The 576716-nt window shown below is 40.1% G+C and overlaps 4 protein-coding genes, 2 long non-coding RNA genes and 2 pseudogenes across 67 annotated transcripts in view; 5 read left to right on the top strand and 3 right to left on the bottom strand.

Annotated features, from left to right (window-relative positions):
* Tcf7l2 (transcription factor 7 like 2) overlaps positions 1-38342 on the bottom strand; it is a 183497-nt gene extending 145155 nt beyond the window's left edge. For 25 of the 46 annotated variants that reach the window (XM_063244709.1, XM_063244714.1, XM_063244715.1 and 22 more), the window contains exons 1-4: positions 38154-38342; positions 37819-37885; positions 37513-37637; positions 26035-26103 (exon numbers count right to left, since the gene is read on the bottom strand). In XM_063244709.1, coding sequence (XP_063100779.1) covers positions 26035-26103; positions 37513-37637; positions 37819-37885; positions 38154-38342 — 450 coding nt within the window. The remainder of the gene's footprint in view (positions 1-26034; positions 26104-37512; positions 37638-37818; positions 37886-38153) is intronic. The other 21 variants (XM_063244716.1, XM_063244718.1, XM_063244727.1 and 18 more) reach the window with 1 other exon arrangement.
* LOC134475214 (uncharacterized) lies at positions 37464-38471 on the top strand. Its single transcript, XR_010046237.1, has 2 exons — positions 37464-37548; positions 38202-38471. It is a non-coding gene; the product is annotated as an uncharacterized LOC134475214 (long non-coding RNA).
* Positions 38472-106903: 68432 nt separating this feature from the next.
* LOC134475213 (uncharacterized) lies at positions 106904-124644 on the top strand. Of its 3 annotated transcripts, XR_010046235.1 has the most exons (7): positions 106904-107038; positions 117678-117833; positions 118054-118111; positions 119276-119440; positions 121827-122047; positions 122870-122994; positions 123631-124644. It is a non-coding gene; the product is annotated as an uncharacterized LOC134475213 (long non-coding RNA). The 3 variants fall into 3 exon arrangements; XR_010046236.1 differs by lacking the exon at positions 119276-119440; XR_010046234.1 differs by having other exon boundaries at positions 119276-122047.
* Positions 124645-136538: 11894 nt separating this feature from the next.
* On the bottom strand, positions 136539-507008 carry Vti1a (vesicle transport through interaction with t-SNAREs 1A). 12 transcript variants are annotated; one of them, XM_013158219.3, is made up of 9 exons: positions 506619-507008; positions 495914-495972; positions 484512-484622; positions 421769-421846; positions 415522-415542; positions 410905-410989; positions 288653-288723; positions 287886-287958; positions 136539-147623 (listed from the first exon to the last, which is right to left on the bottom strand). In XM_013158219.3, the coding sequence occupies exons 1-8, from the start codon at positions 506710-506712 to the stop codon at positions 287893-287895; spliced, it is 585 nt and encodes a 194-aa protein (XP_013013673.1). In that variant the 5' UTR covers positions 506713-507008; the 3' UTR covers positions 136539-147623; positions 287886-287892. The 12 variants fall into 12 exon arrangements, with proteins under 12 accessions (XP_013013673.1, XP_003475259.3, XP_013013672.1 ...); XM_003475211.5 differs by having other exon boundaries at positions 287897-287958; XM_063244702.1 differs by lacking the exon at positions 136539-147623 and adding an exon at positions 179814-216104 and having other exon boundaries at positions 287897-287958.
* LOC134472521 (small ribosomal subunit protein eS24-like) lies at positions 226732-234129 on the top strand (annotated as a pseudogene).
* LOC111758394 (large ribosomal subunit protein uL18-like) lies at positions 446976-456011 on the top strand (annotated as a pseudogene).
* A 147-nt stretch (positions 507009-507155) lies between the features above and the next one.
* Zdhhc6 (zinc finger DHHC-type palmitoyltransferase 6) lies at positions 507156-523183 on the top strand. 2 transcript variants are annotated; one of them, XM_003475109.5, is made up of 11 exons: positions 507156-507361; positions 508356-508822; positions 510518-510609; positions 512375-512534; positions 513851-514012; positions 515463-515516; positions 519146-519313; positions 520293-520334; positions 521308-521453; positions 521539-521585; positions 522582-523183. In XM_003475109.5, the coding sequence occupies exons 2-11, from the start codon at positions 508556-508558 to the stop codon at positions 522683-522685; spliced, it is 1242 nt and encodes a 413-aa protein (XP_003475157.1). In that variant the 5' UTR covers positions 507156-507361; positions 508356-508555; the 3' UTR covers positions 522686-523183. The 2 variants fall into 2 exon arrangements, with proteins under 2 accessions (XP_003475157.1, XP_023423014.1); XM_023567246.1 differs by lacking the exon at positions 507156-507361 and having other exon boundaries at positions 508776-508822; positions 512467-512534.
* Positions 523184-524438: 1255 nt separating this feature from the next.
* Acsl5 (acyl-CoA synthetase long chain family member 5) lies at positions 524439-569081 on the bottom strand. Of its 3 annotated transcripts, none has more exons than XM_013158131.3 (22): positions 568935-569081; positions 554201-554385; positions 550934-551039; positions 543690-543754; positions 543457-543558; positions 542051-542150; positions 540808-540986; positions 539970-540002; positions 539828-539879; positions 538988-539061; positions 538433-538510; positions 537204-537338; positions 535196-535330; positions 534578-534673; positions 533059-533131; positions 532697-532785; positions 532289-532405; positions 527595-527738; positions 526866-526967; positions 526304-526375; positions 525785-525926; positions 524439-524704 (listed from the first exon to the last, which is right to left on the bottom strand). In XM_013158131.3, the coding sequence occupies exons 2-21, from the start codon at positions 554354-554356 to the stop codon at positions 525786-525788; spliced, it is 2049 nt and encodes a 682-aa protein (XP_013013585.1). In that variant the 5' UTR covers positions 554357-554385; positions 568935-569081; the 3' UTR covers positions 524439-524704; position 525785.
* Between the last annotated feature and the right edge of the window lie 7635 nt (positions 569082-576716).

Below are 576716 nucleotides of genomic sequence, written 5' to 3'. Positions count from 1 at the left end.
TTCATGATTTAGGGGGATAGGACACTGGGTGGGAGCCTTGCAAACTCGTTGGCCATTTGCCACCACTGGCCACAATCATGGCAAGCAGGGCATGACTCTCATTTTTTAAAAATCTTTCTCCAAGCTAAATTCTATCATCTCTGAGAAGCACAGAGGCACTCTGAAGTGTCTCTCAAGAGAAAAATCCACTGCCCTTCCCCACAAAAAACTGTAAAAACTTGACCTTTACAACGTGGACTCTAATCTATGTTCAGTTTCTAAGGAGCCTTTGCCTCCTTCAGTCCCAGTTCCCTGATCTGAAAAACAAAAAGAGTGACACAGTCTCTGGCTCCTTTCATCCAGAAGGTTCTGGTCTGGCATGCAAAGCATACCACATGGGCCTGCTGGCTTCACCTTCACCACTGCTGGCCAGCAGCCTAGCTGACCTCAGAAGCCAACACAGGAAGGAGAGGGCAGACAACCATGGTCACCAGTGAGTCCTGTGGTCACTACCAAGGCCCTGGCCAGAGCTTATGATATTAGGTCCTGTGGCCACCACTAAATGCTAAAGGCCACAGAGAGAGGAAGGCCTGCTTAGTAATGGAGACATCAACACTTAGCAGCTCCCAGGGCCTGGCGTGTGGGCCCTCTCCATGGAGCACCTCCATGGGCATTTCGGGCACACACACTACCACAATGCCACACATCTGGGCTTCAGGAAGACACTCCCACAGCATCTCCTCAGGTGTCACTGAAAACAGTGCTTTGTCCTAGTGCTGCAACAGCGCCGCCTGACAGGGCCAGTGGATTTGGGGAACCACGTGTCTGAGACTCCCCCTCCTTCTAAGTGCCACGTCTCTGTGCACAGTGTTTTTTATCCCCGGGGACAACACAGCACTGTGGGCTCTGAGCCAAGCTGGATCCTATTGTAGGCTCACCTCTTCCTGGCCAGCAAAAATGGGAATAACTGAAAAGAACAGCTACCTCAGAGGACCACTGGGAGGTGTGAATCAGGTCGTGAGCCCCTCATCTTCAGCCCCAAGCTCGACACAAAGCTATTAAGTGTTTAAGCATTATTCTTTCCTCTGGAATACAGTTTAGTAAATGGAGGACGAGGAGGAGGAGGAGGAGGAGGATCTCAGTTCATTAAGCCTCTCAGATGTATCCCTACAGACACTGGGAAATTGAGGTAAAAATTCAATAGCTCATTTATTTATTTACAAATGTTTCTGGAGCCTGTGGACAAGTGAGGGTAAAGCCATAAAGAAAGACTCCCTCCTCTCACAGAACCAACATCTGGGTGGGGAAAGGAAGGTGCAACCAAAGGAAGATGCCAAGATGGGACCAATACTCTGAAGGAGCCAACAGGGAGACCCTGGCAAGAGCACTCTCAGGAGCACGGTACTTCCAGGAGGGCCCTCTGAGGCCAGGCAGTGGGGGGAGTAGGAGGGGATAATTTGCGCCCCAGTACAGTCCAGGCAAAAGAAGCAACCCCTCCTTCTGAAGTGCCCCATGCAGGGTGACTTGCCCACAGCCATAGGGGTATCTGGAAGGAGCAGGCACAGGAGAGGTCTCTCCACCGCCACCCCCTCAGTGCTGGTGCCCACAGAACTGCATGAACTGGGACAGCCTCACCCCCACCTCCCAGGGCAGAGGCAGCAAAACACCAACACAACCATCAAACCCCAGGCACAGTCAGGGGACCAGAAATCTCCCAGCATCTGCCTCTGTGCCTAATCATGCCCTAGCCTCTGCATATATTAGGAGATGCTTCTTTTCCATCCCAGGCATAAGCCAAACTTCTCCCAAGTTCTTCCTACTTACCTCCCCAAGCCTTGGATGCCCAGGCCCACCCAGAGTGGATCAGGGCCTCCTCAGAAAACTGTCTGCAATGCCAGTGAATTCTTGATAATCCACATAACCAACCCCAACTATCCCGGAGAAGCCTGTTCTCAAATATGGCAGCAAGAGCCAATAGGGAAAGATCAGGCCGAACTTCCAACAGCTTCACACTGCAGTGGAGCTGACCCAGAGATGGGCCTCTCTTTTCTAAAAGCTTTGAGGTGACTATATTATGCCACCAGAATCAAAAACTACTGAGAGAAAGGAATGCGACTGATATGGGGTAGAGGTACCCCATTACACCAATAGGGCTACATTCGCTATGACTGCTTCTCCAAAATAGGCACCCCTAGGGGCTGGGGATTTAGCTCAGCAGCATAAGCACCTACCTTGCAAGCAGGCAGTTGTGAGTTCCATCCCTGGTACCAATTAAAAAAAAAAAATAGGCACCCCTTATATTTTCTCTGGCAAACAAAAGTCACATTTTTCTACCTTGCCTAACACAACTGGCACATCAGAAATTCCAAGGTTTTAAAAGTTTGGTGGTTCCTCAAAAAGTTGAACAAAATTATCATACAATTCAGTGAATCTAGCAACTCTACTCATAAGAATATATCCAAGAGACATGAAAACATATTTATATCCAAAAATTGGTATGCAATTTCCATGGCAATTTCATAGGAGCCAAAATGAATGAATAAACAAAATGTGGTATGTCTATGCAATGAAGTATTATTTGGATATAAAAAGGAATGAAAAATATTTAAGCCAAGAAAAAGAAATCAGACACTGAAGTCCACATATTGTATAATTTCATTCATAGGAAACATCAAGAATAGGCAAATCCATATGATTCCAAAGGCTGAGGGGAAAGGAAATGAGTGACTAAGGAGTAGGAAGTCTTTCTAGGGTCAGAAAAATGTCCCATAGGAAGCGTTGCCTAACTCTAAACTTATCAAAGTACACTAACACATACACTTCACATAGGTGAGTTTTGTGGTTGCTACAAATGTCAGTAGAGATGTTTAACGAACACAAGTTAACCAAGTTCACCAACACGCCAGGCAGTGGGGGCCTGTTCTAGTCACAAAGAATGAATCCAAGTTTGTGCTCACAACAGCTTGAGCCACACCAACAGGTATGGCTTTTGCCTGGGCCCTCTCTTACACAGAAGTCAATACGCCAACACCATTTGAAGGGCCTGACAGGACAACTTACAGATGCAGGTGACTCCAGGCATCCCCACAGAAAAACACCATCTAGAGTATTGGTGGCAAACCTATGGCACTCAGTGCTGCTGTGGGTTGCTTGCATCATTGAAAGCGCTAAATAAGGTTCGCCCTAGGGACCAAGGCCTAACTCAAAGCAGCAGCAGGAGACTGTCCCTGGCGAGAGCATCTTTATAAGCAATTGACAAAGACGCATGCCTGGGTCCTGCCTTGCCATGTGATGTGGAGACCGGAACCCAGACTGAATCTCAGTCTCAAGCAAGGTAAAAGAGGCCAGAATTCACCAAGTCAGAGAACACTAGAGTAGTTAACAAAGTAACTCTGCAGTCCCAGATGTCAGAGGGGTCAGCTCTTTGCTCTGGTCTTCAGAAGAGGCTCCCAGGTGGCAGAATGAACACACACACACACACACACACACACACACACACGGGACCTTCCTCAATACCCTCCACCCCCTCCCCCTTCCCCTGTCTGCTCCAAGAGCCCAAAGCATTGGCAGAGATGTTACACTCTTCACACCCAGCAGCCTCCCACTCCCGCAGGCCTTGCTGGGCAGGCTGCACTCCTTTCAGTTCCAGAAATGTTAGCCCAGTGCTTGGGCGATTGGCAGTGAGCTGGAACTCGAACCCAGGAATCCTAACGCCCACAGATTCTCACCTCTAAGTCTAACAAAGGTCCCTTTGTCAGGGTTGGGTATCTCCCAGAGGGCACATTTTCCTCCCAGAGCTGGGGGGTGGAGGCGAGGGTGGTATGTGAAAAGGTATCTATTTTACCAACATGCATTTTCTGCTTTCCAAGTTGCCTAATCCCTCTGCCCAAGGGGATGGCACGGGGTGTCCTGCAGAGAGTCAGGCCCTGGACCAGTCCCACCCCTGCCCTAGCCCAGACCTCACAGCCCTCTGAATCCAAGGCCTGATGAACAGGCTGCTTGGAGTCCTCGTCTTGCCCAGGCAGCCAGACTGGAAGTGAACAACAGAGGTCTTGTTGAGACATGCTTTAGAGCCCATGAGGTTATCCTCTAGAAATACTCATGTAAATCCTAAGCAAACGCATTCCTAGGTCTATATGCAGGCCAGCTTGGAAGCAGCATACCTCAAGAGCACCTCAGCTCTCCGAGGCCCTCATCATCACCTCCCTTGTGTGTGGCTTTCTCCACCTCCACCCTGAGGGCCCCTGGGAATCGGACCCACAGGTTCCCTGGTATGGATCAGGAGGTGCAGACCAGCAGCACTTCTTCCAAAGCCCACTCTCCAAACACACAGAGACTAGGGCTATGGCTGAACAGAATGACAGAGACTTCCCCAGAGACACACAGCCAGTGGTGGCAAACCTATGGCATGCATGCCACAGCAGGCTGTATCATTAAAAGCTCTAACAGGTTCAGCATCACTGACCTATACCAGCTCTCCTCCAGGTATGACATGGCTCTAGCTAGGATAGGCTGTACCAAGGAGCCATCACTGGCCCTGTGACACCATCTGAGCCTGACCTCCTGTGCAGTGTGGAAGACCCATCCCGCTGCTCATCTCACTCAGTCGCCTGGGGCAAAACCCTGACACCATGGTCAGATAGGACATATTCTTCAGTAGCAAGATCTCTAGCTCCTCTACTTCCCAGACAGGGAAACTGAGTCCTGAAGATGTTGAGAGAAGCTAGCTACCCAGATTCTGGGCCCTCAACTTGACAAGTGCTCTCTACTGGCAGGAAGGAACCCAGAAGGTTTCTAAAGGTTCTTGAAGAAGGTTACAGAGCCCACAGCAGAAAGGGATCACATGAGGAGAGGCTGAGCTGCAAAGATGTGAACTCAGATTCCAACGAATCAACAAACAAACTGAACAGTTTCCATCTGAAAACACCTCTCTCTGGTGACACTGCCACAGAGGGCTTCCATCAAACCATGTCCCTTTTGGTGTTTAGAACTCCCTGCTGCAATAAGAAAACACCATCCCATTTTGGGGGTAACAAACAGGCTTGCATTAACAGGCCTGCAACCATGAAGGACCTGGAAATAGCTGACTGGCTTATTTTTAACAATGTTTATGATCCTGAAATTGGGAGCATGGGTATAGAGGGTGAGAAAAGGATGGGAAAGAAAATGAACTTTACAAACCTGCATTTCTCTGAGATACTTACTTTTGAGCAACAGGAAAAAAAAAATCAGTAAATAGTATATGTGTTACCCTGGGAACTTGCAGGAAGGCAGTCACTAATAAAGCATTTCGGTCCCCACTGCTATGTGCCCAATTCCAGGGAAAGAACTCTGGTATCCACATACAAGAGACCTGAGAGGCAGGCAACTGACTTTGTATTATTAACAGTAATAGGAGCGAACTACCAGGAATGATCATTTCTGCATCATGCCAAGCTGAAGTTTCATTTCGCCATATGAGCTCCTGGGCATCAAAGCCAACAAATTCGCAGAAAAGCTCAGGAAGAGAAGGGAGAAGAGGAAAAAAAACACCCTGCCTTCTGTCCACTACCATCCCCCCAGTCCCAAAACATATTTCTAAATAAATCATTAGGAAGCCCAACTTGCAAAATATGCTATCGTGCTAGAAGAGCTGGAATCCCCCAAGATGTCATCACACACACACACACAAAATTAGATCTCAGTCTCCCCTCCTCATCTACCCTACCTTCATCCAAATTAAACGAAATGCTCTCACACTGCTATGTTTTAAAACAGTGTCCAAGAAGGTAGAAAAGGTTACCCACAGCCAGCAAGGACTGCCGTCTTCCCCATAGCAACGCGCCTATTTATAATACGGTCTACCTGCATCAAAGGACCGCAGACACTCAAGGCAAGCCTGGTGCTGCATCGAGCCGGAAGACAGAGCCTCAACTCTCAGGAGCATGTCAGTGAAACACTTCCAATTACACCACATGCCACAATTATTAGCACTGACTATCAATTTTTTTTTCCCTTTCTACTCAAGTAAGAATAAAGGGGGAAATGAATTAAGACAGTTTCTAGGACACACTGGAAACCCAGCATGCGACTTTCTAAAGTGCTTTGGCTACTTTTTCTCTATTTTTTTTTTTTAAACTCCAGAGGCAGAGACAAGAAGGAGAGGTTGCTAAGGAAAACAGGACCTAAAGCTATGAGTCCTCACCAACGTTAGGCTCACATGGCCTGGAGAGGCATCCACTGATTGACAGGAAATTCTCACTAGAGGGAGAAATTCCAGAAGAGCCCAGATCTAGAGCCACACAGGGCCTGGGGAAGAAAGAAACCCACTGCTCACATCTGATTACCCATTTGCAAAGGGCTTATTCTTCAGAGTCTAGAATTATGAAAGGTAAACCCAACACAACTTCTACCTGCAGCTCTCCCTTCTCGTGTCAATGCAGTAGTGTCAATACAGTAGTCATATAGGACAACTGAGTCCCAGCAGAGACAAGGCCCACACACGAGCCCCAAAGCAGCTGCTCACTCCCTCCCTAGGCAGCTGTTCCTGGAGTCCTCCCTCTGCTTTCGTTCTTTCTTTTTTTCTCCTTTCTGAGATGGAGTCTTCTTATGTGACTAAGACTGGTCTCGAACTCACAGCATAGCTCAGGCTGGCCTCAGCTCGAAATCTTTCTGCTTCAACCTCCTGAGTGCTGGGATTATAGAAACCATACACCACCACAGGCAGCTTCTTTACCTTGAGACTCAGTGTTCTTATCTGCATAGTAAGGCTGTTAACTACAGTTGTTGTGGGCATGAGGTTGAAAAATACATAAAATGACCTTTTGAGCAAAAGCTCAAGAAACAAACATTAATGCTTTCTTGCTATTAAGGTTATTTCTGGAGCACAGATTGCTGAATAAACAAAGCCTAAGACCCGACATACAATAGAACCACAAGAGGACCTCAAAAATGTGAGCTCTTCCCGCCACCGGCACATACTTCTGGAAGGCTGCCAGCTGCAATTTATAGCTAGAAAGACTGAGGCAAGACTAAGTCAGTCACATTAGTGATCATACTAAGCCACGTACCTGGTAGGCTGCAAGGGCCAGCGACTCAGCTGGCCACCTCCAAAAGGTGGCCATTAACAGCAAAAAGCAGAAAGTGAGCCACATTATTTTCATTTAATTAAATGGAAGAAAGACAAAACATAACCCTTAGACAAGATCAACAGTACATAAGACAGACACTCAAAACCAAATACAGGATCTGTAGTTCCAGACTACCTCTTCTGCTCAAAGTGCTTCTTTTCTAAATAGACATTCCTACAGGGCAGGGATTATGTCGCTGTACCCAGGCATCCCCATTGCAATGGACACATTACAGATCCTAAGTAACTATTTCTTGCCAGTAGAGGTTTTCTCTCACTGTGGCACTTTATTGGTACATATGTACTGCACCCCTAGAGAAAGGATCCTAGACTTTTCCCTCCTGTGTGTTTGCGCCTCACCTCTTTGTGGGCCATGTTACTACAATGCAATCAAACTATCTGAACAAGTAAAGGTTATTCTGCCACTTTACTAGATCTCTGGGCTGTGCACAATCCCTGGCTGGTCAACCCACACCTGTTTAAGCTGTCCATGAAGTTCTACCCAGCTCTGTTATCATCACTGGTTTCAAATCCACAAGTATCCTAAGCTCCACCATAACAGTAAAAACTGGATGATGATTCTGAAGTACAATCTACCCTAAGAACATGACACCTGCTTCTGTCTTTTGCATTTTTGAGGTGCTTGGGAGCACTGGCCAGGGAATTCACACACACACCATGATGGTGGTAGGGGAGATGAAGAGAAGACGGTATTTAAGTCTACTGAATGCATTTGGGAGAGAAAGGCTTCAGTTTCCTGCAAATCCCCTAAAGTGACCTTTTTCAAGAAAAGCAAAAGATATAGTATTATTTCATTTCATCATAGCAACAATCCTTTGAAGGAGACAGTTTTTCTAAGTGGAGTTTATAGACAAGGAAGTTGGGGTTTAGGAAGTATCTGCCAAGGTCATGTACACTCACAAAGCAGCAATGCCATGATTCAAAGATGGAGCAGCTTCTCTTGGTGTAACATATATATATCTAGAGTAGTTAGCTCTTAACTGTTCTTAGCCAGTAGTAGATGTTCATGAAGTGTGGTGAAATGGAAACACAAAGGAATGAGCAACTCAAGTTCTAAGTATCTGGGTTAACAAATACTACAATCAACCACAGCAGTAAAAGCTCCCCCACTTTAGGTTCTGCAGACCACATGAGTAATTCTTCATAAAGACCGACTTGGGGAAAACAATTCAATGCCTATCTTCACCCATCTGTATGTGCAAAAGAAATCCCAGGAGCAAAAACAGTGACATGAAATCGGCTGCACTTGCTCTGCTTCAGGTATTAAATCCTAAGGAACAAGACCCACCAGGGATCCAGCATCCCCAAGGAAAAAGGAACAGGAGGTCAGCGCAGCACCTACTTGAGCCAAGATCTCACACAGGACACTGCCTCAGAATCTTCCAAGGGAGACAGGGAGGCCACGGGAAAGAAAGGGACACAGAAAATACTCTAATACGTCCTTTCAGCCACAGCCTAAGCATTTTTCCACCACAGAGAAACACCAAGTGCAACAACAGTGACTTACAAGTGTGCAGACCGATTATAGCTTTACTTTCAAAAGAGCTTTGATTGATCTTTTTTGATAGACCTGAAATAAATTAAACTAGATTGACTCACTTGAGAACAGACTCTAATCCCTTAGTCAGATCCCGGAGAACTCAAACCAAACCAGCTGTTAATTTAGGCTTTATAAGATAAAGCATGAGAAATCCAAGTTGATGTACCCCAGAGCAAAGCTTACATCATCTCTGTAAGCAATCACCCCACTGCTTCTTTTAGGAACCAATCAGTTCTTGGGGAAGTGGGTGCCAAAGCTTGTGCTCTCACAGTGAAACCAGCTTAGAGAAAGGAAGAAAGGAGAGAGAGGAAGAGGGAGACACTGAGTGATTCACTCCCTCCCATAAGCACAGATCAAGCCCAAGACATCTCCATTTTGTCTTCTGCAAGTCATCTATCTCTGGCTCCATTAAGAGTGATGGCTCGACCAAAGACCAACTACCTACATAACAGCCAAGTACAGGAAAGTAGCCAATGCTCTCAATATTTCTTAAAGCGGGGGAGGTGCAGAATTACCCAAGAAAATATCTCACCCCTACTATTTCATTCCCCATCATTGATGATCACACTGTTCTCTTTATCTTGGCGTCTGGATACCTTTGATTTGAACACAGAAACTTCAAAGATTTGAAGTGTAGGCTGCCCATGGCACTAACAGAGTTAATAGAGCACAATATTTGAGCACACACACTTACACACAAACTACAGGCTCCTCCAAGCTAAACTCTGCTCGCTTCCCAACTTTTAACAATTTTTCAAGTGAGATTAATGCCTCCACCGGTCAGTAAAAGTGGGCACTGACCTCAAAAGGGACTCCACCCACTGCCTCAGTCCTGGACAGTCCAATACTTCTGAAAGCAGCCAGGCTGCCAACCTCTTGCTCCCAAACAATGATGCTTCATAGAACGCTCTGTTTACTGAACATAAGGGGATCAAGAATTGAAATCCAATTTAAGGAATTATGGTGCCTTCAGACTGTTTTTCCTCAACGATGAAAAAAGACAGGCATGTTGTTTCTGGAATTAAGCCAGAAGAAACTGATCCTTGTAGTAATACAAGAAAAAAAGAAAGAAATCAATGTATGTGTTTATATATGTGTTGAGGGAGAGGACACCTGAAACATGAATTAAAACCTGAGCAGCAAACGAATTGGTTTCATCCAATGGAAGGGAAGTTTATCTCAAAGCCCGATTTTGAACTCCATCTGACACACAGAATAATATAGCTCATCTCTTCTGCCTTCTGAGAAGCACAAGAAATTTAACCAGAAAAGATGGAATGGAAAGACAGAACAAAGTCAACCACAATGCCTGCCCACTTGGAGTAACTAAGGAGCGCAATGGACCGAGACCTCAGCTGACCTACAAGTATCACTCCCTTTTCATAAAAGTCTCCGCTGCTGCTGACCCACACCAGTCACCATATCACAGCTGCACATATGTGTTACCTTGTTTAATCCTCAGAGAGGTTTTATCCTCATATTATAGATAAAACCAAGGCTCAAGAAAGCTGAACATTTGGCCAAAGTCCACCTGCAATCAAGGAACTGCGGTGACTTGAGTCCCAGGTATGTCTGATTTCAGTGCCAAAGGGTGGGTCCGTCATCTCAGAATGCCACCTTTACACAGCAAGAACTTTACAGCCACATACAACAATTTTCTGGCTTGTGATTGGTCTTGCCATCACATCCGTCTCAAGGGGACATCTCACAGATGAGCAAACCAAAATGGCAAGAAAGGACCACCCACAGCCAGATAATCTGACAGCAGACCTAGGAGTGTGCAGAGCTCCTGGGCCCCTAACCCCAATTATTAAGCCTCATCCTCTCCTATAATTAATTCTTCCCCACTGACATACTCAAAGACAAGGTTTTCACCAGAGAAAAATATCTCGTCTCACCAAGTGCTGCCTGGGGAAACAGTTTTGTTGGTGACGTTAATTTGGGAAAAGGGGGACCTATAAGATTAAGCAAATTAAGATATTTCTGATAGGCAGAGAACAGATCATTACTTAGAGGCACTAACCAACTAAAAAGGTAATATACTGCTCTCGCTGAGAAACCAAGGCTTCTCCCAGGATGCCTGGGACAAATGGGAGTGAAAGAGAGATGGAAAATAGAAGCAACTTTCTCAGCCTCAGGTCACTGACCAGCTCACTAGCCAAGGTGAGGGGGTACAGCTCAGCCTTTTGATTAGCAAGGTATGTTGAAATACAAGTCCTTCCTTGGGGTTGGGAAAGGATGAGCACAATCACACTCTTCTATTGTTTACACACACTTCCAGTCTGAGAGGGCAGGCAAGCACAAGGTCTGAGCTCAATTTCCAATCCGGAAGGAAAGAAGTGGGGGAGGGGAGGAAGGGGGAGAGAGAGAGGGCAAGTCCACTGACTCTCATTTCAATGTTTCTCTTTCAATTTGGCCTTTACAAAGTTAAAGAAAGATACTGATAAATACCAACAGATCTCAAGACACTGGTTTTTTTTTTTTTTTTTTTTTTTTTTTGGTCTTTTTCATTTTTATCGGTACCAGGGATCGAACTCACGACTGCCTGCTTGCAAGGCAGGCGCTTATGCCGCTGAGCTAAATACCCAGCCCCAAGACACTGTGTTTTGATGGAGCCTTTAGTGAACCAGAAGGTTTGAATGCTACGTTCTGGAACCAAGAGATAACAATGGCCTCTTTCAACTTAACTGGGAGACTTGATGTCATTTCTTAACCATGATTGGGAATAAATCATCCTGGATATGTTCGTAACCATATCACTCTTACCCAAGCTAATGTGGGAATAAGGCCTGAGTTGGCTGGACTGATTTCTTGCCTTGGAAGACTTCACAAGAAAGTTCCAACAAGCTGTCCCATTATGCCCACGGACTCAAACAAACAGTCCAGAGAGGCCCATGCCTCCTCCCCAGCAGGGAATTGCACCCAGGGCACTAGCACAGTCAGCTTCTATCCCAAGTTCCCAAAGTCTCTCTTCTCTGATAACCAACCAGCGCAACTGGTCTTTGAGGCAAATTGGAGGAGGAGGGGGCCGTTACACGCTTATTACAAACTCAGACAAAACAAGACCTGACCACAGCAGCCCCAGGGAAACCCCTCATAAAGAAAGAAGTGTTTAAGTTCACCAGTCAGTAGCCAGACCTCTGCCTTGAGAATCAAAAAAGTCTGACTTTGCAATTTACTTTTTTTTTAATGACGCTCTAAGCAACAGAAATTCCACCAAAAATGACAGCAGAAATCACAACCAAAAAGCCACAAATTTCTGTCTCGTTGTCACTAATTTCATGCCCATTAGAAGCTCAATAATTCTAAGTCCAATCTCCCCTCCAGGTTTTTTGTGTTCCCTCCATGGGAAAATAAATTATGTCACAACATGGCATCTTTTGCCATGACTCTCTTCTCTGACCTACTCTCCTGCAGGAGAAATAACTCAGGACTGGAATCCTTTGTGAGAGGCTAAGGGAGGGGGCAAGAAAGATATGTAACCCAGCACCAACTTGCCCAGCTAGGCAAATGTTTTCCTAACAACAGTGTTGTTGGGGGACCTAGGGACACCTCCTCGGTGAGAAAAATAACACCATTAAATCTTTCTATGTACCAGGCCCTGGGTTAGGCCCCTCGCTTACAGTCTTACAATCTGCATGCTAAGCAAGCCCTCCCATTAAACGCACTCTAACTGATGTGAAAATGGAGGCAGAGAGAGGGCAGTTCACCCATCTGCCTAACTCAAAATCTTCAGCACTAGGTATTTAAAAAGTGATGCATGCAATAAGATGCCGAAGTAAAGAAACGTTTATGCTTCACAGGGAAATTCTGACCTGAAACTAGTTAATGAGGAAAAAATATCCCCTGCCAAAGGAGATGACAGGAAGGCAGAGAATCAAGGAAATACACAGAACAGGAACATCAATCGCGAGTTGGTCTAGATGCTTCTGAAACATTTCTTAGAGGTATTACATAAGGAACAGGAAAAAAAAAAAAGAAAGAAACCTCAGGTGGAGGAGCGTGTGAGGAAAACAATGGCTCTGCAGCAGTGTGCCAGGGCCCCTGCGGGTGCCACCCTAAGGCCGCCTGTCTTACACGCAGGCAGCCAGCAACCCTGGTCACCTCAGTCCCCAAGCAGCCAAATTCATGAACTGGGAGGGAAAATGGAAACCACAAACCATAACCGAAACTATAAGCAAACCAGAAATCAGACCAAAAGATAAAAATCCACTCTCAGAGCAAAAGAAGTGATAACAGAACCACGATGGCCGGAATCAAAACCATCTCTGCTTTGCATGTGGCATGTGGTTTTGTGTATGCACTTTGCACATCAGATCGTGGGTTTCGGTCACATTTAAACTATTGCCTCACTCCCCGAAGTGCTGTGCAAACCAGGATGGCTGGGATGGTCCACAGAGGCCAGAACTCTGGCATCAGAGACCTCGCAACAACTCTCACCTGCCCTTATAGGATTAACAGTCGAGATGGAGTGACAAACCTTGGAGCAGAGGGACACTCACTCCAAACTGCAGAAGCAGCTCCCTTGATGAGTTTCCCAATGTACCCCACAAAGCCAAAATCATGTCAGAAGTAATGTCATGGTAAGATTTACTCCTGATGGAGATAAACTATCAAATGGGATCCACGTGAAAAACCAACCCATGCAACACAGCTTTTTCTTTTTCCTGTTTTACTCAGGGTACAGGGTTACCTTCTAAGGTAACAGACCACCACCCCCCCTCCCTGGAGCGTTTTCCACCTCCTTTATAAATTCAAGTCCCGAACCCCTGTTCTTCCAATACAAAGGGCTTCTCACACCGGCTCCTCTGCAGAAGGTATGTGTCACCTGCTTTCACTCACCATTGTGACAACTTGGCAACAGTGACAAGTTTTAAGAAAACCTAAGCCAAAATAGAGTACATTAAGACACCGTAGTGGTTTAGTAAACATGTCCTTACCCAGGGTACTTTTAGAACCTTCCTTTAAACTCTCTGAGGGGGGAGTGTGTGTGCACACGTGCACGCATGCACCCACGCATGTGCATGTGTGTAACAAGAAACTAAATCCTGGGGCCGAGGATTTAGCTCAGTGGCATAAATGCCTGCCTGGCAAGCGTAAGGTTGTGAGTTCAATCCCCGGTACCAAAAAAAATTTTTAAATAATAAAAAAATAAATTACCCACAGTGGACTTGATATGGGATCCTCCTGCCTCAGCTTTCTAAGGAGCTAGGACTAGGGATGTACATCGCCAAGCCAAGTTCTCTGTCACAAAAAGAGAATACCCTGGGTCTGTGATCATTTGTTTTTAGGATTTTTTAAAACTCTATAACTTATTTTCGTTTTCTTAACTGGTCATACAGATTAATGGTCTTCACTTTGGAAGATTCCTACATGCACCTAGCATCTTTCATCACCCGACTTGCGTCACATGTTGGGGTCGATGCATACAACGCATTTTGTTCATATCCACCCCTTCCTACTACTCACACTCCTATGCCCCTTCCTCCCTCCCTGTTGGCCAGTAATAGTCTCCTTTCTACTTTCTCACCATCTTCTTTAGATTTTATATTTTAAGAAGAACATGCAGAAACTCTTGACTTATCCAGGAATTATGAAGAAATACATGTTGTTGGATTCCAGAATAAAAACTAAACAACTAAAGAAGCAGGGAAGTTGTTTTCTATTCTAATGACAAGAATAAAGTTCAGATGTTTGTGACTCTCATATATCCTCAATACTCCACTGAGTGTCACCCAGCCCATAAATCAATAAAGCCCTTATTTAGATATCTCATTATTTTACTTCCGTATCATATCCAACACTCCCAGGTTTTCTGGTACATATATCTTAGGAGCTAATCAAAAGGACATGATTTCAGCTTGACAAAAATATCAGATACCTAATCAGAAGAAAGCACTAGAAGGCCCTGGGCCCCAACCCAACACACATGAGCCATCCTAGCCTGCAAAGGGTGCCACTTTCCCTTAGTGTCTGCTCTCCAGAAACTCCCTTATCCACTGCTTTCCCAGTCCATAGTCTATATTCACCCTTGAGTCTAAATCTGATCATCACTTTCACAGCCAACTGTGGTCACCCATGAAACTGACGGAACACAAGCAATGCAGCTTCTTTTACTGAAAAGACCTTCAGATTAGAAAGCCCAGCCCAGTGTGTTTCTTCCAAATTCATTTAATTATGTACTTACTTGTTCTTAAGTAATTTGGAGGTCTATCATGGAGCAGGGCACACAGTACATTGCATGTACTGGGAGATTTTTGGTGGCCATGGTAGTTTAAAATTTCTCAAAGCATTTTACCTACGTTTGACTGGGAAGTGGATTGGAATATTCAGACTCAAAATGCTAAGTGCTGAAATGTTATGGTATGCTCTTCATTTTTTAATTACCAACCCATGATCAGCTCTTCTGTTGAACTGAACATTGGAGAAAGATAGAAAGTAAAATCCCTCCAAATTTGCTCTGGGAGAAAAGATTTGCCCAGACGAGGAAAGAACCATACACCACGGCATCGTACAATGGACTGTCCCCTGATGACAGCAAAAAAACCCCGGAGGGCTTCAACCTCCATTCACAGCATTAGATGGATGGGAGTTGAGAGCACAGTGCACAGACATGAATTTCTCGGTCACCCACTTCCAAGCTCCTGACACACTCTGGTCTTTTCAAGTCCCTTTCTACAGCACTTTCCAAGTCCAGTCTATTCCACAAAAGAGCAGAAAAAAAAAAAGAAAGAAAACCCCCCAAACCAAAAGAGAAATATCCAACAATGACCACTCATTAGGGGGCTTTATGAGCTCCTCCCAAACTAAAGGAGGCTGGAATCTTATAAGAATATCCTCAGCAAAACAAACATCAGAGAGGAAGGGTAAAAAAAATAAAATCATTGCATCTTTATATAAAAAATCCCTAAATACCCAGAAATGCAAAACAAGTTATCACCATTGTGTGAAAGTGGGACTTTCAGTTCTCATATATCCTACAAGCTTGAGGTGAGAGACTCCTATAACCAGTCCTGAAAGCTACCTCCTGCAATACCTGTCTGCACTCACTTCATCAGTAAAGCAAGGACTGTGTGCAATTTGGGTCACAACTCAGTAGTTCCTAAACATAGAGAGCCAGGTGTGGTGGCACATGTCTATAATCTCAGTGTTTGGTAGGCTGAGGCAGGAGGATTGCCCCAAGTTTAGGTGAGTGAGTTCCAGGCCAGCTGGAACTACGTATTGCACAGCCCTGTCTCAAAAATACAAATGGTGGGGGAGGATTTTAAACACATACATAAGAACTTTCAAACTTTTTCAAATATATGTATAGGCATTTCAGAATAATAATTTTCTATTAACTGCTTTCTAATAAAGAATCAAATATCCCAGCATATAAAGTTCAAATTAGCTTCCCTTCTCCATCCACTCCTTTCTCTTTAAAGTCATCCTCTTGCTTTCTAGGAAAAGCTATTTCTAGGTTCCATCACAAGGCTCACCAAAGCCCACTCAGGTACCGGGGCTAGAAATGTAGACGGGAACCTCGCATTTCCTTTACGTTTTAGACTGTCATTGGCATTTAGGAAAGAACACCTCCTCTCCTTTCTGCTTCATATGTTTTCCTCATTGGTTCATTTACACAGCGCCGCTCCCCCTGCTGTAGTTAGTACATCGTTTTGTCATTTCTGCCTTTCCTCGCCATTAGTGCAAGCTGCTGAGATGATACCCCAGCTGCCTCCCCGGAGTGGCAGCAGAGGCATCAGCACATCCCTTTCCCCAACCGTCACCCCCTTGACTAATGTTCACCACCACTCATACATCATTCCCAAATTGGTCCAAATGAATTAAACACAGCTCTGCTTAACATTACGAGATTTAAATGGATTTTCTCTCTACAGGTCTGCCCCATAATTGGGTTTATCCATCTTGTTGAAGTACAGTTTACACTTGCTAACATCACGCCAATTCAAGCTACATTTTCTGCTCCAGTGGCAGGAGCAAGGCAGATTTGTCATCGGATCATAACAGGTAATTCAAACAACAATTAGTTTGATGACGGCCCGTATGTCAATGTCTGCTCCCGGCAGCCTGGCTCACACCCGATGCTCTCTGTTCCTCAAGATGAATTGTCTCCACAATTCTTCAATTTCAATCATCAACAATGCTTACTGAATCAACTGAGAAACTATTGACACAGGGCTGTCCTCCCTGGAGGGCAGCCTCCCGAGAACCCTAGGGAGAAGAATCTTCCTGTCTTCCTGTGGGATGGGCAACTAACTACCACACACTTCCTTTTTCAAGCCTTGGACAATTTCAACCAGAGCCACTTATTCTGGCCCCTTAGCTCAACTCCAGGATTCAGAGAAACACAGGGTTTGGGCACAGACAGGAATGAATCTGTACAGGCTCATCCGTCCACAAGTAGGAAAACACTTGTTCACACTCCCCGGCAGGGATGGATGGTGACTGTCAAAGTCTCAAAAATGTCATGAGCCAATGGCGAAACTACTTATTATTATGTAACACAAAAACCAAGACATAGTTTAAAAGCCAACTGACCTCCAAGCATTCTGAAAATTATAAAGCAATCACATAAATAGAAACCAGACCAACTATGGTGAGTCCTTATTTAAGCAATGCCTTAGTACAAGTTCAGCAAAGAAGGAACACTGATACTGAAAACTCATAAAACTGGAAAAGAACATCAAGTTGACAAAGGGGTCAAATTATTGATGAAGCACAAAAAGAAACTTATTGCTGGTAGTGCACACCTGTAATCCCAGCGACTGTGGACAAATATGAGAACATCACAAGCTCAGCCCTTCAGAAAAACTTATATTGCAGCAAAATGTAAAAAGGACTAGGCAGATTCTGTAAGTGACATAAGAGAAATGCAAATGGCAACCAACAGGAGTCATAAATCTTGGTCACCTAGCAAAAATGGTCCAGTTATCAAATTCATCATGTGTGATATTCCTGACAGCAAATAAAAAACATACACAATGCATGTCAGGAAAAGGCATCTTTTCAGTCTGCAGCTAAGTACTTCATAGTTCTCAACGGTAAAAACAGCAGTCTGCATTTATCAAGCACCCTTCTCTGCGCTGGCAAGCACCACTGCACTGTCCAGCTCATTGCATACTGTGTCTCATACACCCTCCCAACATCCCTCTGGAAACAGCTATTATCATTGTCACCCCCATCTTACAAATTAAGAAGTTTGCCAGAACCAAGACTCAAACCCAGGCTATCCCAAAGACTCCAGAAGCATGAACTAGCTGGACCACCCACCTACTCCTCTATTTGTTTCCTTAAAATGCCAAGGTAAGGCTACCCCAGCACTGGTGGTAGGCCATTCCCTTTAAACTGTTATACTACGCCAGCCAGTTCCCAACTAGCAGTGATTTTAACCCTCACTGGGCATTTGGCAATTTCCAGAGACGGCTTTGGTTGCCACACTTCTGTTGGGTACTAATGGCATCAAGAGGGTAGAGGCTGGGGACAGAGCTAAATAAACTACCTACAGGGCACAGGATGATTCCCTGCAAAAGAAAAGGTATTCAGCCCAAAGCATCACTGGTACTGAGGCTGCATTAAGTCATCAAATCTCATCCCACAAGATATGCCACTTTGCAGCTGGGGCCTCAACTCAAGGAATCTGCTAGAATCTAATGTTTTCTCAGCAACAGCCGTTAAAACCAAAAGTTTTACGAAGATGCTTCATTATAGATACACAGACCCAGAGTACAGTACCTACTTTTCAATTTTATTTGTAAATTTCAATGTATTATTTATTAACCAATAGACACCGTACCAACCAGTGGTTTTGGTGGAATCTTTGAGAATAATTGTTGCCATTTCTAGTTAATTGAAGAGTATCCTGAGATTTCAAGGTAAACCAGTAGGCAAGGGGGAAAAAAAACTGCAGCCACTTATCTGATCAGGATTTGATACCATCCAACCAAATCAAACTCCAGAAACAAATTAAGTGCTAAGCCTGATAAGCCTGCAAATGTCAGCCACAACCCATTTAGAAATTTCTGTGCTCAGCTAAATAGCCCAATGATTTTCAAGGATTTTATAAAAAGTAAATATTATACAGTAGGACTTATAAAATAAAGTTATGCTAAGAAAACTACAGCTGACTGTCACAGATGAGGCCTTCCATCTACACTCACGGTGGCCCATGAGGGATATGTGAGCAGCTGGTCAGCAGCTGACCAGACACTGTCCTTGTATCCTCACCAGCCTTCCTACAAATCCTGCAAGCTGGTCCCTAAGCACCTTAATATGGTGGAGAATGAACAGGGCTGTCTCAGTGCACACAAACAAAATGATATACTCTGAACAGGTACAGGTTGAAAAGTAAAATAAGCAAAAAGTGGTAAAACTAGATTGTTTTATTTCACCTGGCCAAAGTCACACACCTGCTACTGACCTAAATAAGCTACTAAGACCAAAAGTGAAGTTGGACTACTGAATTCCTGCCCTGCCCCGTTTCCCCTGAGATGCAGAACCTTGGATAGACCAGTCTGCCTCTTTGCAACACAGTTTCCTGGCCTAGCAAAACAGACTCTGTGTGTGCTCCACTCCAACAGGGTGTGGGGAGCAAGCACCAGTGTCACCTAAGCTGCAGAGATGCAGAAGCCCAGCCCCCGCCCCCAGACTTATTAAACCTGAGTCTGCATTTCAGCATGACCCCGAAGTCTGAGAAGCACTAGCCGGCCAAGCCCTCCCACTGCAGGGTTCTGTGGCTCCTTCTGTGAGGCACCAGACCAGCCTTCGCTCAGTAGTACCAACCTAGTGAACAGTGGCCATCATCAGCCACCACCATCGCCCAGATGTTCCTGGCACTATTCAAACAGACGCAGGCTGCCCTTCATAGCTCTGAATGTAGATGGGCTCTTTTCTCCCCAAGGAAAGACATCAAGCTAAAATCAACCGAATGAAGAAAAGCTCTATAACTACTGTCCCCCTACCAAAACCATGTGCAGCAAAACAATGCATAATGGGAAAGGAAAACAGGCTCCAAGATGCCCAAGACCAGGAGACTGATCACTAAAGTCACCTGGAAAGCTTTAGCTAACCAGGGATATGCAAAGTCTTAGCAGCTTCCCAAGTGACCATAACACATAGCCAGAGTTGGGAACTAATACCACTGTTCAGTGGGTCTCCAAGTGCTGTCACCAGAGAAAGGGCAGCAGCTTTACCCAAAAACTTGTTTAAAAAAAAAAACCTTAAATGTGGGGAACCATCCCCAGACTTACAGATCCTAAAACTGAGGTTCAAGAGCCTCTTCTTGGTGGAAGAAGAGCCCTAATCTGCATCTTAAAATCTCCAGGTGCCTCCAGAAGATACATACTTTAATTCAGGAGACATTGACCTAGCCCAGCTGAAAGGGAACCTCCAAGCAGGGAACCCAGAGTTCTGTACTTTGGAGCAGCTCCCAAGTGATTCCTGCGCACACAGACAGAAAGCTGCGTACATGGTTGGCTACTGCCTATGTTTTGTCTGTTTTGTGTTGCGTTTGTATTGTTTGTGCTGCAGGAGACTGAACACTTTGGGCAGGCTAGGTGAGAGCTCTACCCCTGAAACCACATCCCCAGCCTTGAACCTAGGTGGCTTCATACAGACAACAGAATGAGGCCACTAGACACAGATTCCCCAATCACGCCACCTGGGCTTCAATCCTAACTGACCTCGGGCAAAACATCTGAGGTGTCTATTTCCTCATTTACAAAATAGGGACAATGGCAATAGTAACAATAACTGTGCCTTTCAGATTTCCCTCTCTGCTGCTTACGACAAATCGATACATAATTCACATAAAGCACTTAACACCAGACCCAATGTATTAGGATAATTCGATAAACACAAACTGCTATTATTATTAGCTGTTGTTAGCGCCCCGACCCCACCACCATGCACATCAGTGTCAACACTATTCTATCTTAAACAAACGCTTCTCTTACTGAGCTTGCACAAGCATCTTCATAGAAGCTTGAGAAGCACAGGCTTCAAAAATTCAATAGAATACAAGGGCAGCTCCCTTTCTCACTCAAAATAAGCAAATGCTACCCCAATGGAGCATCTGCCAGCTTTCAATTTCAATTCTGAACTGAAAAATGACCGAGCATCCAATAAATGATCAGTGGATTGATTTTAGGAGACTCTAATCTAAGGTAGTAATTCCCAACCTTTAGTAGGGTGAAAGTCACAACTCAGATTAAAAATATAACCCCTGGAGTGAGCTGGAAACCAACACAATTAGACCAAGAGAATGGAGTATTCAAAAAAAAAAAAAAACAACTCAGTATTTGAAACATAACTAAGACTTCAGCCTTGTGAAAATGTTATTTTTGTCTGTTTTTGCTCACAGATGTATTCCCCATGGGCCTAGCACACCATAGATACACAACATGCATTTTTGCCAGTGAATATTCTGAAGTATGGACTTAAACTGGACAATTGGACTGACAGTCACTACTACTGTAAGTGAATGAACTTCCCGAGTGTGAGTCACCTGGCACTCACAGGCTTTGAAAGCTTCTCTAGTGAAATGACATCCCCTCTCCAGCTCACTCATGTAGTCACACACATGCACACACTCTTTGTTTCCTTATAGAAAATGCACCTGCACCTTCAGCGCCTATCTGCTATAGGACTAAAAAAAAAAAAAAAAAAAAAAAAAAAAAAAAAAAAAAAGCAGAAGTCACTGGACCAAGAATTGAATGAGTTTCTAGAAGTTCTCCACTCAGCCCAGACCTGAAAATCCTTATGACAATGGAAAGGCCAGGTCGCTTATGGCAGGTGAGAGGACAGGCAACCACCATCAGAAATATAAATTACAGGGGAGACAGAGGCCTTACAAACACTGCCACCTCATTCTTAGATTCCAGTTTAGTCCGCTGCTTCTCATCTCTGGCCACATTCATCACGTGGATTAAGAGATGGACTCCAAGCCATAGAATCTCAAGGATCCACATCATTTAGGTTGTGGACAAGATACCCAGTTCACACAAGGAATGAAGAGCACAGGGATGTTCCCCTGTTCGCAACCTTCTTTCCCTGGTTCCAGACCACCCATACCCTGGGCGAGGGTCCTGTTCACCATAGTGAATCATGGTAGAGCGGTCCTAAAACCAAGCGGAGCGCTATGCTTCAAGAAGGCTTGGATGGATTCCACAAACACAAGGGTAAGATAGAAAGCAACACCCACTGCAAGCTCTACCGCTCAGCTGTGTAAACAAATAAAATGGTCCATTTCTTCTGGATCCTCTCTTAGTTATCTTTATGCACACGCACAAGCACATCTCACTGGCACACACACACATAGACACACACCCTACTTCATATCCTCAAAGAAAAACAATCAAGAAATGTCTCCACAGTTTGTTTTTGCTCCATAGAGATGGTCCCCCCCCCCCAAAATCACATCTGACTTGGTGTTAAAACATCAACCTTTGGCCAAAATACTCTTAAAACAAAGGCTTAATTGGTTCTGAAGTAGCCCTTCTGAAAACCAAGGTAAACATCTTCTATGGGTCCTGACCTTGATTGCAACACAGTTCTCAGGGTTGGGATAATGATGAGAACAGGAGTGCTGGAAAAGCTCCCTTCGGGGAGGCTACAGAGAGGCGCATGCGCTGGTCTCCAGTCACCTGCAGGGCTTCCCTAGGAAGCAGCTATTTCCAGTCTGCAACCTAGGCCCCGCTCTGATTTCCGCCTGCTATGGTCTTCCCAACTTAACAGGGATGGTGGGTAGTTTGTGGGCACTAGATCATTTTATTGCCCCCCAAAAACATCTCATATACCTAATATTCAATGACAACAATCAAAAGTGTCTGTTCAGGTCTCTCAAAAGGTCAGTGCAAAGGTAAATATTGCATTTACCTCTCACCTCTCCAAGTTGCCCACCGGTGCACAAACAACAGAAATGGAAACATACATTCCCCAAAAGATATGCCTGAGAACATGCACAGAGCTTTATGCGTAACAGAAAAATACTGGAAACAATCCAAATGGCTAAAGACAGAAAAAGTAAGTGCGCTGGGGCCTATCTCAATGGCCACCTATGGAATACTATGTGGCAACAAAAAGGAACGGACTGTTGCCACCTGTGATAACATGAATGCAACTCATCAACCTAACACTGAGTAGTAAAGCAGTACACTCTGTGTGACTCCATTTACCTGAAGCCCAAAAGCAGGCAAAACTAAGCGACTGGGAGAATTTTCATTGGAAGGAGGGGAAAGAGGAAGAGAAGCAAGATAGCTGGAAAAGAAGGGAGCAAGGGGGACTTTGGGGAGTCCTTATCAGAGAACAGCAAATGAAAGCCTGTGCACCAAATCTAGCCAGTTTGTTTTTACAAATAAAGTTTTAGTGGCACCAAGCCATGTTTATGCCTCTGATTTACCTTCAGATACCTCTGAGCCACAACAGCAAAGCTGAGCAGCTGTGGATGGACAGCATGGCCCCGAAAGCTGAAAACCCTGTTATTTAGCCCTTTACAGAAAGGGCATGCCAATCCCAACCTAAGTATCAATCTGGTGATGGTCTCACGGATGGTCACATGTGTCAAAGTTCATTTACTTCTCTACTGAAGACCTATGTCGTGTGCTGCTCTAAAGCACACTGCAGTGGCACTTCCAAAAAGTCAAGTGCTCAGGGGTACCCCAGCACAGAGCCTGCGCTTAGCATGCAAGAGGCCTTGGGTTCAATCGGCATTCAACTGCCAGCACCTAGAACTAAGTAACCGTGTCTTTTTTTGAAGATCTTTTCATTTTGGCCCCAGTTACATTTGTGCTCTGCATTTGGGGAGAATGCCCATATACATAGCCCTTGTCTTTTCAAAACTACAAGGAGCTAGGAGGTTGTCAAAAGTGGGGAGGATCACAACACAACAACTGCTGTGGGGCCCCATTTTCATGAGGGCGTTGACATACCTATAGTACCACTCAGGGGCCATTCATGGAAACAGGGAACTTGGCAGAGTCCTGGCACAACAGGAGAGATGGGGCAGGAAGAGGGTAGGACCTCATGTGATGTGCGGTGTCATGCTACTCAAGGTTATTTTAGGATCTAGCTTAGGAGAGCAACGTGCCAGCTCAGCTCCCACTGAAATGCAGCAGTTATTAAGGTTAAACCGTTTTAAATTTCCAAGGAAGAAAATTCCACCCACAATTGGGCCTCAGTTAAGCCTGGACTAGAAAATGAGGGAAGGGAAAAGGCCTGCTCTGCACATCGGAGCGGTCACTCCCTCTTCACACTGCACCCGCGAGCCGCTCAGGGTACCCGGAGAACCATTTCACTTTGTCTGAGGTTTCCCCCTTTTCTCCCTTTGCTTCTTTTGTTTTTATCCTTTGATGATAACACTAAAATTACAGCTCGGTGCCATTTGGCTTTGGCCTTGTGCTGGCCTGCAGACACTGAGGGAAAATGAATGCTGAAAGCGTGGTGCTGGGTCTCTAATCAAATGTCTTTCTGTCTGCCCACATGGGCATCAAGCCTCAGCAAATAGAGGAGGGCAGAACAATGGTACCTGTTCATGGAGGAATAGTGATGGCTTCAGTCCTCCAGAACAATGAGCTCTGTAATTCACTCCATCTTCCTCCTGAGAAAGAGCTTCCCATGGCCTGTCCCGTGCCAGGTGGTTTGGAGAAGAACGAGTTGCTCGACCAAACAAGGGGCATTTCAACTCCGGGTGTAAAGAGTCAACAGCTGGTCTGGTCTCGGCTGGTCTCCCAGTGACATGGCCCTAGCCAGCCTTTCCACACCAAGATAAAGATCACTATCCTATTCAGCCTGGACAATTCCCACACACCCCGGGCAACAAGATTTTCCAGCACTCTCCAAGATGCAGGAGGCCTTGGGGCACTTTTAGTTCACCTGCTCAGTCAACCAAGTCAAAGTTTGGGCATGCTCTCTAACTCAGCCCTGCCTCTAGACCTTTTTCAGAGAGCTCCACTTAGTAGGCCTTAATCAAAAGAATGGAGGGAGCACGCCAGGAAGAACAACTTAACTGCAAGCTGAGAACACACTGGTCTTCAAGCTGGGATGGAGGGGTAAAACCAAGGGTGGCACTTTCCCCTAAAATACACACAAAGCACAGCCACAGAAGTAATCAAAATATTTTTAAAACCAGCTTACTGTAGCCTTGAAATAAGCACAAAAAAAGGTTAGGAATCCACCAAATAAAAATGTCTGCTGACTCATATTTTTCATGGTGGAAGAATTCCATTTACCTGGGGCAAGTAACCATTTCAAAGCCTTATTAAGGAAGATACAGATTTGAAATGGCAAGGCTACAAAGACGCAAGGCTGCAAGAGCTGCCCAAGATCACACAGTCACATGCGAGCACGCACGCATGCATACACACACACACACACACACACACACACACACACACATCCACAGGGATGCACAAAGGTTCTTTACATGACAGAACAGTGATTAACACGGACAATCTACCAAACCAACATCAACTGACAGGAATAGAAGAACCTTGAGCCAGTATTGCACACCACAACAAAAGGTTTCAAAAACTTCCCTTCCAAGAGTTATGCCAGAACACACCAGAAGTTCTGGCACCATCAGTGAGCGACTCCAGGAGTACATCTATCAGTAACTGCAGGAGTACATCTATCCTCGCAAGGCCAGGCAGACAGACGAAAATCATATTAAGTTTGTTCTCCCTCCACTACTGCTTTCTGTTGGCTTCGGTTCAGTCCCGAGTCTATATTAGTCTGTGATTTGTTTAGCCTTTGGATTTAAGAGAATAGAAGTACTACATGAGCAGGAAACAGGGCACTCATCAGAAGTCGGGATTTGTTGCCTTTCCCTTCCAGTGTTTTCAGAATCATGTATCAACAGTCCAAGAGAAATCAACATTTCAGGACAATCGGGGTAAAAGTGATATTCTTAGCACCACTTAATGTGATTCTGACCCACAGGAAACAACTCTCTCTGGCTGCCACAGGGCCTCCTCTCCCATCTCCCCCTTAATTCTTCCTATTCAGTTCACAACTCCATTTTACTCCCCAAAACCAGACCTCCTCCTTAAGCAAAAGGCAATTTCAGGCTGGGGTCTATGAGCCCGTGAGCCTGATCAACACACTCTTAACAAAAAACACTGGCTTCTCTTTCTTTCCAGATCTTTAAATCATTGCAGCAGCATTTCTTCTGCCTTTTTCTTTGCTTCCCACCTCCCAATAATTTAGTCACCAGCACCATCACCATCACCATCACCACCACCACCACCACCACCACCACCACCGTCATCAGTGTCAACATCATCATCATCATCACGTGACATCATCATCATTTAGGTGGGAGGGGTGGAGAATAAAAGGCACAGGAAACCTACACAGTGACAATTCAAGCTTCAGAATCTCTCACATTTCCTACCTGAACTGCAATCTGGTGTTCAATCGTTTTGTACGCAGAGTAATGTGAGCTGCCGGACTGAAAATGGAGCTGTAGAAAGAAACCAAATCAAAGCGTTCTGCTTATGTCACAAACTACAAGAAAACATCTTAAGCAGTTTATGAATAGCAGACAAACCTTCTTAGATAAAACTGAAAGCCTTGGCATTCACTCAAGACCCGTGTACTTTTATTTGTTACTATGGGTAAAATGATCATACTAAAGTTTGGGTTTTTTTTTTTTTAAAGCATCTATTTAATAAGCAGAAGGGGGAGGGGCAGGAAAGAATCAACGACAAGAAAAAGACTGAAGCCCATTAGAACATAAAGAAGCCAGTGTGCTGAGCAGGAGGCAGAAGAAAAATTAACTTTGCTGGGAAAAGTCATCAGAATTGCAACATGTAGGAGAGGCACAGTAAAGTTTACCAAAGGATTCTGAGAAGCCACAAGACCGCAAAGAGTACAAGCCCCTTCCCCACTATTTCTAATCTGTGGGCCCTGGCACCCCAGCACCATTCTATTTCTGGGTAAACAAATGTTTGACAGAATTCAGGGGCCACGCAATGCCTTACACATTCTTTCACAATGACTAAGCCGCCTGTCCCAGGACATCTCCAGGAGCCTGCACTCTAGTAATCCACACTTCCCCAAAGAGGGAGCCACGGTGCCCAACAGCCAGCAGTGGTGCCCACAGCCAACAGTGTTCGAATAGCCACCTACTAGTGAGTCCTGGCTTCTTCAGTCCCTGAATGACCAAGGCCTATGTCAGCTCAGCCTTCCCCTCTGCAGCCCTGCAGACCACCCATCATGGGAGAGGGGACCCCAAATCCAAAAGGAACACCAAGATTCCCCACCTAATTCTCATTTTCCCAAATAATACCTGTGAATCTTGGGATCCTATCAATTAGGAAAACAAATACCTTCGGCTAATTTATTTTATAAATAACACCACAATCACTAAAGGATCTCAGTAGTTATCTGAAAATGATGAAGCTGAGAAATTACTGCAACAAGCAAATCCCCAGACACAGAACTATGTTATCACAAAATATTATTACTAAGACAATATTATTACTGGTACCAGAAATTTCTGTGTCACTAGAACAAAACATAATTTAGGCTGCAACTGAGTTTTAGACCCAGTTAAATTGTACCCTGGTCCCTGGAAGAAAAATCCTTCTGTTCACTGTTTTGTTTTGTTTTGTTTTGTTTTGTTTTGTTTTTTAAGGAAAAATTTAAAAATTTGCACAAGAACTTCTGAACTAATTCAAAATATACAAAACCTAGTAGCAATAAAATAAAAAGTCTAAATCCCCCCTGCTCATGGGATAAGGCTGAATATCATACTTTAGTACATAGGGGACTGAGATAATTTTATCTGTTTTGTGTGCGTGCGTGTGTGTGTGTGTGTGTGTGTGTACCAAAAAGATTAATAAGAAGCAACAACCCTATACGTGTCAAGGCCAAGCAATAAACCACTCTCCCCCCACAAAACAACACAGGATCAACAAGCAGCAGAAAAACCCACATGAGCAACCCTGCAGCCTCACACACCCGGAGGAAGAAAAAAGATAAATTTGCACTCTTTGTCCCCTTCTCCTTTTTGTAAAAACTGCCACTCAGTAAGTGGAGATTGCACTAATTACTGTGACAATCCTGCATCGTGTTAAAACAACTTTCGTGCTTGGGACAGGTCTTTCTGCAAGTTTGGAATTCTTGGCCAGAGAGGTGGTTCTTCCCCTGAGCAGAGCAAGCAACTTGTCCTTCTTTTCAGCCAGTCTTATTCTCCACGTTTCCAATTGCCTGATTCAGAGCTTAATGGAAACTTGTCCAAGCTTTTCTTCCCATAAACCCTGCGGGAGCCCTAGGCAATCTTTACTCAGGGTAACCACAGGAATCTTATATTGTCAATTAAAATTGAATGGACACCTGATAACTAGGGATATGTCGTGGAAAATAATTTCATAGAGTCACAGTCTTATGAATAAATTAATGAAACTGTGGCTAAGCCAAATTCAATTTTCACTTGTCCAGTTCTGTTCTTAATCCTTCCTTCATCACCACCCAAATAACACTAACAATGCCGGAGAAAACGCTGCAATTAAACAGCACAAATGCAGCTGCACGTTCCTCAGCAGAGAATCCAACATAAAGGACGCTGTTGATTTTAACCTTCCGTTTTACACACACACACACACACACACACACACACACACACTCCACTTTACACCTTCCAAGCCATGTAACATCTCAGGAGTCCAGCAATGCAGGAAACCTGCCACCACCTCACACCCTGTACAAGCAGTGCATTCCATCTAAGTCACATCTTCACTCTCAACCAATAGCCACCGTAATGCACAGAATTCTGAGCTCCCAGACCTCCAAATGCCATGAAAAGGACTTAAAATTTTCTCATTTCTCCTTTTGGTTTCTCTCCCCTCTTTTTCCAAAAATACTCTCCTGAAATGCACATTTTGACTGCTTTTGTCTTCCCTGTAACACATAAACTTGCCTTGTTTTAGTCCGGCTTTTTAAGGCAAAGGTAAAACATAAATACCCAGGAAAACCTTGGCACTCTAGGAACCATCATTTCTATCTCTCCAGAAGCTACCAGGAAAGAATGAGTGAGAGATGGCTGGCCTCTGTGTTTTGGGAGAGGAGGGGAGGGAGAGATCCAGAGGAGATGGCTCAGGCACAGCTGAGTTTATGAACCAGGTACACAGGTCAGCCGCGGGGTTCTACTTCACTTCTTCAGCCTGCAACTGGGGTGCTCTAACCTGTGTCTCTACCTGGAGAGGCCACACCAGCCATCCAAGGAAGACTCCGGGGTACTTTTGATTTCAGCCCTTTTCAACAAAGTAACGTTCCCTTCTTGGGGGCTTGTTCACAGTGGCCAGCCCATCCTCCCCGCTCTATCACTCCAGCCACCCAGGCCCCACGGGTCCACAGAAAGAACCGTGAGAGCGGGCAGCTCTCGGAACCTCAACATTAACTGCCACATTCCAGTTTCTCTCATTTTATTTCTAATCACTACTGCTGGCTCTAGACTTGATGTTTCAGATACAGATCAGAGATAACCCAGAGATGGAAGGAAGAGGAAGCAGCTTCTTTCAGCCACTGGAGTATCACCCTCTCTCTGAAGCACCTCCCCAACCAAAAATTTTTGAAGCCCTGTGTTGCTTTTTTCCAGCACTGTTAACTTCCTTCCAGTGGGATGAAGATTAATTTCTCATGCCTATTCATTCCACTAAATTGAAATGAAATGGAGCTTTACTTTTAGGTTTATGAATCACCTGTCTTTTTCTTTCATATACTACAAAATAACATTCATTTTCTAAGAGGTTTTCGTTTTCTTGGGGTTTTTTGATCTACTTTCTTCTTTAACCTATGGGAGCTACTTAAAGTCTAATTTCCATGTCATTAGCTCAAAGGAAAAAATATTTTTCTTTTAACTATATCTAAGACCTCGCTTTATCAGTCATTTTGAGGGACCATGGCAGCAGAACCACAAACCAGTGTGTACACAACCCCTCCTATCCCAGGTTGAGAGCCTTTTCATTTTATGGGAGGTAAAACGTTTGACCAGGATAACTAGTAGGTCCTTTGGTTTAAGCATTCTTGCAAAGAACTAGACTTGAACATCTGCAGCATCCTAAACCAACCATCTAACAATGGCACTGCCTTTCTACTTCCTGGCATTCTCCTTCAGAAATCCTGCTGCAACAAAATGCAAGCCCTTAGACACAAGAACAATCTCTCCTACTGTCTCAGTGTTCCATCAAATGTCTATTTACCCTCATTAATTTTTTTTTTTCTTTTCCTCAACCTGAAACCATCAGCTATGAGTCAGAGAACGATCATTAACTTTTACAGCTTCCATACATCTCCACCTACTCACATTTGGGGAAAGAAGTATTGACTTGCAACATTGCCTGAGACCAAAATCCTCTAAGAAGAAAAAAAATTGCTTCAAGAAAGTTTTATCCACAGGTCTACGGGGGAATGTTACACTCATTGTTTTTCTACTTCAGGCTTCCATCTGTACCAAAAAGACAAAAAGCTGAAGTTGAACTTGGTGCTGGTGGTAGGCATTGCTGGATTGGTTTTTGGAAAAATTAGATGGTTTTCTTCAAACACAATTAACATCCTTAAACTGGGAGAAAAAAAGTGAATGAAGTTTCTGCCTCTTGTATAAAACACATTTCCAGCCTATAAAAACACATGGGCTGAAGTGCTGAGGCATGTTCTTAACGCAGCATTTTTCATTAAAAGTTGCTACACTAACACTCTTAAAATGATGCCCCATTACTCCACTTAGCAGTCACAGTGCTGCAACTCATAACGAATTAATTTGCATTAATGTGGGCTTCATGTGTCCTTCCCTGGGTATGCCATTGTGATTCAAGCTCAATAAAACTGACATGACAATAACACAGTGCCTTTTATTTCACTTTCCAAAACAAACCAACCCACCCAAAGACCCACACAAATCCTTTCCATTTTTTAAGCATTTTGCTAATATATTTAGTACATCATAATTGGCCCAACACGCAGGAATCTAGTTATCTTCTCAGTAAATATTTATAGCATCATTCTTTCCCATTCATTCTGCATTTTCTTAGAGAATCTCACTGTAGCCTACATCTGCAATTCATTGACTTTACAATTTACCACATGTTGGGATGGGAGAGGTCTTAGCTCCATTTGAATCACTACACAAATATGCAAGTGATTTATCGGTTTCAAACTGAAGACTGCAAGAAAGGGACTCCACTTTTCCTGAACATTACTTCTGGCAGACCATGAACAATTACAGTTCGTACTAATTAAGCTCTGTAAATGCGCTGTGCCCTGCTAATGCCTACCAGGCCTCAAATTTATTTTCATGATGCCAAACTTTAGCGAGCAAGGTTAACCCCTTCAGAGCCGGTATCATTAACAGCCTTTCCTTTCCCTGCAGATCGCACTATCTGAGGCCACTTCATGACAAAAAGAATAAAATATAACGGGCTGAATCACCCGTCCGAAATCAGATGTGCCTAAGGAAGAGAAACCTATCATGGGAAAACCGAAGAACATCGTGGCTGATAACCCCCGTTCAAAGATCCCACAGCCCCATCTTTGTAATGAGCTGTTAAGGGATTCACATCCATCCCTGAGGGCTAGTAAGTTTCTGCATTCCATTGATTAGAAAATAAAACCTTTCAGCCTAGGTCTTTAAGTTTGAGCTGGATAGCTGGATAGAGGGAAGGATGCGGGAACAAACGACAGAGCCATCAGCTCCCGCTGTCGCTCAAGAGTCACCCCACAAGCCTCTGAATCTCACATCCCTGGTACTCTGTGTGTGTGTGTGTGTGTGTGTGTGTGTGTGTGTGTGTGATACTCACACCAGACAGCCCACTTTTTAAACCTAAGTTAAAACTGGCAAGACAATCAGCTTCTCCGCCACAGATAACACCCAGCCAGCTCCAGATGCATTCTGGATAACTGATAGAAAACATACTTGTCGCCAGACAGAACACTTTGGGTGGGGAGGGACCTGGAACCAACCTCTGCCCAGCAAAACCAACATACTTCTCCCATGATACTCCTGCTAGATTTCAAACACTATTACTCCGCTATCACCAATTCTTCATCCTACCTCCTCTTCTTGGTCAAGATTTGTTTCTGCCACCTCTGTATGATTTTCTGTGACTGCTTCCCCAGATGCCAGGATATTTTTCCCAAATGAGTGGTCTTCCAGCCCTAGCGTAAACCTGCATTATTTCTTCCTTGTCTATTAAATTCTTTTAATCAACTCTCCTCACTCACCTCACTTTTTCTGATTAACCCTCCTATTAACTAGAGCACAATGCAATGTGTATATTTTCCCTGCCAGCTCAGTGGAACATCATATAAATTAAAGCATGGTCTCCCATCTCAGGTTTCTTTAAGTATTCTGGGAAATATGCACAATATAGACAAAGTAGGATCCAGAAAAGGGGCAAAGGGTTAAAGAACAAAAGAGTAAGGAAGGAAAAAGGGGAAAACCAGAAGAAAAAGGAAAGGATGCAAACAACCACAGCAACTTTGCTTTTGAAAAAGGCATTTGTGCAGAGGCCCCACTACAATCCCATCCCTCAAAGTGCTCTTTATAAATGTGTGTAACAATAGCGTAGAAGAAAAGTACAGGTCAGCTGCCAAAGCCGGGGTTTGTCTCCGTAAACTCAGACTGGAGAAGGGGGAGGGCAGCCTTTGCGGTACCCCCCCCCCATTTCACTGCTTATAATTAGTGAGAGAAATTTGAGCTACTGCCAATGTCTGCGGACCTTGAATATTATAAGGCCAACGTGGCGTCAAATATCTTAACATTCATAAGTGTTATGGGCTGTAAATAAAGCCTGTGGATTTATGACCCAGTGCGCTTGCCAGCAAAGGACTGGGGCACATTTCTTTCAGCAGACCTGTCGAGGTGCAACTTTGCCTTTGGTTGTAAAATTAACCATTTCCTTCACAAATGTGCTCAATTATGAGTAAGACTTGAAGATTTACTTACATAGTTGCTAATATTCACTCTCAGAAGAAACTCAGACACCCACAGGATGTATCCCCCTTTTCAGAAATCAAACCCTCAAGAATTTGCTTCATCTCTCCTTTTCAAAACACTGAAATGTGTCACCTCCAAAGAGTTATAAATGTGGCCAAAGATGTTATCTGATTTCTCTTACCAAGCCTAAAGAGCTTACATCTACCTCCTCGGCAAGTGCTTGTTTATTTGGCAACACCATGATTTAAAAAACAAAAAATGAGTAAATCGTCCTGCCTAACGTCTCCCTTCCCCCAATATAATGTCATCCACTTCCTGTGTAGGAGAGCGAGCGTTTGCTAAATCCAGGTTTTCTCATACTTAACTGCCAATAAACCAACTTCCACATAACTTCCAGACAGCTGAGGAAAAGGTCCTTGGAGTGTTAGTCATGGTCTAGAAACACGCGTCCACACAAAAATTTGCAGCTGTCCTTTCTACAGTGCATTTTTAATGTGATTCGGGGCCCCTGTTGTGAAACATCTGACAAAATACAAAATCCTCTTAGATACCTTCAAGTTTATCACTGTGAGTGTGTAAGAGAAGTTGCACCAGAATTTTCTCAATGGAGAAATCTAAGCACTTTTTGCACACACCCAAATCACTTTGTGGCATATATAAGGAGGCATTCAAATCCTGGAAAGCCTTCTACTGTAATCTTTAAAAGCAAGCCTCTGGTGCAACTATTACAATGCTAGCTTTCTAAAGCAAGTATTTTTTTTTTAAATGGCGTGCAGAACTGCAGCAATCCTATGCTATTAACAGAACAGCATTCTTGAAACCATCCTGTAACTTTTCCACAGCTTGCTAAGAAACAGAAAGCTGACCAACTTCCAGCAGAGACTCTAAATGAAATCCCTATCAGTAAAATTAAAATCAAGGTGGAAAATTCCTAGCAAGGACAGCTTATTGTTTTCTTCAAAAATCTTTTCTCCATCAGAGATAGGGGGCATCAGTCAAAGCTACTTCCCTTAAGCAGTGAGAAGTTTCCAAAAACACTTCCAGATAAGCACTTCTGGCTCCCAACTGCCTACGAGTTTGTTTTTGGGGTTTCAAAAATCCTTAATGTCCACAAACTGCAAAGCACTGGCATACTAAATTTATAATCATTAAAATAATGACTTATTTTAATTATTGAGCCCATAATCCATTCTGTAGACATTAAACCCCAACCTATAAAGATTAGCACGGAATTAATGCCATTGCACCGAGATTGAAATCTAAACATGTTCGCCATAAATATTTCTGAAGGAGATGAAAAACAATTAGCATAAATACCAAAGAAGGCCAAGAACACCTGTTCTTTTTCAAGGCGATAAGCATTTTATTGTTCTCTATTTAAAATGTAATGACCTGTGTAATTACAGTAATATTACATTGTTATGTAGGGGGGCTTGGAATGTCACACTTTGAAAAGTGTTGTCAAAACAATCAGGGGTAAAGGTGGGGGAAGGAAGACAACAGGGAAGAACCAACATTAACCCTTCACACTCCAACATCTAAATCTTTTGTATCAGAAAGGATTACGTTGTTTGAGCCAGGAGAAAACATCCATTTTTCACAAGCCAGAGAGGGAAGTTGCCCAGCTAAATAAAACTCCAATGAATAGGCCCCTCTAGTTGCCCTTGAAATGCTAGATTCCTGCTTCAAAACTGAATTCAAGATGCTGCTTATTTATCTGTTCAAACTAGTAGCAAATAACTCAGTTGAAAATCAGATAACTTTGGATTAAAAAAAAACTGATGCTACAGTTCTAAAAATTAAGCCCTTAAAAAGAAATCCAAAACATAACTAAATTTCAACCACTGTAGCCCCATTTCTTGTTTACCAGGAGGAAAAAAGAAGTATAAAAATATTCTTTCCTGCCAACTTTAACATGGTAACAGTATCCTTATTTTTAGTACACAAATGTTATCACAATTCTAATATTTACAATTCTAAATCTTCCCATCCTCTTACATAGATCCCTCCTTAATGCGTTTTTGTATCTGAATCTGTCTTTTTAAAAGCCATTCTTATTACTGTATCAAAGACTAAATTAATGTTATGCAGCAATCTTTGTCATTTTAAAATAAAATTATTACTATCAAGCTTTGTGGCGTCTTCAGCAATTAAAGTATTATTCCTGAGATAATATATTATTCATCATAAGCCGATTTAATGACACTCTTCATTCTTTACATTCATAAATAGAAAAGCAGAAACCAGGGATCCAGGGAGTTTGCTTTTTAAAGGGTGCAGCTGCTTTACAGGTATGCTAGTCACAAAAAATGCGGCACAAAAAAAAAGAAAAAAAAATACCGAAAAACCACCACCACAAGGAGGATCAGGAAGAGAAAAAGCATACCGTTAATTTGTCTTTATACCTTGCCCTTCAAAAACAGACCCTACGAAGCACTGAGAAATTCAGATGAGCCCGGAATGACCACTGTCTTGCCAATGGATTCCTCCCACAGCAGTATCAAATCTGGAATTGCAAGCTGGCCCCTCTGATCGAAGATGTCAAGAGTGACACATAACAGCCTCGGGTCCTCATTTCCATTGCTCCGCTTACCAGCCTAAATAATAACTTTAATTTTGGAGTACATAATCTAACCCAGGTAACAGAGGAAGGAGGATCAGGCAGTGTACACCAAGATGTCTGCTAGTATTTGACATGCAAATACTAAAACTGCCTACTGAGTTCAGAAATGTCTTCTTAGACTCAATCTGATGTCACAATACAAGGCCACCCGCTATGTCCACAATTAAAATAACTAGCCGGCATCTATTCCTATAATGCCCACAAAGAGGATACAGGGTCGGGAGCCTTCCTTTTCTCACCGAGAAATCATTTATTTGCCTTTAACAATTTCCCTGTTTCCTAATTACGGCACCACACAACAGTTCAAGTTTTAGGCAATGTTAGGGCAAGATTGCCAGCAGTCACAGACAGGGAATTTAAAAAGTCCAGAGCCAACAAGCTGGCCATCAAAGCCCAGCATTCAGGTGGCCTTTCAGATGGCTATGTGGATTTTAAAATACCAAAGAGGTTTCCAAGGTAGGAAGGAGGGGAGGAGAAAAAGAAATTCCCAAGATTACTTTGGAATGCTGCTTGGTCGGGTTGGTACAGGAATACTCCGATTTTAAGACGAAGAGTCCCTTTTAAGATACCCACAAGCTTCTAAGAAAAAATACCAAATCCTGCCTTTTCTCCAGTTGCAAGCCCAGAGCCCGGCCCCTACAGCCTGAAAGAGCGGGCCCTGCAGGAAGAGGTCGGGCAGAACGGCTCTCCCAGCCTCCCAAGCATGCAGAAGCCAGGGCGCCGGGAAGGGAGGGGGGAATAATTATTTCTCTTTCCTGGCCATAAAAAATGACCCATTTAGCATGCCCTTGCCATTTTGTCAGGGCCCCCAAAAAACAAGTCAAACCTGATAGTTAATATTTTAATACTTAAAAACACTTGTAGATCTGATTGACTCCCGCCCAACAAACCTCTGGCCATGAGTACCGAATCCACTATAGCTCAACAGTGGGTGCATTATTTCAAATTGCCATCTCGAGTTACCATAAAAGAAAAAAACAAAAGTAGCGTGTGTAAATAAAGGGCGGGGGGCCAAACCCAAGAAACTGCAAAATGACAATCTGGAGGAGCTGGGCACAAACGCGGCTTGCGTGTCTAGAGATCCCTAAGCCAGGATTTTTCAGAAAAGAGTAGGATGGAGGGAGGGGGTTCAGGGAGAGGGCAGGGGGCAGAGACCTGCGGGGGGGAGGGGATGAACCGTGTGAACCAGCGTCAGCGGAGGCTGCTGAACTCAGGTTGCAGGAGGCGCTGCGGGATCCGGGCACCCTGCGCAGCCCTGGGGCCCCCAAACTTGGGTGGCCTGCAATCAGCGAGCCACTCCCTCGAAGGATAGACACCTCTGGCCACCTAAATCCCCAGTACCATCTATAACCCGTGCACCCTGGTCTCTGGCCCCCACCAGGGCCCACTGAGGAGGGCCTTCGGAAAAACCCGAGAGAACAAACCGCGACTCTCACTTCTAGGTACCAAATTTCGCTAGAAAGTATCAACTCGGCTCGGAGAAGGCCAACCTGGTGTGCAAACCAAGAACTCCGGGCAGGAGCGCCTCGGAGCCGGCCCGGCTGCCTCGCGCTGCCCGCAGCCAGCGCGAAGGGCAGCCGAGCCCGCCACGGCGCCCGGGGCGCTCGCGGCCCTGCAGAGGTGCCCCGGAAAAGGACGCCCAGGGCCCCCAAGTTTGCGGCAGGACCGGCCTGGGAAGTGTGACCTTCCAGGGGAAAGAGGACCGAGAACCAGTGATCGCCACTAGAAAGCTAAATAAGTGCCCGAAAGAGAAAGCACAGGCGCCTGTACGGGGCCCCGGCTCCGCGCGCTCGCCCGCGCACCCGGGCCGCGCCGGCCGGAAAACGCACTCGCCGCCCGCGCCCCTCACCGCCGGCCGGCCGGCGGCAGCCAAGGGGTTAACCGGGGAAAGCCCAAGACGCCACAGAAGAGGGAAGGAAGGGAGAGAAAGGGAGAGCAAAGAAAGAGCCCCGCAGTCCTCTTCCCAGGGTAAAGAAACAAACACCACCACCGAAGGGGGAGGGGGAACCAGAGCGCACAAAAAAAGTTCTGATTTTTTTTTCTCCCACCCCCAGTCAAGCCCAGCTTGGGAAGAAAGGGCTCCCAACAACGCGAGACAGCAAACTGAAAGCAAGAACACTGCAAAGTGCAAACAAATCAGTCCACAAAAGGCAGAAAAGTTTGGAGAGTTTGGGGCCGCCTGGGCCCCGGGCGGGGGAGGGCGGGGGAGGGGAGGCAGAGCAGGGGCGGGGGAGGGGAGGGGAGGGGAGGGATGGAGGAGGGAGGGAGGGGAGAGCAGGCCGCATGCGGGGCCGCGCGCGCGAGGCACTTACGGTTCGGGCGGTGGGCGAGAGCGATCCGTTGGGGAGGTAGGGGCTCGTCAGGTCGGGGATCATGATGAAAGGGTAGCCGGGATACGGTGGCCCCTTAAAGAGCCCTCCATCTTGCCTCTTGGCGGCTAACATGGCGGGGCGGCGAGGGGACAGCGGCGGCCGCGCGGAGCGGGAGAGAGCAAGAGAAACTTTTTAGAAAGTGGCCCCCGGGGCCGGGCCGGCGCGGGCCCGGGCGGCGCGGGGCGCGGGGTCGGGGCGCGGAGGGGGCAGCGCCGGGCGGCTGCGGGGCGTGCGGGGCGTACTCACCTTCTTCCAAACTTTCCCGGGATTTATCTCGGAAACTTTCGGAGCGAGGCGGAGGCCGTCTTTCCGCCTTTCCCGGAGGGGTGGAGGTGGGGAGGCGAGGGGCAAATGCCACGCAGAGGGGGAGAAGGGGGGAGAACCGGCGGGATGGGGTGGGGTGGGGGGGACAGAAAAACAGGGTTACAAGTTTTTGCAATGGTGGCACCGCGCACACACGCCGCCCGCCCGGCCCGCGGCGCCCGCCGCCGCCCCCAGCCCCGGCTTCTCCCCTTCCAAGCACCTTTGCCAAGCCCAGCAAAGAGATAAAAAACCCCACCAGCCCGAGGGGCTTTTCCTACCTCGGAATCGGAGGAGCTGTTTTGATTCGTTTCTGATTCATTGACTAGAGACGATTTGACATCAGCTAAATCCCTCTCTGCCGACGAGTTTTCGGAGCTCTTCTCCTCCTGCTCGCCCTCGTCTTTGAAGGAAATCAGTTCGTCGTTGGCGCCTAGGTCATCCCCTCCACCGCCGTTCAGCTGCGGCATTTTTTTTTTCACCCACCAGCAGCAATTTTGGAAGAAAAATGAAGGAAGAAGAAAAGCCAAAAAAAAAAAAAAATCACCCCCAAAAAGTTCCCCCCCCCCACAAAAAATGCAAGAAAAAGAGGAGTCCAAGGTGAACTTTTTTTCTGCTTTGGGGTCTTTCTCTCCTGGGGAGGGGAAAAGAGGGAGGAGGGAAGGGGAAGGGGGGAGATCTTCTGCACGCGTGAGTTTGGGTTTCTTTTTTCTCTCGTTCCCAAGGATCCGATCAATGTGCAAAAAAATAATAAATAAAAAAGGGGGGTAAAAAAACACCAACAACAACAAGAAGTCAGATATAAAGAGCAAAGGGGGGGGAAGCCGAAGATACAGGAGGAGCTCGTGCCGCTCGGATTTGAGTGAGTTGAAGTTAGACTGAGAGCTTTTCAGTTCAAAGGCGGCGCTGATTGACAGATAGAAAAAGGGGGATCGAAATCCGGAGGAACGGAGTAGTCTGGGAGCGGAGATTATTGACAGGGCGAGAGGAACACACTCGCCTTAATGAGATGCCGGGGGGCGGGGCCGGGCGGGTGACGTGTGCATAAATAAACAGCCGGGGTGGGCGGGGCGGGGGCGGCCAACAATGATCCTTTCGGGCAGCGGGAGGAGGAGGGAGAGGGGCCCGGGAGGCGCGCGCGGGGGGAGCGGCCTGCGAGCCGCGCGCGAGTCGGGAGGCTGGGCAGGGTGCGGGGACCCGCTCCGGGAGGGGCGGTGTCAGAAGACAATGCAGAGTAGGAGAGGAGGGGCCGGGGGTGGCAACGGAGGCAGGAATTCGAGCCGGGGAAGGCGGAAGGAAAAGCCCACTTGGGGGGCGGGGATGGGGAGAGGCCCAGAAAAGTGCACTTTAGAAATATTAGAAATAAGTCTTGGGGAATGAGAGGAGGAGGGGGATATTGTAGGGAGGCGGGGGGTGCTTAGTTGTTAATCCAGTAGTGAAATCAGTCGCCCTGGGGCGGGATGTAACAGAAGTGGTCAAAAGCAAGGCTCACCCCTCCAGTTGGAGAGAGCTGGGGAAGTGGAGGGGCTGGGCAAAGTTCCTGGCCACCTCCAGAAACTCTTACCCCAAGGTGTCTCCCCCCCCCCCTCGTTTGTTTATAAGTAGTGGATCCTTTCTCGACGTAAAGTTCCTTTAGAAGAAAGATACCATGGTGACATCTTATCCAAAAAACAAATACTGTGGGATTTGTCGGAGCATTAAGAACATCAAGGAAGAGTATATGACTCTTTCACCATGTAAAGTATACCTTTTTTTTTTTTTTTCTTTTAACTGACGTTGGAGGTGGTAGGAAATGAACAAGGATTCAAAGTCCTGTCTGACTTTGGAGGTGAAAAGCTTGGGCGTTAACAGCGCCAGGGAAAATAAAACTGAAAGTTTACCAAGCCCTGGTATCAGTGGGGCTGGAATCTTTCTCTAAGGAAGGTTGAAATGAAATCCCCAAAGACTGACCAAATAATCAAGATGTGGATGGCCTGGCAGGAAATTGCTCACCAAGCTCAAGCTGTAAGACCTCAGGGAGAAGGTGAGAAAGCCGGGGTTTGAGGCAGGTATTTGTTGTTAGGCACTGTTAGGCACTGCTAGGGGACCAGGTTGATTTGCTACAAAAATAAGGAAACGAATTACCTTGAAGGGGAAAGGCCCAGCTCCCAAAACGCAGGGTTCCTGCATAATGGAGCAAAAACACTGGTTTTCCTGCAGATATGCAAGAAAAAGTGAACAAGAAACTACAACATTTAAAAAAAAAAAAAAAAAAAAACAGGGAAAAAAATCAATAGGAATTAGCAAATTGTCTATTAGAAGTAGTGTGGGTCTGGAATCCACAGTGTATTAAATTATCCGATCTTTCTCTAGAATAGCTCACCTGTTCTTCAGCTGGACCATCAGCACGCAGACTTCCAAAAGAAAGCAAATTTGCCATGTAATATTTAGAGAGTTTGGGGTTTCAGCCAAACTGTTTTATAGACTAAGGTCTCAGAAAGAAGACTCTTAAAAATAATGATACTGAGATTGACAAGGCCAACGAATTCCCCTGCACTGGAAAAAAAAAAAAAATTCACAACCACATTTGCACACTAAAGAATAAGATGCAGGCAAAATAAAAATGGAATGGGGAGGAGGCAGAGAAGAATCACTGTAACTCCCAACTTTAATATTAATCAGAAAATCAGAAGTAGGAGTGAGAAGGAGCCTGAAAAGAAGTAAAACAAATGTGTACATTTAATCAGACAGGATTGCATAGGACACAAAGCACAGGGCTAATTAGTCTCAGCAGGTAGGACTAACCTTCAGACTTCATAAATAAATAAGGTGCAGTGTCTAAGAGGCAGAGTGGAGACTGAAGGGATTATTTCAAGACACCAGTAAGAACAGGAAGAACAGGAAGAATGAAATGACTTTAAGTTTCCTTTTTTAGGTCTTTTCACTTGGCTACCTTTAGATTTACACATTTAGCAAAATTTTGACCATAAGGTTACATACTGGCTAATTGTCACGAATATACTCGATCCTAAATCTATACAGTGTGGATTTTCCTAAGGCCTATTTTAGGGGCCTATTTACTTATACTGGAACACATTCAGAGTAACTCAATTTTATGGCAATTTCTCTCTCCTGAGTGGGTTTTTTTTAAATTTAGCCCTGATCTGAATTAAGTTGGATATTAAGATCTTCTATGTCCTCTACAGACTACCTGTATAATAAAAAGTTCATAAATATGCTGAATTGAAATTTTAAAGAGTATTCTTATTTTTAAGGTCTTGGCCTGCATTTTTATCATATGTAAATACTAAGGGCTTTTTTCTGGTGATTAGTAATCTCATCCATTTTGGCATAGCTTTATTTTTCTCATTCAAAGGGAACTCTTGAATCTTCACTTCCTTAAATCTCTGATTTAATTAAGCAATTAAAAGTTATTCCATGATAGCATATATGCCACATTTAATTTCAGTGCTTACTGCTATTTAAAAAAAAAAAAAAAAAAGACTTGTGAAGACCAACAAGATTTCCAAGAGCTAGTAAAACGCTGATCTTTGAGAGAGCTTGTGAAGATGCCCAGATGGAGGAGGAGAAAGGGAAAAGATTGACAGGAAGCAAGATGATACAATATTAAACAAAAATCAGTCCATAATGCAGACATGTAATTTATAGATTTGGTATGAAATCTTAAACAGTTGGCTTATGTCTCAGTGTTGAGGCAACTTCCCTTTCCAGGTACTAATGAAACTTAGTTTATGGAACCAACAGTTCTACCCAAATGGCAAAGATTCTAAAAACACAGGGAGAAAAGCAGACTGGTTCTGACATTAGCTTGAGCCTTGCAAGGAATTTTCCCACCATGGTCTGTGCACATGGGAGGTGCTCAAGCTGGAGAGAAGCAGCAGCCTCCATGCATGGAGCCCTTCCTGGGATCAGCCCAGGTCCTAAACTTCCAGAAGCAGTCTGAGAGCCTCTCTTTCCCATCAAACTCTTCACTCATTGTTCTTTTGCTTCTCTGCTGTCTCCTCGTCTCTGCAGATCTGTATTGATATTAATAATCTGCATTTTTCTATGAAACATAAAAGTTTATCTGTCCTGGAGGTTCATCCAGTGATGGCAAACCTTTCTGATCTTTCAATGATACAAACAGGCTGCTGTGGCACACATGCCATGGGTTCACCACCTCTTTTGAGTGTGAGGAGAAAGTAACAGCTTATACAAGCCATCTTCCTAACACTGGTGGAGTCAGGTGCCACTGAAATATGGCAGTGTGATCAATGGGGACTGCAAAAATGGGCCAGCCATGTGCCCTGTTACCTGTGGGCCTTTATCTGCTCGCTTGGCATAGGACACCAGAAAACCAGATGTTTTCTTAGGCACTTTTTAATGTTCCAGCAGTCCATGGTTCCATAGTTTCTTCCCGCACCCCAGTTGTGACTGAGAGCATCACCCATGAAGACAAACCATATTGAGATGTATGCTCTGAAATGCAGCAAGGACAAAGATAGTCCTTAGCAGAAGGAGAGAGTACGTGTAGACAGCCATCGTCAGCTCCTCCCATTCACTTGGCAAGAGTCTGCTGAATTACCCTCAACAGCCTTAGGTACATAGATGTGAGTGTGCGCTTGTGTTCTTGTGTGATTTGCCTTTAAAGATCTGGGTTCCAAGATGGATGGACTGTTACCCACTGTGCTGGACTTATCTATGCAGGGGGTGTGCTGACTGAGGGAAGCCAGAAAAGAATCTGAAAACACAAGGAAGCTATAAAATGGGGAAATGTTTAGAAGCTAAAGTCCTGATTCCATTGTAAGATTTTGTTTGCTTTTTGTTCTGCATTGTTGATGGTTCCTTTTTTGGACCTTCGGGAAAGCTTCTCCCTTATCCAACTCAGGAATATTAAAAATTGGACACCCAAGAATTTGCAGTTTTAGCAGGAGCAAGGGATAGACTTCCTTCCCCCCACCCCATGAAGATTCCATCAAGGAATTTGGCAAAGCACTCACCCTGAGGAGCGCTCTTCTGTTCTGACAGATCTCTGAAGTGCCTGGCTTGATCACCTTGCTGCAGCTAACAGCAGGTCCAGGTTATAAAGTGACAATAATGCCTGATGATCCAACGGTTAATGGGGAGAAGTATGCATTTCTACAGGGTTTTATCATAAGCTGATCACTACTGCTATAGGCATCTGTGACAGGAACAGCCTTCTGAAAGACATCAATCCCCCATAAATACACTTTTCTTATTGACAAGATGTCTTTTAACCCTAATAGTAATGGAAGAAGGCCAATAAATGAAACATTTACTGCATAACTTGCCTTATTTTGGGGTGGCATACGATTCCTTTCTTGCCATCTCTGGAAGATGTTTTCAGCCTAATTTGCTCCCTAGAAATTTAGCTTGCTACAGTTATACATCTATGACGTTTTATTGCCTGAAGCCAAGTCTGCATAAGAACTTTCTTAAGATATACTTATCCTAATGCCAGGCTACAGGAACTGGGCTGCTTTTTTGCTGAATTATTTGTGTTACCCTGATACACAGGGCAGAGACTTCCTGATAGTCATTGCCATGGGGTAGGTCTAAATGTTTCTGAGAAGGGGGGTGGCGGGAGGAGGCAGGAAAAGGTGAAAAAAAAAAAGTTTCATCTTGGTTGATTTGTAGAGGTCTTTAGAATTAATAAGTTGGTGTGTACTTAACATATTAAAATGCCCGAGGTTTTCTTTTCTTTCCTCTTTTAAAACTAGCTTCGACAACACCGTTCTGAAGTTCAGAGCATCTTTGCCCACTGGAACGTGTTGCCCTGTTCAGAAATGTCATCAATACTAAAGCCCCTTCTATGAAACACAGGGGCACTTTAAATAGAGGGACAGACAATGGAGCCAGCTTTGAGCTTAAAGGTAGTTAATGTGTGTTCAAGGAGCAGAACAGGTGAGATGTCTGAAGACAATGCCAGTGTTGCCCTGGTAATTTATCTAGGTGTGGGCTGACACATCTGTTTCTAGCCAAAGCATCGTGGGGTGGAGGAGGTAAAGGACCAGAAAAGACTCCCGGTTCAGGAGTCCTGAGTTTTATTTTTCAGCTTGGGCCCTCCAGGGATCTGCAGCAGCATTAGCCCCAGTGTGTAGCAGGGAAGAACTGAATCTATGCAGATCAATTCGCCTGAGACTGAATTAGAATCAACAACTCCCCTCCTCCCTTATAAAACCCTCCCTATTTCTGTCAGTTCCAGTAGTGTGCGGAGATTTGGAGAGGGGAAGAGGAGGTTAAATGAGTGAGTGCTGAGGTCCAGAATGAGTCTGGATCTCAGTATAGACAACAGCCTGCAGCACAGGGTTCAGCAACAATGAGAGAGGCTTCCAGGTGACTGTCATCTTGAGCAAACTCTGCTTCTTGGTAGCCTCAGGGCACACTGTAAATACCGAAAGCAGGAGAGAAAGCATTAATCATTATTTCTTAAAGGCTCCAGGATGCTGAGAGCGAGAGGTTATAATGACCCAAAACCCCACAAGGAACACCAGCACACCCTCTGTGAAAATGCAGGCTCTCTCTAGGCTTGGGCACCAGGGCACAGATTCTGCCATGCTTCCCAGTGATGGCCCAGGGAAGTCATCGTAACCATGCAGCAATGCCAGTTCCTTGTGCCCATCCTGCAAAGCGGTCTGGGTGTACAGAAACCCAGCCCTTTAGGGAGAAGACCCTAAACAGGTCTCCCAGGCCCCACTGCTTTTGTCTTCTTTCAATCAGTGCCCTAGGGCTGTAGGCCTTAGATGTGATGGCATCTGTGCCTTCAAAACCCTCCTGTGGGTCCCAGCCACTCACGCTCATCTTTAGGGGCCCAAACAGTGACTGTTTCCACAGACTAATGGGACATTTCTTCCTAAGGAAGAGGCTGCCTCTCTGCCCTCCGCCCTTCTTTGGAAGCATCTTCCAGTGTGAGGGCCTGGCTTCATGGCATTCTATTGCTATTTACAAAACAGTGTGGACTGAAGGAATTCTCCAGACAAAAAGGGTAATTTTTCAATAAAAAATACTTAGAAGGATGTATTCTAAAATATTAGCAGTACTTTTTTCTCCCCTAGATGATAGAATGGAGGTGATGTATTTTCATGCACATGGGTGATTTGCATTATCAGATGGCAGGAATATACTTTCTATTAGAAGAAATACATGGGGCTGGGGATTTAGCTCAGCGGCATAAGCACTTGCCTTGAAAATGGGCAGTCATAAGTTTGATCCCTGGTACCGATAAAAACAAAAAAGACCAAAAAAAAAAAAAAAAGATATACATTTGGATTTTCTTCCTCCCTCTCATTTGTGCCCATACCTCCACGCACAAGCTAGTGATAGTTCAAAGTACCTATTGCTAGTGTTGCACCAACCGATATAATTTTAAACTTCTCTGTGTCAAATTCACTCTGGAACTTGAGTTTCAAAGGCCCTGTTGCTCCATGGTTATGTGCACACTTAACATGCACAAGGCCTGGGTCCACCCCACACACCAAAAATAAAACACATGGCCACCAAAAGACTCACTGTTTCTCCTTTAAGAGAAACTGAGGAAGCAGACCCATGAAAACATGAGTGGAGCTTGGCACACAGGTTTGAGCGGCAGCAGGCTCCACCTTAGGAGGGGACTGTTCTCCCAAGTTGGTCTCATACTCACTCGTGCTCGATGCTCAGGGCCCCATGTGAGGTGGAGAGCAAGCAGAGCAAATTTCCTCGTCCCACTTTATAATCCTGGGCTGCAAAAGCTCCAGGTAGAGCCTGGGGATATAGCCTAGAGGTAAGTGTTGCCCAATGTGCACAAGACCTTGGGTTTTTCTTTTATTTTATTGCATTTTATTTTATTATTTATTGGCAGTGCTGGGGATCAATCAGCCTAGGACTGCACTACGAGGCCCATAGCATTTTTTGTCAGTCTGTCCTCCCCACCCCTATTTGTACTTTTTCTGGGGCCCTTTCTCTAGCAGACCCCCTGCCTCAGCCCTCCCTAGAACACCCTTTATCTTGGAGTTCCTCAACCTCTTCTGTCTGAACATTTTAGAAAAGAAGGCAATGTGCACTGTGCACTGGGATATTGAGCAGCCTCCCTAGTCTCTATGCGTGAGTTGCCAATGGAAGACCCCTCTACTTAGTTATGGTAATAATTCAGTAAGTCTCCAGAGATTGAGGAGGAGCAATCATCCTCTGTGGCTCATGATCAGCTTTAGATTTACTTTAGTAAGTCAGGTTCTCTGTCTCTGTCTCTGTCTCTGTCTCTGTCTCTCTGTCTTTCTGTCTCTTTCTCTGTCTCTGTCTCTGTCTGTCTCTGTCTCTGTCTGTCTCTCTCTCTCTCTCTGTTGTGTGTATGTGTTGGGTAAGTTTGATTTTTAAGACAAGGTCTCACTATGTAATTCAGACTAGCCTTGAACTACGTATGCCTTGTAGTCTAAGCTGGCCTAGAACTCCTGGCAATCTTCCTGTCTCAGCAGGGATTACAGGTGCGCATCATCATTCCTTGTTTGTAAACCAGGTCTTTAACTGGTGAGGGCCCATTCCTCCTTCACCCACAGCCAAAGAGGGGATGTGTTAGAATGGCCGGGGCGGGGGGGGGGGGGCTTTGTGTTTGCTGCCCCCAATTTCCGACTGAAAACCTGGACCCTGCCAGAGTGGCATCTTGGCCTCGATAGAAGGGTTTGGATCTTGGCATCGTCTTGTGTAGATGGGTGGCCTTGGGCCTTTTGTCCATAAATTGTCTTGACTCTTCCATTGTCTAGGAGACATCTATCTATGTTATGCCACATCTGTGTCCAAATGTTATTAGGAGACAGGGAAATAAGTCATAGAATACAGCCCAGCTCGCTGGCTGCAGTTCGCCTTCCTCCTCCACTCCTGGGAGGGTGGTGTAGCGCTAGGACTGGCCCTGGAGGCCTCAGTAGACGTTACCATTCTCACTCTCTCCTGCCTGGACACTGCCCTCAGGAGCAGCTGCAACCTTTCTAATGGGGTCTGTCAAGCCCCAAAGATGAGCTGCGCTGTGGCATAAAGAGCCTTCAGGAGCTCTCTAAGGCACCGCCCTTGGGGACAGGTGGCCCAAGAGAGAGAGTGTCTCCAGCAGCCCTCCTGCCCATCCCTGCAGGCAAGTCCCTCTCACCCAGTTAGGCCCGCTCACACATTTCCAAAGCCCCCAGGCCTCCTCTCAATTGTCCAATAATTTAATAATGCCAGCTCTTTGCAAACTCTAATTAAGGAAGAGCACAGCTAGGGGTAGGGGAGCCCGACCACCCTCTCACCCTTGGCGTCTTACTTTAAAGTAGGACTTGCCTCTGGCCAGAAGGGAAGGAAAGAGGAGGCTGGGTCCCAAAGGAAGACAGGAATTCCAGAGCAGAGTGATCTCATCTAGGTGACTAGTGGGCCAGTGGGCTAGCGGGTCTTCTTCAGATTGAGGCTCTTCTAACTTCCACTTTTAGGGGAAGGTGGGAGAGCTCCCTGTAGGAATCCAGGGGCTAGGGATATAGTTCAGCAACACAGAACCTGCCTGCCAAGTGCAAAGTCATAAGTTCAGTTCCCAGTACCAAAAACCAAACCAAAGCAAACCAAAAAAAAAAAAAAAAAAAAAAATCCAAAGCTATCTCTATCTCACCAAGAAATGAACTGAGACTTAACATTTGCAAATAATTAGTAAATTTTTAACAACAGATAACACTTGTTTGTTGTAAATAAAATGGGAGTATTCAGGTTTAATTGCAGCATTGACATTTTGTGATGCCTAAGTGGGTTTGGGGTTGCAGTGTGAGTCTCTGAAAGTCCTGCCATGACTGCGACAGATGCACTGCAGGATGAAGGGTGACCTGTGGGCACCAGACACTGGCTGAGTGGTCCTGAATGGACTTTTCCACCTCTCAACACTTCCACTTTCTCTTGTATAAAATGAAATCAGAAGTACCTATATAGCTCTTATCAAAGTAGCTCTTTTTGCATTCTACCATGGAAAAAACTGAGACAACCAAAGTCACCCAAGTCAGTGAGAGTTGGGATTTGAATCCCAGAACTCCTGATTCCTCCTCTGCAGCTCTAGCTCTTGATTAATTTTTAAAACTTGCAGTTGGTGTACACAGCATTCATATATAAAGAACTAAATCTGAAGCACACACCGTGAGCAGTGTTTACAAATGGATGTACCCATGTCACTACCATCTAAGTGGTAAATATCATTCAGAAAGCTGGGCAACGAGTTGCATGCCTATAATCCCAGCACTCGGGAGGCTGAGGCAGGAGGATCACTGTGAGTTCAAAGCCGGCCTGGGCTACATAGTAAGTTCAAATCCAGCCTGAATAAGAGCCTGTCTCACATGCAGAAAGAAAGAAAGAAGGAAAGAAAGAAAGAAAGAAAGAAAGAAAGAAAGAAAAGGAAAAAAAGACCAAAGTCATCAAAACAATGCTTACATTTCCTACAAGTCAATACTGTGGTCCCTCAAACAGGAGTTGTTTCACAGGATATTCTTATACCAAAAATTGTTATTTATCTGAAATTAAAATTTACCTGATGGCTTTTACTTTATCCAGTAATCCTTCCCCAAAAGTAACCACTGTTCTGACTTTTATGACACTGGATTCATTTTGCTTGCTCTTGTCTGGCATACTGGTGGAATCATGCAGTATGAACGCTTTTGGCTCCACTTTCTTTTGGGTAAAGTCATATCTGTGAGATTCAAATGGCCAGGGACATAGCTCAGCATCACAGCACCTGCCTGGCAAGCACAAGATCCTGAGTGTGATTCCCATCATCAAAAAGGAGATTCAATAATGAATGCAGGGGCCAGGAGTTTAGCTCAGTGGCATAAGCAGATGCCTGGCAAGCATGAGGTTGTGAGTTCAATCCTGAAATAATGAATGTAGCAGGAGTTCTTTTTCATTACCGCATGGTATTCTATTCCATGCAATGGTTATGCACATTTGTAAATGTGTATACATGTGTGTTTGTACAGATACCCACACACATAATGACATATTAACTTAACCACTCTACTGCAGATGAAACTTTAGTTCACTTTTAGCCAAGACAAACAGTCGTTATGAGTTCTTGTACATGTCTCTTTGTTTACATATGAATACATTTTTGTGTCAGTACATTCCCGGGACATACATTCAGCTGTAATAAATACTAGCTTCATTATGAAGATGTCCATAGCCAAACCAGAACCCGAACAAAGTCATGAGCTTCTACACTCACGCATACACACCTACAATGCTTCGAGATGAGTGGTCGTACACTTGTAATTCCAGCATTCTGGAGGTTGAGGCAAAAGGATTAAAAGTTTGCACCTAGCCAGGGCAATTTAGTAAGATCCTGTCTCTAAAATTTAAAAAAAAAAATTTTTTTTAAGGGCTGGGATGTAGCTCAGTGCAAAGGCCCTGACTTCATATTGCCGGAATCTAAAACAAAACAACAACTAAGAAATGACCAAGACTTTCGTGGAACTATAACTGTTCTGCTGGCAGTGAAGGTGTGGGGTAGACCGGAAAGAGTGACCTTGATGTCAGACTCCAGGGTCCGTCTTTTGGGGACTTTTTGTGCTGGCACAGAATCTAGAGCTTTCCAGAAAGCTGAGAGCAGAGCTGGGAGTGGAACCCAGGGTCTCATGCACACTAGGTGAGCGCGTGGGCAAGAGGCTGAATCTCTAAACAACCCCAAATGACTCCCCATGTGCCTTGGGATCTGGAAGACGGCCCTTCTCCTCTGTTCACTGCATTCCTTTCCTGGCTCCCAGGCACCTCACAACTCTGGGGACACTGAAGCGGACCTGAGGCTCTGGCACTCTGGGTTCTAACTCCTCTACTTCACTTCCTCCTGTGGGGTGGGTGGAGCCAGCCTCCCTGGAAAGAGCAGGTGTGGCCTTTATTCTAGGGACTTGCTTGTTCTGGACCATTGCAGGTAGCAGTGACGAGGAAAGGCAGGTTTGGGGTCTGGCGTGGAGAGGTTAGATGTGCAGAGCGCGCACCTCCTTCACCCTCAGTAACTCTAACACTCTCAGGGCCTCCTGCTTGTAGCCTTCCCCTTAAATATATAAACCTGCGGCATTCTGCCCCCATGAAGGGACCCAGAGGAAGCAGGTGTGCGTCATATTTGAGAAACTGAGCTTTGCACACTGAACTGCGGGGCCTTGTGCCACCAGTTGATTCAGAAAGGGTTTCTGGATGTTTCCTTCTGGGTTTAATTCAGGAGTGTGTGATTTTGACACAAAAGTACCGCATCTTTATCTTTCCCGCACTCGGAGTAAAATGTGCCGTTCCTTTCTTGGCTGGAGGGTCTTCCTCGTTTACACTGAGTTCTATCCCTAGCCCTTTTCCAATTTTTTGAGACTAGGTCTCACTAAATCACCAAGTTGCCCAGGCTGCAGTCAAACTTCAGATCCTCCCACTTCAGTCTCCCAGAGTGCTGAGATTTCAGGCATGTGCCACCATACAGGATCCTTCACTTCCATTATAAATGCAGACCACAAACTACAGAAGCATTGGCAGTGACACTGGCAAAAATCAGATATTTTCATGTTGCATAGTAACAGTCATGCATACCTCAAAATATCACTCACATTAACTTTTTTTATTTTTATTTTTTGATGGGGGTGGGCGTAGCAGAGATTAAGCCCAAGGCCTTCTGCATATTAAGCAACTGTTCTATCACTGAGCCACACCCATGCCCCCCTTTTAATTTTGAGACAGGATCTTGATACCTGGTGGTCCAGGTTGGCCTCAAACGCACAATCCTCCTGTCTCAGCCTCCTGAGCAGCTGGAGGTGCTCAGGAGCTGGTGTCCTTGTGTTAGGCTTGCAAATGCAGTTTTAAAAAGTATTTGATAGCCACCTTTCACTAGAATTCAGCTATTTTAGGGCTGGGAATATAGCTGAGTGGTAGATTACTTGCCTAACACAAGGGTGGCCCTGGGTTCAATCCCCAACACTATTACAAGAAAGGAAAAAAAGAAAAAGAATTGGGTTCTTTTGTAGTCTTACATGTTTTAAAAAATATTTTTAATTTATCAGTATCTTTACTAAAAGTGTAAGTGAAAAATGACAAACTACCAGATATTTAAAATCATTACAGACCAAAGTGGGTCCCCCAAAATCATGGTTGAAACTGTAATGTCCTATATGAATATATTCAGAGAGGGCCTTTAAGAAAGTAAGCAGTGTAAACAAGGATATAAGGGAGGGCTCTATCCAACTAGACTAGCACCCCTCAAGTAAGAGGAAGAGGGGCTAGGGATGTAGCTCAGTAACAGGCTCTTTTTTGGGGTTCACAGCCTGTCATTACAAAATAAAAAGTCTGCAACTGGGTACTGTGGCATGTGTCTGTAATCCCAGCTACTCAGGAGACTGATCGAGGAGGATCACTTGAACCCTAGCGCTCAGCCTAGCCTGGACAACAGACCAAGGTCCTGTCTTCAAGCTGGAGGGGAACAGGCCAGGGGAAGAGACAAAAAACAGTAGTAGTGTACGTGGAGAAGAAGGATCAGATCATGTGGAAACACAGCAAGAAGGTGACTGTTTGCAAGTCAGGAAGACAGCCGCTTCACATAGAGGCTTCTGAGCCTCTGCAGCTGTGGGAAGTAAATCTCTGCCATTTAAGCCAACCCAATATGGGGATTGTGTTATAGCAGCTGGGACTGAGTAATGCAAAAATGTACAACTTGGTAAACTCAGAATACATATGCACCATGAAATTGTTACCACAACCAAGAGGTATAGGACCTTTCCATCACACTTACAAACTCCCACCCAATGGACTGTCATCCCCTGTCTGTAATCCCAGCATTCTGGTAGGCTGAGGCAAGACCATCACAAATCGGAGCCCAACCTGGCAACTTGGTGTCTTAGCAAGACTCTGTCTCACCATAAAAAACTAAACAAACAAACAAATGAAGGGCCAGGAATGCAGAGACCCAGGGTGCTATCTCCAATCCCACAAAAACGAAGAAAAGCTCCGGCTTTGCCATGCTTGTAGGTTACCTTCCTACCCTTCGGGTCCCAACTCTCAGGAAATCGCTGAGCTACTTTCTCTCTGTGGACCAGCTTCCATGGTCTAGGACTTCATATACAGGCAGAATCATAAAGTATATATTCTTTTTTTTTATGAAAAACTCAAAATTAGATAACTATATAATAAGAGAAAACAATACTTACTGCACTGCATACTGTTTTTTTCCAAGTTGTTAATTAGTATAAGACATAAATCAAAAAGATTCTAGCTGGCTTCTTTCATAATTGTTTTGAGATTCACCCATATTGCTGTGTATACTAGTTGTCGATTCCTCTTGTTTCTGGGTGGTATTATACTGAATGGAGAAAATTTTAATTTATTTAACTATCTACTTATAAGTGGACATTCTTATTGCTTTTGGTTCCTGACTGTTATAAATCAAGCTGTACTGAATATTGTCATGTATGTCTTACACAAGCAGATACTTTCCTCTGTCTTGGATAATTCTCTAGTAAAGGGATGATGGGACCAAATACTGAATTTAGGACAAGAAACATAGCTCAGTGGTAGAGCGCTTGCCTAGCATACACAGCACCTTAATTTTGATCCTTAGCACTGAAAGAATAAAAAAGAAAGAAAGAAAATAGAGTATTATGTTTAACTTCTTAGAAAACTGCCCGCTTTTTTCCCCCTCTGGTAGTGTAATGTTGACAGTCTCTCCTTCAAGCTGTGTGTGAGTTCTGTGTGCGCTGCATCCTTGCTGGAACCTGGTATGGTCCACTCTCTCAAGTGTAGATGTTCAAGTAAGAGTGCGGTGTATCTCATTCTGGATTAGGTCTGCATTTTCCAATCATGTTGGGTTTCTTGTCATGTGCTTATTTATAATCACACATCTTTTTGGTGATGTACCTGTTCACATTTTCTGTTCATGATCTATTTGGTTGTCTATTTTCTTATCACTGAATTTGGAGAGTTTTTATGGGTGCAAGTCCTTTATCAGGTAAGTGGCTTAAAATTTTTCTACCCACTATGTAATTGACTCTTTCATTCATTTAACAAGGCTGTGTGAGGAGCAGGGTCTCTTCCTTCTGATGAAGTCCAGTGTGCCGGTATTTTCTTTTGTGGATTATCTATTTGTTGTCAGATCTAAGAGACTTTTGCCTAACCAAAGGGCACAAAAATATTCTCCTATATTTTCTCCTTGACATTCTGTAGTTGGAGGTTTAACACGTAGGTCCACGAACCATTTTAAATTAATTTTTCCTGTGGTGCAAATAAGATGGAATCTCAGTTCCTTTCTCCTCACAGAGGTTTCCAGTTATCCCACTATTTGTTGAAAATATCATGATTTCTCTACAAAATTGCTTTCGAATTTTTGTGTAAAATTAATTAAAAAATATGTGTGAGTCTACTTCTGAAATCTATTCTCTTTTATTGAGCAATTTACACCAGTATTGTAGTGTTTTGATTAATTTATTGTAGTAACGGGGGGTTGAACACAGGGCTTCAAACATGCTAGGAAGCACTCTACCACCGAGCTGCAGTCAAGCTGAGGCTGGCCTTGAACTTGCAACTCTCCTGCCTTTGCTTCCCATGCCATTGGTTTTACAGGAATGGATCATCATGCCTAATCTACTGTAGTCTTAAAATGTCTTGAAATTTTCAAACTTGTTTTCTTTTGTAAAGTTGTTTTTCTTTTCCTTGGTCTTTTACATTTTCATTTTCTAAGTTCACACAGGTTCTCCCTGCGTGGTTCCGGCTGGACTTCAATTCATTCATTATGTAGCTCACAGCAATCCTCCTGCCTCAGCCTCCTGAGGGCTGGGCTGATAGGTATGTACCACCACACCCAGCTTTCATATGAATTTCTTGTTGTTGCTATCGTTTTTTGAGACAGGATCTCACTATGTAGTTCAAACTAGTCCTGAATTCTCTTTGTAGCCCAGGCTGGCCTTGAACTGATAGCAATGTTCCTGCCTCAGCCTCCTGAGTGCTCTGACAACAGCTGTGCACCACCTGTCTTGGCTCCATGTGACTTTTTAAATTACCCTTATCAAATCCTGCAAAACAGTCTCATGAGATTTTTAAAAGGAAATTACATGGATGAGGCGGTCAGCAAAATTTTTCTTATAGAGGGCTAGGTAATAAATATTTTAGCTTTCCGACCACACAGTTTGTTTTAACTACTTAGCTCCGACACTGCAGCATGAAAGCGGCCCCAGGCTACACAGAAACATATGTGTAACTGAGTTCCAACAAAACACGATTTGTAAAAACAATTTGCAGCCTAGATTAGGCCCCCGGGCTTTAGTCCGCTACCCATGATGTAGTTCAGCTAGGGGAGAACTCATATCGTCAAAAATTTGTCTTCTTATCCATTAATGTGGTAAATCTAGGTATCAGGGCCGTTATATTTAAAAACATTGTAATTTTTAGGACACTTTCAGATGTCTGGAGAGATTGAGAAGCATAGTTTTCTGTACCCAGTTTCCTCTGTTAGTAACATCTAATTTTATTAGTCTGTTAGATTTATTACATTTATTACTTCACAGTTAGTGAAGCCAGGCTTTGTATTCGCCCGCCTCAACTTCCGGTGTCGCTGGAGCTGCAGGCATAGGCTAAGTGCGTGACAGGAGTAATGAGTGTTTCTTTTGTAGGGAACCCTGCTACTGGCATTTTTCTCATGTTTATTTCATTGAACTTAGATGCGAGTTATTTAAGAAAGGCTGGAGGTGAAATGTCATTTCTATCACATCCTATCAAATGTACATAATACAACATGATTTATGACTATTGACGTTAGTTTCTGACTATTTGGATTCTCCCTTGTAAAACTATTCTTTCTCCCTTTTTCCTTCTTTGTTCCTCTATACGTGGAAAACAAGTTGGTAAGAGTAGCTCACAGCTATCTAGAGGAAAGTTAAGCTTTTTAAATTTTATTTTGATGATATGGTATAATGTTTAGTATACAAGTCAGCATATCTTTGTCATATTTGTCTCTATTTCATGTTTAGTGCTAGTCATATTTTTATGTTATTATAAATGATTATTTGTAATTTTCTAATTTTCTTATTAATATACAGAAATACAATTACAAAATAATACTCTTTCTAGTGTGCTTTTTTTTTTTTTCTTTTTCCTTTTTATCGGTACTGGGGATCAAACTCATGACTGCCGGCTTGCAGGGCAGGCGCTTATGCCACTGAGCTAAATCCCCAGCCCTCTGGTGTGCTTTTGACAATATTCTTTAAATCTAATTTATCTCATATTAAGATAACTAAATTACTCCAGCATTTCTTTTCCTTTCTTCCTTTTTTTCCTTACTTTGTTTCATGTAAAATTATATCTTGTTGACATCATGTAGACAAAATGTGCTTTTATTCAATCTCAGTCTCTGTCTTTTAATTGAAGTGTTTAGACCATTTATGTTTAATATGGGTATTGCTATGTTGGGTTTAAATCTGCCATTATCTTATTTGTTTTCTATTTATCATATCTGTTCTTTGCTTCTTGCTGTCTTCATTTCTATTTCTTTTAAATTAATTGAATCTTTTTATTATTTTATTCTATCCCCCTTGTTAACTTTGTTGTGTTACTGAATGATTGCTTTAAGGTTTGATATATGACTGTCTACCTCCAAATGATATTATGCCTCTACACATATAGTGTATTTCTATTTCTCCTCACCTAGTCTTAGTTTCATTGTTCTTTATTTTACTGCCACAAATTTTATAAACCCTAGAATACCTTGATAGTAGTTTTGCTTCTAATGGTCAAATATCTCTTTAAAGACAATCCATATAGTTAATATTTCTGGTGCTCTTTACTACTTTGTATAAATCTGGATTTCCAGTTCATGTAATTTTTCTCTTGCCTGAAGGACTGCCTTTAGCATTTCTTATTTTTATGGGTTCTGCAGGTGGTTACCACTCAAAGTCCAGACTTTTCCTTAGGGTGTACCTGACCTTCTGTAGGTTTTGACAGATGTATATTTGCCTGTGTTCACCAGTATAGTCTCACACAGAATAACGTCACTGCGCTAAAGATCTGATGTGCTCATCTTACTCATACTTCTCTCTCTTGATCCCTGGCAAATATTAGTCTTTCTGCACTCTCTCCAGTTTCACCTTTCCTTGACTGTCATATAGATGAAATCATATCATGTACATAAGTTGAAGTCATACAGTATGTAGGCTTCTTTCACTTAGTGATATGCATTTAAGTGTCCTCCATGTCTTACCATGGCTTCATAGCTTTTTTTTCTTTTTAGAAAGTACTCTACGAGCTTCTTGGCTGCTTCCAAATATTTGCAGTTATGACCAAAGCTGCTCTAAAGATTTGTGTGCATGTTTTTGTATAGACAAAGGTTTTCAACTCATTTGGATTAATACCAAAGAACATGGTTACTGGATCATAGGGTAAGAGTGTGTGTAGTTTTATAAGAACTACCTTCCAGAATGGCAAAGTGCCTTCCAAACTGGATTCCGTTCCATACCAGCAATGAATTAGCATTCCTGCTGCTCCCTGTCCTCACTAACCTTTTGTACTATCTTCTGTTTTATAGTGCTGGGGTTGAGCCCAGGGCCTCTACCACAACATCAGTTACCCCTAGAATTTGATATTTCAATCCATAATTCCCAAATGGTACCTGATGCTGGGCACCTTTTCATATCCTGTACTTGTGTCATCAGCCTTTGATATTATCATGCTTTTAGTTTTAGCTGCTCTAATAGAGCTAGTGTGGTGTCTCACAACACATCTGCACGTATCAAATGACATATAATGTCCAACATCTTTTCACATATATATTTCATATATAAAGACCTATTTTGAGGTCTTTACTTTTGTGTTTTGTTTTGTTTTGTTTTTTGTCTTTTTCCTTTTTATTGGTACCAGGGATCGAACTCACGACTGCCTGCTTGCAAGACAGGCACTTATGCCACTGAGCTAAATCTCCAGCCCCTTTACTTTTGTTTTTGAAAGATATTTTTGCTGAGCCTAGGATTCTAGGTTGCTAGGCTTACTTTTTTCTTTAAATACATTAAAGATTTTTGTCCCACAGTCCTCTCACTTATATTGTTTCTGACAATTCTATTCTCACTTTTATCTTTGTTCCTATATACAGTGTGTATTTTATCTCTGGTTGCTTTAAAGCTTTTTATTACTGATTTTAATGAGTTTTGTTAAAGTATGCCTTATTGATTAATTGATTGATATTTTTGGTGGTACCAAGGATTGAACCCAGAGCATTGTGCATGCTAAGCAAGTGCTCTACCACTGAGCTACCCCCTAGCTCTTTTTTTATTTTTACTTTGAGATAGGGTCTCTCTAAGGTGCTGAGGCTGTCTTGAGTTTGATATCCTCTTACCTCAGCCTCCTCACAGTTGGAATTACAACTTTACCAATAGGCCTGGCTGGATATTTTTTATTCTTATAAATAAGCTTACTCTTTGACATGATTAAGTTACTTGGAATCCGTGAGTTTTCTTCCTTATTTTTTAAGCCTTCTTGGATGAGATGAAGGCGGCACTTAGTTTTGAACTAGGTTTTCCCAATTTTCACGAGAAAATCATTGTAAGTACTCTGCCTAGTGCCTTGCAGTTATGTACTCTTGTTGTTGAGGACAGGCACTGTTCCCACCCCTCTGTGTGAGTTCTGGGGAATTGTCTCATTCCTTTTGGATGGTTCTTTTTCTGGCTTTGTATGGTTTCCTCACATAAACATACAGTGATCAGTACTCAGCTAAACAGTTCTCTGTCTTTTTTAATGTTCTGTTTTGCAAATTCCACCTACCTTAGCTTTTCCCTTTTCCCAGCTTTGTTTGGTTTTAGGTTTTTTTTGTGTGTTTTGTGTGTGTGTTTTGTTTTGCTTTTCTCTCATCACTGGCTCACCACTAGCTCACCTTCCTTGTACCTCAATTTGGAAAAAAAAAAACCCAGGTAGTAAGCTGGGAAGCATCATAGCGCTCACTGAGTTTATTTCTCATCTCTCAGGGATCCCTACTTTTTTTGACTAATAGATGATGTTTTGGAAATTATTGTTTTGTATACTTTGCTTGATGTTTTAGTTGTTTTAGATAGCAGGGAAAAAGTGTTACTCCATCTTAGTCAGTAGCAAAAGTCTGCAAACAAGTCTGTATATTTTATTTAATGTATTAAAAAAAAAATATAGACCTTGAGAAGGGACCATACCATTCACCCAAAAGCAAGAAGGGGCATGACACATAAAAAAGCTATGGACTCTTGCTCATAAAAAATTTAGGAGCTCTGTTTTCCAGAATCCACAGATCTTCCCTGAGGCACATGGGATGAGGCCTGTGCTGCTCTTGACCCTCAGAATCGAGAGTGCAAGTTTGAGTGAGAAGATGGTCATCACTGTCTTTGGGAGGCCTGGCTCTCGGGCTGTCCAGGAGTAGCAGGTGTTGGAGGAACCCAGTTTCTAGCCTGCACCACCTCTTCTGTTTGTATCTCTGCAGCCTCCTGCAGAGAAGTTTGCCAATCTTCTGCAAGCTGGACAAATGTGTTGTGAAGTTTTCACTTCACAGCAAACCTGGTCATTAACCCTTTGTGTCTTTCTCCTGGGCCTTTCCTGGAAACCCTTCCCATCCTCACTGCCCTGTTTTCCTCTGCTCCATAATTGGAGTTTATACTTCCTGCACCTGATGCCTTTGCCCGGTGCAGGGATCTGTGCAACCCGCAGAGTGTGTTCATTAATCCTGGTGCTGTCACAACAGGTAGGAGGGCTCTCCTGCCTCTGACTGATGAAGGGGCTGTAGGCAGGCTGGCCAGGTCTGCAAAGTACTCATTAGTTCTGGAATCCTCCAGTCTTTAAGGATCCCCTAATCCTGCTCGGACAACCGAAACTACCTGGGCTACTTAGTGGAGATAATCGAAGTGAAGGTGTTAGTTTAGTACCTGTTGGCAACTCCATAGCAGTGAGGAAGCAGGGATTCCGTCTACAGAGATTCATGATGCTGTGCCCACAAGTCGAGTGAGCCACTGCTCCAGCCTGGCCCTGGCCCTTGTAAGGACTTCTGAGTCTCAGGTGTAAGCATCCTGCCCTAAAGTAATGCAGCCATTAGCATAGGGGCTCCAAAGCCAGCCTTGGGCATCCATGCAAGCTTTCATTCAACAAACATGAGGCCTATTGCATCTAGCAAGGTGTTGAGGATAGAGTGAGGAGTAAAACCAGACAAGTGTGCAGCGCCTCTTTTTAGGAAGTTCATACAAATTGAGATAAGCATTGATGTGTATATGCTGCATAAAATTATATGCAAATATTATATATGCACACACACATATATATATGTGTGTGTGTATATATATGAGAAACATAATTTTGATAAGCTTTAATGAAAAATCAGAACAAATAAACTAAGGGAGCTGATCGGGGAGTTTGGAAAATTCTTCCCAAAGGGCATGACAACTTGGCTGAGATATCAGGGATGTATAGTCTTTCATTAGGGGAAAAGGGGAAGAAATGTTCAGGTAGAAGAATGTGCAAAGGCCTGTGGTCTGCAGAAGCAGGTGTTCATGGCAGATTGGGTTTTCTAAAGGGGACTGCACCACTGTGAGATACCCTCATGCTCTTCTTACAACACGACACTGCATACACCCATTGGAAGGTGACAGTCTATGTCTTCCTTAAGTGGGCTGTGATGATAGCAGGTAATGCTGGTAACTATAAGAATTTTGTAGCTGGTCTTCTTGAGATCCAGCCAGCATTCTGTAAGAAGCCCCGGTCAGAGACCCAGCTGGCCAAGGATAGTGCCTTCCAGTCACACTGGTGGAAGAGAGTTTGGGTGATTCTGACCCCAGCCTAGGAGCCACTGCAGCAGATGCCAAGTATAGTCCTACCCAAGCTGCTGATCTGTGAGCAAAACACAGCAAATGCCATCATCATCTGAAGCCACTAAATATTGACGTGATTTGTGCTGTAGCTGCAAGTAATGTGGGAGCCATGCAAGTCCAGAAGGAAAGAGCACAAAAGATTCAGAGTAACACTTTGTAAACTGAGAATGAAAGGAGTAGGGCTGACCAGAATTTGCTCCAAGTCCAGAGACCCCAGAGAGGGCCGTTCCTACAGAAACAAAGACCCACCCGGGCACCTGGCAAGGCTGCTGGAGAGACAGCTGCATTTTAGCCCTCACGCATGTCTCCACCAAGCCCTCAACTGCAAACTTGGGGTCTCTGATGCTGAATTAGGTACTGCTTCTTCTAGGAATGATGGGTAAAGAGTCTGGAGAAAGAGAGTCTTGTGCAGTTCACTGGCTCCTAGCAGAGTCCCAGTAGCAGCTAACCACACATTTCAGGGTCCATTTCCAAGGTAGAGGATGAGGCCAGAGGAGTCTGACTTTCTGTTTTTTCAGTATTTTTCTTATATCAAGACAGAAATATGTTCTCCTACTGTATAGGTTTAATTTTATCTGTGTATGAGATTCCGCTCTGATAAGCCCAGTGTCTTAGTCACTTTCTTTGTCACTGGGACAAAATAACTGGCACCTGCAAAGCAAAACTTTATTTTGGTAACCACCATCTACTCCTTACTTCAAATTCAACTTTTTTAGATTTCATGTGTACATGAGATGATGCAGTGTTTGTTTTTTTATGCCTGGATTCTTTCAATTAACATAATATTCTGTACGCTCATCCATGTAGTCATAAAGAACAGAATTTTAGTGTTTTTTTTTTCTTTTTAAAATTTTGAGACAGAGTCTTGTGAAGTTACCCAAGCTAGACTCAAACTTGCAATCCTCCTACCTGAGCCTCCCAGAGTGCTAGGATTTATAGATGTGCACCACCATAGTTGCCCGGGTTTTTCTTTTGAAGGCCTGCTAGTATTCTAAAGCTACATTTTGAAAGCTCATTTATTCACAGATGGACACAGGTTGATTCTGTTTGTTGGTCATTGTGAGTAATGTTGCAATGAGCCTAGCTTGGCTATTGTGAATGGTGCCCTAGGCAGCTCTGAGACATACTGATTTTTAATTCCTTCAGTATATTCCTAAAAGTGAGATTGCTGGGTCATATGGTGTTTCTACTTTTTATTTTTTGAGGAATCATCATCTTACTTTCCAAAATGGTTATTCTTTTGCTTTTCAAGCTCTCAGTCTGGTTCTGAACCAATGTCCCAGATGCTTTGGATTTAGATTTCTACTTTTGTATTTGCAACCGTCTCCCCCCTGCATTCTTTGTTCCTTATCTCTGGATCTCCACGAGAATGTCCCCTATCGCCCAGTAGGAACATGTGCAAGCTCTGGACCCTGGGCAGTACTCACTCACGTGACAAGGCCATGTGTAGGACAATGAGCATGAGGACAGGACAGCTGTGTTGGCTTTCTGCTCAGTGTTCATTCTTTTTTTGGTTCTGGGGATCGAACTCACGACCTTGCGCTTGCCAGGCAGGAGCTTATGCAGCTGAACTAAATCCCTGGCCCTCAGTGTCTATTCTTTCCTGACTTTCTGCTTTATGGAATCTCACATTCTTCACTTCACCCAAGTGGTCATGACCTTTTAGGAATATTGGACTCTTCAGCTCCAAGACCTTAATGTTTGATTGATCTGAGCCAGTCAGATGGGTCTTATCCTTCTTCCCAAAAGAATGGTTTGGATTTGGACCATTTTATCATGAGGGGAAATCATTGGGTGGGGTGGGGGAACTCAGTTTCCACTGTTTGTGAAAAAGAACACAAGAGCCAGAAACTAACAGTTACATGGATTGCTTAATGGATATTTTAATTTTTATGTGACTCTTGAGCCATTTTGGGACTGTGAGGAAGTCTCATTCAAGAGGATGAGTTAACATGCTGAGAATTTAAAAAATGAACAGAAAGAAATAATCTGGTCCCTTGAAGATATAATTGAGCAACTAAATGACCAACTCTGGAAGCATTCTGACTTGGTCATCCTGTTGTATAAGATAATGAATGATCTGATTGCTTAAGATAATTTATGTAAATTTTCTATTGTGACTAAATCAGCTTAACTGAAACTGTGAAATCTCAAGATCATAAATTTAGATTACACTTTTACCTGAGAGTAGAAGCTGAGGAAAAGGAAGAAAAGACACTGATATTACAAGCACCCCTTATATGGCTGATAATGTGGTTTTTCAGGGGAAAGGGGGTTTAGGGACGGAATCCAGGCCTTGCACATGCTACTCAAGTGCTCTGGCTTTGAGCTACACCCTCAGCCTGCAAGCTAAATGCTTTCTATTTAATCTTCACTGTGAAGTAGTGCAACAGTTTTAAAACATGACTGCAAATTCTTTAATGCTTTTCCATTATGGGGAGGGATCTAATTCTCTTCCTCCTAGACTCAGGTGGTCTTGTTGATACAGTTGACTCTCTACATCTGGGTCCTACATTTGCAGATTCAATCAACTGTAGATTGAAAATATTTTCTTAAAATTTTATCAGCTTTGGGCCAGGGATTTAGCTCTGTGGTACAATCACCTGCATGGTATGTACAAGGTCATGAGTTCAATTGCCAGTATCAAGTGAAGGGCTTCCAACAAGATGGTAGAGCAGGAAACAGCAAAGAATCAAGATTTGGAATGTTGGCACTGGAATATAACAATTGGGGAAGAAAAGAGGAAGAAGGTGGATCCCCAGGACCTAGGAAGGATCTGAAGGGAGAACTGGAGACTACAAGGAAAGTGAAGAGAAAGCAAGAAAAAGAGGTGGTGAATTGCATTTTCTCCGCAGCCCCCGGTTTATGGTGTGAGAGAGGAGGAGCAAATCGACAGACACAGTGAGGGCAGGTGACTCCGGGGTGCTCCAGGGAGAAACACCCCAATGAAATGGAGCAGTGGATGTTGTGAGCTACAGCTGTTGGTGAGTGGCTCCATCTCAGGCGTCTGCCATGTCCTCTGGAGAGGGTTTTTGGTCACAAGCCATTTTAGGGAGGGACCAGCTGGGTCTGGGAATCAGAGCAGGTGTGGGTCAGCTGTCTCCCAGGGCTCCCATGTAACCCTGAAGTAACTAGGTGAGAGATAACCATGAGAGATGTCCGGGGCAGTGAGCTGGGACTGGGCTGGCAAGAGATACCTAGACTACTGTAGGCTGAACAGCTCAGGCCACAAATCCACAATCAGAGTTCAGGCTTGGCCTGAACTTCTGTGGAGTTGAAAGCCCCAGAATCAGCACCTTACCCTATTTCTCCTGCAGGCTTGCTGGAATTGTCCAGCACGGATCAGGGCTCTGTCTGCTTCCTGTGTCTACCAGTGTCCGCCAGTGACAGCAGAGACGTGCTCTGAGTTGGATCCTACCTTAAAACTGTAGACCTCAGAAGATAATCATGGGCTCGAAATCACATAGAAATCTCTTTCTTTTTTCTGTTTCTTTGCATTTGGTTTTTCCTTTTTCTTGATTATTTTGTTTTTTTCATGAGTATGAATATTATTTTTAGTTTTATGCTTTTATTTTTAGTTTGTTTGTTCTGTATTTATTTTTTCCTTCCTTTTTTTCTCCTGTCCTCTTCACCAATTTCCCAAATCTTGGGTAATCTGCCTTTGTCCTTCAGCTTTGCTTCTAGTCTCTTCTCTTCTTTAATTTCTCTGACTTTTCTTCTTAGCCCCCTTTAAAACTTTCTCCCCTATGAGTATAACTGCTCTATTGAGATATTTATTATATATACTTTTCTTACCTATTTTAGAATTTGCTATATAGCTATAAATCTTATTCCTATGGTTAAGGCAGCAACTTAACAGTTATGTTTGTAATTTTTCTAGACTGTGCTTGATACTACTGTTATTACTGATGGTACTACTTCAGCCTAGATATAACGTGGTTGTTGTGATCAGTTTGTTTTTCCTTGTATATCAGCACCAGTAGTGTCTGGGAGTCATAAACAATAGCATAATCCAGCACCAAAGAACTGCATTGTAGGCCAAAGAGGCAACAATTTCTCATTGTGACAAACTGAAGAGATAGGATAGGACAGACTCAAAAGCCAAAAGCCAGCTATGCCAAGGAGACGTCTCTGAAAAGTAGTCATTTCCTAAAGAGGTCTTGATACTAGTAACAAAGCTACCTACCAAAAGCAACTGACAACTGCCAATGCAGAAAACAAATAAGAGGAAATAGAAAATGAGAAAACACAGAAGCAAAATGCAACTCCAGACTTCTAGATTACCCAAGGCAATTGAGGTGGAAGTAGGCAAAAGCCAACCAGTGTGTCTAACTGGCTTTTCCCCACTACCCCGTGATGCCTGGACCCTTCTCTCCCATCAGGCACTGCAGTTGGCCTGCGTTCTGACCTCAAGCTTATAATCTAGATTTATTCTCTAGGTTTATGATTCCTTTGTGACACTTCTTTCTACACCATTGGATTTTCCAGCTGTGATCATCCACTTAGTTCTTCTCTACCTACTGAACTTGTAGCTGGCCATTGCTGCCTACCCATGGGTCCTCCTGGGTCCACCTGAGTGCTCTATTATTTCCTAAATTCAGCCACCAGCCAGTGGAAGTGCTGTGCCCTTCCCTGAAACTTCACCCACTGTTTATTTAGGCTCCAATATCTAAATAGGTACTGGGCATGCAAACACTTTGCATATGATTAAACACTGAAGTAGAGGTTTAATAAAGACAACCATATGTAAAAATACAGGTTGACATCCTGTTCTCTCAAAGGAAGGAAGACATTCATTCCAGAACTGTGCCATGTGCAGCATCTTAAAAACTTACCACTCGTCATTGTTTTTGTTTTGCTTTGTCTCAGTTGAACATAGGGAGGCATTCCTCACCCCCGTCCCAGGCCAGCTCACCAGATTGGACTCCAAAGTCCTCCACAGAGCTGACTTCCTCACCAAGAGAGCACGACCTGGTCACCCCTGAATATGAGAAGCAGTCTTGGTCCTCAGGACCTGTCTACCCTTTCCTTGGCACTCAGTTTCCTCTGTGCTTCCCTTCTCCTGCCTTGCTCACCCCTTGGTCTTCAGATGAAAGAGGTAGAAAGACTCTGTCCTTTAAACTCTGGCCAAAAGACTCCTTAAGCCTTGTCCCACTACGCAGGAGGCAGTAACTGGAAGGAGAGGACTTCAGGACCCAGAATGTCTAATGAAACTAAAAGACTGAGAAAAAAGATCAAAAGACACTGGCCCAGGTCACCACTGACTAGTTGTATGATTCTGAATAAAATTCTTTGCTTTTTTGACCTTCAATTTCTTTATCAGTAAAAGGGACATAATGAGTCTACTTCACACTACTGTGAGGATGCGATTCAATAATTCAGGTAAAGTCAGCACAGTGCCTGCCACACAGCACGGGCTCAAGTCACGGGCACTATCTACGGTTGTCATCATCACCATCATCTTTTTCAATGTCATGTAATATGTCGTCTTAGTACCAGGAAGGCCTTGTATCCCATACTTTGCAACAGGAAGGTTAACACCCCAGAAGGACCTAACTCCCGGTAAAACATGTGTCTGAGAGCTGGGTCAAATGACACCAGGAGTTTCCTTTCCAGACTGAAAGCTGGGGGCTCTGGCTGCCTCACCTGCCCTAGAAAGGAGTGGGAGCTCCTTCAAGGAGGAGCCAGGTCGAACTGTGTCTTCCTCCCTATGGCTTTAGCCCAATAGGCCCTCTAATCCTTTGTCCTCACAAAGCATGAAGAAAGCTTGTAAATATTATAGCTGCAAACTTAGGTCACAGAGGTGTGCTAAGCAGCTTTCATCTGAGGACCGTATTGGAACACCTCCTCCAATGCTGTGCACTCCCTGGCCTACGGAGCCATGCAGTAAATGCTGCTGAACACGTGAATGAATGGGATGAACAAGGGGCAGGTGAACAGGATGACCGGAGCTCTAAGTCCACACAGTCACTGCATTCTCCACCTTACCTCTGACAGTCTCTTCCCCCTCCACCAGCCTTCTCTCATTTTCTGAGGCTCGGTAAGGGCTTTTAAGGCTTCTGTCATCACTGGTTATGTGCCCCAGGCCTGGACAACAGATCTATTCAAACAAATAGCTGGACAGACATCCACAGGATTATGCCAGAGAAATGGCACTGAAGAGACACATCAGTGACTAAATGTGAACAGCTGTACACGGGTCTATTTAACGTGCAACTCAGCCTCTCCACAGACAATGTCAAGGCATGCATCTTGGGAAGGAGACAGTCTCCTCTCCTAGACTCTAGCCTCAGAGGAGTAATTTAGGGTGGATAATAGAGGGTTCTTATAGATCGACTAAATTCAGGACAAAGTCTTTTCACCTCTATTGAGGACTCATGTCTGGGGCCTAAGAGATTAGAATATTAAGAAAGATCTGTCACAAAAGACACAAACTGCCTTGTTCGGTAGCTAGATAGTCTTTTTTTTTTTTTTCCTGGCCTGAAAGAGGGGGGAAGAAATCTCAGCAGTAAGCAGTCCGAGATAGTGGAAGTTGCTTTGGTTCCAGAAAGCTCTGGCTTAAGCAGCTTCCTGGAGGTAGAATAACATATGCACTTTAGGGAACGGATCAGGTTGCTCCCCCTTATCCCTCGGTAACTGCTCTAGAGGTGAATATGCAATTCTTGATTGATATGTTGAGGACCCTAAGGACTCCTGCCTGCTCCTTTGTGACATCTGAACCATCTTATTTATGCTTAAGGCTAAGTGGCCTGTTGTGTTGAGTGAAAAGAAAAACAATTGAATTAAGAAGTCTACTTAGCATTTAGTCAGGAAGGATGTTAGCTGGAAGTCTTGAACTTTAAATCTTTTATATCTAAAATTACTGCAGTGATAGAAACATGTATTTTTAGTTTTCAAAGTATTTTCTCGTCCATTTTCTGCTTTCATCTTTAAGGTAAGGCAGACAGGATTTCTCTCTCCTTTTTAAATGTGATACGATTACCATTTAGGGAAAAGAAAACTGAAGTCCACAAATATATAAAGGGAATGCATGAGCATTAGCAAAGGAACTGGGGCAGAAGTCAGCGACTCCAAGTTTCATGCTCCTGACTTGTTCTCCTTTTTTCTTAAATCTCATTATCGAATTAGATTTCCACCATGTGAAAACAAGAGTGTACCAAAAAGACATTTTACCACCTCAAAAGGTGGATGGGACTATAAAATTCACCTGGGGTGCCCAATCAATGTAATCATTATGTATTACAACGTACTCATAAAGCAAAACAAAAATAAAAATAAAAAATCTCCCAGCGAGGTGTTGTGGTTCTCACTCCCAGAACTCAGAATCAGGAAGGCCAGGCATGCACCTCAGATAGGTGCTTAGTGAGCTTCACCAGGTGATTCTCGGGCAGAGACCATATGTGGAAAGAGTTGGGTAGTAGGTCCTTTTTTCTTGAATGATTCAGGCCAAATTAAGAATGTTTAGTTTTCTTTTAGTTTATCTCCCTCTAGGGCAACAAAGCCATTTCTGAAAAATTAAAGCTTGCATATTTCTCATATTTTCCCAGCCATTTCTAAGCAGTGATATTTCCAAACTTGAACCTCACTCTCTGGACTGTCTTACAGCGAGAGAATGAATGAGAGACAGCAGCCTAGACACGCTACATTGGAGAATCATGTACAAACATGCTCAAGAATTCCAGGGGTGTGGCTCAGAAGCACAGCCCCTGCCTAGAAAGCATGAAGCCCTGAACTTCAGCCCCTACCCCACAGGGGGCTGGGGCTGGGGGTGGAAAGAAACAATAAGAAATTCCACCCTGAACAACTGAAATTTCAGACTGAGGTGAAATACTGAGACTTTTCATGAGTAAATGCCTGTCTGAATTCTTTTTCACTAGTTATGCTGGCAATTCAATGGCCAGATGTCTATTTTCAGCCAGCAATTCTGAACTTTCTAAAATTTAAGCTGCTGCATGATACGAATTACTAATTTACCAACCCAATTACTAAAGGGTTATGGTGGTCAGTCAAGAGAAATATGACAGCTAAATTCCACTCTGACCAAAGCCAGACATTTTTACAGGCATGTTTGCTAAGAGCCTGAGAAATTCTCCAGTTCCACTTTCACTGATTCATAACTCCCTTCTCAGTTACCCAGGGAGGATGGTTACTGATCATCAGCATGCCTTGCCAGCTCTGTTTAATGGTTACTTTAAATCATGGTTACTGTGTTCTCAGTTGTGGTTTTAATGTACTTAAAGTGGCAGCTATATTCAGAAAAATAGATCCCTGGTTTTGCAGGGGCAGAATGGAGATTTGCTGATATCAGGATCACCTCCGGAGCTTTTTAGGAAAATCCAGATGCAGGAGACCCACCCGGACCTAATGACTCAGACTCTTGCAGGATGGAGCCTAGGTATTTATTTGTCCTACTTCTTTTCTGAATGCTTCCTGTGTGTCCCCACCTTCCCCTCACCCTTGCCCTGAGCTGCTGATAATGTTTTCGTGCCTTTCATTGTAGTAAGGCCTACCTTACTCTCATGTGCTTGGAGCTTTGCCCGTAACACATCTAATCCTTCTAACAACTCTGGAAGGAAGGAATTCTCTTACACATATTACAAATGAGGCAACAGAGACCCAGAAAAATGGAAGCAAAGTATTTGATGTCACTAGGTCCAAATCTATCCTCTTTGTACATTAAAATTCATTTTAAGAGGCTCAGGGTTCAGCAGAATGAATTACTTTGCTGAATTCAGCAGCAGAAACACCTGTGGATATTTTTTTTTTTTTCTGAGAAAAGCCTCACCTCTCTCCTTCTCCCTCCTCCTCTTTCTTGTCCTCTGGGTGTCCCATAGCATTTCCATAAGGACACTTTTCCATCAGGAGCGGATGAACTGCTGCTATCCCTTCCTTTGCATACCATTCTGTCCTTGTTTGCCTGCTTCTTTGTCTGTATTCTGCATGAGACTGTTTCTTCACGTAGTGTAGATGTTCAGACTCACCACTCACTCCCTAGCTGGTCATCTAGGAGAGTCACCTGAGTCACATAAATGCTCAGTAAATAATCACTGATGGCCCGGTGCGGTGGTGCACGCCCGTAATCCCAGCACTCGGGAGGCAGAGGCAAGGGAATCGTTACAAGTTCGAGACCAGCCTGGGCTACAAAGAGAGCCCAAGACCAGCCTGAACTGCACAGGGAGACCCTGTCTCAAAAGCACCAAAAAAACAAGAAAATCATTCATGAATAGACAGGTAAGGTGGACAAAAAGAATAGATGGATAGATGGATAATTGATTAGATGGAATTAACTGATAATGGCAGCAAGGAAACAAATGAAGATATGACTTAAAATTGTGAAGTTTCTAGAATTTTAAAAAAATTGTGGAATTCTGTGAGTAAAAACTCATCTTACAGGGCTGAGGATTTAGCTCAGTGGTGTAAGTGCCTGCCTGGCAAGTACAAGGTTGCGAGTTCAATACCTGTACCAAAACAAAAAACAACAACAGTAAACATCTCACCTGCCATAATTTAGGGAGTCAATAAACATGAGCACCCTGGAGGAGGGAGTATGTGAGTTAAGAATGAATGAATGGGTGCCAACTCATATTGCTGTATGACAGTAGTAATGATAATGTCACCTTGATTTAATGCAACCCTTTTCCCCCAAAGAGGTTAAATCCCTCAGCGAAGGACAGAGTTTGCCACTTTCTGTTTCAAAGAACTTTCTCAACTCTCTGGTTATTCCAAGTGCCTGAAAAGAAAGAAAGCGGAAGGGAGAATAAAGACCATCTGTGTGGTGAGGTCGGAAGCTCCCTCACCCTATTGCTCCATAGTGGTTCATTTAAAAAGTTTTGAAATAATGGCAAGTCTTCAAGAGTAACAAAGAGAATCTTAGAAAACAAAGCAAGGCAGGAACAGCACAGTACCAGGAAGGCAGCCTCGGCCGGAGGAGGGGAGCACAAAGAGTCGGGATGGCAGAGGGGGAAGTCCTTTGGCATTATTGCTCTGGGACTTGGGTGACCTGTGTAGAAAAGAGGAGCCTCATGATATTATGGGCTGGGCTTCAAGAGCAATAAACGGCAGATTAAGACAGTTCTAAACTGCACACGTGTGCAGCCTGCCTCCATAACCATCTTCGCTTTTCCTCCTCTTCCTCCTTCTCCATACTGCTTAGTAAGGAGTCTGATGTAAGACTAAACCCATTTTGAACATCAGAGTGAAGACCAGACCCCCCCCCCATTGGAACATTTTTTCCTCATTATCACCTCATTAAGATACCCCAAGGTCCTTATTCTTGAACAGGTAATGTATGCCTGCGATGAAGCATGACTAATATTTAAGACCAGTGACTCAAGAGCATTTGAAGCCTTTTGTGTTTATTTGGAATGGCACTTTTATGCGAAGCCATAAAGCAGAGAATTTCCTATGCGGAGCTGAGAGTGTGTGAGTTGGGGCAGGTGGTGTGTGTAGGTGGCTTAGGTGAACTCTGGGAATGGCCCCCCAGCCACACGAGGGACCTGCTTCACTTTCCTGTCAACTGCTGAGCTCTAGCGGCTGAATCCCATAGCGGCCTCTGAGAAATGGGAAGAGGAGGAAGTGATGTCAAGGAGGAAAGAAAGTCAGATGAAAGCGAATTGTTCCTGACAAATATGAGTCACATGCCTTTTAGCCAGTTCATTCCGAGAAAAAGAAAGCTATTGTTACTTGAATATAACCTCTGAGGTTTCCAACACTGCAATATTTAGGGGGAAAGGTTGGTGGAAATATTCCCTCTCATGTAACTTTATTCCCCAAATTTTCGCCGTAACTTCAAACGCATCTGTCATTTTAACCTTTGGAAAGCAATAGAAAGGATCATTGTAGTCATCTCCATCAACTCAGCCCATTTTAAATGTGGATAGAGAGTCTTTACTTTTATGAACACTGGTATATAAATACATAGCTTCAATCTCTCCCATCGAAACAGATTGTTGTTCTTCTGTTTTCTTTATTATTATTATTATTTTAACTTTAGGGTGCTGTGGATTGAAGCTACAGACTTTTCACTGAGCTACAGTCCCATCCCTTTTTGATTTATATATATATATATATATATATATTTTTTTTTTTTTTTTTTTTTTGTCTCTTTCGTTTTTATTGGTACCAGGGATCGAACTCACGACTGCCTGCTTGCAAGGCAGGCGCTTATGCCGCTGAGCTAAATTCCCAGCCCCTGATTTTATATTTTGAGAGGTCTCACAAAGTTGCCCATGCTGGGCTCAAACTTTTAGTCCTCCCACTTCAGCCTTCTAGAGCCCTAGGATTACAGATGTCAATCAGACAAGTAGGCTCATTTTCTTCTTTTAAAAGTGATTTTATTGGTATAATTTACAAATCACACAATTTACCCACGTAAAGCATACAATTTGCTAGTTTTTGGTGTGTTGTTAATTTTTTTTTTAAACTCCATATTCTCTTTTTAAAATTGTGAGTACTGCTGCTGAAGAGATCAAAATTGAAATACAGAAGGAAATGATAGTAGAAATCAGGAGAGAAAAGAGAAAATGAGGCATGAACCAGAGGAAGCCTTTGGTTTTTCCATCTTTCAGCCAGGACTCAAAACCAATATGGCAGTACGTTGCCCAAGGGCAGTGAGGAAGGAAGGACCCCAGGAGGCTTGTGGACCCAGGAGGGGTAAGAGAGGAAAAGGCTTATGGGAGGCCAGAGGAAACCTCAGACCCTGCCCAGTTTCCTGCCACTCAGTTGAGCCCTCCCCAAGAGGAAAACCAGGCAAACCAGACACAGAATCACAGCTCAGTGACCCAAACCAGGTGCCAATTTTCAACTGAGTCCTTTTCTTGCTTCTCAAATTGCAGCATTTAATGAGGTAAAACATCAGATTACGGAGAACTTTTTTTTTTTTTTTTAATGAGAATTCAGGGAAGTTTCTAGGTTAGCTGAGAAGTATGAAAGTATTTAACCTCTGCTCAGCGAACTGCCCTTTATTAACATTTTCCCTTCTACTGTTGCTCACAAAACTGCACTTTCTCAAACAAGTTCAACATTTGGCGTTTGAATCTGGTTATAGCCAGACCGGGGGTATCACCATTACAGCATACAAATCAGCCTGGAGCTTGATTTAAGCACCAGAACGTTTTTTAGGGAAAACACTTGTGGCAAGAGAGAAGATACAAGTGTTGCTGCTCTGACTATGACTGGCTGCTTAGACAGGGCAGATGCTGAGGGGATGCTGCCCCTCACCCCATTTGTGTTGGCTCATTGATTGCTAGAGAACCACTCTTCAGGAAGGATGATCCAGATCTTCCACGAATCCCATTGAAAAGTGGTTTTCCAGGCAGTGACACGACTGAGACCACTGAGCTTGGCAGCACTGGTGGGGCCTTCCATGGCTATTTCTGAAGCTGAGCCCACGTCAGGGACAGAGGTAGGCTGAAGACCAGTGAAAGCTGCAGCCAGGACCTTTTTTGACTTTCCCTTGCTCTGGGTTTACTTGTAACCTTAGTATCCCATCTGTTCCCAGAACCTCAGAGTTGCCCACTCAGTTGGTAACCCCAACTGGTTACCCTTAACCCCAGGTAGGCCCAGGGTGCCTTGCTAATAGTCCCAGAGACCACTTAGCCCTGGAAGACAGTTTGTACCCAAGTCTTGGTGTACAGCAAGCACTTTCTGACGGGATATTCCCCAACATTCTGCCAGTCATATAGTGCTGGGAGAGAAAGCAAAAACCTCTCTGGGCTTTCTATGAGGAACAAAAGGGAAAAAAAGAAAGAAATCTAGACTAGCAATGAAGGCTTCTACCAGGTCGCCATGAGTTTAAGGGCCAACATAACCATAGGACAAAGGAGTCCAGCAGGGCCTAAAGTCATCCAGGACACTGTTGCTGGTGGCTACTTGACAGCTGTTTCTCTGAGGCTCCAGGGCATCCTGGCCTCTCCTCCCTGACTCAGCAGGCCTTCACAGTTAGAACTCTGCAGGGACCTCTCTCCTGCCTGGGTAGGTACAGGCTGCCTCCAACTACTGGGCAGACTGTCTTAGTTAACCTGCTACCTTAGGTTCTCAATGTGCTAACCTGGAAAACCCCATAGTAAAAGTCATTTATTAACCCTAGTGTTTTAATTTTGCTTAATAACATGGTATTTAAGAGCATGAATGATGAACCAAAGTTTGATTTCTGGCTTTGCTGCTTATTTGTGCTTTGGGGCAGTGTGTTGTTAACCTCTGTGTGCCTCCTTGCCTCCACTGTGTAAAGGATCCGCTTACACCCCTGCCTCACAGAGTCCTTAAAGGAGATAGCTGGCACATTCAGCTTGGCAGCTTTTTTTTTTTGGTCTTTTTCTTTTTTATCGGTACGGGGGAGGGGGATCGAACTCACGACTGCCTGCTTGCAAGGCAGGTGCTTATGCCGCTGAGCTAAATCCCAGCCCAGCTTGGCAGCTTTTTGTGCTCCCTGGAAGTGCCATGCTCAGCGTGCACACTGTGGTCTTCTCCCAAGCAAGAGCTCAGTCAGTGATAGCTCTGATGACTTCCTGTCCACTCCTGGGGACCTCAGAGCTATGGTTCTGTTGACAATCTTCCATACCCTCTGGGGCTTTGCAATTTGGTTGGGAAGACAGACTATTAAATCATTAGAGAAAAAGATACACATACTTTCCTATAATTAAACTTAGCAGTATGTGACTCGACATACTGGAAGTGCTGTAACCCTGAACTTCCAGGGAGGCAGAGGGGGTAACAGAGAGGGTGTGGGAGGTGGTACTGGGTGGCTGAGCATAACGAGGGGCAATTAGTTGGTAGAGTGACCTTAAAGATGGTGCTCACTCAGTGGCCTGAGGAGAAAGCTCCAATATACAGAGGGAGTCACTCTCACCTCCTTTATATCAGCGTTTTTCAAGATCACAGCCATAGTTGTATGCTGGCTGGGGCTGCTCCTCCTCACCCATCAAGGGCCTTCGATTTAACCATCCACGTAGCCACAACCCCCGCCTGCTGCCACTGAGCCTGCTCACTGAGAGCATTACTTTGTGATTCCTCACCAGTCCCTTAGGGCTGCTTCCTGAACATCCACTCATTCCCTAGGGTCACAGTGCTGTCCTGGGCTCCAGGGGGAGATCAGACAGGTCCATGCTGTCCGGTGTCCACTAGCCTCCCCAAGGGAGCTAGCACCTGACTGTGACTTGTCCTGGTTTCCAGTGCTCACCAAATGGCTCCTGTGGGTTCCTGAGGCCCTCAGTAGGACAGAATCACACTTTTCAGATGTTTCTGTCATGAGTGGGATAGCATAGACCACAGTGGGTTTTTGCTCAGGTGCATCATTTCTGGTGGGCACACTAATAATTTGGTGAGACGGGAAAGGAGTCATTTCTGTTACTCCATTTAGCGGATGGGAAAATTGAGTTCTATAGAAGGAAAATGATCTGAGTTGTTCAGTTGGGACGCAAAGTTTTACTTCCTGATGATAAACTACACTACATAATCACCTACAAGTCTCCTGGAAGATAGGGCCTGCCTCTACACCACCATGTTTCTCTTGTGTTACCTACACTTTAGGCAGTGGTGTGTTGTACATGTTGAATAAATGGCTAAGAAAATAAATCCCTGATTGGTACCATCTGCCAATTTCTGTGGTGTGAATACCCTCACCATAACGCATTTCACCCTGCCCAGGTGACAATCATTTGTCAGATCTCTGGGAATTTAACAGTTGGCCCTTGTAAGCCAGTAGGAACTGGTTCCAGTGGACTGTTGTTTGCAGTAAGTATGGTGGAACTCAGGGCTATCTGATGAACTCAGTGGTTATGATGCTTCTCTGCCATGCAGATTCACACCCTCCAGGGTAGAAGTCTACCCTGTTTACATGGAAAGATGGATGTGAAGCTCAGGGCCCTGCATCTGGATCTGTGCCCCCCTAAGGGTTAATAGTGTTGCTGGTTGCAGGCGTGTAGTGCTGGTAGGGACAGGAGGAATAACAAGCTTAGATGAGAAGGATTAAGAAGGTATGTTCCAGAAGAAGAGAAGGAGTCTTTGGTTTTTCCCTGCTCTGGCTTTACAACACCCTGCCTGTCCCCAGAACCTCAGGGTTGCCCACCCAGCACCCCTCCTTGTCCCAGGTTGTACTGTTAATAGTTCTCATGGCCACCTACCCAGGAGGACAGTGTGAAGAAGGGAGGGGGAGATAAAGACAGAGAAGAAGCGAGGCAGGAAGGAAAGATAGTAGGCTAATAAAATGAGGACTGATGGGGGAGACCCTCAAAAGGCCACTGCTAGTGGGCACCTCCATTTCAGTGCCTAGCACATATTAGGAGCTTAGTAATTGTTGGTGGCCAAGAACCTAGTCCTGTCCCAACGCTGCCATCCCTGTGCCTGATCTTACCTCCCAACGAGATCACGAGATCTTTGAAAGCAGAGACCACAGTGCTCACTTCTATGCCCACAATGCCAACGCATCTATTCTGAAGATATGGGTATTATTCTCACCGTCGGCACAATGCTGCAAGGTGGCAAACCAAGGCCCAGCAAGATCCAATATATTGTTCAAACTTGCATGGCTGAGAGATGGGGTCAGGATTCACACTCTCTCTGCTCTTCCTGCTACTTCTGAAAGGATCGGGAATCTCACTGACAAATGAACAGTGGGTTTGTCTTCTTACCCAAAGACCCCCATTTCCTTTCTTTTTTATAGTAGCCATTTTTCATTTGTCACAGAGGCCCCCAAAAGAATGTAAGTACATTGATAAAAGCGTACAACACATGTTCTCCAAACCTTGGCCTGTGTGCACTCTATATTAACCCACAGTGGTCATGAAATAACGAGACGTCACAATACTCAGCTCTACAGAGCATGTTGTAGACATTGATAGCACACGTGCTTTTGCCATCGTGACTATTGTTATGTTCTGTTCATTCATGATCCTGGAAGGGGAATATTGCCAACCCCTTTTTACCACTGAGAAACCTGGAGACTCATGCAGGTTAAGTGATCTGCTGTATACATTGAATGTCTTCATCCAAAATGCTTGGGACTGAATATATTTCAGATTTCAGCTTTTTCTCACAGATTTTGGAATATTTGCATATCTTGGGGATGGGTTCCAAATCTAAACACAAAATTTATTTATGTTCTATAGACACTTTGTATACCTAGCCTGAAAGTAATGTTATGCAATACTTTTAATGTGCCTGTATTTTGGCCAGGGCCTATCTAGGGGTCCCCTCCCCTCCCCTAGCAAAGTCTTATTGTTACGGGTCAAGAACTGGTGGTCAACTTAATGCCAGCTGGATTACATCAGCATGGCATTGAGTGAAGATGCTCCACCTGAGGAAAGTTGCCAGGATAAATAGGTGGAGAAGAAGGGAGGTGTTGAGGGTTGAGGTGTTAAGGAGGCATTGTAGGTTCTCCTACGAGTTGCTGTCTGAGCTGTTGGTTCTCACATCGAGCATTGCTTCCTGTCTCCGGAGGGGAAGACATGTGCTGCTTGGTCTCCAGGATGAACTTGTCACGCTGCTTCCTGGCATGTACCCGACTGTGCTTGTTGTTGGAGGAGCTCAGGGCCTCCATGTCGCTGAGGACAGCTGTAGTGCCTTTCAGGATAGCCCTGGTCTTTGTTGTGAGTGTGATTTCTCGGCTCCAGTGTAGAACCCTCATCCCACAAGCACAGTTCCTTCATCCTGCTGGCATAGATTTTCTGGCTTCCATTGCTGACCCTTGGGTCTTCCCAGCACGGATCCATAAGAGACTGGCATGAGTCCTTCTTGTGGGCTCTGGACCTCCAGTTAGACTCATGGGAGGCATTGTCCTGAGCTCTGGGTTTTTATCTGGACTCATGTGGGACATTGCTGTGGGGTTTAGGCTCTTGACTAAATAATCTATGTCTTTGGTGTTGCAGATAGATTTCCTGCATTTTCCTGTGTTAACTTCCAGTGACCATTATAAAAATATTATAAACTCCATGTCCTAATTCTAGTTGTTCTCTGTGTACAACCCCTGACTACAACACTCATGTACTCGTAGGGACCTGTGGAGTAACTGGATCATGGGTGTGTGATACCAGATTAGTCTACTGATGGGTTTAGCATAGTCCTGGGTATGGTGGGTTTACTGAAGAGAAAAGACCCTCCCTGGGTGTGGATGGCACTAACCTTATGGCCTGAATTGAATAAAAAGAGAAAACCAGAGGAAAGCTTGCTGCTTCTTGCTGCCATCCCCTGAACTATTTCTCTTCTGCCACGCTGCTCTGCCATACTGTCCTGCCTTAGCATCAGTCAGCTATGGACTGAAACCTCTACAAACTGTAGCTAAAATAAACCTCTCCTTTTTTTTTACCTGTGAGTGTTGAGTATTTGTCCTAGAAAAAAGAAAGCAACTAAGACACCTATCAGATTAGATTAGATGCAGAATTTTCCACTTGTGGCCTTGTGCTGACGCTAGAAAAGTTCTAGATTTCAGAGCATTCCTGAATTAGGAATGCTCAACCTGTATTAACAGATCTCAAGAAAAGAATTTGAGAGCAGGTAGTTCTTTTGGGAGATGAGCTTTGGAAGCACAAATAGAAGGGAAGGGAGAGCTACTTCAGATACCACTGTGGACAATTAGGTCCAGAGCCATCATTTCTTCCCTGAAGGGAAAAGGAAGCTGAGATGTTTATCCAGTTACCAGCGTCCATCTTTGGGGCATGACTTCTCTTGGAGGGTGACATCCAGGACACTGGATTTGAGCAAACTCTCCTGGTATTATTAAAGAAAACGTTAGGGTCCACAGACCAGAAGAGTGATGGGTTTAGCATAGCATAGTGATGACGGAGACTGAGCAGACACACAGAACTGCAGGTGAAAGTGAAGGTAAGCCAGGGAAGCACGGGCTGTGCTTGCCTGAAGTCATGTTTGCCCAAGGCTATTGTAAGTGTTCAAAGGGCCCAAACTTATTTCCTTACTGTGATACCAAACACTTAAGACCAATTAAGGAGGCACAATCCCCAGATGTTGAGGGTGGAATGGGCAGGATGGTGGAGAGAGTACGGGGCAAAGATGAGTCCCAGGTCAGGCTGATTAGACTCAGTGGGCAGGAGCCATTGTTTGGGAAAGAGAAAGCAGACCCTCAAGGCCTGTCGAACTTTATGTTTGCAGGTGTAATTTAGCTGCTCAAGGCATCTCCATTTTGGCCATATTTGCTTCTTTTTAAAAATTCAGTCTTTTTGTTTTGCAGCCCAAATCCTATAGGAAAGAACAAAAAGACCAGTGCAAGGAGCAAATCCACCAAAGCCCCATGGGAGGGAAATGGACGAAGAAGACAGTGCCTCCCTGGGCCACCCAAGGCTCTTGTGAAGTGTGCAGAATAGCAAAATATCCAAAATGAAACAAAACAAAACCCACACACACAAAAGGCTAACAGAAATCAGGGTTTCTGTTTTGGAGGGTTCCTTTATAGTAACATCGTGGTACTAGCTTAAATGGCGCTGTTTGTTTAAGAGATGCGCAGGTACTCCCTCTCCCATTCACAGGGAACAAAGCAGCCCTGGCCTAGGCTGCTGGGGCAGCCATTAGCCAGGAGAGCATGGGGCAGGCAAGGCTGGGCCAGTCATTCAGGGTTGAAAAGGGTTTGTTTTCTCTCTCTCTCTCTCTCTAAGTAATCTGTTCTTGGCAAAGCCAAGGTGAAATCTGACTGGACTCTGTATCCAACTAAAAAAGGGAACATTGAACTCTGAGGGGAAAAATTCACAAAGATAGGTCTTTTGGCCTCCTTGCTCCATTCCCACTGGCCCCTCTGTCAGTGTGCTTCTCTGCTCTCACCTGTCCCAGCAAGTTGGCACTTTGAGCTCTGGGCCTGCAGAAGCCGAGCTGGAAAGGACTTCCGGGGTCACTCCAGGAAACACTCTCGTTGTCTTGTTTGAACAGCAGGCAGGCAGCAGCCCAAAGAGCTGCTGACCTCAGGTCCCATGTCAGGAGCTCTGACTCCGAGGAGTGTTTTCACAGAAGAGCTGTGCAGACACAGGCCATGTGGGTGGAAAAACTTATCCCTGGCCCTAGACTGAACCAACTTCCCACCCGTCTCAGCTGCTTCCTGACTCTGTGACCTAAAGCAAATCATTGCAGCTCTTTGAGCCTCAGTTTCCTCCCCTGTTAACTAGAGATGACAGTACCTATGCCATTGGGCTGTTGTAAGGGTTCTAAAAAAGACTGCAGCCATGCAGTAGTTCTGAAACAATAATCTCAAGACTCCTGAAAGTATTACTGACCACCCTGAAGACTTCACCTTAGAAAATTTCTGGAGAGCCCATTCATGGCCACCAGAGTGATGATGACATCAGGAATCATAGATTTTCTGGAAAATTTTATGGTATATTTACAAGAGAATTAAAGGGAAAAAACAATGACTCAGTAATGTTATGAAGTACAGGGAAATAGTTTTAGCTCCATAGGCCTCTCTGAAAGGGTTTCAGGGACTTTGAGAACCACCATAGTAGTGTCTGTGACTGCCCTTGACGTGATACCTGACATATAGGTGCTTGGTACTGAGTCCATGCGCTTGGCATTTCTGGCAGTGTTGTTGCATAGGTGTATGGCATACATGCAAGGCACATGAGATGGGGCTATGGATAACACTGTGCAGGGCTCAGTGAGTGAGGCTGTCTAGCTGGGCTGCCTGTAATTCTTCAGACTGTGCTTGCGGGAAAAACCCTCAAGAGGCCAAGCGGGCCATGAGGGCAGGTGGGAGGCATTTGGAGGTAGGACTGGGATGCTGCTCTTCAAGTTCCTTTTGATACTCTGGGAGAGGATGAGCCGTGCGACTTAGGCCCAGGGCACACATGTCATGTGACGTGAGATGAGAGGAAAGTGGGCTGGCTGGCGGCTGTGCAGAGCCTCCAGGGAGCCTTGCTTCCTTGGCCCAGAGAACAGAGATTCCATCTCCACTTTCCTCGCATGTAAAGCGGAAACAAGTTGACCTCTGGACGGGTGTGAGGACTGCATGAGACACTGCTGGTGAGGAGGGCACACCACAAAGGCCACTGTCCTCCAGTCACTGTGATTGGAAAGGGTCTTCCTCAGCTCAGTTCACACTGTCGCTTTTGTCAGGATTTGCTGGATTTGCACACTGAGGGCTGCGTGGGAGAAGGCGGGAGAGCAGGGTTCAGTGCTGGGCCTCAGTTCCTCTTGCTGTCTTGTGGGGAGAGGGCTGGGTTGCATGGTCTCCCCACAGCTGCCAGGCTGTCTGGTGCTCATGTCCATGTCTGTGTGTCATGAGAAGTGGTTTCGTTAGTACTGCGTGAGTGCTCAGCCACCGAAAGGCCAGGTGTCACCAATGTTGTTTCCACCTGGGACTGAGGGTGAGGACAGAGCACTAAGCAGTGAGAGCAGAACCACAGGAGAGGCGGGAGCTACCTCACGGCACCTCTCCATGCAGTGCAGCTTATGAAGCACCAGGCTTTGTCCCCACACCCACTCCAACGTAGGCGACATGTCTGCAGAGGTTCAGGCTTTTAGGCCACACGGGTCCTGGTGCCCCACTGCACTGCTGTAGCATGGAAGTAGCACAGACAATACATAATTCACTGGGGTGGCTCTTTTCCAATAAAACTTTAGAAACGCGTCAGATAAATTTGGCCCATGTGCCTTGGTTGCCGTGATAAATACCACCCTGGCAACAGCTCCACAAAAGTAGTTTCGTTAACTCCCATCCATCGTGAGGTAAACCGGCTAAGAGAAGTAAAGAAACTTGGTTCAGGTTACACAGCAGGTGGGGACCAAACCGAAGCAGAAACCAGGGCTGAGTCCAAAGCGGATGCTTGCGGCCCATGGCTGGCAGCCTGGGAACACACCCTGCGGCTCTGGGATGCTGGAGAGTTCTGTGTTGGGGTCCACAGAACCCAGGATGAGGCCAGGTGGTGCTCCTTGAGTCTGCAGAAGAAAGGGATGGGCCACTAGCCACTGCCACCAGGTTCTATGCCTCCCGGTGGAGTGGAGGTGACAGCTGAGGCCCAGCCAGACCCAGCCAGCATGACTCGGCTGGAAATCAGTCTTGGCATCCACTCCCTGGCGCCCAGTTAAACTTTTGACTTTCCAAATTAGAGAAGTTGAAAGTTCTGCTGGGCACTATTTTTTTTTTTTAGGGAAACATTTTTTGTTGTTAATTATTTACCACCCTTCCCCCAATTATCTGCCCTTCAATTTCCTGCCGTGCAATGACTTAACGCGGCTTTTGGAGGCTTTCAGGGGCTGCTCCCAGACAAAAGGAGGGCAAAGTGTGCTCGGGACACCCGGCTCAGGGAAGCTTTTCTCTGTAGGAGTCACTTCCCTAGGTCCAGCCCAGCCACCTTGCATCTGATGTATAATTTAGCAATCCATTTCCTCCCACCCAGCCCCATCTGGTGTATTTATCGACTCTCTCGCTCCAGAAGCCACGGATAAGGGTGGGGGCGACTCACAATCCCATTGTCAGGGAGGTTAAACATTAAGTTGGACTCAAAGTTTGCTCTCCACCCCCACCCTGTCACCCTTAAATTCCCTTTTGGGCGCACCTCCTTGCCAATGCTGAGGTGCTAATGACCTGATTTGCATCTGTGTAAATCTGAGCCGGGGCACTAATGAGGCCTGAAGTGACAGGACCCGCCAAGGCTAGCTGGCGGGGACACCCTGAGATGCCACAAGGTAGTCCTGCTGTTGTTTGGCCGACCCAAGACCTGGCAGGCACACACGAAGCAGAGCTCCAAACCTAGTCCTTCCACTGGGACAGATGCGGCAGGGAAAGAGTTACGGGAGAGGCAATGGCCCCCTGCTCTGACTTTTTGGGAAGCACCTTTTCCCTTCAGTTCCCAGGACACAGGAATTTAGCCCAGGACCATGCATAATTGATAACATCGGGGAGGCCCAGCGCCACATCCCAGCTGGTAACCACGGTGAATATTCACCTCCATGCACAAGGGCACACAGCACCCTGGTCCAGGTCACTGGTCCACCTCAGTCCCGCACTTTGGGGACAGAGGCACCCACAGCAGGAGCCTGGGTGGAGGAGGGACAGCTGTGAACTCGTCCAAGAGCAATGGTGCCCAAGGGGCTGAGATTCATCACAGCTTTTTTATTGGCTCTCTTCTTATGTGACCTTGAGCAAGTCACTCTGGCTTCTAGGCCCAGCTTCCCCTAGGTGGGGGGTGTGATCATCTTGCTTCCTCTCTGAGTGCTTGGATGATTACTTGAGCTGGTATCTGTGTATGTTTTGCTGGATGGCTGGTGCACAGGTACTCAAGACTTCAAAACAATTTTTAATTAACACATGATTATTGTACATACTGATGAGTACAGTATAATATTTAGATACATGTATAGCATTTATTTATTTCTACTTATTGATTTCTAAGTGGCTGGTCTTAAAGGGAAATAAGGATGGCAAGATTTCAGGGAGAAGAAAAGGATTTGGTAGAAAAGGGACTGGGAATTTAAATCACTGAGTCTCAGGCTGATGCAGAGTTTAGAGGCATTCAGAGCTGTCTAATTTGGGGCATGGCCTTGCTTCAACCTCTCTGAGCTCAGTCTTTTCATCTGTAAAGTGGGTGTGTGTAGGATGTATATTGCCTGTCTTGTAGGGTGGAGCTGAGCTGCATGTGAGGTGAGGAGTGTGAAAGAACTTTGGAACCCGTAATGAGGCTAATTTCCTTTGTCAACATACTGGGCTAAGAGATGCTCAGATAGCTGGTAAAACATTAGTCCTGGGTGTGTCTGTGAGGGTGTTTCCAGTAGAGATTAGTGTTTAAACTCATAGACTAGTGAAGACAAGGGCATCAGTTTATCTGTGGAGGGTCTCAATAGAACAAAAGGGGGAGGAAAGGTATGGTCACTCTCTCATGCTGGGACAGCCATCTTTCATTTTTCTACGTTGAAACTCTTGGATCTCGAGCTTTTTTTTTTTTTTTTTTATCAGTACGGGATCGAACTCAGGACAGCCTGCTTGCAAGGCAGGTTCTTATGCCTGCTGAGCTAAATGCCCAGCCCCTAATCTTGAGCTTTTAGATTCAGGCAACGACTCACACATCAACTCCCCAATTCTTAATACTTTGGAGTCAGATTAAATGATAGCCCTGGCATTGCTGGTTCTCTGGCTTGCAGATGGCAAATAATGGGACTTCTCAGCCTCCATAATCATGTGAGTGGAGCACCTCTATCTCTATCTCTGACTCTGTCTTTGTCTCGCTCTGTCTCTCAGTCTCTCTGTCTCTCTGTCTCTGACTCTGTCTGTCTGTCTCTTTCTGATCTCCCTCCTTGGTTCCTCATCCCTGGAGAACCGCTTTACAAATGCAAGGAATTGTTTAGGGCATCAAGGTTTAGCATGTCCCTGATAGTAATCATGGTGTGATAATCACAACAGCACAAAGTCAAAGCTGTCTTGAGACAAGAACTGTACTTTCTGTGAACCTCAACTTCTTTCTCAGGCAAGCACTGGGCCTGGGTTTACACATGCACTGAGCCAGTTGGTGGGATGGGTCAGCACCGCCTCTCAATCATATAAGAAGTCATACAAAAGGCCAGGGCAGAGCTGTGCTCCGTTCCCGAGCAGACCTGCTCTTCCTGCAGGTCACCTGCAAGTCCAGCTCCTCCACAGAAGGCCTGCTGCATTCTAACTCCTCCAGAGGTGACGACTAAAAGGACAAATGGGCCTGCTTGCTGTTACCGTTTCACCTCTCCCCAGAATCCTGGTACACATTGTCCTAGACTAAGGCTCCTTTCTACCATAGAAGATTTGATGCTTTTCCTGCCACTGTGAGTGGATTTTTAAATACCCACCAATCTATTGGTATTTCTTCCACAAGAAGCGAGACCCTATCTTCTCCACTAGGATCCAGACACATGAGCGACTTCTTTGGCCAAGAGGAGATGACATAAATGATGCCTCATGACTCTACCCCCTTGTTCTCTGGATTTTCCTTTTTGGACATTGTCTTCTGGAAACTCTGTCACTGAGTTGTGAGAAGCCCAGGCCACATGAATTGGCCACCTGCCGTAGTCCCTGCCACAGCCCCAGTTTAGCCTAACCCTTTCTTCCCTGCGGATGAAGGCCCATGTGACTCCAGACCCTACTTCTTCCGGTCACTCCTCCACAGGGAATCTTCCAATGGACTCTCCAGACACTATGGGAGCAGAGACAAGCTTCCCATTTGTGTCATTTGAATTCTTAGCCACAGGCTCTATGGGTCTCAGGTGTAATTTGCAGAAGTAGCTCTTGCTACTCTCAGGTCAGAGGGCAGAGTCCAGGTCTGGTCTGCTCACTACGGGACTAGAATGAGGATATCCTATTGTCTAAGGCAGTCCCTCCACTTTCCCCTTCCCTTCAAGTCACCAACAATTCAGCAGACTCACAAACTATCTCATGGGGAGCTCGGTCGGGGCCAGCATTCCAGATTCGTGGTGCGGGTTATCGTGTTTTGGATCCAGTATTCTGGAAGTTTGTTCATTTTATTTATTTATTTTCATAGATGATAGTGGTTAGAATCACAGGAATGAAAGGGAGTTGGCTTTTGGTTAAATACTAGCCCTCTGCCCAAAACTCTTTGTGTAACTTGCCTAAAGATGTTTAAGCTGAAACTCACTTTCCTTGTATAACAGGTACAAGTAAGAATCTTAAACTCTCAGTGGCTCAACAAAATGGAAACACAGTTCTTGATCATATTGCCAGTTCTATACCTCAGACTTTCTTTGTGGCTCGGCATTCTTTATTTTTTATTTTTTATTTTTTTGGTACCCAGAATCAAACTTATGACCTCTATCTTGCCAGACAGGCGCTTACACCACTGAGCTAAATCTCCGGCCCTGGCTCAGCATTCTTTAGGCTTCAGGGTCACCAGCCAGATCCTCTACATCTATGGGTGGGACAGCAGGGAGTGGCCTTGCAGGGGAAGTTGATATGGGCTTGGAAGTGGCACATGCTACTTCCTCTCAGTTTCATTGGGCAGAAGCCTGTCACACGGTTTCCTTGGTTGTAAGGGAATTGCGAACTGTGGTTAGCTGGGTGCTCAGGAAGACAAAGGCAAGGATAATGGTCTCTGTCATATTGCAGTTAGATGAAACACATCTTGGATGAAACACAGCCAAGAGGGCTGTTGAGAGATTTAACTTAAGACAATAAGTGCGCATCACGCCCAGAAGAAATGCTCAAGAAGTGACTACTTCTCCGGTCACCCTTGGCACATGTGTCCACACTGTTCTCTGTCCACTGCAGAGGACACCAGAACACACTAGCAAAGTGTGTGGAATGGGTTTGCTTCCTGCAGCTGGGCGAAGACTCCTCAAGATCAACAAATGCTGAGCAGCTATGCGGGCCCTCATGAACTGGGGCAGTGGGAGATGGGCGGGCACAGGAAGGGATCCTGACTCTCACCCAGCAGGGGGACACACTGGAGCCCACAGCCTGGAATCCAAGTGGATGCTATTTAACTTCTGCTAATGGGGAAGCCATTTGGAGACTGTGACATTTGGGCTATACCGTGAAGCTTCAAAAAGGTGAGACAAGCCGGCAAAGGCACTGCGAGGGAAGGGGCCACATGGGAAGGGCACGGAGAGAAGATTAGAGACAGTCTGGGGCCTGGCAAATGGTTCTTACTGGAACATCCTGGGGAACTGAGTGGCTGTGGCCAGCGAGAAAGGCCACTGCCTTGTATGCTGTGGCGGGCAGTCCTGGCTTAACTTTGTGGCCGATGGAAAGCCACAAGGGTTTTCAGCAGCATCGCTGTGGATGTGACACTGGACACTTTCTCACAGCTATGGTTTTATGCTCAGCACCACCCCCGACCAGCTGGCTGAGATAGGTTCTGTATTTCTGCTTTATGGTCGGCAGAAGGGAGACTGGAAACAGCCATGCCAGTGTCGCAGAGACTGGCTGGTCCCAAGTTACAGGGCTAGCAAGTAATTTCATTTGCAAAATCAAGCGTAGTTCTGTGTGGGGCTGCAGAGAGGGGTCACAAACACAGGGCCGGTCTACACAGCTTAGTCAGAGACCCTGCCCCCCAAAAAACAAATCAGTGGGTCAAACTAGAAACTTTTTAATATCCTCTCTGAATTAGTGCTCTTTGTCAACCATGCTGCATAACAAGTGGCCCTAATACTCAGTGGTATGAAACACAAATGTTGCTATAGCTCATCTTTGCATGGTTGTTTGAGGCAGCTCTCCTTCAGGCAATGGGTAGACTGGGTTTGTTGTCCACAAAGGATGCTGTCAAAGGAAAAATAGTGTTCAATGCCTTTGGTATGCCTGTGTAGACACACACACACACACACACACACACACACACACACACACATACACATACACACACAGAGTACTTGACTGAGAGCACAATCTAATTCCTGAGCCCACTCCCACAGACACTGCCTTGGGATTATTAATTGCATTTGCTGCAGCATCACAGCCTGGACCAGTGTGGCATCAGCAAGGACTTAGCTCTGCCATTTGAAACCCCCAACATCTACCTTCCTTCAGAAATCAAAAGGCAAATTACTTCCTTTTCATTAATTATCTCTTTTCTCACAAGAGATCGCCTTTTGTTGTGTGCACTTTACATGGAAAAGGTGTATTTTTATGCTGTGTGTAGAGCTTGGTGCTGAGCAAATCCCTTTGATTTTTAAGAGAGAAAGCGAGGCTTGCTTGTGCAGAGAAAGTCTGGTAGGCTGGGGACTGTACCTTTAGGTTCAGGCCTTCTCCCAGCGATGGATCGGAAAGGATTGGACTGAAACTTTAAACATTTTGAGCAATACCTAGAATATGTATAATTTATAAGCCACACACCGTTAGCTGTCAAATAGGCGATTGATCTGACTCGAATCTTGTTAATTATCTTCCACATACATTATGCCTTAACAGATCTTCAGTATACTGTGTATCAATATTAATAAGATTATAAAACACTATTGATAATTAGGAACAGAAAGAGACCGGGCCTTTGATTCTGGCTGTTACAAGTGCCCCTGCCTCTCTCCAGATTAGAAAGCGGCCACTTTCCATTTAATAACATCAGATCAGAACATCCGTATCCTAAAGTGGGTTATTAGGAGACAGCTAAGATTTGCACCAGGATGCAAGGGGCTATTTGAAAATGAATATGGAAACCTCACTGATGTGTGAGAAGCACTTGCTCCTGACCACAGGAGGCCTAATGGAGTGGGTGGAGTTTAAGGGGGAGCCGTGCCCACTTTGATCAGCCAAATTCCCCGTTTTCTTTGTCCAGACTAATCAGATTGGTTTGGTGTTGCAGGATATTCACCAGGATGGCATTTTGTCTTGATTTCTTTAATTGGATGAAAGGGGTCCTGTTGGGAAGGCAGAGAAAGGAGCTGGTGAGATTCAAGATGGATTTTGAGCCCTTCCCATTTTGGATGGTACTTTATTTTCTGTTTTTCCTCTTTGGGAAAGTCTTTTATGTTTTTGTTGGGTTCACAAACTCATTAACATCAAACAGGCAGATCTGTCACTAACTAGGAAAATGCAAGCTTTCCCCCATATAAATAGAAAGCACTAGCACTGGAGCTCTGGCTCTAGGGCCAGGTCCCCTCCTGAGCATCTCACCTGGCTGAGGAGGTGGAAACAGAAGGGACACACCAAGGACTTCCCAATGCCAGCCTTGCTGTGCACGAGCAAAGCTCGGTGGCTTCTGGCCTGGGTGTGCATAAGAGTCCCCGGGGTACTTATTAAACACATAGAATGCCCAGACTGAATTTTAGTTCATCTAGTTTTAACATTTAAACTTCTTTCCTTTGCAAATGATACAACAAATGAACAAAGAAACTCTGTCTAAACTATTTTCATTTAAAAACTGGTGGTAACCTAATGGTTCAGTATGGGAAATAATATGGCTTTTGATGGAAATGATCACAGTTCAGGCATATTTCTACTTCTCACCTTTGGCTCTTGGATTTGGTGTCTCTCTCAGACCAGCTCCATCAGATGACTTCCATGTGCCACCTTACCTTTTGATGCCATTTCTTTCATAAACTTACATGGAGGACCTGAGCTTCTCTGTCCCAGAAGATCCTAGAGGCTGGCTGTTCTGTCTCTAGCTCTGAAACTGTTATCTGCCTGTACCTGAACCAGTCATCATGCTAGGGATGGATTAAGCTGATTGGCTTAAATCTTGGAGCTGTAGGTGAATGCACCTTCCTCTAACTACACTACTGAGAGCAGAGAAGAGACACATTTTCAAACATCAGACACCGTTCCTTCCAGAAGGAGAGAAAATGGATCGTGGGGAGCAAAGCACAGAGATTTGCCATCCATAACTTCCAAGTGAAAAGACCCCACAGTTGCCCTTGTATTTGGATTCCTAGGGACATTGGCTCAAATACTTGTAGTCTTGTAGTCTCAGAGCTCACTGCTTACACCTTCAACTACAATCTTCAATCTATGTCCCCAGAATAAGCCATTTGGACTTTCATCTGAAGGATGCACTGTTAAAGATGACTCTTCTTTCCATACCTTGACTTGGGGACTCAGCACCTGCTACCTGGCTGTCATAGTCATGTCCTCTGGTAAACCTATCTGGACACACTTATTTATAGGCAGCTGTATTAGTCAGCTTTCTGTTGCCTGGACAGAATGCCTGACATTAACAACTTAAAAGAAGAAAAATGTTTTGGCCCATAGTTTCAGGAACTTCAGTCCTAGTCTCTTGGCTTCATCACTTCTAAGCCTGTGTCAGGCGGAAACATTTGCCAGAAGGGTGTGGTAAAGGGCTGAGCCAGAGAGAGATGGGGCCAGGGGCCAGGGGCCAGATGGAGCCTCCCAAGGTCGTGCCTTCAAAATCCCTTCAAGTGGGGTCTATATCTACCACCTCCCAATAATAACCACTGAAGTTAGGGCCCTTGTGATCTAATCTCCTTCCAAAAGCTTTGCCTCTGAATGTGTGAGACTTTTAAGGAGCATAAGAGAACCAACAGAAAGAAAAATGTGTGTTTCAACATATTTTGTCAATTTGTCCACTGGGATAATTCTGAGGACCACTCTGTGGTCGCCATGGTCAAAAAACCAACCTTTAGCAATCAAAGTGATTTGTTTTAAACACTATTAAAAAAACTTACTGTGTCTCAGCCTCATGTGTTTAGTATTATTTTCCCCTTGAAAAACATTAAGGTGATCTTTCTTCTTAAATCAAAACCAAGGGCTTAGGATATGGTTCAGTGAGTGTAAGATCCTGAGTTTGATTCTCAGTACCACAAACAAACAAACAAAATTATTAATAAAATAAAAACATACGTAAAGACATAGGAACAAGAGAAGTAGGGTATAGTAATAAGGAGCTATCAAAGCAAAGTTTGCATGTTGTAAAGGCTCACAATATTATAAAGGTAGCATCATTACTAAAGGTGTATTAGTAAATTTTTATTAACTTGTACTTCCTAGTAGGCCAACTGAAGAGGTAACGGTGCTCAGTTATAAAATCTACCTTGTCAGGCAAAGGATCTGTTAAGTACCAGGGTGGCCCAAGTCCTGGTTCTGCCTTACGCCTGCTTTGTGGCTATGGGTACCTTAGCTAACAACTTCTCTCAACCTCAGGTTGCTTACCTAGAAAGTGGAGTGAACACCCTGAGAGTTCATAGTGGTGTCAATAACTAATTAGGTCTGGATATTAGAGGGAGAAGAGGACAGGTCTTCCTTCCAGGAGACTCCAACTGTCAGTGTTGAAGGGGGTATAGAAGTGGAGCCAGCCGCAGCCGTTGTTGTCAAATGAGGGTCATCAATGGATGTAAGAAAAAAATGGGCCAAAATATAATGAGAAACAGGATATTTCCAGCATCTGGGAGAATTTTCCCACAAGATACTTATCAGTTGCACAGGAAAAAGCAGTGACTTTACAATGGAGACAGCTGGTAAACACCACTTTCATCCAGTGATCAAAGTTGGTCTTCCCAGTAATGACAAACTCTGACATCATGTACTGCCTGACATGATGGCCTGAAAGGGCAGGCATTAGAGTACTTTAATGCTTGCCAAAAATTGTATAACCTGAACCTAATCTTGAGGAAACATCAGAGAAATCCAAATAGAGAAATATATTACAGATTTCCAGTGGCCCAGCACTCCTCAAACTGTCTCAAATGAAAGGAAACTAGAAATGTGGCAACTATATGCAATACGAAATCCTAATGTACGGGTCAGAGAAAGCAGTACAATAGTAGTATAATTGGTGAAATTTGGAGACTGGTTATTATTAGTCTATTAGGTTAATTTTGCCTCAGCACTAATTTTTCTGGTTTTGACTAATTCATTGTGGTAGTGAAAGATGTGCACATTTAAGTGGAGACTGGGTGAAGGGTAGAAGAGGATTTTGGTACTAATTTTACAACTTTTCTGAATTTATTCCAAAATGAAAAGTTAGAAAAAGTAAATGTTGTAATAATACAATTTATCTTACACATGGTCCTACAGAGTATCGTAATACACACAGACATAGATGGATCTGACTCTGTGATATTATTATCTGTAGTGCACCAGGGTGAATTATTCATGGGCACCCCCTCAAGGAGCTAACAAGGGGGTACTGGTGGTGAGCAGACAATGAGAGTATTATAAACAATAACACAAAACACACTAGATGTATATACCATTAGGGTAAAGGACTTTGATTCTACATCTCTACCTTTCTTTTCCCTTCCTTGTACTTCTGATCAAACCCAGGACCTTTGGCATGTACTAGGCAAGGGGTCTACCATTGTGTTACATCCACAGCCATATATGACTACATTTTTCTCCAGCAAGTTCCTGAGCCAGGGTACCTTAGTTACTTTTCTTGTTGCTGAGACAAAATATCCGACACTCAAAGTTAAAGAAGGAAAAGTTTATTTAGCTTACAGTTTGTAGAGGTTTCAGTCCCTAATTGGCTGGCTCCAAGGCAGGTTGGTGTGGCAGAGAGGCATTGCAGAAGAGAGACAGTTCGTGGCAGACAGCAGGCAGCAAAACAAGCAATTAAGGGATGAGACCAGCCTATTTCTGTCCCTTAATGTTGTACCTAGGCTACCAGGACTAGGGCAGTACCAAACCAATCAGTGGACTGATTTAGTAATCACCCACCCCTAATCCCAGAGTCATGCACTCCAGATTTAGTCACCTCTAAAAATGCCCCACTTACGACCACATGAGGATTTGGGGAAACATCTAGACCCAAACACAACACGGTGAGATCAGTACTTTGGGACAAGTGACATTATATTGATGAGACACTATGATGAAAAAAAAATGAGTCTGCAGATAGGGAATGAGTTAGTTATAGGGCACGTGTAGGATGGGACATCTCTTCTTAGTACAGAGGCTAAATGGCACACATGCCTGAGATTGGGGCTCAGTGTGCAAGTAGGATCCCCAGAATAAGAGATGAATTAGTAAGAGTGATAACTATGTATTTCCTGAATCCAAATTCTCAACTAAGGCCAGGGTTGGAAAGGCATGCTTGGGAAGGAGAGAATAGAGGGGGATAGGGGAGATAAGGCATGGGTATAAGCTCTGACAGGTGCAAAGGTTGTGAACCCTTCAACGACCAGTTTCTGCCCTCCAGAGGAGAAATCTAGCAGTCCTGAAGCCCCAGGCAGCAAGAGTGAGCTAATTGGTGAGTTGTCCTCCTTTAGTTTTCTGAACCAGACCTCTGTGTCATGGTTTATATATCTAGATGTCTCTCCAAAATCTCATGTGCTCAGAGATAGGGCTCTTCAACGGTGACTGAATTAAGATGTGTAGACATGGATTAAGGGTGTGATACTGGGATTTGGGATGTGAGTAAAGGAAGCCCTACTCGGGGTATACAATGGCACCAATCTATACACTTTGTAGCCTGGATGGAGTAAAGGGACCAAAAATAATAAAAGATAATAAAAAATAAAAGGCTTGCTACTGCTTGTTGTCTGCTGCCTCCTGCCTGCTTTGCCATAGACTGTTTCTGCTCTGTGATGCCCATCTAAATCCACTCTGCCCGGAGCCAGCTGACTATGAACTGAAACCTCTACCAACCTTGAGCTGAATTAAACCTTTCTTATGTTAACGTGCAGCTGTCCGGTGTTCCATCTCAGCAATAAGAAAGTAACTAAGGTACCCAGTTAAAGAAATTTTGACCCACTAGCTTCATTCACAGGGGCCACAAAACCCTAGAAGCATTACAGAACTTGGAAGGGCTTCTCTCGGAAGGAGACAGCTCATAGTGTATGGGGTCTTTCATTTTTGTTTTTGTATTTGTGGTACTAGGCGTGCTAGGCAAGTGCTCTACCACTTAGCTATATGCAGGCCTGGTTCATCATTTTAATCTACTTTTCCACAGGCTCTATGCTCTCTGCTTCTACAATGCTAAAAAGCAGTGTGTACATGAGAGGAGAAAAGATAAAGTACAATCCAAGCGGCTATCTGTAATGGAGACTTCTGGTCTGGTTTACTCTGAATCCTGTTTCTTCTGTAGTTAAAACTGTAAGATAACCCAGAACCTGCATCACTAAAGGACTGGGGAGACTGGCTGATAGATAGCGACCCAAGGAAACAAAATGTGTAAAATATTAGGAAGTCTCACATCTCTCTGACAACAGATACCACAGATTGCTCATGTCTCTTGAAGCACAGTCATGGCCTCAGGGGGTCTTCTTCCCACTCAGTGGTCCCCAGAAGCTGCACATATTCCCTCACCACTCCTCCCCCCAACTATAAATGATCTTGCCTAGGTCACAAACAACCTGCATGTATCTACTAAATCCAGTGGACACTTTCTTGTGTAATCTGGCTTGACTTGTTGGTAACATCAGCTATTATTGTATTTTCTCCTTATTTCTCAAATTAGTCTTTCCTTTTGATTTTGTTAGATTAATTCATGGAAAATAATAGAAGGGTGCTTACTGGCTCTCACACCTCAAAGGACTAGTGGTTAGCGAACGTGAGTGGTGACCCTGTAATTCTCTTGCCTTTGTCTCTGTGAGGTTCTGGTTTCGTCCTTTGTGCTTTCCCTGATGGTTGTAAGATGGTGGCCAACAGCAAACCATGCTTTTTGAGGTCTTACTGTGGGGGAGAAAGGGTCTTTATCTTTGTTCCAGTTCAACCATCCTGAAACAATGGCTGTGGTTGGAGGAACGCCATATGCTTCTTGATTTAGGTTTGGACTACCCCAGTTAATTACCCCTAATACTACGTGAAAGGGGCTGAAATTAGCTCTGGAGTTAGGGATGAGAGGGATCCATTGAAACGCAATGCTGAAGGAAAGAAATGGCTGCTGGAGACGATCTTGACATCCGGGGCTCTTGTTTTCTGTTCCACCCTGCTTATGAGTTTTTCAACTCCTCATTTTCTTCTGCTCATCTCCTAAATGTTTAACCTATGTTGAATGTCTTACTATAAATTTTTCAGTTGCTTGTACTTCCTGTATCAAATTACTCACTGTGTTCTTTCAAAATCTGTTGATGAATAACTCCTTTCCTCTTTAGTCTAAGGTCCATAAAGGCAGAGTTCATGAGTACACTGTTCACCCTGTATGTATCAGACCCTGAGACCAGTAGGCTTATTGTGTTGAATAATGGTCTACATATTTACATTCCTTACTGAAGCTAGTAATATAATCCCCATTTTATAAATGAGGAAACTGAGGCTCAGAGAGGTCAAAATGTTGTGAAGACCATAGCTAGATTTTGAACCAGAAATCTCACTCCAGAGCTCAGGTTCTTTCTGCTATTGCCCCCTCCAAGGAGGATAAACAATCTGTAAGGTCTGACAACATAAGGTTGTTTCTGGTAGAGGTTGTCTGATGATATGTGAACACAAAATTTTTATCTACTATTACTATTATTGTCTATTACTACTCTTTTCCTACTGCATGCTTTCTCCAAATTCTTACATCTTTTCCATTCTTTTTCTTATATCATGGCCTGCCCCCAAATCCAGGCTAGGACACCACAGGAAAAAGCTAAAAGGCTCAGATAGAAGATGTTGGCGCTTTAAGAAGTGTAACATGCCAGCCTTTTTACAGCGAGGCACAGCTCACTTAACTTTATAGCAACACAATGAGCCAGATACTATTCTTTTTTCCATTTGAAGAAACTGAGGATTAGAAAGGCGACCTTGTCTAAGAGACACAGAAATTATAGATGTGAAAATATTGATTTGCAGGCAAGCGGCTGGAATTTAGAGCCTATGATTTTAATTAAGAAGTCACAATTCAAAAGAGAGAGTGAAGAGTGGAAACATACAGTGAAGCTCCTGGTTCCAGGTTTCCTCCCTAACCTAATACTACGAGGTGATACAAAATGATTTGGTTTTCATTACATAAAAAGTCCCCCTTTTGAATTGGCTGATTAAGCATATTTCCCCTCATGTCAGCAATAACTATTTATGAAGCATTTACTATGTATATGTATGGCTGTGCTTGCCATAAGTGAAACGTCAAGATAGATAAGGCATGATCGTTGTCCAAAAATAGCTCTGCGTGTTCGGTGGTACAAAGGATTGAATCCTGGGTGATTCTGCCACTGATCTGTATTCCTAGACTTTTTCATTTTATTTTGAGAATCTAACTAAGTGGTTAGGGCTGGCCTCAGACTTGCATTCCTCCTGCCTCAGCCTTTAGAATGGTCAGGATTATAGGTGTACAACCACTCCTGGCCCTGCCAAGAACTTTGTATCACAAGTAGCAGAAACCAAGCTGGCTACTGCAAAGGAAGCATTTTTAGGGTTAAGTATCAGAAAAGTCAAAGGGCTTTGATGAATGTAGATGAATGTAGATGAACCCAGGGGGTTTGGCATTGTCTCTGCTGCAGACTATGTCACTCTTCCTTCCCTGGCTTCCCCTGGACGCCACTCCACTCATGGGCAGGTCATTTCCACGTGGTGGTCCTGGTAGATCCAGAACCTAACATTTGAACAGGGGAGCAGAAGGCACTGATGGCATGATTACACCTGCTCTTCCAAAACAGGAGAATAACCCTGAAGAGAGAAGTACAATTTAGAAAGGTGGTGGGATGCGGGAGAGAAATGTGAAAAGGAAAATCAAATCGTTTTCCAGAAGAGGGAGGAGTGGATACCAGGCAAATATAATGTTTGCTCATCATGATATTCCACTTAAAAAGTAACGTGTCATAAGGAGAACAGAGTGCATCCCTCTCTTCAAAGCAGCAGTTCTGGAGTAATAGGCAAAGTGGCAGTTGGGGGCTAAGGTGGTTTTAAAAAAAGACCTCCTCGGGGCTAGGGATTTAGCTCAGCGGCATAAGCGCCTGCCTTGCAAGCAGGCAGTCCTGAGTTTGATCCCTGGTACCGATAAAAACAAAAAGACAAAAAAAAAAAAAAAAAAAAAAAAAAAAAAAAGACCTCCTCAGACTACATGTCTGGCTGAGTCTTGAAGAAAGTACTGAACTGGATACTGAGGTTGGGATTGGGGGGGGATCGGGATCCAGGTAGAGGCACAGAAAAGGCAATAGGTTGGCAGTACATAGGCAAAGAGAAAATAAAGCAAGTTTAGCTATGAGGAGTAAGAACAATGAAATAGAGAGGGGGGTTTTCTTGGTCTCAGCCTTCCCAAGGGTGAGAAATACTCTGAATCACTTCCATTTTTGAGGCTTTTTGTATTGTTGGGAAAAAAATGAAGCAATGTCAAATGAGTGCTAAAATTCTTGTCTTTAAAAAATTTTTTTTCTCTATATTTAGGAAAAAAAAACACTCGTGCATCTTTCCTGCAACAAGTCCCAGGCAATTTTTTGTAACATTCTCAAGACAGAGAATCTGTAAAGACCACTGATGCATATCATTCAGTCTGTGTGGTCCATCATGGCCACAAGGAAAAAGTGCACAGTAACCTTCTTTCACCTTGCTGGAGGACTTCCATGGCTGCTAGTGGAGATGAACTCAGCGATAACACCGAGGTCTTGCTCCACGCAAGTCCTACTCTAGGCTTCTCAGCGAGCTAGATCCAAGCCAAGGAATTGGGTGAACGCAAAAGTGGTCTCCAGAGGGTGGGAGAGAGGGTAGCATGTTGCAAAACTTCTAGAAACACTGTCTACATCTGAGTCCCTGGAAATGGCACCCTTGAATTGTGTAGGGTGCAAATTCTGTGCTCTGAGATTCAATGGGCCACATACAGTGGTGTGATTTGTGAAAAACATCCAATCTCAGCAGTAGTCTACTCCCAGAAAAGCACACTGCATTAGCCATTGTCTTTGCTGAGGTTACCAAGCAACAATCTTCTTGCGGTTTAGTTTTTGCTAGTATCAAGTGTCAGAAATACAAGTTGGTCAGAGTACTTCAGTAGTAAAGAATCAACCTCCAAGGACGCGAAATTTTACTATAATCAACAATGCTAATGCTGTTCATCATCGTAAGGAAAAACAGAATATATTCTGCCTAGTAGAAAACACTCTGCCTGCTCTGAAGCCTTTACAGGAAGACAGTGTATACTTTGGAAGGAATTCCTAGAACCCTTTGGAGTAAGCAAATCCAATAAGGGAAACGCTGACTTTATATAAAAAGGCTAATTCAGGGGAATTATCCACTTTGCAAAATAACACTTCACTACTCAAAAACACATCCCTGTGGTATTTCCTTCTACATGAAGTCCTCGTTAGCATGTTTATAAGAACAGTCACAGCCTCATTTTTAGGGTGCACTCCTGGTGTGGGGATGATGGCATCAGAATTGGAAAATGCTTGGAGACCGAAAGACAAGACCCTGGCTGTCATTAACAAGGACACTTTTGTTCCCACTAGACTATGCTCCAGCAGCTCTGAGAGCTACCATTCAAATCCTCCCGAGGTTCCTGGGAGACAGCTGTGAGGCCGGGATACCACTATGGATTTCATAACAGGGTGGGCAATCCTGACCCTGCAAGACAGCGACTCATTGAAGGTAACCAGCGAATCATGCTCCTGCTCTTGGCAGGCTGATAGTGTGCTGTGTATTTCTAAGCATCTAAAGATTCCTTCTTTCAGAGTTCAATTCTGATCATCTTGCATGTTGAGCTAGATGTAGTAACTTGCTTCTAACAAACAGAGAGTAGGGATATAGTAAATTACAGTGAGAAACCTCACAAATACTACCTCAACTTCCATAAATGGAAAGGAATCTTTCTCTTGTCGGTAATAAGGCTGGTAGAAAGTACTCCCTGATATCATGCAACAAAAAGGCCTGTTGCTTCTGTAATATTCTTCTCCAAACCTCTAATCTCAGTTTAATTATGAGAAAACTTTAGTCCGCCCCAAACTCTTCAAAATTTGTCAAGATCACAAAAGACTAAGAACTTGTCACAGACTAGAAGATATTAAAGACAGACAACTGAATGCCACATAAGGTCTTGGATGTGATCTTGCAACAGATGAGAACGTGAGTGGAAAAATGGGAAATCTGCACATCTGTAGTTCGGTTAATAATATTGTGCCAAGGCTCACATCTTAGTTTTGACAAATGGACAATAGGTAAGGTACTAGAGATCATGGAGGCCAGGCGAAAGGTAGGCATAATCTCTGGACTACCTGTGCAACTTTTATACATCTGAAATTGTTTTCAGAAAAAGTGTTGGCTTTTAAAAGCTCATGCCTAACCTTCCACTTCTTTTTGGGAAGGCGGGGAAGTCCCACAGCTGAGTCGCCTATGTGACCAGTCTGCAGTCTGAAGAAAGAGTTGTTTCACATTCCCCAAACTGCCTGGCCAGAGTTTAACCCAGCTTCTTCTTGGAGTGCGATGATCCCTAGGAAAAGCAAATGTCCAATAAGTCTGGCTGAGCAGCTGGGCTTGTGCAGCTGGGGGTGGGGGAGAATGGACCCAGGCTCTAGGGAGTTTGTATACAGGGCCCTGCGAGCCTCTAAGGATGATTGTGAAGAATATGGAAATTTCATGTTTTAAGAATATAAGGTCAGTCAACTATACCTTGCAAATTAAATGTATCAATATCCTGTGCATACAATGACCAAAAGGAGCAGAGGGGGCCTTCAGATTCTTCAGGGAGGATCAGTGTTTTTTGTTTGTTCCGTTCCCAAGGATGGTCACTAACAATTTCCTCTCTCTGAGTACATGCACATTGCAACCATCCCTATGTGAATCTTTCTCTTGTCCTCAAAGCTTGCTAGGCCTTGCTGATTTGCATTGGTCAGCAGGCTACGGCAGAAATGACGAGTTCTACCTATTTCTGCATTCCCTCTTATAGGCAGCTTCCTGGAAGATATCCTGGAAACAAGAGACCCTGAGATGACCACATGGTGAGGCAGGCTTGCCATGGTCCAAGAGAGAGGCCAGAGGGAGGAGTGACCAAGTTCCAGGTGTGCAAATGAAGCCTTGAACCTTCTGGCAAGTTTAGCTGCATGTGAATTCAACTGAATGAATGATTGTAATCAATGGGAAACAAAAAGCAGAAGACTCAATCAGCTGACCGTAAATTATGAGAAAGAAAGGGTAAAACATTGCATTCTTAAACCACTAGGCTCTGGGTTGATTTGTTACACAGCAATGTGCAATGGAATCTCTGTTACCGTGCATTTCTCTTGTTACTTGATATTTTATAAAATGCCTCAATTCTTTAGCCTTAAGAATCAAAATAAAAGCAAAGGTGAAGTAGTCATAGAGTATTTCAGAGAGATATAAAGTGAGAAACAGGAAATCCGATGATATTATGAGTGATCAATACAGCCTCAGAGACCCAAGTCGTTCTCCCCTCCTCACCCCCACCCAGCTCTTACCCTTCACTGCCTTTGGTGCTCTCTGAACACCACGGGGATGGTGCACCTTAGACGTCTGCATCTGCTGTTCCCTCTGCCTCGAGGGTTTCTCAGATAGACAAATTCATGACTTAAATTTCTCACCTCCTCTGGGTCTTTATTCAGTTTTCACTTTGGGAGTGAAGCCTGCCCTAACCTCATTTAAAATCATTAATCTCCCTTTTCGGACCTTCTGTATTCTTTGCTTGACTATTTTCCTCCATAGCCCTCATTACCATTCAACATACAGTTATTACTCATCTTAAGGGTTCTTTTTTTTTTTTTTTTTTTTTTGTCTTTTTTTCATTTTTATCGGTACCGAGGATCGAACTCATGACTGCCTGCTTGCAAGGTAGGTACTTATGCTGCTGAGCTAAACCCCCAGCCCCTATCTTAAGGATTCTTGCTGGTGGTTTTTTTTTTTTTTTTTTTTTTTTTTTTTTTTTTTTTTTTTTTTTAACTGCTACAGATCTAGAATTTAAAATAGTGTCAGAGTTAAGTGAATGAATGAATTTTCTGATATCCAAAGCCTCCAGGCTTCACGCTTGTGTGTGATAGACAATCTTTCCCTTTTGATGAAGTACAGCACTGCAGTTTAGCTCTATTAGACAAGAAGAGGGAATCACAGCGCTTAAGAAAACTTCAGGTTTATAGACTGGCAGGCAACAAACTTCCTGCAAATGGTCAGACCTGAAATATTTCAGACTACAAGGCCTATGCTCTCTGCACAAGTACTGAGCTCTGTCCTTGAGCCATGGAAGCAGTCATCAGCAGTATGTAAAAGGAGTGTGGTTGTATTCCAGTGAAGCTGTATTTGTTAGCAATGAAACTTGAATTTCATATAATTTTACATGTCACAAAATTTCTTTCTTCCTTCAGCTTTTTCCACAACTTAAAAGTGTAAAAGCCACTCTTGGCTTGCAGGCCACATAAAAATAGATGGTGAACCACACTTGGCCCACAGGCTGTGGTTTGCTGAACACTGCTATTGACAATCTCCAAGTGACCCAAAGTGTGGGAGAAGAATTCAATTTCTAAGGCAAATGGCCAGAAGACTGTTCATTTTTAAAGAAGTATTATTCATAATATGACCTCATGAATATTCATAGTGATTTCTACATTCCAGGCACTTTTATAGCCAATGTGCAGGGGTGAGAAAGTATCAGGCACTGGCCAAAGAAAAGAGCCAGTCTTTAGGTTCAGAGTGCCAAGTCCATTAACTAGTTCAGGCTTCCTTCCTCCGAGAAAGAGATGACAGGTGTGGGAAGGATATGCCATCACAGATAGGGTGACACAGGAATTAGGCTGGTGGAGGAACTAAAAAGGAAAGGCCATCAATTTATTCTTTACACGGATCAATTAGCTCTGCTGGACCTCTTGGCTGAAGTTTCCACCCTCGTTTCAGATAGCTATTGTATTATCCTGGGTTCTACAGAGAAATAGAACGAATGGGATATAGATTTAATTACAACAAATTGGCTCACATGATTATGGAGACTAAGAATTCCCATGATCTGCTGTCTGTAAGCTGGAGGCCCAGGAAAGCCAGTTGTGCAAATTCCATTCAAGTCCAAAACCCTGAGAAGCGGAAAAGTCAGTGCTGTAACTCCCAGACCAGGGAGAGAAAACCAATGTCCTAGCACTGGCGGTCAAGCAGAGAGCAACTCAGCCTTTCTCTGCCTTGCTGTTCTGTTCAAGCTTTCAGTGGACTGGAAGTTGACCACTTGCACTGGAAGGACATTCTGCTTTACTGAGGCCACCAGTTCCAGTACTAATCACACACACACACACACACACACACACACACACACACACTCACAATTTAACCATTTGCAGTACAGTGATACCAAGATCATACCAAGCACACTAGGAGTGCATGGAAGCCTACTATCCTAATCTTATCAATATCAAGTATTAAGCTTTGCAAATGTTATCAAGTATTCTTGTAACCTTTGCAAAGTTGATAGGCAGGAAATTATATCTTGTCATTTTGGTTTGCATTTCTTTGATCACTAGAGAGATTAACTATTTTTAAAGCACTGGCTGACCAACTTGGAAGACTTATTTTTAAACTGTGTCAGAGAATTTTAAATATACAAAAGTAGAGAAAATCCTTCTATCTATTATCTGACCTCAACATTTATTGTTAGTACTTGGCCGTTTTTGTTTCACTCATGTCTTTCTACTTCTTCCACATACACAAACACACTGGAGACTATTTTATGACAAATCCAACATGTCATTTTTTGTTTTTGTCTTCTTCAGAGAGGGTTTCTCTATACAGTTCAGGCTGGCCTTGAAATCACTTTGTAGCCCATACTGGCCTTGAACTCTCAGTGATTCTTCTGCCTCAGCCTCCCTAGTGCTGGAATTACAGGTGTGTGCCAGTGCTGGAATTACAGGTGTGTGCCAGTGCTGGAATTACAGGTGTGTGCCAGTGCTGGAATTACAGGTGTGTGCCAGTGCTGGAATTATAGGTGTGTACCACCACTCATGGCCAGGATGTCACATCAATTGTATATTCTCGCATATATTTTAAAAATAAAAGATTTCTTGGTTATAATGTAATCACAGTTTATTACTGTACTTGAAAAAGAGCAACTTACTAAAACACCAAGTATTCAGTCAATGCGCACCTGCTGGAGGTTGAACTCAAGGCCTTGTGCTAAGCACATGTTCTACGAAAGCTATTCTGCAGTCCTGTCTCTTTTTCTTTTCTTTTCTTGGTACGAGGGATGGAACTCAGGACCCTGTGGTTGCCAGGCAGGAGCTTATGCGGCTGAGCTAAATCCCTGGCCTGTCTCTTTTTCTTATAGTTGTTTATTTGAATCAGGATCCATACAAGGCAGAAACACTTGCATGTGGTATATATGTCTCTTAAGTCTTTCTCTTTTTTTATTGAGATGAAATTTATATAACATAATTATCATTTTAAAGGCATAATTCAGTGCCGTTTAGTGCATTCATTGTGTTTGTTATGCAACTACTACTTCTCTCTAGTTTCAAAACTTATCCCAAAAGAATACTCTTTAAATAGTTATTCCCTTTTTCCTTCTCCCTCCAGATCCTAGCAGTCACTAATCTACTTTCTGTTTGTATGGATTTGTCTATTCCAGATATTTTATTCAATAAATCATATATGATATGGCTTTTTGTTTTGTCTAGTTTTAAGTCTCATTTAATCAACAGATCCTTTTCTATCTCTTGACGTTTATTTGTTGGACCAACTGAGTCATCATCCTGGAGAGATTCACACAATCTGGCTTTTACTGATGGCATCTTGAGTGTGTTGTTTAGCATGTTCCTCCACCCCCTGTGCTTTCTGTTAATTGGTAACCAGCAGCAGTATCAGTAAATTCTAGTAGTCCAAGGCATTTTATATTGCTTTATGTGAGGAGACATTTAAGACTGTTTAAAGATTCATCAGGAAGGTCAGGTATTTTTAGCCTAACCCATTCACTCACTAGGTTTTCATTGAATGATTAGCTTTTCACTGGATGATTCTAAGAGCCGTGACTGATTATGGCCTGGATTCAGGATTTCATTTTCATTGGGGATGATAAAAATACTATAATTTTGTCAATTTTCTGTATTGACTAGCTGATATTAATAGAAATTTGAAAAAGCACTTTCTTATAATAGCTGTTTGGTGATTCTGAAACTGGTAGACAGGTAGGTAAAAGTACTTGATTATTTTCTTTTTTTTAAACCAAATTTCAGAAAATAAATTAGTTCTCTAGTCATCTAGTTTTCTCCAAAAATTATCTATGAGAGGTTTTTAAAGTATCATTATGAACTTATAGATTGGAACTGAACTGATATGCTTTGATTTAATGCAGTTAAAATTTTTATGCTCATAGTTCCCCACCTTATATCAGAAACACATTGTGTCAGAGTCCCTCTTCTTTAAGTCTCAAATGTACTCCTGAATGCATTTTTAAGCTTTTTATTTTTTCTTACTCTTACAATAGGTAATCATTCTGCTCACTTCTTATTGGTCAGAATTAATCACATAACTCTCATCTATGCACAAGAGAGTCTGAGAAGTGTAAAATTGAGAGATTCTATGGAATATGGTGGAGGGAACAATATTGAAGGACAATCACCAGCCCTAACAGGGTCCCTTCATGTGCCTGAGTAATTCTGTCAATATTCTCTCTTTGAGTCTTATAAATTGCTCATTAGATGATTTGAAAAACATTTTAGTTATAAATGAAAACATGCTCACTGTAAAACAAAAATTTTAGAGGTATATAAAATATAATCTGAAAAAAAATCTCCATCACTACCATCTAACATTTCACTCCAGGGACAAACATAGTTGACAGTTTGATATTTTTCCTTCTAGGCATTCTAGTATATTTTTATGAATACATATACACACACAACCCTCTACAAATGCATGTTTACATATATATTTTTTCAAATAAAGTTATATACTAAGTTCATAATAATTTATTCTCCATAAAGTAATTTGACTTTTCTCTTTATAATTTTTTGTACTGACATTTCATGGCAGTATATAGTATTAGTCCATGACATAGATAAATCTTTAAACATATTCTTCATTGACAGACTTTAAAGAAACTATTGTGATTTAAATTAATATCTAAGCTGAATTGATGAGCTCTGAGCTCTATTTAGATCTAAGACAGCAAATCTGATGATTGATACACTTTGTGATCAATCATCACCTATGTTTCTAGAAGGGATTGGTATATTTGATTTAGTTGAGGTATCCCAAGTTTCTTGGAGCAGGATCCAGTTAATAATGATCAAATTGCTCACATTTTAAAAGAGCTTACTTCACACTTTCCAAGCTTCCATGCTATTTTTGCTCCTTTTTATAGTTCTGGAAAAAAGTAAAGCAGGCTTCATCGACCTCAAATTACAGATGAAACCATTGCCCAGTATGGTAGAGCACACAGGAGACTGGTGACTACTGGCCGCATAGACCTCAGAAGGATGCAGAGTGCCCTGACCTTGTTCTTACGGTTCACATGATAGTCCTGCTTACCGTGGGCTGCTCTTTCACTGACACAGTCAGACATGGCTTTCGCGCTTCTGAAGACAGTAATAGATACACTGTCATTATTTTTCGGGTCTCTAAGAAGAGTCCTGATTGGTTTAGAAGTAGTGTCAGTCTGCAATGGTCTGAGAACTTATGAATGGGATGAAGATCAGCTAATCCAAACCCCTTAGGGCACTGGGGTACACTGGATCCAAATTTACACTGCACATCAGCGGCCAAACAGGGCCAGCAGCCTGTGTCTCTTGCTCATATCCTAGTTCTTTCTGCTGCATCTCACCGAGACATCAAAAAGATCTGAAGGAGGCGTTATCACTAGTGTCAGCATGCTCAGCGGACACAAAGTCAAGGGGTGACCCAACATGAGCTGGGTAGGAGATGTGACACAAACTGGCGCATGTCCTAGACTGAGAAAACCACAAAGAGAGAGGTGCCGGGCATGGTGGCAAATGTTAGGGGTGCTAAAGGCCCTAGGTGAGAGAGAGAAAGACAAAGAGAAAAGAGAAAAGAGAAGGGGAGAGGAGAGGAGAGGAGAGGAGAGGAGAGGAGAGGAGAAGAGAAGAGAAGAGAAGAGAAGAGAAGAGAAGAGAAGAGAAGAGAAGAGAAGAGAAGAGAAGAGAAGAGATCTACTCTGTAAAGAATCTCCACACCTCTATTCAATAATCTCCCACTCATGGTCTTGCTTAGACATTGTCTATTTTTGTGGTGTGGTGAGATTGTATGGAGATTCAGCTCTTGGAGACAGACCATCATGGCATGAGAGCAAAGTCCCAGGAATTATACAGACAGAGGTTCAAATTCCTTAGTACTTAATCCCTATGATCTAGGGGGTCCTGCAGAAGTAGCAAGCCTCTTTATGTCTCAATGATCTCAGCTCTAGAATGGAGACCAGAGAGCACCATAGCTGAGCTGGGAATATTATATGACAGAGCATAGGCAGAGACGAGAGCACAGAGCTTGAAATACCATGTGGGCTTCACGATGGGGGCTTTTATTAGCCACAAACATTTGCTGAAAACTTACAGGATGCAGGCTACAAAGTGGGGCACAAAAGTTAAGAAGACACAGTTTCACCAGGCAGAAACTCACAAGCTACAGACGAGGGATGGGCAGAGAGAAATAGCTCTCCTTTTAGATTTTTTTTTTGTCTTTTTCCTTTTCATCAATACCGGGGATCAAACTCACGACTGCCTGCTTGCAAGGCAGGCACTTATGCCGCTGAGCTAAATCCCCAGCCCCAAGATGTTTTTAATTTAGAAGGCTTCTAATATGAAGGCTGGAGCGCTCATGTGCTATATGTGCCTCCTCCAACATAAGAAAATCAGGATTCCAGCACAGCCATGAAATTCATCATCCTGCAAGCACCCTTAAAGAGTAAGGAGATATGAGGGACAGGCAGAAACACTGGCACATTACATTTGCAAGGCACAGACAGTTCTTCAAAGATCTGTCGGGACTAGGCAAGGATCGTGCATCACAATCTGTGTGGCAACATTGGTCCCTTATGAGGAACCTCCTGCTTGGGACCACTCTTGGCTTTTGAATTTAGGTAGGGAAGATTGATGTTATCAGTCTCCCATAATTAGGCCTACCTTTTGCTCAATAAAAGAAAAAAAAACCCTTCAAAATCATCCTCACATGTAGGAATCTACTTTCCTTTGTAGAGTACATTTCCCTTTCTGTTGTCAGTTTTAAGATTCTCCCTAGCTGCCAGGGGGTTTAGCTCAGCAGCATAAGTGCCTGCTTGGCAAGAGCGCGGTCATGAGTTTGATTCCTGGTACCAAAAAAAAAAAAAAAAAAGATTTCCCCTGGCAAAACGAAGGTGCCCTTTGTCTCCTTTGTGTTCATTCTACACTTCATTTGGGCTTGGGGACATCGGGCCTGGAACTGCAGGCTACTGTCCTAGTCTCTAAATGATGCTTGCTGGTTCTCAAATGGGAACCTAAGTTGTGCCTTTCCAGATCTTCATCCCCTTTCAGATCTTACAGTGTGAAATGTGCCCTCAGAGCCCGGCTGTGTCTGCCCACTTTCCCTATCTCTGAAGAGCAAGTTCCAGCAGGTTTGGGACTGTCCTTTTCCCACTGGGGGCTCCCCTAGAGAGAAAGACGTTATCTTATTCATAGACCCCCAATAAGCACCCGCTTACATGATGTGGCAAGAGCTATCATTACCGAAACCACATTTTCTAAACCTGTTATCAAAATTTCAAAGTTAATATGGTCTTGGAAAAGAGAAGAGACTTCGTGCAACAGAGCCCTGGCAGGGAGAAGAGGGACGTGTTGGGGCGAATGCAGGGATCAGACACTGAACTTCAGGAAAAAAGGGGAAAGTGGTTTGCTCTGAGAAAAGCTAAAAACAATAAGACTAACTACTCAAAATATATTCTGAAGAGTGCATACACATAAACGGGCTGGTTAGGGTGACTGAGAAGTCCTGAGCACCTCTGAGATCCCACAGAATTTCTGCTTGGGAGAACTGATTTTCTCATAACCAGGCTTTGCTCTTCTAATTAAGACAATTACCACCTGCTGAGGACTTTATGTCAGGTGCTATGCTAACTGTTCCACATGTCCTGTATCACTAAACTCTGGATAGATGCAAAAATGTTTTATCTATTATTGGTCCATCCGTCCATCCATCCATCCATCCATCCATCATTCCATCCATCCATCCGTCTAGCTATCCTTTCAGGCATCCAATAAACAGTTACTGAGAAAGTACTAGATCTCTGGGAGGACTACGATTAGACATTGGTCTTCTTCCTCTTACTGTGAGTAGAGGCGGCTCCCCTATAACCAAATGGCCCCAGGAGTCTGATAATATAATGTGGACTGATTTTTCCAGAAATCTGCCAACGGTCCCCTATTCCGGCCACACCTCCCACCTTGAGTTAGAAATTACAACCCATTCATTAATCCTACCTTAAAGTCCCAAACAGCGCTCTGCTTCAAGTGGTAATAAATATTTCATGCCCAATTGTGCTGCGTTCCTCACTGTGTTTATTAAATGGAGTTTCTCATAATTCCAGTTATTCATTTTAATAGGTCAGGCCTTGGCTGTGATTTAAACAGACCGCTGAGGAAACAGCCGTGGTTAAACATTGTAACAATATGGATTATTAATTTAATTGGCTGGCTATTACTTGTTTGGACTCTGAGCTAACACATTTAGTTCAGTCTCTGGTGGCCCATAAACCGCAAAGGTCGTGACTTTAACACTGAGAAGAAGGGGAAAAAGGAATTGAGGTTGAGATTAGGAGGCAAACTTACAGCATCGCGCCGGGAAGTCAGTGTGGGGAAGCGGCGGGCTTGCTGGAGGCAGTGCAGGGCAAAGGGGATTCATTTGTGGGCTCCTCATTAAAGCTTCAGCAACCACTGCTCGGTTGGTGTCTTCCAGGGACCAGCATCTCGCTTGGATTTCAGAGAGCGCCAACCCCTTAGTCGTGGCGATAGAATGCCCGTCCCAGTAAGGCCTTCCTTCCGGATGCCCAAGCCACACAACAGGCCTGTGCCCTGGAATGAGCCCGACTTCCTGCACAGCCCTTTCCCAGACGCCTGGACTCACAGCTGTGAGTCCTTGAGCCTTTCCAGTGCAAAAGGCTCTGGCCCTTTCCAGACACCAGCCACGTTTTCAGGGGTCCCAGGACCCCGAGAAGGCTGCACTCCATGATTTGAGGGGCTCCCCAGCTCTCACCTGAGGGCCTGCAGGTTTCCAGGTGAGCCTTCCTTGTCTGGTTCAGGTTTCTGCTTCAGCTGAACTGTTTTCACTTACAGATGGATTTACAGTCCTCTTGGGTTGATCCAATTGTGCAACCCGGCCCCCTCCTTGATGCTAGCTAGTATAAGCCCCACTCATTTCAGGCATTTTTGCTGGAGACTGGACTGAGGGTGTTGCAGGGAGCTGCAGAGCTGTATCACTGCAGATCCAGTCTCAAGAGAATGCTCAACCTCACTGAAGGCCTTCCAGGAGTCCCCAGGCTGAGCTTGCCCCAGGTGTCCTGTACTGGGGATTTTCCAGTTCTGAGCTGTCTGCTGACTTTTCCGTCCTTTCCACCTCTTCCTTCTCCAGGACAGCTGCACATACTCAGGGTCCACCAACTTCCAAGATGCTCTGTGGGCTCTGGGAACTTGGATGGGAGGAAATTGTATCCTGGTTTTTGGTAGTCTCTAGGTGGATTTTGGTGTTTCCTTTGCTTGTGAGTGTGGGAAACAAACCCTAGTATGTCAGCTGTCCCTGTGACTTTGTCTCTGTGAGAAATCAAGTTAGCTTTGTACTGCATTGCAGTTACTGCAGGTCTTGAAATACCACACAGCTCTACTTTGTCACTAGGCGAGCTGTTTGCTGGTCCTGAGATCCATTCTCATCTGTAGATACTTGCCGGAGCCAACTTGCCAACCCTGAGAAACTCAGGGCCTCAGAGTCCAGCCACCAAATAGTGAAAGTGTGAATTTCCATCACTGAGGGTCAGTGCCCAAAACCTTAGAGAATTCAGGTGTCCCTGAAAAACAAACTGGTGGTTCTTACAATACATTTGTAGTAATTTATCTTGGTGAGTCAGGATTCTCAACCCTTGAAACCAGGAGAATTAAGACCGAAATCAGCTGAGTATGCAATATGATGTGTGTCCTGCTCAGTCCGAGAAAAAGGTGTTACATTGGCCATGATGGAATCAAGACACAACCTTTATATGGATATGTCTTTAATGTAAGTTAGATTAAGATTGCCTATCTTTTGTTTAATGTTATTTAAAAATTTTTTTTATTAGTTTATGTTTTTAGTACTTAATGGTTACATTCCTTGTGTGGAGTTGGTGCTTAAATATAACATATCTTTTGTCTTTTTTTGTTTGTTTGTTTTTAATTTTAAAAGGAGTAACACAGATTAGTAAAATGAAACAAAACAGTGATGGGTCAGTAGCTAATCCACAATTGTTACTATCTTGCATAATCTTATTCTTTAATTAGTTGCTCAGGCTGCCAGCCTGAGGCTTGCAAAGTCAATCAAACAACTTAAACACCAGGTTGCTTCCTTCAGTTATTATCATCTCAGTCTGTGTCGTGTCTGGTTGCTTACAAGGGGTGTGTGGGGGGTGTTGTGTGGGTGGTGGCAGGGAGGCAAGAGGTGGAAGTGGCTTCCTTGCTGGTTCTCCCCGACAGGTAGGGCCTGCACCCAGCGCGCGGTTGTGGGGATTGCGTTCCTTCCTCCCTGTCCCTCCCTGGCCTGTAGAGACTGCACCAGTGCATGGGGCTGGGGCGGGGTGGGGCTGCACAGCTTCCTTCCTTTCTCTGTGCTGCTGGCAGGGCCTCCGCTGGTGCACAGTATGGGGACTGCGTTGCTTTCTTGCTGTCTCTCCGCTGCCGGCAGGGTCTCCATCCGGACATAACACTTAAATTCCTTTTCCCATCTCCTTCTTTTCCTCCCTTCCCCTGCTTCCATCTGTTTTTGTTTTGTTTGTTTGTTTGTTTTAGAGACCGAGGTGTTGCTGCTTAGCGCAGGCTGACCTCAAATTTGCATCTGTTCTCCTGCCCTGGCCTCCTGCGTGCAGGGGCACAGGTATGCACCACCATGCCTGGCACAGTCTCTCAACTCTTGATTCCCTTCCCATTTGAGAAAGATCCATCTCCCTACTGCCTCTTGTCTTTTATTTAGCTGTTTATTTATAATTTGGATTTCTTATATAAAAGAAACCATGCGATATTTAAGCTTGCGTGTCTGATTTATTTCATTTAACACTGTGTTCTCCAGGTGCATCCATCTTCCTACAAATGACTCGTTTATGTTTCTTTGATAGAGTAATGCTCTATTGTGTGTAAATTTAAATGTATTGACTTGTATCTTGTGTTTAGAAATTAGCACATAAATCACTCTATTTTGATGAGTATTCTAACATAATTGGCTTTTTAAAATCCTGTATATTTTGTTTTATCCATTAAAAAATGTTACTCTGAGAAAGAGTTCCTGGTTTTCCCTAGAGGACCAATTAGGTCACACAGAGCAATCCAGGGACCTCAGCGGACCTTGACATTGCCACGCTGTGGACTTTCTCAAGGAAGGTTCAGCTCTCTTCTCCCAATGGTCATGGCCAGGTGTCTGTTCATCCTCTGAGTCCTTGCCATTATTGCTCCCCTTGGCTGGCAAAAAAAGTGGGGAAAATGACAGCGGGGGCTTTGTTCCTCATATTTGAAAGCTTCAGGTCTGTCATTTGTAGCAGCAAGAAGTGATCAGGTTGGCCAGAGTGACAAGAAGTAGAAGAACAGCCCTCAGATTTGGAAACAATGTCGGTTTCCTGCCTCACAACCTGACGACTACTGGAGTTCTTGCAGTCCAAGGGAGGAGAGATTCCTTGGCTTATGTGACCCCAAGTCATGGCACAGGATGAAACATGGGCCGGGTAAGAAGACTTTCACACTACACCTGATGGACAGCCAGTGCCTACCACTGTGAACCACTGAGCACTTGGTTGAGTCGGTGAGCAAAGGAAGGAAGGAAGGAAGCACACTAAAGGATACGACGCTCGATTTTACATGTCAGCTCGCCTGGGCTAAGGGATGTTCCTGGGCAGCTGGTAAAACATTTCTGGGTGTGTCTGGCAGAGTTCCTCTGGAGGCGATGAGCAACTGAATTGGCAGACTGACTGAAGGAGAGGTAGGCATCAGCTACAGACAGTCTGGACGGGACCAGAAGGTGGAAAGAGGGTGAATGTACTCTCTGGGCTGCAGCGGGGCCATCCATCTTCCCCTGCTCTCGATACTGGTCCCCCTGATCAAAACTTCAAGCTCAGACCAAGCTTATTCTATTGGTTTCTCTGGTCCTCAGATCCCTGAACTTGGATTTTAGGCTTGGCCTGAATTAACCACTGATTTTCCTGGTCCTCTGGTTTGCAAGGTGGCAGATCATGGAACATTTTGGTTTTCATAATTGTGTGAACCAATTCCTATTGTCTCAGTCTCTCTCTCTCCAACATATATTTGTTCCTTTACATATACATATATATACATATACATATATGTCAACACACAGTGATGCTTTCAATGATGAAATGATAGACTGCATGTACAAGTGTGACAGTGGTTAGTGACACTGTATCATCTGGTGCCTTCGTAACTATTTTAGTTTTTAATGTATACTCTGAGGTTTGCACAATGATAAACTCGTGTAATGATGTATTTCTCAGAATATCACCATCATTAAGTGATACATGATTGTGTAAACACACACGCATATCCTACTGATTGTTTCTCTGGAGAACCTCGACTAATACAAAGGATTTATATAAATTTCTAAGCAAAGGTAGCATTTGGGAGGGATGTGTCTGCATGAATATTGTTGCTATCCCCTACAGTGAGTATGTATGGATGAAATTAGATTATAACAAATACCACAAATACCCCAGAGAAGAAAATAAGTCACGAAAGAGAGGCACATTTTTCTCTTTGGCCCCAACAGAAACCCCACACAGTTCTACAGTGCATAGGCCTTTTATAGCCCGCACCTGCCTGCCCCAGCAGGCTGCTTGCTGGCCTCCTCGCTTCTATCCCCTGTACGCTGTTCATGAACCCCGCAGTACTCAGTCTCTGCTGTGGTTAGAGGAAGAGGAGGAGAACAGGTGGAATTTTACCTGGAAAAACTAGATGCCAGTGGCTTTCCTAAGGACACAGATTCCAAAGCAAATCCTGGGAAGATGTGATTTCAGACTCCTACGAGAGAGATGAAAGAGTTTACCTTCTTTTCTCTGAGACCCCTGTCTATACCTTGCTAAATGGTGGGCTTTACAAGGCGAGATCTGGTCTCTGGGAAAAACAAGCTTGTCGACTGCTTTTTTGAGACCATTTACCTCTAGGAATTCTAAGAAAGAGCTGGTCAAACCATTCCTAAATTCACGGTTCTCCACATTGTCCCTTTAAAGTGGTGTGACTGTGTAAATCCTTGTACTCCCAGAAGGCTTGGTGGGTGTGTGGACAAGTCAGAGTAGAGAACTACTGAATTCCTGCTATGTTCCAGGCAGAGCGGAAGGTACACAAATAAATAAGTAATACGCTTGTGTTGCAAAGGGATACCTGGGTGGGCCCGAGAACTAGGCAAGCTCAGCCCAAGCTCTGTCAGAGGAGGTGTTTAAATCTGTGGGCCACCATTTGTGTGGCCTATTACCCAGTGTCCCTTGGATAGTTATCTCTGCTTCCTATGGGGTGGACTGTTGGCATGACCATGCCCATCCAACCAGTAACAACCTTCAGAAACACTCTGGGCTTGGACATGTCCAGGTGTTTATTTGGTTTTTCCTAGTTCTTGTTTTCTAATTGGTTTCAGATGTGACTACCCAATAGAGGCCCCAAATAAATAAAACAGATCATAAAATATGGCCAAGCAAAATGGGCATGAGTAATCCCAGAGTGCATGGAAATGCACTTCCAGAAAGGCTCATAAATAATGAGGTGGAAACAGTAGTCTATTTTCTTTTTAATGGAAAGCCAATTAGGAACCCTCTCTGGACTGGCGGGAAGGAGCCAGGTTCCTTTGTTCTGTGATGAGGAGGTGGGGGGGCGGTGGGGGAGGGGAAGCCACTACACTTGCCAGAATAGGGCAGAGAAAAACACTGTGGTCATTGGGCCTGCAGAGAGTGATGAAAGAGGAAGTCCAAAGCCTGGCCTTCCCATTCCATCGGAGCTGCTCTAACTCCTTTCCATTTTGTACAGGAAGCTCTCTTAGTCCAATGAACTAGCAGTTTATTTGGAGGCCTGCAGCAGTCTGGAGATGACTTGTGAACTCACAGAATTCTCTTGCATGGGCTTCCCTCAAGGCAGCCCCAGGGAGCGCCCCGCTGGTCTCCCACTAGCACCCAAAGGAGCCTTTTCCTCCTGCACACTCCTGAGTTGCTCTGCTTCTGTGATCTTCCCTCTCCGAGCTGATGATGTCCCCTATGGGACTTCCACGCAGCACACTGTTGATATCTCATCCCACTGAGGCACAGAAGCCAATGCCCTCCACTGTACATAGGAGGGAATTGAAAAAGAGAAATGTGACTTTCCAGAGTCACTCAGCTGCAGAAGGGTAGCGGTGGAAATCAGTTCCCTTCACTCTCCATGATCACCATGGCTGGTGCTTAGCTGGTGATCATAAGTGGGGTAATGGGGCCTCCCATCAAGCATGGTGGTTAACAGTACAGACTTTGAAGTTGAGGAGATCTCAGTGAAATTATTGACTCCATTGCTTAAAAGCTGTGTGTTCTTGGTCAGATTTCTTAATCACGCTAAGCCTGTGTCACCAATTGCAAAATAGTGATAATGAATTTAATTCTTTCCTGGCAAATGCCAATAAGTAACAGAGGTAACACTCATAGTCATGATTATGAGAAGACTCCATGACCAACCAGCCCTTTAGCACAGCCATGGGCTGCCACGGAACCCACCAAGGATTCAGGAACATCTCTGCTTTGTTCCCTCTCAGCAGAGCCAGTGCTTCTGCGGGATGTAGCTCAGTGTAATTTGAGGATTCAGGGAGGCAGTGTGGTAGGTGCAGCAACACCCAGCTCCAGGCTCCCGCTGGCCAGTGTGGATGGTGAGATAGCCCAGAGATGAAGATCTCGGTCGAAACTTCCTGGAGGACTGGAGGGCCTTCTGTGCTTCCTGACAAAAACTGAGTCATCAGGGGAAGGAGGAGGCCCCTTGGAGCCAGGTCTGCTCTTGCATATCCTTCAGAATTGTGCTTTTATGAAGAGAGGAATCCTCTGAGTAGCTCTGCTGTAGGAGCTCGGGCCTGGGCTTTTGGCAAATGGCCCCAGCTGGAAATTCTGTTCTTCCTCTTCATGGTGAGTTATTGGGAAATTTCTTAGAAATTTTTCTTTTTCTCTACTGCATCGGGCAAAGTACTGCTCATCCTTCCGTGAAGCTCCAAGGATTTCCTTGAAAAGCAGAGAGGTCTAGAGGGTGGTGAGGAGTTAGGAGATGTGACTGTTGGTGTTTGCTACTGGCCTTCTGTGGAATGTGGACGTGTTCTACTACAGTTGTAGGTCACTAGCTTGGCAGGGCAAGGAAGGATGGAATATTTGTGAAATGCACAGGGGGATTAACAACATGGCCCCTCGTTCATTAAGGGTTGTCCTGGTTTCTTCATTATACAGATGCAGAACCCAGGGCTCCAAGAGGTGATGTAACACATTCACTCTCAGACTCTGCATCTTCTGGAGTTTGATGATTGCTAGCAACAGAGACTCCTTTGCAAAGATCCAAGAAAAAGCTGAGTAGGGACAAGGATGTTGTCAGTGTGGAGTTTAGAGATAGGAGGAGCTCATAGACAAGCATACTGTGGATTATAGCAAGACATAGCAAGATTATAGCTTTAACTCACTACCCTACTCAATATTTACCCTCTGGGGAGAAAGACTTGATGGATTTGGCTGGGTTACTTGGTCATACTTTGGGCAAGGAGGGCATGCAGCATTGAAAGGTAGTCCTTTCCGTGGGCTGGGGTTGTGGCTCAGCGGCAGAGCATTTGCCTAACACGCGTAAGGCCCTTGGTTTGATTCTCTGTAAATGCACATGCACATGCATGTGTAGGCACAGGTGCACATGAATTGCAATAATCCTACCCATACTGAATGCAGTGGGAAAGGAGTAATCCCTAGAGAAGAAATGTGGTGCTGTTACCAAAAGTAGGGGTAAGACGTATATGCTACTAAGCTGGTAAATACAACAGTCTTTAGTCATGGTCGGCCAGTGACTTGGCTGCATTCAAACCAGGAGTGACCCTTGTGGCTACCACTGTGCCACACACTGGCCCTCCATTGCCAGGATCCCCAAGCTCTCTGTCCAGACCTGCAGCTTCCCCTTTAGAGGGCCCCATGATGCCGGAGCTGCTTGGGAAGGGCTCATACCCTGCTGGAGAGGAAATCTCTGAGGAGGGCAGAGGAAGGGGAAGTGAAAGAGATAGAGTCAATTTAAGAGCAAGCGAGTACCATGGAGAAGTGGGGAGAAGCTGCGGCTTTTTCAACGTGGGAAAATGACCGATTACTAGGGAGTTTTTTGGGGGGGGAGGGGAAGAGATAGAGACCAAACATAGGGAGGAATTAGAGACGCAGGACCCTTGAAATGATCTTAACCAACCAACAGTCTAAAAACTGAGTGGTTAAGGATATAGCTTGTCTAGTATACAAAAGGCTCTGGGAAAAATTGAAAAATAAAGGAAACCGTCAGGGTAGACTTTAGTGCTTTAAAGTACTTGCGATGTCTTAGATTATAAAACATTTAATCAAGGAAAGGTTAAACTTTGCAATTATGAGTTAAGGAAATGTAAAATGGGGGTACTATATAACTCAAAACCTGCATTTGAGAAGTTTTAAATTTAGCTGAGAGTTTCCTGGCAGCTAAGGCAAAAAGGCAGACATGATAGGTTATAGAATTTTCACTGTCTTGTAAAAGGAAGTGAATCTGTAAGTCCAAAAACACAATTTTTCTCCTGTTATTAAAAAAGGAAAAAGAAGGGGCTGGGGATTTAGCTCAGCGGCATAAGCGCCTGCCTTGCAAGCAGGCAGTCATGAGTTCGATCCCCCGTACTGATGAAAAGGAAAAAGATTAAAAAAAAAAAAAAAAGGAAAAAGAAAAGACAATTCTGTGACACATTAGCCAGTAGAAAGACTTTCCTCTCTAATTCTACTGAGCACGAGAAACCTTATTTCTAAGGCCATTATCACATGAACTGTGGTGGAAAGGAAGGTGCCTCCCATCAAGTGCCCTCTCAGGGTCTGAAAAGCTCCCAAGGGCTGCAGGTGAAAGGCCTCTCCCGGGCTTTGCCTCTGCACACTCTTGTCATGCAGAGTGAGGCATCTCCAGAGCCTATCTCCTTCCTTAACTCCCTGCAGATGGGCTTCCAGCCGGGTTCGCACAGTGCGGGGTGCTGGAGCCAGAGGCGCTGGGCATTTCCCTCTGTTCCTACTGCCTTGGCAGTGGCTCAGGCAGGGTATCAGTTCCTCTGTGGCCCTGGATCTTTTGGTTAGACCTCTGTGGGTTTCTGGCTCACTCTGGTAGCCCCAACTCTTTCCTGTGTCTTTCCAGTCGAGGGTGCTGGTGGCTTCTGCATGGCCCATCGCTAGGTTGACTTGGTGACCTGTTTGCCCTTCTGCACTCCGACTCCCGAAAATCCATAGTTGCCTATACTTTCAAACTTGGTACTATCAAGCATAACAGAATAGAGGAAAATCAGTCAAAACAAGATGGTGAGAGCAATACAGAGTTTCAAATCAAGTTAATAGGAAACCAAAGTGGGTTACTATAATATATCCTGCTATTTTTTAATTTATTTTTCCCTTAATTAAAAGGATAAAAATGAAAAAGTAGATAATAAAAAGGAGATTGAGATAAAAAAGAGGGCATAACAACAAAACAGCACAGGTCAAAACATAGCCATTTAAGCAAAATAGTATTTCACCACAAGATAATCTCGACATAATAGTAGTTACCATAGTGTCTCTTCCTTTAAAATCTTTGGGTATAACTTCGTATACTAAAAGATATAACTGCATATATATTTAAGTGTATAAGATAGATAACCATATTACTGAGTTTTGTTGGATCACTGAACAAAACTGTTTGCAGTCTCACTGTTTGAAAGTCCCCTCTATATGCTTTAATTTTGTAACTTCAACAACTATTTCTAAGATGACAATATGTAATTAACTAGTGATGTCCTACTGTTTATTTTTTCTGAAATTCTGTATAACTTGTACCCTTTTTCTGTTTTTTTTTTTTTTTCTTTTTTCTCCTTAAATAAAATTAAAAAAAAAAAAAAAAAAAAAAAAAGAAAGAAAGAAAATCCAATTCCTGTGGTCCAGTCTCTGGGTCTTCAGTACCCAGTGGCTTGGGTCACCTGGGTGGACTCTCCCCATTACTCTCCCTGACTGGTCAGCCTTGCCCCACGGTACGCCAAGATTGGCACCTTCTCTTCCCAATCACAGCAGCCCTCTTTGTCTCGAAGGCAGGGCCACCTGAAGGGAACACTTCTGCAGGTGTGCCCGGACAGAACCTGGATCAAAGATGGAGGAGGCAGAGGCTTGTCATTTGTCACCACTGCAGCAGACTCACTGAATCAAGGACTAGTTAGAAGCACGGCTGCGTTTACTCAGTGGCTATGTTTTTAGTACTGACCATGGTCTCACATCATGGGGGACCGAGCACAGAAGCGACTGCGGCCAAGGCCTCCAGGAACATGGGATGGTTCTATCGACCACCCTGGGCGTTCTGGAACAGATCCGCCGTTTCTCCTGAGTGCTGCTCCCCCCTAAATTCCTGAATAAACAATGGATTATTTTGTCCGCTGAAGTTTCTGTTTGCAAACGCAGTCATTCATCTCAAAGCTGTTCTGCTGAACATGGAGGGCGCAGGAAACAGGCCCTGTGCTGGGGGCGGAGGGAGCCCCCACTTGCAGGCAAGAGGAAGGCGCGGGTGACTCACCAGGATGCGTGAACGTTCTCGGGGAAGGTGAAGGCCTATTTGAATCCATTGCTATTTCTTTGCAAACTTGCAAAGGGGAAGAAAAAGGGCAGATCCAGGCTTCACAGGGCAGGAAACAGTGCTGGCTTCCCGGGCAATGACTTGCACTCCCCTGGGCTTGGCATTTCATTGTTGCATCTTGAAATTCTTAATTTTTTTTTTTTACAATAGGCCCCCAATTTTTATTTTGTGCTTAGTGGCTCAGAGTGTGAATGAAACATGTATCATTTGGGAATCCTATGTTATAAAAAAAAAACACAAAACCATAGGAACAAAGTTAGATATGGAGCTTTAGAAGTGGTACCTAGGAAAATAAAGTGCCCAGCAGAAACTAGGCCTCACTGACCTCCATAGTGGTCTTCAAACTGGCCTGGGGAGTCCCAGGGGTGGAGTGGATGGGAGTTTATCTAGGGGACCCGTCTCTGCTCCCCCTCACCTCTGATCCTTGCTTCACAAGCATAGCTCCACTTTGTCCTGAATTAGGAACTGAGCTTAAAGCTTCTTTTTAAAAAGGGTCCCATGACTCACAGTTTGAAAACCACTAGTTAGACAAACCACACCACACCAGGCTTTTTGTTGTAGGGAATTGTCTTATTTCAGAGGGCCCCAGGTGACCTGCTGACCTAGGGTGTCTCCAAAGCCAGGTAATAATAGGCCGTGCTCTAATCTAAGGAGACTCCACTGTATTTGCAGAGAGCTTTGAAATGTTCTGGGAAAAAAGCTGATCAGATGTGCCAGGTATTATATTCACAGAGAGCAAAACCCTCCCAACTCTTTATAAAATGGATTAAGCCAGTTTCTAAGGGCTGCAGGTCTGTGTGATCTTAATCCCACTCCTTACTCCTGATTCACCACCTTCCTCTTTGTTTCTAGGATGTGCACCTTCTCGCGGGACCCCCCTTCTCCCTTGGGAAGAACTAAGGGGCACCTTCACCCTCGAGCCAACCTCACCAGTGCTTCCATTTTTCTGCGGACACATTTCACATTCATAGGCTCTGATCCGATGGAGGGAAATTGGAACAAAATATGGTAATTATGCCATTGTGCATTCAGAGACTCAGACTGGAGCGGCAGATGGGAAAAGTTGTGGATCACAACCCCGTGCGATATTTGACAGAGTATCAGTCAAATATAGCTCATCCAGATCCGTGTTCCTGTCAGCCCCTCTTCGCTAAAGTTAATTTAAAGTGACAGGAGCAACCTCAGTTCTTTGCAAAAGGGTAACGTTACCTTTGTGCTGCCCCTCCAGTGGTCACCCAGACAGAGACCTCCAGGTCATGGATTTTGAAGGATCGGAGAGACCTCAGGTAAGCAAGTTGCTCCGGAGGGTCTCTGGGTTCACTCTCCTGTGGAGGGAGAGGTGTCCATGGGCACCTGCTCCCAAAAGAACCAACCATCCAGCATGGTGTAGGCACAGAGGATGTCACCCAACATTGTTTTTCTTCACATGAGAAGATATCATAGAAGGTTCCCCAGCAGGTAGAGGCCCCGAGCCAGCCCTGCTACCATGTGTAGCTTTACCTGGGTTGTTTCCCGTTTGATCTCTCTTGGTTCTTTCTATCTCACTACACCATGTATAGACTCACAGAAAACCACAACCTTTGGGACTGGTCCATTCCACCAGCACTCGTGGCTTCTGAGCTTGCTCCACAGGGATGTTATTGATGGGAGAGAGGATTACGGCGCAAGAGTTCAACTCCATCCCTTATCACACCAGCTTGCCTGCCCTTGCAGGCATGTGGGAAGCTAGCTTTGTTCATCTGCCTTTATGGGGGAGGGTAGACACACCGGAAAACCTGACCTATCAACCATTAAAGATAAGCTCTGTCTTTTCAGGGGCTAATAAACCTTTAGCCACTGAAACTCATTTCATTGGCCACCTTCTTCCAGAAGCCTCCATACACATCGCTGAAACTGTCATTCTCTTACGCTCAGGCCAGTCTCTGGAGTCTCTGTACCCTTCTGTTTTTGTACCTACTGCATGGGCATTGTAACCTTTTTTTTTTTTTTTTTTTTTGCTTCTTGAATTTCTCTTTCTAGCTGTGATTACCAAGCTTTAACAAAATTAAACTGAATATCTGAACTGCTTATTGAATAAACAGCTCAGGTGACCTTACCTATAGATTATAGGTGATAGATCATCTATGGATTTTAGGTGATTTCCTATAACTGTCATGATCTTTTCCTCCAGTGGATAGTACCAAGGATGGACACATCTCTTGCTTCTCCTTTGTCTCTTATGAGATTCCCCGTACACTGGAAGTCTGCTTTGAGAGCCCCTCTTTCCAGGATCTGGCCAGGACCATTTGTATGAACACCTTCTGCTTTCACTCGGACTTCTGGAGCTCAGTGACTGTTCCTGACTTTCCTTTTTACTGATTAACTGGCATCCTTGAGACACAACAAAGAGAAGAACGAAATGATGGTCTTCAAAAAGAAAATGGTTCACATCTCCGCCTTTTTCTCCCCAGGAAATTCCTGAATTCTTGTGCAAATTCACCTCAGCTATAGCTCTGTGTGCCAAGAGAAATGGAGAGAGGAAACCTTTGAGGGGCCATACAATGACCGGTTTCCTCACAGGACAGCCAGTACCTCCTTGACTTGTGTGTGCCCCTCAAGTGACGCTTTCCTGAATGGTAAGTCCTGCCCCAAGAGGGCTCACTGCATCTATCTGCAGTCATCCAGACAGCTGGGAAACTCTGAACTCCTCCAGATGTTCATCTAAGATGACTGAGTGTGGGCTCTGACTTCACGGAGCTGCCACTTCCCGCGGGAGCAATGTGACCAGATGGAGGCACCCATTCTTCCTGGTTGTTGCTGCCACTGGTTTGGCATTGTCGAGGTCTTCTGCTTCTGGGAACAGACCAAGTATGGAGAGATTGCTCGGCCTGCATGGTTTCTGGATGAATAGCTGTGTCATAATGGCAACCACAACATTAGGGCTCCTCCAGGAACTGACAGCAGAAGATGGCTCTGTGTGTCCAGGGATTGACCCAACAGTCCTTGCTCAACCCTTCAGGGTTCCAGCTCCAAGGAGAAAGGAGGAGGAAGGAGGAGACGGGAGATCAATGGCAGCCTTGTCTTGGGCTCACAAATGGCTAATTAATTAATTACACTACAAAAGAACTGGTTGAGCAGGTGCTCCCAGTACTGTTAAGAAACTACTAAAAGCTGACAGGGGAGGGATGGCAGGGCAGGGCCAAGAGGTCAAGAAGAATCTGCAGGGAGAGAAAGTCAAGCCCTGTCTTCTCAGGTTGAGGATGTGTAGATACAGATTGTTTCAGTAACCTATTGTATATAACTACCCCCAAACCATGGTCATCCACAGCAGCTTGTTTTTCTTACGACTCAGCCTGCTGGCCTGGGCTCAGCTGGAGTTTCTTCTATGCTCCCTGCCATCCGTGGGCACATCAAGATGACTCTATTTCTTAGCTGGGAGATGTGTGTGTACAGCAGCCAGGCTTCGAGTCCAGTGCCCAGAAGATTCTAGGGAAGTGTTCAACGGCAGAGTGAGTGGCTGAGCACCCACAGAAGCCTGTGATCTGTGGGCAGCTGCAGCTCACCTGGCAGGTGGCGGGTGCTATGCTGGTGGGAGGCCCCTCAGCAGAAGTAGGGAAGAATGTTCCCTGACAATATCGCAGTGAGCTCTGGGACCCACAGAAGCACACTCTGGGGCTTTGTAGATGCAGGCCCCGGGACAGGGAAAGGGACCCATTGTCCACATCGTCTTGCATACCAGAGGGAGATATTCCTCATTCCTGACTGGAAAAAAGGAACTTGGTTCCCATTCTTGCTTGTTGGACTTTTGAAAGGGTGGGAGAGAGGCCACAGAGAAGAGAACTGGGAAAGTGGGGTGTTAAAGAGGAACTTTGGACTGGGAAGCCAAATCCTAGGAAATCCAGTGTGCTTCCAGCACCTGAGGCTGCATGGGAGAAGGGTACTGTGTGGCCAGGGATGCTGTTAGCTCTCTGGAGCATCAGGAGGGATGGAGGCTGCTCCAGCTACTGAGAGGGATTCCACACAATGGTGAAAAATCTGCCAAGGGAGAACAGACCCCTTGGCTGCAGGACACTGTGAAGTAGGAGGAGCAGAGGCCATTTAAGGCAGGTAAATTGCTATCAACCATCCCTCCTAATTCGGTGGCTCCCATCAGCAGCAGGCTCCTCCCCTGTAATGGCAGTCATGCTAGTTTCCTACTGGTCCAGTAACAGATCACCATAGACTTAGTGGCTTAGTACGGACGCACAAGTCTAGATCATAGATCCACAGCTACATTTGTTCTGCAGGCTTCAGGGAAGCATTGGCTTCCCTACCTTTCTGGGTTGCAGATGCTGCCTGCTTCCCTGACTTGTGGCCCCTCCTCGTGTCACTCTAACCTCTCCCTTCTATAATTGCATCCCCTGTCTCTGACTCTACCCCTTTTCTAAGGACCCTTGTGATTACATGGGGCTCGCCTCGATAATCCAGGATAACCTGCCCGCTTCAAGATCTTTTACTTAATCATACCTGTCGACTCCCTCTTGCCGGAGGGTAACATATTCACTGGTTTCAGGGATTTGGATGTAGAGCGGGGCACCCCAGAGAAATTGGTGTCAGCCTGAGACCTTGGACACTGCTTCTCTCTGGAACTCTCTGCCTGTCAGATGAAACAGCAGGACAATACTGCACAGTTTTGTCAGTTCTGGGAGGCGCAGAACCTAGCCTTCTTGAACATTTGTATTGTGCAAATCTGAGGGTATGTTTCTGGTTTTCAAGTATAAAATTATAAGGCCTAGGCTGCATACCTTGTGTGACATCAGATATTGCCCTACCTCTCAATCATGAGGGCCCTGCTGGGGAAGCCGCGTGTGCAGAGGAAATCCTAGCGGACACCAAGGTTCTGGTACTGGACTCAAGCCTCAGCGCCTAGGGGAAGACCCTGAAGGAAAGTCTCCTGCCAGTCAAGGAAATTTCCATCAGGCCAGGCTCTGCCTGGAAATTTCTCCTCCAGAGAGGATACCAGGATCCACTTCTGTCTTCCAGGAATGGCTCCAACCGGGATCCTTGGCCCATCCTGTGGGACCTTGCCTGGACTCTTCTCCGACCCAGCCCTCAACAGCCTGAGACCAAGCTCCATGTCCCAGTAGCTCCCAGGGAGGCGGCACTGAGGCACATGGTGATTCTGGAAGCTCTGCTCCAGACCCAGGCGTCAGTGAAGTCCCCGAGGGCTCTCCTCGGTGGGGAACTCTAGAGTAAGAGAAGAGGTGAGATAGGTGGATGTGCCGGTCACAAACTCTATCCTTTCCTGTCACCTGTGTCTAAATTGCACCAGCCAAGGGAGAAAGCATGATATTCAGGCTTCTGCTGACTGGCAGGCGACTGCACAGGCTTCATCAGGGCCTGGCCAGGTCCTCAGCAGAGTCAGGAGGGGAAATCGGCAGTGCTTCAGGCCAGTCTTGGTGTCGCCAGTGTGGGCTTCCACAGGCCTGTGGGCAAGGTCCCATCCACTTCCTCCTGTGGCCAGCCCCTTGGCCCCAGAGCGTCCCACAGAGCAACCATGGAAGGGTGGACGCTGCCCTCCCTGCATTTAAACACCCTCCAGGGCTCTCGTGAATGTGTTCCTTTCCCCTTGGGTAAGGAATAATGAAAGCAAAGCTGTCACTTTCCTGAGTGGACATATTTTATGCTGACTCAGAGTTTCTAGAGCTAGTATTAATAGGAACCAAGTGACACTTAGGAAGAGGAAGAGAAAGGTTTGGATTTCCTCAGATGGAACTCCAAAGTACATTTTGAGCAGAAAAACCTATTTGAATGGTTCCTCCTGCCGAGAAAAAAAAGCAGTAATAAAAACTAAAGTCATTGCAAAGTCATTAAAAGCAGCTCGAAGCAGCGTGTTCCCGTTTCTGACAATGTGCTGCACAGCCAGGGCGAGGGGCAAGTGTGAATATCTCTTACTCCTGAGACTTCACGTTCCAAACTTTCTGTGGGTCAGTGTATTTCTCAGTTGTAAAGTCAAAAGCATAAGAGCTTTGGAAAACAGGAGATTTACCGCCTGGCTTCATTATTGTCTTCTGCGTCTCTTACAGCGTCTCTAGTAACAAGAACCAGGTTTCCAGTTTGATGTTCAAGCCCAGTTTGGAAATAAGGATGGAGACTTTGCAACTCAGCACCTTGCAAAACGCAGGATGGATGGGAGAAAGGAGGAGAGGAGGTAGGGAGAGAGAGGAATGGCCAGTCTTTCCAGAGGAGGGCGGAGCAGCAGCAGCAGGAATGTTATATCTGGAATGTTCTCTCTCTCCCTTCCTCTGTCTCTCTCTCCCTCCTCCCTTCCCTCCCTCCCTACATCTCTCCCTCCTTCCTTTTCTTGTTTCCTTCTTCTCTCTCCCTTCCTCTCATGGTGCTAGGGACTGAACTCAGCAATTTACCGTGCCACATCCCAAGCTCAAGGACTTTTCTTTATCCAGACATTCTCAAGATTTTGTTTATTCATATACGCTCCTTGACCTGTAATGGTGTTGCATCAGATAAGCCTGTTTGTAAGTTGAAGCTATAAGTTGAAAATCATTTAGCACACCCAATCTTCCAAACAGCCCAGCTCTTAGCAACCCCATAATGCTGGAGACTACCAGTTGCTTATCCTGAGGTCACCTGGCTGACAGGTTGGGTGTCACTGCCCAGCACTATATTACACTGTGTATTTTTGTTTTTTATTTTTTTCCTTTGAGACAAGGTCTTGCTATGTTGCCCAGGCTGGTCTTGAACTCCTGGGCTCAGGATTGGCCGAGGAGCTGGGACTACAGGAATGTGTCACTGTGCCCAGCTTCTGTACTGCACATTTCTATCCCAGGATAAGATCAACCCTGCAAATTTGAACCTCAGTTTCTACTGAATGGAAATCATTCCACTCCATCATCAAGTCACAAAGCTGTAAACTGAACCACCTCCAAGTCAGGATTGTCTCCAGTTACGTACATTTCCAGAAGCAGAATCCACCCTCCTTTTCCCCAAGCGCTGCTGTAAGCCAGAGCACAATCTCTAACAGGTAAGTGCTGCTGCTCTGAAGCCCATGCCTTGGCATCCTGCTGACCTTCCTCCTCCCGTATGCCCTGGTGCAGCTCAGTAGGCAGCTTTCAAGCCACACATCTACCCCAACTCCTCAATATGCCAGCGAGGAAACTGAAGTCTTGAAAGGGAAGCAATCACTGGAGAAGGTGGAGAAGGCTTCTCCATGTCATGGGCCATGGTCTGGTGGAGATGGGCCTGAAGCGTAGGTGTGAAGTGAGGTGGGAGGCAGGGGGCATGGGTGCTTGTGTGACAGTGCCCAGGAGATGACCTTGAGGCAGGTGACTGTGGGTTTGTAAACAGCATGGTTCCAGGGATTGGGTCCCCACAGTTTCCCCTATATCCCTTTTCTGTTTCTCACCAGCTGCTACAATTCTAGGGTTGCTCTTGAGACTGAGGCTTATGGGGACAACACCACAAAAGGTGGTTACAACTTACACATTTCCCTCAAGGGCAAAGGCACCAAATGCAAGTAGCACCCACTTTAGAAAGCCTTCCAGTTCAATCATCATCTCGCACTGGTAGCAGGACTACGGCAGAACCTGGGTGTGCAGGGAGGTAATGATGAGGGGAGTGACCGGATGTGAGTTCTGCAGCCTCCCCAGGGCTGGGAGGCAGGGTAGGAAGGTCTGCTGATAGCACAAGAATTTGAAAACCAACACTCAACCCAATTCTAACCCTACCACGGAAGCCTTATCACTTATTCATCTGGTAATAAGCCATTCACCTTAAATCTTCGTTTCTGTATCGTTTCTGTTGGCAAAGATGTCATGGAATTAAAATCAACTGTGTTACTCTATTTCTGCAACCTTGCCTTGTTTCCATGGCCCACCTAGTTTGGGCTGCATCAGACCAGATTCTTGGTTGCAAGCCTTGGATTGAAAGAGATTGTGTTTGTTGAAAGACTATTGGGGAGTGACAGCGTTGCCAGGAAGGCAGAACTACCCATGCAAACTGTCCTCTGCACAGTGGGTACCACTAAGACAGTGCCCAGCTGCTGCATGCTGCCTCAGAAAGTGTCTGGGGCTGCCAGGGGCACTGCCAGAGTGAATTCATCATCACTTTCCTCTGTCATGAGATCCATTTTCTGCTTGGAGCTTCTGGAGAAGCCAACTGCCCATTTCCTTGGTCCCTGGCAGCTAAGGGTTCTCTAGAGCTGGGGCTGGGCAGCCACATGGCAATGCCCATTGCAGACACCATCTCAGAGGGGTAGACCTCTCTTCTCTGTCAGGTGTCTCTTCCTTTTCTCCAAACACCTGAGAGTCACCTTCAGGGAGTCTCTCTGGATTTAAGTCTTTCCTACTCTGAGCAGGTAGGTTATCTTTGCGTTGCTTTCTGTTTAGTACGGATAAACAGCAGCCCCATTCTTCTCCAGTGCAGCCCTGTCCTGTGCAACAGTATGCTCACATTTTTGTGAACCGTACCTTCTGGTAGAGTGTCACCCACACTTTGAGCCCTTGAGGAAGTGACCCGTGCTTCTACATAAGTGGGAAGCATGATTCTCCTCCTGAACTACTTTCTGAGCATTTGACAACTCAGTCTGGCATAGGCTGTGGCAGTTACACATTCCTGTTGTTACCACCACTGCTGCAGGGTCTAAGACACATTTCCTAGATGCCAGGCATTGTGCTAAGGCTCTAACCCAACGTAGCTCATTTAATTTCTCCACTTAACGAATACACAACTGTTGCCCAAAGCCACACAGCCAGGAGAACTTGGGATCTGAATACCAGGCAACCCCACTTTCATTCCACTCCATGAAACCCAGTCCTCCATACCTCCCGTAAGGAAACAGAAAGCTGTCTCTGGCTGCCTTTCCCCCAGGGATCCAGATACTCTGAGAAGCAGCCGATTGTGAGGGCCCCCGTGCCTGACTGACCACTCAGGGGATGGGCCCTGGGCAAGCAGACAGGGACACAACAGCCCAGGGCCACTCAGTGGGCAGCAGGGGAGGGACGCAGCTCCAAGGATGGGTTAAGGGCTGGGAGGCAGTGGGAGCTGTTCACACCCTGGCACTGTGGAAGTAAATAAGGACCGACCAGTGAACACAGCGAAATCTGTCCTGAGCTCGCTACAACGAAGGAGCCACCCATCACCACTGATGAATGGGGCAGGCGAAGGAGGGGGAACATCAGAGTGAGAAAAGGAGCTTCAGTGACCACAGCTAGAGGCTGTTGCCCCAGGAAGCTGACTGGAACTGGGCACCCCTGGGGTTGGCTGGAACTGGGCACCCCTGGGGTTGGATATGCTCCCCATATTTGGCTTTCCCTGGTTATCCTAATTTGGAAGTAATGGCAAAACATAGAGAAGCTGCTGGTTACTAATGGAGGGTTGGCTATCTTGAGCCAGTTGTTACAGAAGCCATTGGTTAGCCTTCTGGTCTGTCACTGGAGATGGCATGCTGGCCTCCCTCGGTGTGACAGCAGATCAGCTCCCGGGGATTGTTGTAGATAAAGAGTTGATGCAACTGTTCTGGGGCTACGTTCTGTCTTCATACGTGACCCTGTTTTCTTTCTTTTTTTTTTTTTTTTTTTTTTGTCTTTTTCCTTTTTATCGGTACTGGGGATCAAACTCATGACTGCCTGCTTGCAAGGCAGGCGCTTATGCCGCTGAGCTAAATCCCCAGCCCCCGTGACCTGGTTTTCATCTTGGTGTATTTCTGTCTCTCAGCACTCAGGCTCCACAGCAGCCCATGCTACAGACGAGGCAAGTGAGATTTATAGAAGTCAGTGACGTAGCTCAAGTCCTTCGGCCTGGTGTGTGAGCCAGGCTGGCCTCACCCCTCCCATGTGGCCTCTCACATCTATTCCCTGTTCTTCCCCCTTTTCTGACTCCCTTCCCACCAAACACCATCATAATATGGTCCCTTCCTCTGATGTAGCCTGCCATGGCATGACAGTTTTCCTGAGCAGGAAATATTCCTGTGCCTGCCCACCGGCTGCTGAGCTCTGGCCTCAGAGTTCCCCTCTGGGATGAGGGGTCCTGGGGGTCATCCAAGAGCCCATCTGTGTTTTTTGGATTTGTCCCCTTCTCACCAATCCCAGCCCTAGCTGGTGACTCTGGCAGACCTAGGTTAGAGGGTGTCACCCCTACTTTAACCTTCCAGACAGCTTCCAGACCATGCTTCTCTTGCTCTGAGCCTTTACCCTGTCTCCCCTCAGCCTAGAACTCCTTTCCTGGCTCCTGGGCATCCTTGGGGACTCAGCAACGGTGTCATCCCCTCCCGATTTGCAGAGGCCTCCGCAGGCCAGGATTCCCCACCCACCCATCACCTCCACAGCATTTTCCTAGTTGGAAACTGGGGCTCCATCTGTAGATTGTCCAACCAGACTGCCAGCTCCCGAGGATGGGACCATTTCCCAATGCAGACATGTTCCTGTGGTCCTCACCATGCTATTCAGTAAGTCCCTGGCAGTGAATGAGTGGCTGGGGACCTCTTCCTCCAGTGGCTGCTTTTCCTGCTCCAAGATGAATGTCCAGCTTCCTGCCCAATCTGAGCAAGGGACAAGGTGACAGGCAGAGCTAGCAAGGCAGGCAGTGGGAGCTTTTCTCACTCTGACACTGTGGCTTCCTCCTTGGGGTGAGCTGCACCGTGACTCAGCAAATAGCTCTCAGCTGAGAATGTGGGGCGCTCCCAGGAGCAGGCAGCCTGAGGTAACTGAAGGTCAGATGCCTGCCTTCCTGGACCTCAGCAAATGCTGGCGGGGATCCTTAAAGTTGGCATCCCTGGGTCCACATGTACTGACCAGAAGTGAGGCTCGGGGCCCTGTGGCCTGTCCGAAGCCCTCAGCTAGTGAGGAACCCATGGTTCTTGCAGGCACAGTGAGTGCCTGGGATGGAGGCCTGGTCTCCTCTGCCCCTCCTGCCCCTCAGCCTCCTGTGCCTTCATCTTGCACCTGAAGTCCCACGTGACCCGACGCCACCTGATACCCAAGGGGAGCAGCAGTGAGGAATGGTCGCTGGCCACCGTCCTTCGCCCTGTTACTGCAAGGGGAAGGGATTTCCAGGTGGTTTCAGCATAATACTGGGGACACTAAATCCAATTTAGTCAAGGAGGGAAGTCGACACAGGGTCACTGTCAATTGCAATCTTCGCAACCTGTATACATCACACCACGCTGCTGCTTATAACACTGCTTGTTTCTCAGTAGCTCACATTGCTTCCAGGAGGGGGGCACATCTCAGTGTTTGCTGGGCTTGTATGCGCAGCAGGCTCTGCCTCCAGCCCCTTGAGATTCCTTGGTGGCTCCCAGGAGGACTCCAGACATGTCCCAAGGCATTTTTGGGGGTCACCTCCTCCACCCCAGCCTAATTTGAGAGCAAAAGGGAGGGCAAGGAGCCGTTCCGTTCTTGCGATTTTGGTCCCCAGACTTCTTGGGAACTTTCCTGCCCAAGCCACAGCCAATCCAGTCCTCTAAGGGTAGCTACAGAAATCTGAGCAGGGGGAGACTCCCCAATATGTCCAGGACTCAAGGGTGTGCCTGAGGCCTTGTCCAGGTGGGGCAGGAAAAAGGGCCTGGTTCTTTTTTTTTTTTTTTTTTTGTCTTTTTCGTTTTTATCGGTACCAGGGATCGAACTCTCGACTGCCTGCTTGCAAGGCAGGCGCTTATGCCGCTGAGCTAAACCCCCAGCCCCAAGGGCCTGGTTCTTTAGCGCTCCATGACATGGGTATTCTGGCCTTGTCTCCTGTCTGCAAATGGGGGAATTCCCACTGCTCTGCTTTGAGTGTAGTGGGATGATGTGGGTCACATCCTTGGCTTGGGCCAAATAGGACCCAGTCCCATGCCTTGTCACTTAGTGTGCCCTCCCGGCCCCTCTCCAGGACCCCCCTCAGTTTGTTTCATCTCATAATGATTCTGAAGCAAATTAAATTCAGATGGCAGATCTGCCCCTACTGCTTCAAAGACAAAAGCCAAATGCTCCAAATCCCTACACAGTCGCCATGTATGGCTTCAGGATTGTCTGTGGCTGAGAATGAGCTACAGGTCTCTAGGGACAGAGCTAAGCCCGTACTGCCCACCCTGTGTCCCTGCACTCAGCAACAGCTCCAAGGAAGTCGTTTGGCCAATAAGCAGGTCAAGACCTTCCATTCTGCAGATCAGCAAGCTGAGGCTGGAGGGAAGAGCAACTTGCTCTCTGTCACATGGCTGGCATACAGCCAGGAGCGGAGCTAGATTCCTGAGGCTCAGGGCAGCTCTGACTCTCATGGGAGGACAGCCCACTCAACACTGCCTGGACAGCAAACAGGCTGAGCATTGGAAGGGATTGTGGCCTTCGGGCCACTCCTCATGCTGGGAAATGGTGGGTATGTTGGTAACATTGTAGGTGCTCACATCTATACCCTCTCTCTCCCCCTCCCAGACTCTCTAGTGCCTCCTCTCCTGCAGCAACTTGGAGACAGCAAGGACTGATAGGTTGAAGTGCAGCCCCTCCTTAAACTTGGGGGACAGAGCCAGCATGACGGGGTCCCCGAGTCAGCCTGAGGCCTCAGGTTCCCACACCGTCTCTGAGCTCCCATCTGTGCAGAGTCAACTGCATTTCATTTTGCAGCTGAAATTCGACTCCCGCTTTCTGTCAAACCAGAAAAGAGACAGATCTAAGTCACACTACTGTGGACCGATTACAATCTGCAGGCTGCCTCAGTTGGCGCTGATGCCATCCAACTGAGATGCCACATGCGGCCACAACAGAGAGCTGTGGGGAGTCTGCTGAGGGGGCAGGGAGGAGGAGGACTGAGTTCTGTTATGATCTTGGGGAGAGGGCACGTGAGGCATGGGACCAAGACCAGGAGTCAGGAGACTTCTGTTCTATTCTTGGCTTACTGTGTGCCTTTGGGCAGGTTACTTCCCTTCTCTGGGCCTCAATTTCCTCATTTTCAAATACCATATGCAGAATCTTTAAGACTTCCTTTCACTTATAAGAATTCATGACGCTAGCCGGGTTGCTGGTCATGGGTGGAGAAATCTTTCGTTTTGTCTCTTGGGCCCCTCAGCACTTCTCAGTTGGGGCCGGGAATGGGACCAGGCATTTAATGATGAGGCAGATGTGTGTTTCGGGAGGTGGCCAGCACCTCTGCTCTCGGGAGCCTCTCCCGACAGAAGGACAGGGCTGGACATGGCTGGAGGAGCTCGGTTCTCCCACCCGAGGGCTGAGTTCGGAGACGGGACATCGATGTTCATTCAGACGAGCTGCAGCCTTTGCAGGCTCCGATGCCATTAGCTGCTGTTTTTGAGCAATGAGAAGCAGTGTAAGCAACAAATAAGAAGTCCATTTGCTGGCAGTTTCAGCCGTTTGTGGCATTTAATTAGCATAATTGACCTGAACTGGAACTTTTTTTCCACCTGAATTTAAAAATACATCACACACCCCCACCTCAATACATCTGAGAAATTTTCTTTTTTTTTTAATGAGGTTTTAACTAAAGCCCAATATCAAAACACCATATAATACTTTTATCTCATTGAAGACATTTGATGCTTATTAAAATATTATTGCTTTAAGGCTTATTTTGATTTTTTGCCCAAGAGTGTGCAGAGCCTCGCTACTCAGATAATAACAAAGAAACCTTAAACATGAAAAAAACACATGAAAGGTAATATGTTCCCCATTAGTCCCAGTATCATTTCCCCAGGATTACTGCTTTCCAAATATAGCATTAGTTTAAAAATAAAAGGCCGTTTACAGTAATGGGACACTTGGTACTACTTGGAGCATGTGGGCTCTCCAAGGGGCTTGTACAACGGCTTCATTAAGCGCGACTGCAGGGGAGAGGCTGGCTTAAAAAATCCCAGCATGCCTCCTCCGAGGCCCCCCAGATGGGCCACCTACCCTGACCCAAGGCCCGTGTCTAACAAGCTCTTAATTCCGCTTTCAGAACAGCTTTTTCAGGCATTGTTTCTCTCAGAGATGAAAACATTTTGGAAGCTGACAACTAATCAATTGGGCGCCACCCGGGAAGAGAGGCGACATTCTGGAACTCTGCATTCTGGCCTCACGGGACAGAGAATGTGGCGACCATCCATGGCAAAAGGGTCTTTTGGGTTGGGGGGGGGGTCTCTTTTGTCCCGGGAGAGCCAGGGGCAGCAAGCTGCACAGGAGATCTGTCAGTCAGGAAGCACATGGCCGGTGTGTACAGGACCTGGACCGGAACTCTTTCGCTTGCTGGGTATGGCTAAAGTTCCCCGTTTGCAGTTGGATGACCGACCTAGCTAGGGGACAGAGCAGCTGTGCACACGGAGGGCTCTCTCCAGTGGTGGCGAGGGCCACTTCGGTGCTCCTGTGGGCTTGACAGTGTTGAGGGCCCACCGGAAGCTGCCAGCCTGCTGAGGGCTCCAAAGAGACTCAAATTGCACGTTTGCTATTTTGGTCCAACAATGCAGGCTCCTTCCGATGTCGGGAGCTGGCCTCCTGGCACTCACAAATGCCCAGCTCTGAGAGGCCCTGGAGAGCCAGGGAGTGAGTGTCCAGCCTGAAGGGAGGAACAATCTCCCTGGTTTCAAATCCCTAACTGAATGCCAGTCATACCTTGTTGTCAGCAGGGAAGAGAAGATCAAGAGCCTTGGACAGAAGAGAATAGTGAGGTGACAATGGGGAGGGTAACTAGAGCTGAAATTTATCGCCAGGAGGCTTATGTTCTCCCCAGGGGCAGGTGGCAGTGTGTATGACGAAGGGGTCTGTGTCCCCTGCAGGTCTCTGCCCTCCAAGGGGCTCCTTGACTGGAGCCACGTGCAGGCTGGTCAGAGGCGGAGAAGGTGAGGCTGTGTGGGTTTCGGGAGGTGGCCCATCGCGTGGCTAGAACTTGGACATTGTCTGTGGCTTGGGTCAGTGACTGCTTCAGATACATTCGAATCCTACTCCAAGCCCCAAATTGCTATTCCCTTCACATTTCTGCCCCTGCAAGGTACAGAGGGCATCGGCTCACTTGCACAGAGAGTACAGCCTGAAAAGACCGGGGGCAGCAGGGTAGAGCAGTTCTGGATCCACTGCCTTAGCAACAGCTGTGACCAGGGCTCACATGTAGGGAGCATCATGTCCTGCTGTATAGGTTCTAAATTAAGTGTTATGTGGCTTTTCTCACTCAGTGCTCACCTGAGCATGGTCACCTTCCTGTAATGCACTTGAAGAGAAGGAATTTGGGTACGGGGAGGTGGCGTTCTCTGCTAAGGCTCACAGCCACAGGGGACACAGTCTGGCCTGAGTACTTCCCTGTGGCCCAGCCCTCAGTGACTCGGGGTCCAGAGCTGCCATGTGGCTCAAAGCCCATATGGAGGGATGGAAGACGGAGCTGATTCCTTTCAGATAATGCTGGACTTGGAGGCCCGGTAGTTTTCTAACTTTCCCTCTTCTTTGGGAGGTGAAGGTCAACATCACAAGAATGGAACAGGGCATGAGGAGGTGCTGAGTCTCCTGACCCCGAAACTTGGATGCCTCAGGAGAAATATAAGGTGGCCCCAGGCATGATTCCTGCCTTCCAGGGGTTCATGTGGTTAAATGGTTCAAAGAGGGGGATAAGTGCAAAGGAAATTGATTGACCACCAGAAGAGTTAAGATTCCCCTGAGAGTTTCCCTCATCAGAGGATGGGGAAATAAAGCCCATGGAAGTAAAGTGATGTGTCCAAGGTTATCCTGGCAGTTCAGAGGTAGTGCTGGGGCCAGAACCTAGAGGAGCAAAAGTTGCTTTCCCTCAGGGGAGGGAGTGGCATGCAGATGATGTTGGTGGTAGTGACACTGGGACATGGGAAGCTGGGTGGTAAGTAGACTGCATCTCTCAAGATCACTCTTCCTGGTGTGGCAGGGTGTGCAGGATGCAGGCATGCTGCGCCGAAGAGGATGCAGGGAAGGACAGACAGCCGGGTTCAGTGCACAATGACTGTAAGGAGCATGGGGCGTAAGTGAAGGTTGGTCCTGCCACATGCTTGTCATCCCAGTTGAAAGTGTGCTTAAAGGATGGTGACATGTTAAATCATTTGACTGACATCTCGATTTGGGGTGAGGTGGAAGAGGACCCTGCTGTTTATTATTTCCTCTCACTCAGACTCACCTGCTGATATCAGAGGTTTCTGCCTGTTCTGTGGGACTCATCACCTGCCATAGCCCCAGTGTCCACCCTGCAGCAGATGTAGCTGTATCGCCACAGTGTCAGCCTGGGGACAGCATGGCGCAGAGTTTCAGCTCCCTGAGAAGCCTCTTGTTTCTTGCATCTCAGGTGGGCTCCAAAGGCCACCTTTCCCCTGAGTCAGTGCTGGCTCAGCCTGCCCTGTGATGAGTGAGGTTCTCAAGGAAACACGACTGCATCGGCGGGCAGCGGCTGCCCAGGTAAAGGACAAAGGGAAGCCAGATGCCAGAGGCCATGCCTTTTGCTCTAAATGTTGGCTTTGAAATATTCAAAATTCCCCAGGTACCCACTTGGGTCAGTAGTGTCCTCCATTCTTCTGAGAAAGAGAAACAGGAGGGTCCAGCATGGCTGAGCCTCTGCAGCAGCTGGGTGGGGAGACATGGATGTGAATGGAGCAGGTAGGGACGGGAAGGAATAGAGGGTAGGAGGGCTCAGACAGGCCAGGAGCCTCCAGAGACAAACCAAGAGCCCTGCAGAAACCAAGAGCTGGTGGCAGAAGTCACCTTCCCGGGTGGACATCCTTTACACGTTTACTTGTTGTAGTCTCCTGACCTCGTGAGTGCAATCTGACCTACCAGTGTGCAAGCTTTGGGGGTTTTGAACTTGCCCTACATCAAATGTACCCCGACTTCCACCAGAGAGAAAACCCTACCCACTCTGCCGCAGACTCGGCGGGCATTTGATTGTCTAGAACACATCAAACAGCCTAAGTCTCCCTTGTAAAAGTTTTACAAGAAAATCATTGAAGACTAGCTGAGCTATCTTTTTTTCTCTCCTCCTCCTTAAACTCCAAACCTCAGCCGATATTCTCGATTCCCACACTTCAGTGCTGGCTGGAGAGAGCACTGGACCGTGGAGCGTGGAGCGGCAGAAGCCTCAGTCCTGGATCATTAGAGTTGCGGGCCACGGCTTGTGGGATCTAGTGATTTGGACATATTTTATTTAACCAGCTTAGTAAAAGGTAATATTCAGCAGCTGTGATCTATAGCAGAATTACAATTTTCAGGGTCAAGGAGGGATTTTGATATTAGGAGGTTGGGCAGAATTGCTATGAAATCTCATGAGCTGTCTTTAAAAATAAATGAGAAAATAGGTTATCCGAGAGTCATTGTAAGGGAAAAATCAATAGGCAGTGTCTATTCACTTGGGCTATCAAAATCCTTGAAATTTGAACAAAAGTTTCACGTTTAGTGTACTGGAGGTTTTGAAATATCAGTGCTGGAGCTCGGTGGGTGTAAATTCACTGTGCCGTGCATCCAAAAGAGGTGAAGCTCATAAAGGTGGAGGGCTCCCTTGGTAACAGGCGACTCCGGACAGGACGGTTTCACCCACGCTGCCATCTGTGCAAGCACTTGAGATGCACCGAGAGCCAGGGCCTCTGCACACAGGTGTGCCTGCTGGCTCGAGGAGAGGGTGCAGGTCCACCTCCCACATGGTCTGGTGCCCCAGCCTCACACGAGAACAAAGGAGAATTCAGTCTCATCGTGTGAGATTCTGGTTGCCTGGAGTGAGAGAAGTTGTTTCTCATACACTCACGCATTCATTCATCCATCCATCCATCCATTCATTCATTCACTCATTCACTCATTCACACTCATCTACTGAGAGCCCCCTGTAGGCCATGCTCAATTCTGGCCCCAAAATTCAGACATAAAACTGGCTGCCTTCTAGCCCTCCATAATACCGAGTTTGGTGGGAAAGGTGGTTATTAAACAAATGAATACAGAAATAAACCCTTCAAAATGTGTTGTGATAAGGAACGCTGCGGACTGAGCTGCAGCAGGTGGACCTTCCTCCCAGACTGGGGAGGTTCGTTGAAGGTATCTCTGATGGCGTCTCCAACCTGGACATGGGAGGACAGGCGAGAGGCCAGGGAGAGCAGTGAGAGGACAGCAGTGAGGGGGTTGGGCTCTGAAGTGGCAGACTGAGCAGCCAGTGCCAGGTCACAGAGGACTGGTCAGTGCAGGCCACGGAAGGAATTCTGATCAGGGAGGTTGAGTCAGGCTGAAGGACTCTGAACCCAAAGTTTCTATAACCTGATTTTCAAATCCTCACCCTGGCCTCTGCGAACAGAAACAACCTACTAAGCGTAAGTAGAGAAGCCAGCTCGGAGGCTGTGGCAGCGGTCTAGGTAAGAATGATGGCAGCTTGGATGAGGGACAGAACAAAGTGGCCATGACTCTGCCAGTGTTCCCAGAAGAGCACAGGTAAAGCACTCTTCCTTTTGTTCTCTTCTTACCTGGAGTAGGCCAGGGCTTTGGACAGCACTCCGATGCACGGTGGGCCTTCCTGATCGGAATCTGTTCTTTGCACTCCGCGGACCTCTCCTCTTCCCCGCCCCACACCTTCTGCCATTCCAGCAGTGGGGTATCCAGGGACCACTTGGTGATGGAGGGCTCCAGATGCCATACAGACTCCAGGTTTGTGTGCATGCAGAGTAAATCCTACGTCTCACGCGGCTCATTGTTCAAATTTCTGTGGTCGTTGTTATGACATCACTTAAAAACATTTTTAAAATCACATTTATCCTTCCTCACAGTCTCCATTTTATCAATCCATAGATGTTAAAAACTGTTTTGAGGATGCCCTCAAGTTTCCTTCGGGATGCCATATGTGTGGCACTGAGGAGGTTCCTGTCAGCTCGGCCAGCCTGGGTCACCTGCTGCCTGTGCTCTGCGGTCGTTAATGCCAGGTAACCCTGGTGTTTCCCCACCAGCCACGAGCTCTCAGAAAAGCAGAGACTATTTTATGATGTGATGTTGCCTTCCTGGTTCTCCTGCCCTGTTGATGGTTAGTATTAAAAGTTTCAAAAACATTCTGAGAATGAATTTTCTTTTATTTCTTTATTCTGTTCTGTGGAGACAGGGTCTTGCTATGTAGCCCAGGCTGGCTTCAGACTCGCAGAGCTCTGGTCTCAACCTCCCAAGCTTGGAAAGAATACTTTTAATGAATTGAGAAGGGCCTTCTAGTAGGGCATTCTAGAAGATTCTGAAGAAACACCAAGAAATCTGTACAGAAAGAAACTTCTACCCCCAAACCAACTATCTACTCCAAGTAATACATCTAATCATTGTGTGTGTGATGGGGACAGTCAGTCACACCCTGCTGAATCTTCACATCAGTCTTTGGACTGGGTGACATATTCTCTACTGCCCAGGAAACTGAGGCTCACTGAGTCGTTTAGTAGAGCATCCAAATTCCCCAGTGAGGGAAGCAGATCTCAAAGTCAAACCTGCCATTCCTTACTCTATGTTGCTGTCTCTCTGGATAGTGAAAGGAAAGCAAAAAATCTTGGATTAGAAAACCTCACATGTGGGGGATTTAGCTCAGTGGCATAAGTACCTGCCTTGCAAGCAGGCGGTCGTGAGTTCGATCCCCGGTACCGATAAAAATGAAAAAAGACAAAAACAAAAACAAAAACAAAAACCTCACATGTGATCCTTCCAAGTTTCATCATTAAAAAAAAAGTGGCAATGTCTTTATTCATAGGACAGAAAACACTGACCCGAAAATTTGTAACTACGTTTAATGAGAAAGAAAGTGGAAGCAGATAAATAATTCAAATGGAAAAGACAGGACTGTGGCCTTTGTAATTCGGCATTTTATTTAATTCACCCAGCGGTACAGTTTAGGAAAAGAACAAGCAAAATGAGGCACCTGTGCTAACAACATGTAAAACCACGTTTCTAAGACATCTCATGAAAATAAAGGCCGAAATAAATTACTTTGTGGGACACAGCAAATAAATAGATTTTTACAAACAACATCCCCGTGAATATTAGAGGGAAAATGTGAGAGAGGGACAGTGCAGAGCTCAGAAACAAAGGAACTTGAGGCGAGAGCCTGAGAGAGACAGAAGACCCAGTGGCACATTAAGGAAAACGAGTAGCAGACACCTAACCCCCTTCCTCCACCCTCTCGGGTTTTCAGTCTGATTCTCCCTGTCCCCAAGATAGGCTCCAAGCGCTGCTCCTGCCACCCCAGCCTAAGTGATCCAGATAATGTAATCGCTGCATCATTAGGAACCATGAAATTGCAATTCCTCGGGGAAGGAGCGCTATCACTCAGTTCCTCAGAGGAGAGCGGTTAATTAGTGGGTCTCAGTTTAACAGGACTGTGTACTACACGGGTTCTAATCCCACTCTGCGGCAGCTTTTAGGCCTAATGAATTACCTCTAGGAAGTTGAGCTGGAGCCAGAAGACATCACTTCAAAATGCAACCTGGGAAATGAGATAAATGTCCCAGAACTTTAATACGAGAAAGAGACCGTGAACCTTTGGGGAAGAGTAAGAGAAACCAAATAGAGACCTTCGAACTTTTCCTGATCCTGAAATGACATTGCCGTGCATGTGATTCCATATTTGGACCCCATGCTTGGTAACTTGATCTAAACTGACTCACTGGTTTGCTAAGGTCTGCAAAAGTGTGGGACTTCTTGCAGAATGGTAGGATGCTACTTTGGACCCATGAACCCCTGGGCAATTGCACCCTCCCATGTCAGAAAAAGTGGACCGAAAGCTTCACGTGAAACCTTCATGATGGTAGCTTAGGAGACAATTCCAAAACAAGGACACCTTCTCCTGTAGGTGGAATTGGAAACAGGATTTTTACCATTCCAAGAGGATGGCATCTCTTAACCCGTATCTGGCTGGCTGTCACCCTCCCTGGTGCAGGCAACTGGATTAAACTCCCGCATCCTAAAAATTGTGTGAATAGAGGCAGAAATCAAAGCTGGGACTTTGCACACTGTAAGGCTTCAGCTCTTCAGCTGGTTAAGTCTCTCCATTTCACAACTTGAGTGGATTCCAAATTATGTTTCTGGCCTCTGTTCGCTATCCTGGGGGGCTTTTAGACTGGGGCTTCAGTTCTAGGACATAATATTAGGAAGACTCCCCGGGACAGAGACTGTACTGATAATTGTGGTTAGACCTATGTGAGCAAGTGTGTGTTGAGTGTGTGTGTGAGTGTGTGTCTGTCCATCCACTGAGATCTCATGTTAAGAAGAGCTATTGTCTCCAAGGTGGACAACTAGTACTGCACGCTGGTTTCTAACTCTCTTTCAGGTGCTTAACCAAGTGCTTGTTCCTAATGTGCCTAGAAGCAAGTGAAGCAGGGGACAAGCACAAAGAAAAAGGTCTGGTTCACTGACAAGGACATGATGCCCAAGAGGGAAAGTGACACACCCGGAGAGGACAGGCCACATAATTTGTGGGGCTCTCGGTAAAACGAAAATATAATTCCCCCTGCGAAAAAGAAAGCAAACGAACTTTTTTTCCCCCCAGGCTCTTTTGACTTGTTATAAGGATTTTAATTTGCTAGTTAATGTCATTCTAAGTCAAAATATTAAAATTACTATCATGGTTCTTCTCATTCATCTTCATGAGTGCAGTGCCAGTTTTGAATGGGGACACAGGAATACTGGACACATACTTGGAATCACTAGAGTTGCAAACTATGTTTCATGGCTCATCTCAGAAGATGCCTCGGGCTGGTTAGAAGAGATGCCAGGCCAGGGGAGAGAGGGCCCCTGTGAGGAAGGAGCTGGCAGATAGGGTGCTCCATCAGACACGAGGAGTTTCCAAGGGGCTGCAGACCTCACAAGCACTAGCATGACTTGGGGCGTGCCCAAGCACTGCAGCCCAGCGGCCCAGTGGCCCAGCGGCTGGTTCTCTTATCTGCTAACCATTAGCCAATCAGCAGTGCCCTGTGCCCAGAGCAGCAGGTTAAGCAGGACACCTCTCCCTTCCATGAGTTCCTACCCCAATCCACAGTAGACAGCAAGACCTGAAGGCTCTGTGGACACAGTAGGTGCTTGAATAGGAGTAGGCTAGAGCTGCCTCCCACAGTGTGCCATGAACCATTGCCCGGGTGGGACTGCTGTATGTCCCACCTGAGGATTTGATGCGTATGTGCCCCGGGAGCTTCCTCTCTGTGCCTGTGCCCAGGCTGTGATGCAGTTTCTGTATCCTGGAACTGGTCTCCTCACCAAGCTGCTCCCGAGTGTGACTGTTCCTTGGCCACAACCACCAGGCTCCAGAAGCCCCAGTTCTATAGCAGCGTCCCCCCATCATCAGCAGCCGAGGGGCTTCTGGTGGGGTTCCCATGGGTGCAGCAGCCCAGTGGGGCTTCTGATTGTCTTTTGTCTCTCACAAGTTTCTGGAGAAGAGTGGCTAGTGATGATGGTAGGTGGGAGGTCATTTGGGAGGCCAGAGGTTTGAGCGCATGCCTGGCCTTGTTACCTAAGAGATCTTTAACAAGTCCCATTCCCTTTCAGAGCCTCATTTCCCACCTGAGGATGAGCAGGTTGGCCAGCCTGCAGAACTCAAAGGTCTTGTGGATCTGAGTTCCACCACACATGACCCGTTACCACACGACCTGCTGGCCCGCTGCATGGCCAGCACTGAGCCCAAGGGATGCTGATGCACATCTCCTGGTTTCAGAGCCCTGCTGTGCCCAGCTCTGTGGGCTGCATGTCCCTGACACAGGAGTCACACAGTCGCTGGGACACCTGGCCCCTCCTGTGCCTGCCTGAAGCCGCGGGCCCAGACATCAAAGTTATTCCCGTCTGCAGGAGGGTGTGGGTGGGGGCCAAGCAGCCCCACACCCAGGTCCGGATTCTGCTTCCATGTCCCTTTCCGCACTGGGACAGAGAGAAGCCTTTGAAAACGTCTCTTGCTCTATTTCTTCCCTGCTTGCTGCTCACTGCTTAGCATTCACCTCGCTGGCTGAGCCCAGCAACACTCCTGTGGTGCACCGCTTAACAACTTGGCAACTTTTTTCCCTTTTATGATATTTTGGGCTCTTGATTGCCTGCCAAGTCAAACCTTTATCACCATAAAGAAGAGGAAGAGGACGAGGAAGAGGAAGGAGAAGGAGGAGGAGAGAAGAAAGAGAAGAAAAATTCCTTCTAAGTCAGCCCTGATTTAAACAGACTCTACTCCTGTTCCGCCTCTCCTAGGCCAGTCCTGGATGCAGGGCCAGTGCTGGTGGGGACCTGTGCTCTTGCTGGACTCTTTACAAATAGAGCCATGACTGCCAGGGAGAAGGCCCACACAGCCCTGAGTCTGGAGGAGGCTCTGCCAGAAACTCATGGTGCTGGAGTCAGCAGAAGCAGGGTTCACTCCTGAGACCCTGAGATGGGAAAGCATGTCAGGATGCCGGGGTGAGAAAGCTCCCTGACCTCTACCCTAGTGTGCTCAACTCTCAGACTCTTACCTATTTCTTTGCTGTGTGTCTTCTGGACCTGGAACATAGTAGATGCTCAGTAAATATTCATTGACTAGATGAATAAATCTGATTACACTTTTCTTCCTTCAAACATGGAAAAGTTTGATTATTTAGAAGCCTTGTCAGGGACAATAAAGAGTTCCCGCACTGAAGCCTTCCGTTTCTCACTCTGATGTTTCCTCTCTGAGCAGCCTACAGCTCAGAAAGACTAGCTTGGGAGAAAGGAGGGATGAAAAGTGAGCAGACAGAGGTTCTGACTGTCATGCTGTCCCACCATGCTGAGAGCGGGTGCAGTGCCCAGGGAGGCTCTGCTCAAGACACGGCACACCCATCGGGGCCACACAGTGCCTGGGCTTACTCAGTGGGGACAAGGGGTGGCTGCAACAGCTCGTGGGTGAGACAGTCTGCCTGAGCTCAGGGCTGCCTGTGCCAGCTCCAGCCGTCTTCCTGTGTCCCCACTGTCCTCAGTGAGGCACTGCCCTGGGACCAGCAGGTGACCTCAGCCCTCACTGCTCCTGCACAGAGCCCGTGCTTAGCTCCTGTGCTCGCCTGACCACGTGCTGGTCGCAGTGTGGTCATGAAAGAACTGGGCCTTGGGGGCAAGGTCGTGTCCTAGTGATGCCCCATGATCACCAGGCAGCTGAGACGCTGGTCCCAGGGAGCAAGGACCTAGACTCAGCCTCAGAGGAATCCCCAGGTAGGGGACCAAAGTGGCTCAAAGAATAATGAACCCATATTTCCCATGGTTCAAGGTCAGAAGTGAAAGGGGTGAATCTTCAGAGGTGGGATTTCAGGGTATCGCTGCATGAGCCTGGCTACTATGTCCAGAGGAGAGGCCAACCAGGGCGGGGAACAGTCGAGTTATGGTCTCAGGGGGTCTCTGCTGAAGGCAGTCTCTGGGACACTCCTCCATGACTCCAGCAGTAGCTCCTATCTCCCACAGAGGAATGGACCTATTCTCCTTCTCTCTTCCCGGCGGCCTATGACAGAGGAAAGCCCACTGTAGTGTACCACGATGCTTAGAGGTTTGAACTGAGGGGCCTCTGTGGCCTGGATCCCTGGCAGAAGCTTCTGGAGAGAAGCTTAAGCTAGAAGGTGCGTGCATTTGCAACTCTACAGGGCCTCTTCATGGAAAATCATTCCTTTGTGGGACAGGGTGGTACATGTTTGCCATTCCAGCACTCTAGGAAGTTGAGTAAGGAGGATCACAAGTTCAAACCCAGACTGGGCAACTTAGCAACTCAGTGAGACCCTGCCTTAAAATAAGAAATAAAAAGGACTAGGGGTGTTGCTCAATGTACAGGCCCTAGGTTCAATGCACAATGCGGAGGGTGGGGGAGAAAAAACAGAAAAACCACTGTTCTCCAACTGTGTACCCTTCATGGCAAAATAAGCCAATAACATAAACACAGTGGTGATAAAAGCCACACTGACCTGGCGGAGGGCCTGGGCTCCCCGCCCCCACGATCCTGTTCTGTCCCCTCCCGCACACACCTGGGGCTGGCCAGGGAAGGGGAGGTGCTGACTCCATCCTGTGTCCTGCCTCCAGGAAAAGCCCAGGCAGCTCTCTATGGAGCTGTGAGGGCAGCCAATCAATACAGCTTCAGCGCTTTCGAGCTATTATTCACGCCAAAGGGCCTTGTTTGGACGGAGGGAAGGAGGGGTGCCCAAGTTCACAGAATCTCAGCCCAGAGTGCTACTTCCTGCCATTTCCCCCTTACTGAGATGCTTTCATTATTTATGTAGCAGAGTAAGGATGCAATTGGGGAAGAGGAAGGGCTTTCCCCACGGCAGGCAGAAAGCACGGGAGGGTGGAGACGGGTGGTGTGTGGCTTGGGTAGGGTCCATGCTGTTCCCCTTGTCTGGGTCTTCCTGAAGCAGGGGTATGATGGGTTCAGGGTGCTACAAGATTGCCCAAACCCTCCTTCCCCACTCTTCCCTGGGATGAGGCCCTGAACCACCTCCTGCCCTCTGGTATGGGGAATCCACTGGTCTTCAACTGTACCCTATCTGGGTCTTCACTGTCCATACATTCCCACCCCCCTTCTCCCGCCATCTTGGTGTTGTCTCCAGTAAGCTGGCTCTGGTATGCTTCCCTTGCTATTGATCTGGAATCCCAAGAGATAGGTAGCATGTCTGTTTTCTCACCCTGGCTCCATCACCCATCCCAGAATGCCCTGGCTCTACTCACACATGCCTTTCTGGCTGGGCCTGGCGGCTCCTGGCTGCCCTTCAACATCACTGTTCTTGGGTGCACTGCCTGCGGCTTCAAGATCTTTTCTGAGCTGTCCACACTGACACTCATCACATTCAAAAAGGCAGGCCTCTGGTGTAAAAGCCACATAATCATGTTATTTGGCCAGCCTTTGGCATATGCTACTAGTCTGAGCCTGATAGATCATAGGTAAAGGAAAGTCACATAAGTAAGCTTTCTTGGAATTGGGTTTGTTAGTGGGTTAGCGTGGTGTGCGGTCATGTTTAAGGATTGTTTTCTAATTTCAGAACTCTTAATGGGGTCAGTGGGAGTGACCCTGGGGATGGTCCACACCATGGAGCCTTCCTTTGTCTTGGAAACATGGCTCTGAGCATGTCTCCTGCTGAGGTATGTTAGTCATCCCAAGACTGGTGGCTTGTCATATGGCTAATTTGGACTGGATCACACTGGAGCCCAGAAGCTCTATGGACCTTGGTGCATGTCTACTATGTCTATGTCTGCAGTGACAGTTGCAAGAGGACCTCACCTCCAGGCTGTCACTTGCCAGGCTGGCCCACAGCTCTTGCAGGACCATCTGACCTTGTGTGTGGGGGGCCGGCCGAGAGACACGGCATTGAGCAGGGAACATGAATCACCTCTTCTCCTCACATCTAAAGGGCGTGGTCTCTCTGGGATGGGAGGGTGGCACTAGAGACAGGACAGGAAAAGGTATCCTTGCTCCTGACCAGAACCTTCTTGTCCTGAAGTGCCACTGAAGCAGGCCTCTGTGAATGGCTGCCATGGTTATGTAAACTTATGGAACAGCCAGCCATGATGGCAAGAGAAGGCCATCAGCTTTTGATTCAGGATGATCACGATAGAGCCTTGTCTTCTTTGGTCTCTCAAGCTCATAGCCCCCAGAAAAGCCAATCAATTTGCGGATGGCAGGCCACAGAAAGGAAAAGGGTGAAAGGTCACTCACAGCCAAAGGCCGCTCCTGTTGCTGTGAGGATGCACTCTTCATGATGGGCTCCACTTTACCACCTGAAGGCACCCAAGCCACTGGCCGCACCCACCCTGAAGCAGCTACCCGGACACACAAGTGCCTGTTTAAGACATCCATGCCTGCTCTCTCTCACTGCAGACCACAGGCTTCCAACCACACACTCAGCTAAAGGGGAAGGCAAGTGCCGCGGCCCGTAGACTTAACAGCGGTGCCTTTGAAACCAGTGCCGGCCACAACCAACCAACAGCCCTTGGCTCTAGACCTCTCCTCCAAACACACGGCTTCCAGGAAAGCCACCTCACTCCAGAGCACAGAGGGCCCCACGGGATGGCAGTTCAGACCAAAGGGATGAGGGAATCATTGCTGATAGTTAATTCTCCACTAGGTACACAAACTGCAATAAATATTTATGATGGGAAATTTCATTATTTAAAAATTCTGTTCTAAATTTCCAGCTAACTCCACGAAGAATGCCTACTGAACAGGTTGCAAATTAAGAACAATTATTTTTCTCTTCTGCATTTAAATATAACTTACAGCTGAAGTCATTTAAAGGGGTTAACATCAACCTTAATTAAATATTAAAGTGTGCCTGTACCTGCTGCTATTGTTGCCCCTTCGAATAAGATATAACCTATTTTTGACAAGTTTTCATCTTTCTCTGTGGAAGACGCTACATGAAACCAAATCAGTGGCAAAGAGGAGAGTAATGAATAATCTATTTCATATTCCAACAGTACCCAGAGCTCGGAGTGGAAAAATATTCAGTCAGATGATGGCAAGAGGCTGCTGAGGTACCACATGACACAGCTAATGTTTAAATAATAATAATAAAAAAGCGATAAACAAATCATTAGCCCCTAACAGTTGTTTAATGCAATTTGTTAATGAACGTAATGGTGGGGACTAATAATGAAAGAAAATAAAAACGTCTAAACAGGCGCCAAGTTGCTGGCGATGTGCAATTATTTCCTTGTCAAGTTTTTATGATTTAATGAGCCCCTCTGGGACTGACGGCTGTCAGTCAGTCGTGACTTTTTGACACCATTACAACTTCAAATACAGCAGCAGGCAGGCTGTTTTCCTCGGATTTGAAATACTGAAATGATCTGACAGTTTTAAAGAAAAGATGTGCAAAAAAAAAAAAAGGAGAAAGGGAGAGAAAGACAGTGGCCTTTTCCTTTCTTTCTTTCTTTCCCCCCTTGCCCCCCTCCACGGGTTGATAATCTCTGGATGCTGTTTGGTAATGAAAACCCAATCACTGAGGTCATTATCTGATGAGGTTTTTGGAGCAGGCAGGCTTTTTTCCCCTCTTTTTTTCTTTACTTAATGATAACCCTCAATAGGCTTGCCCCGCATGGGACGGCCAGAGCCGCACAATTTTGTTCACCATTAATTTCAGCCTTTGAAGCTCAGGGCTCAGAAGCAGTAGCAAAGCAAACCCCCCACCAAGCTGGTTCCAAAATAAGACAATCCAGCCTGCCTGAAACAGAATAGCAAATGGCCTCCCAGCCCAGGCCTGGCAGCTGACGTCAAGCCCACTGCATTTGTAGGCATTCGCCTTCAACATGGAACATTTAAAACTCTTTACAACTTAAGAGACTTTAATTAAATTGCTTTTGATTCTGGAGCAGGGTAGCATCCGCTTTATTTATTCTGTCAGGGAAACTGTTTAGTCTGCATGAATTTTGTATGGCAAGGGCTCCCTCCTCTTCTTCCTCCCCTACGTCTTCATCTTCATCTTTCCTCAGCCTCCCCTTCAAACACTGTTTGTAACAAAGGCTCCCAACTTCAGAACGGCCGACAATTAACGTATACGAACTAAGCACCTAGAACCTTCTCCAGATTTCCAAGCTTCGGATTTGTGGATTGTCTTCTGTCCCCCGCACAGTAGTAGGGAAGGAGGGACAGCAGGTGGCCTGGTGGTCACTCCTGCGAGTCCTGCCTGCAGTCCGCAGCAGGGCTGGAGCTAGGGATCTTCTGACCAGCCTCTTCCCAAAGCAGGCCGAGGCCTGGCCTAGGTGGTCACTATCAAGGGGATTTGATGGAATCTTGAGCTGAGTTTTCTTCCCACTCCTGAGGTTGAACTGGGATGATGTCCCAGGCAAGGGCTGATAAAGACGCGGAACTGGACAGGAGAAACCTAGGCAAGGAAAAGTGATGAAGGCATTCCCCCCCTCTCATTTCATCTGTTTCCACCTGATCCAAGGTTGGAGTGAAATATTTGGGAGCCATCAAGTACAGATGATCAGATGATGGGGTGGCCGCGGGAAGGAGGTGGGAGGCGTAGCTTGGCATCCAGTTATGCACTTAACCAAGACCAACAGTTTCTGAGGAAGCCACCAGAGAGGCTGGTGCACTTCACTGACAGTGTTCTGGATGAGCAGGGAGTTGTCTGTTTTTTTGCTTTTAAATGATTTCTTCCTTGTTTTCAGCACATCTAGAATTCTGTTATCAGAATATGGTTTTTGCTGAGATGGGTCCTTTGAGCTGATGGGAAAATTAACACAGCTTCCTGCTTCTTTGCTGTTCAACTTCCCTTGGCTAAAATCCCATCGTAGTCCTCTGACATGAAGGCTGTAGCTTTATTTACACAGTACTAAATGATTTATCTGAACACATGCAGACCCTGGCCTGTTCCGATAAGTAATATTTCTCTGGTGGATTCTGCATTCTGCATTTCTTCTCTATACCATAATGGTTTTCCTCTGAGTTGGCAAAAAAGCAAAACAAAACCAAACCAAGTGTGGCATTCACATGGTCTTGATCCATGAGCACAGGTGGTTAGCATTTTTTATGAAGAGAATAGGTTTGCTTTCCAAGAATTCAGAGATTCCAATTATATTCAAAAGATAGCACAGACCCTGTAAGTGGCTATGATGTCTTAAGAAAAACACATTTTGCTTTAAAACTAGGCAGAAAATGACGTCAGCTTGGTCAGGCAACTTTTAAGCCCAATTACAAATGAATTCATTTGAACATAATTCCTGGTTACCTCAGAGAAAAATAAAGACAAATCACGAAGCATGTTATAAGTTTGAATACATAGTGAATCCAGGAAGGCCTTGCTAACATTTGATAGCCAGAAACCCTAATCACCTTTTTAACACACCCTTCAATCCTTCTCTTTTGAAAGGAGGTTAGTGAACATTTTCCATCAAATTTATTTCCAGTAGATCATCCTATAGGACTCTCCCATAGTTATAATCACCTTGGAAATTTCGAACAGATAGAGTCATGCTCTTGTTCTTACTGAAATATTCATGTTCTCTTTACATACTGGAATGGATGTGGAGCGAACCTTGTCAGACCTTTTCCATGTATGAGGGCTGCTTTTGGCAGTGCAAATATTAAAACCGAAAGGATACAGAGATGCTTACACAGGTCAGGGAAGATGAGGTCACAATTAAATACTGTGCCAAGGCTCATTTTGCCAACACATGCAGGGAGTATTGGGATTTGGGGAAGGCAAGGAAATATTTCTTGCAGCCAGTAACCAAACTTGCGAACACTGGATACTGGGTAGGTTCAGCAAAAATATTCTCCAGTTTAAAAAATTATGCAATAGAAAAACAGGGAAAGTGCTAAGTCAACTTCCTCTGTGAGTGACATTAAATACCCTTCTTTGTAATAAAAGCACTTGGGCAAGTTGACTATGTCCTGGGAAGGCACCAGGCTGGCTTCCTGGAGCTGGTCACTGGTTCTGTCCCCTGATTTTCTTTGCATTTTTCTCCTTGGGCATCATAGAAAGATTCTGGACAAGAAATTCATGATAAACAGAGTTCCTGGGACTGACTTATCAGGCTGTTTCTGAAACCATGACATGTCCACAGGGTAAGAACGATCTCATGGAGGCTATTTCAGACAAGAGATTAAATTACCAAAAGGCAAATAAACACTCACTTTTGCCTATAAAAAACAAATCTGGTTGAAGACAAACCTAGAAAAAAGAAAACTAACCCACATGCAAACAGGAATAGAAAATATTTTTACACTCTTTGCACTTGAGCACTTGAACAGTGGAGAGGAAGACAGAAGGTCACTCAGGGCCTGTCAGCAGAAGAGAATGATTCATGTGATCGTTTTGTCTTAATTACTCAGAACAGGCCGAGGTTGGTGTTTATCAAGGGAGAGCAGATACATCAGTGTCTTCGGATGAAAAAAGTGATCGCCGTCAGGATGGTGATGACCACGATGATCCCCAAGATGACAAGCAGGATGCGGTTCTGGATGATTCTGGGAGACAGAGAAGAAAAAGATGCACACAGATAAATGGAAGATGTCCGGACAAAGCCCATCCAAGGCCCGGTTGGCGAGTGATACTACCGCCCACCCTGAGTGTGCCCTGAACGCATGTGCGTGATCACACAGCTTTGGATACTGGGAACAACTCCATAGTAGTTGTCACAGTGCACTCAAAGAAATGCTTACTGTAAAGTCAGAGCGAATCAAATGATTTTTTAGGCTCCAAATACCATGTAGTCTCTTTAAGTGAACAAGAGCCCCATGTGAGCTTCTCTTTTTAATTTAAAATGTGAGACAAGCCTCATTTTTTTTTTTTTTTTTGGCAGTGTTTCCTGTGAAAGGAAAAGACTCTAAGGAAACATATGTCATGAAGATACTTACCTGTACAAAAATTCCTGGGGAAAAGCAAAAGATACTTAGTGAGAAAAGGACGGAATTAAGAGGCAAGTGTCAAACTCCAGCTTAGGCTATGAAACCATCATCTGTCAGTGCGGCTCATGCTCCATCATGCCAGGAGGAAATATTACATTTGCTCCACGGCAAAAAAAGAGATGGAAGTGAGAAATAGTGGAAAGTCCTCACGTTGCCTGTGATAGCTTGTGGGGGGCCCTCACCTCACATTCATTCGCACTCCCCCGGTCTGGGCCTGCTGACCTCAGAGGAAAAACACAGGTGGGCGGATGCCTGTGGAGTGCTTCTGGTGCAGTTGTTTCATAATTTGTTACCTCATTCGGAGAAAAGAGGTTGCACGGCGGTACGCTTTGTTGAGACTTTAAAAGGGAGCCTAGGTCCAGCGGCCTCGCCCACGCTCGCTCTCACAGGGCTGCTCAGAAATAGAAACGCAGGGTGGCTGGCCGGCTAGCGGCTGCCCACCTGGCTTAAAAGCTCACGGCAAATCAGATGTGGGCAGAAAGAGCTCTGCACCTTATTCTAGACACGGGACACAGGACAGGAGTCTCCAACAGGCGGTGGCCAGGTGGGATTGAGCCAGGTCTCCACTTGAAAGAGGCCCACTCTCAGTTTGTACCAAGACATCTTGGCAGCACATGTATAGCCTTGTAAAGCAGCTGGGTGTTTGTTTCTGAGAGGAGGAAGACACTAGGTTGAGGTTTTGGGTGAGTCCTCTTCACCCGCCTCCTCCTTGCTACACTTAACCGGATGGATGGGGACTGTCACATCAGAGCAAGCTGCTCCCCCGTGGCCCCTAACAGGACCGGCTCCCTCTCCTCCTGACAGGTTACAAAATGATCGCATTTGCTGACACGTCTTCCGCAAAACTGCTTTAGTGCCTGCGTCCACTTTCCTCACAGGAGATGAATGGTACGCTTGGTCCTCATTTATCACACAGGCTCGTCTGAGATCTGTATCGTTTATTTCTTCCTTTCCCACTGGAAAGTCTGTGCCTGACACTAATTCTTCTGTGATGACAGCTAATTCCAACCTAACAGGCCATATTTACTCAGGAGCCAGGAAGATTCTCTGTCCCCCCAATAAGTAAATAAAAACAGGACCTCATGGGCTTATTACAGTGAGGCCAATTAGGAACACTGATTGGTGCTATCAGTGGGTCCATTTAAAACACAAATTGATTTCCCCTGCTCTCCTCAGGAAGGAACAATCCTTATACTCCCATTTGTCCAAGTCACCATCAAAATCTTTATTTACCACAGTGACCCATGCCCAACTTGCAAAGGAAATCAGCAAAATTGAAGCTCAACAGTGAAACAGATTAAAAGCATGAGAGCTCTTTAAAATTCTGGCTTCAAAAAAACATTTTTTTTGACTTCAGTACTATACGGTTGTGTGGCCCCTGTATACTTTCGTTGGCAATCATTTTATCTGTGGGTTGAGGGCCCCATGGCATCACGATGCGAATTTATAAAGGGTTAATTGGGGGTGTTACTTGTTTACTTTGAGGCAAGATTAGGAAGAGAATAAATGCACAGGAACCCCTAAGTTGTTGCTGTTCGATGGTCTTCCTAGAAAGCCTCACCTTCCTTAGTGCACCCCCAGAGCCTCCTGGGTCCCTGTCACTGCCCGCTGTGTGTCAGTGGATCCACCTGTGGGGACCATGTGGAATTCACCTCTGCAGCCCCAATACAGCTATCCAGTGGTTTGCACTCTGGGACTCAAAAGAGGGCTGTCCAAAGAATGATGATGAAAGAACACAGCCTCTAGTAATGGCAATGATTCCGTTCAAAGGAGAATGGAGAAGAGATCTGTGCAGATTCAATTGGCAGAAAAATATCAGGGGGTCCGAGTAGAAAAGGCTGAAGTTGAAAGTTGAAGCCAGCCCCCAACGACGGAACTGCAAACCTCCGTGGGCTCTCAGAGAACTGCTGGGTCTTCTCCCCAGACTACAAGGATCAGTCTTTGAGGACCAGAGGTGTGTGCTGGTGTATGAGGATTGCTGGTTCTAAATGAAAGGTTGCCAGATATTTGGAATGAGGGGAACAAAGGGGACAAAAAGACCTGGAACAGAGAGGGTTGAAGTAAGCTTGAGTGGCCAGGCCATCACCCAGCTTCAGACCTCAAGGAAGCTGGGCAAATATAGCCTCTCTATGGAACAGAAAAGTGAGCCGTCAAGGCCCTAGAATGGACAGGATGGAGCCAGCTAGGAGGGGGAAACAAAGGCTGGCAGTAGCAGGCCCCATCTGTGAAGAAGCCCGGAGGACAGTCACAGGCAGTTGCTGCTGGCCTAGAGCAACTGGGCAAAGCAGAAAGGAACACAGAATTTGGAGAGAATCAGCAAAACAAGTGAGGGAAAGAACTTTGGGGGAAGCCCAAAGTAACTCCCTCTTAACTTTGGACAAGGGGGGCCTTGATGTTCAACTAGGTCTGTAGCAAGCAGTCTTAATCTCCCTGTTGAAAATGCAAAGTGTGTTTATGCAGTAAATAATTTAAGAAAGAGTATACACTTGAAAGAAGACATCCACAGAAACAGCCAGGCTAAATTGCCTCCAGGCAAAAACTCGTGCATTTGCATGCTGCATTCTATTAAGTGAGCGAACTGCGGCTTTAAAAGAATGCAGAGCCAAATTAAAAGGAATGTGGGCCTGAAACATCAAAAATTCTCCAAGTTTACATTATGAATCACTGTGCTGTTGATATAAGATGAATTAACCATTTACTTTGAGGCTGAACTCAGAAAGCACTATTGAAAGTACTGATCCCCGTGTGCAGCCCAGGGAGTGGTTAATCTTCCCATTGCCAGTCTCCTCCCCTTCTGCAAACGGGCTCCTGCATGTGGCAGCTGGAATCATAGAAGACTGGTGCAAGCAGAGATGGCGGCCACCTGACACACTTCCCCGCTCCTGCTTGAGGGGTGCAGGAGCAGCTGTTCCCTGTGGTCCTCGGTATCTAGTTCTCTCCTGCTTCTATCCCTTGATGTACGACAGACGTGACTGTAGGACTTGCTTTGGCCAACAGTCACACTGAGGGTGGCACCAGACCCGCTAGCAAGCTCTTCTCTTGTGACTGAGGGAGAAGGACATGCACTCTAGCGAGTGTGGGCACAGGATGGTGGGTTCTTCCCACCTGCGCTCCCTGCCACCGTAGGAAGGCCCACTGTGGTGGGGACTCACAGCAGACTGGTGTCAAGCCAATGAGATTTGGGGGTTGCTATTGCAGCACGACCATCCCGAGTGGGCACTACTGCTCCCCTCCTCCCACCAGACGAGGCTCCCGGCAAAGCCAAGGGAGCCTGGGGCTAAATACATTACCAAAAGCGCAGGGTAAGATGAGGGATGACCTTCTTTTCCTGGGAACATGACTTGATTTTCACTTCTTGGTTTTTAAAAGCTGGGATGCAATTCTTTCCACATCTTACTGGAGAACCAGGTGCTTCTTTCAGCTGAGACCAATGCCACTGTGTGCTGATGAGTGATAATATCAATGCAGGGTTTCAGCAGGCCTGGCAGGTGTTTCATTTCCTTTGCAGAGCAGACACTGTGTTGGTTGCATTCATCTCTCTGTTCCCAACATCTGATTCCATCCCTGGTTCCCAGGATAGAGCTGTGACCTAGGTCAAGAGGGCTAGCGCACTCTACGTCCCTGACCACGGTGACAGAACCAGATGTAGGCTTGTGGTTTAAACCAGTGCAGCAGAGTGAATGTCAGGATGCTTGCAGGTCATCTGGGCAGCTTGGTGTGTGGATGTGAGGTCTGGATCTGCGGTAGCTGTTCTGTTTCTATGAGGAAAGTCAGCCTAAGAAAGAAGCTGACTCATGGAAGACAGAGAATGGAGGCCCACCCTGAAAACACTGTGAACCCCTATAAGCCATCCTTCCTTTGAACTTTGACTCACTTGAGAAAGTAAATTAACTTCATTTTTCGAGACTGTTTGATTTGGGTCTTCTGTTATTCGAGACCAAAAAAGCATTTTTAGGTTGAGTCATCCTTTTTCTAAAACCATGTCTTTGATCTTTTCCAAGAACTTCCCTTCCCAGCCTTTCATTCTCCTATTTGTCCGTGCATCTGTCTTGGTACTAAATTAACCACTTCATTTTATTCTCTTCTGTTTCTATGGAGTTTTCTCCCATCCGAAATGGGCTTCCATAGTCTGAATTGACTTTGTGTTTGTATCCCTGGTGCCAAGTGCAGAGTTTAGCAGAGATATTTTAAAACAAAGACTGTGCCTGGCATGGCAGTGCCCATCTATAGTCTCAGCTATTTGGGAGGCCGAGTCAGAGAGATCACTGGATTCCAGAAATACGAGGCCAGCCCAGGCAAGACCCCAGCTCAACAGAAAAAAAAAAAAATCTTGCTGAACGTAGAAATGTATGTATGTATTAATCTGAAGGCCAGTGCTTTCCTGGTTGCAGGGTTAACCCTGCATGCATTTGCTGAAGACACTATGTTTGGTACGGGTTGGAGCACCATGTCCTCAACCTCCTTCCCTGTGGGCTGACCAGCCTAGGATAATGATGTCCATCTCTGGCATCTGACAGAACTGTAACAGGCAGCAATGGGGACAGCAGAAGTTGCAGTCTGGGCAAAGGAGCCAATGCTCACTTGTTTCTGGACACTGTGAGGCCAAAGGCCAACGGAAAAGTTTCCCAATTTCTCTACCTAGCTCACCATTAGTTTTCACTTGAAAGATAGGCAAACAGGAGTGGTAGGGAATGGTCAGTTGCCATAAAGCACAAATACTAACTTCATTTTGGGCAGTATTTTCAGAGCTGGTACACGGCTGCCTCTGAGCCTGAGCTGGGTAGTTATCCTACTATCCCCTTCCAGTGCCTTCCATGTCCTGCATTCCCTGGGCCCCCTGAGAAGTCAGCTGGGGTTGGAGTCTACTCTTATTCTACCGGTGGATGGATGATCAAAGCAGGCCCTGCTGATTGTAGCTCTCTATCTCACAGCTATTCACTCAGAAACCAGCCTGGCATCCAAGCTACAGTCTCCTGGGGACTTTCTATAGAAAATCAAGAAAAAAGTACAGTCCCCTTTTTTTTCTAGGAACAATGGAAATCCAAAGATGCCAAACACCCTGCTTACCACCATCCAAAAGGGCGGTGTGCCTCCTGCCAGAGAAAGCAGAGCCCAGGGATGAAGAACAGGGATGGTCTTGAGGGCAGTATGCAAACCTGTGGGTCCTGCTGTGTGCCCCATGCCTGAGGAGTCACATTTCAACTTCCTGCTTACATTTTAGCAACTCTGGTTGGAAATGCTCTCACTTTCCACCATCCTGACGGCACTCGGTTGAATAGTGTCCTCTCACGGTCAGTCCACCCAGGACCTCAGATGTCCTCATTTGGAAGCAGGGATATATAATTCCCTGTCTGGCAAGAGAATGCATTGAGAACTTTGAGAAGAAAGCATTCTAGATTGAGCTGGCATCTTTATAACAAGAGAGGACAGAGGTGCTGGTAAGAAAACAATGTGAAGACCAAACAGACTGGAGCAACGCTGCCACAAGCCAAGGAAAGCCGGGAGACACCAGAAACCTGAGGGGAGGGGTGGCTCTCTTTGGAGAGAGCAGGATGGCTGTGCCAGCTCCTTGACTTCAGACTTCTAGCCTCCAGCACTGTTACGTTGCCTGAATCCACTAGTTTGTGGTATTTTATCATGGCAGCACTAGGAAATAAATACTGAATCCTCAGATTCATACCAGTCCAGGGGCCCGGTGCCCTTGTCTTGGACTTTGGGATGGCTGTTTTCTAGGTCTCTAATGTGCGGTGGATGCTGCCTGCATCTTTACAGGGGACCTACACAGTGGACCTACATGCCTTGCTGAGAGGCATGTGCCACAACGCTCATCCCACAAGACTCCTGCCCTGGAAAAAACCATTTGAAATAGAAAGCAAGCCATATACTCCCTCAGGGCCAACCTTCCGAACCCTCATTTAGCCACCAGCAGTCCACATTTGCTGCCATCAATTCTGATATCGTCAGTGATCTGGGAGTCTTTCAGGCTGGACTTGAACTTGTGGCAATCGTCAGCCTCCTGAGTGCTGAAATTACAGGCATGAACTGCCATGCCCAGCTTGAAGGGTAAGTTTTGATAGGGGCAGATATGAATAAGCTCTCCAGCAAGATACCAGGAACCAGGAGCCAGCCCCAAGCCCTGGCTTACCTAAGTTAGGTACTGAGGATGAGTGTAGTTTCACCCCATCTCCAAGTTTCTTCTTGGATTACAGGGACCAGCAATGTTTCTCTGTCAAGGGCTGGGTAGTAAATATATTAGCTTGCTGGAGTTGTCACACATGAAAGTTTCACAAACTGAGCACCTTAAACAGTAGAAATGCATTGGCTCACAGTTCTGTAAACAAGTTTGAGGGTCCTAGGCTTCTGAGGACTGGGAGGCAGTTTGCTCCGTGCCCCTCTCCTTGCTTCTGGTGGCTTCTCAGAAAATCTCTGGGCTTCCCTGGCTGGTAGATGCATCTCTTGCATTTGTTCTTTCCTTGTCACATGGATGTGGTGTTCTCTTCATGCGAGCACCCGTGTTCAAATTTCCTATTTTTATAGGGACACCACTTATGCTGGATTAGGGATCCACTAGTTTAATAAATGTCATCAGAAACATCCTTAAGTCATATTCTGTGATACTGGAGGTTAGAATTTCAACACATGAATGGGGGAAGGAGGTCCTAAAACACATATTTTGGGCTTGGTAGACCACAGAGTAGAGCCTTAACAATATGCACATAATGAGCACTGCTGTGTTTCAGTTAAGCTTTATACAGACAGTGGAATCTGAATTTCACAGTTTTCACACACCAAAATTTTCTTCTTTTGAAATTTTTAACCATTTAAAAATGTAAAAGCACTCTTAGCTTGTGGGCAGTGCTGAAATCTTCACGTGGGACATAGCCCACAATCTGTGGTGCCCACCTCAGCCTGGAAGTTCCAGGTACCTGGGTGCAAACTCTCCCCAGGGCAGAGTGGACACTGCATAGGCACCTCAAACAGGTCTGGCCAAGTCCCATCTGAAGGAAAAAGAAAGCTCAGAGTCCCTGGCTTAGGAGAGGCTGTGATTTGACAATGAACCATCAGTGAGAGGAAGCCTGACAACAAAGGCCATAATTACAGTGATGCTATGGCTAAGACAATGTGTGGTACCCTGCAATCTCAGGTTTGCCTCAGGTGACCTGGAGCAAGTCACTCCCTGACACTTGAGCTTCAGTTTCTTCCTAAACAGTATCAGCCTACTTGCCAACCACCTGAGGGAGGAGAGGAGTAGCTCATTAAAGATTTTAAAGCACTTTCTCATGCATGTAGCCTGTACATGATTCTGGGAAAGGAGATGTCACTTCGGGGAAGGTGAGAGGACCCAGCTGTCAGAGGTCGGAAAGTTACCTGGGAAACTTTCAGAGACTGGTGGGGAAGGCAGCCTCCTGGACTGACGCCTCCACCTTCCCTCCTGCTCCCACAGAGCACTGTCTATCTGCGTCTCACGCTGACAGTCTCTCCAGCAGTGCTGAGCCTTCTCTCCAAGGTGGTAGCATAAACATCAAAAGCAAAGGGAGGCGTCCCATTGGCTGGCACAGGGCTACCTCCCCGGCCTGGGAAGGCAGCCAAGAAGTACCTGTCAGCCGCACTGATAAGTCTGATGAGTTTTGATCAGTGATGTGTAGCTACACTGCACTCTACCTTGCCAAATGTGTACATCCCATTTCAGCCTGGGCACCACGGCCACTGCCATTCTCAAATATGGACTCGATGCTGGCAGGGGGCCTGGAGAGCAGCTTTGCTGGCCACTGCTTTTAGATAGGATCAAGGCAGCCCGCTTCCATCAAAGAATTTGGAAAGAACTTGAAGAGAATTAAATAATGATGGTCTTGAAATGCATGGTGCACTCAGGGCCTCACGGCCTTGCAGATTGCTAGACCTGGAAAAGGTCTTCAGACCCAAGTCTAGGTTCTTCATGTCAGAGCTGAGGACGTGGAGGCTCTGAAGGGTGAAAGGATGTGGCCAAGGTCAACTGTTAGGGACACAGCCAGGTCTTCTTGTGTTATCACGGCAGCCATTCTCATTTTAGTGGCTGATGCCTCTCATGGTGTCTGCACGTGATGGCAACCTGAAACTCGGGTCAGTGTCTCCTACTTCTTACCAAGCCCAGCCCAGTGCTGCATCTATGTAGCATGAAGAGGACACAGAGGATGATGGGGTACAGTGATTCCCAAAACCCAGCCTGGCAATGAAGTAAGAAAAATAGAGGACCAGAGATGGTGCTTTACTCATGAGACCAAGATTTCCCAATTTAAAGAATTCCCTTTATTTCTGAGTTTATATCCTCAGTGTTTTAGTGTTAAACTGTGTATTTTTTTTTCTTTTTTGGTACCGGGGATCAAACTCACGACCTCGTGCTTGCTAGGCAGGTGCTTATGTGGCTGAGCTAAATCCCCAGCAACTGTTTATTTTTTAAAAAAATAGGCTGACGACAGCACTAGATGGTAGGTTTTCTCTTTTCCTCCTGTGTCCTTACTTGCATGTGAGAAACGTTCTCCTTAGAAATTACTGTCTATTGCTTGGCAAGGCAAAAAGTGACCAATCCGGGATGAGTCCCCCTAACACACACAGTCCAAGTGCAAGGTATCTGAAAGTCTGCAGTCTGCAGAGCTAGAAAATCCCGCTCAGCCACCCTCCGCTGTGGGCCTACCGTTGTGGGCTTTTTACCAAGAGGGTGCCACCCCTCCCCAGCCTTTTCCTCTGCCGCAGGGTGCGCAGGGGGCAATAATGTAACCTGCCTGCCTTGGGTTCTCCGCCTCACCCCCGCACCTGCTGCTGTCTTGAAGGATGATGTCCGCATCTTCACATTCTTTTCCATAGACCCAGTGATGGAGCATGTGAGGATTTTTTTTTTTTTTTCAGATGAGGGTTTCACATTGTAGTCCAGGCTGGCCTCAAACTCATAGCAATCCTCCTGCCTCTGCCTCCTGAATGCTGGGATTATAGGCATGCGTCTCCACACCAGGCCTGGAGCATGTGAGTTTATTTCTGTTAGTACAGGTTGAGTAGTCCTTATGTAAAATGTCTGGGCCCTTATGTATGCCAGGTTTTGGGATATACGAATAGATTTTACCAGTTGAGCATCCCTAATCCAAAAAATCTGAAGTGCTTTGAAATCTAAAAGCTTTTGTGTTGGATTCGAAATTTGAAATTTGGATTTTTGCATCAAGGGTACAGTTTATAGTATGGTATGCTAATTACTGCCTAATACAACTATTCAGTTATTTATAAAGTTAAATTAATTTTTATTCCATATCATGTTTCATCAGTTTTCATTCTAGCCTGTTAAGAGAGCTAACTGATCCCTTCCAGGTAAATGCACGATCCCCTGGGAGCTGGGACGGAGCCCGGTAGTCAGCTAGGAGAGCTCTCACTTACGCCTGCTCAGGAAGGGATGGCCAAAGGCTTGGTACCACAAAATATTTCACTATTTCTACATCACTTTTATAGGGAGGTAGATATGCTACAGAAAGACTTCAGGCCTGCTGAAGGTCTAACGTGTGTGGTGTGTTACACTATGTAACATTCTCCTCAGACATCCCCCTCCCTTGAACCCACTCTCTGCTCCCGCCACTTTCGGAAGCAGCTCTGGAGACCTCTTCCATGAGTGTTTTTATGAGATATGATTTTAAAAATGCAGTGAATGCTGCTACTGAGAGTCACCTAACAGACAGGCAGACTCATAAAAACACTAAACTGTGTCCTCCTCCACTTTATTCCCTGGATCCAGAATTGTGTGACTTCTAGCTCTTGTCCAAACTTACAGTGACCATCACTTCAGGACATGGAAGCAGCTACAGCAGACCTGCTTCCAGAGCTGCTTCAGCAAAATGATGCGAACAGTATATTTGGAGTAAGAGTAAATAGTGTAATGAGGACAAAGGGCAATGTATCTTTTAATGATTTTTTTAAAAAATCAGCATTCACTATATTTTTAGATCACACTTCATATCTGCTGGGATAAAATATCAAGCAAACCAGGTGAAAGAACTGGCAGGCTTCACTGTGTGATCTTGGCAGAGAACAGTAAGTCTCTGTTACTGAGTTTCCCCATCTACAAAATGGTAAAAAGGACTCCCTCTTCCCAGCATCCTCAGCGCAGGGGTTGTGGGAAGCAATAGCGCTTCCAGACAGTCTTAACAAGGAAGTGTCTTTTCCTGGTTTGGGATGTTGATCGCATATATGATGTCATTTAATCTTCACAATGATTCTTATTTAGTAGGACCCAGATCTGATGGCTCAGGCCCACCCAGGGAGAAGGTGACACCCACTCAGCGGGTGGCCCTGGCAAAGCGCTTAGCCCAGGGCAGACTGTCACTGGTGTCTGGACCAGGATGAGTTCTCCCCACCACCCCCTTAGGTGCTTCTCAATGTCCCTCCCAGCTCCTACTGGCTGTCCTAGGAGGATCTGCCCATGGGGTTCCTTTCCTCTGCCCAGTGCTAACCTTTGCGGGGAAGCACCCTCCTGCCCTCCTGGATTAGCAGCACCAACACCCTCCCTGGCTGATGTCCCTCACCCTCTTCAGTGCCCAGAGCAGCCGTGGCCTAGTGTGTGGGCGAAGTCTGCCACTCTTGTTTTGGGAGCTGGACCACTGGGATTCAAGTCCATGAGGTGCCACTTACCAGCTATGCATGCATGGACTAGTGATTTCATTGAGCCTCTGAAATGATGCCCTTTGGACTGCTTTTGTGTGAAGATGTCCCTCATTTTATGGAGTGACAGTGATGGTACTTGGCAGTGTTTTCCCTTGTGTCCTTAGACACTGGAAATGTACCCTGTCACTGGAAATGACCCATTCTTACTTTAAAAAATAAAAAGGAGGCAATATTCCATTGGTCTTCTATTTTTTAAAAAAGGTATCAATACAAGGAACCTGAGAGTTCTAAGGAGCCCATGCCTGGATTTCCTTATTAGTAAATGAGGCAAATAATTGCTGTACTCTGTTAATGAATTACATTAAATAAATAAATGAGTCAATTCAACACCAAGCGCTTAGATCAGTGGCTGGCAATTGTAACTGCTCAATGAATAACTGTAATAACTATTATTAGTCCACTACTAATGTTACTTACTAATCACCCCCAACACTTCCTGCTGCTCACTGGTGATCTCTCCTTCAAAATCTTAAACTGGTTTCACACACCCTGAAGCAGCATCAATCAGCTCTAAGCAAGTGGACCCCAGATTAGGAAGGCCTCGAAGAGAGGCTTGCAGCCCATATGTAGAATGGCTGGCTGGGTCTCTGCATGGGAGGAGACAGGGTCAGCCTGGAGACCAGACAGCAGCAGCCCGGGGGTGTGCAGGTGATGCAGTGTACACTGAAGCACCTCCTGGAGGCTGGGGCACACTCAGCGCCTGGCTGAAAGACGTGACAGAGCCGACCGGGAACACTAGGGAGCCTGCCCTTTGTCTAAACTGGGGCGCTGTCCCTGAGTGCTGCTGGGATTTGGAGCAGGCTCTGAGCCCAAGATCTTCTGACTTGCTGAGAGCAGCCAGGAATTGTTTTCTCTTTGTGAAATCTTATGTGTTTAAAATATTGGCAACTAAGTCAAAGTTTTCCGAAATTCTGGGTGGCCCAGCCGAGCGAGCACATGTGCAGAGCAGACTCGGCTTGCAGGCCTTGTCTGCAACATCGGACTACTTACTGGGGAACAGATTAACAGGAGGGGGGAGGGTATATGTGTATCCCTGCCTTACACTGCAGAGATTAGAAGCCCAGCCCTTCTGACCCTGTGGCTCTCATAACTCTGAGTTCAGCCTCTCTGTGGGCTTTAAGAACCAGGACCTACATGGACAGCATCCAACTTAGCCCATAACTGATTCTTAACCACAGGGTCAAAGGCTGGGGCGAGGCCAATGGAGTCACACACCAGCCTGTGCACGCTTTCACCAAAGCTCCAGTCATCAGAGGCACAAGCAGAGGTCGGGGCAGAACCGCACATCTGCAGCTTCCTGACCTTTGCAGTCTGCAGTCAGAGCACCCAGGTGGAGATTCCTGAGCAGGAGGCCGCACATTTACCGAGTTATAAGCCAGAGGCCTGTAATAGGAAACCCAAGGGTCTCTAGGGGGTGGGAGTGGCAAGTAGTCTGCAGTGCTGAGGGAGCTTGGGAAAAACCAGTAACCCAGCTTTAGTTTCCTGTCAAAAGTAGTCATAAGCCCCAGACCCATGCACCCTTGAGAAGCGATGCCCAGGATGGAGCCAGTGGACTTAAATAGGAAAGCAAAGGAAATTAGCAGGGAGCTTGACAGGGGCTAAGTCAAAAGGCAGCCAGTGTCTTACAAAGAAGGAGCCACCCTGTCATTCTTTGGGGACAATGCTCCCAGGGTCCCTGGCCTAAATTTTTACAGTGCATGGTGGAATCTGACCCACTAATGGCTACTAGACTAATATGATGGCCTCTGATTACTCGTGTCAGGTGGTTTCGCTGCATGGTTGATAGAGGAAGGGAACAGCTTCAAACCCCTTCTGCAGACCTGACAGAAGTCCAGCTGAGCCAAGAGTGTGGCACAGGCCTATAACCCAGCACTCTGGGAGGCTGAGGCAGGAGGATTGGAGGTTTGAGCCCGGCCTGGGCAACTTAGCAAGAGCTTATCGCAAAATACAAAGTAATACAAGGGAAGGGGATGTGCTCAGTGCAAAGGCCCTGGGTTCAAACCCCAGTACTAAAAGAAAAACAAAACAACACAGCAGCACAGCTGTGGGAAACAGTGTTGGCTGAGGACTGAGGAGCTGGGGTTCAACTCACCAAGGAGGTTCTACCTTGCCTCGGTTTGCACATGCGCTGTCTGATGCCCAGGGCCAACACTGCCAGCTCAAGGACATTGAGAGTTTGTGCTGCGGGACCTGTCGTGTCTCCCATAGTAAGTGTGCTGCCTATGCCCCTGCTTAGCGCGTTCCGGTGACCAGGGCTCACAAGAACACGCTCTTGCTTATCGGGTTAGGAGAGAGCTGTGTTTCTATTTCACAGGTACCGACGCATGTAGCTGAACCATTTCCCTCCCCGTGGCTGCAGGGGTGCTCAGAGATAACTTCGCCCCCACTTCTCACACCGGCACAGGCCTGGGTGCCTGCTTCGCTCCTGGTCTCACTCTGGATTACACCGTGTTACTGTGAGGTGTATGTTTAGGTCAACTACTGCAGATCCTGTCAGGTCTGCAGCCAAGGAACAAAAAAGAATTCTCAGTGTCATGGATTGGCTGCTTGAATGATTCAGGCTTTACCTTCCCTCATCTCCCAAACAATTCTGTACCATGAAATACTTGGGATATGAGTTTTCACATTTACCGAAACTATAGACTATTTCTGTGCTTTTCTTGAATCTTTTTTCATGGGGAGCTTAGAGCAAACTCATACTTGGGGCTCTGGGTGGGGTGGTTCTGAATTCCTCCTGCAGTCAGCTGCAGCGGATGTGGATCCCCTTTGTTTGGGGAATTTATGGGGACAGCCTTAACAACACGGACCCCTTCTGTGCAAGCGGAAGGCATTCCTGGCAAATGTGGGCTGCCAATATGCTAGCTGGAATGTTAGCACGGGCATGGCCTTTCCTTGAAAAATCTAAAGTATATTTCTCTCTGTATACATACATGGTTTTTCAGAAGCTTTCAAGCTTGGAAAACAATCATAGCTGAGGCCATTTCTGAGATGGCACTAAAAAAACCTACTCGGAGACAGATAAAAATAATGAGAATCTTTCTGTCAGGAAAGATTTAGAAAATATCACTGGCATTATTAAAATTTAATTTTTTACTCGGCTTTTTGGTTCTCCTTTCCAGTGATAATGAGCAGGATTGCACACCTCCGCCTTGCTAGTACTTGTTTTGTGCAATAAATTCAGCCTTCCAGTCTGAAGACATTTCAGACAACAGTTTTGACTGCTATAGGCTTATTTTTGCCCTGTGCTGTGCTTTGAGTCTTCCTACAAAAACCAGTTCATGAGATAATTTTCCACAAGGCCAGTGGAACTAATAAAAATCAATTTTGCCTAACTGATTCAGAGAAATCTTGGGTATAGCCAAGGTAGAGATGAAGAAAAAAAAATAGCAGAGGACTAGGCTCAGTGTATTCACTAATGGTTTACTTGATAGAGAACCATCAAATTAGCTGACAGGAGCTGCTTGGCTGTGGGATTTTCCTTTTCAGCCTGAGCAGAACATCTTTAAGGGTCCAGGAAGATCACTTCTTCTCAGAAGCTGATAGTACTTGAGTGTCATAATTCTCCCAAGGCGTTGCCCATCCTTGGGTGACTAGGCTGACTTGGGGCCTGCAGAGAAGCTGGCTTTGGGAAGGGTGGGTGCTTTTACTCCAGCTGCTCACAGGTTACAGGACACAATGGGTTGGGAGCTCATAGTGCACTTGTACATCTCAGGTCCCTTTCATTTTCTATGTTTTGCAGAGTTAGGGACTGAATCCAGGGTCTCATGCACGCATACTAGGTGAGCTCTCTGCCACTGAGCTGCATGCCCAATCCCCAACTCAGGGTTTGAGATCTTCATACCCTTGCAGCCCCACAATCACCCCCGGGAACCCCATGTGTCTTCCTGGTGATAGGAGTGGGCTAGAAACCAAGTGCAGAATGTGGAGGCATGCAACACATTGTGAAACACATGCCTCAGCTGAGATACTTATTCTGTGGGTTTGAAACACTGCCTAGCACATCTGAAATCAAATCACAAGCCTTGCATGGAAAGGAAGAGATGGGAAAAACATGCGGCCAAGAATTAATAATCTATGTACTTGATGGTGGGTGTTTTGCTGTATCATTATAATAGTTCTGCATTTCTTTGGATCAGTGTGTTTTCTTACATGTTTAATAATGATGTTTCAAAATAATGCTATAGTAACAACTGATTAAGCTGGAAAAAGAATATTTCCAATGCTATGGGAAAGAGAGAATGTAGAGAAAAAGAAACACAATATAAAATTGTTTTTTAAGCTTTTTTTGGGTGCCCTCTACTATCTTGCATCATGGCAGTTCTTTTATTGAATTCTTTTTTTTTTTTTTTTTGTACAGAAGATTGAACTCACGACCTTGTACTTGTCAGGCAGACATTTATGCCACTAGGCTAAATCTCTGGCCCTTTTATTGAACTCTTATAACAGATCTATGACAAAAGTATCAGCGTTCCCACTTTCCAGGGTGGTAAACTGAGGCTTAGAGAGTTAGGCTATCCAATACCATATGGCCAATCAGCGCCAAGGTTGGAATGTATCTAAAAATCAGGTCGGATTTCAGAGGCCACTGGTTGTGCCCTGGGGAGAAGGGCCATCACAGTGTATCCTGCTCTGTAGCTCTGTTCCAAATGTTTTGCATCATAGGTGAGTTACCTTGCATTTATGAATAAAGTCAGGACTAACGTCTGTCCTTTCCCAATAGCTCACAGGTCCCTGTGCTGTTCCAATTAGACGCCACACATGAAAGTGGAGCATGCAACAGCCTACTCCCAGGGATATACAGGGATCGGGTAATATCTCATGTAACACCGGTGAGTTGAGAGTGGTCCCAAAAGCTACCTGGGTTCTAATAATTTTTAAAGGAAAAAAACTACACTAATTTAACCACAATGAGATTATACTGAATGCATTTTTTCTTCATAACTGAAAGTAACAGATCTGACCCCATTCTAATTATCATTATTAAGACCAATTTCCTTGCCAATAATCTATTAGGTGAGAAGCAAAGTTGCAATTAGTATGTACATTCTGAGCCAAATGTAACAAAAGAAAAATACATAAATGTAAAGCAGAAATTGGAAAGATGTACATTGAAAATGCAAAATAATTGTGTCTAGGTATTGGGCTTGTGGCAACTGAAAAACTGTCTTTGGTTCACTGTATTTTTCGGTTTAGGTGGATAATAAACATGCACTATTTGTATGATCAGAAAACATATTTGGCCACCCTCATAAACATAAACACTCCCTCTTCCTTAGCTAAGGTTATAAATAGATTTACTACTTGTGAGTATCTGAATTTGGTGGTGGGGGCATCAAAAGCTCATTTGGAACACATTTTAGATCCTAAACAATGAGGACAGTAGATACCCCATTTTCTTCAAAAAAGTTGAGCTCAGTCTGTTGACGGCTTTTGGCACCTGCCACTTGACTGCAGACCATCTAAGGTCAAGACGCAGGCGAAAACACAGTGCACTTGGAGAAAAACAACACGTACTTGCAACTGCACCGATATGGTGCAACACTAGTGCCTGGTTTAGTGACCGGATCCCTTGCAGGGTGGCTTCAGAAGCAGAGCCATGCCTCCTATAGGAGCACACAAGCAGCAGCTTACCAGAATAGTGCCACCCTGTTTGCAAAAAACAAGGCCTAGTTCAGGTTTCAAGCAGTGCCACCAAAGAAGCTGTTTTAAAGTATCGGATTGTATTTGTAGCATCTGGCATTTTGCATGCTACATTTTCATGACTTCAGTGTGATATGCGTTCCACAAAACAAACAAGCAAAAAGAGATTAAATGTGTTACAGCACAGTCATGTCGAATATCCCCAGTATAGAAACATTATAATATGCCCTAGAGAGTATTCCAGGGCCAAGTAAAACATTACCCAATCTGTAGAACCTTGGAATGGGGACTACTTAGCAGCAAGGGGACAGGGATTTACTTCATTTATGAGGCCAGTACACAGCCTCAGATGCTAACATGCACTGATAGGAGACGCCAACATTTCAGCTTAAATCAAGACTAAGTCCAGTAACGCCGACACTTTGCCTTTCAGCAGAAGATCACAAACAGCACAAATCTGGTCTCTTCTACTAATTGGGGAGGTTTTCTAATTTGCTTATGATATCTGCCTTGTGTTGAGCTAATCTTCCTTCGGTTACCTCTTAATGCTGTCTGGAATAATCCGCTTACTCCTGGTCTGTCTGCAGTACTTTATATCAAGTAACACTTGCTTCCTTAACACAGCCGCAGCAAAAGGCATCCCCAAGTGTGTGGCAGTGATTGCAGATGCCTCTAAGACCTAAGTCAGGCAAGAAACAAAGGTGCAGCGTGGCTTCGGAATGAGGGAGAACGCTGAGATATATGTCAAACGGCGCCAATTAACAACTGAAAGCCTAATCTGATAACTGTTTTGAAAAGATGAAGACAGATAATTTTGCTGTCTCAGTTAGGCAGGCAAAATACTTCATAGTGTTCTCCAACCTATGTAATTATTACTACCAACATCAAAACTCATTTCACAGGCCTTTTCTCTTTCTTTCTTTATTTTTTTAAATCAGTACCGGGGATTGAACTCAAGACCACACACTTGCAAGGCAGGCGCTTATGCCACTAAGCTAAATCCCCAGTCCACACAGGCTTCTTTTCTAAACAAGAATCTGTAAACGCCCTACCCTTTAAAGGTTCATGGAAACATTACCACTCCATCTCAGCAGTAGCACTGCCCTGTTTTGATTCAGTATTAATGTGCTAGATTTTTGCAAAGAGTTTTAGAGAAGTAAATATCTTAATTTTCACCAAACAGATAGCCCAGAATTCCAGTGCTGCTAGAACAGGCCATGGACGTGCACTTGGTGGAAAACTAGCAAACAAAAGCAAAGATGAGTTGGGTACAAGAGGGAGACAGAGGGTGATTCCCAGATGAGAGGCAGGCTGTGGTCCCAGCTGGGCTACTGCTTGGCTGTGTGACCTTAGACAGAGCAGTGCCCGCTCCTGGGCCCCCATTTACTTATCTGTGAAGATGCTCGGGTTGCACCAAGACCATGGGATTTCTAAGATGATTCTTTACAGTGAAAGCCTGTGCTTGTTAACAGACGGTTCTTATTCTTTTTCGTATAAATGTGTTTATTCTAAACAAGCAATCCTAGCATCTGTTTTCCCTCTCTTTGCAACACATCTTACTTGAAAGCAGTTTCCTTACAGTTTTAGGTTACTGAAGGGGTAAAAAGTTATATTATTTAATCCTACTTTATAGGAGTTTGCTTTTACATTAGAGAACAGACTCAGAACAGTGATCAGTAAGGTTTACCCGAAGTGGGGGGTGGGAGAGGAGGCTGCCTTCCAGTGCCTTGTGGAAATGTATAAAACAAGCAGCAAGATAGTCCTTTGCCAAACACTGTCATAAATTTTTTATTTGGCAGCTAACATTCTCACTAGTTTTCTTGGCAGCAATTGGGACCTTTAGCAAGAAAGGTGCAGAAGAAAAATACCTTGTTTAGAGATGTTTTCAACACTTTCTGGGATTTTTTAGAACTTCTGCCTGCAGCACATTTTTACAACTACAGTCTCCAATCACCTGATGAGTGGGTGGTGGGGTTTAAAGTTTTTTCTTAAAAAAAAAAAAAAAAAGAATATATAGAGAGAAGTGAACAAGCAGTGCTACCCCCTCTGGCCTTCCACCGAGCTCATCTTTCTTATTTTGAATGGTAGGCAATTCTGATATCCAAGCACTTAGTTGTCTCTGTCTAGACAAAAACCCGAAAATAATATCAGAATGTACCTTTTGTTGAGTCCGATACTACCTATGTTGTATTCCCAGATGACAGGGAAATGAAAGTGAGTCAAGCAGATGAGTTGGGTATTTTTCTTCAAGAGTTTTCCCCAAGACAGGCCCTGTCTGTTGCCCTTGGTCAGCTCACAGGTGAGAGTTGGGGTGCTGATGTGATGCCTGCAGAAGAAACCTGTGCAGTCACACCCTTGGGCGGTGGCATACACAGGCAGAAGCCTGTGGGGCTGGCGCGTACTCCTCTCTAGGCACTTTGGGCACTGAAAATTCTTTGGGGGGCTGTGAGATTCTGGGAAATAAGGAGCTTAAATCTGTAAGGAGTCAATGATGAGGTCTTTCATGGCAATCACATCCTAAACATTATACAAACAGTTCCTACAGACAAGCAAAAATCCTTCCACCAGGGGACTTGCATTATGACCGAAGAGGTTGGCAAATTCACTCCTCCAATCGCAACTACAAAACCTGGACACTTTTCAAAATCACCCTCTCAGGCTCTGGATAATGACCAAAGGCCAAAAAACAAATCGAGAAGTGTTTGTTTATAGGAAGCTGGCAGAACTTGGGATCAGAACATCCCTACCACGCCCCTTAGTTTACTGGCTAGAATGGTGGCTTGGCCAGGGTGGGGATGTCAGGGGAGGCTGACTTGATTTGGAGCAAAGGGCAGAACTCTGCCTCACAGCATTGTCAGTAAGAGGAGCAAACTCAGTGTGAACATGAGCCTCACAGCTCTGCTAACCTGAGGACTCATTCTGAGCTGGAGGGAGCAACAAACCGACTAAAAGTACAGCGAGAGAGCCACAGAAATGACAGAAGCTCTCCATGAATCACTTACTGACTGGGAAAATACTGCATGTGCAGGGAGACATGGGAGTCCTCTGAGAAGACCCCAGGCTTCTGAATAAGCTGCTCAATTCACACACAGATCACCTGGCGCAGGATGGAAACATTATGGATTAAGAGTCTTGAGTCTAACCTCTGCCCAATCAAAGGCTGACCACTAAGCTATACATACAAAGAGGGTAACCAGGAAGCCAGGTTCATAAAACCAAGAAAAAAAAGCAACAACTGGATGAACTGCAGGGTGATACAGCTTTTCAATTATGCTCAGGTGAATTACTTTACAATACTTGACTCTGGAACTGTTATAATACCTTATGCAAAATGTACAGTTTTCAACAAAAATTAAGATGTCACACACACACACACACACACACACACACACACATACACACACTCACACACGGGCCTGGGGATGTAGCTCACTGGGAAGGCCCTGGGCTCAATGCCCAGTAAGAGAAGAAACAATAACAAAAAAGACAAAGAAAGAAAGATAAAGAAAAATGTGACTGTATTATATTTAGGGGAAAACAGCAGTCAACAGAAGGAAGACTCTGATGTTAGATTTAGTAAAGAGACTTCCAATTAGCTGTTAGAAATATGCTCAAAGGACTGAAGGAATTTATGCTTCACGCATTAAAAGAACTTATGATGATAATGCTTCAACAAACAGAGAATCTTAACAGAAAAAGAACTATGAAAAAGAGTAAATAGAAATTGGAGATTTAAAAATAAAGTAATAACATGAAGAAGAGCTAGTAAATCTAAAATTTTTTAAAAATAGAAATAATCCAATCTAGGCTGGAGATTTAGCTCAGCGGCATAAGCACCTGCCTTGCAAGCAGACAGTTGTGAGTTCAATCCCCAGTACCGATAAAAAAAAGAGGAAAAAGACCAAAAAAAAAAAAAAAAAAAAAAAAAAAAAAAAGAAAGAAAGAATCCAATCTAATGACAAAAATTTTTGAGAAAAGTGAAAAGAGCCCCCAAGATGTCTGTGACAATATTAAATATACCAACATATGTGCAACAGACTCCTACAAAAGAGGGTAGACAATGTACTTGTAGCAATAAACTCATCACAAAGAGGAAACGCCAACACGACCAATGGCTGACTTCTCATCAGAGACAATGGACGAGAGAGCAGTGTGGTGACATATTCAGTGCTGATGATATATTCAGGGAGGTGAGTCTGTCACCCACAAGTTCTGTGTCTAGCAATTGTCCACCAAAAATGAAGGCATAAGCCAAATGCACTGGCCCATGCTTGTAGTCTTGAATAGCTATTAGGAAGCTGAGGCCAAAGGATTGCTTAGCCTTATGGGTTATAGCCTGGCAAGATGGTGAGACCCTGTCACAAGCAAGCAAGCAAACAGGCCAACAAAAGAAGGCATCTGTTATTTATTATTATTGTTGTTGTCATTAGGTATTTTTGAAACAGGTCTCAATATGTAGTTCAGGCTGGCCTTAAACTCACAGTGATCACCCTGCCTTGGCCTCCCAAGTACTAGGATTATAGGCATATACCACCATGCCCAGTGAGGGCATTTTTTAAAATAAGCAATTAAAACACTTTTTTTTTTTGGTAAGCAGATTTGCCTTACAAGAAATACTAAATATAAGTCCTTCAGGCTAAAAGGAAATGAGACTAGATGTAATACAAATCCATGGGAGGACATAAAGAAAACCAGACATGGTAAATATGTGTGCACATATTTCAAGAAGTATATAAATATATGCATTTTTTCTTTTCTTCCATTAGTTTCCTTAGAAACAATTAGATGGCATAAGCAGTAATTACACTTCTGTATTGTTAGGTTTACAACACACATAGATAAAATGACTATAGTGCAAGGAAAGAAGGAAGAAATAGGCAATATTAGAAAAAAGTTGCTGTATTTTACTAGAATTTATTCACATGAAGCACTTTATGAGAAATCCAGGTATATATGGTAATGCTTATAGCAAGAGTAAGAAAATAACAAAAATGAGAGCTAAAGAAATCAAGAGATGAATTAAATGGAACACAAGAAGTAACTGTTTAGATAGCAAGAAAGTAAAAGAAAAAAGAGCTAAAGAAAATACAAAAGACATGATACAGAAAGAAAATAAACCTTAAAACAGTAGGCATAAATTTAACAAGTTAAAAAATCATATGAAGTGTTAATGGATTAAATGCTCCAAACAAACAATGTATCATTAGACTGGTTAAAAAAACCCCTCAAGTTATGGCTGTCTATAAAAGACACATTTCAGATTTGAAAACACATACAAATTGACAGTTAAAATATGGAGAAAATAAAAACCATGCAAACAGTAACCATAAGAAGGCTGAAATCTCTATACTAACATTAGACACAGCTTAGAGAGCTGGGTGTGCTGTGCCTGCAGTCTCAGCTACCTGCAAGGCTGAGGCAAGAGGATCACTCACAGCTAGAAGTTTGAAAGTATCCTGCACAACATAGCAAGGTCCTGTCTCAAACAGTAAAAGAGGGGCTGGGGATTTAGCTCAGAGACATAAGCACCTGCCTTGCAAGCGTGTGGTTGTGAGTTTGATCCCTGGCACTGCTAAAAAAAAAAAACAGTGAAAGAAAACAACATAAAAGATACACGCAACTTAAGAGAAGAAATATTCCTAGAGACAAGGAAGTACATTTTCTAAATATAAGAAAGGTCAATACATCAGAAGATTTTGCAGTAATGAATATACACAACTAACAACCAAGTGTTAAATATGTAAAGCAAAAACTGCAGAGAGGAAAAGAGAAACAATTATACCCAGAGTTCAATATACTACTCTCAATAATGATGTAATAGTCAGAAAGTCAATAAGGCTAAAGATGAATTCAGCACTATTGCCAACTTGACCTAATCAATATTTACAGAACATTCTACTTGATGACAATAGAATTCGTATTCTTTTCAAAAGTACAGGCAATATTACCTAGCATAGGTCCCATATTCGATAAAACAAGACTCAACAAATTGGAAAGAACTGAAGTAATTAATAAAAAGTATATTTTCTAATCACAATAGCATTTATAAGCAAATAATATAAAATAACTTGAAAAAGCCTCAAATAGAAGGCTAATAGAAAATTAAGTAATGTACTTCTAAAGAAGCCATTAGTTAAAAACACACATACAGAATGGAAAATAATATTTTGAAATGAATAAGAATGAAATCATAACTATTAACACTTGTAGGATGTAATGAAAGATCATCTTGGAAGTTTATTTGCCTAATTAGATAGTTCTCAAACCAATAATTAAATGACCACATTGAGAAATTAGAAAAAGAGTAAATTAAGCCCAACATAAGGGGGGGGGGGAGAGAGAGAGAGAGAGAGAGAGAGAGAGATCAATGAAATGAGAAACAGCAACAGAGAAAAATCAGTGAAATTAAAAAAAATTGCCTCTCTGGAAAGATCAACAAAACTGAAAAATTTTTAGATAGCATGGCCAAAAATAAAGGAAGAAGACACAAATTACCAATATTAGGAGTGAAGAAAAACATCACTGCTGATTTAACAAAAATGAAAGGATTACAGAGGAATATTCTAAACAACTTCATGCCAAAAAAATCAGGCAGTTTAGGTAAAACAGACAAAAACAGGCTAGTTCTTAGAAATATACACATTATCAAAACTGCCTCAAGGAAACAAAAAATCCAAATAGGGTTGTAAAAAGTGAATAAATTGGATTAGTAATTTAAAATCTTTCCATAAAGAAGAGCTATGTCTAGACGGCTTAAATAATGAATTCCATCATATATTTAAAGAAGAAACAATGCTGATTTACATAAAAGTCCTTAGAAAATAAAGACAATATTCCAAATTATTCTATAAGGCCAGTATTATTCTGATACAAAAGCTAAACAAAGGTGTTTTAAAAATCCATCAAGAATATACACATCAAAATCCTTTATAAAGTATTATAAACTGAATCTATAATATATTAAAGATTTTAAACAATAAGAGCAAGTGGAATTTATTCCATTAATGCATTGGTTAGTTTAACATCTGAAAACCAGTTAATGTAACAGCATATTAACAGAATAAAGGACAAAAACTATGCAATCATCTCATTAGACATAGACTGGCAAAATCCAACACCTACTCATGATAGAAACTTAACAACAAATGTGGAATAAAAGGAAACTATCTCAACCTAAAAAGGACCTCTATTTAAGGAAACACTAGGAAGGCACAACAGTGCACACATATAATCTGAGCACTTGGGAGGCTGAGGCAGGAAGACTATCATGAGTTGGAGGCCAGCCTGGGCTACATAAGCAAGTTTAAGGCCAGTCTGCAGTACACAATGAGACTCTCAAAAAAACCAACACCAACCAACCAACCAAACAAATAAACCCTACAAACCAGACATACAAGCTTAAATACAGCAGTTTCACTTAGGTGAGAACCGCTCTGCAAATAAAGGCTGAAATGGATAGGTAATAAGAAATAAGAAGTTGGAACTTTATCATAGGGGAAGGGGATTAAGAGATGAAGGAATGGTTGGGGATTTAGCTCAGTGGCCTAAGTGCCTGCCTGGTAAGCACAAGGTTGTAAGTTCAATCCCAGGTTCCACAAAAAAAAAAAAAAAAAAAAGATGAATGGGAAGAGGGGAATATAATTATTTTTTAAAAAAGAATTAATATGTGTTATGTACATGTAACAGTTCCTTATAGGAATGTAGTCATTATGCATTGGAAATAACATTAAAAAAAACTTAATGGTGAGAGCCCAAAAGGTATTTCTCTAAGATCAGGAATGAGGTAAGAAAGTTTGTTCTTACTATGGCTATTTAAAATTGGTTGTAGCCAATGCAATCTAGCATGAAAAAGAAACAAAAGGCATCCTGATTGAGGACAACTGTAATCACCCACAGATGACATAAGCCTGTTCTATAAAACCCTAAAGGAACTCTAGAAACGTTACTAGGACTAAAAAAAAAAAAAAAAAAAAAAAGTTACTAGGACTAATGAATGAACTTAGGAAGACTACAAGCCATAAGAACATTGGGCAGGATGTGGTGGCACATGTCTGTAACCCATGATTCTGGAGGCTGAGGCAGGGGGATCACCATGAATTTGAGGCCAGCGTGGCCTTCTTAATTAATTCATAGCATCCTGAACTACACAGTGAGACCCTGCTTCAGAAAAACAAGCAAACAACAACAACACTAGAACATATAAAAATCAGTTGAATTTCTATATATTAACATGAAAATGAAATTAAGAAAACAATTTAATTCACAATAGTATCAAAAAGGAATGGAAGCATTAGGAACAGCTCTAACAAAACAAGTGCAAGGATTGTATGCTGAAACCTATAACACTGTTTAGAAAAAATAAAGATCTAAATAAAAAGAGAACAATTCTACACTCATGGATTGGAAGACTACTATAAAGATGGCAATTAAATGCAATTCTTATCAAAACTTCATGGTGCTTTTTTGGGGGAGAAAAACTGAAGGAAGAATCCTTGAATTTATGTGTAAATGGGGAACATATTAGAAATATACAAAACAACTTTGAAAAGTAAAGTTGGAAAACTTACACCACCTGATTACAAAGCTACTGTAATCAAGACTGTAGCGCTGGTGCAAAGACTGATACACAGAACAACAGAACAACATAACAAAATGAATTCCAAACAGCCTTTACATTCATGGTCAATTAATTTTTGGAAAGGATTCAAAATAATTCAATGATGCTGGCAGAACTGGATGTTCATATTTTTAAAATATAGATCATTACTTCACATTATATACAAAATTCAAAATGGAACACAGACCCAAAATAAAATTTACAATTATAAAACTTCTAGAAGAAAATCTTTCTGACTTCAGGACAGGCAAAGACTTAAGTACGACACTAAAAGTATGATTGATAAAACAGAATAAATTGATAGATTTATTTTATTAAAATTCACCATTAAGAAAATAAAAAGAGAAGCATGGACTAGGAGAAAACATTTCCAAGTCATATATCCAATAAAATATTTATATCCAGGACACACAAATAAACACTTGCAACATTCAATATTAAGATGACAAGAAACCAATTAAAAATTATAAAATTATCAGCCAGGCATGGTGGTGCATGCCTGTAATTCCAGCACTCTAGGAGACTGAGGCAGGAGGATCACTGTAAGTTCAAGGTTAGCCTAGGCTATATAGTAAGTTCAAGGCCATTCTGCACTAGATGGTGAGATCCTGTCTCAAAAAATATATATGTAAATGTAATTATCATATAACTAAATAGATATTTCACCAAAGACTACAGAAATATCTAATAAACATGGGTAAAAGTATCAACCTCATTAGTCATTAGGAAAATGCAAATTAAAATGAAATTTCACAATGTACCCATCAAACTAATAAAAAAGGCTAATGATATCAAGTTTGTGAAGCCCTCAAACATGACCACTTTGGAAAACACTTTTGGAGTTTCTAAACATAGTTCAACACATATATACATAATGACCCAACAGTTCTTCTCAAGTACAGGTGGGTACATAGTTACAAGAAATAAAACCATATGCCTCTATTAAAAAATTATATGCAAACATTAACAGCAGCACATTCAGAACAGCCCCAAACTAGAAACAACTCAAGCATCTATCAGCTGTTGAATGCATAAAAAGATGTGCTGCATCCATACAGTAGAAAACTACTCAGCAATAAAAGGTAATTAATATGAGCTGCAAGATGGATGAAACTTCAAAGCGTAACCCTAAGAAAAGAAGGCAGACATAAAAGGCTGCATTGCTGGATGACTCTTTTTACTGACTTCATGTAGGCAGGGAGAAACATTTTGGTGGCAACAGAACCATTTTAAAATCAGATGAAGGCTTTGGTTGTATCACTCTATAAATTTAATATAATTCATGAAGCTGAATGTGTACAATATATAAATTGCATGGTTTATAAAAACTAATACAGCTGCTGGAGAAAAAGTCTATAGACCTTGTAACTGCCTTTCAAAAGATGCCCAGGTTCCAAGGAAAGCTGCTAGTAATACAGTAGTAAACCCACTTTTCCTGATTTAAATAGCTCATCCTCCCACCTCTTTTGGTAATAGCAGTCTTATTTTCCCCTGAAAATATTTGTTTCTTGATTGATTTCCCCTATGAAATGGAGTTATATAATGTTGTATCTCATTACCTATTCAGTGCTTGACACATTAGTGATAAGTAAATATTTAATTAATCAATAATGATATAAAAAGATGAGGAATATTTGAATTTTCATTAAAAATTCACAGACTTGTATTCTTGGATTACTTGTGAATATCTATCTTAAACATTTTTACTTTTATCACATCTATCATCTATCATGTCCCAGGCCTCATGTGCTGGGTGTGGAGACTGAGATTAAGCAGAGCTGGTGGTGTGATTAAGCAGAGCTCACGGTCAGTGGGAAATGAGACACACTATCTGCCAGTGATGAGCGAGGGTGGCACGGCCCAGCCTACTACAGAGCTGGAGGAAAGCAGGCAGAGCGCCAAGGGCTTCTGAGCTCAGAGGGCACAGGAGATGCTGCTGACCAGTGAACTGATTTGAAGCTCAGGATGTCACCTGACTGTTGCATAAGAATTTGTTCGTTCTTCATTCAGATCAGTATTGTTTGGCGATGTAGCTGTATTTTAGGACACAGTTCTCAAAATGTAAGTCCAAGGACCCTGAGATTTTTGACTTCCAGGTGATCCATAAAGTCAAAAGAATGTTCATAAAAATTCTAAGATGCTATCTGTACTCTCTATTCCTCTTCTTTCTGAGGGTATAGTGGAGATTTTCAGATGACACTTGATGTGTGACATCACAACAGATCAAACCTAGAAATAGATCTGACAGTTCAGCCATCCTATAAAATCAGGCACTGATGAGTTGTGTAACAAAGTACTATGGTATCTTTTCCCTAATTTTATTTTAGAAAAAAATGTAGTTATTTTCTCAGAAGTGTTTATTCATATGTGATCAGTCTATTATAATTTTAAAATGAATACATTTCTATTATCAATGCTGACAGATATAAACCACTTAAGAATTCTTCAGGGTTGTCAATAATTTTTAAGAGTTCAAGAGACCTAAACGTTGGAGACTCGTTGCTGTTCTACGGTGGCAGGAGGGATTTGGGGCCCCTTACCTACAAAATGGACACCAGAACATATTTCCATAGAACAAGCAAAATCCATCAAGCCACTTTCAAAGGCATGCAGGGGAGTTCACAGGAATCATAAAAAGCTGTGGGTCCTGAGAATGCTTGGGCTGGGTTAAACCTCAAAACACAGCAGAGCTGAGATTTCACAGGGGACACTCCAGCTGAGCTCTTTGTTGATCCTCGCTTTTAAGACTGCACCAGTGCACGATGGTTATAAATGCTCTGGCATTTTGTAAGCAAAGTGTAGCAGAACACTGAATTAATAAAGTCTTGTGTCTGTTGCTAAAATGTCAATATTGGAAGGGAATGTGCCAAGGCAAAAAAAATTTTGGGTTGTATTAGGCCAAGAGCCAAGAGCGGGCACCTCTAGGGAATGGAAGATGGCCTAGCATGTTGGAGTGTAAGCTTCGTTTGAACTCACACTGCCGAAGGCAGCTAGAGAGCTAAGATCAAATCCAGCTGTGTGACCTTGAACAAATTCCCTACCTCTCTGAGCCTCAGTTATCTCTCCTGCAAAATAGCTCCCATAGAGCTATGGTAAGGATGAAAATGAGGACAACCGTAGGACACGACTGGTACAAAGTGACCACTCTAAAGTGCACTGCTGGATTAGGATTTCTGTAACTGGCCCTGTAAGGCTCTGAGGCTAGTTCTTCCAGGCTCTGTGTGCTGCCTTTGTTGTGAAGAGGCTTTGGGCATCAGCTTCTGTGGTCATTCCATGGACTTTCCAGGATGACAGCAGCCTCTGGGAAGGCACTTGGGGTATCCAGGGTGTCCTGCATCCCACTGACACCCTTATAGACCCCTTTCCTTCTTCCTCCCCTTTCTATACTCGGTGGGCCCTGCTTAGCTACCCCACTGGCATTGGTGGGAAAACATTACTGGCTGAGCTTATATTTGGGGGCACAGAGGTCTTTTTCTGTATAAGTTTACAGCAGAGAACAATGAAAAGACTAAAATCCAAAGCCAACAGGGACTGAGGGAGCTGCCTACATCTTAGATTTTGCCATGACGCGAAAACACAAGGCTTCGCAGTGTAACATGAACAGTCCGAGATCTCTCCAGGGTGGAATCTATGTTTTCAGCTATGCAGAAATACTTACGATGGACCTTTGAAAAAGTCAGCTGGAGGTGTGTTAAATGAAAACCAAGATAACCTTTCTTAGGCACGCTTTCCCCACATACTCCAGAAGCTTCATTTTGAAGACAGCAAAAGTTGGAGAAATGCCTTTAAAGAGGGGAGGTGTCTTTTTTTTTGCCAACCTCACTCAAATTGGGCACTCTTGGGATGAAGGGGAGGTTTGCCATTTGTAGACAAGAATGAAGTCTTTTGTGAACGGCTTAAGTACACAACCCACTGGCTTTAAAAAGTGTCAAAGGCTATTTTTGGAGAACATGTGGTTGGCTGTGCCAAACTGAAACATTGACTTATCGCCTGATTTAGCATTAAAACATCAGAACTTACAATTTAGACCACTCTGTTTACTCCAAATGAGTTTGTCAACAGGCTACAAATATATTTATATTATCATAATAAAAGCAAGAAATAGGCGGGAGTGGTTTCTCACTGCTGAAGGCCACATTGAAAAGCACTTTCCAATGCTGAAATTTGAGCTGCTCTATCACAGAGGCAACTTCTTTTCCCCAGAGAGCAGACACTGGGTGTAGCTATGTTAGTGCATAATAGGTTTATTCTCATTCACAAAACAGGAATGACTTTATGGCTCCAAAGTAAAACTAAGGTAAGAAGTATACTCGCCGATTTGCTACAGATGTGGTCTCTGACACGTACACACGGGGATCTGTTATTAATCACATGCTCAGATTTGAATCTTATAAAGTACAAGGCAGACAAGCATTAAGTTCAAGGTCTGAACTGATAAAATAAAAAGAGAAAAAAGATTACCGTGCCTGTGTCTGCCATTGTGTTCCAGCACACTGCTTTAAAAGATATCATTCATCCCCTTCCCTGTCTTTGCCCCATTTTATTTCAAGGTTGGTCTGTCTTTTGTTTGCTTCTTTTCACTGTGACACAGATGACAGCTCCGGGAAAGGCAGCCCTTCGGCTGTCCCGCTCGCTCCCTGGACTAGGACAGGAATGTGCTTGTTCGGCATTTGCTGGTGAGCGCCTAGACTCCAAGGACCCTGGGGACCAGCGGGGCAAGGAGCACATGCCGGACTGTGCCGCACCCACACCCTGCAGGCTCTCGTCACCACCTGCCTCCAGGGTTAAGGTGGCCACGGTAATTATGCCAAGGCCATGCATTACTCTGACAAAGTAATCCATCAAATTATTTCTCACAATTTCAATTTGCTCCCCGCATTCTCCTTACCTCCAAAGCCAGCTGGATATTATATTACCAGAGCTGTTGAAAAGGTGGAACACTAGCCGAGGAGGCAAAGGCCACGGCAACTATGCAATGCATAAATTTTTATTGTTTGCTCAGTATTGAAATCTCATTAGGGTCCATAATTCATCTGAACACTGTGAACATTTACATCTGTTGATCATGAGAACCTAGAAGGAATGTACACCTTTGGCTAACTTGTTTTCAGAGGAGGCAGTGTGTGTGTATGCGAGTGTGCATGTGTGCATGTGTGTGTGTGTGTGTATGGGTGCATGCACACATACATACTCATAAGTTTTTAGCCCTTGAACAGCTGTGGTTTAAATATTCTTTACTCAAACCAATTTCCAACCTGAATTTAAATATCCCAAAGTTGTTTTCATTTGGCAGCTTTCAGACAAAGACTTAGTTCTCCTCGGTCCAGCTTAATCAATGTTGGAAAATTCCAGTCATTGCATGTTGGCCTCGATGCAGCTCTGCTGTGTTAATTACATCAGAATTATCCCCAAGATTATACACCTTTCATTCAACATATATATGTTTTTGTATTCATTTAATTATAGCTTCAGAGTATACTCAAGAGAGGAAATACAATCGTGACTACTTCTGGGTCCCAGGGATATCCACATCTGGGTCCAGATTTTCTTTGGTGTGTGTGTGTGTGTGTGTGTGTGTGTGTGTGTGTGTGTGTGTTACACATCTTTCCTACTACATTTCAATCTGGCAGTACACTGTATTTTCATTTACAGGGCTCTCAGCCATACATCAATGCTGTACTTTGAGGGTGACAATCACTGAATCACAGAATTGGACTTGGACAGGGAAGGGGCTTAAGGGGCCATCTAGATAGGCCAGTCGTCTACCAAGCAGGAATCCCCCAATGACACCCCCTGACAAGTGGTCCTTCAGGAATGCATCCATTTATGGAATGAACTATGGCAGCAGCTGAAAGGCTCTTAGCAAACACTCCTGAGCAGTTCAGGGAGTTCAGAGCTGAAGAATACTGTGTCCGATGAGAGGTCCAGAGGGAATCTAGGTAGACCAAATGTAATTACCCAGGCTGGCATCTGGCTAGGGCACCAGCTCTAACAGCCCCACTGTAATTCTGGTTGATGGCAGTGACACCTGCTGATGAGAGTCTTGTCAACTACAAGCTGCTCCTTAGCCGGACTTCACTAATATGCTGAGACGGGAAAAATCGGATACAGATGTTTTCACTCAGAAGGCCCTGGAAACGCTAAGTTATATCTGCCCCTCAAGGAGAAAGGGCATGCACTTCCATGCGGGAAAAAGAAGCCAAAGGGCCTTTATAGGGGCCACCCTCATCCAAGTGTCATCGCAACATCCTTTGCCTGCCTGTCCTCTGAGTCGGTGCACAGTTTCAACATTCTGCTCTCAGCGCAGCTGTGAGTCTCAGCATGCAACTGGCAATAGCCGGTGACGTGGCCCTGGGTACATGGGGTCAAACAAACCTCAGGGCAGAGTGAGGGAAAATGATTTGGCTTCAGTCAAGGATACAGTGATGAGCAAAATCTGACAGGTCCCTGTCATCAGACCTTTGAAAAACAACCAAATGCACAGAGTGTGCTATTTCAAACATGGCAATGCTGTAAAAGAAGCAGAGATGAATCCGCCAGTCTAGGAGGACTCTGGAAGCACAAGGGCCCATCATCCAGAGTGGGCTTCATGTCGCGCAGCTGGAGGGCTTCACTCTGTAGGTGAGGACTGAGCCTGGCCAGGGCTCGAGAGGGCTTCCCAAAGCGGTGTGACATTAGGACTGAGATCTGAAACATGCACTGGGGAGGGGTGGCTGGAAATGGGGAAGGGTTTTGAGGCAGGTGCCACAGCATACGTGGTGGCTTTCAGGTGGAGCTCACCCATGAGATGGAGTAGGATGGGAGGGAATGAGCTGCAGAGGAAGTGGAGATCAGCTTGTGCTGCACAGTGGACCAACGTAAGGGTTTTGTTTTCTATTTATTAGCCATATACCTTTGAGAAAATCAGTACCTTCACTGATACTTAGTCTCCTAATCCATAAAATGGGAACAACAATATATACTAGACAGGGTTAACATGAGGATTGCATGAGATTATCCATATCATACTATTCATCTGTTACTTCGGATGTGAGAGAAACTTGGGAAGCACTGGCTATTTTTGGAAAACCTCAACTGGAAATGTTTTCTACAAGGTGAAGGAAAAAAAAGGATGTAATTTTAACTTTTGTTTTCAAAGGTTTAAATGTCTGATTCTGAAATAATGTGCACAACTTGAGCAAACTACAAAAGAAATTGCTAATTTCTTTTTCTACCAAGATCGTGATGGTGCCTAAATCTTCAGTGATCAAAATCCTGTGCAAGTCCTTACTGTGAGTAAGTTTAGAAACAAGCACTTAACATGGGCAATTCAGAGAGGAAAAAAATAATAAATAGAAAAGTAGTCTATGAGAAATCTAAAGAGGAGGGGAACTCTTAGCAAAACAGCACATGTGGTCATAGGGAGCACGAGAGCTTCTGTAAACCAGAAAGACTGAAAAACAATTCTTTGTCTCCATTCTCACTTGTTGATGGGAGTAATCATTCAGATGCCTATTTTCAGATTATTCTAATTCATGAAATGCTGGACACACACACACATAAAAAAAACACACAGTGATGAAAAACATACGCTGGCTGGAGTTGCTGAAGCCGATTGGATTGTTGAAGAAAATACTTACTGAGATGGTCACTGTTTAAAAATACTAGGTGAGCATGTGCTAGCAGACTCAAGGACATTCTCTGAATCTAAGTCCAGGTGATATGAAATGACTGAAAATAACTTTGGTCTCATGAGCGTTTATGACTTTGTAACAACTTTGTAAATCATAAGGAGAAAAGACAAGGACCATCTCTCTAATGCAGATACATTACAACAGATCTGTTTCATTTGTAGCAGTTAAATATATTACTGTTTACCTTTGCTTATCCTTATCTTCATGCTAGAATCTAATCCCTTTAAAAAGCTAAGCTCTGTGGTCATCTTTTACAAGCTCACACCCCACCTCCTTTGAGTTCTTAGCATCTAGTATATGCACAGATCTATTATTTTTGACTCTGTCCCCTTGTTTATTTTATCTGAGATGGTACTGATCCCTTGAAATGAAGAAAAATGCATACTATTGAAAATATTTTGTTGGAATTCTTGAGATGAGAAGGCCCTCCAAAAGGACTGCAAATGTGTACACTACTTCTCCTTCCTTTCATCTTGTCCCTTTTCAAGTTGGGATAAAGCAGCCACCCAAACAATAACAGCTTTATTGCAAATGTGAACGTATTGAACAAATCAACTTAGTTTATTATTATTATTCTTCCAGGAGAATGTGTCACTTGGTTCTCGAACTTCTGCAGATTTCTCTGCCAAAGTGTATCAATTCTTAGGTCATATGAAAATACTATGGACTGTTTGGTGTACAGAGTTGAAATAAACACCAGACAGGAATTCTTCATTCAGACACAAAATGTCCAATAAGAAGGCTCCCCGGGTCTTCTAGCAGCAGAAGGCATCCCATACTGTATACTAGTAGTGACTAAATGTGCAAAAAAATTTTTGGGGGGGGGAGACTGATACCTGGCAGAATTGTCATGCTTCTAAATCTTTCATTAAGGTGGCACAGACTGCAATAATTAAAAATAAACAATCTTTCAGAGTTTATCGTTTGCCATGGATTTGCCAACGATTCTTTCAGTGAAATAGAACAGAAAAAATTCTTAGTCTTATGCAGGATTATTCTTTTAAAAATAAAGTGATAGATTTGCATTCTGTCAAAACTGGGTCACCCAAATGTTTGTGGGTGTTTGTAGACAACTGGTTCACATGGCCGCATTTGAAAAGGGCTAGTACAGATGATAGTAAATGGGAAGAACCCAAGCAACTGCTCAGAGACGGCTGCCTTGCCTAAAGCCACAGAGTGGTTCTTCAGTTCAACAACACAGAAATGGGGGCCTTGTACTAATTAGAAACATGGTGCTTACCCAGATAACTCGTAATTCCAAGCCGCACATCTGAAAGGACTGGCTTCTAGGGTAACTTGTGCTTGACAAGGCAACTGTGGGAGCTGCTATCATTAATACCTGTTTGCTTCTTCAGAAGTTAAATAACAACACAGGCAGAATCTAATTTAGCTGCAGTACTGCCTGGTAAAGGAGCCAGAGAACAAACGCCACAATGTCCAGAAAACAGGCCTGTGCAGGTTGGGTGGGAAGCCCGGTGCTCTCCTAATGCTGGCCCAGGAAGGCTTGTCCGCTCCCTGCAGGAGTTTGTCTCTGACTGGTAAAAGTCATGTATGGAATGGGAGAGTGATAATCAGCAAGGACCACTGGCAAAAGTATCTCTTCCATGCAGGGTTTACATTTAGGATAAACTGCTTCTGGAGAAATCTTGTTTTTTACGTTATGGCCCCAGAAACAGTCTTCTCCACAATATTCTGTGTCAAAGATTCAAAGGATAAACCTTCTGTGTAATAAAGGGCTGTCCTGGGGCTGTCACTACCCTCACTAAAGAGAAGGTATTTATTTGTTGGTGATCAATTTAGTACCCGCACTTTGGGTCACAGGTCCTGGAGCTTCCTGCGGAGAAGGTCATCCCCACCTCAGGGATTCAGACCCTCAGACAAGGGGTGTAGGAGGCTGGGGGCCTGTTAGCACTAGCCCCATCTGGGGGCCTATCTCGTCATTATCTGGTTCCCTATGGAAGGTTTCAGCCATGAGGCATAGTAAGGATTCTTCAAGAGGCAAAAGAATGACAGGCATTGACAAGGACTTTGATTTTGTTTTCTGTAATTAAGAACCCAATCATGACTTATAGCAAGTGTGAGTACTGAACTTTTACCAATTAGGAAACAGTGCTGTGAGAGGTGGAAGCAAGCCTTCTAAGCAAGCCTTCAAAAAATAGCTTGTGCTAGCCTGCACTGCCTTAGCATCTCAAGAGTTGGAAGTGAGAAAACGCATGCTACGGCTTTCTCCTGGTAATGAGAGCTCCTGTTCAGGGGGTTCATGTGGCCTGTGCTCTGGGTGTGTGGGGCTTTGGAGTGCACCAGCTAGCACCTTACGTGGTCAGATAGATGCATAGATGACAGCCAGCAGCTGTTAGACAATCTCTCTGCCCATAACCATCTTATGTTTGGGACACAGACCTACACAAACTGCCTAGTGCTAAGACCCACTGCCTGCACTCCCTTGCACCAGCCCTGCTCCTGAGCTCCAAGGTTGCAGCAGATGTTAAAAACTAAAGTTGCAACCTTTAAGCTGTAATGAAGGAGTTCACAGGGTTCATAATCCCAGTACCCCACCCCGATTCTCCAGCGATCCCGCTGAAAGCTTTCAAATAGTCCTCAGCACTAACACGGTGCAGCGTGTGTTGAACACACTGATCTGCCCATGATTACCCTCGGCTGCTGTAAAACAATCTCACTCCTCCAGTGAATGCAGGCTGCAGCAACAATGGTGTTATTGACTTGTTGCTCCGGTTCTATTTAGTTATTACCCTCGGGGCCACAATCAATAGACTTTGCACCAAGTCAGTCTAATAAATCCCAGGCTCTCACTGGAGGTTTGCCAGGAAGGCAAGAAAATCTATGGCAGGGAAACACTTACAGTGCGAAGACAGAGAAAGCTGTACTGACAGCCGTATAAATTAATTAACAAGGAACTGTTTATTCTTCTGAAAGATCAGATTGCACATTTGTCGACTATCACAAACTTATCTGGTGATATTTAAAAAACCCACACATTTGGACGCACACAAAAGAGAGAGACCCATGTTTGGTGGCGACTGTTTCTCTTTTTATCACAGTTTCAATTACTCCATGTATCAATTTGCCTTCTTTGCACTAGTTCTGACCAGTCTATTATTTTCAGCTTATTTGGGACGAAGGCAGTCTGTCTCAATAACTCGCTAGGCGTGAGGTTGAAATAGTCAAACCATAGAAATAAAAGGTTGATCATTAACATTGTTGGGCTGTGGGATTTTTCCCCCCCATGTTAGGAATTTGAATCCTAGGAATTTGAATGCAGCAGTGGAGGAAAAACTGCTTTAGGTGATAGAAACACTAAAGGGTGAGAGAAAGTTAATGCCAGATTATTTCACACTCCTGCAGAAGAAGTCTAGGCTGGGCCCTTACTTTATAAGCAAGCAGTGTATAGACTTGATGAGGGGCTAAGCACCCCACTCAAAGAGCTGGCATCTTGGGGGTGAGGCTATCTTCTTCCCCAAGCTAAAAACAGATATGAGTTGATGGGACTATTTGACTCACTTGCTATCATGCTACCTTCTAGAATTTTCATACAGAACTTTATGCTAACTCTATCCATGCCAGTACAGCATCTGGAACTTGACGGGACATGGTCTTTCTAGGTGCTAAAATGCTAGTGGGGGAGACAGTAGAAACAGTCTTAGTTGCAAGACTCAAGCTCAGTGTACTCAGCTGACTGGCCAGCATTTGGTAGGTGCCTCCTAGGTATAAGGCACTAAAACGGTCATTGACTGGTGATGACATAGGCACCATTGTTCCTGGGCATGGACAGCCTCATTTCACTGCCTGGGTCATAGCAGCCTCGCTGCATGCTGACACACTCCTGTGAACAGGAGGGACACTCTTCAGCTTGATTAGCTTTCAGGAAATAGGTGGGCTCCTGCATGTACATGGGTGAAACTTGGCTTATTGTGAGGTTGTTAACAGTGTTGTCTTGATAATTTATTGTCTCTTATAAATGTTTTCCAAGCAGTATGTTAACTGACTTGAGAGACTTTCGTCCATTGCAATTACATCCCAATGATGTATAGGCCTGCGTATTTCCTAGTAGTCAGGTCAAATACGTCTGCTTAATAGACGCATTAAAGAAACTAGTGGAATTTAAAATCGTCACCCCAAACTTATGTCTTAAGTTGGTTCACCTGAGGTAGTTAGTCTCCCAAGCACGACTTTGCCTTAGGCTCAGAGACTACCATAACCACAAGCCTCTAATTTTACTTCCCTTTCAATCCCATCTCATTTTAGGGAGGTCAAGATTCCCAAGGTGTGTGCCACTGTGCTTGGTCAGCTCTTTGTCTTTTGACAAACAACGCAGTTCTCTAAACAGAGGTCCCCAGTCCTCAGATACTGGTTTTGGCCTGGCAGGAACTGGGCTATATGGCAGCAGGTAAGCTGTGAGTAAGTGAGAGAAGACACACCTATATTTCAGGCCACTATCCCTCACATTACCACTTGGACTCCACTCCTATCAGATCACAAGCAGCATTCGGTTTTCATGGGACTCTGAACTACACTTGTGAAGTAGGTAGAGGAGGGATTAACATTGTGTGCTTCTTATGAGAATCTAATACCTGATTATCTGAGGTGGAGCTGAGAGAGTGACGTTAGCGACAGGGAGCAGCTGCAAATGCAGATTAACATCAGCAGTGGGTTTGACCCTCCAGAGACCATAATGCATCAATGGCTTTCAGACTTATATCAAAACTGTGTCAGTGAGTGGCAAGTGACAAGGTGCATCTGATGGTCTGCTTTACAGTGCAAGTGAGTTGGTTTACTTCAATTGTACAGCTGCAGCTGGTGGCAGGCTTTAAGTAATAATCTGACACTTATTTTAGTCTGTGTATAGACTATCCATTATTTTATTTACCACTTCCATTGGTGCCTACTTCCCATACTTGTCTCAGTGACAGTTTTGGTAAGTCTGCAGCTAATCCTAGCAAAAATGAGTAAAAAACAAACATCAGCAGAACTTTGCAAGTCTTTGAATGATTATATATCAGATAAACTAAGTTGATTATTTTTTTGCCAGTATATTCACAGAGGGCAGCTAACACGACTGAAGAGTTTTCTGGTTTCACTGCCCTGGTCAAAGAAGTCACTTCTGGACGTGAGTCCATTCAGTATCTCATCCCCCACAATGCTGACTAGATGAAAGATTGAACTTAAAAACATCTTGAAGTATGTAATTAAAATTACCAAGCATGTTTAATTACATGCCTTTAACTCAAGACTGTTCATTCAGCTCTGTGTAGTGAGATGGTTTTTAAAAGTTTCTGAGTTATAGGAGACATTCCAGAGATTTCTTTTACAAAAACAGTCATCTTGGCAGGACATTTCAGTAACACAGAATGGGTCATAAACCTTGCCTATTCATGTGACATATTCAACCTGCTCGATGAACTCAGTCTATTCTTGGAGGGGTGAATGACAACTGTATTGTAGTGAGCAGATAAAGTGGCTGCATTGAAGCCAGACTAGAATTATGTGGGTGATCAGCAAATACTGAGACTTTGGAAATGTTTCAAATAGCAAAGCTTTTGAAAGAGATTGAGTTGGGGACTCCTTTTGCCCAGCTGATGCATGATCCCCATCTCGACTTTCAGAAGAATGTGAATATTACTTCCTGACCACAAAAGACCCCTGAACTGGGAAGCAACGGATCTTTGACCCATTTGTGAATAAACCAGCTGAGCTTACTTTGTGCCAGAAGAGGACCAAATGCTTTAAACTGCAAATGACAGTGCACTTAAGAGTTTGTCTGAGACAGCTTCCAATCTCCGCACATTCTGAATTTAAAGTTAAGGCAAAATATCCTGAGATTGCCACAAAAGCACTGAAAATTCTGCCTCCATTCCTAACATTGTCTTTATGAAGCAGGGTTTTTCTTTGCAGTGAGAGCAACCAAAAGATTTTAGAGTAAACTGGACATAAGCAATGCATTGTAGGTATCACTGTCTCCCATTACTCCCATTACTAGTAGCAGAAAAACAAGCTCAGGGCTTCCACTGAGTCTGAATTATGGTGAACTGTGTACTTATTTCATTATATATTACAACATAATAATAATAGAAATAAAGTGCACAATAAATGAAATGTGCTTGAGGCATCCCAAGCCCCCCAGGGTCCCATGAGTGGAAAAATTTTTCCACAAAACTAGTTCCCAGGAAGGCTGGGGACCACTGCTCTATTACAACCTACTTTAGCCAAAAGACCAGGAGAGGGCAATAAAATAAAGAGACAAGTATAAATTAGGGTGATTAAATCACACCATATTGGTTATTATTTCATCTACTGCATGAGCACACTTTATGAGCTTTAGAATTATATTTTATGAGTTCACAACACATAGAAATAATTAATGTTTGAAGAGAGGGAGACACTTATGATTTCATTATTATATATTGTGTGCTTGTATCGAATTATACTGTTTCCATGAATATATACACGTACTATGTTTCAATAAAAGAGAAAAAGAAAAAAAAAAAAGATTACCCTCTGGCTAGTACACTAGAGCTTCTGAGAGCCAAACTGGCCATCCTATCACTGAAGAAAGCTGACCCTGCCAGTTCTGTTCTGTCTGACCAGTGGATTTCCAGGTGCATTGCAGTGAAGTGAATCTTAGCAGACCATACGGACCCCAGGCCTTCTCTTCCTTCAGAGATGTGGGATGCACAACCAGATGTTCACATGCAGAAGAAGCTGGACCCTTACCTCGCATTACATACAAACATTAACTTGAAAAGGATTCAAAGCCTAAATGAAAGATTCAAAACTACAAAAACTCTGAGAAGTAAAGAGGGATAAATGTTTGTAATTAGAATCTTGAGTTTTAGCAAGATTCTAATTATGATACCAAAGCACAATCAACTAAAGAAAATAAATTGAACCTCATCATCAAAATCAAAAACTATTTTTAGGCTCCAAGGCATGTTATCAACAAAAGGAGATGATAAACTATAGAACAGAAGAAAACATTTGCAAGTCATCTATCTGATAAGAGAATATATCTAGATTACACAAAGAATACATAAAACTTAATACAATGACAACCAAGTTAAATAGTGGGCAAAGGATGTAAGTAGACATTTCTCCAAAAATATACAAGTGACCAAGAAACAAGAAAACATGCTGTCACCACTAATCATCAGAGAAATGCAAGTCAAAGCAACAACAGGATATTACTTCTCATCTGCCAGCACAGCTAGAATTTTAAAAATCAGTCACAATTTGGAGAGATGAAAACAGTGGTGTGGGGAATATAAAACACCACAGTTGCTTTACAGAAGTCCAACAGTTCCGCAACGAGTAAAACAGAGTTAATATTTGAGGCTGAGGCAGAAGGGTTGCCAAAGCCAGCCTGAAACTACATTGTGAGATCCTGTCTTGAAAAAGAAAGAAAGAACGAAAAAATGAAAGAAAGAAAAACATTGCTTCAGAAGGAAGTCGTATCTATCCATTTTATTTCGAAAACAAATCAGTTAAAAATTGGAGGGTTTTTTTTTTCTCTGTTGCTGCTGACAGCTGGAACCTCGTCTTTAAATCTATTTATTTCTAAACAGTTCGTTGTTAGGAAGAAACCTACTAGGTAAATTTTAAGGAGGGGCTTCTATAAACATTTGGCAAAAGTAGGATGGTATGGTATTTATGGAATTATTTGTCTTTTAAAATAACATTTGGAATTAATTTGTCTTTTAGTCGTATTTTGTTTTCGTGTCTAGCAGCACTCACTGTTAGGACACACTCTGATACAGCTAAGGTGCCTGCCTCTGCCGTCAGCTTGCTGTGTGACCTTAGGGAAGTCACCTGCCCTCTCCAACAGCCAGCTCCCTCTTGAAATCCAGCGGCTGTTTATGGAGTAAGATTCTCAAATGTGTAAAATGCATGGATTGGATCAGATCGGAGGCTGCCAGCTGGCAGCTCATGGCCAGATTTCGCCTACAGATGTGTTGCTTTGCCATGCTCAGTTTCAGACTTTTTTAAAAAACTTGCCAACATTTACAAATGGAAAGATCGGTCATCTGCCTTCCCATGGCCGCAATGGGATGAATTCCAAACACCTCCCGATGGGGCACACACTCTCCAGTTTCTTCTTCACTGCCAGCCTCCCTTGCTCACCTGGCTCCCAGGGATCTGACTGGGCCTTTCCTGGGTTCCTACCCACTCTATGCTTTGCAGCACTGCAACAGAAGTGAAAGGGGAGGTGAGACATCCAGGTCTGGCCAGGTACCTTTTCAAATACTACGTAGGGCCACAGGAGGCACGGGTGGGTACCTATGCTATGCGGCCTCGAGCCTGACATCTGAGCAGAACCTAACAGGGGCATCTGAGGCTTTCAGCTGCCTTGCTGTTCTACCTGGCCCTAGACCTCAGCTTGCAGGTGGATGCAGCCTCCAGCTCTGACCCTCTGGACCATGGCGGGCAAGTCTGGCTCGCTAAGTACTTGAAGACTGCATTCCCTGCTCTCATCTGATGTTCCACATGGACTAACCTCATCAACTCAGTTTGCTTCTTATGGGAATGAGAGGCAAAGAGACCATGTAAATTAAACGAAAAGCCTTCCCTGACCCCACCAGGTGAGCATGGGCTCTTCCTGTGTACAAGAAGGGTCCTCTCTCCAGTTGTAATAGCTTTACGGTGAGGCCCCAGCTGGCCACACCCTGCATGCGTCCAGCTGAGGCCTGCTCTCTGCACGCTACAGTCAGCAGGGCTGCAGCTGATCCAGGGGCTCATCTTCCTTATGGATATAATTAATTGCAAATTTCAGCTTCCCTACTTCACGCAGAAATTATTTGGTGTGTGCATGTTAGTTTCCTTTTCTAGCCCTCTCCATTTTTTTTTTTTTAAAGAAATTAATAGTTGGCAGTGCTACAGGGCCAGCATTACTTCCTAATGTCATTTTTAAAAGCTTCTTATTCTGAAAGAAATTCAAACTTAACAGGAAAGTGGGAAAAAGAAGGATGTGAACTCCTGGCCTCATCCTTAGATTTACCGGTCATGCTTACTGTGCCTTATAACCTTGCCACTTTCTCCTTCCACATGCGTGCATTTGGGGCTGGGAACCACGTGAGAGTCACCCGCAGACATAGCGCCCTCCTGCATTACCAGAACAGATTCCCCAAGTCGGGAAATGTAGCGACGAGGTAATACTAACCAAACACACAGCCCTATTCTAATGCCACCAGTTGTTCTGATAATACTCTGCACTGCTTCCTCCCATCCGGTGTCTCAGGGTTCAGTCTAAGACTGCACTTAGTTTTCTACTTGTCATGTCCCTCTGATGTCTTTTAATCTGACATGTGAACTTTTTTTTTTCTTTCTCCTTTATGGTTTTTTGCAGTACTGGGGATTGAACTCATGGCCTTCACACTGAGCTATAGTCCCGGATCTTTTCGTTTTTAAAATTTTTGAAATAGGGTTCCACTAAGTTGCCAGTCAGGACTTGAACTTGGGACCCTCATCTCATCCTCTCAAAGTGCTAGGATTATAGACATGTGTCAACCAACTCAAATCTGTTTTTAAGGACACATTCTTCTGTGACATCAGAAACCCAGGACAGATACAGGTACACACATAGGAACAGAGAGAGGAAGACACGTCGAGAGAAAAACGCACTACTGAATGGGTGGACAGTCACAGGGAAACAACAGATGTCTCCCTGGGCTCCAGCAGTTGCTCCAGGAATTGCACCACACATCTGAAGTCGAGAAGGGAGGTTGGTGAAGACTCTTCTATTTCAGTCTCCTGCTCTCTTCCAGAGACAACTGCCATGTTCTGCGCCCTGGCCCTCAGCCTCTCCAGAAAAGCTTTGTGGAGCAGTAATTGCATTTCCAGGGTGGCAGAGCTGCTTTCCCCAGCCCTGTGCCTCCCACAACATCTAAATCATTCTATTATCCCATAACAGTGGATGCCCACACTCGTCAGGCAATTTGTTTTAATTATGTAAATCACTTCATCCTCTTTTCAAATATCTGCTGGGGAACTGTAAGCCACTGTAAGTTAAAATAGGATGTGGACAGGGCTGGGCATGGACAGAGAGGCTCATCCTGAAAGTTGGGGTGAAGGAGGAGACCGGGGTATGGAATCCTTAGCAAAGGGGTAGAATACAAGGAGGAAGGAAAGTGGGGTCCTGCTGCTGTGGCACGTGTCCCCACCCATGACAATAAGCATGGCATATACTTTATCTGAGACTGCAGGAGCGGGCAGGCCTCCGGCAGACACTCGTCTTCATTGTACCAGACAGGCTGCAGCTGCCGGATTTGCCTTCTCCTTTCCTTTTCTGGACTTGGTAACTGGAGAAGCACCAGTCACCCACGGGCCCTTGAGCCCTCTTCCCCACTCTGCCTGATGAAAAGGCTGGTCCCGGCAGGGCCAGGGTCCGGGGCATTCTGGGCTGTATCCCACCTCACCTGGCCTTGTATGGAGTTTGGAGAGTGTGACTGAAATAAATTGGTTAAGCCAGGTGTAATTGCACACTCTGGGAAGGTGAGGTGGGAGGATCTTGAGTTTGAGGCCAGCCTGAAACATAGCAAGACACTGTCATAAAAAAACAAAACAACAACAACAAAAAAATACACGCCCCTCACCAAAAAAATACACGCCCCTCACCAAAAAAATCCAAAGGAAAAAAAAGTTGGTTAAGTGACTTAAAATTCCAAGGATTTTTGAAATGAATACTTTGCCATGGTAATAAAGGAAACTGGAGAAACAGGAGGAAAGGAAGAAGGGAAGAAAATAAGGAAAGCAGAAAGATGAGGCTGGCAGGTGAGCTCGTTTAGTATCAAACTCTTAACCTTGGAAGGGTTTTCCTCCCTTGTTCTGATGGTCTCACTTTTAGTACCTGTGTTAGGTACCACTAGGGCTAACATATTTTGTATACATACTAGAACTATTTTTCTACTTGTGCTTTTAATCTGCAGATTTTGCTTTGTACTTGGTACTGAAAAAGCTCTTACTTAACTTTGTTTATTTTTTTTTAGTCCTGGGAATTGAACTCAGGACCTCATACTTGCTAGGCAGGTGCTGCATCCCTGAGCTAAATCCCTAGCACTTCTTACTTAACTTGAGGTACTAAGTCCATGATTAGGGTCTGCTGCCCCCAGGTACAGAGGAGACTTGGGATGGGGCTTGGTCAAGAGTGTGAGGACTGAGGTCAGACTTTGTAGAGTCAGGTCCGAGAATTCCCATCTGCTATTTGTATGACTGTGGGCCTTGTTCTAAGCTCTATAGTAAGAGATGAAAACAGAATGCACCCAGATGTGAGTGTATGAAATAACACAAAGAGCTTCGCATGTTCCCTGGCACATGGCTGAGCACTCAGTGAATATCAGCTACTGTCACTTTTATCTCGACACAGATAGAAAAGTCATGTGTAAGACACAGACAATAGAAGGAAGCCAGTACTTTCAAAGATGATAAAAAGCAGATAGAAATCATTTCCTTTTTAAAGACTAAAACTCTTATGACTAAGAAATTGACAGCTTTTAAACTTGCTTTGAAAGATATATAATATATACGGGCCAAAATTTAAAGAAAACACAACTAAGTGCAGTCTCGCTACATCTTTTTCACTATGCTAAGCTGGTGTAGATTTTCGTCCTTTTCCTTTTGCCTTCATGGATTCAGAGAAACTCAGCTTCCACCCCACCTGATTTATTACCACTAAGGCAGTTTCACAACTTCCAAGAACACTTCTGAATCCTGCTATCCTTATATTGTTTCCTTTGCCCCCTGGACCCCTTATCTAAGGAAAGGCTTAAGAAGAAGCATACTGAACAGGCATGTGACCAGCAGCTTGCTAAGACACACTGCCTCCTCTCTATGGCATCGGATGGGACACTTCAGGTCTACGGGCTACAGGAGCGGATGGGTGCTCTTTTTGTTACTTAGTACCTTTCACTGTGTACTAACTTTTCTCCCTTCTCATGGGAATCTTGTTCCTGATCTTCTGATTAATTTAAATGCAATGCTTTCCTCTCTGGGGGAGGTTCCTGGGAGCCGCAAGGTGAGATTCACATATACCAATGGCTGGCAGCAACAAAGCTTTCTAACAATTCAGTCTGAAATTATATCTAAATCTAAGATTATAGGGTCAGGAATTTGGCTCAGTGGTGCAGCACCTGCAAGCATGAGGTCCTGAGTTCAATTCCTGGTAAAAAAACAAAACAGAATAAAACAAATAAACAAAACTAAGTTTATAAACCAGCTTTTAATGTCATTTAGTTATTTAGTCATTTTAGGCTGAGGAGGAGAATCACTGCTAGTTATAGAACACCTTGGGCTACAAAGTAAATTCAAATCCAGCCTTAACTGCATAGCAAGACCCCGTTTCAAAAAAAAAAAAGTATAGCTATGTGTGTATACAACCAGAAAGAAATGTCTAGGTATATAGTCAGTTAAAGAACTATCATGTGAATATATAGATTATCTTTTTCTTCTCAATTTCTTACATTTTCCTATTTTTTAATCTATTGCTTTGTGTAATACAAAAAACTAAGAAAACATTTTATAGATTAAGTTTAGCTTAAGCAAAATGGTAAAGCACTTACGTACATATAAAGCCAACTAAAGAGAATTCTTATTATCTCTTGGATTATTCACTGTTTTGGATTAACCATGCCACAAATCTCTTCATTCCCACGATCAAGAACTGCCTGCAGCTATAGGCACTGACTGGGATTAAGGAGCTGGTTCCCCACTACGAGCATGTAAATCACACCCAGGAAGTGCTGGCCCAGAGCAGGAGAACACCCTAGCCCGAGCTAAGAATTCCAAAGGGTGCCCAGTGCTGCAGGGTGGGCATCAGTCTGAGTAACTTCCCAGGACTGTGGAGATACTCTCATCTCAGCCTTGTTGCAACAATTAAAACCTATCCTTCCACTTCTTTCGTTTTCTCTGCCTGCCCCATCTACACTCTAGGCATACTATTTTCCAGAAAGAGCACTGTCACATGAGTCAAGTGCATAGCCCTGGGAAGATGAGGTCACGTCTATAAGGGCTAATGTGCCAGCTTCTGATCAGTCCCTAGTCTATCACAGATTCTTGGGGATTCATGGCAGAAGGCAGGAAAAGGGTGAGGCTGAGGGTTCAAAGCTTTCAATGACCTTGTGGCATGTTTCAATAAAACACCTGAGAGCTATTTTGAGATGTGGGTGAAGTATAAAATAGGTACTAAACAAAGTGAGTTTTTATCAACATAGTCCAAAAAAAGCATGGAACACAGGACTATCAAGTGTCATCACTCAAAGCAGTAGCGTTCCAACAGCCACCAAGTCATTACATTCACTTCTGAGTGCTACAAAGCCAGGCAAGATACTCTGAGCAGGCAGAAAAAAGAACAGCTCACTCAACCTTACCCCTTCAGCACAGGTCAGGCATGTAAAATTATGCTTGGAGTGAGGCTTCTGACAAAGGCGAGTGGTAATTCTAAGTCTACCAAGAGGCCACATGCTCAGTAGTTCATTCTCTACTCACCAAAGTGGCGCTGCTAATGGGTTTCTGAGTCTGGTGCCAAGTGGCAGGGGCTGTTTGGGTACTGAGTTTTCAGTGTCTAATGGCAGGAATGGAGCTATGCAAAAACATCCTCTAGCTGTGATTCTTATTATTCCTCCTTTAAACCAGCCTTGCCCCAGATTTTTGGTTGGGCCCAGCTGGGCTGTTGAGATTTAAATGTCTCAGTCCCTTACACATGTGTGAGACACAGCCTTGACACCTAAAGGGAACTGCTATGCGGGCCAGGCACTTTAATCAGTTCTGGAGGCGCCTGGGAGGAAAATAAGCCACAATTTCAAGGGAAAATGTGCATTTTTAGGCAACTGTGATAGCTTCATAGTCGATGCCTCTTCCGGGGAGCTATTAATGAGAAACTGGAATACTGGAGCTAATGACTGCACATCCCTACATAATTACAATGACCCTCAGTCCTTTCAAAATGCCAAATTAGCTGATTAAAATGAGTCCTGTTGAAGTTCTAATATTCTAATTCAAATCTCCTGCCCAAATATGCTTGCAGAATCTAACTACATTTTCAAGATGAATTTGGCAAACTCAAAAAGCACTCAGTTCCTAATATAAGGCCAAAGTAATTTCAAATTCACTTTTAGAAGCCTTAACTATGGCTCCTACTCCAATTTGTAGAAACTTTCCTTTGTCTTCCTGTTTCTGGATTGCTTTCTGCTTTCCATTCAGGAAAAAAAAAATGTTCTCAGGCTGGTTTTGTCTAACTGCATTTCTGATTTCACTCTTTGGGTCCTTTGGGCCAAGCCTGTGTGCCCTGCGGTCGAAGAGTCACATCTGAACTCTGCCTCCAGCAACCCCGTAAGCCAGCTGCAGACAGGGTGCTGCGGCCCTTGGCCCCACAGGAAATGAGATGGGTAGTATCTTGCAGGACTGGTGGTTGGTGGTCACCCCTCCCAAGAAAGCACGTACCTACCAGCCCTGAAATCGTCTGGTCTATTTTATCTAAGAGAGACTTTAAATAAAACTAGAAATTAAAACTGCAACATGCCACTGCAACAGTTGTCAAAGAATATCCACTGCACTTCGGAGAGGAAGGTAAGAGAAAGTATAATACTGTCCAGGCCTGCAAGTCAGTTCACTCAGATCACAGAAACATCTACTGAGATATTCAGAAAACAAAGTAACATCAGTTTCTTATGGCAGAGAAATTTTTACACATGTATAGATGCACATGTTTAGATAGGTTTGTGGGTTTCTCCCTCTGTCTCTGTCTCTCTACCAAGCTAAAGCACCAGAATCAACAGTTTCAAAACTCAAACGTGGAGAATCGAACTTATTTTTCTAGCTTATAGGTTTAAAACTGGATTTCAACCTGGAGGCAACACATTTCACCTACATTAGGAATAAAATCGGGCTGTACAAATATTGTTTTAAATGAAAATGTGGCATTATTAGTGAGGAGTAAGACATAACTGTTATGTTGAAGGACAGAAAGCCTTTGTTTGTTCTTTGTACAATCATAACTCAATCAACCAAACAAGGCTTTGCTTCCCTCAAGTCACCATTATAATCGGAGTTTTGTGTAAGCTCCTTGTTTGTACAAAAGCTGGAGATACAGGCTGGAGGGGTAATCCTAAAGCTGTTAGACCAAAATTAAAACACATCTTACTGGTGGATCTGTGTTTTTAAGACAGCTCTATTTGAGAGGGCCATGCTGATCACACCAGGAGATAAGCCCCACACAATCTCAGGATGATCACTTCAACAAACACTGGCATAGCATTGTAATTTTCTGTTTTTCACCTTACAAAAGAGCAAAGCTCTTGCAATCACTTTGTTAAAGACAGCAGACTTCTCAAAACATACAGTCATGGTATGCATAGGCCTGTGTAAGAGGTTGCTGTTCATTATTTTCTTGATCTAAAAATAAAAACCTCAATGTTCACATGTATAATTGGTTCAATTATCACTAAAACAGAAGCAGGCTGCCAAGGAAGGGCTCTATGTCCTATTTCTGCCTTTTTAAATCAAATGTGAACTTAATATCATGGATCAACAAAACATCTGGATTGTTCCCAGCTTTCTGTTTTTCCTTAAAATCTCTTTTCTGCCCCTGCCTCAACACAGCCCCCAGCAACTCAACATACCACAAATGTTAACTCCTTGTGATGACTCTTGATGCCATGTTTAAACATTTTAGAATAGAACAGGATAGTTTGAAATTGCTCAAGCATTTACTTTCACCTCCCTAGATTCTATTCCTTGGTGTGGACGTGTTTATGCTTCCCCTTGGTTATATTTTCACTACCCCTCCTCTTTTTATTTCTGGCTCTTTGCAATTCATGCTGAGCTGGCTCCAGTACTGTATTGCCCATGCTGTCTTTGGCCCAAGATGGCCCTTCTCGGAAGTAAATGCATTTTAGTCTCACTTGTTTATAAGGGGTGCACCCCTATTCAATTACCAAGTGCTCTGAGAATCCTGGGGTTGGTGCCCCCTGTACCTCATCTTCTGATCATGCGGCTGCGGAGCACCCCAGCATGAGGAAACTGGGCCACTTGTAGCAATGGGTGCTGTGGATGGGAGGGCACCCATGGGTGGAAGCTCCGGGGGGATGATCAAGAAGAATTCAGTTCCTTGGAATCTGCTTCTTGAACCAATGAGACACAATTTCCTTATATACTTTCTGGAAGGTATGGCTGGCTGGGAGGAGTCCTTGAATGCAAATTTCCAAGCTGGAGATGAGGAAAAAAGTCTTTTGGAAAAATGTTTTGCAGCTGGATTGTGTCTGTTGTGTTTCAAAACAAACAAACAAAAACAAAACAAAAACAACCAACCAAAAGCTTCCCAATGCAGTCACTGAATGCTGAGAATGTGAACAAACCTAATATATTTGGGGAATAAGAAATAGATCTTACTGAGTTTATTAACAGTTCAAGACATGGGGCTAAGGATTTAGCTCAGTGGCATAAGCGCCTGCCTGGAAAGCGCAAGGTCATGAGTTCGATCCCTGGCCCAAAAACAAAGCTAAGAAGTATCAACAGTTCAAGACATGACATGTACTTCAGTAGTAAGAGGAAAGTGATCTATCTCTCCAGTTTGTGTGGAATGAACGTGGGTTTAACAGGGTTTAACAACAGCTAATAAATGAAACCTAAAACCTGGTCTTCCACCTGAAGACCTTTGGGTCCATTTTTATACTACCATGATCAGACCAGGAGTGAAAGTCAAGCTGCTTCCTCCTGCAGTTTCTCCAGTCACACCTCTTCACATCAGGCTTCTTTGGGCTGCTCCTGCCCTCCCAACATCGCTTAACTTGGTGCTTATCCAAGGACACGTTTGCATCACTCAGATGGTATCACACAGCTTCCTTCTGCTAGCCAACGGGGTCCGGAAAACACCAGGTGAAGGCCTTGGAGGGCATTTGGCAGGAGACCCCTGCGGGTGGGGGGGGGTCATTTTCCAAACCAGAGCTTCATGGTGAGCTTAGCTCTAGCCAGACAAAAGGCTAAGTAAGGGAAATGGCTCCATGATCTCCTGCTTTAGCAAGCAATAATGTGTAGGAATGACCACTCCTTGCAATTAGTTCTTGCAACCATTCCTGGAGGGCTCTTTCTATTATTATCTTCCTTTTATTCCAAACATAAAAGTTAGCAAAGCAGCATGCCCAGGGCCACACGGTACAGAGCGGCGGGCCAGGGTCTGAGTCCCGGCTCTAACCAGAGCCCTTGCTTTGGACCACGGCACCTGGTATGTCGTTGGGGCCAAGCGTTCCTCCTGCAACCCTGGATCTTGCATACCTTGCACTAGAACTGCCTTGAGGAGCATTTTAAAAATGCAAATTTCTTGATCCTGTCCCACAGGTACTGATTGAGCAGGTCTGGGAGGAGGGCCAGGAATCGTTTTAATCTGCACCCAGGTGAAACCTCCATGGATCACTGAACTTGAACTTGAGATGTGCAGTTGACACAGGTGAACAAGGCTGCTTGAACTTAGCTGGTGGAGAAAAAGATGCTCAGGCCAAAGTGTAAGCCAAAGTTTTTGGACCACTTGCAGTTGTAATGTGGGTCTGGACCATCAGGTTCAAGAGCCACCTTTTTGGTAAGCCTCTGAGGCTGCCAATCCCCAGGAAATCTCTGTTCTACAGGTGCTCATCTGCACTACTGGTCCCATAATTATACTCTGCTTTGTATCATCTAACTTTCCATAATTTTACAGGTAATTGTGACATAAATCTCATTTGTGAATAAGTGCAGGGATGTAAAATAAGTGATTGTAATTACATACAAAGATCTTTAGGGAAATATTATTTATAATGGCAAAAAAGCTGTAAATAAAATATCCAGCAGTAGAAGATTCAGCTTGGGCTGAGGGTGTAGCTCAGAGCTACAGCATGTGCTTGGCATACGTGCAGGTCTGGGTTTGATCTCCAGGGGGTCGGGGGAGAAGATTGGTTAAGCTGTGCAGACTTTCTAAACAACAGATTGAAGCATATTTAATAATATGGAAAATGTTCACATTATTGTCATGTAGAACAAGTAAACAATAATCTGTTGGGAGCCGCGGCCGAGCCCGGTCGCCTTACTTGGCGGACGTAAGGCCTGTAGGAAAAGGCAAAGCCTGAGCTAAATTACCCCTCCCATCGAGTGAGCCAAGTTGGCGCCTGATTCCTGCCCCCTGATTGCCCCGGCGACTTAAACAACCCGCTCTGTAAGATAGTCTGCCTAGCAACAACTGATGTTAGCCAATCAGCCCGCATCGCGCGCTTTGAATTGATTGGCCACTGTTACCCTATAAAAGTGAATGCCTCTCCTGCCACGAGAGAGAAGCACGAGAGAGATAGAGAAAGTCCACCGGCGAGAAAGGACTGGTGGCAAAGCAGAGGCCTCGAGGGGCCCACGCGGAGACAAATAAAGACAAGGTTGCACACCGTCAGAATCTGTCGTGTGTTTTTCCTGCCGGCCGGGAGTGACACCGACAATAATCTTATTTTGTAACAAAACAAAACAAAACAACAACAAAATACTGGAAGAAAATAGACCTAAGTGTTAAAGTAGGTATTTCTGGGTGGCCATATTACATATGATTTTTCTTCTCTTTTTTTTCATTTTCTGCATGTGTCTCATTTTCAACAAGAAACAAATATTTTTAATATAAAAATGTCATTAAAACCCACAGCAGGAAAGCAAGAGTAAAAGTGAAAGCAAGAGAGAGACACTGGTCTTCCTCCAGGAGCAGTGGGAATTGGGGCCAGTGTGTCTGTAGCACTGCTCCCCACCTGTGTGCCCGCTGCACCTCGACCTCCTCCTCCAGTGCTCGCCATGCTGCTAAGCTTGCGTCACTGAGGCTGTGTGGACCACGCCTCCGGCTGGATGGTGAGGACGGGGCTGTGTCCTAGCACATTTAGCAGGACGCCTGTGCTTGGCTGCCTCTCAGTATTTGTTGCGCGAATGAATGAACAACCAGCTTTCACCTCCCCACCTAAGCTAACAGGGCCTAGAAGGCGGGGCTCCCATCAGGCACAGAATTTTTGAACTTCCTCATGCACACCAGGGTTGGTTGTATCACAGGTGCTTAGTAAAAGTTTGCCTTTCTGATCAGGACTCATGTCATGAGTGCAGCCAGCCCCCCTCCCCCCCCATGTCTTGGCCAGAGTTCAGGTCCAACTCCAGGGTGGGTTGGAGCCAGCCTGCCTAGCTGCAAAGGCTGCTAGCTGATTTTGTTTGCTGAGAACAGCAAGTCAGGTAGTCCTGGATCGTTATCTGCAGAAGCAGTCATGCCTTAACACACTGCTTCACCCTACCTCTTTTGGAAAAAGATTGATAAGCATAATGATGATGTTTTAATGAGCTTAATTGCACATTCCTTATGTTCTTCCACAGTTGCCAACCAGTCACTTCAACATCCAGCAGTTTACTTGTAATAACTTTCCCCCCTTTCTCTATGACAGGGAGCATAATTATTCTTGTGATAATCCTGGAGTTTTCAGCTCTTTCTCCCTCACTTCCCTCCTTTTTTGTTTCTTGCTGTTTTTTCCCTTTCTGGGAATTACTCTAAATGGGTATCTTTGAAAGGAGGGTGGCAGGCTGCTTTTGGTACAGTACTTACCAAGAACCCTTCGTCAAAGAGGCCCTTGTGAGCATGCTCTGGATGGGAGCCAATCAGATCATCCTGCTGTCTGTCTCTGCAGAAACTCCCGCCCTGGTATGTAAGCCAAGCCAGCCTGCAGACAGGCTGACTGTGCTCAAAGGCCAACTTGTCTTAGCTGACTGAAAAAATGCTGAAGGGAAAATTACCTGTTTGGCTCCAGACAGAATTAACTTTACACACACACACACACACACACACACACACACACACACACACACACGCACACACACACATACACGCACACACGTTTATTTATTTATTTTTTGTTTAAAAGCATTTGCCTATCTTATGTAGTCATTAATGTTATCTGGTCAGTACTTGAAACATTTTGAAATATGTGCAAATGCAATAAGGCTACAGGGCTTGGAGGCAAAATAAGATGAATTTTCTCATTAAATGACAGAGAACTGTTTGGGGATTACAAATGGCAGTTTTGTAATTTGTTTGTGGGCGAGGCTCCATGCAGGGACATTTGTCTGCACACAGACGCTGGCGGGTGGGCAGCACATGGGTACCAAGCCCTCCTGGCCCGCCACTGTTCTTCACTCTGTACCCTGCAGATGCCAAAGGAAGATGGTGGGGCTCCAGCCTCGGTGACAATGGTTCCTTCTCAAAGGTGAATAAACTCATCTTCTGGGCAGTCTGGGAAACCTCTTTCAGGCCTGGCCCCCAAATCATCTTAACACGTTTTCAATATTTCAAGGAAAAGGACGCAGCTGAGAAAGGCACTTATAGTTTCTCTGAGTGAAAAGGACTAACACATTTCTTCTTCTCTGGTCTTGTTCTTGATTGTGGGTTTCTCTGAAACCCTAGGTTTGTGGACGCTGCACATGGAGGGTGCTGCCTGCATTCAGGGCTTGAGACAGGGAAAATGTGGCCTTGGTCTTCCAGGATGACCATCTCATACTGTATCTCAGGGATTTCTTAAGTTCTTGTCATCAGAGGATTAGTCTGAATGCTTAAAAGACGTAACAACTTTGTACCACTAAAGAGTTAACTGTGGTGCAATGCACAGGGGATAGAATTATTTTCCTTTGCATTTGGCACTTTTCAGAACTCTCCAGAATTTCTACAGCAAACCTTCACTTTTGTAGATAGCATATTTTATGCTATTAAAGGAAACTTTCTGGGAGCAGTGAAAAGACACGTTCCAGAATTACACAGAGAAGAAACTGAAGGACAACAGGGCAGGCAAGAGTCGGGGTAAAGGGAGTGGGAATCAACAGGAGGGAATTTTAATAAGCAGGGCAACATGGGAGCCACAGCTGGCTTGGGGTAAGTTCCTGGAGTGTTAAGTCAAGTAATACAAAAATATGACTGTTTTACATGTGAGATTTCATAACTTCCCGAGAAAGTAAATAGCTCCTTTCCCCTTGGTTGTTCGTCCTCAGGAATGTCTATGTTCTTGCTCTGGGCCCAGCAATTTCCTAAAGTTTTCTTGTAAGCTGCAGTTGTGTCCCAAGCAGAGTGCTAATGCAGTTTTCTTTGGTGGTCCAGCTCTCACGTTTCCATCCCATCAGGGACCACGTACAACTGCAGCAAGGGGTTTGTGTGCTCAGTCTCTTCCTGGCTCCGCAACTCCTACTTGTGCTAGCAGTGTTCTTTTTTCTTCCAGTTTTAAGCTCAACCCTGGAAAGGAAGCCTGGAAATTCTGTGATGGTGCTGCTCACTCTGACCTAAAGCGTTTCTTCCTAGGAGGATTTTCTTTCTCTTTTATAAGCCCCACAAAGTCATGGATACAGGCTAAGATAGAGGCTTTCCCATCCATAGAGAGAAAGAAATACAGAATTCTTTTCATAAAAATGTATTCACAGAGAATAATCCTACTCTGCTCCTGGCTACTTCCACTCTGTGCAGGCAGAAACATAAATCTGGAGGCAGGGGGAGTCCATTTTTGCCTTTGCAGAGTGTTTTTTCCCTACACTAGTGGAAAATAGCTAATTTTCATCACCAGATTGTATCTCTGAATGGCCAGTGGAAAAAAAGATGGAAAAATTTCTTTTCAAATGGTGCACACCATGCTATAAAATCATTAGATAACAGTAATTACAGGTTTAGTTTCAAGAGTAAACAATTACCCTAGTGGGAAAATGCACACTTTTCAAGTAGAAGAAACTCGTCCTAGGATTTGCATACAGTCTAACATTAAGAGAACAGCAGCTTTGGGAAAAAAAATCCAAACAAAAACAAAAACAAAAACCATAAGCTGAGCTCAATCTTTCTCCAGAGATGAGAAAAGTGACTTGGGAACATGGGGTTCTTTGTTGCTGGTTATGGGATTAAGGGTTTTATTTTCACTATATTAAACAGAGAGATTTTCCTGATTATTTCTCTCATCTATATAAACCTGGCAAAGAAGTCTTTTGCAAAAATAAGTTGTTGAGTCTAATATCTATAATACATCACAACTCTATATATGTTACATGGAGAAGAGCTCATATATCCCTATCTTCCAAGGGCAGCACCTATTTTATTTTTAAAAGGTGATTTCCCCAATGTATGACTATATCTGACTTAATTTATAAGACTTTTTATGTAAAATACACATACAATTCAGTCTATGTCTTACTTGATTTATAAAGTATATGGCTTTAGTGTCTATAAATGATAGATCCCTATCATACGGAAAAGAATAGTTCAGGAAAGTGAGCTGAAGAACCAAAAAGAGGCTGAACTGCACCCTAAAAGAGAAACTGCCACATTATCACAACCTCATGTGATAGATTTTAAGAAGGCAAATAGAAAATTACCAAGAAGGCACCAGATGCAGCAATACCATGCATGGATTGTTTGATACAGAAAACGATTCATGATTTACTCAGTGGAAGAGACACTGAGTCTTTTCAGCTGTTTTTCATCTACCTAAAGCAAACAGGCCTTATGAAACCCTGAAAACCACAGCAGGGAGAAGATACATTTTCCCAAAGACTATTCCTCCCAAGGAGAATAATACCTTCAGCATTTTCAATGATTCCTCAAAAAGCACAAAGATCAGAAAATAGTAGAGCAAAAGAAATGCAGTGGATGAAATGTGCAAGTTATTCTTTCAGGAAGTGCAGTGGGTAAGACAGAGACTCCTCTGTAACGGGATATCTGCTCTGATTTTGAGTAGTCAATAGTGTAATCAAAGTAGCAGCGCTATGAAGGGACCCAGAGGATGAGAGGGCAAAACAGAACCAGTAGACAACAAAGGAGGCTCTGGGGCCAGGCTGGGCTCCATCCTGGTGGCTCCTGTCAGTGGGTTTCACCGCAGAGGAGAGGGGAGCAACTGGTGATTAACACCAGCAACCCTCTCGTGACTGCATATCACCAACAATTTTTTAAAAATATATTTTCGGTTTGTAGTCAGCTATGTATAATTAGGTCTACATTATTACTTTAGTTCTTCTCAACTTGAGAAGAGAGACATACCTTCTTTCAATTCTGAGTTAAAAGAGATCTAATTTTTTTTTTTTTTTTGTCTTTTTGAGACAGGGTCTTGCTATGCAGTTCAGGCTGGCCTTAGGCTCACTTTGTAGCCTAGGCTGGTCTTGAACTTGCAAACAATTCTCCTGCCTCAGCCTCCCAAGTGCTTGGATTACAGGAATGCACCACCATGCTCGGCTCTAATTATTGTTTACAAAGATGCATGTGAACATTTGTAGTCACTATCCTGGAACTAGATTGGACAGGACCAGGTAAACCGTAGCCATGAGACACTGCTGCCCAACCTCTGCCTACTCTGCCATCATGAAAACTACTTACTCGCTGAGCAAAGTTGCCTCCTGATTTAAAGAACTCAATGTCATTGCACAACCAACAACAGCAGAGAGCAACTCCTTACCTCTGCAGGTACCTGACATTATCCATCCTTATCTGTGACTTGCTTTTTACACTACTGTGAAATGTATAACGTGCAGCGTGGAGTCCCAGACTCTTATTCCATGACTTTGTTTCAGTGAAGAGATAATTAGTGTCAGTCTTTTATTGGTTTGCCTTACAAAGGTGCCTATAAATACTTCTAAAGACCCAATTTTAGAGGAAAGAGATGATATTTTAAATTATGTCTTAAATACTTCCCTGTGATGTTCAAGGTGCTGCGTAGTTGGTTAGTTTGTTTTAGAACTGTTCTTCGCTTTTTAGGGATCACATTATGATAAATAAGACAATGCCTCAAACTGCACTTTGAGTTACTTAGAAGACAATGTTCTATAAATCTGAGGAATGGCATGATTTCTATGCTTCCAGAAGAATATTCATAATATTGATAGGGAAAATTAACCTGTTTCTCTGCCTCTCTAATCACGTATCAATCTCTTTCTTCACTTCTTACAATATTTTTAATATTCTCCCAAGGGTTTACCTTACAGTACACATTAAAAAATTGCTTAGTGCTATTAAAATTCTAAGGCTTTGCCTAGCAATTGCAATCACACCATTAAATGCAATTAACAACCCAGGACAACAGCCCAGCATACAGACGCGCACACACCTCTGGAAAGCAAAGTAATCAGTGAGGCCAATAATGTGGAATAGTCTGGAGCAGCAGGGGAGAAGACGGCAGTTGCACCCTGGAGAACTACACCGACAGAAGACCATCCTGGCCCCCACATTCGGATGCTAAGATTGACTCCGTACCCAGCACATCTCTGGGATGTCACATGGACATTATTACAGAACTGTGAACACCGAAAGGTAGGTTCTTGGGACAGCTATAAAGAAGCAACTACATCTGGAGGACATCCCTGGGGAAAGAACACTTCGTTTCCTTCTTGAGAGAGGCCTCAATGCTAGTGGTAGAGCTATATATCATGGGAGGCTGGCAGGTATTAATATCAAAGACAAAATAAAAGAAAAAAGAAAAGGTGGAGAATGGCAAGATGCAGAGGTGGGGTGTGGTCCCAGACCCCAAGCCCACCCAGGACAAGCCTGGAACTCAATGAGACGGGTGAAGTTAGAAGTCAAACACTGGAACTTTCAAAACGATAACAAAAGAAGTGAGAAAACAAATGGAAAAGGCTATAGAGGGAAAATGATCTTGCACATACAAAAAGAAGTGATGCATAAAATCAAAGATATTAGAGAAGACACCAATAAAAGAATAGATGAGCTTAGAAAACGATGGAGACAAAAAGTGGCCAACTTAGGACAGAAATGGGCTCCATGAAACAGATACAAAAAGAGATCTAGGAGATTAAAATCTCTAGTGAAAGTATATGCAACAGATTAAACAATGCAAAGGATAGAATTTCAGACCTTAAAGACAGAGTTACAGGTAGTAATCATGAAAAAAAAAAGATATCTTAAAATAGCAAGAGACCATGAGAAATCAGTCCAACAGCTACAAAATAAAGCAAAGAAGAATAACACATTGATTGGGGTCAATGAGAAAGCTGAAGACAGCATAAATGCCTTGACAATTCTAAATGTATATGCACCTAATAAGGGAGCACCATACAATATAAGACAGACATTGGTAGGCATGGAAAATCAATGAGCAACAACAGTTGTAATGGGAGACCTCGATCTCCCATTGTTACAGAGAGACAGATCAATCAGCTAGACAGAAAATCAGAAAAGAAATATCAGACGCGAATCAAAACTGTGAACCACAGACCTAGTAGGAAGAAGCCATGTCCTGAAGTCCTGCAGAAGAAGCCACTGCCCCAAGGTCCCACCTCCATGGGGGAGCATCTGTGGACAATCCCCCCATTGCCTCTCCACCACTCCAGCAACTCCAGATTGGAGGAACCCAGGTGCCTGGTCCAAGTCCCTGCACCAAGGACTGGCAGAAATGCAAGAAGCACTTGGGAGGCAGCAATGGGCTGATTTGGAAAAGAAAATGTCAAGGCAAAGGAGCAAACTACAATCTCAGACCTCAGCCCACACAGAACAAGTTCAGGAGACACAGACACAGTACAGATAAGAGATCACACTCCTGAAATTTCTGAAAATATAACAATTGAAGTAAAGAGGCAACTTAGTTCTTATACTGATTGGTTAATTTTATATGCCTGTGTCTGATGGTTACACAGCTATTTTGAAGATAACAAGAGGTATGATGGTAGCCACTGTTAACTTCCTATTGTTTTATTTTGAAATCCTGTATTGTTTTCATTGTTTTGTTTGGTTTTATTTCATTTTGTTTTGTTTGATTTTATTATGTCTGATGGTATGGGTAGGTATTTTGAAGATAAGATATATTATGGTAGTCATTTTCAATTTCCTATTATCCTTTTTTGAAGTCTTGTATTGCTTTCATTGTTTTGTTTTGGTTGGTTTTACTGTTTTGTTTTGGTTGATTTAATTATGTCTGAAGGTATGGGCAGCTATTTTGAAGATAACAAGAAGCATTATGGTAGTCATTGTTGATTTTCCATGATCTTGTTTTGAAGTCCTGTATCATTTTCATTATTTTGTTTTGATTGACTTTACTCAGTTTTATTTTATTTGGTTTCATTCTTTTTAAAATAAAAATTTTAAAAATGCAATTAATGAAATGAATAAGATTAAATAGTTTCCTAAATTCAGTCAAGGTAGGGCAGATACCTATAAATGTCCAATGTCACGAATTCCAACAGGAGATACTTAGGCTTACAGTTCTGAAAGCATCAGTCTTGTGGAGAAAAGGACCTTCTGAGGATCATTTATGTACAACCAGGCAGGCATTATTCTGGAGGAGCAGAACACTAGGTAGGGATCACTCCAAGGATGTATCAGATTGCACAAAAGGCAGTGGCTGACCAGTGCTGTTTAAAATGATAACTTGATCAACCCAGCTGTTTCCCTTCTAGGTATCTTCTCAAATCAGTTAAAAAATGCTGTATCAGGGTGACATATGGGTACCCATTTTTATAGCAACAGAATTCATAATAGTTAAATGTTGGAAACAGTCCATATGTCCATCAACAGATGAATGGATAAAGAAAATGTGGTATTTACACAGAGTGTGGTATTTATATACTACTCTGCTATAAAGAATAAATTTGAGTCATTTGTAGGAATACTGGATACTCTTTGAGACCATAATATCAAATGAAATAAATCAGACATGCGCACTTAAATTTCACATGGTTTCTCTCATATGAGAATCCAAAAATATAAATAATGAGCAAAATAAAAGACAGTAGAAAATAGGGAGATAGGTCTTTCGCTACGGGGAAGGGGAACAAGAGATGGAGGGAGAGAAGGGGGATGAAAAAGAGTAGGATGTGTTATGTACACGTCTATCACTCCTAATGAGGAATGCAATCACCGTGCACAGCAAATGTACCAATAAAAGTAAAATTTTAACATAAAATAAAATCAAACAATGACGAAGTTCACATGACTAGTAGACCATACACCCACAGGCTCTTGCATTCCACCGACTCTTTCTTTCTCTCTGGGTGTGGGCTACTTTGCTGGGTTTTCTTTTTCCTTTTCGAGGCTCTCCTTGGTGGACAAGACAAATGGATTTCAATGAGACACCAATGCTTGTTGGATAAAGAGAACATGGTGCTTCCAACTTCCTGCACAGAGCTGACACTCGTACTATGTTACTGCAAAGAGCAGTGACCCTGCGTCTATACCTGGGTAAAACTGATACTTGGTAGGAAGAATTCTTATCCTGTTTGGGATTTTGCCATCTTGGATTGGAAAAACAGAACAGAAACTAAAATATAACCCAAAAGTCATGCTAGAATTAACTTCCTACATAGTCTAGGCAGCAGTGCAAATGAGTATACTTTGTAATTTTGCAAAGCTTAGACTGGACGCTTTAAGGTAGGTGTAGAGTTTGGTTCAGCCCAAACTCTCCACTTCCTGCCCTGTGACATCAGGTCAGCATCTTCCCTGCATCGTCTAGAAGCAGCAGTGACGCTCGCAAGGTCTTTCCCTAGGTATTACTTAACGTGGCCATTTCCTCTATCTGAAGAGCTACTTGGGAGGGAGTTCATTACTGTGCACCTCTCTCTGTGCCTGGCAATACCAGACATGGGGTTGCAGAGACGAGATGAGAAAGGCCTATTTCCTGCCCTCGAGCTGTCAGTGCTTTGCCTTATCAGTGTGCTCTTTTTTACTCCTTAAGCAGAAGGCATCCATAGTATTATTTCATTTTTACTTCTCTTAAAAGATAGGTACTTTATATGCAATGAAATTTAAGCCTTGACATTACTTTTACAGGACTATCAACATTCAAACAGAAAAAGGAGGGAAAAAACCACCCAAATCCAGCATGCAATATTAAAACAGAAGCACAAAACAGATGTTTATGTACTCACTCTTACACACGGGAAAAGCAATAGGGAAGCTTTCATTTTTTTCTTGGATGTGTATTTAAACAATCTCATGTGATACATTTGTCTATGGAAACATTCGTTATCTCAAAGATAGTGAGGTATTAAAGGCTTTTGTTGCCATGGAACAAGCAGTATTTGCTTTTTATTCTATTGCACAATATCTAATTACAGAGACCCTGATAAAATTATGCATTCCTAAACACAAATTAAAGCCATTCTACAGGAGCCTTCATGTACTTTGTCCAATTTCATTTTTAAAAAATCAAGAATGACTGTGCAGAGTCTCCATGCTAACCAGCTGCAACCTTTTCCAAGATACAATTCTTGTAAACCTGTAGCTGGGGCCGTGAATGTATCCGAGGTAAAAGGTGAAAGGTTAAAGCCCTGTTCCCCACTGGACACCTGCACAAGATGCATACCTAAAAATCAGCCTCTTTGTTTTTTTCCCAAAACGCAATCAACTATTTAATAATGAAGAAGACTGAGTTGCTCTTTTGGAAGGAAAATGTCCTATAAATACATTTAACATTTCGCCTCTATTCATCTCTATCTCCAGGCATCTCCAGCCCTAAAGTAAGGGTATGCTTCAGTTCTTGTCTTTATAGTTTTACTGCATATTTATGTATCTATTATCATGCATAATATTCTACATTTAGCATTTTTGAAATTACCCTTTGGATCAATGTAACAGCTTCATGATGCACATCTATTAATTCTGTCGTATCGTATTCTATTATGTTGGCCTTCTCCTCCAACCAATGAATATTTAATTTCCTTCTAAATTTCTGCGATTCCAATGTTACTTTGAACATTCTGCAAATCCCCTCTTGTCAGTACATGTAAAGATTCTCCTTGAGGTCTTTAAACGAGGATATAGCTAAGTTTAAAAGACTCAGTCTCTCAATCCTCACTTCTATATAAATGATCTGCTGATCCAGTCTTCCGAGAACATGTGATCTGGGCATCCTTCAATTCTTCACCCCTTTCCCTCCTCAACTGCTTTCTCCCATTTTAGTAAGAGCCAAATGAAGAGATGATGTTAGCTATTGCTGCTGGGAGTCAAGGAAGAAACAGGGTGCTCTGCCTGTATGGCAGTGGTTTGAATTCAGATAACCAGATGGTCCTTGCTTTGTGATGATTCTTTTTATGATTGTTCAACTTTACAATGGTGAGAACGTGAGAATGTTCAGTGAAAGCACTTTGAATCTGGGTCTCTTCCTGGGCAAATGTAACTCCCAGTAAGCTGTGGGGTCCTGAGATTGAGGACCGCACTTCAAGGTCTGGGAATCCATTCCACAGGTCAGCTATGTTGAGTACACTTCTGACTCAGATCTTCTCACTAAACAGAGAGCGGACCGGGACACACTGCATGGTAAGATGGAGAGCATCTGTACTATGGAATGGGCTGGTACAAGTAACTTATTTCCAAAGAATGCAGTTTTTTGGAGAGTTTTCTGAGAACAAGGCTGATGGCAGTAGGATCAATGTCTACCAGGTGATGAATTTGCAGAGAAAATTGAAGTTCTTGCTTCACACACCTGCCTGAGGCCTCCTTACCAGCTTTCCACTTTAGAATTACACAGACGTGACACTGTACTCCGGCCATGAACTAACACATTTATTTAAACTGAAAAAATGAAGTCAAACTCGTTCTGTCAGAAAGTGAGTCTACTTTGTTTATTTTGTTTGGCAATGTAGACTGGTTTTAGTGAGTGAGTCACATGATATTTGTGTCTGTAATTTGAATGAGTTAAATCTGTAACATCAAGGTTTGATAAGAATATTGTATTTAAAGCACATAAAAGTATTTCCTAAGAAATATTTTATGGGCAAAGATGAATTGATGTGAACAACAGTTTAATTTTCTCAACCCTCCAAGTATATTCGGTTAAAGTACCTCAAGGCAGGGGGAGTGACAGGTACCATTTGTGGTTGAAGTACCTGTACAAGTATAGTCCAGGGCACTTCTTGCTTTCAGAACAAGCAATAAAGAACTTGTTGAGCAATCTCCACGCATGTCTGCTGTGGGATAAAGTCTGGAGAGAACTTGACTGGCTCGGGAAGGTGATAATGTGTATTACTGCAGATGAGTCACTAACTGTATGGATAGAATAGAGCTAATTTAAATAACTTTTATTGCTCTGCACTGTGAATCTAACCACCTGGGGATAACAAGGGCACAGCCTCTGAGCGAGTCAGTCTTTGCAGAACAAGGTTCAGATGCAAGGCCCAACTGGATGGCTACACAGACACGGTATATCCTGAGGTGCTGTGGGCCAGGGGTGCAGGTGGGCCAGGGGAGTATCTGTGTGGGTAATGCTGCCTGAGGCAGGCACGTCAGCAGCTGTCCAGTGAAGGGGTGTCCTGGTAGCAATTCTACTGCAAGGTCCACTCAACCAGCAGACTGTCCTTCAGCTACTCACGTCTTCTCCCTGAGCCTCATCTTTCCACCTAGGAAAAGCGCGTGTTCTCCTATGGTCTCTCTCATTGCCTTGGCCATCCACTGCTCTCTGTGTCGGTCTGCCAGCCATAATGTAGGTACTGACACCCCTGGACCAGGCATTGGATCATCACGGTAGCCTCCTCTAGGTCATGTGAGTGTGACCACTATTCACAGGGACTTTTCAAAAATGACCTGGTGGAATGGTTAGTATACATGGGCACCCAGGGCACCTGGTTTCTGCTCCCTAGGAGGCAGCGCCACGCCTTGGCTATTTTGCAGTAATCTGTGTTTACCACACTTTTCTGTCTTATTTAAGTACTTCTTTTCACACAACTCAGAGATCAATAAAGGCCATAGCAAGGTTTTTAGGGACCAAGAAACACTTTTTCTGCTTACTTGCTTATATTGTAATGTTTTATTCTATATACCAAAGAAAAACTAAGAACAATTGCCAGGAAGAGTACTCCTGGCAGATGATGTTTGCTTGTTTGCTTTACTCACCCCACAAAGGGCATGAAGGGCGCCTCCTGAGGTACCCTCCCTGCACAGGTGTTCAGAGGCAAGGAGGAGCCCGAGAAGGGAGGTGGTAATGGTGCACAAGGGCTTCTCTGCACGAGTGAATAAATGTGCAGGCTCCCAGCCTAGCTGTCGTGGTTCAATCCTGGCCTCTACCACTTGTTGCCTATGTGGCAGGGTGGGGTGAATGACTGAACCTCTCTGATCCCCATTGTCTCCACCTGTAAACTGGACTAGCTCCGCAGGGGTCTTGTAGCGATTAAATGAGATACACAATGCAAACATTCCTGATCTGAAGACAAAGCATTGTAAGACTGAGAATATTGTGACTAATATATTTTTAACAAGAAACTTTATATTGCAGGCATGTGAGAAATGATTCCATTGATTTCTTTAGCAGAAAAGTCTATCAGATAAGTTAAATCCATCACTCATAACAGCAGTGAATGTTGGGTTTTGTTTCTCCTTGCAAATGCTTTCCATTATAAACTGGAAAGCCAAGTCAAATTTGCTTAGCTAGTTTTGGCCTGCGACGTGCTTCCCAGACCCTCAGCATCTGCCTGAAAGGTTAGCTTTATCAGCTCACGCTTGCCAGTGTGAAAAACTCCTCGCCTATCACCGCTACTGCCACTTTCCTTATCCTGTCTTTCTTCTGGAACAAGTGGACTTGCAAGATACTTCACCTCGTCTTGGCAAACACGCTCGTTCTGTATGAGAGAGTTCCGCCCATGTAATCAGCCATGGGTTACTGGCACAGGAGGGGTTATCAGATAGAAAGCCTTCCTTCTGCAGGTGCCAGGGCATTGAAAGCAGGGCCCCTGCCGGCTGCCCCCCATGTAATTAAAGAGTGCCCCACCACTTCTGAATGGTGGCTCTCAGAATAAAGCTAAGAGGACTGTACTGTATTTAACAGTCAAAGAAATATTCCTAGTTAGATGAGGAGAAGCAACAGACTTTCTAGAACATGAGTGGAGTACAGGCAGTAAGTTTTGCTTAGAATAATTATCTGGAATTCTGTATTATAATAAATTTATTTTAAATCGAAGTTAAATTGCAGGATCCTAAGTTTGGTTCAAAGGTGCTCAGAAACATAATGAATCCTGTTTTGAGGTCTTGATGTCTGTTTTGTGTGTGCACGTGTAGCAAATGCTGACCAGAGGCCATGTGCTCAGTGCTAGGCGGAGAGAGGGAAGGAAAAGGTTTTGGAATGAAGTGAATTAGTACAACTCGATAGATGTGAGGTCGACCTTTAAAGACTGGGCACAAAACCTAGCTCTGCCACTTGTCATCTGAGCGACCCTGCACAATTCTCCTACAAAGTGAGTGGTTTCTCATCTCTTTCTGGCCTTTGGGGTCAGTGCCTCACACTTGCTTGGGTCCCAGAAATGGCTTTGGAGGCACGTTCACTTGGTAAAGCTCAGGAAAATAAGATCTATCAGTTCTAAGGCATTACTGGTAGCAGCAGCTTGGCTGTGAGCACTTGTGAGATACAGTGAAGGGGAAACGAAGCGAAGGAGAGCTGACTTTGGATGGGGCAGGATACATTCACATACCACAGTCATTCCCATGTTGGGCTGGAAACAGTCACATCTCCTAGTGCTGGGACATGGGGCTGCAGGGCCAGAGGGCCTGTTGTGTTATGCACACAGTTAGAGCATCTGTTACTGAAGGACTGTGGGCAGCCCAGGACAACAAAGACATAGAATTGCTTGCAGAAAGAGCACTTGACCCTATGGCACTCACAGGGGAAACGGTGAGACACACTTTCATCTGACAACAATCTCAAAAACTGAAGATAGATTAGTTCTCCCTCATCTGTCATTTCAGTTATATCATGATTTCAAAATAATAGATAAAATTCAGAAATAAATAATTCACATATCTTACTTAATGGTTTACTTAACAATATGTTATTACTATTATTTCTTTTTCTTTTCTTTTTTTTTTTTTTGATACAGGGTCTCGCTTTGTAATTCAGGCTGATCTTCAACTCACTAGGTAGTGCCAGCTGGCCTGGAACATGCAGCAATCCTCTTCTCTCAGACTGCCAAGCGCTGACATTATAGGCATGCGCCACCACACTCAGCAACAGTATATTAATGTAACTGTTCTGTTTTATTATTAGATGTTGTTAGTCTCTTGGCCTAATTTATAAATTAAACTTCTATCATAGAAAAAAGCATTGTATACATAGGGTTTACAGAGGGTACTGGAACCTCTATCCTGTGGATATGGGCAGACTTGTACTAATAAAAGAACATTTTAAAACTTAGCAATAAAAAAACATATTTTCATCAACTATGCTAGAGGATAAAGTTAGAGATTTCCTTATTCTTTCCATAAACACTAATAGTTAAATGAAGAAACAATCAACTATGCCACAAAAGTATATAGAAAGAAGCACTGTAAATGTACACAAGTAAACACATGGACATAGGTCACGCAGACTTTGTAATATCTGCGTGCTTTAAAGACTGAAGCCCATGTCTTCATGTATTCATTTGCCATTTGTATATCTTCATCTGAGAAGTGTGTGTTTATCTCAGATGCTCATTTTTGGAGTTGGTCTTTGATTTTGGGGGACTTGATGTTTTTCAATTCTTTTTATGTTCTAGATAAAATCCTTTATCTGAGGGACAGCTGGCTAAGATTCTTTCCCATTCTGTGGGTTTTCTCTTCACTCTGTTGGTGACTTTTGAAGTACAAAACTTTTTAATAAAATGAGATCCCAGTTGTTGATTCTTTGAAGTACTTCCCACATCACTGGTCATTCGAGAAATGCAAATTAAAACAACATTGAGATTCCACCTCACTCCAGAAAGAATGGCTGCCATCAAGAATCAACTGATATAAAATATTGGCAGGGCTGTGGGGAAAGAAGAAATCTTCTCCACTGCTGGTAGGAGTGTAGACTGGTACAACCACTTTGGAAATCAGTGTGGAGATTCCTCAAAAAACTAGGATTGGACATGCCATTCAATCTAGCTATTCCCCTTCTGGGTATTTTCCCAGAAAAACTGAAAAAGTCAAGCGACAGCAATAATATGTGCACCTATGTTTATAGCAGCACAATTTGTAATAGCTAAATCTTGGAAACAATCCAAATGTCCATCAACCACAGAATGGATAAAAAGATGTAGCATTTTTATATAATGGAGTATTACTCAGCTATAAAACGGTTAATCTTGAGGCTTTTATAGGTAAATTGAGGCAACTTGAGACCATATTTACAAGTGAAATAAATCAACCACACATTTATAAATATGGTATTGTCTCCCTAGTGTAAAAAATAATAAAAATAAAAGGCTAAAATAATAAGATCCAAAATGTACAACAGACATTGTAATAATGAAAGGGAAAGGACAACGGGGACAAGGGAAAGGAGAAAAGGAAGAAAGGCAAAGGTTTTATGTATGCTGGTAACCATATATAAAGGCATGTATGTATTTATATACAAGACAGATAACTATACTATCAACCTGTTAGTTCATCAGAAAGAACAGTTTGTGCTGTCATTGTTTATTTTTGTGCCCAGATTTTATAACCTTAACAACTACTTCTAAGATAACAATAGGCAATAATTAACTAGTGTTAATTTCCTACTGTTTTTCTGAAATCCGGTATCATTTCTATCTTTTTTGTTTTGCTTTTTAAACAGCAACAACAACAAAACTGAAGCCCACCGTGAGGTCATGTCCGAAGTGCGACAGTGCAGATGGTTAGTGTGCGGGGCAAGGCACAGGAGCACGGAAAGAATGCTCTACCTGTTGTATCTCCAGTCTTAGGAGCATCACGGTCAAGGGAACACAAGATGCACGAGGCAGGGAAGAGCAGGGAGTCTATGCTGGCAGGAAGCTGGAAAAGGACGGTGGTGAGGGGATAACAACAATCAACAGAGGAGCCCTGCACGAGGTGCCTTTCTGGTGTCACCTCATTTAACCTTTATGTCCAACCCATAGTCAGTGGCACTGCAGTTCCGTCATCTCTGCCCCAAACCTTGGGTCCAGATGTGTTCCAAGATTACGGACTGTGGAACTTTAAGAAGGGGACACGGTGTGTGTATATTGTGTGACCCACATTACTTCAGGGAGTTTGGGGAGGCACTCAATCATTGAATGCTGGTATTTTTACAGGAAATCAAAATAGTAATATTTAAAAATTTTAAGGCAGATTTAACTTTAATTGGATACATCTGTATGGATGGGGTAAGAGGTTGGAGGCTGAATTGGAAGAGATTGAGAGTCAGGGCAGAGAAATCAATTGTGAAGCTAAGCTAACAACTTAAAACATGAGTCTGACGTGAGTTTTCTCTGTAAAATGCAAGGATTTCGCATCTCCTCAATGAGTCTGGATGAATGGCAACAACATAAGATGGGTATGTCCGTGTTGGAACATAATTGAATACTGGCCATATCTTTTGGTTCAGAAAAGTAGAACAGTAAATGTACAAGCCAGCAAAGGAAAGCACCCGTTCCTTCCCGGGCATCATCCCTGTCTCTCCCAGGGAAGGCAGGATGTGGGCCAGATTTCTTCCGGGTGCTGTGGACTTGAGCTCACAAATGTCTCCTTGGGTTGGGCCAGGGCTTCATTGGTTTCTGTGAAACAGTAATACATTTTTTATAGAAGTATTTTATTTTTATTCTTTAAAATTATTTTAATTGTTATGTTTGAGATCCATAATGACATTTTTGGGGGAAATTGGTATTTATGTAAAATATAATTTGATCATTTTAATAGCACCACCTCCACCTCTCTTCCCTTCTTTCTTTCCATTCCCCTCATCTTTCCCATGTTCAAGAAATTAATCTCCTATTTTTCTGTCTTCTCTCCCTTTTTACACTTTATTTATATTTTAGGTTTCTCATAAGAAAATCCATACTATAACTTCCTATATCTATTATTTCACTTAACTTTACAATTAAAGTTTTATTCATTTTCCTATAAATGACTTCAATTTCTCTTCCTTTATGATAGAATAATTCTTCATTGAGTAAATACACAAGGTTTTCCTTACCCTTTAATCTGTTTGGGTTCTAGGCCACTTTCATAATTTGGCAAATGAGAAGCCACTATAAAAAAGGGCATACGTGTAGCTCCATAGTTGGATGTTTTTGTTCTTTTTGCAAAAATACCAAGGGGAGGTAGAACACTTAAGCTTATTCTGGGAAGTGTGCTCACTGTAAGATGTCCTGTATTTTCCACTTCTGAAATATCTGATCCATATATATGTTACAGAAATAGTTTGTTAATGTAGATTTTTAAAGGGTGCTCTCATAGGAAAATGAAGCAGCAATGGAAACTTCTCAGACTGTTTCACTGAGATAGGAAGCTCATGAAACTTGGATTTGCACATGTGGAGGTTAAATCCAAAATTCAGGAGACCTTAACCTTCTACCAGCACTTAGGGATGGTCACTAAAGATCTCTGGTTCTGAGTACATCTGGCAGAGCCCTGTGCACACAGGAGTAAGTACGACAAGCAGAGGATGTCACTGTTAGTAGTTAATGGTTACTGGATAATGACAAGTCACAGAAGAAGCCCAGTTCCTGAAGGGATTAGATTGAGTCCAGGGCCCCACACACAGTCAGCCAGAAAGTGGAAGGGTAGGTTTTTATTATAAGTACTCCAGACCACTGAGCAAAATAATGAGATAAAGGACAAGATTACTGCATGAGTCATCTCTGTACATCAGCAAACATTTCTGGGCTAATGAGTCTCATCTCATGTAAGACTCCATGTGAACGAGATGATTTATAAAGAGTTTGCACACTATTTTAGAGGCGCATCCATGCACTTTGAAGGTGAATGGTACACTGAATCCTCTGAGTTCTAACAACGTTCTGTTTTCTACATGGGCTCAGGGCTTGTCATAGTCTAGACCTGGAAAGCATAAACAGAATTATCTCTGTATGGACAAATAAAAATCAATTTGTCTCCTAACTGCTTAACTCATTCAGGAACAGACATACATGAGTAGATCCCATCTAAGTCAATGTTTGCAAATCTCTTTTTCACTTATCAAATCAAGATATATTAGGTTCAATAAAGGTGCTTGTCTTACAAATGTACAGATAAACAGCTATTTTCTGAAACAGCATTTTCATTTATCATCTGAAATGGCATTTCCTGTTTATACATAATAGCTTTTTGAAACCTTCAAGTACAAGGAAGTAGTACCTCTTGTAAAACAAACAAAGCATCTCAGTAAGTAAGTGTTCTCTAGACTATAAAAGAATTACGTTGTCTTCTTGTGACAATGATCATAGAACAGAAATGCTGACTGGAAGCCTTTTCTCTATCTTAGTTTTGAAGAAGTACCAAAGGCTGTCTTCTTTTTACAGACTGATGTTCTAAAAGGAGATCCCAACAAAACACTTGAACTAAGGCTTCTCATCATTTACTACAAATCATTTACTAGCTCCTACTCTTGGAATATTAAAAGCTATTTGTGGAACACATTTGAAATCCACCAGTCTGCTTCACAAAACTGGCGGGTGGAAAACAGTTTTGGGTTTTGTGTGCCCTGAGAATCGAGCCACATCTCTGAGCTGAATTTTGGGTCCCCCTAAGTCCTGTCCTCCAACAACTCTAATAATACCTGTCCTGGCTATGAAGCTTAGGAAGCTGGGGCTCCGTATCAGGCTGTTTACATAACACATGTCACATCTAAAATAAGCATTACTTTGGCTGAAAAAGCAAGTCATTTATAAATGTGCATTTATAAGGGCAAAAGTCAAGGCAACTGTGCAAACCACTTGCCCATGTATTTGGAGGAAATTGTGTAATCAGCTTAACATACCAGTTAGCCTTTACCTGTAAGGGTCAAGCTCAGAGTCCTGTATGTCACCACGCAAGCCTATTAATCACTCTGTAGGAAATTCCACATTTTTCTTCAGCTTAAACTGTAGAAAGTGGAGTGTGAATATAATCTAGAGAGGATTTCCTATTTGTTTGTTTCCTCTTGCTTGCCTGATGTTTCATGATTTAATTTTTTTAAACTTGCCTGCTACAGAATTTAAAGTAAGTTCAAATTGATATATTTCCACATACTATTGGTATCTCATCGCACAAAGCTACAGCTGGCTGGGTGCCGACTTAGTGCTATAGATTCCAACGTGAGACAGAAAGCCCTGACACCGTCAAATGGGTAACAGATCTTTCATTCCAGAAAGAAAAAAAGAGGGAAAAAGAAAGGCTTACTAAATTTAAAACCATTTCTCCCTCTTTCTCATGCTGCCAAAAAAGCTCAGATATGTGTTTTTGAAGTTATCCTAATTTTAGCTATTTAAAAAAAATTACTCTCCAATACTTTTAAACATCTTTTTATCCTGAAAATCTTCATCATGCCTTGATTTTTAAACAGCTTGAGGTTTAATTCATATACCATGCAATTTGCCCAATTCAAAGTTTAAAATTCAATGGGTTTTAATTTATTTATGGAGTTGTACATCCATTGCCACAGTCAATTTTAGAAGATTTTATCACTGAGAAAAGAAACACCAGGGATTTGGGGCTGTAGCTCAGTGACAGAGCATGTGCTTCGTATGTATGTATCAGGTCGAGGGTTCAAACCCCAGTACCCTGTCTCTTGCCTCTACATAGAAACTCCACATCCATTACCAGTCACTCTCCATGTTTCCCTTCTGCCTCTTCAGCTCTAGGAAACCACTGATCTACTCCTTGTCTATATAGATTTGTCCACTGCCAGCATTTCTTGCCAAGGCATTTATATCATTTGTGCTCTTTTGAGTCTGCCTCTTTTCACTGAACACATCTTCAAGGTTCATCCATGCTGGGTCTATGCTTCATTCCTCCTTACAGCTGAACAATATGCTATATTTATCTATTCAACAGGTGATGGACAATCTGGATTTTTTTCCATTTCTAAACTCCTATGCATATTGCTGCTTTGAATATTCATGTCTGAGTCTTTGCGTGGACCTGTATTTTCACTCGTCCTGGACACATACACCTCAGAGTGGACATGCAATTCCATGTTCAGTATGTAGAACTGCCGAACTGTTTTCCAAAGTGGCTATTCCATTTTGCATTCTCACCAGCAACATGTGGAAGCTCCAACTTCTTTACATCCTTACAAACACTTATTACTGCCTAATGTTTTTATTTTAGCCATCCTAGTAGGTGGGAAGTGGCATCTCATTGCGTTCAAATATCTTTTAAGAAACCAGTCACCGAGGACTTCTGGATTGTTTCCCACCAGTCAGTATAGTGACAACAACCAACTAATGGTTGTAGTGCTGCATAGCAGACAGATAAACACATTCTGTACACACAAAGACAGCTCGCTGAGGGGCTCAGGACATTCAAGGTAGAATTCAAGATTCTACCTTGAATCTACTGCGTTCTGAATTTCCAGGCGCTTAAATATACAACAAATCACTTCAAAGGGCAAAGTTTCAATTTGTTTAGGTTGTTGTTTGGCATTTTCCTTGCATGATTTACTTTTGAAAGAACAAATTCAGTCTAATTGCAAAGACTAATTTTAAAAAATGATAAAATTCGCTTCTGAACAGCCATTTGCAGCTACTGTTCTATTTGAGTAGCTTTTGTGCTTATGTTTCTGCTTTCTGGGGCGGGGGGCGTTGGCCACAGAAACAAGAAAGATAATCCTCTTTTGTGGACATTCCCACAGTTAACTCCACATACATCTGGATGACAGTTCAATAGTCCACTGTTACTCAAACAATTTGTAATCACACATACTGTGTGTCAACTAACAAGCCAGGGTGTATGGCTTTTCAGTATTCCATAGCATGCAGCATGCACAATTTACAAATAAAATAAAATTCTACAGCAGAGACAATGGCACATTCTTTGCTGAATAACTGAGTAAAAAAGAGGAGTGTCTCTGTTGAAATACAAGCTATCACTTGTTATTATGTCGGTAAATAAAAAAAGGTTTGGAAAACCGTACTTCATCTTTGAAATCTCTTTAGCATGGAGAAGTTCTATATCTGTAGCACTGGAAGAATCTGGGGCTATGTGTTTCTTTAGGCTGAGCTACAAGTAAGTTCTAGCAGGGTGTCCAAAATGCAGCTGACCAAATTCAACAGCCTTATGCTTGTAAGACTGGAGTGCCAGGGAACCAGGGCAAGATGGCCATCTTCATGGCCAGCTGTTTCTCTTTTTCCCTTCAGCACGGAGGACATAGGAAAGGAGGAGTGGTGCTACACTCCTCAGGGGCTGATAAACAATTTTGGAAACAAAGGGTTTGATAAGGCTAGAGGAAGTGGAGCTTGTCCCCCCAAAAAAAGAACTGGGCACAGGCTGTCCACACCCATGTCTGCTGTGTCCCTGGACAAGGGTGACAAGGTGGCAGAAATAGCATGCTGATGAGCGGTCACTGTGGGAGAGGGAGGTGTTGGGAAAAGCAACCAGGGGCGCAGCTGTACAGCATTCCACCTGCCTAGTCTGCTTGTGAGTCAGTGGCCTCTGACCCTGAAGGGCTGCATGTGCCTTCAGAATCTGGCACCCATTTGGAGCAAGCTCAGGTCTTGAATGGATCCTTTGCTAGGTCACTACCTAATTCTGTAGGATCCCGGGACTGGTGAGATGGTATTTCTTCTCTGTGAGGGTTTTCCCCTAGGCCTTCTCTCCTGGCTTTTTGCCCACAACACCATAACTTGACTTGTGGGTTCAGCTGAAAGCTTCTTAATGAAGGACAGCCCTCTTTCCAAGGTAAACACAGCGCTGTCATACTGTAAACATAACCACCTTGTAAGAAAATAACCATTAGCCTCCAGGTGGCTCCTGAGAAAACTGTCCCTATTTAATCAGGTTGTAGCAGAGAGAAGAGGTTAGTTTCACATGGAATGTCACATGTCTTGATTCCCATCCAAGCACAAAATGTTAATTCTTTTAATATTTTGGGTGCCTAAGTAATTTCTTTTGTGATTTACCAGACAATCAAGAAGACCTATTACGTGCCCAGAATGGACCTGATGCCTGGAGATAAATGGAAAAAAGAAACTTATTTCCTGTCCTCGAAGATCTGCAGGCCTTGAAAGACAGATATGTCTGTATGGAATCAACTAGAACAGTGGTGACAAACCTATGGCATGCATGTTTTTGTGTTTTTCATTTAAGACAAAAGACGTTAATGTACGAGCTGTTTTTTCTGAACTAAAACCTCAGTATTCAGGTTTAATTGTAGTGTTGGCACTTTGTGATAAATGATTGGTTTTGGAGTTGCAGTTTGTCACTTGGTTTCTAAAAGGTTTGCCATCGCTGATCTAGAGCAGAAACTGACAGCTGAGGCATTGGAGAGTGAGCCTGCAGAGGAAAGAAAGGTTGTTTTGCCTGAGCATTAAGAGAAGGTGACACTGGAGCTGGGCCGGTGGGATGAGCGGGCTCTCAGAACACCAGGGAGGCAACCACCCAGCCCACCAAGGCTCCACAGAAGCTTCCCTAAGACAATAAACCTGAAGCCACAGAAACTGGTGAGGATTCAAAGTCCTTTTCCACCCCCATTCTCAGTATTCAGTATCCCACCAAGATAAGAACTGCATTGTGGCTTGGTAAACAACCTACAATTCTGTGTTAACCAGACAAAACACCAGCCTCCGGTTACACGTGGCCAGCCTTGCAGGACCTACACAGCCCTGGCCAGAGCTGCCTGCAGGGGGCATATTTCTATCCTTCCTCCCTCCCTCAACCCGCTGGAAGGCCCCTGCCTCTAGCTCAGGTATCAAACTAATACTAAATAGGAAACCAGAAAGCAGTGCAAGGAAAATGATTCAGCAATAGTGACTCACTAATTTCTTGTTTTGAAGTCTCATCTAGCTTTTGACCTTCTGTCTCCAATGGTCTAAATAGGCTGTATCTTATTGGATTTTATTATGTACGATAGTATAAGCAAAAACCTTTTAAAGACAAGGAGATTATACAGAAACCATTGTTCATTTTCTGTTAGTCGATTCTAAATACTCTGTAATGCTGTCATTCTCTTGAATGGTTTTACATTGTTTTGATATACTTAATGCTACAGTATACGAAGTTGTACTCAAGGATTTCAAAGAAAGAGACAATATGGTAACTACTTTTAGGTTAGGATTATCTGGTGGTGAAACACTATTCTGCTTAAATGGTTATGTTTTGATCTGCGCTGTTTCGTTGTTATGCCCTCTTTTATCTCAATCTCCACTCCATTATTTACTTTTTTATCTTTATCCTTTTAACTAAAGGAAAAAAAAATAGCAGGATATATTATAGTAACCCACTTTGACTTTTCATTACCTTGATTTAAAGCCCTGTATTACTCTCACCATCTGGTTTTTAACTGATGTTCCCCTATTCTGTTTTGCTGGATAGTATCAGGTTCGAAAGTTTAGGCATCAGCTGTGAAGATAATGAGATTCATTATGACGCCCATTCTTGTTGACTTTTATCTACTTTTGAAGACCTATAATGTCTCCAATGTTTTGGTTTTGTCGGTTTTATTCTTTACTGTTTTGTTCAATTGTATTATAACTAACTATATAGGCAATTCTATTAGAGATATCGGGAGGCATTATGGTAACCATTGTTGATCACCTTGTATTATGTTTTTACACTATTATGTCCACCCTTTTGACTTGACCGATTCTGTTCTGTTATGTCACATTTGGTTTTACTCTCTTCCAAAAAAGTAATAAGAACCGTGGGAGCAATGAAACCCAAAATGGGTAATAGTCATGGTACAAAAGAGAGGAAAAGAAAGTGCTCCAAACTATATAACTGCATGTATATTTAAGTGTATAAGATAGAAAATGATATCACAGAGTTTTATTGGATCAATGAACAGAACTGTTTGCAGTATCATTGATGGAATGTCCACTTTACAAGCTTTAATTTTGTGACTTGAACAATTATTTCTAAGATGATAATATGTAATCCATTAACTAGTGATTTCCTACTGTTCATTTTTTTCTGTAAATCTGTATAACTTGTACCCTTTCCCTGATTTTTTTTTCTTTTCTACTTAAATAAAATTAAAAAAATAAAAAAAAAATCTTTTTTGATCCCTAGAAGTTTGTCCTGAAAGGACAGGTGGCTACAGTCTGCTCCAATTTGCCAGAACATTGTCTCAGGAGCCTTGACGTCATCTTCACATGGATAGAGTGGTCTTGGCCTTGTTTTATTTCTGAGGTACCACTGTGGTTCGCTCACGGAGGCTTTGCCTTTAGACCACAGGGCTCAATGAAGACCTTACCTGCTGTCCCTGATACTCCCCAGGAATGCAATTCCTGCTTATAATGCACCTAAAATACTGTACACCCCTGCCTAAGGCATCCCGAGGAATAGAAGATAGGAAGAGACTTCTAAAATTCAACCTTATTTTTTTGCTAGGGCATTTTCATTAGTTATTTAAATCACTTTTAAAAGTTGTCTTTTAAGTTATAAGGCAAATGAATGTGCACATCTCATTGGAATTTCTCCTTTTTATTAAAATAATTACCAACTATTTAATGGGTTGCTCACTTGTTCACTGAGTCATAGAGTCTAGAGACGGAATCAGACAAATAACCTAGAACCACAGTACATTTGATGCCTGCCTCCCTTCTGATTGCCTCCTTGCAGGTATTCAGTCTGTGCAACTGCCACCAACATCATCTTACTGCTGCTCCCTTTGCATGGGGTGGGCAGCTGTTTCAGTGAGAAAACGCCATGTTAAGTCGCACTGTTCAGTCACAAGCCTTGAGTTAAGCTTTTGGTGACACAAAGAAAAGTCTAATTGTTTTTCCACAGAACAGTTCTTCTAAATGTTAAAGAGAAATTGTTACACAGCACTTCCCATCATCTCTAAGTGCATCCAGTTTGTATTTTGCAATTTAGAATAAGCTTCAATTTCCTTTTCAATTTTTTTTTTTTTTTTTTTTTGGTAAAGGTGATCAAACTCATGACCTCATGCTCACCAGGCAGGCACTTATACAGCTGAGCTAAATCCCTGGCCAACCTTTAATTTCCTATCAAAAGAACCACTTTAAAGTCCTATCTCTTCACAAACCTTCAATTTTGGTCTGCTGCTTGCCCCAATCAATGTAACTGTATCTCTTCTTTCATTCGTTTCATTCATCCATCCATCTGGCCATCTGTCCATTCATTTGTCCATCCATCCATTCATTCATCAATCCATGTACCTGTCCAATGACTATTGAGAACTTACCACGTACTGGCACTGTTTCAGGGACCAATGTTAGAGTAGCAAAATAGCTTACAACCAAGCGAGTACATCTCAGAATAATCAAGCAAATCAATAAAGTCAGGAACAAAATGTTAGGAAAAGTAAATGGGGAATGCCTTTTTAAGAAGTAACATTAAGCGAAAGGAAAAGAAAGCCAGCCAAGTGAAAAGGTAGAAACATAACATTCCAAGAAAAAAAAAATACATTTTTTCAGCTTTTACATACATGCATATTTTAAACTTGTCCATCCCACGTAGTCATTTGTAAATTCTACTTTACATACTTGTAGTAATCTCAAATTAAATTTCTTGACCCCTTATGTCTCTGTGGTCTGTGAATATGTTTTTCACCAGAATTTCAATTAAGAAGGTCTGGTGGCACTTGGAGTGCCAGAGAGGACTCAGTGACCAGACTGACAGAATATTAATTTCAGCTAAGTTGCAGGATTTCTGAGCAGTTGAGGAAGAACAACGTTTTAAAGGAAAAGTCAATTTGCACAACCCAAGGATAGGCTTTGTGTGTTCTAACCAATTAAACCCCCTTCAGTTTTTAACAGCTTTGTTTATGAAGCACATATTGAAAATTAAATGTTTATTACAATTTTTGGAAGGTGAGGTATAGAAGTTGGCACAGTATTGATTAATAACTTGTGGATGGCTGGTGTGAGGAAACCAGTTTTGAACCCAGCTGTAAACAATGCATTGGCGAAGTACTTCAGCTATTTGTAGGCATAAGGCCTGCCAATTTGTAATTAGTTGCAGATTTTCAATTACTTCTCAGCAAACAAAATGGTTTTATTTGCACTGTTTACTTGGCATTTAATTGAAGAAGAATCCAATTGTTTGTTCGTAAAGACAGATGAATTTGGAGGGTTGGGATAAAATCAATAGATACATTTGTGAGGAGCCCTGCATCTGCATTTTTGTTCTAAGTGAAAGAAGCACACAGAATTTGGCCTAAATTCAATTAGCTGTATCATACAATCTCAAAATGCCTCCTGTGTAATTTGTCAAAAAGAAGATTTTTGGCAACTGTATATAAAACTCTTGAGATTTGTAATGAAGAACATAATCAGAGAGACAGAGAGAAAAAATAAAGTTCCATTTTCTGCTAATTGAAACTGGTAAACCACTGTGGGTAAGTTAAATTTGATAGATCAAAATCACTACCACTCTGAATGTTAGTCCTTGTTACTGCGCGCCTGACCGCCTCTCCCTGATCTTGGTTCCTTACAGGAAGGAGTCCAAATTTTTCTTGGGGGAAGAAAATTCAAATCACTGAATGAAATACTTATTAAGAACTTACTCAGGGATTGGCAGTAGAGGTATAAAAATGTGAAGGGCAAGGTTTTTGCCCTGCTCAAAGTCTGGTGGAAAAAGGACACAGATTTATAAATTAGAAACTGACTGTACAAGTACTATGATAAATAAGATGCCAGGATCAGAAAGGTAGAATTTACTGACTGCAGATCAGAGAAGGTAAGAATGCAAAATACAAAAATGGCACAGGAGAAATACATTCTTGCATTTCAGAAGAAGGACAAACACATAGGCAGAGGGGGTGGGCCACAGAAAAGGGATGCAGGAGCAGGTGAGCACCGCGCAGGCCGAGACCACAAGCAGTCTGATGTCACTGGTGCAGACATGATGCATCAATGAGGGACAGGAATGAGCAGACAGCAGAGGACAGGTCGTGGGCAGCCTCGGCTGTCCCTGTGCAGAGCTTGGGGCAGGGAGCTGAAGGCAGGGGAAGCCACGGCAGGAAACGGAGCAGGGCTTTAAGGGATCAGATGGGTGCCTGAGAAAGACCAGCTGGGGAATAAATCCTGTCTGAAAAAGGGCAGAAGCAGTAGGCATGTAAATGAAAATGCACTGGGGGGACTGCAGAGATGGCCTCCCTAGAACTTGAAAGACAATCAGACAAAAGGAGAGAGAAAGGAGGAGGGGGCCTGGCCATGACATTATCCAAGACGGAAAACTCAAGAAAAGGAGTAACTGACAGAATGATAAACACAAGTGTACACACACACAGCCGAGAAGATGCCACACTGCAGCAGAGTTAGAAACATTGCGCAACTAAAAGAGGCCGGTCACAAAGGTCACAGGCTGTGGGATTCAATTTACATGAAATACATGGCACAGGTAAGCTGTGGAGATGTGCTGGGAGAATGGGAGTTCTCCTCCCCTTCAGGGGCTTGGGTTTCCTCTGAGAGTGAGGAGAATGCTTTACAGATAGACGGTGGTGTAGCATTGGGAATGTACTGAATGACACCAAATCATACACTGTACAATACTTAATTTTATGTTGAATGAATTTTAAGTTGAAAATAGATAAAAGAAAAAACAAAACTAAAATCATCACAGTGATGGAACCTTGTATTCTGGAGTTGCACAGATGAAGACTGTCCTCTTAACCCCAAATGACACCAATATGGAAACCTAGCAGATGACACATCAGTGCCCATTCAAGAAGCATGGCTCAGCTGGGCATGGTGGCGCACACCTGTAATTTCTGAACTCTAGATTGGGGCAGGAGGATTACAAATTGGAGGCCAGCTTTGGAAACTTAGTGAGGTCCTGTTTAAAAATTTAAGAAAAGAAAAAAGAACTAAAGATATAGCTCGTATGAAGGTCTTGGGTTCAGTTCCTGGTATTCGGGGGCCAAAAAAAAAAGGAAGTCTGACACCTGCCTGGTCTCCAGTGGCCTTGTTAATACCAACACTCCTAGCAGGGCCTGAGCAGCAAGCTTTGGGAATATTTAATTGGCAAGAACCTTGTAGGTGTACTCCTTTCTTGGGGCCCTCCACCTTTCCTCTGTCAAACTCTGGTTGACCTAGTAATGTGAGTAGTCAATCTGTCATGTGGAGACACATTAGAGGAGGGGGGAAGCAGCAAGGGGCAGACGAAGCGGAGCACTGGGTCAGGAAACGCCAAGAAAAACTTTCTGGCATTCATATTGGTCATTAGTAGCCCTGGGGGAATAAAGGGCTCCCTGATGCTCAGTGCATCATCAGGAAGATTAATTAACATTTGTAAAGGCCACACACAACGTGAAAAGCCCAGTAATGGATCTCCAAAAGCTGGAATCCCTATTTTCCAGAAGGGTCATGAAACCATGAGTGGAAAATATTCCCTGGAAGACAGAGCTGGATGATCTCGGCCATGAAGAATATTGCAAAGAAAGGACAGGGCTTGTCTGGGATTCCCTTCATTCTCAAGTTGAATCTGATCTGACAGATGTGGTGAGTAATTAAACCCTTGTCCATTCATAGGCTGAATGCTTGCACTGGGGAGAGAATGGGGCAGGAATAATGAGAGGCACAGCCCCTCGGGACTATTCAGGAGTGCACAAATTTGCATGGTCACAGGAACCCAAAGGAAGTGGATTATGCTGGGCTGGCCAGGAAGTGGAGACCTCCGAAGCCTTCTGATTTGCATAAATCACAGGGCTGGAAGGCAGAGAGGCTTAAGGGCCCTCAATGGAAGCCAGCTGTAGGAACCTCTGCTCCAATATAGCACATCTTGGGACTTAAGAAGTTGCCTTCTCAACAAAGGCTGTGTAGGTATTTAACTTGTGAGGTTGCTAGCCCAAAAGTTTTTGTCAATAGGTATACCCTTAAATTTCCAAAAATGGGATTTTATTTTTACCAATGAAGTTGCTGCACAGCCTCCTAGTGAATGGGTTCCTTTAATCACCTTGGAAAAAGGGTGATTTGGTGAGGCATAATGCATTTTATTATGATTACTGTTGTCAAATAATTTCTAATTGTGTGACAAGGTGCTTAAGTAAAGAATTGTTTGTGGCTTAAAAAAAACAGTTAATGCCTCTCAAAACGGATTACTTTCTTTTAAAGTTTCAAATGAAGGCTACCAATTAATTAATCCATTTACATAAAAATGTCTTGGATCAGTTTTCTGCAAAGATAAAGGGTGAAATCTATCCTCTAATTGGAAAATGAAAAACTGCCAGAAGTGACGTGGAATAAACATATAAAAGTAATCCACCAAAAGCAAACAGAAGTCATCAATTAAAACAGTTGTCAAAAACTGCATTTTACTGTATGCAGGATGGCTGGTATACACTTAACTGAATAACTTTTCCTTAAATATGCCTTTCCATCTACTGTTTTATGCAACTTTCTTATCGGAAGAGATGCCAAATTACTTGATGCTTTCAAGAGGTTAGATGTAAACCTCCTTTCAGTATGGCCCTTTACATTTGGCTAACTTTATATTCTCTCTCATATTTATAGATATGAATCAAACTGGTTAAAGCTTTCTAACTTTTGTTCTCTCCAGTTCTGCATGAATCCCATACTGATTCAAACATTCCTTACAAACCCAGCATATGACAAAGATGGCAAATATTTACTAGTGAAAAACTCAAGTTCCGTAGTCACTTTCCTATGATCAAATGGAAAATGTGCATTACTCAGACTAATTATATATAATTTATTGGCATTAGGTATAAATTATTCAGACAATATTAAGGGAGACATAAAAAATTGTTCTTTTTAGCAGAATTTTCATGGTTTATCTCACAGCACGTCCATCTTCCTAATGTCTTCTGTTTGATGACTGAAGTCTGTTTTCCCAGTTTTTTCGAAGCTGAGACTGTGCTGTCATTTTTGTAGTTGCAATGGGTCCTTTATAATTACTTACTGTGTTTATTCGTGTATGGTAGTTAAGTAAAATGATAAGAAGAGTAGAGAAGAGAGAAAAGAGAAGATAGAAGAGATGAGAAAGAACAAAGAGGAAAAAAGGAGAAAGAGGTTAAAAACAACTAAAGCAAAACTACTCAAAGGTAACACCTAGGAAAGAATATTATTTATGTAATAAATAAGAAGAAGAATGCTTAATCCTGGGGACTGATAAGCCACAGACTAGCAGAGCCCACATGTCACCTGACAAGGGGGCCTCATGTGTTAGTGAACTGGCAGGAAGTGACACTCAGGCACGCTGGCTCTTCACTCTCAATGAATTGAAAGCCAGAGCTCACAGTTACTCTTTCAGACAGACAAGTTCAAGTTGCAAGGTGACTATCAGTTAGCAGGGCCTTTTTTCTATTTCACAAAGGTGCTGAAAGCAGGGATTACTGATAAACTCTGGGAGACCTAGTCTCACAAGTAGAATGGAAAACGCAAGTTCTTAAGGGTGCAGAGAAAAGAGGGCTACAGAATGAAGGAAATCTCTGGTTTGCTGGCAGTTGTAACTGCTCACCCTGGCCCATTTACACTTTGAAATAACCCAGACCATTTAGATGTTCTGCTAGGAGCTCAGAGTGACTCCTGCAAGAGGGAAGCATCATCTTCACACCCTCTTGCCCAGGAACGTGCCTTCCTGCATAGTAATTGGGACCTAGTACAGAGGCGTTAAAGAACTCATCCAGATGATTCTGCTGGGATTCTCAAGCTGGGGTTTCTGACTGAAAAATTTCCTCAGCCCTTGGAAATTTCTAGGGTTATCAGGTTTACTAACACCAAGAGGGTTGGAGGTCCTAGTGGAATCACAGACATGAGTCTAGGCTGGACAGGCACAAGGCTGTCACGTATGCATTTTATAAGTCACGCCAAGGGTGTCCAGCCCATGATCAGCTGGTTTTAGAGTGGAGTGCTGACCATATTTTAATTATTTCTCAAACTTAGGACCTCACAATGCCAGGCAGGTGCTCTGCACTGAGCTAAATCCTTGGTCCTCTGTTGTGTATTTTGAAGTTACAGTCAACTTCATGGACGGCAAGTCCTTCTAAGATTCTATAGGGAGACACAAATTTTCAACATCACTGAATTTTCAATTGTAAAGCTGAGACAATTTCTATTTTTTGGGACTGTTGATAATTACCAGTGAGCAAACTGGGTAGCACAAAAAAAGCCCCCATCAATGGTAATTATTGCAGTCATTAACATAGAAAAAGAAATACAGGTGGTTAAGGTGGTGAAAACTGCTTCATTTTCCTATTTTTTGTCCCAGAGGTTTAAATTGTTCAGGTCTGTTTGCATACATTTTAGTCTCTGCTGATATCAACACATTATTTAAGGAGTGTTAGAAAAGCTAATCCAAGACAAACATATGCTCCATGTCACTGACCTCCTTAAGTGACACCTTTTTCGTTAATTATTACCTTTCAGTGACTGTGCTGTGGCCAGTTTCCAGTCCTGCTCACGGCTGCTGTGAGTTCCAGGGTGGAAGATGGTTTGGAATATTTCTCATTGGGGAGCAAAGAACCATACATACACTCCTTTTAGAGCAAACCACGACCAAACAAAAAACCCTAAAAAGCAGCATGACTGTTAAGAAGTTAGACAGACTTGGTTCTTACATGGTCACTTACAAAGGACATGATCTGAGTTAGCTGTTTCCTGATTTATAAAAGAGAGTAACAAAAATATTGACCTCTTAGGGATATTGTAAAGATTCAAAAAACATCCACTAATGCTGAGTCTCATGCTTGATACAAGGAATGGTCCCTATAATCATGTAAACATCATTAACCATAACACTCTTATGTAGGAGTTGGAACATTGGTACGGTGAATGCTTAGTATTAGGCACTGCTGGAGAACATTGGATAATAGGACCTCTGCTCTGCTTCATGTATGACTCTGTTTTTTTTTTTTCTTCCATTTCAGGAAAGTCATTGGTACTTGAAAACAGTCATTCAGGGAAGCCCCTGTGATGCCTGTGTTTAAAATGGTAATGATACCTGGGGTTGACAGTCTTTTTATTTGTGAAGACAAAGGTCATGTCAGACTTCAGTGATGGTGTGCGTTCTGGGCCCACAGACCATGAACAAGTCCCACCATTCCCTCCCTCAGTATCTCCTGTGCGGTAGGCAGGACTACTTTCTTCTTCCTTTTTATGAACTACGCAAATGGCCTGCCTTGATCAAAAGGGATGTTAAAATGCAAAGTTCTTTCCAGAAAATGTCTAGTTCACTTAATAGTTGTTGAAAAATGTAACCCAGTTCTCACTTTGCAACTCATATCCTCTACTACCAACTTTACCAGCTGTGTGAGACATTCTGTTTTTCTTCTTTTACTGTTAGTAGGTAATATTTCCGATTCCACTTAACTAAAAAACAAAACAAAACAAAAACAGAGAAAGAAACCTGTCTCCTGGCTCTTCCTACAGGGACTGGCTTCACACAATCTGTAAAATCCTTTTCTGTGGCAAGTGAGATAGCTGGTGACTTCAGGCTTATTCCATGGCCCTGGCAGTCTGTTGTGTCATAGATGTGCTGCGTGGTGTCATGGTCGTCGCTAAGTGGAGCAGGGCATAATGGGAGTGCAGAATGGACTCCATGGGGCTGAGGGAGGCAAGGTGCCTTGCATTCCTCTGGCTGCAGTTGGTCCTTAGGCTGCCAGGAGATTTGAAAGCTAAAGGTGATTTTTCACAAACCCAGTTCTTAAAGGCAAAATTTTGGATTCCTTCACAGAACAGATTTCATTAATCCTAAATCTTCTGGGATGAGAGAAAGAGATGACAGACAGGCATGGGAGAAGGGAAAATCCAGAGAATGTAACACCATATTTCCCCTTTTCATTTATAAAATCATATTAAATACATTATTTTCTGCCCACTGTTTCTGCATTACACTTGCGACTACTTTAGTTTTTTTTCCTTGAAAAAGGCACATGTTTGATGCTATGAGTTGGTATTCACACAATGTGCACATGAAGATACCACCCCAAGAGTCTGTGTTGTGACATCTACAGTGAGGCTCAATCAGCTATTTAGTATCATTCTATTTATTTTCTGTTCCAGGAGAAACTTCAGTGAAGTTAATGACTGCTTAGGATTAGTTCCCATCATACTCCTTCTTGTAGGCAATTAATCTGGTTTTTCCTACAGGGGATTATTTGGGAAAGAGTATGTCTTCTCTTTCTGGAGAGCAATTTTGCTCCTTCTGCACTAGTCAGCAAACAGTCACAGAAGCCTCCAGTGTGCCATGCTCCTGTGTGTGCTGCAGAGGCACAGTGAGGCAAGACAGGCCAAACAACAGGCTGGGAGGAGAGGCAGGCACTCTGGGGTTCGCTGCTGCTGTTTTTTAGATTGAGATGAAGGATCAGTTTCTAATTTACAATCTGTGGAGGAATGACAGGGGGTCCTGTTTATATGACCACTACACAGCCCTGCCACCCGCAAGTCACGTGTGAACTTGGCAGCACAGCAAATCATTTATGTCTTGTTCAGTGAGACAAGTCCAGTGACCATCACTGCATGCGAGGTGATGTCGAGCTGCTCTCCCTGTTTTAAAATCCGTGTGTTTAATGTCTGCACATGCGATGACATCAGGGACTGGCACTGGGAGCAGCTCCGTATCAAAGAGCGGGGAAGGTTCAGGGGAGCGATTTCTAAACTGGCACCCTGGTTTCTGCTCTGAGCCTTCTGGTGTAGACCCACATCCGCATCTTACTGCCAGCTCATGTCAGGATTTAGTTTATGACAAAAAGTGACACTCTAAGATTGGCTAAGGTCCTTGAAACCCATGAAAAGTGCCTATAAAATTTTGTGTATATATACTTTTTTCTAGAAATGAGCCATTGTTTTTATCAGGTATTCAAATAGATATATGGCTTAAAAGTAGTTAAGATAAACTCACTCCTCAATATTTTTTTATTGCTTGTCAACTCCAGCTACAAATTTCAACATTCAACAACCTTGCTTCCTAGGAAACACATACCTGAGAGGATTGGTGTGTGTGTGTGTGTGTGTGTGTGTGTTCTCATTTCAGCTCTTTTTAAAAATTTTAAACTGGAGACAAGGTCTTGCTAATCTGCCTAGGCTGACCTCAGAACTCAAGATTCTTCTGACTCACTCTCCTTAGCAGCTGGAATCACAGGCATGTATCACCATGCCTGGCTGGATTGCTGATTTTTTGGTGCCTCTCCAGTTCTAGGAACTGGACCATTTCCCTGCAACTTATTTCTGTATACTATAGTTCTGGGTTAAAAATCAGACAAATTTGTCTACCAAAGACTTGATAAGAACAAGAGGTTGCCTCCATTTAAGAATACAAAAAAAGAGTTCTTTTCTACCCGGGCTGCCTGAAGATTGGCTGCCATCTTGATACAGTAACTCTCTAGAGCAGGAAGTTCATCAGCACCTGACTATTTCAGAAGAAGCAAATGGTCACTGACATCCTTCATCCTGGGAACGAACAAGTACCTAAGACAGAAATTTGGGAAAAGCTAATCAAAATGGACATGAGCACACTGTATGTCATTTTTGTGTTCAGATTCAGAGTCCACTTTGATGGAGCAAGACAAACGGCTTTGGATCATGTATGATTTCTTGGATTATGTAAAGAAAAATGAACCCAATAGACTTCCAAGATATAGTCTATAAGAGAAGAGAAGGATCTCAAGAAAACAGTGAACGAAACATTAGAACAGAAAGAAAACAGGGAACTGCAAAGGCCAATACTGTGCCGGTATAATACGGCAGAGACTGGATAATGGCACAAGGGATAAAGATGTTCATCTGTGGTAATTGGGTAGATTTTCCACAAGAAGACAGTAAATTACAGAAGTTTAAAGTAAATAAATAGCCTTATTAAAAGGATTTCATAATTCTTCAAGTATTCCCACAGTGCCATCTTTGAAGCCTAGCAACAAATGGGGGCACCTGACTTTGCAGGGAAGGATGTAAGGGCCAGGCAAGACATTGTGTGACTGCAGAAGTGGAACCACAGGGGTGGGTTCCTGCCTATGCAGAACCAAATGGCCACAGAAAAAATTCTTCATGAGACACCAAGGAGGAAGAGGTCACCATCCCAAGATATATTTGGCTGCTGGAGGTGGGAAGGCTCCTTGTGGCTAGCCTGCACTTTACAGATTCTTTATGGAAAGGAATTCAGCTTCTTGCAGAAATATTTGATTCTGTGTTTGGGCCAGGAGTCTGGGGTATCTTCTCCTTCTATAGAAGATTAGTGTAATCTGCAAACAGTGATTACGAGCGACTTGAAGGGATTCCATTGATTGAATAGGGGTTTCTGGGTATCCAACAGAATAACAATGTATACAAAATGGATACAAAGCTGGGTGTTTATAGCGATATAAAAAACAAACAGGTCTCGTTGGTTCCTTTTGGAGATTGTTGGTGCAATTTAATGTTCTGAAAATTGTTAAGTAATTAGAAAATTATTTATGTTGCTTTTCTTGTATGACCCATATTTTAGAGTATCTAAATAGTTATTAATGAGTTCTACATAAAAGAATCTTGGCTAATAAACGCAGAAAAAATGACCTAAGTGAAAATCACTATTTATAGGCCCTAATGGATGTGAGCATCAACCACAATGGTTGCTAAAGTTATTTAATTAACAGTTTGATAGAGAATGTCATTATGGATCAATCTGCATAACCATAACTGAACCCACCAATCAATGCTGCCTTCAATAAAAGTGCTGCACCAGTCACTATGTGCCTCTTGAATGCAAGCAGACACTATGGGTCCCCTGATAGGATGAACTGAACTTGCATCTCATTAAGTCTTAGATCTAACAACTAGTTCACAGAAGTATGAAGGAAAGAGAAGCACGTTAGACAACACCATGCTGATGCAATAGGCCAGACACACAGCGTGGAAACTTCTCCACATCAATAATTCATTCAAACAATAAATGCAATAAAGAGGAGAAAGATCTGTACATTAAAAAGACATAAGGATACATCAACCAAATGCAACCAAACGCAGGTCTGATCCTGATTCAGACTTCCCAGGTGTGGACATTTATGAATGATCCAGGAAAATGAGTCTGAGGCAGTTTGCAATTAGAATTCAATTAAATTTGTTGGTGTAAAAAAAGCTATTGTGGTTAAGTTTCTTAAAAGTTGTGCCACATGTGCTAAGGGCTACACACTAAAATATTTATAGGTAAAACAGGGTAACTGGAATTAAAAATAATCCGGTCGAATAAAAGAGAAAGGGAAGAGGAAGATAAAACAAGAATGGCTACTTTGTCGGTAGCTGTTGAAGGTGCGTCTTAGAGACATTAGGGGCTCGGTACACTATTTTCTGTCATTTTGTATATAAATTTCTGAAATCAAAGGTTTAAGAAAAATGACTGGGAATCTCACAGGAAGTAAAATAAGGAAGACAGGCAAGCTGATGGACATTCAGCCCTTGTCTCATCAGTTCTGAATTTATGCCCACATTTGCCCAGGTCTGGGCGTTTAAGGAGGGCAAACACAGATCACTGGAGGGACTTCAGTGTCACTGCCCTATGTAGTAAGGGTGCCAAGGTGCCTGGGGACTCAAGGGAGAGAGCGAGCTGGGGTGAGTGCATCTTCTCCAAGAGAGACTGGGGTAGCTTTCTGAACTGGTTGGCAGAGATGGAGGTTTCCAGAATCTTCTTGGGAGAAGCAGGCAAGAGGTTGCCAGCCATGACCTAACATCCTCTTACCATCTCATCCTGAAGGAAAATCCATAAGAAGTACCAACAGTTCCATGCAATCCAGAATTCTGTAATGTGCTGATGGCAATATGCCATGGCAAGCAATTCTTAGAACTGTAGACAACTGGCATATTTCAAGGCCACACACATCTTTTCTTTAGCTTTCTATCATCTCATGTTATTAACGTTTTTAAAGAACTATAATAAATTTGGTCTTCCAAGGGGTTTGGTCAAAAGCAGTACCACCACATTTAATACAAAAATGACCAATTGAGACCTATAATAACTCCATGTCAGCTTTTTTCAATTAAATGACCACAACTAGCAAACAACATGGGGACTGTGTGGGATACAAAGATATGCAGTGTCTGCAATGGTGAACCACAAAATGCTTGTAGGAGAAAAAAGGAAAAACCGTTTCTCATATAAGTTCTTGAGACAAAGATGTTATTCAGTTTTATAGACCTTTGAGCTCCTGCTAGGAATATTCCACCCATTCCACAACTGCAGTTAGAAGGTGTCTTGAGGAAATCTTTGTGTTAAGAAAATTGTAATATTCATATAATGTTCACACTTGTCCCTAACCCCAGAGAATCGCAAGCTCTTGTCACTATTCTCTGTGACTGGAGCAATTTTGAGTTTTCCTACACTAACTGAAAACTAAATAGAAATTATGCATAGTTGTGCTCTTTAATTTTTGTTATTCTATGTATTCCAACTGTGTTTACTTTTGATATAATTAGCGACTACTTCCTGTTTAACAGCAACCATGATTTTGGAAACACAGGTCTAAGCATTCAGCAGAGTGGGCCATTTGAAACTGAAGACTCAGGAGGGCAGCCTGCCATGCACGGCACTTTGTTGTTACTAAACAGAAGCCCAACGCCAGTCTTCACTCCGGGACCTCTGGCCTGCAGAGATTCAGCACTAGATGGAACTTTAGTTTGCCTGGTTCAAGCCTCAGCTTCTTGCAGATAATCTTGTTTGAAGACAGTGTTCTTTTTGGGAAGTTCTCAATCTGAGGAAGCATATTGCTGGTGTTGCAACCAACGTCAGGGCTTGTTTGTAGCCCTGTATGGTGCAGACCATTTCTCAACATTGCTATCTACAGTCACTCTACTGTGCGATGGAGCACCAGAGTGTCTTCCTCCTAACTGTAATTCAGATCTCAGTGACTAACTTCCCCCATCCCTCCTATCCTATACTCTCCCCAGCCTCTAGTAACCACTATTCTGTCCTTGACTTCTCTAAGATTAATGCTTTAAGTTCCACCTATGAGCGAAACTACACATTATTTTTCCTTCTGAGCCTTACTTGACTTATTAGACCTATTGCCTTATTTGACTTAAAGTCTGAGTCTCTAGTTCCACCCATGTTGTCTCAAATGACAGGATTTCATCCTTCTTTTAAAAGGCTAAATAGTATTCTGCCACACACATGTACACAGAGACACACATATAAACATTACTTTTCTAATCCATTCATCAGTTCATAGACACCTAGATTGATTCCGTTTCTTAGCTATAGTGAATAGTACTACAATTAACAGGGGAATGCAGCTGTCTTTTTGACATAGCTGATTTCATTTACTATCTATATATCTAGAAGTGGGATTGCTGCTTCATACGGTAGTTCTACTTTTCAATTTTTAAGGAACTTCCATGTTGCTTTCCATCATTTGTGTACTTACCAGCAAGTGGATAAGGGCTCTCTTTTCCCCACATTCTCACCAGCACTTCTCTCTCTGTCTTGCTCTCTCTTTTTTTTTATTGGTACCGAGGATCGAACTCACCACCATGTGCTTGCAAGGCAGGCCCTTAGGCAGTTGAGCCAAATCTCTAGCCCCATCTTGCTCTCTTTTTAATAAGAGCTAGGCTAACTAGAATGTGGTGATACTTTAATTTGGTTTTTATTTGCATTTCTATGATAATTAGGGATGCACAGAAGTTTTTCATATACTGATTGGTCATTTGCATGTCTTTTGAGAAATGCATTTTAAGGTTATCACCCATTTTGAAAAAAAATTAGGTTTTTTGTTGTTGCTATAGAGTTGTTTGAGTTTCTTATATATTTTTATATTTATACCTTTAAAAATGTATAACTTCTTATTATTTTCTCCTGTTCTATAGATTGTCTCTTTACACTGTTGTTTCCTTTGCTGTGCAGGAGCTTTTTAGTTTGATGTAAATCCTATTTGTCTTTGTTCACGTTTGTTTCCTATGCTTTTGGATTCTTATCCAATAAATCTTTGTCAAGGTCAGTGTCATAAAGCATTTCTTCTAGTGGTTTTATAGCTGTAGGTCTTACATGTAAGTGTTTCATACATTTTGAATTATTTTTGTGTGTATAGTGAAAGATAATCTAGTTTCATTCTTCTGCATGTAGATTTATGAAGTTCCCAGTGCCATTTACTGAACAGACTGTCCTTCCTCGATGTGTGTTCTTAGCACTTTTGTTAGAAATGAGCAAATATATATATATATATTTTTAATGGTACTGAGAATGGAACTCACAACCTTATGCTTTCCAGGCAGCGCTGAGCTGCTGAGCTATATCCTCAGCCCCCATAGTTTTTAAACTATGGTTTTTGCAACCATAGTGTTTAAAAAGCTCCCCAGGTGATTCTCATCAGCAAACAGTGCTGAGAATAATTAGGTTAAATTGACAAATGTGCTTCTCAAATGCTTTGCAAAAGTAAAAGTAAATTAGAAGCTGCTGTATGTTTTCTCAGCCTCTTGAATAGTCACAAAAGACAATGGCACATTGAAGGCTCATATTGAAACTTATTTGAATATAGAACCCTTGTCATGCAATGCACCTATTAACATAGATGGGCAACGCTATTCTAATCATCTGGAAAGCAGTAACCTAGGCCAATAAATTTGGTTACAGAAAGCCCTGTACTGAAAATTGTGTAGGATGACAGTTTATTAGAGCTTGTCTCTTTCCTCAACAAGGATACAGAAGACCCCTTGAAGTCAGTTCACTCTTTCATCTAGAATGAAGTCGCACAATCTCATAGCTGGAAGGGACCCTAAATGTCTCTAATACTGCTTCTCTCCACACCACTAACATACATGTACTCCTACCCTACTGCAGAAATCCCTCCTACAGGGTGGGTGAGGTGCTACACACCTACTCCCAGCACTCTGTCGGGCTAAAGTAGGAAGATTACAAGTTAGAGCTCAGCCCGGGCAACTGAGCAACTTAGTGAGACCCTGTTTGGAAATTTAAAAAAAAAAAAAAATTAAACAGTGCAAAGAGTCCAGGTTCAATCCCCAGTACCACAAATTAAATAAGGAAACAAAGAAATCCCTCCTAGGGCATCTTCCCATATGACCATTCATTCAACCCTTGCTTGAATGAACCCTTGGTTGAACGATAGGAGCGCCCATTCCTTCACAAGACAACACATTTCATTGTTAGGCAGATCAAGTCTGCTTTATATGGGGTGAAAATGAGCATCCCTAGAACTTCTACTTGTTCATAGCTCCATTGTTGTCTGGAATAATGGTACAAAGTGCCTTCTTTTAAATGAGCATCCTTCAGTGTATCATTAAGGCAGAGCATGGCTCACTGGAGGGAAGCACAAGGCTACACAGGAGCCAAGAAACTTGGATTTGAGATGTAGCTGCGTCTCACTTTTGAACAGCAACAAAAGCCCTTCAGGTCTTACTTTCATCATGAAATACACAGAAATCACAACAGAGAGATTGTTATAATTGTAAGCATCAAATTAAAGTCAAACGCTTTGTAATTGAAAAGAACTCTAGAAGTATAAATTACTGTGTCAGTAGTATTTTGCAGTACCGTAATTTCTATATTTGAACAATGTTTTGGTTAGTGGAAACACAAGTCCTATTCTGGCAGCCAGACACATCAGTGTAGGTGACTAAGTTAGCTATGATGCATGGAAGTGCTCCAGCACCACCTTGTTACTTCTTTCAGTGATTTAGTGAATCAGAAACAAGTCTTAAAAGATGGCAGGGGTACCACAGTGCTGACTGACTGTTGTCATCAACAGACCAAAACAACAAAGGGATCAAAGGCCTCAGAATTAGAAACACCCATTTAGAATCAACATTCACTACATGGGTGCCCTCAAACAAGTTAGCCAGACTGTTTCCCCACACATAAAAGGACAGGATATTAATCTTATGCACTCTGCTATGAAGATAAAATAGTATGTACTGAGTACTCAACAGTAAATTTTTGATTCAATTGTAGATTTTCATTACTATTTTTAAAAAATCTGTGTGTATGTACATGTACATGTGTGTATGGTTTTTGAGGTGGTCGTGCTATATAATTCAGGTTTTTGAGATACAGTCTTGCTATGTAGTCGCTTGCTGGCTTTGAACTCACTATGTAGCCCAACTGGCCTTGAACTCATGATGATTTTCTTGCCTCAGCCTCTTAAGTGCTGGGATTGAAGGTGTGTACTACCACATCCGACTTACTTTTTTTTTTTATTGTAAAAACTTATTTGAAAAATATTATCCTCTCCCAAAGTGAAAAAGAATAGTAAGTACATGGATTTCATTCTATCATTAACTTTCTGTAGAACCCATACGCATATTAACAGTTAAGTCTTTAAAAAATCACCAGTTAAGTCTTTAAAAAAGTCTTAAAAAAAAATCTGACATTTTTTTTAATGTCAGATGAGTTAGTGGGAAAGCTGATCTTTAGCCTTTTTTTTTTGGTATGATTCTGCAAACGCTAATATTCATATTGCTAAGCAAACTGAAGAAAATTTATAAGCAAATTACTTCCTGAGAACAATTCAGTTATTATATAATCAAAAATGCTATTATTGTAAAACAACGTCTTCAATCTATAGATGCCTATGAAAATTAATTCCCTTTGGAATATACTATTGTTTTTAGTTTAGTTCTACTAACCACATTTCTGAGACTAACAGATTTATGAAAGCTCAGTAGAAACAGACATATTTCCAAAGAAGAAATATAAATGGCCAAAAAAGAATATGAAAAGAAGTAACACAACATTAGCCATTAGGGAGATGCAAACCAGAATTACACACAGTTCCTCATGCCAGCTATAACAACTGTAATAAAAAGGGCAGACAATTACAAGTGTTTCTTCACAAGATGTGAAGAAACTGGAATCGTTATACATTGTTGGTGGGATTGTAAAACAGAATGCACTTTAGAAAATAGTTGGCAGTTCTTTGAAAGCTAAGCACGGAGTTACCATGAGGTTTAGCAATTGCATTCCAAGGAAAAGGGGAAATGAAGACATACGTCCACTCCAAAACTTGTGTATGAATGGTCACAGCAGCATTATTTATAATACTTAGAAAGCAGAAACAATCAACTGATAAACAGATGAGTAAAATTTGTATATCCTTATGATGGAATATTACTCAACGAAAGGAAATGAAGTACTGGTTGATATGTGTTACAACACGGATGAACTTTGAAAACATTGTGATAAGGGAAAGAAGCCAGACACAAAGGACTACAAATGCATGATTCTGTTTATATGAAATATGCAGGAAAGGGAAACCTACAGAGACAGAAAATAGATTAGTGGTTTACTGGGGCTGCTGAGAAGTGAGGAGTGATTGCTAATGTGTACCAGATTTCTTTTTGGAGTGATAAAAATGTTCTAAAATTGATCATGGTGATGGTTGCATGACTCAGTGAATATACTAAGAACCATTGAAATGTACATTTTAAATGGATGAATTACATGATGTGTAAACCATATGTAAATCACATTTCAATAACATCCTTAAAAAACTCAAGGCATATAATCATTAAACCATAAAGATCAAAGATTAATTTAATTTAAATCAAAGTACAAAGAATATGTGTGTTTATATATGAGCATTTTATGTGGATAACTGCTTTATATGTTCAATTGATTTAAATCCATTTTTGCATTTGGATCACTTCAAGGAATAGCTGAATTTTAAGAAAGTAAATAACAAACAAGGCTATTGTGGCACACAAAACATGTTTCTTTTATTTTACTACATAGGATTGACTCAGCAGTGTAAAATGCCATTTAAAAAGAGAATGACAAAGTTTGAATGAGCAAATGTATTTCATCACGGAAGATAAAAGTCTTTGCTTCTCTACAGTGAATACAGGTAATTTCAGAAGCAGCAGCTCCTAATTATTCACTGTGGAAAGGCTAAAAAAAGGTTCATATTGAAAACAGTGACCTCCAGTTTGCTCTGTGAATGAAGGCAGACACAAATTCTCATTTTCCTACAATCCTGGTTGATAAGTGAGTTGGGAAAAGCATGCATTTCTTCATTACAGTGCAGTAGGCTGTTCATTTAAATAACAATAACCTGCATAAAAGTCACAAAAGCATTATCTAGCAATTCTACTGTGTTGAAACGCATTATTAGTACTAACAATGCCAAATAGAGTAAATAAATGACTGTCTTCTTATTGTCAACATTATTCCTGATTACTTAGCATTATGAAAGGGTAGCATTTTTGTAACTGGTGCATTCAACACCTTGGTCGACACTATTTGCTTGGATAACTCTTGAACTGGAAAGGATTCTAAAATAAGAGTTATGTTCCTTTCTAGGTTATTCAAGGTAGAAAAATCGTCCATCTCACTGCTTATGCATCATATAGATTTAACAGAAAATATCTGAAGAACCCAACTTTTGCTCATGATGTCTCCATAAAAATGAAAGTCCTCATTAAAGTAAATACCCTTTTTAAAGACCTGATCAGTTAAAAAATTTTCATCAGTAGTTTAACTTTAAATCACAAGATTTATCAAGAATACACTAATGCTTTTCTTTTTAAATGCCACGAGTGCAAAAAAAAAAAAAAATCCACTAGTGCAACTTGTAGGACTTTATTTCACTCTCTCTCTCAACCATGTGAAATACATACCACTTCACCCAATACCACCAACTAAACTTGTTGGCAAACACCTTCTAACTCCCTGTGTGGAGAAAAGGAGGGATTTGAAATGATTTGCACTTGAGTCTCCAGCTGGCTGCCTTTTGGGGTGATGTGTGAACAGACAAGGTACAGGAGGAAAAAGACCTGAGTGGAGATTGCTATCCTGACCCATACACACAGGGCATTTGGAGGTAAGTCTAACCATAACCTATGGACATGCAAATAAAATCAATAAGAAATGTCCTAATTCAGTCAGATTCAGAACTCACAATTACCCCACAGTGAGTAAAAGTTCCTCCAGTGGAATCTCTACAATTTCCATAGGGCAGCAAGAGCTATGAAGGAATTATTGCAAAGTTGCATTTAGGAAGCAAATATAGCTCTCTTGCTCCAACTTTCATGTTTGCTTGCGGTCGCTCTGGCAATACTGAGGGGCCTTGTAAGAGGGTGGGGAAACTCCTAAGATACCGATTGGTCCAACTACTGGTTCCTGCTTTGCCTTTTCTGCTTGAGAAAGACAAGGCAGGCTTTCTCACTGGACTGAAATGTTGGGAGATCAACACAAATTATTTGTATCTTGGCTACCTGGGGTCACCATATGACAATAGTCAAGGCTCCATGCATGTCTGTGGAACAGAAATGAACATGCCAACACGAGCTGATTTCAAAGGATAGGCAGGTAACATGTATTTCAACTGTTCCTTACTCATCCTGATCTCAGGTGGAATCTCTTTACATCCTATAAACTCCCAGCAGAAAGCTTCATCCGAGTTTCTAGCTACTTCTCTTGCCTTGGGCCCTCGGGAGACTCATATTTTTCTTCCTTGGATGTATCTTTTCTACCTTGGCCAATACGCTCTTTCCTTTTAGTTCCCTTTCTAGATGTCTGCTCTAAGCAGGCAGGTCCCTGAACTAATTCACATCTAGAGTGCCGAGAACAGCACTTTATATGGAAGAGGTCTGGTAGAGCAGTTGAGTCTCTCCAGTCTCAGTACGCTTATAAGGTAGTTACTGATGCTGAAATCTTTTCCCTGGAGCTAGCGGTTCTGCCTCCAACAAATCTACAACACACTAGCCTCAGATATGTGCAACAGGTGATATCAAGATGCACTCAAATAATTCAAGGGTAACCTGGCAAAGTCCTCAGAAGTTTACTGCGCCCTTAAAGTAGGTCGTCCTCAGGAGCTGTTGCTTTTCATCTACCCAGCAGGTGTGTGTCATCAAATAAATATCACAAAATGTCTTCCAGCCAGCAACAAATACCTGGCAAGGAAACGGAAGCACACAGGCTTGCTGACTACATCTAGACAGAAAGCAAGAGAAGTCTTTTTTTATTGCATATGGAAAATTTTTATGAACAAGAAGGTTTCCATACCTACTACTTATTATTCTGCTTGTCCACTCATCTTATCCTCCCTACGTAGCTTCCAGAAGAAATAGATCTCAATTTTGTAATTTCGTTTATAAAAGTTTTAACAAGGAGGATCCCTCAGATATGTCTGAGGGACAAACACAAATTTTTTTCATAAAACTGTGATTTTCAAAACAGCTAATATGGATTAATTGGGGGTGCCTCTCCACCTCGATTTTAGTGTTTAAATTATGTAGTACAATCTTTGATCCTGCTGGAAGATTTAAGAGCCATTAAAATTCAGTAATTTATAATCTTGCATTTTTGGGTAAGATTAGGGAGAACTTCATATGACACAATGTTTTTTTGAAAATTTTTGAGCTTCATTAAATGTTTCCAATTCCAGATGTCAATGGACTCAAATACTGAAAAAAAAATCATAAGAAAATACAAGTTTGAGGCTTAAGGCTGATTTCAAAGTTACGGGAAAAATTTAAAAGAGAATATATAGGGCTGTGAATTTAGCTCAGCCGCATAAGTGCCTGCCTGGCAAGCGCACAGTCGTGAGTTCGATCCCCAGTACCAAAAAAAAAAAAAAAAAAAAAAAAAGAACATATATGGATGCAGTGTAAATAAGTTTCAGCTTTAATTTCATATATGTAACTTGTAACTCTCCCCAAGTCAAAGATAATTCTGAGAGAACCACAAACACAACATACATTAGGGGAGATTGGAAAGGATGGTTTATAATTATTCCAAAATAAATTGTGTGCCCTATTACAACTTTTTACACACGTGAAGGTTATCTATGAATGAACACAATGGTGGGTTTGTTGGATCAACACTTTCCGATCTGACAAGTGTTTTCTAGACATTCCAGCTCTCATTTTTCTTACTCAACCATATCCAAGCACCACTGCACTAGCACTGGCTTAACTGTTTTATTTATGTCAACATTAGGTTGGCCTTTTTAAGAAAAAAATTCACCTCCTCTTGAAAATAGTATCAGTAAAATCATAGGTTTGATGACTTCTTAAGTCTGTTCTTCTGGGGGAAAAACAAAGCTAGTTTAAAGGAAAAGTCACCCAGTTTAGAAGAGCCATGAGAGAGTGACTGTTGTACTAGATATGCATCAGCAACTACAATGTTCATGTCCTTTTGCGAACGCTTGGTGTATAGCAGTGGGTAGAACAGCGTTCCTGCTCTCATGGAGCTTATATTCTACATGGGGAGGTGATAATAAACCAAGCAAGTGTATACAAGGTGAGCATCTCTTACCACAGATGGTTGAAATCAGAAGGGATTTGGATTATGGAATATTTGCACATATGTAATGAGATATTCTGGAGAAGAGACCCAAGTTTAAACATAAAATTCATTCATGTTCCACACATACCTTATATACACACTTACACAATAGTCTGAAGGTGATCATATACAATGTTTAAAATAATTTGTATGTGAAACAGTTTCATGGTATTGACTTTTCCTCATTGTGGTATTAAATCGGACTCCAAAATTTCAGATTTTGGAGCATGATGGATTTCAGATTAAGGATGCTCAAATGGTAATAAAATTCCAGGAAGTGACATGTCCTGTAAGAAAAAAATAGAGCATGGGAAAGCTCTGAGTGCTGAAGAGAGTTTTGAGTACAGATCCAACACAGCACAGGAAGTAGTGGACTATTCCATCCTCCAAGCAGAGGCAAAATGTTAAGAGGCTCCTAACACTGATGCCTGTTCCCATTTCACTCTTCTTAGAATTCTGACTCAGCTGTGGCCCAGGTTCGGCCTCTGTGTTGTCCATCTTCTTCAGACCTTCTCAGATCACTGTTTCTGGAACACACAGGCCTGCCTGTGGTCACAGCAGTTCCAGAGAAGACCAAACATGCAAAGCAGGGAAAATCTGGAAGGTGCCAGACACCGAGGAACATGGAGAGCACCAAAAGCCTCTCTTGCTACCTTGTCTGTCATCTAGGAAGTGCCCTCCCTCTACCACAAAGACATTTTTCCATCCATAAACACCAGCATACATACATGGGTTGTTAAAACTACTATACATCTCTCTCCTGTTGAAGGTGAGAGGATCTGGTACATATATTCCTTACATTTTTCTTATGAATTGGATTAATTTACTCACGATTAGATGAATTTTGTATGTCTATATCAGGTACTCTGAATAAATCTTTTGAAGATAACTATGCAAAACACAACCATTGTTAAGCTCCTATCATCTTGTTTGAAAGCCTATATTGTTATTGTTTTGGGTTTTGTTGTTGTTTGTCTCTTGTTTCTTGTTTTTCTGGTACACTTTTTTGTTTTGTTTTTCCCTCTTTAAAATAAAATTTAAAAAAAGAAAAAAATTGGATTAATTACCTGAAAACTGTTGAGAATCTAAACAAAAGAAACAGAAACTAGTCTGATTTTCAAATAGACTTCTAAGACTACGTATAGTTACTTAGCATCTTGGAGGCTTACTGTGACATGAGCACCCAGCTGGGGACAGGTGTCAAACAAGGAGAGCTGAGCTGTTAAGGTTGATGGATTGGAGTAGCTGCAAACCTGGTTCCAACACCAGAGAGTTATGTGACTTTGAGTAAGTATGAACTTTTTAAAGCCTTAGTTTCCTCATCTGTAAAAGAAGATAATGATACCTCCCTTATGGGTTTACTCTGAGGGTTAAGTGAAAGTAAATGAGATTGTGATTACACAGCACTTAGCTGTGTAAGTGCTCTGAAAATAAATGGCAATTAAGATGACGACAGTAATCATGACAGTAATGATGATGTAGAAATCATATGCAAGGTTCATAACTTCTGAAACTGAGAAGCAAAGCCCTGGCTTCTAAAAGCCCAAGAGAGCCAAGTAATTCTTTTGTAAGACAATACTGTAAATCTTCTGGCCTGGTGCATGCTGTGTCCCTGTTGGTTGGAGAGGTAAAGGAACTGGAGAGGGAGAAAGCATCAGATACCTGAACTGTGGGCCCTGAATCACATCTAGGAGGCTCAGCTGGGACAGATGTGGGGGTTACTCACAGACTGGGGAATGGAGAAGCTCCCTGCTAGGTCAGGGGTCCCATATTAGGAACTTTTGCAGATCTATCAGGAATCAGAAGACAAGAGGCCAGTGCATGTGTCCCCAGCATCCTGGGAAAAGTTGGAGGCATTCTCACACTTGCATAATTTTAGCTCTATTTAAATTCCAAAAGTGCTCAGTATCTGCCATCCCAAATTTAAAAACAAGAGGAGAATGCACTCTGATGCTCTGAGTCCATGACATCTGCACACAGCACAATGATATGCAATCAAAATTCTTTGAACCTGTACCAGTTTCCATTGGCAACAGAAGCAAACCAGTTCACGTCTTTGGAAAAGGAACAGTGGAGAGTGAAGCACAAGTAGAAAACTTGGGGAGGCACATTTGTCGTAATGCACGATTTTCCTAACGTGGCATGGGGTACGGGTGACAGCTGTAGGAAGGGACATACCTCTATTTAGTTTCAAATTCTTACCCTTCTCCTTTCATTCTATTCTTTATCATTTCCTCCCCTTGAGTGCAAAGTTAGCTGCATCTATATAATATATAAGCATGTGATACAATAATTCACATCCGTTAGCTGGATTTTATCATTTAGTTCACATAGAGTGGCTCAGTCCTACTGTGGGTCTGGGGGAGAAACAAATCTTTAGAACAATGAACATTTTCTCAAATATTTGGAGTTTTGTTAATCCACAGTCATGAGCTTTTACTGAATACACATGTGAGGCCTCCAATTGCTTTCTGTCTTGAACTGATAAAAGGAAATTAGCAAGACTGTGTTTTAGATTACTGAATGGCCAACATAATAAGGGGACACATGTACCTTTTTGGTTGGGAGGGAAGGTAAGAGAGTGAAGAAACCCAGGCCAGGATATCTTTGAAGACACAGCACTGGGTAGGTTACGAATAGCAGCCTGAGAATGAGGAGATCTAGGCTTCAGGACCAATTTGGTCAGTCACTCATTCAAATACTGAAGCAGTGAAGGTATGAGATCTCCCGCAGTCTTACTGGGCCACTGTGATGTGTCATCCAGCAATGCCTGTAAATGGTTTCTACTGCCTTGAGACTATAAATGTGTCAGGTGTCTTCAGCTGGAAAATGGACAGAGAATCGATTACGATAAAGTGGGATGAACATTGTAATGGGAAACCACACAGAGCACAGAGGCAACTGGATTGTAGGAAAGACTGACGATGCCTGCTGTGCGGTTTCTCCCACACTGTGGCCTTGATCTGGTTGAAGAATTTATTTTCTGTTGTTGTCTCAGAAGACACAGTCTATGAGCTCTGGACTACAGCGTAGAAAATAAACGACTCCAACAGTAATCTCTTTGTTGTCCTGTTCTCCAACTTGTCCCCATAGGAGCCAGTGGTTTACATGAACACACACCAGTCATGTGTGGAAGGTTTTGGACTTGGCCAGCTCTGGTTCTGATGCTGGCTTTGGCATTTACTCATTATATGGCCAGGGAGCGACCTTGAAATTTACTAGGCCTGGGTACAGTGCACATGGGAGTAAGAATTTGCTCTACAAATGCCAGGGGTGATTATTAGCAGCAGGAATGCATTTCATTGCATGGTCTAAATAAAGAACACTAACAAAAACAAATAGGACCAAATGTATGAAGTCCAGCCTATACTGACCTGGCTCTCAAACCTTAGCAGTAAAGTTTTTCTTTCAGTAGGCAAAGCCATGATTTGGCCCTAAAAACAGTACATTTGTTAAACTGAAAATGCTCTAAATCCTTGGTCAGGATTATTCTGCACAATCTGATGATTTGGGATTTTGTCAAATTAATGTCACCAGACAAGCCTTATAATTAGAATAAAATATTTGAAAAGTTTAAAAAGTGAAGTGATTCATTAACTCATTGATTTTTCTACACATTGGAAGTCTGAATTTAAACAATACCCCAAAATACAGCTAGATGTGTACAAAAGAAAAGAACAGGCTGCAAGTCTTTAAATGGAACACAGCAGTTTAAAATGCTATTACTGTTCAGATTCTCTGAGAACATTAAAACTGCCCATTAAATAAAAAATCTAATAATTGGCTCTCCTGAATTGTGACATTTTATAACCTGTACAGAAATGCACAAGAGAAAGGTCCTTTTGATGGAGCATTTGATTTGCAAAGTAGTATTATTCCAAAGCCAAGATCCTCTTGGATATAATCACAAAAGAACAACAATGTGAACTAACAAAACCGAGGAAGACTCTGGCCATCAGAGCCCAGGTATATGTCTCAGTGCTCTCTAAGATGTTACCACCCTGGAAAACAATTAGGCTCAGGGTACCTCTTGAATTGGAACTGACTTCTCAATGGACACCGCTTAAAATCACAACCAAGTTAGGTCATTCCAGGCTTTGATAAAAGCCACCAATTTCCAGACTTACTCTGTAATATTGCTAAATGAATATGACTTAAAAACATTAACCAGGTGAGAATCAATGGTTTCAAAACAGAGCATTAAAAACTCACGGGCCAGTGGTTAGCAATCCCCTTCTATGTGACTGTAACAGCAGCAAGACCATATTGAGATTCAGATACGAAGAAAAAATTTCTTTGCTCTGTTTACCATTTATTGGGGTGAATGAGGTGCCAAAATAAGGAGAATGTAAGGTGCACGGGGTACGCTGCACAGGAGCAGCACAAGCAAGGCGAGGAGGAGTCCTCTTTTGGGAAGGGTCTGGACAATGCGGCCTCTCCCTCCATCCAATAGGCATGGGTTTGAGGTGAACATTTTGATGGGGAAAAGAAGGCAGATGTCCAGGGATAAGACACAAGCAAGAGGCATGCTTGAGAAATGGGGTGCATGTAGGTGAAGAGAGGAGAGTGGCTGGGTGGAAAGGGGAGGACCCTACCACATAGAAGTCTGTCCCAGGTGCCAGACAGTTTGGGCTGCAAACACACACTGCTGGGGCCTAGAGGCTAACTCAGAAGTCTTTATCCATGTGCTTTGTTGTACTGGGGACTGAAGCTTTGCACCAAGTTATTTCCTACCACTGAACTGTTTTGTTTTTTGTTTGTTTGTTTGTTTTTTGAGACAAGGTCTCACTACATCACCAAGTTGCCCAGGCTGGGTTTGAACTTGTGATTTTTTAGCCTCAGCCTCCCAGAGAGCTCAGTTTATAGGAGTGTGCCATCACATCAACTCATTCATACCCTCTTTATCCATAATAGAGAGTTTCAATTTTCCACCCTTTTCTTGAGGTGTTTGCTAGTGAAATAAACAGACAATGACAAAAGAGGAGAAGTAATCAGTGGGAAGAAATGGAAATTATAAGGCAGTGAAGACAGAATAATCAGAATAATAAGAAGGAAGACAGTGAATGAGATGAAGAGAGGGTGGTCTAACTGAGGACACGATGGAGGTGGAAAAGGGGACGTGTGCTGCAGAGACCATCTCTGCACGGTCTGCAGGCCAAGCCCTGAGGAAAATTAGCACGGAGTTGAGGGCCTGCCAGCCGGCAGTGGCAAAGCAGGCAACTACGGTAATAGCAGGAACTTGCACACTATGGACTTTTATCCATAAACTAGGAACTGCCCTTTGCATCTTTAAGAGAGAAAATTACATAATTATTAACCTGCTTTTCAAGAAGAATATTTAATTTCAATAGGAGATTTCACAGCAAACTGTTCAGTGAGAAATACTGCAAAATGGATGCATGTGTAATGAATTCTGTTTTTTGTATAAATGAATAGTATTTATTAATATATTTGATCATCCGAAATTATATAGCTAAATGGTAGAAATATGTGAAATATGTAATATCATGAAAAATTTCTTCAGTTATCACTTGGAATATTTTAGTGACTCTTTTCTGTCAACAACACTACTTAGTGGTTCAATTAGTATGCAGAACACATCCTTTTAGAAATATCTCTGATAAGAATAACTAAAACAAAGAATCTTGTCAAAGATGTAGCTGGCACCATATCAAACATTAGAGACGAATGTTTTCACTTTTATCAATTTTAAGAAACAGTTTTTTATGTAAGAAACTTGCAGTTTGCTTAAAAAAAAACTAACAGAAGTATTAACACAAATATCCTCAAGCTGACATTAGCTCTTGTAATCAGTAAACTTGTTTACAGAGACCTGTTACTCCATTTATATAAATATGCTCATGAATAAATTACCACACCGCATATCGGTGAATGGGGAGGCTCATTTGTTTTCAAAATGTAAATGTTCTGAAATTATTTTATATTTCAACGAAGTATACATATAAATAATACAAATATTTCATGCCTGGCCCACAGAATGAATCCATTTCGCACATGGGATTATGTACTTTGTAAACTGTCTAGCAGAGTGACAGGACGGGCCCATGTGTAGGAGAATGAGAGACTGACTTTTCTTGTTCAACTTCTTGAATGTTATCAGGGCAGAACTGTCTAGCAGAAAACAAAGGAAAAACCGTTTTCTTTTCTTGGCATAAAGAGTGCTATCAACCTTTTACCTAAATAGACTTCACTGGGAACAAGGGTGAAGAAGCTGGCTATGTACTTAAACTGTAACCAGGATTGCAGCTGCTAATTTTAGTTTAATGTTTTATAGCTTAGGGTAGCAGAAAAAGTAAAAGGCAATTATGTGAGCCAAACAGGCTTTTTTACTTTATACTCAGTCTCAGGCAGATTCTATATTCTTTATGTTAAAATACAACATTTGCTAATGTGGGACAATAACTTTAAAAATTTTTATTTTTTATTAGAAAAAGAGTAAATCAGAGATAGGTTTCTAAAATTTAAAAGCCAACAGAACATTTGGTTATCTGGATATAAAATGCACACACAAAAAGGGGAAAGAATACACAAAATTGTAAACAATGATTCTATAGAAAATGAGGCTTAAAAGGAGCTTTATTTTGTTCATCATGTCTTTCCAAATGTTTGAGTCACTTGATAATATGAAAATGTTAACTTTAAATGTTTAAGTTCTATCTTTTTAAAAAAAATTACAAGTAGTTCAAAAAACCTGCCACATTTTTACATATGAAAGTTATGAGAAACAACAAAAATAAAGTCATATTAGAGCAACTGAAGCAGGTGAAAATAACATGGCAAACAAAAGGAAAGCGTCTACCACTTTAAAGGGACATCGAGTGGCTTGTCAGTTTCTGGGTGATGAGGGAGGCCTGGGCTTTGATGCCGTGTGACATGGGATGGGGATGAGGTGAGGGCATCCTGAAAACATGAGGTGACTGGAAGCAGAAGTGCAGGCTTCCTTAGTGCAGGCTGTAAGTAGCTGTGGCTCAGAGTGGGACAAGCCACGCTCGGCCTGATGAGTTCTCCAGAGCAACTGCATGAGAAAAGCCCCAAGTTCTCCCACAAAGACCACTCTGTGTACGTAAGGTTGCATGTGCCTTATTCAAAATTGTTGGGACGAAAGGGTCTCAGATTTTCAAGTTTTTTGGATTTGGAATATTTGCATAGATTTACGGGTTAAGCATCCCTAACCAGAGGGAAATCCAGAATTTGAAGTGCTTCAAAATTCTGAAACCTCATGCCAATGATCAAAAGTTTTGGATTTCAGATCATTTTAGATGTTGGGTTTTTGGATTAGTCATGCTCAACTGTAGTTGTATCTTTCTCTTAGTTAATTGAGAGAGTTAATTTTTAAATCTAGTCTGTGTGGCAAAATACTGGAAGAATAAAGCCTGAAGTAGGTAGGGTTTAGTAAGAGCCCTGCACCATCTGAACAGGCATTAATGGTAAGGCATAACAGTTATTTAATTAGCACACATTGATTAATTTAACCCCATGTAACCACTGTCTTCTGCTACTGCTAATTTGGTTTTTGAAGTCAAATTGAAATAAAGTAGCTGAAGAGTAATTAAATGTGGCCAGTCCCTTTATTCCTATGGCTATGATAGCTGGGTCTCCCTCCACTGCTAAGGTCTTCTGAGAAGTTACTGGAAAGGCTTTGAAACAACTCAAAGGCATGTTCTCAGGAGGTGGCGACCACATTAAAAATTCTAATACGAAGGGACTACTAGTAGTTTCTCTAATGATGCATGTGAGAGAAGTATATAATTTGCAATCAGATATTGGCTATGAAACTCATGGTATTATTTTTTAAAAGCTTATGGGAACAAATCTTAGTTTTACTTGTTATAACCTGCCTGGAATGAAAAGCAGTAGATAGGAGACTGAAGAATATGAACTGCAGCTAGCAGTTTTGCACCTTAAACATGCACACATACAACCCCCTTCAATCCTAAAACCGAAAGCAAAAGACAGACAAACCTCGGGCTTTTCAATAATGATTACATACATCATGAGCAACGGATGTCCAGGTTAACATAGAACGAGCTGCTATTGACAAAGTCCTTACTGTTAGGTCTCTTCCTTCTCCTTGACACTCTTTAGGGGGATGGGCACAAATTTAAGTTTTCTTGGAACATAACTTTAGAGTCACTACTTTATGCTTCCCTGGTGGTTACAGTGCATTGGGTCATTCCACAGAGATTCTGATTCTTTTAAGCAGTTTTCTTTGACAGCAAGCCCAGCAAGCTAAGAACCACATCCCCAGAATTCTTTTGAGACCAGATTCTATACATGTGGCCCAGATTGGGCTAAGCAGATGTGCATGTAAAACTAACAACTCAGATATTAGAGTGAGGCAGGTACTGTGTGTGTGTGTGTGTGTGTGTGTGTGTGTGTGTGTTGCATGTGATTCTTTTGGGACAGCTCTGGGACTGATCATAGAATCTAGTACCTGGGTGCCATGTGAGGGAAGACCTCCCAAGATTGGTTAGTCCCTATTTTTTTTTTTTTTTGGTACCAGGGCTCAAACTCATGACCGTATGCTTGTGAACAGATGGTTATGCTGCTGAGCTAAATCCCCAGCCCCTGGTTAGTCCTTATTGTTGCTGCTCTCATTCACAGCTGCACAGCATCTAAGAGAGTTTCCTGGTCTTCCCAATGAAGCTACTCTAACAAATCGTTCTCTGCTAAAATGAGCAGAGAAGCTTGAACAATATCTATCTAAAACAGGTCTTAATTGCCTCATTACCTCACATGGAGTATCTTCAGCATCAGTCTTACTTTGTGTCCCTAATGAATCTGGCACCCTTTTTGCAGTCACCAAGTAGGTGCTAGCTCAGTCGTGCTACTGTAGCCATAATATTATGCTCATTTATTTTAACATCTTCAACTAATTGCTAGATAGTCTAAATAATACAGGAAACAAATCATAAGCAAAGGTTGAACCATATAATTTTTGACTATGTTCATTTTCCTGACTAAACCAAGACATTAAAAACAACAGCTTCAATTTCTTATCATTTGGAGACGAGGATAGAAACAAGTCAAAAGGTTATCTTTTAAAATATAATGGAGGGCAGTCAGCACAGGCAGAAGAGCCAGCAACCTACCACTGCCTTCCAGCTGCTGCCCCCGAAGGCTCCTTCCTGTGGGCAGCCAGCAAGAGCAGGGACAGTAGCCAGGTGAGCCCTGTAGGCTACCATTGGAGGCCCTTGGTTCCCTCAGGCAGCCATCATCCATGGGAAGAATTAGAAAAACACACCTTTGTGCCTGCCACCATTGTGGGAGTCTCAGCACAGACACACAGCCTGAGAGAAGAAGCAGCCTCACCTCCACATACACCTGGTCATTGGGGAAGCACCAGTGTAGCTGCACAGGTCTGCAGAAGCCTGCCCCACACTCTGCTACCTCCCTGGGAACCTAGAGTCAGAGAAACCCGGGTATCTATTCCATTCCCCTACACTATAGTGGGACAGCCAACATGGGAAATGCCTGGGACCCCACAACCAGCTTGTTGGAAGGAATCCAGGAGAACGTCAAGACAACGGAGCAAAAGGCAATCTCAGACCTCCAGTCCACACAGAACAAGTGAGGGAGATACAGTCATGGAAGAAAATGGAAGTCACACACCTGAAATGTCTGAGAGGACAGCAACTGAAGTAAAGAAACAATTTTATGAGATTGTGAAAGCAATCAAATTTGAAATGTCTCTGATAAAAGAAGAAATTACAAACATAATGAAAGAATTGCTCAGCATATCTAACAAAGACATAGAGAAAAAACAGGATCATAGGAAAATGATGGAAACCTTGAGTGAACAATATAGAAAGGAATTACAATGCGTAAAACACATTCAGAGAGATAACCAGGAAATTAAAAAGTCAACTGAAAGCTGGCAAACAGCTTGAAAGAGACTGAAGACAGACTTTCAAACCTTGAAGATAGGATTGCAGCTAGCTATCATGAAAGGTAAAATCTCTTAAAAATAACAAGGTTGGGGATTTAGCTCAGCAGCATAAGCGCCTGCCTGACAAGCTCTGAGTGGTAAGTTTGATCCCCAGTACCAAAACAAAAAAACAAACAACCCCCCAAACAAAATAAAAAACAAACAAACAAACAAACAAACAAACAAAAAAACCAAAAGAAAACAAAGAAAATAACAAAGAATCAGGAAATGACAATTCAACAGCTACGAGATGACACCAAAAAGCATAATCAACGGTGATAGGCATCAGTGAAGAAACAGGTGTCAAGGAGCAGGTAATAAAATTACAAGTGTTACGGCAACCATTGCTGATTTACTATCATCTAGTTTTGGACTCCTATCATGCTTTTATTCTTTTGTTTTGATTGGTTCTATTCTGTTGCATTTTATTTAATTTTATTACATGTGATAGTATGGATAACTTTTTTGAAGAAAATAAAATATTATATTATTCATTTCCTGTTATCTGGTTTTGAAGTTCTGTAATGCTTTCATTCTCTTCCTTGGTTTTATATTATATTGTTATGTTTGATATTGTGTGTGAAGGTATAGTTGACTATTTCAAAGAAAACAGACATTATGGTAGCCTGTTATTTTAAAGTCCTGTGTTGCTTGCACTGTTCTTTTCTGATCTGCTGTGTTGTGTTTTGTTTTGTTTGCTTTAATAAAAAACAAAATAGAACAAAAATTGTAGGAATGTAAATTTATGAAATAGCAATGGTTTGAATTTGAACACTATAGAATGCAGGGTTAGATTTGCAGGTTAATTTATTTTATGAAAAATAAAAAAGAAAGAAACTATGAATCCTTTATTTAAAAACTATGTATATGTATATTAAAAAGTTTATTTATTTACTTATTTACTTTTGGCACCAGGAGTCAAACTTAGGAAACTTAGGATCTTGTTCTTGCCAGGCAGGTGCTGTGCCACTGAGCTACATCCCCAGCCCCTGAAAGCAATACACTATATCATAGTGTCATTTATATATATACATATAAAGATATATAATGTATATATATGACATGTATCTCTCAAATACTTAGGAGAGAATCCCAGTGCAAGATTTCTTCATTTGGAAAATATTATTTGAAATTTTCCTTTTCTTGTTTATACACAGTCTTCATTTTATTTTCTTTACATGGTTAGACAAGGGTCAGATGACAATTTTAAATATTTAAACTGGTCAATGACAGTCAAGTACCCAGGAATTTTTCTAGTTTCTTGTTAAATATGGATTGCCTTAGAGGTAACCTCAAGAACATGGCACAACTTCCTAATGAGTTATTAATTATGAAACTCTGAAGTAATTTTGAATTTTAAATATAACTTAACAGACTGCAATATAGCAAATTAAAAGTGCCACAATTATGTAACATCATGCAATATACTAGATAATCACAGTATGCATATATCAAAAATATATTAGTAAATCTAACATATTAATAAAAATCTAAATCTGACCCTTGTAGGCCTCAACACTAACTGGAAAGAATTTTGACACAATATCCTGGATAACTTTCTTTTTTTTTTCTTTTTCCTTTTTGTCGGTACCGGGGATTAAACTCACGACTGCCTGCTTGTAAGGCAGGCGCTTATGCCGCTGAGCTAAATCCCCAGCCCCTTGGATAACTTTATCAGTTTTGGCAAGCTATTTATTTTTTATCTACTTAAATAATGATTAATTCTAGACTTTTCTGCACAACAAAATCTAAGATCTGAAAGATCAGTGAGGATGAGTGAAGCAGCAATGTTAAATGCCATAACCTGAATTTGAATTTATTGGTTTGATATAAATAATATGTGTGCAATGTTTCACTGTCCTACATTTTATGTGTTCTTCACTTGAAATATGTTATACACTGATAATTATATAGACTACACATTAATTACATGTATGTATCAAACATATATTCCAAACTTCAGCAATATATTTTAGATCTTACATTCTGGTCTTCTTAAAAACTCCGATCAACCTCATAATGGTAAACACACAAAAAGGTAGACATTATTTATGTAGAGTCTACAATACTTATAACCAATACAGACCTTTTTATTTATTGCTATTGGAATTAAAGACATTGCTTTAGAAAAACAGGAACCAAATCACTACTAGGTGTGAAATAAGAAGGATCTAGCTACAAAAGGAAGATGAATTAGTTAATACTAGAGTCCTCAAATGTATACTATAGGAACATAGTTTTAGCGCAGTGTGTGATATATTAATGTCTCTAACTTTTCCAAGTTTCAGTAATGGATTTGGTTCTATTAAGGTTCTTGCTTTGAGGTGGGATTTCTGTTATCTATCTCTTTCATAGATGGTCACAGCACCATATTTGTTGATGAATATTTTGCGAATACCTAGGTCTTAACTTTCAGCAAAATGGAAGTGTTGCCTAATAACAATTTGTTCCAAGTCACGAAGTTAAATATTAGAAAAACGGAAAGATACTACAGCCCAACTTGGACGGCTACACCCATTTCCCCTACACAAGGAGCTTTCCTGGTTCTTCTTAGTGGGCGTTTTAACTCACAGACTTCATGTTTCCTTTTCTCGTCAAAATGAAAACTCTCACACAACGGACTCATGATCATGCTGCACTGGTATAAATTAAGCTTATGAATGATGTCCTTCACTTATTGCCCCTTTCTCTCATACAGTGATATTTGTAACTCACTAGCTGTAGAAGCTGAGTGACTTGTAATGTAATACTTCTAAAATCTCCAGAGTAATTTCAGCATTAGTTACTAATAAAAGTTGGCTCTCTGCATTTCTTAACCTTGGGAACATGAACCTTGAAGACTCAGAGATCAAATACCAACATTCCCCTAGGACTGCTGTGCACATCTGCATTTGTGGATGCAGGCCTTTTTTTGTTCCTAATCAAGTATAATCTCACTTCATAACTTCTGCTTTTGGCTCAGTGCTACCTAGATTTCCAGGCAAGTGAAGAAGTGAAGGTTGAGCATTTTGTGCTTGAAGATTTAGAACTTTGGCAAATACCATATTAAAATGAAGCTATTTGATCTTGAACCTCAGTATAGTGAAATTTTGTTAAAAACAAAACCACAGCGGATTTTAATATATTCCATATATGCACCTGCATTTTGATGTTGCCAGGTATTTGTACTAACAATTCTGTTTGCAGGCAAAACAGAATGAAGAGTCCCTTAAACTTTCCTCTGGGATCTCCCAATCATTTGAAGTAATCACTAGTTCCTGCTTACATCTACAAGTCAGGCATTCAAAGGATGCTCTTTCTGGCTGATCTTGTTCTGTGATTAAATAGTCTGATTTTTGGTCTCTGCATCTTGGCCCAAACAAATTTAACATGGAATGTTAGTTGAAGGATTTCAGTTACCTTTAAGTTAGCTTTAAAGCCAGTTATGAACAGATCTTAAATTACTGATGTACAATTATGAAAAATGTTATTGTAACTCATCAAACTCTAAGGTAGTGTTCTTTACAGTTTACTCAATCTCAACCTTAGAGTCCAGTCAGTGAGGCAGAATTTATTTTAAAATAATTTAATTTAGTATTCATTAACACTTTTTGAAACCTTGAAGCTGTATGATACAACTGATTCTTGTATTTAGATAACTATGAGTAGGTTACCTGTAAAATAAAATTTCCATGAAGATTCAGCCAGGGAAGTACATTTACAGACTAAGCACCGGCTTAATTTACAAATGCAGATATATGTGACTTTTATTCTATTTTATATTTATTCATTGTATAATGTTTGCAATGGGAAAAAGCTAATCACAAAGTATCATAACCAGGAATGATTAGGGGGAGGATTTTCTTCATCTAAAACTGCCTTATACAATAGCTGTGGTTTGTCTCTGAACTCATTTATTGTTGTTGGTTGGAAGCCAATATGAGTAATGGTTAAAAGTATGGGTTTTATTTAGAATTAGGCTTGCATTCAAGTTCTAGTTCAGTTATTTATTACTTCTTTGATTCAGAGTAAGTTTATTATGTTTTTAGACCTTAAGTTTTCTTACTTGTCAAATGTAAGATTGAGAGATGCCTCAGTAATAGGAGCCTTGTACAGAATCGACTCGTATGCTTAAAAACTTGGACTAATTATTCATTTGTCAATATCGTTCTTCCTCTGTAAAGTGTTTGACAGAACAGGCTCTTTTTGGTTCCTTTTTGTACATTTTACTGTATAGTCTTACAACAGTGATTCAGATAGAGGACTAGTATTCAATATCCAGCCTCGTTACCTAAGAGCTATATAATTTTTGGCAGAGTTCTTAACATATCTAGGTCTTAGTATGACTATCTATAAAATGGGACTAGTGCTTTATCTTCCAGTATTCTGACATAGTTAAGGCACTGTTTAAACTTTTACAGATTTTGGCCATCATTTTATTTTAGTTGAGTTAAGAGCTGGGGCTGGGAATTTAGTTCAGCGGCATAAGCGCCTGCCTTGCAAGCAGGCAGTCGTGAGTTCGATCTCTGGTACCGATAAAAATGAAGAAGACCAAAAAAAAAAAGTTAAGAGCTAATAATTTTCTCTGGCATGTGAGGAGATAATGACAAGAGAGCCATCTGAAAGTTGGAAAGTGGGTCCTCACCAAACACCGGATCTACTGGCGTCTAAGAGTGGTGTTCTGAAACTCCAGCAGTTGAGAAATGAGGATGTCTTGTTTTCAGCCACCCAAGGTACGGTGTTCAGTTATAGTGGACCAAACTGGTAAGATGTTACTGATGACAGGTCTAGGAGGTCAGAAGAGGAAGCGAACACTACGCCAAGAGTGACAGCAGCAGCCATCTGTGCTACCACCACCAAATAAGACGTGAAAGAAGTTTTTAAAATCCTTATTTCTACATCTGGTCATGAGCAAGACTACAGAGCTTGCCAGTCTGGGAAGATATGAGTGGACTAGGAAGGTGCACATCACACACCCCACAGCTAAAATACCTCAGGAGACCTCCCCTCACAGTGTGGTGGACACAGAGGACACAGCTGAGGCCATCTCCAGGAGGTGTCTCTTCTCTAGACAGAAGAAGAAAACCAAGGGTGCACGTCACCCAGCACCAAGTGCTGTGACTTTCTTGGGCATCGCTCTCTACAGAGTGCTGTTAACTAGTGAACTCCTGGAAAATGAGACCCAAGACAATGCTCTGCCTGTGCTCAACAGTGTGTGCACAAAGGGCGTCAGAGCATGTGCTCCAGCATATGCGGACAAAGAGCATAAAGATGTGTGAGGCGGGTGTTAAAACACCAGTTCAAACATGTGTTTAACCATGTGTGAGCAGAAGGGTGCTAAGCCATGTGGTAAAGCAAGTGTTAGAGCATATTCAATTACAAATGTTTCTCATTTGGGAGCTTAAATTATTTTCTGCCTGATCCAGTGTTGCTAAGCAATAGCTCTTGTTGTCCTAACGTAACACAATAAATTAAAAAAAAAAAAAACCTGACAAAAATTCAGGCTAGAAGTATTTTCTCCTGTTTTAACTTCATTACAAAGAATTTACATCTAGAGGATTTCAATAAACATGGTGGCCTTCTGCTAGTGAAAACGCAAACTGGACTAGTGCTCTATTAGGAGGACAGCAACAGACTCCACGTAAACCACCCACCGTCAGTGTTTAGAGGTGTGACATTGCACCATCTTAAAGTCTGATAAGTCTCAGGCTACATAAACTCAGAGTGACTATCACATCCCAAGCCTAACCAACTCGGGGTTCCCTGGCCTCAGCTGTGATTCTGATTGATATATATATCAATCAGATATATTGATTGATATATAATTTATCTATCTATCTATCTATCTATCTATCTATCTATCTATCTATCTATCTATCTGAAATTGCTCTAGAGAACAACGATTTTGACAGCTCTTATCGATAGCAGAATGTGATGCAGTCTGGCCTTAAGGTATAGCTGACAATATTTGCTAAGAATTTTAGCTTGTGAATATACATGGCTGCTGGAAGTTTCCATTCCAAAGTAAATAATAAACCCTCCCAGTTTAAAATATAAACATGCAACTTTGGACACCACTTTAAAAAAGCAGACATAAATCAGAATGTGCTACTGATGCTTTTCTACAGGGGGAAAAAAGACACACACACAAATAGTAACATAAAGATTTCAAGTAGCTATTTTATATTCTTGCTATGAAACAAAGCTAAAAGTAAAACAAACCATTAAATTTATTTACTGTGTATTTCACTGCTTATAGTAGACATACAATTAAATACTCTTTTTAAAAATGCAAAAACAAAAGCAAAAGATCTGAAAGTTTATGGTTAAATTCTACTTTCCATGAAGAACTAATAAATATGGTTTTCTTCAGCTTAACCAGAATTTGTGTATAAATATTATTTCATTTTACCTAGGAAAAATTTTTTGATTATTCTGGATTAAAAAAAGTCATAAAAGCCATTAGAATAAAAATGTTGCCGTCCTGATCACCTTTGGCCTCAAAATCACAGAATGTTTTATTGAACAAAAAACAGCAAGACAGAAACAAACAATTAAAGCTAGCTTCTTCTGCCAACCACCCTCACAGCAGAGGTCACAGGATTTTTGAATACTTATCTCTTCTTGTTCTCTTGTGTCACTTAATGATTTGTTCATGCAATTCAGTACAATTTCTCAGCAGAAAAAGCAGGTTTTCTGGCTGCTGTGACCTGACTCATTGCTAAAAAAAATTCCAGAGAACACACTGACAAAGTGATGATTATTATTTTTGTTTCTTGAAGGCTCAGCCCAGATTAAGAAGACAAAGAAAATAGAATCTGACCAAGGAAATAATCAAGGGAAGTTGCTCATAGGTTTTCTTAGTTTAGGCTTAATTTGACCAAAACAAATAGGAATGATAAGCAAATTCATTTCAGCAGCCCCATGTTTCTTCAATATTAAGACATTTCACTTTTAATAGTTTAAAAACAAATACAGAATGAAAGAAAGTTTATTTTCTGTTAATAGGAAACAGTCTGAAATGTGAAGCTGTTTCACTGATGCTGGTTTCTAATGCATGTAAAGCAGGCCCAGGAATAATGCCTCTACTACAAAAACATAAAATATCTTCTAAACAATTTCACCAGCAAGGGTAGAGGCTAAGAGGACAGGAGTGTGGTTCTGAGTCCTCAGAAGTAGTAAGGACTATTAGTTAACAATTCAAGTTAACTGAAAGCCATGTCGAGTCAAACAAGCACATAAACCCATCCCATTTTAAAGAAAACAGAAAAAGATAAATAGCCTTGATGGAGATTCAGACTTTGAGATAATATTTCTGACTTTCGGTGTGCCCATTTGATTACATATAATCATTTCCCTTAATTACATTTTTCTCTGGACCTGGAATACTCAGTAAACAAACCACACTGGAGGCGTGGAAAGGAAGAGGCTCTTTCTGTAAAAATTCCTCCCTGGGGCACGTTGTACATTGTCTGGGGGGGGAACATGGTATTTAGCAGATTTTGTATAATGATTTGTACTTTAAACTTTGCAACGCATAGCAAAAATGACTAAAAACATAATTTTTGCCTCTTCTGCTTTCTTTTTGAAGTAACCATCAGTAACCCCGGGGGATGGGTCACACAGAGTGAAAGGGCTTCCTGGGAATAGGTTTTCACAACTTGGAATATGCTTTCCCAACTTTACAGCCACAGGCATTTCCCTCCAGAGCATTTCACCTGGGTGAGAGGCAAGCCAGGGGCAGTGTTTGCCAGTGGGCACAAAGCCCACCCTATGCGGGGACACTGTCCCCTGCCTCGTTTGGGCCTTTGTGGAATGGGCCTACCCATTTCAGGGAAGGAAGGAGCTGTACATAATCAGCTGATGCCATATGTGGAAGTGAGAGCGCTTAAAGTAAAGGAGAGGACGTGGGGAAAGTTGAATGGGTAATTGTCATTGTACAAAAGAGAGGAAAAGAAAGTGCTCTAAACGATATAACTGCATGTATATATAAGTGTATAAGATAGATAATGATATTACTGAGTTTTGTTGGATCATTGAACAGAACTGTTTGCAGTCTCACTGTTGGAATGTCCACTTTTCAAGCTTTAATTTTGTGACTTGAACAATTATTTCTAAGATGACAATATGTAATCCATTAACTAGTGATTTCCTACTCTTTATTTTTTTTCTGTAAATCTGTATAACTTGTACCCTTTCTCTGCTTTTTTTTTTCTCCTTAAATAAAATTAAAAAAAAAAAAAAAAAGAAAGTTGAATGGCCCAAACTGCCCCGAGCAATTGCCTTTTCAAGTTGGTACCACTTCTCTTTTTATGAACAAAAAAACCATAGCAATTAAGGGAAAAAGCAAAATGATGTAAATAAACCAATAAGTCATTTTACCTTTTTCACCTTAAGCATTTTTTGTCTATTTTAGAGGCTGGTGAAAATTACATGCTTTTGATGTATTTAAAATCTTGTGTCCTGTTTCTTCTACAGATATGTTTTTTACTAACATCCGTAGATTAATCAAACTCCAAATTAGAAATAATAGATTCTTAAACTGTTTTATGTTATTAAATGGAAATGCTTCAATGTGAAATGAAAACTGTTACACAGCAAAGTTTAAGGAAGAACTATGTTAAGATGAATGTTTCTCTTAATTTGAACTTTGCATCTTTTGAAATCAGTGGAAAGACAGACCTCAGAAAACTTTTTGTCTTACATTTGTTATATCATGTAAAGAGAACCCAGTAAGTAAACACCCTTCTTGAGTGTCCATTTGTTCCAGAAGCTAGCAAGGCACAGAGGATCTAAAGCAGAATGAATTTCAGTCCCTGCTCTTTATATTTTACATTGTGAAAGTGATTTCAGCTTTGTGTCAGGTAAGTTTTTATTTAACAAAGAACTCTTTATAATTTTAAGTCATTCAATACTCCATATCCCCACCTTAACATTGGGAAATTAAATAAATGAGTTTTATCAGGTTAAAAATGTTTCAAGAGATAGAAAAATAGCCTCACCTTACTTACTCCTGTTTTAGTGCTTACTTACCTTCTAACTCCTTGGTTTTGTTCTTAAGAGTTTATCAGAGGTTAGGAACCAAAGTGAGAAAATAGCAAATATTTGTATTTGCTAATGGTCTTTTGCTGCGCTCATGAGGGAGACATTCATTCATCAAACATTTATTGAATGCATATTATGTACCAGGCTCCCTGACAGAGACGCAGAGATGAAAGCCAGTCCTAGCCCTCCAGGGTCTCACTGTCTAGTAGGGAGACGCACAAGGAACCCGACAAGGACAACACAGCGATGGTCCCCACCACGCTGTGTGCAGGCCACTGGAGAGATGAGACGGCATGTAGATGATTACTTTTTATTTTAAATATTAATACTTTAAACATTTTATTTCAAATGTTGGGTTATTCACTTGTTTTAACATTACAACCATGAGTCCATGGGAAATGCTGCATGATGAAGCTCAAGAGAAGATATTTATATGTTTAAAAAAAGGACATGAATATAAATAACATAAATGCTAGGCAGAGATGGTAAAAACATTGTAAGGGTATTATTAGTCAAGTACTAAAAGCTGGGGAGTGAGGTGGGCCCATGCAGGGAATCTAAAGGATGCCATGGTACAGAGGCTGGGTCTGCACAGTGGGCACAGGACGGGAAGGCACAAACACTGTGTACCTGGGCATTCAGAGGGTCCAGAAAGAGCTGCTAAGGGATGAGAAATTGTGCTGGAAATAAGCACTCTTATTAGAAAGGACCTTTCCTGTGTACAACTGTTGAATCTCAGGTTTGGATGGAACCTCCAAAGTCATCTGTGACTCTGTAATTAACTTTAGAGTGACAGAGCTTTCGCTCATTTTAATCTATACCCCAGAGTGCTCAGTTTGTGACTCAAGTGGCCTAGTGGGAATACATACTTCAGAAGTGTTTAGTTAACATTTGAAAGACTAATGAAAAACCATATTCCAGAAGCAGCTTGGACATGTGTGGTATCTATCTTTATCTTATTAATTAGTTACTCTTAATTAGCATAACTAATAATGGTTAATTAAGACATTAGAAATGGCAGTGAAATATGTGGACGGGCTTGAAGTAGTTTCATTAGCATTTCTACAGCATGCATTGAAAGGTTATCGGAATCTTCAAGTCCTCGATGGTGTCCATTCAGGATTCTGGCTGAGTTCAGCCTCCACTCATTTAACAGAGAATTTTATCACTAACCTTGACTAGACAGTAGGCTGACTCTTGTTGCTGGAATTATATTCACATTAGCCCCAAGTGGGTCTTTCATGCAGGTTGCTGCCAATGCAGTCTTCGACGAGGAAAGAGAACAGGGACTTCATGGACAAGCTAAGTGGCTGTTTTTGTGCCTTCTTGTTCATACATATTCCTATATGACAGAATTCAGTCTATCTGCTTTCATTTTGCTACATTACTTGGGAAGCAGGAAGCAGGAAGCCCTCAACTAGCTCCAATTCATCTGTATCTGTCTACCAGGAAGAATTTAATAAACTTGAAAGACCAAACTTGTTAGAGTCAGATTTCCACTAAATTAGCTCCTCTGAAAGGTTAAGTGATTGTTTAAGGTCATATAGCTAATTGACGGTATGAGTTTAGAATGCAGTGGTTTTTGTTAAATCAACAGTAATTATTGACCAGGGACACTTATCCTAAGCATCTAAGGGGCTTTAAAAAATGCACATGTATAAGTGTAGCCCAAAAAATTCTGACTCCACAGGACAGCTGGGGTACGAGCACAGGTGGTTGGTTATGCTTTTAAAAAATCTGCACAGGTTACACACACACACACACACACACACACACACACACACAATCATGGAGAATTAGGGCTACCTCATCAACATGAAAAGGCACACCTTCTATAGGTGCAGCCCTGTGGCAGGTACTTGACATACTCTACATTATTTAATCTTTACAATAAATCATTGGTTAAATATTATTAGCATTTCACAGATCAAGAAACGGATGCAGACAGAACTCCAAAGTGATGGCATAGAAATGGCAAGATTGAGATTCCAACCCAGATTTTTTTGTTTCCATAGACCTTGCTCTTAAACCTGGTGTCCTGCTAGATAAAATAGATACGGATACAAAGTTGCTCAAAGGAATTTCTGCTGCTGAGGTCTCAGACCTACAGGTTTGAATGACACAAGCTAGAGAAATGCCCCTCATGAAAGAGTCCTGCGTTGATGACAGCTATTTGGAATGTTTTTAAAGTAGCTATGCAGAGCAATGGAGTTCTTTTTTTTTTTTTTTCCCTGAATTCTTATACATTGCTCTAGAAATGTAAAATGGTGCAGCCATTTTGGAAACAGTTTGGCAGATTTTTGTTTTTTGTTTTTTTTTATACCGGGGATGGAACTCATGACCTCACGCTGGCCAGGCAGGTGCTTATACTGCTAAACTAAATCCCTGGCCCAATTTGGCAGGTTTTTGTAAAATTAAACATATGCTGACAGTATGACCCAGAACTCCTACTCCTATATTTGTCCAAGAAAAATGAAAACATATGCCTACAAAAAGATACGTACACTTAAGTTCACAGCAGCATTATTTATGAGAGTCCCAAACTAGACACAATCTACCTGTTCATGACCTGGTGACAGAAGAGTAAACTGTAGCATACCTCTACAGGGGAATACTGCTTAGCCATTAAAAGGAATGAAAACACACGGGAAGACATAGCTCAATTTCAAAAGTTCTATGGTTAATGAAAGAAGTCATAAACAGAAGACTATATACTATATAATTCCATGTATGTGAAACTCTAATGTCCGAAAGCAGACCATACAGCTCCTAGAGCAGGGTGAATGTAGGGAATCGACTGCAAAAAAGCTGGTAGAAAACTTTGGAGGGAACTGTTTTATATCTTAATGTGCCACAGTGGTCACACAGTTACATAAAATTACTAGTATTCAGGGGCTGGGGATTTAGCTCAGTGGCATAAGCGTCTGCCTTGCAAGCACCAGTCATGAGTTCAATCCCCGGTCCCAATAAAAAGAAAAATTACTAGTATCACCTAACTATATACTTAAAGTGGGTGAATTTTATTGTATGTAAATGATACTTTAATGTAAAAAACAAAATAAGATTATGCAGATCCCAAACACTGAAAAAAGAAAAGGGCTGCAGGCTGCTATGGCCCACAGACTTCTAGCTTTCAAATGTTGGCCCCAGTAGAGAGATTCCATGTTTGCTGTCCCTGAAGAAATATAAAAGATGACAAGAAGTCATCTGTCATCCTCCCCAGGGCTGGGCGAACGGTGGAGCCCACCCTTATCCCTCTCTTCCAATTCCGTCTTCCCCTTCCCAAGATGCAATACGTAACCATGCTGGCCCCTGGCTGTTGAGGATCCCCTCTCACAGCACCCCATTTACCCTTCACTCTGGAGTCCTCCCCAAAACCACCCCTCCCTTCGGTCCTTTTCTCACTGCCTTCACTCAGCGGCTTCTGCTCAGTTCTCTGTAAGGTAAACAATTTTGTTTGGGGAGCAGTTGACGAAGTACCTACCCAAGATCCATGATCCTATCCCCACATGCTGATGTCTGGCAAAGATGTTCAGTTTTACTTTCCAATCAGTTAGGAATACTTTGGGAAAAGAAGGCTATTTGTGGAACTTACCAAAGATGTATGTTTGGACACATACTCTGTCACAGTATCATCAAATGCCTTAAAATTAATATATGCAAGTGGCTTGGATGGATAGCAAAGAATAATACAAATAAAGCTCAGACCCTACGTGACAAAACTGAGAACTCTTTGATGTTAGACTGAGAAGTCCTAAGACATGTTAAAGGCAGCCTTTTTGTCTTCTGCAACAGATGAAGGCCACATTCTGCTGGCCCTCCCTGGTCCTCAACAATGAAATAATAACTTGATTTAAATAAAAACACTACTAACTACAATATCAAGTTCATCTCAGTACTGAAAGCTATAATGTTAAAGGAAAATGGCAGAATGTAAAATTGTATTTAAACTAAAAGCCACATAAAGAAAAATTTCAAAAATATGAATAAAACCTTACAAAAACAGGGAAAAAATAACTGCAGGGATGGTGTTCTGATTTCTTCTTTTATCTTTAAAAATGTTCCCTTATGTTTTGACATTGCTATTTGTGTAACAAATAAAAATCAAGGGAGGAAAAAAAGGAATCACAAGAACCCATCAGTTGCCAGAAATGTGCTTCCAGGCACCTAGCTGGCAGGGTGCAGGAGGAGGCTCGCACTTCCTGCTCCTCCCAGGCCATGCTCTGCCAGGGACGCGCAGGTGTTTCATGACACTTTAGTTACACTCATGGAGACAGCCCCTTCTTCCAAGGCTGGCTGCAGCCCTTTGGCAAGTGGAAAGAATAAAAGCCAGAGCACCAGATTAACAGGGTAGGTGTGCACCCAGAAAGAACTCCAGAGCTGGAGAAGACTTTCAGTCTAAAAACACTTTTGGAGTGACATCTTGACAAGACATACAGCTAATCCATTTTCTCCCACAAAACAAAATGAGATTACAAATTTTAAGTTCTATCAAAGTAAAATTACTTAAAAAAAAAAAAAAAGAAGAAGTTGTAGTATGCCCAAGCCAGTTTTACCAAAGTGGTGAAGTTTTATTTGATTTAAACTACTCCAGGCTTTCTGACATGTGAGCTCCTAAAGTCCTCCGGGATATAGTCCTGCCCCTCCCCATTGCTCAGCAAACCTGTTCTCAGCAAGTAATCTCATGATGTCATCATATTCAGTAGAGCTGAAAAAACAAGTCACAACCATGCCATGCAGCATCTGAAGAGGCAACAGAGCCTCATGATCCAGAGAACAGACGTTTTGGGAATTGGCTCAAGACGGGGGGAGAAAATCCCATGTTTTAACAGAGGCCTCGGTTACCTACATACGTAGCTTGTAATACCTTTCTTAGAAAAACACTGTGAAACCCATGGAGAGTAAGTAAGAACTTGTAAAAGAAACATATCAATGGATTATGTAAAAACTATAAAAGGAACTTTGTTCTTTAATAAGGTTCCTTCTGCCCAGTGTATATTGCACATACACAGTGAAGAAAGCGATGGTAATGGGGTATAACTCGTGGTGGAATGCTTACTAAGATCTTGTTTGGTTCATAGCCTCATGGACTGAACTGAACCAAACTCAAGACAAAGAACAATGATGGTGAGAAAAACTAGAGCCAGATGTTTCGAGTTACTTTCATGTAGGCAAGATTTTTTATCCAAGTGGATGGCGGAGGTAGTAGTTGCATATAACAGCTGATGTGTCACAAAGTGGTTCTACTGTTGGTATGTGAACATAGGAAAATGAAAGGCAAAAATCAGAGACTAGCCGGGCTAGCCGGGCACGGTGGCGCACTTCTGTGATTCCAGCACTTGAGAAGCTGAGGGAGAAGGATCACCACAAATTTGGCTAGCCTGGTGCTACGTTGTGAGGCTGGTCTGAACTATATGACAAAACCCTCTTTAAAAACAAAAAACAAAAAGAAAGCAAACAGCTGATTGGAATCACTGGCCAAGTTTGCTTTGCAAGGCACTGTATGCTTATCTTTATTCATTCTGTTCACTTTGCCGAGACTCCTTTCTAACTCTGTGTAGGCAAATCCTTCTCTTCCTTTGAGAATCAACAGAGAAGTACCATCTTCTGAACCTGCCTGAACTGCTCCGGGCTGGCGATAATCTTCCAACCTGGGAACCATGCACTGGAGTTTCTGATCACCATTTATGCTAATTAGCACTTTTCCTGAGTATCTCTGAGTATGATGTGAGTTTCCTAAGGCAAGAATACCCTCCATCCCTGTATACCCAGCAAGGCGCCCAGCACATATCTGTGAAATGAATCACCATTTTCCTAATAAATGCTGCCCAGGATAAAAGCAATTATGAGGGGAACCAGTTTCGGGAGGTAAGGGAATTTTATTGATGGACATTAGACTTTTTCCCACAGGGGAGAGAAATGAAGTGTATGTAGTGAATGTGAATGCCTGGCCCCCAGCAGAGGGCTGCTGTGAGGCTGCCTTGTGGAGTGGGCACAGCTCACCACAGGCGTAGCTCATCTTCAGTGGGTGACACATTCAGCGAGCACAGAGGCTGTGGCTGACTTGGCCAGGCAGGATTTGGAATGGCCTTCTACAGCCTGCCTCACTATGCTACTTAGAGGAACTCCTAAACCTCAAAGGAAGACTCATCTAAAGAAACAGGCGTGTGCGAGTTCATTTTCCCTAAGGCCCCCATGCCTTGTGTCAGTAAACCATCAATAATTAAATAACAACAGTTATAACAAGACCACCCAGGCACACAGGCCCAAGGGCTGAGCTACAGAATGGTTTGCATGGCTCTCCCATGAGGGCAGTTTTAAAGGTCACCCGCAGTGTTGAGTTGAAAATTTTCAATGGTGCGTGGTCTACAGCACTTAATGCTGCATTTTATCAAAGTGCTTACTAAATTCAAATGAAAAAATAGATGATGAAAATTTATACTACCAAAACTTATATCACAAATTGTCAGAGTCTGGAAGGATTTTCTACTACAGTAACTGAACTGAGTTGCTAAATACAGGTAAACAGTGATCTGCTGCCCACAGAGTCCTTTACTAGACAAAACAACAAAACAAAACAAAACAAAACTCAAGGTTCATAATAACCACAAATGAAGAAGCTCTTGCTCATGAGTGAATACAGTATTACAATTTGGGAGTCACAAGTATTTGACTGAGGCATTTGTTTCATACTCCCCAATTTGTTTCCTTTTTATTTGTGGTAAGAAACTAGTTTCTGGGGGCTGGGGAGTTAGCTCAGCAGCATAAGCACCTGCCTTGCAAGCATGTGGTCATGAGTTCGATCCCCGGTACCGATTAAAAAAAAAAAAAAAAAAGAAACTAGTTTCTGATAAAACAATGAATCAGCAATGGGTAGCCATCAGCAAAGGATGACACGCTGCCTGGAACCCTAGTAAAACATGTTTGTGTGTGGTGTGGTGGGCAGGGCTTGACGATGGCAGGTGTTCACCCAAGGGTTGGACAGGCCTCCTGCTACTGTCAAGGAATGTGAGAGGGAAGAAGCTGCATTTCTTTCCAATAAAGATAGTCCAGTGACAAAGGGAATCCAGCCAGAGCTGAGAGCATAAAGCACTATTCACTTGTAGAGTCAACAAGAGGTTCTGAAAAATAACTAAACAAGGGCTGGGGATTTAGCTCAGCAGCATAAGTGCCTGCCTTGCAAGCAGGCAGTCGTGAGTTCGACCCCTGGTCCCGGTAAAAAGGAAAAAGGCAAAAATAAATAAATAAATAAATAAATAAATAAACAAACAAACAAAAAACTTCAAATAGCATGAGGATGATGGAAAAAGGTATCACTGAACACAGGAAAAAGAAACATTTTAAAGATACAAAAAAATCATGAAATTTTGAAACTGTATACTAAAGAAATAAAAAAAATTTTTAAAAATTGGTATTCTCAATTAAAATAATAGGAAAGTAGAGGCGTTAGAAAGTAAGGGCAAAAACCGGAAAGGTAAGAATTGGTGAGACTTGATAAAAACAGGAAACATGAAGCGGTACACTCAGGGAAACCATGCTGCAAAGAGCAGAATCAGCGACCTGTAGAGTGGGATAAATGATGTTGGAGATAAAATGAACAAAAAGAAAAAAATTTAAATATGTGACAAATATGGAAGACTAGTTTAAAAAACCAAGGTCTAATGTGAAAACCAAATGTTCTGGAATTCAGAAAATTCAAAACTGAAGAAATAATCATAGACTTTATACCTGGAAATATCTTGGAGAGACTGCTCAGTTCCACAGCCTGAACAAAACCAACTAATTCATCACTAGAGCTCCATACACTGGTGGACCACCTGCTTCTCTGACACACTAAAGACCAGAAGACAACAGTTTCATATCTGGATTCCTATGTATGGTGGGATGTAAAGTATTATATCTAACTCAAAATATACTGGTACAAACATGTGCAGCATATGTACAGTCAGTGTTAGTTCTTCTATATGAATCAGAATATATCTAAATCATATATCTTTCTTGAAAAGGTCACTTGGATATATATCCACGGACAGAGTAATGCTAGAAAGTTAAGAACTTAAGAATGGATAAGTCATACATGAGATGAGAAGTTATTTTCAAAGACTCTACAGTGAGAAAATAATCTACGAACAAACATATATAACATTAGTGCTAAGTTAGAAAACATGTGTTTAACATAAAGAAAATATTCCTATGATGTGAAAATATGTATTAAGAACCACTATTAATAATAATTATAGTTTTTAATGGTATAGGAAGTGTTTTCAATACACAACATAAATAGCAGTAAACAAAATTGTGTATGCTATTTATTAAAATACATATGAAAAGCTGGAATTTGCTAAACTTTATCAGTTGCTACCATTAGCCAGGCAATCTTGGAAAACAAAGACCTGGCAGGAGGCAGCACAATCTCTGACTTGAAATTATACTATGAAGCTACTGTGATAAAATCAGCATGGTATTGGGAGAAAAAAAAAAACAAAACCCTGAAGATCAGTGGAACAGATTAGAAGATGCAGACACAACTACAAAGACACTCAGCCACCTCATCTTTGACAAAAAGGTCAAACATGTTCATTGGAAGGATAGCCTCTTTAATAAATGGTGCTGGAATAAAAGGCTTTCCAGATACCAAAGAATAAAACTAGACCCATGTCTATCATCATGCACTAAACTAAAGTCAGAATATTTAGTCAAAGATCTAAATATTAAAACAAAACCACTAAAACTTCTGGAAGACAAGGTAGGTTGAAACCTTGAAGACATAGTGGTAGCCAGAGAATTCATGAATAAAAATCAAATTGCACAGGAAATACTTCCCAGAATCAATAACTGGGACCTCATCTTATTAAAAAGTTTTTGCATGTCAAAAGAAATCTCCAACAAAGTGAAAAGAAAAGAGAATGTGATAAAATGTTAGCCAACTGTCCCTCAAAGGACTTATATCCAGAACATATAAGGAATGGAAAAAAAAAAAAAATCAAGCCTCCTAAATTTAAAGACCCAATCCAAAAATGGGCATCTGAGATGAATACACAATTCTCATATGAAGAAATACAAATGGCAAGTATATGAAAAAATGTTCAACATCACTGGTCATTCAAATAATGCAAATTAAAACAACACTGAGATAACATCTCACTCTGTAAAGAATGGCTAACATGAAGACATTAACCAATAACAAATGCTAGAGGCTTCAAAGGTAACAATATGCAATATTACAACCATTGTTAAATTCCTATCATCTTGTTCTGAAAACCTATACAGTTATTGCTTTGGGTTTGTTGTTGTCTCTTTTGCTTTTTGTTTTTCTTTTCTGTGTCTTTTTTTCTATTAAATAAAAAAACAAAAACAAATGCTACAGGGGCTATGGGGGAAAAGGAACCCTTTTCCACTTTTTTTTTTTTTTTTTTTTTTTGTCTTTTTCCTTTTTATCAGTACCAGGGATCGAACTCACGACTGCCTGCTTGCAAGACAGGCACTTATGCCGCTGAGCTAAATCCCCAGCCCCCCTTTTCCATTGTTGATGTGAGTGTAGACTGGTGCAACCACTGTGGAAATCACTATGGAGATTCCTTAAAAAATTAGGATTAGAGGTCCCATTCAACAGAACTATTCCCCTTCTGGGTATTTTCCCAGAAAAATTGCAAACATCATACCACAGTGATATACATGCACCCATGTTTATATCAGCACAATTTGTAATAGCCAGATCTTGGAAACAACCCAAATGCCCATCAATCATGTAATGAATTTTTTCTATTTCTTCTTTTTAAGTTAAGTTTTAGCTATTACATAAAAACATAAAGGTACATATTCACATTGTAATGTTATTTTTTTGTTTGTTTGTTTTGTTCTTTTGAGACAGGGTCTTTGCTATGCAGTTCAGGCAGGCCTTGAGTTCCCTTTGTAGCCCAGGCTGGTCTCTAACTCTTGATAATTCTCCTGCCTCAGCCTTCAGAGTGATGGTATTACAGGCATGTACCACCATGCCTGGTGGTAATGTGATGTTTTGATAGCTCCCTATTTCTTGATAAAGTTTTCTTTTTCTAAAAAGTTTTCAAAGTCTTTTATTATATGAAATTTTTAAATTATGAAAAAATACAATTACAAAGCTATGTGCTAACTTTAGGAGAAAATATGGAGGCAAAAGGTGGTGGCACACCCTTGTAATCCCAACACTCCTTGGACGCTGAGCTATGAGGTTGTTGAGTTCTAGCCTAGCCTGATAACGTGGCAATTTAGTAAGACCCTATTTCAAAATAAACAATCAAAAATGTGCAAGGGACACAGCTCAGAGCAAAAGCCCTGGAATCAATCACCAGGACTACTTCCACCTTTCCCCCAAAAAGAAAAGAAACAAAGGACAACAATAAAACATTGTATAGTCCATGAATTTATAGCTGAAGGTCAGAAAGGAGTACTTAAATTGCTTGTTTGAAGGTAGGATTAGGATGAATTTTTAAAAATGTAATTAATATTACTATTTTATGTTTTATAGGAAAAACATGATTTAAAAAGAATGCCACCAAATAAAATACGTTAGTCATATCTTCAGTATGGTATCAGGAAAAGAAATCTTTCTGATGACAGAAATCACCTTCTGCCCAGTTTCCCAAAGACTAGTCGGGTTGACTTTGATGTTCCAATGAGTCACCGCTGTTACAGTTTAGGGTAGGTTCCATCAGGGCACGGCTTTTTTATGTTTTATGCTTTATCTATAGCACTTAGCCTACTGTTAAGGCAATTGTAAGTGCTCAAGAAACACTTGGCAAATGAACAAATGAATAAAAGAAGAAAAGATCATTTCATTTTGTAGGTACATCCTTTGGTTAAAAGAATTCTTTGCATCCACCTAATTTTTAGAGCATCCCCAATATTGAAAACTACAAGGATAAGACGCTCCAAGACTTCTTGTTGTTCAGCACAGATCGCAAGCTCCATGGAAATCCAGCCAGAGCCCAAAGCCGGTGCCATATTTTTATTTCTCTTTTTCCATTTCAAAAGAAAAAGCTGTAGTTAATTCTAATTTTCCTGCAGGCAGAGGGAAGGGGGACTTTTCATGTGTGTGAAAGAATGGCACACCCCCAGCCATCTGAGGACAGTTCCTCCCAGGAACACCTGTTTGCTCTAATTGAAGCCTGTCCAAATCCAGTCCCCCGGATCAGGAGCTTACTCTTCAAATGTCCTACTATTCTACAATATTTATTCCCCACCTGTCTGATGGCTGTGATAGCTTGGGAACGCTCCAGCCAGGGAAAGCTGTTTCTTGGCCTGACACAGTACAGCTAACAGCAGCTAATGTCCACCCAGAATCTGGTTTAGATCCAGTTGGCCTTGAATTAAAAAATGCCTTATTTTCCCAGTCCGCTAGGCCTAGAAAAATTTTTAGGGAAAAAGAGGTAAGCAATTTTTTCATCTTCATACTAACATGTGGCAAAACAAACTTACACATTTTAGTCTTTGTTTCTTAAAGTTAATTTACCAGTTTCTTACTCACATTTAATATTCAGTATTCTAGTCATATTAAATAGCTGTCTGGCACTAAAAATGAGGGTTAGTAAATTAATTTATTTGACAAGGAAACTTAAAATTCAGAAGGTAAAATGCAATAAAAATGGTCTTAAACATATAATTTAACATGCAATTTAGGGAAGGAAAAAGAGATGCCTGCATCAAAATCTAGTTATAATAGTGAAATAATGTCATATTTAAAAAAACCTAGCCATGAGAAAACAGTACATTTGAAAAGCTTACATAAAGCCTTATAAAATAAGAGACCTTTTATCTTCTCCAGATACACGAGCTTTAAAATACTTTATCTATACAATTTCAAGGCACATAAAAACCCAGTGAATAAATAAAATGTTCTTTTTTTCCCCCTTCTATACAGAAGCTTTAAAAATTATCCATAAAAATAGGTTGGCCTTGAACAAACAGATTAAAAGACATAAAAGGCTATGGCTTCAGATCAGGTATACAGAATAGAAAATGAATGCTTTTCTTTATTGGCTGAGTAAGTTTTCAACTAACTAAATTTCTATAAGTCCATTCGGTATGAAACATTTAATTGGGATACATGAAAAATTCAATATTTTTAAGTCATAAATTTACCAAATAATGTGCCATATTAATCCATGTATTCTGACAATGTTCTTTGCATCTATTCATGAGCCATACACATAATAAGTGTGATTGACATATAGTAGTATTTCAAAGGCCATAAAGTTTCCTAAACACACATTTTCAGTCTAACGTGTGAAGATTCTCAATATATTCCAAATGTACGAAAAGATTTTTCATAACTCTTTACAGTAAGAACTACTTTGCTAATTTCAAACCTTTCTTAGTTTTAATATTTCTCAAAGAAAATCTGAAAACTCATCACAGTTTTTATAAATTCTCTAAGTTCAAAGGTAAAACTGAACCTCTGGCATCTTGTTAACTCTATGAATAGACAGGGTTCCTTCCACATTGTTACTTTTCTACATACATTCAACATAGGGGCCAGAGATCTTTCTAACATCATCTTCAGCAATCCAGTTATGCTGCTGGGAGCTCTCATTTTAAAGCTGTGACGGAAAGAAAAGCGGCGGACTCTGCATGTGCTTTAAGAATGACGCAGCAACCTTCTGGCCTAGTGGTCACCTGCTGTTTCATCTACGAAGTCTTGCTTGCCCACTCCATCCCATGGATTTTTTCTTCCAGCCTCTCCTATGGCACTGACCTTTTACTGCTAGCACAAATTATTATGTTATTACTACTGCTGTAACCTTATAATCCACAGACCAAAGTTCTCAGATCAGATAAAGCTATGGAGGAGTAGAGTTTTTATCTCCAGTGCCTACTCTTTGATTTTTCAAAGTAAACATCATGCATCTATAGTTGAAGGAGATGCTAATGCTATTACTGTTAAAATGCTGATAAGAATATCTTTTACCCCATCTTGGAGTAACTTTGGGCAAGATTCAACTTTGCATTAATGGTGGTGCCCCACATCTGTAATCCCAGTACTGCGGGAGTCTGAGGCATGGAGACCACAAACTTGAGCCCAGCCTAGGCAATTCAGTGCCTTTAAAGACCCTGTCTCAAAACAAACAAAAAACTGGGATGTTCCATGGTACTGTAAGAAAACAAACAAACAAACAAAAATTGTCAATTTCCACAGGGTTTAATTATCTTAATTGCTAAGGTTTGAATATGTCCTCCACAGTCCATGGGTTTTTTAAAAAGTTCATGTTAGAAACTTAACCCCTAAATTCATATATGATTGGTATTTGAAAGCGATGCCTTTGGGGATAATTAAGATTGATGAGGTCATCAGATTGGAACTCTCATGGGAGCACTGGTGCCTTTATGAAAATAGGAAGAAAGACTTGAGCTATCAAGCATGTTCTGCTTTGACATGCTCTGCTTTCTGCCATGATAGGATATTGTCAAGGAGGCTGTCACCAGATGATTGGCAGGTAATAGGGCCATGCGCTTGGACTTCCTGTACTCCAGAACCATGAACCAAAAAGCTTTTATTCTTTATAAATTTCTCAGTCTCAAAGTGTGTTTTTATAGTAATAGGAAATGGAGAGACAATTAAGATAATAACGATGATACCAATTCACTGAGTTCTTATGAGGATTACCTTAAATGAAACAATGTATGAGAATGTGTCTTATGTCATAAGGCCTTATATACAGTGTAACTGTTATGATGGTCTTTAAGGACTTGTTTTTTATAAATGATCTGATTCCTCAAGGAAGACTTCCTTGTACTTCAGATTTCTTGCTTAAATTTTGTAGAAAAATTTCTTGTACACTAACACTTTATTTTTTATTTTTTATTTTTCCTGAAGAATTCTGGCTGAATACACTAACACTTTAAATGGGGCTAGACATCAAAATAATTACACAATAGTTAACAATGTTTTATCTTTCAACTTTTTTGCGAGTTGACTGTAGACTCTTTAGAAAATGTTATGGAATTTTAATGGAAAACTTCCAAAGAGATGCATAAACATATGTATAAATACAAATTTTCAGAAAATTCCAGTGGTTGGAGACTTGTTACAGCCATCCCAGGAGAAGTATCCCTGTTCTGCAGCTTGAGATAAAAAATGTGGCTTCATAAAAACACTTGGGGATCTACTTTGGCTATTTTTTTTAACTGACCTGAGAATTAAAAATTCAACAGGCTTTATCCTCATTATAAAATCATTAATGGGTCAAAAGATGCAGAATAGAATGACTTTCTCCTAGGTAATCTATAAATTAGAAGGATACCATGGTCCTATTCTTTGATAATTTCAAGGCATTTTAACCCCGTTTTAAAACTTTTGTTCAAATTTATCATTCTGGTATTTTCCTGGTTGACACTGACATGTTAGTTCCAATGTTCTTTGCAAAACTTTGCAAAGAAGCCAAGATATTTTTGAAAATGTATATTGGGGTTAAGAAAAATGATGATGTTTTCTTTCATGTTAGGTTTCCACTTAGTCAAAAATGTAAGAGATGATTGAAAGAAAAATGTAAAAAAAACCTCAATGCTTACAATTTCAAAACATTCTAATTTTACTTTTAGATATTAAATGTATGTCTTTAAGAAACAGTATTGATTTTCTCCCCATAAAAGCAAAGAACTTTTTTTAAAAAAAATTCTTTCTTAATATCTAGATGACAAAAATCTCAAGATACACACAGTTGTTTCTTATTATGGCTTCCCTGGAAAACATTTCTGGGAAAGCACAATTCCCAGTCATTTACTTTGTTTACAACAGACAAAACTGCTTGTGTGGTATAAATAGGAGTCTGTCCTTAAATGCTGTTGAAAAATAAAATGCAACCATGAAAAGGAGTCATTTCCTGCTCTAAAGGTGGTTTAAAAAATTCCTAGCTACTTTAGGAATAGAACCAAAGCATAAGTAATAATTATCAATTGCCGCACAATAAAAGACTAATTTTACAGGGAAAAAATAAAAGTAAAAACAAGCCACATATTCCCAAGAGGCCCTCAGAGTTGTCAGCCTTAGGTTTTCTTATCCTGCAAGATCATGAAGCCCTCGTTTGTCTCCCCGCGTTTGTGATGTATATCTATAACTCATTCTTGTTCATGCAGATAAGTCTTGCCTTGTCTCTCTAATTGCACTTTCAAAAGCAGATTCACAGTTGTCTGACTTTTGATCTGAGTAGCAGCTAGCTCGACCACCTGCACTGTGCGTGAGCTGTTACTGAGCTTGCTTTGTCCCATCTTATAACACAGCAAGCCTTTAAAAACTGATGTGTGAATACGCTAATTTACAATGTGAGCGTTCAAACAAAATATGTTGATGGTAGTTGTGGTGGTGGCGGTGGCGGTGGCAGCAGCAGAAGAAGGGATAGATTTGTAAAGGGAAAAGCCTTAGCCCCTGATTTATAAAGTTCAGCTATTGTTCACTGCCTCTGGCATTTAATGAAACAGATGTGAAAGGCCTCCCTCAACTTACAATGGAGCAGACAGTGGTATAATGGTGCGGGGACTGGGATCATAAAATGCTGTTCGGTGATGGTATATGTTAATAAATAGCCATTTACGAGGGGGACTGAGGCCTCCATTACTTGTTTATAAGGAAAGCCTAGGGCTCCTTGCTTCTAGTTAACAGCTCAAGGCTGCGTTCAAAGAAGGCATTGATGGTGAAGGTAAAGTGCTCCCTTTATGCTCTACATTGCATTAAAGAATGACAAGTATCCTCAGGAAAAGGAAAATCACACAAGAAAGGTGATTAAAGAATTAGGTCAAATTGTGGCTCAGAACTGAGAAAAATAAGATATTTTTCCATTGTGATTAAATAATGGACAGAAATATTCTATTGTGAAGTTACATATAGATACACACACACACACACACACACACACACACACACACACACACACACTAACTTTTGCAGACCCTGGGGATTGACCCCAGGACTTCACACATACTATTCTACTACTGAGTACTACTGTAGATCATACATATTTCATCCATGAATGAACACATTTATATGTATCTGAAGTGTGTTCCTGTGGGGTTTCAAATAAATGCTATCTATGTAAACCTAGAAAGCAATGTTGAAACCATTCTTGGCGATCCATCCATCATTGATAAGCTCTGTCTGGTAACATGACCCTGTGGTAAATGCACCAATGCTCCTGACCACAAGCAGCTTACAATCAAGAGCAGTGATCTAGAACTACTCTTTCTCCTCAGGTCAGCGATGCACTGAAAGTGTGGTCATCACACTCTCCTGGCCAGTTCCTCAATAGTTTATCAAGTGCCCTTCCTTGTGGCAAGAATGCTATGCTTGGCCTCAACCAAACTTATTTTCATTCTGCAAAACTGTTCCCTCTTGCTTCCTACTTTGCTTTCAAACAGGAACTATTCAGTCTATGAATCGCATTGGAATCTGTGGAAAGCTCACACTGTGAGTATGAAAATGACTCCCTGGCTTTGTTTTACTTTTTGCTACACTGTATTTCCTCCCCTATTTATTTCAGTTAGTTATAGATACTGAGGAGAGCTCTACAGAATACTGTGAGGGATGAGATGGGACATGACAATGATCTGGAAGGAAGTTAAGACCTGGTTGCTGAGGACTACAACACAGGCAATGCCTTGCAAGAAGCGCAGACCACTGTGAAGCATCATTGTAGATATTTCTGGCTGCAAGGCTGAAGGCTTGAAGGAAAGGATGGAGTTTCATCTGAGATTCAGAAAGAAACGCTTATCTGCAACACCCAAAAAGTAACATCTTTGTTTTTACCTACCTAATATCTTTGGCTTTCAGTGAAAGCTCTGGGGTCTTCTTAGAGAACTATGTTTTGCTCATTCTCAGCCCATTTATCTACCACCAGCACAGGGTCTCCTCTCTAGAGCATCAGATCTTAGATCAATGGTATTTTTATCCAACTAGAATCTATCAGCATCAACATGATTCCATGCTATGACTTTCGGTGGAATTCTTGGAAAGAAAATAAATTGTTATATTCAACGTCCGTCATTGAGAAGCTGGCACAATTTTGTTCCTGCCAGAAGAGCCTGCTAAGGGATGGAATCCACACAAAAGAGATCTGAGAAGTGAAAGGAAAAGAGCAAGACTCAGTACTGATTTGAACCCTTAGATTCCACTGTGAAATCACTTCTAACCTTGGTCTAACCATTACATGGAAGCAATATGTATCCCTTTGTGTGTACATAGCCAGTTTGACCTGAAGATCTGACACCTGCACCAATAAGATTCTGACGAATGGGGGTGAAAGTGAGAGAATTAGTGCAGTGGAACTAGCTTTGGAGATGGAAAGCAGTCAGCTTTACTGGGGACCTGGTGTCTGTCCCAAGGCAGTAGTAGCCCACAAAGCTACAAGTTCATCGCCAAGTCTTGGAAGAGACTAAGGAGGACACGTGTGTGTTTAGCAGGTGACAGGGACTCATGGAAGGCTCTCAGCAGAGAAGAAAGAGTGCTAGCTTTGTTCTTCAGAAGGTAAACTGGACAAGAAAGGGAGAAGCAGAGGCACAGAGACCAGTTAGGAGGAGGCTCCCTTCTGAGCCATTGCAGGACAGGGAAAACATCCAGCCTGGGACGCAGCTCAAGCAATGTGGCTGAGTGACAGCAGAGGGGAGAACGGTGCCTCTGTTACAGAAACCAGGGTACAGGAAACAATTATAGGGTTTTCTTTTTAGTAATCTTTAATTCTATAAAAACTTCTAGGAAACTCTGGGAATGGAAAAAGAAAATTTAAAGGCACCCACTGAAAATCAATTAACATAAAATATTAACATTTGATTTAGTCTTTGTTTGCAAGGTGTTGTTCTTTAAAGCAGTGATGCCACTAACTAGTATTTCAAGAGCCTCAATGTCTTTTTGTAAAATATAGTGTACTTTGATTACGCAGTATTATAATTTTTGCTGATTGTACTATATAGTACAGTACTGTAGTTTTGTTCTCATATATTACAGTGCTGCTTATAAGAATTCTGCAAATAAAAACAAAGTCATCAAGTTGGAGTTTCCTTTGACTATTTGTTCTGAATATTGTAATGTATGCACTACACACCATTCCTCATTTAGGAACCAATTCATTTAATGACCCAGTTGTTAAAAAAGGACTGTCTCTATTTATTTATTTATTTATTTGGAGACAGAGGTGTTTTTTGTTTGTTTGTTTTTTGAGACAGCGTCTCACTATGTAGTTCAGGCTGGCCTTGAACTCACTATGTAGTCCAGTCTGGCCTTGAACTTGTGGCAGTTCTCATGCCTCAGCCTCTTGAGTGCTATTTTTAATGTTACTAAAAAGAAACATAAATAGGAACATAGAAAGCTGCTGTTTAGTTTGGTAAAAGCACACATCACCAGTGTTTGCTTTAAGAGGTCACAGGATAAGGGCAATGAGTTGAGTAGATGGCAGTAAATTTAGTCACACATAACAGACTACGATGTATAAAAATTTTGCTTTATAGCATTAATTTAGTTTGGATCTTAAATCTGTTAAGTTGAGGTCCTAAATCTGCTAATTCAATAATTACATTCTGGAAGAATGAGCACTCGATTAAAAGCTGAAAAATAGCTTAGAGCTCTTGGTACACTAATTTCAGGTGAGGGTCATTGTTTGTCAGTAGTAACTAAAAGAAACCAAGGAGGAGCAATGAGATAACACAGAAAAGAAACCAGAAAAAGAAAGAGAAAGAAAAAAGTCTTGATATTTTTCTTGATATTTTGATAAAAGTCTTGAATTTTAGACATTGTAATATGAAGTTAAAAAGTTTTCTGAGAAAATGGGAGGGGCTACAACTTTAAAGAAACTTAAAACATCCAGTCATGAGAATAAGTCTGCATGACTTACTGTTTGGAGGAGTAGAGAATTTTTTTGAGGTGTTCTGCTGCTTTATTTTCTCATGTTTGCATTTCTTTATATTCTGTGGATTTTCTAATTATTTTGTTATAAAATTTTATTTTACGTAGCAGTAAGAAGTGCTTTTTATATTTCTTTTATTAATATCTACTTGTATTACATCAAAATAAATGAATAAAAAAGGACAGCCCCCATTCCAAAATGTGGGATAGCAAGTAAGTCTGTTTATTTAAAATGTATTTCTACAGTTTACAGATCTTGCACTGGTATTTCTGGCATATTTACCCTTAGGAATCATTCTGACAGTACATTTAAATTTTCCAGATGTTTTACCTGTCATGTTACCAAAGCAACAAGGCCATGTCTGAAATGTAAAATGTGAGAGCAATGATAGGTGGCGATTATTCCCAGGAAGGCTTGGAAGCAGTGCCAACAGAAGTACACATATTAAAAAGGCTGTGTGCACAGTGGAAGCGAGCTCAGCTGCACTCCTGACATGAGCTGTGTTTATGTTTCAGGCAGTTACAGACGACCTCCAGGCAGCTCTGGGAGTAAAGAATACCACTCTCGCCCCGGAAGGAGGAACAGAAAACATTTTGAAGGAAACATTCTGTGAAAGTAGGAAATACACAAAGTGTGGAGAAAAGAAGGAATTATTTGATACTGAGGTCATCATATAGAAAAAGGTTTTTAATAATATATGCATCAATTTTTTCCATAAGCCTTTTGTCAACATATGCAGAGTAACTGACACATAAAGTTGTAACAAACCTTCTGAATTTTTGTCAATGGGGCTCGACTTCAGAAACTTCTGGGACAAAGTAATAATACTATTACTGATCAATTATTACCTATTAATACCAGTGGTGAAAGGAAATAGTCATGATTTCTTGTTTTCCTAAAAATCTTTATTTTATTCTCACTGTTTACTAGAACTTTTTTGGCCTAATAAAAATTTCGATTCGAATAAGAAACATATTCATACATACACACACAAACACCCATGCAGATATGTGAAGAGAAAAATTTAAGCCTTCTAGTGATACGAACTTTAAGACAACCAATTATAATACCAGGTTTCTTGGAAGTTATTGAAAATCAACTTGTTGGCCCTGGCTACTACACAAATGTTCATTTGCTTCATGGTTATTTTCATGATTATCTGAATTCCACTTTATTTAAACTCTGTGTACAGAGTCAGGAAATGAACAGATTTTCCCTACGTAGCTCTCTATCATATGTCAAGATAGAAGAAAAATTACTTCCCAGAAAATTAGCATAGCTTCATTGTAATGTTAAGTTTTGCTATTACAATTTAGAATGGGCCCGTGTTCTCTTCTGTTTGCTTTCTTTTGGTAAGACAGCAGAGTTGCATGGAAATTATTTCTTTTTGACTAGTTGCTCTTACTAATCTGTATACTTCAGTTCCTTTCAAAACTTGTTATATGTTTTATGATTCCATAAATCATCTATTATTTTATAATATTATTTTATAAACTTGAACCCAAACATTGGTTATGTTTCTATTTAAATCACATTGTCTATTGATTGTTTTCCTATTGTCTTTTCAAATGGTCAGCAAAGATCTTAACTGGGTACAGTGGTGCAAGTCAAGAATCCTGGCACTCAGGAGGCCGAGGTAAGAGAATACTTGTGAGTTCCAGGCCAGCCTGCTACATAGTGAGTTCGAGGCCAACTTGGACTACATAATGAGACCTTGTCTAAAAAAAAAAAAAATTTGTAGAGTCTTTAATAGCATTCTTGAGAATTAGCTAATTTTGGGAATTCCCACAGTACATTTTTTTTCCACAGTACATTTTTATGTACACATCTGCTATTGCATTGAAGCATTTCGAAGGCAAGGATGAAGGTATTTTGTTTTTTCAGGATTCTCCAAATGAGAGGTTATGCCATGCCTTTGCTGTCCATTTTATAATCTAAAACTGATAAACACTGAAAAATTAAAAATAATCCATAAACTTTTTAAGTAAAATAAGTTCTTGGTTTGATATAGTGTATTTATTCTCAGTCACGCAGAATTTAGATATGATAGAAGACATATTGTCTGTAGGTAAATAAATACAGTGCAGGAAGAGGACATTTCTTTTACACATTTATGGAGGTGACAGATGAGTGCATGGTTTAATATTATAGGGTTCCTTAAGTCAGAATCACCTGTTGCCACATGGTGGAACCATACAGTTTTGTTAAGAACAAGAGTAAGGAAACATGGCTTCTCTTTCTGAAATAAAACCTCACCAGTGCTGGGAGCAAGTGCCATGTGAACAGTAGGGATATTACAGAGGATGCAAATCAAAAGATTAAAATCAAATACTCTGATACGCAAGGTTCCATAACCTGAAATAACGAAGTCAAGAAGTAGGCAAGCGATTTTCTGTAGTTTTCCCAAGTCCGAAATATAACATATAACATGTGAGACAGTAATTAGAAACAAAACCCAAACCACTGCAATGCATTTGGTTCCTAAAGTCCCAGGTAGGTTATAGCAATGATAAAAATACCTGCATAACCGAGCTGTGCCCAGTGAGAAACACTGTCACACAGACACACACAGGTGGCTGGAAGGGCTTCTTTGGCTAAGACAAAGCAAGGTAATGTCCACCTGGCGCTCTTTATTTCTGCTCATATCCTACATGTACTGTAAAAGGAGCTAAGTCCGTAATTGACTGAATTACTCACAAAGAGAAAGCAGAGTAGATTTCACCACAGTAATTTCCTTCTCTAGGCTTCAGAGGCACTGTGTTAGTATGATTTCCCTACAGCAAAACAGCTCAGTCAAAGGTGGCAAAAGTTGTTTATGCTTCTCCCCATCTAAATGACTTGCAAATTTATTCAAACACAATATGAGGGGATGCTTTATTTGTTGAAATAACTGTCTGCAGTGTCCTGTGCTAAAGGGTGAGGTACATCAAGCAGAAACATGGGCAGAAATATATTGGTTTAGAAACTCATAAATCCTTATTTGAATCTGCCAACTGGAAAGCTATGGAGAGCCTGAATAAACTATTTTTCCTAAATGCTACAGCTGATTAAGCCATACCATTAAATGACAGCTGAACTTTAACATTAATATGATATTATTGAAATAACCACCTGATTTTTTTTTACACTAAAAATGATGAATGATTTCTGGACAGCTCAATTGACATAAAGCAGGAGGACTCTTTAATGAGATTTGGCAAAATGGAGACATATGCAGAATATTTGTTACAGCTCACATCGCAGAGGCCCTCCTTGGAAGCTACAGAGGTTTTTTCCTCTTTTTTTTTTTTTTATTGTCTTTAGGCACTGAAGCATTTCTTTCAATCAAAGTTCCTTCTCTGTGAATCCTGAGATTTTATGAAGTCATTTACATGTTATTCTTAATCAGAGAATCAGTGGTTTACGGTCCTGAGCTGGGACAATGTATCCAGGAAAAGGAGGGGCGGTGGGATTCTCCAGTGGCAGTGTCCCAGGAACTTCAGGCTCACTACTGATCAAGCTGATAGATGAATCACATCAGCCTTGAAGATGGAATAATTATACATTTAATTGGCTCTTATGGAATAAATCTCTAACATAGAAGTCATAGTTTTAGCAAACTCCTGCGTATGGGTACAGGATCAGAGAAGGCTTTTGTTGTTTTTAAAGAGTTATCTGTGTAGTATTAGCTACAAAGATTTTCTTTCTTCAAATTCAGTTCAGCTCTTACGAGGCCATTCTCGAGATTTCTCATTTACTTTTCCATACACAATTCCAAGCTGGCATCACCTGAGTGTAAAATAATTGTGTGCTGAATATACTTAAACAGAATATTACCAACCTTCATTAATTTATCTTTTTATATTCTCCCAAATATTTTCCATCAAAGTAGAGTTACATATGTAAAACATAAAGGTTTGTTTGCTGGTATATATGAATTTAGATCATTCAGATGATCTTGACAATTTATAAGTCATCTTAACTATAGACATTAAAATGAAAACGTTTCCCTGAACAATGTCCCTTGGAGAAATGAAAATGAGGCAACAGAGAGCAAAGCTGGTAGCAAGTATGCTCCTGACGTCGTAGGCCTGTGCTCCCTCTATCCAAACAGAAAATAAAGTCAGCTGCTTCTGCCATGGGGCCTTCCTCAGGCTATGAAAAAATACTTCATGTGTAACCCTAATTTTTCCATAGCTTGAGGTAACCCTCCTAGCTCAAGCCTTCGCTCTAATCTGAGTTACTCAGTGTGTGTCCCCATCCAAACAAGAGTTAAAGTCAGTGCTCTGTTATTTTAAAAGGGTCTTGACATAGGGAACAAAGAGCAGCAGCTCATAAGCCTGTAAAATTTGCTGTTGCAACTGGATGGGGAAAAAAAACAGTTTTGAAAAAAAGAGAAAAGAGAGAGGAAGTCTGGTTCCTACCTTGCTCTTACCTTCGTAACATCCCTGTCAGAATTCTGGAGCTTCTCCCCAAGTTTGCGTCTGTTTCTCGAAGCTAGGGGTAGAAAAGCATGGTTAAAATCAAACAAAACAAAATTTCATGCAGTTAGATTTTTCTAAAGCATATGGAAAGCCATGATTTTATATCATAATAGAAAATCCAAATAATACAATATGTTTACATGCACAAACATAAATACTTTGCCGACACTTACATAAACTAAAAAATTTAGATTCAGAAAAAGACATGAGGAACAGAATCCTAGGAGTTTTAAAATGGATACTTGAACTGGATATAAAAGCAAATGTCATGCAAGCTGATAAAAGTTCAATATATGTCTGGTAATTGATCTTTAATGTAGAAAGATGCAAAGCCCTAAAAATAAAAACAGAAATGAAATGAAGGAAGGAAAGACAAGACATTAGCACTTTCGAGTCCTTGCTCTGTAAGGTAGAACACCCCCTTGCTCTGTAAGGCGGAAATCTCCCTCGATGACTTTCCTCTCAGCCCCAAAACTAAATAGAACATCTTACCCGCGGCCACTAGAGACGGCCATGCGAGGCTTCTATTCTAGTCGTTGCCTACCCGCTGCCTCTTGGTAGCCTCTGCCTCCTCGTTCGCCGCAGCCAGGTTTACACATATGTACTTGTCTCTCTTGTACGTCATGGTTGTTGTCTGTGTATGTTCCAAAATCTTTTATGTCTGCTCATTTACCGAACATGTAAAAGACTGTGTCATTTGTACTTACTCTTTCACGAGCTCGCTGTATCTTTTCTCTGTCATGACTGAGGTTTTCCAACATTTCTTGGCCAATTTGTTCTATAGAAAGAAAAAAAAAATCCTGTGAGGAAAAACATTTTGGGGTACATGTGAGAATAACCAACCTTCAGTAGTAATGACGACTGGTGTAGAATTGAGGTTAAACTAGTGTACATTCCCAGCAGGCATATATTTCAGTCCCTGCATTTGAAAAATACAAACAATATATTGAACATAACCAGCATAGCAGTAATAATTTGGCAGTGGTGTGACACACCTGGGACCACTCCAGCAAACTGCTAGCACAATGGTCCATCACTTTGTCACAGTGGAATTTAGGCTTTTGTTTTGTAGGTTAAGGGCGATATTAACACTTCAGCATATTTCTCCTTTCATTATGACTATGATTTATTCATGGTAATCAATATTGATTCAATTTAGAATATGTGTGTGTGTGTGTGTGTGTGTGTGTGTGATGTGTGTAACTAATGATTAAATCCAGGCCCTCTTCACTAAGTCATAGCCCTCTTTTTTAATTTTAAATTTGAGACAGGGTCTTGCTAAGTTGCTCAGGTTGGGCTTAAATTTGTGATCTCTCTCTCTCTCTGTCTGTCTTACTTCCTCTTGCGTATGCCTCTTTACCCATATTTATAAAACCATCGCCTCTGGCTTATAAATTGACAAGAACATTCAATGAGTGTCTCATAAAATAATAGCAAGTAATTTAATGAAGTCATTAAGAAATCACTACATAGTTAATTTGGCTCATGTACTGACCTGGACAATCTTTGGAGCAGTGATTAGTCCAACAGAGTCCTCTGGCTGTGAACTCACATTGCTTGAGCCTACATCTTAGTGCTGACACTTATAACTGCATGGCTTCATGCTAACTTAGCTAGCTTTGTTGTGCCTCAGCTTCTCAATCTCTAAAATGGAAATATTAACAGTACTAGTAAATCATAGGGATGTTATAAGAGTTCATTAAAATATGTGACTGGCCCACAACAATTATAATACGAATTTGTTTACCGAGGTGGTTGATAGGAAAAACAAAATCTATCAACTATTAGACTTTGAGATCTGCTTCTATCCTAGTTGTGTCCTGAACTACAGATACAGCATTCATGCTGACTGTCTCAAAAACCTGATATGGTAATTAAATGAGCTAACCTAGGTATAAATGCTGACACTGGAGTACCATACAAACATATGACACCATAAGATTTGAAGCAGTCAACAAATAATCACTGAGTCCCTGCTCTGCAGAGTTCACACGCACATGCTTCCACACTAGTAGTAAAGATTTAGCAGCCACAAATATTTTACTGCATATTACTTGCATAATAGAAAAATTCAACTAATAAAAAATGATTACATACAATATTATAAATTTTTGACATCAACAAACTTTGACAATTTTTGCCAGCATAGAACATTCCTGGTAAAGTAAATCTGCTTACATTTACTTTAGTTCTTTATTACTAACTTTGCATAATGTGTTCTTAGTAAAATAGAATAAGATATGTAGCTCCTCCTGGCAGCATCGTAAAAATAGATGATAGAGAAGAATGACATTTCTAGAGTTGAACTTCTGTCTTTTTTGACATAAAGACAATAGTATTCAATTCTGCATATTATTTTTGTTGTACTACATTCCTTTAATCAATACAATATATCAATTTAAATTCTTTTCAACTTAAAATCTTTAAAATCCATGAGCATCACTAATTCTGTCATTATTTCAGCAAAACACCATTGGTAAAATACTTTACTCACATTAGTGGTATTATATGATTTCAAATGGATAGAAAACAGGCTATGACTACTGTGTCTGTGGTCAGTATAGTATCTCTAGGGAGGATGAATGGGAAGAATGGAGAAATGAATGAATGAAATAAAGTTAAAATGAAGTACTGAAAGGTTTGTGACCTATTCCTGCTCTCAAAGGCTATCAAGTATGGCACTGGAGAAGATAACACTGGAAATCAGATCCTCCATCCTGGCAGGTTCGGTAGAGGAGAAACAGGATTCTGACTGTACCTACAGTTTGCTGCTGATGGCATCAATGGAATGAAAGAGACAGGGCCTTCACAGGAGTTATCAGCCCCTCCCACAGTCTCTTGCCACCATAGGAAATAGCTCCGCATGTCACATGCTAACCTCATCTGGCAAGAGCGTACACATTCTGCTCTCAACACCCAAGTACCAGGCATTTGTTGGGAGAATTCTTTGTTTTTTTTCTTTTCTGCGCTACCTTCCATTTTAAGGCTAAAGAAAATGCCAGGACAGACCTTAATTAGCAATGGTTACTTTTAATCAATGAAAAAGAATTCTTGCAAAGAAAGTGGTTTTAGGTTTTTTGTACTTGTATGGGGAGTGTATCATGTTCACATTCCTTGTGGGGATCCTGCACATGTGTATAATATATCACAATTCCTTTTTCACCATCACCTTTCCCTCCCTCGTCTGCCTTCCCCTCATCTTCTGATCCCCTGCTTTTTGTTTGTTGTACATGTGTGCAGTACATAACATTTATATTCCTTGTGTGGAATTGGTATGTGTACGAACAAATCTTAGTTCTGCTTTTCATCTCTTTCCTTCCCTCCATTTCTTGACTCCCTTCCCCTCTGAGAAAGGTCTATCTTCCTACTTCCTGTTGTCTATCTTTTACGTTGTTGGTGGGAATATAAACCCGTGTAACCACTAAGGAAATCAGTGTGGAGATTCCTCAAGAGTGAAACTAGAAATTCCATTTGACCCTACGACTCTCCTTTCAGGTACCTTTCCAAAAAGAGTTAAAGGGATGTATGCACACCCATGTTTATAACAGCACAATTCATAATAGCTAAATCTTGGAAGCAGGCTAGATGTCATCAACAGATGGATAAAGAAAATGTGGTAATTACATACAACAGAGTATCACTGCTCTAAAGAAGGATAAATTTGAGTCATCTGTAGGAAAATAGATATACCTTGAGATTATAATGTTAAGTCAAATAAATCAGACATAGAAGCTTAAATATCACATGGCTTTTCTTATATGAAAAACCCAAAGCATAAATAAAGATAATTTTCAGTTCTTTTAACTTAGGGGTCTTGATGGGAATAGCTGAATACAGAGTAAGAATATAAGAAATCATAAATGTTATGTGTTCAGATATCTTGAGATTAAGAAACAGTGGAAAGAAAAAAAGAACTGGTTTCTGTATGCTGGCATTCTACATGTCAGTATGAGATGACAGATGGATTTCTGGAAGGAAGAGCCTTTCCACAAAAGTTCTAGGAATCATCCTGGGGTTACAGCTCTCAAACAATGAGTTGTTTCTACAATTACCTGGCATCAGGCATCCTTGGTCCACTGTATTTACCTTCCTTTCTACAAACTGTGGTAAGGGGGTGCTTCTCAACACATTCTTTTAAAAATAAGGCAGTGAACTCGGTCTTCTTTAAATCTCTAAGGGATGTAAATTTGTTTCCTGGCATCTGAACATTTCAGCAGCAATTTTAGGAGCAGGTGGAAGGCATTTACAATCACCAAGGCATTGCTCGCACATGGGGACTCTTGTGAAGCCCAGGAACATATAGTAATGTCATAAAAGATCTACTTTGAAGTACGTATTTTCACATGTGCATTGCAAAATGCCAGTCAGCCAGATGACAGAAACATATTTCCCAACAGTTTCAAGTGCTAAATTTTGGACATGGCTTGGAAACTTCTGGTCACTGAATGTAATCAAGGGGGGGAAAACTCACTTCAGAAAGACAGGGAGTCCCAGCTTTTCCAGGAGGTCTCTGCTCATAGAGTGGTTCCATCAATAATTCTTACTTTGCACATGTCCTTGAGCACTGATTCTGGTATCATTCCTCAAGCACACAGATAATCCTCGGTACTGGTGTCACTCAGGCACAAAGGATCTTTTGGGAATGGTGGTACAACGGAAAAGACAATTCTTCCACCAGCTCCCATTATTTGAAACTTGAGACGTGAGGAACCTCTGCTGTGTATTTCAGATTCTACTACTCTTTATGGTCTAGAATATTGCAAAATTCTGAGGCACAAAAAAGCAAGGAAAAAAAGAATAATCCAGAGAAAAACTACCTGAGTTAGCAGACCAGCAATTCCTAGTTGGTAGTTATCAGATAAGCTTTTAGAACAACTATTACAATTGTTAAAATTTACAGAAAAAAATAAACATAATGCATAAAGAGATAGGATGTTCAAGAATGAATATGAAACCCTAAAGTCAACTGAGATTCTAGAATGAAAAAACATAGCACCTGAAATTAATGACATGGGCCAGATATCCTTCACTTAGGAGAAAAGCTCATTCAGGATGAAGACAGCCTAACAGAAATTACTCAGACTGGAGAGGAAGGTGCTACCAAAAAAAACCCAAAAAAGGTATCAATAATCTGCCTGAAGGTGAGAAGTGGTCTTTCATTCACATAATTAGATTCTTAGAAAAAGAGATTATTAGAGACAAAGAATGGGATAAAGTAAATATCAGCAGGACTAAGGGGCTGTAACTTACCAAATTGGATTTACAGAAACATCAACCATAGACCAAAGAAGTTTATCAATCTCAGAAAAAGATAAATATAATTAAAATCACACCCAGTCACAGTCAAATTTCTGAAAGCTGAAAATAAATAAAAGCAATTGTTGGTGGTGGGGGAGACACCCAGGAGAATAAGGACAAGTATGAAGGCTGAATTTTAAGTGGAAACAATGCAAGAAGACAACAGAACAACATTCTAATGTCCTGAAAGGAAAAAAAAGTCACGGCAATATTCCACAGCCACCAAAAATGTCCTTCAAAAATAAAGATGAAATAATTTTTTTGATATCTGAAAATTAAGAGAATCATCAAGCAGAACTAAGCTACAGAAAATGTAACAGGAAATTCTTTAGGTAAAGGCAAATGATACTAGGTGGCAATTTGCGTCTTAGAAAATAACAGTATGCAGCAGAAATGGTCAATCTGTGGATAAATATAAAAGTATTTCTTTTTCTCTTATGTTCTTTAAAAACAAATGTTTGAAATAAAAATACCATATGCAGAGATCAGATGTATGAAAATCACAGCAAAATGATGAAGGGGAAATAAAAAGTGAGTATTTTTGATTGCCATCTGTAGATCAAAAATATTTTTAAAAATCTCTGTGTGTATGGTATAGGCTTTCTTGTCATTATTCCCTAAGCAATATAGTGTAACACTAATTTCCATAACATTTACACTGTATTAGGTATTACAAGTAACACAGAAGATTTAGTAAATATTGGAGGATGGGATGTGGGTTATTTGTAAATATTAAGCCGTTTTATATAAGACACTTGGGCATCCACAGATGTTGGTATCTGTGGGAAGCCTGGGCCCACTCCCACGTGTGTATTGGGTACCAAGGGTCAACGTATTGCTGGCAATACATGCTACGTGAACTATCACAACATTGACTCGGAGACTGAAAAGTCAGGGATGGGAACTAATCTGTAAGCTTCTTGGCCCCTTATACCAACGAACAGCCTATTTAGATTATTTAGATTTAAATGATTTAAATTAAAAATTCAGTCCCTCAGTATTGGCTATATTTCAAGCACCCAGTGGCTACCATGATGGCTGCTGCAGAAATAATATCAACTCTAGAATGATTTCTAAATTCTCCTTAGGACACACTCAAAAAGAAATTCAGTACTTACTTGATATTAATTTCAGGGAAAACATTTCTGTTTTCTCAGTCTGTTTCCTTCAGTGTAGACTGAGAGTCTTAGACTGGATAATCTCCTGTGCCCATTCTGGCTCTAAAATATTAGCACTCAACAGCTCTAAGTGCTTAATGCCTCTTTTTCTCCCTACATTTGTCCCTCAGAGAACATGTGCATTATATTTATAACACTTTTTTTTTGATGGTTGACTGCTTATTTATTTATTGACTCAAGATCTTGCTTGTGTCAGGTTGGCCTCACAGATGATCCTTGTGCCACAGCTTCCTGAGTGCTGGGACCACAGGCATGTGCTACTATTCCCAGTCTGATGATGACATTCATATAAAATTAAGGTAAAAGAGTATTCAGGGTCTAGGTTTGTGTATACATGTGTTTTAAAATAATTGTGTTTTTCAAAAACAATTGTGTTTTCAATTATGCTAGAACTTTCCTAGCAGCTGAGTATATTCCACTTTAGTTTAAGATGATCAGATCTATCATTAAGCAATTAAAACAAATCATCAGTGCTACTTTTCATCAAAGTCATAGTAGCGGAACCTCTCTTTAGTTACCTGGTTTGCAGCAGATAATTAAACACTACTTCCAGAACCCTCAGACATCAGTGAGTGAAGCTGTGTGACCAGTAATGATGCTCCAGAATGAGCAGTACTATGTAAATTGATGTTAATTACAGTTCCATTCAAAAATGAGAATGAATCCATTCTGTTGTAGGAAACAAGACCAGAACAGCAGGAAGGACATCCTCTTTTCACAATTCAGTCAAGAATGTATAAGCCAGGAGATGAAACAGCAAAAACCTGAATTGGTAGAACTGTTAAGACACATTCCAAGGGCTCATTCGTGGAATTTACCAAACATGTAGTTACCTAACAGACAAGTGTTCAGCATCACCCAGGCTGAACGAAATACTCATTCTAAAACAACAAAAACCAAGAAACAAAAGGTTTTGCAAGGCACTGACGAGTGACTGGAAAGTAATTAGAAAACCTCTTTAGAAATCATTAGGGGAGAGTTAAGCCCGATCTGCACCCTTTGTGAACTCACACACATTTCTCACACTGGACGAAGAGCATCTAATATTTGCTTATTGGACAAGTCACTGTCAGGTGAACCCCAGGACAAATGTAGCAATGAATTACTGTGTTACTTAAGGCATTTTTGAACAGGTTGGAGACAACAAAAAAGTTCTTAAAGTGGGAAATTTCACATAAAAAGATGGACTTCTCAGTTCTGTTGAGCTCTGGAATATCTGGAAGCCCTGACCATTTCCACCGAGCAGATGCAAACTAGAGCTGAGTAACCGCTGCCCTCTCAGGAGCCAAGGGTTGCCCTGTCTGCCACCCATCCCCTGGGCCTGCTTCCCTCATTTGGTTCCCCGCATGGCTTTTGTTGTTGTTTTTTAAAGGTTTCTCTGCTTCTTGATTTTTCTGGGTTTTTTTTCCTCTAAAAAATATGTGCTTGTATATGTAGTATATATTTATATATGAATATAAATTTATGCATAAAATAGTATGTTACACTCTAGGCCTTAAAATTATAGAATATTAATATGAGAATATTGTGGTTTTCATATGGTATTGATAGTGTTCCAGGACTATAAAGCCTGTCTCCTAGAGCAGTCAGTGATTCCTCGCTTTTATGGTGTCCCCATTTTCCTGCGAACTGCTTTTTAAAGATGAGGCTATGTCTTAGTCCTCTTAATAGGTGTGACGTTTTAAGACACAGCACCTGACAGGCAGGTGCTCAGGAAAATGTATGCCTTTAGAAGGGGGAATGCAGGTCACTCAGATCACTTTCTCTGTGTGATCAGTAATCTCTGAGTTAAAAATAAAAAGTATTTGAAAGTTCAAAATACATTACAATGCTACTGACATCTAACACCACAGTTAAAATGTCATGGCCCAGAAAGACCTCTGTAGTTGGACGTACTAGTATACATTTGCAAATCCAGCACTGTGAGAGGCTGAGGCAGGAGGATTCTGTTTGAGCCTGGCTTAGGCAATTTTGTCACTTAGTGAGACTATGTCTCGAAAAGTTAAAAAAAAAAAGAAAAGAAAAAAGAGCTGGAGATGCAGCTCAGTGTGAAGGCCGTGGGTTTAACTCTAGTATGGTGACAAGTAAAACAAACCTAAGAAAGGCTTTTGCAATAATATAAGCAAGAGAAGGTTAGGAGACAGGCTTTATAGTCCTGGAACACCATCAATACCATATGAAAACCACAATATTCTCATATTAATATTCTATAATTTTAAGGCCTAGAGTGTAACATATTATTTTATGCATAAATTTATATTCTTATATAAATACATACTACATATACAAGCACATATTTTTAAGAGGAAAAAAACCCCAGAAAAATCAAGAAGCAAAGAAACCTTTAAAAAACAACAACAAAAGCAAAACCACAGACAATAGCAACATAGGATTTCAAAACAAGATAGGAATTTAACAATGGTTGTTATATTGCATATTGTTATCTTCAAAATAGTTGTTCAGATTCCATGCAAAACTGATCAAACAACATAATTTCTCTTTAAGCAGTTTCTTTCCCTTTTACTATATCTATTGTAACTTTTGGATCTCATTTGCCCTTTCAGAAACACAGATTTTTTTTTTTAAATTTTATTTAAGGAGAAAAAGAAAAAAAAGCAGAGAAAGGGTACAAGTTATACAGATTTACAGAAAAAAATAAACAGTAGGAAAGCACTAGTTAATGGATTACATATTGTTATCTTAGAAATAATTGTTCAAGAGAAACACAGATTTTTAAGAGCAGTAGATTCTCACATAGACCAAAAGGAGGTCACTCCACTGACCTCCTTCCCACTGTATTCACAAAGATTAGTGAATCTGTGGTTCCCAACAAATCAATCAGGTGAGATGGCAAATTTAATTCATTTGAATGATGACTATTAATACGCCAAAGAGAAGACTAGGGATGACATCCGGGCCTCTTCTCCTTCACATACACAGGCACAGGTACACACAGGAGTATATGGGATAAAACCATTTACTTAGCTTTTGGCTCAGTGTTTTGGAATAAAAACAAAGAGAAAAATAATGGGAACTCAAATGTCATAGGTGAGTAACAGATAACTAGAATTTTGGCTTTTGACCTTTCTTTTCTTGATTTGTTTTCTGGTTTTAACTCTATTGTTTATTTGAATGGAAATAAAAGACAAAAATCTCCTCGGGATGGCATTCCTTCTCTACTTCTGATTTGGGTATGCAGCCAGAGTGCACATAAACAGGTAAACGCATGAGTAACAGACATACATAGCTAAATACTAAAAGCTACCAAGGTGACATCGACTGGAAAATATGAACTCGATGGATCATTCTGAAGGTATGTCACAGAGCTAAGTTTCTGACTGTGGGAAAAGTCAAATAGCAGAAAACTATTTAAAGTACATAATCTAGAGGCATTTCCCACCTCCATGTGTTATACAACCGTGACTTCTGCCCAGTCCTAAAACATACTCAAAATGCACCAAAGATCCCATATCCACTAAGTAGTCACTTCCTATCTCACCCCACTCTCCCTGGCAAACAGATATGCTTTTCTGTCTCTACAGATTGATCTATTCCGGATACATCACATAAGTAAATCTTACAATGAATAAGCATTTCATAGTTTTAGTTTTTATGTTTAGGTCTTTGACCCATCTTGATTTAATTTTTGTGTATGTTGTCAGGTAAGGGCCCATAGAGCTATTTTTGATTCACATGGAATACTTACGAGTCATTTGGAAGATGTTATTTTCCTCATATATTTTATAATTTTAAAAATCTAATTTTTATCCTCAATTTACGGCCTGGAAAATACACTGATTTAAAAATTAAAATATATTACATTTTTTATTCAGTATTTCTTTGCATCTTGACTTGAACATGCAGAAAGAAAACAGACACCTAGCTTAAAATAGCAGGAGGGGGCTGGAGATTCAGCTCAGCAGGGTAAGTGCCCCTATGTAGCAAGCACGAGGTCATGAGTTTGACCCCCAGTACCACAAAGACACACACACACACTCAAAAGTGGTTGATACAAAAATTCTCAGCTAGGAATTTAGCTCCGTGGCTTAAGTGCCTGCCTGGCAAGCACAAGATTGTGAGTTCAATCCCTACTACCAAAAAAAGAAAGGAGGAATCATGAATATATTAAAGAAATGGGCGGGGAAAAATTCTGGAGACTGAAGAAATACAGGACAACGGGTACAGGCAAAGACTAGGTCTTGTACAGTAATGTTTTTGTCATTTGCAAGAAAATGGATGAAACTGGAGATCATTATGGCAAGTGAAATAAACCAGACTCAAAAAGAAATACTGTGTGTGCTCTATAATATACGGCATCTAAAAAAAATGACATGAAAGTAGAAGAGTGACAATTATTAAACAAATAGCAAACAAGGGGAAGGGGAAGGGAAGGGAAATGAAGGTAAGGGAGAGTAGATATGATCAAATTATATTATATATATTGAAACCCAATATTTTGTAAAGTTGATAGGCACTAACAGGGAAGGAGAAAGTGTGATGAATCTGAGTATTAAGAAACTCCAGTGGAGCTGGGTGTGGCGGATATATGCCTGTAATCCCAGAACTGTGGCAGGCTGAGGCAGGAGGTCTTTAAATTCAAGCCCAGACTGGTTAATTTAGGAACTTAGTGAGACACTGTCTCCTAATGAAAAATGAAACAAGGGATGAGAATGTAGCTTAGTGTAAGGGGCCCTGGGTTCAAACTCCAGGAGGGAAAGAGGGGGACAGGGGGAGGGGGGAGAGAGCGACAGAGAGAGAGAGAGAGAAAGAGAGAGAGAGAGAGAGAAAGAGAGAGAGACATAGACAAAGACAAAGACAAAGACAAAGACAGAGACAAAGAAAGATGGATCAAGTGTTGACCTAAAATATGATTAAATCTTTGAAACATTTGAGAAATATCAGGCAGGATATTACAGATGAGAAGAAAACTTGAAGAGGTGAGAAAACTAACATTAAAGGTGGGTTTAAAAATTAGAGAAGTGATTAAAATTTGAAAACAAAAATTCAGATTAAATCAGTTTCCTTAATGTTTCAACAAAACATCACCTCTTCTATTTAATCATCTAGCCTAGACAGTAAGGTCAGATACACAGCATACACACTACTTCTTACATGACAGATACCACTGATCAATCACAGTGCCCCTGAACATACCTTACAACAAACCTTCTCCTTGAAATGCTCCAGGTGATCCACTCCAATTGATCCAGGTTGGCCCTGGGATAAGACCTATTTGCTATCCTGAGTCTTATAGCACTGGGGTTTTTTCAGAGCTGGCAATGAAAACTTGACAACTGATAATTTTTTCAATTCTCCACTTTTCAACTTCCAACTAGTATTTTTTTTTTTTTTTTGTCATTTATTAGCTTCAAAAGCATGAGTGAGGTGACTGAAATTTGAACATTACAGTTATGGCAAGGATTCTTCTCTGGTAGCATACACCAGATTTATAAAACTTATCATAAACAGAGTGTACAGACCTTATTGCAGAGTGACTAAATGAGAATGCCTAACAGTGAGGGACAGACAAGTACACTCACACAATTTCCCACATGTCATGTTAAAATTCTCATTATTGACTACTGGCCTATTTTTGCTTCTTAACTTCAGTGATTTTCTTTATTTCTTTCTTCTGTTTTTGCACCATTCCTTGGTATCCTGTTATGGTTTTGTTGCTAGGATTTTTAAAGTAATGGATAACATTAATTGATTAAGCAATAATATATTTTAACAAATTCTTGTTGAGTGTGGTCCATAATTTGAATGAACATTGACAATGGAATTTGCTGTGATCTGTTGAGTGTTCTTCTTTTTCCTAAAAATTTTTTTTCTTAAGACATATTTCTAGTACATAATAATTACATTCATTGCAGAGAATTAGTACATGTACATAATGATGCAGCTTGGCATAACTGACACCATCTTGAGCCCTGAATTTAACTAGTGCTCTGTATCTGACCCAGGAAAATGGAAAATTATTCAGGGTATAAGTCCAATGAGAAAAGCAGAATGAGCTATACCCATAGGAGAAAAATTAAACCTGCTCAACAAAAGAAGCAGGATACAGGTGTCAACCAAAAGTTAATGTAAGATTTTAGCTAAATTGTTTCCAATAGGATGTCTTTTGTGATTCTCTCTTTTTAAAAAAACTGTGGTTTTCCAGTTTGGTGTCACTTGTTTGGATTCTGAAATGTGTGTGTGTGTCTGTGTACAAGTGGTCCTGAGCTCAGCTAATTAAATTCCAAATTTATCAATTTGGCTGCGTGGATTCCTATATTGTTGTTCACGAATTCACCTCAAACAACACATATCAGTTCTTTTTATCCCTGGTCTCCATTCCCCCTTGTATTTTGCCAGCATCAGATTAATTTATTTATCTTATAAGTCCTTATAAAGTCAATTACTTATATATGTATATTAACAGCCAAATATGTTAACTGTTGGGGACCACAAATTCACAGTGACTAATTTTACATATTTCCTTATGGGATAAAAGGAATAACTGGGATTATTGGTACCACCAATCTGAGATTTCCCATTGACTCTTCTTAGCATAAAATCATCTATGCCTTCTTCATTTTGGGGGGGGGAACAGGGGGTCGAACTCATGACCTTGTGCTTGTCAGTAGGCACTTATGCCTCTGAGCTAAAACCCCAGCCCATCTATGCCTTCTTGAGTCATCTCAGGATTACACTCAAGGTCAAGATACTTCTACATTAACATAATCTGCTACTTTGTAGAGTTTTGGAACCACTCCCAAGATCCTGCTGAATTTCCTCTTTTCCACTCTAATCCATTTCTTGACTGAAAAAATAAATATGGGCTGCCCAGAGACATCTTTTCTTACTCACCAGAGTCTTGAACTCTGCAGAGGGTTTTGATCCTCCTGGAACCCTAAAATTATATCACTTATCTCATTTATTTAAGCCTTTGCCATATACTCGTTTGGGAGATTGGGGATCTAGGCCAAGTCCCCGATAATTAGCAACCAATAGTCCCCAAAACATATAAAACACGTAAGACAATTATACTAAATTAAGGTATACTTTTAAATACATTATCTGTGCTGGATTATCATTGTTTTCTCTCTTTCCTTTTTCCTGTTAGCTGCCTTTTATTGTGTATTTTATTTATATGTTGAGTTTTTCAACCACAAGGTACTAAAACTTGTGTGTCTGATTTCTTTCACCTAACAATATGTTCTCTGGATACATCCATTTTTATACAAATGACTTGTTTTCTCTCTATGCCAGAGTTGGATTAGTAGCCTTAATTCCTCAATAGGCTTGACTCATATCTCTGACTTTGATGTACAATTTTATCCTTTTAACTGAGGCCTCGGGTACTCATAAGGTTTATGTAAGAAATTCAGAAACAAAGACTGCATCTATGCTATTTTGATCAAACTGATTTCAAGGCCAGAATTCATTACTGTTTTAGTTCATGTTACTCAAAGTTTACCACCATATTTCCTCTATTTCTGGATATATGAATGATTGAACCTAGAGCATTATGTACACTAGGCAATTATAATACTGGATATACACCTAGTCCTCCAAAATTCTTTTGATCATACAGGTAATAATTCATTTTGTACTACTGAATAATGTAAGCTATATAATACGACAGGCACTAGTCTTTTGTCTGAGTGCCAGGAAGCCCTGGATGAGTTTAATCCTTGAATGCCAAAACATTTCCTAGGAAATTTTCATGTATTTTTCCCATCAATCCTGCTACACACACACACCCTCCTCTATTCACTTCCTGGCTTTTGTCTTTTTATTTTCTGTTAACTGTTATCTGGTCTCAATATTGTAAGACTCTTTCAAGTCATTTTTATAGAAGTAGGTGATGCATACATTGACCAATAAATAGAAAAAGAACAGATTGTTAAAACACAGATTCCTGGGCTCTGCTTCATCAAGCCTGGGGCGGAGTCCAGAAAGCTGCATTTATACCAGGTAACCAGAGGCTGCTGCTGCTACTGCGGCCCAGAGCATGCTGGGACTGTGCTTTGAGAATCACCTGTCCCTCTGTAAAGGCAGACAAAATTAGGCTGCAGTCTGATTTTGTAAATAAAGTTTTACACACAGACTGACACATACAGACACACACACACACACACACACACAGAGTAATCCTAAAATTTAAGGAAAATGATGCTGCATGTAGCATGAATTAAGCAAAAAAGATGGAGACATTCTATTCCTGAGTAATTCTAAAGCAGAAGAGTCTTGCATTTTAGACAATGACATTTTGAGAGGTAAAAATTAATGAAACTCAAGACAATGGAAGGAGCAAATAAATGAGAATCGTTTAAAAAAAGATGACTTAATGGTATATTCTGGAACAGTCTGAAGGTGATGTGACTTAGTATTATTTCTAAACTTGAGTGGTAAGAGACTCAAATTAAGCCCAAATTACTGTTCTCCTTAAATGAGGAGCTAAAGATTTCCTAATCCTTATGCGACCCTCATGACATTAAAGGAGAGGTTAAATAAATATGGATTTTGACAATCCAGCTCATCAGATAGCAACTGATGGTCAGTGTCAGATGCAGCACATGGAAAATTATTTAGTACTGTAAACGGAAATGGCAGTGTGACCTTAGATGGACAGCACATAACTAAATATGCACTTTGAGGCTTCTTTTAGTGAAATGCTCAAAAAATAATTTACCATTGTTTGCTTTCTAACATGCACTATGACATTGGGAGTTTCTCAAATAAAGAACAAAACAAAGCCCCCATTGTTTTTAAATACAATTGAGAATTTATTAGACTTCATCAGCATGGCTCTATATTGAACTTATTAGCATAACTCTACAAGTAATTTTAAATTATATCTAAATAGGCTCTATTAGGGACCCACTAAAATTCAGTCTTTTACCAAACTTCTGCATAAAAATATTAACAAGTTGGGATGGGACTTGTGGGAGGAAAAGGCATGTAGGCTTAAACCCTTGGGGATGAAAAAAATGAGTTCACTGATTCAGTGTATACGCAACAAAAGTTTATTGCTTGCAGGTTGTATATAAAACACTGCAATGCATGTATCCCTCCAGGGAAAGTTTTTTTTCCTACTATTTATTGATTGCTTCATTTTATGCCAGCAAATGTGCTAAGTACTTAGTGGACATTGCATGGAAGGAGCAAATAAATGAGGAGAATCATTTTAAAAAAAGAATATATGACTTTGTGGTATATTCTGGAAGAGTCTGAAGGTGATGTGACTTAGTATTATTTCTAAACTTGACATGCATTGCATTGAGTACTTAGCACAGTTGCTGGCATAAAATATGGCTTAACTGTCACAAGCACCATATGAAGTAGCTTATTATTAACCACATTTAAAGCCAAGAAATCTGAGGTCCAGAAAGTTTAAGTAATTTCCCTAAGATGGGCCAGTATGCAAATCCCAAGGCTAATTGATCTCTATGTAGATAGTTTGGCCTCTGATGTGTACCATACCTTCACCAGCCATAAATAGCCAACATCATACTCATTCTAACCTAGCAACTTAGAGTCACACGTTGGGCAAATATATAACAAAAGTGGAAGCCAGACATTGTATGACTTCTTAGATGTCATAAATCAAATGCTGTACAAGTACAGAAAGGCAAGGGGAAATGAAAAAAATTCTCTTCTAGTTGAATGGAAGAGTAAGATGAATTTTCCAACACCTAACAGCTTCACGTATCATGGTTCAGCTTGCCAATTTTTCTTTTTTCTACCTTCAATTGCAGAGTCCCTAAGTCCTTTCCTTTTGTGCATTTTAATTTTGTGAGATCTGTACCAGCTGCACACTTGCTGATACCAGGAAAGACTGTGGTTGGAAAGAACCCCCGTTGCTGAAGAACGAAGTACAGCTCTTGTTTCTTCATGGTGTCAAGGGTTGGCGGGTGGTGGAGACGGGCTTTGCATCCACTAAGGGCTCGTCTACACTGCAGTACAGACATCATTCTGACTAAGCCTTGTCCCAACCATATTCCCTTTTATTTTTGTCTTTGATTCACAAAGTTGCACTTTTTTTTCACCTCAAGTTAAGATACTCCATCAATGTAGAATTGTCAAACATTCTGCTACATCCCCCGTAAAAACATTGCTGGCTGTCATGGCAATTTCTAAGTGATAAGAGATCAGTAGAGGATGGTACTTCTTCCTGTTCCTGACCAAGGCCAATGCTCTACAGAAGTTTGCCCACAACTCTGTGGGCAAAAAAATTTCCTTTGATGAAAAAGCAATAGAGAATATGAACTTTCTTAATTTTTTATTTTTGCCTTTTCTTTCTCGGAAGATCCATCTTTGGAAATGGAAAATAACTTACTATTAGAAGCCCACCTATTTCCTCTGTGTTATCTTTCTGTCACTATTTAAAAAACACCTGAGATAACTTATAAAGGGAAAAGGTTTATTTTTGTTCATGGTTTTAGAGACTCCATTAGCTCTAGGTTTCTGGTGGGGTGCTATATAGCAATGGTGAGGAGCATGTGATAAAACAAACTGCTCATCTCATGTCCAGAAAGCAAAAGAGAAAGAGGAAGGGGCTGGGGTCTCAGGACAGACCCCCCAATCACCTGAGGACCTCTCCTAGCCCCTGTCTTCCATGAGTGAGGTGGAGTGAGTATCTCAATGAAAAACCACCTCACAGGTCACCTAAGTATAAAGGAAACTCTGTTGACAGAGCTCCACTTCCATGCTGGTTTTCTGGAACCAAGCAGGACATCATGCTAACTAGAGCTGACTGTAACAGATCAGCTGGTTTCAACATTGGTCCAGATGCAAGCAGTACTTAAATTTTTCAATAGCAAGAGAAACAATAACCTCTTCAAATCAAAGTATTTATAAGATAAAGACCAGAAAAAAGACTTTAACCTATTGAAGCAAATAGTCATATAAACAAACAAGAATAGTATGACTCATAGGTTAGGAGAAGTCAAACCCAGCAGAAACACAAGAAAATATCTGTTTGGTATTTAATATAAGCCAAACTTTAGTAAACAGTAAGACCTATTTTAATTTGACAAACTGATAGGAAATTCACAATTTATGTAAAGATAAATGGCTTTTCCCATTGTAGTCAATTTGAATTTAAGAGACAATACTTGAAGAAATCATACGAAAACATCCAAAAGCTCTTCTGATGCAAAAACATGATGTATATTACCTGTATCTTCCTTTTAGTGTCCAGCATGTTGTGAGCTCCAAAGTATGTACTAAATTAATATTGTACATAATTGAATATAATAAACCATGCTTTAAATTACTAGTACCAATTCAGTTTGGGGACTGATACACCTTAGGAACCTAGATGGTAACAAAATAGAATGAAAACTTCTTTTATCACAAACAGGAAGCTCAGGAAGCTGGTGAACAGCTCAGCAACCTAGACGCCGGCTGTGCAGAGCACTCTTTGAATACGAATTAGCAGTGGGTAATGGCAGCATATTTATGAGGTCTCTTGCCGGGTCCTTTCCTCCTGTGAATGCTGTATAATTCATTGCGCGCGCCCTGACCCCAATGCGCTCCTGTTCTGACAAATCATACTTGATTAAGACAAATCTTTATTAGTTAGCTAGTCAACTTCCCCATTTATCACTGGCAAATTCCATTCTCCTCTTCAGGTGCAGGGAAAGTGACTGGAACCCTACAACAACAACATCAAAAAACCTCAGATAGCTAAAGAAAAATATTTGTTATACACAGCAAGTAAAAACAAAAGCCTCAAAGTTCTAATAAATGATTAAACAAATTATTTTATAGATATGTATCTACTGGCAAACTCAAAGCCACTATACATTTCAACCAGGCTAAGAAATTGTTAATTAAGTAATCTTTCAGGGGATTTTTGTTTCTTACTGAATTCATCTGAAAGCAAAATATCATACAAAAAATGCATTAAAAAGTTGGAGGCTCAAAGTACTGAATTAATGATGACAACAACAACAATCATAAAAAAACCAGAGTAGATGGAGTGTTTAAGGCCCTAACAAAATAATACAATAATAGACCTTTCAAACATGGGACAGAATAAGGCATAATAAATTAAAAATTATTCTTCATTTTTTAGCTTGCAGGAAAATATAAACTTTCTTTGGAAATGTCTGCTATATTTTCATGAACTTTAATGTTAGTTGACACTAAAAATGATTTTATGTATTTGTGATGGTTGCTACGCATTTTAGAGGCTAGTGGTATCAGAACTGTTCTCAGAAATCTGACATCAGTAACAAAGAAGTACACCATGTCCTAGGATAGTCACTGAATGTAATAAATAGCATCTTCTGACAAGTCTCAAAAATTCCCTAGTGCCATGGAGGTCGAATTTGGCACAAACCATTAACTTTCATTCTTCTGTGAGAACAAGAGAGCAAGATGGAATGAAAATGGGCATCATTTCTAAAATTTTACTCTTATGTCCCAGTTCTTACAAAGGAGGAAAATCTTTTTAGCTTTTTCATAAGCAGGTACCAAATCAATCCAGATGTGTACCCTCAATATTCCCTTCAAAATCAATGTAGAAAACATGCAAGTATTTTTATAAAAAGTATTTATGTGAGAACTTACGTATTCTGCACTGATGATAACTCTATATACATTGTGAACTATGAGGAAAGCCTACTTTTAGTCTTGACATTGGTAATGAATACCATTTAATATTACACAGTATACATACCATATTTTATTTTATTGGAGCATTTAAGTGTTAAAGGAAAAACAGCAGTCAAAAACATTTTGCATGTTGGGGCTATCTTCTATTTGCCAAAAATTCCCATTTAGAAAATGTGGCTATATCTTGAGAAATGAGGTCAGAGCTTGGTATGAAAGACTTCAAAAGAACACCTAGTGCAGTGGGAAATAGTGTGTTGATGATTTTATAAGCAGACTGGCTCTGATCATATCTAGGGATTTAGAAGAGATCACACCTGAATGGTTCTTCCCCACTCTACAGGTCTTTTATCATGATCTCAAAATGCTGACCAACTATTCCGAAAGTGAAAATTGCCCTGATCCTGCTGTAAAAATCTTTACTTCATTTGGGAGCAGGCTGGAGAATTATATGGTTTACAACATGCCTACGGAAAATAAAAGAAACATTTAAGTCATTCTATTCATCCTATGGATGCTCTATACATTTTTTTCTTGGATGTCCCAATGAGCATAAACACCTGCAGAAAGATAAGCAACTTGCTTGTGGAGGCAATTTTTAGGTCACAGGTAGGATTAGAATTCAAAACAAGGAAACATTATTAAGATCCAACTATATGGTAGACACTACGAAGAAGAAGTATAGTTCTAACACCTGGCAGCTTACGTCCACATTTATGTGAAAACAACAACCACACGGCAAAGCACAAAACATTATACAACTGCAAAACAGGAGAATAGGTCAGAGTTGGACATGCTACCAGAAAAACATGACACTCCCCATAAATTTGCTCCTTATCCCTTAAAGTTTCCAACCAGCCACACTTTTCAATGCCACTCCAGGCTTTTTGCCTCCATACTTAACACTGGTTTGCCTCATAACGAGGTTGATTTTTTTTGCCATAATTTAAAAGACCAGAGTCTACTGCCAACCTAAACATGACTGGTTCCCTCATGTGTGCCTCACATTTCTTTCCAAACCTTAAAAGAGAAAGTAAGGATCTGTGGAGACACTGCTTACTAGTTTTGTTACCTTCTTCTTCTTCTTCTTCACTGTGGCTTTGTAATGGACACAAGATTGACCTGAAATTAATAACATACTATACATATTTAAAACAGTAAAATGAGCAGCTGGATAACCTACAAGAAAGCTGTACTTGCAGCAGAATTTAAAGGAAAAGTGTTGAAAGGCATCTGGTCCCGCTACTCCTACTTCCAAGTATATCTATCAAGTGGGACATAAGTCAAAGTACATGATAAGAAGCTGCTATCCTCTCTTGTCCACCTATTCCTCATGCTGGGAATATACTGCCATCATGTAAACAGAGAAGCATTCTATTTCTACTTGATGTCGTTTCTTTTCCATATAATGCCTAGCATATAATATAATGTAATATCATAACATAACTTCCTGACAGGCTCTTTGGCAGAATAAATGCTGGAAAGATCAAGTAAAAGAAAAGTAGGAATGTAGGGAGAAGTGAAAAGGGGATAACATTAAAATTGAGAGGGTAAAAGGGCTAAAGTAATAAAGGAACTTATTAAGAGGACTAGCATTTACAACTCTAGAATTGGAAGGAATTTTGCTATTATTTATTCCACTTATGGTTGGATTACATCCTCTAGAGAAACATGATTTTTCTAAGTAGTATATCAGGCAGAGCCTAGATTAGAATTTAGACTCCAGATTTCACATCTTGTGTAACACACAGCACACAAGTAGGAAGTTCAAGATCATGTAATTAGTGTGGACTCCTCCTTATCACAGTCAATGAATGGCCTGCGGCACAAGTCTTAAAATAGCCCTCTCACCTCTGCAATTGTGAGTGAATGCCAGGAAGGCTGATTTGTACAGAGGACAGTCCTACACAGTATTGGTTTAACTCATCATTTTAGTGATTTCATCCTGAAATTCGTCAGAAACACCAAATATATACCCATTTATACCCTGTAATGAGTAAGTGGATTAAGACAGATGGCAGAGCTAAAGAGGAATGTGCTTTCCCTCACTGTTCACTTATTTATGATCTTACTGAATTCTGGGAAAAGAATTCAAGCAGAATATATATACTTGATTATTGTAAGCTGATTCCTCAACTCATTCAACAAATATTTTTTGAATGCTTACTATGTACCAGGCATGGGAATATAAAATATTCCCATGAATATTACATCAGGTGATCACAGTGACCTATTAGACAAACAATGGTTCTTTGAAAAGTGAAAGTTAAAAACATATAATATCCATTTGGCTAAACAGAGACCACATCCTCATCTATACAATTTAATAGATGACGGGAGTGCTTCCAACTCATAAACATATTCCTAGAAGGCATACCAATAAGGAGAAATTGTTCTGTTTTGTTGCCATGGATAACAATGATGGAAACTAAACTATTCCTTAATAAAGTAGGATTTTGTCATTGTATTTAAATAAATAAATCAGTATAATCTGATATTCTAATGCAAACACTTGGTAGAGAAACCCAATTCTGCTGCAAATTTTCAGAATGTGTTAAAATTGATGTCAATGTCTCAGTAATTTCGCAGTTTAAAAAACAGTTAGAAATGTAATGACTACACTACACTTGATTAAAGCATTTACAGCTCTAATCAAAAACTGACAGCAAGATCAAAGATGTTAACTTAAATCTCTCCTCTAATTATGTTTAAAATGCCACACCTCAGGCCTGTCTCTCCTCTTCTTTTTCAAACCAAATTCTGCTTAAGAAAGATCTAACACTTCTTAACAGTTCATTATCCAATAAAACTATTCAAAGCTTAAAAGCAATCTACACAATTAGTCAGGACCTCAGGGAGTCCACCGGTAGTCTTTATTACAGGACTTCATATTAAAACACCTTAATTATATTTGTCAAATGGATTTCATTAAAACCCATCGTCACTTTAATTTTCATATTTTGACAGTGCTGGCACAGGCATTATTACCACCTGCCAGGCTAGGAACTACAACAAAATTGTCAAATTCCTTCAAATCTTAAGCAGTTTCTTTTGTACCTGGCTGATAAGTTTTCCCTGTGTGGGGAAACTATCACAATTAGGAAAATTAAAATATCTCCACTCAAATTCTACTCTAAAGACATACATATTTCTTGCAGGTGTAGAGAAAACAAACTATATTCATGCCGGCTGCCAGGTGCACTTTGCAGAGAGGGTGATGCACATACTTCGCAGTGCATCTGAATAGCAAAGCCCAGACATCAAACAGAATGCACTATGATTCAATCACATCACAACCATCAAGACTTGAAAGCCAGGACATTTTTTTTTTTACCTCCTATTCATTATGCTGCCATATTTCATCAAATATACGGTGTTTCTGGCCATTCACTTGAGATTCAATTGTATTTTCATTTGGCACTGCGACTTAAGACTATTGAAATAGCAAATGGAAAAAAATACATATATCTTTCCTTTCTAGCTATTGCTATGTTCACCGTCAACAGTAATGTGATGTTTACAGCTTTTTCCTAAATCAGCTGGTTACTCAACTTTAGGAAAATGAGGGTGTGTACACTACTAAGCAAAGCATTTTTGTCTATTTTTCTCTGGGTTTTCTAAGTCTTTGATAATATATAATACAAAAATAATCCTCCTTCTAGATTGAGTACATAACATTATTTTTTCAAGTACTGAAGACAGAACAAAAATAGCAAAGATAGAATTTTTTTTTAACCTAACGGACTTATAAGACATAACAAAGGAGAAAGGTTTCTGGTTTATGTCTAACACACTTCAGGGCTTTGTACAATGGTCTCCAGAGTAATAATCACCTTGCTTTATGAATACTTTAAGTCACAGTAAATGGTTTTGGATTATTTTCAACAGGGCTGATATTTTGAAGATTTACTTACAAAATCATGAGGCATTCAAAAACTATAATGATCACTGACTTGTATGTCTCAAAATTTGAGATAACTGAAGTAGGACACATGCTCAGAGAACTACGTATAGGGAAGATGCATTTAAATACAGTACTAATATTACTGCTGCATGGAAGCCTTTCATGACGAACTCTGACGGCAACATTTCTTTCTCCTTTAGACTTAGACCAATTCGTTATCTGTATTACTATTGTGGACATATCTCCAGGCATGGTGTTTTTCTCCTGGGGTCTTGAAGAGTACCTAGTACTGTGCACACAATGTCTGCCTGTTAGGGAATTGCTGAGTGGGCTCATACCTGTTTGTACATGTGGTGTTCGTGCACATACACATGTGTGTGGTACATTTATAAATGTGTATATATGTATGCTCATATTTTAAATTTTATGAATACAAAATTTATTTTAAAAAGCTCCATAACTTATGAATCAGATAATAAGAACTGTCAATTTCTTTTAAAACATGTATAAAAATGTTACTTAACCTTGAAACCTCAAATCCTTCCCATTTGTCCTACCTTTTCCTCACTGACCCTTTGGCACCTGAGACTGGGATGGCTATAACTGATGGAACCGGTGGACTGCAGGTGCTAGAGGAGCACAACCAGACATTTTTCAAGGAGTTGTTCAGCTGCAGGAAAGAACATTCCATTGCAACCAGTCAATAATTTATTTGATGCCATTATTATTAATAATCACAGAACACATGAATTTTCCTCATTAGGAAAAAAAAAGGAACAATCTACTAATTTAGAAATGTTCCTAGAGGGACACTTCAAAAATGAGGCCAGATGCAGTCTACATTCTGGAATATTTGAAGTTTATTTGATACAAATAGAGGCCTACAGAAACCCTGCTGACACAAAAGTCACAAGACACATAGAAATTTATGAATACTGCATTTATTATACTTTAAATGCAATACATGTTAACTTAGTGTTCAAAGACTAGTTTTGGGTATCTGTGCATATTTTTGCATTAACACTATGCTATCAATTTGTGCTCAGCAGCACCCAGGTTTTGAAGGTCATTCACAAAGCCTCGCACACTACATTTCTTTTTGTTGTGTGTGAGCACAGGAGTTGCCTTGCACCCGGAAGATTTGACATGGTTTACACAATGGACTGACACAGGGCCAAATGTGGTTTGTAAATGCAAGCACTTTGGGCAGCATAAAAAATACAACTGGAAGTTTGGCTAATCTAGGGCTCTTATTGAAAATGGGCAATTAGGGAATGGGGAAGGTGCATGTGCCAAGGACCTTCAGGGATTCTGAAGGTGATGGCTAGAGACCATTTAAGATTGTCATTCTGCAGATGGGATTTTGGTAGGGTCCTTGCCAATTGCTACTGGAATTTCAGCCTGGAATTATGTCCATATTATTTGAACTGCTACTTCAATTTCTTGCTCAGGTCATTTCCCCTCCTGAGTCCACATTGGCATGCACATCATCACCTGTCCTTTGCTATGTCTGCTGCAATCCCTTCTTATCCCCTAGTGTCTGAGCTCCCCTGCAGGTTCCCTCTGTGTTTTTGCATTGGTCGTATAAGGAACGCCGTGTAGTTATTCTGTGTGTGTTTTTTTTCCATATCAACAACAAACTTGGTGTGTTAGAGGGGAAAGGTAGTAGGGAGGTAATGTGGGACATGAGGGATCACAGGAGCCTGCAGGAGGACTGGAAGGAGAGTTGCAAAGGCTTTCGAAGTGCATGATCAGAGAGAAAGCCTGAAGTGCCCAACTGACAGCTCAACAAGCCTGCTCAGATAGTGCTTTTTCCAACAGGAGAGAATTCGTGACTTCTGTGATCCACCCCTCCATCCTCCTTTTAGCATGATCACCTTGAGAAGAAAAAAAACCCCAAAAAACAAAATCAAAAACAAAAAGCCAATTATTTCATTTCTGTAAAGTCACAAGACAACAGGAATATTTACTATACTTTTGAAGTCACATAAAACTGGCAAATCAGAACATGCTTGATTTCACTGTTAGTGAGACTGAGCCCGACTGCTTCATATTGAGTACTCTGGATGCTACCCACAGCACTGGTCAACGACAGCTTTCTGGAGCCCAGTGAACAACATCACAATCTGCTTTTGGACTGAGCCGTGTACTTTACATTCAGACTGCCTTCAGGGCTGCTACTATTCTTCCAAACACAAACGAACAAGAACATTCGTTCTCTCTAAATAAAACAACTGCCTAATTCAATAGCTGCCAAATGATAGCCCAACGTAATGATGCTTTCCCTAAAGTTTTCTATTGGGAACCAACAATGGAACCCTTAAACAGTGCATGTCTGTATCACATCAGGTTCAAATTACTTACACGTGGGACAATCTGATTCACTTAAATATTTATCTACTGTCTCTCTCTCTCTCTCACTCTGTCTCTCTCTCTGTATGTGTGTGTGTATGTTTCTTTTTTATGGAGTGCTGAGATCCTTTGATTCCCAAATGAGCTGTTCACCCATTCTCCATTAGAAGTGGGGAGCAGAGAAGGGGAGGAAAGTTATGGGCAAGATTAAGTTTGGCCAGATTCAAGACTGAGTGTTACAGTTTTGGACAAATTGAGTAGTTTTTCTATTTTTTAAAATCCACACCCCATTCAGTCTCAAAACAGAATTTTGTGCTTCACAGGTAGTGCTGGAATGGCATTGATAGATACTGCTATTTATAGAGATACTAATATGATATACCTAGAATTGCTGTAGTATTTCTGCAATATAGAGATGAAAATAAATAGATCTCATTATGTTGAATTTTAAATAAAATATAAAAATAAAAACTACTTAAGAAGTAGTCTCATACTCTATGAACTAATATTTTGGGTAAAGAAAAACAATTTTAGCTTTTTAACTCCAAATAGCTCTGAATGATTACTCTTCAAAATCCACCACAGAAAGAAGGCAATGATTATTCCTAATTGCCTGGTGAAGAAAAGCAGCACAAAGGAGTTAAATTACTTTTCTACTGTCATGAGTGACTCACAGAATTATGAAAGGATATTATGTCTGCTGGTCTACTTTTTGGTCTTCAAAGCAGAAAACTTGCATAAACTACACAGCAAATAGCCTTAATTGCTGTAACTTCCGCCCTAGCTGAAAGTCAATGAAGATTTCGAGCAAGCATTTATTTGAATAGTAAAATGAAACTGTTAATACTCAAGCATATCTTTACTCTTAAGAAAATTCTCATACCCTTGCAGATCTTTTCAATGCCAGTAAGTTTCTTATATTTCAACATCAGTTCATAGGTACATAGAATCATTATTAAGCCCTCAGAAATCAAGTTGGGTAGGGGCTGGGGATTTAGTTCAGCAGTATAAGTGCCTGCCTGCTAAGTGCAAGGTTGTGAGTTCAATACCTGTTACCAACCCCAAACCCTGCCGCCAAAATTAAGTTGCATAGTATTGTCACGCTGTTCTAGGGTTCCTGAACATTAAAACATCAAAATGTCAGTTCTTAAATATTTCAATGAATAAGGCAGCATATTTATTAATTCTAAATTTTCTTAAGTTGGTCATGAAGCTTTTAGGTCTATGTGTGTCAAAATGATGATGTCATATAAGGAGAGAAATACAAACATGTTCAAAGACCTACCAATTTTGAAATTTTGAAAAATTACTGTTACAGAATAACTATCCAATTAGTAATTGTCTATGTGATTCATCACAAGAATAAACATCAGGAAATCAAAGGCTTCCATAAGTCTAAAAACTCAGTATTTAAATAATATTTTGCTTTCTATAATTATATCAACTTTGATTATGCATTTTATATTGTCAATGAAATTTGGTAATAAAAAAGGAAAGCCTTAATTGAAATGCTTGTAAAATCCTCTTAGAGAGTTTGTGTGAGCTGATTAATTAAGAGACTTTCACAGTTTTCATATTGATTGCCTTTGTGTTTCTGAACTTTCTGTTTGTTGCTTGTGTGCACAGTAGAAGTAAGAAATCCTGGATATAACAAGACGTAGGATTTCTCACACAGATTTGTACTTTGATAAATTGAGTGTTTCCCCCTCCCTTTTTGGAATGTACTCCTGTTCTTGTATTTTGTAGAAGAAATTGGATTTTAAATGCTGTTCTTTTTGTCTCAATATCGTAATTTCACCTGTTTTTAGGAGATAAAATTTATCCCTAGTAAAGTTTTTATTTATTTTAATTTTTAATAACTGTTAAAAAACACCAATTTTACTACTTAGAAGCAGATGTTAACATCTTCAATTTTAGATTTCCATAGAAGAAAATATTAAAGAAACAGGAATTTCCTGCCTACACTTGGGTGTTGAACTATCTTAGTGCTATGATTTTCCAATGATCCTGAGAAAGAAAAAGATTTGAAATATGAAAGCTCACTGTATTTTGCACTTAATGGTAAACTTAAGTATTTTCCTATAGGGTCACTAAAAAAGTACTGTGCAATGTTATTTAACAAGTCACATTTCAAAATGGTGAAAATAAATTTGGTCTTTGGTATTTTTGATTAGCCTTTCCTGTTTTAACTCAAAATGTAGGATATTATAAGACAACATAAGTAAACATTTAGTGTTTCTGTAAGATAAACTAAATTTTTGGCTATCATTGTAAGATGAACTTACAAATTTCCCAGTTTGTTTGTTTAAGAATTTTCCTCCTATAGCAAGACAAGATACTTCTCTCTTCTTTTGAACATTTCAGCATATTTGTTCAGCATTATTTTTTCATTCTCTTTTATCCCCGGGGCTCTCAATGTTTAAATAGCTCCCTCCCATGTAAAGCTTTGCACTGATATCGATCAGCCTGGGCTAGAAGTTACTATGAGGCATTTTCAATAATCAGCCCAGCGGTTCAGAGAGCTTCTTGAATAAAACCCTTAGGTAAACAGCATAATGCACTGAGAACTCTGCCAGCAACCAGACCTTCTTGCAATCTCAAGGATTTCTACTAATGCTTCACCAAACAAAGAACTTAATTCTGATTTTAACAATGGAGGCTATGGAGTAATTCAAACAAATCCCACCTTTGATTCACATATGCAGAGACTATAAGGGGCTCCCCCAAACATGCTTGAATAGCTGATTAATTCTAAAGCTCTGAGTGTTAAGTAAACCATGTTCACAGAACCCAAAAAGCAACTGCACATGAAGCAATTTTCTAGTATTATCACTTTACTCCTTAATCCTCCCATTCAGATTTAAGATTATTTTCTTAGATCTTTTAGGCCAATCATATTACCTAACTTTATTTAATATGTAACATGCAACATAGAAATATATAATTATGTAGCTGTAATTTTACTTTACTTTTAATCTTATTAAATACTAAGAAAAATACTTTGACATAGCAGTCCTAATTCTGATTTCCTGCTCATATTCAGCAAGGAAATCTTAAAAGAAGCACAGAAAAAACTACATCTACATAAAAGGAAAACAGCTTATGTCTAGTGCAGTGCAAGCCACAATGTTCACATATTTCATGGGGGAAGAATAAACATCATAAAAGTAAATAGTATTTCAAAATAGATAACACCTATAATATCTGATGGTTTTAGAAAAAGAAAACAAGGCCAAATAAAAATTAGTCATAAACAATTTCTAGTGTATCTACTGAGATTCTTCAGGTTGGGAATATAACTCAGATTTCTTGCCTGGCATGCACAAGTCCATAGGCTCCACTCAGTACTACACACACACACACACACACACACACACACACACACACACACACATGCACGCATACGTGCGCACACACACAACTCCTTATCCTTAAACTGAAACTGTTCAAAAATACTTTCCGGTCATTTTTTAAGTTACATTAAACATATTTGTCTGGTTAAGGTCCTTCTAAGATACAGTGAGTAGACAGAGGCCTCCAGGTACTGGAAAAACAGAACAGTGTTCTGATAAATAAGAAACATGAAATATTTTTTTAGGTTTATGACTCTCTATCCCAAATTCTCTATCCATGAGAGTAAAATTGAATGGCCTTATTTTATTGTTAGTTGGTTTGTTTTTCTTTGTAACGGTCATTTTTCTTTACTTTGGGAGAAAAAAATTAGACTTTAGCATTTAGTTATACCAATTACACTGTAGTAACATACCAAAGAAAAAAACACTGTCTACCACTGATGATATTAATCTATTTGAAAAGATGGAACTCTCCTCACCACTCCCCCAATCCCAATACAATGCCTAATGGCAGAAAAAATTGTTTGATCTCAATAGGTACAAACATTAAGCAATATTAATTGCCCTTGAATATCTTTATATAAATTCCTAATATTAAAAAACATCAAATACATGAGTTAGTTAACTCAACATTCTTGATTTAGAAAATGTCCATACAGAAAGCCTTATTATATCAAGGAGCTGTCTGTAGTGAAAATTACCTGCCCAATGCCTTATCCATCCACAAAAGAACCCATGCTCAGGTCTATGGTGAGCAAAGCAGGCCTCCTGCCCCTCGAGTCCTCTCTTGCAGGGTCCCTTCCTTGGCTCATCCATCGCAGCTCGCAGTTCACATTCTTACTTTGTGTTTCTTTCCTACATTCTCCAAATTTTTTTTGAGATCCTAATTCATTGTCATGGTTTTGAACTATCATTTTAAAATATGCTTCATCTCTTAACCTATTCCAGGTATTACTCCTTATTTCTTATTAAATGCTGGCAATTTCACACTGGTAGTCTCACCAGTCTCTTAAACTTAGCAGGCTCAAAATAAAAATCCTACCTGCTTCTTTGCATTAGTGAGGAGTGGGCAAATCAAGGAAGGATCTCCTGGGGATTGAGGATTTCAATTCATTTTGAGTCTTCCTTTTTTGTTTCTCATTTTGAACTAGTCATGGAGCCTTCTCAAATCTCCCTTAGAAACAGCTCTTCCATCTGTTTAATTCCTGCTATAGAAATCCCTGACCTGAAAGTCTCCTAACAGGTCTCCTTGGCTTCATCGTCTACGAGTACCACTATAGACCTTGATCACTTAATCTTCCTAAACTCTTCCTGGATTGCAACCCTGGCTATGCTTACTAAGAAAAACTCAGGCTCTGAGCCAACACTCAGAACCTTTCAGAATTTATACCTAAAGGCTTTCAGGCTTCTGTTCTAATTCTCTGGTATACATGCCAGGCTCTAGTCTAGAGTTTCTCAACCTTGGTGCCTATCGATATTTTGGACTGGATAATTGCCTGCTGGGTGGAAGAGTCTGTCTTGTGTATCTAAATATTATTTGTAGCATTCCTGGGCTCTTCCAGTTAGATGCCAGTACTTGTTCTTCTCTCCCTGAAGTGACAATCAAAAACGTCTACAGATCCTATTAAATGTCTTGTGGCACACCAGCCTTGGCTGAGAACCACTTCTTTCGTTACAAAGTCCTTGGCCATCTCTAAGCCTCTCTCCACCAACATGATTCTCTGTCTCAATGCCTTTAACAGTCTCTACTCCTTAAAATTCTGCTCATCATTCCCTGTCCAGCTAGAACAACCACACAGGTTTCATATGTGTCGAAGTGAAAGCTGCTCGAAAGCAGGAACTGTGTCACCCTTTATTCCCCCAGAGGGACTACCAAGCTCATAACAGGAATGAAGGTATTTCCAGCCCTTGCTGTCTAAACTTTGCAGCTATAGGTAACAATACAGCAGTAACAACTGTGGAAAGTATCCTGAAGATACTCATCACCTTAGCTCCTGCGGTGTTCAGTGCTTTGCTACCTGCCTAATTGAAAGGGTAAAAAAGACAGAACAAATCTTGACCATTCCTTCTAGGGTTTACCCCTGTAAATAAGCAGTCACACTGTGAAGGAGGCAAGGGACTGCAAGCTGACGGCAAACTTTATGAAAAACAGACAAACGCAGTGTGAGAAAGCTTAAACGCCTTTTGGAACATGGCAGGGATATAAAAGTCACAGGAAAGTTTACAATAAAGAAAAGAATGTGGAAGAGTGAGAGTCAGAAAAAAAAGATAATTACATAAAGAATTTTAAACAGCCTGTCTACTAGAGATGTTGAGTGACAAAGACAAACAGCTTGCCAAGCTACTTGGTTCCAAGGATATAAATCTGAAAAAGTGGCAACTCTTAAAAATGTCAGAACACATTTAACCTTTAACGGAGAGAAAACATGAGATTTGTGTTTGTGTTGTGTGTGTGTGTGTGTGTGTGTGTGTGTGTGCGTGTGTAGTTACCAGAAGGGCACTGTATGATATTGATAAATCTTGGAGACAGGGATCATCTGTATTATTGAATGATTTACAACTCGAGGCACAATCCAACGCAAGAATTAAATAGCAGTACAGTCAGCATCATATGAGGGGTGCCTTAAGGGCAACACACATGCTGCTTGAGCATGGACCAAAAAGGGAACAATCAAGATCTCAAAAGACGTGAGTCACCCAGAGGGTCTCTGTAGGACCAGTCTAGTTTCTCAGCCTTAAACTGAAACACGTTGCTATTCCACAAAATCAATTAAGGAATGAGGCATCGAAGCATTTTCTCATGAAACAAAAACTTTTTAAGTGGCCAATCTTTCATAATTACTTCCAATAAAAAAGAAAAAAAAAGTACACAGTCTGCCATTCTGGAGAAAAAGTATGTGGATATACTACTAAAAACAGAAGCCTGTAAGAACTTTTATTTTCTAATTCTGAGTTAACTGATTCTTTGTTAAATGATTGCATATTCTGGAATGAGTCCCACTTTTTTTTTTTTTTTTGGCCTTGAGTCAATTTGATAATTCCTTTCAAATAATTTAATTGACTTAACTGCTAAGTGCAAGCTCTTATGCCCACAAAAATCGGTGAAAAACTGGAAGATCCATGAACAAGGTTAAAATGGGAAAGGCATTTACTTAAGTTTATTAAAGACTCCAAGTAACTTTCTCACTATACAGTTATATGATCCCTTACTCCTCGGGATAGGGATCATAATTTCTAGGGCAATGTCCTTTTCTTTACCACAATTTCCCTCCACTCTTCTTTGACTTCCTTTTAGATTCCTTGAGCATCCTGTGTTGTTCCCACCTTTATGTTTCGTCGCTGTTTCTTTTTGATGTTCAAAGATCAGTTATTCTTTCTTAGTTGGTGGCGTGGGGTCCTACTTTGTAGTCATACTGGCATAGGGTGAGCACAAATGACAATCAATTATCTTTCCAACATGCTTAAATTGGAAAACAGCTCTCATATATAAAATAGAGTGTTCAGGCTCTTTATAGGCTTCTGATGAGTCTTAAAAAGCAGAGCTAATGAAAAGGACACAACACAGTATCCAATACACATGCATGAGCAATATATCCAGAACCTATTCCATGACTGGATGATACTGAAGACTTAGAAAGTCACTGTCATTTCCATCAGACCTCCTTTTATAATAAATCTTTCTCAGTGTCCTTTGACTATGTTAAAGTTCAGAGCTAATATAATCTATACACAGAAATAATTTAAAACATTCAATATAAAGTCCTAACTGCAATATATAAAAATATAGAAAGTACTTTACAATAAAATAAGATGTATTTTATACTGGATGTAAATACGCAGATACCACTAATAGACACTCTTAAGTAGGTGAATGCTTATACCTAAATGTAACATCAATGTATATCTGATATTACAATGAATACATGAGTATCATAATAACAACTCAGATACTCTAAGTGGTGTTACCATGAGCATTGTACTTGCTGAAGCTTCCTATGCTCTTCTTCTCTAGTCCCCTTCTGCTTAGGCTGTATGACTAATTCTGGCAAGTGAGGTGCAAAAGAACAGTTTGTGAACTACCTCTAAGATAACAATATGCAATATAGTAAGTAGTGTTAATTTCCTACTATTTTTTGAAATTCTTTATTATTTTTATCCTTTGTTTCTGTTTGGCTTTTTAAAATAAAAAATGCTTTGTATTCATATGGAAAACTAGGTTTAGATAATTATAAACAGGATATTCACATATATAAGTGGCCAGCAGGACATCTGAGAATCTATGTAGGACCAGGTACTTTACTTGTTGTGAGGAACTTTATATGTTGCAGGATGTCTATTGTCTTTGACTTATCACTGGGACAACCAAAATGCTCCATAAAGATTAAATCTTCTCCTAGGGAAGAAGGCTACCCCACTGAGAGCCACTACCTAGAGAAAAGATCAACATGGATTTGGCTGCCTGAGTTGCACATTGTGTCATTTCATAAATAAATGATTCATAGATTAGAGTACCTTAAAAGACTGAATTACTCGGTCCTAGATTGGAAAATGCTAGGTTAAGAAGAGTAAACTTTTGTACAAGCACCATGAATCTCCAGAAGGGAAACACAGTATTAACATTTCCCTACACTTACTTACTTGAGCAAGAAGGCCTTTTGTAGCAGAGATCCCTGCAGAATATTCACCTTCTGCAGAATATGCAATCTTCACATTTACAGAGGAGCAGATCAAGCCCAAAGAAAGTAAAGGGTAGAATCACAGGTAGGCTGACCGCCCTCACTTAAAACTAATAGTCTTAACCATAAAAGTAATGAAGTACTAATACAGGCTTCGGTGTAGATGACTCTCAAAAGCATTGCGCTGGACATAGAAGGTGTTAAATTATATGAGTCTATTTACACAAAATATCCAGAATAGATAAACCCATAGAGAAAGAAAGATTAGTGGCTGCCATGGTTAGGTGGCACATGGAAATGGGAGCAACTGCTTAATTCCAACAGGGTTTCCTTTGGGGATGATGAAACCCATCTAGATCTTTGATCTAGATGGAAGTAGAGCTACTTAACATTGTAAAATACTAAATAGCATTGGCTTGCATGCTTTAAAATGATAAATTTCATGTGATTTTGCTTCAATAAAATCAGGTTTAACAATTAACATTCCTTTCTCTGAACTACACTTTTATCAATTTGAGTTTCCCAATACAACAGAGAATAGCAGCGTATTATTTTCTTTTCCTCTATGCTTTCTTACATGTTGCTACAAAAGACATTTTATTATTTTTTATTTTCTGGTCATTGTACAAGGACAAAGATGCCACAAACCACAATGAATAGAGTTTTGTGAGGATTGATTATAGACTGACAAAGATAATGTAGCTACAATTTCAAGTCTGTGTTCTGCTGAAAAAATATGTCAAAGCACTGGAGTGAGACAACGCAGGTTCCAATCCCGACTCCACCACTTAATAGCTATACTATTACAGCAAGTAATTAAAATTATCTGAACTTTAAATCCTTTATGTGAAATATGGAGTAGAAATACCTATAATATTGGGCCACTGAGGGAAGTAATTGTAGTGGTGTAGCTAGTAAAATAACTAGAACAAAACTTAATCCCACATTAGAAAATTAACCCAAGCTTCAGTAACAACCAATTGTATTATTTTACTGGGAGCACATTGGTGGAACTATAATTTCCTTCAGGGGGCTGAAGAGGTGACTCAATGCCAGAAATTTTCTTTCTGAAGCAGAGGACACACTGGGCCCAAGGAAAAAATTTCAGAGTAAACATTTTCTTTGTTCTGTGACTCCATGGGATATTCTGTTGTACTGTGCAGATCAGAAAGTAGGAGTGTTGGGCAGAATATATTATCCATATGCATGTGTTTATAAAATAACAAATTCTCCAGAAGGAAACTCCTACATAATCAAGTCTGTCAGAAGAAAGACTCTCTGGAACCTTTATCTTTTGATCAATGGGGAGCTAAGTGGGCATTTCAAGAAAAAACAAACACCTTTAGGCACAATTAATGTGTTTCTTTAATATACAATGGTCCTTTTCACCTCTATTCTCAGTTTTTATAGTATAAAACAGTATTTGGGAAAAAATATAAAAAATCATCTTCATTTAAAAATATGCAGTAGTCACACAATTGTGCACTGTGCCACTGAAGGACTTACGAATTTTGTATCTTATGTTACACACACACACACACACACACACACACACACGTCCACCAAAAACTGTAAATATCAGCAAAAGAAAAACTTGTATAAATATTTTAATACTATATTTATTGAGACATCATGGGATGTCTACAGTGAATACAAGTTACCTTTGGCCTTGAAGTTATAAGAGGTGCTCCAAGTGGTGGCCCTGAGTTTCCAAACATTTATTAGTATAGCAAACTGCTAACGGGTAGATACATTTTTTTGACTGTTTCTTTTTCTCTCTCTCATTCTGTGTGTGTGCTTGCGTTTGTGTGTATGTATGCATATGGATAGGATATGTTTGGTAGATTTGGCTTGTATGTGATTCACATCACATGGGATTTAGCTGCATCTTAACCCACAAATTACCCACTTAAAAAATTTAAGTCAAGTTACCAACTGAAATCCAAGGACTCAACAAGTTTAACATAATGTTGTTTAAGCCATTTTTAAAATTTGGAGTGCAAAGAATTTTTAAATTTTAAACTGCCACTGTATATCCTCATTTTTGAGTAACAATTGCTGCATTAAATAAGCATTCACTTCTAAATCACAGGTCCACGGGTCCATTAGGAGCTTTGCAGGAACCCTAAGACTAGATCTGTTTTCTTAAGGGAGGTCTCACTGGAGAGAGGGTCACACTTTTTGAAGATTCTATTTCTCTTATTCTAAGGTGGGGAAATCATAAATAAGCCTCCTGTTAAAAGTCACCTATGTTCCCATGAACTTTGTGGTGTGAAACAGGAGGGACCAAAAAGAATGAAGACACGAGAAACAGTGTCTGAGAAAATCTTTTTTATTTTCTGTGAAAATCCAGAGTTCCCTCAGGGGCCTGGTAAGGAGTGTGATAAGAACTCTAGCATTCTGGTACACTTTCTGGTAGGAGGGAGGTGTCCATTCCCATAGGGTGGACAGCTACCCTGAGGCAGCCAGGCCTGTAGCCAGGCTGGCAGCCATTGGGCAAATACCCAAGGACTCAGAGGCTGCACTGAAATCCCTGTCGCTCCAGAAGCCATTCATTAGGTGCGTTCAGCTGACAATGTAGGCAAAGTATTCTGCTGGGGCACTTATCATAAAGTGAGGAGCTAGCAACCGCAAGATGATATGAAAGAGTTAATGGGTGTATTTTCAGTGAGGGTTATGAGAAAGTCAGGTGAATCAAAGACGGTGAATAGATGGGGTTCAAGATGTAAACTCCAATCTAAAATAAGCCCTCTACACATGGCACAAATATATCCATTGGGGAAAAAATAAAGCAAGAAGAATATATCCAAAAATGTCAATAGTGATCTCTAGGTACTACGGGCTTATTTATATTTTACAACAAAAAAACAATTTTAAATATGAAAATCTTGAAGACTAAATTGACCCAGACATTATAAAAATAAATGAACCTAAACCAGCTGCAACTCTATTAATGAGAACCAGTGTCTAAAAAGTTGGGTGAATAACTTTCAAAAGGTGGAAAACAGTAAAATATGGTCTCTTTTGATAAAGAATTGGGATTCAGATGGCTCAATTTAACATTAAAACTGATTAAGTAAATCTTACCTTTACATGTAAAATAAATATTAAACACTTGTATTACAAGGTCTGATGCCTTTATTTTTGAATAGTGACTGCACTTCACTGATTTAATCCAAATACTTAAAATAATCTCACTTTGCAACACAACTATAATATTAATCCTCGAATACCTAAATATCGAGTTTATGACACATAGAATGTTACTGCAGTGCTTATAAATATAATATGTAAAGAAAAATATCTAGCAATATGTGACTGGTTATATTACGTTAAAGATATAGTATTAAATACTAAGAAGTCACTAAAAAAGAATAATTTAGGCCCATACAGAAATTGGAAATGTGTATATAAATAATATGTGACTTAAAAAAGCAAGGCACAGAACAGTATGCATAATAAATGTTTATTTTGTGAAAAGAGAAAAGGGTGGTTTTGTACACATATTCTGGGAAGAGCCTCGCTTCCTCTTCTGCAAGATATACCAAGGGCACATTTATTGACTTCACTGTGGCTGCTGCCTAAACTTCACCTCAGGGTTACCCTCATCACCATGTCTAAAACAAACAAGCCTGCAATTCTCCATCCTTTTATCCTACTTTAATTTCTTTCTAGTATGTAGCAGAACCACATTTTATACCAAATACTTACTGATTTATTTTCTATCACTATTCGAACATTGGTTTCATGAGAACAAGGATCTCATCTGTTTGATCACTGTTATTTTCTCAGTATGAGGTCCTGGTACATAGCAGAAGCTTAAAACCTTCATGAATGAATGAATAAATATAAACATCATATAAACACATATGTGCATACATGTATGTGTATATATCTGCACACATAAATATACAACATACAGATTAAACATACATAGGGGGAAAATATTAAAAGTATATGCACAAATTGTTAGCAGTGGCTGTACCTGGGTAGTGGGAATGGGAGAAATTGATGGTAGGGGAAAGGAAAAAGCCCTTTGCTTTTCATTTTATATAGTTCTATCAGAATTAAATAATTTTTAACAACAATGAATTATGGCATGATTAGACATTTTTTAAAAAGGACGACATAATTATTTTAAAATATGTCAGGTGGTAACATTTAGCTTAATTATATTGATCAACTGAAGATATTTCAATAACTCTCATTATTTTAGTTCCCAAAATTTAGTGTGTATAGATTACCCAAGTTTATAAAAATATGGAATCTTGATATCTATTCCCAGAAATTCAGGGTAGAGATTAGGTAGACAGAATTAGTATCATAAAAAAAAAATCACCCAGGGTGATTCGAAGCTTACCATTTGAGAAGATATCTCAAGACAGAGCTCTGACAGGAAAGACTGAATCAACACACATTTAATGAGGACCAATTATCTGCCAGGCAATTGCGGGTAATAAACATAAGATAAATTTAATTAATTGGCAATTAGTGGATGAATATTTCAGCCAGGTGCATTTGCAATTAATTTGTAAGTGGTTAAACACTGTAACAGTCAGAATAGAACAAAACACCTTGGAAATGAAAAGTTATGATGCAGGTTTTGTGGTTCCATTTACATGAATTTTTAAATACTATTACACTTAATAAAATTATTATGTTATGCCTTCACCCATTTTTATGGGGGAAGAAATTCACAGTGTCTGAAAGCCAAGGCCAGAGGACACCTCTGCCGCATGTGAAGGCAAAGGAATGACTGGCTGGAAGCCCTTCGTTTTAGCTGCATGTATGTTCGCTCCTTCAGCAAGTCTGCTTTCCCCCGTTAGCAGCTGGAGTTGGCTTTCAGATCTTTTTATTTCTCACATAGAAACTCCCATAAGCTTTCCCTCTGCATTACAAATGATACTTCTAATATGTTGTTTCCATATGTAATGGTGGCTGATGTATTTTTAACAGTCTTTCACACACAATTATGGGTGTAATCAAAAAGACTGCATGCAAGCCAAACATGTGTGCCCTTATCTTACTATAAAATGACCATTATAATAAACAGTTTTAAAAGATTAAGTAAAAAAGAACTAATTCTGATTATTTGGTAGAAAAAGTCAGATCCTGCTGACTCAGTGTTAAAATAAATAACATTAAACTGGTGATAAGAGCCTCTGCATTATTTGACTTACTTGAACACTGTGTCTAGGACTTTTATCTTCATATATCATCTATAGTATTTTCCTAATTATTTTTTAAAAACCATAAAAATGAGGAAGTATTAAGAAAACAACAAACTTTCCCAGGAATCCTAGAAGTCTTTAAGTGAAATGAATCATTATAGCTACTCATGAAGAGGAAAAGTAACATCTTGCGAACAAGGAGATACGATGACTCATTTCATACGGGTTTCCCGTCTTGCTCATTCTAGACTGATCAGGGGTTCAAACTGCTCTGCTGCCAGAATAAGCCATCTTCCATTTAGCATGGCTAGTGATGGAGAGGAAGAAAATGAAAGAAACAGGATGCTTCAGGAGGATGACAAAGAACAAGATCACATATTAGTCACATATCAATATGGGTAAATGCACCAGTCATTCAATTCCCAGCCTCTGAAGTTTGGATCCCAGACGGAAGTGAAAATGTGTTTGTCAGAACCGTGTTGGTCTCTTTTCTCCAAAGACATGGACAAATGGGAATCAAGGCTGAAAGCCCATGCAGACAGATTCACTGCTGTCATGGTTTCACAGCTTGGCAGCAAAGGCTACCTCTAACCAGTGGAGCTTCCTCCTCCTCATGTAACTTGTTTATAATCAGATCTTAAAATCTTAAAACAATCTGTTCATTTGGTGGAAGCAATTTTCTCCCCCGTGTCCCCCACAATGCCTAGATTGTGAATCAAAAGTGGGAATCCTTACCAACAGTTTTTTCAGCCTCTCCTGAAGCACTGAAGATTTTGTGCAAGTTAGAGGAATCCTACAGGAATGGATTATGAAACACCTCCAGGCTTGAGGAGTAAGTCTCAGTGCCTTTTGGGAAGCAGGATTCAATTTATAGCCCGGATCTCTTTTTCTAAGACTGTTGAGGAGAACATCCCCCTGGCCACACAGGAGCCAGCCCTGTGGCTGTGTAAGACTACGACTGGATCCAAAGAGAGTTCTCAGCCAGCAGGCTGAGGATAATGGAAAGCATCAAGCAGTCCAAGGGAAAAAGAAGATTCAGAATATTCTGGCAAAAAAAAGGGGGAAAAAAAGTATTACTTTAATACTGTTTAGAAGAAAGGAAAATACATCTACACATTCAGTTTGACTTTTTGGGCTCCTCTAATAAAATGAGAACGTGGTGTTTTTAGCTTTCTCTTAAAAGCCTCTCTAGCCTGTCTCTTTTCTGTTGGATTTACAATGCTAAAAAGCAAAATCCCAGAAACCTATTTCTGTTTACTTAAGAAGGATAAAATGTTACCCCCAAACAGAGGGCCTTTTACACAGACTGGAAAACAAATGGTTTAAGAGCATTAAGATCTACATATCTCTCATGCCAGTACATTTAAAGTCATCAATCAAGCATAATCCTGAACATACGAGGTGCAAAAGTGCTAAAAAGGCCCCATTAAAACCCAAGCCTTTTCAGGTGTACCCCCAGCCCTGAGAATTATATACATGGCAGAAAGAGCTCTAGTTTATACACACAATACCATTAGGAACAATTTATCATGTCTTTAAAAGTGATATATAGTACATTGTGAAATTGCTTATTAACTCCAGAAATAACAAACTCAGCTTGTCTAAAATGCACTTGAACACCCATAATTGGAATTTTGAAAACTTAAGTTAGAGCTCATTCTTATTTACATAGCTTAAATTTTCTATTACTCTACCTCCTCAGTTATACTTAAAAGATTTTTGAATTCACATTTTAAACCAGCACTAGAAGTTACATCTATTTTGACAAAAAGATTTCAAGGTGTTTGGAAGAGGTTTGCATTAACACACTTAAAAGAGCAGACTATGAGAAGAAATTCATTTTTGATAAAAATATTCATAAGAATTTATCATCTTATTTTTTAAATCTTATTTTCTTTTCAAATATAGCTGGTCAACACTTATTTCTTAATTTTTTTAGTTCATTAAAAGAAATATGTATGTGACTGTTAATAATCCTAATTCTTCAATATTATGTCGTTACACTTTTTTCAGCTACTGTTTATTCCATTAATGTAAAATTTCATACATAAAAATAGTACTCTTGGTCTCCAGTTTTATGAAAGCAAAAAACTGAAAAAATAAAATGCAGACCCTGAGAAAGCAAGCACAAGACTTGCTAGGCTGGGTGTACCAGCTCATGTTCAAATCTGTAAAAACAACTCTATTCTGAAGTCCCTTTCAGAAGCATAGAGCCTGGTTCCTGTTTGGCTTTTAATACACTGATTGGCTTATTGCATGCTACTGGTACATTTTTGTGCTCACATTGTCATGGGACAACTGTGTGTTGTGTCATTAGCAAATCAACTAATTACATACAGAAAACATCACCTGCTCTCTTAGCAATCTGCCCCAGTGGCATGATCAGAACGAGAGTTTAAAGAAGCACCCAGGTGTCTTGATTGCCACTCCTGAGGAATAGTCTCATTCATACATTTATTCAGCAAAACAGCATCAAGGCACACAATGAACAACACCAAGTGTACCCTGTATGTAAGGAGTACATAACCTGCGGAATGTATGTAAATATACTTCAACTGATCAGGCCTATGTGGAAGAGCATAAGACATAAAAGCTTCTACACAACCATTAAGGATTTAGGGCTACGAGTCATGATTAGAACAAGCGAGGCATGTATTTGTATTAAAAACAGGGCAATTAAAAACTTTAGTGAGATGCCGACTTAAAATAAAAAAAAAAAAACAGGCTAGGGACATGGCCCCATTTGGTTTCAATCCCTGTTACTATAAGGAGGGAGAAATGGGTAGAGGGAGGAAGGGGAGGAGGAAGAGGCAGAGGGGGAGGAAGAGTAAAGAAAGAAGAGGAGTAGGAGAGTCAGATCCTAGAGCCAGAGCTCAGACACACAGCCAGGTAAGATGGATCTACTGAGCTAAGTGGAATGATATGCACAGACCTAACAGGTAGCACACTATGATGGAATGGTTCCTTAAGTTCTTAGTAGAATTTGGGAACAAATTATGACTCATGTTTTGGTCTAAGAACTGGGGAAAGTTGAATAAATTTCAAGTCTCATCTAAAAAATAGACAATAATGTCAATTTAATAAGGATGTTAAGGGAACTATGAGAAATATATGCAAAAACTGCTTAAGAAGTATGTCTTAATCTGATGTTTTATTCAGCTTGTTTTGTGAGATGTTAATAAAATGAACAGGATCTGTGACAAAATACATTTGGGCATGTCTTTGATGTACTTAATTTAAAAGGAATTCTCAGAACCATTACTAAACAAATGGATATTCTGACTTCTAAAAGAGGGTGTGGCATGCAGCTACACAGGATACTTAAGCAGGCCTTCTGATGGTAGAACACCTTCTTCCGCAGGGAAACACGTTTGAGAAAACAGTGCTATGAGTTACTAACTGTGTTTCTACTAGAGATTATCAGTGAATTTTAGAATAGTTGGCAGGAATTGAAAACTATCAAAATAAGAGAATGAAAGAGAATAATAGGTCATTTCCCAAGAAAGTTCATCTTTGCTTTACAAACAGCAACCGATAAAATCCTTAAAGACTCTGTCTAGAGGACTGGGAAAATCCACCATGTCCTACATTTAATCAAGTTCTGTCCCATAGACCAAGACTCCTGCCACTGGTCCTGGCCCATTGTACCTCACTGCCCTTTTTATTTCCCACTCTTATTTCACAGATGCTTCACAATCCCCAGCTCTCACTTCCTAACTATCTCTGGCTTGGCCAGGGCCTAAAATTCCTAGTTCAAATCTGACCTCTTAGTAGAATCCAATTCTTCCTTTCTATTGGCTGCAAGTAATTTGCATCTCTGTTGTGGCTGACAGCCTAGCAAGCAAACTATTCTGTTACTGTAATCATCACCAAACTGCAGATCCCTAGGGGCCAAGGATGTGTTTCTCTTCCTTGTATCACCATGGTGTCTTATACCATGTACTGCACATAAATGAGGAATCAAATGCTTGTTGGGTCAAATAGCTTCAATGATCAGTAATGGTAATACCACAGAATCACAGATTATAGTTTAATAATGAAAAGAAGTTCTATTAAAGTCCAATAATGATTAAGTGAGGAGAACAACATGCACTGTTAATAGTACATGAAATTACTCACCGGGCCTAAAAACATAGCGTGCTTTTACGTATCTCAGAGAATTCCATACCGTTGCCAGAATTACTTTAGTGGTGATTTGAAAAGTCCTGGGAACACTTCCAGATAACTTTTGAACAGTTTCAAAAGTAGAAAACAATCTAGGCGGTCAAGACCTTCCCTAACCACCTGGATATACATAGTCTGTGGTCCATTTAACTGGGTCCTTCCCTAGGTAGAGCCTCCTCCTCTTTCACCTCCAACATCTACCCATCCTGCTCCATCCTGCTACTCACTAGTTAGCAAACAAATCAGTTCCTTTCTTAAGGAAAAAAGGTATAAAGATGCATGTACATTTTATCCCAAGCTCTACTCCAAGGAAGGAAGTTAATTAAAGTCTCATCTAGCAGGCATTCTTCCCCCAGCTGTGTCTAGTCATGAGCAGAATGATGATTATACACATGTGGGACAAACATTAAAGAAAAAAGTTCCGTAATAATTAGGAATGGTTTGCAAATAAGAAACACACATAGTCTCTACATTATGCAGAAATGACATTAAAGAAGCACCAGGCCAGCCGTGGAGCTTGGGGACTTCCAAGGTAGAGGCAGTGAGCGGTTCAAAGAAGGGCAGTTGGGAGGCAGTGCAGCTACTAAGATGTGACTGGAAGATCGCTGAACACAGGAGCCCACATTTTCTCCCTACACCCAGCTGTACATGTTTGCACACACAGGCACCTGGGTTAGAAGACTGTCATATTATTATTAGGTCTCTCCTAATAATAGTTTCATGTACTTAGTCCCAGTAAGATCCTTTCCACTGCTTCCCCCCAAAGAACCATTTCATTCCAGACACAGTGGATTGGCTCAGGCTGTGAATACACTTACCCTTCAATCATGGGAGTCAGTTGGAAAAAATTACCTGTATGACAATTCTCTGAGCCTACTGAACTGTGCAAGTGCCTATTAGTTTAAAAATACAATGTGTTTATTAATATGCCAGGCACTATTACAGAGGATGGACCTACCTTTCCTTACAGACTTCTCCGGACATTTTTCTATTGTATGACAGCTAATTAATATTTGGCTCATTTTCCTGATGGTGTGCGCTGACACTTGTATAATATGGTAGACTTTTTTTTTTTTTTTTTTTTTTTTTTGTCTTTTTTGACACAAGGTCTCGCCATGCAGTTCAGGCTGGACTTGAGCTCACTCTGTAACCCAGGCTAATTTCAAACTTGTAACGATCCTCCTGCCGACGGCTGGGGTTATAGGTGTGCACCACCATGCCCAGCTCACTTGTATAATTTCAGTGTGTTTCCTCTAACCCATCTTTGCAGTCTTACTTCCTCTCAGCTAGCCTAGCTGAGCAATTCCCATTCACCCATGGTGCTTCCTGCTCCCTGCTATTCACCTTGGCTGTCCCAAGAATATTCAGCTAAGACATACTTGCCCTGAGCTCAGGGCCCCCACTAAAGACAGTACGCATATTCCGACTTTGCCAATATTTTAAGTTTCTGCTAAAAGATTAATTCACAAAGTTTCTTTGAAGACCCATCCTTTTTTCCCTAGACCAAAATTTATTTCTCTTTCTTAAGGTCAATGTCACCTTTTGACATTTGCAACTTATAAATGTTATGACATCTATGTGACCACTGAGCTGTCATCCCTACTAGGATTTACGATGTCTGGGTGCTGGGCCACTGCTGCTATCTGGCTTGCAGCGCGTTTCCTGATGATGATAGGGACGTGGTGTTCAATACTATTTGTTTTCATTTGAGTTTTGCTGTGCTACAAAGTACTGCTGTTACTGCCATAAAACAGATAAGAAAACGAGGTTCAGGAAATTAACTTGTTCATGATCATAGCTGGTAAGCAGGAGAATTAGGTCTTCTGTATCTTCCGTTATATTAACTCTCAGGATAGCTGTAAATAGAACTCTTTTATTTTAAAATGTTTCATTTTTTGCCTGTTATCAGTAATGCAAGTGGTTTTTGTAAACTTTTGCATCCAGATAATTTGATTTTTATTTTTGACTATATTTAACATTTTACCATGTATATATAACAAAGCTCAAAATTAAGGGGTATCTGTATTCCTTTCTTGAAAACTACAAGTCTTTAGAACATAATAATTATTCTAATCACTCCCCTTCTAACTTAACAAAGTAAAATACAGTAAGATTTTAATTCCTTTACTAATAATTATCTCTTCATCTCCCTTCAAGTTACATATTAGTGTTAATTATCATTATGTTTATTTACCTATTTAACAGCACTTGAAATCAAATTCAATGGCATCTCTCTACCCCTTATTATTATTTTTAAGCAACATTATAAATACAACTCATAAGAATTGCTAAGATTTTATTTAGATTCAGTTGTTTTTTCATTTACTTTTCATTCTTGTATCTTAGATTTTACTTCTAGAGTAATTTTCCCCCTTTATGAAGTACAGATTTTGAAAAGCTTCTTTGGTTAGGAAAAAAAAAAACACTACTGATGGCAACCTGTTAAATGTATCTATTATATGTAGGCTGGCAGGTATTTTCTCTTAAATCCTGGAAGACATTCTACCTTTTGTCTTCTTGCGATGCCTACTTATAAACTGATTTATTGTTTGCTTGTAATTTATTGACAACAATTTTCCTATTCACTAGTTGACATTTCAGCTTGCTTTTTTATTTTCTTAACCATTGTCTTTAAATCTGTTCATCCTAGCCAGATGTGGTAGTGCATGGCTATAATCCTAGTATTGAGGCTGAGGCAAGAGGGTTGCTATGACTTTGAGGCCAGCCTGATCTACACAGTGTGTTCAAGGCCAGCCAGGTCTACATAATGATACTCTGTTTTACAAACAAAAACAAAAAAGCCATTAAGGTCACTTTAATAGTGTATTGCTTGGTCATTTGGCAATTTCATCTTTATTTTCCACATATATTATGTACATTCCTGTTTTACATCCCAAGTTGATAACTCCAACATCTGAAAACTTGTGGTAGTAAAAATGTGTTTGAGGTCTGAGTTAGTTCCGATTTATGGTAATTTTCTTTCTGTAGATATTTGGAAAGTTTTTTTTTATTTAGAGAAAAAACGAAAAACAGAAAGAAGGACAGAAATAATACAGAATTTCAAAAAATAACACAAATCACTAGCTGATAAATCACATATTGTTATCTTAGAAGTAGTTGTTCAAGTTACAAAATCAAAGCATAAGCTCAAATTTGGTTGAAAGTAACCTGTGGGAATCCAGAGAGTTTAATTTAGGGATGCTCTCTCTCAGAAAAAAAAATTTTTTTTGTTTAGTTTTTCTGGAACGCAATAGGACTATTTCTTCGTTATACTGGCCAAACTGAAGTTTTAACTTCAATTATGTTATTTTATGTGTGTATGTACCCATATGCATGTTCATGTGTGTGCATGTGTGCTCATGTGCTTACATGCAAGTACATGTGCTCTCCAGTATTTTAGGAAACCAACTGCAGTGCCAGTGATGGCATTTGGTCCCAGGCATGTTGGGCTTTGTTAGTTATCTCTGGCTCACTGTTCTCTGTTCTGCTTTTAGTTGTTTCTCTCTTTTTTATTCATGGAGATTTTCCAATGAATAGCCTTCAATGTATCAAACAACATGTTTTAATATCTAGGTTGTGACACTCACCTTTTTTTTGTAGCTTTTATTTGTCTCCCTAGTTTGAAATGTGTAAGATTTGAGCTTTAAATAAAATTACTGACATTAGTTTCATTGTTTCCTAGAGGCCTGCATTTTATTTTTATTTACAATCTAGACTAGACTGGAAAACCCTTCAACAGGTCGCTTAGCACAGTGTTTCCCAGTGGAGGCACCAGTCACATCTTGGGCAGGACTGTCCCTTGGGGGGGGTGCATTCCAAACGCTGTAAGACATTTAACATCCTCAGCTTCTACCTGCTGAAGTCAGTTAATTGGAACAGTTAAAAATGTCACCAATTTTCATAGTCTCCTGGGCTGAAAATGCTGATGCTTACCCCTCTTATCTTTCAGAAGGAAATGTCTTTCCTTAAAGTGCAAAACTCAGATATGAGCTATGAAGAGACTCAGTATGACCTGGCTCGCACACACGGTGCTCCAGCCACAGTGGCCCTCAGCTCAGGGTGTGCCGTACTCCCTGCTGCTCCAGGAGCCTTTGCATTTGGCTCCTTCAGCACAGAAGACTATTCCCACTCCCCCAGCCTTCTGCAATCTCCATGCTTACTAAATGCTTGCTCTTCTTTCAGATCACACACAAACTGTCACTTATTTAGAAACACTTCTCTGAACCCCAGAATTAGGATCAAGATATGTGCTATACACTATAACAGACAGCCATTTGAATTCCTGTCAATTCATTTAGTATGATTTAAAATGCATTTATTTCATCGGTTATTTCTACCGCCAGGCTGTAGACACCATCAGAGGTAAGGATGTTTGTTTTCCTTTTTTAATACTGACTTGGTTATACCTAACAAGTAAGTGTTTGCCACCTAAGCTACTCACAATTATATACTAAATTAATCAACTTAAATAGGCACTGATATATGACCCGCTCAAATAAGAAGGGATGCACTCTGTAGGAAAAGTTAAAGTGTAAACTCCCTTTACAATATTCATCAGGACTGGGGTGCAAAACTAAGTACAAAATATTATTTTATATAAACTCTCTTGTTTCAAATAGAAATCTCAATGTATAGTATCTCAGATAACTATTCCCTTGTTAAACTACTGTGAGAGTTGGCTTTTGCAAACAATATTTCATTCCAGTTGTTCGATAACTTCACATTTCATGCTAATATATATCCCCCAGAAAGCCAATATTATGGGCTGCTACACCATCATACTGGAAACCCTTAACCTATTACCAGTACGAACTTTGGATCATTATAGATTTTCAAGTTTTCAGCTAATAATTTCAACAACAATCCATCCATTTGCCTCATATTTTGGAAACCTGAATTCCATTATCTGTATACACCATTCGTTTCCTTGGATTGATCCATCAATATGATTCTATTTAAAAGCTACATACCCACACTGGTGGTGTGCTTATGAAAAACAAAAATAAAAAACCCACCTATAGACTCTTTGGCCCCATCCTCACCTGTGAAACTGACCTTGCTTTCTGAAAAGAATCCTGCTGCTGTCTGCACAAACCTTGCGGGACTTACATTGTTATTAGTTCTTTCATGTTGTGCTTTGTAACCAACAGCCAACAACAACCTCTTGGGTTAACTGGACTTCATACAATGACCAGGCCCATAAAGTTTCTGTAAGTCTTTCGGTATCCCTAACTCTCTCAATAGCTAGCTGTCCATCAGTGGACAGCAGCGCCTTTGGGTGTGTGATGGATACCAGCATAAAGGAAAGAACAGTTGCCTCTAAGCTGCTTCATTGCTTTGCTTTTTTTTTTTTTTTTTTTTTTTTTTTTGTCTTTTGAGGTTTTCTTTTAAACAGTAATTTTTATTTCTTTTTTTTTAAACAGTAATTTTTCATGAAAGACTAAATTGGCCAGCCAACTATCCTGTGTGAAGAAGCCACGGGTGGTCTTTTTGTTTTTCCACAAACTTATGTCAGACCACAAAATAGTGAAGTAAAATACTGGAGCAAAGCGGTGCTGTCTGTGCTCCTTGCTGCCCCTCTACCGCAGTTAGGTTTCTTCTTCTTAAAAAGAGAGAATGACCACCACCACTTCCCATGCCAGGGTGGGGGTCACCAAGAGATTGGGAAGAAGAGAGAAGGCTCTCAAAAGGCCTAAAGGAAAATTCCCCTCAGCCTCAAGACCACGCTTGGCATATGTACAAAACATTAGTGAGAGCTGCTTATAATTCCCAGCTTTAAATAACAAACTCATGTGTGAACACATCTGAGTGTATCTGAGCCTATTTCCATAAGCACAGTGAACACACTGGAACCTACGTGGGTTATTTCCTCCAAAAAGTGTTTCTGTTTATGTAAAGTTAAAATACCACGAATATACTTTCACCAAGTGATACAGCAGTATCAGGAGGGTCGAATGAGAAAAATGGAAGAGGGATAAAAAGAGAACAACAACAAAAAATGGTTAACAGGAGGCTGTTTTGCTCCCTAAGTACAACAATATGAGCTTAATTGAGGCTGACGCATGACAGACTGGCGTGCACGGCATCGCCCGGCTCCGACTGAAGCTGCTGACAGAGGGTAAGCGGTGCAGGCAGCAGGCCCTGCCCTGGCCTGGCACGGCCACGGGGTGCGCAGAGCCTGTCAGGAGATGGCAGGGGGCTAATGAAGGGCAGCCCCTGTTTTTAAAATTCTTCTCACTTAGTTTTGGATCACACTCTACACCATGAAGCCTTCTCAACCTCTTAGTGCTCAGTGAAGGCTATGTGACACTTATTTAAACATTAATGCGTTCTAATCAATTTAAAGTTAGACAGTACAGACTGCATAAAAAGGGAGACAAAAGAGAGAAAGCCAGGAGGAGGTGAAAAAAAGAAAATAGAATGAGCTCCGAGGACACGGAGGAAGGTGGAAGGCACGAGAGAGATGGCAGAAAGACCAACATGTTTTCCCACATCTTCAGAGAAGTAATTTATAAAGACAGCACGACCAGTGTACGAATCCATCATACACACGAACCCATCCAGTGCATGTGCTTCCAATCGTATGAAAATCAGAGGAACCAAAGTGTGAAGACAAATACAGAAGTAAAACTTAACATTTGTAAAAATACATCCTTGAAACTTTTAAAAAAGACTAATAATCCTTTATCCCTCATCCAAAGCAACCATAAGACTGCTATGTGTCCTGTTACTAAAACATTTTCTTTATTTCTCCAATGTGCATATTCTTTCAAAAAGACTGAATATGTGTACTGTGTATGTGTTTTAATAAAAAGAAACTACAGTGCTTGTTTGGTTTGTCGAATAAGTATTAAGAAAAATTGTCATTGTATATAAAATACAAAGAAGAAAATCCATCTCCTGCCTCACATTTGTGAAGTATTCAGCTTAGATACAAAATACATGACTGATAACTGACTAGGTGTCCAGAAACAGTTATAAGTATATCCCATCTATCTTACTTCTTTCTATTGGCTCCAGGGGAAAGTGAAACCTTGCAAGTTTATAAGTTTTAGGTACATGAAAATCATACTCATGAAATCTATGTTTTATTGGTTATTATCGACCAAAGGTTTTGTTTAAAAGTATAATTAGTAAAATTGAGGAAGAAGTCGGGCATGGTGGTGCACATATATAATCCCAGCACTTGGGAGGCTCAAGCAGGAGGATCTTTGTAAGTTTGAAACCAGCCTGCGTTACAAAGTGAGCTTAAGGCCAGCTCCAACTGCAGAGCGAGATCCTGTCTCAGAAAGATAAAAAAACAAACAAGCAAACAAGGAAGAAAAAAATCATCTTTGGTATAAAAGACCAAATTTATAACAGGAAAATATAATTAAAGTGAGACTGAACACTACACTGCCCCCATTTCCATTAATTTAAGCTAAAACCTGGCATACCTTTCAAGACCATCCAGGGACAAATCTCTGACAAATTAGGTCTCTGATATTAGAATGTAAAAACAGCCATATTTTCTAAGCACATGAAAATTCTGATACCGTCAAACATAAAATGGTTTTTCTGCTTTAAAGAATTTGAGAATTCATAGATCTGCATCTAAAAAGTAATACTTTTAATGACTACCTTTCTCTACAAAGATGACCATTTGTCAATTTTAGTCAGCATAAGTCACTTTTTTCTTTTTTGGCTTTCTAGATTGGCTTCTATATTCCAAAGATATTAAAAGTAAAAATGTTTTGTGATGACATCATCTTGCCTGTTCCTAAGTAATTCAAAACGCTTTCCACCAAATTTCATATCCATACTCACAATGTATACTGAGAAAGGTCACAGACAAACAGATTTCATACTAATGACCAGGAAACACTGCTATAGTACTAGAGTGCTTTCTAGGAATGTAAGTAACAGACGCCTGGGCAGTCCATCACGAAAACGACCAAGAAAAACAGACGGTAGACAATGAAGCCTAGCAGACATGCATCCTATTCTGGTCTACTTATGCATACCTGAAAAGAGAAGAGCTCTTACCTGTAAATTACTCCTAAAACCACTGGACTTCAGCTGAAGCAAGGAACACTACTCCATCACTGTTTCTTGTTGAAGATTAATACTTGTCAATGTCACTATGCTGAGACAACTCCCATTACAAGTATCTAGGTTTAAACAGCTCTAGGTTTTTGACAGTGTAAGGAAATTTAAGGGCCAAGTGAAAAGAGCCTTGTTAAGAAAATAGCAAAAGTCAGCCTGACAACAAGCGACATTTTCATTTGATTTGCTGGACAGCCTGAATCATATAGATATATCTTAAAAATAAAGATCCTTTCAAAATCAAAGATCCTTTGACATCACGGCATATTTTACTTGGTGTTTTGTTTGGGAAATGCCTCTGAGAAGAAAACAAGATTGTGCGATTCACAAGATTATTAATCGAGGAGGTTTTTACCTGGAGTGTCCACAGCTAATCACTAGCCCTTTTAAAACCCTTCAAAATGCTACTAGGGCTGCCCGTGCTTTCCACAGGCTTGGTCATCATGTATCCCTAAGCAGTGGATCTTGGAAAGAATAATAACTAGAAAAGTATGGAATTTTCATGATTCCCCCAGAATATTGCAGACTGTTTTAACTGCAGTAAGACCAGTTAGATGTACCTTATCTAAAACTGACGCTGCACGTCTGAAGTGTTATCCAAAAAATTAATGTTTAAATAACAATTTATTAAGAGAAATCTTCACTTTGAATACACCTATCCTACTGTTCTTGCCACTTTCTAAAGCAGTTCTGTGAGTTCTTTTTGTAAATGTTTTTAGTTGTGCTGTTGTGGCTGCTTCAATGTCCTGAATCCATTCAAAGCGTTTACTTTTCATAGTTATTTTGACTTTGAGGATGAGCCAGGACTTCCATGCTGCCGGATCTGGTGGACAAAGTGGGAGAAGACCCACTGTAATGTTTTTATTTGATAGGAATTGCTGCAAATGTTTTGAATTGATTCAGGACATCAAGGCAGCTATGACCACACAGCTAAAAACACTAACAAAAGAGGATTTCCAGAGCTGCTTAAATACGTAGTAACTGATGGAGTAAGTGTTTGAACTGAGGGTATTTTGAGGAGTATTAATGGCAGTGTGCCTTTTACTGTAGAAAGTTATTTATTTAAACATTTGTAGTTATTTTTGGGTCACACTTTGTATACATTAAGCATCCAGTGCGGCACCACAAGGTTATCCATTTTTATAAATTCAGCACTTGTGTGAAGGATTGGTTTTTGTTTTTCTTTTACTGTGTTTACCACAATTTCTCTGCAAATATTTAAAAGTCAGGGTGTAGTCTTTAAAAATGTCTGGGGATAAATTGTCATTATTTTGTGAGAATAAGAGCACACTTCTCTGTCCTTTTGTAAATGAGATTCAAAGTTCCATTCAGGGTAGAATAGTTTGCTTAAAGGCCATGGGGGCTGTACCAACAAGCCACTTTCCACATGTTTTGGAAAGGTTACTCTGTAAGATACTCTGGGTCTGTCAAACAAAACTCAGTGCAATTAATTCACCAGCACGGTCTTAGTTTTCAAAAATTGAAGAATGATGATACAGGAGGAAAGGGTACATACTTGCTAAATACTTTTTAAAATCTTATTATAGCAAAGGTTTCAGAAGAAAGACTTCAGGAGTCAGGATGTTAGCCAGGCACAGTGATATAATCCCATCTACTGAGGAAGATAGGGCAGGAGAATCTCAAGCTCAAGGTCAGGTTGGGCAACTTAGTGAGACCCTGACAAAAAGTATAATGGACTGGTAATATAGCTCAGTGGTATGTGCTTGTCTAGCATGCCTGAAGCCGTGCGTTCAATGGCTCAATACTGGAAAAAATTAGGTTGTTTCTTAAAAAAGAAAATATGGCTTCTATAAGGACATACAATTATTAAAATCTATCATATTGGTCATCTACCTATTCAACATTTGTCTGTCTACAATACTCAAAAGTATTTGACTTGGGGAAAGGACTTTAAAAACTAAAAATATGATTAAGTTATTCTTGTATTCATCATTACCGTGAATATAACTATTTCTAAAAATGATTTTAACTCTCAAAAAGTTGTTGTATATTTCTAATGATCTAGGAAAGCCAAGCTTATTTTCACTAATCATTTTAAATGTTTGTTCAATATTGCTTAGCTCTTTTGCTTCAAATGCTATGTTAATGAATTCTCCTTCAAAGACCAGAAACATATTTCATATATTTAGTAGGATTAAGCAGGACAAGGTAAGAGGAACTTCATAAAATTCATTTACATTTAAGTAATACTAAATATCTTTAGGATATAACCCATCAAGAAAAGAACGTAATTTCCCAAAGACAATTCTTTCTACAGATTTTTTATTTTTATTTCTAACTTCATTTTTTGCACGGGTAGAAGGGTGGTTGAAGTTTCATTATATTGACCTGGCTGGTCTTGAATTCCTGGGCTCCAGTGATTGTTCTGCTTCACGTAGTTGGAACTACAGGTATGTACCACCACACTCAGCTTCAACCTCATTTTTATAAGTGAATATTTTATTAAAATGATGTCTAAAGTACAAAAATTTTACAGAAGTAATAGCTACAATGGAAAAATGCTACTTAAAAGTTAAAGGAATAAAAATGCGCCTTGATTATTTAACAGATTTCAAACAATGTGGACAGAATAAAGTAAGAAACAAGATGTGTTAAACATTTTATTTTCCTGACCAAGAAAGGTCAGGTATAGTGCATCACAATGCTGCATCTTAAGAAAATCATTATTTTAAATGCTGAGATTCCAATGAAAAGTTTTCAAATATTAAAATCTCTGTGGTAGGCTGTGACTTCAGAATAACAAAATGGCAAGCCCTTATTTTTCCATATATAAAAATGACACTTATTGTAAGGTCATTATATAAAAGGCCTACTTCCTCTTCCTAAAATAAATAATTATACCACTGATTCAACATATTTGTCAGCATGTCTACATGTGGTTTAAGTGGTTATTCAATGACCTAAATATAGAAAAGGACTAATACCTACAAACTTAAAAACTATGGTCCAAGTGGCCCATAGCTCTTGTGTATCATTTTTCTTTGGCAAATCATTTACTCAGCCCCCTTGAGAGCTCCTAAGTGTTCTATTTATACATGTACTTTTCTGACCCCATTTAAAGGGCTGGCTGCACTTTGTTTTAAAAATTAAACAAATTAAACAGTGGCTTTATATATATACATACATATGTAAGTATGTGTAACTGTATTGTAAATGATGTGGAAATCTTATCTAACCCTACTGGAAGGATGCTTTCTTTAAGACATTCTAATGGGGGTTAAAGTGAAAATTTTCAGACCAGGTACTTGCCTAGCATGTGCAAGGCCTTTGGTTTGACCTCCAATATCAGGAAGGGGAAAAGTGAAAGTTTTCAAAGGAAGAAACTATGGTGTGAGTACTTGCATTACAGAAAGGGCTCACTGTAGAGTTCTGGCGCAGTTAGCTTGCAGGCTGGCCCCAAGGATTCCATCCCTAGGTATATTAATACCCTTTGTAGTTCCCTCTCACACTGTATGAGGGTTGGTTTAATTAATCAAAAGAATATTAAAGAAGTAACTATATGTCTAGAAATAACTTAGCATAAGAAAAATGCCCAAAGAGTTACAAGAGGAACAGGAAATATATAGAACCACAGGTAAAATAATTGGCAATTACAGAGTTTATACAAGTTTCAAATTACTTGAAAGCCCTAAAGAACACTCAAAGACATGTGTGTGAGCTTGTGGCAGGTAACAAATTCACACCCGAGGCATCCCTTTTATTCAGAATTCTGTATTTTCTTCTCTTTCTATGAGCTTTCCAATTTATCATGCAAATAGTTGTGGACAATTCCCAATTGAAAACTATTGCATTTGGTATGACATTGACTAACAAGATGCTCTGTAAAGAAAGGACTCATGATCAAATAAATCTGGGAGCACTGACATAATCCCATATGTGTTTGAACCCCATAAAAATCAGGAGGATACTGCTGAAGACATTGTCTACCACATGCCATGGTACTGATGAAGACATTGTCTACCACATGCCATGGTATAAGCACCCAGAAGAATGAAGTTCAAAATGTGACGCTAAGGATAGCTTTACTTTCCTAACTACGTGGTATTGCATATGCTGGACCTTCTGATGCATGTTACTGGTCAGATTGTCCCCTTTAGCTCACAGATGTTCACAGGTAAATTTATGACCTCCTTCTTATTAATGAAAAGGGCCTTAAAGAGTAGATTTGATTATTTTCAGCTTTTTGACCTTGATTTTCTTACAAGCTTATTTTAATCTTAATGTACCTTAGATTCTTTGTAGGAGCAAGAAAAAGCAAAAACAGAAAGGAAGGTAGAATTAAATGGAGGAAGAGAAAATTACATACAGAAGCAAGGACATAATCAGAATTTATTGAGAACAACTTACATGTTGCTCTAACTCTGTCTGTACAACTCTTTACACCTATCTTCTTAAAAATCCATGAAGTTGTCAAGAGATCCATTTTATAAGTGAGGGAAAATCTAGCAAAAAAAGCTCAACAGAGCAGCCAAGTGCTGCTGGTTGCTAAGCAACCTTGAATGCCTGGCCCTTGGATGTTGGGAGATGTTAGGTAAATACGGTAGCCACTTGGCTTCAGGCAACCTTGGAGAAGGGTGCTCCGAGCACCATTCTTTTCAATCCATACAAAAAGGAGGTATTTGCTACCAACAATGGCTATAAATTCATGCAGAAAAGACTTATTAGTAACTGAAAGATTCAGAGCTTAAAAGATGAACTCACACCTGAGAAGCTAATTGAGGTGAAACTGTAGATTACAGCAGGGCCAAGGGAAAAATTTACCGTGGGTGAATTTGATGCCCTAGAAGTATCTTGACAGTGGTCATGAAATCCTTGTGAAGCTGGGGACAATGAAGAATCCAGATGGGTTTACCATTTAAAAGTTTTCTTTTTGGGCCAGGTGTTGTAGCATACACCTCTGGGATGCTGAGGCAAAAGGACTGTAAATTTAAGCCCAGCCTTAGTAACTTAGGGACTTGAGACCTTGTCTCAAAAAGGGGCCATGGGAGGGTTAGTGCAAAGATGCTGGGTTCAAACCCCAATACTGTGTGTGTGCGCCCCCACACACAGTTTTCTTTAAAATGAAAAATGTTTTCTGATTATAAAAGTATTTTTACCTCCTCCAAAGCAGTAATTTGAGCAGTTCAAAATGAACAAAAATTAGAAAAGTAGAAATTCTAGGGGCTGGGGATTTAGCTTAGCGGCATAAGCGCCTGCCTTGCAAGTGTGTGGTCATGAGTTCAATCCCCAGTACTGGTAAAAAAAAAAAAAAAGAAAAAGACAAAAAAAAAAAAAAAAAAAGCCAGGCATGGTGGCTCACGCCTGTAATCCCAGCACTTGGGAGGCTGAGGCAGGAGGATCATTGGGAGTTCGAGACCATACAAACTGAGCTCAAGGCCAGCTTGAACTGCATAGTGAGACCCTGTCTCAAAAAGACAAAAAAAAAAAAAAAAAAAAGAAAGAAAGAAAGAAAAGAAAAGTAGAAATTCTGAACTATATATTATCCATGTCCTTTCTCTCCTTGAATATAAAGTTTTAACAGTATAGAATTTGGATTTCTAGTTTATTTTTCATATGTAAAGATATAGTTAGCTGGGCATGGTGGTGCCTACCTGTAATTTTAGCTCTCGAGAGGCTAAGGCCGGCAGACTACAAATTTGAAGTCATCTTGGACTCGATAGTTCAAGGCCCAACCTGGACTACCTAGTGGGACCCTATCTCAAATCGAACAAAATAAAGCAAAATAAATACAGGTAAGTGTTTTGTCCTTTTAAATGACTACATTAAATAGAGTATATCCTAATTTATCTATTAATCCCCTATTTTTGGACATGTAGGTACTTTATAATATCTCGTTTTAATAATACTAACATTGAGCTGGGCATGGTGCACTCAGGAATGTAAGGCAGAAGAGTTACCTCAAATTTGAGGCCAGCCTGCCACAATGCATTTCTAAAACAAACCAAAACTACATAGTGAGATTCTGTTTCAAAAAAAAATACTACCTAACATTTACTGAGCATTTACCATAGGTCAAGCATGTATTACCTGATTTAATCTACAAGAACAACCCTAGAAGGTAAGAAATGAGATAGGAAGAGATAATTAGATAATTTCCCAGCAAGGATTCTCTTATATGAGAAACCTAAAGCATAAAGAACAAACAAACAAACAAACAAACAAACAAGGAAATAGGGAGATAGAACACTGCAAATGGGAGACAGAACAAAGGATGGGGGGAGAGGAAAGGTATAGAGAAAGAACTAAGATGTATTATATACAGGTACAAATTCCCATTATGAATGTCGTCCTCATTTACTGGAAACATGTACTAACAAAAAAAATTTAAAATTAAAAAAAGAAAACAGAAGGCTCCACAACTTAAACTAATCCAACTCTCTGGCACAGGCAATGCTGGGATTCAGAGGCAATCCAGCTCCCTGCACCCACTCTGCTAACCTACCGTGTAGAATGTAGGATTCAGCCTCTCCTATATATCCTTTATCCTTGGTTAGTCCCAGACTCCCCTCGCCCCAAGTTTATTTCTTAAACACATGGAGGACCTGGCACTGGAAGAACTCCATCCTAAACATCAGCATACAGACAAGGAAAACTTTCAGAGATGACTGGGGAGATGGGGGGAGTCACTAACTTGTTTTAGAAGGAGAATAACCTTAAGGAGGTGTTGAGATTGTCCTCTGCCAATACAAACTGCTTTTTTCCTCCATAGGTAAGTAGCTGCAGGCCATGACTTGTTGGGGTGGGGTGGGAGGTGGAACTGAAGGTGGGAGATAGGGGGTGATAAGATGGGCCATAGGGAAACCAGGGGTTCTCAGTCATTTACTGAAGAGATCCGAAGATAGCGCGTCGCTGCTGACTGTCTAAGAAATCTGAGTGTATTATGTAAAGGGAAGAGATGTCAGAAATTTCTAGGACATGTTTTGAGATCCCAAATGTGAAAAAGTCAGCTGGAAGTAAAACAGAATTCAGTTCCCATGAGGGAAAAATACCCGAGTGCACAAATCCTGAAATAAGGCTAAGAACTACATTAGTATGGAAATGGTCAAAAACCAATAAAACGCCTATCAAAATTACTTCTTGTAGTCATGAAAGTAGACAATGAATACCATTGGAAAAATTGAACAAAATCTTCCACACCTCTGCCAAGAGAAGCCCTGCACCCATAGGACCAAATGCTGTAGGACAAGTAGCCTTGAACACCTTTGTGATGTCCCAATCACCTGATGTCCTACTTAACGAGTGTCCACATTCACTGTGTGTCTAGTATGTTATGTCTGCATCCAGATGAGCTTACACCTGTCATTCCTGCCAACTGCAGCTGAGTTACACAGTCAGTCTACAATACAACTTGGGCAAAGTATCACTGTTAGCAAAAACCATTCTCCATAACTTATTTAATGAATTATAAAAACTAATAACAATAAATGCTTTTGACCCTAGATAACTATATAGTTGACAAAAAGAATGTTTTAATCATGCTCCAAGTTAAAAAAAATAAGGCAATACATTTACTTAGCAGGTTATTTGGATAATATTGTCAAGTAGTTCTGTTTAACCAAATGATTTTTAAATAATCGATCCTTGAAATGTTTCCGTAAAGGTCTTTCTGTGAGACCTAGTCTATCATGAAAAATCACGCAAGTAAATGTTTACAAAATTAACGTAAATATTGATGTGAACTTGCTTGAACTCTGCTCTTTTACTGTTTGACATTCTGACCAAAATTTCCCAGCATTCACATCCCATAGAAACATATGCTAGAGCTGCTTCTTTTGAACTGCTTGATAGGAAAAACTTTTAATTGTAAATTCACAAGAATGTGTTATAAATTCATAAATGCCAATATTTCTACATTAAAAACATAATCAGAGTTTCACATTTACTTGAATTTGTCATCAAAAGTCATCAAAACTATTTTAGGGTTTAAAGGGTTTAGATGTACATTTTAAGATTAAGGATCAATCTGGGAGAAACTTTGAAAGTCGTACTTTCTTTAAGTTTTTGTGTTATTGTGTAAACCCTGGATGGTTTTGGCTCAATTTTCTCAAACTTTTGCTTATCAACTGCTCATTTTCAGCAATAGTCACAACATGCCCCTTGCCACGTGGGGACCTTCCCAAGCAAAAGATTCGAGAAAAAAAAGTTTTAATTCACCCAAAGAACATTAAGTCCCAGGCACTGGCCACACTGAGTCACAGGGTGATAAGGCCTAGTGCTGCTTTAAGTAGGAAAGGATGTATTGGAGCTGATGATGTGACTTTCACGCTTCATATTTTGTCGCTTGTATTTACTTTAGAAATGCTTATATTAAAAAATTTGTTCTAGAAAGTCTTTTATTTAGAGCAACTATTAGGTGAGAAATTAATACTTGCATTTTCTATCTCTTTCCATTTAAAATAATTTATTACTGCATATTAGTAACACAGATTAATGGGTTCCATGTTGGTATACTGGTCTTCTCATTTTTTAAAGGTCTTTAACTCAAATACTGGGGCTGGGGATTTAGCTCAGGGGCATAAGTACCTGCTTTGCAAGCACATGATCGTAAGCTTGATCCCCAGTACTGATTAAAAAAACAAAAGAATATAGCCTAGGTAGTCACATGATTTCTTAAGAATTTATGGATATTCTTGGGCCAACGATTTAGCTCGGTGGCATAAGTGCTTGCTTGTCAAGCGACGTCATGAGTCTGATCCCTGGTACCAAAATGGAAATTCTTTATCTGGATTTAGATTGTCCTGGTCTACCAAAGGAACCTACTTGTGCATGCTGAACATGCCTGTAACCTCATAACTCTGGAGGCTGCAGGAGAATTGCCACAAGTTCGTGGCCAGTCTGGGGTACACAGTTCAAGGCCAGCCTGAACTGAATAGTAAGATCCTATGTCAAAAAAAAAAAAAAAAAAAAAACCCAGAAATTCAACCAACCCAACCAACCAAAAGCAAAAGCAAAACAAAACAAAACAAACACTCTAAAACAAAAAGCAACAACAACCCTCCCAAAAAAGACGCTAGTTGTGATTATTTATGCTCTCTCAAAATCTACATCTAATTTTATTCAATTTCCCAAAGCCCTTCAGCAAAGCAACTTCTAAAAAGGATACAATGGGAACCACTGTCATTAACTGATAGCAAAATCTTACAGCACAAGCCATTTCTCTTCTTTATTGCCTAACTAACAGCATTTGATTCACAGAATCCTTGTTTCATGATGCAGTGAGAGTTGAATTCTATTGTTCTTCAGTTTAAAGGTCAAGAGCTATGCTGGTCAGGCGTGCTTACAGACACTGAAGGGGAAGACCTGCCACCTCGGATGAATCATGGAACAACTAATAAATGACTGTACACTAGAGAAATACTAAATAGTGTTGCTAATCATGGGGCACCTCGTTGGTACCAGATAAACTAGATCAGATATATTTACAAAACTCTCCCAATGAAATAATTTTTCAATTAAAAGATACAGTAAATGACTTTTGAGTCAGTATTTTAAACCTTCTAAATTGTAGTAAATTGTTCATGCACAGCATCTGCTGTACTATGCTGCCTGGCTTTTATTGAACTTCAGTATTTACTGTCATCGGGGCACTTATTGACTCTGGTTTCTCTTTGGTCAATATTTTCCTTTGGAAAAGCACCTTGGACTTTTCCGCTTCTGCACTTTTGTTTAAGAAGCTTTCTTCACCTAGAATGCCTTTTCTGTAAGTTCTATACATGTGCTACTTTCTATTCAAAACCTAGGCCAAACTACCTCCACCCAGAATGCCCCAGTGAAGACTTCCCTAATCCTCGTCACTGGATATGAGTGGCTTTTATGAATCCCTCTATTCTCAGAACCTTAGAAGTCAGAGTCTACTACAATCTATATCTATCAGTCCACCTATTATTAAATATTACCTCTTGTGTTGGAGTGTATAAAATGTCTTGAGGATAAGCAAAAGAGTTTACTTTATTCAATTTTTCAGTTTTGGAAGCCTTAGCTTGAAGAATTACACACAGCTGATGGACGATTATTGTAGTATGTATTGTGAATACCTATACATGCTCTACGAGTGACTGCAAATATGACCATAATGCAACCTGCACCAAACATTATTTTTAAAATATTTCTAAACATTAGTTCATTGACATACAGTTTTTAAAAAACATTTACCTTTTGCCAGGCTCTGATTTAGAAACTAAAGATGCACTAGAGTTCAAAACAGACCTGACTTTACATCCTGGTGGGAAAAATAATTAATGAATACATATAGACCATAAGGTTAGGTAGTGACGAATCCAAGTTTATTACAGTTGGAGGTAAGTAATCAGATATCAGAAGGCTTTGTTGACCAAGGTAAGGACTGGATTTTATGCTGAGAGTGATAAGAGGTCACTGTAGTGTTCTCATCAGAAGATGATGTGATTTATGTTTTTGAAGCATCATTTCAACTACTAATAAGAATAAAATGGACTGCACTAGAGCACTTTTTGAAGACAGATCCTCCCATGGTAGAAGATCAGAGGCATCACAGCAGTGGTATAGGGCAGTGGTCTGCTTTGATGTCCTTTCAAAGAGGATCCTTTGGGCTTTGCTGACAGATTGGCTGTGAGCAATTCAAGATGGTACCAAAATTTTGGCTTGGGAAAGTAAATGCAAGGTGTTAAAGCTGAGATGGAAGATACTAGAAGAAGAGCAGGAGGGTAGAGAAAATAAACGTTCTGTGCTGGACACAGTAAGATTATACTAAACAGGCAGCTAGATATGGCTTAAGTGTGAGACCAACTTGAGATTTATCACTGTAACATATATGTACATATATATACACCATATATATATATGCACATACCACATATAGATACACACACATATATATGTCATACATACATGATTTGAACACTAAAAGGTTAAAACTTAATTGGGCTAAAATTCTAAGCCCACTTACAACTTATTAAAGAAAACTATATTTGAAAAATAAAGTTTAATCTGTTGCCTATCATACCAATAGTGACCCCTAATCCCAAGGGCATAAATAAGCATGCACACTTTGGGTAAATTTTAATCATAAAAAAGAATAAAGTATATTCTGCTATGAATTTTTCAGCAAATAGTCATGTGAAGGAACATGAATGTTTAATTTAGACATCACCTCTGCCACTGAATGTTAGCTGTGTGTCTGTGATTTCTTTTGGAAATTCCAAACTGCATTCAAGTTTTTCCATGCATAACTGGAAGAGCGACTTCCTTGGTAGGTAGTCACTTTTTTCTTTATCACTCACCCTCACTCCAAAGCTATGTGTACAAAATCCTTAAAATAATAAACATGCACTTTATAATATTCTGAATGGTTTTGTGCTGCAAACTCAACATAAAAGCCAGCCCAACAGAAGCAATGATTCAATGCATGTCATATATACAAATGGTGAAAGGAAGGTCTGGCGAGAACCAGTAAGTCGTCATATTTTCTGCATCAGTAATGTAATTATCTGGTACTACCCAAATCTGCAACTCTCCAAAGATTATTTTCAAGTTAGTCTGCTAATCATAATTTTAAGAATGAGTGGAACTTTAGCCTGTCCCAGTGATGACCAGTGAATCCTAGTCCCAATACCATCAGAGCTTGGAGGCAAATGATAAGAACAGCGGAAGTGGTCAGAGGGCCTCAGCCGGATGGTCGAGTGGTTTATATGCAGCTGCGGTGTCGACTTCACTGCTGGACTAATGCTTTTGAAACGCTGCCTACTGGTTTCTTACCACTGCCATAACAAACTGCTACTATTATCATGGCTCAAAATCACACAGATTATCTTATATGGCTTTGGAGATTAGAAGTTTGAAATGAGTCTCACTAAAATCGAAGTGTGGGCCAGGGTAAGTCCTTCTGCAGATTTCTGATGGAGGATCTGTTTCCCTGCCATCTTCAGTTCTTAAGGCTGCCCACCTTCCCTGGCTCAGGGCTCTTCCTCCTTCCTCAGAATGAACAGCATAGCATCCATAAATCTCTTTCTCCGATTTCTGCTACCACTGTCACCTCTCCTTCTCTGACACCCTTGCCTTTCTTTCATGAAGACACTGTGATGACACTGGGCCCAGCCAGCTAATCCTGGATAATGTTCCCACCTCAAGATCATTAATGATCACATCTATAAAATACTTTTTGCTCTGTATGGTAAAATACAGGTTCAGGGGAATAGGATGTGGACATTTTTGAGGGTGGGACACACTATTCTACGCACCACACTGTTTTCAAACACTTTATTTTCAGACCTGGTTTGTGATGTGATGTCCAACCCTCTGGGGTCAGGCAGCCCTGGGCTTAAAACTTGTTTCACCACATACCAGCTGTGCGCCCTTGGATATAGTTTTTAATTTTTCTAAACTTCAAGTCTCTGGTTCTATAAAATGAAAACAGTGTTGACCTCACAGATAATGAATCAACATACACAGCATATTTTAAAATGTTTACTGAGTTGCCTTCTCTGTGTCAGGCCTTAGGCTGGAATATTATTACCATTTTTTAAACACAGAGAGTCTCTGATACTGAAAGTAGTGCTTCCATGGTTCCACTCATTAGGCACCCATCATATCCGGCTTTGTCCTCAGATTTAACTTCCTACATATACACGCCTTAACTGTACTGTATTAGAAGGCTCAAGAGGGTGTATCGTCCTAAGACGTGCCTCTATTTATAAACGAATAAAAGCAAGACCATCCAATCTGCCTGTACCCTGTCTAAAGAGGGGTACCCACAGAGGGATACAGCCTGCCTTCCTGTTTTCTCTCCCTTACTGTGCTCCCAGCCTAGTCAGCCCTTCCGTATGGTGTGTTTCCTACTTCAGTCCAGCTTCACAGCCGACCCTCATTTCAGGCCTTGTCTGCCACTCAGAACTTGGCTTCTCCCGGCAGCCCTGGGCTCTTATCTTTCTCACTTTTCCCCCCTCAGGGAAGTTTCTGGAAGGCTGACACTCACTCTAGGTCCAGACCTTTAAAGCACTGTTAAACAGTGACTAGCATATTCTGAAGAAATGGCGAATGGAAACTGAATGAGGGAAAGAATGGAGCAGAATATTACTGCAATTTGGCTTGTGATTATTATTGCAGCAGATATAATGAAGGAGAAACCCTCAAAAACAAAATCATATAACAAAAGCTAGGTCTAGGAAAACCAGGTAAGCCCAACTCATGTGTTGGTATATACTAAATTTCTCTTTACTCACTAATACTACTAAGGGGGTCTATAGTACTGCATATAGAAAAATCTATCATGAGTCTCTAAGTTATTTAAATGAAAGGGATTTTTTCCATCTGACAACTAATGGAGGCAGAAATAACACAAAATCAGCTTTTAAAAATCGTCTCTCCATTGTTCTCCACTATTAGGGTCTTTGATGTATCCTACATTATAAGCTATCAAAGCAAGGCAATATAGCCAAGGTAGGGAACACCTCTAATGAAGTAAACATTAAAAGGTTATTCTTCCTTCCCATTACTTTTGTCTTCTTTGCAAATGGTTTTAAAGGTCATTTTAAAAATAGCCCACAGACTACAAAGGCCTCTAAATATTTAAATAACACAATGCAGTTTATTTTTATATAGTGTTCTAAATGCACATCACAAAACACAGAAATGTCCGTCAAAGGCTAAAGAGAATAGAAAGATACATGTGAAGACTAAACAGAAGAAAACAATGATTCGGAAAGGAAGAAGTCTTTCAATACATGTTCCATAAGCTCGACACATAGTGAAAATGTGTTAGATAATTAGATCTACGAGGAAAAATAGCCCAAAATCAAGCCTGGAGATGTACTGGAGGAAACGGGACTCTGAAATGTTTCTCGATTTTCAAATGCTAGTCTCAGAATGTCACTGAAGAAATGGGCTGGAGGAACTCGCTTTTCTCCTTGTCTTGAGTGCTTACGATTCACAGGCGCTTGTGCTCACTGCTTTCTAGGACACCTTATTTAGCCGTCACAGGTCAGGTTTTATTTTCAGTATTTGCATAATGAGAATACAGACCTCGAAAGCATCAGTCAATTGCTGAAGGTGAGAGCAGGTGGGAGACCCAAACTGTCTTCGATCTGATTCTCAAGCCTCCGCCTCAAGCTTGCTTCAACGAAGGAGAACCACACAACCCAGTAAGTAACACACGGTGGAACACCTTTCCAAGTATAAATTTAAAGGAAAAAATTGTTAGAAAAGATTTAACTGTAAAAATGGAAAATCTCCATAATTCAAGAACAGATGAAAAAGGTCACTGAGAAACCTAAAAGAACGGCACAAATACACCATGCAAAAGGGTTACTTAGACTTGAACCTGGTAATCCTAGAAGAAAAATACATCAAGGGAAAAGATTAGCTTGTGAAGAAAAAATAAGCAGAGGAATCAACATACAGTAACATAATAAATATAAGAGAAAATAGCCTTATCCAGGATAAAGAAATGTAATAAAAACCAAAAGCACACTTAGCACTCAGTGTGAGTGAAGACTTAGGGTAAGGGAAGTTATTAAAGTCTTCTGGAGGACAATTTGGTACTATCTAAAAATCTTGAACTATTCATACTCTTGGCTCAGTAATTCTATTTTTAGGAATTTATTGTTAAAGGCTGGGGCTGCAGCTCAGCAGCACATCACCAGCCAGGAAGCATGAGGTGTTGGGCTTGATTCCTGGCACACACACACACACACACACACACACACACAAAGTACCTTTAAAAAAAAACCTCTGGAGAAGAGAAAGAGAAAAAAAAAAAAAAAAAAAAACTCCCCAAAACCCTTAAAAGAAATAGGAATTGGGGCCCGGGATTTAGCTCAGTGGCGTAAGCTGCCTGCCTGGCAAGCACAAGGTCGTGAGTTCAATCCAAAAAGGAATCTATCATTAAGAGATTGTCAGATATTTATGCAAAGAATTATGAGCAGGTACTTGCACTGCAATATCACAATAGGCAAGAGAATGAAAAGCAGAAGGTCCGATAATAGGAATTAGAATAGTCAAATTTGTATTCATAGAATGTAGTAGTAGATAGACACTAATTTTTTTCACAGCAGAATATGTGATAATATAGGAGACCATCCATAATAGTTGTTTGAAGTGCATACTTAAAAGAGATGATATTTCAAGGGTTAATACATCAAAGCTTTACAGAGGATGAGATCCAAGTATGGTGTGAAGTGACCAAGTTTAAAAAACTGTGTGTTCTGTATAAACATGTTTGCACATATACACATGTGTATGAGCCTATGACCCAGAGTTTCTTACCAAAAATGGTCAGTGATTGGTGGGGCTGTAATTTTTTATTGTCTTCATGCTTTTCCATTTTCCCTAAAATTCCCACAGAGAAACTTACTTTTACAATCAGAAAAAATTCCCATAAATGTTATGTGATGAGGGAATCAGTTCCAGCCCATATCTAAACATAACCACTGACCCCTAAAACACTATGAAGAGACTCCTTCTAACTTACTGCTGAGCTCTCTGTGAGGAAGGAGATTTCACTGCCTTTATTTCACGGTCCTGCCTCTTTTGACTACTAATACACCAAAATGTTAAAGCAGTGGTTTCCAGTCTTTATAGGCATCAGAAGCAGCACGAAAGCTTTTGATAATATTGATGCCTGCAAACCATCCTTGAAGATTCTGATTCACCTGGGCTGAGATGTGGCCCAAGCATCACGCGTTTTTGAAAGCTCCTTGGCTAATTTTAATGTTGAACCATGGTTGAAAACTATAAAACTATTCTAAGCTGAGCTCCACAGAGTGCAGCTTAATTTCATTTCTCACTATATCCTTTAGGAGGACTGAAAGAAGTTAATTTTGGAATGAGGTGACTGTATCTACTTTTAATATCTAGTGTGAAGTGTTACTATGCATTTAATCTCTCATCTGTTGAGTTTCTTTAGCCATAATGCAGTCTTTCATTCAATAAATACTTCTGATTATAAGCCCTCGTGGCAGTATATTCTTTTCTTTCGTAGCATTTGCTAGAAGACTAAGTTTAGTTTTATTCAGTGAACTGTAAGATCCAGCAAGGTAAAGACAACAACCAGTTTTATTTACCATATATCCTTACAACTTAAATTCAGTAAATGTAAACAAGCACCATGTCCAATCATTGTTAGGTTCTTTGGGGTTACACTCAGAATGCAACATTTATAGCGTGAACTCACCACCTTCTGCTTGCAAAGCACTATATCAAGTAAATGTGGTAGAGACAGATGAATGTACAGAGGTAACTGTAACACAGAGCCTAATAAAGAAGTGTGGAGACAGAGACCCAACATATGAGTTACACAGATGTACATGCCAACATGTACACACACACAATGTGCAAACATACACACTGTCAATCCCATAGAGCAGCACACACGCTGACATGCACATGCACATTCGTAGACAACTACAGGCATGTACACACAGTTGCACACACCCACACACACACACACACAGATACTGACACACCCACAGACAGACACATGCAGGCATTAGGTGGAGGATTCATCTGATAGAGACCCACCAACAGGTACTGGAGTGATTTTTTCACAGAAGCCTTTATGGAGGAAATGTCAGTTGAGGTCAGCCTTGATGACACTGGTTACGAGAAGGGTTGGAGAAAATGTATTTGTTTCCTGTTGCTGTTGTAACTGATGACCTAGGAATTTAAAGGCCAAAAACAATACACGTTCAACTGTCTCACAGTTCTACAGGTGGGTATTAATGCTCTTTGCTCTGGGTCTTACCAGGTAAAAATCAGAGTACCCTCTAGGCTGCCTTCTTTCTGGAGGATTGGGGATGAATCCATTTCCGTATGCATTCAGAGTACTGGCTGAACTCAGTTCATTGTGGCTATGGATTGTTTCCTGGTTCCCCGACAGCCAGGGTTCTCTGTCAACTCCTTACACTGTCTACGTCCCTCATCACATTGTCTCCTCCATCCTTAAGTCAGCAGTGATACACGGAGCCCTTCTGATGCTTCAGATCTCTTCATCTACCTCTTCTGCTGAGACTTCTCTGTCCCTAGCCAAGGAAATTCTGTGCTTTAAAGGGTTAATGTGGAGGCTGGGGATTTAGCTCAGTGGCATAAGTGCCTGCCGTGCAAGCAGACGGTGGTGAGTTCAATCCCTGATACCAATAAAAAGGAAACAAACAAACAAACAAACAAAAAAGGGTTAATGTGAGTAGTTTAGATCAACTGGTTAACTGAAGAAAAACTGCAGATCCGAAAATCTGATACCTTAACTACAACTACAAAGTCATTTTTGCCATGTAACATAAAATATTCACATGTTATAGGGAATAGAGCATATGTGTATTTGGGGGGATCATTCTGTCCTCCATGATATGGCTGAAGCACAGATTTGGGGGGTAGGAGAAGGAACTTTAGACACATGAAGAGCCCAGCCCGAATGTCTAAATTTTACCTTGTCTTCAAAGGGAAAATAAAGATTCTTAAATATAAAGAAACAAAATTGTTACAAAATGGAATCTCTTTTAATATAAACCTGATCACTCAATGGGAGGCTGAGTTCCCATGATTTACATTTTCAGCTTCTATGAATGAATGAAGCCCAGAATGAAGCTACTACTTTTTTGAGTTATGGTTATCTTATTATATACTGATTATTATTCTGGGAAATCTGTTCCAGTTTCCAATCTCTGCACTAATACCAAATTATGTGTATAAACTATGCAAATGATATATATTTTATATATGATCTCACATACACAAATATATACATTCATATAGTTTTCTATCTGTGAAACCAATATTCTATTTTCTTTTTATAACATTCTTTGACTTACTAAATATTGTATACATTTCCATTATCCTCTATAAATAATAAATTTTTCTTAATATCAACTCACGAGTATATAAACTTTGGGAGGCTTCTGAGAGCTATCAAACCTTTTAATTCTTGCTCAATATCAGGAAACACATTTAGGATTCAAAATATCCCTAACAGAGACTAGGGCAAAAATGTATCACTAGAAGAGAAAGCTATGTTCAGTTACTGAGCTCATATTCTGAATACGAAAATACTGTGTCATGAAAACTAGAAATCCACATTTAAATAGCACCCTAACATTAAGGTTTGGCCCTTCCACCCTGTACACATTAAATCTATAAAAAGGAAGGAAACTATAAATCATGATCTTTAAGGAAATGCACATGGCAATTCTCATGAAAACAATTCAGGGTTTCTTACTATAAGATGTTCTCTTCTCTGACTTAATATTTGTGTGTGTAGCAATAATTTCTCTGTCAAGAACTTAGATCCTGATATTGGACTGCTGGTTTAAATTCCTGTCCTACCATTTTCTTTTTTTTAAAATTTTTTATTTTGAAAGTAGTTAAATACAACAGAACAAGACAGAAGAAAGCCAACTGAGACCATGTAGTGAAATTGGTACAGAACTTCACAGCAGGTTACTGGGATAACAGTAATAGGTACCACAGTATATTTTGTTATCTTTACAATAGTTGTTCTTTCAATCATGTATATCAAAATAAAATGAAATACAGGACACTATAGAACTTATCAAAACAATATTGAATAGAGCAGTACTATTAATCAGAATAAAGCAAAACAGTAATAAAAATATTTGCCTTCAAAGAGATGGTAGAAGGAAATCCCCCTTATTTGGTATGGTCAACCTCCCAAGAGATGCTCAGATTTCTGGTTCCCATTTGCTAATGGGGGGACCGGGAAAAGCGGGTAGGGGAAGTGGGATGTTTGACTCTAGGCCGTGCACCAGTAGGTTCACTATTGCTTAGCAGGGAGGCAAGCTCCTACCGTTTTCTAGTAGAGTTTGTTTCATTAAGTTACTAAAGTCTCAGTGGTCCTCTTGCTATGAATGGGTTGCCCTACAGGCTACTGTGAGGACCTACTGCGCGCTGAGCCTGTAAGCAGGGCTCACAGGGAATGCATGCTTGCCAGTGTGAGCCATTACCACTGCTATCAGTCTTAGTTACACCCAAATGATTTTCCCTGCAATTCATCTCCCTCTCCCTATTAAAAGAAAACAGGTTTTAGTTTTATGGACACAAACCAACTCTCAGACTCTGGCAAACTAGACAGTTCTCTTAGAAGCAAAGATCTTCAGCATTTACACCTTCACCATACTGAAAAGAAAAAAAAAAAAAAAGATGAAGGGCTGAAGGTTACAGAAAAATAACATAGATTCCTTCAACTGAAATGAATGTCTTCATTCCTGCCGAGAACTATGTTTTGTGAATGAGTAAAGGTGTTGGGAGAGGTAAGAAAGCTGGACATGGCCTGGAACATAGGAAGAACGTGATTAAACAGACCCAGGGCACAGCGATGACGGGCGGGGATGTTAAGGCCATCAGTTACCGAAAGTGTTGAGCACAGATCACAGTGCGCTAAAGTCCCACACGAGGACAGGATATATGAGGGATACAACCTTGCAAAACCAATAAAACCCACCTTTCATGTGTTCCTGCTCCCCACCACTCCCCACATGCAGCTCTAAGATTCAGCAAGGAGATTGCCTTTAAGCCATTTGGAGCAAAACAGTCTTGTCCTCCACCCTCTCAGTTTGTATTTCAAACATAAGCTTGCATTTCAAACAAAAATATATAGAACCTCAAAACTGAATAGGGAAACTTAATTTTCAAACATGTTACACTCAAACATGTTTCAAACATGTTCTTTTCAGTTTTCACAGAATGACTTCTAACATTCGATGTCCTATGAACATAAGACCCAGCAATGGTACTCTGAAATGTATTACAGTTACTGCATTTTGTATTGGTTTGCACACGAGTTGAGCCATTTTTAGGTCATTTTTTAAAGAAAAACTTTGGCCTAAATTACAACTTTAGATGAGACATAAAACTGAGCTCCAGATAGAGGCACTGAACACACAAGTCCTTTAAAAGACTTTTAAAGTCTTTACGTATTTTCTCATCTTAATCTACATGATTTTTATTTGATGACATCAGAGGAGCAGTGGTTTTTAAATTTCATTTCAGTGGGGGAAGACATGGTTTGTAAATCTTACTTTACTAAAACCAAAAAAGTACAGGGAAGAAAACCCTTTCTCTGGACTTAAACAAAACGTCGAGAATGTGGGAAAGCATCAAAAGCACTTAAAACAGTCACGGAATTTGGAGGGAAAGAAGAAGGCAAGGCCCAAAGTCATCTAGCTCCTCTAACTTTGAAAGACAAATAAAAACCCTACTGCCTTTTGTATGATGTTTTAAAGAATTCTACTCATATCATTTAGACTCTAATTCTGAGCCTCAGCTGTATCTATACATTTACTAATTAGCATTCAAATTATGGGAGTAGGCCTAGATTATACATGTGGCTATTACATTTAGCTCCACGAAGTGTAACTCTGGATTGGTAAATTTTCCCTATACCATTCTGCAAAGGTACTTTTTAATATCAAAATTTAGAGAATTTTCTGAAACACAGTCATTCTACTTGCTCTCCATCAAAGCTTATTTCCTTTCTATTTTTCTCTTCATTAATGTACAACATTCAGAGTGAGGCCCATTTCCCTCAACATTCTTTCCAGATCCTTTGCCTTGGTCATCGTCTTTATTGTTTATGCCAGTCTCAATCCAAGCTTTTAACTTGGTATTAACTTTTCTTCTCCTGTGTGACAATGGGGAAAGGAACATATAGACTGCATACCTTTGAAGTTTCCACAGTGACTACAGCAGAGGTACGTGAGTGGTGAGTATTGTATTTGTTGTTGTATTCCCATTTAATGTGCATTTTTAAATTGAAGTTTTAAAATATTGTAACCAGACTGAAAGGATAAAGCAGATAAGAACACTGTAATCTGACTATATAATATTTTCTCATTCTTGGTGCATGAGTAGAATGTAACAAGAGTTGTTCTCTATGCTAATTTTAAAGTTGTCCAGCTAAACCATTATTTATATCCTTTAAACAGATTAACCTCTTTTAACCATCCAGTTTCTTCTCAGAAACATTCATGGACTATATAGGAAACATTCATAGTTAATTTGGGGATCATTCATGCTTTATACAGGTTCTACAAATTTTGAGATGAGGTAATTAAAGAAGCACTATCCTAGCTGCAGTGTGGTAGTTATGTTTAGCCTGTTCTCCATTACACACACCTGAATTTTAATCATGTTATTTACAGACAGTCCAAAGCACTCATCTAAAGGTAAAAGGCATTCATTCAGGTTTAATGTGCCAAGTATTACATTCTTCAATTGAATCATTGGAAAACAGTGTTTATTCAGAATATTTATAGACCTAAGGAACCTTGAATATGTTTTTGGAAACACCACAAACATAAAAATAATAATTTCCCACATAATTTATTTCATTCAAGTATTCTGCAAAAACTGATTTTAATACCTATTTAAAAGGGACATACATAAAGTCCATATACAGTGTCATGGCCAATGAAAGCATAAAAACTTCAGAGCCTAAATGAAAATGTGAATGTGTGTGTGTGTGTGTGTGTGTGTGTGTGTGTGTGTGTGTATGTCTAGTGCTAGAACAAGCTACGTTTATGGATATGGAATTTCGGACCTGAAATTTCAAGGTCCACGAAAGAATAAAATATGCTTGCTGCTAAAAACCACTGGTCATTTTTAGAGAACTAAATCACCAGTGGTTACCCTAAAACTAAGTGCCATAATAATAGGATGCACAAACTGAAGATGTTGGAAATGAGAAATTGTGAATTTGTTTACTTTGGTCTTTTTTACCGTGGCTATGAGAGTAACTGTTTTGACTTCCGATCTTGTTAACCACACTGTTTCTAAGGAGATTGGCTAGAGGAGAAAGACAATGCAGAGAGTAGAACCAGGGACAGAAGAAAGGGAAGAACAAAAGTGAACAAAAGTGAAGGAAGTTGACAGGAAAAGACTGATAATAAAACTATCATTTGCTTTTAAAATTATAGATCATGTTAAATTTCAAAATCATTATTTTATTTCGTTAAAAAACTAGTTAGCTTCTGCTGGAAACAGGCTTTATTCAGACCTTTGCAGGAAAACAATGAAAAACTAATTATTTAAAAACTTCTGCCTTCCATCTTGACTAGATATTTTATTGGTACTATTAGCAGTTCTATAAAACAACCAAAGTAGGTTTTCTACAATTTTAAAATAAGTAAGTTTATGTTGATAACATAAAATGTGAAGAGTAAGTGGTAGCCTAGAAGGAGTATAGAGCTTTCTTGAATGCTTTTTGGCTGCGAAAAAGAATGTTTCCACAAAAATCTGTTTTGCATCATCTAAATGCTTGAAACAAGAACACATAATTTAGAAGGGAGAAAAAAGTGACTGCCACTTAGCCATAAAGAGCAAAGTCGTGTTAGAAATAGCTTCCTTGTGATATTTTGGTACGTTTCTGGGTTTTTTCAGCAATTGACGTAATTACGTGGTTTGAGAGGGCAGTATTTATCCATGTTGCCATTTATACACTGTATACAAACAGAGGACTTGACTCCAGCAGTCTAATGAGCACATGTGTCTGTGGCCACATCCTCCACCTCAGGCTCTGCGGAGGCCCAGGTAGTATTATCACAAATAACTATAATCTTTAAACTGGAGAATATTGATCTCTGATTCAGTTCTGTCAGTCCAAAACATCCAACACTATTTCTGCTAAATGCTATATTACAGTTGTATTGTTTATGTGTCATATAGCAATATGCTAATTATTTCCACAGTTACTGACAGAGGCAGAAGAAGTGTACATGATGCAACAAAATGAAACAAAATAAATACCACAATCTTTTGTTGTTCCTTTATATAACTCACTATCTTTCCCTTATGTCTTTCCCATGGCTACTGTGCAAACTGGAATCAATTCTGGGAAACAAAAGAATTTGTGCCTATAAGAATAGTCAAACGTAGAAAATCACTGCATATATTAGGGTGACTAAATGCTAACTATATTATACGGAAATATCTTTCATGAAAATGACAGTTTTGCTTTTTTTTTTTTTTTTTTTTTTTTAGTTAAGAGTGTTCAGATGTTAAGACAGGTGTGAAGAAAAGTAACAAAACTGCAAAGCCGTTCCGTGTAGCAAAAGTTCAAAACCATGTTTTAAATATCACATACCTGCACCCACTCAGCTGGCATCTTCCTCAGTGGATGCCTGTTTCGTCAGGCCGATGGCCGAAGAAAGCCCTGGGGCAGCAATTGGGAACAGTGGTACACCTCGCCCATTAGCGTCTAGCACTGTCTGCAACACTGTTTACATAAGTTAAGATGTGAATTGAGGTTTTGTAGCACACATTTTCGTCTGTGTGTGGCCCTTTTTAAAAACTGGACTGGTGGAACTCTCCTCCTGACCTGGGGACCAGGCCAGTTCCCTGCTGGACTGGTGAGTGGAGCAGTGGCAGCTCGGAATTCCGCCCAGCCTGAGGGAACTCTCTTCCTGACCTGGAGACCAGGTGGGCTCCCTACCGGACCGGTGAGTGGAGCAGCTGGGGCTGGGAATCCCACCTAGCCTGAGGGAACTCTCTTACTGGCCTAGGGACCAGGCCGTGGTTCCCTGTTGGGTCCAGTGAGTGGGGCCACCACAGGGAACCCCCATCCCAGGCTGGCAGAACTCTCTCCCACACCTGGAACAACACTTGAAGCTCCAAAATACAGGAAAATGATAAAACGAAAGACCAAAATGCAATCTCAAACATCGAGCATCCTAAGAAAGCCTAGGAGCCATGTGCATAGAAGAAAACACATGCCACATAACTGAAATACCTGAAATAATACTAACTGAAATAAAGAAGCAACTCTGGGAAGCCTTAAAGGAATTCAAACTAGAAATAATCTCTCAGGTAAAAGAAGAAATGATAAAAGAAATGAAGCAGATGCTAAACATAGCTAAAGAAGACACAGTGAAAAAACTGGAGGAACTAAACAAAAGGATAGAATCCCTGGATGAACAATATAAGAAACAAACAGAATACATAAAACAGATGCAAAGAGATATACAGGAAATCAAAAACTCCATTGAAAGTTGTAAAAACCGCCTCAATGAATGTGAAGATAAAATCTCAAACCTCGAAGACAAGATTGTAGCCAGTGAACAGGAAAGAAAAGATCTTTTAAAAATAACAAGAAATCAGGAAATAACAATTCAACACCTGCAAGATGACGCAAAGAGAAACAACAAAGGTTGATAGGGATAAATGAAAAAGAAGGGGACAACATAAAGGATGTCAAAGGGATATTTAGAGAAGTAATAGCTGAAAATTTCCCAAATACGAGACTGGAAACTGATATCAAGATCAATGAAGCATATAGAACTCCAAATAGCCATAACCAAAATAAATCTACACCCAGACATATAGTAATGACCATCCCAGAAATCGAACAAAAGAATAGAATATTAAAGGCTGTCAGAGAGAAAAGACAGATGAAATACAAAGGAAAACCTATCAGAATCACAACAGACTTCTCAGCACAAACAATAAAGTCAAGAAGAGCATGGAGTGAAGTATTTCAGATCCTAAAGGAAAATGATTTCCAACCTAGGCTGATGTACCCTGCAAAAGTGTCCTTCAAAACCGATGGAGAAATAAGATACTTGCATGACAAAGATCAGCTGAAAAACTTCATGATCACCAAGCCAACCCTGCAAAGAATACAGAAAGACAGCCTAGATACATTTAGGAAAAAACCACTAAACAAAGCATACAATTAAACAGAGAAGAAAGATAAACAGGCAACAGCAGAAAGATAACATGTCAACAATAAACCAATATATAACAGTTCTAACTATTAATGTAAATGGTCTCAATATATCAGTTAAAAGAAACAGACTGGCAGAATGGATCAAGAAACAAAATCCAACCATATGCTGTCTACAAGAAACCCATCTAACCCAAAAGGATACTCACAGACTGAAAGTCAAAGGATGGAAAACAATACTTCATGCAACAGGAACCCCAAAAAAAGTGGGGGTAGCTATTCTGTTTGCAGACAAAGTGAACTTCAAGCCAATAATGATCAGAAGGGATAAAGAAGGTCACTACACACTGGTTAGGGGAAAACTCCTAGAGGAAGAGATAACTATCTTAAATATATATGCACCAAACTCCAGAGCATCCAGTTATATAAAACAAGTACTAACAGAAATGAAAAACCAAATCAGCAGTAACACAATTCTAACAGGAGATCTTAACACACCGTTGACACCAATGGACAGATCAACCAGACAGAAAATCAACAAAGAAATAAAAGAACTGAATCGCACCTGTGAACAAATGGACTTAATAGACATATACAGAGTATTCCACCCAACGACAACAGAATACACATTCTTCTCAGCAGTACATGGGACATTCTCTAAAATAGACCATATATTAACTCACAGAACATATTTAAATAAATGCAAAAGAGTTCAAATTATCCCTTGCATGCTATTGGACCATAGCGCTATGAAATTAGAAATTAACCATAAAAGATACTGCAAAAATCCCACAAACACATGGAAACTGAATAACACACTCTTGAGTAATCAGTGGGTCACAGAGGATATTAAAGAAAAAAATTAAATAATACCTACAAGAAAATGAAAATACAGATACAACTTACCGGAATCTGTGGGATGCAATGATAGCCGTCCTCAGAGGAAAATTTATTGCACTGAGTTCCCACATCAGGAAGACAGAATGAATACAAATAAACAACATGATACTACACATCAAACAGCTAAAAAAAGAAGAGCAAGTCAAGCCCAAAGTCAAAAGAAGAGAAGAAATTATAAAAATCAGAGCAGAAATCAACGCAATTCAACACAATAGAGACTAAGAAAACAACCCAAAGAATAAACGAATCAAAAAGTTGGTTCTTTGAAAGAATAAATAAAATCGATAAGCCCCTAGACAACCTTATTCAAAAAAGGGAAGAAAAAGCTCAAATTTATGCAATAAGAAATGAAAAAGGTGAAATCACTACAGACTCTATAGAAATACAGATGATCATCAACACCTATTTCGAAAACCTCTACTCTCAAAGGTTTGATAACACAGAAGAAATAGAGATTCTTAGAAACATATGAAGTACCAAAGCTAGATCAAGAGGATGTAAAACTGCTAAATAACCCAATCTCTATTAATGAAATTGAACATGTAATTAATTCCTTACCTACAAAGAAGAACCCAGGCCCAGACGGATTTACTGCAGAATTCTACAAGAAATACAAAGAAGACCTAATGCCGACATTCCTCAAATTCTTCAATGAAATTGAAAGGGAAGGAATCCTTCCCAAGTCATTCCTGGAAGCAAATATTACTCTAGTTCCAAAACCTGAGAAAGACCCAAATGAAAAAGAGAACTACAGACCAATCTCCCTAATGAACACAGATGCAAAAATCCTCAATAAAATATTAGCAAATAGGATGCAGCAAATCATCAAGAAGATTATACACCATGACCAAGTGGGATACATCCCAGGCACGCAGGGATGGTTCAACATACATAAATCAATAAATATAATCCACCATATCAATAAAGCCAAAAGTAATAATCACATGATCATGTCTATAGATGCAGGAAAAGCCTTCGATAAGGTCCAACATTCATTCATGATAAGAACTTTACAGAAAATTGGAATAGATGGTCTTTACCTCAATATAATAAAGGTCATCTACGACAAACCAACAGCCAGTATCATACTAAATGGCCAAAAATTGAAAGCCTTTACTTTAAAATCAGGCATAAGACAAGGATGTCCTTTATCACCACTCCTATTTAATATAGTACTGGAAGTACTAGCCAGAGCAATTAGACAACAGAGAAAAATAAAAGGGGTAAAGATAGGAAAAGAAGAAGTTAAATTGTCATTGTTTGCAGATGACATGATACTCTACATAGAAGACCCCCTAAACTCCATTGAAAGACTCTTAGATATAATAAATAAATTCAGTAATGTAGCTGGATACAAAATCAATACTCAGAAATCAATAGCATTCCTATACACTAACAACAAAATCACAGAGAGAGAAATAAGAGAAGCCACACTCTTCACACTAGCAAGCAAAAAAAATGAATTATTTAGGAATTACTCTTACGAAAGACCTATTCAGGGAAAATTATAATACACTGAAAGAAGAAATTGAAGATGATCTCAGAAAATGGAAAGACATCCCATGCTCATGGATAGGAAGAACAAACATTGTGAAAATGGCCATTCTCCCAAAACTGTTATACAGATTCAATGCAATCCCAATAAAAATACCATCAACATACCTTATAGATCTAGAGAAATCACTCCTAAAATTCATCTGGAACCAGAAGAGACCTAGAATAGCAAAGACAATTCTAAGCAGCAAAGGCAAGGCAGGAGGTATCACATTCCCTGACTGAAGTTATACTACAAAGCAACAGTAGTAAAATCAACATGGTACTGGAATCAAAACAGAGCTGAAGATCAATGGCATAGATTAGAAGATACAACCACAACTACAAACACACTCAACCACCTTATCTTTGATAAAGGAGCCAAGCAGGTTCACTGGAAGAAGGACAGTCTCTTTAATAAATGGTGTTGGAAAAATTGGCTCTCCATTTGCCAAAAACTAACACTAGACCCATGCCTATCACCATGTACTAAATTAAAATCTAAATGGATCAAAGATCTGAATATTAAAACAGAAACACTAAATCTATTGGAAAACAAATTAGATAGAAACCTTGAAGACATAGGGGTAGGTAGAGAATTCATGAACAGGACTCAAACTGCACGGGAAATACTTCCCAGAATCAATAACTGGGACCACCTCTTATTAAAAAGTTTCTGCAAGTCAAAAAAAAAAAAAATCTCCAGCATAGTGAAAAGAAAACCCAAACTGGGAAAAGATCTTAGTGAACTCCCCCTCAGACAAGGGACTTTTGTCTAAAACATATAAAGAATTAAAAAAACTCAGACCCCCAAAATTCAAAGACCCAATCCAAAAATGGGCATCTGAGATGAATACACACTTCTCAGATGAAGAAATACAAATGGCAAATAAATACATGAAAAAATGTTCGTCATCATTGGTCATTAGGGAAATGCAAATTAAAACCACACTGAGATTCCATCTCATTCCTGAAAGAATGGCCAGGATCAAGAAAACCAACAACAACAAATGCTGGAGAGGCTGTGGGGAAAAAGGAACTCTCCTGCATTGTTGGTGGGAGTGTAGACTGGTACAACCTTTGTGGAGGTCAGTCTGGAGATTTCTCAAAAAACTGGGATGGAAGTCCCATTTGTTCCAGCTATTCCACTTCTAGGCATATTCCCAGAAGAACTGAAAGCATCATACCACAGTGATATATGCGCACCTATGGTTATAGCAGCACAATTTGTAATCGCCAGATCTTGGAAACAACCCAAGTGTCCAGCAACTGAGGAATGGATAAAAAAGTTGTGGTATTTCTATACAATGGAGTACTACTCAGCTATAAAGAAGGATCGCATTGAGATATTTATCAATAAATGGGCGCAGCTTGAAACCATATTCATAAGTGAAATAAATCAAACTCGCATCTGTGAACACCGAATAGTTTCCCTAGTGTAGGAAATGATTCAAATATATAAAAGTATGTGGTAACCATGATTCCCCATTATGTGGCCTTGAAACCTTATAAAGTTTTCACTCATTAATTGGAATGGCTTTATTCTGGGCTGTTTGATATAACGGTCTATGATGCAATGAACAGCTATTTTGAAGAAAACAAGACATTATAATAGCTAGTGCTGATTTAATACCATCTTGTTTTAAAACCCCACCAAACTATGGCTCTTCTGTCTCCATTGGTTTTATCATGTTGTATCTTCCTGGATTTTATCATATGTGCTAGTATAAACAAAAATTGTTATAGGCAAAGAGACAATATATAAACCATTGTTCATTTTTCTGTTAGCTGGTTCTAAATATTCTACAATACTTTCATCCACTTGAATGGTGTTACACTGTCTTGATATGTTTGATGCTATAGCACATGAAGTTATATTCAAATATTTCAAGTAAAAAGACACTATGATAACTACTATTAAGTCGGGTTATTTGGTGGTGAAGCACTAAGTTGCTGAAACTGTCATGCTTTATCCTGTATTGTTATGTTGTTATGCCCTCTTTTATCTCAACCTCTCCCTTATTCATTAAAAAAATATTTTTTTAAATTTCTTTTTTAAACTAAGGGGAAAAATTTTTTAAAAAACTATCGGGATATATTATAGTAACTTTTTTGATTTCCTATTAACTTGATTTGAAGTCCTGTAATACTCCCACTATCTTGTTTTGACTGATTAGACTCTGTTCCGCTCTGTATGATAGTATCAAGTATCAGAGTATAGGCAACTATTTTGAAGGCAATAAGATTCACTATGATGCCCATTCTGGTTTGACTATTATCCTCTTTTGAAGTTCTGTAAGGTTTACAATGTTTAGGTTTTATTGGTCTTGTTCTCTACTGTTTTGTTCAACTTTATAATACCTAATGAGATAGACAATTCTTCTCTAGGAAGCAAGAGGCATTATGGTAACTATTGTTGATAACCTTGTACTGTTTTTACATCATGTGCTATGTCTATCCTTGGTTTTGACTGACAGCTTTGTTTTATCATGTTTGATTTTATTCTCTTACAAAAAAAAGTAATAAGATCTATGGGAGCAATAAAACTCAAAATGTGTAAATTTTGTTGTAATAAAGAGAGGGGGAAAAAAAAAGTGCCCTAAAGGATACAACAGTAAGTGTGTTTAGGTGTGTTAAATAGATGACCATATTAATATTTTTGATTGGATCATTGAACATAGCTATTTGTAGTCTCACTGTTTGAATGTTCACTTTGTGTGCTTTGATCCTGTGACCAGAATCACCATTTCTAAGATGATAGTGTGTAATCTATTAACTGGTGATATCTTACTGTTTTTTTTGTAGTTCTGTATTACTTGTACCCTTACACTGTTTTGTTTTGTTCTATTTTTTCTCTTTTTCCTTTTAAATAAAAAAAAATTTTTAAAAAAACCCAAAAACTGGACTGGTTCCTACTATATTATATATTCTACATAAGTTGATCCATTCTTAATAAAAGACCTAATCATAAAGTCCTTGTTATTAAAATGACCAGTGGGATAGAAATGCAAATTCTTTTTTATGATAAGTTTGCAGACTTTTCAGACTAACTTTCATAATTCTGTTTTCAAGACTCATTAAATATCAGTAGGAACACATCATGGTTGCTTTGCTTTAAATGTACTTTTGTATGTACATGTCTATCTAGATCCACATACAAAAATAGAGAATGACTACTTCATCCCATCTCACTGCATAAAAGGAAATTACAGAAACTAAGTCACTGTTCCCTCATCTGTTGAATGGGAACAGCAACGCTACATACACTGTATGGGTCAGTACAAAAACTGCATAAGGAATGATTACGGAGAGTCTAGTGTAATGCATGGCCCAATACGGACAACTCCCTATCCGGGTTCAGGCTGGTGTCAGTCACTGAATTGGGACAGAAAAGTAAAGTGAGCAAGGAGGAGTCTGGGCGGAGGAAGCTGCTGCCTCCGATGGCACGTGTCTGTGCTTGCGGGATGCAGCTGGATCATAAGGGAGCGAGGCCTGTGGGTAGGTCAGCATCCTGGAAATGAACCCAGGCTGTATTTTCTTGGGATACAAAGGTCATTTTGGCATGCTTGGTCCTCTTTATCACTCCCCTCTCAAGCATTTCTCAGTAGTACCTTGAGAAATGGCTTGACTTCACATATTCTTAAGGAGGTAGAGGAATAATTCTGTATCATGAATTCTTGCTGCTAATTTCTGTTATCCATCCTGATACCAAAGTTTAGCTTTAATTACAGTGGCTGGCCATATTCTAAAATTTTCATCCAAGAAGCCAAACATGATATGAAAATAACAATAGCATTAATAATAGTAAGGTAACCCGGGGGAAAGGATAAGCTTTTATTACTTCTGAGCAAATACCAACCTCTGTGCTCCCTAAATATATTGTAAACTTTAAACGAATGGCTTTTTGCAAATTTTAGTGCAGTTGTCTCTACACCAGCTAGATCTGAACTTTGACACAGTGTGCTTTACATATAGGAGAGGACAAGAGTGTATTATATGTGACTGCCAGATGACAAGGCAACGTTCAGTGGGTATTTGGGAAAAAAGCTATTTTGGCAGTAGGAAAAGGACTGGTGATATGCACCAACATAACTCGTCTGTCACTTTAAGAGCTGAAATAGGAAAACCTGTACCATTTTTGTACTTTTGTTCATTCTTTTCAACTCATTCTAAGTTGCCCCCTGGGAGTTAGTCCTCCACCAAAAGTCTCTTTCAGTACACAACTAGCTCTCTCTATTAAGCGTACCCACCCTGCTCCACTGTAACACTGCTTCCTTTGTGCTTGCCTGGTGAACTGACCAGCCATACAGTACAATGGCCACAATTACTAAATTATACTGCCTGTCACTGCCTTTTGTATCACACCTCTAACAGGTGCCATTACCATGATAGGCAAATTGTAATAATCCATTCACAGCATCCACTGCCTTAATAATGTATTTTTTATTTTACATAATCTGTGTGAATACCACAAGGCATCTGAATAGTTCGTAAACACACAGGACTGAAAGACCGAATGGCATGGAATGCAGCCACCAACAAAGGCGCTTAGGACAACAGACCTGAAAGCAGGCACATTCCTGACAAAGTGAAGACACACACAAATATTCCCAGTGGGGAAACGGCCTCCAGACTGGGGAGCTTTCTAACTCAAACTTAGAGACTGCCAGAGTGAGAAACAAGACACTGCCTCTCTAAAATGTTACCTACGCATGGCTCTTGGTGAGCAAAGCCACACAAACCCCTGCTGTTGTTCTCAGCACCTGGGCCATCCAGCACAAGGGAAGCTTGAAAGCACACACTGAGTCAAGTGAACCCTCTAGGTCGCTCTGGTCCTTTTGTCACTTCCCCTCCCCTCCTTAATCTCCAGAAGATGCCTATACACACACTGGAACCGAAACACAACCACTTAAAAGCCTTGTGAAGAGTTCACGGAGCTGTTCCAGGACTGGACACACTTATCAGCAAACGTTTCCTCCATTCCTGAGTGTCACAGTCAAGTGGTAAACTTGAGTGCATTACTGATGGAGGGGGAGGTGGCCTTACTTTTAAGAGACTGTCACATATAAGACATGTTCAGTGGTGTCTTTCAAAGTCTGCTTCATGATGGGGTCATCCTGGCAGCTGGCCTCACAGAGAAATCTGTAGGATGATGTCAATACTTTCGAAAAGTGACTAAAAACATTTCCAAATCAAATGACACCATGTAAATCAGTACGGAGACTCCTCAAAACCCTAAACATAGAAATTCGATTTGGCTCAGCTATACTTCTGAATATCCTTCTGAAAGAGCTAAAGACAGATACATGCACACCCATGTTTACAGCAGCACAATTCTCCACAGCTAAATCATGGAAGTGGCCATACATGTGCATCAACAGATGACTGGATGAAAAATGGGGTACACACCGTACACCCAACGGAGTCTTGGTCAGCCATAGGGATAACTTTGGGTCATTTTTAAGAAAATCTGTGGAACTCGACATCATAATAAGTGAAGTAAGTCAGAAAGTTAAGAGAAGTTAGAGAAACCACATGGTTTCTCTAATATGAGAAAACTAAAATGATTGAAAGAGCAAAATAAAAGAGACACAGGAAAAGGAGAGGGACTGTATAGATGGAAAGCAGGTCTGAGGAAGAAGGGAGAGGAGAGGTAAAATGACTGATGCAGTATGTGTACATGTCAGTTCCCAAGCGGAAGGTGATCACTGCGGAGCACAAAGATACACTATAAACATTTTTAACAGGCACCAATCGCATCTAAGATGGCCAACACTAGCATAGATTAATCCAGAAAACAAAGTCTAAACACAGCCTTGGTGGCCCATAATAAATAAAGATCGGTATTTCTAAGTTTCCCCTTTACCAAAGTTTTTTTTATTTTTATTAGATTGCAACTTTTAAAAGTAGTACTTTTATAGTTATTGAAAAAGCACAGTCATGCCTTCAATGGTGAGAAGGCTTTATCATCAAGGGAACCAGGATTGGCCCCACAATTCCCATGCTTCGCCGTCAGTTTAGGGGTGTTGGGATGAAATGAATGCATTTGTTATATAAGAAGGACATAAACTTTGGGGGCCTCAGGGGGAAAGGTACAGACTGAATGTTGTACCTACAATTCATATGCTGACACCCTGAATTCCTGTGTGATGGTATTTGGGGATGATACCTTCAGGAGGTAAAGAGGCTAGGCCTTTATAAGACAAGAGAGAGCTTGCTTCTTCCTCCTCTTTGTCACGTAGGGACACCGTAACAAGTCGGGCATCTGCAAATTCTTCTCAGTGCCCACCAAGCTGCCACTCCGATGCTGGGTTTTCCAGCCTTTATGGATGGTGAGAAATAAATTTCTGTTCCTTAAACCACCTTATCCACGGTATTTTCTTAGAGCAGACCAAACTGACTAAGGCAAAAATTAGTGGAAAGGCAGAAAAGCATCAAGCAGGTGGCTCAGGTAAATCACCTTGAAGCTGCACTTGCGTATGAAGCATGGCATTTCTATCTAGATAGTACTTGAAAGATATTCTAATCATAGTTTAAAATTTTTGCATGTTTAGTTTCTTCTGTTCACCAATTAAGCTTAGATATCATCAACTCACAGTGCCTTTAGGAAGAGAAACAAATGTGATCATTGTGATAGCTGTTGATTCCTCCTCTCCAATTTATCCCTCCAATACTAACACTGATGAAAATTCACCAGGCAATGCTAGTTGCTAATAGAAACTCAGTCCCTGGTCTTTATAGATGTAAATGGAATGTCCAGAGTCTATACTACTTTATTTTCATCATACAAGTCTTTTACATTTTGCACTGTGTAAGGAGTTTACATTATCACACCTAGTCCTTCTATTAGACTCACAAGATAGTAATATCATCTCAGTCTTGCAGACTAGAAAAGTGAGGCTGAGGGCCTAAGTGAGGGCCTTACTTGTTCAAGGTGATTTTAGCAGAGTCTTAACAGCAAACAGACCACACACTCAAATTGGTAACTTAAGCAGACTTTAGCAAAGAGATCACTGGAAAGGTGTGAGAAAACACAAGGCCTGCTACAAAAGCTGGGGGACAAGGAACAGTGGGCAGGATGATCCTCAGCCGCCAAAATGGGAAGATGGAAGAGAGCAGGTAGTTACCAGGACTCTCACTAAAGCCCAAGTAGTGACCATTCGACCCTACAGGAAGCGGACAAAGGGAACTCACCCCTGAAGCTCACTCTGCTCCTTGCGTTCCACCTCCTGCCAGCTGTCTGCACTGGGTGAAACGCACTGAAAGGCACAGGGCAGGTCTTGCTGGGAGTTCGGCAGGTTAGGTGAAGGGCATGGCTACACAATATGTAAATGGTAGTAAGTTTTGGATTCAGGTCCACATCTACTTACAGACTGAACATCTCTACAGAGAAAATCTATAATTTGAAATGCTCCAAAATCCAAAAGCTTGTGGGCACTGAAATGACGACATAAGTGAAAATATTCACACCTGATTTCACAGGACAAGTCGCAACCAAAACACAAGCACATGAGAAACACGACATGAAATTATTTGCAGGATATGTATAGAAGGTGTATATGAAACAAGCAGACATGGGTCTCATCTCCAACTTTCTCATTATGCATACACAAATATTCTAAAATCTCAAAGAATTCCAAAATCCAAAAATACTTTTGTGTCTCAAGATCCTGAACAAAAGGTACGTCACATCTAAAACATCAGGCTATATATTGCATTCTAAGAAGATAAGTACATTTATAGTTCAAATACATAAATCTTCTATTTTCAAAATGTCTTCAAATTCTCAAAACTTCTATCTGCCATCTGGATTCCTAGATTCTTTCTCTTCCCTCTCAGTTTCTATGCACACTGTGAAATGCAAGGTGTCCCCAGGTTGTTCTTCCATTGCTTCCCCATCTGGCCTACCTCCCAAAGCTAATCATTTCAACTTCACACTTATGACCACATTAAAATCACTCCTATTTTGTTCTCCTGTCACTCCTGCTCTGCTCTCACATGCCTGCTCTCACAGGCATGGCCTCTCCACTGTTTGCTTTCTTGGCTTCTACTCCTGGTCTGCCAAGCCATCCTGGGGAGAGCTGTGAAACGACACTACTGAGCCACTTGGACTCTTGCTCCCTAACCTCCACAGTGCCTTTGCAGTGGTCCAGCAATTTCTGATCCAGCTCATGCTGAGTCATCTTAACACTCCTACAGCAATGCTTCTAAGCCTTTCCTGCTCTCTTTTTAAGCCCTTGATCTTGTCCTACGCCTTCATAAAGTAACTTGGTTCTTTGAAATCTTAGAGTTGCTCCAGAGGTTATTTCCTATTTCAGTATTATTCAAAATCTATTTTTAAAAATCCATCTTTCTATTTCTTTTCTTCACACTTGCTTTAGAGGAAATGTTTCTTCTTTTTAAAGATATATTTTCAACTCGTACTGATGACTCCAACCTTTTCTAATCCTCCACTTCCTGAAATCATCAATTACACTGCTTCCTACTGGCATCACTTCCTCTCTTCTAGGTCCTAAATCTAGGCTTTAATACACACTCAGGCTCTCTGGCTTCTCTCTTGGAGAAGGAGAAGAAGGAGAAGGAGAAGGAGAAGGAGAAGGAGAAGGAGAAGGAGAAAGAGGAGAAGGAGAAGGAGAAGGGGGAGACAGGGAGGGAGGGGAAGAAAAGGAAGAAGAAAATGAAGGAGGAAGAAGAGGAGGAGGAGGGATGAAACCTGGTCCTTACCAAAACCCATCTTTTTTTCTTCTACCCACTTTTTCTTAAAAAGAAAAATGCAGGATTAATTCATCACTCAAGCTCTCCTTCTCAGAGCCACCTTTTCTTGTTGAATCTTCTCCCGGTCATCTACAGTATTCAATTACTGTAAGTTACTTCTCTTTCTTGAAAAGTCTTTTGGCTTCCAAGTGCAACACTGCCCAGAGTCAGTACGAATCTCCTTCAGCTGCTTTCTCTGAACCCTCTCTCTATTGTGAAATACAGACTTTCCTTGAAGGTTCTCCTCTTTTCTTTAAATAGTCTCCTGGTGATCTTATTTATTCCCCTGGCTTAAGTGTGTTTCCATAAAGCAGTATTTAGGAGGCGACCTATAGTGGAATATAAACTGACGTTTTTTCCTTGGTTACTTTTAACCTTGAATAGTGCTAATTGAGATGAACCATTTTTTTTACACTAGTAGAAATGGCTGCCAATTAAATTATGACATAATGATTTATTATTTCTATTTTTTATTTTAAGGTTATTAAAGTAGTGTTTTTACCTCACTTAGAGAGATTTTCTTATGCATCACTAGAAAATGAAAATGCAAGCTGAAGCAAAACAAAACGATTAAGGGGTTGCTAAATTTTTTTCATGCATCGGTGTTTAACTCTTTGAGTCACTTTTTGTCTTCTGTGGTTCTGGGCGAAGGCACCTCACTGCTGAGGTACATCTCCAGCCCTTTTTATATTTTATTTTGAGATAGAGTTTCACTAGGTTGCCCATGTTGGCCTTGAACTTGCAAAATCCTCCTGTCTCAACCTCCCAAGTAGCTGCAATTATGGGTCTATGCCCCCAGGACCAGCACAAACCACTTTCCAACTCAATCATCAATGTCCCTGGAGCTACCTAGAGCACTAGCACAGAGTTTCCACATTGCTGAATCCACTGTTCAACTTTTCCTGTTAGTACTTTCATGATGGCACCAGAAGATAAGATTATCAGACAACAACCCGTCTTAAAACTCACATTCTTCTCTCCAAAAATTCTTGCTTTTTTGCTAAAAATGTTGAGGTGACAGTCATGTCACCAGGAGTAACACCTGGGTGGCTCATATGCTGATGGCAAAGTGTATTACCACTGCTCCCCGCCAGCAGTCTGTAGGATACTATTAATTCAAAGCACTTGTAACTTCAGAAATATAAGTGGTGAAAAGATACTGCATACAACTTATAACTCTCAAATGCAGTAATTCATTTTAGTAGGTATTTTTAAAACTACCCATTGCACCAAACTCAAGACTTCACAGACACTGTTCAGAATGAGGCTCTGCTTTTAAAAAACGTATTAATAGAAACACATACTAAAATTTAAGCATATGACTTTAAGTATTGCTCATATTGGTAAAATGTTGAGACATAGCATTCGAGTGGCTAGAGTTTGGAAAATACATGTTTAAATGATCAGCACTTCAAGAATAATTTGCATCTATGTATTCAGTCATCATCTGTTTCCTGCATATCAGTTTCAAACTCCCTCCTTCTCAGTGACATTACTTGATCACTATCTTAGTTGCTTTTTTCTAGTTGCTGGGACAAAATACTCAACACCCCAAATTAAGGAAAGGGAGGTTTATTCAGCTCACGGTTTGTGGAGGTTTCAGTCTGCAATCAGCTGGCTCCAAAGCAGAGTGGCTTGGCACAGAGGCAACACCTCCCGGCAGCAGAAGACAGCAAAAGCAGCAAGAGCAACAAGACAAGGAGAACAAGCCTCTTCTCCCACGTACTGTAAGCAGGCAGGTATAGCACTCACAGTATCTCTGTGCCCTAGTCTTCTACAGGCTCAGGAAGTTTACAAAGAGGCAACTCTGGGCCCCTGCTGAGTCACCTCAAACTTTGAAACTTTTCATGTTGATACAATGTATCAACCACTACTATCACTTTGTTGGCAACTTAAAACTATATCTTTCTCCCAAAACTATTCCTCCTCTGGAGTTTCCATTACTGTGAACAGCACCTTCTTGCTCATTCAGAAATCTTCCAACCATGCAGATTCTTCCCATCCCTCCATGCACTCCAGGCCCTCCACCGTGTGCCTCATAGCTGAGCTGCTGAGTCTAGATTCTTCCGCAGTGATGACTCCTAGATCTGTCCTCCCTCCTTCATTCCTTCATTCATACCCTTATTCAAGTCCCAATTACCTCTCTGATGACCTATAGCCAGTGTCTAAGAGGCTTTTCTTAGGGTTCTTTATCTTTTATCTCTGAGCTATCCTATGTGCTACTCGTCACACTCATCTTCTAAAACACAAACATCATCAGGTCACTTCTTTGGCTCAAAAAGGCTCAATCAAATAATAAGAAAGTTACTTTACACTTGAATAGTTTCTGCAAACTATTTTTTCCAGCAAGTATATGATTAAAAAAAAACAGGCATTATTAATCTTTGAGAGAAACAAAAATAGACTGAGAAAATGACTTGCTAAAAGTCAGGCAACTAGTATGGTGACCTCATGGTCTTTTCCTTGTATTCTGTCTTCCTGTAATTCTTTTTGGTTATCTATCTATCTATGATTCCATTTCAAATTTTAAAACATAACTTTATTAAATTATAATTCAAATATGGTTTTTCCAGTGTCTTTCCCATACTATCACCAAGTTAATGTTCCTTAAACATAGGTCTCATCTTCTCACCCTGATGTTTGCATAACTCTAATGAGAATCTATTAAAGCCAATGTTCTATTCACTGTGCATCTGTATACCACACTGTCTGCGCAGGGGGCAGCCTCCTCAATGATCTATCTGTCTTTGAGACAGGCCCCTCCCAAGCGTGATCTTCTTAAATCACTTCAATCACAAGTCTATTACTTTGACTTGTTTACCCAAGAATATTAAGTCTATGGCTAGTGGGACACAAAACCATTTTTAGCTTAGTATTTACACAACTGGCTATGGATTTAGGTATTAGAGAAAGTTTAATTGGCACATATAATAATGATTTCACAAAACACAGGGATACATATGTTTAAAAGGCAGCCAATTTAAAGTTGATTGACACAGAATTATTGTTATGTACTGAATGTCTGTATCTTCCGAAAATGCCTAAGTCAAAACCCTCACTCTCAATGGAAGGGTGTTTGAGATGGGGCCTTTAAAAGGTAATCAGGCTCATGTGAAGTAATGAGGATGACGGTTCGGAAGAGAGACTGGAGCTCTTTTCCACACCATGTGAGGAAAAGGTGAGAGACCAGCAGCCTGCAGTTCACACAGGGCATCTGAACTAGGAACCAAATTTGTTGGGACCTTGATCTTGGATTTTAAAGCTCCTGATCGAGGAAAAACAACCGCCCGTTGTTTAACCCACCCAGCCTGGTATTTTACTATAGGAGCCTAACTGACCCAGACATACGCTACATATATAACGCTACATGGTAGTACTAGATGAAGTGACTCTGTCTCAGAAATTGTGAAAATTTAGAAAACATTACTTTGTAGCATTTATATATTATCTCTGAGTAAAATTCGTTGTGTGGTTTTTTTCTGTTAAAATACATAAGCTCTAAATTAGAGCTAAAACTTATTTATCTGTATATCTGTCTTAGTTACTTTATGATCGTCGCTGAGACAAAATAGCTGATGCTCAAGTTGGGAAAGGAAAGGTTTATTTCTTACAGTTTTTGGAGGTTTCAGTCCACACTCAGTTGGCTCCAAAACAGGTGGGCATGGCTGGACCGCCGTTCATGGCGGCTGCAAACAGCAAGCTGGAACCAGCAAAGAGAAAGACATACCTTCTTCCTGCCATTACATCACATCCTGGCTCCACCCCTATGTGGATGGAGCACTGACACCATCAATCCAAGCACTATACAATGAACCATCACATATGAACAATGCAAATTCATGAGGTCTGGGGGACACAAACATAAACCATGACAACATCCCTAACACAAACTGTGAATTGTGACCTTGTGGGTGGATTATAAAATCAATTTAGAAATCAAGACTGGAATTTCTTTAAAAAAAAAATTAGTGACTATTAGCATATATTACCCATAGTTAGAAAGAGTAAATATTGTTTTATGAAATATTCATTTTAGTTGCATGTGTGTATGAGTGTAATAAAAATCATGAAGTGAAATACATTCCTTATTATGGGTCATTATAAATAAATTTCAAAAATATTGCCATGACATGTAATGCCTAGTACTCAATATATAATGTACTAAGATATAGGATGAACAAATACCAAAAAAACTTACTTCTAACCTTATTCTGATTATGTTGTAATGCCTTACTAAAACTTTTACTCATTAATAAACATTCCCCCACCCCATCATGATACTCTTGACATTTTAATATTTACCCCATGAAGATATTTTAAATGTAACTTCAACTTGCACTTTGAAATTTTTTTAAAAATTTATTTTAGATTCCCACATTTATATTTGGCAAATGACAATTTCAAGGCAATTAAATATTGGTGTCACATGCACACTAGAACAGCATATAGTAGCTACTAGAAATCAGAAATAGCCTAATGATTAAGTACATGCTAAAACAATATGTTTTCAGAATATAACTCAGTCTGACCCTTTCTGAAGACGCAGGGTAGGAATGGGAAAAAGATATACAGAACAAACAGGAAAATTCACAAGGAAATGATAAAGGCCTAAATTTTCTCCCATAATAAATGTGTAAATGTAAAGTATTCAATTGCAGAAGATATCATCTAAAATAAAGGAACGATTATATTAAGAAAACAATCTGAGTAGTAACAAAGTCTACCAAGCAAAAGTGACTTAGATGGCTCTAATGCTGTAACATAAAAAAAGGCAATGAAATGGTTTAATGAATGTTGCCTCATAAATAGTAACAAGAACAAATAACAGGGTGCCATCCTTCAAGTTAGATAATAAACATCAATTAATTTTACAAAATAAAGGATAATTTAGTTCTATAATTAATCAGTTACTAATTTAAACAAAGGCAGAAGTCATGGTGAACAAACTATACAAAGTACCTGTGGTCATGGAAATTGCATGTTAGTGAAGTGAAATGAAACAGTGATTTGGAACCCGGATTCCCTTCTCCTAGTACCTAGTTGTGTGTAAACATGGGTAAGTTGTTTCACACACCAACACTTTCATTATTTTATCTGTTAAAATGAAGTGGCTGAGATAAATCACTTCAAAAAGATTGCTGATCATAGGATTCAAAGGTGAGAACCATCACTCAAAAATGAAATTAAGACAATCTGACAATAGAATCTAGCACCAGCCAAGTCCAATTCATCTAGTATTTTCTTTTGTCTATTTAGGAACACACATAATTAGGCCAGGACATTGAAGTCTTCTCTGATCCAATGCCTACCTCCATATTGTACTCACTGGTTTAATTGTTTCATCCGTTAGATTTTATGTTCTTCCTAGTGCCTAACATCATAATCGTCACTTGATAGATCCCATTGATCACTTAGTAGTAGAAGCTTTAAACCATCCAAGCCAGGTCTTTGAGCTAATATTGCAGATGAGAAACAAGGAGCTCAGAAAAGCTGCCCCGTATTTCATGATAAAGGAAGCTGGGATAGAAGTCAAGACAATCTGATTCTGAAGGTAATCAGCTTGAGGTAAATGTTGGTGAACTTAGGGATCAGGGAATATGACTGCTCTTGTTGTAAGGTACTGGCTTCTAAGTGATGGTCTGTAGATTGATTTTGATACAAATTTTAAAAATAGTAAGTTTTTTCTAAAACGAAATATACTTGCATGAAGAACAATCACTTATTCTGAGATATGGATGCTCAATCTGTAGGATCCAATATTCTCTTCCATTATAAAGTGATTAAATTAATAGCTGTCACTTCTTGTCCTATCTGCTTATTTGAAACAACAAGCAGCCACCAGGTGCATGCCATTTATTTCTGAAATTTATTTAATGTGCTTTTTTTTTTTTTTTGTAAACAACTTCTCTTTCTCCTCCTTCTTGTGATGATGGGAGTTAAATTCAGGGTTTCACACATGCTAAGGAGTTCTGCCATAGGCTACACCCCAGCCTTTTATTTGTTTTTGAAATTCCAGTCTCTAGAACCAATGATTTATAGTATACAGTGAATGCTGTAACTTAAGTAATCCAGAAAAAATGGAATCAAAACTGTAAAATTCACTGTCAAGCTGTTGAAATGTATCAAAACGATCACTAATTTTTAGGAAAAGTATCTAAAATGTTAACAATATACTTTACAATACTGGGAGGTTTCCTGAAAACATTGTTAAAGTGTAAAATATTCCTGTAAGATGCCAATGGTATTAATTTGGTAGTTGTCCATTTCCAAGTGATAGAAGTCCATTTCAAATTAACTGATGGGAAAAAATGTATTTATATAAATAAAAATTACAGGTTAACTTCTTCAGGTACCATGATACAGCTGTTGCATTAAAGAATCCTTTCACAAGTAGATCTTGGATATACCTTGACTAATACCCATTTTCCATGTATTACTGACCTTGCTAGAAAATACGGGCTCTCCAGAAGAACTAGAAGGAAGTGCAGGATGAATAATTTTCCTAAAGCCACACTGGTAGTAAATGGTAGAGTTGGTAATAGAGTCTATAATCTCTTTGATTTAATTAACTTTTTACTCTGTTATTACACTGCCTCTTGCTTAAGTAGGATGGGGAATAACAGCCTAAATCTCTTTTAATCTAGTATGATCTTTCTTTTTTTAGGGACTGCACATTTTCACAAAAAAATGTGCAAATATCATTGTCTTTTTATGTCTAATAACAATGCTGTTTTGTGGACTTTTTTAGGCATTGTGTCAATAAACACATCCTCTTATCAGCAAGAGTTACACAACTACTGAGTAGAGGACACAGGCACAAACAGGGAGAAGGAAGAAGTCTAAGGCATACTCTTGATTCTCAAGTTGCCTTTTCTACACTGATCTTTTCTTTAGAGTGTAAATGCACAGGGAATAAACAAGATGGGAAAAAATTTTAAGTACAGGTTGAGACCAAAAAAAAAAGCAGAAAGGGGCTTGGGGGGCCTTAAATCTCTTTCGCCTACCCATTATAGGATTTTGAATAAACCACTTAGTCACTGAACTTCAATTTCCTCATGTGTGAAATAAAGGTAAATATCCACATAATAAAGAGAATGCTTTGCAAATGAAGATAACACAGGGAATGGCACAGTTTAGGGCTCAGCACACAGCAGGTGCTCCATAAATATTAACTGAATTGGTTACTGACTTCCTGCTCTGGAAAGAAGAACAAGAGTATTCACTGGGTTGCTTCAGAACTAAATGAAACAATTTATGTAAAATCTAGGTGAGCTGCTCAATAAATATTTGCTACTAATGTAATTATTAATCTCCTATTACTTACTTTCTCCCATACCTCAGTTTATTTAGTAGTGAATTAGAGTAAAGGAAAGTGGGAAAATTTAGAGATGGATAACTTTAATTAGACATTATGTGCTTCTTTTTTGTTGATTTCAGAAGGTGATGAAAAAAAGAATATGAAAATGTGTCCGTACATTGGGGATATAGCTCAGTGGTAGTGTTTCTTTAGCACATGTGATGCCATGGGCTCAGACTCAATTCCACCAAGCAAGCAAGCAAGCAAAAGAGAGAGAGAGAGAAGAAAGGAAGGCAGGCAGGCAGGCAGGCAGGCAGGCAAGCAAGTAAGCGAGAGAAAGGAAAAAAGCAAGAAAGAAAAGTGCATTTGGCACATGTGGCATTTTTTAAGCTTTCCAGAGAAATGTCCTATTATATGAACAATACTTCATTTTGAAAGTTAAATGTTGGGGCTGGGGATTTAGCTCAGTGGCATAAGCACCTGTCTTGCAAGCAGGCAATCATGAGTTCAATCCCCGGTACCAATAAGAAGGAAAAAGACAAAAAAAAGAAAGTTAAATGTTTTATTTAAGTACTTTATTTACCATCATTATAGAAGCTACATTAAAAATTTTCCTTATTTCTAAAAACATGGGTTAACATTCACTAAACTTTTAATATGAAATATACTTTACACTAATTTATTCCTTAGGAAATTATGATATTTCAATATCCAAACTATTTTAAATTCCAGGCTCAATTTTTATCATTCCTCTATTACTGGGATGCCAATATTCAATATTAAGTTTATATTTCCTTCTTTCATCTATTTTCCCACAGGAAGCCTTGCTTTGCTTTGTCACTGGGGTAAAATGAAGAACATAGAGACTGCCCTTAAAAACATCACCGTAGGCAGCTATTAGTTACCACATTTTAAAAACTTTTCTGTAATAGTTTAGTTTGCTGGATTCCCAAACATATGCCCAGTTTAAGCACTAGTCCTTACACTTTTACATTTTAATCTGATGCTGTTCAGGGCAACAATTCAATTCATATTGAAGCAGGATCAAAAATATTTTAAAGGCCCTCTAATTGTGTGTGATACTGTGCCATGAGCTTTTACAAAAGAAATTCCTTCAACAATGTCTGAATGCACACCAGAATGCAAGGAAATGGTACAAAATGGACAGGGAAAAAAAACCTTTTTCTAGAAGAAAACAGACATGTGAAGGTTCAAACTATGGGTTTTACCATGTTCTCCTGGCTTCTGGCATAAAAGCAATGACCCTCAGAGTTCACGTTCTTAGAAGCACCTCACATTACAGCTCAGGAGAGGAAAAGCCTGAGCTATTCCTGGTCTTAGGATTGAGACGTAGAAGCATTTTAGCCAACACCTCGGTGGAACAGAGGTGAGTTTCACCCACCTCAGAAGCACGGTCTTGGTGGAGTCCCATCGCCACTCCCCAGTGTCTCCCCAGCGTGCACTCTGCTTGTTGCCCTCATTCTCACTAATGCACAAGCGTCTGCCAGGAAGCATTACAGAGCACACTACTTTGGGAGGATGGCTCCCAGAAAGGGCAGGGGGACCCACCTTTGTCTTCTCAAGAGATGGTCCAACTCAACTTTCAGTTTTTTATATTGGAAGTCAATGGGGATAAGTAAACATTTATTGGCACATGATAATGTTAAAACTCAGGAGATCTGGCTGTAGATGGCCTTCACTGGGACCTGTAACTTAACCTCTCTGGATGTAGGTGTTCCTATTGGTAAAACAATGGCACCCACCCTCTGAAATAACTGTGAAGATCAAATGATGTTTATGCTTGCATCAGAGAAGGCAACAAATGGCTGTCTGCCTTTTGAAAAGTCTATGCGGGGTTCTGGAAGGCATATAATTAATCTATCTGAGTTTTACCTCTTGAGATGTCTGCTCCATGGCAGAGAAGCACAAAGAGGGAGAAGTGATCAAAGGAAAGGTATAGAAAGCAGAAGGAAAAGCATGAGTTTTTAGCTGATGGGGGATTGCTATAGTGGAGAACTAGTGATTTTATTTACAACTTTCCAATCTTTCAAAGAAGAATAATTTGTTATCATTTGCTAAACACTTTGTTTTTTTTGGTTCTGTATCTGGAGCACAGCTCTTTAAGGCTGCTCTTATGAAAGCAGCTCCATCACATCTTGCTATGTGCTTATGTTTATGACCACACTTCCCCCCTATGCCTACAATATCTTAAGATGTACAACAAATACATCTCAAACAGCACTGAAATACCCCCTCAGCTTCAAAATGAATTTTGTGTCTACACACAGCCTTACTGTAAGCGAGATGATCCTAAACGTAATGTCAAATACTGAAAATGTATCTGTTCTTTAGCATGCAGTAACATAAAGGCCAGTCCAGTTCTATTTAGAGAAATGTGTGCACCTTTTAAGCACTAATTCTTCATACTCCCCTTCTCCTTTCCAGAGAGATCTAAGGTCATTACCAGAGAGACACAGTACACATAGCCTTGGGAATAACTGTGCTATAAGTCAGTACTGACTCATTGATTTGGATGGATCACCAATGGAGCATTTGCTGAGCACCCCAAATCATATGACACAGGTATTCTACAAATAAGAAACTAATGATATAAATTGTACAACTTGGCCAATTCACAATTGATAGCTTGGGGTATAAGAATCATCTCCCTACTAACACTGTTGATGCTTTAATATTATTATTCACTATTAGAAAAAACATTTGAAAAAAAAAACATTTGATTACATGAATATACTAAGATAAGGATGTTAGCCTAATATTGTAAATTTCAAATCACCTTGTTAATTCTAATATGTCTATTTGGGATCACAGACTTATTCTTAATAAAATAAAGGTGACACAAATATAAGCATTTATAAATTGTCACATCATTATATTATTCTTTGCAATGAAATGTAGACATGCCATTCACTTACGTGATTTCGTAAATGGTAAAACTTACATCTTTTAAAGAACCACATTTTATAAAATAAATTATGGTGTGGCATCTGAAGTAGATATAAGCTATAAAAAGGGCATTTGCAAAAATATGCTGTAGTACAGAGAACAGAATTTTATTAGTTCCAAGTATATTTTTTATGATATACTTAGATATGAGATCTAAATTGTCAATAAGGCCAGACCAGACTCAGTAAAAGCATCAGAGAATACTTCGCAAAATATTACTGGCTGACAACATATACTTGCTGTAAACTTTTCACTGAAGATTCACATATGCAGCAAGGGAGGCCTGCAATGCTGTTTGCATGCAGGAACAAATGACAAGTTGCATGTTGGAAATCCAAGTAGAGTCCCACTTGTCAGTAACACCAATACTCCTGGAACTTCTGCCGTGGGTAAATGGGGATCCCATTGTTTGCAACCATAGGCTTCTCTACTGTTAGTGCAGAGAGATGCTTCCTAAATTACTCTAATTATTCAATAAGAAAACAATGATCTAAACAGTGTATTTATACAAAAACAAACAAAAATGTCACCAGAGAACTGGTTTCGGAATCTGCCAATTTGCAAAATATAAAGATTAAGGAATGACATTAAAATCTATACATAAAGTTGAATTTTCTCATATTTAACAAAAGTATTTTATTATTCTTTTTTATTAGTGCATATTAACTATACAGAATATCAAGTTTCATTGTGGAATTTTCCTACAGGTGTAGATCATACCTTCATTGATTATTCTTACATAGGAGTATTTAAGAATAATCTTCTTTAAAAAAAAATTAGAAGAACCTTGTAGGGAATGCTACATAGCTCAGCAGTGCAGTGCCTTCCTGTCAAATGTGAGGTCCTGAGTTCAATTGCTCATATCAAAAAAAACACAGAATAATCTTTACTTTGAATAATCTTTTTTTACTTAGAATAATCTTAATTTTATTAATAATCTTTGTTTTCCAATGTACAAAAGCTAAGAAACATCTGAAAAGAAATGCAGTTGTGATCAGTATTTTAAATCTATAATTTAAACATATTCTTGAAGGGTAAAACTGCAATAGAAATATAACCATAGATTTTCATATGTTAGCTAATCCAATTTTACTTATGGAAATAAAAGCTAAAAATGCAGTAAGCAATAATAATAAAAATAAATCAATTCTTACAGAGTTATCCAAATTTCAAATCTGTCAGTTAAGAAATAACACTTTGATTTTACACATTCTTATGCAAATATGTTAAATAAATTTTAACTTAAAATTTCTAAGCACAAATTTGTTAATTATATTTGACATTTTAAAGTAATTTACTGTTTATTTTCAAAATTATGCTAAACTTTAATCTTCACAAAGTACTAAAACAATTTCACATTTAAGTTACAAATGATATTCTTCCTAATTTGTTTCTTTATACATTATCTATGAGAAATAATAATAAAAATTTAAGAATATACTTTTCAAAGCACAAAATTTTTAATTATTAGAAAAAATATGCAAAAAAGTTATGTGTATAAAATTTTCTTTTCTCTAGATTAATTATATTAAAAACAGTTTAGAAACTGACAGTCCTCATTTCCATTTCTATGAACTCATTACAGGGAGCACAAGAACACTGACTAGTGGCTCAATGGCGCAGCCTGTGTGCAGAAAAGTAGAATACAGCATTAACTGGGGTAAACTGCTGCCAGTTAGCTGTTTGCTATAAAGGCTTAAAAATACATATGGTTTTAAAAAATAATCATGAAAGAATTGAGCTTCTGCTAACTGTAACTTTTGCTGTTATTTCTAAAACTAAAGTAAATTGAGAGTAAGCACAAATAAAACACAAAAATCTTTTTCATTGAACATGAAGCATTGTATTTTTCATTGGTTTTAAATCACCTCTGAGTAAATCTAAAATCTTCCTATTTCTTCCACTGCCAAATCTAAAGAAGTATAGAGCTCTGTGGCTGAGTTAGTATTTTCAGTAGTTGTTTCCTGTCAGGTTAACACATGACTTCGGGGTTTGCGATTGCTTTAAAATAGTCTCTCCCAGAAAATTCCAAATAGATAACGATAGCACAAACAAGCTAAGTCAGAAATACCATTCTAACTTAATGACTGTTTTAGACTCGTTAAACAGATTGTAAGGTACAGGTGACAGGGAGGCTAAAGGAACCTGTTGTCATCTCACGTATGAACTTGATACGCACATTAGCTTCTACAAATCTTCGATTTACACACACTGCCGTTCTTTGGTCCAGGATAGAGGGGGAGCTGTTTACCTTAAGACAGTGTAGACGCTTATCACACACATCTTTATGAAATTAACACAGAATGAGGTATGCATATTTGAAATTTTAAAGTAGCCTATTTCCTCAAAAAAATTTTGACAAAAAGCTACTGGTGTTAATAAAGTATGAACAAAATCAATCAAAAACTTTTTCAGATGTGCAGTGAAAGCTTGCAGTCCTCTGTGTACAACTTACTTCCTGTTATTTTTTATGTCTCCTTTAAAAAGCCAGGAGCCATCATACTGGTAGGCCCTTTCCACATGCCCTCAACTGTGCTCTTTCCTGCAGAGCCACATGTTAACTGTAGTGGCGAGAATAAAGTTCAGAATTTGTTCTCATTCCTCTTGTCCATTATTACAAAAAGGGTGGCCCTGAAAATTTCTTCAAGCTTTTAAACACGGAAGGTATGCAGCAATTCAAGACAGTCTTGCTGCAGATCAAGCGCAATCAGAAAAACTGCCTTACTGAGGCTATGACTTAGCCATTTTAACTTCAGGAGATTTTTAAAAAATGTATTTCAACCACACAGTGGAAGTCTGATCAGTCTGACACTGACTACAGAAAAACAAACTCACAGTGAAGACAAGCACAGTGGCCCGAAAAATTATTTCTATTTGGTTCTCTCTTCATCTTTTCTTGCTACTGCTTTTGGTATAAAGGAATCAACAATGTGTTGAACAAAATCAAAACAAAAGCAGCCCAAGTGTTTAGTTTTCCAGTTACTGACAAGTGATTTAATTCTAAAAGCTTTTTACTCTACAAAAGAGTTGTGGATACATTTATTTTTTCCTGTCTTGAGGTTTGATTTGTTGATTAAAAACATTTATAAATTATTTGCAGGATGCAAACGTGACCTTTCCACTCACTGTCACTTCACGAACCACAGATTTTACAATTCTCATCATTTTCATCACCTTAGGTTTATATAAACTCTCATGCTTTAAAATCATATCATAAATGTCTTCACAATTTACAAGCCAAAATATTAAATGAGAATTGAAGGGATTATTTAATACCTTACTATGAAAAAAAGAAACCTGAATGTCCAAAAACTATTCTAGAATAGCCAGTCCCTGTCCAAAGGACTATTCTATTTTGAAATAGAGATGCATATATGCTAAGAAAAAACCCATGGAACAAATTAAAATTAAATTTGCTAGGAATTGCTACGTCAATAATTTCTCAACTTAAGTGTAAAAATAAATTGGTGCTAATTTAACATTAATAAATTAAGACTATTAGAGACAGTCTTTCATTGTTGGCCTTCCACAATTGGCAATGACACTATTTTCGGTTTGCATTTCCTCCAGCATGTTAATGTACCTTTGTTTAGGCTCACAAGTCTAATGGTCAATCTAAACACCACCAATGAAACAGCAGGACTGGAAAACAAGTATACTGAGAGGACCTATGCAAAGACCATTTGGTCTACTGCCAAGTATGCAATAAGGCTACAGCCCTGAAAGGCTACTTAAATATTTTTTTTATATGATGAATGAATTACTCCTTTAAAAATTCTCAAAATTCTTTGTTTTTTCATACAATGTCCATCAAGAAGGAAGGTGGTCTGCAAGATGAACTCAGTGCTATGTGGGCTCTAGTCTTTGTTTGCAGTCTTAACTGGGGATTGTACCTTAGCTACCGTAGTTCAAGCGTAAAAATACTTTGTCTGTAATACTATATACTGTTGCCAGTGACCCTCTAAATCCTTGAACCAACTGTGTCTTCTGGTGTCACAGAAGATAATGCCAATTTATTGCAATGTGTGGCTTTTTTAACTGATTAAAATTAAGCCGTAAGCACGTGACAATGGAATTAGCACATTTAGAGAGGCTGTTTTCCCACATCCCATTTTGTGCTAGTGTGGCTGGTCCCTGCAACTCTACGCGGGTACAATTTTAATGACTTTGCTGGGTTTTGATGTCCTTATGAAGAAAGCACGGCTTGGTGTTTGTGGAGAAGGTAGATATGGGGGCTGAAGAGCTGTGATTGGGAACATGGTGACATCCTTTCTGGTTTCCGATAGGATCGGTGTCATTTTCCTCTCAGCGATAAGACACCTCCACTGACAGTGCCCGATTAGGGAAAATTTTATTATAAAATTCACTTTTATCGAATGAGGACAGAGTGATAAACAGTTCAGCCTCAGGGAAGGAATAGGAACAGATTTCCCTCCTTTGCAAATTCCACCTTTTCCCTCTTTTCTCTTTCTCCTTTAGGAAGATGATTGTGTTTTAGTTATTATTAACAGTATAAAAGACGGTCTTACAACATGTGATAGATAGGATAAAGCTATCTGAATCAAGAGATACTTAGATGTTCTTATAAAAGGAAATCTATTTTACATAGTTATATATTGGTGCACACATACACACCACAAACACCACACACATATTCTCATATCTATATTCCCCCCCATACAGCTTTTTTTAAACCTTTCCATTTGTGAAGTTACCTGGTATTTGTGACTTAGGCAAATAAAATACCCTAAATGATTTTGAAACTGAAGTAATATAGATTCAATTATTCTAAATATACTCACATTTCATACTTATTTTCAGAAATAAAACAGGATACTTATTTTCAGAAGTAAAACAGAAATAAAATGGCCCTCTCATTTTTGAGCAAATACTAATGCTTCAGGAAAGAATACGAAAAAACATGAATTGTTTTAAAATAATAAAACATTACTACTCTTGAATTCTGGTGGCTTAATAAGGGTACTTCAAACCTCCAGTGTTATATGTTAAGTCTGTTCACTTTCAATAAACCAGCTATAATTCAGGAATATTCTGTATGACAACCACTTGAAAGGTCACTTGATAAGGGGAAAAATAAACATTTGACATTATTTACTTTAAAAATATTTTTTTTTCTGAATAACAGTTCATCAAATGACCGACTACTCCTTTTGTCCTTAGGAGATCAAATGTAGTATTTCAGAGACTATCTTTGAGAATATGTAGTGGCACCGGTAAACTCTGGAACATTATAAACAGACCTCATTTCTAAATGAGGGGGGGTGATGATGATAAAAGAAACTCAGAAAAATATTTCTTTATTGATGGAAAACTGTTTTGAGGAGAAAATATGGAATGAATCTTTAGTTTGTAACAGTTTTCACACATTTCCAGGGGCTTCCTAAATTCTTTCTAAATATTTTTCCCAGAATTAAAAAAAAAAAAAAGCTGATCCTAAGCATTATCTGTTTTGACATTCAAGTCACTTTGTTATTTTAATTTTTTAGTTATCAGTGATTAGAGGATCATTTTAAAATACCCTATTTCCATTTGTGTCAAACTTACAAAGGGGGGAAAAAAACCAAAATTCAAAAACCCGTGGTATGAACTGAGATGCTTATACTCTTAGGTTGATTAATTTAGGTATCTGCTATCCTTACAACTATCAAAAGGGAAATGAATATATGCCCCACTCATCATATAATAAGGCAGAAAACAGATTATACAATTACAAAGCTGCTATTACCAACTGCCACTGGTCCAAACATTTCTCTTCTTACCCTTTGTTTTAAGGATTTCAGCAAGAAAAACATTATAACCAAACTCACAACAAAGCCACATAATGATACTACAACCTGACTTTCCGTATCAATTTTATGGCCTAAAAACAATCACCTAGTAAATTTATGGAATTACAATGGGTAAATACTGGAGACACAACGAAGCTCAACAATTAACGTGTGGTGGAAATTGAAAAGAAAATCCACAGTCGTTATTGGCTTAAAATCTTTACCATTAAATGTTTATTAATGAGTGCTTACTAATGAGCCTGGTAGACTAGCTTAAGTATTCTTTTTTAATTATTACTTTGCTGAGTAAGATGTAATAGTCTTTACAGTATTTTTGAAAAAACTACTTGAACGCATTAAGAATTTCAACATAATGAGGGATTGATTAAAATCCTAAAATGTCACACAGCCAGAGTATCTTTTTAAAGGTGGTCTGAGAAATGGCTACAATTATTATAATGGGAAAGGTGCATGGGAAATTTGTTTTGAAATGCACACTCTTATTTGAATACAGTTACCTATATCTCTCATTCAACAAAATGCCCCTCAAGAAGCTTACATTCTTTTCCAGAAGACAAGCAAAAACTGAGTAATTGAATATCTTTAATCATAATTAATGCAATGAGAGGGAAGAGCCTGACAAGATAGGAGGAGAAGCCAGCTTTAGATATGCGGTCACTATTAAACTAGTAACCTAAACAATGAGAAGGAGCTCAGCCAAGTTCTGTACACAAAAGAAAAACACATGTTCAACATCTGTAAGTATTATGTTTTTTAAAAAGGTATTTCTGTGGCTGGGGATATAGCTTAGTGGCACAGTACCTGCTTGGTAAGTGTGTGGTCATGATTTCAATCTCCAAAAAAAAGGTGTTTCTGTGAAGTCACATTTACTTACTAAACAAATCAGTAAGAATTCTAAAGACTTTAATTGGTATACAGATAAATTCAGGAATAAACTATCTCAAAACGAAGAATCTTGAGTAGAAAATAAATATTAAAGTATACCTATTACTAAGTACTACTGACTCTAAACTTTCTAATGATTCCAAAAGGCTTTCAAGACCAGGCACCCAATGCACTACACTCATCGCTGCAATCCCTCGTCAGGGCCAGTGAGAACTCAAGTGACAAACTAGAGTTTGCCCTCTCACGTGCCCTAACAACAGGCACATGCTTGTTTAGATACTCGCAAGCGTGTGTGAATCCACTGATGATCAGCACTGTATAAAATGGGAATACCGTTTCTAGTTCCAAAAACACTCCTTGCCCTATCTTCATCTCTCCAATGTTTTGTTTTCTCAAAGGACATCCAATAAAGGTATTCACCCATGTCTGGGAACACAAATCCCTTTCTCTTCTGTCACGAGCATCACCTAGAATGGCTTTGCATCTGTGTGTGCAGAATTAACATTTCACCGAAGTAAACCCCAGTCTGTCCTAAGAGGGCTGCCTGATTGGTTGGTGCAAAAAAGATGGAGAGAAGGGAAAAGCAGCTGATGAAGAGATCGTCCACAGTGCAAACGTGGCTGAGCAGGACTGCGGCACAGGGGGTGCACATAGGGTGAGGCGCGAAGAGGAAGGCACTCTTTCTGTGGCTGTATTTGAAGTGGGAAGGAGGCCTGCAGTGAGCAAACTTCAGATGTGAAGAACAAAAGGCCAGGTTTTCCCCTACACCACCGTTCTACCTTTTTCATCACTGACGAGTCGATGAGGTCTCAAGCTGAAGCCCTACAGGATTACATTTTGACAGCCTATAGTTTTTGAGTCAGGTTTATCTTCCAGACATACAAGGTGAGGCACTTGTAATTGTTTATAAAACAATTAAATGGACACTGTTACCAACCTGTACTTAGGGAATATTTAGAAGTATCTCTAGTCTCTCTAAATGAATCAGTGCACATCAGAATAACCAATATGCATGTTCATCCAGAATCTTAAGTCATATAACAAGATAAAATATTGTGGTCAATAATCATTAACATAGCTTAGGTCAATTTACCTATTTCTTTCCTATTCCTTTAAATGAATAATTTGGAGGATGGCAGTTCCTAAGCTGATGGTGGATCTGAGGTTGCCAGTTACAGGAGCACTTAAGCGCCCATTGGCACAGCAAGATTCAAAGCCCTGGTAGGCTTCAAAGAAACACTTTTTTTTTTCTTCTTCTAGAACTCTTTGCTTTCTAGTAAAGCTGCAACCACAATGTTCTCTCTCTTAATGCCACCATAAAAAATCAAAACACTTTAAAACAAATTGATGTACTCTTTAATACAGTCATCACATCATCACAGGACCCTTGCACCCTGCATGGTGACAACCGTAGGGATGCATACCACACATCTCTTTCTTTGTTGCCTGCTTCAATGCTTAAAGAAAAATTGAGAGAGAGAGTGTGTATCTCTCAATTGAGATATGGGCACCTTTGATTGACAAGACCTAATCAGCTTATCTCTACACTAATAAAGTTGGGGCCTGCGGTGCTAGTGTATACCCCGCTCCAAGTGAACTTTTACTAGGCAAAGCTTCACTGACCAGGGCTCAAGCTCTGCTTCTCTACACTCATTCCAATCAATTCTTAATGGGCTATTTTCATCTTAATAAACCTCTACAGTCTTCATTCATGATGGTCTTAGAGGCAATTCAGCTGGATGAATTGCCTAAAGTAATGGCTACACAGGAAGTCTATGATAAATATTTACATACATTGAAATCAGCGAGCTATCCTTTCCAAGTTCTCAGTGTGAAGTAAAAAGTAACTTCTCAAATATTATTTTTTTCTTTCACAGAACTATTTATTAAAGGGAGTGATGATTTTTTTTAAAAAGTAAAGGACGACAGGTTCCTTTGCACATTAGGAAACAAAGAGATCCTTTTACTAATTCCTGCTGTATAACACCGTTAGATTTTTGATTCCTTGGGATTGAGTCCCCAGGCTAACACAGCCATACACTCTGGTTTCCTTGTCTCCACCAGTACAGTACTTTTGTGACACTGATGTGCTCATATCATATGTTCAATAAATGGACCCTGATTTATTGGTGAGGATAATGACAACAAGGCCAGGAGCCACACATAGACAGGGGTTGGAGGGTGGGTACATACAAAAATATACAAGCATTTTCTTCTTAGAGTTGACTTTAAAGCTTTCCATGTATTCAGGAAAGTCTCTGTTCTTATCTTTACAATTGTTACAGTAGGACTAAACTCAAGAATGGAGGCACAAATAAAATTATTAAAGCAACAGATGCTTCTTCAACTACATGATACAGCCCTGGAAAAGAAGATTCACTGTGTGTGTATCTCAGGAGAGTAAAGTACATAGTAGACATTTTGATCTTACCTTTCATATTCAGTTTTCCAAAGACAGAGATGGACTCATTGGATAAAGCAAGAACTACAGAAACAATTCCAGTAGAGGAGAAGTTTTTTTGAAATGATAACAATTTTCCATATACAAATATATATGAGATACACACAACACAAGATCAAGGTAAGTCAAAAGGCATATAGAAATATAACTTCTAGAAAAATAAAACTTCTACCATTAATTTACTCTTCCAAAGTTTGTAAAGCATACATATGAGTATCATTTGTATCTCCTACAATATTAAATGGTCCTTGAAATCATTTAGTAATGTTGCTTTCAAATTGCAATACACATTAAATATTATAATCACCTGCGTAAAATGAGGCCATTTTAAACACACTCCAAAATGAAGTTTTCTACAGGTTACAAGAAACCTTGAGCAGTATTTTTAACTCTGATTGTAGTCTTCATGTTGTAACTGCTTTATTATCATTCAATATTATCTTTACTCCTGAACATAAGAAGATAATTTTGCAATACAGTGTAATTTATGGAGCTTATTTTCCACCAATCTCCTAGCAAAGAAAAAAAAATGGAACATGTCAAGGTACATACTCCAATCTATGACCTAGATCCTAAACGTATCAATTTTATCACATGGAAATGCTGACATCTTATAATTGTCAAAACTTAATGTCCTAGTAGAAAAACTAAAATAGGCTACTAAAATGCATAAAAATAAGGCTGTTCAAGTGATAAGGGTCCCTTGGAGGGAGGCTTTCTTCCCCAAGAAAGAAAATAATATAAAAATGTGGTACAAAGGAAGATATTTTATTCAAAGTATCAATATGGTCAATAGTATTGGGGATTTTCAAATAAAATATTTAAATCAGTAACAAAAAATAGGAAGTGGATGTCAAGATTGAGTTTTCTATGTAAAAGGACAAAGTCAGGTTTGGCATCCATATGATTCATTCCAGCTTTCATTCTGGACTTCAAATTTTTAATAGATAGATGCTATGAAAACTTTGGAAAAGTAAATTAATAGTAGAAGGGCTATTTTGTTTGTTTGGTTGGTTGGCTGTTTGAGTCAGGATCTCCCTATGTACTCCAGGTTGCCCTCAAACTTGTGATCCTCTTGCCTCAGCCCTACGGGGATTAGAAGAATATGCCACCACACTTGGCTCATCAGGTGTATTTCTGTAGCCCATTTAGCTTCTGTTGATAACTTATATCCTAACATTCATCTCTTTAAGTTTTCTTTCTTCTCTTCTTTTCTTTCTTCTTCCACCAACCCCTTCTTTATCTTCAAATATTGAGACCTCCACAATTAACTAATAACCACAATTTGGGTAAAACACAATGCAATCTTTTTGCCTAAAAGTGAAATAGTGTTACTTATGCAATGGTGTGAATGAAATACTAAACGAATTCCCATGAAATCTCAAATTCTTCACCAGAATGGTGATATAATTTTTTTTAAAAAAGCCCAATAATGGATCCTTAGTGTCGTATGCCTGGACTGAGAGCACTACTTTCAATCAGGTTTAAATTACTGTTTCTTTTCAAACATAGATCATTACAAGGCCAAACTAATACTGAATCATTTATGAGGTTTTTAAAAGTTGAAATATCAGAGTCATGTATGTGTAGAAGTATTATTCTGACATTTGAATTTTAGCAATAGGCAATTCTGAGACATTTCAAGTTATGCAAAACCTGACATTTCCATGTAAATATACCAAACAATAAGGTTATAAAAAACCATTTCTCTACCAATACTTAAAAAATTTAAAATACTTAATAAAACTTTAGAAGCATAGGTCTCTAAGATTTAGATGCACACAAAAGTCATTACCTAACAGCTTTAAATGTTTATTCATTGAAAAGTATATACTAAACATTCATTACACTGACCTTGTCATTTATACATAGGAAAGCAAACACTATTAATGCCCTTTCAGATTACGTGATCCTAATCTACCTTTCTTTTAATTTCTCTTGTATAATGTTTAAAGTATTCCATTAAGTGTAGATGACTTAAAATTGTTTCTCAGATGTTAATTACTACATTAAATAAAATATACTTAAGTGTATTCTACTTTGAGTCACAGGAATGCCAGTCAGCTGTAATTTTATAAGCAACTAAAATGAACCACTCATGAATGATCACCATGGAAAATGATTATCTCCTTAAACCCCCAAATTAAAATGTTGATCTTGACATGAAGATTTCCAGCATAAACAGTAAAGACTGTTTTTTAAAGACCAAAATAAGTAAGGTAATAATGAAGAACAAAATGTATAACATTTTCAAGCTGCAAATTAACAAGCAGATATTGACTTTTCTTTGAGGTCAATAACAGCTCTTTATTGATCTAAAAAGTTAATACCTACTAAGGTCAATATAAGACCTCAAGTGTCAACAAATTTGGTTTGGAAGTTCCTATCTTCACATATAAATATTGCTAAAATGGTTACAACGTATTAGAGAAACCAGGAAATTGCCATTAGGAAAACAGAATACTACAAAGAACTGCCATGGTAGCTAAGAAACAGAGCTTTTTCTTTCTTTCTTTCTTAATTTCTTACAGTAGAATTTTCTGAAGCACTGACCTTTAGATATGAATCCTAACTCAACTTGAGCAGTTAAATAAGGACAAACAAAAATAACCGAAATACAGGGAGTGTGTGTGTGTTTCTCATATATTTGAGCAACTACAGTGTGAAATACTTTTTCTAGAATAGATTCTAGGCATTATTAAATCTATAGTTATTTTTAATTGTAAAATTAAATGTAACATTTTAGAAAACTCAGAAGAGGAAAATTTATCCATAGTCCCACTACTCCATTATTCTTAAACAATCATTACTATCATAGTATTGTATTTTTCTAGATTAAAAAAGGAAAAATATTAACTCATTCTTCTCATAAATAAAATGGACAATTTGCTCCTACACAGCTTAATGACGACATAGAGAAGAACCCACAAACACTGGAACATATCCACATATATAAAATACTTCCCATAGTCTGGAAAATGAGAATAGTCAAGTAAAATTAATCCAATAGTCAAGTAGAAGTACATACGGTTCCTTTTGGCATTAATAAGAACATTGAGGAAAGGGGGGGGGGAGAAGGAGAAGAGAAAAAGGAAAGGGGAAGCACATAGTCCAAAAGCACTTACTTGTGCCAAACTCGAGGCAAGATATGTTCACACAGACACAGATCATAATAAAAGAGAACCTGTCTACAATAGTTATGAGGCGAGACAAGTCTGCGGCAAAGGTAACACAACACTATGGGTGCTCAATAAATATGAGAATGACTTTTATCTCCATGCATTTTTAAAATAAATGTTTTGTTTTGTTTTAAACGTTTTAGATTTATAGAAAAATTATGCTGATAGTACAGAGGATCCCATTTTACTCCATGTTACAGATTTGCCACAATTAATGAACCAATATCGATACATTAAAATCACATCATTATTTATATTTCCTTAGTTTTTCTCTAATGTCCTTTTTCTGTTTCAGGACTCCATCCAGAGTAACACACACTAAACCGCTATGTTTCTGGGAGTTTCTCTTGGCTGTGAAAATTTGCAAGGTACTTTTAGCACATCCTCTAGAAATGGAACGTATAAATTTGATGATTGGAATTATTTCAACATTTAGATATAAGCACATATAGCGGAAGTATCTTTTGTTACAGATCTAAGGAATATAAATAAATTTGAGAAGTAAATGAAGATAAACCCCTGGTATAAAACAAATGATACTGAACTTCTTTTATATCTATTAATAGAACAGAGATACTGGAGAAATAGTTTTGTCTGTCACAAATTCTGTAAGATTATAACCACTGATATAGTCTGTCAGCTATCTATTCCTCCTCCATCTTCCCATCATATTATCAATCCCTGGGGTTTTAGTGTTTGCTTATGAGGCAGTGAAGTAAGCAAGAACTAAAGAGTACAGTTTGTGCTCCATTCATTTAGTACGAAGTGATTAGAAAGTGGACATTCAGCAGCAACTACACTTCCTCTCTCCTTGCCTCCAGGGGGCGCCAGTACACTAGGCAGCTGTTGCTTGTGGATGGTAGGCAGGTCAACCGAGAGCTTTCCAGTGGGTGTGTGCTCTCCACTCTCTCTACCTGTCTGCTGAGAAAATGAAGAAGGCTCCAAGCTCCGTCCAGGGCAGAGCCACAAGCGTGAAAAAAGCCTGGATTTCTAAATTACCGTGTAGAAAAGCTGTCTGCTCATTTGGAACACGTGTGTTGACACTGTTCCCAGAGTAAGAATTAAACTTCACCCCTGGGAACTGGGGTTTTATTTGTTACAGCAGCTAATACCACCAGGCAAATGCTACAACTAGAAACTAAATTCATTGAGCACCTATGAGAGCCATATAGTTTACCTCGCCTATCTCTTATAACAACCTCCACACAGGAGACCTGCAAAGATTCTTTTATATTAGCAATCTAAGACTCAGAAAAGCTAAGGAATTTGCCCCAAGTCTTAGAGTTATTAAGTAACGGAGCCAAGATTTGAACCCAGATCTGTCTAGCTGCACAGCGCCACAGACATTCCATTTTGCTTCACTGCAGGTGAAAGACAGTTGATCTGACTTAGTACATGAATTAAAAAATAATTCCTATACATTTATATGTGTAACTCTTTTTATTCTCAAAGGAGAACAAAAATTGTACATGTGTTCTCCCTAGTTTCTATGTGAAAGACCTGAACTCTCAATTTAGGAGTAGTTGTGAGATGATTAGTTCATTCGAATTTGTTAGCATTTTTCAGATCAAGCCAACGCTATACAAAAATGAAGAAGAGAAAGATACACTCCACCTTTGTAACCTGCTGATAATCTTACAGTGTTTAATTTGAACAGAGTCCAGCAACTTACCGAGGGCACGAAAGAACTGTTGCTCCACAAGGTTTACAGTTAACAAAGGAGAGAACAGAAAGACTTACTTGTTCTCACAACAGTATGAATTTAAAGAACTATATGGGGTGTGCATTCTACAGGAAGCCCAAGTAGGAAGAAAAATGAAACACTATACCTTGCACAGAGCAATAAAAATGAGGGGATTCATTGTAGTAAGAAAATTCACAGCTGGCAGACAATATCAGTGAGGCAGTAAGACATCTGGTCCATCTCCATGCTTCCCTTTTAGAGTCATAGTGTTGGGGGGAAAAAGGTTCTCTTTTTCTATTAACACAGACTTTCTAGTCAATCATCTTAACTTACCTACATAAAAAATTTAGACAATTCTGTATAAGTCCTAGGCTAACAAACTAACACCAGTTAGAAAAAAATGCCGAGCCCTTTAAATTGGTGTAGTCCTCCTATGACAGAATGCTTTTACCTGTTTTAATAACAGGTCCTCAACCACAGCAGACCTTCATAGAGCACTGAGCGGTATAGGTAATTCAAAAGTTCATTAATGAGAAAGAGGAAAACAAAAAGCCTTGATTCATTTTTGGAATCAAATTAACATGTAATATTCATTTTTCACTTTTTTTTTTTTTTTTTTTTTTTTTTTTGTCTTTTTCGTTTTTATCAGTACCGGGGATCGAACTCACGACCACCTGCTTGCAAGGCAGGCGCTTATGCCGCTGAGCTAAATCCCCAGCCCTGTAATATTCATTTTTGTTGGAGAAAGTCAATGGCACTTTTGGAAAGTATTCAGGGCATTAATCTAGTCAACCTGATCAAATAATTTCCATTTCAAGCAAGTTAGTCTATGGATTGATAGAATGAAGTAATAGATATGTACATAGTTTAAGGAGGCACTTATAACTGTTTATGTCCCCTGTAGGTGTCTTGCCAACACATTGCAGCTTATTAAAGGAACTTTATGTTTTAATTGCTTAAGACAGTACCAAGGTCTGCTCCTTCCTAAATAATATAAAATCCACTTTCCTTTTCAAGTTAGGTTGCTTTCTCCTTTATATCCAAATGCAAATTTTACTAATAGTATTAATTTATGGCACCATTTTTCTTTCTGTATCAGAGATGAACTGTGGCCCAGTCTAAATCTAGTGAGCCAAATTCAAATTTTTAGGGCCCCCAAATTACATGATGAATGAATGTTAAGGTCCACTCTGTTTAAGGTTCTTTATGTAAGTGCCATCTATCGCAAATAATTTCAAAAATGGAAACAAAGAAAATTAGCTCCCCTGCAAAGGTATTCTCCATGAATTCAGGTATCAACCTGTCCATATGGCCCAGGATCTCAGGCTAGTGAATCAATGAAACCGTAAGAAATGGCAGAACTACCCACCATTGCCTTCTTTTCCTCCAAAAGGGAGTTTTAAAAAGCCTTTTTCTTTATTTGGCTTTTGGATGGTTTCTTCATCTCTTTAAATAAATAGATATTTATTTAACTATCACTTAGAGTTTATATCTTAAGATGCAAAAGGACAACACAGCACGGTACATGAATGATGACCCACCACGACAGCCTCTTTGATAATGACTTTACCTGGAAAAACATATTCTTCAATAAAAAATTATTTTTTAATGTTAACTTTGTTCTCCTGTGGTAGCGCTGGAAAACACTGTAGCCCAACAGGAAATACAGACGAAAGCTTCAAATGCGCAGCACACAAAAAAGCCATTTTTAAAGCTCATGCCCATCAAGTTTTCCACTTGATATAAGTCGTACACAAAGTCTTAGTCCAATGTGAACCCATGCTGTGAAAATTCTGAAGCACCCACCTTAGAAAATTCTGTTAAATACATAAACACCACTGAAAAGAAAACTTCTGGGCACTACAAGTCAAACTCAAAAGGAAAAATAAACCTGATTAAAAAAAAAATCTCAAAGGAAGTTATACAAGTACAGTGCATCAAGGTCGCAAGCTTAACCATCCTTCGCCGTAATATCTGAAAGTAAATTGGCATTTCAGCCACCCGCTTTGGTTGTCATTCTTTCTCAGCTCACAAAGACGCAGCGGAATAAGGAAGGCTTCATGTATATCTTACAAACCAACTGGGAAAGTGCCAGGCATTATGGGGTAAGATACCTTTAAAACCGAGAATAATACTTTTTCATGGATTAAAAATGAACTCCATGAATTCACTTGGACTACCTAGAGAGAAGGCTCTCCAAATAGGGCTTGAAGGCCATCCTTTTCCTACCATTATGAAGCTCACCAATATCTCACAGAACCTCATAAAGTAACTGTAAAACGGCTTGAAAATACTCTATAGGAGCATCACCCCACATGACAACCTCCTCTATTCTTCCTAGAAAAGAATACTTTGGAAATGTAAAACCTTAATAGCCTGTAATTACAAAGTATGTGTGAAATAATGTAAATGTATGTGTAAATTTTTTTTTACCACTCATAGGACATGGGCCAGTAATTCTATTTAGAATTTTAAAAATGCCTTTTCAAGTAGAAACATCTTTAAGATTCTGAAAACTTTCTGCCACCCAAAATACTGAATAGAGAAATTTTTTCTAGGGATAACTATCTGCATCAAAAAGTTTAAGACTTCGTATAGAAAAAATTTCTCTAAAATAAATATGGTGGAATAAAATAGATGTTAATATAGACTCAATTGTATAGCCTTATTTTCTCTCCCACTACTGTAGAATGACTTAAAGCGTTAATTCGTAGTGTCTAGGAGATGGCACTGCCTTCCGGAACTGTAACTGTGCCTCCGTGAAACAGTCTAGCGTAATCACCTGACTCAGGACTCATACACACAACATGCTCTCCTCACATAAACCAGGAATGCGACACCTGCTGCGCCCTGCTACTTCTGCATCCTTGCAGTGCAAGCTTGCTGAATGAGTGAAACATAGTTCTTTGCCTTCTTTCACACACGTTCACCAGTATTAGAGAACTAGAAATTCATTCTTTACCAAATGATAATGGCTGTGAGGACAAGAAACATACAGTAAATGGTTTGATTCTATCTTTTGATGTCTTAAAAATGACTTACCAATATATGAGGTAAAATCTAAACTTTGGTATTTCCTGAAGATGTTGGCTCAGTTTTAACCTAGTTTAGAACTACTGAAATACTTTTAGGCATTGATTCCTGTTATGGTACCTTGTATTACCCATTGATCTTTTTTTCTTTTTTCTTTCTTTTTTTTTTTTTTTTTTTTTTATCGGTACCGGGGATCGAACTCATGACTGCCTGCTTGCAAGGCAGGTGCTTATGCCGCTGAGCTAAACCCTCAGCCCCCCCATTGATCTTTTTTATAGATTATAAGTTAATGTATTTGTGTACATTTTCAAACTAAACCATCGCTTGTACCTAGCATATTCAGCACTCAAAATAGGAACATAAGTGGGAGGGAGAGTGAAGAAATGAAGAAACAGGGAATAATGGTAAAAAGAAGAGGGTAAGAGAAAGAGAAGGCAATGTCAGTATATGAGATATGACCTAAACATAAAGTAGATGTCTAAATGAGAATATTATAGTAAAAGATATACTATCATTAGTTTCCTCCAGAATACCCTCCTTGCTTTGAAAATACGGATTCCAACATGTTTGTCACTTTCTGAAGCAGTTCTACAAAGCCTTTGTGTAAGTGTGTTTAGGAGGTATGATCAAAAATACGGTGACTGATGCTGCCAGGTGCCATCCACCAGAAAGGCAGGCTTGTAAAAACATCACGGCAGCTTCTCATCTGCCTTGTCCACCAAATCTGGCACTAGGCAACTTCTGGCTCTTCTCCAGAGTCAAAATGACCATGAAAGGTAAACATTTTTAACACTTCAGGACATCAAGGCAGCTGTATCAGTACAACTAAACATACTGTATTTGCAAAAGAGGACACCCAAACTGCTTCAAAAAGTGGTAAGGATGACAAGATATGTGTGTTTGAAGTGAGTGCAAGTATTCTGAGGGCTACTAAGCAATGTGTCTTTTACCATAATGCATCCTTAAGAAAATTTTAAATTCTCACCATGATGTTTGATCAGACCTCATGTATGGCAGGAATTACTGAAATGATAAAATGATTGGCTTTACTATTGACAGGTATTTTGTCTCAATAAACACTTCTCAAACAGGCTACATTTTCTAAATGAGTTTGACAGTGAGTTGATTAAAGTAATAAAACAGCTAAAAATACCGAGAAGTCAAGGATAGACTGTGATAAGTTTGCATGTTGTGCAAACTTTTTTTTTTTTGGTACTGGGGATCAAACTCATGACCTTGTGTTTGCCAGGCAGGTGCTTATGCCACTGAGCTAAATCCCCAGCCCTGCATGTTGTGCTATTATACGCCACCATCTCCAAATAACCACGTGGCAAGCTCAGGAAAATTCCATCAGCAGTTTAGCCAAGATTTTAAGACTCAGACGTGAAGTAAGTTATTAGTCAGATTACCATCACTGTGACAACATATCCACAATAATGAACTTTTAAGGAGAAAGGGTTATCAGGTTTTAGTCCATGGTTATTTGTTGATGTTGCTTTTGAGCCTGAGGTAAGATGGATCATAACGGCTGGAAATGTGTGGCAAAGGAAGCTGTTCGTCTCCCCACAGTGAGGAAGGAAGGAGTAGGGTGGATGACACGGTGTTCCCTGCAAGGCCACGTCCTCAGGACCTAAATTCCTCCCATTAGATGCCATGTCTGAAAGATTCCACCACCTCCCAGCAGCATCACGAGGTGGTGACCAAGTCCTCAACAGATGGGCCAATGGGACATTCGAGATGCAAACTCCAGTAGAAGTCACTTTAAATTTTATAAACTATTCATAATCTTCTGAACAGGGAACAAATTTTGCTTGGCTTTTAAAATAAAATGTAAGCAGATATCATTATTGATTGTTTTTCCTGTTAGAATTTTTTAAAAAGAGCTAGGTAAAGTACAAAAAGAAAATGGTACAAGCAAATTATTAAAATGCTTAATTATTTGTTTTACAGAAGAAAAAATACCCCATATATTTTTCTAACTCTGGGAGGTCAAAAGAATTCAAATTTCAATTCAGCAACCATAAGAGCAAAAATAATCTGAGCATATCACACAAAGCAAGCCAGTGGAAGCATATTTCTAAAATGGAAAATATCAGATGCTTAAAATCTTATAACAAAGTATTAAAATCATAAAATTAAAGTAAAACTTGAATTTTTATGTTTTAAAAAGAGATAATTATTACAGAAAAAAAAGAGACTGACCAAGAAAATCTGTAGTCAGAAATATAAGGAGTTTCCTCTTACCAACTCAACAACAAAATTTGCCTAAAAATAAAATATTCTCCCTTTTTTGGTCCTGGTGATTGAACCCAGGCTCTTGGCATTAATTACATTTCCAGCCTCTCTCTAAGTCACTAAACTGCCCAGGCTGGGCTCAAACTTGTTAATCTCCTGCCTCAGCCTCCCACTGTTGGGAATACAGGATATTTTCTTTTATGCAAGGAACTTATAAATTATTTTACAGGGGTTGTAGTAGTTAGCTATGCATAACTGTCCAATATTTTGCACATGTTTAGATAAATACACATATAGTGTATATGACAGTCAATGGAATGACTTATTTAGGTCAAATAAAAAACCACTAAATGCTCCCACTGTCAGGTGAGTACTTCATACCAGCTGAATGTACATACAACTGGTCCTGCTGAACTGCAGATTTTGAGGTGAGACCTAATAACCTGCATTTCTAACAACTTCTCAGGGCATGACAATGTTGCTAAGTCTTGATTCCTACCATGAGGAGCAAGGATCTGTTTCCTCTTTAGACTGATATAAAATTAACACACATGACAATGTATGTTTATACTCAGAACTTTCCTGGAAACAATTAGAGAGGACAATACTATATTTTTGGAAGGCAATTTACAAAACTCTTCTCTTTATTTTATTATGCCCAATAGTTTCTTGGCTTTTTGGCTTAGATCAAGTGTATTTTATTACGCCTGTCAGGAACTCTGAGAACTGGGTTTCATTATCAATAATATATTAACATAAATTTGATTTTTAGCCCAGATTTAAAGTCACAAATGTTCATTATTGCCAGCCAGATGGATTGGTCATGTCTATGTAAACTCCTTCCATGCACAAAGACCACTGAGTCCCCATTTGTTTAAGGATGTCCTTAAGGAAGAATCTTTGGGAGTTCTGTTTATTCTAAATAATAATTTACCAATTGTTATAAATAATAATAAATTGCAAGCTCTTTGTTCTTAAACATCTTTTAAGCTGCTTACAATTTCTCTTCCATCTTCACCATAAGGTTTCTCCATCAGTGGTTTCAACTGGCAAAGGAGCACATCTTGCAATACTATGATTAACTTCTGAACTCAGCTCTTCTGTCCACCAACTCTACAGTTCCTGGCCTCCACACCTCAGAACAGGTTCTTTGCCTTCCGGGCATCCTCCAGTAATGTCGCACTCTCCTTGGAATGAGATCCGGTTCCTTCCCAGCCCCTGGCTCCCACATGACCTGCATCCCACTGGCTCCATCTTAACTGAGCCTAGTGCCCCCGCTCGCCGCACTCTCACTGTTCTGCTCTTCCTTCTGAGCCTGTACATCACAAATACCTGATCCCAAGCCCTGAGCTTGCTCCTCCTCCATCCTGGAATCCCCTGTCATAGCTTTGCTTACTTCTGGCATCTTTGTGCCATCAATACTCAGCTAACATCCACAGCTCTTCCAGTGGGTTTTTCCTGACCGGCCAAACTTTGTAACCTTCAGCAGTCACTCTATAAACCTGCTTTACTTACCCAGTATCTGAAATGGCCTTTTCCATTTATTCATTAATTTTTTTTTTTGTCTTTTTCTGTACCGGGGATTGAACTCATGACCACACACTTGCAAGGCAGGCGCTTATGCCCCTGAGCTAAATCCCCAGCCCCTCATTCATTGATTTTAAAAGTACCTGTCTCACCCTGCGCGTTCTCTTCCTCCAACATATAAACTGCCTGAGAATAGACCCCTTACTAGTCTTGTTTAGTCCTGTATCTTCACTACATAGTTTTCTATAGTTTTAAAATAAAGTTAAGGGAAAAGGAAATTAGCAAATGTGAGAACATGATATACTCTGACTACAAAAAAATCACTTTGGAAAAAAATATATGTATGTGGAACCCATTCACATTTTAGTGTAGACTATTGGTTAAGAATATGGAATCAGATGGTCTGGCTGTACTATTTTCCAGCTTTTAAGTGTGGATAAATGACTTCATCACTGTATTTTTTTTTCATGTGTAAAATGGGTGTGGTGCAGATTAAATAAGTAATAAATATATAATACTGGGGACAATATATGATCCATAGCAAATGATCAGTGAACAGTGTATTATTTTTCATATGTCGTCAGCAGCCCACACAGGCCCTGCTTGAAAGACAGAGGACTCTCTCTTCATGGAAAGCTGGCACCTTGTTGTCAAGACTCAGAGACTAAGCCTGAAGGCAGCCTTCAGTGACAGCAGAGACAAGGAGGGCCAATGCAAGACTGGGGTGCTCAATTATGGCGAGAACAGGGTCAGTCAATGGTGCAGACTGTGGTCCAAAGACCTGACACGACTGTATACAGTGGACTCTCACAGCTCCAAAGCAGCACTACCAGGGGCACCCAGCCCATCCGGATTACAGATGGGGCAGCCCTGGGGTCTTCAACTATCTCTGTAACTAAACTGAAAGGCGAGAATGCTCTGCATTTCTATTCTCATATAATTTATCTTTCAGCCTATTGTTTCCTCTATTAATCATAAAACTTCAATTAGTTGTGCATCTGCTACTTTTCTTATATATTTTATTTTTTAAATTATTTTTTCATTTTTCTTTTTGAGACAGGATCTCGCTATGTGTTTCAGGCTGGTTGTGGGCTCACTTTGCAGCCCAAGCTGGTCTTGAACTTGGAACGATCCTCCTGCCTCAGCCTCCTGAGTGCTGGGATTACATGAGGGTGCCACCACGCCCAACTGATATATTACTTTGGAGAAAAGAATCATAATTTCCGAATAAAGTGCACATGTCTCAGAGTTTTATATCCCTGAACTCAAATGGATGTCTCCACAACTAAAAATTACACCTGCTAACAACTGAAAATAAAGTCATGTTTTTATTAAAAATCCTATGACAAGAACTTCAAAGAAATGCCAAATTGGATCAAATCAGTGGCTCATTCCACCAACATGGTCTATGATGGTTGCTCACAAATAAGGTTTATGAGTCTGATAACACCCATCTTACACTGGAATGTCCAAGCATCAGTTCTTTAGCTCAATGTTATAAATTCTTCTAACTGTCCCTTCTTTATTCTATGGAGCTGTTCAGTTAACTTCTAATTTTATCAAATTCCCAAAGAAAGGGCTCCATAAAGGAAACCTGATTGGCATTAAGCTCAGTGGATAGCAGGATGTAAATGGCATTAAAAAATTTATGTATTAATTCTGGATGTATGTTCCCTTGCTCAACAGCTGTCCTGAACACACAGTAACTACCTACTTGACCAAACAACTTAAAAATGTAAAAGAAAGAAAAAAGCAAGAATTTGTAGAAGATAAATTTCCTTATTCATTAGGAAGACACGGTGATCAAATTAATAAGCATTCTAATTTATTCTGTCTTATTCTCTATATTCCGTCCTTTTATTATATCTGCCAATTATGATAATCAATTTAATGAACAGAAAAGATTACAAATTTTTGTTACAATTTCTGCCAATAATTTTTAGAATTAGCCACTTTTTTTTTTTTTGCTAGTGGTACTTTATAAAAATGATAAACTTTATAAAACTTTCTTTGTTTTTTGTCCTTTTCGTTTTTACCAGTACCAGGGATCAAACTCATGACTGCCTGCTTGCAAGGCAGGTGCTTATGCCGCTGAGCTAAATCCCCAGCCCCTACAAAACCTTCTTGACATTAAAACAACCATATGGAATCAACAGAATCTAGAGTCAAGTTTCCATTTTACAGAGAGGTTAGGTGATTTCTCAAAATCACAGAACTGATTAATGACAGAGTAAGTTCCTAGATATCTGTGGCCAAGTAAAATTTTAAAAAGCATTCCAAGGGGCCAGGAATACAGCTCGGTGGCACAGCACTTGCCTGACAAGTACGAAGTCATGAGTTTGATTCCCGGTACCAAAAAGTAAGCAAACAAACAAAAGCACCCCAGGGATCCCCAAATAGAGTTGCCAATTTTGTTATTTTTCAAGTAAAGAAAAAAAATAACTTCTACCTACTATTGCTGACATACACACTCATCTTTTACTATACTACATTAGGAAAAATCATAATAGAAGAAAATGTAGCTCTTAAATTAATAAAACAAGCACCATGAAAATTTCACTACATTTTACTCATTTTTTCATTTTGCTGTGGGACTGGTGAGAATTCTTCTGGTCCAGAACTAGTTTTTAGACAATACAATACCTGGAAGTCATTCCCCCTTTTGTGCTATTTTAAAATTCGTATTAGTTCTTCCATGTCTTTTCCCATTTATATTTCACCATTTTTAAGAGGAAACCAATAAATTGTGGGTGGCTTTTTGTTGTTATTGTTTGCTGTTGTTGTTATTGTCATTGTTTTCTCCTGAGGCCCAGAGATGTAGTTCAGTGGTAAAGCCTAGCATGTGTGGATCCTGGGTCTGATCTCCAGTACTATCAAAAAAAAAAAAGTTTTTCTCTTTGACAGATGCTCTTTTCTAGTAGTATAACAGAATGATAAGTACCATAAATTTCATATCATCAGAACCCAGAGCTGTTGACTAAGCATGACTCAAGTGAAGGCAAGCAGGGATTCAGGAAATACAGAGGTAACACAGTGCCTACCATGACACACTGCCCCCACATTACGTCTGTAAAAAGAGCAGGAAAAATATTTCACTGTGTCGTCTCTTTCCTTGCTCCAATTTCAGACTTATCCAAAAGAATGCATTAGCACAATGACTGCCGTCTCAGAAAGGTGCTATGCCATATCTGTCCTTACCTACCAAAGGTATATTCTTATGCCTCCTCCCAGACTGGTTTGTAGTCTGCTGGAAGTTCCCAATCCTTATGTGACAAATAGATATCCAATTTTATAAGAGCTTACGGTCAATCTGCCATTGTATTCCACATACAACTTGTGTTTACACATGAAAAAGCGTAACTGTCAAATCCTACTCAATAATCATGGTCAAAGCATGGTCTTCTGTTATATGTGGTCTCCTATGACTTCTTCAGCTTTGGGAAGGAACTATATGAAAGTGAAAGATAAAGGGAATATCCAGCCATGTGCACAACCAAACAAATCAAACTCCATGACCAGTGTCACAGCAACACCATCCCTGCTCCCACCCTGCAACTCATCCCCTGTGGACGTTTTGTCAAAAAAAAAGTCCCTTGTATGGATTGAAATGTTAAATACAGATGGTGCCACATTCCCTAAGGACTGTCAAACTAGTAGGTTTTCAGCTATTACTTTAATATAAACAAATTTCACAACATCAAAATTGCTTTCTAGGAGATAATATGTATCATCAAACAATCACATGTTCTGTGCATTAACATATGTATTTTGCGTACATAAAATATATGTATTTCTGTGGTACTTCAAAGTACCATTCCTCAAGAGTATTCTGAGATGGGCAACATTATTTCCATTTTATTGATTTTTTACATTTTATTGAAGAAAAAACTGAGGTTCAGAGAGGTAATATGATTTGTCCAGAGTCACACAAAGTAAGAGCTAGAACACAATTGTGCTCTTTGACCTCATTCGTAGGCGTTTCCCTTTATTCACATTCTTTCCAAGAGGAGTACTCGCTAAAGGTGAGTCCCTAAACCAAAAGGACACTCAAATGTTGGCTTTTACTCCAGTCAGAGCAGAAAACCAAGCTGCCAGTAACTTCAGGAAAAAAGAAAGTCCTTACTGTTAGAAATCTGTGAAGATATACAGTTTTCTTCAGTTTTCTCACCAATAATATAATGCCAATTTTTGGTAATCTTCTGTTCGGTTCCCTAAAATTCATCACATAAACCAGTCTATCAAGGGTAGTCATGAATCTTGGGCAAGACACTCATTGGTCTTTCAGAAAAGAAACTATTTGGAATCATTTTCCTTATACCTGGTCTTCCAAAGCAAATATTTTGGTGACACTAAAGTTTTAAAAAATTGATGGAAATTTTGGTGACCACATTTATTTGTGGTTTACATGTTGGGCAAGATCTATCCAAAATACACAAAACAGATTATTTCTATATTTTATACTTTACAGAACAAAGGTGTAGCTACACAATAATAAATAGTTAAGTACTAAAGAATTAATAGGTACTTATTTGCAATATAAAAACTCATTGCATGAAATATTTATAAATAAAAAAAACTGTCTATTTTAAACAGACTAGTCTTGGGAAAATTAGCTGTGTGTTTTCTGACAATAACAACTTGTCAATTCAAGCCAAGCTTTGAATAGTAATTATTAATTGCTAATAAGATTACCCTGAACATGACCTTTGTTGCTTACTACAAATTTTTTCGTATCTGATTAGACTCTGTTCATGATTTTTAAAAAATACAGGATCATTAGAAACCATTTCCAAAAGCAGGAAAAATAAGCAAAATAAACAGTACGATTATTTCCCTGTCCCTAGTTCACATCAGTTAGCTTGATTAAAATGTTAATTTTTACATATGTGAATAAAGCATAAAGGAGCAAACAACTGGAGACTGCACGGTGTGCTAGCAATCATTGCGGGTGGGTAAACTGACAACATGTAACTGCATATTAAGACAAATGTAGAATTTAGACAAAGTATTCCATCTCTTTTCAGATGTATACTTTTAAACCTCAGGAACTGTTTTCAGTAGATGTCATGCCTTTTAACTTGAAAAAAGATAAGCGCAAATAAGCTCCCAATTGTCTCCCCAATATGTAAACCACATCTCGGGCTGCTGTCTCTGCGACTCCTTTGAAGTTTCCCTGAAATGTCATGTGTTGTGAAGACTGCTGTGCATAAGCAAGACAATTTGCTCACTCTCAGAATTCTTACCGGTTTCCACTGCTATTTGGTATCCAGCCTCTAGTCTCCGAGATGACCTTTCCAGCCTCTCTGTGTTATCGAGCAGATGTGCCCTCTGAAAAAGAAAAAGGGGAAAAAAATCACACAGCCGTCTACAATGTTCTTTTTTTGCCTTTTAAAAACATAATGCCTTTGTATGCCCCAATATTTGAGGGGAGGGGTCCCAATCTATTACAGTTAATTTTTGAAACTCTTTCAGTATAGGAACTGACAATGCACAGATTTCCAATCAACAATATATGGTCCATTCACTTTTTTGTTTTAAAAATAGACTCATGTTGTAAGTAGTCACAATGAATCTTACTCTAAAACACTGAGAAATATATGAAGATTAGAGTCAATTAGATCATTCTATTTCAGCAGAGATGAGAAGTGCATAGATCCACGATTCCTATTTGTGCTTATTTTTAATAAAATACCATCATTTTTCAAAAAATCATTTGTTCCTTTGATTCCTGCAGATAGTAATTTTTAAACAGGAACTTTATTTTTAAGAGAATACTCCTCGATTTTGGATGTGCAGCAGATGCCATAGAGAACAACATATGCTACTAAAACAGAATACTAAACAGCCTTTCTAGTTTAGACAACTAGGGCCAAACATCAAGAAACAAGAGACACACGCTTCTCCATTTACACAGATGTACAAAAAGGGTGGATTTATTTCCAAATATATGGCACTAGGTTGAAGGTGAACTTTTAAAACAGTGCTTTTGAATGTCAACTAAAATGACACATCACATACACTTCTTTTAATTGTAACTGATGAAGAAATTAGAGAATCTCAATTCTCAGCTTCTAAGCTTGTTTTTTGTGTGTGTGTGTGTCAAGACTGTGTTGTTTTTTAATTTAACCATACAGTAGATCTACTCAGGTTGTCAAAATAGATTTATAAGTTAATTATGGCTATGAATGAATAAAGAATGCATATTGGTATAGAATATGTGACTATGTATAACTGTATATCTGTGTGTGTTCATGCATAGATGTATCTGTATAAATTAACACCTTTTCCTCTCTAATCAGTTTTGGTGTTTGGACAAAAAGAAAGGAAAAAAAGCAACTACAACTCCTACAACTTTGTGTTGTTGACAGATATCACTTAAAATCGAAGAAATGCTTTCTAATAATAAAAAAAGGAGGTGCCACACACATTATCTGAGTGGCTGTCGAGCGAAATGATCTACCTTGCTCTAATGAGCCCCCATGGATCTTGGAGATGCAAGCTGTATTGACATGCACACTTAAGCTAATACACCTAGACCAGTGCCTCCAAGCTCTAGCAGCCAGGGATGCTGACAGAATATCTCGCTTCCATCTTCAAAGAAAGGAAGTGATTAGTATGTTATCATTACCATTCAAAACGTGATTTCCTTATTCCCTCCTGGCATAGGTGACACATCTGAGATGCGGCCAGACGTTAGAGGCAGCTAAAGCCACATCAAAGCTTTCCTTGAAAATTTTTTTGGGGGAAGGGTTAGGGGGAGAGAGAATCATTAAAACAATGCATTTAGAACAGAGAGATAGGACCTGATGTGAAGGTCAGGAAGCTGCAGTAACAGTCCATAATAATTAATGGAGTTGTCTAACATACAGTGGAGAAATTAAGAGAAATATTACCCCTTCCTTATGGAAAACAATCTAAATCTATAAAATGGAGGAAAAGAAAAAAGCCTCTTATATCATGAAAAAGCAAAATCACTGACTGCTATAATTGAGGAAAAAAAGGCATCAATGATGATATTTTAAATAAAGTTACAACTACTAAACCTTGTTAAAAATAACTTTCCTACTCCTAATTCTCCCTATATGCATGTTATAGGAATAAGGGTTGCTTTTTTTTCTCTGAATTTTTTGTTACCTTAACAAAGGACTTAGCTTCAAACTGGCAAATCTCTAAAGATGTATCAATGAGATCTATGAAAACAAGAGTAAATTTTAATTTTAACCCAGATGAAGAAAAGAAGATTTTGGGTTTATTTTCATATTGGATGAAATTCCAGATTAAAAGAAAATATTTAGCTATTATAGATAAAAATGTAGGTCAAAACTAGAAATGAACATTCTACTTACATGCTAATATATATAGTACAAGAAACAAACTACTTAAATGTAAAATAATTCAGGGTATTCTATGGCAATACTGGGAGTAAATTTTCTAAAAGAAGTTTTTAAAAATGTATATTTCTAAATAATGCAGGTCTCTTCTTTAAGGAGGGTTTGATTTTATCAGAGTAAATCTGCACACAAGAGGACTATCAGTTTACCAGCAGCTTTCCAGCAGGATTTCACTTTGTATTTTGGAACCTCTTCACTTAAGTCAAACGAAAATCAAGTTCTTGTAACAGCTGTGCTATTTACATTGTTCCCTTAGTTGTACATTGCCCTGGTCGCTACAAATGAAAGGAAATACACTACAGTAGCAGCGCATGCTTTCAACTTGCCCCCACACTCCATCCCAAACTCATTCTCTCACCCTCTTCTCAGCCCTTTTCAAAGCAGGTGAGTGAAGCTGTGCAGGAGCGCAACTTGTGTGAGGAGCTGAGCAGAGTAGAGAGCTGAAGATGCAGGATTCAAACAGCTCAGCACAGCCAACACCACATCAGCTCTCTCCACACTACAACTCTGCCTCCAAGCATGCCTCGTTCCCAGGATTGAGCCCGAAAAGAGCATCACAAGCAGGGAATGGGGGACACTTTGTTTCCAAACACAACAAAACATGTTTTGAAACAGATGGGTGCCTGTCTTCTTAGAAGGGAGCTGGAAGAAAGAAGTCTTGAGTATCACTCACTATATGATTCCTATTAGAATCCTGACAGAGAGACAATCACTTCTTAGCAAACCATATGCCAGTTCAGTGTCATCACTGCAATCTAGTCTATAAATATCAGTGCTACATCCATACCAACAAATATACAGGACAGTATTTCAGAGGATATTACTGTATTAGCTGAATGATCTATTTTTCTCAATTATAATTCTAAGATACAGTTTCCAAAACATGAACTCCAGAACCATGACTGATAGCTCTTGCTATAGGCACAATAAAATAATTAAGCCATCAACAGTAACGGATTTTAGAAGAAATGCAGACATGATGTTTTCAGCTTTTAAAATTAACATTTCTAATTCCACACCATTCAGCTTCACGAAGATGAATCTTCTGACCAAAGTATCGATAGTTGCTACTAGTCATTGCTTAAATTCAGGGATAAAAGCTTTGTATTGAAATTTTCAAGACTATTGTTAATTTTATTAACATTTAAAATTCATATCTTTCACCTAAACATGAGTACATGTAAATATATACAAATGGATATTCTACTTTGAAGAAAAATGTCCATGTATCATTTGCCAAAAGAATCATGATATACATCAAAATTATATATAATTACATTTAGTATATATATCTCACATAAAAAAGTAAAATGAATTTTAAAAAAAGCAAAAGGATTGTAGAGAGCAGGTATTTCTGTGTATTTCCCCTTCTGTTTACATGTCATTATTACTTTAAAAAGAGGACATCACTAATACATTTTCAAGCAGAATTGTAGAAAACCACAATCTACAAGCTGTAAGTTAGTATTTGCATTACCCAGGGAACAATGATATATCAATTTAAAAAACTTCTAGGAAAATCGCAATCAATATAGTCAACCTAAATTTGAAAATAGCTCAAAGTACTCTTGGTTATTATAAGAAATTAGGAATTAGGTAATTTTAATATCACAACATGGCTTATTACTTATATCCTAATGGAAAAATAATATCTTAATCTTGTGACATTAAAAACACAACTACTCTGTCTCTGAAATGGAATATTGAAGCATATTCAGTATGTTTGGCCTAATTGGAAAAGAAAAGAAAAGAAAAGAAAAAAAAAAAAAAACCAATCAAGGTAAAATTACTAACACTGATACAAAGATTTACTAGACCTCCAAGAAAAAAAAAGTGACCCTACATTATGAAACTAGTAAACTTAATAAAATGAGAACTCAATTGGGTGCCTACTTCCTACAAAAAGGAAGGTGTTTAACAAGGATGGGAGCTTTGACTATTGTTGCACATCTAAGTATTCAGAGTAGCAGGGCATTTATAACGTATGTATGTTTCCTCAAAGGATAATAGAGTCACAGTGTCTTATGGTGAATCAAAAATTTTAGAGTGAGACAAAGGAGTTTAAGAATAATTTTTGGTAAAGGAAATCAGAATACAAGAAAAAAATTAAACCTTATTCATGTCTTTAGGAAACAAACAAAAATAAAGCAAAGCTAAAGTTACAGTCTAGAATAAAGTCACACTCCACATAGTTTTAAGATATCCTTTATTATTCCTTCCATTTTGTCTTTAAAATATTAACTTCTCCCAACACCAACAAAGAGCAACAATCCTTGTAATAATTGTGATTAAGAAATAGCTGTTTTCTAGAAGATGGTCGGCAGATTTTTGAGCAATAAAGTCAATATCTTTTTCTTTGGTAGACTTTTCTGGAGAAATGAATGCAAAGATCCACTTCAGATTTATAAACTCAATTTTATAAGTAAAAATAGAATTAAAGGAATAAAAAGGAAACTAGGAAGTACTCACCTCTTCACGTAATTTTATCAACTGCAACATGAATGCATAAAAAAAGATAAAAAGGAAAGAAATGGCAGCAAAGAAAGATCAGTTGTGTGACAGGATACAGAATTAACATTGACAATTTATCTGTTTACATGTTTAGCATTTAAAAATCACAGACAAACACATTAAAAGAACCTAAACATAGACTACATGCAGAGTTTTTTGAACGAATAAAGATCACTTTCTCACACTGTCACATTAAACCAAGAGAATAGTGTGAAATTCTCTTTTAAAGTACATCTAAGACACCATCATGAAATAAAGGGGAATGACTTCATAGAAGTCTATATTATAAAGAAAGAAAACAAGTTTACTGTTCCTCTCTTCTAAGAATGTACCACTGAAGAGGTTTTGTATATACAAGTTTTCAGGTTGTTTCTCTATTTGGAACCTTGACAGCTGATTTCAGATTTTCCAACAAATGAAAATGATTAATAGCTCATGTGTTGGTTATACTAAGTATTTAAAACAATAAGTTATTATGTGGATCTATGATTGCTTTAGGAGTTAACACTGTTTTACTTGAGAATAAAGCATGCCAGTAAAGGTAATACCTATATATGACATAGTAACAGGAAAACTTCACTATGCCTAGAAATATCTTACACACTAGAGTTAATTTCTAGATTTTTGTTTGGCTTGCTTTTTGTTTTATGACAACTATAATCATATGACATAGTTTCATTTTAATTTTATGTTTCTTCTCCTGTCAATTGCCCTCATCTAGTAAACCCAGCCATTTCAAAGCAATGAATTCTTAATTTATTTGTATTGCAATCTCTTTTGACTATAGTAGTATCAATAACCACTCTTATTTGTACATATTTGTATCTCCTATAACATTTTAATTCTCCTTTATAAAACATTTTTCTATTTGCCTTAAATAACACACAAAACAAGTTGCTTAACTCTTTAGAAGCAGGGGAAAAATGGTAAGAGTCATGTTTGCTTCATCTTCTGTGTTTGACACTATTCTAAACCACAAACAACTTTGTAGTTGAGACGACTACCAGATTTCTGCAATGAACAGAAACTGAAACCCATGTTTAACAGATCCAAGTCACATTCTAGGTCTGAAATTTGCATCGTTAGCAATTCAGCTCTACCAGTGATAATTTTTAAATATCCAAATATCTGTAACATTCTGTTTTAACACGACATATGCAGGCCAATAAATTAAGCTATTGCTTTGAGAGGAAGGTGTTACAAAATGCTCACTATATATCTCTCTAAGACTATCATGTTTACTGTGATAGTGTGCAATTCTCAATGCCTAATGCTGTTTTTGTCTCAAATTCAAAGCAGGCAGTATGCATTCCAGCTTATTCTGTAATTGCAGTTGTTATATGAAAAGTATTTCTGGTACAAAAGAACGAAACTTCAAAACAGTTATGAATCCTTTATGAAAGGAATATAGTTTATTATGTAACACCTTACTATGTGTGTAACAAAAATGAAACTTAATGGAGTTTCAAAATGGACAAGAAATTGTCATTATTTTTAAACCCATTGATTCTCTCCACAATCATCCAGGGTGCACGTGTAAAACACCTCATTATTTCACATGGAAAGTCTCAAGTCCTCCTCTAGACGAAGTAAAATTTTAAACTAAAATACCTGGCCTATCACATATCGGAATCTTTCTCTTTGCTACTGGAACATCATGGGAGAAAAAGGCAAACACTAATTCTCAGAAAGAGGCGATCTGGGAATTGATCGCACAGCTCCTTTCTTCTGGGGGCATCATTCTTCAGTCGACTATGATACTTAAAGGGGCAAAGTTTAAAACTACTCCTCAGCAATAGAGACCATTTGGGGCATGCACCCTGCCATAATCAATGAGTGTTTAAAATGCTACCCATTTGTTTTTTCAATAGGTTCCAAACAAAAAACGCTCTATCTTGTTTGTGCTGCATGGCTGCCTTCGAGCTCCACACCGGATTTGTAGCTAAGCTAGGTAAATGGGAGGGTTTTTAATCTTTATTTTTTTTTTTTTCCTTTTTCAGTTAGGCCAAGAATTATTCATTCTAGTAAACAAAAGACAGTCCATTTTTGAAAATTAGCAATGCTTCGACTAGACTGTAAGCAGTGATTTCTATTTTATGGAGTTATTAGCTCCATCGTAGGCGACATGAAAGTATGCAATGCCACAATGTTGAGTTAAGATAATCAACATCTTTTTTGAAACAAAGATTTCTTTCCCCAATGTAGAATTTGATACAAGAGGTAATCTGTTCCTTTGTGGGCTGAAAAAATCTGGTTTACGCTGGTTTGAACCGGTGGAATCTCTTGTGGCTAAGCCTTCTGCTGTGACTGAAATCAAAACCGCACTGCAGAGCGCGAGGGCCCGCGCGCCTCTGTGCGCTGGGCCACGTGACCCCACAACTACTGAATTTTTTTCCCCAGCTGATAACGGGACTGCCGGCTCTGTCCGCACACAGATAACGAATAAATGCTGAACTCTATTAAACGCCCTTTACACATTATCGTGGGTCGAACACACAATTTTCTGAACTTATGATGACAGTCTATTTATTTTGCTATAAACCCTCAGCACGTAACGAACAGATTTGTGCCTGGTAATGATCTGCTCTGCCAGGGCTGTATGAAATGATACCGACCTTCTTTAGATCTTGGGGAATTAAATTGACCGACTTCACCCCCTGGTCTGTAGCTGAAGTTTGACACACTTTATGCACAGCAAGCCCAAATCAGAACTTAAGAAAATCTCGTATTTAAAAATTAAGCAATCATTATCTGCTAAACATTGCTTTGCTACAAACATTTCCACACGTTTGGAACGATCCTACAATTTGTATATTTTTGAATCTTCTGTATAGGATTTACTCAGTCATGGATCAGTATAATTTAACATAGGGTAACTGTGAAACAAATGGCGCTCAAAACTAGAGCTCAGGACATTTTATTCGTCCTGTTACCCTCCTTCACTATGGAAAGTTTTATGATTTTATTCTTCAAGTTGTTTTTTTTCCTATTTTGAAAATGGTTTTCAGGGGAGGAAAACAAGAATGTTAAGTTTCCATTCCCAAACAGCATCATTACATTGAAGAACTCAACTCTCTCAAAGTGGTAAATGTTGCCATACTGAGTGGCAAATACATTTTAAAAGAGAGTGATTATGCTTAAATCTCTATAAAGCTGGTAACAAAATAGCACTCAAAGGTGTAAAGTAGGTAATTTTGTCCCTTTCTTGTAAGTCAAGAATGAGCTGTACTTGCCTGAATGAAATGGGTATGAATCAGAAATGAATTTATACAAAGCAATTAATTTGCAACAAAATGAAATATGTATTTTATGAGGGAATTAAAGAAGCATTTGAAAAATTTTAATTTTCTGAAATGTTGGCATTCCCAATCATCACAGACCTATTTATATACCCACCAGAGAATTAGGTAAACATTTATATATCTGAGTAAATGAATTTAAAGTTAATTGAAAAATTATAATCATATGCATTAACAGGCTTTAGATGCCTATGAAACTGCATCATAAATTGTCAGGATGAGAAACAGTATTTATTGCACTTACATTTGTCTAAATCTTCACAGAGAAACCTCTATAGGCTGGATGTATACAATGCATTGAAAATAGTCAGTACTTTGTTTTACCTGCTTGTAATCATTGCTACCTTTTCTTTTATTTTCATTTTCTAATCTATATATAATTTAATCTTAATATGTAATATATAAGTATATATTATATATAGTCAATAATATAGAAAAACATTTTTATATAAATATTACAGATAATCCTATCTAAAACACTTTATCTTCTTAGCTTCTGAGGTACAAAACTAATATGAAGAACCAAATTAAAATTTTTACTTTCTTAAAAAAGAGATCTTTTAGGGGCTGGGGATTTAGCTCAGCGGCATAAGCGCCTGCCTTGCAAGCAGGCAGTCGTGAGTTCGATCCCTGGTACCGATAAAAAGGAAAAAGACAAAAAAAAAAAAAAAAAAAAAAAGAAGAGAGAGATCTTTTCCTTGAATTCTTAGTCTAAATGAATCCTAATACAGAACAAGAAGTTATTTTCAAGTGACCACATTTGGTTAAGGAGACATTTCAATTAGAGAAATTTTAATTCCTATATTGTGACACTTACATGACAAAGAGCCTCAAAACAAAACTTAATGACTTCATCATCATAGGAAAATTTTGCTGTATAGTTGGTAACAAAATACCTATAAAGTAAAGCATATTTTTTTGAACTTTCAAATATCCTTCAAATTTTTGACTGAAAAGTTCGTGTAAGTAGTCATCTAAGTTACATATTCTCTGGACTATAATTTATCATACTCTATTTATTGAAGTGACAGCTCCTTACCACTAAACTTCAGGTTATCCAGAATTTGTAAGTTTGATTTATACAAGTCCAGGAGAAGTCTCTGCATAATCACTTTAAAGTGACAGAAATACAATTTGAAAAACTGAGAAAATATGGACTCAAATGTATTTTTGTGGAATAGTTTTCTTTAGGCATAAAAATCATCTGTATATGTATGTAAGGCAAATATTTTAGGCACATAAAACGTCCATTAAGAGAAGTGAACATGCTTTTAAAAAAGGATTCCTGTCATAGAACTACAACATCCATTACAATAAAGGAGTCTGAGTTAGACAGGAACACCCCCATCTTTTCTATTTCTTCTACATTAGGCAGTAGTTTCAAATGAGGAAAAAGATCTGTAGCTTTTTAAAGAACTGACATGGGAACTACACATTTCACTTTTTTGCAAAATAGACTATGCTTTTTTACAGCAGATAGAAGAGAAAATTATGATTCATTCATTCATGCGGTATGAGCAATCCAAATCTCACTTTTATAAAAGAAGAAAATATTTTCTCTCTCATCTTCACATTATTTAATCTATTATGAGTAAAACCCCTTCATCACACCATTCTTTTATGTTTGATGCACTATTTTTTTTTAACTATTCTCACATTTCAGTCAGAAAAGCTGAAATCCCAAGTCAAATATGAACATGTTTACATGTCTGAACTCAGGCTGATAGCATCCAAATAGTGGAGGAAGTGAGAACTTCATCAAAACCAACTATCAGCTCAGTGATTCTCCTCTTTTTGAGGGGCAGGCAGAGACCTTAATCATACAAGCAACAGCCCTGTGTATAAAACTAACATTACGCAAGATAGTAATACAATCTCAGCAATTATAATCTATTTGAAATGGTAAATACCATTACTCAGATTGTATAACATGGATCAAATGTTATGTTTCACTATGCTGTTAAATGTTGCTTTACCCAGTCCATGATTTATGTTCAGTGCTATTTCAGCAGAGTACAGACCTTTACAATACTTGCCAAAGTAACATTAATGAATACATTCAGGTTTTGCTTGTTAAGTTCCCTGCAACCAATCAGTCTCTAGGGGTGTGTGAGACATTATCTCTACAATGAGGTGCTTAAAACAGTTCTTTAAAGTCGTATATATTATCTATATGAATTTATGAAGTCTGCAGTATTAATTTTAAAAAAAGAAGTAGAACATAATCAGACCTACAGCACTACGGTGTGATCCAATAAGAAATGACAGCCAAGTTTTAAGATCCTTTTCAGAAAACTTGTATCTTATTTTTTGCCTGTGCATATCTTAAAGTGCAAAAAAAGACTTATCCTATTATTATTATTATTATTACTATTGTTTGACAGAAACAGGTCTCTATCTGGGTATCCAAGTTTCACACTGGTGCCTATAATTTGCATTTTGGTGAATGTATTTTTAAGAAGCTACACAATAGGAGACTGAGCTGTGCTGTTGAATTTTGAAAGCTTACTTTCATTTGTTTTGCTGCAAGTGTTGATTTAATTATACTGCATTATCAAAGCTGTATTATGTACTTTTTTATTCCTTTTAAATGTGTTTGAGGTGAAGACCTTGGCTTTGTCTGCAAACAGTGTGTTTCAAGTTATTCCTTAAGTACTAAATAATAAAGAAAAGAGAAGAAAAGATTTTTTTAAAAGATAGCAGACAGTGATCACAAGGTAAAGGGTTAAATGTAAGATCTCCAAGAAACATTTTGAAGTTGATTAAGACTCCAGCTTTGCATTAAACAGTATCGCTTCCACATGAGTTGCTGCTAATGCTGTTAAGGAGCAGCTTGAGAGCCCAGTGTGCCAGTGACCTCCTTCACCCTCCAGCCACCCACCGGGCCTTCCTGATTAGCATTCTACCTGGTTCTCTGAGGAATTCCCATCATCCCCTAGGAGCTCATTCCGTACTTCGTCACTGTAGGCGATCCGTGACCTTTTCTATAAAACAAAACAAAAAGGGAAAGAGTGAGATGAACGTTAGAAAGTAAAGGCTTCGAAGCGTTATTGGTATCAAGGCTTACCATCTCAAACCTCGAGAGCCCCCTAATGGAAACCTATTGGCAAAAATCTGCAAACCTAAATTGTGTAAAGTTCTCTGAACTTGAGAAGTTTAGTGTCAATTAGAAGTTTTCAAAAATGCCAAAAATGAAAAACCTGCATTGTGTAAATATTTTATTAACATTCATAAGGGATCTTAACTTGTATATTACTCCACACATCATCATTCAAGTAAGAACACTAAACTGAAAAAAATACAGCTAAATAGCTGTGTATCTATAGAACAAAGATTAAAATTAATATAGAAGTATAGAAAGCCTTTAACATTATAGTAGGAAATGAACTTACAACTTGGGGTTTTTAAAATCCGTGATTCTAATATAATAATTACATCTCTAACTCGAGTGCAGAATGCCTGGACTAACTATATCTATATTTCTTTTATAATCGTGATGTTACTAACAAGAAAGAGAGGGTATTTAAAAGCCCATTTCTCGTTCAAGTGATAATTTAAATATCTCTGACTTCTCTATAAATAATATTCTCAGGAAAAGCAATAGGGTTGTGTGTGTGTGTGTGTGTGTGTATGTGTGGTAAAGCAAATTAAGTTTCCCAGTCCCAGTAAAGGCAAGTAGGCTATTAGTCAATCTTTCATAATCTCAGTAAGTAAAGACAACTGGACTATGAATCAATACGTCATTAACTGTAATTTTGTTTTATACAAAATCTACCCTTGCCTAAAAAGTCAGAGGGACATGTCTTCAGTGCAAGCAATTTGCAAATTAAGAAGCTGTGAAAATTAGTTGTGAAACTAGAGTATTCCTCAGTTCCTGCTTCATCTTTAACACTTCAGACCCAAATTTAGGTTTACGAGTGAATACTTTGTTGCCTTTTCTGCATCTGAAATAATTAAGCAAAAAACGATCAATTAAGAGTGATAGGGAAGTGGGTAAGAAGAAGGGGCAGAAAGGGCGAGGGAGTAATAGGTAACACATTACGATACGTTAAGTGTATCTACAGCTTCCCAAAATACCACCCCCATCAACATGTTTTTTTCAAAATAGGCAGGCAGGAAAGAGTAATCTCTTTTTTCAGTTAAGATCTGTGTTTGGGACTTAAAAAAGTTTTACCTGTTTAACTGTGATCTGAAAAAGTATCACAGTTTAAAAGGACTACCTATAATCTATGAGTAGAAGTTAACAGCAAGATTTTAATTTGAGACTAGTGAAATTTCAGACTACTGAAGGAGTAGCATTGCCTGACCACCTAGAATCGATATCATCTTAAGCATAAAATTGTATTATACTGGAATTTAAGAGGAACTCAGACAAGACTAACTAATAAGTTTTAAATCACTTAAAACAGTGTTTCTCAACTGGGGTTTCTGACTAAAACCAAAAACCAGAAAATTATCTCAATTTCCTCAAGATAATTTAGTTCACTGCATATAATGAAGGCTTTGGCTTGTGGCTGTAGCATAACCCACTTTAAAAGACTTAAGGCAGTATCAATAAAAATATATACCTATAGATAACCCCCTTTTTCATAAATGGAACAAATCAGTTTCATGGAATTCTAACGATAGTTTTGGTTAAACTGGGACTAGAACTATAGGGTCCTGATTCACACAGTTCAGTGCTTATTCTACCTCACGGTAACCATTGTTGATACCCTGGTACTCTGTTTTTACATCTTGTGCTATGTCTATCCTTGGTTTTGACTGACAGCTTTGTTTTATCATGTTTGATTTTATTCTCTTACAAAAAAAAGTAATAAGATCTATGGGAGCAATAAAACCCAAAATGTGTAAATTTTGTTGTAATAAAGAGAGGGGGAAAAAAAAGTGCCCTAAAGGTTACAACAGCAAGTGTGTTTAGGTATGTTAAATAGATGACCATATTAATATTTTGAATGGAATATATTGAACACAACTATTTGTAGTCTCACTGTTTGAATGTTCACTTTGTATGCTTTGATCCTGTGACCTGAATCACCGTTTCAAAGATGATAATGTGTAATCTATTAACTGGTGATATTTTACTGGTGATTTTTTTGTTTGTTTGTTTTGTTTTTTTTGTAGTTCTGTATTACTTGTACCCTTACACTGTTTTGTTTTGCTCTGTTTTTTTCTCTTTTTCCTCTTAAATAAAAAAAAAAATTCCTCCTTCTTCTAATACTTGCTAGATTATTGGAAGAAAAAGGTACACGAATTACAAAATATTACAGTACAAAGGTAATAGTGGAATCTCCTTTGGTCCTGAGTCTACCTTCTATGGCTTACTTTCCTACTACAAATATATATTTTATATCTTATCAACTGCAATAAGTCTGTAAGTAGATAAATGCAACTGCAGCAGTGTTGCAGGGAGAAGAATGAATTGGAGAAGTTAGATAATCGACCTGAGCTTGGTAAAAACATCTATATCAGATCGCTTGAAAATTCAGGAAAGATCCAAGATATTCATTTGTGAACATACCAAATGTTCTACCACCACACACAGTGTATATTAAATCCACTTCTCTTAGTGTGTTTACTGAAGCTATTGTTAATTAACTACTTCTATTGACTGACACAGAATTGTACTGAAAACGCTAAATTACATAAAGTCTATTTCATGTTCTTAATACAATATTTAGGTCAAGCTAACACTTTCTTTTGCCCATTTTGATATCCCCACTATAGGAGTTTCAAACTAGCTAAGCAAAAAGTATTTTACAGCATTAAAGGAAGTGAGAACCTTTAAACAGGCTGTGGTATCAGAGCTGCCTTCTTAATTATTCATTTTATCACTATGGGGGACTAAAACATTCCACAGTGTGCAGGAAGGGCATATAGAGATTGTTTTTGTTTTTTTCCCTTTTTTCACCAAAATACCAGCCAATTGACAGATTGTTCAATTACAATATAGTCTCATTTTGATGTAGCATTTTGATACAGTGCTTCAAAATAAAATTATAAATGTGTATTGCTCAATATCCAATCTTTTTTTAGTTAGAATGCTCTGTTTTTGAGAACTAGCAATTAAGTGTGTATACATGCTTAGCAATACAGAACTCAGGATTCATCTACAGTAAAGGGTGGTCCTTATAAATGTCATTCTTTACCATTGGGATGGCAAAAAACCGGTCATTTGAGTAGCTCTTCGGGATGTAATTAAACAATTACTTATTTTAATAAGTACCTACATAATACTTTAGAGGATTCAAAGTTAATAAAGCCAACACCTCTACTGTATCTTGAAAAACCTAACTAAAACATTTTTGTTTTATTATCAATAGTATAAAATCTGTACTTTAGCCAAATGCAAGCATGAGAATTTGAGCTGGAAATGTCACACATTCAGATACAGTTTGAAGGAACCCAATTCATAATGCATTTTATAAATAGTTAATGACTTCTATACATAAGCTAACCAGGCAAATCAAGAAATTGTCAACATTTTTAGTCTTAGTTGTCAGTTACCACTGTCTACTGGTGCTTTATATGTGGCTCCTGGAAAAGACAGAGGCTCTATGCGGTTTGTAATCTACTGCAATTTCTGGTCTATACCATAAGGGTGGAAAAATGTCAACTGACAATATTTGCCACACACACAAATTTACACACATGCACACACAAAGGTTGTTAAATACAAAAGCATGCTTCAGCTTTAGTTGTGTGCTTATGTGAAGTGTATTCCTTCTAACTTCTATATACTTCAGTGGACCAGACAGAGACGGCCAAACATCTACAGAACATGTTTGAACAAAAATTATGACACTAACAACTGACTGTTAACCCTAAGAAGTCTGACATGCAAAATTTCAGTGGCTATTTTAAATCAGTGGCAAAAATTAGTCTTTGTTTATAAAGCAAGAATTTCAGGTTCAAAGAAATTTTCAGTTTTTCGTTTGGCACATGATTAGGATTTTTGCGTACTGATTGGTGGATTTTCTTAAAGTCAAGTTCAGACAGACACACTTATTCAGTTTTGTCTAGAAATTTGGCTTGAAATAATCTACTTGACCAAAGCATTAACATTTTCTAACTGTGCTACGTGGGTTTGTGGATGGGCCCTACTATATTAGAAACGAAATGGATTCATTTATTTTAAACTAATTAAAAACTGTGACGTATGGTACTGTGTCTTGTATGATTCTATATATGGAACTGGGTACACATAGGCAGAGTGAGGATTCAACAGCTCACTGTATGCAAAAACATAACAACGAAGTTGGTTTATTACTAAACCATATATAAGAATTTAATTTCCATGGTGTGCACATGGCAAAGCGATTGCTTAAATTGCCTCACCTGGGAATTTAATACAATGTTATCATCAGACCAGCCACATTGTAAATAGATTTATAATGCTTTCCATGTGCTGTACTCTGTTGCATATGAATTAAGCAATGATCTGGTATTACAATAAAATCAGCTAGTTCCCACACCTGGCAGACAGGATATTTCACTAAATTAATACCCATACAGCCACATCACAAGGCATGGGAGAGGAAACCAACTCACAAGCATTCAGCTTGAGTTGACGTGGGAAGCAAATACTTTCTGGCTATGTACAATGTCACTACATTGCTCAGACAATCTGTTTCTAACATCTGTATTGCAGAATTAGGACTTTCTCATTCCCATTCAATTTTGGCCTAATTTCCTTCATTCAGTACTTTAATTACTAATCAGCAATCCACAACATTCACAAACACTAAAAAAGCCCTTTATTCTAATCTATGTGCTGCAGACAGCCAAATAATTGATATAAAGTGCAGTATGGTTTTGGTAAGTAATGAAAGAACAGCTTGTCCTATTTTCTAATCAAATTGCTCTATAGAAGAAATGGTTAATAGATTTCTCCATAGTTCTAAAACAAATTACACAGTCTGGTCAGACTTTTCCATTGCTTCTACCATGTTTTTCAGCCTTCATATATTTTAATAATGCCCAAGGTTACCAGGTGATACATGTATTAAAAACTACTATGCTTTCATAGCCAAAGAATTTAACTGCTCCAAAGAATTTAACTGCTGCTGTTACAGTTAACACTTTGGGATATGTATAGAATATCATGAAATCATATTCATTAGCTGGCCATATAATTGCTGGCATTTTTTCTTACCTAATTTATCTGGTTCTAATTAAATAATATCATAGTACTGTAATGTCCAGATGGCATTTTCAAAAAATGTATCTATCATTGGCACAAAGTATACCATATTTATCTTCATTTCTATTTCTCTCTGGTCTCTCTCAGAATTTAGCCACACATCCCACCCACACCGGGACCCAATAAGAGTCACCAATGCAGGTCAAGAAGCAAAATATTACATTTTGAAAGGGAAAAATTAGAATTTATGAATTTTTATTGCAGTGATGTTCAAACAACATAAAGTTAAAACATATCACACTGTATGATCACTTGGAAATTGTCACTTGGAATTGAGTGAATGATCACTTGGAAACTGTCAAGATGAGAAAACACAAGGCACTGAATGAAAAGAACAGAGAACAACTTCTTATGTAATCTTCGTAAAATTAAGGGGAGTTTTTTTTTTTTTTTTGAGCCTGTTTCTGTATCTCTAAAATTCTAGGAATGTGTACTTATTTCCTAGAGCTATTTTATGGATTTAAATATTATAAGGAGACGCCTACCCTGACACATTGACTGTGGTAGCTTTACAAAGCATGCTCATCTGAATAGTAGTTGATAATATTGGAAAGGACTCAATAAAAGGAATACACATATATGGCTAAGAGTAAAAATTACTCTTCTTTACTCATTATTTACAGCCAGAAGATAAATATCCATGCGAACCTTTTTTGTTTTTGTTTTGTGTTTTAGAGAAATGTATTTGAAAATACAAACAAAAAAGTGTAAATAAAGACCAAAATGTACAACAGATATTGCAAAGTAGGAAGAAATTGTTCAGAAGGGAATAGGAACTAGGGAGGGGGAAGGGAGAAAGAATGTAATCATTTTTTATAAATGATTTGTCAATAAACACCAAAATGAGACTTTAAAAGTCCATGTTATCTAACCCAGTCATTCTGAAACATTGTTCTGGTCTATTCTTTATTCTGTGCTACTGCAATTTTTGGATGGTTTCCAATCGTAAAAACTTGACTGCAGTTCTTTAATGTTATTAGAGAAAGTAAGTGCCAATCTGTTTCTTCTAAGTAATCATGCCACTAAAACATGGCTCAAGGGACTGTTTTCAATGAAGGGTCCAGCTCCTTCATTTGGACGTGCACATGTTACATGCCATCAATACGGTAGCATTCATAAAGGAAAGATTACTGTGTATCTATTATAAACTCATAAGCAGAAGACTATATGCAAGACAACAGAGAAAACACTAACATGCCCTGCTGCTAGAAAAGCACTAGAGTTGGGAAAGCAGGTTATCATGAGAACACAAAACAATCTGTTGCTCTTTAGTATATAATACAAGGGTAAAATTTGAAATTAATTTGTCTTTTTATCATAATTACTTCTTTATTATTTTTGTTTGTATTTTATTTTTTCTTACAAGTTTTTATTTCTAGCACAAAATATACTTACAAATTTTACTTCTGGTATGTTTATAATTTTTTAAAATTAAGTTTATTAGTATAATTTATATATATAAAGATCATATTCATCATAGGGAATTTGTACTTGTGCATGATATATTTTGATTCCTCTTTTTTCCCCCATCTTCTCCCATCCATTCAACCCTCTCCCCCATCCCATTTACAAATCTTTGTTTTTATTTTATCCTTTTAAAATATCTTTTCTTTTTCCTTTCTTCCTTTCTTCCTTTCTCCCTCCCCCCTCCCTAGTTCCTCTATCCTTCTCAACAATTTCCTCCTATTTCACAATATCTATTGTACATTTTGGTTTTTATTTATGCTTTTTTGTTTGTATTTTCAAACACATTTCTCTAACATTACAAAAAACAAAACAAAACAAAAAAGGTTTGCATGGATATTTACCTTTTGGCTGTAAATAATGAGATAAATTATGCCATGTTTCTTATTTTTTAAAGTTAGCTCTAATGTCACGTATGAATATTTACATGCACACAATAAGGTTAAACGTGTATACATACATATACAGACTCACACAAACCCATATGCAATCCATATAGGAGAATTCCTGTGCTATACAGTGCTAGAATAGACTCTTATTTAGATGAGCACGTTGGACCACATTGCTATTGTATCATTTAATAATTTGGAAAACAGAAAGCCCAGAAATTAGGTAACTGCACTTCCTCATTTCCTTTTCCAGTTTTTCTAAATTTTATCACGAAGTGTAAGTTTAACATTAATGTTATAAAATGCAAAATAAGTTAGTACCATGGTCCTGTTTGCTAGCACATGCTTACAGTTTATGACTTCTGACATTCTATTGAACACAGAGTAGCTGTGTCTTAAATCACATTAGCTTGTCAATCAACAATTAATGTACTTCATTCAGAAAATCAGCACATAATAGAATGTCCAGATGTTGTTGCTAGCATCTGGAATAGTATAAGTATGCAGTGAAAGAAATTTAATTCCTTAAAGTTTTTCTGACTATAACTCCACTGAAGTTCCTTGAAATGATCAAAGTGTTTATTATTGTTTGTTAATGATATACAAACACACTACACACAACCCTCAGAAAATAGTACTCTGATAAGTAAATGCTATATAGGAGATATTTTGTAATTTGTATCATTCCAGTTTCCCTATGTAATCTACCTAGTACTGGGAAGGAAAAGTGATCATTCACTGAAACTATGTTGATAGCCATAATTTTGAGTGGTCTGGACACCCAAGAACAACAGATCTTATGAAAGTGACACTGAGGTCAAGACCAGACTACACCTCTAGAGACAGAGTTCTAAGCCAGACGAGGGAAGCACTTGAGGCCACAGGGCTACGAAAGACCAAGTGGAACAAGGTCAGAGCACCTGTTCCAGTGCTGGTGTGTTCTCTTCCCGTGACTATACCTCCATGACAGCTGAGGTCTTCCTTCTTTCATTCCCCAAAGCCAAAGTTGTCTGTACCATTCAACCAGTTCTACAAAGCTGATTATGCTAGTTTGTAAATTTTGTTTCCGGTTATTCTATAATAATAATAATAATAATAATAATAGTAATAATAAAATTTTATTAAATGTTGTTGTCATTATGGTTTGTGTCCAGACCTTTGTGTCCCCTAAAGTCTCAAGTGGTTAGAGGGTTTTTTCAGAGGTGGCTGAATTGTGCGTGATTGATTCGCACTGCAATGATGGGATAAGGGTGGGTGACTGCTGATCAGTTCATACTGGATTGGTAGACCCCTAACCCAGCAGACTGAATACAATATAGGGGACAGAAATAGGGTTGTCTCTTCCTCTTTTGTTGCTGTCGCTGTCTTCTGTCACCACGCACTACTGCCGCTCTGCTGTGTCACCCTCCCTTGGAGCTAGCTGATTATGGGCTAGAACCTCTACAAACTGAGCTAAATAAACTCATTCTCCCTTAACTTTGGGCGTTAGATATTTTGTCTCAGCAACATGAGAAAAGTGACAAAGACAGCTGTCAATATCTGCAATGTTGACAATAAATTTAGGAGTTCAAGAATGACAAGCACTTTATAAAATTACTGTTTTCTTTGACAGAATAAAACTCAGATCTCAGAGGATAAGTCACAACCACACCTATGAGTGTTACTTAGATCTGTTTCAAAATTAATCTTTAAATGTTGTCCTGTAAAACAATAATAACCTACCCGATGACTTAAAGAAGAACCATACAGTCTATGAAGATGTGTTAAGAACTGCCTGTTTACTTAGAGGATCTGCTGACTCCCTGAACAGTTACTCTAAACTTTTAGACTGGAAACCAGCCATCTCACAGGCAAACAATCTCCATAATTTTTTCTTGGTACTTCACTTGTGGACCCATATCATAAAAGATTCTTTATTAAAGAATATGCTTATTATGGTGGGATTATACTGCTCACAATTCAGAGACATATATTGTCATTTAATATTTTACAGATAGTCAATAAATTGTGACGCTTGGGCAATATAAAAAAGTCATTTTAGCTGAGGATTTAGCTCAGCGGCGTAAGTGCCTGGCTTGCAAGAACGAGGTTGTAAGTTTGACCCCGGTACCAAAAAAAAAAAAGTCATTTTAATCCAAGTTTTTTACAAAAACATTTTGAAGGTTACTTGTATTACTATGGTAACTTAACACAAGATGAAACAAGGTATAAGTCGGCCTGATTCACTAACATGTTCTTCCTAAAAGTTTTGAATTGAAAAAAAAAAAAAACCTTGCTTATCAATAAAATGTTTTCTTTTTATCTTAAATGTTTTCTACTTGTTATTCCCTCAAGCTTTAAAATATTAAATTTATCCCAGCTTGATATATTTTAAAAAGTTATTTTAAGCTATACTGTTGTTCCCAGCTAGTCCCCAGCCTCTTCATCCTTCTCTTCTAAGCAAAGCTCCTTGGAAGGGTATTTTATATGCACAAACTCCACTCCACTTATCCAGGTCCCAGTCACCTGTCAACTTACTTCAAATTATAGATACTTCCCTACTCCTCCAGTTTTCTCCAGGACCACCAACAACTTCCTGGTTGTCAAAATCGTTGAATCAATGAATTTTAATTTAAATGTGGTTTTAAAGCTATACAAAACTTACATTCTGATAATATTCTGATAATACAGAATTCTTATATAACCCATACCAAATTTTTCATAATTAATGAATCAGTTGTTCACTGTTACTTACCATTATTAACTGAAGCCCATCCATAACGGGTCTTTGCACACAGCTACACCTTTGCCTTCCTTTTTAAAGTCTGACACAGGGTCTTGCTAAGTTGCCCAGGCTGGCAACTTAACTGTAGTGTTCCTGGAAGCCTCCCCAAGGGCTAGGATTTCAGGCACGCACCACTGCAACCGGTTCAGATATACTTAGTTTTTAACTACGGCTCTTTTTCTGTCCCATGATCCCATGTAAACTTTCAGAGTGTATTTCGCAAAAATGTCTTCTTAGCTGCTCTTGGCTTATGATACTTTCTCAGCATTCTTCTTCTCCTTCTCCTGGTACCAAGCATCAAACCCAGGGCCTTACCCTTGCTAGGCGAGCACTCTACCACTGGGCTCCAGCCCAACCCTTTTTTTTTTTCTAATTTTATTTTGATTCTGTCTTGCTAAGTTGCCCAGACTATCTCCAAATTTACAATCCTACTGCCTCAGCCTTCTGAGGGGCCAGGAATACAGTCCTGTGCCACTGAGACTGGGAGATGTTCTTGATTTTGATGACTTTCATAGTTTCAAAGCAAGGTGATAAAGGATTCTGTAAAAATGTCCCTCAACTGGGATTTGTTTGTTACTTTTCCTGATATTTGCTTGGAGTATGTTTTTGGGAGGAGGAACTGAAGTGCCATTTTTATCCCAGCACACAAAGGCTACATATTAGCAACAGGGCATCACTGTTGACGTTGACTCTGACCACTTGGCTGAGGCAGCATCTGTCAGATTTTGCCACCGTGGTTACCCCTTTTCTCGTCTCACATGGTACTCCCCATGCCGAGCTCATATTTAAGGAGTGGGGTGTTCAGCATCATCTCCTTGAGGGCACATAGATCATTTGGCATACTTCTGCATGTGTGAACTAGTTAGTCTAGTTAGTCATGTGTTTATATCAGTATAGATTGATAGATATTTATTTTATACTGTGAGTTATAATCCTGCGCTACTTCACTTGCTGCTTATGCTACACCAAGCTGGCTCCAGCGATCACTGTAGGTCTTTTTCTTCATTGACCTCTCAGTGTCACCCAGCACTATTTCTCTCATCTCCTTGGCAGTTCTGCCACCATTCTTCCGTAGAATTCCTGCTATCTTTCTAGTCTCTCCTGAGTCCCTGTCATTGTAACTTCTCTCTTAGTCTGTGCATAAACTAGGTCGCTCAGTCCTCTTTTCACACATCTGAATGACTTAATCAGTAACTACTTAGAAGCTGGAAAAGATGTTTTCTGCATATTCTACCCACAAATCCAAATCATGCTGGGCACTGTAACCTTATGGCATCACACAGGGGTAATTCTTTCTTTCAGGTATTTCTCCTCCTCTTGCTTTTCTAAATTTGATGGATTATGCTACTGTGTATATGGCATTCTTACATAAAAACCTAAAAATTATCCTGCTCTCTCTTTCACTTCCAAAGTTCAATCAATCAGCAGGCTCTATCAATTAAACCCTTATTTTTTATAATATCTATAGCTGGAGCCTTTGGCCATATTATAAGGATGTTTATTCCCTTATGCATTAGTTTAATTTTTTCCTCATAACTGTGGTTACCACATATATAATGCTTCTTTTTATATATGAATTATATGTGGGAAATAACTTTTACAGGTAGACTGATGTTTTTCACAGAAGTAAGCCAATGGGTACAAAGTGTCAGCTCCTTTTCTTGGAGCAAAAAAAGGAGACCCCTTCAACTCTATCTCTAGCAGAGTATAAAAGCTATAAAAGAATCACTGCCTACAGATACAACTTATTTCAGAATAAGAATGTCATAGTAGAGAACTTCATTCAACAAATGTCAGTCTATTATAGGAAAATGCTAAACAACAGATACCTCTCGAACTTTGCTAAACTAATACTATATTTCTCTTTAATTTCAAATATAAGCATGTTTCATATTAGCTATTTTATTGTTCTCATGAGTTAGATATTCATATTTTTTTATTAGGTAGCCACTAAAAGACCACTATCTATTTCAAATGAGATGATGTGTATGCATATTTCTCCTCTATATGATCAGTGGACCCGATGACTATAGATCACCTCTCTTATCTCCATGAAGAAGCTCTGCTACAAGCCTGGCATTCAGTTTGCTTTTATCTCTGAGACCCCAAATTGTACTGTTAGGCAACGGAGGACACTTATCTAGATTGAGCTGTCATACAAATAGATGTTTGTAAGCCATTCAATTTGTATTGGAGAGCACGCCAACAAAAACAAAACCCAGCAATTTGAAACAACAAACCTATCCTCTACAGACAGGAACAAATTACTATATTTCAAATGAATAAGAATTACTACAAATCACACATCCCACATGTGGGTGCTTCAGAAAGAAAATTATTCTTGGAACTAACACTGTCTAGTGTTTCTGATGGTAGTTTAACACAGAGCAAATGCACAGCATGCTTAAAACTAATAAATCTATAAGAAAAGCATTAACAAAGATGGCTCAGATGTTGTAAGAGGACAGTGAAGCTACCTAACAAAGTTCCAAAAATTCAGTGGCTATATGAAGATGACACTGTGCTGCATTTTCAGTTTGTGCTCTGGTCCACGGTCCTTCCACGAAAGTAGGTAATACTACAAAACAACCAGAGTCATAAGACCATCATTTTCTTTGAGTCTAAGTTGATTTGACTCAGTGCCAACATTCACCATAAATGAACGAAAGAGAATTACAACAAAAAACAACTTTAATATTTAACTCACCACAGAAATACCATATCTGAGACTATTTGGAAAAACATTCATAATCTATTTATTCAAAGATGATACTAATCTCAGAAACTAAAGATGTTGATATATCAATGAAAATATGGCAATAAAGCTCTTATAATTGAAAAGAATAACAATTTTCCCATCAGAATCTAAAAGGTTTAATTGCTTCCTCTATTACCTTTGTTAAGCCCTCCCTCCATTCTCGATCTTAGGCTGCTTATGCTTTAGTGAAATTCAGTATTGGACTTGTGGAATCACAAACTACTCAAGCAGAAATGACCAAATACTCACATTCAGGCTTCTGCTCTCACACTCAGCTGAACCCAAGTCATTTTAATGGGTAAAAATGCAATTAGTTCGATTATTTAAATAAATATACTTACATTCTGGAAATGAGATTTCTTCAATTGAAAGTATGATGAGAAATCAGTACTTTGAAAATTCTTGAACATGTCAAATGGCAATGTTATACCATCATGCGTTAAAAAGCAACAGGTACCTAAGACTTAAGACTACTGAAGAACAGTCAGCAAGAAAATAATGTACTCTATATACAGCAGCTCAGGTTGGCCTTAGACTCACTGACTGTGTAGCGCAGGCTGGCCTCGAACTACGTGACCCTCCTGCCTCACCCTCCCAGGCACCACCACACCTGGGCAAGATTTCCTCAATGATAATTAAAGTGGCTGTCTGCACAAAATGCTTCAAGTTACCTTTACATTTTGATAAACAATAGAGCTATATGAAAAATTATTTTTAAGGAGGGTTAAAATTGCTTTAAAAACATGGAAAGATGTATGGTATATGCTTTTTCCATAAATTTCTATAAATAAATATAGAAATATGTACCATTCAAAACTGATCAAGCAAATGGGACAATGTGTTAACAATAAGTAAATTTAGGTAATGTGTTTAAGTTCTTTATACTATTCTTCAAATCTTCTTGAAAGTTTAAAATTATTTTAAAATATGTTTTTACATGACCACAATGCGTATTAGTGGAAGAAAGAAACTAATTTTCAACTAGTAGTTTATATCTGACATTAGCTCAAGGTTAATTTCTTGATTAGATATATAACAATATTTAAACACAATATAGGACTATTATTTTTCAAATTCAGATAATTAAAAGTGCAATTTTTCACCACATGATAGTGTTTTCTTTTCAATAAAAATATGGGACTTATTAGAAGTATTCAAAAATAGCAACATAATTTTGTTTTAGAGCTCCGTTATTAGTATGGATTCTACTGTACTCTTGGTCAGATGAACTGGAATGTATGAGATTAAAGTGAAACAGGCTTGGCCACGTAGCCTGGTCATACAGTGCCTGCCTGGCATGGCTGAGAACTGCATTCAATCGCTGGTATGTCAAACAAACAAACAAAAAAATCATATACTAAATAAAACAGCTTAGCAGGGAAGTACGATGCTTTCCCCACTTCATTTTATTTTACAATAAAAGTCCTGAGGATAGTTAATTCTAAATTAGATAGCTTAACACGTAATACATGATTGACTAAAAAATCCCTAGACAGTCCAAGTTACATATCTCACTGGACCACTGTACTAACCTAAGATCGTTTACTACGTTCTCAGATCATTCTCTAATGTTCTTAAAGAGAATACACACTTTCGGGAGCTAGACAAATGCCCATTAACTTTGACCTGTCTTGGCAACTAACACATTGCTGATGTGTAAAATTTTGACTGTGATAGCACTGGACAGTGGCTGAATGTACTGCTGGTCTCTGAAAAGAACATCGCCAATTTTGGTGCTCTATAAATATGCAACAATAATAAGACCCCAGGGCTAGAAGAGACCTTGAGAGTCCTCTAGCATGCCTTGCTCCTTTATGTCATAAGTGGAATGTGGCTTATAAAGACGCTGGCAAAGAGTTCCCTTCAGTCTCACAAAGATGCTTACCAACAGTCACTGGCTACTGTCAGGAATTATTTTTGTAAACTGCACTTAAATCCATGGTACTACAGTTACGAATGCAGTACAGACTAACAAACAGCTGCTGGCCATACTTGGTAAAATAACTCTTCACAGACTTGCAGACATTTAACAACTCTACAACTCTACATCCAGGAGAAATGATCCCAGGACCCTTCTTCATCTGTCTAATTTTCTGACTCTTTCAGCCTCTGAGAAGTGCTGCACAGATTTTCTCTGAATTATCTTATGGCACAGAAATCTCAATTGGATGCAGAGACGGACAGAAGATCCTGCCGGATTTGAACAAGAACCAAGTGTCCTCAGCCTAACTCTTTTCAGGTAAACTTGAAGAAGCCATTCCTTTTCTGTTCTTTCTTATTTCTGCTCTATCTCATATCACGTGTATATATTAATTTTTATTTGGGTTATGAGCTAGTTTCTGTTCTTTTAGCCTTGTTTTCTTGCCCTTTGAAGAAACAATGTGATAAAATTGAAAGGCCTAAAAGATTTGGGCACTTCTTTTTACTTTTACTTATTTAGTTTTTACAGGTCTCACTACATAGTTCAGGCTGGCTTTGAACTTACTTATATAGCCCTGGCTGGCCTTCAACTCGCAATGACCCTCCTGCCTCAGCCTCTCAAGCGCTGGGATTACAGGTGTGTGCCACCACAGTTAGGTACATTTGAAAATTTAATGAGCATAAAAGAGCTGAGCGAAAATTCCTGTGAAACATTCTGGATTCCAGCTTTGATTAACAACTCCTATGTAGTCTGGGGCTGGTTGACATGAAGTTTATAGAAACAGCTTATTTAGTGCTTAGCATCCTAGGAATTTAAGGAAAGTCTCTGCCCCACATAAAACCGTGGATGTGCTTCCCCAGCTCCTCATCTTAAGACGGCCTCACATCAGGCCAGGTGGCCCAGTGGCTGTCCTATTCCAGGTCCTCTTGGCTCCTGGGACTCAATTTTGCCTCTACTCCACTCCCCATTCCTTTGTCTGTCTGTCACCCCCCCTCCCCCCCCATACACACACCTTTTGCTGATATCTGAACTTAATTTTTTTCTGCTTTGGGCCTCAATATTTTCTAAGGAATCAAGTTCCCTTTCACCCTTTGGCTCTGTCCCTAGAAGAGAAAATGTTTAAATTCAGACTAACAGAACATTGGCTTCAAGGTCAATGCACTTCAGTATCAGCACGTTATTTAAACATGTGAGTTAAACCAATTATGATTCGAGCCCCAGTTTTGCTATTTGCCACCTGTGTGTGATTACAGAGAGGCTGCCTCACATTAATCTGCAAATCTGCATAAAGCAAGTAAAAATGCATACCCTGTTGCAAGACTTAAGCGCAAACTGCAGCATGAACACAGCTTCACAAGGTGACAGGTTCCCTGAAGTCATGTTTTTGCTTTTCCTTTCCTTCTGGAATGGGGTGCATCAGACAGGCTCAAGAACAAATACATTAAATTTTCTATTTCTGGAAAAAGTAGGAAACAGATATTATTCATAGACTTCAAAATCTCCAGAGAAGTGTCCAAAAGTAGAAGAGCTCACGCAGTAGCCACCTGAGGAAGAGGACAAACAGCATGAGGGATAGGAATACTTACTCAGCAACAGCTGAGCTCAGAAAGCACCAGTAGGAACATACTTCCTAAAGATGAGGGCTCTTTCTGAAGCTTCTAACTTCTACTCTTTTTTAGAAGTAACAAATGTGAAAACAAGTATCAGCTGGCTGCTGGCAGAAGCCCTCCTGCACATGGTTTGCTGAGAGAAGCAGATGAGGCAGGACTACAGAGTAAGCCAAGATCTCTGCTTCCCAAAGGTTTAAGAAAATCAGGAGACCACTGTTATCCCTTAACAAGCAAAACAAGCCAGAGGAGCCACAAAGTTATAGTTGTGAAGTCTATCAGAAAGCTGATAGCATAAAAACAGTTAAATGAAGTATATCCTAAAACATCATGGATCTTTTATAGAAGACACACACAGTTCTTTAATAAAAGAACTTCATTCACCTCTGGTGGAATGGAGTTCTCCACAGATAAGAATAACTCAATCAAACTTCTTACAAACTTTAGATCTACATTAGGATACAACAGAGTAAGATTTCAAAAAGCCTGTGCCACAAAGTGTGGCATAGGGTCTACCCACAATGCATTTTCCTGCAGTTTATCCCTGAGTTTATCCCTTGGAGCAGGCCAGGAGAGCTGAGAGAAAAGCACCCTGGGATGTACAACCTCTTCCAGTTTTAAGGCAGTGGCCCTCTCCAGGCAGGGTGCAAGGCAGCAGAGCTAAGAGAAGCACATGCTAAGTGCTCCAAGATCTTGGCTAGTATAGCACAAAACTACAGACATCTATCTGAGGCATTCCAGCACTGCAGCCACCAAACGGTGGACTGGGAAAGAGGCATGGGGGTGCTGAGAGAAAACCTTCTGAGGCATTTTGAACCTTCAAAGAATGTAAGGCAACTACCACTATAAGGTTTAGTCTCCATAATGAGGCAGAGAGAAATCTTCCTAGGTACAGAAAGCCAGGTGTACACCTGGAAAACAAAAAGAACAAAAAAATTAATGGTAGGCCTATAAACAGAGGGAGCTCTTCTACAAATGAAAGAACCTGAAGTTTATCTGTAAAGCAGAAAGAGATCTCTGGAAACCCACCAGTGCTCAAAGTTCAAATTCTGCAGAAAGAAAAAGTCTAACTTCAGTTTCAAAACATAAGAATTTAAACTGAAGCTGCAAAAAATTCCGTGAAGCCAGGCCTGGTGGCTCATGACTCCAATTCCAGCACTTGGGAGGCTGAGGCAGGAGAATCACTGCGAATCTGAGGCCAGCCTGGCTCCACGGTTAGTTCCAAAACCACATATCTAAACTACATAGGAAGACCCTGTCTCAGAAGCAAGCCTATACATAGCCCAGCCAAAGATCAAACTGACTCAGCCACTTCACTGCAGAGGCCCGAAAGAAAGCAATGCTTTAAATTTTTTGGTTCCAATAAAATTTAACTCAAGTGACTCTCTACTGTACTTTTACATAAAATATCTAGAATACAATAAAAAAAAACCTGAGACACATGAAGAGACAAAAGAATTAAATCTTTAAAGTATAGAAACAGAGGAAGGCTCCTACCAAACTAAAATTCAGTATCTTGTGAATATATTACTAAAAATGATCATGAAATTTTTTGAAAAGAAAATCTTCAGACAAGTAAAAGAATTCATCTCAAGCAGAAATGCCCAACAGAAGCTGTTAAAAAGTTCCTTTGACTGAAGAGAAATGATAAACAATGGAATGAAAAAATATCTAGTGAAGGACAAAGAGCTCCAATAAGTAAAGATTTGAGTAAACAGACTTTTCAGAGCATGTCTACAAATAAAATACTAGCAAAATACAAGACAAAAAAAGAAAAAGAACAGAAGAGAAGTGGAATTCTACTGTCCATGAAACTACCTGAGATTGTTTCAAAATAGACTGTAATAATGTAAAGATTCATATAGTACTCTCTGGAAAAACCACCAAAAGAGAACACAAAAACATACAACTAAAGTTTTAATGCAGGAAACAAAACTAAATATTAAAATAATGTGATTTATCCAAACAAAGCAAAAAATAAGGACCATGTGTCAAGTACAACACAGTACGAAAGCAAACTGAACTTCAATCAGTAAGTGTATTTACTAACATATGATACAAAATTAAACACAGAAATCAACTCACATACACAATCAGAACTGGTAGTCAAAGAGAAGTGTGCACGTGCACATTTAAGTAAAAACATAAAAGAAAACTACTGGACATAAATTTAACTTAACCCCTTAGAATGTCAGAATGAAAAATGTCATTCTAATTATGGTTCCACATAAAGAAATATAAAAGGTTGATAAATCTCAGCCATATAAAAATTTTACAATTTGAATGGCAAAATTTAGAATAAAGACAGAATAAATTTAATATATGATTAAACAAAGTCAAAACACAAATGATAAATTGGAAAAATTTATCTTCTAAGTCCTATCTTTAACAGGGCTAATCTTCAAAACAATCAAAAAAACTCTTAGAGATTACTGAGAAAATGACAAGATCTACCTCTCACTCTGCAAGAAAAAAACTAAGGATAAAAAGCATTTCCCCAAAACATGGAAAGACATCCCATCCTGCTCCTAAAAGTTAATAAAACTCCAGTGAGATACCATGTTCCTGTCAGTTTGTCCAACATGTAGAAGTGTGATCACTTCATTATGTAAGTGATAATCCACTACTCTCAGGCACTGACACAGGAGCGTAACTCAGGACCTCTGCAGCAGAGGACAACTACATAACCAATACTACAAACACAGCTGACCAGCTATTTTTATTTGTCAAATATCATTGAAGACGTAAGAGTGTAGAAACTGGAAGACATAAGATTGCAAAAATTGAAATAAGCATCATCTTTAAAGGTTCCTACATACAAACCATGCTCAGCACTACCCTAAGGGAATATCTACGTTTTTCCTTCTGGCATTAGTATAGAAAATAAGATGGTCAATGAATAAAACATTTTTTTACTATTTAATTTTTAAAGTAAACAGTAAACATAAGAATATTGGGCAAGGTATTTAGCTCAGAGGCATAAGCGCCTGCTTTGCAAGCGCAAGGTTATGAGTTCAATCCCTAATACCAAAAAAAAAAAAAAAAAAAAAAAAAAAAAAAAAAAAAAAACCCGAAACAAACAAACAAAAAAGAATATTGGTATAAGTTTTAGATTGGGGGTATCAAAAGAATTTTTATCTCCAATTAGTAACTAAATCACAGTTATTTAAAATATGACTCACTGTAAAATTAAGATATGTCAAAATACCGCTCAAAAGAAGTCATGGAAGCAGTATCTCTTTTCCTCCTCCCGTTAGCCCCTCCTCCTCCTTCTCTTACAAATACATTTTATGAGCCCTAATTTACAATCGATAGTTCTCCTTAAGGGAAAATGGAAAGATTTAAAGTTATTAAAATAGCTTACTATGAAAACCCAGAAATATTTAACTATACTACTGAAAATGCTTGACATAAAAGAGGATGACATAAAATAAAGATAGCAACTAGTTTGGAAGAGGAAATTCTATTATTAAAGTCACAATATTTATGGAGCATCTAAAGAAGGTAAATCTAAAATTACACTCCAGGTAGCTGGACGTGATACACCTATAATCCCACCATTTTGGAGGCTGAGGCAGGAGGGCTGCTGCAAGTTTGAGGCCAACCTGTACTACAATGAATTCAAGGACAGCCTCAACTAAATAGCAAGTCCCTGTCTCAAAAGCAAACAATAAATAAATAAATGGTTCCAAGTACATGGTTCTGTGTTATTCACTGATTTATTCATATCTTTCATTAATAAAATATATTCAGCAGCACTACATGCCATGCATTATAATTTACTTATTGTTGTTGTTGCTGTAAAATAAGAATCCTGGACTGTAAGCCCCTTGGTGCTATTTAGAGAGACAGGATGCAAGGAAACAAATAATTGTCATAAATATACACTTGATGTACTACAAATAGAGGTTTACTTTGGTATGGTCCAAGAAAGTAACTTGATCAGGCCAAGACTGGCTTGACAAAGAGGAGGATGCTAGGGCTCAAATGATGAGCAACTTGAAAAAGCAGCATTCCAGGAGAAGGAAGCAGCAAACATAAGCTGATTACAGCCTAACACATGATGCAGGTACCATAAACAAGGCGACTGGGACACGGCACGATAAAGCGCAAGAGAACTGTTGAAGAAAATAGTAGGTAGAAGCTCATCAAGGACACCTGAAGTCAGGATCTAGAACCCTATCCCACCCAAGAGAAACAAACCCTAAAGTTCATGAGAGTTAGGCCAGCGAAGAGTGAGCAGGAGGGCAGCTGGCTCTGGTATCCAGACAAAAGTGCCCCACTGTGCTGTTTCCAAATTCCCAAAGCTTCTATAATTTCAGGGGAAGCCCAAAGTTTTGATGTTAATGTGATGTATTTCAATTTCTTAATGCTGAATGTCAATTCAGTATCAGAAACACTGACTAGGAAAAAAGGTATCTTTCAGCTTGATTTGTCTATGGATTGAATCTTTGTGAACTGCTTCCTATAGGTACTACAGGAAGTGTCAAAAATAGGGGTTTGATCTAATCAGATTCACTTTCTTAGAAAGTTTCATACAGACAAAAGCGCAAGATCATGAGGAGATCCAGACTGAAGGCAGAAATATCAGGGTTGCTCTGAAAGGTCACAAACGAGACCACGTAAACACAGAGGGGAGAGGTATTCTGGAAGTAGAACCGATGGGAACTGGTAACAATCAGATGTGGCATCAAGGCAAAGATACAACAACGAAGTATTTCTCGTGTTTCTCCTGTGGGTAGGTAGCTGAGTATGTAATGCATTACCTATCTAACAAGCATGTGCAAAGACCAGCATAAGGAATTCAAGAAAAAGAGTATGTTTTAGATAAATATCTGAAGTTCCGGCCTATGTGCAATGGAAAATTTAAAAAATAAATAAGAAAAATAAAGAAATAAATAAACAGAGAGCAATGTGGAAGTTTAGACTAAAAATATGATTGTCAGTCACCAACGCACAGCCATGAGTGAACGTCTGTGCACAAACACAATTAATCAGAGAAATCCAATCAAGCCTGAGAACAAAGAGAAGTACAGTACCTAGTTTCAAGTAGCGAGTGCAGCGAGGTTACACAGAAGACAAAATATAACTTGAGTCTCAGAAACAGGAGTTACACGTAACTTCAGAAACAAGGCTTCAGAGGTATGATACCTATCATAGTTGGATGTGTTACAATTAAAATTGAACTTTTCTTTATACATAGTTTCATAGTGCCACAACACTTTCCTCCCAGTTTTGGAATATCTGCACAGTATACATTACTGAAGGCCACTTCTCCCAAAGCCAGGTTATTTGTTCATTTGCCTCGCTGATGTCCAGCAGATGAATGACTGATTATGCCATCCGCCAGCCCCTATTCTCTTTGGACAAATCTCTACTGGATAAGATTTCAGTCCTGTGGTAAAAACGGAATACTTCAAGTATGGACGCTTTGGAAGGAAGACATTTATTAAAGTGACAGACTATCTGAATCGAGTGCCTACCACCTGAAGTAACAGCATTTCTAAGAGCATGTTCACAGAACATGCTAACCCCTGGAAGTCACTGAACAAAACAGACAGAAAGTCCAAAGCTCTGAATACCCACTTAGTCTTTAACTGACTTAACCCCCACATGAATAAACAAAAACCACCCTACCAAAGTTAGGATGAACATTTATCACAAGCTTTATATGCCCTTTTCAACTAGTTTAACTCTGTGTATAAATTATAGCTATTTTGCTCTTACAAAGAACCATAGACAATGTGTAACCCCAAGACTTTGCAAAAGTACCCATGAATTCTAGGAAAAAATGAATTAAGTTCATTTGTTGTTGGGGGTGGGAATGTTATTTATCCATGTGTTTGGAATCTGTGAATAAACTGAGTAGAGGAAAAGTACCCATTTTAAAGCACATTAAACAATCTTTTTACAATGTCTTAGGCTAGAACATCAATATTTAGTAACATTTTATAAATCAAACAATAATTACAGTTCAAAATTATAAGATTTTTAAAGAATTCAATCTAATTTCATTCCCCTAGAAATAAGGAAAATCCAAATTATGGTGTAATAAAACAGCAATGGTCAGTATAAACCTGGCTGTCTTGATAAAAGTCCATTTTAGCCAAAAACACATTTACTTAAAGTGTTTTGACAGAAAACATTTCTGTGTAATAAGTAATCCAGTGGAAGGAGGACATTCTTTTTTTTTTTTTTTCTTTTTTTTTCCGGTACCGGGGATCGAACTCATGACCGCCTGCTTATAAGGCAGGAGCTTATACCACTGAGCTAAATCCCCAGCCCCGAAAGGAGGACATTCTAAACGAATTAAATATTCTGCATTATAATAGAAATTATTAGACTATTTCATGCTACTTGACATGAGCAATAGGGAACCAACTGAAAATACTAAAAACAATATGATATATTTTAAGAACTATAAATTTTAGGAGCGGTTAATCAATACCTTCATCATTTCTCCAAATAAACATGGCACTAGTTTATGTGAGACTACATTAGAGATAAACTTTAACCTATTTACAAATTCATCAGAATCTATTTTCCAGAGGTAGCAAATACGGTCCTGATAAACTAAGGTGAGGCAACGGTCAATAGTGTCAGTCAGAACACTGAGTAATCAAATGAGGCTTGTGAGTTTATATCTGAAAATTATCAGGCCAAAGAAACTCTCTCTGGAGGAGATTAGTCTAATTTAGATTGTGCTTTATTCTGAAATGGAAAGCAAAATTTATTTTAAAATCAATCTGATTTGTTTCAGAAAAATAACAGCTAATGTAGTCTGTGACTGTACTACATAGAAGGTATTGTTCTAACGGCTATGAGTAGCATGCATGAATGCTAATTTTTTTTAAAATTTTATTTAAAAGGAAAAAGAGAAAAAACAAAACAAAACAAAGCGGTGTAAGGGTACAAGTAATACAGAACTACCAAAAAAAACCAGTAAGAAATCACCAGTTAATAGATTACACATTATCATCTTAGAAATAGTTGCTCAAGCCACAGAATCAAAGCATACAAAGTGGACATTCAAACAGTGAGACTGCAAACAGTTGTGTTCAATGATCCAACAAAAACATTAATATGAGCATCTATTTAACACCCCTAAACACACTTGCAGTTGTACCCTTTAGAGCACTTTTTTCCCTCTCTTTTTTACAACAAAATTTACACATTTTGGGTTTTATTACTCCTTAGTTCTTATTACTTTTTTTTTTTGGAAGAGAATAAAGTCAAATATGGCAAAACAAAGCTGTCAGTCAAAACCAAGGATAGACACTGCACATGATGTAAAAACAGAGTACAAGGTTATCAACAATGGTTACCATAATGCCTTTTGCTTCCTTAAAAAGAATTATCTATCTCATTAGGTATTATAAAGTTGAACTAAACAGTAGAGAATAAGACCAATAAAACCTAAACATTGTAAACATTACAGGACTTCCAAAGGAGATAATAGTCAAACCAGAATGGCATCTTAGTGAATCTTATTGCCTTCTAAGTAGTTACCTATACCCTCAAACTTGATACTATCATACAGAACAGAACAGAGTCTAATCAGTCAAAACAAGATAGTGGGAGTATTACAGGACTTCAAATCAAGTTAATAGGAAATCAAAAAAGTTACTATAATATATCCTGCTAATTTTTTAAATTTTCCCCCTTAATTAAAAAATCATAAAAAATAACTAAATAATTTTTTTAATGAATAAGGGAGAGACTGAGATAAAAGAGGACATAACAACATAACAATACAGGTCAAAGCATGACTGTTTCAGCAACCTAGTGCTTCACCACCAAATAACCCGACTTAATAGTAGTTACCATAGTCTTTTTCCTTTAAATATTTGAATATAACTTCATATACTATAGCTTCAAATATTTCCATATCAAGCAGCCCAGAATAAAGCCATTCCAACTAATAAGTGAAAACTTTATAAGGCTTCAAGGCCACATAATGAGGAATCATGATTGCCACATACTTTTATATATTTGAATCATTACTTACATTAGGGAAACTATTCGGTAGTCACACATGTGAGATTGATTTATTTCACTTATGAGTATGGTCTCAAGCTGAGCCCATTTATCACAATGTGATCCTTCTTTATAGCTGAGTAATACTCCATTGTATATAGAAATACCACAACTTTTTTATCCATTCCTCAGTTGATGGACACTTAGGTTGTTTCCAAGATCTGGCGATTACAAATTGTGCTGCTATAAACATAGGTGAACATATGTCACTGTTGTCATGATGCTTTCAGTTCTTCTGGGAATATGCCTAGAAGTGGAATAGCTGGAACAAATGGGACTTCCAATCCCAGCTTTTTGAGAAATCTCTAGACTGACCTCCACAAAGGTTGTACTAGTCTACACTCCCACCAACAGTGTAGGAGAGTTCCTTTTTCCCCACAGCCTCCCCAACATTTGTTGTTGTTGGTTTTCTTGATCCTGGCCATTCTTTCAGGAGTGAGATGGAATCTCAGTGTGGTTTTAGCTAATTTACCCTTCCAATAAACCTGGGAGGCAGACAGTAATATTATTTTTATTTTAGAGATACAGAAATAGAGATTAAACAAGTATCTTGGCCAGATTCAAGCAGGTAACAAGTGTCAGCATGAGAACTTAAAATCAAATGAAGTTTCTAAAGTAAATTCCTTTATACAATCAATCTGATCATGTCTCAAATGTTTCCCTTCTTTTATAACTTTTTTTTTTTTTTTGTCTTTTTCCTTTTTATTGGTACCGGGGATCGAACCCAGGACTGCCGGCTTGCAAGGCAGGCGATTATGCCACTGAGCTAAATCCCCAGCCCCTGTGTTTCCCTTCTTTTAATGCCACGACCTCTCTCTGCTACTGCTGAAGAAAGAATAGGCAACTTTCACTTTCTTTTTATTTTTAAGGCAATTTGTTATACATTAGTCCAACTGACAGCCATTCTGATTGGAAGTACAAGAGGTGTAAAGAACTCTGCTAAACAAATAAACAAAACCACTAAGTGGTGATGACCACATACAAACGTGCTGGCCAAACGTCCAGGGTAACTCAGTTTGTACCTGGAACTGTGAACGGTCAGCAGCACACGCAGGCTGACTCGGACTGCAAAACAGCAGGATGTGTGTTAGGAGTGCACCCTTGCATTATCATGGCCACTTGGATGACGAGATAAACATCCGCCTCTGTGAAAATAACAACACTACATTTGTTTAATGTGTAAGTAATTTGACTGTACTGACCTTTATAATATTTTCAATGACAATGCCTGAGTGATCAAGTCAGGCTTTATTTATTTAGAGACCATTGTCACTATGTAGCAATCCTCCTGCCTCAGCCTCCCAAATCCTGAGATTAAAAGGGTGCACCACCACAAACTGGACTTTAAAAGATTCACTGAACCTTAGTTCCTCCCACTCAGCCTACATACAGATTCTTGAGGTTACCAGCGACCATCATGCTAACAGTGTGGTATATACTTTATTAGGTCTTCATTTTACTCAGCTCTTCTCAATAATATTCAGCTTCACTGAGATGCCCTCCCTGTTGAAATGGTCTCTTCTGTAGAAATGTTCCTCATCAGTAGTTTTTCCTTACTTCAAATAATCCTTTAATCGAACAGCAGTATTATATTGTCTGTGAGTTTGGTCAAGAACTGGCTTCTTTTTATCTTTTCTAAGTATTCATATGTATTTTTAAAGGGTTAAATACTTTATACTAATGATAGAGTGATTTAACTCAATCTCTTCTCTAACTAAACTAAAGCTTGACAAACCCCACTAGTTACTTAATTTCTCCATGGGAATGTGTCAGGAATTTCAATTTTAAAACATTCAAGAATGAGTTATTGATTCTACAACCTTTACTTACCCACTTTAAAAAAACCCAAAAAGGCCAACTAGCTTTACTCACACTTCTTCCCAATTCAATAATTAGCATCTTCTTTTTAAAAATCTAGTTATTGGGGCTGGAGATTTAGCTCAGTAGCATAAGTGCCTGTTTGGCAAGTGTGCGGTTGTGAGTTTGATCCCTGGTATAAAAAAACAAAATCTAGTTATTCAATCCAGAAGCTGGGGGGCTTATCTTTCATTCTTTCTTGAGAATGACTCATAAGTCAAGTTTTTCTCTCTGAAAGTGAGAGGCGAATGAGGGAAAGTGTTAAAACTTACTTCAGGGAAAGTGTACAGCTCATAGTTATATGCTTCTTCCAACCTTCCTATTTGCTTAGAGTTTTCCAAATAAGGAGATATGCAGAAACTTAAAAAAAAATTAAAGGGAAGGGAATCCTTCCCTTCAATGAATGGACAATGGCACCTCTCTTAGCCAGGGATGACAATGGTACATCTTTAAGAAAAGAACCAAGGCCACCTTCACTGCATCTAGAAAGACACACTATGCCACCCTATGCATTTTATATAGTCTAATAAATTACCAGAACCTTAAAAGTACTTGACTTCTCAGTACTGAGAAATCAAAAAAGCTAGGATTCTGAGCATCCCAAAGCTATTTCCAAATTTTATTACAGCCCAGTAATATTAACCTGGAAAATAATATGGAAATGATCAAAGGTATAAATTTTAAAAGCAGCTGGTGAAGAGAAACACTGATTTTAGAAAAGAAAGATCTAAAATCAATAAACTAAGCTTCCACTTCAAGAAACTAAGAGAATGAGTGAAACTCAAAGAAAGAGAAGGAAATAAAGATCAGAGCAGAAGTCAATAAAATAGAAAACAGAGATTGTAGTAAAGAAAATCCAAAGAATCAAAAGTTTTTAAAACATTGAAAAAATAGGTAGATTAAGAAAAAAAGAAGAAATATTGTCATCAGACTCTAAGGAAATTAAAAGGATTGACAAGGAATATTATGAAGTTTATTACTATAAACAATTAAAGAGTATTTAGATGAAGAGAACAAATTACTAGAAACACAATGATGAAAACTTACTCAAAAGAAAATAAAAACAAAGAGACCAACAGGTAGAAATATTAAATTAGTTCCATCAAACAACAAAAACAATAACAAACAATCCCAGGCCCATATAGCTTCACCGATAAATTCTATCAAACACTTAGAGAAAAAAATAAAGAACTCGGCACAAAACCATTTAGAAAGCAGAGGAAAAAGTGCCAACTCATTCTATGAGACCAGTACTATAATGGTGAAAGGGCAAGATAAAGATTTGATAGAAGAGCTGCAAGCTAATATTCCTCGTAAACACAGATATAAAAATCCTTAGCAGAATATTAGTAAACCAAACATAATAAAGTAAGAAGGATTATATACTATGAAAAAGTGAGATTTAACTTTAAAAATATATGATTGGTTTAACATTCAAAATTCAATTAATATAATATATTAATACAATAAAGGATAAAAACATCACAACAGACCACAAAAATTCAACACCTATTCATAATATAAATAGATTCAAAGCAAATAAAGAATCTCTAATCGGATAAAGGATATTTATAAAACACCTGTAGCTAACATCATTCAACTAGTAAAACTATGAATGTTTTCCCTCTAAAACTGGAAAAAAAAAAAAAAAAAAAGCAAAGAAATCCATTGTCACTATTGCTGTTCAGTTCGGTACTAATGTTCATCCAATACAAAAGGGCAAAAAATTTTCCATTAAAAAGTGAAAGATTCACATTAGAAAGAAGTAAAATTATATTTATTCAATGACATTTTATGTAGAAAATACAAAAGAAAACTACTTGAATTATTAAACAAGTTCAACAAGACTAAAGGATGCAAGATCAATGTGTAAAAATCAATTGCATTTCTATGTAGTAACAATGAACTAAAAATAAAATTAAGAAAAAACCATTCACAGTAGCATCAAAAAGAATAAAACAATTAGAAACTTTATAAAAGTATAAGATCTGCATGCTGAAAACTAGAAAGACCTGAGAGAAATTAAAGAAGATCTAAACAAATAAATTAAATTAGAAAACTCAATACTGTTAAGATAATAATTTCCCCCATAAACAATCTATATTGTTTCTGCTCAATAAACTCCATTAAAATGTAAGACTTTTTTCATAGAAACTGACAAGATGATCCTGAGAGTTACATAAAAAAGCCAAAAACCTAGAATTACAAACCATTTTTGAAAATGAACAAAGTTAGAGGATGTATACTGTCGTGAGTGTCTAGAGCACTCTGAACTCCGGGCAAGGTAAACACGCACGCCTTGTCGGGACACGGGGGGTACAGCGCTTGGAAAAGAAAGACAGGAGAGACACCTTTGCTGTCTGCACCGCGTTACACTGCACTGCACTGCACTGTACGCACAATCTTTATTTTAGGATTCATATATAGTAAACCCGATCAATTCACAGAGCCCAGATAATTAAGTAGTGAAAAGGCATTCTTTGTGGCAAGCTACAACGTGACAGACTACAATGTTTATTCTAAAACTATCTAAGTGAAGTAAATAATCACAACCAGTTCTCACAACTTCTCTAGCCCAGGAAGAAATTCATTAGCTCAAGAATGTTGTTAATTTGTCTGCTGTTAGTGTCACAAAGGGTGGCCAGCCACTTCCTCAAGACTTCTGCAAAACAAAGCCAGCTCACAGTATGGATTCCAGAGGGTGAGGGCTCACTGAGAACAGGCATTCCCGTTCTACCTCCTTCTCGCATACCAGGGCGGCTATTGTAAATTGCAGGTTAGAGGGGGTTGGGCCTACAAAGTGACACCTCATCCCCCACAGTATACTACGCAAAACTGATTTTAAAACTTAGTATAAGCTACAGTAATCAAAACACCATGGTACTGGCATAAGGATAGTTATACAGATCACTAAAACTGAAACATGCAAGTCCAGAAATACATTGTGACATTACTGTCTTCCTTGTCATGTTTTTTTGTTTTTTGTTTTTTTTTTAACAGGAGTGTCAAGGAAATTCAGTGAGGGAAAGCAAAATCTTTTCAACAAGTAAGAGCTGGAGCAATTGCCTATTCATATACAAAAATAGTAACAACTATGATAGTTTATACAATATCAAAGAAAATGACTCAAAATAAATCACAGACATAAATATATGAGTTATAAAGGAGAAGAAAAACATGTGTGCCTTTTAGTTAGGGAAGGATTTGTAAGATACAATAACCAAAGAATGATCCTTTAAAAATGGTAAATTTAATTTTGTAAAAATCTTAAAATCTTCTAGTTCAGAAGTCATCAAGTAAAAAGAAAAGCCACATACTAGAAGAAAATATTTATAAATCATGTATCTGATTTATCTAGAATATGCAAAGAACATAATCATAATTTGAATAGACATTTCACTGGACCCATAAATAGTTAATAAATACAATGAAAGATACACAGTATCATCAGTCTACATGGAGATTCAAATTAAAACTTCAAGGGGTCACCATGTGATCCAGCAATGCCAATACTAGATATATATCAGAAAACATGAAATCTGTAACGTTGGGAACCTATACTTCCATGTTTATTCCAGCACTTTTCACAAGAACCAAGAAATGGAAACAAGTGTTCATCAACTGATGAATGCATTAAAAAATTTTGGTGCATATATACAATGGATCACCATTCAGCTATAGAGTAGTATGATCATTTGCAATGGAACTATAAATTATGTTAAGCCAAAAAAAAAAAAAAAAGAAAGAAAGAGAGAAATACATAGAAACACATGACCTAAAATGGTGGTTATGGGCTGGGGATGTAGCTCAGTAGTAGAGACCTTGCCCAGCCTGCCCAAGGCCCTGAGTTCAGTCCCCAGCCCCCACACACCCCCAACCCCAAAAGAAGAAGAGGCAAACAAATGAACAAGCAAACAAACAAAATGGTGGTTATCAGATGCAGAGGAGAGCAGGGAGGAAGAAGGGACAGGAAAAGGCTGATTAATGGGCCCTGAGTTACTGCTAGAAAAGAAAGTAGTTCTGTTGTGCTATTGCACAGTAGGGTGATTACAGATACCGATAATATTTATTTTTAATATTATTAAAAATCTACAAGAAAGACTTAGAAAGTTTCATTACATAAATTGTATTTGAGGAAAGAGGTGTTTAACCCAATTTGAATGTTACACCCTCTATGTATATATGCGCATATATATATATATATATATACCTGCACCAAAACATCACCTGAACCACATAAATACATGTAATTTTTATGTATCAGTTTAACAATTTAAAAAGGAATTTGCAAAAATACTAAAATGGAGGGGAAAACTGCATGATGTCATTATATATGCACTAGATGACTACAACAAAGAAGGTGATGACATCAGGTGCTGACAGGGATAGAAACTGGAGCCTTCATTCCTACCTTGGCTGGTAGGAATGTGAAATGGTATAGCTTCTTTGGACACAATGTGGTAAATTCTTAAAAAGTGTGTATGTGACACGTGACCTAGTAGTTTTACCCCGAGATAACTTCCCACAAGATATCACACGTATGAGGGCCTGGGATTTTTAGCTCAGCGACTTTACAGCCTGCCTGGCAAGCACAGGGTTGTGAGTTTGATCCCCAGCATAAAAAAAAAAAAAAAAAAAAAAAAAAAAAAAAACCACTTACGTCACACATTGCCACGCAGACTTGAAAGAGAATTTTCAGAGAAGTATGAGTTATAATTGTAAAAAACCTAAGTGAGCCAAATGTCATCAAAATTGGTAAACAAATAAATAAAATGTGCATAAGCATATGGTGGAATACTAACAATAAAAAAACTGCTCACATGCTACAATATAAATAAAGCTCAAAATATAGTAAGTGAAAGAGGATACATATATTGCAAGATTTCACTTTTTTGAAGTTTCTAGAAAAAGCAGAAATATAATGCAGAGCAAACAGGGTCAGTGGCTGGCATGGGCCTAGGAGTAGAAATGAGCGTTGACTGCAAACAGACACCAGTGAACTTCTAAGAAGTGTCATAAAACTGGATGCGTTACGGTTGTTTAACTATATAAAACCATGAAAATCACTGATTTGCATATGACAATGGAAATTATTATGGTATGTAAATTATATCTCAATAAATCTGTTTTTAAAAAGAGAAGCTGAAGGGGCTGGGGCTTTAGCTCAGCGGCGTAAGCACCTGCCTTATAAGCAGGCGGTCGTGAGTTCGATCCCTGGTACCGATAAAAATGAAAAAGACCAAAAAAAAAAACAAAAAAAAAGAGAAGCTGGGCCATAAGGAAATGAGTCTTAGTTAGGCAACAACTTTTAAAAATACCAAAAAGCTGGTAGTGACTGAGGAAATTGCCTTTACATATTGCATATTTCTGAGATTAGAAGACTCTTTTAAGATTAATGTCAAAGGCTCTGCTTGTAGTTTATGTGTTTCATTGTTGTTCTAAAAACACTTCAGCATGTCCACACTGTCTCAGCTATCATTTCTAATAGGAAATATAAAGCTCCATTTTTAATAGGAAATATAAAATCTATCATTCTCTTAGCTTCATTCATAGCTTACTGAGTACAATATTTTACACCTGATTGAAAAATCCTATATATAGGGCTTCTTACCAAGAAAGTAGTAGAGAAGAGGAGGGGCACAGAAAATTCCTTGGCAATGAGATTGCCAAGGCTGCCTTTTAAGAACACAGGTCTCATGCAGCACTTTTCAGCCTCAACTGAACACAGGCATAAACTTCAGTGCTTTATACAAATTCCTGTGTCCCAGCTGCACTTGGACCAAATAAACTAAAATCTCTGGCAGGGGATTCAGGCATCAGTAGTTACAAAAGCTCCTCAGGTGCCTACAGTGCGCTGCTCCAGTTTGGAACCACTGGACTAGAGAAAGGGACAGGTTCAAGAACCTTTGTGTTCATGTTCAGTCAGTTCCTGGAAATGTGGCCTGGACTGGAGATGCTGCCCCATCTAGAACTCATGTCCAACACAGTAGTCACCAAGCATGTGATTGTGAGTGTTTCATACGTGAAAGGTTAGAACTGGAATATGCTGTAGGGATTGTGAAGACTCAGGAAAAAGTGAAATATTTTGCTAAAAATTTTTAGAATTCAGTTCATATTGAAATGGTAACATTTTGTTTGGACTTACTGAGTTAAATAAAATACATTATAACAAAAAAGTGGTCCTGCAAGCTATAGAGGCCCTTTTCCTGTCCTCGTTGTGGTCCAGGAAGTTTACATGTGTAATCCCATGGAAATGTTATTGGAATTTTGGTGAGTTAATTCCAATCTACCACCTCCAGTGCAACCATGGTGAGACTAAAGACACTAAGACATATTTACAGTCATGGCAGCCAACGGGTCCTGAGTACAGTCCAGATGAGGTTCATGGAACAAAGGCCTTGAACCAGGGCCTAACCCAGATTTTATTAATTCATCAAGAAGGGAGTGGCTAGAGGATGAGTGACTGAGAAAAAGGCAGGAAGTGCCGGAATACTGTGAGCTGGGCTAGCTAGGAGGCCAGAAAGCACCTCTGCAACATGCAGAGAAAAGGATATGCAGAAAAGCCAATGTGTGTAACACAATTAAGACAGCATTTAATGTGTAGAAGGCTGGTGCTTCAGTTCTGATGGGCAAACCTCTTCTGCCCTGGGAAGTTATAACCTCTTATCTTGAGGCTCAAACCCAGTCAACAGTACTGAAACACTGACTGGGCATCCAGCTAGGCTCAACCATTTAGGGAGATGCTGAGACAAGGAAATGGCGAATGTTGCTTGGCTTCAAAGATTACGCATCAGCACCTCAGCCAGCCTTATTTACAATTGAAGGGAAGAAGAAATAGCTTAGCCAGCTCTGTACATATCAATACATGGAGATAGGGCCAGGTTTAGACAATGGTGGAGATAACTGCTCTGTATTCAAGGACAGTGGTCTTCTAAACCCAGCCAGTATGCTTCAGTTTCTCTGTTGCCCAGGTAATAGTTTCTGTTGCAGTTCTGGTTGCTTCTGTCTCCTAGAAACCACTGGTCACTATGATACATATTGTAAGAACCAATCAAAGACGGCCAAGTACTCTACCTCTCTACTTCCACTTTGGAATCCCATAAAAACCTCCCTCCTTGAGCATTCAAGTCTTGGTATTTCGAGAATGATCCCAGTCAGTACCCATGAAAAAAATCTGTCTCCAAATCCTGGATGCCATTCAGTGCTTCTGCTTGCCATTGCAGTATTACTAAAATTAACTTCACCTTTTTCTTTCTGGATTTGTTCTGATATGGATAGTACAGTTTATAGTTACATGTGTAGCTTCCTCTACCTATAATACTGCTGGGCTTGTAGGATAGGATTTATTGACATTATCAAGAATGAAAGCTACTTTAAGAGGTAACAAGTGAAATCAGAAGAAGAGAGGGCAAAATTGATCACTACTCTCAGAAATGCTTGAGGATCCAGAATTTTAAAAAAAAGTCATATTCAAACAGAAAAGTTTCATGTAACAGATATTACCTGTCAGATCACTTATGCCCATTTAGAAGAGGAGCTATGAAAGAGTGCACAGCTTATGCACATGAACTACCAAAATATATGTGAAAGTTGCCCTGATAAATTTTTACTATAGTATTATACTGACCTGTTATTGACCCATAGCTTCTAAACAGGTTTGGCATGGACAAGATCTCCAACGGCCAAAGAGAAGTGACAAGAAATGTATAAAATCTGGAAAGCATTGATGGTCAATCAGGTGCCTTTGCCAGCAACTAAGAACAAGTCCTGGCACTACTGGCAACAGAGTTTTGGGGGCCCTGAAGAAGTTGTGTCTATCCTTCATATTACCAAATCACTTCCTGGTTATGATTCTGAGACCAAAGAGTTCAACGCATAAGTACATCTGAAACACGCTGTGGGGCAAGAGCATTACAGACCACACGAAGATGCAAATGCCTTGCCTACCATAAACAATTCTCTCAATAACAGAGAAAAACATAACTCCAGAAGTGTGGAGGAGATGTATAAGAAAGCTCTTGCTGTTATCTATAAAAAGACATGGAACTATACCAAAATGTCCCTTGCCTATAAGAAGGACCAGATAGCTCAAAAGAAGGCGAGTTTCCTCAGTGCTCAGGAGCAGGCTACCGCCGAGAATGAAAGCTAAACCAAACAATTTTCTATGAAGATCCTTCAGACAAAGAAACTTCTTGATGAAAGTAGCTTTTCAAAACTTATATAAGTGAATACCATTACATTTTTATTGGACAGTGCTGATCTTCAGTTCTTCAGCCTTAAAAAGAATCATGACATCTCAAAGCTGAAAATGACCTTCGAATCATCTAATTCAAACACTTCATTTACAGATACGGAAACCAAAGCCCAGAGAGAGAACTAACTTACTAGAAATTAGTCACATCCTCAGACTATCACTCGGTAGGGCTATTTCCATTACACTCCCTCAAGGACTGTTAAAACAGTTCCTCCCAAAACAGAATGTTTCACTTAGTCAACCATACTGAAATATGTACTTTTTTTTTAAACAAAGTACATCTTTCTTCTTCTAGGATATTCTATGTAAGTCTCATGCCTACAACTTCTCCTGAGTTTGGTGCCATACTAAAGTACTACTCTTGGTGTCATAAAATAGCCAAGAAAAACAGAAAAAAGATCCACTCTCACATCCCACTTTATACTAGGTGAGGTTCTAGGTCAAAGGGCACTTGCAGAAACACCACAAAAATAAACTTAAGGGGAAAAAATAGGTAGGGGAGAGTGGGCAAGGGGATTGAAACACAATGAAAATAATACTTTGTGCTCCTATTTTAAGTGCCTTTCTCAATGCTATATGCATAGCAGCTAGAGGCAAGCTGGAAAGCAGCCAGGTCTTGGCTGCCAGCAAAAATTTTGTCACCTCCTTTGAACATCTGAAGTATGTTTACCCAATAGATTTCATTAAATTACACTTCCATTAGGAAGCATACAATGTTGATACTCATCTCAAAGATCAAAGGGATTGCTAAGAGGCATGTCATCCTGCTCCCCAGCTGATTGCTATTTCTGGGCCAATCAAGGAAAGGAGCCAGAACAATACTTAGTTAAAAAAAAAATTGTAGCATCTCCCCAAGGACTATAGACTATGAATCTGCAGCCCCATTATCAAAATGAGCATATCATTAATGACAATACACATACAGTGAGTTATTTTAATACAACTCCTACACAACAAACAAGCTAGATTTGGGTCATTAGCTGAATTTGTAAAACAGTATTTCTGAGGGTTGCAAAACTCTTCTTTGGTAAAAATACAAAGTTTAAAGATGGAGAAAAAGGCCTCCTTACAATGTAGGAGAAAGTCTAGTTTTTATCAATTTTACTATGACTTTAAACCAACAGGTGAGTCAGGCTGGAGATGGCTAGTTTAATTACAGACAGCTTATATTACTTTTTTCTCATTTTCTTAATTTTTTTGATGGAGGATTTATAAAGAAACATAATTAATACATTTATTAAGAGGTAAAGTGATTCCATCGTGGGATCCAGTGCTTTATGGTGAAAACATTTAACTTTAAGGAACAATATACAGAAACAAATGGCAAAGAAATACGGTTTGGCTATTGGAAAGTAAGAAATAAAAACAAGTTTCAACTGACGATAAAATTTCTTCGGTAGGTTCAATGAAGAGATTTGCTTGTTTGTTTTTAACAATGAATGGTACAAAAAAAAAAAAAAGGTTGCAAATTCCAAATCCTTAGTTCAGCAGCACCTCAATTTTTTAAGCCAGGTTTCAGGTACTGGGAATCATTTTCCAGTACTACTTTTTATTATGAGGAAATGCTGTAAAAGGGATGAAATACACAACATTCAGGTCCCCAAGGCTTGGTCCCCAAGCCTGGAGGTAAGGACAAATCATACCTCCACGGCCACAACCCACAATCTAGATTTCAGCTGTCTTTCAACGCGCAGTCAACCTCTTGGTTACCCATCTTTGACACATTATATGAACTCTAATTATCTATCTTTTGCAATTAATCATCTGACAATTACATTTCCTGTACTTATAAGCATCCAGCTGGGAACTGAGTTTTAATCTGAAAGAGAAAAAAAAGGGGGATTCAGGTTTCTAACAAATTACTTCTAATTAACCAGAACCTTTTTTAGTCATCCCAATGTAAAGATGCCTACAGCGAATCAAAGAATGTATTGTTTGCATTCTTAATGACACTTTAAAATTTCATTTAAATTTCCCCAAAGAGCAGTTTGGAAATGCATTTCACTAACCTTACTTTAACAAACATTCTGTTTGGCAGTGCACAAAGAAAAGGGAAAGGGGATAATTCTAAGGGAAGGCACTTAAACTATGCTGAGAAAATGCACCAAGCAAAATTAAAGCAGAGATTCAAGGAGTACATCTTCAAAGTAGAAGATATTAAATACTTCCACAGTATCCAAGAAATTGAGAAGTCAGTCATAAAACCTGTAGAGCTGAGGAGGGCTTAGGGAACACCTATTTATTCCAGGGGGTCTCAAAGTGAAACCCTGTGACAGAAGCTACAGTGCCCAGGTGGAACTCTAGAAATGACAGCCCCAGCCGTTCCTGGGCCCTGAGGTCCCTCTGAGTTTAGGGTAGTCCCAGCAGGGTGAGACTCCAATGATTCTGATTCTCACTTGAGTTTAACAACTATTGGTCTACTGTAACGACTTCACTGTACAGATGGAGAAACAGCTGAGGGAGGGGTCAAAGTTCTATAAAAACAAAAGCTTGACCTCAGAGAACTACCTTCTTTTTTCTTTTATTTTTTAAAATTTTATTTATTTGTTTGCTTATTTATTTTGAGAAGGATCTTCCTCTATAATTCAGGCTGGCCTTGGACCCATTACGTAGCCCAGGCTGGCCTTGCACTCGTGGCAATCCTCACGTGTGAGTCACCACGTCCAGCTTTTTTCTTTGACTTAAAAAAGAAATTTGTTGCTGAATAGATAAAATATTTCCATCTATCAGGTAACTTCTGGGACTGCTGGGCCTTCAGTTCCCCAACAGCTCTCTCCATTTTGTGATATACTTCAGGGCTCTTGGGATCTAAAATTCACAGACATTCCTAGAATACTGGTTGTAAGGTTTCCTAAAACATAATCCATAGATATTGAACTGACAAGAAATAAAGACCAGAAGAATGAGAGGAAGCCAGATTTTTACATGACATAAAAAAAATCATAACTGCTATTAAGAAGTGCATTTTATAGACAACGAAGTGGTACACTGAAGGAATACTGAATACAGAATCAAATACTGGTTTTTAATTCTTGCTTAGCCACTGATCAGTTCAATGACCCGACTATAATTAACTAATGCCTCTCAATATGGTTCCAGTTGACATGGAATAGCAAAGTCCTATATTTTAACCAACAGTAACGCTGGCATTTTACTCAATGAAATAGTGTATATTTTGTAAGATAGCACATTGTTACTCTCCTCACTTATCATAGAGAATGGTTATTTGGACAACAATTTCAGTTTTGTAGAATATTAGCTTGAGGGCTGGGGATTTAGCTCAGCAGCATAAGCACCTGCCTTGCAATCACGTGATTGTGAGTTCAATCCCTGGTACCGATTTAAAAACAAAAAAGAATATTAGCTTGGATATTTCTAAACATCTTCACAAATGAGTCCACCAAAAAATGTATACACACTTCAGGAAATGAAAAAAGCATGATATTATTTCAACAAATGGCCACCACTTCAAGCATATCTTATAATAGTAGAGGTCAAAAGAAACTTGTATTAATCTCATGATGTTGCAGTAAACTTATTATTAAAATATTTATATGAACCTTTCTTTTCCTGTGTATATTTGCATAGAATTTGTATGCTCTGACACAGCACTACAGGTCATGGTTCCTGTTCTAAAATAGTATGCCACATGGTTGAAGAGGAAAGGCTAATTTCCCATGGAAGCAAAGTAAACTACAGAGCAGCATGAAGTCTCAAGAACAGGTACTGGGAGAATAAAGGATGAAACAATCAAAAACATATTAGATTCAGTTTGGAAGTACATATTCTAATGTCATCACAGTATTCTTTTAGTATCTTTATCACATGTGATACAATATGGCTCAGAAAACCAAATCCTTACCCAAACAGTTCTTTACACAGTCTTTTGTATAATCACCACCTCATCTTCCCAAGCAATCTACACAAGCAGAAAATGTAAAAGACTGTACCTATGAATCACTACCAAAACATTTGTATAAATTTAAGTTAAATTTTGAGATGACAGCCAATTTTTAAGGTGTAATACTTGGACTAAAGTATTTTCTTCCTTGTAGGCAAATGTAGTATAAAAGACATGCAGAGTAGAAAGACAAGCTGAAGTAATTAATGATTTCTTAACAACGTATAGAAGACCAATAGGTTAACAAGATGAGAGAATCCCAGATAGACTAGTGCATATAAAGGCTACTAGGTAGAAATGAATAAGTCATCTGTACATAACAGTACCAGTTTAATTTCATTATGGAAAGCAAATAAGGCCAACTGTAGCTTGTAAAATGATGGGTGTGGAGGCTGGGCACAAGCAAGAATAAAATGAATACAAGTGTAAAATGTGAATTTGATCCAGTTGACAATGGTAGACCAACCTTTTAAGCTGATCTAAGATACAACACTATAGAATCCTCCAGCTCCCTTCTTTAAAGTTTATTAATTCTAGTTTAATGTTTCTCAACCCAGGTGCAGAATATTATAAGGTCTATATCTATATGCAACCCTTCGTACTTGGAGATCATTTTTGCCTTTAAAAAGTGGTATTATCTCTAACTAAAATACTGCCCCCCCTACGGCACTTTTGGTGGTGGTGCTGGGGCCCGAACCCAGAGCCTCATTTATGTTATGCAAATGCTCTGTATCTGAGCTACATTCCCAGCCTGAACTATTACCTTTTAGAAGATGCATGCACAACCCAATGAAGTAACAGGAGATTAAATGTGGCAAAATCAAGGATACATGACAAATAGATGAACACATACAAAAATTCAGACATGATGGTGGCATAGGGATTGGCCATTGAGTCAAGGATAAAAAAAAGTGTATGCACAAATATAGAAACTGTGGTCTCAGGATCATCAATCTGAGTGTATTATCACAAGGAAAATTATGGTTTATTTGTCTGTTGGATATATGGTATTTTTTTAGGCCAGTGATATTATTTTTAATGGTTATTGTTTACAATGACTATCAAATTTTAATACCTTAGATTCAAAGTTTGTCAAGGCTAAGATATCCAAAACTCATTTCAGATTTGAACAGCAGACCAGTCTATCACCAACAGAGCAAGTAAACAAAAAGACACAATAGATGTTCCACATAGAGGCACTATAATAAGGTTTCCTGAAACGCCTTTTACATGTCTTTCCAAAGCATTTTTATCATAATTTCATAATTACCCAAATATGAGGTAACTAAAACAGGTTTCGTTACTCTCATATTAAAAATCAGTCTTGCCTTGCATGAACAAGTCTCTGGGTTCAAACCCCAGTACCACAAAAAAAAAAAAAAAAAAAAAGAAAAAAGAAAAAAAAAAGAAAAAGAAAAGAAAAGAAAAAAAGAAAAATGAAGAAGAGATGCTCTGAAAATGTAAGTAGTCTACAAAAATTCCCAAAGATGGTTGATGGTCCAGGGAGGATTTAAACCCAGGCCTTCTAACTAGTAGCTCAGGGCTATTTCCAGGCCACTTTATTATGGTCCCTTAAGGGTCTCAATGAGCCCAAAGTTTTTTACAGTGCTACATGACACACTTAACTGTTTGGTCGTAGCACAGAACTATGTGTGGCAAAGTGTTATAAGAAATGCTTTGAAATAAAGTATGAGTTGATAGGGAGCAGGTTCACTAGATTTCTCGGATTAACTCCAAATACGTCAAATAGGTAAACAGAAAGATTGTACAAAAAGATTCAAGAGATAGGAAGTGAATGCAGGAAAAAAAAATACAAAATTAGAAAAACATATATACCTATGCATTTGCAACCATTTAAGTAGTTGCTCCACAAAAAAGAAAGCTCTCTAGTGCAAATCTTACTGAGCAGCTGCTTTAGTGGTACATGAAACAAAATGATAACACTTTAAAAAAGAATCAAAACTTTGAAATAAAGTTAAAAGATACATGTAACTGAAAGCTCACATCGCTTTCTGCACAGAAAGGTTACATTGTGGGGTTGACATTTGCATTTGTTGCCTTGTCAGTGCTTTCTACCAACACGAGTATGAACCCTATCTAAACGTGTCATCTGCATACTTATACCAAAGGAGCTCATGCACAGGACCTGTCAGTATGTTTTAACTCCCTTCCAAAACAGCAAATCTTATCATATATAAACACAACATGTTTAATTTATTAGTTTGGTCTTAATATAAAAAGTTGACAATCACATGTCACTGTGACTATTGATAAGGTAAATAGGGACTCCAGCTAAATGTCAAAAAGTTATGGGAATGTTTGCTGAAATACTACATCAAATTGTATTTACCAACTCTCCCCTGGCAATGAACATGTCACATTTGCTATGTACAGATACTTCTGAAAAGACGGACTCAATGGAGCATTTCAGAAACCTCATGCTTAAAGCATTTTAATTTCCAGGTCTCAGAAATTTAAAAGAAAGAGAGCATACAAACATTGTAAAACGTAGCATTACTATTTTCTTCCACTAACATTAAACAGAAAGTATGCTCAAAGAATAATTCCTATAAGATACAGTTCTTTGATTGGAAAACTTGCATGTTGTGGACCTATCACTTACCACAGATGGATTTTTCTTCAAAAAAGTTTGCTTTAAAAATTATAAATTTTGGGTCTTAAAATTAACTCAGTAGGTACTAAAGGATGACTTATTCCACATACCGCTTGTGTTTTTTTGGTTTTTTTTGTCTTTTTTCCTTTTTATCGGTACCGGGGATCGAACTCACAACTGCCTGCTTGCAAGGCAGGCGCTTATGCCGCTGAGCTAAATCCCCAGCCCACATACCACTTATTAAACATTTCAGGAAACAAAGTAGAAACCCCTCTCTCCTCTTACAGATCTTATAATTGGTTGGAGTAATAAAATAAAACCAAGTAAAAATCATTTCAGCTCTGACATGGAAAGTGTGCAAACTGGTACAAGCTATAGACATAAGTGCCTAAGTGAGTAGAAAGAAAATCTAGCATCATAGGAAAGCCAATTAGAAAAGACTTTATAAAGGAAATAACTGTTAAGGGACTATAAAAATACAGATATATCAATATGTGACTAATAGATTAAATTGAGCCAAAAGTCCCCAAAGCACATCAATTGTCCTAAACTGTAAATACAGTAATTTTACTGAGCCAATTAAACTGTATATACAGTAATTTCACAGCAACTTTCACTAGTCTGGAAATGCCAAATACTCCAATTTTCTATATCATTAAAACAACAGAACTCATTGACCTTAGAAAGTTAAAGGTCAACCCACGTATTTTAGATAGACACAATGACTTGCCCAAGGGCACTCATCTAATTAGCATCAGACTTGGTTTCCAGAGCCAGAACTTCTGATCCCTAACCCAGTGGAGATTTCACAGGGTAAAATAAATGCAGATGAGAAGTTTGTGGCCCAAGTCATCTTTAAACTCTACACACTGGATCTAACAGAGACTCTGGTCACACTGTAAAGATAAATGATATACAGCAGGGTGACCAAAGAGATTTAAAGTCAGCCAGACTTCACCTGAAGTCCGGGTCCAAATGATGACACCTTAAGAAAATGCTTTAAAGAGCCGGGCGTGGAGGCTCATGCCTGTAATCCCAGCACTCAGGAGGTTGAGGCAGGAGGATTGCTGGGAGTTCCAGACCAGCCTGGGCTACAAAGTGAGCTCAAGGCCAGCCTGAACTGCATAGCGAGATCCTGTCTCAAAAAGACAAAAAAAAAAAAAGTTTTAGCTTTATATGTTATATATAATATATACATATAATATATAATTTATTTATATTTTATATATTCATGTCTGAACTACACACTGGCTATGAAGGATAAATGAAATACGACATGGTCGCTAGCCTATGAGAGGCCCTCCATTATTAGTTCTCCTTCTCCCTCTCTCCTCCTTTGCTACTTCTCTCCCTCTTTCTGAAACTCTGTCAACTATCACTCTAGACCGAGTGGCTCTCCATCAGACAGAAGTTGCCAAAGAGACACTTGGGCTACATAGCGATAGTTTTTGACTGTCAGGACTGCACATAGAAGGCTCAGGTTTTGTTAAGCACCCTACAGACCACAGGACAGCCCCACAACACAGAATTACACCGGAAGTTCAGTCATGCTGAGGTTGAGAAGCTCTTTTCTAGACCAAAGAGAAAGAACGTCCATTATTATCACTGTTCAGGTAAGGTAAGTACCTCAACCTTACTAAAAAGTACCTATCATCAAGGTAGAAGTGCACTCACATGCAATAAACACACAGATTTGCATGCAACAGTAACACTGCCTAAAGGAGAACTCTATAGATCATTAATTGGAAGACTGATAGAATTCTTTAGGCAAATTTGTAAAAAAGACATCCAGCAGTACTTTAAGCTATTTCTCAGTACTGTCTAGGTTCCAAAACTCCATGAGAAGTATCTGGATCCAGCAAGAACAGGCAGGCTGCCTGCCCCCGAGGCTGTAGCTGCCTGCGTCCTCACCTGCTGGGGTGCATTTAGTGTTCCTCCTCCTTTCCTCCTAGGCTTTTGTTTTCCCCATTCCTACTTCTTTTCTTTTTTTCCCCCTGCTGTTGGTGCCTCTTGTCATTTGCCAGTGACAGTTGTTTAGCCCCAGTCCTGACAGAACTCAAGACTAAATGCCTTGATTTGGTGGCAGGCTTTCAATGGCACATTCTGGGAGACAAGAGGGAGAAGCACGAGTGCGTGTGTACTGTAATTTCCACTTTGCGATAGTATTCAAAGAGACCCAATTCTGAAAGACATTATCAAGAGCATAAAAGGTATTGCTTACAAAATACACCAACATTTTTAAAATGAGTATTTCTAATTTTGCTGGGTTAAATGAACTCTTCAGAGTACAAAATAAAATCTTTATGCAAAAGAATCATTTTAAATCAATTAGATCTTGGAAATCTCGCAGAAAATATCACACTATGGTATATTTTATTATCACTGCGAACCACAGTGCCATCTACGGCCGTTTTCTCTAGAACTGGAAAGCACAATTTTACTACTTGGACAACTTCTGACAAAGCAGTGAGATAGAAGCCCTCTCAGGTATAAAAAGCACCACCAACAGCTTTACCTCAAATCTCTATCTCCTGACACGTAAACAAAAAGTTTAGCACTTTAGAATTTACCTCAGGGTAAAAAAATTAGTTTAAAATAAGTAAATTTATATGATAAAAATTTAAACTGCCTACTTTCTTGGGGACAACCTCTCTTAAAGTCTACAGTAAAGCAATATAAACCAATCTCTTTAATCCACAGACCACAGTAAAAAGAGAAAACAACAGTTATTTTTGTTGTAAGAGATGTAACAGACTTTAGCAGCTATTTAAGACATGTGATTTTTTTTTTTTTTTTCCTAATCTGCATCACCTCTGACTAAATTCTATTCAGAAAGAGTCCAAAAGTTATTTAGGGATGGGAGGAAGTGGGAGAGGGGAGAGGAAGAGGTAAAATGGAATAGGAGTGATATATATATATATATATATATATATATATATTGATATATATATATATATATATATATTGATATATATATATATATACCAATTCCCCATGATGAATGTATTTATTATGTATGCAAACATGTACTAATAAACATTTTTAAAAGGAATAATTCAAAAGTTATTTTGATCATTTAAAATTCTAAGTATCATTCGTATTATGATCATAAGATTTAAATTGATATCATAAGCTATGGGCAATGTTAAATCAGAAGTTTTCACAAAAGGAACTTTAATTTTCGAACTAAACAAGAGACAAAAAAACCCTCTACTATCAAGTTGTAAGTTATTTTCCCACACCAATGCACAGTTATTATCATTTTGCAAACAAGTAGATTTTCTCTTTCTGTTCCAAATTTACTCGGCTTACTGCCAAGAGAAAATACAGACACAGGGAAGCAAGGAGCAATTCTGTTAAGATCAATGAAGACGTTGGCCATCACAGAATCTTATCTACCCCCTATTCTCTGATTAGAGATTACCAGCAATTTCTTGACAATTCTTGTGCAAAATTAAATTGTGAGACTGCATGGGGTAGTATGTGTCTATATGTGTATTTATGTGTGTATAAATACATGCTTTTCCTACTAAACTCAGAAACTGCATCTTAATACACAGGTAGAAAAAATTAAAACCCTTATTTATTTCATCCCCTTACAAGAGAATTTATAGGATTATTTCCAAAGCAGCTGAAACAGCAACCTTAAAAACAAACAAACAAACAAAAAACCATTAAGATCTTGTACTGCTGACTTCCGGTAGGAAGTCAAAGAAACAATCAGTATGCAATTAAAACCTAAGGGTTTTTACTTTGTTTTATAAAGAGAAAATTTAAAGTATTTGCTTTGCCACCTGGGGAGAAATTATTTATGCATGGCTTCTATGTTTTCCCTAACTAAAGCCTATCATAGTACCAAAAGAAAATTAATATTTAAAGTAAACTGATAAAAATGTTGGAAATTGTCATTGTAAGATAACGATTTTGCCAACTTTAAAAATTTTAATTAGGGGGCTGGGGATTTAGCTCAGAGGCATAAGCGTCTGCCTTGCAAGCAGGCAGTCATGAGTTCGATCCCTGGTACCGATAAAAAGGAAAAAGACAAAAAAAATTTTTTAAATTAAAATAATATCAAATTTGAAAGTTAAAAAATAAAGATAAGCCGGGCGTGGTGGCTCACGCCTGTAATCCCAGCACTCAGGAGGCTGAGGTGGGAGGATTGTTGCAAGTTGGAGACCAGCCTGGGCTACAAAGTGAGCTCAAGGCCAGCCTGAACTGCATAGCGAGACCCTGTCTCAAAAAAGACAAAAAAAAAATAAATAAATAAATAAATAAAAAGAAAGATAAATGGCATTACTGCTCACATAAAAGAAGAAGTTTTATTGTTTTAAGTGCTTCATGCAAATACAGAGGTACCATATTACCTAGCACATGCACTTTCTGTAGCTTCTCATCACAAATTAGGGGAGGGCTAAGCAGCTCAACTCAATACTCTAAGATCGCCCAGATTTCTGGCAATTTCCCACACTGTGGCTCACAGTTCCCTAACTGCCCTGCACAGAAAAGCTTCTGAAGAGCTCTATTTAAAAAACAAGAACAAAACAACATCAGAACTTCCTGGTGCTCAAGTCACAGCCCCACACCAACTATAACACACTGTCTGGAGTGAAATCCAGACATCAGGATTTTTAAAAGATATTTAGGTTATAATGTGCAGCAGTTTGGGAACCAAGGCTCTTGCATCATTTCTGTCTTTCTTGGGTGCCAGGGATGGGATACAGGTCTCACACAAGCTCAGCAAGTGATCCACCATTGAGCTATACCTACACCCTGTGTTTTCTACCTGGAGCAACTCTAAATACTCCAGCCCTCTTCTTCCTCCCTTTCTCTAACTCCCCTGCCCCAACTTTCCCAGCTCCTACTCTGCACTTACCCAGCCGCCTTTGTTTATATTTTTCTTTCAGCCAGATTAGAACCTGGACTCTCAAATTCCTCTTCATCCTGCTACTCTCAGTTTGGATACCTGCCTAGAGGGCTGCTCCCTCCTCACCCCCACAGCCTTCCCTCACACCCAGGTCAGATGTGTGTTTGCTCATCTGATCGCATAGGTATTCCACAACCACACTTCTCACAGTACTGTAACTGCTAGGGCTATGAGCTCCTTGGAGAATATCTTCATCCATCTATTGATCCCGTGCACAATGACGGGTATATAATAGATACTAAATACAAAGTTGTTTATAGTAATCTATACTAAACAACAACTAGTTGTTGAAAAGCACCAAAATGAAAACTAATTCTATGAGGTAAACAGAAACAATACCAGCTTTAAAGTGCTAAGATTGCCTATTGGTCTTTTACTTGAAATTATTTTATTAATATTTGTTTTATTAGCAAGAAACTGATATAAATCATTTTAGTTCCATCACACTATCTCTATTTGCATATTAGATTGCTATATATTTATGGGCATATTATGAGCCAAATTCCCACATTCTCAGGATGCGTGTAACCTTTAAATCATAAGGCTACTTAGCTGTTGTCTCAGGCACGTCACAGTCAACCCTGTTAGTATTAGTGACAACGCTTAACAGATTATACAGACTCTTACTCATCCCTATCTCTACAATTTTTAGGCCAGATCTGGCCTATTCACGACAACAACTTCTAATGGTTTCAGAAAGTGTCAGTAGAAACTGGAAAAAGAATGGGGAAAAAGCCAAAGGAATTCATTGTGTGTTTTGACCTCTAGATAAAAACTCAATGCAAACACAACTCTACATAGTATATAATACATATAATAAAATGACATAAATTAATATATAATATCATAATTCCTCTACCTTTAATTCTGATTCTACTATCACAAGGTCAAGGAGAAACCTTGCTTGCTGCTACCACAGATTAATTTCTAAGATGTCTTTTACAAACAAAACATGCTAGTGCACAAAAGCAATACAACTCAGAAGGTCACGTCAGAATGAGATGCAGGAGTTCATGTATCCACCCTTTGTATAAGCCTCACTTAGCCCACTGAAACACTGAGGAAAACGGTTTATGTTTTTAGGGTATTTAAGGAATCTTCTGGCCTTGGGATACTTTAACCTCTAAATCCTTCAATTATAGAATGACGATTTGTTCACAGGAAAGTCACTGATTAAAATTAGGGTAGCTCGCCATATTTTCATATTTATTATCTTACTGAGCCCTTGAATTTCCCCTTCAGGTGGGCAAGGTTTGTGCTATAATGCTAGTCTGCAGATCAAGAAACTGAAGCACAAAATGAACATGACGTGCCACAAGCTGGAGGCCTCAGCTCTACAGTCCCTGGGCTTTTGGCACCATTTTACTCTGACCCTCTTGGAAGAGTGGGCTGTAGTCCACTCTGGCTTAGACACTGTACAGTATTAGAAAAATAAGGAATTAACCATATTAGCAAATGTCTAACAGTATTTCCATGATATTTTAAAAGTATAAAGCCTTCAAATAAAAACCCTAGATTACATAATATTTAGAATATACAGTGCTTAACCACATTATTATTTTAAAAAGCAGAAAAAAAAATTTAAACTGCAACAAAGTAAAAATTACATACCTGCAAGATTCTAATCATGGGGACAGTAATTTTCCCCTTTCTAAATTTTACTTTAGCATCAAATATGTCTATAAATAAGACAACTATATATAGTCTTCAGTTGAAATTTATTTGAAAACTAGGTTTATCAAAATATTAAAAAGAAAAAACAAAAAATAGTTGCATAATATGCAATGATGCATTGCCTCATTAAACAAATCAAAAGTATCAGATATCAAACTTAGAAAATACTAAGAAAGGGCATCTTTGTTTAGAAGCACAAAATATAGTTTCAAGAAATGTGGTTTTTTTATTTCTATAATTAAACATTTCACACCAAGGCCAAGCCCATGAAATGTGACTTTCCAAAAGATAAAATTTGACATCCTCTCTCCATTTTTAAATGAAATCATAGAACAAATGCTTCATAACAGTAAATCTCCGTTTTTCAGATCTCCAAGTTCAAGATAGTGATAATTTGTTTCAAGCAATATTTAACAGGACCAAATGGAGAACGAGACAATTTAGACGTTTCCTTGGACTCTTCTGCTTTGGAATTAGACTTGTGGTAGGTTTTATACATTTACAAAGATGCAAGGATTTGGAAGAACTAATAAAATGCACCAAGGATACAGGCACATTTCTTGGGGTTTCCTAATGTGACCATACTAAAACATTTTAAAGGCATTTCTAACAAAGGCACTTAAGAATGATCTGATGAACTCCCTAAAAGCCAAAAGGACTATTTGCCTCCACAGCTGTTATTTATTTTTCCTCTTACATACTATTTTTCCAGTTTTGGTAACTAAAGGATACAAAGGTAAACAAAATGACCTAAACAAAAAATAAATAAATAAATAAAACCAGCTATATGTATGGTCTAGATTTATAAGGATTTTAATCAACAGCAAATTATCTAGCCAAATCTATTCTAGTCCCACTTTTACTTGTGCAAGAAAGCTTAAAATAGTTGATAGAGCAAAACTCTTCAACTGTTACACAGTTTAAAAATCTTTGTTCTAAAGCTCAGAACTGGTTCAGTCTTCATCAAAACTAGCTGAATGTTCCTAGGAGATATTACTAAGTCAAAAGTGCAGAACCAATTTTAAATTTTTCTCTGAACCTCACTGCACGTAGAACTACATAAAAAATAGTAAGAATGGAGAAAAAAAGCAACTAAAAATTTGTGAAAGAAAAAACCATGATATACGGTTTCAAGTTGCTAACCTGAATTATAGTTTAGCAAAGCACAAAAGTGACAGACGTTATTTGAATACTGTTGTAGCCCTAGGGCCTCCGTATGACACGCGGAGTTTAGTCAGTGGCATACAACTGTAATTTCAAGATCCCCAAAACATCGGCCATTAAGAAAACAATGAACTTGTGTTCAGTGTTTCTGCATGAAGTCGCCACCTCAAGGCCTTTGGCTCCTTTGGCAAAATCACTATTCCAGTGTAACTGTCTCCCTTTAATGTTTGACATCACCATGAAAGTGAATGATTTCATAAATGGAATTTCGCTTAAAAATCAATTACAGCCAGGTATAGTGTCCTATGCCTGTAATCCCAGAACTTGGGAGGCTGAGGCAAGAGGGTCACCTCAAGTTGGAGACCAGCCTGGGTTATATAGTGAGTTCAGGCAGTCTAAATTACTTACCGAAGCTCTGTTTCAAAAAACAAAACAAAACAAAAAATCAATTATTTACAGTACTTTTCTTTCCAAAGAATAGTATACCACACGTGAAAAATAGCATGAGTCCAAGGGAAAACCATGTAAAAGAACATAGTACTTTTCCTAGGGAAATTAAACAGCGGTTCCTCAAAAGTTGACAGGAGAATCACTGGCCATATATTTGTAGAGTATTAGAAAAGTTTTGACCATGGGACAATTTATAAACAACCAGTAAAAAGTTTACTATTTATGAGCAAACAATTTAACATTAAAACAGAGCTGGCTTTTTGACTATAGCAATTAGCTTCTTCATGTTCCAAACACCAAATAACATTTTCCCATTAATTTTTAAACCGATGTGGCTTTAACTTAAAATAAACTGTACATCAAAAGAATGGAAAATAAACAGCCAGGAACACAATTTGACGAATTGGATTTATTTAGTTTATTTATCTAAACAGGGACCATTGGATCTCTTTAATAGGCTGACAGTTGCACTGGGCTGGTTAATAAAACATTCAACACAGTGTCTTCAGCCAATATATAAATGCAAATCCCATCAGAAATATTTTATTCATGAGGCAGTAATTTCAGTTACTACCAGCTTTCTTAAAAATGGAACTCTGCAAATAAACAGTGCCATCTAGTGACTGATAATAAAGCTGAATTTGTCACGTTTATAATTAATCTTTCAAAATCTTACTCCTCTTTATCTTTTCTTTTTATTTACTTGGTAAGCAAACAACAGAAATGTGTATAATAATTTGTTAAATAATTCCAGAGGGATTACAATGGCGACAACTATAATAAAATCAAAAAACTGCGTGTAAGCAACTTAGCACTACCTCCAGAAAACAAGTATTTCATCTAAGAAAACTCAAACTTATTAGAATACCACAAAATCATAACAAAAATTTACTTTCATCATTAAATAGCACTATAATTTTAATTTCAGTTATGAGAAACAATTGTCATGCTTTCAATGAAATTGTAAAAACATTTTCAATTAAACTGCAAAATCTGATGTAGAATCTAATGCTATATATATATAATATGTATTATATTATTTTTTTTTTTACTTTGCATAACAAGTTTTTTAAAAGGCATCTAGACAAAACAACAAACATTTAAACAGATTTTAACATTTGTCCTAGAAGTATTCCATAAAGTTTCCGTCTCTAACCACTTTTAGTTTAGTAATCATCATCTTTGTTGGAGTCCATTACTTTTCTCCTGCTGAATTTAACTTGTTTTCTTTTCTGTTTGTTGGCGTACTTTTTGAAGGATTTCTGTTAAGCCTCGTTCTGGGACCTATCGTACTGTCCGTATAAGGTCATTGCTCTGGCTTCATTTTTTCAGGCTTTGGAGTGCTGTTCCTTAACCTGGCCGCTGGCGGCTCAGAACGCGGGCTGAGCTGCTGCTGCGCCCCGCGCTGGCTCCCTGTCGCGCTGCAGCCTGGGGATGGCTGAGTCTCCCCTCCTGCAGCTCTGCCGCTAGGCCTCTGCTTCCGCAGAGCCTCCAGCCCCTCCTCGGCCACAGCGGGACTGTCCGGCACCCCCAGCCCACGGAACACTAAAGCTATATTTTATCTTACTGATTTTTTAGAAACTGTAAAGCTGTATTTTAGAAAGAAAGTTCACACATAGTTGAGTGTGTAAGTGCCCTATGTACGTATGTCTACATCAGTACACACCTAAACTCTGCCGTGACTGCAGTGCATACGGCAGTTGTTTTTACAGGTCTCAGAACTTTGCAGTAGCAAAAGGTAACCGTCTCGAGTCCAAAGCGGTCATCATAAAAAGTGTCACACTGCAAGCAAGTGTCAGAACGTTTGAAGTAAACAAAATCTATTAAGGCCAACCTCAAGTTCAGCACACGAGACCAACAATAAAATATTTAACACATAACGCTATTTCATTCATGCGTATACGGTGGAGAGCAGACTGAACACGAACCTTTCACAGGTTCCAGGACAGAGACCAGGTGACAGCGGCATGGGCCTGCCCCAGGAAGGTAGTGAGGTCACGTAAGTTGAGGTTTGGTCTATTTCCTGTGTCCGTCTTTGAAATTAACACGGCCACTGGGAGTAGACTTGAAGCCCAAAAATGAGACGTTCACAAAGGAAGCCAATTCCACAGTGATTTTTTACCTAGTAGGGCCTTGGCAATGAAAAACCATCTTCTGAAGGAAAACATGACTGCAAACTAGGAAAACAATGTGTGCATACATGGAATTTATACACAAATATAGTAATAGTCACGTAAAGGCCAGTCATATTTAAATAACTGAAAGAAATATTCTTCGGTTTTTTATTAAAGAATATTTAAAATGTGAAAGGTCAGGAATATACCAATGTGTATCTGCTAACCTTACCAACATAACTGCACTGTAGCTTCTGTGAAAGAATATCTCAGAAGAAGCAATTTAATTCCAGAGTCTGCAAAATCCCCATAATTATAGCATTAACAATCTTTTTACGTAAAAGTTTACATGATAAATGAGTAAAGCATATAATGTACTCAACTCTGGTATATATAATTTTCATCTCTTTTTTTTTTTAATCTTTTTATCGGTACCGGGGATCGAACTCATGACTGCCTGCTTGCAAGGTAGGCGCTTATGCCGCTGAGCTAAATCCCCAGCCCCTAATTTTCATCTCTTAAATCATACTATAACACAGAAAAAAATACAGAGAAAGAAAAAAATGGCATGATGGGCCAAGATAAAAATGTGGGCCCAGGGATATTTCATTACAAGTTCTAATACTGTTGATGCCCTTTGATTTGGTAATTTGCCTTCTTTAAAGATGATCCTCATTAAAGAATTCAAATATATTTATCGAAGCACAATAAATTATGCAAAGAATAAATGGATACATAATTAGGGTTCCACAAAAGGTTAATAGCACTAAATGAAATATTATTCACCACTAAAAATGATCAAGAATTTACAAAAATTGAAAATATAAAGGTGACAGCTTATGTTTAAAAAACAGTGAAAATATGTGGACCTAGTAACATCATCATTATACAAAGGGAATTATGCAAAAGACAGATAAAGAAGAGATTGGAAGGAAACAAACTAAACTGCAAATCATAGTTTGTTTGTTTGTTTGTTTGAGGCATGGTCTCCCTATATCGTTCAGGATGGCTTTCAACTCATTATGTAGCTCAGGCTGGCCTAAGATTCATAGCAATCCTCCTGCCTTAGCCTCCCAAGTGCTGGGATTACAGGCATGCCCCACCACTGTTGATTCCTATAAAATGTAGTTCTGGTCTAGTAAAAGCTAAAATTATTTCTCATTTTTATTTCAGAACATTTCATAATGAACAGATATTTGTACACAGAATCAAACAAGCATAATTTTTTTTAAGTGCCAGGCATATTAATTCATTGTATATGGCAAAGGGAATTTTCTGAGATGGTCCTGACCAGTCTGGCATTATTTCTGCAAAAAGGATTAACTGGTGCTGTAATTCCCATGTATTACCACTGAGACTCCTTGAATGAACCTCTAGACATGTTTTCATGATTTTCTGCATCTTCTACAAAAACAGAAGTAAAACATCCCAGGGTACCATAAGTATAGGAAAGTTAAAATGTAAACAGAAACACCAAGTTCTTCATCTTCCAGCAAAAATCAAAATTTAAATTCATCCTTCTCAGTAAACCTCTTTAGCCTCAGAATTAAAAAAAGAAGATGGGAACTGACTTCATTCATAAACTCAAGTACTCAAGTTGTCCATTCACCTGTGAAAAGAGAGTACAGGCAGTGGCAGTAAAAGCTTCAAGCTGTTCCACAACATCCTTTGAACCCTGACCTAAGGGACCAGCTCCAGTAGTCTGCAGGTAGTTGGATTTCTAGGACCATTTAGCCTCACTGCTGAGACTGTCAATAGAAGTGCCATTCTCTGATGTAGACAGCTCTGCGTAGGAGCTGCTCTAACAATCACATCACATAGCCTTGCCAAACAGGAAAAGGACAGCATTCTGGCATCACTGACCTGGAACAGAAGTGAACTTGAGACTGGGACTAAAAAGCTCCAGTTCTAACATTCATTACAGTCTAATCCTCCACCCTTCATATGTATGTATGTGTCTTAAAGGAAGTTCAGCTGGTCACTGGGAAAAAGAAAGAAAGAAATATGCAACTACAAAAATCAGCCACAAGATGGTGCTAGCATCCCGGGACAGAAGCACATCAGGGATGCAACAGCATTTAACACACCAGTCTTTGGAACCTTTGGAGCCTTATCTTCGGTGCACCACTTACTTGTGCCTTTCTTTTTCTATCACTGAAATGTAGTTATTTTGTATACATTTAGGGTTTGGTTGTTGCTCTTGTTTGTGTAAATACAAAAGTTTTATTTGATTTGTCCTTTTGGAAACATTGTTAAACTTGAAAAACTCCTCAACTCCCATTTTTTTTCCCTCCCTTCTGACTGGTTCATTTTCCTGGAACATCCTGACATGACCAAGCCCCAGCAAATCTCATACCAATACTAGGGGGAAAAGAAAGAAAGAGAGAAAAAAAATGAACAGCTGAAATACATGAGTTCCAACATACAAACTGGTTATTAAATAGTCTGGGATGAAAAGCTGGAGCTGGAGAGGGGAGACTGCACAGGACTGTGAACGGGACCTGAAAATGCATGCTCCATTTATTTGGTTCTAGTCCCTTCTCTAAACAGCTGTGCGAGTCAAAGCTAAGCCTCCATCTCCTCCACTTCCTCACTGAAAAAGTTAAACAGACTAGATTTGAACTCTTTGGGAGCCAATCCTCCTAACTTAATCTGAGACTACAGTAAGCCAAAATTGAACAGTATTATGTCAGAAGAGGCCTGAAATCAAGAAAAACGGAATTAGGCAAGTGAAGAGAACCCTCAGGAATAACAACAGTTCCCAACATAAATAAAACATAAAGATAAACGTTACCATCTCTTAGCCTCTCACAATTACAATCAGAGGTTTTAACCTGAACTTTAAAGAAACGGTTAAATAGGTATTTAGCTATTTACAAATTAAATCCCATGATAGGTCATTGTAAACACTAGATGATTATTTTTTTCATTTTCAGGTTATCCACACAATTATCACTAAGGAACTGACATTATAATACTCATACCTTCCCTATGCCCCTCTCTTGCACAGGATAAGGATATTTACAAAGTGAAGACCTTTACCCCCTGCTGAGTCCTTTAAACTTCTAAACTTTTCAGGTTAACAGAATGTATCAACCTTACATCAGCTTTCATTTCTAGTCAAGGCCTCCTAACTGATACCAAACTAACTCTCTAGCTTTAAATAATGGACAATAAGAATGGATAAAACATTGTGAAGCAATTGTTTTAAAAGTTAGACAATAGGTAGACTACAATCTCTGGGAGAAGAAAAACACATGAAATTATCCTTCAGCGGAACTCTGTCTGGTGCTGTGTAGAAGTGCAGTACTCAGATTGTAGCCCATGGAGGTAGATGCCAAACAGAAGACAACACATTGCTGAACTTAGGAGGCAGACACTGGAGTTTAGTACTGATGAGATGAGTGAAATTCAACAGTGTAAGCCAGGCAGAGAAGGAGCTCCAGAAATCCAGGACATGGTCTGCAGCTGAAAATGAACTTACAAGCTATGGGGTAAGTGAAGAGTCTGGTGATTACCCACCACAGAAACACAGAATCCCACTAAAAAGAGTGGAGAGCACTCAAGGAACACTCTAGTCACCTGAATGAAGCCACACCTTAATTAGAGACAGCAGGGGTTCTGACAAAGTTTAACAATAACGCTTAGAAGCACCATCTCATCTGCGCAGTCATCGTCTACTAACTGAATGAAGCTCAGCATTGTCTAATGCACGCACTGTCAACAAAGTCAGTGTCATGCCTACAAGGGCAAAAAACAGTTCTTGGCAAGATGCAGAATCTTAGCTACTGCAAAGTTTGTGGCCTTCCAAAGAGTCATAATACATAGATATATAAATATAAAGTATGCAATATTAACATTTCATCAGGGGAAAAGAAGGGTACTTAAGAAAAGGATGCCAGGGCTGGGGATTTAGCTCAGTGGAGTAAATGCCTGTCTAGCAAGCTCGAGATCATGAGTTTGATCCCCGGTACCACCAAAAAAAGAAAAGAAAAGAATGCCCAGGCTGGATTTACTGTTTAGTAATGAACCATTGCCTAGCCTGTGGGAGTCTCTGGGGCAGAAAAGTGTGGGGCAGGAAGAAAATAGCTTCCTAAGAAGGTTATTTTTTTAAAAAGTTTGAGATACACTGTATCTTAAGGGAAATGCTAAAATCTAGCTTTACAGAAATATAGGAGACATATCATCAAGCATAAAATAAACTGCTACAATAGAAGAGATTAACTGCTTACTAGACAGTTATTTAAATACAGGATGACCAAAGCTTACATGTTTTTTCATTAATTTTTATAACAGAAAATGCAAAAATAACAATTTTATCAAACTTATTCAACACAAGAATCAATTGCTCTGACTGACCAATACTGACTGACCAATACTTGAGATAGTCCGTGTGTAAACAAACGTGCTGCCCAGGCGGTATGAGGATAAGCTGCTACATGACTGAAAAGCTGAGAAGGTGATCTGGGTTTTATGCATCAGACAATGAGGACTGTAGGATTCTGTGCAGTAGTGTACCGTGCTGTTTTCCAGCCAGCATATTAAAATGATAATTCTGGGATGTGTGGTGGCTTAGAGGAGGCGAAGACCAGAGGTAGGAAAGAGTACTACAATCACTTGGATGGAGAAACTACAAAGGTTCCCAGTAGTAGACGTGAATCAGTGAGATATTTAAGGGACAAGACTGCTAATGCTTAGTGACCAATTAGACATGGGATGTTATGGATAGGGAAAAACTAGAGGTAACTCTGAAAAGACCAGTTCTTATAGGAAGTAGGTGTTACTGTCTTAGTTACTTTTTCATTGCTCCAACATCCACAAGTTAAAGGAGGACAGGTTTATTTTAGCTCACAGCTTGTAGAGGTTTCAAACCAAGGCAAGGCAGCACGGCACAGCAACACAGCAGAGGAGAAATAGTCCATCGTAGGGCAGGCAGGAAGCAGCAAGCAGTGAGCCTCTCGCTCCCTCTACTGCAGTACGGCCACAGGCTCTTGGTGGTGCCACTCACAGAGAGGGTGGGCCTTTTGTCTTCAGTGAATCCACAGAGTCACACCAATAACTACACTAAACTACTCAGAAGATCAATCCAGGATCATACACCCATTACTAGGCTACAAGTCTGTGAGCTGGTGTTAACTACACCCAGGGAGGCGCTTCCTGCTGCAGTAAATCCGCTCAGCCACACCCAGAACTATGTTAAGCCAATCAGTGGCTGTTCCAACGCCACACACACATGACCCAGTCCCTCCACAAAGCCCCAGCTATGAGCGCCCGTGAAGCTCTGTGGAAACATCTGGATGCAAACTGTAACGCTGTGTAAGAGACTCTGGGGAAGAGCAGTCCACTAAGTAGTAAGGAGAGGAATCCCGAGCTGGGGAGAGCTCAGCACTGGAGTGACTGAGAGGGCATCAGAGAAGAGTGGAGGAGTGCAGACGGCCGCAGAATCCTGGGCAAATACTCTCTCTTAAAAATAAGTACAAAAAAGAAATAATCAAGGGAATTACATAAGTATTTTCTAGAATCTATTCAAATATGTCATGGGATATGGTGAGGCAAAATGAGGAAAGCTGCAAAACAAGAGTTACAGGACTGTCACCGAGCTGGGGACGGGAGTGTACGGCTGTCCCCGTGACCCAGGGGCTGCGGTCGGAGAAGCAGCTGAGCCCAGCCTGGGCCACAGCAAGAGCCTGTCTCAGATCTCTAGTGGTTTCCTGCAACCAGGAGTAAACCCAAGCGCTGCCACAGCCCGCAGGGCCTTAACAGAGCTTTCTCCTGCCTTCCTCCACAACCACACACACCTCTCTGCTCTCATGGAAGCCATGGAGAGAACACTCTAACAAAAAACACCCACAATCACCCTTGGGACTATTGTTTATCCAGTTCTTGATTATCTTACTGCAATTATAACTTATATGTATTGCTTATTTGTTCAGTATATTCTCTAGTAGATATTTTTTACTCCAACAGAATCTGAATTCGACGAGAGCCAGAAAATTATCTTGTTCAGTGCTGTATTCCAGCACCTAGGACAGTGTCTGACTCATTGTGGTAGAAAGACTTGGAGTCTCTCATCAGTCTGATTGTATCACGCGTAAATGAGGATGTAACTTACATCTCCTGTCTACTCTTCATATCAGGATTGAAATCATGCATGTTAAAATACATCATAAACTATAAATCACTGTATAATGGACATGGTGCTAGTGGGGGGAAATATGCCTTGACAAGGGAGAAGAAAGCTGTAGAGATAGTTTCTTGAGATATACTCATGTACTGTATAGGCGCATATATATATATATATATATATCATACATGCATATTTAATAATAGCCTAGAGCCTAAGTTCATAGTTGTTGCTTCCATTTTTCTTTATAATAAAAAATACACTTAGCTAACAACAGAATTTCCAAATACCTAAAATAAAAGATGCCAGAAGATTCTACTCGGTATTAAACTCTTTAGGAAACAAAGTAGATTGGACAACAGGTTAGACGACATAGTAAGCCATAGAAATAATTTAACTTTGAAAGAAACCTTAAAAAGGAAAGGTTAAAACTAAGCAGTGTCCAGGGCTGAGTTGTACCTCTTGTAAACTTCTATGTGGGAGCCCTAATCCCCAGTCCTGAGAATGGGACTGTGTGTGGAGATAAGGTTTTCTAAGAGGTAATTACATTAAAAGGAGGACACTATGGGCCTTAATTCAATGACTGATATCCTTATAAAATGAGAAAATTAGGACATAGGTACTTGCAGAAAGCTCTGCAGAAACAGAGAGGAGCTATCTACAAACAAAACGCAGAGGCCTCTGAAAGAAGTGAGCCTGACCTTGGACTTCAAGCCTCCAGAATTATGAGAAAACAAGTTTCTGTTGTTTAAACTACTGAGACTGTGTTGTGTTGTTTTGAGAGCAGTAGCAAACTAATATACTTAGTTTTCCTAAAACTCACTAGGAAAAGATGCTGTATTTGGAAAACAATTCCATAAAAATAAAATTGGAGTTATCAAACTCTTAAATCAATCCTATTTCCCCCAGACTTCCTGAGAGAAACCATCCTCGACCAAAGCAGTTAGAGAAGGTTTCATCTGGTGCACAGAACAGAAACTGAGTATGTACATTTCTTTTCTGAATTCAGCCCATAGTGGATTCCATTTTTTTATTAGTAAGAGCACAGTTTAATAGGCATTTGCATCAAGGTGCCTATTAATGACTTGAATCATAAATGTCCTCCCAAAGCCCACATGGCAAATCCCAGCCGTGGTACTGCTGGGAGCTGATGGAATCTTACAAAGTGGAGTCGATCAAGGAAGGGAGGTCCTTGGGGGGTGACCTTGACAAGGACACTGAAAATGCTGTGCTCTCCAGTCTCTTTCTTGGTTTCCTAGCTGCCATGAGGTGAGCATACTCTCCACCAACATGCTCTGCTTTGGGTTCAATCCAAAAACAGCCAACTGAACAGGGACAGAAGCCTCTGAACTGTGAGCCCAAGTAATTCTTTCCTCCTTACAGTCGGTTACTCAGACATCTGTCACAGTGACGGGAAGCTGACTGACACAATGACGCAGGGAGCCCACCTCAACCTCTGTGGAAAATACCCACTAAAATGATAAAATAAACATGTGACTGCAAATCACCCTGCGCCCAGACTCCTATGCAGAAAGGTACAGTGCAGCCTAGCCAGCGTGACCTCCAAAGACGCAGCGCCTAAGGGAGGCCCAGACTGGGAAGACCCTTCCTTCAGGTCCTGGCTTCCTGGTGTGTGACCCTGAGCCCAGATTCAGAAACACAGCCGACTTATGTGGCAGCACACGGCATCTGTCACTCATAGGTAAGGCGCGGGTCTTTTTCACATGCATCTTCTTTTTTCTGCGAGTTACATTTATTTACTAAAACCCTAATTCCCTGCATTAGCCTATGTAAGAGCGATTAGAGACTATTTGCATTAACTTCTTTACCCTTTTAGTATTAGCAGTGTTTTTATAAATATTTTATATGCTTCTTTAACCATTTTAAAGCATACAGTTTACTAATCTTAAATATACTCGTATTGTTTAGTTACTCGACAGGACTTTCAACCTTGTAAAAATGAAATTCTATACTCATTAAACAATTTTTCCTTCTGCCCATCTCTGCTCTTTGCAACTACCATTCTACTTACTGTTTTTTTAAATTTGATCACTACAGATAACTCATGGAAGTGAAATATAAAGTATCTGTCTTTGTGACCAACTCATTTCCTGTAGTATAATGTTTTCAAGATTCATTCATGTTACAACATGTGTCAGATTTTCTTTTTCAAGGCTGAATAATATTCCACGGTGTATAGAAACATTTTGTTTAGCCATTCACCTACAATTGCTTATATCTGTTTGGTAGTATGAAAATCCTGCTCTAAACATGTGTGTGCAAATAACCCCATAAGACTCTGTTTTGCACTCTTTTAGATATAAGCAAATGTAGAATTTGCTTAGTTGTGTTCTTTCTACTTTAATTAAAGATATTAGTATTACTTAAATTTATATTTATTTAAAGAGAAAAAAGAAAGGAAATAAAAAAAACAAAGCAGTAAAAGGGTACAAGCAGAATTTCAAGAAAAAAAATATACAGTAAGAAATCACTAGGCAACAGGTCACACACTGTCATCTTAGAAACAGTTGTCCAAATTACAAAATCAAAGCATACAAAGCAGACATCCATACAATGAGATTGCAGACAGTTCTGTTCAATGATCCAACAAAAGCTCAGTAATATGGTTTTCTATCCTATACACTTAAATATACATGCAGTTATATCCTTTAGACCACTTTCTTTTCCTCTCTTTTTTATATTAACAATTACACTTTTGGGGTTTTATTACTCCCACTGTTCTTATTACTTTTTTTGAAGAGAATAAAACCAAATGTGACTAAACAAAACAGAGTCAGTTAGAACAGAAGGACGGGCATAGTACATGATATAAAAATAGATACCGGGTGATCAAAAATGGTTGCCATTCTGCCTCCTTGGTATTTTAAAAAGAGTTGCCTATATCATCAGGTATAATAGAATTGACCAAAACAGTATAGAACAAGACCAATAAAACCTACACTGGAGACCTTACAGGACTTCAAAAGAAGATAATAGTCAAACCATAATGGGCATCATAGTAAATCTTATTGCCTTCAAAGTGGTTGCCTATACCCTCAAACCTGATACTATCAAACAAAATAGAATATAGTAAAATCAGACAGAACAAGATGGGGAGAGCAATACTGGGGTTCAAATCAGGTTAATAGGAAAACAAAAAAGTTACTATAATATATCCCACTATTTTTTAATTTAGTTTTCCCTTAATTAAAAAAAATAATAAAAAATAGATTATTTTTAAAAATGGGGGGAGATTGAGATAAAAGAGGACATTGTAACAGAACAACACAGGTCAGAACCAAACAACTTAAGCATCATTGTGTTTCACTACCAGATAGCCTAACATAATAGTAGTCACCACAGTGCCTCTTTCCTTGAATTATTTGAGTATAACTTTGTATCCTATAGCATCAAGCATATCAAGACAGTGTGAAGCCATTCAAGAGAATGAAAGAATTACAGGGTATTTAGAACCAGCTAACAGAAAACAAACAATAGTTTCTATATTATCTCTTTGCCTATAAAAAATTTTGTTTATACTATCACATATAGTAAAATATACTAAGATACAACATGTTAAAACTAGTGGAAACCGATGTACAATAGCTTGATGGGACTTCAAAACAAGATGTTATTAAATCAGCACTAGCTTTTATGATGTGTTGTTTTCTTCAAAATAGCTATTTGTACTATTACAGATACTAAAATTGAACAACCCAGGTTAAAACCATTCCAATTAATGAGTGAAAACATATGGCTTCAAACCAATATGATTGGGAATCATGGTTACCGCCTACTTTTTATGTATTCTTATCATTTCTTACACTAGGGAAACTATTCAGTATTTATACATGTGAGTTTGATTTATTTCACTTATGAGTATGGTCTCAAGCTGCATTCATTTATTTATAAATATCTCAATGTGATCATTCTTTGTAGCTGCGTAGTACTGCATTGTATAAAAATACCACAATTTTTTTATCCATTCCTCAGTTGATGGACACTTAGGTTGTTTCCAAGATCTGGCTATTACAAATTGTGCTGCTATAAACATGGGTGCACATATATCACTGTGGTATGATGCTTTCAGTTCTTCTGGGAATATTCCTAGAAGTGAAATAGCTGGGTCAAATGGGGCTTCCAGTCCCAGCTTTCTGAGAAATCTCCAGACTGACCTCCACAATGGTTGCACTAGTCTATACTCCCACCAACAGTGCAGTAGAGTTCCTTTTCCCCCACAGCCTCTCCAGCATTTGTTGTTGGTGGTTTTCTTGATCCTGGCCATTCTTTCAGGAGTGAGATGAAATCTCAGTGTGGTTTTAATTTGCATTTCTCTAATAACTAATGATGATGAACACTTTTTCATGTATTTATTTGCCATTTGTATTTCTTCATCTGAAAATTGTTTATTCATCTCAGATGCCCATTTTTGGATTAGGTCTTTGAATTTTGGGGGTCTGATTTTTTTCAATTCTTTATATGTTTTAGACAGAAGTCCTTTGTCTGAGGGGCAGTTGACTAAGATTTTTTTCCCAGTTTGTAGGTTTTCTTTTCACTATGCTGGAGATTTCTTTTGACATGAAGAAACTTTTTAATAAGAGGTGATCCCAGTTATTGATTCTGAGAAGTATTCCCCAGGTGAGGGAGAGAGGTCCGCCAGGCTGGGACGGGGTTCCGCAGCTCTGCCCGACTCACTGTTCCCGGCAGGAAGCTGTGGCTTGGCCCTAAATTTATATTTTTAAAGTTGCTATAAAATGGATAGAGTTGAAAGCCTGACATGTAGGAAAAACTAAATGTTCTCATGGCATAATCGAATAAATGATCACTTATTCAAATTATTAACTGAGGCTAGAAATTTAGCTCAGCAGCATAAGTGCCTGCCTGGCAAGCGCGAGGTCATGAGTTCAATCCCTGGTAACAAAAAAAAATTATTAACTAAAAGTACAGGTAGCATTTTTTATCTTTTTGATGGAGATATAACATATACTTTAAATAAATTAGGAGCTTATTCCAGAAAAAAATGCACCTAGAAAGTTGCATCCAAAAATAAGCACACACTCTCAGAAGATCTGGGGCCCCTGAAGTCTGTCTGTGGGCACCACATCTTAGAGGGTACACACTCTGTGAGGCCAGATATAGGATGGTAAAATTCTTAAGAATGGTATTTATTGGTATTCAGACCCAAAGGCCTATGTCATTTGGATCTATCATGAATATTGAATCCAACATACCTTAAATTCCATTAAAAACTATCACTATTACCATTAGATCTCTAATTCATAAATAATGAAAATGTTGCTTCTCTTTTGTCAGCTACTGAAAACTATGCATTTAACAATCATTAAGGCACAAAGAGATAACAAAAGAAAACATAAGCGAAAATTCAGCTTAAAAATTAGTAAGTATAACAAAGGAGGAGATTTCACTCACAAAATCAGTCTCCAGTTTCCCCATTTCTTGCTTGTAGCTTCTCATTCTGTTGCTGTACATTCCTCGACTTTGAGGTGGTATCTCTCGGACTTCCAAATCCATCTGTTCAAGCTGGAAGGGAGAGAAAAAGCTTTATTTAAACCATGTGCTTATTCTGTATTTGATAAACATTTGGAGCTGAAAGCATTTAGTTCCAAATTCTCATTTTAAAACTGAGGAATCAGGCATCTGTGTTGACTGCCCATGACCAAATAACACTGAAACTACTTTTAAGCTTGACAAGTCATTACTGAGTGCTTGCCACGTGGCACACGCAAGGCCAAGCTGCTTACTCTGTCAAGAATTTCTATTAAACATACACATTACTCCAAACATTTTCAATAGTTTGATTTCAATAACCTTGAAATAGCCCATCGTTTGATCATTCAGTCCAACATTTTCTGGTCTTCTTGCCATGAGTCTCCAGAACAACGGAAAGATAAGCCAAATCATTATTGCTTCTGGCTGACACATGAAATAGCAGTTACTCCAGCCACTCAGTGAAATTTCTTTTAAAAAGTGTTTTCTGATTAGGAAGAATGCATAATGACCAACATGTGCTATCAGCCTCCAGCCTAACTCCTATAACCACTTTGATAAGGAGTTACATGGATACAACAATGTATACATCACACACAACTCACTGAAATCACAGTGAGGCACTCTGCAACGACCTATCATCCTGTAACACATTGGATATAACACAAGAGTGTTTAACAAGTGGCAATGCAGACATACTATAAGAGTTCAGAACACAGGCAGTGTAGACTCCTGGGTTCACATTATGGACTCCACTATTCAATAGCACTGGAAATTGAACAGGATTCTTCTCAACTCTCTGCCTTATGCTCCCCATTTCTAAAAGAGTAATCTTCCTAGGGCAGCTGTGAAGTTAAATGAGGTAATTCTTGTAATATTCTCAGAACAAGTCTCTTACTTCATCACTAGATTAACCTTAACTGTAGTAATGATGGCTACGGATGATGAAGAAGAAACAGAGCAAGCATATGAAGCATATGAAGTCACAGACATAGCTAATTTGTATTTGACATTAAAAATAAAACCCAATAATGACAAATTGGTCCAGGGCCATGTCTTACAAGCACTACATGCAAAAATGTTGCAATGTGATTTTGCTTTCCAAAGCATTCCTATGAGTTATTTTTGTGAATATAAATTTGTCATTAATAAGACTCTTAATGTTCAGAATTAGAGACTGAATATACAATATAGATAAGTCAGAAAATCAGATTTCAATTAATAGCATCAACTTTAAAGGGAAACAAAGTACAACTGTAATTAGCCTTGATTTAAACAGTAATCACTTAAAATTATTGACAGGTCTGTGAAAATCAGTGGAACAGGATAGAGAACACAAAAATAATACAGGCACATTCAGTCATTTGATTTTTAACAAAGGAGCAAAAAACATGCTAGAGGAAGGTCACACTCTTTAACAAAGAGTACTGGGAAAACTGGCTATCCACATGCATAAGACTGAAACAAGACCCATATCTCTCACCACGTACTAAAATACAATCAAAATGAAACAAAGACCTAGATATCAAAGCAGAAACAATCTGCTGGAAGATAAAATTGGCGGGGGCTAGGGATTTAGCTCAGCGGCATAAGAACCTGCCTTGAAAGAAGGTGGTCGTGAGTTTGATCCCCGGTACCGATTTAAAAAAAAAAAAAAAAAGATAAAATTAGCAAAACTCTTGAAGACATAGGCATAGATAAAAGATTTTTTAAGAGAATGAAACCAAACAAAACAGAATAAAGCTAATCAAAACAAAACAGTGAAAGTGATACAGAACTTCAAAACAGGAGAATGGGAAATCAATAATGGCTACTATAACTTGGCCTCTTGTTATCTTCAAAATAGCTGCCCATACCATCAGACTCAAAAAAAAAAAAAAATCAAACAATACACAACTGAATAAAACTAATCAAAACAATGAAAGCAACACCGAAGTTCAAAACAAGAAAACAGGAAATCAACAATGGCTACAATGTATCTTGTTATCTTTGAAACAGCTGCCCATGCCATCAAATATAATAAAATCAAACCAAACCAAACCAAACCAAACCAAACAATGAAAATGATGCAGGACTTTAAAACAAGATAATTGGGAATTAACAATGGCCACTTCCTTCCTTTTTTAGACACTTTTCCCCTTTCACTTTCACAATGCCTATTGTATATTTTGGATCACACTAACACTTTCTGTTTTTTATACTAGAGAGATAACATGATGTTTACCCATGTGAGTCTGAATCATTTCACCCAAGAGTGTGATCACAAGTTGTATCCTTTTACCTACAAGAGCCTAATGACTATCCTTTTCTGTAGCTCAGGAGCTTTCCATTGTATTAAACTACCACATCTTACTTAGCCACTCTGTGGTTGGTGGGCAAGCTACCACTGCTTGTTTCTGGTTCCCTGTCACATGGAGGATTGTTCTCTTCCCTTTGGCTTTCAGTCTATGAACTTCCTTTTGAGTTAATGTGTTTTTTGTATACCACACATTGATGGATCCTGTTTCTTAATCCACTCTCGCCCATGTTTCTTTTATTGGTGAATTAAGGCCGTCTATATTAATGGTTAAGGCCAACATGTACTGGTTCATCTTTTCTATGCTTTTTTCCTGTCGCTGGCTCCCTATTTTTCACAGTAGTCATTTTCATCTCTCTCTCTTGAATATCCTTGAATACTCTCTGTAGGGTTGGTTAGATGGTCAGGAATTCCTTCAGTTGTTCTTTGTCATGGAAGTATCCTATTTCTAGATTAATTCTGAAAGGTAATTTTTCAGGGTATATCAGTTTGGGTTGGATGTTGTTTTCCTTCAGGACTTGAAATACTTCTTGAGTTGAAAGTTTGGGTTGAGAATTCTGTTGTGATTCTGATGGGTTTTCCATGATAGGTGATCTGTTTCTTTTCTCTAAAGGCCTTTAACAGTTTCTCTAACAGTTCTTGTGCTGAATTTCTGGGATCTTGATTATTATATGTCTGGATGTAGACTGACTTTGGTTATGGCTATCTGTAGTTCTGTATGCCTCATTTATCTGTATGTCAGATGCCTTTCCCATGCTTGGGAAGTTCTCTGCTATTATTTCTGTAAATAGTCTATGCTATTTGTGTTGACTCCTGCGTTTTGCTGATATCACTCATATTATTTTTCTTTGCATCCTCTTGCAACCATTGAATTGTTATTTCCTGGTTTCTTGTTATTTTTAAGAGATCTTTCCTTTTGCAACTGCTACCTGCCATTCTGTCTTCAAGGTCTGAAAGTCTATCTTCAGTTTCCTTCAAGCAATTTTGTCAACTTTCGAGTTTTTAATTTCCTAGGTTTCTTTGAGTCTGTTTCATGCATTCTAATTCTTCTCTATATTGCTCAGTCAAGGTTTCCTTCATTCTCTTGTGCTCCTTTTTAAAAAATTTATGTCTTTAGATACTCTCAGAAACCCATTTTTTTTTTATTTAAGGAGAAAAAAGGAAAAAAAGGGTACAAGTTATACAGAATTTCAGGGAAAAAAAAACAGTAGGAAATCACCAGTTAATGGATTACATATTGTCATCTTAGAAATATTTGTTCAAGTTACAAGATCAAAACATATAGACATTCAAACAGTGAGACTGCAAAGAGTTCTGTTCAATGATCCAACAAAACTCAGTAATATCATTGTCTATCCTATACACTTAAATATACATGCAGTTATACCACTTAGAGCACTTACTTTTCCTCTCTTTTGTACAATGACTATTACACTTTTTGGGTTTTATTGCTCCCACAGTTCTTATTACTTTTTGTGGAAGACAGTAAAACCAAATGTGACATAACAGAACAGAGTCGGTTAAATCAAAAGGGTGGACATAATAGATAAAGTAAAAACAGAATAAAAGGTGATCAACAATGGTTACCATAATGCCTCCCGCTATCTCAAATAAAATTGCCTATATCATCAGTTATAATAAAATTGAACAAAACAGTAAAGAATGAAACCAACAAAACCAAAACATTGGAGACATTACAGGTCTTCAAAAGTAGATAATAGTCAACCAGTACAGGCGTCGTAATGAATCCCACTATCTTCACAGCTATTGTCTAAACTTTCGAACCTGGTACTATCAAGCAAAGCAGAATAGAGGAACATCAGTCAAAACAAGGTGGTGAGAGCAATACAGGGCTTCAAATCAAGTTAACAGAATATCAAAGTGGGTTACTATAATATATCCTGCTTTTTTAAAATTTATTTTTCCTTTAATTAAAAGGATAAAAATAAAAAAGTAAATAATAAAATGGAGATTGAGATAAAAGAGGGCATAACAACTAAACAGTGCAGATCAAAACATAACCATTTAAGCAAATTAGTGTTTCACCACAAGATAATCCCGACATAAAAGTAGTTACCATATTGTCTCTTTCCTGGAGATCTTTGAGTATAACTTCATATACTGTAGCATCAAATATATCAAAACAGTGTAAAACCATTCAAGAGAATGACAGTATTACAGGGTATTTAGAATCAACTAACAAATAATGAACTATGGTTTCTGTATAATCTCCTTGTCTATAAAAGTTTTTGTTTATACTATCACATATAATAAAATCCAATAAGATACATGTTAAGACCTATAGAGACAGAAGAACAAAAGCTTGATGGAACTTCAAAATAAGATGACACCAAATCAGCACTACCTATTATGATGACGTTTTCTCCAAAATAGCTGTTCCTATCATCCAGTCTTCTCTGCCTCATTTCTGTTGAGCTCTTTTTCTGTCATTAGTTGTCAGTTTGTCTTCTTCATTTTGTTTTCTGCTCCATTCATTGTGGCCTCTCTGCCACTATTTCTGGATTCTTCGTATTTTTCTTTTTTAGAATATCCTGTAGTATACTCTGCAGAGTTGAATTGGTGGTTGCATATTCCCCTAGTTCCTCTTTATCCTGAAAGCACCTTGTTTTTCCATCAATTTCCAGGGATAGTTGTGCAGGATATCTCAAGCTTGGCTGGAGGTTATTATCTTTCAAAGCTTGAATTATTTCCCCCCACGCTCTTCGTGATTTGATGGTTTGTGCCAAGAAGTCTGCAGTAATTCTGATGGGTGTTCCCTTGTAAGTGATCTGTTTTTTGTCTCTGACCGCTTTTAATATTCTGTTCTTATATTGGATTTCTGGAATTTTGATTATTATATGCCTGGGTGTAGCTTTGTTTGGGTTGTAGGTGGTTATGTGAGTATCTTTACCATTTGCTAAATTAGAGAAATTCTCTTGGATTATTTCTGTGAATAACTTTTGTAGTCCATTTGTTTGTGTCCCCACTTTTTCTCTTATGTTCTTAATTCTTAAGTTATAGATCCTCTTATCATCTTCTAGTTTTTGTATTGTTGCTGTTTGTTTTTTTGTTATTTTTAAGAAGTTTTTCATTTCATTTTCCCATATTACAAACCTGCCCTCCAGTTCAGATAATGTCCTTAGTTTCTTTCAAGCTGTTATGCCAGTTTTCGATAGAGTTTTTAGTTTCCTGGTAATCTCTTTGAACCTGCTTCACGTATTCTATGTGTTCTCTATTTTCTCCATCAAACAATTCTCCCCTCTTTTTCTGTTCTTCCATTCCACCATCTGCTTTTTCTTGGGTAGTGCTTAGCATTTCTCTGACTATTCTGCTTATGTCTTGCTTCAGGTCATTTATAACTTCATTTCTGAACTCGTCTATGAGACTCTGGAGACAGCCTTTTATGTCTATTAATGGCGTGTCTGCTATTGCCTGTTTCTCAGGATTGGGGGCCAAGGAGCCTTTCTTGTTGCTCTCTCTTCCCATATCTTTGTTCCTTATATATGCAAGCATATATAGGAGGCCCAGCTTCCTTCCCTGTTGGCCACAGTCTGATTGAATTGCGCCGGCTAGGTGTTCCCGCCCACCGCAGTGCACCAGGGAGTTACGGACTGGGCAGTCTATGCTGGGCCCACCCCTCCAGGTCAACCTACCTAAGGCTTCACCAGTAGGGTGCCCCTCCAAGGCGCTGGGACCTGGGTTGTGCTAGCCTACTGGGTCTCAGCCAGCAGCGTCACGTAGGCTAGGCACTGCTCACCAATCCCGCTTGAGAGAGGGATATGTGACTGAGTCACTACAGCGCCCTGTTCCAGCAAGTCTGCCCGGTCCCAGAATGTCCTGTTGGCGCCTCCTAGACCGTGGGAGAGTCCCAGTTTCCCTCACTCACCAGAGGTCGATGAACTGCTCCCCAACCACCCATCTCTTAACTCCGTTCACCGATTCCCGTTCTCAGAGCCTTTGCGCTTCTCTCTCCCTGCCAAGCTGATTCAGATGCAGCAGCAGCGGCAGGTAACCCAAATCTCGGCTTCCAATGGCGCAGGCTCCAGCTTCCATGCTCTAGCTTTATCTGTTCCTGTTATAGCACCAAGATTGCATTCCCAGTTGGTATCTCTCAGCCCAGTTCGTTCTTGGGTCAGCAGGGTATATCTCCTCTTGGTTAGGATTCCTCACTCCACACCATTCCTGGATTCTAAGCTGGGTCTCGCAGAGAGCCTGCGTAGCTGCTGCTATCTGCTGCCATGTTCCCAAGTCAGTCAGCAACCCATTTATTATGTTTGTTATTTCTTCTTTTACTTGAGATATTATTTCTGATCTGATTTCTTTTACTGCCTCATGAAGTAGTTTCTTGACTTCAGTTGCCATCATCCCAGAAATTTCAGGCATGTAACTTCCATTTTCTTCCATGTCTAAGTCTCCTGGACTTGCTCTGTGAGGGCTGGAGGCCAGAGACTGCCTTTTGCTCCTTTGTCTTGACATTTTCCTGAGTTCCTCCAAATGAGCGGGTTGTGGGGTCCCAGGCATTTCCCATGTTGATTGCCTGTCCACAGTGTAGGGGGATGGGTCAGGCACCTGGGTTTCTTCTACCCACGTTCTAGAGAGGTGGTGGAGTGCAAGGCATGCTTCTCCAGACATTGTTGGCTTCTCCAAGGCATGGCTGGCTGGTTTTCCGAGCCTGCACTGGCTACAGGTCTCTGAAGGTGACATTGGCTGGCAGGTTTTATGGGTGGGGCTGGCTGATTTTTCTCCCTCCCCACAATGGTTACTTGTGGCCCAATGGGGGCCTGAGCATACATGGGGGACTGGGCTGGCTCTTGGTAAAAAAATTATTGAACAGAACTCCCACTGTACAGGAAATAATATCAAAGCCAGGCATGGTGGCACAGTCTTGTAATCCCAGCACTGAGAGGCTGAGGCAGGAGGATCACTGTGATCACTGTGAGTTCAAGGCCAGGCTAGGCTCCATAGTAAATTCAAAGCAAGTCTGAACTACACAGTAAGACCCTATCTCAAAAACAAAAAGATGCTAATAATAATATCAAGAATCAAGAAATGGGATTATATCAAAAAGCACCTGTGCACCGAAAAAAGCAACCAACAGAGGGAAAAGACAAACTATAGAAAAGGAAAAATTTTGCCAGCCACTCCTCAGATAACTAATATCTACAACAGACAAAGAACTCAAAAACATAAGACCCTCTCCAAATAAAATATACAATCAAAAAATGAGCAATTGAAATAAATGCACACTTCTCAGAAGAAATACAAATGGTGAGTAAATGCATAGAAAAAATGTTCCTCATCATCGGTTATGAGAAAAACGCAAGTGAAAGCAACAGTAAGATTTCGTTTTATCCCAGAAAAAATGGTTACCATCAAGAAATCAAATAATACATTTTGGCAAGGCTGCAGGGAAAAAAGAAATGCTTCTACATTATTGGCAACAATTTAAACTAGTACAACTTCTATGGCAATCAGAATGGAAATTCTTCAAGCACCTAAAGCTAGAACTTCCACTCAACCCAGCTATTTTCCTTTTAGGTGTCTTCTCAAGAGAATAAAGACAGAGGCTGGGGATTTAGCTCAGCGGCAATAAGCACCTGCCTTGCAAGCAGGCAGTCATGAGTTCGATCCCCTGTACCGATAAAAAGGAAAAAGACAAAAAACAAAAAAAAGAGAGAGAAAGAGAATAAAGACATCATATTACAGTGATACATGCACATCTGTTTATAGAAGCACAATTCAAAATAGCTAAACCTTAGAAGTGGTCTATCAAAAAGACGTCCATCAAAAAGACAACTAAAGAAAATGTAGTATTTATATACAGTAGAATACTAGACCATAAAAATGGTAATTTTGAGTCATTTGTAAGAAAATGAATGCACTTGAGACCACAATGTTAATTGAAATACAGCAGTACTGTGGTTCACAAACTTAAATTCTTTCCAAGACTGGTCACCAACCAAACTGAATGAGAACCAAATTAAAATGTCCCTTAGGTCAAACTGAACCTAACTACTGAATTTGATTCAGTACTTTTCCTTTTTGGTTTGTGACCAGAATTGGTGAAAGAATCAAATTTATGAACCGAGCTATCACTATAAAATCAGACACATAACCACAAGTAACTCATGGTTTCCCTTATATGAGAAACTCAAAGTATAATTTCAGGACCAAAATAAAAGACATATATTATAAAATAGGGAAGCAGATTCTCCGCAAATGGGAAGGAGAACGATATACACAGGGAGTGGGAAGACAGGGAAGGGAAAGGGGAGGTAAAAACAATTAAGGGATGAACATGTACCAACCCCCCACGATGAACAGAATTGTTACATACACCAGACATGCACAAATAAGCACAAAAAATTAACTAATGACATAACTAAATATAAATGTGAATCACCACCAACAAAGTAATTATTTAAAGCATTTCTCTGAAATCATCATTAAGTACTTGGTTCTAATAAGATGAACAGGATCATCGAAATAACTGCAAAAATACATAAAACTCAAAGTCTAGAGTTAAGTACATGCTTTGTTTAAGACATCTTACAAGGATATTTAAACTAAGATTAGAAGTAGGGAAGAAATGGAAACATAGCAAACAAATGAAACCAGGTGACATGTGTGTGTTTTATGTCGTCATGACATTCATGTGGCCAGGAAGATACACTAACTATTAGATGCTCCAATGACCAACAGATTAAAAAAAACCAACTGCTTAGGAGAAACACAATTAACTCTAACAGCCAAAGGGTCCTCGTAAGAAAGGCAGTATAGCAGATAATACACAGTATCTTTATCAAAGAGTTGTCAGAACTAAATAAATAAGCCAGAGGCTGTGTAGTTTTTGTGGTACTAAAGATCACATTAGGGCTTTAGTACTGAGCCACATCTCCAGCCAACTTACAAACATTATTTCTTTTAATGCAGAGTCTTGCTAAATCACTGTGTTGCCCAGATGGCATTGGAACTTGTTCTGATCATATTAAACAAACAGAAATATGGATCTTCACAAACTCCTACAATCAGTAATAATTAAAGATGACTATAATAAGCTCCATGAGGGTGGAGCTATGTTCTATATACTTTTTGTTATGGTAAAACCTTGGCTACCAGAATACCAGCTTTTTATCATCACCGAGATGATAAAATATCATCATGGAGAAAATATCAGAATGGCTCCAGAAGAAGGCAAAACAAATTCAATAGTGAAAAGCTGCAGCTGGAGTCTCAACAATGTCACAGGTCAACTCAAGATCTAAAATATATATTGACCAGTTGCAGTATTTATAGTTACCCTGCCAATCAGAGGGAGAAGTGTTCTGATTGGCTGCTCGGGTACAAAAACGTCAATCTTTTACAAGAAAGCCTAAAAGCATGAGATAAGCAGTTTGATATAAAAAAGAAAAGAAAGTAAAGAGAGAAACATGTTTTTAAAAGGGGAATTTTCAAAAAGAGGCAAATTATTAGCAGTCACGGACACTGAGGTAAAGCTGCCATGGTAAAGAGAGTGGCAGCACCCACCAGAGCTTCACAGTAGGCCTTCAGGGCATGGAGAACACAGAGAATTTGATAACTGGAGAAGAACTAGCAAAGGGACAACTGGAGCAGCAGTTCTGTGGGTCCATGCCCTTGTGGTGGACAGAAGAAATGTCTCCTGTGCAATAAGGAAGACACACCTCCTCCTTAAAGATCCCCAAAGCTGCAGCCCCTCAGGTGCGGTCACAGTAACAAGTATCACCTGAAAAGCTTGGGACATGCTCCAGGCTCCAGCTAAGAGTCCCTTCTTAGAGATTCACAACGCCCTAGAATCTTTCTAAAGGCCCAAAAAGGTTCTGTAAAAACCTCAACTCCTAGTTCTGTTTAAACTTGGCTAGCTTCCTAGCCCTTTTGACCAAGTAACACTAGTGAACATGAACATTTTAGGAACTAGCCTAAGTCTGTCAGAAGGTAGTACTAAGGGAAGACCAGTGAGTACCCTTCAGTATTTAGAACAACAATAACAAATGCATTTGGGATCATAATGCACAGTAATAAATTGAATCATACTTGGAATGTTTGGGTTTTGAACCAAAACTGAAATGCAATACTTTTTTCTCTCTTTTTTCCTATTTATAAGCTTATTTCTAAGAAAAAGTAATAGATAAGTTCTTCAGCTCTGACTTTAGCCCATCTAGGTACAAATCCTTACTGCTCCACCTACCAGGAAGTGAAACCCCAGCTAAATGACTCACTTTAAGTCTCAGTGCCCATCTACAGGATGGAGGTGACAAAAGTGTTGAGAATCACACTGGCCTGGTCCTCTCATGCTCCTACATGGCCTCCTGAGTGTACCAAGAAAGCAAGGTTTTAACTACTCTGTCCAGGCCACTTTTCAAATTCTGCTCATAGAGAGTAACTTTGAGGGAAGAAATAATACGTTCCCCTCTGAGACAAAAAGCAGACATGCTTCCAGACAGCTAGAAAGTGGCTTATTACCAGGTCTGTGTTCCTCCCCTGTAAGGTTTCCTATTACTTGTGTCAGCATACACTAGGCTCACTTCACCCTTGTGGCAGCTGGAGCTCAGGAACTGATGTAACCTGGTCAAAGCTCTGGCAGCTGCTTTCGCTGTGGGTAAAATCAGTGTTTCATCTCTGACTTGTATCACCACTCATAAAATTGTGGCACACTCACTCGGCTTGCAAGCAGGGAGAAATCTCAGACCCTTCAGAGTTTTTGACAAACAGTACTTGTCCTGTAAGGCTTCTGAAAAGTTTAATATTATAAAGATGTAATATGTCAATCACAGTGTATTGTATCTAGTATGCCTTTACCCAGCATTAACTATTTTTCCTGAAAAGTATTATGAAGGGATAAAAATTGGAAATTCAGGAAGAACAAAATCTCAAGAAGCCATTACATTTCCTTCAGTTAAAAAAAAAAACCACTGATCAGTAATGTTTCACCTTTCTATAAGCATAACAGGCTAGAGGAAGGCATTGGACCAAAGGCATTTGTGAAAACATACTCATTATTTCTACATACCAGTTCTTTTGCCTCTTCAAGTTGTTTCTCCACATTCGCAACCATTTGTTTTTTCTCATCTGAAACAAACAATATCAAGGAATTGCTAAGGACACAAATCAATTTAATAGTTAAACTATAATTTTTAAACATACTTTTCCTTTTTGATCAATCAGCTTAGAGAATATGAGGCAACATGAGCATATCATTCTTTGGTAGGTTAGAAACCACATTAAGCCACTAAATCTAAGTATCTAAAAATACGTAATCCTATGCAGTACCTAATTGTAACGAGATGCCATATATTTTAAGACAAGCTGTAAATGATTTTGTTCTTAGGAGACACTACTTCAACAAGTGGGTTAAACAGTAGCCTAAAGAATCTGCAGTTATAACTAATAAACTGGAAAGAACTGATTTTCAAATACAATTTTTAATCATATATAAAAACACTTCCTAAAATGAAGGAAGGTCTTACAATCCTATAAAGACTGCATTTTCAACAACATTAAGAACAAGATATAAAAGAATAAATATGTGAAGTCTGGACTACCAAAGCCACCATTTTACTCACCACATCTAGGAAGAAAGCTGAGACACAGATGAGTATAGTCAGTTTCTGGTTCCAAATAACTGAAACAGATTTTACTTGACTTTGGCATAGTCTGGTTTCTTGTGCCAACAAATTTCTTTTTCTAGACAATGGTCTAGCAAAGTAAAAGTCTGAAATGGGTGCACCTACTAGTTGACAGATTCTTCATAATCAATGCAAAGTGGGAATCTTTAGTAAAAATTATTATTCTACTAGATTAACATTAGATTCTGCTCACCCAAATTCCTTCCCTTTTTACCACTAAACTGTGGGCAGCAAAGGAGCTAACGCGTAAAGTGTTTTGTGTGTACCCTAAATTTCCAACACATTTGGAATAGCTTGATTTTCCCTTCCATGAATAAGGTAAATGCACATAAAGGCAGATTAAAATTTTCATTTATGATTCCAGATGTATTTACTTTCGGCACATCTTCATCTCTAAAATCTGCACATGGTTACAGAAAAGTACTGTATTTTTGTGAAAGAATACAAAACAAGACAACCCATCTTGAATGAGAGTGAAATTATATATTTACATATCAGATGGAGTATCTTGTTTTAAGGCATTCCATTGTTAGGAACCTCAGTGTCATGGACTTCCAGGACCAATATGCATCAATTTTGTCATTAACAAGTCAAACAAAAAGGCCTCCGGTGACTTACTCCGCTCTGCTACTAATATCCCTCCCTTCACCCACAGCCAATCATCTTGAATGTTTCCCTCCCTCCTCTCCCTTTACACTCCCTGTAATCCAGCTCCTACCCCCACCATCCCACAGCAATGCTAATAAGGCTATGTAATCACCCCTTTATGCAAACTAATAGACATTCTTGGGTTCTATTTTCATGCATTCCCCATGGTTTCCTAACCTTATTCTGTAGCTTTCTCCTCGCCTGGCTTCTGGGACATCCTGATTTTGTGATTCCTCTAAATGCTTCTGTTTCAGTATCCTCTGTTGGGCCTCCTTTTTCAGCCTATCTTTTAATTACTAGTGTTCCTTGGAGTTTAGTCCTTGCTTTTCTTCTCTTACCATTTTTAAACTATCACATTATGTGGGGCTGGAGATTTAGCTCAGCAGCATAAGCGCCTGCCTTGCAAGCAGGCAGTCGTGAGTTCGATTCCTGATACCAAAAAAGACCAAAAAAAAAAAACAAAAAAAAACTATCACATTATGTGTTTACAATCCTAAATCTTTTTTTTAAATTTATAAATGGTTTAACTACACATTCTATTTTTACACTATGCAAAACATATACACATAAATAAAAAGAACAGTCTCAAACTTCTTCCAAGTTTACTGTTAGGCCCCAGTGGAAAAAGCAGGTTATCTCTAGACTTCTACAATCTAAGGTACATATATGTAGACTGACTCTTCAGTACGAAAAAAATGTAATGAGGCACACATTCTGGTGGCTAGTTTCGTCTTCCAAAGCAAATGAAAAAGGCTAAGAGTATGATTAGCAAAGCTGTCATGTAACATTTTCTCATTTCAATAACCCTGATATACACTTCTACCCCTCCACCTCTAATCCCAATGTTGACATACATTTACACTGCAAAAACCTGGAAAACTGCTATTTAAAACTCTTCAAAAATCACTTCTTTGAAGTTTTTCCTAGCCCAACAAGAGCCACTTTTTCTTACACAAAATATCTGTAATTTTATATAAACTTAGTGATTTATCTCTTACAGTAACAGGTCTGATTAGCTTTTCAGCTTGGGAGCTCTGAAAGACAAGACACATGTCTTAAAGATCTTTATAGTCCTAAAAATGCAGCAATGAACCTGGCATATATCATCAGAACTCAAAAAAAAAATGATGAATTGAATAAATAATGCAGGAAAGTATAAGCATTCACAAGAGACTGCCACCACCCATCACTCAGATTTTCAATCTCCATGCCTGAGTTCCTCTTCCATTTAATCTTCCCCTGATCCTAGCAGTCAACAGCCTCCAAAATTCAGACCTGAGCAACCTTTCCAACTTTGTTTCCAGTATGTAATCCAGTATGCAATCTTCTAGCATGTAATCGATATTAACTAGACACCCTATTCATCATATTCATGACTATCTAAACAAATGTCAGGGGTATTTTTCTTTTGTAAAACTTTTAAACACCATGTAGGGTTCTTTGGATGAATACAACATACAACAGAATTTGCTTTGCCTAACTTAAGCCAAGAAAGAGATTTTATTAGAATAACATGGGATGGCTCCCAGACACCACTGGACACATTTTTATCCATCTCCATATTTACCACCAAGAGTTGGACATAGTAGGGGCTCACTACGTGCTTCCTTAAAAGAAGAATCAGTCTTAGCAGCAAAAACTGTATTTGTTACTCACAGAGAAATTGAGAAAGAGAAATTGTGTCAGTGATGACAGGGGTAAACCTTGCCACTTCAGAAGTTCCCCTTTCTGAAGACTGGAATTGGGGCAGAGTTTATAATTTTCTCATAAACCATTTCATGATGGCTGTCAGAAATAATAATGGGACTAAGACGATCTTTGGCACTCTACAGTGCTCCTCACAGTTCTAAGACAAGTGGGAGAGTGATGATTTGGAGGCAAAATAATCAGGAGAGAGGATGAGGCGACCACTGAATAGGTGACCCCGGAAATGCCCAAGCACTGGTTTGGTACCCTCCTGGCAGTGTTCATGTGTCATTCCCAAGACAGTTTTACCCACTCTTCCCCACCAATGGCGCGCATCTGGGAACTAGTCCCAGTCTTAAAAAAAAACCTTTGAAGGAATTGTAATTTTTTCACTCTTAGGCAGTAAACAAATTCACAGAGATTAAATAATTTCTCCAAAGTATAACAGCTAATAAGTGTAATTCTAACAGGGTTTGTTTTCCTGAAGTAAACTTTTAGGGTATCTATACATACTATATAAAATGTACTGTATAAACAGATTCTCACCAATATAAAGATAAATTGCAGTCTAGTATGATCTTTTTTCCTTCTCTATACTCACTTAAGTATTTAGTGCCGACAAGCACATAAATATTTGCATAGCATGATTCTCAGTATCTCAGTCAGCACCGAACACTCCTAATAAAGCACAGTGAGTATCAGGGCTCACTTGAATTCTGGTACTTGTCTTTGTGCAATATCTTAAAATAAAACTAGTGGCAAGTTTTTTTTGTTTGTTTGTTTGTTTTTGTCTTTTTCCTTTTTATCGGTACCGGGGCAAGGCAGGCGCTTACGCAGCTGAGCTAAATCTCCAGTCCCTTAGTGGCAGGTTTTAAATGAAAGTAGCAACTGAAAATAAATACTGAGAAATGTGAAGTGAACCCACTACAACAAAGGAAGATTTTAGACCAGAGAATTTTAAAATGAATATATTATTGAATCTGCATGATGTAACATGGTACAGGATGGTCAATGTTAAAGTCGTTCTAGAATGATCCATATGATATCAGATTACAGTTTGAGATACCAGTAATTAACTCATGTTTATCTTTACATAGTGGCAAACCGAATCGAATGAGAACCAAATCAAATTCAATGTTTAGGTTCAGTGCTGGCCTTATTGGGAAATTTGATTTGTTTCTTATTCAATTCAGTTTGTGACCAGAATCGTAGAATCAATTTTGTGAACTGAGGTAGCATTGTATAAATATGCCAGTTACATATACCAATATAGGTATATTTCTATTGTAGGTTAGTATATGAATTTCCTTTTCTGTCAGCCGAAACATCCTAGAAGCAATGATATCCCAGTAGCAACAAGCACACTCAGTGTCCAAATCTTGATTTCTTTCTCTTTTTTTTTTGTATTTTTTGTTTTTTTATCGGTACCAGGGATTGAACTCACAACTGCCTGCTTACAAGGCAGGTGCTTATGCCGCTGATCCCCAGCCCCAAAATCTTGATTTCTTATACCATTTTTCGATAAAAGGAAACAGGATTCTCTGGCTGATTCTGGGACTGAGATAGAAAATATACAAGATGACCCAATAATATTTTATAGCACTAGAAGTTAAGAAAGTGCTAAAATACAAAGCCAAGCCAAACTATAGTGGGGGTGTAAAAGGCCTCCCTGTGCTTAAAGCTGAAACAATTTGGATCACAAAATAAACTGGGGTACAACACAAGTATAAAGAATATGTCAGTGATTCCACACTGAGACAAACGACTAAATAAGTAAACAGGGGAAGACAAATCTCATACAGAAAAAACCCAAATAATTTATGTACGCACTCAGCACTGGAAGAGTTAGACCAAACTCCATACCTCTAAGGTATAAGCTATCCATGTGACTTCCTTCCAAACAGTATGGAAAGGAAGAGGCAAGTATCTGAGCCAGGTGATTGGTGTTAACAGCAACAGTACCAAGTTCTGTTGAGTATATTAATATGATTTGATGAAAAAGTGCTTTCTCTCTGTAGTCTTCCTCCCCCAAGCCATAGCCTGTCTAAAAATAACAAAACAAAAAACCCAAAAACGTAGGCAATCTCAACTGAAGAATATCACAATGTCTTACCAAGGTCTCTTCCAAGCTGTAAAGTCATTGAATACCAGGACAGTCACAGCCAAGAAAAGTCTAAGGAGCTATGACTATTAAATGCTTTGTAGTATCCTGGATTGAATAGCAAGGAGACATTAATTTTAAAAAAGCTTAGGGAAATGTAAATAAACTGTGGACTTAGTTAATAACAAGTCCATATGGATTTACTAGCTGTGAAAAATATATCAAATTAAGGTAAGATACTAATAGGAGACAAACCTCTCCATACTATCCCTGTGGTTTTCTTGACATTTCAAATTGTTCTATAAATAAAAGCCTATGGCTGGAGTTGTAGTCAGTGGTAGAACACACACAAGGCACTGAGTTCAACCCCTAGGAGCACAAAAATAAATAAATAAATAGTTTATTAAAAAAAAAAAAAAACCAAAAAAGTCATTACATGAAGGGTTGACTTGAATGTTTGGAGGTCTCTTTGGGATTACAGTGTGGAAAATATCACACAGATAATCAAATACAGACACATGTACACAAATAATTTATTTATAGGTATACATTATTCAAAGATAAGTAAAATTGCACAAAGGCTTAAATTTTCATGAGACATTATCTAGGCCACAGACAACATATGAAGTCTGTGTTTCTTGTGTGCTCAGCTGAAAAAGCTGGACAATAACCAGCAGCTCAGGAGGCCGGCTGACCGCTAGCCAGGCTCTTCACACGGGGAAACTGTCTACGATGCCGGCAAGCTCCCGGGTCCAGACTGGAGCCACCCCTCAACTCTGACTCCCTAAAGCAACCAAAATGTAATGTGAACCGCATGTCATTTAAAGCTTTCTAGTAGCTTCAATTTAAAAAGTAGAATGAAACAAGTGAAATTAGTTTTAATAACATGTTTTTCATTTAAGTAGTATTTAACCTAATATATCCAAATACTTCACACTTCAATAACTTTACATGTAGACATTACAGTTCTACAGCATGGATTTTAAGCAAACCACAATATTTAGGAATAAAATCAGATTCTTTTGATTCTCTCCTTACATCTACTGTGATAAAGCAAGAGATAACCCTGTAACGATGTTCATTCATATGTATTTAGATGGTCTTCTAAATCTTCCAGGGGGAGCTAATCTGTTAAGTATTTCCTTCGAGAAGACACACTTGTCTTGCTCCTTGACTTTTACTTTTCCCTCTGATTCTCTCCCAATATCTTGAGTTCAAAGTCTAATTCCAATTTTATATTCAAAAGCCCCTGATCAGTCACTTCTCTTCAAATGTACCTCTGCATCCAGAGAATTAACCTTATTTTAGATAGGTTGGGCACAAACAAAAAGCTAGGATTGCGGCCCAGGGTTCTTTGAAGAGTAAATATGGCACGGTTGGAACAGTTCGGTCCTGGTCAGCCCTACCCGTCGCTGTTTTCAGCAGCAGCAGTGATACCAACACCAGACTAATTTATCGCACATTATCTCTCGGCAAGAACTTGGATAATGTGTTACATGCTGTTTCACTTGATTTTTATTAAAACCCTGGGATAAAACTATTGCCCCTTTGCTCCTATATTACAAATAGAAGAGGCAGAATCAGTTTGTCCAGGATTGCACATCTACTAAGTAGAACTGGGATTTTAAAAAGGGATGTGTGTGTGCACATGCCTGTGTGGTACTGGGAACGAAACCCAGGCTCTTCATACAGTGCTGTACTCCTGGCGCGTTTTTTGTTTGTTTGTTTCTTTTGGGTTTTTTTGAGAAAGTGTATCCAGAGCTAAAATGTTCAGACTGGGCTGGAACTTGGGATCCTCCTGTCTCATTATTCCAGAGTACTAGAATTATAGCCATGTGCCACCACATGGCTGTTTTCTTGATTCATTTCTGTCTACAACCACAAACACAGAGGATTCACAATAGACCACTTACATCGCTGAATGGTGAGGATAAGAAAGTAGCTAGCAAATAAAACTTTAAGATCTTTCAAAAAGTTTGCTTGATGTAATGGAAGTTTTCCATTAAGGCATTCTCTCCCACACCAGAAGAAAAGGAACTTCAGCTGAGGCAGTGGTACACACCTGTAATTCCAGTTATTTGAGAGGTTGAGGCAGAACGATTTCAATTATGAGGACCATCTGGATAACTTAGTAAGAAGCCATCACAAAATAAAAAGGACTGGAAATGTAGCTCAGTGGTAGAGCGTTTGCTTATGAAACAAAAGACCACGGGTTCAATCCCTAGGACTACACACAAAAAAGGAACTTCACTGTGAAGTACTGATTTGTAGTTTCTGCTCATCAGTTTTCCTGAACTTCACAGTAATCATTAAAAACCAATTTACAAATGTAGTGCTATCACAGTAGTCATTAAGAAGCGACGCACCCAACTACTATACTAAAATTAGGGAAGATTCAAAAATTTTAGTCTAACAGCAAATTTTTTATTGTTAACAAAACAGTGGAATGAAATTTTAAGAATAGTTTTAAAATATTAAATCCCTTTATTCTCTTTGGAAGTAGCATTCTTACAACGTATGTGCACAGCAAATGGTAAAGTTCATTTCCATAGATTGTCCCTGCTCAACTTCATTTTGATAAATTAATATGCTGAACTACTTTGACTTGAAAGCGTGCTCTGGTTTTAATTTTAAGATATTTACTTACTTATTTATGTTTTTGTGAGACAGGATCTTGCTATGTAGTTCAGGCCGGCCTTGAACTTGCTATGTAACCCATGTTGGCCTCAAACTTCCTGCCTCAGCTTCCCAAATGCTGGGATTACAGGCATGTGCCACCACACCCAGAATGCTCCAGTTTTTAATGCTCTTAACTGATGTAAATTATAGTTCACTTCCTCTGGGTCAATTTTAGCTATATACCTCAACCCCTAATGATGCCCTGAGAAAGATATTATAATCACATTTAAACATATTGTTTTGCCATGCTTATATATACTAATTTCTATTAGTCTACAGATATGCACCTGAAAATTATAACTACATAGATTTTACAATCTTTTTCTGTTTATCAATTAGAGGCAGATTATGAAGGGATCAAGCACAAGTCATTACTAAGAGGAAGACCATTGCATTTTAAAGTTATTTAATTATTCAAATAAGGGTTTGTTTGATTTTGTTTGGTTTGGTTCTGAGACAGAGTCTCACTATGTAGTGCAAGCTGGCCTGGAATTCACTATGTAACCCAGGCTGACCTCAAACTCATAGTGATCCTCCTTCCTCAGCCTCCTGAGGGCTGGGAATACAGACATGTGCCACATACCCAGCAAATAAGCATTTTTCCAGTCTCAAGCAATGAAGTCTTCTTACAGTTGTAATGAAGATGTTGTTTTGCTATATTACAGGTAAGAGAAGCATGGCTTTTTAAAAAATAAATCTATTGGGGCTGGGGATTTAGCTCAGCGGCATAAGCGCCTGCCTTGCAAGCAGGCAGTCGTGAGTTCGATCCCTGGTACCGATAAAAATAAGAAAGACAAAAAAAAAAAATTTAATCTATTTACTTTTAAGATAGAAGAGACTGAACACAGGGTCCTGGTACTAAGCTACATCCCCAGCGCCTTTCTAAAATTTTTTATTTTGAGACAGGATTTCGCTTGGTCACTAAAGTCTTGTCCGCCTGCCTGAGCCTCATAGACTGTTCAGACTACAGAGAGGTTAAAAAAATTCAATACAAATGTTTTATGTGGTTAAAAACTGTTACATCACAATTTAAAGGCAAGAAAAACTCAACTGTAACAAAATTTGTTTTCTTTGAAATAGTTTTTACAATTTGGACCCAGGAATGACTGTTACTTGGTAGAACAGTTTATTACAAAAACTATTAGGCCAAACAAAGATATGTTTCTACTACTAAAATAATTACAATTAAAACTGAGCAAAAATCCAACTGAAATCACAAAGCCTGGTAGTCTGAGGCTCTGGGATGCAATTCAAAGTTAGTAGTCTCTGACAGCAGTGACAACAAAATCAAGATGATCTTGGGCAGTGGGAGAAGAGCAGAGCTGAAGAGAAGAGATGAGGTGGTATATGGTGTGTCATGAAGTCATGAGGCCATCGGCCACTTTCTCCACAAAAATCTCTGAAGCAGCAGAGCTCGGTGGTACATACTACCTTGATTCTCTCCTCTTGTTCCCTTACTTGGATTCATAAACCTCTTTAAGACATCATCCACCTCCTCCAGAACTAACTGGGGCTTCAGGAGATGAGTAGGGTGTGAATTCAGAGATCCTGGCTTCAAGCAAATACCCCTATTAACAGAAAATAGGTGGGGTAGGGGGGGACAAGGAAATAAAGGAAGAAGATTATTTTTAAACACAAAGTTTGCGGGGAAAATAGGGGAGGGAAAGAGGAATGACAACTTAGGTCCAGGAAAAATCACTGCTGGCATCAAGGATTTCACTAACAAGGTGAGAAAGTCAGCAGATAAATAAGCATCCTCTTTCTCCACTTTATGTCCGAAATGGGGTTAAGTCCAGAGCTTAATGACAAAACTAAACCAAAAAGTAAAAATCTTCTGTGTAACTACCTACTGAAAATAAAGCGGTACTTGGAGAAAGACATACCATGAAACGATACCTTATAATGTAAGTCACAAATATCTTACTTTAGACATCTGCTCATTCACTTAAGCAATTTTTTTTTGAGCCTTTACTAAATAAATGCCAAGGAAATCAGACATGGCTCCTGCCTTATCATGATTGACAATCTAGCATGGAAGGTAATATTGCTAAAATAAATAAATAAACTAAGCCAAACCAAAGAAAATAGCTCCAGAGAGGAGGCGTAGAATTTTAAAAGTGAGCAAGATTATCCTATAACAAGTTCTAGAAAAAAACTGAGTTATAAACCTCTAAGAGTGAGAAACAAGAAATATGGGTATAGGTATGAAAAATATTGGTAATATTAGCTAGCACACAAGAAAGGGCTCTATATGTGTCATAGCATTTAATTTTCACAACTCTGAGAGCAGTACATTACATTTCTCTCCATTTCACCTAGCAGGAAAGTTGAGAGGTTAAGACATTTGCCTTGGCGACACAATTTCTTTTCTTTTCTTTTCTTTTTCTTTTTTTTTTTTTTTTTTTTTTTTTTTTGTCTTTTTCCTTTTTATCGGTACCAGGGATCGAACTCACGACTGCCTGCTTGCAAGGCAGGTGCTTATGCCGCTGAGCTAAATCCCCAGCCCCGGCGACACAATTTCTAAGTGACAGCGTTGGAATTTGAATCCAGGTATCCTGGCTCTTAATTCTATTTTGTAGTATACAGTACTAGTCTTATAATAACATCACAACGCTGTTGTACACTGTGGATCTACGATCTTGGTATTTTCATTCATTTTCTTTGCATATTCACATGTTATGGTACAAGAGAAGAAATAAGACTGTGAGAAATGTTTCCAAGACTATACAAGTTACAAGGCGATGGACTCGGAATTCAAAAGGCTGGAACTCCGAAGGTTCTTTGCATTGCATCCATAAGCCGGCTTCAAGTTTCTCCTACCCTGAACCACGTCAAGTTAAGCCTCGCCCCTCGCAGCCATCAGCCGCGCCCACGACAGTCTTGAGACTGAGAGTCACCCGTAGCCCCGAGCTCTCCCACAGCCCCAGCCTCGCGGCTCCCCAGAACGCCCCCGCCCGGCAGAGCTAGGTTCTCACCAGGTGGGAGTCGAGGGACCCTCGAAATTTTGCTAGTGATCTCTGCAGTGAGCACGGCGAAGTCCTGCTCATAGCCTTCAAAGTCCGACGACATGGCAGCACTGGCGTAATCGGCCTTGGCTGCAGCCTTCGGTAGGAAGAAGGGATCGCAGTAGGGACTCAGGCAGGCACGTTTAAAAATCCGAGAACAGAATCGGAGACAGCTCCTGGCCCAGCCGCTTCCTGGTTGTTCGCTGCAATCTCTTGTCCGCCGGAAACTGGGCTAGGTACGCCTTTTATTTTCCGCTTAGGCTTCAACATTCGCTAGGGAAAAGCATTCCAGTTAACGCTTCCCCCACCGCAAAAAAAAAAAAAAAAAAGCCTAGAGAGATATGCGTGGTCTCAGAGGTCACTTACTCGTACTCGCCTCTAAGTTCTGGGAAATGACTTGACTCACCCAACCGACATGTCACAAGCGACTGCTTCCTGGGGGGAAGCTTGACTCGGCGAACCTACCGGAAGTGGATGTGGCGGAGGCTGAGCAGGAAGCCTCCGGAGAGGAGCGGCTAGGGGGCTGGCGGAGACTTGCGGATCAAGGCAGGTCCTGCACTTTAGCCTGTGACGACCAGGATTTGCTTCCTGCTTGTTCTTGACTGAGCTGCCCATGATGGACTTATCCAAGAAGGAGAAAATCTGTTCCGGGTGAGGCCAGGCCGTCCCCAAAATGCCTTGGCTGAGGAGCGGACACTAAGGACCAGACTGAGGTGGGAGTCAAGCAGGAAAAGCAATCACGATTTGGGCGGCCTTCGTCCCAAAATCGAATCTCCTAAACGTTGAAACCAGCCTCACTTACTGGAACGTTTCAACCTTGAGTGAAGGTTTCTGAGCACTCTGCTCCATGACGCGGGCGGGAAACGGAGGCACAAAACGATGGCATCTGTTTTTTACGTGCATATCTCAGCGTCTCTTCCCCCAGCTCACTCCAGATCGGTCAGAAATACCTTTCTACAAATGTCCTGCCCTTCCCCTCCCTCGCTCCCGAAGGCAATTATTTTTTTTTCTTCAAATCTCACAGACTTTCACTCATATACTATGTCAGTCATGATTTTACGCACACACACACACCCTCTCTCCTCTCTTTACCTTGAAATCTCTTGTTTACACAGTTTTACCTTTGGCCACCGTAGACTGGGTAGTGGTGTCTTGGGAAAGCTATCCGTAAATGGCATAGACTCTGTCTGGTTTACCTTTAATTCAAAACCCTTTTATACGAGGCGGTTCAGACCGCCGTAAATATGACCTTGATCTAAGCACTTAGCCTCTTTAAACTAATTTCTGTTCTATTAAGAAGGAAGTTAGATTAGATCAGCTCTAAGGCCCTGTTTCCCAGCTCTAAATTCTTTTTTTTTAATCGGTACCAGGAATGGAACTCAAGACTGCGCGCTTGCAAGGCAGGCGCTTATGCCGCTGAGCTAAATCCCCAGCCCAATCAGCTGTAAATTCTTTGTGATCTTTAACCATTCACTAAAAATTGGACATTAACACTTCCTTGATAAGTTGAGAGCAAAGAAAGATTATTTTAGATAGTGCCCAGGTTACATGCCATTCAAAATGGAACTGTATTTTATATAAGTCAGAAGTAATTCTTTTTTTATTAATACTCAACCCTTAATGGCATGCTTCGGAGATGCTCTTAGGTGCTTCTTAGAGTTAACAAATAAAAATTTTCTACTGAACTATCTCTTTTGTTTTCTTTAGGTTGAGTTTCAAACCAAGATACTGGATTCTCCTGATTAAAATAACAAGCTGTGAGTGAATAGTGAAAATGGCATAATCTTCATAACTCAAAGGCATGACAATCAGGGAACACATGTGGACTTGTGGCACATGCAAATGTGTACACAGAAAAAGGAAATCTATAATCCTGTAGAAGTAGGAAGGCATTCTTTCTCCCCAAAATGAATGCATTGTGCTCAGTTATCAAGTTTGAAAATCTCCAAGAATTAAAGAGACTGTGTCACTGGGGGCCCATCATAGCCCTTGGGGTTATAGCAACATGTTCCACAGTGGCCATGATTGACTCTGTGTTATGGTATTGGCCCCTACACACAACTGGAGGAAGTGTGAACTTCATCATGTTGATAAACTGGACCGTTATGATTCTTTATAATTATTTCAATGCCATGTTTGTTGGTCCTGGCTTTGTTCCTCTGGGGTGGAAACCGGTAAGCAAAAAATTTCCCTTTTAACAGTGAACTCAAATAATTGTGTACAGTATTTAGTTTTTGTCTTGTATGCCAACCAGTAGTATTAGCCTATTTTTTTGTCATGGTGCCATCTAATTGCATGACTGTAATCACTAGGCTCAGAGAACTTATTGCATGTCTGTTTGAAAATACTGACCTAAATTAGCTTGATCTAAAGCAGTTTTGCTGAGTATTTGTCCTGCATTAAAAAAAAAATTCAGTTGAAGGGAGGAGTTCATAATGGTAAGGAAAACCCCAGCTACACTGGTAGAACCACAGCGCACTTTGGCTGTATACAGCAGTATGTTCGACAGATTGATTGACTCTGTTATGGTATTAGCCCCTACATATCACTGGAGGAAGCGTAAATGTCGTCATGTTGATAAACTGGACCATTACAATTCTTTATAATTACTTCAGTGTCATGTTTGTTGATCCTGGCTTTCTCCCTCTGGGGTGAGAACTTGTTTTTCACCTAATACATTAAAAGCCCTCAGAACCATGATAAACATTCAGTTTAGGAACTGTTGGTTTAAATCATAAAAGTTTTAAAATCATTGTAAAATTATAGCTTTAGGAATTATACTATGAATCAATTTATGGTTTCTTAAAAATCGTTAGATTAAGCTTACGAGTGTCCATAATTCCTTGTTGAGCAATAGCAGGATGTAGTTTGTTAGAAGTGCAGAATCTTGAGCTTTACTACAGATCTATTGAGTCAGAGTCCTCATTTGAACAGAATCTTTAGGTGATTGTTAGGTATATGAAAGTTGGACAGTGTAGTCTATGTGCAGTATACTATTTGAAATGAATACAGAAAAGGGTGAGACACAATTTATATTCTGGAAAAACAACCTAGGAGGTAAACCATTGCACTGTGCAAATGATTGAACTATAAAATACAGTGGAATGTGATGCCTGCTATTGAGGTTAAAAGAAGGAGCTTTCAGCTGGAGACCCATGGGAGGAGTGGGAGTTTGTACAGATAGAAGGAAGAAAGCATTGGATTCTGAGAGAACATTGGAAATGCATACTCTGAAACGGGACAGCTTTGTCTGACTGGAGAAGAGATTTTGTAGTGCAGATAAGTATGAAACAGTGACAGCTCACAGAAGTCTCAAATGCATGAGAACTTGTTAGAACAGAGGGAGTTTCTAGAGATTTTGAATCAGGGCACTGACAGAATGGTGTTACAGCAAGATTAAAGAGAGACTAGAGGAAAGGAAACTAGAAAGTATTAAAACTGCCCCCAAAGAAGAGAGGTGACAATGATGATATCAAGGAGAGCACAGATTTCAGAAAGACTATCAACTCCTGCTCAACTCCCCACTCTTAAGTTGTCAGCTGCCTTTTCTAAATTACTCCTATTCTAGTAAGACTGGGATAAGTGGGGCAAATAATAACAATGGACTGAGTTCCGCAGTATGGGGAAGAGAAATTGAAAATGACCTCTTAGTAATTGCAGAGCCATGCTGTGCTTTTAAACCACAGATTTGTAGTTTTAAAATATTGAAGCTTAAATAAAAGGCCTGAAAATAAAGTTTAATTTCTATTCTTCTTCCCCCATTTCCCATACAAGAAATCAATGAAAGGAGAGCATTTTCTCATCAAGCCTGACTTGTTATAACTTGCGATGAAGGTTCTAATGTATTTTTGTTTATATTTTGATGAAAGGAAAATTCTCAGGATATCATGTATCTCCAGTATTGTAAAGTTTGTCAAGCATACAAGGCACCACGTTCACATCACTGCAGAAAATGTAACAGGTATTTGTCTTTGTTTTTCACTTGGAGGTGATCAACTTAATTGCTGGCCTTTTCAATGTTTTTGTCCTTGTACTTTCTACTACAGCAGTAAAAACTAATTTTATTCTCTGAAAGGTGACACTTCATCAGAAATTTTGTTAAAATGCTTTGTGTCCATAATTTCTAATGTACACTTAAATTATCAATCTAGATAATAAATTTCACGTTTTTGATAAAAGTAAAAAGGGTTTTCTAGAAAAATAGACATACTCTGCCTCTTGCCTTGCAAAAATTGGATACAAAATGATACCTTTAGTTTGTTTCCATTTTCTCTTTCAAGATTGTATTGACTGCCATTTTACAAGTTTTAAAATTGTTCTAGGTCTGAATTATAAAGGAGACCAGTTTTTGTTTTTGTTTTTCACTTATGTAAGAAATGAATCCAGGTGCCTAATGTCACAAGTTTTTAATTACTGGAATCTTAACCTTAATAGAAAGAAACTGAGTCACTGAAAAACATGTGAAATAAGCCAGGACCTGTTATAATGAACAACTATGTCCACTGATGTATGAGAAATTTAGGAAACCACTGGACACAACTAAAGTTTGATTTTAAGCCAGAAAAATTTTCCTCCAGCAAAATTAAGAAACAGAAGCAGAAGAAATTTTTCTTACTCTGCCGTACGTTGTATGCTGGAATTGATTGGCTTAGCTAAGAGGTTCCACATTTGAAGTGTGCTAGAACAGTGAGAAAGGAAGTCTTTCTCAGGGCCCATGAACCCTGAGATTTATAAACAATTTTTTTGAGTCACTATTGTGCTCTGCCTTAGTTCCTGCATTTCTGAATTAAAGGAAAACCAGGAACCATGCTCATTTCTTTATATAACCTCTTGGTCTGCTTTCCAACTTCCTTTGTTTTGTTTGTTTTTGTCTCACTGTAGCTCAGGCTGGCCTTGAACTCTCAATCCTCCTGTCTGAGCCTCCAGAATGTTTGAATTACAGACTTGAGTCAGTATGCCTGGCTCTTCCTAGCTGCTGCTGCTGCTGCTTTTTTTTTTAAAGAGAAAAAAGAAAAAGCCAGAAAAATCAAGAAACAAACAGACCAAAACAACAACAAAAGCAAAGCATCAACAACAACAAAAAGCAATAGATGTTTAGGTTTTCAAAACAAAATGATAGAAATTTAACAATGATTGTTGTATTGCTTATTGTTATCTTCAAGATAGTTGCTCAGCCTACCAGTTACAAGACTAAAACAAAACAGTAGTCAAACCACACCTTCTCATGAGCCAGCCAGTGTGTGGCTAGTAGACAAGAAAAGCAACATCCTCCTACCCACCACCTCACTAAGCAACTGGCTGATTCGAAGGAACTCAGGCCAAGATGATAGCAACTGTAGTTTAAAAATAATTTAGTGCTTATCTTGTTTGATTGACTTTGCAGGCCTAAAGCTGGTAACCTGAGCATCTATTGGGAGTGTAGAATTTCTTTTGTCTTGGTTTTGAAATCGTCCTAGCTTCTTTAAACAAACTCGCTTGTAGCAGACATCTTTTTTTCAGAAGCTGCTATAAAGCCTGCTCTTTGATGTGATGTGCTACTTATAATTTTAAGAGGAGTCCCTGTCCATAGTTGTCTAAAAGCTCGTATTTATCTTTCTGTTCCATAAAGTATAGTCCCCGTGTGACGCATAGAGCTGCTAGATTGCTATTTACTTGATCTTTTGAAGGCTAAGTTATTTAAAGTACACACAACTTTGCTTATGTGTCCTGTACATCTTTCCTGTTAGATGTGTGATGAAGATGGACCATCACTGTCCTTGGATTAACAACTGTTGTGGTTACCAAAATCATGCTTCGTTCACACTGTTTCTTCTCTTAGCACCACTGGGTTGTATTCATGCTGCTTTCATTTTTGTTATGACTATGTACACACAGCTTTATAATCGGGTAAGTCAAAATTTTGTTAGAATACCATTCACGCCACATTAAGTGGTAGACATCAAAATTATTTTAAGTTTCCTTTTAGAAATGTACTGCTTGCAATTTAAATGGGGAAACAATTTTGGTTTCCCTTTCTATCAGTTCATTTTAAAGAAATGTTTAAATGTAAGCTTTGATGAACAAAGATTTCCCTTTCCTGAAAGATTTCTTTGAGATGAGGAAAGACATGCCGTTACTGAAGCTGATAATTATTTTAATTCTCCATACATCATTTAATAGATTTCAAGCTTAGTAGTTATGGGAAAATAGCAAAAAGAAAACGACATTAGTGCTGTTTCTATCCGTTCATGTGGCTGGAGAAGATTGTAGCTCTTTTGTTCATTTCTAACTGCAGTGCCCTAGAAGGTGGCTCATGGAGTCCCCACGAGTAGATCTATCCAGCAGTGGTTCAAGTTGATTTGCAGACAGGTAGTCATGAGATAAAGTTCATAGGTTAGAAATCAAAATCCCTGAAGAGACCTGGAAGGAAAATGAGGAACACAGAACTGATGGGACTGTGGCCAACCAGAGAGAGGGTGTCTTCCAGAGGGGACAGTCCTTACTGGACTTCAGTTCCTAATATTTGGGAATCCTAGCCCAGCAGTGCTACTTAGGTCCTCCAGTTTCTCAGAAAAAAATCTAAAAGTAAAACTTTTATGTGAAATTTCCTGAACTTTTAATGGTGGCACCTAACTTTTACAGTTGTGAAACATTGTTCAGGTCAGGCAGTACACATCTGCAGGCCCTTTCTGCTTTCATTTTACCAGCTCTCAGCACTGGTCAGTGGCATGTGAAGGAGCAGATAGCCAGATCTTAGGCTGTACAGTGTTTGTTGCTGTTAAAGAAAACCATAAATGTGGAATAGACAGAAGAAGTTGGGAGATAGTTTCAGCTTAGGTTGGCGTCTAATGTTGTTCATGCACGTTAATGAATTTATGGAGTTGGGCCAACTTGATTCTCTGAGAAAACAAATATCATGGGAATACAACCAAGAATGGCATTGAGGAGGTAACTTAGTGCTAGAGCATTTGCTTAGCATTCATGAGGTCCTGAATGTTAGCCCTAGCATGGGAAGCAAGGCAGAAAAATAAATAAAAACCAAGAATGATATCCTACACATAAGCACAAAATGCTAGCCAGTGTATTCATTGGAAACAGCCATGTTTGATATATGTGCTTTGGCAGCAGTATAAAATTGTCAACTTCTTGCACATTGTTTTAAACGGTATTCCAAAGTCTGAACAGTTACCATGAGCAAGCATGTTAAATGTTGCTGTCTGCAGCTCTCCTTTGGGTGGAACACAGTGAAGATCGACATGAGTGCAGCCCGGAGAAAGCCCCTGCCGATGGTTCCCTTTGGGTTAGCTGCATTTGCTGCCACGTTGTTTGCCTTGGGATTAGCTTTAGGAACAACTATAGCTGTTGGGATGTTGTTTTTTATCCAGGTAAGTCTCTCCGTTAACCTTGGCTAAAAGTTGTCATGTTATTGGGGCAATTTTGCCGTTTCTGGGTAATTGATTTAATTCATGAAATGTTAACCTAGATATAGGTCTTTATAGTTTAGAAAACACTTCTCAGTTTAGTTTCTCATAGCCTTTACACCTGCCCTAAAAAAAGCTGATAGGCCACTACCCTCTTTCCATCCTTACAGGTAAGTAGTTGATTCTCAGGAAGGTTTAAGTGACATACCAGGGCCATCCATTCATTGTACTCAGCATAATTATTAATGTCACTGTATAGTATATACTTAACAGTAATCATAATAACGTAGCAAACATTAGTTGATCACTTATATAAGACACAGTTTTAAGCACTTTGCATATCAGTGCATTTATAACGACTCCATGATATATTTATTATTTAGTGCTCACTCTGTGAGAGAACTATTTTGCTAAATTAGGCTACAATAATAAAATGAAGAGGTTCCTTAGGAAAGCTTAAGGAACTCATAAGTTAATAGTAAATGGTTAGCTAGTTCAGGGTTATTGTTACGTCTTAAGTGTATGTGCAGAATGCATGAGAACACAGAGGAGAGGACCTTAAAAAGCAGTTTTCAGAATTGATTTTCTTCACTTCACTCATTCACTGAGGCCCTAAGGTTGTGATGAGGGCTCCTAGTCCGAGGTTCTTAGGCTGTGCCACAGTCTGAAGGCAAGCCAGACCTCAAGGAGATCCAGGAAGTATGCAGAAGTAGACTTAGCAGGCCTGACAACCTTGGTATATCAGCCTTTTTTGAATGCTTTGTTTTTAAATAAGCTGACTTGGGATATAATTTATGTTTTTTACTAACATGGTACCAAATTTGTCAAAGTTTTCTTAATATCTATAATTAAGAATCATATTAACAGTAAACTAAGGTCCCAAAATGTAAAAACCTACATCCTACATAAGTAGAATTATTCACATCTAAGATAATGGGTGATGGAATAAGGACTGGATGCGGTAGGATGAGTAGAGTCTCTATGTTGTATGAACTGAGTCACTGTTACTTGTTATGAATACCTAAGCATAAATTTAAGGTTAATTAAAAACACTGATAATAGATTTTAATAACAGTACACTTAGGTGCTAGTTGAATTGATCATATCAGTGTTTTATTAATACTTTGAAACCTTGATCTACAGATAGTAGATAAAAGATGAATTTTAATTAAAATAAGAGATTTAGATTTGATTTTATGATACGATATTTTTTCTGGCAAAGCATTGTGCAGCAGTTGAGAACAAGTACATTCAAGTCAGACAACACAGACTGAGTTAGTTAGCCTCCGTCCTGCCCCGGGTCTTTATCTATGGTGTGAAGCAATAAAAGCTGTCTCACAGAATTATGATGAGGACAATAATCTTAAGTACACTGAAATCGTATTATTAAATGTCATTGTCATTTAATTTCCAGATGAAAATAATTCTCAGAAATAAAACTTCTATCGAATCCTGGATTGAGGAGAAGGTAAATTTTAATGACTATATTAACAGATCACATTAAGTGCCTGGAAGTGAAAACATGTACGCCAAATAGTTTCCTTAGCATGTCATATAGAAGGTGAATATAGTTATGTATTTCCACCTTAACGTAACTTCCACAGAAATCGGTTTCTTACACAGCTGGAGTTGCTGAAGAGGTGTAAGTCACACGCTAAGTCATCTGGCCATTCTTTCTCAGAGCAGGGCAGAAAACAGCCCATTTGGGAAGGTGCCTAAAGTGTGTCAGACATAAGCTTTGTCACAGAATTTACAGCCTTCGCTCCATACTTCACCCTTTCTGTTATGATTCTAATAATAAATAAATCTCACTACCTGGTTTCCTGCTTAAAACCTTGCAGCGTCTTAGCACCAGTGCAATAACATAGGTTGAAAAATCAGATGCCTGCAGAAGCCAGACATGAACTGCAGGAGGTGAGTCCAGGCTGTGTATCAAAGAGCTCCCTAACAAAAGTGGTGTTGCCCAGACGAATATGCCTTAGTATAAGTTCTGCTAATTTTTTTTTCCAAGAAAAATTAACAGGTCTAAATTTCATGAGACATCCTTTCCATTTTTAAATGTTAAAAAGCAATTGAAATTGAAAGCAGAATAAATAGCTCTGTGAGCCAAGTGAACCGTAAGTAGATCTGTAGCACATATTTAGAACCTGGCAATCAGTTGATGATCATTAATTTTACAGCAGCTGCTCTCAGACTTTTTGGTCTCGGCATCATTGTACTTCCTGAAAATCATTAAGGACACTAAAGAGCTTTTGTTTTTGTATATTATATCTATCGATATTTGCCATATCTTCTGAGAATTTTTAAAGATTTCATTTAAAAATAATAATCCATTATATGTTAGTAAAAGTAACATTTGTTTGAAAAATAATTACGTATTTTTTTATATTCTGCTTTGGTATTCTTTATGTCTACTTCCCATTTTGTCATACAAGTTCTGAAAGTACATGCCCTTAAGAGGAGATGTAGCTGGGTGTAGTGATGCAGCCTGTACTCCCAGCACTGAGGAAGTTGAGATAGGAGGAGGCTGGGTTGGCCTGCACAGTGAATTCAAGGCCAACCTGAACTATGTAGTGAGACTTCATCTCCAAGAACAAAGAGTTAAGATTTATCAACAACATTCTTATATAAAGTTGTTGGCTTTTAAAAAACTGTTATGTTAAGTCATTTCTTGAATACCTGCAGGGAGTGGTTTTGGAATTCTTCTGATACTGAAATCAGTGGATGCCCAAGTAATTTCTATAAAATGGAAAAGTATTTACATACAATCTAAGCACATCTTCCTGTGTGCTTTAAATCATCTTTAGATTACTTAACCCAGTACAATGAAATGCTATATAAATAGTTGTTACATTGTTCAGAGAATAATGATGAGAAAAAGTTCTGCACATGTTCAGTGCAAAAGCAGTTTTGTTATTTTGTATTCATATCCATGGAATGGAATGTAAACAATTGGTCATGTATATATTGACTTAATACAATTTAGTGCCATGGTCTTAATTATATCTAACATGTCAACAGTTTTACTTTCGCAAATATCAACATACTGAAAAGGCAAATAACATCTTAGTATTATTATGAAAATAGTTTGAACTTGCTGAACCTCAGGAAAAGGTTTTGGAGATTGTAGGAGCCTACAAAGCAGTTTTGAAAATCTCAGCTATACAGATTGATGTCCAAGCTCCTTAGCTTGTACCTAAGACTTTTCATCACTTCCCCTCACTTGCCTCCCCAGCCTCTTTGCCCATTCTTCCACCCCATCTCACACTTGTGGTTTATACATCTTACACTTCTGTATATTTGCATATGTTGTTCTGTTGTCTGGACTACTCTTCACTCTGGTGTTGCCTGATTTCTTGCCCCTCAAGGTTTAGTTTAGGTATCATCTCATACAAGGAACCTTCCTTGGCTTTCTCCAGACCTGGCTAGGTACTTTCTGTTGCCTTTTCCCAAAGCAGTATGTAGCTCTGTCACCTTTTAACATATAGTAAAATAACTTTCATCCCTACCCATTTTTCCCTGTAAGTAGCTGAGAGCTGTTTTTCTGTTTTGTTTTGTTTCGTTTTTTTGGTACTGGGGATCAAACTCACGACTTCATGTTTGCCAAGTAGACATTTATGCTGCTGAGCTAAACCACCAGCCCTTAAAAATTCAGTCCATTTTTAAGACACCAAAGCTTTTGTTTAAAACAGAAATTACCTTTTCTATCTGAGGATAAAATTAAATAATTGAATAGACTTGTTAATTTTATAAAATAATAACATTTATAGTCATAAGTATTGACAACCTTTTTCATAAAGCACTGTAGCTTGATTATCAGATATCTCAAAGTACTACCTCTGCTAAGAATAATAAATATATTGACATTAGGATAATTTTTTGCAGTGACCAAGGCTCTCTAAAAGGTATTACACTAAATCTAAAAGTTGTATTAAAATTGACACTTTATTGCTGAATAAAAAATTCAAGTTATCCTATCTATAGAAAGTATATAGAAATTATCACACTAAAGTTTTACAAGTTTCAACAATTATGGTTATTGTTGGAATAAATAATGTATCTACGTATCAGTAGGTGTCAGCAGAACTTAAAAAATTTGAAGACAGTCTGTTTCCTTAAAGCTAACTGTTTAAATGCCTAGTGTATAATTTATGCTACCTAAATACTTATGTGTGTGCCTAACAAGTACATGTAATGCAAATGTAAATGAGTGTGTATGTGTATGTGATGGTATAAAAACCTAAAAGACACCCTACACATACCTGCTGGCCTTTTGGAAAGATGTTTTTCATAAAGCACTGACTCCTACACTCTTTCTGGCCATTTCCTCAGGTGTCACTGCCACCCAGGATAACATTATTGTAATACCCCATGAGTAGAACAGCTCCATCAAAAAAAAAAAATCTTTACTGTAACGTGAATCGGTTCATCCTTATTTTTACCTTAATCCCTTAGTGCTGCTAAACAATCAGCAAGATTGAATATTTTCTAAATATGGAATGAATTTAACTTTTTTTTTTTTTTTGTCTTTTTCCTTTTTATCGGTACCAGGGATCGAACTCACGACTGCCTGCTTGCAAGGCAGGTGCTTATGCCACTGAGCTAAATACCCAGCCTCGAATTTAACTCTTTTAGTAAGCATTTTTGAGTGCTTAAGTCTTCTTTGCTTGGTTTGGTTTGGTTTGGTTTGGTATGTTTCAGTTTTTTTTGAGACAGGGTCTTGCTGTATATTGTAGACTGGCCTTGAACTCATTTATGTAGCCCAGGCTGGCCTCAAACTCACAGTAATCCTCCTCCCTGAGCCTCCCAAGTGCTAAGATTAAAGGCATGTGCCACCACACCTGGTAGAGTACTTATTATTGGAGGAAACTTTGTCAAGTTTTTTCTGGGCCATCACATAGCACATTTGTGCTCTATCAAGTTCTTCCTGCAGTGTTAGAAAGCTGTGTCTCTCCTGCATATTGCAACAGTACAGCAAAAAGGAAGTACTTTTATTTGCATGATACAGACTTAAGGAATAAGTGTTCTCAATAATGTATCACTGAAAGTACCTTACAGTGAGGGTATCTGCCATCTTAACATCTTTGTTACCCACAGGCTAAAGATCGAATTCAGTATTACCAACTAGACGAAGTCTTTGTTTTTCCTTACGATATGGGGAGTAGATGGGAGAACTTTAAACAGGTATTTACATGGTCAGGGGTTCCTGAGGGAGATGGACTGGAGTGGCCAATACGAGAAGGGTGTCACCAGTACAGCTTAACAGTGAGTATTTCTATTTGAATAGTCCTCTGTTTTTGCCTTTGTTTCTACTCCTGAACTTTTCCTTAACTCAGTGTTATTTTATGGCAACCTAAGCAATGTAAATGTTTTCATTATTTCAAGATGAATCTAAGTTAATGTTCATAAAATACTTCTTGTAATTTACATCTTCTGTATTTAACCCTCTCTTAAAATCCCCAGACCTCTATGGTAAAGTTCTGACTCTTTGAATTAGTTTTATAGAATCTGGCTTAAAGTACCTTCGAAACTACAGTCATATAAACTTCTTTATACATTCCTGCCACCCAGTTTTTTCTCTACCTCGTGGGACTTTTCTATCTGTCCTTCCAACCGCTTCCAGGCCCACCTGTCCTATATATATAATGTGCTTGCCCTCTGTGAGCTCATCTGTGTAGGACTCTAGCTATGTACCATTGTCTATAGCTCATGAGGTCTCCTGTTTTTATTTTTCTTATTCCCTGTGTCTTAGTGTAAATTTGGAAGATTGCAGAATGGAGACCATGTATGATACTCATTTCTTCTACTGTGTCTAATGGTACTGTTTAATAGTTGCTGACTAAGAGAAAAAAGGTGTTAAAAGTCTGCTCAGTTAAGATTCATTTGTAGTAAGTTTCACAGTTTGTCTGTTGTGTTAGAGAATCAGTGCATCTCAGCATCTTTGCGCTGGGCACTGCTAGCCTGGAGGCTTCATGAGGGCAGAGAACACATGTCCCTGGCTTTCAGGTCCCCATGAGTGCTATGAGAATACACATCAGTGAGGATGTTATGGAGTGAGTTCTGAGGGTAAAGCCCTAGTTTCTAGCCACAGACCTTTTCATGCTAGAAACACTGTGGCCTTAAAGTTGTCAACATTTTGAAATTCTGGGAAATCAGGGGTATGTCATGTTAATCATAGTAGAATAGAGTAGGTTGTTTTTCGGTGTTAAGGGCTTACTTTTTTTCTTTTGTGTCTTTCAAACAGATAGAACAGTTGAAACAAAAAGCAGATAAAAGAGTCAGAAGTGTAAGTAATTCTTTTACAGTGATATTGCTTGCTTATTTTTTTATCAGCCTAGATACTTCTGTGTAATTTTTAAAGTTGCCTTTGCATAGGAACCAGTGGTTGGCTTTTATCAAATAATATTCTTAATACATTTGTTGAAACTGAATAGAGTTTACTTTTATTTTCATTTAAATAGTTTGGACTCGAGAGAATTTAGTTGATTTATATTGCCAACATAGAAAAATGTCCTCAATATAGATTGTTAAGATAAAGCCTACCCTTCAGCCCTCCTGTGGCATATGATGCCATTAGGCATCAATGCTAGTTAAGTTGAAATTAAGTAAGATTAAAAATCAGTTCCTTATTTGTACTGACCACATTAGAAGTGCTTAGTAGCCACTTGAGTCCCATGGCAACCCATTGAATACTATGGATGTGAACTATAGAATATTTCGTCATTATCCATAGTTCCCTTGCACAGAACTGCTCTGGAATTTAATTCTGATGCTTGAAATGAGGGGTAAAAAGAAGTGTATGAATTAGAAATCAGACACACAAGCTTAAATATCACATGGTTTCTCTTAGATGAGAAACCCAAATTATAAATCAAGAGTAAAACAAAAGATAAATAGTAGGAAGTAGGGAGATAGATCTTTCTCAGATGTGACAAGGATCAAGACATGAGGTGAGGGGGAAGGGGATGAAAAAGGAGTTAAGATGTGCTATATACATGTACCAACTCCACACAAGGAGTGTAGACATTGTATACTGCATAAACGAACTAATAAAAAAATTCTTAAAAGAACTCTTTAACTAGGAAAAAAAAAACCAGAAAGATCACTCACCTCCTGCAGGAAAAGAGGTTGGATGGAGAAGTAGAAGGGGAGGTTTGGCACTGAACACTTGGATCTACCATTAAAAATTTAAATTCAAACTTAGAACTCAGGTATTATGGGTAATTAATTCAGTTTTTTCTTCTGATTGCTGCTGACAGGTTCGCTATAAGGTAATAGAAGATTATAGTGGTGCCTGTTGTCCTTTGAATAGAGGAGTCAAAACCTTCTTCACGAGCCCTTGCACTGAAGAACCTCGTATACAGCTACGCAGAGGGGAGTTCGTGTTAGCCACAAGAGGGTTACGGTAAGCGATAGAAAATACTGTGTTTCTTAAATGACAAAATTAGTGTCTAGCCTAAAAATTAAATTTAATCTTTTAAATATTTCAGATACTGGTTATATGGAGACAAAATTCTTGATGATTCCTTTATGGAAGGTATGGAAATGGAAGGGTATGTTTCAAGTACAAGACTGCTAGCAGTAATTCCAAATTTTACCAGAATGACTTGTGTAAATAATCACATGTAATCAAATGCATTGAGAAAACTGTGTAGCAAGGCGCCTGCTTAAGCAGGAAAAAGAAACGCATGTCTTTCTCCATTGTACTTGTTCTTCCCAGCTCTTTACAGTGATAGCTAGCATTTGAGCACCTCCTTAACTATATGACAGGCACTTGTGTAAGTGCTTAACTTACAGTATTAAAGTCCCCAGCAGACCTGTCAGGTAGGTGCTGTCATTTACATTGCACTGGTGAGGGAACTGAAGCACAGAGAGGCTGAGCAGCTTGTCCATGGCCAAACAGCAAAAACAGGTAGACCAGGGCATAAAGCCAAGCAGCCTGACTAGGCTCTGTGCGCCACGCTCCTGTATTGCACATTTCTCCTTTGAGTGAGTAGCCCTCTTGTTACTCTAAAAACTAGTGGACTGAAATATTCTTGGTCTTTTTCTCTTTTTTAAAGAAAAAATTTAGAACTACTACTTTTTAAAGATGAACCCAGGATACTCTTTGAAAAACACTGGAAGTTAATCACAAATGAACCCCATTGATAACTAAGGCAATCATGGTGTATATTTATTAGAAAAGTCTAAGAAGGGAAGTCCCAAAGACTGTAGGGAGCTCTTCCCCTGGAAGAGCTGCACTGTGTGGTGTGCCCAAGTGCTTTGTATGGTCATGCACCTGTAAGTGAATACTCCAGTCGGGCACTGTTGTGAACCACATGAATCCACCTCCCAAATAATGGAATTGGGATCTGTCTGTTTTCTGTCTTGTCAGAAGTCTTTCTGCACCATGCTTTTCCCCCTCCTCAAGCTGTGCATATGCAAAAAGGGTACATAGGTGGGTTATTAATTTGAAGTAAGAGATCTTCTTGGTCCCAGTAATGTCACTGTAGTACATCATACTATTGCATCTTAATTTAATTTTCTCCCTTAGGTGTGTCAAGAATAAGAGGATGGTTCCCTAGAAACTGTGTGGAAAAATGTCCCTGTGATACTGAAACAGATTCAACCCCAGAAGGCAAGAAGAAAAACAGATAGCTACTGTTAAAATGAGATTATTCTTTAATTCTGCTTCATTACTTGAAAACCATACATATTACTGAAGAATTATGCAACAAGCCTTCTCTGGTTAAGATGCTCTTTTCCTCAAAGGTGCCCTACTGCTATGATTTAAATATTTTTATTACCTAATTTGGAATGGAGAAGCCATTCTATGTATGCCTTTGAATTCCTGCCCCTTTTTATCACTTCTTCCTCCCCACCAAAGGAAAAACATTTCACCCTAGTAGCTAATGGCATTTCCTCTAGGTTTTTCTTTATGTACTGCATACTGTGGACTTCACCTGCAGATATAGTTCCCCTTTGCCAGGAGCGTCTGCATGTGATACTTCTTGTGTCCATCTTAGTTGATGCTTCTTAAATATTCTACAAACTGTAAGAACTTGTCAGATTCAAAATGAGCTCAAATTTTGTTACTTGTCTTTTAATAATGCAGATTTTGTCAAATCAAATAAAGATCAATGGATGTTCTGAGAAGTCACAGTTTTCACTTAATACATTTTTATTTTTGTTGACCAAAAGGTTTATCTTAGGTCCTTATGAAAAAACTGCCCTGCCACCTTACGGAAAACAGGCATCTTATGTACATTTGATTCTATCAAAAACTGAAGCTTTCAGGCCAGGGAAATAGCTGCCTGGCAAGCATGAGGTTGTGAGTTTGATCCCCAGTTCCAAAAAAAAAAAAAAAAAAAAATCCCCAAAACCAAGCTTTTGAATGGTGGGATCAATGCTGGTAGACTTGGATGCTTACAGCCAGGCTTGTCAGCATATACATAAATAATTATAAAAGGAAGAATGCCTGTTTCTCTGAACTACACTAAACTGGCCCAGTATTCCTTGCTTCCTCCCAAGACAAGGAACTTTATGTATTGGCTGCTAGTCTTGTAAGACTTGGGAATAGGTAGTAAAGGCCACATAAAGATTCAGCAGTGAATGAAAAATGAAACAGAAGTCTGCCTTCTTGCAGTGGGCCAAGAGGCAGACAGACAAGTCGGGTCAGATGGAGTCATGTACGGTGAAGAAGGTGGGATATGCATGATTGGAGTTTAAAGCAACTGAGGGAACAAGTCCTGTGCCTTTCAGGGTATCTGCGTGTTAGGCAGAGGGGCAGCAAGAACACAAGGAAGCTGGGGTGCACCTGGCATAAGTGAGGGACAAGAAGAGTAGTCAGGATGGGCTGGAGTGAGGCAGGGGGAAACGGAGGGAAGTCAGTGAGAGGAAGCCGGCTCACAGCCCAACGCATTCTGCCCTCTGTTTCCAACTCAAGCAGAGATTATTTCTTCAGCTTTTTTAACCTCAAAGTCTAGAAAGACCAACCTAGAATATTCTTATCTTTAATTAGAAGTCTGAAAGACAGGCTAATCAAGGATAAATTACAATGAGGTGGTACAAAAAATACAAATTATTCCGCATTTGACTTGAGTGGTATTTATCACAGCGATGGGGTAAGGAAGACTGATTCAATGTCTTGTTTCATAATTATCAAACATGGTTGTATACTACACTCATCTTAGCAATCCCACACCCTTTAACAATTCTCATACCTGGGTTGTACATCAGGCCAATTAGTTCAAAGTCCCTGGCACAGCACCTGGGCATTAGTATCTTTTTAAACTTCCAGGAAATTCTAGTGTGCGGGCAGATTTGAGAATCACTAGTTACTTTGAACTAAAGTGATCCTTTTTTAAGACTGATTCTCATCAAAGTTCACAAGGCAACAGACATCACCACATAGCTGCAATAGTTTATTTAAGGGTTTTACATGTACGGGTAGAAGCAACATGTATTATCTGGCAGTAAGGCACAGTGGTAGCTGGAATCCAGTGGAAAAAATCAGTTGGTTCCTTCACAGAAGATAAGGTGTAGTATGGACAGCATGTTTGCCCCAGATCTTTGTTCCTAGTGCAGGGAGGTTTTATTCAGTACTTGCTTCATTTACTGGAAAAAGTAACTGGACATAAGTTTCAACTCCTTGCCCACAGCTTCCAGTTCAGCAAACTGTAAAGAACAGATTTGGTCAACATCTCCCATCCAGGTAACACTTAAGTGTAGCATTCTTTTTGGACATGTCATAGATCCAACTTCTAATATTCCCAAATCAGAGATCTAATTAGACAATTTAGGATTTGCTTGGTATAATCAACTTTCCATTATATACATAGACTGTACTGTACACAGAAGTACATAGACAGGTGCCTCAGAGACCTATGAATGACAGGTTATCTGAGCAACTATTGTGAAGATAACAATATGCAACACAATAACCATTGTTAGTTTCCTATCTTGTTTCGAAATTCTGTATTCTTATTTTTTTATTCTCTTTAAAAATACAAAAAAATTTAAACTGTACCAAGAAAATTATTTTTAAAAACTCAAAAATTTTAATGGCTTTATGAAGTAACTAGAAAACATGAACTGAAAACAGCTTTTCAGAACTTAAAGATTTCTTGACTTGGGGGCTGGAGGTTTAGCTCAGTGGCATAAGCACCTGCCTTGCAAGCAGGCGGTCTTGAGTTCGATCCCCGGTACCGATAAAAATGAAAAAGACCAAAAAAAAAAAGATTTCTTGACCTAACGCTAAAAGGCGTAGGCAAATGGAAGGCCTGCTGACAAACTAGGTTTTACTGTAAAACCAGTAAAAAACAATGGATGTTTTAGACCAGTAGTGACAAACCTATGGCACGTGCTGCAGCTGTTTATCCCTGAAATCTCTTAAAAGTTTTATCATCACTGTCTTAGACCCTAGAACTAGGGCATCACACGTAAAACATTAAGTTGGAGATGGTAAAGAAGGGCTACAGAATAAAACTAGGGCCTTCAAGAGTGCATGTTGATCAAAGTAGCCCTCTATAGTCTTTTCATCAGCAACATTTAAGAGGGGAAGAGCAGGATTTATTTCAGGGCTAGGCTACTGCACTATAAGTATTAAAAGCTAGGGCTTGGTAATTCTGTAAGTAAAACAACAATAGGAGGAATGATAAAATGAATGGAAGAATAGGTTTTAATCCAGATTTTCAGAAAGCAGCCCAGAGTGGGTAACCAGGCTGCTGTGATCCCCACCTGCCCTAAATGCCTTACCCTATTCCTGGATACTGTCATAGAGGCGGTCAATCTGGGCCCGGAAGTATTTGATGAGATCTCCTCGTTTTGCTTTCAGTGTTGGTGTCAGCAGTCCATTTTCAATGGAAAATGCTTCTGGGTGAAGAAAAATGTTTCTGACCTAGAAGGTAAATAGAACACACACATACATGTTTATTAGTGATTTGAACTTTTCTGCATGGCCCTCTGAGCACACTGAAGAATTTCAAAGAATATTTCACCTTATGAATCTGAGCTTGCCACAGTGGAGGGTAATGACAGTAACTGTGCTGTTTTCATGCTTGTAATTTGAGAGAGAAATAAATAGTGAAAATGGATAATGAATAGCACAAAGGGACAAAGTAGCTAATTACAAAGTTACTACCTCTTGTGGGTAAGAGTACAAAATCTAAAATCAGTTCTTAGCAGATTATCTACTTAAACTCCTTTAGGAATAGAAACTTTAAATAAAACTTTCTAGTATGATAAGTTAACCAGGCTAACATCCATAATACATACCTGTTCAAAGGATTTAAGGCCATTTTCTTTCCCAATTTTTTGTAAGTCTTCTAAAATGGCTTCTTTTACAACCTAAGACACAAAATATCCTTTAAAATGTGGCCAATTACAATAGACCCTAAATGAAAGCCTAAGCATGAACCAACAGAAAATTCTTGGGATTAAAAATGACTAGGATAAAAGCAGATATAAAAGTATGTATAATCACATTATCCACCTTACATTTACCAAAAGAAAAACAGGAAAATGCAAATGTCAATGTTAACAGGGATTTTTCTCTGAGTGATGTTTCTTCTATCTTCCAATTCTCTTGTTTCTTATAAGGAATGTATTACTATAAAAAGAAGAGAGGGTTTTTTTGTTCTTAAATTCCTCCTTCTATCTCACAGGCTAACAAAACTATTCAGTCTAGTTGGGCTGCAGTTATAAGCCACAGAAACAGGAAAATTCCACGCCTCCACGGAGGAAGCTCCAGGAACCCCAAGACGCCCTAGCTGGTAGCACCTCCTCTCTCTCCTGATGGGCCAGTGGCCTTGCATTAGGTTTTCTAAACCAGACTTACTTTGGATTGGCACAGTTCTTCAAGAGATCCCTTAACCCCTAGTTTGGCTGCAAATGAAGGAAGCACGTCTGGGTCAGGAACCACCACTCCGACTAAGGATGACTGTGGAAAGGAAACAAAAAGTAAAAGGGCATGAAAGGACCAATGCGAGGAGGTCATGCAGTGGGGAAAGCTAACTAGATTACATCCCTCTCATAGACTGTACCCCAAAGCTTCAGAGTAACTAGTGTCCAACTCTCTTTCTCATTGTGTTCCAAAGCTCTATAAAACTCCAATGCCATCGTCCCACTCCACATCATTGGAAAGATGTGCTTTCCAATATGAATCTTCAAACAGCGGGTAGTCATAAGCATAAAGGACCTTTGGCCTTTCCTTCTCAACATTCTTACCACACACGTCCCACCAAAAAAAAAAGAAAAACCAAGTTTGCTGTTCCAGGGAAATTCCTGGAGTCAAAACTAAGTGCAAAGTGGGCTGTGATATAGGATAAAAGCTAGCTTTTAGTAGAGCTATTTCAACAATTCTACTGACTTGTTTACAAAGTTCATCACAGCTTCAAAAAATATTTTTTCATTAATATTGTCTTATTGAGATTCAGAATGTAGCTGTATTTTTGTTAGTCTTTAAACTGGATCTTCTCATCCTGAAACCACCTGTCCAAATTCCCTGTAGCTATAGGAGCAAGCATGGTCTGTCCCTCAGAATAGTTATTGTTAAACAGTACATTACCCGTAAGCTCTCCCCATAAATAAAAATTTGTGACACTGGACCACTCCTGGTGTAGATGTTTTCTATCTTCTCCGGAGCAATGTACTCTCCTTGTGCCAGCTTGAAAATGTTCTTTTTCCGGTCAATGATCTTCAGAGTTCCATTCTATATGAGGCAGATAAAAAGCTTAAGTATCTTGACCCCTGGGAGTGGTATCCTTTGGCAGTTTGTGGAAGTCAGAGGTACAATCTTGCCTTAAAGTTGATTCCTTGTTCTTTTTTTTTAGAAACCAAACGGGGGCAGGGGGGAGAGAGTGGCTAGGAATTTAGCTCACCAGTACAAGTTCCTGCCTAGCAAATACAAGGTCATGAGTTTGATCCCTGGCTTAAAAAAAAAAAAAAAAAAAGAAAAAAAGAAATCCAACGTGGGCCCTTGCCTTTGCCAGGCAGGCTCTGTGCTGTTAAGCTACATGCCGAACCTAATTCCTTGTCCTTGTACATCAATGATGAACTCACTGAAAATGAAATTAAGGAAACAATACTATTCAAAATAATATTTTAAAAGTCAAAAATTTGGGAATTAACACTAACAAGGAAATGAAAGACCTCTACAACAAAACTAAAGTATTCTGGAAAAGAAGATCAAAGAAGGTATCAGAAAACAAAAGATATCCCATTCTTGACAATAATCAAAGTGGCCACATTTCCAAAACTGATATGCAAATTTAACACAATCCCAATCAAAATACCAGTACCACTCCTCAAAGAACTTGGGGGGAAAGTCCTAAAACCTATATAGAACCAGAAGAGACCCAAAAAGAGTAAAAGCAATCTTGAGCAACAAGAACAAAGCAAGAAGTATCACAATTCCAGACTTCAAGTTATATTACAAAACCATAGTGAATTTTAAAAAATAACATGGTACACTGGCACAAAGACAGACCTGAGGATCAATGGAACAGAAGAGAGACATAGAACCCCAGGCACATTCAGGAAATTGCTCTTTGACACATGATAGAGGAAAGACAGACTTTGTAACCAAATGGTTCTAGTCCCCAAAACACTGAAAAGAGATAATCCATTTGAGCTATTTCACTTCTAGATAGCTTCTGGAAAGAATTAAAAAATATCATATTACAGTCATATGTGCATATCCATGTTTACAACAGCAAAACTCATAATTGGTAAATCTTGGAAATGGCCTGTATCTCCATCAGCAGATGAATGGATAACTGTGACATTTACACCCAATGTAGTACTACACTGCCATAAGGAAGTTTAAACTTGAGTCATTCATAAAAAAAAATGGACACTCCTTGAGATCATAATATTAATAAAGTAAATCAGACATAGAAACTTAAATATTGAATGATTTCACTTATGTGAGAAACCCCAAATTTAAATAAAGAGCAAAATTAAAATAGATAGTAGGAAACAGGAAGAGAGATCTTTTGCAAAAGAGAAAGGGACCAGGAGACAGTAGAGGGGGAAGAAAGGGAGAGAAAAGAATGAAAAAAAAATTGGAATGCATTATGTACATGTACCAACTCCCCATGAAGAATATGATCATTATGTATACACGTGTACTAATAAAAAATAAACTTCCCATCTGAAATTAAAATAAAATCAATTCCTCAAGAGTAAGAATCTGTCTATACTGAATGTCCATGGAAAGTCTCAGAAAAAGTCTCTGGAACCTGCTGAGGTTATGTAAATAGTTGCTTCTCAATTTCCAATAATTTAAGCTGGGTGTGGTGGTGCACACATGTAATCCTAGCAGGAGAATTGATGTGAGTTCAACTCCAGCCTAGGCTACAAAGTGAGTTAGGGCTGGCCTATACTACATAGTGAAATCTTGTCTCAAAAAACATAAAAACAAAACCAACTGTGAACAAATGGACTTGATAGAAAGAAGTCATGCTCCAAGGCCCCACTGAATCACCATGAGGGGAGCATCTATTATTCACTGCCCCATGCCTCTCTACCACTCCGGGAACCCTGGATTGGAGGAACCCAGGTGCCTGGTCCAATTCCCTGCACTGAGGGACTGGCAGCAAATGCAGAAAGCACCTGGGATGCAGCAATGGGCTGATTCAGAGGAAACACAGAAAAATGTCAAAGTGAAGGAGCAAAATATAATCTCAGACCTCCAGAACAAGTTCAGGAGACACAGACATAGAAGGAACTACAGGTCACAGTCCTGAAATTTCTGGAAAGGTGATAACTGAAGTAAAGAAGCAACATTGTTCTCATAATGATTGGTTAATTTTACATGCCTATGTCTGATGGTCTGGAAAACTATTTTGAAGATAACAGGCATTATAGTAGCCATTCGTAATAGTCTGTTATCTTGTTTTGACACCCTGTATCATCTTTACTGTTTAATTTTCTTTGATTTTATTCCATTTGTTTTATTTGATTTTATTATGTCTGATGGTATCATCAGCTATTTTGAAGATAACAAGATATATTATAGTAGCCATTGTCAATTTCCTATTATCTTATTTTGAAATCCTGTATTGCTTTCATTGTTTTGTTTTGATTGGTTTTATTCTGTTTTGTTTTGATTGACTTTATTATATCTGATGATATTGGCAACTATTTTGATGATAACAAGAAGCATTATGGTAGCCATTGTTGATTTCCTATTATCTTGTTTTGAAGTCCTGTATCACTTTCATTGTTTTGTTTTAATTGACTTTATTCTGTTTTATTTATTTATTTATTTATTTATTTGTCTTTTTCCTTTTTATCGGTACCAGGGATCGAACTCACGACTGCCTGCTTGCAAGGGAGGCGCTTATGCCGCTGAGCTAAATCCCCAGCCCCTATTCTGTTTTATTTTGTTTGATTTGATTCTCTTTAAAAAGAAATGTTAAAAAATCAATTTGTAATTGTTCCTTCTGGAAAACTCTGAAACAGAGAAAACTTCTTCCTAAGACTTTTAAATTAGCTCTTCCCTTCTTTGATTCCCCAGTTTCCCTCCTAATAGACCCTGAAACAGCTCCACTGTACTAATTGGTCAAGCCAGTAGCTAGGCTTGTTAGGGCAGAAGCAGGGATGGGTAGGCTCTCTGACCAGTCACCAGAGGTCATTCACAACTTTGTTCCCCTGAGCTTAATTTCCCTAAGGAGCTTATGTTCTTAGGGATTTAAATTGTAGAACCGGGACAAGCAGCAAATGTAGTCCACATGAGCACATTATAAGTAGGGGCAACAGATTGAACCAACCCTGGAACCATCAAGGCTGACTCATCAGTTCAGCCTAACCTTGTCTGAAGGTTATGAATAAGGAGTGGCCTTTTATAACCCCAGTAAGGGGACAGATCTATTACCTATATCCTCAGTTTATGAGAGCAGGGACACTTATTACAAAAACGTGTTACCAAGATACAATGAGACCAAAATCTATGAACAGTAGTGTCATTAGGACTATGTTCTTGAAGATGGCATTGGCAAGAATTCTTTGAATCTCAGTTAAATTTTGAACTGAGCAGGAAAGAAGTTTTAAGACCTATTTACATTCCCACTCTCCTAGCACATAGTAAGAAAGACCCCTTTTGGTGGTACTAGCATTAAACACATGGCCAACACACTGAACTCTACCTCCAGTACTCTTTTTTTCTTTCCAGACAAGATCTCACTAAGTTGCCCAGCCATGGCTTGAACTTCTAATCCTCCATCAGCCTGAGAAACTGGAACTACACCTGTACACTACTCTGCCTCACTCCTCAGAGAAACTACTGAGAAAGGAAACCCTTCGGAAAGAAATCCCTGTGGGAGCTTGAAGGCTTCCCCACTACCGTGCTGTAATTTCCTTTCTTCCTGGGAAAAATGATGGGGTCGGCAGCACCTATTGGTAATTCTTTATCAGCAGGCAAAGGCATAAAAAGCTTTGTGTTCACAATGGGGAGAGGCTGTGAAGGCCACTGGCAGGTAAACATTAGCCTCTGCAAACATTTGGTTTAGAAATCCGACTTCCTTGTTTGATGTATCTTTATGATTGTTAAAAAAATATCTCTTTGAAACTCATACAGGATGAAAGTTGTGGGTATGTGGAATTACCAAATCTTGCTATCTGCCTCAAGAAAAATGAAAACAAAAAGAAGAGGGGAAAAGAGAACTGACATCTATAGCTCCCAACTTTTTCTCAGGGAAATCACCAATCTTCCCCCTGTTGTGAATAAATCTATTCCAGTACAAGGAATCCATACCAATTCCGTTCAGGACTACGGATCTTTCAAAGAATCCCACCTTCAGTTTAGGTCAGGAAACAGGGCCCATCCTATTGGCTACTGCTGACTTTGTACTTGAGAATGAACAAGAAAAGAAGAAAACCCTTTAGCTGGCCTGCTTCTTGTCTTCTATAACATTGTGGTCAAAGTAGTAAAAGTACTCTGGCCTTGAAGAAGAAAGCTTCTCTAGTTTTGGCAGCTCCAGATCACACATCAATCTACTGTCTGAAGATTTCACATTTTGGTTCACAGAAGTGCTATAACCAGAACCCAGATCTCCCAACCTGCAGCCTAGTTTCTTTCAATGACTGCGTTCTTCTCTTTACAGGAGGAAAAAGTCACCCACCAGGTAGGATAAAGACTTAATCCCCTCCTGCCACCTTGCTGATTATCTACTTGCAGTTTTTCTTTCTCTTGCAATAGTCAGATCGTGCTCTCCAATCTGCAGCAAAGACTTCTGGGAGTTACGAAGAAATACTCACTGGAAGCCAGCAACCAATGTCTCCAGTGTGCAACCAGCCATCCTTGTCCAGGACTTCCTGTGTCTTTTTGGGCTCTTTCAGATATCCTTGGAACACACTGAGACCCTTGACACAGATCTGTATACCAGAAAGGAGGAGGTGGTGACAATAGCAAGGCTGATTCTTCCAGAAAAGGCAATTTACAAGACACCTGTTTTTACTGTATCCATTCATTGGGTTGCACCACAGTATGAGAAACACTATATTTTAGTTCCATTGTAGGGAACACAAAAGTTAGGCTCAGAGATAAGTCACTTCATGTCAGATATCTCAAGGGAGCAAACATAAGCCTCCTTACAGATCTGAGTTTTTCTCCTCTGAACCCCCACCCCATCATGATTATCTGACCCCATCGTATGTCCTACCCACCTCCCCTTCGTTGTTCGCTGCAAAGTAGTTCATGTCAGGTACATCTTCCAGCTTCACATAACTGCAACACATGGGAGCTCCGACATGACCTAGAACATAACATGCTGAAGCTGCTAGGAAGCCATGAAACTTCCAGGAATATTTCTGAGATATTTATGGACCAACTCAAAGAAAATGGGACGGAAAAATCACTTGGTACCACTGCTGAATAGTCAACATAGGCAAGTGTGGACTCAAAACTTGACACCTGACACTTGCTACATTGGTCTAGACAGCTGAGAGTAGCTAGACTGCTCAGTACTAGTTCAGTTAGGACATTTCTCACAACCACTATACCACTGCCCAGAAGACGGAGCACCTACCCGAGGTCCAGTCCCCAGGAGATGTAATTGTACAGCCACCTGAGCATTCTGTTTGACCATAAGCTTCAATCACCTGGGAAACCAAAGAAGAGTTTAGAGATGTGCTCAAAATCAAGTTTGGGGCTGGGGATATAGCTCAGCAGCACAGCTTCTGCTCTTTACCATGGCAAGAGTTACTTTCCTTTAAAAGTGTTGCTGCTGTATTCCTTCAGTGATGCCCCATTGCCCAGGTTCAGGTTAGTTGCCATTGGGTTACACATCACTAGTAACTTGCATTTTACCAACCACTCAAAATGTGATATTCTTCACATAAGCTTCTGTACTTTGCTCTTTTACTGAACTGTTTTGTTTTGGGGTAAACCCTCAGTTGTAAAGACTTAGCAGCTGGGGCATAAATTCAAGGTTTTAGGAAAACAAGTGTGCTCCAACCCTATAGAGTCCTTGCTTCTCTGGCCATAGGGCTTGAGCAGCTCATACTTGATTTATTTATTTTTTATGTATCTGGAATCAAACTCATATCCATGCCCAAGCTCTGTATCTGTTCCAGATAGATCAAAGATATAAATGGAAAATGATTAAGAACCATACATTTATCAGAAAATGTGGGTGAAAACAGTCTTATGAAATATTGGGCATTAAAAAGTCCTGTCTAAGCAATTCAAAATCTACAAATAGAAAGCCTTAATCAATTTGACTACCTAAATATTTGAAACTTATATAGCAATATATAAGGGATAATATGAGGTTAAGAAAAGTACTTTCAGTACAACAAAGATTAATTTATTATATGAAGAATTCTTAGAAAGCAATATGAAGAGAACCAAATCACCCTTTGCCTATTTTACTGCAAGGAAGTAATAGAGTAATTAATGACAGACACACAAATGTCAATAAGCAATAGAAAAGATGCACAGTGTTAAAGAAACAACATTGCAATACAGTATTTTATTTAGAGATAACTAATTGACTAAACATTAATGGCTGACAAAGCAAAAATGCAGAGAAATGAGGCCATTTGCATTATTTGTAGGAATGTGTATAAAAGGCTAGATTTTTCTAGAGGAAAGTTTGATAATATACATTAAAGTGTTTTTAAAAAGTATATAAACACCCACATGTATATACACTTTGACTTAATAATTTCTATTTTCGTGGATTTATTCTAAGTTGATAATCACATATAAAGTGTCCTTATCACCCCAGTGAAAAATGGTAAGCAACTTAAGTGCTCATCAATAATAAACTCACCATTTGAATGAATTCAACAAAACAGATGAAAACACTAAAACGAGGTAGATCTTTATTTGAAAAGGAGTAATGTTAACAGGTACCGTTAATTGGATATTTTAGAATACTAATTCCATTCATGTAAAAATTTTGATATGACATGCATAGAAAGGTGACTAGAAGGATATTTTCTCTTGATTTTGAGGTTTTGGGTGTCTTTCTCACTGGTATTTTGTAGTTGCATTTTCATTTTTTAAATATGAGCTCTATATGTACGAAAATAAAATCTTACCACACATCCCATTGCTGCCCGGAAGAATGTCAAGACTGGAAGGGAGATGGGGGCAGCTGAAGTGATCACGAAGTGAATCCTCCCGCCCAGGCTATTCTGTTCAGTAGAATAAAAAACAAAACAAAACAGAGTTGCTGAAATCTACTCTCATGGCTTCTGATTCCTCCACTGTAAAATGCATGCAATAGTTGTTGTTGGAAGAGTTAAACTAGTTAGTTTACAAACCCTTAAACTAGAGCCTCGCATTGTAAAAAAGCATTTAAAATGTTTACTATTATAGTCACTGCATTCCATCTTTCAGACACGAACTTGCATATTTTTCTTTCTATTTCTCTAAAACTTACGTTTGGAGGATTATAAAAGTGCATATAATGTCAACAGACCATATAGGAGGATAACAGAGAGGGCTCCTGCCTAAATATAAGTTGCTTTATGTTTTTAGACCGATTTGTTTTAGTGGCAAAGTTGTACAAAAGGAATCTCAAAATGTAAGTAGACAGGAGTCCCACAGCATCTCTGGGTGAAGTAACAGTCATGAATGAAAAGCAATGTACGATGAACAGTGAGCAGCCTGGCATTTGAGGGGCTCAGCCAGGACCTCCCCACCAACCAACCAACCTGGAGCTTCGAAAAAATGAGCTTATCCCACAGACTGTCACGCCTGATGATCCCATTTTTCACTTCGCTGAATTTACTGAGAACAGCTATGTTCAGCAAGAACTTCTTCAAGGGTGTGTTGGCTTCACTTTGTACCTACAGGGAGACAGTTCCTTTCAGCTGGAGCTTTACTAGAGATAAGTTAATAAGGAAGCAGTGGTGCTTTCTAGTTCATAAGGAAATGTCCCACATTCGTGAATTGGGTCCTTGCATAATGATGATCCCAGGAAAGCATAGTCAGAAAAAAGCATAGGGTAGACATACAGACATACAGATTTCCGGTTCTCAGCAAATAACTATGACAACCCAGGTAAGCAAAACGTGATGAAGAAAGACTGCCAGCAAAGTCACTAAACAAAAAACATCTCAGTGGGCACCCCCCCCCAGGGCTTTTAGTTTAGTAGAAGGACGTAGGAACCTGATTTTTTAAAACAATTACCAACTCTCCCTCACCCTACACTTAAGATGTTTTTATACTTACTAAACTTGTAGAATCACCACCTTTCTTAATAATGGAAGTACCTTTTATCACATCATACAAAAATTCAATAGATTTACCTACCTACACCATCTCTCTGCTTTGGGCTTCACAGTTTGACATTGTGTTTCCAGATTACATTATTTCTCTGATTCTCCTGGCCTTGGCATTATTATGACTCTATAACCCATCATTCACACCCTTGTCACTCAAGAGCTTCCTACAGTACACTTCCTGTACTGCCCTATCTCTTTATTTCCAAGATTAAATCCGGAACTTTACCTTCCATTCTTTAAGACTTCATTGTAATGGATATTGGATTCAAGAAAATCAAAGTTCTTTTTACTTCAGAAGTTGAAAGCTGCCTCTTTGGCTATCTTCTATGTTATGCTTTCATTCCTGGGCCTCCAGACAATCTGGACTGCTCATTCTTGGCTTCTTTTTTTTTTTTTTTTTTATTTCATTTTTATTTTTTGAGGCAGAGTTCACTCAGTTGACTGGGCTGACCTTGAACTCCTGATCCTCCTATTTTAGTTTTCTCAGTAGCTAGTATTACAGGCATGTGCCATCATGCCTAGGGACTTAGGTCAGAAATATGTAAGATGAGCTTAGGACATGTTGTTGTGCCAGAAAGCAAGGAACCTATCAAAGACTGCTGGGATCTTATCAAAAGGACACAGGAGCAACACCATGGGAGCTCCCAACTTCCAAGATGGGCTCATTTGAGATCAATAAGAATGACTAAAATAAATTAAATATACAAATACAAAAATGCCACATTCATATAATTATACAAGAAAACCTTCACTAACCAGTTTTGAAGGTTGCTAGGGCACCAATTCTTTATTATGAAAAGTTAAGAAAAAGAATAAATTTGTTAGATCTTAAGGTAGAATTTCAGCTAATGAACCCAAGAGGGATTACAGCATTAGAAATGGAAAAACTACCATTTTGCAAACCACAATGAGCTGTAAACAATGGCAGCTAAAACTACTATGTGACGGTTGGTTCTAGCCCATTCCTTAGTAGATACACCGCTGGGAAAATTCTTCAAATCCAAGGGTCTGTTTCCTCATTATCAGTTAGAGATAATAAGAACTGATGTGACTGCCATATCTGTATGCATATTCAGGGAGGGAATGCATCTGAAATGTTTATGGTGGAGCCTGACCCCTCAGCAAGACACATAGTAATCCAGACATGTAATCTGTCCAACAAATTCCTAGTAAGTTGGTTAAACATTGAGGGGCTCCCCAAGTCTAGAACTGAAAGCTCTTCCTCAGGTCAGTAATCTTCCCCAGCGGAAAGGGGGTTCCTCTATCATGGTTTATCAGAGCAGCGTTTATAAATATGGCTTTTACAAGGATAGGATGGAGAGGAGGGAGGCTTCTTTCCCAGAAGCGCACAGTCCCCCAGAGCTTTAGCACAGGCAAAGACCACGGATGGCCCCTGCCTCTCAGGGCAAGTCCAGTGAAAGCAAGGTTAGTGTACCTTATCGTAGATCTTGTTAACCAGGCGAGGCACTGTGGGGAAAACTGTGGGCTTTAGAGTCTTCATATCATCAGACAGCAACCGAATATCTCCTTGAAAGAACCCCACCCTGGCTCCGCAGGAAAACACGACAGCCTAAAACCAAGACGAGACAGGAGGCGGCTTGAGATGCGGCCTCTCTCAGATAGGATTAAGGTAGAGAGTTGAGGTTCACAGGTACTTTTTCCTGAACAGCAACTCCCCACCCTAGTCCCCGAGACTCTGAGCTTCCCCTAAGAAAGGATGGAAATGCATTTCTGCTTAAGTGACAGGGACGATCAGACACACTGTGAAACTGTGGACTCCACCCTAACTCCTCCATAGCTCTGTGTGATAGTCTGAGCTATCATTTTTCTTATGACCCTGTTCATTACATAGCACCAAGAAAAAACACTGTCAGTTATACTAGAACATGCTTTCAATTGCAAGCCCATCCCAATTTCAGAAAGGTTAAGGAGTTTAGATACTTACTATAATTTTTTTATTAATCATATACAAACACTTTAGACCAATGAATAGGATCTTATGTTTTAATACCCTATGCATCAACCAACCATAAGCAGGATGAAGCAATATTCAGAGGAAACAGAAAGAGGATCTTAGCATCACACCATCTGTTTTTGAAAGGTGAGTGTGGCAGTCTGTTCCTGAATTAGCCTCAGAATAGCCAAAGAGCCTGGAGACTGGCCCCGGACAGCTCTCCTCTGGTGCCTCCACCATGGGAGCAAAACCACCTTACACACTTGGGTATGGTGTGACAATCGATGTTTGTAACACCTTGAATCTTACTGGATCAAATGCTCTTTCCTGCCTATCTGTGGGGGAACTTTCTTTTCTCTATTCTTCAATATTTTCAAAAATTCTAACCAAAGCAAAGCGAAGAGAGCCGTGGTATCTTGTGAGTCAGCTCAGAACTGAAAGCAGATAATGAGATCCTGGCTGTGAGCTCAGTGGAGTCATACACCCCTGGGAAAGGGGCACATATGAATGCAACAGAGGAAGGCTCTACTGGGAACTGGGGGACTGCTAGGATTAGGGTACAGATGAGTCGACTCCCTGCCTGGACCTGAGGAAGGATGCCTGGATCGAGGAAGGATGGTGAATGCTGTGTTACTGGCTTTACAATAAGCATGTGATGAGCAAGTCAGGACCCCTTTTCCACACACCTGCTAGGAACACAGGATACTCACCTGCACAATTCTTTCAAACATGTGCGCTAAGGGAAGGTAGGATATGGTCACATCCTTACAGGTGGGCTGGAAAATATGCTGTAGATTAGGGAACAAAGTGACAATTGTAGATTAATGCCAACTTTCTCTTCTAATGGAGATTTAAAGGCTACCCCTTCTCAGGGCTGCCCCATGTGATTCTCTGGTTAACTCTAAGAGGTACTTTAACACATTCCTATCAGCTTGTTTCACTGATGGTGCATGCATGACTGTCCCATCAGGCAACATCTGTCACTGGTGGTAGGAGAGCTAGTGACAAATACAAATTGTGACCTTGTCACGAATATGCTAAACAGTGGAGTGTAGAAATTTGCAGTGATTCTTAAAGACTAAATTTGGAAAATATATTGTCCTGAAGACAAAGACTACACCAGTGTTGGGCCATAATTGGGATTTTAACCTTTTTGTTTGTTTGCTTTTTAGCCACTCATTCTCTGCCTCCTCTAACTTCAAGAATAAAAACATTATAACAGATTCACATTTTAATGAGAGCCTCTGTTTCAATTGACCACTGACCTCAAGACTTTTGAGAAATCCAGTAACATTTGAAGCAATGTTTTTATGTGTTAACATAGCTCCTTTGGGGTCACCTGTGGAAAATATGTGGAGAGGAAGATCCTTTAGGGAATTGACAGCCTTTGGTCTTAAAAAAATCTAGATTCAAATGATTCTGTTCCAAAAAATCAAGCATTTTTTTTCCCAGTCTCTATGTCCTTTTGTGCAGATATATGCCTCTGTTTAGGAATGATTAATGCCCCAAGAGATTCTACTACCCAATGCATCCTTGACGTACTGCCACCAAGGGCACAGCCATAATCTCAGCAACACAGGTGAAGAGGAAAATTCAAGTAAACCCCCATGTATTGTTCATGTTTGAGACCTCAGATCTAACTAATAATTATTACTTAGAGGTATTACAAATTTTATGAGTCAGGCATGCTGGAATAAATGTAGCTTATGGGTTATCAGGGCCACATTAAAAATGACTGATCATTCTACTAGATGGGTTAATGTAGGGTTGAGACACAGCTATGAGTTACAATGAACATCGAGGTACCCTGGTTGAATGAAACCATCCCAGTAATGTCTAAGTGAGACAGTGGTAGGGTAAGGGGGAAACCATCTTTCTGACACCATCTTTAAAACCCCTGAAATCCATAGCGTGTGATGGTATTTGATGTATCTGATGAAGTCTATTAACTTCTCTATTTGGGATTTCACCCTCAAAAGCTTTAGATTGCAAGCCCCTAAGGTCAGGGCTCATGGTAGGGGATGGTACCAGCCTACCAGTGGTCAGGGACTGACGCTATGTTTCTAGCTGACTGGGGGCTCCTGTAAGTCCTCAAGGCCACTGACCTGTGGTCCCACTGGTGAAACAGATGATGCTCAGGTCTTCCGGGTTTGGAGGCTGGAAGAGAAAGCACCAGGGCTTAGTATACTATGAACTTTGAGAGTTAACTATGCTAAGAATCAAAAATTCAGGCCGATGAAAACTTACCACAGGTTTTCTGTAGTTCTCTTTGCCTAGATTCTACATGAGGAGGAAACCAAGAAAGAGAAGCATTTGTTGAGATGGACACACTTAGGGCAAGTGCAGCCCTCTCTCTCCCTGTCCATAAAGATACCACAATGATATATGGGAATAGAATCAAAATGACAAACTAGATTTTCCCCCAAAGTCAATTTTCAGTTACAAAGCAAATTCCAGGAAAAAGGATAAAGTTTATCCAGAATATTCACCTAAAGAGGGCAGATATAGGAATTTCCAAATTTGGAAATTTCTTACCATAATTTTAAGGTTTGATCATTGAAGACCACAACCAAATCTCCCTTTAATAATACAAATAGTTAACATGTCGGAGCTTATAATATATTAGTTTCCTGAGAAATTTTATACATACTAACACATTTAATTCCACCAACAATTTGTGTGGTAGGGATTATTGTTATCCATTTTTTTGGGTCGAGAAAGGGAGATGTGGAATCATTTGCCTACTGTCATCTGACTTAGGTTATTAGAACAGGACTCTGATTGGATGTGAGCTAGAATGTAAACCTGGGCTCCAGCTACATCCTTAACTGGCACTGAAGTCTATATTCAGATATTATCTTTTCAGAAGTCTATACAACTGGCCACAGCACTTTCCTTTACTTTTTTCATGAGTTTCTGAATTGCATTGAAGAAATAATTCTCAAAGGTTCATAGTGTGATCCTAATTCAACTCTTGTATGCTCCCCAAGGAGCACAGCAGCCCTGTGTTTTGGGTAGACTTCATGCAAACTGCTCTTGATGTTGGACTAGCCTTCCATCTGCAAGTAGAGGTTCAGATCCATACCTCAGCATCCAAGAGGGATAAGACCTCAAGTCCACACTTCTCTCCTCTTTCCTTCAGGTCATCATTGAAGGGATCCATGAGAATGACCAGCTTCAGGTGTGGGGTAAGGCCCTTTTCCACATTATCTATTAGGACCAATGCTTTTTGTGGTGTATCACAGATGATGGTGGAGATATCAGCTGGAAATGGAAATAGGGCCAGAAGTCAATGTTCTACTCTGCTAAGTTCTTGATTACCCTTCAAGTAGAAAGAGATTTTTAAAAATTTCAAAGCAAGTAGTCTTCCAAGATTATATCTGCAAATCAGATGTATATTGTACAACCTGAGATGTTCCATTAATAATAAATAAGCTCAACTGAAACAAAAACATATAATTTTCTTGCATGCTGCCCATACATTTTGTAGTTTCTAAAAGAACCATGGAATTTCTTATGCTTAAGAAAAGTCATTCTGACAATGTAAATGGATCACTGAGGTGGGGTCCTATCAATGTGTTTTATTTTGAGAAGAGGAGTAGAGAGTTGAAGAGAAACAAGAGGAAAAATGGAATTTTTAGTAGAGGAACCTTTTTATGATTCTAATTATTGGTCTTTTCTCTGATATGTGTTTGCACAAATAGCTTCTGTGGTGTCTACTATTCAAATCAATGTACTCAATCTACTAGTTCAGCAACAAGCAGTAACTTTTTTGGTATATGAAAGGGCTGTTGCTGCCTATTGAATTTAGATTTATTTCTCTAGCGATGGCAATTTTTTTTTGTACCAGGTATCAAACTCATGACTATACACTTGCTTGCTTGCAAGGCAGGTGCTTATACCACTGAGCTAAATCCCTGGCCTGGAAATGGCAATTTTTTCTATAGACTCACTATGGGTATTGGTGCCTTTTGGTTAATTGTACTGACTTTAATTTACAAAGGTTAAGAAATTAAATCTATGGCTCCACTGTGATTTAATCAATCAAGTACTCTAGGCTTTTAGTGCCCAATGTAAGTTAGCAGTGTCTCTAAACTATACTGTCATATTAGGTCTCCTTAATCTTTAATCTAAACATATCTTTGCCTCATGGGCTTTTAAAAAATAATATTCCTGCAAATTATAGTTTAAGTACTATAGAACGAAAAAAGACTGAAACACTTATTTTCTGGCCATAGGAATTTCAAATCTGAAAAAAAAAAAAAAGAAAAGAAGAAAGTAAGAAAGACTTTAAAAAATCAAGTTGTAAGGTAACAGAAAAGACTTACCCTTATTGACAATATATGTGATGGCATCTTCTCCCAAGGTGTCATACAGAGGGACGACTACCATGGAGTATGAGTAACAAGCAAACTCAGAGATGACCCACTGTAGGGAGAGAAGTTCAGGTAAGTCCTGGACAATGAGTTCGAGGAATGTTTAGTTCATGCACCCCCCAAAAAAGTTTATTTGGTACATTTTATGTAAAAAGAAATCACGATAGAGCAGGCATTTGGAACCTCACTGATCCTACCATAAAACGTAGCTTAGTAAGTTACATAAGGCAACTGGAAGTCAAAGGTAGACCAGAAAAGCAAGGTAAGAGCCATGTGTAAGAGAGAGGAAAAACATCAGGTAGCCTAGGGCAGGCAGAGATCAAATTTAAAGATGGGGTCAAGGCTATCTGGGATTGCTTTAGGCAAAATGAGGGGGGTTATGGAGATGGATATAGATAAGATATTCAAAGAAGAAAAAGAAAGAACAAAGATAGGAGAAATGATAAACCACATAAACACAGCAGGAGGCATGAACTGTGACCGAGAGGTAGGTCAGAATCCACTAGCAGTGGCCTTAAATGTTAGTCCAGCCACTAGATTGAGCTGTGTCCTTTCCTTCCTGCCCTTCAATCATGTTGAAGCCCTAACACCAGTATGACTGAATACACCTCTAACCTAAAAGGGTGGTCATCTTTGTAGAAAATGAAGAGACACCAGTGATGCATATGCACAGAGCAAAGGCCACATGAGGACACCATCAGAAAGTGACCACCTGCAAGTCAAAGAGAAAGGGGCCTCAGGAGAAACCAAAACTCCTAGCACCCTCACCGGTGTGTTTTATTACAATTGCCCTAGCAAACTAACACACTAGTGTGTTGCTAAACTGCTAGACTAGAGTCAAGGTTACCTCTTCTTACTGAGGTTGGGTGTAGCCAAAATAGAACAGGCAGTCAGTGCTTACTGGGATTAATTTAAAACTCTTGCTCAAGAAACCGGTTCTAGTGAACATAAAGATCATACAAAACTTTCCCTAAGAATGTTAGGCCTAAAGATTTATCTGGGCTTTGATAACATCTGCTCCCAAAACACTGGGGCAAGATGGCCAGATGCAACTGCAGTGGGGGTCCTGGTTTCCGCAGTAATTTGAATTGTCCTTATCTGCCTCATAGAACAATCGCCTTGATTTAAAATGACCCATTGTGCACTGGCCCAAACATGCAGACTAGAATCCTCACCATTCAGTCAGGAATTAAAGAATCTTTGAGTTATAACTCTTTCAAGCAGAAGAATAAACAGGATTAAAAGATCTTTAAACAGCTGTGGTAAGCCATCAGTGTGTGTCATAATGCCGTAGTAGTGTGTGTGTGTGTGTGTGTGTGGCAGAGGAGATTTTCTTTTGTTCTCTTCAATATGGTTACCTCTGGCCTGTTCTGAGCAAAAATTCCAATAAACTGGTCTGGCGAGGGCTTACATCCTTTATGTAAGAGACAGGAACCCAGGTACTCTGCTCGATCAGATACCTGTGAAAAGAAGGGAGAAAGGGAGAAGGAGGTCAGGAGAGAAAGAATGAAAGAGGTGGGGAGACCAAATTAGGTCAGTGTACTACATACATTAGCAAACGAACCTTTCTCAAACCCTGGCCCTGACTCACCTCTTTGTAGGACAGCCATCTGTAGGGTTGGTTTGGTTTTCTGTATCCCAAGCAGGGACCATTGTCTAAAAACATAACATTACAAGAAAATCAACTCCAATCTCTCCAGTTGCAAATCTTTTGGAGCAGAGAAAATAAAGAGGGTTCAAAAGTGGCAAAGGCACAGAGGATAAATCCAGCAGAAAACTGAACTTCTCTCACATGTTCAGAGAAATTCATGAGAAGTAAATACTTGGTTCTCAAAGGCAAAGAGCCCTATAATCTACACTTGATGAATCACTTAGGAAATGGAGTTCAGTGTTGAACCTGTGACCTGTGTGATAACATGAGCCTTAAAGAAGCCGTTAGTGTGGACTAATCTACATCACGTGATCAAATAACGGCCTACAAAGAAACACAAAGGGCCTGTATTAAATAATCTGGGACTAAGCTTCCCTATTATAAAGAAATATATGATCACAAAGATACAGAAAAAAATCAAAATATGAGTCATTATTATTACCACACAAATACCATGCTTAACATTATTTCCTTTTGTTTTTTTGCATAATTTTACAAAGTTATGCTCATTCTCATATTTAAAATGAATAAAATTTGGTGTGCTGCTTGTTTCTCCACTTTAATACAATACTTCTACATTATTTCTTCTCTGTAGAGATTTCAATGAGTATTTGGTGAAGGGGTCTACTATAGGTGACTTTCTGTTGACTGTGGGTATTTAGATTGTTTTCATTCCATTCCATTCCTCCTCCCCTTCCCCTTCCACTTTCTCCTCCCTCTTCTATTTCTTCTTCTTCTTACTGGGAATCAAACTCAGGATCTTGCAATTGCTAGAAGGGAGCTGTGCCACTGAACTATACCCCCGGCCCTGTTTCTATGTTTGATGCTAGTAATGTTATGATAAATACTTTTATCATAACTTAACATTTAGAATGTAGCTAGTACTCTAGAAAAATCATATGTAGCTTGAGAAGGAAAGGGTGACTTTGGTTGGCAGAAAAGTTGTGATCCTTTACTTTTCTCCCAGCAACAACACGTTAAGTCCCATCACACTCTTGCAGATAGTACTAAATGATATCTTCTGAAAAATGTTTTCTGGTTTGATAGGCTATAAAAATTATTACTTTTATCTGAGTTTCTTTAACAGCTAGTGAAGTGGAACCTTTTCTCTTATTTGTTATGTTTTATTCCCTCTTACGATTCATCTGTTTATATTCTTTGCTTTGTGACTGTCTTCTAAGATAAGTTATGACAAGAACACACAAGCACATTTACCCTCGATATTTTTCCAATTCACATTCTTATATTTGACAGTAAGAGAATTACATTCTGAACATCTAAACTTCTTAGTCTTGTTTAAAATTAAAATGAATCTGGTAACCTCTGCCTCATAGAATATCGCTTAAAGCTAAGCTTGGGAAGCAGTTGGTATTAGGCTAGGAAACAATCCAGAGGGCTGAGCTCCTCAACATTTAAGCCAGGAGAAGTCTGTGTTGTAATTAGAAAAGGAGAAAGAAGGACATTTTATACAGAGGACCAAACCAAGTTGCTGAGAGGAAGTCAGGACTCGGCAAAAGGAGGCATTTAGAGGAGGATTACTCAGAATTCAGCAACAGAAAAGCAAATCTCTTGATTGAGTGACGGAGGAAGAAAGGAAGGAAAACAGGAAAGAGATAGCCATGCTGATTAAAGCGATACGAAATGTGAATGAGGAGAGTGTTCACAGGAAACGTTACTATTTTTTTTTCCTGTGGAAACAGCTGCATGAAAGCCCCTGAAATGAAGTCTTGGATTGTAATGTGCCCTGGAGGGTGACAAGTCCCTGTCTGCCGGTTGGCCACAGTCACTGCTCCAGGGGTTTGACATTAGTGACTAAGGGAAGCTGCTGTTTACTGAATGCCTATTGCGAGTTTCCTTGGATCTTCTTAATGATTACCATCCCCACTTTGGTACTAAGAATCAGGAAGTATCAGGCTAAACCAAGCTCACCTAGTAAGAGGAAGAGTTGGTGAATGTGGAATAAATAGTCTGCATCTTCTTATGACTTCACCACTAATGCAAACGCTAGTAGAGGCCTCTGGTCAAAGAACAAGTCAACTAATTGGCCCAAAGGGGAAACTGCCTAGATCTCATTCAAGTCTACTCCCTAGTCAGCTTCAGCCTGATTAGGCCAGCCAGGGGTCATGGACCCTTTAGAGGTTTCAGGGATGGCAGCCAGCTGCGACATGAGTACCATGGCTCACCACCACTGCCCTTGCCTGTTCACCTGAGATCTGGTTTGGGTCTCAGGTATGGGTCTCCAAGAGCCCACCCACTTACAGTTCGCTGGCTAAACAGCTGCATTAAGCTAACTGGAGTTTAAACTTCGGTAAACAACTCTCTGAAGCTTTGTATTTTTAGCACTTCCTGAGGATTTTCTTTTTCTTTTCTTTTCTTTTTTTTATTTAAGGAGAAAAAGGAAAAAAACAGAAAAAGGGTATAAGTAATACAAAATTTAAAAAATAAACAGTAAGAAATCACTAGTTAATAGGTTACATATTCTCATCTTAGACATAGTTGTTCAAGTTACAAAATTGAAGCATATAAAGTGGACCTTCAAACAGTGAGAGTGCAAACAGTTTTGTTCAATGATCCAAAAACACTCATATGGTTATCTATCTTATACACTTAAACATATATGCAGTTATAACCTTTAGAGCACTTTCTTTTCTTTTCTTTTGTACAATGACAATTACACATTTTGGGTTTTATTACTCCCACAGTTCTTATTACTTTTTTTGAAGAGAGTAAAACCAAATGTGACATATCAGAACACAGTCAGTCAAATCAAAAGGATGGACATAATAGATAATGTAAAAACAAAATATAAGGTGACCAACAATGGTTACCATACTGCCTCTTGCTATTTTAAGAAGAATTGGCAGTTATAATAAAATTGAACTAAACAGTAAAGAATAAAACCAAAGCATTGGAGACATTACAGGATTTTAAAAGAAAACAAGAGTCAACTGGAATGCGCATCATAATGATTCTTATTGTCTTCACAGTTATGCCTATACTTTTGAACTTGGTACTATCAAGCAAAGCAGAATAGAGGAAAAACAGTCAAAACAAGATGGTGAGGGCAATACAGGATTTCAAATCAAGTTAATAGGAAATCAAAGTAGGTTACTATAATGTATCCTGCTATTTTTTATTTATTTTTCCCTTAATTAAAAAAATAAAAAGAAAAAAGTAAATAATTAAACAAAGGGGATTGAGATAAAAGAGGGCATAACAACAGAACAGTGCAGGTCAAAGCATAACCATTTAAGCAAAATAGTGTTTCACCACAAGATATCCTGACATAAAAATAGTTATCATAGTGTCTCTTTCCTTGAAATCTTTGAGTATAACTTCTTATACCGTAGTACCACACATATCAAGACACTATAAAACCATTCAAGAGAATGACATTATTATAGGGTATTTAGAACCAATTAACAGAAAATGAACAATGATTTCTATATAAACTCCGTGTCTATAAAAGTTTTTGCTTATATTATATAATAAAATCCAATAAGATACAACCTTTTAAGACCAATGGAGACAGAAGAATACAAGTTTGATGGGACTTCAAAACAAGATGATACTAAATCAGCACTAGTTATTATGATGTCTTGTTTTCTCCAAAATACCTGTTCCTACCTTCCGATCTTCTCTGCCTCATTTCTGTTGAGCTCTTTTTCTGTCGTTTGTTGTCAGTTTGTCTTCTTCATTTCGTTTTCTGCTCCATTCATTGTGGCCTCTCTGCTACTATTTCTGGAATCTTGGTATTTTCCTTTTTTTAGACTATCCTGCAGTATTCTCTGTAGAGTTGAATTAGTGGTTGCAAATTCCCCTATCCTGGAAGCACCTTGCTTTTCCATCAACTTCTAGGGACAGTTGTGCAGGATATATCAATCTTGGCTGGAGGTTATTATCTTTCAAAGCTAGAATTATTTCCCCCCACACTCTTCGTGATTTGATGGTTTGTGCAGAGAAGTCTGCTGTAATTCTGATGGGTGTTCCCTTGTAAGTGATCTGTTTCTTGTCTCTGACTGCTTTTAATATTCTGTTCTTATATTGGATTTCTAGAATTTTGATTATATGCCTGGGTGTAGCTCTGTTTGGGTTGTAGGTGGCTGGAGTTCTGTATGCTTCATATATCTGAGTATCTTTACCATTTGCTAAATTAGGGAAATTCTCTTGGATTATTTCTGTGAATAACTTTTGTAGTCCATTTGTTTGTGTCCCCACTTCTTTTTTTATGTTCTTAATTCTTAAGTTATAGATCCTCTTATCATCTTTTAGTTTTTGTATTGTTGCTGTTTGTTTTTTTGTTATTTTTAAGAAGTTTTTCACTTCATGCTCCCGTATTACAAATCTGCCCTCCAGTTCAGATAATCTGTCCTTAGTTTCTTTCAAGCTGTTATGCCAGTTTTCGAAAGAGTTTTTAGTTTCCTGGTAATCTCTTTGAACCCTGCTTTACATATTCTATGTTTTCTCTATCTTCTCCATCAAACAATTCTCCCTTTTTTTTCTGTTCTTCCATTCCACCATCTGTTTTTTCTTGGGCAGTGCTTAGCATTTCTCTAACTATTCTGCTTATGTCTTCTTTCAGGTTATTAATAACTTTGTTCCTGAACTCATCTATGAGGCTCTGGAGATAGCACTTTATGTCTATTGTTGCCGTGTCTGCTATTGCATGTTTCTCAGGATTGGGGGCCGAGGACCCTTTCTTGTTGCTCCCTCTTCCCATATTCTTTGTTCCTTATATTTAAGTGTTTATAGGAGGTCCAGCTTCTTCCCCTGTCAGCCACAGTCTGTTTGAATTGTGCCAGCTAGGTGTTCCCACCCACTGCAACGCACCAGGGAGACACAGACCTGGGCAGTCTATGCTGGGCCTGCCCCTCCAGGTCAACCTACTGAAGCCTTCATTGCTAGGGTGCACCTCCAGGTGCTGGGACCTGAGTTGGGCTAGCCTATTGGGTCTCGGCTAGCGGGGTCTCGCAGGCCAGGCACTCCTCAACAATCCCACTTAAGAGGGGGAATATGTGACTGAAATCACTGCAGCATCGCATTCCGGGAAATCTGCCCAGTCTGAGTATGTCCTCTGCTGAAGCCTCCTTCTTTATGGAAGGGTCCCGATTCACTCACTCACCACAGGTTGATGCAGGGCACCTGGCCAGTTCCGCTCCCAACTCCTTCCAACGCTTCCCACTCTCTGAGCTTTCGTGCCTCTCTCCCCGCTGTGCCGACTGGGATGCAACAGCGGCTGCAGGTAATTCAAATCACAGTTTCCAGTAGCATGGGGTCCGGCTTCCGTACTGAGACCTTATCTGTTCCTGCTGTATCACCAGAATTGCGTTTCCAGTTGGTTTCTCTTAGTTTAGTTTGTTTCTGGGTTGGCAAAGAATATCCCCCCTTGCCTAGGACTTCCTGCCTGGCACCATTCCTGGATTCCAAGTGCAGTTTCTCAGAGAGCCTCTGAGGCTGCTGCTATCTATCCGCCATGTTCTTCTGGACTCTCCTTCCTGAGGAATTTCATCATTTGGAATTCTGAACTGAAGTAGAACCAGGGGACATATATTTTAAGCAATATTTTAGTAATTCTTAGTAGATTAATCACTGGCCTAGGAGTTAAAAGAGTATATGGAGGCTTAAGTATTCAATCCGAGGTAGGATTAGGAGTGTTACTTTGCTATAGAAATAGTCAAACAATTTCTCATGCCTCCTTGCATAAGAAGCCATTTATTTATTATTTATTTTGAGGAGGGCTCTCACTTTGTTACCCACATTGTCTATGTACCTCAGTCTTGGGAATAGCTGGGATTACAGGTATGTGCCTCTGTTCCCAGTTTAAGAAGCTATTTTAACCTTACTACTTTAATTTTAATTTAGTATTAAAAAATGAATTATCAACTTAGAATTGAAAAAAAAATTCTAAAAAGTCACATTTGACACGCTAAATAACTTATTAGTTATAATAACAACATACGTTTAATGAATGAAACTCCAAGAAATTCTACTTTAGCCATTTTCTATCTTAAGTTCCCAGAGAAGTAAAAAAAAAAAAAAAATCAATTTTGCTTTGGTTTTGGCTTGATATTGCATGAGAACCTAAAGGAATGCTAATTTGGACCAGAAATACTAGACACCAGCCCTGATGGGGTCTTGAATAGAAGTTTTCTTTACAATAAGCTTTGCATTGTCTGGATTACTAACTTCTTTTATAAAATACATTAAGAGCTGATTTAAAATACAATCATCATCATTCAGACAGACTTAGTTTTAGCATTAACTCTAATAATTTCTAGTTTTATGACCTTGGAAATCTCCTTGAACGTGTTGAGTCTCCATTTTCTCACCTAAACAGCAACTCCTGGAATAAAGGACAGCTTAAGTAGACAAAACATGTGCAGGGCTACTGCATGGTGAGCCCTTGATGGGAGATGGCTGTCCACATTGTCATGGTCTTTGTCATCAAGGAGCGTGGGAGGGAGGAATGAAAAGCCAAGTAGGCAAACCTGTACCTAGAAGAAAGTTATCCAAAGTAAAACATCTATAGAAAAATCAGAAAGGTGATTTTGAAAGGAAATGTGGGCACCTACTATTGTGTTTGGTGACATACATTACAGATAATAAGGCTTGATCTGTTTCAAATGAACTTATCAAAGCCCAAAGGGCCAGGAGTTTGATACTAGCATACGAAGTAAGAAGAGAACAATGTAAGACAGAGAGGTAACAGAGAACAAGATAAGAAATCAGGGGTCCCAACTGCTCATCATGCCACAGATTCTTCCCGTGTAAGTGCAGGGAGTACATTTATGAAAACTATGTTCTTAAACAAGTGTGGTAAGAAGGTAATCAAAGTACTTTGCCACACAGGATTGTCTTCTTGACTTTTTAACTACAGTTTGTAGTTAAACTTCAAACGGTAGGAAACTTCTATTTGTGCTAAGTGAGGAAGAGCTGAAGAGAATTAAAGAGGTTTGTGCCAGGTTAGACAGCTGGAAATGGGAGAAGTAGGTTCCAAATTTGTATCTGTCCTACACTGTTTCCAGCATCCAAACTGACACTGCAGGTGTCGCCTGTGTTTTCTACACTGCAATTCTACATGGATCATATCTGAACAGCTGGAGTTTTAGAAGTGACAGGGAAAAGAGAGTGGGACAGACCCCACCTTCAGCCCCTCACAGGCAAGGCCAGATCACCACACTTACCAGACACAGCAAGTCCTCTCTGGAAAATTTCATACATCGTCCTGGCATCTGGGAAGTAACACCCTATCAGGTCGTTCTTCAGGAAAGAACTTTTCCGCGCTCCTCCCTAAGATGCAAGACCATGTTTAGGCCAAGTCTGAGCCTCTGCTTTTCCCAAAACTTTTATGGACTGAACTGAAGAGAACACAATTGCTAATTCTTTAGGTCACAGCAATATTCTTTTTACTAATCAATCAAAATTTAAAGTTGTGATATGTTTACACCATAGAAATTTTAGAAAATACACATGTATAAAATAAAAACTTTAAAAAAAATAGGCCTGTGATCCTACTATCCAGATTGTCATGATTATGTTTTAGTGAGCACACTGGTATATATGTGTGTGTATATACATACACAGAAGAGAGAGATTAGGGGTACAGTTTTACATCCTTTTAAAAAAAAACACCTTATCAAGTTTAAACACATACTAAATGCATACTAAATGTTTCAGGCACGAGGAAAATACAGTAGATGGAATTTAAGACAAAATAACTGCCCTTGAGCTTCTCATAAACTAGAGTTTTGGAACTGGGAACAGGGGAGATGGTAAAGATGTGGGGATAAGGTGGTGTACCCGCTGTGCTAAAACAGACGCACAGCTAAGGAGGGAATGTACGGGGAAAAAAGGTCACAGAGAAAAATATATTTTAACAGAGCATTTAAGATAAGTCAGCATTGATTAAATACATGTGGTTTGACTAAAATAGAGGAGAGAAAAAAGGAAAAATCATCTAGAGTGAAGGAATACTCTAAACAAAGCCATGAGAGCAAGAAGTCATCTGTAGGAAGCCAGAGAAGACAGAGGTAGAGAAGAGAAGCAGCAAGACCTCATCTGGAGCTAGAGGACCAAGCCCAGGGAGAGGGTCCTGCCGTCACACCTGAAGCCACAGTAAGGCCCAACCCTCATGAAAGTTAGTGTAGCGAAGAATAGGCATCGATTGGATAAGTGCTAAAGATGTAAGTTACTGATCAAGACAAGGATTGTTAAAGTACAGAGTAACACATGAGGGCTGCAAGAGGGAGTCTGACTCAGCCTGAAACACTGGGGGAAGAGTTCATGAGATTAAGGCAAGGTACCCAAAGTAAATTTCATGGCCAAGGAGGAGGAGGAGAAGACAAAGACAAAGACAAAGACAAAGACAAAGACAAAGACAAAGACAAAGAAGACACAGCTGAAGATGCAGATGAAGAAGAAGAGGAAAAGGAGGAGGAGGAGGAAGCGGAGGAGGTGAAGGAGGAGGAACAGCAGCAGATATGGTGGTGCATACCTGTAATCCCAGCACTCTGAGAGTCAGACAGGATAACTGCAAGAGGGTGAGACAGGATAATTGCAAGTTGGAGTCCCATCTGGAGGGACATAGCAAGACCTTGTCTCAAAACTGAATAACTAACTAAATAAGTGTATGTCTGGGGCTCTAGCTGAGTATGAAGGCCCTGGGTTAAATTCTCAGTACCGCACAAGAGAGAAAGAGAGAAAGAGAGAGAGAGAGACAGGGAGATACAGAGCCAGAGAGACAGAACAGACAAAAACAGAGACAGAGGCCAAGACAGAGAGACACAGAAGAGAGAAAGGCAGAGCCAGGTGCCCTGGGGCACATCCATAGTCACTGCTTCTCCAAAAGTTCAGGAAGCATCTCAAGGTTGTTGCCCTCCTGGGTGACTTAGTAAGGCACCTTTCTAAAATTAAAAGGAGTGAAGAAATATTCAGGGCCTGATTACTTGAGCATTGCTGAGATCAGAATTATCAAGTCAGGATTGGGTACCATAACCTTCAGATACATGGTCAGGAGGTAGGAACCGAGATGTTTTGTCAGCCATGAAGATCAGAACAAGAATTGTCAGACTGCAGTCAATGGGCTGAATCTGCCAACTGCTTTTATAAATAAAAAATAAAGTTTTACTGAAACATAATCATGCTCATTCCCCTGCATGTTGTCTGGTACTTTCACTCTATAATAGCAATTTAAATAATTCCAAAAGAAGCTATACAGCCTATAAAACCTGAAGTACTTACTGCCTGGCCCTTTCACATTGTGTTTGTTGTCTCTGTGTTAGCAAAATTTTAGCAGTATGGAGGAAAAAAAAAGAAAAAACAAAAAAAACCCCATCGATGTAAGGAAAGTATCAGAGTGATAAACACAGAATTCACTGAGACAAGAAAGGTTCCTCATTGGAGGATGTTATAAAAGGTGCATGGAGGAGTTTCAAGAAAGAATTCTAAAGTCAGGCAAGAAGGAGGCTGGAGGAGCTGTCACTGAATTAAGCAAGTAAGTTAGAAAGGACCCAGAGCATTTCAGAGATGATAGGAATGATCCAAAGGCAGCTCTGACGAGAGCAAGTTCAGAAGATGAAATCGATAAACAGGTAACTCCGAAACATCTCGAATGAGAAAGGGGAGGATTGGAAGGTCAGGGTGGCCTGAAGCAGCAGGATAGGAAGGTGGCAGTGAGCATGGAAATACACCAATGTGTCGTGTAGTTAGTGGAGATACCTGAAAGTTAGAGCCTCAGTAGATAAAGAAGATTGTACAAAGAATAGATGGGGCCAGCAAAGAAACAGGATTATTTTTTCTCCAAAAAGGGTATCAGGTGAAAATGATGATGCTATTTATCGAACATAAGAAAAGAACACCACTAGAACTTTCAAGAGATGCAGGCGGGAGCTATGTCTTACCGACAGCCAGGGAAATGAAACCAGTTCCATTCCTGAGAAGGAGGGATATTAATTCAAAGGTAGATTTGAACTCAAGGCAATGACTTTTCTTATTCTTCAACACTGGGCTATTTCTATAAAAATGTTTTCTTACTCCTAAAGAAGGTGCTGGCAAAATTTTGCTCTAAACAGCTACATAGTTTAGGCTAGCATATTTCAGGCTTTGTGGAACAAATATAGTCCTCTTCTCCAACTTTAAATTTTTGTACTTTAAAAAATGTGAAAACTATCCTAGGTTTGCAACTTGCTCAAAAGAAGGTAGGGTTTGTCCAAGGACTGCAATTTGCTGATTCCTGATCTAGATTGCTGGTATCCTGCGATTTCATTTTGTTATAAAGGAAAATGTGTTAATAATAGAACTTTAAATTTATAGATTTATTCATGCATCAGTAACCTAAAAGGGCTACTTTCTCATACCACCCGGGATCCCCTTGGTTTTTACAGACTCCCTCTGGGTCAAAAAGTTTGTGTTCAGTAAAGGTTGAGAAGCTGTAAAGATGACTGGAAAATTACCTCAATCCCCACAGACTGCTTGTTCAGGTCAATGGGAGGCAAGACTGGCTGAGGTCTGTTGATTAACCACAGGAAGACAGCAGCTCCAAATGTCAGCAGGCAGACCAGTGCCGGGGTCGGAAGTGGGGAAAACAAGAAGTTAAAGATAAAAAGCATCTTTGTGAATAGTAGCAGGAAGCTCAGACCTTTAAGAGAGGGAGAGAGAGAGAGAGAGAAGTTAGAGGAAGTGGTCACTCTTAATAGTTCAGTTAACAGAAACACATACACGCACACGCACACACACACACACACACACACACACACACACACACCCTCCAACTCTTCTAAGAGAGCAGGGCTTTTTAGAATTTGTTCCACTCTTTACCTTACCAATGTTTAAAAAAGATAGGGACAGCATTACAGCTCAGTGGCACGAGTGCCTGCCTAGAGAGTACAAGGTCCCAAGTTTGACTTCCAGTACAAAAAAAAAAAAAGAGAGAAAATAATAATAGAACATGTTCTCCTCCCTTGCCACTTGACTGTCCTCATACAATGCAGAAAGAATCAAAGGAAATACGTTAATTATTTCCCAGACAACTTTGAAAAAAAAACCCTGCTGCCCTTTTGTTTTGGGGCCACAGAGCCTAGAAAGTCTTCTGGGCCCCACAGGCGCTGCTAGAGCCAACTGCTGCAGACAGCTTCCCCTGTGGGGCACACCAGGACTCAGGAGGACCCTTTCTGCTGGGTTCCCCACTTATAAACCAGTGGGGAGGCTTCCCGAGAGGTGACATCACAGGTTTTAGAAATCAGTCATTTTGCATGAAACATACTTCCTGCTGGCCAGCTAGGCCTCACCCTGTGCTCTTTTTAGACTGTCTGAAATCAACACTGCTACGGTCAATGCTCTCCTCTAGGGAGCCCCAGGAGTCATTTACCCAGTGAGGAATGTTGGAAGGACACAGAAAGGGTGCTGGAGAAGGAGCCCTGCATGTGCTGGGCACTGAAGTTTTGCTCCAGGAAAAGAACTCAAGGGGCTAAAGCGATAAAGGCTTTTCCCACCTCCACTCCTCTTGTAATTTCTACTGAAGTGCTGCTTCAAACTACTCTAGTGGAAAGAGCTAACTCTGGAGCAGATCCCGGGGCGATGCCCTTGCTGAAATCTTTTCAGCTGGTGTTGCCTCATTGCTTTCAGGTTTGAGGAGGACGCTCGCAGCTCAGGTGAGCGTTGACTACACCAGGCTTGGGTGTTTGAAAAAGATGTCAAAACAAAAACAAAAGCAAGGTCTTCAGGTGCTATGTTACACAGTAGCAGGTGTGCTATTGTGACGACCTAGGAGGATTCTGATAACTAGGATTTTTGCAATTCAGCCGTACCTAGATTTGTAGGATGAAGTAAGACTTCTGGGGCAAAGTCACTCTCCAGCCAGTCACATTGGACACAAGGCCAGACCCTCTAGCCCAGGCTGGGAAGCAGGGCACCGCCCCAGGGAAAATTGTGACACGGCGAGGAGAAGTCCACTCCACGCTTGCCCCTTCTCTCTGGCTGGGACGCTGTCATGAGCTGCCAGGATCTTACCATCTAAGCTCCTGCCCTCTGCCCCAATCTCGCCTGCACATGAAAAGCTCCTCCCCTCCACCCACCTTGGCCACCATAAGGATCAGTTTTGTCCTTTCTTCCAGATGGCAAAATTTCATTTTAACATGAGACTTCAGGGTGTCTTCATCATATAACGCACCGTTTCCATTCAGCGATGATGGTGTGGAGCTGATGGGAGTGCAAGCAGGGTGAACAGCCTGGTAGGTCACCCAGTGGGAGAAAAGGGGGCACCTGGCATCAGTGCTGACTGGTCTAGTGGCTCCAGAGCCACTGACTTCCCAGATTCTCTAACCTGCACCCCTGTAGATTAACTCAGAAGACTGGATATCATGAAACCTCAGCTTAACTTCTGGAAAGTTTTAAGTTCTTTTCCAGGAATGGGACAAATACAATCACTTCATTACAAACAAGGGAGTGATTTACAGATTTCAAGCACACACTTCCATGAGAACAAAAGGCCCTTCCCTACTCTGGAAAAAGATTTGATTTGCAGGAGACATTGAAGGACTTATCAACTGAAATATCTTCCCCAGTTTTCTCTTGCTGACTAGCTCTTCTGATTCAAGTAGGAATTTCAGATGGTTTCCACCTGCTACCCTACAATATTTTTAAGTTCTGATAAAATTCATGTAATGGAATTAACCACTTAAAAAGGTACAACTTAGTAGTATTTGCTATATTCATAGCCTTTAGTTAGTTCTAAAGCGTTTTTATTACCTAAAAAAGGAAATTTTATGCCAATGAAACAGTTGTATCTTACCGCCCCCCCTGCATCCTTAGAGTATTAATAAGTATTAATAAGCTTTCTGTATCTGTGAATTTCCCTGTTCTAAATATGTCCTAAAAATGGGATCATATCATATGTGACTTCTTGTGTCTGTAGTTAGAATGTTTATAAGGTTCAGCCATATTATAATATGTATCAGTAACTTCTTTTTAAGGCTGAATACTATTCCATTGTATGGATATACCACCCTTTGTCTGCCCATTCATCAGGTGATGGACATCTGGGTTAGCCTCACTTTTAGCTATTGTGAATAGTGCTGGTTCGAACATTAGTAAACTAGTTCTTTATTTGTGTCTCTTTAGGGTGTATACCTAGGAAAGGAATGACTGATTCATACATTAATCTCATGCTATTTGAGGATTTTGACAAGTGGTCACGGATTCTAAGGTTTAGAATGGCAACCAGAGCTTCTCTACTTAGGAACCTTGTGAGAAGGCTTGAGACCCCGCCAAAGCATTCTCCACAGGTACCGCATCATTTTACATATCAATAATTAGGAAAGAAGGTTTCACTTTTTCCATGTGCACATAATTAGTGCCACTTTCTGTTTCTTTAAAAAAAAAACCCACTCCAACGGGTGTGAAATGGTGTCTCACTGTGAGTTTGATTTTCATTTCCTGAATGACTAATGAATATCTTTTTTGTGGTTGTTTTCTGTATTTCTTCTTTAAACAAATGTCTACTCAAGTTCTTTGCCCTTTTAAAAATTGGCTTGTCTTTTGGTTGTTGATGTGTAAGGATTCTTCATGTATCTTGAATATTAGACCTTTGTTATCTGCGTGACTGCGGTACTTTCTCCCACGCTGCAGGCTGTCTCTTTGCTCTCTTGGTAGTGTCCTTTTTAATGCACAACGCACCCACACATTTTTAACCCTACATTAGCACTGGAGAGGCTCTGCACCCTTTTATGTAGCTTGCTCCCTGTTTAAATGGAGGAAAATAAGGTTCTGCGACAAGACGACCCTTCTCACAAGGTGACTGGATAGATAAGCTCTGGCTGCCATCCTAACCCTTAGAATTTGTGACCACTTGCCAAGTGCTCAGATTAACGAAGGGAAAGTCCAGCATACTTTTCTTGTCACATGTTGTGTGTGACTCCAATTACAAGTCTGGTTTAGTCACCCAATAGTCACCCCAGTTGGTGTAACAGCAGTTCCTCTTCCCTTTGACATCACTTTTCATTGAGAAAAAAAAAAAAAAAACAGGGACAGGAAAAGTGCAGTAACAGGAAGGAAAAGAGCGAAGAACCCTGTAATTGTGCATCTGGGAGTTCCTGTTCCAGCTCATCTGCACACAGCCACGAGGTCCAGCAAGTCGCAATGCACATTGGGATGTCCCAAGTGGGACACTCTTTCTGCTTTTTGACAGGATGATAACAATATCTCTTCCCCACATCCCAGGATGTTTATTGCTTAGAATGTTCCCCTCCTGCAAGGCATGGGAAGCCCCAGGCAAAGTCATTCATTTCCTGGCTGCTATTGTGTTTTGCTTGCAAATTAGCTGAAGGACACCTTCTGCCTTCACAGCTCCTTGCAACCAATCTTGTCTAGTTATGACTAGTCCACATTCAGCTTTGGATTTGACTCCTTTGTGAGTTGGAGGTAGTACTTCTTAAGTCTCATTTTCTTGGGATAAAGTACCTAAAGGGCCCCTTTTGTTCTACAATTCAAGTTTTTGGCTAACAACTTTTCGCTGTAAATGTTTCAAGCTACCTTTATAGGCTAAGAAAAAAGTTTTCTTGATAACCCCCTTCTTTTAAAAGATTTATTTTTATGCAAGGTTCTATGCTTGGTCCCCAGAATTGCAGAAACATCAACAACAATAGCAATAACAACAATAAATGAAAAATTGTATTTTTGTTGCAGGTATTTCATTTAGTTTCATCTTTAAATCCATTACCACCTCAGAAGCTGTGTACTGACTTTGCCTTTTGCCTGGAACTGTTCCCAGATCTGATAGGGTTGTGTGTTGCTTACAGGTCAGGCATCACCTCAAATGTTACCTCTTCATGGGTGACTCTCTGGTTGCACTATGTAACGTTCCCTTTTCCTCCCCAGTCTCTGTATGGACATGGCTTTCTATTCTCCATAAAATTATTCTCTGCCCCTTACGGTCCATTGCCCCTGCTGGGCTGATGTTCTTATTGAGACAGGGATTTTTGTGTTGTTTTTATGGCTATACCACGCATGGCACACAACAAACATCTAATGAGTGGTTGTTGAAGGAATGAACAGTGCCTTAATTCAGAATTTTCTGTTGAAAATACGCAGTTAATCCATTTTTTTAACCCTCTACCAAACCTTAGACTATCAAAAGGAATGTGTTATGTACGTGCACCAATTCTACCAGAGGAATGTAAACATTAAGTATTGTAAGCATGTACAAAAGAAGAAAAAAAAAATTGAAGAGGATCAAGAGATGAGTGTAAGGGGGAGGGAAGGGAAATAGGATGAAAGCAAGAATTAAAATTTATTATGCACCGATTCCCCACAAGGAATGTAAACATTACATAATATAAACATCTACTAGTGAAAAATGCCTCTCTGGTTAATCTTGAGATAGGTCCTTCCAAATCAACGCTTTGGTAAGGTAATTAATTAACTAGGGCTGGACGGCACATGGTGAAAAAGGATATTTCTAATAAGCATCAAAGACTACTCAGGAGAAGCCTTTTCCTCCATGGTTGGAGAAATCAGAATAAAGTTATCTGCATTGTTAAGAGGACAGAAAGTCTAGCCAAGAATTAAATCATTCTGTTATCCTGGGTTTCTAGAATTTTAAAGATAATAAGGGAAGTTTTCTTTGCTTTTTGAAGAATTAATTATTTTATGAGAGACAATGACATATAAAATTATAATAAGCTTTTCAAAAATCTGTCTTCTGGAAAGTACTACAGGTTCACTTGGATTTAGTTGATATCTCTCTTTTCTTGCAAATATGGGCTTATACTGTGGTGATAAAATCTCATTAAAAGGAAGTCCCCAGGTTCTCACACCCAATTAACATATTCTTCCAAACTGTGATGTACTTACATTTGTTTGTCACAAGTCTTTACAATTCATGACTCCAAAGGGTGTGCTATTTAGAAGGCTGTGTATGAAAGTTTTGCTCCCTGGACTGGGCTTTTCACTTCTAAGCCTACATTATTACTTTCCTAAGGCCTCCAGCTCAGTCCTTACACACACAGCCTATATCTCTAAACCAAGTGACATCAAGAAGAATAGGACACCACAAGCCAATAGCATCGCGAACATATCTGGAAACATCTGGTCTCTAATGTGCAATGAAAGTGAGCCAGGTGTGAGTTCTATTGCAGCATCCTTAACCCAGTTGCCTTAGAGACCCTGAGACGAAGGGATTTTTATTTTTTTTACACCAGTTTAATTGTATCACATGTAATTTTCTTCTACTAGGGAATGAAAACATCACATTATTTTAGACAATGATCCTGTTTTGTAAAACTCAGAGAAAACTTGATGTAAAAAAAATACCATCACTAAGGAAACAGAACTGCATAGACCTAAATTATAAAGAGAATTCAAAGATCAAAATGGTCAGCATATTCTCTCTCAGACTAGTCAGTAGTCTCAATATACTAATTGTAAGTGAAAAAAGCCCTATTTTGGCCTGGAATATAATTTAGTATAACAGTGTCTATTGGGTGTTGTTTCAGAATTGTTTTGCTAAATAGGTTTGTCTGTTTTATATGAGCAATAGAAAATTTCTATAACCCTATAGAAAATATGTAGACTTCACTGTGCTTGTCACTATTAACCTTCCCAATTTCTGTTATTTTTCAAAAATCTTTTGACTCTTTATAAGTTTTATCTTTAATAAAAAATGAAACTCCAGAACTAGCTTATTAGTTCTCAAGAAAATGCTACTGGTGCTAATTAGAGTGGCATCAAATCTAGAGATATAGTTAAAGACGTAGGACTTGACTATTTCAGGTGTGTCTCGGCATTTCTCAAGCCTTCTTATGTACCTCAGGTCTAAACTTTTTAATTATGAATTGTATACATTTATTCTTGTGTGCACTAATTTGAATAACACTTTTTCCGTGATTTACAAAAAATTCATGGGAGAAAAAGGTTTTATAATGTTGTTATGGGAAAAGACTCAAAGTAGACAAAACAATCTAAAATCTAGAAATGCAGATGACTCAAGTTTGATTGCACAAGAATATTTAAAAATATTGGCCTTACTGGTAAGAAGCTGCTCAAAGAGGAAAAGTAACTGGGATAGTGGAGAGGAGGAAAGAAGGAAGGGAAAAGGAAAAAGACATAAATTCATTCATATATATATACATATACATATACATATACACACATACACATTTGATAGCTAAATTGACTATACTACTAATTGTATTAGTTCTTAGGACAGTTAATATTCATAGATTAAATCAATTTTACATGTCTATGTGTGTTATTTTAAGCATCCTTTTGAAGGTAACAATATGCAATATTACAACCATTGTTAAATTCCTATGATTTTGTTTTGAAAACCTATACTGTTATTGTTTTGGGTTTGTTGTTGTTTGTCTCTTTTGTTTTTTGTTTTCTTTTCTCTGTCTTTTTTTCTCTTTACTAAATAAAAAAAAATTGCCTTACAGAAGATATAGACACAAAATCTAAAGAGGTAAAAGTATCCAATATCCCAGATAGGCAAAGAGCTAACTTCATTGATAAGGAATGCTTAGATGTCAATTTAAAACAAAATACAATCCAGTAAAGTAAAAGCAGAGGGCGTAACCAAAAGGTTTACAGCAAAATAGTTGACTTAAATTTAAGCAAATGTATTCCGCTTTTGCTTTTTCAGTTTTTAGAAGTGCAAATTTAACCAAAATTCTTTTCTTCTACCCTTTAGCTTAGCAAAGACAAAACATATCTCACTTCTGGCTCAGGCAGCTGACTTGAAAAGTTCTGCCACCTCAGTGAGTGCATTTCACTTGAATACACCTAGGAATGTACCGTAGATTTATTTCCTCCAACCTCGCCTTTCCACCACCAAATCCACTTCCTCCTATCCATACCCAGCCTGTGCTCCTGCTGCTGTGTAAAATGCTCTCCATTGGTTCCAGGGGCAGAAAACTGTTTCACTCATTCCTCCAGCAATAGGCAATCAGAGCAGAAGTCAAGTCAGGGGCCCCTGAATACGCAATTTTCAACACTCACTCCAAGTAGCTTAGAGGAGAGGCTGGTGCAGGATCCTGACCTATGTGCCTGATTACTTCCCGGCCTCTCACCAGGGCCTGAGTTTTCAGGCCACTGTCTCCCCTGAGCCACAGGTTCTCTTCACCTTCAGTCTGGCTCCCAGTGTGCCTTGAAGCACAGGCACTAGGGAAAGTCCCGAGGCAGAGGGAAAGGGCCTCCAGATGCGTCCTTAAATACTTGCCTAGCAGAGCAGGAGACCACACTACCCAAAGAAGCTGTATTAAAACACCAGGGAGGACTCAGTAATTTGCACACCACAGAAAAATTCAGTTTGATTGTTTAAATAATTAAAGGATGAGGGGAAGCTAAGAGATTAACCTCCCACATCTCTCTCTGTAAACAGACATCTACTAGGAGAGTTTTTAAGGATTATCACCTGGTTGTGTCTTGCTACTGAACTGCACAGGAAAAGCTGCCAGAACCAGAGCTCAGGAGGCTTGTGCATAATGGAGTATGTCTAGCTCTTTCCTTGGGTTTGTGGCCCAGGGAGCTTTCCTGTGACTCTGTATCGGCTCTGTGACAACAGGACTCTCTGTGCTGTAATATTCGCTCCTGCCCAGAGATTGTCCTATCTTTTGGATTCTGGCACACTCAGCACAGATGTTAGGTATGGTAGGAGTCCACAGTGGCTCCTTTGTTGACCGCTGTCACAAGTTCAGAGCAAGGCAACAAGGGAGGAGAATCTGTTGAAGGATCTAATTGCAGAATTCAGTCTCACAAGAAACACAATATTCTCCCACACAGGCCTTCCTTGGGAATGCCATAGACAGGGGCATGATGCCGGGAAGGACAACACTAAGAAGCTTGACCTGAGCAGGTTCAAGGTGCACTCATCACGAACGCACTTGGGGGATTTGAGCACTTACTGTGCGCCAGGCAGTTCACTCAGAGTGGAGAAAGCATACTTGGAGTCTAGTCTAGTAAGGGATAAAATCAGTTCCCAGGCAGTTACAATACTTCAGACAAATACTCTGTGCCCTAGTTTTGGCATCCCTTGGCAGACTGCAGGAATAGGTGTGTGGCAAGAGGTGTGTTTCCTCTCTGCATTCTTAATTTACTTATACATTAACTTTCTACATGGCAAAGACCTTGGACTGGCATCCAGCGTTGTGTTATATGTTGAGGGGCAGACAGAATATATAGCTCCTGTTCTCTGCACACTTTTGTGTCTATCTAACATGAAAAGCACAGAATCGTTAGTTGGGATGAGCTCATGGATTTGAAGAAAGGGGAGGCCAGTGTACTCTTGAGTAGATCAAGATGCATATGTGGAGCACCAGCCTTATCATTAATGTTGCTTTTCCAGGGACACCCAAAGATGATGATCACCCCAAAGAAGCCTTCAGCTAGTAAGACCCCAATGTGATTCCAGACTGTTTTTGTTTGTTTGTTTTTTGAGACAGGGTCAGTACAGGCTGACCTCAAACTCACAATGATCTTCCTGCCTCAGCCTCCCAAGTACTGGGGATGATAGGCAAGTGCCACCATGCAGGGCTCCCAGACCTTTTGAGTCAGACTACATGGGCTCAAACCTTGCTTGACCACTAGCATCAAATCGTCTTTCTCAACTGGTGTCTCTTGATTCCTATCTTCCTTCTTCATGAAGAGACCACTTATCATATTAGGTTGGATGAATGTAAGTGGAAGGGAAGAAGAAGAATGCCCGGATGTGGTTAGAGGCACACATGGGAAAAGGGGGGGGGGCATTTAAGGGTGGGAAATGATGAAGAGATATTTCTAATGTGGGGAGGGTCCATCTTGAGCTGAAAGGAGAAAAAGAAAAACATAAAGGTTCCAAGAAGTGTAAAACTGATAATGTTTGGGATCTTGTATAATTATTGTCCCAATGGAGACAATTTGGGTACAAACATGAAAACCCATTGTGGAGGGGGAAGTACCTTGTCTGGCTGACCTGAATGGTCTTTAACAGGATACCATTGTTAAATCAAATACCAAGGCCTCTGACCTCAGTATAACAGGAGCCGTGTAGCTACCCCTGGGGTGGAGATAGCAAATGACAAATTCCACTGGTGCTCAGGTTGATATAGCCAACCTTCATCTACTACCATGCTTCAAACAAATCTCAATCCAAGAGCCCCACTCTGAGGGAAGCCTTGTAGCTTCAAGGGCACCCCATACTTATTGCTGACCAACTGAATTATGAAAAAACCAAGGTAAGGAGAACCAGTATCACAAGTCCACCAGGTTTGATAAGAGAGTATGTACAAAGATAGGCTGGATGAAGGGCTAGTTCCCCATTACCACTGCCAGAATAAAGACCAGGTGATGCAAGAGCTTGTGAAAGAGGCCTCCTGTCTTAGTTCTTTGCAGAATCAGATCTCATACTAGCTGGCTGGACCAATGGTCAAGAGTCACCAGACTCAAAGAACAAGCAACCAGCTATGTGGGCAGAGCAGTCACAGCACCACACTTACCAGCCAGGTGGCCCTGAGGAGAGTTTCTTAAGGTCACTGAGCACCAGTTCTCCTTGACCACACACAGAAGGGATGATGTGTGCAGCATCTGGTATACTACTGGCTACGTAAAGTCCTCAGTAAAGAGGAACTCTCGCTTCCTTCTTCTGTTAGCACTGGATGTTCTGTTACAGAAGAGATGGCTATGGCCTTCAGTCAACTTACATGCAAAATTCTTAATGATTCCTAGTTTCTATTTAAACAGAGCACAGAAGCTGGGAATCTAGCTCAGCACACAGATGCCTGCCTGGCAAGTGTGAGGTTGTGAGTTTGATTCCCAGAACAAAAATAAATAAACAGAGCACAGCTGGTTGGAGGAGACATGGTGTTATCGTGACCCAGGCCCTTTTCTCTTCCCAGCATCCTCCTTTAAACCACAGTCCACCACTCTGAGAACAAAATGACTGGAGGACACAGAGAAATATATAACTAGCTTGATCCCAGAGCCTGTAACTGTGGTACACAGGTTCTCAGATCTTTCAGACACCAAAAACTTTTATATTGATTAAGTCATTAGGGTTTGAGAACCTAGGAAATGTCAGGCCCTGTGCAAGGGGACACAGCTCATTTTTGACTCCAGCATTCGCGTACAGAAGAATGTGGTAATAACCGTAATGGAAAGCTCACAATTGCTGGAACCAGGCTACCTTTGTAGGGTCCTGCCAGACTCAAGAGTCACCCCTGGGTTACCAAGGAGGGTCAGTGTATCTGTTGACCAAGTGTGAGAGACAGACAGAGCAGGGACTGTACTCTTGGTTTCTTAAAAAAAAAAAAAAAAAAAAGCCAAATCCTGATTTGGAACACACCTGTCTAATGGTGGGAGGATTTTTAAAAAAGCTATAATTCACTTCACAAAAATTAACCTTTTTAAAGCAAGCAGTTCTAAGAATTTAGCACATTCATAGTCTTGTCGACCACCACTTCTACCTAGTTCTGAAACATTTTTATTCCTCCTAAAGGAAACTGTGTACCAATAAACAGTTAGTTCCCATGTCTCTGATCAGTGCCTGGCAACTATCAATCTATTTTCTGTCTCTATGGAGTTTAGACAGACTCACCAGAAACAGAGGCACAGATTACCCTCAGAACTTAAAGAACTGAGTTTAACTTCCAGATCCAATCTAACTCTAGAATGTTTAGCATCTTTATTGCTAAGATTCACTTTTCTCATGTAACAAATAAAATACCTACTTAATAGGACTGTTTGGAAGATCAAAAAGTAAAATCCTCATAAAACACTAACCCTAACCCTTACAGAAAATGTTAAATGAGTAGCAGTTGTAACATTTGTGGTTCTAAAAATTTTTCAATCTGAAACAAATTTTGTAAATATGTTAATTCAGTGCTTTAGTGTCCAGGTCATCCCCATATAAAACTCTTTTTACAGATTACATTTTTTTTTTTTTTATCGGTACCGGGTATAGAACTCACGACCACCTGCTTGCAAGGCAGGTGCTTATGCCGCTGAGCTAAATCCCCAGCCCCTGCAGATTACATTTTGTGACAAATCTGAAGGAAGGGTAACCCCACATGTGAATGGATGCAGGACAGTTCTTCCTCCATGTGGAAAGTAGTTTCAGTCTCAACTTGAAAACATGCTTGCTTTGTGACCCTGGAAATATTGCTTTACCTCTCTGAGTCTATTCCCTTTCTCTACCATACAGTGATACAATTGCCCACCTCAAAAGACTGTCTTGATTAAATAAGAGTACCTACTACGTGTTGAACCTCACTGGCTTAATCATCCCTCTCGCCATTCATAGTTCATGACCTTCACAAGATGTAAGTATGAAATGGTACACTGATATTGTTGTAGATGGCTTTGTCCTAAAGAGTTATAATATAGCTTGGGAGAGAAGACTCCTTTAGGTCAGAAGCTAGCCTGGAATATTCCCTTTGCTCTGGCTGGAATTTTTATATATTTTGCTGCCGGGGATCAAATTCATGACCTCATGCTTGGGAGGCGGGCGCTTGTGCCACTGAGCTAAACCCCCAGCCCTTTTTAAAAAACTTAAATCATCTATAGGTAGGAACTTTAGGGACATTCTCACTTTTCAAACCCACATCACCAAAAAACAGTTGATACCCACAGAAAGTACCAAGCTCAAACCTTTCCCAATGGTCACTCCTCAAAGGTCTAGCAGGCTCATCTCAGCTGTGATCTGTGATCCCTAAAAACAAATCCAGTTTTGTTCAGGAACCTTCCATCTGTCTCTTCCACCTCTTTGCTCTCAACCTTCAGCTCTTAGCATAAAAGGGAGTCAAAGTGGAGTGAAATTTGAAGGTGAACTCCCAGTCCAGCACAGAAGAGATGCCCAGGTGCTCAGCCCACCCTCACAGATCTCTGTGCTGTGGCTAACCTCCCTAAGAGAAGCAGAAGAACCGGTTCTTGCCCTGATACCTTATTTCTCTTGCCCATCCTGACTCAAGTGTTCGAAGGTGGCCTGTGGAGCCCAGGGTAGACAGAGTATGATATACCTATGAGACAGAGCAAGTTCCAGTCCCCCCAGTTGCTTTGCTGAACTTGGGGGGCAGGATGCCTCTTTCATACCCTCACAAGACCCCTTGCTGAATGTCCCCTTACCCTGAGAGGGAGCCGAGTGCCTTGGTGTTTCCAGCGAAGAGAGTTTCCGGCTCCACGTTTCTTCCTGACACAGGAGTCCCGTCCCTCACTTCTTACCTGTGGCTTCCCCAGAGATTGGGGGCCCTCAGAGTGTCCATGCAGGCAGACAGGCAGTCTCAGAGTGCCTCCACCGACACCCTGCTTTAAGCTGTCCCCAGTCAGGCCATGGCCGGGCTTTCTAACGTGCTCGGAGACTTCACTTCCTGGTTTTTCTTTCACAACTGAAAGTGGAAGTACTGTGACCACGAGGAAAGAAGCTGCCCAAGCCTCCTGGCTCCCTTTCAACGCCTCTAACCCCAGCCCCTCAGGGCTGAGAGCAAAAGCCAGCTCGCTTCAGTACAATCCACCCTGACTCCTTGGTCTGCCTGGCTATAAACTAAAATGACAAAACCCAAACCCAAACAGCATGAGGTCCCTCTGGGACCACTGGAGTCACAGGAGTGGAGGTGACGCCTTCCTTGCTAGATTCATAGGATAGGAAGGTCCTTAGAAGTTTCAGCTAGAGGGGTTTCCGCCCTCAGATTCATCTGGAGCTCCTGTCATCCATTCTCTTCTCCAGGGAAGCCCTCCCTCTCTTCTCCAGAACTGCCTGCCTCAGTCCCAAAGCCAACAAAATAAACAACCAAGTCCAGCCTGACAGCAGCAATGCCTCACTGAATTAACATGGTTCATTTTCTGCTGACATACCAGCTCCCATTCTCTCTCTCTCTCTCTCTCTCTCTCTCTCTCTCTCTCTCTCTCTCTCTCATATTAACAGGATCTGTAGTAGTTTTATTTAGTTCACCTAAGATTCTGCCCCTTCCCACCTCCCATCTCTACGTGCAGGCTCACAGACACTGGGGAGTTAAGCAGTGCTTTTCCCAGCCTTGATCCAAGAAGGCCCGTAGGAGTTCACTAGAGCTAGTCTAGGGTTTGTTCTTTCTGAAGAACAAACCTCCAGCTGAAATTCAGTGCTGCAGTCTTGGGGTATGTATGTACAGGCTGACCCTGGGCCTCCTGGGAGCCCCTCTGGATGTGGGAGAAAGAGGAAGGAGTGCCCGCTGACATTCCACCTGCTAGGACATCTCATGGCTGGAGGAATCCTTGGCTTTGTTCAGTTTCAGGAGTTCACCTTATGTGAACTTGCCTTCTCCCTGAAAAAGTAGTTGATGGACGGCAAAATAGATTTCAAGCCTGAGTTGTTCTAACACGGCAGGCTTTCTCTGGAGACTAGTTGCCTTTGCAAACCAGAATTAAAGACTTAAAACAGGCAGCAGAGGAGTCTTAATTTTATTTTAAATCAATCTCTTCCAGAATTGAATGCTTTGGTTCACAGAGATCTGGGCCATTCTAAAATCTCACCAAAGGTACCTTCCTGTCCAATCCTACATGCACAGAAGTGATACTCCCAGTTTCTAAGAATAAGAGATAGTTTTGACAATATGCAAGAATTCTGTGTTACAGACCAGGCTATGGAGACAGGCTGATCAGGGCTCAAATTAACCATGCCATCTCCCAGCTGTGTAGCCCAGGCCATGCTGTTTGACAGCGGAGAGACAAGCTATGTACCTATAAAATGAGAATAATTCCATCTCTCTCACAGGAGGCAGCGAACCAATGAGGTAACACGTGTCATGTGCCTAGTATCATCCCCAGCCTTTAATAGAATGTCTGCTAAGGATACCTTTCTTTCTCTTCCTTCCTAATGGGGATCTTTGCTATCAACAGTTGGTGACTGTTCTAACCTGACTGAGACAGAAATTTCAGAATGAACCTTTAAAGATTGTGAGTCTGTTTTAGTGCACTTGGTAAAATTAACAATCTCTTCCAATTCCTTTTCCTATTAGCACCCAGACAGCTTTCTTCTCTTTTTCTAGTTGATTTTTCTTTGCTTCTACACATGTTAGCAGAGTTTTGACAACATACAAGTTAGCTGCTACTTGGTCAAATGTAATCTTACATTATAAAAAAGCCTCCAACTCAGCATAGATGCTTATCCCACCTTCTCCAGTAACATCCCTGTCCACATTATCTCACAGATGTATAAAATATGGATCAGTCTGAATTATTGTAGCTTACCTTGAAGGACTTCTTATCCGGGTCGGACCAGGGTTCTGAGTGCAAGAAAGCTGTCTGCAGACAGCTGGCTGTATTGGCTCTGCGAGGCTTTCAGTCACTCCTGCCTTTTCCACAGTTCTTGTGACTGGGCCACACCTCAAACCACTGCGTCGACCTGAGGGTGCTCAGCAAGCTCCTCTAGAAACTTTGAACCTGTTGCAATTGAAGTCCAAAGGTAAGAATTACCTGTTCAAACACTCATAGTAACCTCTGACAGAAGTGCAGAATTTGGCAAAAGGTTAAAATAAGAGATCATTGTGCAATAGATTTAAGAAGGAGGAAAAAAAAAAAAACCAAAAAAAAAACTAGCCCTTAGCTCTGAAAGCTAGCTTTTTTTTTGGTACTGGAAATCAAACTCACAACCTTGCTCTTGCCATGCAAGCACTTGTGTCACTGTGCAAATCCTCAGCCCCTGAAAACTAGCATTTAACAGGACAAATCTTTCACAAAGTCTATATTTTAGGAGACAGAGAGGGCTTGAGTGGGTTTTGTATCTACATTTTCGGTGCAAGATTGAGATAGGTCTAGAAAGGAGGAAGAAAAAGTACTTCTCAAGTTTAGGCAGAGGGAGAGAGACAAATAGACTGAGGCAGACAGACAGAGAGACAGAAAGCCTCTCTAATTGGTTCCAGCTATAACTTCAAGATTTGGACTCAGCAGAGGTCTACATGAGGGGAGTGACTTTCTAGGAGGGACCATGTTCCTTCCAGAATGAGACTGTCTCCAAGACAACCCAGTAACACATATGAGACTGAAGTCTAGAGTGTAGAGCACAAAGCCTATGTGTGTTTTGCTGACGGCGCAGAATAGGGGGCCCAGCATGTATCACTGTGGCCGGAGAAGGCCCTTGAAGATGCAGGGTGGCTGTCACTTCACAGCTCAGCCTGTTCTCATCCCTCTTTTCATGAGGAAATCACCAGTTTTGATTCCCATATCACGGAGACAGCAAGACTTCAAATACCGAATGTGCTGGAAGGCAAGACAGGTAAAACCTGAAGACACAGGCACAGCCAAGACTTTCTGAATAGAGCCTCAGTGGCACGAGAGACAATATTAAGAATCAACAAATAGGATTACACCAAAGTAAAATCTTCTGCACAGCAAATGAGTAGACAATCTCTGGAAGGGGAAAATGTTGGCAGTTCATTCTTGGGCAAAAGGCTGATATCTAGAACGCATCAAGAACTAAAACAAATTAGAGTGCCTAAAGAAAAGATTCAATAAAAATTGGACAATTGAAATAAATTGGCACTTCCCCCAAAAGAAATACAGATGGCTAAGAAATACATGAAAAAACATTCAAAATCATTGACAATTAGAGAATTGCAAATTAAAACCACACTGAGATCCCACCTGTAGAAAAAAAATGGTTATCATCAAGAAATCAAATAATAACAAATTCTGGAAAGGCTACAGGGAAAAAATACTTCTATATTGTTGGTGGGAAGGGAAAATGGTACGACTATTAAGGAAATCAGTATAGAGATTCCTCAAAACAATAAAAATAGAAATTCCATTTGTCCCAGCTATTCCTCTTCTAGGTATCTTCCCAAAAGATTTAAAGATATCATATTGTGGTAACACACGCACATCATGTTTATAGGAGCACAATTTATGATAGCTAAACCTCAGAAGCAGCCTCTATATTCATCATTCTCACTATGTATATCTACCATTGCCAGATGAATGGATAAAGTATGGTACTTATTACAATAGAATAGTACTCTGCCGTAAGGAAGGATAAAATTGATTTTTTTTGTAGGAAAATGGATGCACTTGAGACCATAATATTAAGTGAAATAAGTCATACATGTGAGCTTAAATAGTGCATGGTTTCTCTTATGTGAGAAACTTCAAATATAAATAAAGAGAAAATAAAATATGTAATAAGAAACAGGGAGATAGAAGTTTTGCAAAAGTGAAGGAGCCCAAGAAATGGAGGGAGGAGAGGGGAAGGGAATGAAAAATAAGATGTGTTATAACATATAACACCTTCCCATTAGAAATGTAATCATTGTGTATTGTGAGCATGTGCAAATAAAAAGAAATTGAAAAAAAAAACCCAAGAGAAATGCAAATTAAAGTAGCACTGTCTTTCTCTAGAAAGAAATTTATCATGAAAAACAATGAACGTTGGTAAGATTTTGGGGAAAACAGGAACACTTCTGCATTGTTACTGGAAAGGTAAAGTAGTCCAACCACTATGGAAATCAGTATGGAGATTCCTCAAAACATTAAAATTAAAAATTCCATTTTACCCAGCTGTGTCTCTTCTGAGTGTCTTCCTGAGACAGTTAAAACATTATATAACAGAGATGCATGTATACTCGTGCGTATAGCAGCACAACTCACAATAGCTAAATCTTGGAAGCAGCCTACAGGCCCATCAACAGATGCATGGGTTAGGAAAATGTGAATATATGGACATAATAGAGTTCTTCTCAGCCAAAAAGTTCTAAGGATAAATTTGAATCATTTGTAGGAAAATGAATGTACATGGAGACCATAAAGGTAAGTGAAATATATTCAGACATAGAAGCTTAATATCACGTATTTTCTTTTATATGAGGAACCCAAAAGATAAATAATTTAAAGAATAAAATAAAAAATGACATGAAACAGAGAGATAGATGGATATGCAGAGGGAGTGTGAGGGGAGGGAAAGATAAGTAAAAAATGATGAAATATCTATCTAAGATGAATGTAATTATTAAGTATGGCAAATATATACTGGTTAAAAAATTTAAAAGAAGCTAAAAACATGATTATTTTTGGAAAAAGACAGCAGGACATGGCTAAATTATGGGCAAAGAAAAAGATACCCTGCAAATTGTGTGAAATCTGTATTTTACAAGTAAACCTTTTCCGATAAAAGAAGACGCATTAGTCATGTAACCGGGTGGAAGGCAGTCAGGCCAGTTCCACAGGGCCCCACAGACAACTGCCATTCCTTTGTCCCGCTGTAGGGCTGCCCTGCTGGTAAGTATATATTTAACCTCCAGCAACCTTCAATGCTTGAGCACTTTCTATGCAACTGCATTAGAGTTCTTTTTACTATATTTGGTCAGGTGGTCAATGTCAAAGTCAGAAGCCAATACCACTTCCTGCTGACTCCCATGTGGAGCAGTGAGCATGTTACCATAGAAATCTTAGGTCAGCTTCTCACCAAGTTGTAGCTTCACTGACTCTTCAACACTTACTACAGAATCCTAGCCCTTAATATTGGGGAAAAGGAGCTTCTAAATGTAACTCAAGAGGGTACCTTTCAATAGGAAATGCAGACATGGATTAATGCCAAGTCATGTTAAATAGCAACTCATTGAACCCCTTCTAATGCCACACTTTCCAAAGACCAAGCTGTACCAATCCAGTGGTTCCCCACTTCTGTAAGCATCACAGTCCCTCGACGAGGTATCACAATATAGTTTACTGGGGTCACACTGAGTTCTGATGCAGTAGACCTGGCCTGAAGCTTGAGAATCTGAACTTCTAGCAATGCCAGGTGGTGTGGATATACTGCTGTTCTGGTGACCAAACTGGAGCTGCCATGATCGCATCATTGTTTCACACAGTCACCCTGCCCACAGTGGGCCCAATGACTGAAATGTCACAAGGGAGAGTGTCTTAGCTCAGTCGACCCCACCGTTTGAGGGATGACTCAACACAAAACAAACACCCTATGTGATCTAGAGGTTTTATTCAAAATCATCCAGCAGGCCAAGGCCCAGGAGGCATCGCCACTTCCGGTCCCATTTCTCTTTTACATGAATGTCAGAGTAAATGACATGAATGTCATGGCATCACAACCAGACTACTTAAATGGGCTTAGTTGGGTGAATGGTAGCATTGCCCGATCTGGCAACCTACATTTTATTGTTAAGGGTGTCTGAGACTCCAAAGGTAAAGCAGCTGACTACGGGATGCATTGATGCAGTGAGAAGTCAGTGCAGAGCCCAGATCTTCAGGGCTCCAGCAAGATGCATTGACTCTTCATAAGCCATTGTTTCCTGTGGAAAGTCTCTTAAAAAGTCATGTGCTGTAATAGATTTCTTTTCAACCCCCTTTCTTCTTTCTTCCCACCTCACAGTTGTATACATTTAGAAATCAATAATTAAAAAAATAATATGGAGCCAGGCATGGTAGCTCATGCCTGTAATCCCAGCACTCTGGAGGCTGAGGTGGGAGGATCGTTGCGAGTTTGAGACCAGCCTGGGCTACAAAGTGAGCTTAAGGCCAGCCTGAACTGCATAGCAAGACCTTGTCTCAAAAGAAACAAACAAACAAACAAAAAAATACCGTTTGATTTGGACATGCTACAGTCCCTAAAAAGTGTAAACTTTCATTTTTTAAGTCACTCACAGGTGAGGGACCTGAGGCCTGAGGTGTCTGACCCGAAATCTCAATTCCAACTCATGTCTGCATGCCATGTTCCGATGGCTGGCATACACATCTCTTCCTTTGTCTTTCCTTTTTCTCATGGACAAAGCAATCATGTGTGCACTATACATAGTTCTGGAATACCAGAGGCTAACATTCCAGAGTTTTGTAATACAGTCTGGAAATAGCCAAGATATCTCTTAGGACAGGGGCTGGCAGCTCTTCAGAAGCAGAGAACAGGTTTCTCACAGGTTTTGAAAGCAGAGAAAGACAAACGATATATACAGATCAACTTTACAGAGCCCCATTATGGATCTGTGTAGTTCCTCTCGGTTTATGAAATGCTTCCAGACTTCCTCTTGGAACACCTGTGAGGTGTTAATGAAGACAGTACCTTCAATATCCAAACCTTTCCGTGATGGTAGCCAGCCCCTAAAATAAGCCTTTTATTTGACACTCATGATCAACTGAATGGTAGCTAGCATTTGTACAAATGAGAAAGTAGAACTTAGATTATATTACCTTTTGCAGAACCTGTAACTTGATCACAGGATGATGGGGCAAGCTTAAATTTTTAATAATTTCAGGCTATTTTTGAAAGCCAAGTGATGTCCTTGAAAAGCAGTCCTTCTTTAGGAAGTAGAGTTTTTGCAGAGCATGTGGGAAAACGAGTCCATTACAGCACTAAATACTAGTATATCACTGACTCAAGTCCGCTAGCATGGCCCAAGAAAAACAATGACCACAGCCCTAAAAGTAGGCTGAACCTACTCATTTAAACTTAGTACTGATGATAGGAAAGAAAGGAAGTGAGCTATCTTTCCCTCAGGTTAGCTGACTCGTAGGACAGAGATTGTGATGGTGCTGGGTGGACAAAAGTAAAGTGGGATAGACTGACCTTTAGCTTCCCACATGGCAGAGGTGACTCTGAAGTTTGTCCCTCTGCTGAGCTGTGGAAAGGAAGGAGCAAAGTTCTTTAACTTCTCTCTTAATAAGGGAGGGTGCCGTCATTGGCCATCAGAATTTCTTACTTACCCTCTCCCTGGTTATCTGGTATTTCAAAAAGCTCACGACACTCAAAGTGCAGCTTCCAAGACAGCAGTCAAAGGTTCTCATGCCAGATTCTCTTTGTAGGCCTTTTAGATGGTAGCAGTGGTGAACATAAAGGAGCATTTACCAGCTGACAGCCGCACTTTTGTCTGGAATATCTCAATTTAGCCTCAAAGCAAACCTCTGCAAAGATTAGTACTGTTCTTTAAAACAAGAGGTCAAGGAACTTGCCCAAGGGTACATAGTTAAGAGTTGACAGAATCTCAGGCTCCAATTTTGAGCACAGGAAGTTTTAGGTCTAAAACTTAATCACATATCCATCAATAAACTCCATCTACTCCATGACTTTCTTCCAAATGTTATGTGCTTGTATATGCATTTGACATGGGAATTTTCATGGGTTTCTTTTTTTAAAAAAAAAAGGTAAGAATTCTTGCTCTAAGGAAGCAGGACCCAATATCAGATGTGTAAGATGGATACTGAAGATTGAAAATAACAACATCCTCACTCCTTTGAAGGGTCACCCATCAGCCTGGACATTCTTCCTACCACTGAGGTCATTTCCCAAATGAAACTTTGCTTTATTGAGTAGAGGGACCAACGCACCACATGTTCTAGCTGAGAAGTCTTCTCCCTACCTTAGCTCTTTATCCTTAGTATTCTGTTATGGCCTGAGTATCCACAGCACCATTCTGGGTCCTTCTGTAAACTCTGTACCAATAGGGTTTCATAGAGCACAAGAGAGAAGGTGGATCCATAACTCCCCATCTATAGGTGCTCCTTTCTTTCAGTTTCAATCATTGACAGTACTAGTTTGGGCATGCATATTCTTGAGGCCACTTGTTCATTCTTTGTGGGAAGGAAGTGTTACCCAAGCACACACACTTGACTGGTGAGAATGGTGTTTGCACAGATTGCAATAAAAAGCGTACACTTCCCCAGACCACATACATGAAGCAAGTTGCCTCGCTGCCTCAGACTTAGCCTTCCAAACTGGTGAGCCACGACACACTAGTGGGCTAAGAGATACTGATCATCTCACCCTAACGGAGAAGGGGCACTGATGGGCAATATCATTTATGGGATTTATTGAACTACATAAATATTGTGATTCTCATTGTCATGGAGTGAACAAGATTGGAACATGGGGAAATAGCAAACATTCCTTTATCAGCAAAAGATTCTAAAAGGCGTTGAGAATTAGTTGGAGATGAAACAGTCCCACTTACAGGTACACCGTCAAAGGAAATGAAGTCAGTATGTTGAGGAGACACTCGCATTCCTCTACGTTTTGTGATGTTCTCACAATGTGCAAGTATAGAGTCAATCTAAATGTCCGTATACAAAGTGTAGTATATATACACAATGGAATAGTATGAAGATATAAATACTTAAAGAATATAAGTACAGACTTCTGTCACCGCAACAATATAGATGAAACTGAAGGACATTATGCTATGTGAAATAAGTCAGGTAAAGAAAGACAAATACCACATGTTCTCATTCATGTGTGGAATCTAAATAAGTTGATCAATCTCATGGGATAAGAGATTAAAATGAAAGAAAGTGGTGGAAAATGGGAGATGTAGGTTAAAGATCTATAAGTACAACTAAATAGGAAGAATAAGTTCAAGAAATCAATTGTGCGGCATGGTGACTGTAGTTGATAATCATATAATAGATTCTTGAAAATACAGAGTGTAAATTTTTCACAACAGTGATGCTATGTGAGCAAACTTATTTGTTAATCAGAAGGATTAAACTACTCCACAATGTATAGGTACTTCAAAACATACAATTTTATCTGTGTGTTTTTAAAAATGAGAAGTATAAAGTCTCAAGTGTTGTGGTTTGTTTAAATGTTCCCCAAAGCCTCATGCAGTCATGGAGGCAGGTAGCATTTGTGATTGGTTCATTGTCTAGCTATGGGATTGGTGGTGTGAGTGCTACACCTGCCCAGGGGTGAGTAACCAGCATACAATATAAGTGAGAGAAGGAGGTGTCCTTTCCTCTTTCTTATCCTGTTAGCCTTTGTTCCCATGAATGATTGTCCCTTAGCCATGCCACTGTGCCTTGGAGCCAGCTGAGTATGGACTGAAACCTCCACAAACTGTGAGCTAAATAAACTTTTCTTTCCTTCCTTGTGGGTGTCAGGTATTTTGTTCCAGCAATGAGACACCAGGAGAGGTGTCAAGCTCTAAATTTTGCAAACTTTTAACAACTCATAGGAGACACTGCTATACTCAGCAAGTTGAGAAAGCACTCAGAGTGAAGATTTAGATACCATGACCATACCTGTATGTGGCTCTTGAGCAC

Source organism: Cavia porcellus, unplaced genomic scaffold (assembly GCF_034190915.1).
Source record: "Cavia porcellus strain 051 isolate PalLab524CR breed Dunkin Hartley unplaced genomic scaffold, mCavPor4.1 scaffold_2, whole genome shotgun sequence".
NCBI classification, from domain to species: Eukaryota; Metazoa; Chordata; class Mammalia; order Rodentia; family Caviidae; genus Cavia; species Cavia porcellus.
This window is presented reverse-complemented; position numbering and strand designations above follow the sequence as displayed.

What these genes read in the sequence shown, in the direction of transcription:
- Vti1a (XM_003475211.5), bottom strand. Translation starts at nt 506,712, where the DNA reads ATGTCGTCGGACTTTGAAGGCTATGAGCAGGACTTCGCCGTGCTCACT. An exon ending in TTGAAGAGGCAAAAGAACTG is followed by an intron (nt 484,623 to 495,913) that starts GTATGTAGAAAT and finishes TCTCCCTTCCAG; the next exon opens with CTTGAACAGATGGATTTGGA. An exon ending in CCAAATAGCAGTGGAAACCG is followed by an intron (nt 288,724 to 410,904) that starts GTAAGAATTCTG and finishes TTCTTTCTATAG; the next exon opens with AACAAATTGGCCAAGAAATG.
- Acsl5 (XM_013158131.3), bottom strand. Translation starts at nt 554,356, where the DNA reads ATGCTTTTTATCTTTAACTTCTTGTTTTCCCCACTTCCGACCCCGGCA. An exon ending in TTAACAAGATCTACGATAAG is followed by an intron (nt 535,331 to 537,203) that starts GTACACTAACCT and finishes GTCTCCCTGTAG; the next exon opens with GTACAAAGTGAAGCCAACAC. An exon ending in TTTATGGGGAGAGCTTACGG is followed by an intron (nt 526,968 to 527,594) that starts GTAATGTACTGT and finishes TCCTTTCCACAG; the next exon opens with TCATCCTTAGTCGGAGTGGT.
- Zdhhc6 (XM_003475109.5), top strand. Translation starts at nt 508,556, where the DNA reads ATGAATGCATTGTGCTCAGTTATCAAGTTTGAAAATCTCCAAGAATTA. An exon ending in TTCCTCTGGGGTGGAAACCG is followed by an intron (nt 508,823 to 510,517) that starts GTAAGCAAAAAA and finishes TTTTGATGAAAG; the next exon opens with GAAAATTCTCAGGATATCAT. An exon ending in CAGATAAAAGAGTCAGAAGT is followed by an intron (nt 520,335 to 521,307) that starts GTAAGTAATTCT and finishes TGCTGCTGACAG; the next exon opens with GTTCGCTATAAGGTAATAGA.